This window comes from Sebastes fasciatus, chromosome 3, assembly GCF_043250625.1.
Source record: "Sebastes fasciatus isolate fSebFas1 chromosome 3, fSebFas1.pri, whole genome shotgun sequence".
Classification (NCBI taxonomy): domain Eukaryota; kingdom Metazoa; phylum Chordata; class Actinopteri; order Perciformes; family Sebastidae; genus Sebastes; species Sebastes fasciatus.
Genome location: NC_133797.1, coordinates 17722375 through 18254718, shown reverse-complemented (window position 1 = coordinate 18254718; position 532344 = coordinate 17722375). Strand labels below are relative to the sequence as shown.

Here is a 532344-nt window from a genome sequence, read left to right as displayed (position 1 = left end):
TCTCTCTCTCTCTGTCTCTCTCTCTCTCTCTGTCTCTCTCTCTCTCTCTCTCTCTCTCTCTCTCTCTCTCTCTCTCTCTCTGGAACGATTTCTATCGCGCTCTGCTGTGTATTGAAGTACTTCAAAGTAATCTAAAAATAACTTACTTACCTGGAGGAAACCAGGAAATAGTCTGGAGAGGCTATCGGCGCCTAACGCTTTGTTGTAGTAGTTGAACTATACAACAAAGAAATAACTACTACATTATGCATTCAAGCAATTATGCCCGGTCTCAACAATAAGTCGAACCAACGAGCGTGCAGCCTTTCATTTTTAGGACATACTGTATACAAAATGTATGAGGTGTAATCACTGAAAATTGGGCTCGTTATCATGAAAGCAATGCATATGACCGTGTATTTGTTATCCTGAATACAGCGTTGAACCTCCTTCAACCTCTAATTTCTATAATATCACTGCAATTTACTTTTCAATGGATGCTGGAGGGCAGGTTTCTGAATGATATCTGTCCATCTGATGTCGCCTTTCACATGCAAATAATGAGCCAATGAAAGAGACTGGACTTCCTAGTAGGAAATCAGCCACATAGATAAACACACACACACATATACACACTCCTGCACGGCCACTGTTATTTCCTAAACAAGGAGCACAGATGGTTTTGGCCTTAGGCTGCAGGCACAACTGGATAAAGGCCAAGCAACGGATCACTCCAGTGACACCAGTAAAGACAGGATGGGTTTATTTTATACGTAATGGTGGGAGCAGGGGAGATATTTGATAGGGCCGAGGGGATAAGTGGGCACAGTTTCTAGCCTGAGGTCCAGAAATGAGTTTATCTGGCTGAGCGCAGGCTGCTTCGGGGCGTTACTGTGTGTGCTTGTGTGTCTGGGCAGTGTGTGCAAGTCTGTGTCTGTGTTTTACCAGGATTCTAAATTATATATTTTTTGGTATATCCTGAACTGTTTTTACACGTCTTAACCGCGACTACATTACATATTTCAAGTTTAAAAACAGAGATGCACAAACCACTTTTACATATTTAGATGTTTGGGGTATTAATGTTACAGAAAGGAGGCATTCTTATGTTTTTTTCATCAAGTGTTGATTTATGTGTTTCCGGAGGTCTTTTGAAGAGAATATCCCTGTCTTTAAGTAAAGTAACGTTTTTAGTTTTGTCTTAAGTGGAAATTATACTTTTATGTATTAACAAATTTAGCTTTTTTATGGTCAAATTTAAGTTGTAAAAATGCAAAATCATTCATTCAATCATAATTCAATCATAATTCATTATATTGACCTACATTAAGGAACATTTTGGCTTGTGACTAAAGAAAATATATTGATTAAAGTATAATTAAAAATGTTTGTACTGTACCATTGATTTAATTTGAGAAAGGTTAATAAAATTGCTCTAATAAATTCAACTTATTCTACTTTATTTGAAGGTAAAAACTATACTTTGATGTAATAGTAAATCTTAGATTTTTCCAAATGAAAAAAATAAGTTGTAACAAAGTAAAAAATGGTGTGTGGTCTTCATAATAAATCATCTTTTTACTTTGTGTCAGTCATTTTTTTTGTCTTTGACCATAGAAATATTTTGATTGATATTAAATCAAATTTACGGTTTCAATCAAATCAAAATCAAAGTATAAATTGAGGAAAAACTTGTTAATTTAACTTTTTCTCCCTTAAATTAAGTCAAGTCAAGTCAGTTTTATTTATTTAGCCCAATATCACAAATTTGCCTTAGGGGGCTTTACAACCTACAGCGTACGACACCCTCTGTCCTTTACAGTACGACCCTCTCATTGGATAAGGAAAAACTTTAATTAGATTCTTTATGTCTAATATCAATGTTTTAAACACAAAGCTAAATGGAAGGAAGCCAAGATTTGTGGACATCACTAATGCTTTGTTTATTATCCATTAAAACCACAGAGGTCCTCATATATGTGTGTTTATCTGCAGGGTGCAAGACCTGAGGGAGCTGGGGGAGCTGTCTCCTCACTGGGACAACTTGAGGAAAGAGGTGATGACACGATACGGAGGAATCATCACCTCCTACCAGGACACTTTGGCTGAACTGGATAAGATTACTGGTAGGACTGCATCTGCTGCTACATTTTACATTCATACCTGTGTCTGCACATGCATTCATGCACACGCTGCATACAAAGGCATTTAATTAAAATCACACAATGATTTAGTTCCAGGATGTTTGCAGTGTCCTTGGTTTCATTGCTTTCTTGACCGCCTTTGTTCAGATATGATTGTCCAGATTTGTTAGTGCAATATCGAAAAAATCTTCTCATGATTTGTCCTTGTATGTACAGTACAGAATTATATTTTTTTTGATCCCTCCAAAGCTTTGAAATGCAACTTTGCACATACTGTCAAAAAGTAGAAGTAGAGCATCTGGCTTGGGTTTGCAGATGGCGTCGCATACATTATCAATCAACCAACGCTTTCTCTTTCCAGGAAAATTAAAATTTTTAAAACTGTTGGTTGTGGTGAAAGTAGTCTCTTACTGTGATGTGTGCACCCTAAATATAGAGACATTATGGGAGTAATTGAAGGAGTGAATCTGGCCTGACCTGCCCCTGTGTCAACTCTGTTATAACCCAATCATAGCTCAAAACCTTACCAAAAAGCGAAGACAAGTTTGAGTGTAAAGACGGATTCTGGGTGATTTGTGTCAATGAAAAGCTCAGTGAGAGGTTGCTTCATTTATCTACTTGCTGTCAAAGAGTTTCCATAGCAACAGAGGCTTCATCAGGGGCAATTGAAATGTGTGTCCCCGTGTGCCCCTCCGTGTTTTGTCAAAGTAAACGTTTGCAGTGCACATAATAAGAACTGAGGCAAATCGCTACCATGTGCAAACAAAAACAGGAGTCTTGCATCTCATTTACACATATTCTGTGTTCTACTTGCTATGCAAATAGTTTTTGCACACTTTTTGCAAATGTTTTGCATAATAAAATTAATCCACGCAGTTAGCTCTAATGTGAGCACAGAAATTAATTAGGCTGCCTCTGACACCGAACAAGGAAACATTAGACATGCGATTATGCCACAGAATGCCAGTGTGGTGTTTGAAATGTATTTCAAAGAGGTGATTTATTTGCTTTGTTTATTTTCATTAATCAAAAAACTGTATGAAAACTGATACTATATATGAACATACATACTTTACTGTATATACTGTACATGTATACAAACATGATACATTTACTGCACAAAACAACAGATGTTTGTATATTATCTGTCCTCAGCTAAACTCATTAAATGATTACGAATGAAAATAATAATAACAAAAGCTCATAGACTGACCAATCACTCTGGATTTGTTTCTTTCCTTGCATAATCTCTTCCTATGCATATTTTAGTTTCCTATGGGCATAGGGACATTATGGCTACTGATTAATTTAACTCTGATTTACTCTCATCCCCCTTAATGAGATATTTGTCTCTGGCCAGCTGATAAGAGATGATGGTGGCTAAGCCTCTGCACTGCCTGCCTGAGCTCTGAGGGAGGGAGGGAGTTGAGGGTGAGGGGAATGGATAATGTGGCATTGGTCATTATTGTTCCTGACAAGTCCCTTGTGTGGCACAGATGCTGCAATACACAAAGGAACCCCCGCCCAATTATACCACTCTAATCCAGCCCTGCATTAACTTAACAGGATGACAGACATTGCTAAACAAGTTGGGTGGGCAAGCTGCTGCAGATTAATTATTGATAAGTAAGATCATTAAAAAAGGCAGAGAGTAGAGACACAAAGAGTGTGGAGGTGGTTTGAATGTGACGACCAGTGGGTGAGCAAACACAGGGGAGAGATGAGGAATGACAAGTTTATTACTCCTACTAAAGAAATGGTGACAAATAAAAGCATTGAGTGGCATTAATATAAAAATATCAAGGCTCATCACTGGTCTCTTAACTTGTATATACACACAAATCAAAACTTTTAGGGTATTTATCAATATGATGTTACATCCACAATGTCTGTCACATAAGAACTTGCGCTCAATTCGGATACTTCCGTTAGTACACTTCCATGTGGTACACTGTGCACACTATGTACTTACTTGTGTAGTGCGTAACCCTAACCCTCACAGCAACAACGGACAGTGAAAGTGATCTTTTGACAGTATATTGACATCATACCAGCAACTTTACTACAGTTTCAATATATACTATATAATATATAAACTATATCTATGGAATATATCACAGACATTTAAAATATTGAATGTTTATTTCTAACTCAACACTTCCTGTTTCCGTTTCAAAATAAAACTCTAAAATAAACTATATAGAAAGAAAGGGCTGGCAGTAGCAGCGCAGCAGTAGAAATGCTGTCTGTGTGGACACCACACACATGAGCGACGCAGTAGTTCAGCGAGGTAGCCGTCACGCGCTGCTCACACTGGCAGTGTGGCCCGGGCGTCAGTGGTCTGTGCACATTTCATGGGTCAGATGTAGGTTTTTCTTATTTTTCTGTTATTTAGTAAGAACAAAAATAAAAACCAAAGTTAGAGAAACTGCAGGTAGAGGAAGAAGAGACACAGTCGGCTGGCAGGTTGCAGTATAGTCATATTCAGTTCCATTTTATCAATTTTTAATGATGAGCTGACCTCAGCAAACACTTCAGATACTCTAATAATTGTACTCCATTCATAAATTAATCAGCCCTACTTTCATTGTTTACCAGCCGGCGAATTAAAGGCACAGACGTAATCCTGTTAGCGTGGTGTTTGTTGGACCTCCAGCACTTCTCCGCAGTGTCTGTCAGTCACTCTTAAACTCCACTTAAGGGATAACTTCAGCTTAAGGCCCAGAGCTACGTATTGTAGATTAAGGCTCCTACCTTACTTTCTCTCTTTAATATCTGAATCAGAACAGTCGTCTCTGCCGTCTGTTGCCTCCAGGTAAGGATGTTCAGCTGTGGAGTGCACAGACATTTTCTGTTTTGCAGGTTACAACAGACAGCATGAAAAATAATAATCATAAAGAAAAGCCCTTAAAATAATGACCAAAATGTTAAAAGACATAAAATGGATCAAAGTAGAAAGAAAAGTCATGTCCGACGTGAATTCACACTTCTCTCAGGCTGACTCCGCTGCTCACACAGCGTGTGTCCAATCCTCCTCGATGTCTACAACATATCTAACTGTGGATTGATTAAAAAAAGCCTGCTGTGCTCTCAGCGCCACAGGACCGTGAAGATGAAACCCTTAACATGCCACAGACCTACATTGATCTGGCAGACCTCACTTACAAGATGCTGTTGCTGTAGCTTGTGATCCTGTTTGTTTCTTCTCAGCTTGTCCTCAGGCACCCAGGCAGACATTTCTAAAAGCATAGGATATAGGTTGCCCATCTTCTGAAGGATTCAAAGGAGTACAGAAAAGTGGCTAAGAGCAAAGAAATGGCAGGAAAAAGATTAAAAGAAGAGATAGTGACCAGATGTTGGTCAGTGTTGCTGGCATGCAGCCCTGCTGTCACATAGCCAGCCCACCTGGGCAAACAGATGGGGATGTGATATGGCTAATTCATCTAACCTACAACGGTCACTGGCTCGATTAGCCCGGTCCCCAGAGCTCTAGATCAGACAGTGAGAGCCCACTGAGCAGGAATGACAGCTTAGCCATTGACTTCAATGTTAGCCTTTGAAACCTCTCCTCCTTCTGTATCACGGAGATGTGTTGATGTACACTGAGGAGACCAGTTCAACTTTATCTGGGTGAAGACATTTGCACAAACAGTATATAGGTCAAGAGTTTTTATTAGCCGCAATGTCAGTCTGTCGACTGAAATATCTCCCTATTGGATGGATTTTATAATTTTTTTAACGCCACCATGAGATTGACATTTCGGGTTTTTTGAGTCATGGATTATTTGATGGATTTCTGAGAAATTTGCTACAAATATTAAAGGTTAAAGATTAAGAAAATAATCAGACTTTTTATCTAACTATAATGGTTGTGTCCTGTGTGTGTGCACTATATAATTACTTTAATTAATAACTATATAATTAGGGCTTTACCGAATGGTACAATGCTTACAATGCTTATAACTTACCATTTGAATTATTATTATTAATAATAACTTACAGAAATATTGCGTGCAATAGTCCACCTTCTCTCTTTCTCTCTCTCTCACAGCAAACAAAGCAATTGTCTCAGTCTTCAGTACAAAAGTCAAAATGTATTGAAAAAAGATAGATGCAATCATTTCCAAAATTTCGCTTTCAATTTTGAAGCATAGTTATTTTAAGCCAAAACACAATGTTTTTCCCTAAACCTAAACAGCTTTTGTTGGCTAAACCTAAAGTAGCCTTTTCTTTGTGTTCAAAACATAACGTTTCACTCAGTTTTATGTGTTAGAGCCTGTTGCTTTTACGTTTCACTTTTACTTTTACAACATAGTAGGCTTAGTAGGCCCATATTGACCCACATCTATGGTGCTTATAGTGACCGGTAATGCCTATTTAATGACCTGATAACAGTCGAATCGGGTGCAGCAAGACTGCACATTTCTGCATGTGGATCTTGTGTTTTTGTTTTCTCTATATTTAGTCGACAGATTGGATATTCAGTGGTTAGAAATGGCATCTGTTTTTTGCTCTGTTATTACCTTAGGAAGGAGACATGATTGATTTTCAGAGCTTGAAAATAATAAGTCATATCGCTGTCAGCTCCAGCTGAGTCATAAGCGTTATCCTTTTCTGAGCGGTAACACATTTCAGCTTGAGTGGGTCAGCAGTTTCAGCATTATAATACTGTAATGGAGGTGCAGTGGGTTTGTTTTCATGTTTGGCCAACCTGCCAAATGATGTTAAAAATCTGTGGCAGGTAACAGATTTTCTAATCTAGATTCTGTGTAAACATAATCCTTCTGTAGCACCGAAGCTTTGATTGGTGCATACGGGTCTGTTGCCTCGAGAGTAATTAATGAACAGAACGGAGAAGAGAACACAAAGTACAGTTAGGGCACATGTCAGATAGAAGTGCTGGATAGTTTGGATACTTTGTTTTGCTTATTATGCTGCATTTAATATACATTGTGAGCTACAGTACAAGGAATACACAAATACACTCTGCTTCATCTTAATATTTGGAAATAGTAGCAGAGTTTCAGTCATTTACTGAAGCCTTTTTGGTGTTGGCTATAGATACGAAAATAATCATTTAATTAAATCCATATATTAATTTTGCTGTTAATATATTAATTAATTATTATTAATTACTATTAATATATTCACTGTCATAATTAGGATACTGAATTTGAGATACATTGAATAAGGGTCGAGCAATATGTTTTTTCCAGGACTGTTACCGATTATTAGCATTCAAGGAGACTGATAACTGATATTTGGAACCGATATACTGTACATTTGCATTAACAATGAAAATCTTAGTGTCAAAATTTATAAGAACACAAACTCCAAACAAAAAACTTTGTGTAAATGTCGTTAAGCGTATGTTTAATTAAATGAACTTTCAACATTATCTTAAAGAAATAGAGAGAGAGACAGATGTGACGTGATACAAAAACTTTCTTTGATCATGAAGCCCGGTGTTACTGTACAATTCTCAGGTATATCGATGAATTGTATGAACGGCACTGCAGACTGAAGTATCTATCTACAACAGTGACGAACAGAGTGACGGCTGACTCATGAACGGGTCCAACGTGGGTTAAATGCACATCAGCAGGTCCACGTTATATACGTCTCACATATGAAATGTCTGTGTCACTGCGCTGCATTTTCATAAACTATGATAATCTGATCATGGATCACATCTCACGTCCGTGTCCAGGCGTCTTATCACTCCCTCTTCCTCTCCTTGCAGTTCTACAACTGATGTTACATGCAGTAACTACTGTTACTAAGGGCACAACGTCGCCAGCGGAATACAGTCTGCAACTTCAACGTAGAGGACTGTGATGTTTATTGTAACTTGAGTAATATCTGCTGCCTTAGACACACGGCTCCGCTCTGCTCACCAGAGCAGCTCCAGTCTATGTCTGTCTTTGCCCATCTGTGGCTCAGTAGTCTTTTTCAGTAGTGTTGATATTTAAAAACTGACGATACCCCGTGCACAGCAGTGCTCCTATTCTCTCCAGTAATGCTTCTCTCCTGGGTGCAGCTGGCGCAGGATAAACCACAGTAAACCAAATGAGATCCTAAGAAATCAAAACTCCAGCGCACACCAGGGTACTGGCATAGACACTATTTTATTGGCAAATTACATTAAATACAAGAAAAAGTGAACTACGCGTTTGCATGTGGCTTCATCAGCATCCCTACTAGTGTTGATATTTCTTGTGATGTGTAACTAATCAGATAGTGCTGTTGGCGGGACAGTGCATCAGAGCCAAAGTAGCGCATTCCTTAATTCATTTATAGTATCGGCTATTGGATAAAAAAAATTACGGTTCCAATAATCAAAAAAATGCTGAATATCGCGGCCGATAATCGGTCGACTCCTAATATACAGTAGAATCAGGCTATCTCCACAATTACAGTTATGCATATATAATAAATATTTCTTAATCTACAATAATAATAATAATAATAATGGGTCTAATCTGCTCTAATGCTAAATGAACTATTCTCATGAAAGTTTTTATTCTTTCTTGGTAGATCTTCCCTGAGGGGGAAATAATCACTTCTTCTGGTTCAAAGGAATGTTATGATGTGTTGCCTGCATCAGCAGAAAAACAAGAAAAAACTGTGTGGATATCATAATAAGCCATAATCTTTGTGGGCACACAAGAGGAGCATCAAAAACGTTATCAACAGGAGGAAAAGATGTCACACCACTGTGTGTCAGGTGATCTGTATGATCACAGCACAGCCAACTACACATCATTGAAGATCATGTCAAAAGCAAAGAAAAGAAAGTCTGGTAGTTTATGACTGATGTTATAAAAAGATTGAAATACAACGTTGATAAAGCACCACAGAATGCAAAGGTCTATGCAGTGATATACTAACTAGTCAAACATGTCTGATAGGCCTAAAGCAGTTCACTTATTATGAAAATGAACAGATGGAACTGCTCAAGCACGTGTATTTGCATATGACACTAATTTACAATATTTGTTACAACATACATCAATGTCTTCTGTAACCTCTACCACGAAATAGCTTTTCCGCATACAAGCTGGAAAACACATAACTTTCACTACAGCAGTTTTTACAGGTTTTCTAACTCAAGCTTAATTCCTTAGATAGGAAATTCAAAGTCTTGTGTCTTAAAAGAGGATTTAATTAAAAGTTTTGATGCCAAATTAGATTATGAAACTTTGTGATATGCGATTTTTTGGTCTTCAGTACCCGTTTCGAATACCTTCATTTTAAGTGCCTTACCTCTGCCGGCAAACATCACAACACTTCTAAATTGCCTCTGTTCCTTGATTGTTCTTGAAAGCTTCGCCTCAACTCAAAGAGGCTCATCAACCCTATTTACATATTTGAGATTTGAGCGGCCAACATGGAGTGTCAGATTGTGTTTCTTGAGCTTAAATATAAGCCACAAACAAAGAGTATCGTTTGTCAGAAAATTTTAATTGGACGTTTTAAAGCAAAGTAGCGGCTGCAAAGGGCATAAAATCCTGTGCTTAGAGGATTACACTGCTCATTAGAGGACGTTATAAACAGCTGATTGAAACTGAGCTACTTTTGAGATGCTTGTTGATCTCTAATTGATACGTTCTCTATCGGATATACGTTCAGATGTAGATGTGAGTTAAATGATTTTGAATGGGCATTTAAAAGTGAAATGGTTTGGAGGGTTAGCATAATTTTAATCATAACCCAATACCAAACAAAGAATAATTTGTAGTTTACTGTTATTGTGACATTTTATGTTACATTTATGATTTCTTTGGGAAAATGGCTGGGTCAGTTAGGCCTTACTAATTAGAAATTTTGGTTGTGCTGTTCTTTGTTTTTTTGGGGTAATATGAAAGCATACTTATTAAGCGACCACTCATTCACTTTAATGTGGTGATGTGTATTCTCTTTTGTCACTTCGTTGTTCATTAAATGTATCTCCAGTCATTCAGTTACACAAGGGGTTTTCTTTTCATTGGAAAATCAAAGAGAACATTTGAACATCAATCCAATTTACTGTCTAATGTTTGCTAATCTGTTTCTGCGACGTTGTGCCTCACTTCATAAGCACATAAACAAGGTAATAAAGCAGTCATGTTGGAAAGATCGTAGTATAGCTGTAGCAGACGGTAAGGGCTTTCTATAACGCAAGTAGCTTTCATAGGGATCTTTTATTATCTTTGAAACATCCACCAACTCAGTTATATTTCATGACAGTGTGACATATACTTGTGTCTCTGTTTTGTTTTTAGGTCGTTCATTCAAGCCAAGCTGCTGCAAAGCCCAGAAATCTCTGGAGTTCATCCCAATAAACTTGCACACCCAGAGGATGAGGGTGACGTGCCCCAGAAAAACAGGTACTACACTACTGCTTTAGACTTCTGTTAGACCTATTATTACACCTGGCGAAGGTAAGTCCAATATTCACTCTCTTTTAGCTCTGTTTTTGGAGTCTACCAACTTCTGAGGGAAATATCTGGCTCATCAGCTGCTAAATGTTTCTCTATGTTCACCAGCTAGTCGCAAACTGTGTGTGCTGTTTGGTGCTGAGCAGGTTGTGTACAGTGGGTTTGTAGAGATTTTTCACAAACAGCGGCCTACTCAAACAGCGCTATGAGAGTGAACCAAAACAGTAAAGTTGAGCTGAAACTGGCTATAGAACTCCCAACACGATTTCACGCCAAGCGTGTAATAGACCAGCCTGTCCACCAGAGGATAGCGTCAGTGTCACGTTTTGCCTCACAGAGACATGAATATTGCACGCCTGTATTAACGTGCTGTACCAGCATGGGGCAACAAGGCTACTGATTTAGGTTCAGGCAAGAAAACCACTTAGTTAGGTTAAGGGAAAACGTCATGGTTAGGCATAAAATAAGTACGTATACTAAGTAAAACACGTACAGAAACATCGTAACCTCAGTGTGGAAAACACGTGACAAACGCCACTAACGTAACAGCAGTCTCAAACACGGGTCTCCTGGTTGAAAGTCTTATTTGTTGGACCCATCCACCTCCAACCCACCCACCATAAATGGTCTTTCTCAATTTATATAGTACGTAACTAGCTCTGAAGTCAGGCTTCCGTCACTACACAAGACGTGACAAACTTCACCTGACGACCGTCTCTACAAAACACTGCACCTTCATGCGGGCGTGTAATATTCACATCTCTGCAAAGCAAAACTTGACACTGACACACTTATTTACGGGGGACATACGGGTCTATTACATACTTTGACGTGAGACTGGGCTGAAAACTCCATAAAGCTGATGAAGCTGCAAATTCAAGTGATAATTCTCTGTAGGTTTATCACTGCGAGCAACCCCTTTCACATTGTCACATTATTTCCCAATATTACACGGCTTTGTTGAATAATCGATTCTGATTGGTCAATCCCAGCGTTCTACGGTCTGTTATTTCTTTATAGCAGACCGTTGCTATGGGCGCAGTTCTAAGGTCAGACTCTGGCGGACCGTTTTTGTGTCAAATTAGTGATTTCTTAAGTAAGTAGCCGTGTAATAAGCGGGATAATGTACAGCTAGCGGGTCATTGCTTTGTGTCGGGGTGCCCCATCGACCTGTCTGGGTTTATGTCACAACAATGACCGGCTCGCTGTACATTATCCCTTACTTGTTATTTCATACATTGTTGTTATAAAAAGAATATTTATAGATTAATCGCTTTAAAATGATTTACAAACCTGCTCAAAAGCAACTTGGCTCAATAGCTGTTGTGACCTGGAACTTTCCAACAGAAAAAGCAGGTATTGTGGAAAGGTTGTTTCACATGCAAACATGTCTATAAGCTGCTGTGGTTGTCCCCTACTGTTGTGTGACTTGTCCATCTGTCAGACATCCTCAGAGGGCTCAGACAGGGTGGTTCTGGGTCATCGCCCAGGTTGAAAGGTGAGATTTAACCTGGCCTCAGAAAGATAGACCAAACACTAATTAATCCCTTTGTGTTTTTCCTGAGAGAAAGACGGGTCCGTCTCCTCCACCGCTGCTCTCTAGCTGGCACAGCCTGTTACTGCTCAGTGTATTAAGGCGACTAACTGCTGCCTCACTACCTGTGAGTGGGCTCCATTTCGATGATTGATGGGAAGTTGAAGAGAGACAAAACCTTGACATAAACTGTGCTTCTTTCAGTGCAGACATCAGGGATGACAGATAAAATAAGTAAAATCAAGTCATCATACAACCCTGAAACTGTCTTGCACTGTCAAGGCAGAGAAAGGGGAAAATCAAGATGAAACACGCCTTAGAGGAGTTATAAATTGATTGATAGACACTCTGATAATGACCCTCTGTGGGGCCAATTCACACCTTGACTCATTTCCAGGCAGCGGTGCTTTAGCTGATATGTCTGTGTGTGTAACTCCACTTTGTATTCGACAGCAGGACCTGGAGTACCTGCAGGATAACTAACACCGCTCCCATCGACTTCATGATGTTAATTAAGAAATCTGGATAAAAGCAGTGATGTAGAATGAGTCACAAAACCTTGATTAAAAATTAAAAGATAGATGTCACACAAATTAAGTAAATCTTTAAAAAATACATCAACCTCAGTCCATTAAATGTTTTATTATTTTCATATATTCATTATGTTTTTGGATTGTCCGTCCTACCGTCCATACCATTCTCGTAAACGCGATATCTCAGACACCTTGAGGGAAGTTCTTCAACTTTGGCACAAATGTCCACTTGGACTCAAGGATGAACTGATTAGCATTTAGTGGTCAAAGGTCACTGTGACCTCACAAAACATGCTTGTGGCCATAACTCAAGAATTAATCTGCTAATTATGACAATTTAACACAAATGTCTAACAGGATAAAATGATGAAGTTCTGACATTTTGGACAGACATGGATGTAAACTGCAACTTGACTGGTTGGCGGAGGCATACAACTATGAGGCGGTAATTCTAGTTGAATATGCTTTTATGCATAAGCTGTCTCGTCACCCTTTATTCTCACCTTAAACATACTGCACATCATCTCACATACAAGCCAGTTACAGTAAATGTCTATGGATTCATCACTTGATATGCAGTGTGCAGAAAATCATTTGACATCCACCCCGTGCTTCTGTCATTCCTCATACTGGAAGAGTCTTCTTCTCTTGTCATGTATCATTGAATATCTGTCTGTCAACCATACCCACATTTATATCATGTACACGTTTGATCAGTATATTTATAGCAATGGGAAAACAAAATTACAACAACATGCAAGTGGTATTGTATGTAACGTAGATATTGTAATAACACAACTGTTTGCACAACAGTATGTGGCATCATATAGATGAATTGTCTTTAGTGTTGTGATGATAGTGGAATTTCAAACTTTGATTCAATACCTTGAAAAACATTGATATTGGATACCATTTTCGATACCACATTGAGGCCATAACATTTTAGATTTTTATTTAAAAGATAAATAGCAGTGTGTGTCGTTTCTCTGTCAGAGAGAAGAGAGAGCAGATTACACAGCTGGTACCCCTATATCGATACTGTGGAAAATGAGTATTGAGACCGTTTATTCAGTGTCAATATGTATTGATACTTTATTTTTGACAACACTACTTGTCTTTGGATATACAACTTAATTTTGCTACTGATTCCTACATACATTTTAAAATACAGAGTATCTCTAATTAGATTAAGTTTATTATCGTCTTTCACCACTGTGCACCATCTCTTTAAACACATCTAAACTAATGGTGCCTGGTTTTTAAAGGCAGTGTTGTGGCAGAAAGACATTAAGAGCAGATTTTTAAATATGTTTTGCTAATAGGAACACAAGGCGGCGTTCGGGTGGCATAGTGGTTGAGACGCATTGCATATAAGTGTAACATCCTCATTTACCCCTCTCTCTCTCTCTCTGCCTACATTTCATTTCTGTATCTTAACTGTCGTTTAACCAATAAAAAATAATCTTTAAAAACACCACTCGCTGCGCACTTCAGTGGCCGTCTTACGTGAATGGTTAGGCAGAAATTAAAACCTCCCCACACAGAAAAACAAGAAGAATAAAATGGCCATTCAGTTTGAATATCAGGCTACCTTCTAGTTTTCATTTACAGTAATAACCTTGTTTGATAGTGAATTGCTATTAAATTGCACATTTTGTTCGATTTAAAAAGGGAAAAAACATGGAATAAATCATTGCAATCAGGCAGGCACAGGAAATAATGGAAGTGGCTTGGTAATGGAGCCGAGTCTCAGTTTCCAACTGAAGTCAATTGCTCTATTGTTCCATTTGATTTTCTGAAGTGATGCATTTCCTTGAGTTTGGCTATGAAATCCACTCAATGACGCTGAACCATTCATTTTCATTTTGTCTATTGATCATCCAGCAAGAAAAGCAATCGGGGGGGGGGGGGGACACTTCAAGCTCCAAACAGTTTTCATTTGTTTTGCAGAGAACGGCTGTCTTCTGTCTCCAAAATGACAAGTGCAAAATATTTCCAGCCTAAAAAGCTCTGCTTGGCAAAGCTGAACTGAAAGCATTGTTCAGCACTCATTTGGGCCAAAAAGGATCTTTTGTCATTGTTAAACAGGATTGTGGAATGGGTTAAGTGTGAATTATAACCACTCATCCTGACTGCCACAATCAATTTCCTCTTGTAGAGAGCGACTGTCCTCTCAGTACTTAAACAGCTTGTTCTGTTGTTGATATATTGTATATTGAAAAACGGATGGTGTGAGAGCAACACCAGGCAAATTGAGCACAAATTGGTCATTGTGCTTGATGTTCTGAAACCCACCATTGTATTTCAGTGTACTTCTGCTGTGGGAGAACCAATTAAGGGAACTTGGACATCTGAAAACTCTAGGGGCCAAACGTGTGGCTGATAGGGAGCCTCATGGCCGGGCACAGGGCTAATGAATGGAAGAAGCGGTGGGTAGTAGCGAAGCCCCCACATCAAACCACTATTGGTCTATTGTGGTGTTGTTAGGGGGCGGGAGGCTTTCGGCCACACTGCCATTCACATCTTTGTGGCAACACTTGGGGCTGTGTTGTGTCATTAATTTCTATTTCCAACGATTTTTCAAGCAGTGTTTTCCTACAGTCGGAGCGGAGCTCTGTTGCTTTCCCGGAGGTGTTCATTAACTGACCCAGCACTAAACCACACCAAAATATTCACCCCCATAAAACCCCGTCCGCCCCCTCTCTCTCCTCCCCTTGTTTCTGATTTAATTGTCAGCCTCATCTATTACTCATTCAAAACATGGCCTGTTGTAAGCACCCCCGTGCCCGCCTAGCCGTCTGTGAGGTGTTTATTTACTTGTGACGGCGGCTTGCAAATTGGAATGAAGCGCTGTGACATTCGTTGTCCTTCTGGTTTGACGTGGGACCAACGCTACATTAAGACCAAAAGATGGCCAGAGAGAGATTACATGTAATAGAGCCATAGTATAGACACAATGTATTACAACTAGGGCTGTCAAAGTTAACGCAATAATAACACGTTAAAGCAAATTTGTTTTAATGCCACTAATTTCTTTAATTTCTTTTCTGATGTGTTAGAATTCAAAATTGTTAATTTTTTAAATCAGAATCAGAAATACTTTATTGATCCCAGGGGGGCGGGGTGGGGGAGGGGGCGGGGGGGTGTGGGGGGCGTTACAGTTGCTCTTGTATAAACATAAATAAATGTAAGAAAATAGAAATAAAAGAGTATGTAACATGTAAATTATGTACATAATGCTACAATATAAACAAAATATATGTAAAGAAATATAAGTACTAAAATTAAAAATAAGAAAATGAGAACATAAAAAATATGAAATATGTACAAATATTTGCATTAAGACGTGCAATATATAGCATATAACCCCAGTGCAAAACAAGATATAACACTTGTTAGAGGTATTGCTTTAGAGGATATTTTACAAAATTCAAACTCAAGTGTATTTTACACGTTGACGGGGGTGATTTATTTTTTAAATCTCATTTTTCTCACCTCAAGGTCCTTTAGTGCCGATATTTCCAAGGTGCTGTTTTATACATCTCGCTATTTTAAATCCCATCAACTCTATTTTCTCTCTTTACAGATGCGTTCTATGACATCGTCACTGTCGGTGCGCCTGCAACCCATTTCCAGGGGTTCAAGTGTGGTGGTCTGCAGCGTCTCCTCAGCAGATATGAAGCAGAGAAAAAGAGGTAGGAGAAACCTGTACAGCATGGTGTTTAGAGGGAGCATGGGTGATTCAATACAGGACACATGCTGCGGTGGAAACAGGCTTTTATTGACAAAAGAATTGAACTTGGGCATAATTGATAGTGGCAGACAGATTTGTCCCTGGCCTATGGACTTGATTTTCCAAAACCCCCATACAGTTACTTACAGCCAAGCCATGCTGAATTTAGACTGGAACTCAGCTGCCTCCGACAGCTCAATTTGACTGGAGGCAACAGTCGTGATGGAAAAGGTTTGTTGAGTCAGAAGTTCCTCTGTACCGGGTCTTTTCCCTGGCAAGCATTGTGTTTTCCTGAAGTTGTATGTCATGTTGTCACTGAAGAGCCATAGATTTTTGCTACAACCTCCCAGCTGCCATGGAGCTCGATCTTAAAAAGCACTTGAATTCAGAGCCAAATGATCAGACCGAGGCTGTGTCCGAAATCATTCACTGATTCACTAACCAGGGAGTTCTATGTAGAGGACTATATAGTGAGCTCATCGGCAAAATGAAAAAAACACTTTCAGACACTACTCAGGCAATTTTCTCTGCGGCGTTAATGGCGTCATTGCTGTCGCACAATTAAAACATGTCTGATCAACGTCAGCCTGTGGTGGATCATCCATAATAAATACTGACGTGCATTTTTTTGTTAAAAACATATTGTAAGCTATTTTGTTGTGTTGCCTCTTAGCCAAATGCTCTGAGTGAATTTAAGTTCCTCTTGGTAAGCAGCATATATATCTAGGGCTTCTATTGTGAAAGGTAAGAACAGAGGGAGTAAAGCGGTGATGCGCTGCCATTAAATTAATAGATACAAAGTACTTTGTGGACGTATATGTTGTAATGCACTGCTCTTCTCACATTAAATACATTATTTTTGCGCCGCAACTCAGGATTTCTCTCAATCGAGCTGCTCTCTCTCCTCTCGTCCGTCTGCCATTTTTTCCTTCAGTGCAAGGCATGATGGTTTAAAGAACATCTTTGTCTGCTTTTTTTCACAACGTATTGTGGGATCCTTTGAGTCCACTAGGGTATAATAATTCTCACTATACATTCGGACAGCACGACATTATAGTCCATTATATAGTGTATAGTGAGTGATTTCAGACACAGCCCACGTTTTTATGTAACGAATGAGGAAAATTCTCATCTGAGGTAAAAACTGGTGCTAATATAGTTACTACAAATAGTGCGAGGCCCTGTTCAGACCTGGCATTAACATGGATCCTGAGTGATCCGAACACGAGTGGACGGCTTTAAGTACGTCTCTTTACACCTGGCATTAGAATGCGTCTCCACATGTGTCTCCAGTGACCACTCCAGTGATCCAATCTCATTTCCCCGCTTTATATGCAAATAAACACATAGTAAACACGTGGCTAATACAGCAGCCGTTGCGACGTGATATTACATGAATGTCGGTAGTAACATCCTACATATTCGTGGATTTGGGTACATTTTATTAACATCAAAATACATTTTACTGTCGAGAGCTTCAGAGAGCCCAGGATGAGAGCGAGTGAGCGAGCGAACGGGCAGGCGGGTGTCAGCTCCGACACATCACCGACAGTATGATAATAATGCACTTTGTGTGCTTATAGTCTGATAATCTGTAGATTATGTAGCCTATAAACAAGATATATTTTAATAAAATACACTTGTACCGACAGGATACAGAAGAGCACAGAGGCCGTTTCCATGCTGAGAGGCAGACCAGCGCTCGCGTCTGCCTGTCTATTCACATGAGGAGCGCAGAGACCCACGGATCCCAGCGGGACTTCAGTATAGTAGCCGATCCTTAATGTGGCCCAGGACACAGGACTCTGAATGTGGTCTGAGCGACCGGATCTCAATGCATCCTCAATTGAGTGCGTTCACACCTATACTTAGAACTGTCCACTTGTGATCCGATCACTCAAGACGCATGCTAATGCCGGGTATGAACAGGGCCTGAGATGTGTAGAGTGCAACTGAACAGCAATCCATAATCAATGACTGCCAGAACAATAGTCTACAAGAAGCACAGCAACAATCAACCATTATTTCTGCTAAATATTTCACAAGGAGTGAATCGTTAATCTGAAAAACTGAGTCGGACTAGAGATATGTTGTGAGTCGGTCTCACTGACACGCAGGGGGTCTCTCAGATTGTGTTTTATGTCAGATTGTGTTCAGTCTGTGGCTGTGTACCAGCTCTCTGCTTGATTGCTTGATGGAGAAATATGTCTTGTGTGTTTCCTTTACCGGCCAAAACCGCTGGCTCCACAAACACTCAAGGTTGACTGAATAAAAACAGACCACGCTGCTATGATTGTGTTATACATACACAGATACAAAGATAAATGTATACGCACATAACACTGACTGGAAGTGCACTCTTGGAGAACAAATCCATATGACTTCCTCAAACCTGAGATCAGCAGTATCCTGAACATTTTGCTGTCTTTGCCCCTTAGATGCAGCAGGATGGAGGTACATGTCACTGGAGTTCAGTATGTGGTCACTTGAGTGATGCCAGATGAAATGAAGGGTGATTTTTCCCAAAGCTCCCCATAGAGCGCAAAGTCATTACAGACCATGCCAGATCCAATTAGTTACAGAGTTTGCAGCTCAAGAAAGAGGGGAAGAGAGGCGAGATGGAGAGGGCTGAGGTGTGGGTATGAAATGGATAAGTTGATGGGAAAATAGTTGGGGGCGTGTGCTGATAATAAAAAATAAAGAAAAGACTTCTTTACGCTGAAGTGCACAAGTGAATTTGCTGAAGATGGTCAGTTTTATCTGCTAGCATGAACTATGATAAGGTTAGCGTATTTTCGAGAATCCACTGAAGTGAAATCATTTTCTTTGAACGAGAGATTAGACTTCAGAAAGAAACCTCCAGGGAGACGGAGCTTTTTGTTTCATATTTGACTTAGCTAATGACTCACTGTAGCTTAAATTTTCCAATTTTCCGCCTGGCTAACTGACTGCGGCCTGCGCTGAGCCTTATCCATGTTTGACCTGGGATGCAGTCATTTGTCAGTCATCGTCAGAAATAGGAATAAACTCAGCTTCTCTGTGATTTCGCAGTGGCCATTATAATGAAGGTGCGTGTTTACTTTGAGGAACATTCATTATTTCAAGGTTTAATTTGCTTTTATTATGCATGCACTAAACATCTGACCAAATATTTAGCCTGTTTTTTTTTTTAGTTGTGTGTGAATGTGAAGTACTGTAGTTCAGTTGACAGTCACTTAATTGCCCAGAAAGTCAGCCTATCTGAGCAGAGCAAAGATGTGTGTGTGTGTGCACACACAGACACACATTATACTCCCCCCAGTGTGTCTCCTCGCCTTTCTGAAGCTGCCTTTTGTAATCACATTTCATTAAAAAGGGAACAATCGGCAAGATGTGAGACTTGGCTATTCAATGTGATATTAATTCATCAAAGAGGAGATGGAAAAGGATTGAGGGACGGGGAAAAAAGGAAAACCTGAGCACAGAGGTGTTACCAGGAGGGCAATAAAAGAGCTATTCGTCTTTGTTCCCTGGACACTAGAGGAGAGGAAGGGGGGTTCTTTCCAGATCCATTAAAAACCTGCATTGGGCAAACTTGGCAATGACCAGAGTATGCGATGTAGTTTGTCTCTCAGGATGGGCCCGGAAAGAGTTTAATCAATAACTACACTTAGTATTCCTCCAGAAACCTTGCACATGTACACACAGGGCAAGAGCATTTATCTTTCATTAATTCATGCAGTCCCACTTAAATGGCTGTTTTAAAAGTCACTGGATTTTTATCCGTTTTTAATTGAACCCTATAGACATGGCTGTGGATTTGCTGAGGTGGTCTAATCTTTCGTTAACAGCCTCTTTTGAATTATTCAGCTAGTCTGCACAACGATGCAACACTTTTTTGGAGACAAGTTTAATGGAACCCGAACCAAATTTTCTCCTACCTGTACCAAAGAACGTATATTGATAAGAAGTGAAAGCCAATTGGTCGTTCCATTGCAACATCAGCGCCATTTTGGACTGAAAGCGTCTACCGGACGCCAGTAAAACGTCCACCTACAAACTGCCGTAGAAAAGAAAAACTAAATTATTTCTATTGTATTGTCATTATTAATGTATCTACCGAAATGGCCTGTGTTGAGCAATACAAATATTATAAATATGCATACTATTATAACTATTTACTTATTTACTTATTCATTTATTAGACTTTTTTGACCGGCCGCTTCCCCAGAGGAGCATAAAGGGAACAGTTAAAACAATCCCAAACTTTTTCACCTCCAAAATAGATGTCCAATTGACCACAGACCATGGATGTATAGGAGGTTGAGCCCTGTGCTTTTACCCTGTGTGTTAGTAAATAACCTACAACAATTGTACATTAAAGTCTGTTTAAGGCATGCTACTAGCACTACTAGCTACTGGCTGATAGGTGGTTGTTTGGGAACAGAGACGTTAATACATCCACCACGGTACAGGCTTACAGCATACAGCCCATGGGTGTATTATAAGATAATAAAAGTGATGAATTACAGCCAATATATCCATTATTACAGCCGCATACAGCCAGCAGGAAGCTGGCAGAACTGGATAGGTTATATGAACGTGCAGGGCGGCGCAGTCCCGTGGGCCTGATGCACGTTCATTATACCTTATTAACTTTTAGGACATAGTGATTTAAATGAGGGCTATTTAAGTGTTTGTACCGGGACGCTGATTTACCTAAAAAAAGATTATCCTCTGATTTACAGATGTCTCTTTATACATCCATGGCTATGGACTCATTGGCGTTTTCAGTTTTGTCTCTTTGCTTCTATACTCTTTGCCTGTACTGATGATGTCTGTGTGTTTTTAGTGCACATGTACGGACGCAGGAGATGCAGTAGTCCATGCTTTTGACTTGCGAGTTGTTTTTCAGTATAATGTCAAGACAGGCCCCTGTTTGTAAGGTCAGCTGTACTTAGTTGGTTAAGAAGCTGTGCAGTAGAGCTCCTCTCTACATGAGTTCTATCCACTGTAACAGAGAGGAAGGAATCACTGTCATCTCGCCAGGCCTCCTGGTCAAGCAGAACTGCCGAATGACACTTTTCTGGGACACAGAGTGGTTGAAACTACATCGTACAATCTCTTGGGGCCAATGTTCAGATTTAATGTGACTAGCAGCATGTTGTCCAACAAAATAACTTCCTCCCAGGATTACTGTGTGTGTGTGTGTGTGTGTTTCAGAAACAGGACATTGGCAGTGGCTGGGACTCGGGTCATGTTGATGGACAGCAGCTTCTTAGTTCTTTGCACTGCTCTGGAGTTAGCCTGCTCCAGGTTCTGTGGGTGATGGTGCTGGCATTAGCTTTGAGGCTTATCTGGTCTCAGATCAGGGTTTCTAGTTTGTGTCTGAACTGAGGCAAGCTTTGGCTGCTACTCTGAGAACTGATATGAAATCAGTGCCCAGTGGAGGATTCAACAACAGATGGAGTTTGGCGGTTAAAAGAAGCTGGTTTGAGATCAGATCTTTGGGCGTGTATCTATAGCAGACGGTATATTTTTACTGTGGCTGTAGTGTCCTGGTGTAAGAGCCGTGATTACAGCGAGCTGTCTAAATGACGAAGGAGGCTTTGGCAGTCACCTGGAGTGCTGCAGGGCTCTCTGCTGACGTAGCTGCATTTTACTCCTGCTGGCTGTCAGCAGCAGGCCACAAGCTCTCCATTAATTTCCTCTCCACTATTAATTAGCCGTGCGCGGGCGATGCTGGCTTAATTAGGCCGCTGGGCCCAGCGGTTTTCTCCCTCTCATTACTGTTATAACCAATTCCCATTGATCATTTAGGAAAACCAAGGAGGAAGTTCATCCTGGACACACTGCTAGTTTTAGTAATCTGTTAGTCCTCTAATAATGCTATGCCACTGCTGAATCTCATTTCATTGTAGAACTATATCACCAAGTTTGGCAGCTTGGTCCAAGTTTCGTGAGACAGACGCTTCACGCTGCACGGGCTCATTTGCTTAAACTTGAGATTTTTCAACTTTCTGCAAATACTGACCCTCTCCCACTCGCCGCAACACTCCCACCATGCACTGGGCAACTGCTTCTCCTGCTTTCCACAGGAAATGAAATGAGGATCTGGGGGGAATGCGCTGTAACAGCATTTTACGGAACAGAACAGAGTGAAACAAAAATATATGATTGGTTGACGCTTCACTGCGTCATTTGAGCGCTGAAAAAAGTTGAATCTCATCATTTGATTTGTAACGCGTCTCGCCCGTCACACTGGTAGCTTCATGTCACCGGCTTCCATTGAAAATGACTTGTAGCCCGTTGCTTTGTCGTTCGTAGTGTGAACGCAGCTCGAGACTCGAGTTTACCTGATGGAGCGTTGCACCACTAATGTGTGAACACATGGACGGGTCCTTATTCCTGGAGATCCAGTGCTGTTTTTCTGTGTAAAGATTGAATTATGAGAAGACCCAGGGCGATAATTTCATGAATCAAAGTGCAGGTGCAAAGCGCAGTCAAGTGCACGGTGCATATTGTGCAGGGGGAGTGGCAGCACACCTTTGGTATTTTCATGGCTGGAGGCGCATGGCATACCCAGGGTAGGGTGCACATGGAAATGAGGTGGGGTTAAGAAAAATACATTATCATACATTATAAGTGAGTGTGTAGGGGTACGGCAGCAATTCTTTTCTAAAAGCATTACTCTCCCCACAATGACATACGGATGTCATGTAATGAAGTCTGGAGGAGCTTCACCTAAGAGGAAACTAAAATATTCTCTCACAGGAGGTGGACAGTTCCAATTATAGTCCAGCACAAATATGCATCCAAGGCCAGATGAGTTGAATTCTTGTTTCTGAATCTGAACATAAGACGTATCCAGCAGCATCCTCCATTGTTTTCTGTGATAATTCACTATTACGTTTGGAATCTGAAATGGTTGCATTCAGTGAGCTTACATGCACCAATAATGTCACAGCTGCCAAACAGGGAACCAAACCAGTTTCTGTTTGGACCTTTACATGGCCGTGCAAACTAAAAATGACCGTAATGAAACTGGATGTGAGATTACAGTAGTAGTGGAGTTTTTAATAACAAACTATTTTTCCAGTCACAGCACTCTTAAAGGAACAGTGTATAGCATTTAGGGGGATCTATTGGCAGAAATGGAATATAATATCATAGGGATGCACCGATTTATAGGACAAACATTGGTATTGGACAATTTTCGCCTTGTAGAATGCATTCGGCTCTATCGGCAAATAAGATGACATTCGCAGATGGCAGTGGTCGATGTTTATCTGTTGCGGTCAGTCTCGAACAACAGTAACCAGCTGCTGATTCAGAGAAGAAGCCACTGGCTGGACATGACTGGCTGGACATGACTGGCGTGACAGTGCAGTGCACGTATGGTTTGTTTACAAATAAAAGTGAAATAAAAAGTCGTCCGTGTGTGAGTATCACACTGTCTTTGAGAAAGATCCACAACAAGAACATTATTATGTTCAACGAAAAACTAAGCAGTAAAACAATGCTACCCGTCCACTAGTTTATCGATCAAGGATGGCATCGTTCTCTCGGACGGATAAAAGAATTTAAATGAAAAATGGTCCCCAAATAGGCGGCTATTAATATTCCCGGGCGGCCTGCCCAAGTAAAGTCTATGTGTGAGAAACACTGCTTAGCTTTCTAATCACTTTTACATTTACATTTACATTTAATATTTTTGCTGGGCTGTGTAAGTACTGAAACACTCTTCTCATTGAGTAAGTAGTTGTATAGCAGCTGAAAAGGCTTTTGAAGCAGTTATTGATAAAAACAAAAACAAAAAAGAATATTTTTCATTTGAAAGGAGGTTATATTAAAGGTTGATTACATAAAATTGTATGATTGAATTTGTGCTCATTCAAAGACAGTGTAATGCTGAATGACTTTAAAACAGCTCAGTTATTTTTTATGATGAAGAGGTATTTGTTTCCCTGGCACAAATGGGGAATAAAAAACAGCAAAAACAAAATAAAAAGAACGGTATTGGCTATTAGCTATGTTTTTTTTAGTGTACAAGCACCTGAAAATAAGATTTGTTGTGTTTTCGTTACCATGGAATGAGCTGTTTATATCTACATACAGAGCGGGACCTCTTCACGGAGCCGGCCGCCTGTACTGTAGGCCAGAACGGAAAAAACAAACACTGGCTCTAGATAGGGCCGCTCACGTTTTTGCGCCGACCACCGTAGTTCTCCTACACGCTCGGCACACGGAAGAAATTTCAGTTGGTTGCAATCTGCATTTAACCAGCACAGTTATATGACGAGTCATGATTCTGCTCTACAGTTGCATATCACGCTGTTCATCACAGCCACAGGTCAACCTTTACTGCATGTGTCTCCACTGTGCACTGCACTGCATAAACTGAGAAGCTGTGTAGATCTGCCACATGTAATTTAAGTTTGACAAAGTGTGTCGCACAAATTAACAAACCTGCCACCTTCAGATGGCTTTATAGGGAGGTAATCAGCTAAAAGCGAAGGCCTTCATATGTGCAAGCTGTTTTGGTTGAGAGATGCTGATGAAAATCTGATATTAAAATTGACTCTGAATCCTGGACTAATTGGAGTATGACTGTTTCAATTAGATGTGTCTGCAGGTCAGTAATACATGAATAAAAGGGGTTTGTGTGTGACAAAGCAGGCATGTGGATGTAGGTATGCTGGTCAATGTTAGGATAATGAGTCCTAATATATAATTAACGTGTACTGTGTAATGTATTTGTTCACAGTCTGCACAAATAAGTCTCTTTCATCTATTGCAGCTCTAATTTGAGATAATTTAACTGAATTACAATTTGAAAGCTCTCCTCATGCTGTTGCACGTCTGCATACATGTGAAGATTTTCTAGCATGCAAGAAATCTGAGTTTTGTTGATCATTATTTCACATCACGGCACAGTAAAATTGAACTTGTGCATCAAGAAAAGCCTCTAGACTAGTGTTAGTTTGTCAATTTAGGGGAAATACAAGAAAACCAGTTCACTAGAGATGCACTATACTGCCTGTATGGAAATTTAATGAGTCTCTTAGGTCTGTAGACATACACATAAATATTCATAAATAGCATGCAGACTTAAAGGTTTACATAGTTCCTGGACAAATGGCTCACATTCACATTATGAATATCAATGAACATTCATATGCCACTGCTGTTATAAAGAATCTGCAAACTTATGCTTCAAGTACAAACAGCCATCCAGCCTTTTATATTATTTTCAAAGGGTTTTCCACTTTCTCTGTGATCATTACAGATAATATAGCAAGGCAAAAGAATACCATTGATATCAAACGCTGGAAACGGTCTGATCAAATGGCAACAGCATTAGAACCAAATGTTTTAACTTGAAAGAAATGCATCCAGGTTTCAACATGAAATAGTCCTGCCATCAAACAAACGGTAAATAACAAGTTCTTCTGGGAGCTCCTTTGTGAAGAATGAGGCCTTTTATGAGTTCAGGTGTGCTGTGAGTCAGCTTGAGGCTGCAACTGGCTCAAAGTCTCGCCAATGTCAGACCGAGCAAGTGGGAGGATTTCCTGCTTTTGTCTTCATTTATTAATACATCATGGACTCCAATGACACCACAAACTATGGCCTCAGACATCCCCCCAGGGTGCAATCACCACCTACATATTCAACAAAAGATAATAAGATCTACAAAGGTATTTTGCAGGGCTGTTGTATTGGATTAGATTGTGCATTTTTATGTCCACCCCATTTTATTGGCACCATGTTTTAAAAACTTGGCGCACAGCGCTGCCAAATTACATCAGGGATGGAAAACATACCCAAGGCTTGAAATGACAATCGGCTCCTCGTGTGCAACATCACCTTTGGCCTTTCATCAAGTTCGCGTTCGCGGATTTGTGCTGTTTTACCTTTTCATGGTTTGCCATCTTGCCAGACCCATTTGGACTGACGGAAATGCTGATGAGGCAATTAAAGTTCCTCGCCTTAGCCAGCCTTAGTGAGGATCAATTCTGTTGTCTAGCATCAGGTGGCAGGTCCCAACATTCATTATGCCTGCATAGGCCTCCCTAATGGGATTGGATTTGTACTTATGAGTCAACAGGGCTGTTATTGAATCTCACTCGCTGAAGCAATTGTCCTCTTCCAACAACTTTCTCCTTTGCCTCTTTTCTGGAGTATCTGTATTCTTGCAGTCCTTGGGGATTTTTTTTTCTCTCTTTAGTTCTGCATAATGTAATAAGACGAATGTAAGCTCACAGGGGATGAAAGGGGTTTACAGACTTTACTTTGTTGCAGTAGATTATTCAATTAGGGGCTTTTCTGTGGCTGAAACCTTAGCATTTGAAGGTATGGTTATGGAAGTGGGGATAACATGGTGGTGTTCTGTGTGGTTGAGTATTTCACACTGTTTGCCCGAGTATTTCACACTGTTTGCCCTGTGCCTTTCTCTCACTTAGCGATTCCTTTGATTAGCCTTGAGCTTGTGGGTGGTAGTCCTCCAGGGAGCTCATTAGTCGTAATGACAAGGCCAAGATTTTAAAGTTAGCCAGTCAAAGACGTAGTTAGTAACTAGTACGTACTACGCCTAATTTCTTAAGGCCTTCAGATTTTCCACACTTGTTGATAAATCAGGTAGTGCTGCTCCACAAAGGGCGACTTCTAAAGCAGCAATCTTTCCCCTCGCTGAAAATATTATGAGCGCTGCAGAGAATACTGTATTATGCCACCCTTTGTATGTGTGCCCCTCCCTTCCTCTCTCGCACTATGTCTCTTATGTCAATTATGCCTTAGGATCTGGCTCTGGGCTCTGGCCTACATAGAGGCTTGCAGAGCTGACTCTAAACTAGCTGGGAGGGTTGCAAATGACTGCCTGGCTCCACGCTACATCTGATGGCAGGAAGTCAGCGGAAACCCATTGAAAGTCACTGGAACTTTACCCGAGGAGAATGTCTGATTGGAGTGATTTGCCCTGAATCTGGGAACTGACAAAAGGTGTTTTTGTGTGAGATTAAATAGCTCCCTAGAAATGAAGAAGGGATTAATTATTCATAAAGCGAAAATGGGTTGACATTGGACTGCAGTTTCAATTTGACAGTTCAGGCCGAGTACCTGGAAAGCGTCGCCGCTGTACATTTTCTAGGCAGCAAAAGTAGACACATAATGAAATGAGCTCAGGCAATTAGTGCGCCATAACACAATGTTTATAGCCAATAAAACCCCATTATCTGTCTGCTTGTCATTACTTGACAGCCATTTGACATTGTAAAGTGATGATCAACCGCTCTTTAACGCTCTTTTGATCAGATGAGAAAAGAGTTGTGCAGCTTTTCTTCTGTTGTCAGGTAACAATAAGAGTTATAGCTATACGTCCTCAAGCTCCAGAGCCATACTGTGTTTAATGTTATGTTTGTAGTCAGGGACTGATATACACCTGTGATGCAAGGTAAATACAATTAGATGCAACTGTTACTGTAGCTGCTAGGAAAGGTTGTGCTTGTTATTCACAGCAGGGAAGCAGGGAGTTTAGAGCTGCTACATGCAAGTGCCTTTGTGCACTTGCATTCACCTAGGCGTGGTGCATCACATACTGCACAACATCCAAAGGCATCCAGATAAATCATTTTCTAATAATAAAATATATTTGATGTGTTCAATACCATGCTATTATTTTAAAAATGGTATTTTACAGTAACAGTCCTGGTGATGCTATGCATGCATGGTCTAACCACAAGACATACTGGCACAAGTGTGGAAAAGCATTAACATTTACTTAAAGGTATGGTTGATAGTGCTGTTCAAATACATTTTTGTTATATTTGTTGAAATTCTTTTTACATCCCAACAGCAATCAATAAACCAAATGCTCTGACAAAAAAAGGAAAAAGAATCCGCTCTCTGTGGATATCGCAGGACTGTAATAAACCCGTCCAATCATTTCATTCGGCCCGAATAAAATGATTGGACGGGCTACCTACCTGCCTGCCTGCGCACCCTCTGCCCGTGCACCCATTGCACGTGACCGGAGTCTTCCAATAGCAGCTAGCTAGACAGCTGTGAGTACTAACAATAGCCATGTTCGCCGGTCATGTTCATTGCGATATGTTGATCTTAGGGTTGTCAAAGTTAACGCGATAACAAGTTAACGCAAATTTGTTTAAACGCCACTAATTTCTTTAACACATGAACGCAACTTGCGATTTTTAGGTTTTAGCGGGTTTTAAAGGTAGGGTGAAGATACTGGCGTCATATGAAACTAGAAAAAACCTAAGGAATCCATTGGTACCAACTATGTCACACTAGCTTGTCGTGACAAACGCTAAATAACACTCCAAACCTGTGCTAAATTTTGGCGAGTGAGTGCAGTACATGTGAGGGTTTCTGGACATGTCATTGTTTTCTGTTAATTGATTTCCAATAATAAATATATACATACATTTGCATAAAGCAAGCATATTTTCCCACTCCCATGTTTATAAGAGTATTAAATACTTGACAAATCTCCCTTTAAGGTACATTTTGAACAGATGAAAAATGTGTGATTAATTTGCAACTAATCGCAATAACTTAGAAGAATCATGCGATTAATAATGATTAAATATTTGAATCGATAGACAGCTCAAGTTTATGTTCATAATGATAATTTCGGGGGAGTAGCTTTGGAGGAAGACCTGAACAGACGGTCAGTCAGTGTTGCCGACTTGGCGACTTTTTCGCTAGATTTAGGGACTTTTGGAGCTAATGCTGCTAGATACTTTCACTGGAAAAGAGTTGGCAACACTGGGCAGGGTTTTTCAGTTGGCTCATTTTTTGCAATCTAGTGTACTCTTGCTCATTTCTCGGCATTACCGACCCAATATTTAATTCACGCCTTGCAAAAAAACCTGCAAAAACCTGTTCTTGATCAGTTGTGTGTGTTTGGATTTTTTGTGTCAGCGTTGATCTTGGAGCAGGTCAACCAGTGAATGCTGCTGTGTAGCCTGTAGCTTGTTTGACATCAAATACGGTCCCTTCCTACTCTGCTAGTTTTGGCAAATGCTGGTGGTAAGTGGACACTATGAAAACTAGCAGCACTAATCTAAACAAACATAAAATGAGCTTCCGTCCAGTACTGCATGTCCACAATCTCATTGCAAGCAAGTGTGGCCCAGTTCTCTTTAAATCAGATTTGGGCCACTTTCATGAGTATTTCATATACCCAGTCCACAACTGTCAAATCTGAATTGATGTGTTTTTTCCTCCACCACAGCTTCAGCACTGCCTACCAGTGTATCTACTACTCCCCAGAGCACACAGCCAAAGCTCAGGAGGTACTCAGCACCATGAGCTTCCTCCAGCCGCTCATCACAAGCTTAGCGGACCAGCTCCTCCAGGCTGCCCAGGAGCACTCTTCCCCTGGACTGAGGGATGCACTCAAGAACCTTTCTGACAAGGTGAGGCAGCCCCCAAACCCTCCACTTCCATCTAAACTACCCCTTTATTCCTCTTGGCCTCAAGCTGCTGCAACCAACTCTTTTATTCTTGGACATATCACCAAACATTGCAGGTTAATACCTCAGCCTGAAAAGCCTTTTAGATTAATCTTTAACTGTGGCGATAAATTCATTTAAACCCAAACTCATCCAAAAACAACTTCATTATTTGCTCAGGAGTTCTGCCTCTAAGACTATAGACAATACTTTTCCTGGTAGAGTTGCAATCGGAGGACCACTCAGGGGGATGTATTAGCCTAAATTGACTGTGACACTCTAAATGTTTACCCTCTCAGAGGAGTTATCCTACAAGAGAGACTTAATACAAGCCCTGGTAATATTACTCTGCTAGTTTCACTGCAAACAAAACTGCAAAATGTATACATTCTCAAAATAACTTTTAAGAGGACCTGTTATGTCTTTGTGCTTTTTCCCTTTCCTTTAGTGTGTTATATAGTTGTTTTGTGCATGTAAAAGATCTGCAAAGTTACAAAGTCCACACCAAGGGGAGTTACTCTCCCCCACAGAAACACTGCTCCTGAACTGCCTGAAACGCCTCGCTTAAAGTCCCGCCTTTTCTTCTGTAACGTGGTGATGTCGCCAAGTAATACATTTGCATAATACCTGCCTAGCGGCTAGTTTGGCACGCCTTCAAACAAAGCCTGTTAGAGCAGAGCTGGAGCGAAGTCCAAAAAGTTTGGTTCGGTTGACCGATCACCACAGAGACGGCTGTTGCTCAGTGGGTTGAGCCGATCGTCCTTTAACCACAAGGTTGGCGGTTCGATCCCCGTCTGCATGTTGAAGTGTCCTTGAGTGAGACACTGAATCTCAAGTTGCTCCCTGGGTGTTTTACAGCAGCTAAATGCTTAGGATGGGTTAAATGCAGAGGTCACATTTCATGTCTGTACCTCTATGTATATGACGATTGTAATATAGTTTAAGTTAAAGAGTAGGCCAGCTGACCAATCAGAGCAGACTGGGATTTTCGGGGGAGCAGGAGCTCAAACAGAGCGTTTCAGAGAGAGATTGAAAAGAGGTGTTGCAGCACAGCAGGTATGAGAAAAATAAAGCATTAAAGCATGTAAACATGTTCTAGCAGAAACCCAAAATACAAGCATGCACCTGAAAATGAGCATAACAGGTCCTCTTTAAAACTTTAAATCCAGCAGTTGCTTCTCACACACGCACACACTAAACAGACAACCTCAGAAAAAAATCCATAACTCATCATAAAACCGCCAAACTAACAAAAGTGAATAGCAGCATGGTGGTTTATGGAGTTGAGGCGTTTTTATCAGTATAATTAATGAATTACATCTGGTGCTGTCAGATTGCAATCTGTTGTGGGAGAGATTGTTTTTGCCACAGTGGAATAGAGCCCAATCAGCCTGCTTAATTGGTACATTCGCTCTGTCACCACTTCCTCTCATCCTTGATTAGACACGCACACATTGGCCAAGTAAACCCCTGGCCTGGTCAGCACAAGCAGGGCTGCTCTCTGATTAAAATCTCAAGCTGCGTTTCTGTGTGTATGTGTGTGTGTGTGTGTGTGTGTGTGGTTGAGGGCGGTGGAGGTGTGAAACTGTGTTTCTGTGTGTGTTTAAAAGCTGATGTTCAAATGACATCAATCTCTTCAAGCCCCAAAGGCTCCAATCATGAACAACATCACATATTTTATATCAGTATTTCCTCCTCCACATCTGGTCATCTATCACAAAAATCTGCTCTTTTTTTTTACAGACACACACAAATACCTGTGTGTTTTGCATATACACACAGTCTCATGCTCACTTGTTCACGCATGTATGCACCTGTGCACAAACATAAAGTCTAGTCAGTTTTATTCATATTAGGCTTGGGCAGTATTATGGTTTTACAGTATACCAGGGTATTTGGAAATCCAGACGGTATGATTTTCAATACTGTTATAAATACATGCGGCTTTAGAGGGCTTTCACAAGCCGACATTTAATCCGTTATAATCAAACTCTGCTGCGGTTCGTTTGGGCAGTTGTGAACGCAGTAATCGTACTCTGGTGCGGACCAAAACAACCATTCAGAGACCACTTGCGAGAGGTGATCTCTGACCGTTTCCTCGGACCGACATCTGGGCTGCAGAGAACATACAGAATATGCTAATAAAGTCCACAAAAACAGTGACGTTTATAAAGTCATTGGAAATAAACTGGAGGAGAAGGGATTTGTGTGCACAGTAGTTCGGTGCCGAGTCAAAGTGAAAAGCTTCGACAGCAATAAATCAAATTCTGCGATTCCCTGCATTGAAGTGGCAGCTCTCGAGACAGATAAATTCACTCCTTCATACACGTCCCTCAGCAAATTATGTTTTTTAATTTGGTCTGCTTTAATTTGTGTACTGTGAAACCGAACCAGACTAAATAGAAAACAAACCAAAAGTATCAGTTTCAGTCTGATTCGGATTATGGCTCGTGAAAGCGCCTTTAGTCTGTTGGTTGAATATAATTAGCTATTTGAATACATCCTGTAGGAAATTATAATGGACATATTTCACCATTTTCTGACATTTTATAGACAAAATGATTAATTGATTAATTGACTAAGTAATTGGCAGATTAATATATAATGAAAACTCCCCAAAAAACCCTCTATACTCATGTTATACACAGATATTTGACATCCTTCTCACAGACATATAAATAAAGGTGAATGCATTTGAGAGTGCGTCACTGCAGTGTGTGTGAAGTTTCTTCAATGAAGACAGTGAATCGCACCTTCCGAGAATCTGGGAAAAGATGAGACGCCTCCAGAGAAAATCAGGGGGATGTAAGAACCTTTTTTATCAAGTACTCGCTGCCTCTGACATTTCCCTTCTCGGTTCAGACCTCCTGACTCGAGGCCTAATGCAATATTTCACTCCAGAATACTTTTCCTGGGCACATTTTGATTAACGTCGGACACGGCAGATGCTTCTCTATATACGCTGATGATTCTGTTGATGATGATAATAATAACTTCACTCTGATGATAATCACAGTGAAAAGGCAATTGCAACACATCTCCCCTCCCTCCAGCTGTGTCCTACGACAAGTTATGTGTCTCAGTCGTAACGGTTACCTGGGAAGAGCTGTGGCTCGATCATCTATGCATGATTATGTTAGATTATATGATGTATAAAGGTCATATACGCAATAGTGAGTAAGTGTCTTCACAGCCAAGTGCTGTTGGAATGTGACCAGCTCTATTCATCCAGCCTCCCTTCACTTCTCAAGTGAAGTTACATTGAGTGAAAAAGCTCTATTTTTAACCAAAACCCGCTCATCCTTCAGGGTAAAACCATTCCAAACCATTCGGGGTGAATAGATTTCTACAGTTTTCTTCTTTTTTAGATCAAACGGACCTTATTTTTTTCGCAGTAGGAGTCCACAGAGGCACTTTCTGACTTGCACTTCTGCTCAGTCAAGATCATATCAGCAGATATATTGAAGAAAGACTAGCAACAGAATCCTTCCCAAGGGATGTTGAGCGTTTCAGATCTCTAAAACAGGTAGGTGTGGAAGAGCTACACTGAGGAGTAGTTTTTGCGCGGGGAGGAGCAAAGTTGCTTTGGTTTAGCCTCGGTAAGAGAAATCCCCATATAAGCACTGTCATAGTCAAATGCATGACTTCTGTGACCCTGTGGTTAAGAAGTGCAAATAAGATCCAGATTGTTTTAAATAGTGTGTGTCTTTGTTCACTCATCTCAGGAAAGATAATGAATAATACATGGTTTTATAGATTGCAAATTAACATTGAGGTCAGATAAGCAGAGTTCAATTTGAATATGAATTTACATTTTGAATTCCCAGCTCCCGTTAAGTGTTTTGGTTACTGAATCAATCGTGGCTCATTTTTTAGTCGTTTGGACATTTTTATCTTTAAAATAATGTTTACGTCTTTATGTACGATTGCGTGCATCGAGGAATAGTATTCCAGCAGAGGTGCTTGTTCTCAGGCAATTACACAAGCAGTCTTATCCGTAGATTTCAGCTCTCACATCATTGACTTACAGTAATGGAACTCATTTGGATCCATGCAAGGCAATTAAAATGGATATGAATTGAATACAATGGTGTTTTAAGTGCAGTCATCATTTGCTTTCTCCACTCAAACATTAATCAAAAGGTCCATTCTATGTGGATAAGAGTCTTTATGTTTTTTAAATCAAGAGCAGAACAGTTCAACCAGACTCAGCTGGACCAGTAATTGTGTTGTTATTTTAATGACTGAAACAGGCAGTAGCTGCATCGTAGGAGGAACGGGGTCAAAGATACATCCTTGAAGTAAATCAGAAGTTTCTTCTCAATTAATGCTATAATGAGTCAGATATGTGAAAAGTGGTCAGAGTAACAGAAGTAACAAGTTAGTGTTGGGAACTGCAGGTTAATAAGGAAGAGGTCAACTGAAATGTTAGACAATTAGACTCCACCGATGTGAAGCATATGAAGATAGGAGATCAGCAGGTCATGACCCCACAGAGTGTAGACGTAGTCATAGTGGAGTAAAGCCAGCAGGTGGGTGATGGTACAGGTGTTCAGTACAAGAACGAACAAATGAATCTTCAAACTTAACTGACTATACTGAATCGTCACCGCAATAATACATTTTAAGTGTTTTGTTAGTTCCCATAGGCCTACACTAGGGATGTCACAATACCAGAAATTTAGTAGTCGATACAAATACCAGTGAAATTCAATGATTTTCGATACCAATTCGATACCACGGTAAAAAAACAAAAGTGGAATAATAAATCCCATGCACTTCAACATCGACTACTTTATTACCGTTTGTATACTGGTTTTTGTTAGGAAGTTCAACAGGTCATAATTCCCTCTCTAATTTCTATTTTATATTGATGTGAAAACATCTCCTTTAAACATCTGGATTTATTCAAGTTTCTCGTCAAAAACTATATTTTACGAGATTACATTTGAACATATCATGATAACGTTATAATTTACCATAACCCAATACTCATCTTAGAGCCTGAACGCATCATAGCTTTAATTCAATGCCAGCTCCCGTTAAGCTCTCGTCCTGCTGATTTCAACACAGATTTGTTGTTCACAATATAACATTATCAGCGATAGTGAGTTTCACAGTCTACCTACGGTACCGTCAGGTATCCACATTAATTCCTCGTTACTGTAAAAGCTTACAGAAAGACAGATTAGCAAATAGTTGGCTACTGAGCTATTAACATTATAAACCGGCTCTTTTGATACGACATATTCAGTGATTACGAACTAACCAAACAGTTTGATCAAAGTGAATCGTATTTTCCACCTCTATATGATGGAACCTCTCGGTTGAATCTCCCAGAGCATCTTGATGCCCCAGATTGGCTCCAGAGATGCAGGCAGAAAGATCATTGGTCAGATATGGTGACGTCAGAAGATTAGAGCCGGAGGAAATGGCAGAAATTAAAAAAATAGAGGAATAAATGCTAAGCATGAGAAAAGACTGGTAAAACTTTCTAGGACTCCCATGTTTATAATGCAACATAAACATACTTATAATGCATTATAATCTGCTTACAGCACAGTATAATCATAATTATAAGCACTCGTAAATATCCATAATGCTTTATTACCATAATCATAACACATTATAAAGCATCTTGTAATGATTTGTAAGGTCAAGTATCATAATATAACACATTTATATATCATAATCATAATATATTCATAATTGCTGGTCACTCACTGACATTTTTTTCTTTTTTTGCAAGGATCATAGTGTATTATAATTCCCATAGTTGTAATTTATTATAATATTTTCACTGTTATAATGCATTATAATGTGATTGTAAATTGCTCTATGTGGTCATTGTTTGCTTTAAGTAGAGTGAAAAATGATTTTACAACCTTTTTCTGTGTTCTTGCATAGATTTAATATTTTTTTCACTTTACTTAAAGCAGACAGTGACCACTTAGAATAACTTATAATTACATTATAATGCATTACAAATAGATTATAATGTATTACAACTATGGGAATTATAATATGCTATGATCCTTGCAAAAACAAGGTCAGGTGTGACCAGCAGTTATGAAGTTTTATGATATTTGACAGTAAGTCAATATTAAATGCTTTATAATGTGTAATGACTCATGTTATAAAGCATTATGAACGTGTAAGTGCTCATAACTATGACTATACAGTGTTATAAACAGATTATAACACATTATAAGTATGTTTTTAATGTGTTATAGACATGGGCATCATGGAAAGTGTTACCAAGATTGTTGAGCTGTCAACGCTTCACATCAACACAGTGCATTGCAAACCTTCAGTGGCACAAAACATGTTGATAGTGATTCCCATCATGGAGGACTCAACCCACCAAAGGGCTACAAGCGAAACTTCAGGAGTCAAGATATGATTAGAGAAGAAAAACATTAAGTTTCTTATCCTGCCTTTTTTTACGTTACACTGGATAGTTGGATGACTAATGGATAATTACGCAAATGGCACAATCAGAGAAGTGAAAATCACTCCTTTGTTAAACTGCTGACAGGTCATGCAGAATGCTAAAAGGGGTCTACATTGCTTCATTTTAAGGCCAAAAAAGGAATCACTTCCTCATAAGATCCACACAAAGCGTCTCTAGTACTGGGACAGACTGGCCTGGGGTTCTTTTCCTCAGTCATCTACGTCTTTGCTGACTAACCGTCTCCTCAACTTCTAGCAGTCTCAACTGTTCAGTCCACATCAGGGAGGTAGGGCCAGAGCCAGCCTCTGGCATCGGTAGTACAGGCGAATGCTAGGGGCGCCATCCATCCATAGGGGTGCATCAAACGAGGGAAAAATTGGTAACATTTAATTTTACAGGTCTGCAAATTTCATGGTAATTAGGTGATAATTAGCAAGAAACCTATTTGAAATTTCTTTGGAATTACTGCCAAATTACCCAATAATTTACTTCAAAATGTATCAAAAATGAAATTTTTTGGCTGTCTTGACTTGGGACTTGACTCTGGACATTTATTATTATTGTTATTTTATATCTATTATAAACATTATTTAATTATTATATTCCGCTATTTCCCAATAAGCAGTAATAAACAGCTGGTAATTTATTTAATACATTTCCAGGAAACGAATGCAAAGTTAATTTATATGCTTTATTTCTGCTGGTAAATAGATAATAATTAGCAAATAACTTATTTGAAATTTCTTAAAAAAACTCCCTGAATCATGACATTAGCTACCAGGTTACATTTGTGTAGACAATTAGTCACACAATGGTGAGATTTGTGCCTGATCAGAAGTGTCTTCTATTAGTTTTGGTTTTCCACCTCCGATGAAGAGCAGCCGCTTCTCAAGGGCCCTATTTTAATGATTATATGCTATTTGAGCATATAATTATTAAATCATGTTTATAATAGTCATTTTCTCTACATTTTTAGGTAAATATTTGGGTAATTTGGCAGTAATTCCAAAGAAATTTCAAATAGGTTACTTGCTAATTATCACCCAATTACCTTGAAATTTGTGGACCTGTAGAATGAAGTGTTACCGAAAAATTTATAGCTTTTACTAATTTTTACTAATTTTATTTTAGTAAAAATACTTCAAAATATTACCATAAAAGCGACATAAATAAGTAGCTTATTGATGTGCCCTATTTTGTGGATTGCCCATGGTCAGGTCCAGCTCTGGGTAGGCCGCAGGAAAAGGGTGGAGAATATATGTATATACAGTAATGACCTCGCCGGTTTCCTTTCATGGAGGGCTTGGCTCGTGTTTTGTTAGACTGCATTTCGCTGTGGTAATAAAATTGCTTATTGCACTGCTAACTCAATTACTCTTGAGAGCCCTTATCATTTTTCACGCAGTGGCGGCAGCGAGCGCGAGGCTCCTTGGTACCGGGATCATCATCAACTTACAGTAGCTGGTGAATTTGACATCAAAGGAGGTGTGCTCCTCGGAGGAGCAGGCTGGAGGAGGAGTAATTGAATTGTTTGTTGTTTGTTGCTGTTTTTGTTGCTCACCGGCTGTGCTGCAGTAATGGAGAGCAGCTACTTTATGGTGGAAGAGAGTGTTCATTTTCCTTGTTTCTCTTCACTTCCTCTGGAAATAGTTACCCGCTTCCAAGATTACTTCCACCTGTATTTTCTTCCACCCACTCACCCCGCCAATGTGACAATCTCTCTCTTTTACTCTTTCTGTTTTTGCTTTTTCAGCGCTTAAATTTTAATTTGTTGTGCTTCCCCACAATATCTTTCAGTATCTGTTTTTCTTCCAATTTATCTTTCTCTCTCTCTCTCGCTCTTCGCTACAGACAGAACAATTTGTTCACACGCTTAAGGATGAAATGGTCAAGAGTGCACTGCTGGCACTGCATGCAGCGCGGCCCGGATACGTTTCCAAGAACCAGAAGCAAACCCCGGTGCAAGGAGGCCAACATCAAGGCCACATCCACCAGGGCAGCGACCAGAACCAGAGCCCAGTTCAGGGACTTCCGGGTCACAGTCCGGCCACGTCGATCACTGACAGCCCAGCGGTGTGTAATAATGTGGAAGGACCACAACCCACGACTAGAGGAGAAGGTGGGCCGCTGAAGCACCAAGACTCCATACCGCACCATAAAGAGTATGACGAGGAGGAGTGGGTGAGCGTGACTACTTTTCTAAGTCATTAAGAAATCGTTCAAAGCTGTGACTTTAGATTTTTTGTTTTTATTTTATGTACAATGATTACTGCTGGTCCTCACGGTAGAGCACACATAGGGAGATAAACTACCACTGCCTTACAGATGAACTGCAATTACTTGCAAAATTTGATTGCATGCCAAACATACTCTTTTTTTTAATGAGAGTTTTCTCAAAGGAGTTTCGACATTTCATCATGACAAACTCACTGCAGTATCTTAAGTCATGCTGCTTCTTTTCATTGAAGTGTGTATGTGTGTGTGACTGTTGGTTTGTTTGCGTGTGAGGACGGCATCTGCCTCACTGACAGCAGGAGTTTGACATGATTTCTGCACACCAATGCCTAATTATCGCTCAAAATATTCCTCACCGTTATATCATGTTCAAACCATATTTTTGAAGCACGAAAGACCAAAATACACACCACCACATACAACACTCACACACACACACACACACACACACACACACACACACACACAAACACACACAAAAGTGAAAGCATCGTCCGTTAACAGTTGGAGTTCAGGAAAAGCAAGAGAAAGCTGGAAACAATTGAAATGCTTTTAAAGTAATCTGAGAATATCCAGACGGCTATTTCCTTTTGACATTTTGGACACAAAGTTTAGACTGTAAATGGAAACACCTTTTTTTGACATATGTGAGATATTTTTATGGTTTTAGCTGCTTCAATATCAGTTTTTGTGACACATTTTGGTTTCCTTCAATTTCACTATCTCAGACAGAGAGAGAGAGAGAGAGAGAGAGAGAGAGAGAGATGTAATCGGTGAGGCTGATCTGACTGCTGATTGTGTATTCGGCTCTTTCAGGACAGGGTCTGGGCCAATGTGGCCAAATGTCTCAACTGTGTAATCGCCATGGTGGATAAACTACAGGAGGAAGACAACAGCAAGCAGGAGCCGGTCCCCGAGCAGCAGCTAGCTGATGTCATCACCTCACACAACCCCGGTAAATAACAGTCATCGATCAGTGGAACATCTATTAAATATATTTTGGCTGTAAATGGGTACAATTTTGCACATTGGCACATAACTGACCATCACTGGAAACCCGGTTCTATTGTTAGTCTCGTTATCTGATGTTGGCCGGTCAGTATTGAAAAACATTAGTCGACACAAAGGTTGTATTTTACTGTAATGGACGTCCATCAATCCCTCCACTTTTTAAACCACCTTTCTTGAAAACAAAGATAAATGGATTTCCAGCACCGTAAATCCCTCACAGTAGCTCGATTTTGGCGAGTTTGGCTGACCTTTCAACCGGATGTTGTGATGTTCTTGGATGGAAAAGATGAAGCCATTAAAATAGTCAGTGGGACAGATAGTAAAGCTCTGCACTAAAATGACTAACTTCTCCTCCATTTATGTACGAAAGAAAGAAAAGATATCTGCCGGCTGTGATTGGTTGTTCCTCGTCACATGACGTGCGGTGCACGCTGTAACGTTCCAAAAGTTGAACTATTCTTATCTTGGGGGTGCAGCTGTCGCGCCCTGAAAAATAGACTCTTGGGAATGCTTGCACGTCGTGACGAAGTCGCTCCCACACATTTGGTTTACAACAAAGGGGGTTTAAATTTACTACAAAGGATGTGAGGGCGCAAAAAACGTGGCAAGTGAACGGCCTCTTGGTCAGCTCCTTTAATTGTTTTTGTTGTTTAAATTTGGATTAATTTCAATATAAACATGATTATCTGGTTCAGTTTCCTTTTGTTGTCAGTTTCGGTCGATTTCTTAAGCAGCAAAATCAAAACCCAAATCCAACTTAAGGCTCATGATGAATCAAATATACTTCATTTATACTTACCTTTTGGATAAACACATATTCTAGATACACCTTGCTCCCTTTATACTTACCCACAGAGAGTAATCCAACACCTTTCTGGAGCTCAAGTCTAAAATATGTAGTTGTGGAAGAAGTGCTCAGAACTTTTACTTAAGTAAAAGTAGTAATACCCCATTGTAAACATACTCTGTTACCAGTATAGTATAAGTTATATAAGTATAAGTAAAAGTCTTGCATTCAAAATCTTACTTGAGTAAAAGTACAACAGTATTAGAATCAAAATGATCCTTAAGTATCAAACTTAAAATTACTTGCTGCATTACTGTATATGTCACATTAATATCGCAGCTGGTTATGATGTGGCAAATTTTAAATACTTAACTGCTGCGGTAGCTTAATCTACAATAATGTACCAGGATTAATTAGTTGATTCTGATTATTAATACAAAATATAAATCTGTAAAGTAGCTAAAGCTGTCAGATAGATATAGTGCAGTAAAAAGTAAAATATTTGGCTCTGTGATGTAGTGGAGTAGAAGAATAAAGTAGCAGAAAATGGAAATACTCAAGTAAAGTACAAGTACCACAAAATTGTACTTAAGTATAGTACTTGAGTAAATGTACTTAGTTACATTACATCACTGAAAATATGCAGAATAAAATATCCTACAACAGCACCAACAGGTGGCACAACAAGGTGCTTGTGTGTAATTGGTGCCCAATTTGTATTGAATGTGTTTGTTTGTATGTGTGTTAGTTGAACCTTTTAAAGCTTTTGATATCTGCAGACAACCGGCTGTGTGTAAAAAAAGCTCCCACTGAGTGATGACTCATCAACCGTTTCATGTAATTTTTCTGTAAAAGTCAAAACCACAAAAATACAAAACGTAAGAACTCTTAAATATAGTAAATAGATATAGTTTGTAATTGATTCTTGTCTATTGAAAAGCTGCTTATTTTAGAGGTTGTTTTTAGCTATTGTGAAGCATCATATGTAACTTTGTATGTAGTATAATACAGAGTTGTCTTTAACGTATCTATCATTATAGTTAATATTGTATCGTTACTTGCCTGAGATTGTCATTCCTCTTCCTGTCACAAAATGCAGCTAGTTTTAGCTTAAGAAGAAAAAAATATATTTATTATTATATTAATAAACTAAATACATTTTCACTGTGAGGGAAATAACACTGAACAATGTTTTTCAGTGTATCTACAGCCTGAGTCTGCTCCAACTTAGAGCTCCCTGTTGTTTAAGCATTAGCAAAAGAGAAGCTTAAATCGTTGCCAGAGAAGTGGATGAAAGCAATATTTGATATGCAGAGCCATTCACTGTTGACCGCAAGCTGCCCAGTCTTCCCTTACGTCCAATGAAATCCTGCCTCAAGCTTGTGTCCAGACAAGTGCCCAGCCTGTTACTACTGCCAACTGGCACGCAGAGCGGCGGCATTAGTCTGACCAGGCGACAAGGAGAGGCTCTGTGTGTGTGTGACTGTGCAAGTGCTAGTGCATTTGTATCATTTTGTGCCTGTGTGTGCATGTGTTTCTGCATGTGTCTATCTGTCCGAATGAGCTGGCAGGTAAGAACAAGGCCGTCCAGCCGTGTGTTCAGTCTGAAAGAGAAGTTCAACCCCCCCCCGAGCACCTTTATTAAGACGCTGAACAGGCTCAGAGCAAGTGGTCATCTGCCTGTCTAAATACAAACATGGACAGAATAATGAGAGAGGCTTTATCTCCTAGCGGAGACCGGTGAAGCCCGGGCTTTTGATGACAAGGCGTCGTGGGGGTTTTGATGTTTGGACAGGTGGGCTGGCATAGAGATGACAGCTGGAGTTCTGTTTCGCCTTCTCTGTGCAGAGGCGGTATTTGCAGAATGAGATAAGACATGATTTCTCTGACAAGGCAAGGGCAAGGCTGATGTGCTGTACATTATTGGTGGTATCTAACTGTGCTTGTGCGTGTGTGTGTGTGTGTGTGTGTGTGTGTGTATGTGTGTGTGTGTGTGTCCACACTGATCCCCACTTCCCCTCAAGAACTTTTCAATATGTTGAAGTTGAATCGAATGCATGGTGGGAAGACTAGTTTAGCACATTGCTTAACCAACACTGCCCCCTGTTGGCTGGAGAGGAGATCATCAGAAACTTGTTTTGGATGGAGGAAATGCATAAAAAATCACCATGAAATCACACTATAGCTGTGTCCCAATTCCTACATACTGTTTCTAAGCAGGTTTTAAGGAGGTAGTGTCATAGATGAAGTATACTCAAAGAAGTTTGTATGCATGCTGAATCCGTTTCACCTATGAGTGTGCTGTTGATATACAGTGTTGTCTCACAATGGAAAACACAAAGGAAATAAAGGAGCTAATCACAGCTGCAAAAGTTAATAAACTCAAATCAGTGTATTATGACAATTTGTATATAGTGCATACCTGATCAACTGATAAACGTTACAATTAATTCAAATAGTGAACACAATAACTGCAGGAAGTTTGTGTGAAATGAACCATTTGGATGAATTTTGAGCAGATTATTTCCTGTGAATAATGCATCAGAGATACGTTTTCCTGTTGACTTTAATAATTAAAAAAAAAATTTAACAATCATACATACTTAATATGCTTCTTTTTTTGACAAATTTATCTCTCTTTGGTTGTTTTAACTGCATACTTTTCTAATGCAGGACGAGGCTGTTTAGCAGAGAGGGAAGGCTCTGTGAACACAGATTGTGTTCAGGTCTTCACCGTGCCCTTATCCTGTGAGATTTGTTTTAAGTTTATATTTTGAATAATAATCCAAACTTTAAAAATAACAATTCAATTTAGTTTTCTTCACAGAAATGAGTGAAATGCTGAGATATAGGCCAACTTTATATTAAAAAAAAAACAGCTGTCTTACACCCCTTAAAATCAAGACGGACTCGTGACCCCCCTGTGAAGCTTTGGCGACCCCTAGTGGGGGTTGGGACCCCCAGGTTGGGAACCAGTGGTTTAGGGGGTATCTCTGCAGTTGTCAGGGCGTACATGGAAAGTTCAACTAATTAACTTGACTAAACCCAACTAACTCAACTACTTGTGACTTGTTAGTAAGATATATCCGTATCTTTGTGTACAGTAGGAATACATACAAATAGGATTACAAATTGGTGTGATGCTGATTTTTTAATAGTTTACAAAAAACAGTGAGCTGCCAATCAACCTGAGTCAGCTGTAACACATCAACAATACATGTTGCACTTGAGTGTAGCTAGTTAGCAAGCGATGAGCGAAGCTGAAATAGCGAGCTAACACTTGCTAAAGGTAATGAATAAACAGTTCCTCAACCTAACATTTGGAACATCATCACTGTCCTTCACTTAAGACTAATTTTTCTCTCTTGTTAATGTGTTGAATAAATATTTGGGGCAAATGTGCAACAATAACCAAATAATGCTTCAAATGTAAACAAACTATTTTAACTTAACACTCTCCAACCAGGAGATTAGTTCAAATCTGCATCAGAAATTAACATTTAATATGGTTAAAGGGACAATATGTAGTACTGACAGCTAGTGTTTTAAAATGGATACTGCAGTCCAAATTTAAAACATTGGAGCCGTGGGCCGTTCGCTCCTCCGGTGTGAGTGATAGCATGTAGCCTGCAGATTTCGGAGGAGACCGGGGACGTTGAAAAAAGCCTGCCCTTTAAAAACTACTCGCTGACTGTTAACGTTACTCGCGTTAGATGGAAGTCCACTTCCGTGTTTTGGCTTTCACACCTGATGCGAACCGTACCCGAGTACACACGAACCGTACAGATCGACGAACCGTGCCCTAGCGTTCACACTAATCAAACGACTTGACTTTGGGGTCAAGTGTACTCGGATCCGTGCCCGGGTCCCTGATGCGAAAAGCCTCCTCAATCTCTGATGACGTGTCATGGTCATTTTATGATTTATCACAGTAAATATATTACATATTGGTCCTTTAAAGCATGAACGTCATTAAAGCAGTCTGCATTGATCTATAAACGAATGGGTGATTCTTACAGTATCTGTTGTGAACAGCTGTGTAATACTGTATGAAAGCCTTCATTAAATCCCTGCAGCCATCTGAAGGCAGCAGGACAGATATGTTGATAAATCTGCAGCCTCTGATTTTAGAAGTGTCGCCACAGCGTGGTGCCATTAAACACGGCTGTTCACTGTGTTTACCTTGATTAGATTACATCAGGCTGTTAGAAACAACCACACGCACTTCTACACACACATCAGTCTGGTTGGTTCTAACTATTTATTTTGTGTGTTTATGCGGGAGACATCAGATTACTGGGGCTCATTAATTCTGTTCATCATTGCCTCCTTTCCAACGTTTTTTTAAACAAACATGCTGTTTGATGTTTTATTCTTGAAGTGTATTATGGTGCAAATGCTAGTGTGGCACATCAATTACGATATGAAGTGATCATTTAGGACGTAATGTAGCGTACAATTATGACTGAAATAGCGTCAGATTGATGCGATTTTATAAACAGCTTCAACAAACTATTTTTTTAATGATTTATCTCTTTCGTCAGCGTAGTAATTAACTGTTAAAAGCCCCACGCCATCTGCCTTTGGCTGTAGATTTGTGGTGCTGCGTGTTCTCATCGTGAAACTATCCAGACAACAATACCATTTCCCAGAAGAACGTAGAACTATTGGTGATTTCATGCCTCACTGTTTGGCACAGCTGTTTCAGAGCTATGACACAAGCGATGGGTATTTATATTCCTAATTATCACCACACCCATAAGAACACTACAGCACTTACAGTAAAAGAAGATCATTTTCCATTAATCGCTGTGCCTAACAATACAAGAATACTGAATATATATAATAAAGAATACTACGTGCTTGTAATTTCATGACCATACTATATATATTAGTTTTGTGTCATGTTCATATAAAGTTTTAAATGTTGTGTTTTTGTCTGTTGGTTTCTTGAGTTAACAGCTGATCTATGCTTTCCAGTTTGAAATTTGTGTTTGTGGTTTTGTTTGCTGGTTTTCTTCCTCCTCCATCTTCAAGGAACCGGTTTCACCTCACAGATGAGCTGCGTGTTGTTTCTGGCTGAGAACTCAAGTGTTGAGACATATTTTAATCTACAACCATATCATTCCATCTCTGTCTTCAACACCACCCCTTTTTACCTCGTCTTTCTCTGCAGGCGAGTGGAGGGAGCAGCTGCGTCCTCTGGTGACCAGGTTAAAGGAGTGTGTGATGGAGGTGGTGGAGAAGGCAAAGAGAGCCATGACCTTTGTGCTCCTGCAGGAGGCAGCCTGCAGCATTCCCCAGGGCTTCCTCCTCCAACAGAGGCGAGACGTGGTCTTCAGTCAGGCAGTAGGTAGCCACACTGAGACAAGAAACAGCTCTTTAGAAGTCCTCAGTAATTTACCTGTGGAGGTTTTTCTCCGCAAAACATCCCTAGTAAAAGCTTATTGTACAGTATATGCCCTCTGTTCACAAAAACAATCATACACAAACAATCTTTCACTTTGTAAATACAAACATCAAAAATAAATACTTGGACATTTTTAATTTTAGCCACTTGAACTGTAAAGCAATTTATTATCTAATTGTCCGTCCTTTGTGGTCCAAAGTGCAACGCACTCAGTGCTGCGCTTTGCACATAATCCAAACTTGTGCCTAGCTTGTCCAAACACATAAAGAAAACATTCCCACATATCATTAAATGTTCACACACGCTCAAACTCAAGTCAAAATACCTCTTGAAGCATTTTTTAAAGCTATTTTTCTGTAGAAATTTCCCAACAGGTTTCATTCATTTGACAGATTGTGTATCGAGGTTTTATACTGTACTGCTCTCTCCTCACCGTTGTATTGTAGCTGTAGTATTTCAGGTATTCAAGTATTTCAGTCCCTGCACATTCTTGGCAATCCATGTTTCATCTCTGCAATAGTAAACCAGATTTTGACACCTTTCTGCCAATACACCGATGTTGTAGTGGTCAATGAAGAACCCCAAAATGTGTTTGTGTTAGAGTGGGCCTGCACCTTTGATTCTAGCCTAGAGGAAGCCTTTTTGATAAAGGTCATTAAATACAGACACTCCTAAATACCACCTCAGAGCTGGTTATAGGTGCAGACTACCTGTTATAACATTTGGCAACCTAGGACACACTCTAAAGTTAGTCGTAAGAGGGCTTCAACAACTTGGGATGCCCAAAAGGGGGGGCTAAACGGTAGGGATGTCATAGTGAGGAAATTGTCCTCAATTTTAATAAACTTGTGATAACACCGGTGTAAACGATAAGATCTAACATTTTACAAGAATAGATGACGCTCAATATACTGTATGTAGAGTGCTTACTTTGATCTTTAACGTCGGGTGGCTGTGTGTCTGGCCTTCCTGGTCGAGCTTTCGCTGCAAGGCCGCAGGTTTCTACCTGGCGCCGCTGCGCCACGCACAAAGGCTGTGACCGCTCCATCCTCCAAACAGCGATGGCCTCATTAACTTTATGATTCCCCTATACAAACCTACTAACTCCTTACGAGCCTGAATGCAGCCTGAGATCCTTTGGCAGAGGTCTTTTAGTTATTCCTAGGTCAAGGCTAAAAACCAGAGGAGACCGAGCCTTTGGAGTCAGGGCCCCACGACTCTGGAACGACCTGCCGGAGGAGATCAGGCAGGCTGGCTCTGTTTTGTCTTTTAAATCTCTTTTAAAAACACACCTTTTCAGAATTGCTTTCTCTTAATCGGTTATTCTTGCTATTATTCTACTTGTTTTTACTGTGTTTTAGTTCTTCATACCTTGCTTGTCATTTTTACTGTATCAACTATATCTGAAATATTGCCAAATAAGCACTTTATTTGCTTTTTGATTTGACACTAAGTCCTCGGCCATTGTCTTGTCTGTCAACTCTCTCGTCCCGTGTGTGGTAAATCTGACTGCTGCTACTCTGAGCTGAGACTCCGTACAGAGCAGACACTTTCACTTTCAGTTTGTAGCGTCCGTCGTCCGACTATGTATTGATAATACGCTGCTGATACGCAACAATGAACTAAATGGGTTTTATTTCTATTTTAAAAAAGCAAAACGACAGATGGTGGTTGTGTAAAGTAATCGGTGTATGCCCGAACACCGTGTAACACCCGTAACACCGACTACCGCGACAATCCTATTAAACGGCTCGCAAAGTATTGTACTGTCTGCTTTCATTGGCAGCTGCCATATACTGTATGGCGGAGGCGCTGCTACTTATATCCCTGAGATCTGAGTAAGCCTACTATGTTTTCTATTGTGAAGACCTGTGTCACTGGTCCATAATTTTGTGAATTTGTTCTACGGCACCTTTAATATGTGTGTCCTTGTATGGTTCTTCTCTACGTGGACATAAAGAAATTGTTCAAATGTGTGTGTGTGTGTGTGTGTGTGTGTGTGTGTGTGTGTGTGTGTGTTTAACAGCTGGCAGCCTTAGCCTGTGGTTTTGTCATGAGGCTGTATGCAGGAATGCAGGACCAAGGCTTCCTGAAGCAGCTCCACCTGGTTGGTCTGGTGGCCCAGTTTGAGAGTCTGCTCAGCACCTACAGTGAGTATATGTTTAAGAGTAGAATCAGAACTGGCAACCTCAAAACCTCCACTTAACACAGCTTTTCACTTTTGTTTGCTTTCTAGACAAGTGGTTTGATTCGGGTGAGCCTGGGTAACGTGATGAGTGATTGTTAAGCTGTAACAAATCACAACATGTAGCAAAAGTGATGAGTCACTGCAGTGCTTTTATAACTTCATATTTTAATGCAACCTGTTCCAGGGGAAGGTTGACCAGAGTGTCATGGAGGGATTCTTATCAGATCAATCAATCAGAGACTACAGACTGAATTAAAGGGAGTTCCCTGTAAGATATGAGTGCATCTACTCTACAGTAGATACCTGCAGCTCCATTATCAGTTCTCATGCATGCTAGTTCGCGAAAGCTCATGGTCCTGCTCTCAAGGAAGTGAAATGGATTGGTCAGCAAAACTACCAGCTAAAAGACAGATAATGCCCATTTTTATGATGAAAACAATGACTCTGCAGTATAAAATGTGTCATTTTCTGAATTATATTCATCATCCAGTTTTAACGCTCTGACATTTTATTATTTGAGCTGAACTCACCTCATCTTGAGTAACTAAAAAGAATCACTTCTAATCTTGTTTAAGGTGATGAGATCGGGATGCTGGAGGACATGGAGGTTGGAATCTCAGACCTGCAGAGAGTCGCGTTCCAGATTACAGAGGCCAAGACCGACGACCTCAGTGACCTCCAGCCTTTAGTATGTGGCCGACGGTGAGACATCATCTCTTTCTCTGTTTGCTTTTCTTTGCTTGAATCTAACATGTTCAATTAGTCTGTTGACTAGTATAGTAGCACTTCAGTACATTATAAGGAACAAGTACAGTTAATTAAATCAACATCTTCTCATTTTCAGATTTGAGAGTGACTCTTTATTTTCCGTCCGTCCATATGTCTGTACATACATACGTGCATCCGGTCCATTTTCGTGAACGCAATATCTCAGGAACGCCTTGAGAGAATTGTATTACATTTGGCACAAACATCCACTTGGACTCAAGGATGAACTGATTAGATGAACTGATTGGTCAAAGGTCACTGTGACCTCACAAAACACATTGTATAATGTTGGACAGACATGGTTGTAAACTACAACTTGACAGGTTGGCGGACGCATACAAACGCAAGGCGGTAATTCTAGTGTTGTTATCATTTCTTAGAAAGGACCTGATATATAACAGCAATTTCTTCGAAAGGTTCAGGGAAAAGGGCCATTTAATTAGGTACTAATTATAGGGTTTGTGGTTTATAAACACATCCTAACTATGCCACTACTGTGTAATTTCCTGGTTCCTTCTTTATGTGATAAATAATTTAAATAAAAATCCAGTATATGAACATATAAATACATGAATACAAATTTTACCTGATGAAGGGCTGAGGTCTGAAACGTTCTTAATAAAGTGATTTCAGTCTGCAAGTTTTTTGTTTTTTAATCTGACGCACAGCATCAATAAGTGTGAAGATCTTTGTAGTAAATGTTACCTGTTGGTTCTCAAGTACTCACTCTGTGTCGTGTGTCACAACATTGTTATTATATTCCCTATAATTAAAACCAAATTCCATAGTTCTTTCAAAAAAACTTGCATCAAGGAGCTTTCAACACCGAACAACATCACAGTCCCAGAGTTCTCTGCACAATCTGTAACTTTATACTTGAACTTAACTGTACAAAGGTTTCTGTCTAACATTAACTAATTACAACAGGAGCCATTTCCTCTTTGATAAGGATCTCTTTATTGTGCCACACTCTGAAACCTCCCAGATTGAATATTGACCTCACTATGGGAATACAGAAGTGTTGAGGTGACCTTCATATTACTCATATGACCATATAGAAACATACAAGTATGTGAAAAATAGTAATATATATATATATATATATGTATATATATGTTAGGGCTGTCAAAGTTACTACAGTGAATGCTATCATATGAAACTAGAAAACCTTAGGAATCCATTGGTACCAACCTTGTCATACTACCTTGTCAAGAAGGAGACTAAATAACGCTCCAAACTTACGCGAGGAAAACTTGACCTTTGACCTGAAAATATGTGAAAGAAAATATGTTCTATGGGTACCCACGAGTCTTCCCTTTACAGACATGCCCACTTTATGATAATCACATGCAGTTTGGGGCAAGTCATAGTCAAGTCAGCACACTGACACACTGACAGCTGTTGTTACCTGTTGGGTCTTGAGTTAGCCATGTTATGATTTGAGCATATTTTTTAAGCTAAATGCAGTACCTGTGAGGGTTTCTGGACAATATTTGTCATTGTTTTGTGTTGTTAATTGATTTCCAATAATAAATATATACATATATTTGCATAAAGCAGCATATTTGCCCATGTTGATAAGAGTATATCTGACAAATCTCCCTTTAAGGTACATTTGGAACAGATTAAACGCGATCAACTATAGACAATCATGTAATTAAATATTTTAATGGATTGACAGACCTAATATATATTCATTCTTGTTTATAGTGTGTCATATTCAGTGTACTAAGATAAAAGATGAAGTAGCTATTGAACAGCTTTGAGTAGTAGTTACTGTAAAAGCACTGGAAGTAATATTGATAAATCTAATCTACTAGGATGTGGAATCTACGGAGGAAGTGTTTCTGTTTTTGTGCCATTTTTTTCACATGCAGCCTGTGAATGAAACTCCAGACCAAAGGGCATGTATCTACAGAGTATTTATTATCCACTCTGACCATAATTGTTATAGGTGTGATTTATATGCCACGACGGGGACAAATTCTTATAGCGGGTGTGTTTGTTTGTGCATAAGAATCATAGCAAAGCATGGTGCTCAGGGGCGTTATGGTATGAGCTGTTTGGGCCAAAGAAAAACCCCAAGTGAGCTGTGAAATAGAGAAATGCTGTGTGATAATACGCCAAGCAGCACAGCTGTACTATACAGCAAGTAATGAGGACTTAGCTCAGACTTTTGAACCTTGGTGAAGTTTATTCCACATGTGAATTAAATAATTTGTCTCTGAGTTACAACTGTGCTACAGCCGTTTGGGATTTGGCAGTTTGAATGCTTGCCCCCTTCTGCAGTAAAGCAGTAGTTCACTTACAGGACATTTGCCACAATAAGGTCAAGCCAGTTTATTTGAGCTGGCCCCTCTCCATGTCAATCTGTAAGCCAATATGTCTCACACACTTACAATCTTTTTCTCTCATGCCTACACACAATCAGTTTCTCTTTGTATAGCTTTGCTCAGGCCTGTCTTTGGTGTCAAATTGTACAACTTCCCAAACGTATCAAATTCCACAGCATTGCAGAACGTGTTGAATTTCTGTTTAATCACCTTCCTTTTCTTTTTCTCTCTCTCTCTCCCTGCATTCAGAGACCACTTCACTGTAGAAGTGCCATTACCACGACTGGTTTTCCAGACCTTGCCAGAGGAGATCAAGGGGGGCAAGCCTCTACGAGTATTCCCCGTGCTGTTTAACGTGGGCATCAATGAACAGCAAACAATAGCAGAGAGGTACTGCAGACATTCTTTGTTCCCTCCTATCCGTTGCATTTAAGGACACCTAAGGACAAGCCCTCTTAACCAAGGCCAGTGTGGTCTTAAACTAATCAATATCACATAGAGAACTAGTGGCAACATGTTACATTTACTTATGTTAATTGATTGAACATATTTTAGGTTTTCTCTAAAAGCAAAAAAAAAAAGAGCAAAGTAACTATTTTCATGTTTAATCACTTTTTTCCGCTTGGCATTATTGCAACTTTGACAGATAAACTGTTCACCAGTTTTCTTGAGCGTCTTGGTGATGCTGCACCATAACCGCCCTTATTCTCTCTGTCATCCTCTCAGGTTTGGAGATATCTCCCTACAAGAAAGAATAAACCAGAGGAACTTTGAGATGTTAGAAGCCTATTACAAATCATTAAGTGAAAAGGTGCCACTAGAATGTAAGTTCACAAATGTTTCATTTCAAAATACTCCATCTTTGTAAATCTGTGAAAATACTGGGACTTGTGTTGCAGCAAAGTGACTCTGACGTGCAACAATAAAGATGTGGGGAAAACAGTATTGGCATTAATTGTTTAAAACTGTTGAGTATCTTAATGAGTTCACCACATCAGGACAATTTACACATTGTCACTTTATAAGTTTTTAAGAATTTAATCATCTACAATAAAGTGTGTTAAGTGAGTTGTCTTCCTGTTTGTTTGCTAACACACATTAATCCCATCAGAAGCTGCATTCAGCTCTGACTGGCAGCCTGTCCTCAAGCCTTTATTTTCACCAGAACAAAGCAAGAAACCGAGCCACTGACTGGCCATGTGTTTTGTGCTTTCTGTGAACAGGTCTACCATGTTTTCAGACACAGACTGACATAAAAGAATTACTTGAAACCCTGGGCCAGAATGTAGTTACAAAGAAGAGGAAGAATGTGGAGATACTATGGATTGCTGGAACGGTGAGCAGTCATCTTATTGTAACTTTCCCTCCTTGTCAAGGAAGACAGTTTTCTCTGAACCGTATAACTTCCTATCTTGTGTAACCGAGGTAACTGTGGTCTTTAAGCACTTCGATGTAGCCTAGTATTACGTGTTTGACTAATGATATTTCATGGGCTTTAATGGGAGCTGAACAAAAAGTAGCTGCCTGAGCATGATGGATTGACTTCGGAAGACGATACTGTATAGACGCTGACATTTTATCTGATGTTCAGTATCTGTCAATGAATTGTCTTAAGTCACTGCAAGAATCTGTTATAACAAGACTAAGAGTCTTCAGCCATGCAAGCAGCTCTGTGCTGATGTTGAGTAAGGGATAATGTACAGCAAGCCGGTCATTGTTGTGAAAGAAACCCCGACAGGGCTTGCATCACCCTGAAGGGGTTTCTTTCACAACAGCGACCCGCTAGCTGTACATTATCCCGCTTATTACACGGCTACTTACTTAAGAAATCAATAATTTGACACAAAAACAGTCCGCCAAAGTCCGACATCAGAACTGCATCCATAGCAACGGTCTGTTATACATAGCAACGGTCTGCTATAAAGAAATAACAGACCGTAGAACGCCATAGTTGACCAATCAGAATGAGTATTCAACAAAACCGTGCAATAAGCTGGAATAATGTTTACCATGTTCATCTTAGTTTAGTGTGTTAGCATGCTAACATTTGTTAATGAGCGCTAAACACAAAGTCCTCCTGAGGCTGATGAGAATGTCATTAGTTTGACATGTATTTGGTCATATACCAAAGATTAAAATGTTGACCTGATGCTGGCTCTAGAGGAAAAGTTAAAGGATCAGCCAAGTTATTATAGTTCATCCTCTGGGGATCAGGAATGTCTGACAAGTTCTGTGGCAATCCATCTAATAGTTGTTGAGACATTTCTGTTTGGACCAGTGGGCTACCTATTTCACTTCTCGGGTCTGAGAAGTGAAATCAATGCTGAAATGCCTTAAACCTGCATTCTCTCTAATAACCAGCAGGAGGCGACTCCTCTGGTTGCAAAAAGAATTGTATAGAAGTCTATGAGAAAATGACCCTACTTCTCACTTGATTTATTACCTCAGTAAATATTGTAAACATGAGTTTATGGTCTCAATCGCTAGTTTCAAGTCTTCTCCAATACAGCATGATGTTGATTTAGTAAATTATGGTCTCATTTAGAGTCAAATAGACCATAAAGCAGGGCGTGGCTACCACAGAGTTGTCCGGTCTGGGAGTTGTCTGTGTTTTTGTCTTACAACTTAAACCCTTTTACAGTGTGTTTTCAGTTCATGAAAGTTAATTGTAACCTAATGTAATATAAGGCAACGTTTTCTTACAAGATGAGTCATTATTACTGACGAAAAAGGAACATTTTGCATTAATAATGCATATAAACATTGCGTGTATGTTTTTCTCCACTTCCCTCCAGATCTGCCGAAGGTTAAATGGCATCAGGTTTACCAGCTGTAAAAGTGCCAAAGACCGGACATCCATGTCTGTCACATTAGAGCAGTGTGCTCTCCTACGTGATGAACACCAGCTCAGCAAGGATTTCTTCATCCGTGCTCTGGACTGTATGCGGAGGTAAGAAAGTGATAAAAGATAGTAGAAAACTATTAATGGGTGCAAGTTATTGTTCCAACCAATCCCAAACACGCTGCATTTAAAATGTCAGTCATCCAAATAACACAAAGACATAGTTCTCTACTTTGATTCAGTAGTTTGTAGCCGTTCAGATAATTTTGATTTTATTTGCTCAGATAAAAACCCGAACGCAGTGGGTGCTCAAACAATGAAGAACATTTTACATCTTCAGTAGCAACTTGTCTTTCCAACTGTCTTTTTAACTGGAACTACCTTCTACAAAAGAAATAGTTCCTATGAAAGCAAATGACAGTGAGATCTATGAATCATCCAGATCCAGGATGTTGTTCGTTGTTGGAATTTTCAAATTGGTGAATTTTTTATGCTTAAATAAAATACCATTCAACTCCACTGTATTGGGTTGTCAGCAGAGCTTTCAGCGAGGATATCTCAAAATCTCATCTTGTAAAACCGAAACTATCTCCATGGCTACAAGAGGCAAGTGATAAATATTTGGGTGAACTGACATTTTAGACATTTATAGCCAAAGATTTAGCAGTTTCTGTAATCCATAAACAGACATGTGATTACAAACGTCTGGTTGAAGTAATAACCTGCACCCACAACACATTACGTGAGCTAAAGCTGACACGGTCATCGCACACATCAGAGACATTTTGTCTGCACCTCCCATCCTCTCACCATTTGATGTGCCAGTATAAACATCCTCATGCGTTCCCTCCACCATCACCACCTCCCCTCACACATTCAAAGGCAACCATGCATGTTCCTATCAGTGCTGCAGGGACACTGCTGTCTTTAATGTTTGTGTGTGCCAGCAGGGTAAACATCCACATCTGCATCCGTCTAAATCTGAGGAGTTCTGACTTTAGAACTTTTTTTAAGGCCGTCGGTGAAGTGCACATCTGAAGTGCATGTGGTAATGACCGGTACAGGCCAGCTGATGGCAGTTGTGTTAGATGAATAAGTGGACAGGACATTACATGATAAAAAACACAAATAATAACTGGCCACAGCTCAATCACTCAACATATTCTACATTATTATTATTGAATAAGCTAATCTTAAATCATAAACAAATAATAACCTGTTTTTATAAAGTAAGGTAACAATACAATAATACATCCAACCGATGTGATGGACATTTGCTGACGTGATGTACGACATGAAGTAATCGGGACGTGAATAAACAACTAAAACACACACAAACAAGCAAAAGTCACTGTTGGCCAGCTTCTCTAAACACAAAGCCAAGAAATAAAGTAATCCAAATCACAGAAAAACGTAACCTTTTGCCACCAACTGTGCTGCCCGCAACACGTAAGCACTATGTAGAACTATTGTGGACTGCTAGCGGCAAGTTAAGCTGAATGTATCCATGAACAATGCACAGCACAGTAAGCAACTGAAACCTTAAACCATTTGTGCCCGCAAATTTTTGGTGGAAGTTTTTTCTGGGCTTGCCTCAGCACAAATGTGAAGACATTTTCAAAGTTGGACAAACCGTTTGGCTGAAAAGTGAGTTTTTCTTATCATACTTTATCTATTCTTTGGGCACATGGGACTACTGTTTTTGCAATAAACTTCATTATATTTTAGGAAAAAACAGTCACCTGCCCAAATACTAGATATAGTATGATAAGAAAATGTCTCAGAAACTACAAGGAGCACAGTCAAGTGTTTGGTATCTACTGTATGAACTCATAAGAAGTTGAATATTAACAATATGCACACATATGCAGTATAAAAAAATATTTAATTAACATCATTAACATTTAATAAATACAATGTTAGCGTTTTTCCCATTTTACAAAAATCCTGAATTTGACTCTTAATCAAAGTGTGATTTTTCTTGTGATCTAAAAATGATAGATAGATACTTGCCCAAAGTATGTCCGTATCAAATTTCCAGACTTTGTTTCTTTCAGAACAAATGTTGTGGCATTTTTCCTTATCTTACTAAATATAGTCTTTAGGCACAAATGTGTTGATAATATTGTATCTCCTGGACGCTGGATGTCATGGGGGTTCACAGACTAGAAACATTGTTAGTCTTCACCCGACCAAATGTTTGATACATAAATAACAATACAGCTACAAGTTCATCAGATCTTCTCATATACAGTAAAATACATAATCAATTTGTAGAATATAGTAGAACCTTAAAAACAATGAACCTCAGACAGTTCTTGTGTCCAAAAGTAGTGTTCTTAACAGATATAATGTTTATATATATAATGCATCCATGACTGTCACTGAAAAAAGCTATTTATCCTTGTTATAGAGTGCAATAGGAGTGAGTCCTAAAACCCAGAGATGAGTTAGCATTTCAGCTCTTCCGGTTCCCTCGTTTGGAAGTCAATGGGTTCTATGAATGAGTTTTCAGTTAGATGCCTGAAATAAGGTCTGTGGTTAACACAGGCTTAAGAGATTTTAACGTTTTGTTCTACGACATGAAATACATCAATAAATACCCCACTCGTGAATTTTGAAGCTTTTATGTGTCTTAAAAAAGGGTGGTTGCTAACAGGTGGCTAAATGAGACTATTAAATATAATCACGCCTTCACAGCCTCGTTGTGTATACTCACGTTCATGCGACCGTGGTGTAGTTTGTTTATAGCCTAACGTTAGCTTTTTACTTCTGGCGATTGCATTCACCTTTCAAAAATCATATAAGTAGTGTTCATTTGTGAAGATTATTTTACAGAACAACATGTGTAAGTATCATAAACATTTATTTGCCACAAAGCTTATTTTCTGCAATAATCCAATGGAAAGATCCCGTTGGCTTTTTGTCGAGGGAACCCAGCGCGATGCGAACTTCCTGGTTGGCATACAAAAATATATGTCATCCCCGGAGCACTCTATTGCATTATTACAACTGGCAAGCATATAACTAGCCCTGGGCCAACGTGTTTATGTTAATTAGAATGTAATTGATGTGTGTCAGACTATTATTATCACTTTGTTATGTCTGAAGAATTTGAACACTTGCCATACATTAGGGGTTGAAACAATAGTGCAACCGGTGCAGTAATGCGTTATACTTCTAAGACAACTGTATTTGGATCCGTAGCTTTATATTTGTTCTGAAGATGCGTGCTTTGGGTTTTCTCAATGGAGTTTTTATAAATGCATGATAGTTGGAGATCAGCAATGAAGATCTGGAGTAAAAGGATAAACGGAAGCTGCATTTTAGCCGTGAAAGTACACCAATAATCTGCAGTGAATCCCTCAAGCAGCCACAATGAAGTGATCCTGCGTTGTCTTTCCCCTCTAACACCATCACACCCACTGAGAACAGGGACTTTTTTTTAAATCTGATTAAACACTATAAACAGCTCTATTTTGTTCTAAAATAACTAAGGCTATGGGTCTAATTAAACCTCTGTACTTAGATTGATTAGTCTTTAGAGGAAGAAGAGGAGAAGAAAATGTAACATGAATTTAGTGTTGAACTGAGGTGAGGTGGGAGAGGATAATTAGAGGAAGTTAATTGCCAGCTCAAAGGAGTATAAGAAAATCTTGACACATTTCTTAATAGTCTGTTGTATTTCTTCGTCACACTGTTTTTATCTCTTGGCCGACACATTTTTGTTGTGTCAAACCTAAAGATTAGCTGTGTTTTACTGGAATTAGTTTGGATTTGATATAAAAGCACTGATTTAAAGCTTAATGTTTTTAAATGAATAACACATTACTGGATATATCTGTCCGGTCAAGTGTGGTTTAAAAAAACACCACTAACATCAGTGCATTTATCATGATTAAAGGTACCGTCGGTTGGGTTTGTCGGGTCTCACCTGTCTGGTTGACAGTGCCAGTGCTATCTAACATCATCACTTTAGAAAGCAATATATATGACAATGAGGTGAGACAACTGCACAAACGTGACGATAGAAAGATGCTAATTTGCTTTAGTTTTAACAGGTGGAAAGCTACATTTTGCATTTATAGCATCATGCACAGCAGCTTCAGCGGGTATCTGAGGTAACTGTGCTTGTTGTAGCAAGCTGAGATTGTGTTTGGTTTGTTGTTTTAACAGCAGTGTTTTACTGTACATGATATGAACGTTGAGGTAGGGAAGTTTTTCATTACGTAACCTGCTGGTTTGTACATGCAGCCATCAGGTATTTGGCTAGGCAGTATTCAGCTTTGTGTTTGTTATTTCTACCTCCAGGCTTGTGCTTGTCTTTCTAGTTTAATTATCCATACAGGCTAAATATCCTACAAATTATTATTATGAGTTTCTTACATGGACCATCTGCACTTGTCCAAAGGTGCTGATTATCTCAAAAGGATGCAGTTTCACTCGTTGATAATCATGTTTCCTGTACTGCTGCCGACAGTGACAGTCAGTTGAGTCTGTCATAAACAAAGTGTGAATGATGTGAAATGCTCTCTAGAAGGAAATTGAAAACAAGTGTCACGTTTCACAAAAAACCTGCTAAACCGCTACCATAAACAATGATTCTTCCACTCTGGACTTAAGTGAATGCATATCGGCTGGATCAGATGTAATGAAAACCCATTGTGCATAAAACCTTCACTATAAAATGTGCATCACACTGCATGCCGCCTCTCTCCATCCTCTGACAACCAAGTCATTTCTTCATGTGGCTTAACATGCAGCTTTTCGTGAGCCTGTTTCTCACATTTCTGCTCCGTTCATCACTGCCTGCTTGTCTGTGGCTCTTTGAGGCAACGTCTATACTAATGGCTCGGTGTCTAAGTGGGACTTCTGGTAGCAGCCTCTTTGGGCACTCAAGTGATCACTCTGCGATCTAGAAGTCCCACTTAGACACCATCTAGACTGTACTAACACCACGGTGTTTTGATTTGTCTCTATTTCACTCTGACGGGCGCCTCTGCAGTCGGCTGACCCAGGGAGACATTGGGCAGTGGGAGGACCCTGAAGCTGGCGCCGTGTCAGAGAACAAACCAGCGTCACGACACTTTTACCCCATTGCCCTGCTGCTCGTTAGCTCACACTTACTGGTTGTGTGGCTCATTTTAAGTCTTGTTTTTCTGCTTGCAAAATATCAATAAATTGCTGACAATGCCATCTCTACTCACTCCTTTTTTCGATGTTTGCTGGTTATTCTTCTATGAGGGGTGGTAGTGTGATTTGACTGGCTTTCTCGTATAAGGGTAATTAGTGTGAGTGGTTTAGTATCAACCTCAAGCTGTGGGGTGTTAATCCCTGAGCAGCCGCGGAGGATTGGGGAAACTTGATTTCAATCAGGTGGTATTAAGTAAAATAACCGGCAAATAAATTCACTCTTCCTCGATTTGCCAGGAGTCTTTTCTGACAAACTTTAAGTTAGTCCGTTATATCTGACAAGAACAAACTTTCCTAAGACTAATGTTAACGTTAGGTTCACACTAACTGCATATCAATATACATAAAGTTAATATGATATAGACATCTTCATTTTAAGGTTAATAGATAAGCCTGGCATTAATCCGTATTTTTCTATTTGTCAACAGCAACATTCAATACTGTCTGACTTCCCTACCCTGTCTGTGTTACCCAGCCCCAAACCCATTAATTCATACTTTTTTTAAAGGTCACGAATGTTCATGTAAAAGAAAAATACTCAGTAAATTCCTAAAACAGCTGGGCAGTGTAGTTTTTTTTGCCCGAAATATGTGTGGGAAGATTCTTCTTGTCACTCTGACCAGAGAGGAATATCAACTTTTTCTTCCTTTTACTTTTGGTTTTGGCCATTTATTCAACCTCTAAATCACATTTAAAAAAAACATTTTATTATTTATCTGTTGGAAATAGCTAGCAGTTTCAATTTCACTCAGAGGTTATGACATCTCCACCCCTAGCCTTTCACTTCCCCATCCCAAAATGTTTTATGGATGAATGGCATTTGGTATGTGGCTCTACAAGCATAAAGAATGGCATTTAAGTTAATAGCAGCATTTCTCTCCAGAAACAATGTCTCGCTTGTACCAGTTATGAACAGGAAGTCACATTGATTTGAGTGAACTGACCCTTTAAGGACCTCTTGGAAGCATGCGAGGCTTGTACAGATTGAGTTCCAAATTGGCAAAAACATTACAGTCCATCAAACTTTAATGGTATCCCAGAATTCAGATGGTGCCAATTCTCACTATTTAACACTGTGCTCTTTTACAGGCTGTTTTAATGCTTTAACACAGTGTTGTAATCCAATAAGAACCGTACGGCCCCACAGGAAATCACACATCTGTGATGCGTGCAATGTTAATTATATGTTGAGAACATGTCACAGGTGAGCCGAGGTATTTTTATGTCATCGTTGTGGTGGAGGTGTTGTATTGGATTGCTTTTTTATTATTATTTTTTTAGGACAGCAGTTTTTCATTGTTACACTGGATTTCCTTCACTGTTGTGGGGAAATGTGGATGACAAAAGCATGAAAGTTGTTACTAAAATCAAACCAAAACAAAGCTGTCATAAAAGATACTTACAGCATTGTATACAGTGTGGAAGAACCGGTATTAGCTGTTGCACCTTACTGTAACATGCTACACTGTGCACCCAGACGCAGCTTCACTACAACAGACTGAGGTTCACTTCCTTTTTCAAGGACACATCCGTTACAGTTGTCTAAATCCTGGAGGGCAACACGTTTGTCATGTTTCTGTAAATCTAACCGTCTGGCTCTCGCCCACCACCAAATGATGCTTTCAGACAGAAACATAATCTTTGATATATGTCTGAAGCATTGGCAGACACGAGCGAATGCAGTGTCAGTGCACTTTAAGGTACTAAAACCTGAATAAATGATCCGGGTCTTGGCTGAAAGGTAGTTTTTGAGATTCATGTGATTGCTATTTTTATATCTCAAGGAGAAAATATTTAAATATGAAATGATGTGATGCTTTTTCTCACATAATTCTCTGAAGCATTGACAAAAAAGAAAAACAGGAAAGCTCCTTTACTGTTCATTTTGGCTAATTAATGAGTCAGTCTTTACCCCTGACATTGACAGCTGTTGAAAAAATATGAATCATACAAAGACTGTAAAATGTAAAATATCTTACCATATTACATGGCTTTGTTGAATACTCATTTTGATCTCAACTACAAACCTGTACATTTTTGCGACTGCATATCTTGCAAGATTGCGTCACTATTGCAGTCACAGAATCTGTCCACAGACTGAAATATAAACACCTGGCAAAGTAGTCAAAACCGCCTCTGTGGTAGTTCCTGCTACAGTAGGTATCTCCAGGACCGCATTTTGCCATGATGACACACACACATACTTACAGGGTGAAAACAATACCAGCGCGGCTGGTAAAGATTTGGAGAAGTTGCAGGTAAGATTAAGGGAAAGGGAGACAACAAAGTAGTTTAATAACATAATGTGCCTGCGTGTAATAAGGGAGAGCTAGCAACATAATGTTATCTCTGCTGGAAAAGTACTTTTAACATGTTGTTGCAGAATACTCTGTTCTTGTAGGTTACGTATGATCTTGATTTGAGAGTGTATTAGGTATTAGTGTATTGGCTGTATCAGCTTTGTAGACGACGGATATCCTGAGGCTCAGGAGCTAACAATGTTTCATCATGTTTAAAACAGAAAAGCGAGAGTTGCATGTATATTGTGATTTGTAAGTAAGGGCTGATATTTTTTAATTTGTCTGCAAATGGCATTTTGTTGGCAAGTGGCCGTGGTAGAAGCAGGATGATGACTCACCCTTCAAGTTTGTACATTGTAATAGATAATCGTCATCTATTACTTTCATGGAACGAACAACTTGTTGGGTGTTATCCTTTAACGTTACATGTTTCAGGGCAAAATCAGCGGCCACAAAACTGAATTTGCAACAAATATGTGTTAAAGTCTGCTGTAAATCAGACACACCTAGGATGTAAGCAAATAGGTTCAGGTACCGTATAGTGTTATTGTGCCATAAACCATACCAAACATTTGAGAAAACAATCTCACCACAAAGCCCATTCAGTAGCTGTTCTGGACGTCCTCGTCACTAAATTATCTGAGTACTTTAAATCTGAAGTAGGCGAGATTGGAGCAAATATGATTAAAACTTCTGCCTGCTGCGGCTAAACAACACTGATAAAAGCAGTTTGAGTGAACCAAAACTGTAAAATTGCAGGTTATAAAACCAAAGCAATGAGCAGAAAGATGACTTATAGGAACTTTATAGTCACATGTAATCACCTTTCACCATCACGTAACATATTGTAGAAATGTTGATTAATGTAGCCTTAAGTATTCCATGTTTGATTGTACATACACTTTATGATTTTTTTTCTATTCTATTTTTGACTACAACCATATGGCCCAGCCTTGCAGCATGTCAACAACCACTGTCAGCTTTGCTTGCACTCACAAAATCAGCCTTTCTTAGGTTTACACCTGCACACAGCTACATAACTGCAACTAGTTTCATGCTGTGGTGTCTATAACTGTGCACTTGCCTACGGTGACAGGGCCACTGTAATAGCAGTGGGTTTAATTAGCAGTTTGGTCTTGCATGCTGAGCGTGGGCTGTCACCTTAATACATGACATTCATTTAGAGGGTTGGAGGGGTTTCTGTGTCCTTCACAGACGGTAGTCATTAAAGGAGAATGAATCATGTGGGTTATGCGTATAAACTGTAAGATTTGGAGATCGAGTTCATACTTTTTACTACCACTGCATTCAGTTAAAGGTGATAAATATGGTATTGGGAACATTTCTATTGCCTTTCGGCAAGCCGCGGCTCGCAGCTAATGGTGCTAACAGTGCACAAATGGCAAAAGTGCTGACAGAGCCAACAGTGTTTACCTTGAGGTTGGGTACTATGCTTCCGCGATGACGCTGTCGATCAGGATGGTGTTATAGTAGTAGGTGAGATTGGAGCAAATATGATTAAAAAAGTTATTTTTATAAAACGGTCGCTATATCCTGACAGTAGTACATGAAACAGGTAACCTGAAAAAATCATGTGCCTCTGTTTCCTCCGGTGCTCCTAACGGCATCTGCAAGATTTCACCTACCGGAGGAAAACAAGCAGTAAGAGCTGATCTGAGATCTGCTGTCCATCTGCTGTCTATGAGAGCCGGCTGTCAATCACTCGCAAACTCCAACCAAACAGTCAAACTAGGCAGCGCTGATCAAATATGAATCAATATTATGTAACGTTAATGTCTATTTCTCACCTCAAATGTTTTCAGAATCATCTTGTAGTGTACTGGTTTAGCTGTAAAATGAGAAAGTTTGTGACGCGGCCCCCATTGTGAAATCTGTTGAAGGAATGCCAAGTTCCGGTCACATGACCGGAGCACAGCCAATAGGAACGCTCTCTCAATGAAATGACCTGTGATTGGTCAAAGTCTGTCGTCACTGTAGATTTTTTAAAGCCTGAAAACAGAGCCATGAGGAGGTGCAGAAGTCTAGTTATCTCTCAGAACACTTGAATTACAATATGCTGAAAGGTTATTATGGGATTTTTGCCCAGTGATGCCACAAAATATACTGCCTACTGCCCCTTTAAGGACAACTGAACAACTACTGAATGGCCCTTGTGATGAGATTTTCTCAACTGCCTTTTCCAAGGTCATGAATAAACTTTGAACCTCAGTATACAAAACAAAAGTTGAGTATAATCAAACTAAATGGTTCGACACTTGAACCATACCAAACAAATGGTGAAATAAAGTCACAAAAAGTTTATAAGACGTTGTTAGTGGCAACAGTGGCAGTGTCAGGAGATTTCCACAGAGATGTGGTTATATGATTCATAGCTGATCCATCATCACTTTTCCATAATACATTATGTAACAAGACACAGTTAATGCAGACAGAACTGAAAGCTGCTTTATTATGCGCCTTTTTAGCTTATTAAACAACAAAATACTTAATTCAATAAGAACACAAATTAGTATTTCAAATTGTATATTGTGTCTATCATTTAAAACATCATTTTAAAAGTCATTCACTCTTTTGTTTTTCTTTCTTTTCTTCCCCTCATTCCTCTTCACCCTCTTTATTTGATCACCAGAGAAGGATGTCGGATTGAGAACGTTCAAAAGAATATTAAATGCAGGAAATATGCCTTCAACATGTTGCAGCTGATGGCCTTTCCCAAGTACTACCGACCACCGGAGGGGACTTACGGAAAAGTTGACTCTTGAGGACGTAAGCCATGTACTGTAAAACCAGTCATTGTGTGCTACCCGAGTGGTAAATATGACAGCTTATAAATGATGCTAAAAATGTAAAATGTTTTATTGTTCGTAACCAAAAACATCTTGCTGGATTTTATATTTTGCTGATGGTTGTTTCGTTTTTTGGTTGCTCTGTTGGGGGGATGTATTCACTGAATCCCAAGCTGGATTTGCCAAACGTGTTATTTGTAAAATGAATGCACTTTCCATTATTGCCTTGTTTATTTTTCATGGCCTAAGCAGTGATAAGCCAACGCGTTCTCATCCCAACTTGTCACATACTGCCGCTTTGTCACATCCCTTGGCGTCACTTTAGGCTTCAAAACCTCTTAGTTAGATTTAGGAGAAAACAACATGGTTGGGCTTAAAATTACTGCGTTTGTAACGTGAAACTTAACACACGGGACACGAATAGCGGTTGATTGGCAGTTCAGCTTAAACAAATCAGTGCATGAGAAGAGAAACACTTTGTGGTGCGTTCAAGTGCAACTTGTCGGCCAAGACAAAGGTGACGTGAGGCGACATAAAAGTCGACCTTCTTCGCCGCTAGTTCTTTGATGTCGGGTTTGTCTGCGTCTTAAAGGATGCCTGGGACAGCGTGGGAATGAGAACGGGCTGGATAAACAGTGCAACTGTGTGTGCAAACCCTAGTTTGTAGATAATCTCTGTGTGGCTGTACTGTATAATAATGATCTTTTTTAAGACTTCAAGCAGTTCAATTAAATATGTGTGTGACAACATAGTATTTTAACTCAAAGGTCCACTTACTACCTTTTTCTGAGCTATTTCTCAGGTGATGACCTCTGAGCTATCTCCATTTGCTGACTGTAAGATTCAGTTAAAAGCCTTTTAAAAACGGCTAGCAGATGGACCTTTGAGCTGAGACCATTGTTTGTTAAATATGCTGTTCCCAAGGTCAAGAATAAACTTCCATGCTACAGGGATTTTTGTGGTATAAATACTGCTCTCCACAGTGACTTGGAAACAAGTCACTGTTTATAGTCTCATTCCATGTTTGGATGTTATTGCGTCCTGCTCTACAGGAGTTTTTCCATTTCTTTCTACATTTTCATGGCATCACATATTCAGGTCCAAACTTTGCCTATATTATTTTTGACTGTTGAAGATATATTTTCATTCATTTGTGATAAATAACATACCAGTATTTTAAAGCATATGTCAAATCATGTTTCATCCCATTCTCTTGCACTTGAGCTTTTTCCATAATATTTGTATATCTCCAGGTACAGGCCAGTGCAACCACATGAAGTACAGGTGGAGGTTAGAACAGGACAAGGACATTGGACCATCGTTTCTGAATGCTATATATCAAATTCAATTATTTATTTTTGTATTCTAAAATGATTTTATATTGTAAGGGTTGATGCCTTGGACTTTAATGCATGTTTGAAATGTATTTGTTGTGTTATACATTGGACATTCACAATTGTCTATTTGATATTAAATAAAAGAATGGATTGATGATGATGTTTGTGATTGTATAATGATATATAATGTGTAATGTTTTGCTTACTGGTTCATTCAATTTCACAGGTGTAAAGTAAACTAGTAAGTAAACTACTACAGTTATTAAATTAGTCATAATTGAATCCATGTGTTGCATTAAAAACATTAGCAACTTGCAAGATATATTCAAGTAAAGCACTCAAAGAGATAAGATTGTTTTTTGTCTGGATAAAATAAAAATAACCTTAATTTACCTAACTTTAATGTTGAATCCCAAACACTATACTCAACTGAACACAACATCAAAAACTCATATTTTGAGTATCAAATGCAGTCTGTAATCTCAAGAGGTCGCTTGGTCCTTTAACAGCAGCTGTATTCCGCTTCAGTTCACCGTAATAACTTTGAATTCCAATGGCGCCCCAGGGTCACGGCAAAAAAACAAATGTGTGAAAAAGAACAACTTCTGAAACCAATCAATCAACCCTCTGTCCTTCATCTGTATGCTCAGCATGTTCAAACAATCCTCTCCTTTAATTGAATCTTTTACCTTTCTGTCTTGAAGTCTTGCCTCTGGGCCTCTGCAATCATGAGTCAAAATTCCTGACTTTTAGTCATTGATACAAATTGTTAGCTTTTCATCCACGCTGGCCAGGTATCATCTTCAGCAACTGCCAAACTTGAGATCCGAGCCTGACCCAAGACCAGACGCTATATTTTTCTTTACTTCATCAATTACTGACTGTTGGCTCAGTCTGCAGGATAACGCAATTTGCAATGACCACGTCTCTAGTTTCCTCTTCTCACTGGGCAATAGCGATCTAGCTGCCGGCCATGTACGCATACGATTGGCACAGTCAGACGGAGAAAGAGAAACAGCTTTTAATATAACCAAACCTGTCTGGATCCGAGCCCAAAGCCTTACCCAACAAATCAGACTGAACTCAAGCCAAAACCCGATGCTTTGTCTGAACCCGTCATGTTCCAGTCTGGCAGCAGAACTTTAGAATAAAAAGCTCAAATACTGATTTTCTGTCGGGGACTCAAATTTGTTCCAAAATAATACAATGTTTAGATTCCAAGGGACCGTAACACCCTCATTACAGCAAACTGTTGCCACATGCACTTTCTATCTGTTGTAACAGAAACTGTTGAACAGTCTTCCCCTAAACCGTCTTCAGAGAAAAATTCACAACTTCGATCGTTGTCAGCGTTATCCTATGACTCATCTGCATCACTTGCAATTTTAGAAAAAGTCTTCTTGCCTGTCTGGTCTTTCTACGGAAGCTCTTTGTTGAACCCATTAAAATGAACAAAGGAACGATGGAGGACTCTCCATGAATCACTGCTGATCCTAGTACTGGCTTTTCCTGCCCCAGCCCCGCTGCTTCAGCCTCCGGGGCTGAAGCAGGAAAAGCGGGTCGTGCCGGAGGCTGAAGCAGGAAGAGAAACGTTATCGCCTCCCGACTGCGCCCGCAGGGAGACACCAGCACCCGGTCGGAGACGATAACGTTTCTCGCTGAGGAGCCCCGTCACTTCACAAGACACGGGAAACCTCTGTTGGTCTGGAGGAGCTGCAGCATTTAATTCTGCATAAACGTCCACGTTCACGTTCACTAGATATTCTCAGAGCTAAACTAACTCTTCTGCAGTGTGGAGTGAGCATGCATGCACGTCAAGAGATGGAGCGAGACAGCGAGAACGCGCGCGTTGTGTGAGTGAAGGCAAGCAGGCAGAGGAGGAGAGACTCCGGCCACACACGGGCACGTATATGCGAGCGAGCGCGCATATGCGATATGCGAGCGCGCATATGCGAGCGCGCATATGCGAGCGCGCATGGGATCCCGACCCGGTAGATTTATACGTGTAAAAAGTTACAAACAGTCCCTTTAATAAATACACGGCTTTGTTAAAAACCCAATTCTGATTGGTCAATCACGGCGTTCTATGGTCTGTTATTTCTTTATAGCAGACCGTTGCTATGTATAACAGACTGTTGCTATGGGCGCAGTTATGATGTCGTTCTCTGGAGTACCATTTTTGTGTCAAATTATTGATTTCTTAAGTAAGTAGCCGTGTAAGAAGCGGGATAATGTACAGCTAGCGGGTCATTGTTGTGAAAGAAACCCCTTCAGGGCGATGAGAGACCCCTCCGCTTTGTTGGGGGTCTTTCACAACAATGACCGGCTCGCTGTACATTATCCCTTACTGGAAGAATTCTTTGGATCAAAGTACAGACTTTTATTTTGAAGGATGCAGGATAGCATTTCCGCTATGACTTTTCCTATGTTTCTTAAGAATTGTTGATATTGTGTTATATTCTTATGAAATTGTATACATAAGTAGGTTGGGTCTCATGTTAAGGTTAGACACCTTCCTATAAAGAGAAATGTCGGGGTTATCGCTGGAAGTATAGCGAGCATCTTGTTTTACGAACGGCATTTCCGTTGGCTTGACCTCGTTTGCTCCGGGAGTCGGGACTCTTACCGGGAAGGTAATGTACTCGACTCTCTGTATTTCGCTGTTTACGTAGTAAATGTGAGGTTAAACTACTTACAACACATTGAAAGTCACTGTATTAGCATTGTTAAGCTTTAGAGTTGCTATTTTATTTCTTCTCATGCATCAATTAGAGGAGAAGTGTGTCGAGGCTTGTGTGTGTCGCAGGGCTGCTGTGTAGCTCGCCACGCCAGAGTGTGCTGTTGAGTCTGTTTGATAGCATGGAGCACTGAGTGACTTAACACAATACTACACAGGGGCTGAGAGCACGAATGCAAGAGAGACCCTGTGAATGTTTTGTTTCTCCACATCTACAGTTGCTGTTGCCGCTGGTGAGAAAATAAATTGCTCAAAGCCAGTGCCAGGAAGTGTGTCCTTACCTTATACGCAACACAACGCAGAAGCAGACCCACTACACATGCAGTTTTCACTTTGCAAGATACCGGTAGATTGGACATCGGCCTCCAAAGATTTACATATTTTGAACTGCTGACAGGTGTTCACTAACGCCAAAACAGTGACCGTAATATGTGGCAAGCTGACAAGGTCCTCCTAATTCTATAGGACTGAAATCATTAACTAACTGTCTTTTGCACGTACTTTATACATTTCTGATGAATAGACCGGTGATATATAATGACACCGTAGCTCGCTACCCTCCAAAAATTGCGGCGCACCCCAGAATGCTCTGCGATTCCCATTCCCTATTCCACTAAACAACAGTTGGTAATACAAATGCACCAAGAAACGTAGCAATGTGCCAACAAAGGGAGTGAGGAGGAAGACCACTAGAAAACAAACATGGATGTAACCAATGCACAATTTCATTAAGTGTTTTATGAGGAAGGAAATGCACTCAGCATGTTTGCTGGACCTCGAGGATTGACACAATGCATCATGCATCATGATGCTAAGTTGGCCAATAGCCATAGCTTTGGTCTCCAGGGCCGGAGTCTCTGCTGTACTCTGCTCCTCTGCCTGCCTTCACTCACACACCGCGCTCATTCTCACTTGCTCTCTCGCTCCACCTCTCACGTGCATGCCGCACACTACACGCTGCAGAAGAGTTAGCTTAGCTCTGAGAATATCTAGTGAATGTACAGTGGACGTTTGTGCAGAAATAAATGCTGCAGCTCCTCCAGACCAACAGAGGTTTCCCGTGTCTTGTTTCATGCTGCTGAGTGAAGGGGCGGGGCTCCGGAGCGAGTAACGTTATCGTCTCCGACCAAAACTCCGGTGTCTCCCCTGTTCCTTCTGACCACGGTCGGGAGGCTGAGGCAGGAAAACACAGTATCAGCATTGATTCATGGAGAGACCTTCGTCTGGTCAGCTAACATTACTGCCAAGCAGGTGAAATATAGAGTGATATTGTGGTTTTAGCTGTTGTGTGTCGCCTCACTGTGTTGAGCGATGCTCGTTCATGTCTATGTAGAGCGAGCACAAGCGCGAGCAACAGGACGTTGACTTTCATTGACTTAACGGCTACAGGTGTCGCTGTTAACAAGAACTTTCTGATTCTTACATAGAGTCCCTTTAATAATCAATAGAGGGCAGCAATACGTCATTGCAGCGTCTAGTCTGCCGAATCCAAAGAAGAAGTCTCGTTCTGAAATCTCGTGAGATGACGTGTTGCAGGGACACAAAATGATGGAACATTCTTTGATACATCCATGGTGGAAACGTGAGTGCCAGCCGGGCAGAGTTTGTTTTGTTGGAGTACAGAAAGTGTAGCTTAGTGTACTCTACAAGATTTTTTGAATTTGATGGCTGCCCGTATTTATTTGAGCCAGAGTATACGGATATTCAGATTTCACAATAAGACTTCTCCTTGAGCGGAACTTGGACACAATAATTAACAGACCGGATCATGCAAAAGACAAGAAAAATGTTTTATTTCTCTGTAGGGTCCTTTCCATAATGTTATCAGACACTTATAATAACAATATGAGCCTGTCAGTGGCAAAAAAAAAGCACTTTAGTGAACGTAACGTTACACTGACGCTGCTCACTTGCCGGTTACAGTTATCCCTCAATACTGGACAAGTTTCAAAAATTGCTGTCCTCATTAGTCACTTAGACACAAAAACATTTGAGGTTGAAAAATACCAAACAAACACTTCATCAAAAGAAATACAATGAAAGACGCCATAGTTGTGATATTATTTACTGGGTGAGCAACTATTCTGTAGATACTGGAGTTCATTAGGCATATACTGTATGTTACATTCAGTACTGTAGTGTTTAATATTACACGGTACATGCTGCTACTGTATGCTACTTTCTGCTACTTTCTGACTTCTCTCAAAACTGTACAACTGAAAGGCAGATAGTGACGGACAGTGACAGAGACGTCAGTTAAAAACAATCAACGTACAGGACAACATACTGTCACAGGTTGACATAGTTAAAGTGTGATACTTACAAAATAACAGAGACACAATTATTTATAAATATATACAAATTTGTAGCTTACAGTATTAGCATTCTATTACGTATTACGACTATTCATTTCTTGCAAAAGGTTATTTAGTCTTTCCAGGAATACTGTAATATTTTTAAGTGAGTATGCTTCACATGGTGGACAGCCAACCTGAAATTCAAAAGAGACACAATAAAATGTATTTTTAAACATTAATAAAATGAATTATTTAAAAGTGAAAATATAAATAAACGCTCAGAAGCTTTGTGTAATGTCATGTGTTGCACTGATGGTAAAAAAATAAATAATATATCAGACATAAAAAATGCATACAGTTTTACACATAACCACGGATGACTGATGTTAATACCAGCTTCATCAGTGGTTATGTGAGAATGACAGGTAGTACAGACCAGGAGGATTTTGTTAACAGGACTTACATGTTTAGCTTCAGGAAGGCGTTCATTGAAATCAAAGATGCAATTTGCTTTGGAACCCTTGATGTCTTCTTCAATGATGACCATCATCAACTCCAACATGTAACATCTGAGCGACATCATTTTGCATTTCTCCTAGGAGAGTGATAAATGCATCAGTATGGACACATACAGTTACAGATTTATTATATTAAACAAGATTCACATGTTTTTGTAGCTGTGTCAGGACTTTGAGCACATCGTGCAAGTATTACCAACTTTAAAGCAGCAACTCGATCACGCTCACAGATCTGGATAAAACGTAGATTCTGTCTCAAGTTGATTTTTTTTAACTGTACCACTGCTTTCCTAGCCAGACAACTATTATGCTGCATAATAAATGGAAAGCTGATGTCAATGTGGTGTTTCAATTTGAAAGGATGTGGTTGGCATTATTCTCTGTTTTTGTTATTATCAACAAATCCAATGGAAAGAAGAAAACTAAAGGCCCTGACACACCAAGCTGACGTCGGCTCTAGTCTGCCCATGTTGGAGGTTTTTCGCCAATTCAGCAGAAAGTTTGTGACCCGACAGCCATGTTGAGATCTGTTGAGGAAATACTAAGCACCAGCCGGAGCAAACTTTCTCATTTTACAGCTAAACAGTACACTACAAGATGTTTCTGAAAACATTTGAGGTGAGAAATAGGCATTACAGTAACAGAATATTGATTCGTATTTGATCAAAGCTGCCTAGTTTCACCGTTTGATCAGAGTTCGCGAGTGATTGACAGCTGCCTCCTTTCAATGAAAAGCCAGTAGGAACGCTCTCTTTCTGAAATGACCTGTGATTGGCCAAAGTCTCCTGTCACGGGCTAGATTTTTTAAAGCCTGAAAACAGAGCCATGAGGAGGTGAAGAAGTCTAGTTTTCTCTCAGAACACTTGAATTACAATATGATGAAAGGTTATTATGGGATTTTTACCCAATGATCCCCAAAATATTCCGCCTATTGCAGGTTTAAGAGAGGTCTACGACACCCCCAGGCTTTGACTACACAGACAATGCTTGTTTTTAGGATTAATTCCTTTTTGGTTTTGGTCCTTTTCATAGGATTTGTTGACAATAAGGAAAATACAGTATAATGCTAACCTTATCTTTTAAGTTTACGTTGGAACGTCATTGATTCTAGTGTGCAGATACAATCTTTTCATCTTTCTGCTGACTAAAGTCAAAACCGAAACTCAAACATGTAGCCCACTTTTACAACTTACTTCAACATCATTAGATGACGGAGCATACAGCATAGCGTCAGATCTCTGAAAAGGGATAAGAAAAAGAAAAATATATTTATAAAATTAGACACATTTTTGAATAATGTTTTCCAAATTAAACAAAAAAGGAAACTGTCCACTAACAGGAGAGTATCAGAGAAAATAAAAATATGATAGTTTCTACAAAAAAAGACAAACATAACCAAAATGTTAATTTATTTGATACCTTCTCTCACCTCAATGGCGTCTTTCAGTCTGTTCAAGCAGATCTGTATTGTAGGCAGCCCAGGGGCAGCACACGTAAATGTACTCAAGAAGCTTTAAGAGAATGAACAGACACTGATTATAATATATTAATTATGATAATGTGGACATCTTTTTGATGTTTTGAGTCCTTGCAACAGTGGCTGTCAGAGTAGACATCAATCAATTGATTGATTTAACATAAATATAATTATACAAACAGATTAATTTGTTGTTAATATTTTAACATTTTCTCTCATGACTAATGTAGAATATCTGACTCCGTTGTATTTGGTTAGTGTGTTTTTCCAACTACATTGCTGATTATAGACACATTTTCTCTGTCATTTGTAAGTATGATATCCAATAATTTAAGTTTAGACAAACAAGTCACACGCTGTATGCCTACCTCAGAACTAAGAAACAAAGCCAGACCTGAGTTTTGTGACTCTCTCGGCACAGGTTACAGGTAGACTGGAACTGGACGTCTTTCTAGAAACAACAAAAGGAAATGTAGTATGTCAGCACTTTGTTTTTTTTTGTCAAACTTGAATGAAACTGTTGAGAGAAGAAGAACTGATTAGCAAGATCAATTTTACCTTAATGCTACTTTATTTAAGAATTTGGATTTTATAGTTATCGATATGATAAAAACCAAACAACACATGTTTTAGGTCAAACATGCAAGCATACTGTAAGACCCAAGGCAACAAAACTGTTGATAAAAAAAAAAAAATTCTTCATTTAATGAACTTAGGTTTGTTTTAAATTAACCATCCGCTGTAAACAGTACTGCTGGTCGTCTTGGCTTCAACAGCACTTTTTAAATTACACACTCCACAAGGATTTTTTTCCTTGATTTATGAATTTGTCTTGAGGCTACAAGAATTTCCTCTTTAACAAACCCTGTGCCTAATTTAGGTATCGTGATCTTGCTGCTGTTTGTTTGTGGTAGTGGTTTGTGGTTGTTTGGTGGTCTCTCTCGTCGATTTGCTACTCTTTGTGGTCGTTTTTCATCTCTTGTGGTCATTTTGCAACTCTGTGTTTTTTTTGTGACTCTTTGGGATCATTTTGTATCTTTTGTGGTGGTTTTGCAACTCTTTGTGGTTGTTCTGCGTCTTTGTGGTTATTTTCCATCTCCTTATGATCGCTTTGCATCTCTGTCGTCATTTTGCATCTATTTGTGGTTGTTTTGCAACTCTCTGGTTGTTTCATGTGTCTTGTGTTGTTTTGTGACACTTTGTGTTCATTTTGTGACCCTTTGTGGGCATTTTGCAACCCTTTGTGGTTGTTTTGCATCTCTTTGTGGTAGTTTTCCATCTCCTTGTGATCGTTTTGCGTCTGTCATCCTTTTGCATCTATTCGTTGTCGTTTTGCAACTCATTTTGCGTGTCTTGTGTTGTTTTGTGACACTGTGTTTGTTTTGTGCCCGTTTGTTGTCGTTTTGCAACTCTTTGTGGTCGTTTTGCAACTCTGTCATAGTTTTGCAGTTTCTTGTTGTGCTTGTTTTGCGTCTCTTTTTTTGGTAATTTTCAGGGGTGGAAGTAACAAATTACATTAGGGCTGCACAGTTAAAGCTGAAGTAGGCGAGATTGGAGCAAATTTGATTAAAAAAAGTTATTTCTATAAAAATGTCGCAATATCGTGACAGTAGTACATGAAACAGGTAACCTAAAAAAAATCATGACCTCCAGTGTCCTACGGTCCTCCTAACGGCATCTGCAAGATTTCACAGACCGGAGGAAAACAAACAGTCAGAGCCGCGCTGATCAAATGTGAATCAATATTATGTTACGTTAATGCCTATTTCTCGCCTCAAATGTTTTCAGAATCATCTTGTAGTGCACAGTTTAGCTGTAAAATGATAAATTTTGTGACGCGGCCGCCATTGTAAAATCTGTTGAAGGAACGCCAAGTTCTTGTCACACAACCGGAGCACAGCCAATAGGAACGCTCTCTCAATGAAATGACATGTGACTGGTCAAAGTCTCCCGTCACGGGATAGATTTTTTTTAAAGCCTGAAAACAGAGCCATGAGGAGGTGCAGAAGTCTCTTTATCTCTCAGAACATTTGAATTACAATATGCTGAAAAGTTATTATGGAATTTTTGCCCAATGATGCCAAAAATATACTGACTACTGCAGCTTTAATCAAAATTTTATCAAAATCACAATAAGCCCTACTGCAATTTTCAAATTGAAGGATGATCAGGAAATTACAATATTTGTTTAAGGTGTAATGTGTATAAAATACAAATTTAAATTAAATATTGTTGTGCTATAAAGATATCTTGGCCTACACATCATATTCTACAGTCTTAAGAAAACATCTTTGTTTGGTACAGATCACTGCAAAAATCACACCATAATATTGCAATTCCAATATCAGTCAAAATAATTGCAACAGATATTTTTTCAAAATCGGGTTGCCCTAAAATACATTTACTCTCGTTATTGTAATAGAGTTGTTTTTTTGTGTGGACTACTTCTACTTTTAAATTACTTTTTTGATTATTTTCTAAAATCTGTAATTTTATTTAAAGGTACTGTTTGTAACTTCTTACACGTATAAATCGGGTCGGTGTCCCATGCGCTAACATTACTGCCAATCAGCTGAAATATAGAGTGATGCTGTGGTTTTAGCTGACGTGTGTCACCTCTCTGTTTAGACCGATGCTCGTTCCTGTCTATGTAGAGTGAGCACAAGCGCGAGCAACTGGACGCTGACTTTCGTTGACTCGACAGGTGTCGCTGTTAACAAGCAATTTCTGATTCTTACATAGAGTCCCTTTAGGTATTATTTATCACAAGTATTGTGATACGTCGCATCCATTACAAAGTAAGAACAAAAGTCACATGAAAAGTCCTGATAAACTGTGTGAGAATGGAAGAAAAGACATAAATCAGCTGCTGAAGTACAGTAGGAGCACACTAGGTCTGGCCAACATGCTAAATGCTAACATGCTTGTGGTGATCCTCCAGCGGTGACTTCTGTGTTCACTGGGGAACTTCTACCTTCAGTGAGATGTGTGAGGACTGTCTGCTGTTTGAGACTGTTGATCCCTTACGTGACGGTAGAGCCTCATTCATCTCAAAAAGTTTGGAATTTCAGGAGCGCAGTGGGTCCAGAGAGGCCAAGTGGACTAGTTATACTGGGACATAGAGGCAGAGTGGACTGGTTATGCTTTGAGAATGAACGAGTAAAGAAGTTGAACCAGCAGCAGATTGTGGAGAACTTCGCAGTGCGGTTCAGACAGGTGAGTACAACAACACACTTCTGAACTCAACAACCACTTTGTTGCCAAGCAACGTAGTTGCGTGTGCGTGCTACGCAGTGTGTAAAAAACATAGAGAAAATGTGTATTGGTTGCAACCTCTGTTGAGTTTATATTATTTAAACATGTCCATGTTGTCTGCTTTGGTGATGTTTTATTCTACTGTTTCAGGTGCCATGGTGTCCATAGCTCATTTTATCAGTTTTGTTTAATTGTCTTTTTTGTCTCTTCTCTGATTAATTCTTGTGAGGCTACACTGAGGAAGGCAGTTGTATATTTATATAATTGAAAAACGGTTGTTGTATACACAGACTGCAGTGTGTCCGTCTGTTGGTTTGGACATAAAGGGTCTTGTTGCTGATGTTGTTCCACATGTGTATAAGTTTAGTTACCGGTATGTACATTTTTACACAAGTAGGCTACTTTTACTTGAGTAAAATTTCCTTGAGTACAATATTCTAGTTCTCTTTCCACCTCTGGTCATTTTGCATCTCTTTGTGATCATTTTGCCTCTTTGTGGTCATTTTCGTCTCTTGGTGGACATTTTGCATCTCTTTGGGGTAATTTTGCATCCCTTTGTGATCATTTTGCGTCTTTTTGTGGTAATTTTGTGTCGCTTTGTGGTCATTTTGCATCTGTTTGAGGTAATTTTGCAACCCTTTGTGGTCATTTTACATCCCTTTGAGGTCATTTTGCATCTGTTTGTGGTAATTTTCTGTCTCTTTGTGGTCAATTTGCGATACTTTGTTGTAATTTTGTGACTCTTTGTGTCTCAATGAACACAAAGGGTGGGTGTGCCATGCCTCTAGTAAAAAGGACAAGGTGTATCCTGTTTGATTAGGTAACACGTTGCGCAATACGAAATGGATTCTGTTGGGCAATGTTGGATTACGGTTGTTGAATATTGTATTGACAGAAGGCTATTACATGTAGAGTTTAGATGTAGAGAACAGTTATTTTCATCATTAATTAATATGCTTCAATTAATCGAGTAATCATTTAGTTTGTAAAATGCCAGAAAATGGTAAAAAAAAAAAAAAAAGACTTCATTTCAGCACTAACGTGACATAACGGCTTCAACATGAAGTATGCACCACGTTTAACACAAAATGGTAAATCTGGGACAGTGGCATTGTTTAGAATCTAATCATCAGTGGAAAACAACTTTAACAGCAGTTGTGTGACAAGAAAAGAGAGCGTTAAGTCAGGGCCTTTGAAGTAATAAAAGTCAAACTCAACTTTATTGTCAATTCTGCTGTATGTACAGGTCATATAGAGGATTAATATGCCGTTTTATAGGTAAAAGCAAGTACTAAAACAAAACAATAAAGGGTTTAAAAACACTAGAATAAAAACCCTTTGTTAAGTTAGTATTTTCCTATGGTATGTTCCCGTTTAAAATCAACTAGGTATTGTACAACACCATCTGCAAATCGTGCTTTCTGTGTGATAGATGTGTGAAAGGTGACGAGAACTGAGTAGAAATAATCAGAAATCATTAAAAGTTAATTGAGCGCATTCAAAGTTCCAACCAATGGAGAAAATCTGTTTTACCAATGCCCTGATGTGTAAATGTTTCCACTGGCTGTGATGATTTTAAAGATACTCTGTTTAGAATAACAATTTCTGTCAATTTTCCACAAAAAATAACATCCTCCTCTTCATTGGAAAATCTATGAATATCCAAATATTGATAATTTCAAAGTTTCAAAAGACACTTCTAGTGTTAATCTCTGCACATACATCATTCTGCAGAGTGAAGCTCAAACATCCAAGTGAAGTAACAGTAAGCAAAACACATTTTAGACTGGAGGAGACTTAACTGCATGCTGCTGTGTAGTTTAATCTGTAACAATGCATCATGTTTTAGAAGATAATGACGTTTTGTTTGCAAAATCAGATTATGCAGAGTAACTAGTAACTATATCTGTCAAATTGATGTAGTGGATTAAAAACGACAATATTTCCCTCTGAAATATAATGTAGTAGGCAGTTCAGGAATTTACTTTTACTTGTACTTTGCTAGAGTATTTCCCTTTTATGCTACTTTATTCTTCTAATCCACTACGTTCAGAGGGAAATATTCTACTTTTTACTGCACTATATTTATCTGACAGCTGTAGTTGCTGTTTATTTTGCAGATTAAGATGTTACACATAAAACATAACAAACATAATATGATGTATTTTTTTTAGATTAAACTATCCAACAATATATACATTAAATGCTTCTTATAAATTAATGATAATGACTTCTGAGATGAGTTAATAATTATAATCCAGTAATTAAATCTATATAATAAAATAATACCCTTAAATTGACCATTCTACTTAGCAATTACTTTTACTTAAGTACGATTATGAATAATAATAATAGAAATTGTAATAAAGATTATTTATATATATATATATATCTCAAAACCAATGTTAGAAAGTGCTTTACAAGCAATAAAAACAAAGAAACTGGATTAGATTAAGCAATGCAGAAACAGACACAAGATAAAAATCTAAGTTATACAGCAGGCAAACAAACATAATGAGATTTTGAGCATCAAAAATAAGTTTGATTTGTGCTTTAAAGGAAGATAGCGATTTGGCGGCAGACAGACGGGTCACTCCAGGGTCAGTCCTGGTACTGTCCTGACAGTAAGGACACAATCCCCTCTAGTCTTTAATCTAGATTTAGAAACAGCAGGCGGGTTCTTGTCAAAAGACAAGTCCCCCTCCACTCAAAAACAAGTCTGCTTATTGTCACATCACCTCGATGTTCGATCTTTACTGTGCAGAATGATGTTTGTGCAGAGTTTGACACTAGAAGGCTGCTTTCACATCCACCTGCTGAAGGAGGAAAGTTTTGTGGTTCAAAATGCAACTTAGGGCGCATTCACAAGCCATAGTCCGTTTGGCTAGTCTGGTTCGTTTTCACAGTGAACAAATTAAAGCGGACCAAATAAAAGAATGAATTTGATGAGGGGCGTGTACGAAGGAGCAGGGCCAACGTTTTTTCACTTTGACTCATCACTGATCGACTGCACACATGAATCCCTGCTCCTCCAGTTTATGACTTCATAAACGTCACTATTTTTCCGGACTTTATTACGCATATTCTGTGTGTTCTCTTCGGCCCAGATGTCAAGCAAACATCGGACTTCTGCAGAAGTCCAGGTCAGTCTTCTCCCACTCATGTTAACCTGTTGTTTACCTGTGTCTATCTCAACAAATGCCAGCAAAGGCAGCTTTCATTTTTGTTTGTGTCCTGCAATTGGGTTGGATTATGTTCTCACTGCAATCAAACCGCACTAGAGTTCACTTGGAAACGGTCCGAGACTGCTTGTGAGAGGCATCCGGTTGTTTTGGTCCGCACCAGAGTACGATTAAAATGGACTAAATGTTGGCTTGTGAAAGCAACCTTCAAGTGAAACTTGAAACCTCCAGTACACAAACACTGAGTGGATAAGTAGGAGACAGCTTTTATGGAGGACAGAACCTGCCAAAATCAAAAATAAATGAATAAATAAATGACTCGATAAATAAATAAATATACCATTAAATGTAGCAAAAATAATATTAAAAATAAATATAGCCATTTATTAATTGATAAAATGTGACATAAATTGATACTTCTGTTTTAAGTTGCTTCTTTATTTATTTATCTTTGTATTAATTATCTTATTTATTTATTCTTCTGTTTAATTTTCCCTTTTATTTAATTATGTATTAATTTTATCATTTTTTACATTTATTTATTTATTTTTTGCATTTATTTGTTTATTTATTTATTTGTTTTTGTATTTATTTTTAAATATATGTCTTTATTGATGTATGCATGCATTTATTTATTTATGCACAATTTTTCCTTTAAATTTCACCCCTTAATTTTTTTCCCCAAACTTATTTATTTTTCTTTTCTTTTTACATTTCTTTATGCATTTCTTCCTCATTATGCAAATGAGGGGGCTGTCACTCAACATGTGTCATCATGTGGTCAGGGTGCTGAACGAGCCCAACCTCGGGGAGGAGACTGGATGTGTATCCGCAAAATAATTAAACTTCAGACAGTTGATCTGCACACCTGTACCGGTACGCGGCAGCGGTGGGGGTAACAGCAGCAGGCCGACGACCCGCTGTACGGAGCCGGGAATGAAGACTGGAGTTGATAAGCAGTAGCAGACACTGTTGCTAGCTAGCATATAGTCATGCACACTGACCCCATGATGATACACGTTGAGTGACAGCCCCCTCATTTGCATAATGAGGCAGAAATGCATAAAGAAATGTATGAATAGAAAAAAACAGAAATAAATAAGTTTGGGTAAATAAATAAGAGGTGAAATGCAAAGGAAAAATCATGCATAAATAAATAAATAAATACATAAATAAACATTTAAAAATAATATACAATAAATACAAAAATAAATAAATACAAATAAATGCAAAAATAAATATTAAATGCAAAAATAAATAAATGAATGTAAAAAATAATAATAAAAAATAAATACATAAATAAATAAAAGGGGTATTAGCAGAAAAGTAAATAAACAAGGGAATTAATGCAAAGATAAACAAATAAATAAATAAGCAAATTAAAACAGAAATATCAATTTATGTCACATTTTATCAATTAATTAATAGCTACATTTATATTAATATTATTTTTCTACACTTAATGACATATTTATTTATTTATCGAGTCATTTATTTACTTATTCATTTATTTTTGATTTTGGCAGGTTCTGTCCTCCATAAACTTGAGTCCAGTAGCTAAACTTTTTAAATGAACATTACTTGCATATTTATAGATTTTTTTTCTTTCAATGAAGGAGACGTAGAAGATGTAATACTAAGAATTTTGAATGAAAAATATTTTTGTGTGTGTACAAAAACTGTATCTTACACTTTTTATTATTCCAGCAGAGTATTTTTATACATCTTTAAACATGTCTGGAGGGAATCTCTAAAACACTGCTTTGAAGCATCAATAATAATAATCCAATAACAAAGTCAGTGGTGGAATGTTATTATGTACATTTACTCAAGTACTTTGCTTAAGTACAATTTTGAGGTACTTGTACTCTACTTGATTATTTCCATTTTTAGAGAGAAATGTACCTTTTTACGTTTATTTGACAGCTTTAGTTACTTTTTACTTTACAGATTAAGATTTTACATGCAGAACACACGAGGAGCCAATAAAACATGATGCAGTCGGTCATGTGTAAAGTACCTTAAATTGTCAAATTACAACATTTAAGTAATAATATCCAATAATACAGTTCATTATGAGTAATATTACAGTCTGAAATGAGATGTTTTACTGTATATTTAGCTAATATTTTTGTAATTTTACTTAAGTAACATTTTGAATGCACTTTGACTTGTAATAGAGTATGTCTACCTAACCTAACCCTAACCCACCACTGAACTATATATATATATATATATATATATATATATATATATATATATATATATTATAATACTCTAAAATGGGGCATTCTGCATGATAAAAACGTGAACCATTGATATTTTAAATACAATTTGCTGATAATACTTATGTACCTTTGCTCATGTAGGATTATGAATGTTAGCCTTATACTTATACTTGCCTGCATTATGATATTATTTCACCTAAGCACAGTCTGAGTTCTTTCTTCTTCTTTGCAGCATAAAAAATTTAAATATACTTAATCAAGTAGAGTAGCAACTCAAATTATAGTAGGCTACTAAACTCTCTGACACTGGCTACACACAAAATTGTTTACATAAGCAGCCACAAATGTGTTCATCTGACTCTTACATAAACGTTATTTACAATCTCCAAACAGAAGGAGGAGCTTGTTGAACCAGATCACGTCCTACGCACCAACCGAAAGTGAAACTGAACCAGTGACAGTACTGGTGGTGCCTTGCTTGGTTTCAACCAAACAAACAACCATAATGGTGCACGGTTCACCGACAGCAGCCGAAATACCTTCAGCCAGTGGACACACCTTTTACGCACCAATTATTTCCTACCTGCATGTGAACTTTGCCACTTTTCATGTCCTCCTAAATGAAAACTTTGCACTTCTTCTACTACAAAGTCCACACCTGGAGTAGTAGTAGTAGTTATGCTACAGGTTGGTTACACTTCTGCCACACACACACACACATACATACGCAGAAAGTCAGCTCACCGTGGACTGGACGAGGATCACCGGGCGATGGTGCGCCGTCATGAAGCCTGTTATCTGCGCAGTCTCTCTCCTACCCAGCGGAGCAACGAGCCAACATTACATTGTTGCATTTCTTGTTCTTATAAAAGCTCTTAAGTCACATTGGTCCATGACCAGTGTTATTAACGCTTGAGGCGAGCAGCGTGAGTCAGGTCCAGATGTAGCTCCACAGACCGACTACTACACGCCCTGCTGGCGTCATGCTGAGTTGAAGTTCACTCCTCCTCTGATTCGTCACGTTGTTACTTACTCACCAGCTTGAAGTGTCAAGGCAGCTGTTGACACATCCTTCTAATTGCAGATAAATAGTTCAATATGTCCTCAAGCCAGGAGGATCAAAACAAATCAGTCATTTGAAAGTTATTACTCAAATAGTATTTTTATTATTTAAAGGGACTATTTGTAATTTTCAGAAATGCTTGTTAACAGCGACACCTGTGGCCGTTAAGTCAACGAAAGTCAGCGTCGGGTTCGCGCTTGTGCTCGCTCTACATAGACATGAACGAGCATCGCTCAAAACAGTGAGGTGACACACGTCAGCTAAAACCACAATATCACTCTATATTTCACCTGCTTGGCAGTAATGTTAGCTGACCAGACGAAGGTCTCTCCATGAATCACTGCTGATCCTAGTGTTGGCTTTTCCTGCCTCAGCCTCCGGGGCTGAAGCAGGAAGAGAAACGTTATTGTCTCCCGACTGCGCCCGCAGGGAGCCACCGGCACCCGGTCAGAGACGATAACGTTAAGCGCTGTGGAGCCCCGTCACTTCACAAGATACGGGAAACCTCTGTTGGTCTGGAGGAGCTGCAGCATTTATTTCTGCACAAACGTCCACTGTACATTCACTACATATTCTCAGAGCTAAACTAACTCTCCTGCAGTGTGTAGTCTGCGCGCATGAACGTGAGGTGGAGCGAGAACGAGCGCGGTATGAGTGAAGGCAGGCAGAGGAGCAGAGACTCCGGTCCTGGAGACCAAAGCTACCGTCTCCCCCGCGTCCTCCGACCACGGCCAACACTGTTTAACAGATGGGCTTCACTAGATACAACCATGAGGTTTTGGTGCTTCCGTGTAGTTTGTGTTGGAGTTTGAGTCTGAACAGCGTAGCCACACGCGAGCGCGCATGGGACACCGACCCGCAATGATTTATACGTGTAAGAAGTTACAAACAGTTCCTTTAATGACATATTTCACACAAACGTGTCTCCACAAATGCAGTTGATTACGAGGATCATGTCAAGTTGTCTGGACAACCTTAGTGTTGCATTGAAGCAGGGTAAACCCAATCCAATTACCACAATAAGATGCAGATTACTTCCTCAGCAGAACAACACTTATTACACAGTAAAGACATCATGAATATAACCTTTTTTATTTCAGACTGTAACCAGGGCTGGATTACCAACCACACACATGGCTTTGTTAGGTGTTAGGGCTGCAACTAAACGATTATTTTCATTGTCGATTTATCTGTAGATTATTTTCTCGATTTATTGATTAATTGTTTGTATAAAATGTCAGAAAAAAGGTGAAAAATGTTGATCAGTGTTTCCCGAAGCCCAAGATAACATCCTCAAATGTCTTGTTTTGTCCACAACTCAAAGATATACTGTTTACTGTAATAGAGTAAAGAAACCAGATAATATTCACATTTAACAAGCTGGAGTCAGCAATTATTTTTTTTAAATTACTCAAACAAATTAATTGGTTTGTGGTGATTTTACAACTGCTAATTTATTTGGGAGTATTCACCACTAACGTGATAATATGAACTCAAATCATGAGGGCCTCAAGGATCATTATTATTATGCATTATTGAGTTGCTGGCAGAGTTCAAAAAGTCGCATCATCAGTACAAAAGATGACCTATTACATTAGAGAATATCTCCAGTACAAGCCTGTAAACTAACATAAATACAGAAGTTAACTATGACTCCCAAGGTGCATTTCTGTAATCAATCTAATCACCAAAATTAAAATCCTGTTATGTGCCGCTAATAACGAGCTAGCGAACAAACAAGAGAACCTTTTTTTTTTTTTTTTTAAATGATGACCAAACTGCGGCTTAAATAAATTCACTTTCAGCTTTTGGGTCAAGTATGGATACATTTGGCAACTATAGACCCTTTTACAGTTTGCAAACAATGATGACGTACTTGTGCACACACATTTTGGCAACAGAAGTACGGCGGAGTGCAATAGCTTGCCAAGCTCTGCAAGGGCATTAATATATTACACATACTCATCTGTGTCTATTATCTAAGCCAACCATTTATGTAAGCTACCACGAGCAACCGTGGACGCATTCGGCTGAAAGTCACAAGTTAACGCGTTCACTCAAATCAAAACACCTGTTGCTCTGAAACGGTCGTTGTCGGAATTCTATAGAACTTGAGTCTGCTGTTGGAATATCGATTCTCACAACAACCAGATATTTTGTTGCCGGTAAACATTTTAAAGCAAACTTGTCTTGATGGCTGGGACTTAAGTTGCGCGCATATTTTCAATGACGTCGGCTGTAAAAGGGTCTATAGTGCCATTTTTGTTAACAACTACAATGATGCAACTGAGGCTCATGGGTGTTTTAGTATTCAGAGCCATATGCCATGCCAAACTGACACTGACTGTGAAAAAAACATCTTTGACACAAAGTTGAAATAATCATAACTGATGATCATAACTTAAAGCATTGTTACATTATCCAGGAGATTCTTGTGTTTCTATGTTGAGGAACATTCAGAAAATGTTTCAAACAATTTTGATAGGGGAATTTACCATTTGGAAAAATACTTTGGTGCCTTCCACTGTGCAACTCTATTACGCAAACCTCTTGTGGAGGGGCCCTGTGTCAAAATTGACATGGTACATATTCCTAATTAAAAGGGATTTGAGCAAATTCTGACCCCGGGGCCTTCCTACTGTATTAATCCAGCCCTGAATGTAACAACAAAGCAGAAAACTATTCTTTTGAAAGTCTGGTCAGATTCATAATCTTGCTTACTTATTTTTTTATCAGTCAATTTCTGTTATTCTTCTAGTTCTTGTGCGGCTGCTTGAGTGGGTTTTGTAGAGAAATATACTGTATATATATATACAGTATATATATATATATTCCTCAGAGTATCTGTACTAATATGAACTATGTTCGTGAATTCTTAATATATGTCCCGATTAATTGTTGCATTGTAACAAGTGAACGTCCGCTGAGGCTCATTTGGATCTACGGGACTGTGTCTCTCCAGTCTGTCTCAGCTCAGGCAGCCCCGTCCAGTTTAAGGGCAGCCACGGAATCGGCAGCCTTTTCCTCTTCACCTTCTCCTTCTTCCTCTTCATCATCTTCCTCCTCATCATCATCATCCTCATCTTCATCATCATCATCCTCATCTTCCTCATCGTCGTCATCCTCTCCATAGTTGTCCTGCTGGCCGCCGCCAGATGCTAGGTTCTTCCAGTAGGAGTCGTACCCTGACGCTCCGTCGTCGTCGTCGTCATCAGCACCAGCCTGGCGGCCGAATTTCAACGTGCGAGCTGCAGGGAACACATGGATGTGACATTAGCGCTGGTTTCATTTACTGGGACAGTGAAGCGACAAAAAAGATGTTCATGTATTACAGATTAATTGCAGTTTAAATTTATTTTTAGTATGTAAAAAGTTAATTGTAGGTTAGCCCCAAAATAACATTTACCGCTGTTCTAAAAAGGTATTTCCAGAATCCTGAAAGACTCTTCAAACCACATGGATTAAAAAAAAAAAAGGCCTTCCCCTGCACGATAAAGATTTTTAACCCTTTTCTTAAGTTACAGCTCTGTTTCTCATCTGGGTAGCTGGAAAATGACATATCTCCTTGCTCATTCTGTACGACACAAGAAAAATATAAACACGTTATTTTGTATGAACACATAAAATAATAGAAAGTAACATTAATGTAGACAAATATAATGGATCAGGTTTGCGATGAAACACCAGAGGAATTCTTGTAAGTGGAGACTTTTTTTTGCAATATTGCAATATTATCATATGTGTATTATTAACATAATACCAATTTTAAATGTTGTAATACCGTCAATACCGGTATATTGCGACACCCCTAACTGCAATGTTGTATTTGAAGTAGTCATACAGGATCAAATACAAAATGGTTTAAGTGCCATTTGGTCAGATGCACCTCTCTCATAATAGTGCAGTAAATGTGTCAATATCACAATAAATTGCAAATAAAAGTTGAATAAACAGGTGAAATGAGGAAAAACAGGAGCAAAAGAATTAGTATTAGTAAAATAGTAGATAGTATTTTGAGTTTTACGGGAAATACAGTTCATTTCTCAAAAGTGTCCCTGCTTTGACACTATCTGTTTCGTTTCTGAAATCACAATTCAGCAAGGAAGTTGAGGCTGCTGCAACTTCCTTTACTGGAAAAAACAACTTGAGACTCACTGGACATGCTGAGGTCTTTGGTCTCCTGCGTCTCGTGACCACACTTGGGGCAGGGCGGGTTTTTGCCTTTCTCCTGTTTGAAGACCTTACTCTTGGCATGGTCGTCACAATAACAGGCCTGAGAGGACACAGTTGAATTAGTGTTTAAATCATCACATGTAAATGTTACCGGCACACACATTATCTTGACATATAGTGTAAAATCTGGTTTGAAATATGAGAATGAAATCCGATGACTGTTCAGGCTTGTTTAGGCAAGTAATGTAATTTGCCCACATCTGTTTAAAGCAACACAGTCATGTCTTTCTTTTCTCTGGCCTCCACTATAGAGCTTCTCACCTGCTCTGAGAAGGATACACCAGCTGTCTCTTCTCCTCCTGTACAGTTTGATAAAACTTGTCGGTCTATTCCTATTTCCATGCTATATCTACAGTATGTTAAAGACAAAAGTGACAACTAAACAGTTTTCTTATAAAGGCTGAATGATGATTCACATTACAGACGCTAGTTATGTAGCTGTTGGGACTGATCTATGGGCTTTAAAAGGGAAATCTTAATCTTAATACAGCACTGTAGCCATGTCTCCTGGGGAAATATCCCGTCCCAACATGAGTCGACAATAAAAGATGAGTCAAAGTCCAAAAATGCATGTTAAAGTTCAGCTGAAGCCAATATGAGGCATCAACCAGGATTGTAAATTAGCAACAGCCAAATGCTGGTAAAATATGCAAGTGGCTGCCAGATTTGCTTCTGTCCAGGGTTATATTACAGTAAACTAAAAGTGAAACTAAAATGAAAATAAGCTGTGAAAAACATTTTTAGTAAACAAACTAAATAAAAACCATATCCTTTAAACATTAAACATTATGGCCATTCCTACACAGTTCTCCAACCATGTATTTTGTATGTATATAGCTGCATACTTCTGAGACATCATACCTGGCCGTAACAAAAACAAACTAAAACTACTGTAAAACTAAAACTGAATAAAAATGTATAAAAACTCTCTAAACTAAACTTAAATAAAATAAAAACTAATTGAAAATTCTGAACTATTATAACATTGTTTCAAGGTGGATGTTAGATTTTGGAAGTTAATTTCCAACAGTGGCATCAACCGTGTGATTTTTTTCCAGTGACAGTAAACAGGAAGTTCAGTACAAAATTCCCTCTTTGTGTTTCACACACTGTTTACTTTCTGTAGTGGTTTTTGCTGATGTAGTTTTGTTGTAGACAAAACACTTGTGACACCAGACAAAGATCCTCGCTAGATTCGATTGTTAAAACACTCATATTACCTTCAACTGAACTTTAGAAATGCATTTTCACACAGAATGAGAACAGGAGGAATGATTACACCCAACAATAACTTTTTAAACTTACATATTGACATGCACCTGAAACTAAGAATCGTGTTTTCGTTAGCTTAGAATGAGCCTTTAATATCGCACTACCACCATATAAAAAGGAATGGGAGGACTTGCATTTTTTCCGCACTGCTGGATGTTGTGTGATTGCAGCCTTACTGTGTGTGTGTGTTTGTGTCTGTGCTGTGGGTAAAGGGTTTGCCAATTTCTTTTGAAAGGTTGGTGGTTTTTCGGTTTTCTTTTGTTGCTTGCACATTCTTGTATTCATGGGTTACATGGGGTTTCTGGTTGTATACATTTTAAGTGAAGCATTTGGAGTTAACCTGTAATGAAATGTGCTATATCAGTAAAACTGCTTTGCCAACTCATGTTATCATTAGCTGCAGAGCCACTTTGTAGATAAAGCTGCAATGCGATAACTTTCTCTATTAATAACCCTTAAATGCCAGAGACATAACCAACTTGTTTTAACAGTTTACAGATCATGTAGTCTGGTGACCATTAAGTGCACATTGCTTTAATGAAGGAAACATTATCTTCTGGCAGCAGCTTCAGCCTGATTTGGGGAGTCCAGTTTTATCTGATTGGAGCGCTATCTTGCTGCTGTTCAGTAGAAAGTTTCTTATTTTAGGATTACATGTTTCTCGCATTTCCTTTTGTGGGGCAAACTAAAATTAAATAAAATGAAAATGAGATTCCAATTTGACTGTCTTATCAGTTAGGAAATGTGGGTTGTTTTTTGTTGCGGAAACAATTTGGGATGTTAGGATGATAAGATGGGTGTAGTTTTATATAAAAATGCTTAGTGCAGCCTGAGGAGCAGACAGAATAAAACAATGACCTCCCTCCACTGTTTTCTGAAGTAAGGATAGATGTTCCTCTCACCTTGCAGCGCAGGCAGGAATGTTGTCCCAGTCTGTTACAAGAAACACCTAAAATGGGAAGCGGGAAAAGACAAAACAAAGTGTAAACAATCACATTCCCTCGACATTATTTTCTGCAACGGATAAGATACACGGTGGTGCAGTGGTTAGCACTGGCGCCTCACAGCTAGAGGGTTCAAATCCGGCTTGCGGCCCTTCTGTGTGGAGTTTGCATGTTCTCCCCGTGTTAGCGTGGGTTTTCTCCGGGTACTCCGGTTTCCTCCCACAGTCCAAAGACATGCAGGTTAGGTTAATTGTTGACTCTAAATTGCCCGTAGGTGTGAATGTGAGGGTGAATGGTTGTCTGTCTCTATGTGTCAGCCCTGTGATGGACTGGCGACCTGTCCAGGGTGTACCCCGCCTTCGCCCAATGTCGGCTGGGATCGGCTCCAGCCCCCCCCCGCGACCCCTAACGGGATAAGCGGTTGCAGATGGATAAGATACACTTCACTTGCCCCTTAAACCACAAAAAGACAATAAATGACATTGTGAAAGGAAAAACAAATGACTCACATTTGTATGTTTCTGCCTGGAGGACTTGGCAGCTCGCCTGGTGCTCAAATTGATCATCCTCACACAAGAAGTTTTGGCAAAAGGAACAGCGGAAGATTCGCCCTCCTGTTCAGGAAGTTAAAACAGTCAGAGTTGGCCTTTATCATGTCACTGATGTGTCTGGGTGAATATCAAAGAAAAGGGGGGCGAGTTGTCTTACCATGATCCCAGACAGCGCGTTCACACTCGATGCAGTCTGCATCAGTCAGAGGACACACACAGGAGTGAGTGCTCAGACATTTCCTGCCGTGGCACACCCAAGCTTCACAGAAGTCACATACTGCCCCCTTGTGGTCAAGAAGAAAATTACGCTTTTTTTTGTTTTAAATGAAAAACGTTTACAGTTTGCCATGATTTATTTTTTCTGATGAGACGGTCCATAAAAACAAGACTAGCATATGTCTAGACCGTGTGTGGTCAGTCTGTGAATTTGTGGCTAAATTGTTACACAAAGTGGTCAGTGGTCATGTCTATAATGTTAACTCCAGCGGTACATGTCCACCAGGTCCAGCGAGGACACTAGGGGACGCACTGCTCCACTCAACTGGCCGTCCAGGCGGTGACGTACCCTATCGTGGAATGCACCTGATTGGTCCCTGGTTTTCTGCTCGCCGTTTTAAACAGGAAACAACATGGCAGCCTGCTCGTAAACTTTCTGTTATTCCGTCTAAACAATGCCACTGCTCAATCTTGTTTCATTTTAGAACTAGATCTCCTAGTTTGACAGCTTGGTCCAAGTACCGTGAGCCAGATGCATCGCGCAGGACAGGCTCATTTGCATAAAGTTGAGATTTTTCAACCTTATGTAAATACAGACCCTCTTCAACTCGCCGCAACACTCCCACCATGCACTGGGCGACTGCTTCTCCTGCTTTCCATAGGAAATGAATGGAAAGCATTGAGGCGCCCTCTGACACCGGATCTGGTGGAAATGTGTCGATACAGGAGCACTAGAGCTGAGTGGAACCACTGACACGCCCCCCTGAAAACGTAAATGCCTTTTCATTTTGAAATAGCAACGGCCAATGAGAAAACTCCATCACTCGGCCGACCAATCGTGTAACTTCATCACTTAGTCACCTTTTACGTTGGTAGGGCTGGCCCTCTGCAGTCCAGCTAAAAATGTACAACAAAATGTACTATATTGTAGGTCATTTTAAACCCTGCTACCCGTTTTGTGATTTAATTAATATGTAATTTAATTTGTACAATACTGCAACACTTCTTTGTTTTGGATTAAAGAAATTGCTGCATAAAACACAGACATGTCACAATAAAAACATGTGAATAAAAGCACACTTGCAAACACTAGCCTGAACTAAAATAACCCAACACACAATTAAAAAAATACTACCCAAAAACCGGCATTCTTACCGTGTCACTGTATCAGTTCAGAAATGTTGCTAACTTACCACCATGGCCATTCCAGTGGTGTGGATCCCAGGGTGTTTGATGACACAATCTGAGGACTTCATGCACTTGGTTTTGCCTGACAACACAAGCATTAAGCATTTCATAGTTTATTAAGGTGTCACAACATATTTAATGCCACTATGTGGAGATTTCTGATGTTATTATAGCATCTTTCAGACTACTATAATGATAAAAGTTATTGCAGTGCATAATTGGAATACAATGTTGTCTGCCATGTGTCTTTTTACATACCACCACTCGGGGGCACCAAAGTCAAATATTTTCAACATCAACACATAGTGGCTTCAAAGGTGCACTCCACTGATTTGACACATGGGGATCAGCTTACCTAACATGGTTAATACTAACTCAGCCAATGAAAATAGTTGTATAATGTGTTCTGTGGCTCTGGAAGAGCAGCAGTGGGTAGAAATGGAGCAAATATGATTAAAAAGTTATTTTTATAAAACGGTCACGATGTCCTGACAGTAGTGCATAAGATAGGTAATTTGAAAAAAATCATGTTCCTCCGTTTCCTCCGATGTCCTCCGGTGCATCTGCAAGATTTCACAGACCGGAGGAAATCAAGCAATCAGAGCCGAGCTGGAGCCTGCCGTCTCTGAGCAGCTGTCAATCACCCGTGAACTCTGATCAAACGGTCAAACTAGGCAGCGCTGATCAAATATGAATCAATGTTCTGTTACGTTAATGCCTATTTCTCGCCTCAAATGTTTTCAGAAACATCTTGTAGTGTACTGTTTAGCTGTAAAATGAGAACGTTTTGACCCGGCAGCCATGTTGAGATCAGATGAGGAAATACCAAGCACCGCCCACCAGCCGGAGCAAACTTTCTCATTTTAGCTGCTGTGAGCCACAGACATTGTAAGAAGATTAAAAACCTTCAGTAGGCAACAATGTTTTGGCATCACTGGGCAAAAATTCCGTAATAACCTTTCAGCATATTGTAATTTAAGTGTTCTGAGAGATAACTAGACTTCTGCACCTCTTCATTTAAAAAAATCTAGCCCGTGACGGAAGACTTTGACCAATCACAAATCATTTCAGAGAGAGAGCGTTCCTATTGGCTGTGCTCCGGTCATGCGAGTGGGGCTTGGTATTCCCCAACTGATCTCAACATGGCTGCCGGGTCACAAACTTTCTCATTTTACAGCTAAACAGTGCACTACAATGATTCTGAAAACATTTGAGGGGAGAAATAGGCATTAATGTAACATTACATTGATTCAAATTTGATCAGCGCTGCCTATTTTGACCGTTTGGTCGGAGTTTGCGAGTGATTGACAGCCGGCTCTCATAGACAGCAGATGGACAGCAGATCCCAGATCAGCTCTTACTGCTTGTTTTCCTCCAGTCTGTGAAATCTTGCAGATGCCGTTAGGAGCACCGGAGGACACAGAGGCACATGTTTTTTTTCTTTCAGGTTACCCGTTTCATGTACTACTGTCAGGATATAGCAACCGTTTTATAAAAATAACTTTTTTTTAAATCAGATTTGCTCCAATATCGCCTACTTCAGTTTTAAAATGATAGTAAGATGAAGTGATTGTGATTATTTTGTGATTATTTCTTGTGAAATGTAATTATTCATTAATATGTAATTTCGCTTTGGCAATAATGTAACCTGAACATTCATGCCAATAAAGCTTATTTGAATTTGAATAAAGTACATCTAATGACATACATGTAAACATACTACATGTCAGTGCAGTTTACTCACCACATTGAGCGCAGACAGGCAGCTTCTGCACTGAATTACAGAAGTAGCAGAAAGCTCTGTTCTTCTGTTTTCTACCAGGTGACATTTCAAGGAGAAAAAAGTTGTTAAGTCGTTAGCTCGTTGACCATTGATACTTATATCACAATAAATGTTATATAATACAAAACAGTCACACTTACCTCTGACATTTGTCACAGTCCTACACAAACAGAAGACAATAAAGCAACAATATAAGAAACAGTACCTCAGATATGACACTGTGTAAATGTTGCCATTATATGTGTTAGCTACAGTAGTTATATATATATACCATGTTAGAGTTGCAGGGGTGTTTGGCCACATCGACCACATCCCGGTTGGCTCGGCTCTGTTTCTCTCGCTCTTTACGACTCTCAGCCTTTTTACGGGCACCGGTCTTCTTTTTCGGCATCTCTGGTTTCCACGGAGCTAACGGATGGTTTAACGGCTGGTTTCCTGCAAACAAGGAACAGTAGTTAGCCAACGGCTGTTGTGGAGACGTTATAACGGGTCTGCAACCTGCGGCTCTGGAGCCTCATGTGGCTCTTTAGCTCCTCTCCAGTGGCTCCCTGTGGATTTATAAAAATGGAAATAAATAACTGTTTTTTTGTTTACATTTTCATTTTTATTTATCATTGTTGTAGGTCTATGGTATGACGTACTCCGTCATACCATAGACCTACAACAATGATAAATAAAAATAGTAATTAAATAATTAGAGCCACATTGAGGAAAAAAAATGATTGTATATGTCGTAATATTACAAGAAAAAAGTCGTAATATTATGGAAATAAAGTCATGTGTTTTAGAGAAAAAAAATTGTAGTATGAGAATAAAATCCTAAGATTATAAAATAGTAATTTAACGTGTTATTTTCTTATGACTTTATTATCATAATATTACTTTTTTTTGGTAAAGTTATTCTCGTAATATTACAACTTTTTTTCTGGTAAAGTTATGACTTTATTCTTTCAATATTCCTACTTTTTTTCTGGTAAAGATATGACTTTATTCTCATATCATTACGACTTTATTCCTCATAACATTATGACTTTATTCTGTAAATCTCAGATGTTTTTTCCCTCAATGTGTTCCTAATACTGAGTAGTACATTTGCTCTTTGGCCCTCACTGCATTAGACTTGTATACTATATACTTAGACTATAAACTGTGTTACCTTCATCAGACAGATTTTAGTTTTTGCCTAAAACGTCTCTTTTGACAGTAAAGGTTGCTGACGTTGCCCTGCGTTACGCCAACTAGCTAGTTATAATGTGAGCAATTTCGCCAACTAACTTTGAAGTTACTTCCTATTTTATTTAACTTCTGTTATCAATAAATACACACAGAAGCGACAATGCTAGACCTCTGATACGTGACCCATTATGAGGCCAGACATGAATGTAAACCAGTTAGTTTATAAGGTGTTAGTTAATGTTGGCCTACAGGTTTCAGACTAACAGTAACTCACACATGGTAACATTAAATACAGTAGATACATCACATTACATGTAGCTATAGCAGCTTATACATCATATTTAGGTTGTCTGGCAGGTACATTAATGGTCCTGACTGTTGAATCTAAGTGTTATTTAAGATGTAAGAGTCTGATTAGAAATGTTTTACCTGAAACGATCAGAACTGCTCCTCCCGACTCCTTCTGTAGGTCCGCTCTGAAAATGTGTCCGCGAAACAGACGGCCGAGACTTTGGTTCCTAGTTTTGATTCCTTCTTATTCTTCTTCTTCTTTGAGGTTTATTGGCGGTTGGCAAACAACAATTAGGTGCATTACCGCCACCATCTGGTATGGAGTGCGGATCAGTCTGGCTAATAATTACTATATGTTAAATAGGGACAGTGCAATATATTCAATAGGGACAGTGCAATATATTAAATTGGGACAGTGCAATATGTTAAATTGGGACAGTGCAATATATTAAATTGGGACAGAATATGTTAAATAGGGACAGTGCAATATATTAAATTGGGACAGTGCAATATGTTAAATTGGGACAGTGCAATATGTTAAATTGGGACAGTGCAATATGTTCAATAGGGACAGTGCAATATATTAAATTGGGACAGTGCAATATGTTGAATAGGGACAGTGCAATATATTAAATTGGGACAGTGCAATATATTAAATTGGGACAGTGCAATATATTAAATTGGGACAGTGCAATATGTTAAATTGGGACAGTGCAATATATTAAATAGGGACAGTGCAATATGTTAAATTGGGACAGTGCAATATATTAAATTGGGACAGTGCAATATGTTAAATTGGGACAGTGCAATATATTAAATTGGGACAGTGCAATATGTTGCATCTGTGTAATATTGGGCTATTCTCTGTGCAATACGGGCAAGACGGTATACGGTGCAGTTCACTACCTGGGTGCAATACCTGCCATGGTGTTATGCTAAGATATACAGTATATAGTATGAACAGTGAGCAGCAGTTACAAGCAAAATATATAGTGCAGTATACAAGTCCTCACAAAGGTAGACATTATGATTAAACATGTGGAGGTATGCTATGATATGAATAAAAACAATAATAATAAAATTAATAAAATAATATATGGGTCAGTAATAATACGTTAATACAACCTTGCTGTCATGGGCTGTCATGTTTGCTGTTTTAAAGGAAGTTGGCTGGTATATTTTTTCCATATAATTTACAATTCAATTAATTAATAAACACATTTAAGGTACGTGCAGATTGAAGTTTCTATCCATTTCCCCCATTAAATAACTTCAGATCTTACACAGATGTTAGCGCTGTTATTGTTCCTGTTACATAGTTATTTAAAGACATTGAAAACAGTTTCTGTTCAGCATACAAACATCTTAGATTACTCATGACTTTATTAGGCTCATCCCAACTTCTGCTGCTTTTAAGTTTCTCTATATAAGGCTAATCAAGCTTTAATATTTCATAAGAGTTTGCATGAAATTTGTCATGCAGAATGTTTTTTTTTCAGAATAAAAGATAAAACACATGTAAACAGAAATAAATTATCAGATGGAATGGAATAACACATAAGTAAACTAAAAAACATAAAATACAATTTTGAAACCTTTTCAAATTCATTTTGCAATTTGATTTTAAAACACAACTATTAATTCATCATTTCAAAACATAATACCACAATAGTAGGCTATCATTAATTGGCTAGATTAATGATAATTTAACTCACCACAACTGAACTTTATTTATATAGAACCTTTCATACAAACATTAAGTGCTTCACATAACAAGATTAAAACAACACAGACAAAATAAATAAAAACAACAAAAAGTGGACAACAATATAAACAATTTTGCAAGACTGAAAATTACAATAATAAAACAATAAAACTTTGAAAATAAATACAATGTTTAAAACTTAAAAACTAAGGCTATGACATTACTCTAAATGACATTACTCTAAACCCAGATTAAAAAAACGTCTTAAACGTATAAATCACCCGGGTCGGTGTCCCATGCGCGCTCGCATATGCGCATTCGCATATGCACGCTCGCATATCTCACATATGCGCGCTCGCATATCTCACATATGCGCGCTCGTATATCTCACATATGCGCGCATGCCCGCTCGCGTGTGGCTACGATGTTCAGACAAGACTCCAACACAAACTACGCGGGGGAGACCGTAGCTTTGGTCTCCAGGGCCGGAGTCTGCTGTACTCTGCTCCTCTGCCTGCCTGCTTGCCTTCACTCAGCTCCCTCCACCTCATGTGCATGCGCGCACACTACACACTGCAGGAGACTTCGTAGCTCTGAGAATATCTAGTGAATGTACAGTGGAAGTCTGTGCAGAAATAACTGCTGCAGCTCCTCCAGACCAACAGAGGTTTCCCATGTCTTGTGAAGTGACAGGGCTCTGCAGCGAGAAACGTTATCGTCTCTGACCGGGTGCTGGTGTCTCTCCTGTTCCTTCTTACCGCGGTCGGGAGGCTGAAGTAGGAAAAGCCAACACTAGGATCAGCAGTGATTCAGGAGAGACCTTCGTCTGGTCAGCTAACATTACTGCCAAGCAGGTGAAATATAGAGTAATATTGTGGTTTTAGCTGGCGTGTGTCGCCTCACTGTTTTGAGCGATGCTTGTTCATGTCTATGTAGAGCAAGCACAAGCGCGACGCTGACTTTCGTTGACTTAACGGCCACAGGTGTCGCTGTTAACAATCATTTCTGATTTTTACAAACAGTCCCTTTAAAAACTAAGGCTATGACATTACTATAAATGAAAATCCAGATTAAAAAGATAGGTCTGTAATTTCCTTTTAACTTGTGTTTTACTTAATTACTTAATAATTAAACTGTGTAAACTCCTATAATTACTCTGGTGGCTCACTCCAGGCTCCATTGAAATTGCACGATAAAATTAAAAGTATTCTTTGGTTTTGACGCACAAATAAACAAAAAAATAAATAAATCCAGCGTTTCCTGTCATACATATGATATGGAATATATTCAAGATTCAAGATGTTTATTGTCACGCTGGTTATACAAGTACAATCGTGTGAAATGCTTTTTGCTGGGAAGCTCCATTAAAAATAATAAGTTATATTACAATTATTAAAGGAAATACTTTGTACAAGGCATATTAAGAACATATACATATCAGGAAGTATGAATGTACATATATTAGAAATACTTTGTACAAGGCATATTAAGAACATATACCTTAAGAACATATACAGGCATATTAAGAACATATACATATCAGGAAGTATGAATGTACATAATAAAGAAATGCTTTGTACAGGGCATATTAAGAACATATACAGACATGTATACATATACAGGCATATTAAGAACATATAAAGGCATATTAAGAACATATACATTGAGAACATATACAGGCATATTAAGAACATATACATTAAGAACATATACAGGCATATTAAGAACATAAATAGTATATACAGTATAACATATGATTGAGGTACTTTTGTGTGAGAAGGTGTCGTATGAATTATCTATTTATACTGACAAAAGGCAATGATAATGCAAAAACCGTTCAAATGTCAGGGTTCATAATTTTCTTTTGGCAGTGTATTACATGATTTATGATGTTTTAGTTGTTTCTCTCCACATGCCACATGGGGCGTCAGAGGCACCACCTTGTCCACGCCCAGGTCACGTGACGTGCGAGCTGTGAGCCAATCAGGAGCGAGGAGGAGAAACAGCTGACGGTGAACAACAACAACACACACACACACACACACAGACACACAGAGAGAGATGTCTTCTCCTGCAGGTGGTGGTGTGTAGTGGACTCTCTTCACGTATAGCTCTCTAACTCTCAGACGGTGCTGGTGTCTCTGGCTCTTCTGCAGAGGTTCATGTTTGTTGGTAGCTGCTGTGAAAAGAGCTGAGGCGGAGGAGGAGACCTGGACTCATCCATCATCTCCAAAACCAGCCAAAACCACAATGGCACCGTCTCTCATCCGAGCTTGCCGCAGTCTGGCTCTCTCGACGTGGCTGCTGTCGTTTTGTTTCGTGCACTTGCTGTGCCTGGACTTCACGGTGGCAGAGAAAGAGGAGTGGTACACCGCCTTCGTCAACATCACCTACCTGGACCCCGTCACTTCGGAGGTCCGGACGGAGAAAACCGAGTGCGGTCGGTATGGAGAGCACTCGCCCAAGAAGGAAGCCCGAGGTCTGGTGCTGGTGCCGTCCAGCCTGCAGGACAGACAGGCGTGCGACCCAAACGTCCGGTTCCCTCCGGTGCCTGGCGACACCGCCTGGGTGGCGTTGGTGGCTGCGGGTAACTGCACATACCGAGAGAAGATCCGTAACGTGGCCAACTACAACGCCTCTGCGGTGGTCATCTACAATGTGGGCTCCAGCAACGCCAACGACACCATAACAATGCCCCATCCAGGTAAGAGACAAGCTGTCAGTCAACCTGCTGTCTTATCCATCAGGATTCCTGTTCAGTAGTAGTGAGATGGAGGGTGTAAATGTCATTAACTAGTTGCTTCACCTCTGATTAATGGTTTTTATTCCCAGAGCAGCTTCTGTGTAATCAGCTCAATAATCAATTAGTTTCATGGTAAAGTAAAACAAAAGTGCTCTGGATCATCACCTATCATTGATCTGCTGGATTTTCTAACTATCTTTTCTCAAATGTGGGTGCAACCATTAAAGGTCCCAAACTTTGTCGTGTGAAGGGCCCCTAAACTGATGCAAATTGGACCCCCATCTGATAGGATTTTTCCTTTTACATGTTTCATTACAGAACATGTATGAAACCCACGACCAAAATAGTCATAGATTCTGTCATTGTTTTAGTTACGGATGGACTATAGTGAAAATAATTGATTCCCAGGACCCCACTTTGGGAACCACAGATATCGATAGCCTACCACCTATTTCATATTAGTGCCACTTCGATACCTGAGTTCCAGTGCAGACAACAAAACAATGCCCCATCAAGGTAAGGAGACAACCTGTCAGTCTACCTGTCTTATCCATCAGGATTCCTGTTCAGTATAGTGAGATGGAGGGTGTAAATGTCATTAATTAGTTGCTTCACCTCTGATGAATGGTTTTTTTATTCCCCTTGCTGAAGTCCCAGAGCAGCTTCTGCATCTGTGCAATCAGCTCAATAATCAATTAGTTTCATGGTAAAGTAGAAAAGTGCTCTGGATCCCCAAGCAGATGGACTGATCATCACCTGGATTTGATCTGCTGGATAGGATTTTTTCTTTTACATGTTTCATTACAGAACATGTATGAAACCCACAACCACAATAGTCATAATAATAATAATAATAATAATAATAAACTGGACTTATATAATGCCTTTCAAGAAACCCAAGGATGCTTTACAAAGAGGGTACACAAAATCATACTGATAAAGAGAACAGAGGAAAAAAAGAAGAAAAAAACTATAGTCAGGTAATTAAAACGAATGATGTGTAGGAAGAGTTAGAGGTCATAGGCCTTGATGAACAGGTGGTGCTTGTCTCGTAGATTCAGTCATTGTTTTAGTTACGGATGGAATTATAGTGAAAATAAATGATTCCTGACCCCACTTTGGGAACCACTGATATCGATGGCCTACCACCTTTTTGATATTAGTGCCACTTTGATACCTGAGTTCCAGTGCAGACACCAAAACAATACAGTTTATGGATACCTTACTTTAGGAGACATGAACATGTTTTCCTACATTACCTTTTTGTCATTTCACAAAGGAAATCCCAAGTTCTCAAATTTTAAAGGTTGTCTAAACACAAACAGCTGGATAGTCTAAAATGTTGATTAAAATCAGGAACTATCTGATTAAAGAATAAGCAAACAAGATTGCATACAGTATATGATGCCAGCCTTGTAGTCTCTAATAGTCACTTAAAACTACGTATCACTGAACACACAACTTCCCAATTCCATAGAAATGTATTTCACAGTCTAGTTTCCATGGCTACACTGCATGAAATAAACATTATGTATTCTTAATCAGCAAAAAACAAAGAATAATGATCAACTTCTTGTGGAGGAGAAGAAAAACAAAGCACAAAGACAGTAGCACAAAATTAATCTTTTCAACACAATGCTAATCAAAGCATTCACAAATGCCGACAGTTGAGCACAATGTCACTAAAATAAGAAAAGAAATATTTTTAATTTCATTGCAGCACTATCTTGTGTCTAGTTGACCTGCTATACTGTAACTGTGCAGATGCAGTTGCCTAGAAAACATTGTTCCATTAGTGCTTTTGATTTGTTTCTAAGCAATAAACAATAATGACCTGCTCACAACCAAGAGGGAAATGTTCATGTGCCAAGAAGCCAAGGGACAGCAAACATGTAATGTTGAGAGTAGGGCTGCAACTAACAATTATTTTCATTGTCGATCAATCTGTTGATTATTGTCTTTATTAATCGATTAGTTGTTGGGTCTATAAAATGTCATAAAATGGTGAAAAATGTTAATCAGTTTTCCCCAAAGCCCAAGATGAAATCCTCAAATGTCTTGTTTCGTCCACAACTCAAATATATTCAGTTTTCTGTCATAAAGGAATAAAGAAACCAGAAAATATTCACATTCAAGAAGCTGGAATCAGAGAACTTTTCTTAAAAAAATATTCATATCAATTATCCAAATAGTTGCTTTAATAGTTGACAAGTAATCAATTAATCATTGCAGTTCTAGTCGAGAGAGTCTCCCCTTCACAACGTCCAGAGTTTTCTTCACAAATATGAATTTATGAATTAAGAAAGGAACCACTATAATACAATTTAAAATTTGACAAACAAACACAGGTTGCAGACTCACAGGTTAGTTACCCCTCAAGGCAAAGCGGAAGAACAGCAAAAACCTTTTGACTATAAGCACAAAAAATGAACAACAAAAACAAACATTTAAAAACATAAATGTGTAGACAAACCTTGTGTAAACAACACACCCATCAAACACACCTTGGGACATATTCCATGCAAAATGTCCTGAAACCACAGACCTCAGATCAGGTTCTTCAAAGGAGAGTCACACCTGTTTTCGTTTTTTTCTGGAGGCACTGCAGACTGGCTGTTAATTGGACAAACACTTGGCTGTTTAAATAACACTTAGTAGAGTAGTTTGTTTGATTCCAGTAAATAAGATATGCAGGTCATAAAAAAAAACTGTCATGTTTTTATGTGCTGAATATAGAAATCTTATTTAAAATATATTGTAGGACAAAGTTTAGTTTAACTGGGAGGCTCATAAATAGGCTTTCATGTGTGTCACCTGGGAGATTCCTCTTCAAACGATGTCTCGGGGCCGTTGAGATAAAAGGATGCACAGGCCCATGACTGTGAGAGCTATGAACATTTTTCTCCTTTTGTCCTGCCACTGTAATCCAGATGAGAGAAGATCTGAGTTGATAAAAATGATTATACATTTATTAACAGTTAATATTCTCATAAAAAGTCGCTAGAATTGAACATCAGAGATGAGACAGTAAAGCACAGCGCTCTTTGGAAAGATGCAAACATTATTTTTCATAAAGTATCTCTAAAGGCAACTAAAAGTGATTGTAGGATTGCGGGAGAAGTGCATTAACAACACAGATGTTTACACAGCATTTGTTGTACTACCATGATATGGTCATCATATGGTATATTATAGTACCCCCCACTTCTGAAACCAAACTTAGACCCTTAACACCACTCTAACATGTGAAAGATGTCAGACAAAAATAACCACTTGCCGCAAACTCTGCTATTGTTTATGAATAATGTGATGCCTTATTGATCTTCTTGGGTAATTTTTCTATTGGTTCAATGATCCTGGAAATCATAGATAATCCGTTTTTTGTTCACATGCTCTTCATCAGCACACACACCTGCTGACGCATGGGGCTTGGATGCCGGTTCTGCTTTGTAAAGAAGTGCCACTCCTCCAAGCTTGCTAAGCAGTTAAAATTGTTATTATTATTTTTTTAGTTTTAGAGTTAAAGACTTGGTGTCACCCTGAACTGATAGATGTATTATTTTTGTGAGGGTAAAAGTTGAGTTTAAGGCTTATAGTAGCTGTGAGAAGAGCCTTCTTTACCTGGTATTGTTTTCACCTTGTGTGTCTGTGTGAGTGTCATCATGGCAAAATGTGGTCCCGAAGACACCTACTGTAGCGGGAACCACCACAGAGGCGGTTGTGAGTAATTTGCCAGGTGTTTATATTTCTGTCTCTCTGTGGACGGATTTTTTCACCGCAATACCTACCCACAAGATGCAGTCACAAAACTTTACAGGTGTGTAGTTGAGACCAAAATGAAGGCTGAGTTGGAAGATGGGTGTGGTACCAGAAAGGGCGCAGGAAGTACGTGGTAGGAACTGGGGAAGGGGCCATTGGCCCCCCAACTTTACACCCCTGGCCCGATTCGGTGTTGCAGCTGGTGTGATCTTTAGTTTCCACTTAACTTGTATTTCCATTGGAAATGGGCTCTGAGGCAGCTTGTTGCTAGTTTTCATAACGGTGTGGCTGACCAGACCACACTTGTGCCTGACAACAGCACAATGCTTGAGGGCTGTTGGACAAAAGGATCAGTGCAGAAACAGATGTTCAAACAAAAAGCGCTCAACACCTGAGGACATAATGATCTAATTAATTACGAGAATTTTTTAAATAAAAGGTCCTTTTGTATGGAAGTGTCTGAGGCACCTGTCATCATAATCAGATGATTTAAATTCTATGCAAAACCTCTAAAGCTTTTACTCAAATTCAGTGACTTGTCTCAGGAGCAAGTGGAGACCAAAGCAAAGCTAACAAGAAAGTGAATGTTGGACATTCACCAGGTGGCCAGATGCACAATTTCACATGAAATTGAAAAGCAGGCTTTCCCTGCTTCAGGCCCTGACATAAATATAAACACTATAAGGGACAGAAACAGCAGCCAGGAGAGGTGTGATGACAAAGCTTTTAGAGAAGAGGAAGGTAACACAGACTATAGGGACAAAGGAACGTGTCTTAATGTGTAGACTGAATGTGAGGCTGCCAAAGAAAGAATGGAGCACTTTCCTGTCCAGAGCCAACACAGCTGGGCTGTAAAATCCACAGTTGCCAGAGCCAGAAACCTCTCAAGGCCTGGCTTCATTTAACCCTTACAACCCAAGGCTGAGTGGTGTCAAAGTCATGATACTGCCAGGTCAGATCGTGGGTTTATCGACTCTGAAAGTTTAAACTTTGCAGTCATTTTCCTGTCAAAGTTGTACAGAGTAAAAGGAAATATGCTTATTCGCTTTCTTGCAGAGAATTAGACGTGAAGATTGATACCACTGTGGTAAATATGTAGCTGAGGCCAGCAGTGCATTAGCATACACAAGGGGAAACAGCTAACCTGGCTGAAAACCAAAGTATACAAATTACATTTACGGGTGGCTACGTTCCAGACTATTTCTTTGCCTTAGAGCAGTAACTTCCTGGAGTCTCCGTTGGTTGCCTAGCAACTGCTCAGCACCAAGTAATAGGCTTCGTCCAAAATCCCATACTATGCACTACATACTCCATAGGTGTACTATCGGTACATACTTTTGTGTGAATAAACAGTAGTATGTATCTTTTCAGATGCACTGAGCAGTAATTAACGTTGTCACTTCCTGAGAGCTTCCTTGCCGGTTGGTAACCATGGTAACCCGTGCCTAACCTCATGTGACCAAAACAACTGTTTGTGAGAATCAAAATGTAAATTAATTTAAAATATATATTACGCCTAGCGAAGTGGAATCTTATACTTAAACTTAAATTGAAGCATTATTGACAATACAGAGCTGTCCGTCAACGTGTTACGAACGTTGTCATCACTACCGCTGTGCATTGCTGGATATTTATGCTGCCGTAGTGTCCAGCGTTGCATATTGTGATATTTCACCGGAAATAGTATGCAATTTGGTTTCGTACTAAGGTTTCAGACATACTAAAATATCTCACATACTGTTTTAGCGTACTAAATAGCATGTTAGTATGGAATTTCAGAGTGTGTTAATTACCATTTAGAGCTGCTGGTGGGTGGATTTTGTTACTGTTGGACAGAGCCAGGATGGCTGTTTCCCCTTGTTTCCAGCCTTTATGCTAAGCTGAGCTAACCGCCTGTTGGCTTCAGCTTCCATACAGATATGAGAGTGGTATCAACCTACTCATTTAACTCTCAGCAAGAAAGAGAATACGTGTATTTCCCAAAATGTCAAACTATTCCTTCAGTCACAGTCTCTACTACTAGTGTAACTGTCAGGTTCAGATTAGTACATGGTTGTTAATAAATTACCAGTTAATCTGTGCCTCAGTTTTATCCTCTAATCCCAAAAACCTGTTAAAGAAATTAAATTCCCAGCACCGAACAGGTTGGTGTGCACTAGATTAACCCATTCAGTATTTATTCCTTCCACGTTTTGGCCGAGTGGGTCTGAAAACACGGATCTTTTCACAAGTTGAGCCTCAGTCTCAGACATTGCCCTCCTGTTTTAGAAGGAGCTATTTTTGTCCGCTCTGACTGCGTCACAGTGAGCAGAAGAAGGAGATAAGAGTCGAGGCTTAGGGAAATCTTACATGCCTTGTTATGCCTTTCCTTATTTCTACTGGCTATGGATCTGAATGTGGCCTTACACGGGCATTTTTTTTAAGGCCTACACAGTGGAAGCAACCGTTTTAATTTCTGAAATCATTTGCCTGTTGACTTGAGATGAAGTGGTTTATCTTGAGTTTACAGGCAATTGTTACATCACAGTGATTTACCCTCTGCACCATATGGTCATGCTGAGTAAAACCATAAATCTGCCGGTCAGGAGTGTGTATCGGAGGTTACACACATGAAAAAAAGAGGGAACATTAATACAATTACGTTGTCAGAGGGTATTAAGAATTCACTTGTATTATTGGGGGAGAGGTAAAACATTAATATTAGAAACTCTGAACATGTCTTCCAACCACATTCTTACCTTGTTTAAATTTTTGTGTCAGTGAGAAAGATATAAGCAGAAACTTTGGTGAAGAAGTGTGACAGCTAGTGTGCTGAGAGTCTGAATACAGAGTGGTGTTCAGGAGCGTATTACCGTCTGTTTGCTGTCCAAACACAAGCTTTTGTTTTCTCTGTCATTGTTTGTAGCAGGGTTTGCTTTAGAGGCTCTAACATAAATAAACTCATTTTGAGGGAGCAGCCACCGTAATACAAAGATAAACAGTGGAGATATTGCCAGCTGGATTACTGTGTGGTTGTGAATCTATTTTTGCAGAGGATGTGGAAGTGCTTTGTACCCATTTCTATCATACCGAATCTGGCGATACGATACGTATCATGAGTCGTGACCTGCCGGGTCAAAACCTTTAGAATTTTACCGCTAAACAGTACACTACAAGATGTTTCTGAAAACATTTGAGGCGATAAATAGGCATTTCATTAACAGAATATTGATTCATATTTGATCAGCGCTGCCTAGTTTGACCGTTTGATCGGAGTTCACGAGTGATTGACAGCTGCTCAGAGACGACAGGCTCCAGCTCGGCTCTGATTGGTTGTTTTCCTCCGGTCTGTGAAATCATGCAGATGCCATTAGGAGCACCGGAGGACACAGAGGCACATGATGTTTTTCAGATTACCTGTCTCATGCACTACTGTCAGGATATAGTGACCTTTTTATAAAAATAACTTTTTTTAATCATATTTGCTCCATTTCTACCCACTGCAGCTTTAAGTGTATCGATATCTTCTTACACACCTAATACCCTTAGCAAATTGTTAATGGAAGCATTTGTTTAATTGTTAGAATGATGCTTTTGCCCAAATATATCTACTGTATTGTGTTCTGAAACAACAAATTACAACCAAATTATTGAATTATTCTATTTTTTCAAGAATTTTAATGTTTTTTTGTTTTGTTTTTAGCCAAGAAGGCTGATTCTTGCATATGCATGGAAGTAAAACAGTTTAAAAACATGATTTCTGTCTGACTTCTCAACCCTAGTCATATAAAATGTAGCAGCTGTGCAGGTTTTACAACAGACCTGTTACATAAAGGGATTTATGAGCCTGACAGCAATAATGCATTGCAGCTACATCCTGAAAATGAAGCATATCTGTTGGATTCAAAGCCTTTAACTCCTCTGGAAAACACAAAACGCCACATCTTCTGTAATGCCTCTGTGGCAGAATTACCCCAGAATGTAATTTTAAAATAGCTCTGTGCTACAGTGCACGAGGATTTGTCTGTGTATCTGGCAGGCTGCACAGGAGGTGCTGCTGGTGATGGCAGGTTGAATAAAGCCGCTGTTTACGGTGACTGATAGAGAAACTGAAGCACCACAGGGAACCACTGTGACTCCATTCAGCCACAGTCATAAACATGCAGCAGAAGGAAAATTATGTAACAGCACTCAGAATGGAATCAACCTGCCGCTGTACGGCTGAGAGAGTAGAGGCACGTTATTCCCTTATTGTGTCCCTCAGTAATGACTGAGTTATGTCCCATATGTCGTTCCCTCATTACAGACAATTTCAAATAAACAATAAAGCATGATGCTGTATTTTTGGAGACAGGTACCGATAGGGATGCACCGACACCGATACCGGATCGGATATCAGGCCGATACTGACTCATATAGCTGGATTGGATATCGGTGACAATGGGGCTGATCTATTCAATTAAATTCTATGTTTATATACTATATACATTATATATTGTAATTTTAATTCCTGTTCAAGTTTGACCAATTTGTTGCTGCATTAAAAAGGTTTACACTTGAATTGTAATTCATTTTAATTTAGAAGATTTTTCATCAATATGCTGGTGTACAATTTATTCTAATAATAAATAACAATTCAGTAAATTTATATCTATGTCTTTATTTGTTAGGAAAGCAGCATTTAAGTTTCCTTACCCATAAAATATTGATCCCAGTCACTTCTACACAGTGAGGCATACAGCTTATTAATTAAATACTGGTATCGGATCGGTACTCGGTATCAGGTATTGCTATTAGGACTAGTCGGATAGTCGGATCGGTGCATCCCTAGGTACAGATATCGATATTATATCAATATAAATCGACCAGTTGGCCAATATTTGTCACATAACATAAGGAAACATTTTTTAACTCTCCTATAATTCCTGTTTATCTTCACTGCAAACTGTCAAATAAAAGCAAAACTGCCAATCATTAAAATAAAAAAATATATATATATGAAGTGTCAAACTACAGGATGTAATGGTGACAATATTTCTAAATTACCTCAACATATCTTTTTTATCTCTGTACTGCAATTTTTATATACAATATATACTATACTTTCTTTGATTTGCTTCTCTCCTCTGTTTTGTATTATTGTAATATAGATATCTTTGAGTTTTAAACTGTTGCAAAACAAGACATTTAAAATTGGGAAATTGTGATGGACATTTGTTGCTTTTTTGTGACAATATGGACAAAAAAATTATTGATTTTTAAATTTGAAAAATTTGAAATTTTTGAAAAGTCCACAAATGTGTCAATAATGAAATAGTTGTATTCTTAGTGAAATGTTGATAATGTTTTTTTAAACTGTCATGGTAAAGTTGTAGCACATGCAACAGTATTTCTAAAAAGAGCTGGATGTCTGTGAGCTCTAGAGGCAGAACGCAAAGCTTATCTGTCACGTTTGAACTGTTGAGAAGCATTAGCTGAGAGGGTGAGAAGAAGTACCTTCTTACTGTTGATGCTAATGCTAGTACCCTCTGGTGGAAGTTTTTTCTAGCAAACCCAAATAAATCATATTCTGTAAACGCAGCGTTCCTCCTGAACATCTTTCAGGTGCAGGAGTTGAAAGAAGCTCTGTGACTCCGTAATGCAAAAGCCTTCATCGTGCACGACAAGCAGCAGCAACAGGAAGCGTCTGGCAAAGAGAGTGAAGCTTTAGCTGTTCTGTCTTCGATCTGAGCTCCCAGGAAACTGAGTTTTCACACCTGCTCTGTTTTAAAGCTTTATATGCCAGGTTGGATGTTGGAAGTCTGGATACTTACTGTGTAAAAAGTAGAAAAGTAGATTTCATAGATTTGTCAGCGTTTGCATATTCCTGAACCCAGGCTGTATGCAGTAATAGCATTTTGGCCTCAGTATGGTAAGGATATTGTAAGTTTTGGTTACTATTGATGCCAAATAGATCCGTATTGTATTTTATTGGGATTTAATGCCTTCTGTTGTTGTTTTGCATAATTACCAAAAATACAAATTCAGATTGGCTGGGATCGGCTCCAGCCCCCCCCCGCGACCCCTGACGGGATAAGCGGTTGCAGATGGATGGATGGATGGACAAATTCAGATTGTTTTAATTATTTTTTTTGTTTTTGTCATTTCAGTTTTTATTTGTTTTAAATTTTGACATTATTAGGACTGCAACTAACAATTATTTCCGTTATCGATTGACCTAATGATTATTTTCGGATTAATTTATTAATAATTTTTCTATAAAATGTGAGAAAATAATTAAAAATAAAAAAAAATTTGGAATCCAAGGTGATGTCTTTAAATGACTTGTTTTGTCCGACCAACAGTCCAAAACCCAAAGATATAGAAAAAGATCAAATCCTCACATGTGAGAAGCTGGAACCAGCAAATGTTTGTCATTTTTGTTAAAAAAAATTAAAAAAAATAAAAATAGTTGCAAATTAATTTTATCAACTAATTGTTGCAGCTGTAGACATTATTCAAAATTCATTACAAACTTATTTGCATTACAAAACTACTTATTTAACAACAAGTTAAGTTTTATTTTCTGCAAATTTAAGCTCACTAAATGTTGTTTCAAAGCTTTCTCCACACAAAATATAATTCTAGGCGGGGGAAATACTACATTATTTTATGATATATTAGTTTAATACATTTTTTTGTCCAAAAAAACATATTTGAAGATGTCTAAACGGTCTAAGATCTATCATGTGTAATCTGAGTGTAACAGTAGAGTTTAAACTGCTCTCCAAGTATTAAAACTCCCAAACACAATACTGAGGACATGACTTCAGTGTCTCGTATGGTAGCTACAGACTTGATTCATCTACTGAACCTCTAAACTGGTTCTTCCTGTGTTGTATGTGCGTGCAGGTACAGGTGAAGTCGTGGCCATCATGATCCCAGAGCCTAAAGGTCGAGAGATTGCGGCTTTGCTGGAGCAGCAAATCATGGTCACGGTGCACATCTCCATAGGAACCCGCAACCTGCAGAAGTACGTGAGCAGGACGTCGGTAGTGTTTGTCTCCATCTCCTTCATCGTCCTCATGATCATCTCCCTCGCCTGGCTCGTCTTCTACTACATCCAGAGGTTCCGCTACGCTAATGCACGAGACCGCAACCAGGTATGGCTGTGTGCACTTTGTTTAATCAACGTATGGCTCTGTGAGCTGATGTATTTCTGTGCTGCAGTGCTGTGGTCTCACTCTTGACATTGGCCCATGCATTTTTCCATCTGGTGTCGGCTCTGTGAGGCTTTAAGGAGAGGCCAGAATTAGCATGACAGCTGGCCGAACAGAGACGTGGCGAACCAGTGAACCATCAACCAACTCAGCTCTCTGGCCCTTTGAGCCCACAGTGCAAATACTTGATATTGCCTTCTCTTTATTATGAGTGGCCGCCTCTGACGTTCTTGTGACGTCCGTAATGACAATTTATCATTGCGCTTGTTATGATAGGAGCCGGTGCGATGACAACCATTGTTTCCATTTTCACTTTGAATTATGTTGATTTATGTCGTACAGAATTCAGCAATGTTGAATAAATCTGCTTTCAATTTATTTACGAGGCAGCACAGTATAAGGTAAAACTGTTAAAGCGTGATGCTGTGTTTCATCATTATTGTAAAACTATATCTCACTGATGCCACTTGCTTTTCAATCCTCTGCCGCCACCTGTTCTTTCAATATTTCTGATGTTTGTTTTTTGTTTAATTATTAAGGCACGGTCACACATTTGTATCCTGTTCACTTCCATTCTATGCAAGTGAAGGGGCAGAAAAACATTTGCGTCCGGTGGCGAAGCAAATTCGCATCTTTGCATTTGCGTGGAGTTCAACTTTGGTGAACACACCTCTTCCTAACATACAGCGAGTTAGCGAACTCTGGCAAATGGACCGTGAAAAATTGTCCAGATATACTACCAGCGATGTCACTCTCTATTACATAGAGAGAGTGATATTGATTTATGTCAGTTACTCTCAGCGTTGATTTGGATCAATGAAAATAGGTTGGAGGTGGAGCAGGTGCCCAAAACTTTGCATAAAGGCATGGTCACACATGCGCAAATACAGGCACGATATTCAAACTGAAAGTTCACCAAAGTCGAACTCCACATGAATGTGAAAATGCAAATTTGCTTCGCAACCAGAAGTTTTTATGCTCTTTTTCTTGCATAGAATGGAAGTGAATGGGGGGAAAATGTTTATTTCGCGCATGTGTAACCAGTGACCATCGCCTGCCGAGGCAATTTTCGAACTGAAGTTCACCAAAGTTGCCGGGGCGAACGTTTTTTTCAAACAAGCAACACATTGCTTAGCCTGTTTGCTGATGCACAGAGCAGGTTAGGAAATCTTTTGTGCCAATAAACTGGAAAACTTTTCTTTGATCACATTGTTTTTTGTCATTTTGGCACATCACTGTGGTTCAGTGATGGTGTTTTATACTCGTATATGTGTGATTATCACACAGTAGATGTTGGTGCTGCTCTATTCATTTCCAATAAGACGAATGTGAAGAGGTAAAATTGACGAGCCCACAGCAACATGACATGTGATGTCACATTCCTCACATGAACATGGAGGCTTGTGATGACAAAGTAAAACATTTCTTCAATGATTGCTTTCAGCCGATGTAGACCGATCAACAGTATTTACTGACCAATGAGATACCTGCACGCTGCTGAGTTATGGACTGTTTTTTGTCCACTGTTAAAACCCCACTAGTCGTGTCAGTAATAACGTTTTTTATGTCTACAGAGACGTTTGGGGGACGCTGCCAAAAAGGCCATCAGTAAGCTGCAAGTACGCACCATTAAGAAAGGAGACAAGGTAAATGATGTTCCCGACACTGCAAACAGTACAGCTCACATAAACTTCAAAGCATCTTTGGCTATACAGTAAGTTTAAAAGTAAGCTGTACATACATTTACTAAAATGTGTTCAATATTATTTGAATTATAGGCTACTGTGCTTATTTCTTTGGTATATACTGTAGATATATTCTACTCAGTATTAAACTCAGTGTATCCTCTTTTAAATCTCTTCTTAAAACTCACTTTTATATCTGCTTTTATTATTTGTTTTTACTGTAAAACATTTTGTAACTTTGTTGTGAAAGGTGCTATATATATGTAAAGTTATTATTTTAATTATATTTGAGAATTCATTGGTCTGTCTTTTTCATCTTTTCTATTTCTGTTTGTGTTTTAGGAGACAGAGTCAGACTTTGACAACTGTGCAGTTTGCATTGAAGGTTATAAGCCTAATGATGTTGTGAGGATATTACCATGCAGGTAATGTTTGTGTACTCTTTGTTGTACATACTATAACTTTAAAACTATGTGTCTCTATGTGTTGTTTACAGAAAGGCATAAAGTCAAAACATGTACCATAGCTACCATTATCTACACGTCACTGTGCACTGCATTTGTTTTCAGATGTTTTATTTGTGCACTGTGTTGTTGTTTGGTCAGGCATATCTTCCATAAGCACTGTGTAGACCCGTGGCTACAAGACCACCGGACATGTCCCATGTGTAAAATGAACATCCTCAAAGCCTTGGGAATTCAAGTAAGGTCCTTTTTTATTTATTCTGGTAACTTTTGCCTCTTGACTAGACAGGACTAATCTAACTCTAAAGTACAAACCATAGACTGTATATAAAGATGGACGATGCGTCTCCACTTCCTCCCACTTTACAGAAGTGAGGCCAAAGATTTTGACGTCATTTGGAGCCACAGTCTGTGCAGTAGTGATCTGGCGGTGGAGCCGTGGTATCAAGGTCACCAGCCCGAACCAAACGTTAGCCGAGCACGGCCGCAGCTTGTTAGCGTGAGAGACTCGCAGCTGCCAATCATGACGCCTTTTTATAGCATCAAATAACTGATTAAAACCAAACTTACAAGAGAAATGAACACTTTAACATACATCAGCGTGATTAGTAAGGTTAAATGTCATAGTTGTGAAAGAAACCCCTTCAGGGCTCTCATCGCCCTGAAGGGGTTTCTTTCACAACTATGACCGGCTCGCTGTACATTATCCCGCTTATTACACGGCTACTTACTGAAGAAATCAATATTTTTACACAAAAACGGTCCGCCAGAGTCCAACATCTGAGCTGCGCCAATAGCAACGGTCTGTTATACAGAAATTACAGACCACAGAACGCCGTGATTGACCAATCAGAATCGATTATTCAACACAGCCGTGGATTAAGAACTACTGAACCAAAAATGACTGAAACCATCTTTGGGAAAATGTATTTAACGTGTACTCTGACTTTTAAGCTTGGCACATGTCCCATCTACTAACATGGAGAGGGCGTGCTTTATGACCTATACTGCAGCCAGCCACCAGGGGGCGATCAAGATGTTTTGGCTTCACTTTTGGGAGCTGTCTTGTCGTCCATCTTTATATACATTCTATGGTGTAAAACATAAAATAAATGAACACTCATCTGAAGACAAGGCCTTTGTCACGTTCCAGCTCAACGCAGACTGTTTAGATGACGTTCCTCCAGACTATGAGACATCTGTCGGGGGTCCACCCACCAACCCCATCAGCGGGGCGAGTGAAATCACAGTCAACGAGAGCTCGGTGGTTCTGGATCCAGCTGGAAGAGCGATGGACCTAGAGCAGCTCCACCCTGATGAAGAGACAGAACTTCAGACGGGGGAGAGCCACACCCTCGCCAGCAGTAAGTATAGACATTTTTTACAAAGAGGTAAAGACCTGACGGTCAGTGAAACGGGATGTTTGAGACAAGTTGGAACATCACATTTTAATCCAGACAAAATTATGACCACATGCTCTACAGTATTTCTCTGTCCATTCTCTTATGTCTCCTCTATTCAACGCAGTGAAGTCTATGACTGTTGCCTGATCTCTGCCGTGTCCTGTGCTTGAAAATATTTTGGGATGTACGGGAGTAGACACGTCTGTTTGTCCCCCATCCCCCAGAGGAAACCAGCTTTGTAACAGTGTGCTGGTTCTGGTTTTATTCCCACTTTTTTCTTGTCATTTGAGGGTTGAATTGTTTATTCTGAGGCCTAAATCAGGCCAGCAGCCACCTGGTCAGTGTTCCCCGATTCAGATCCTCCTGGGCAATACAGGAGGGGAAGAATAGTGTTCCCTTTCCAGAAAGCCACAGCCTAACCCACATACACTCAAATATTTAAGTCAAAGAATGCTGTACACTTGCAGCACCTTATGCAAATGCCTAAGGGCTGTGCCTTTAACTAACGGCTGTTAAACATCTGGTAATTATCAGTGCTTTACGGTGTGAGTACATGCACATGCTCGTACATGTGGTCTTTCTGCTATTTAGCATCTGAAGCCAAAACATTTCCCCAGAACAGAGATGTAGCCAGAGGTATAAAAGTTTCGAGTCACAACACTTTTTCTATGGCTGGATGAAGGAATAAACAGGGGAAAGAAGTGGGGCTTAGAAGATAAAGCTCTTGTTTTTTGCGCCAAATCAATAAATCTATGAAACAAGAAATTCAGCAGGCCATTTATGGATCGTACTTGGATTTAATGCCACTCTGTTCTGTGAATTTTACAAATTACTCCTGGTCTATTCAGTTTGATGATGTGATTACACTTCCCAGTGGTTTAATTGTTGCTTGATGTTGGTTTCTGTTATAGGGTTTATAGTTAGACTTTATAAGGTGTTTGAGGTGTTTGGAGGACCAGAGTGGAACGGTAAAGAAAAGATGAAGTGTTTGAGCACGTCAGACTGGCTCCAACACTTCCAGGCAAACAGAGACTCAATCCTGACAACCAGTGATAGACTGACGCTGTTGTAAGCTTTGTTTACTCCTCGCTTGTGTCTTTCTTTGGTTATTGAATTTGTTATTTTGTATTTGAAAAGTGAGATTCAACCTGTTTAGACATTGATAGGAAAAGATGAAATGTTGTATTTTGTAAAAAAAAACAAAAAAAAACGATTGCATTCTTGTGATGAATACCTGTTGTATTTATAAGTCATGTGACTAATTCATACTAAAAGGTATTTATGAAAAAAACAGAAACAAACGTTAGACACGCACAGATGAAGGTAAGATAGCTGAAAACATTTGGAGAATAATACAAGTTATATTGGAGAAGAGTAGAGTGACATGTTTAGAGAGGACCTATTATGCTCATTTTTAGGTTTGTTCTTGTATTTTGTTATTCTTGTATGTTTACATAATTTAATGTTCAAATTAACACTTTTTAACACAATTTTTCCTTATACCAGCTGTGCTGCAGCACCTCTTTTCACCCTCTGTCTGAAGCGCTCTGAGCTCCTGCTCCTTTGTTTGAGCGCGTGCCAAACTAGCCACTAGGCAGGTATTATGCAAATGTATAACTTGGTGACATCACCATGTTAAGGAAGAAAAGGCGGGACTTCAAATGAGGAGTTTCAGGCTGTTCAGGAGCAGTTTTTCTGTGGGGGAGAGTAACTCCCTTTGGCGTAGGTAGGCTTTGTAGATTTGCAGACCTTTTACATGCACAAAAAACTATTAACATATTTTGGGATTCAGACTGTTAATTGGTCAAAACAAGCATTTTGAAGACATCACTTCGGGGTCTAGGAAATATTGTAGGTCTTTTTCAACCAATTTTTGACATTGTTAAAGACTTAACGGACGATCAGTAAATTGAGAAAATAGCCATAGTGTATATATATAGCCATAGTGTATATATATATATATATAATTAAAAAATACTTAATGGTGATGGGTTACTTTCCAATTTGACTCATCTTTAAGGCTTTCAGAGGAAGCTGGTAACACAAAGAATTACGTTTACTTTTGTGTGCTTGACAAGTAGTAGATCAGCTCGCAGCCACAAGCAGGTGTTCTCCTCGAGACTAATTAGTATGTAAATTAGATGTAATTTGTCGTACGTCGCAGCACTATTGATCTTACAGAGACGATGTCACTGACGGGCTGTTAGCATGGGATGAACAAGCCGATATGTCGGGGTTTCTGCTGCTGTGTGTTGGCAGTGATGGAGGGCCGATTGTGTTGTGTCTTTAACTTGAATAATGAGAGCTGTCGTCGGTGGTATTGCAGCTATCATTCTTTCCTGAGTCAGCCATTTACCGGGTGTGTGCTGCAATCAGGGTCCCAGAAAAAGACCTAATTTATTGCTGGAATGTGGGGAAAATTGTTTAAGTGTCATTAACCCAAAGAATCCAACCTTCTTCAAATGACTTGACTAACGAATATTCTCCATTCAGAGACACTGGTATAACTGCATCCCACAGTGACCTGTCCAGTAATGAACTACCTCCCTCTCTCCCCCCTCAGGCGGCCACCAGCCTCCACTCAGCAGTGATTCAGACACTTCTATCATGGAGGTAGGCATGTCTGAAGTCTACCTGTCCAGGGCGCAGGAATCTGATCGGGGCAAATCCTGAGTCAATGCAAGCTGAGAAAAAAGCATCAATCACCAGGAAAAGGAGGACAAAAGCAGGACAAAGTGACCGGGGCCCCAGAGATTTGCCACGTCTTTGGCCACCTGGAGGAAGTGACTTCTCAGAAGATGGGCAAATGAGCAACATAGCAGCACAAAAACACCTGAAAAAACGACCGAAAAACAGATTTGTCCCGGCATCTGTGGTCGTGTTGCTTGCTCGTTTTCTAGCAGTCACACCTCACCATTTTGTTGGTTTGATTGCCATGCCAACCAGACGGCCAATCACAGCTCTCACATTGTGGTGGCCCAGTTTTTGTCACACGTAATCTTTTCACATCCTTAAAGGTGCTCTATACGATATTCAGAGACTGAATGTAGCAGTAAACAACTATTTGCTATGTAAAGATAATGAGGAGTAATGTCTGCCTGAGCAGAGAATGAAGTATCTCTCCCTCTGTGTGTTTTGTAATTGGAGCTTCTTCAGTCAGCAGTGTTGACTTCGCCGGGCAGGCCGCGCGTGCATGTTAGTGCATGTCAGCGTGCCCCACCGGCTAGCTCACGGCCGCCGCTCTCCACTGCGCTCAAACGGCAGTTACAGCTGATAAAGGCATCCTGACAACACGTTCTTCAAAACCATTATAGTTACACTTGGCGTCACTTTAGGTTTAGACTTAAAACTATTACGTTTGTAAAGTGAAAATGACACTGAATGTTGTGAACACGGGACATGAAAGTGAAACTTAGCACACGGGACACGAATAGCGGTCTCCTGGATAAAAGTCTTGTGTTTGTTGGACCCATCCACCTGCCCCTCCCACCCGCCCGGTGTGTCTTTTTCGCTCTTTAAACTACGTCACCAAAGTCACTCCCGGTGCACTTTCTCTGAGCGTTTACTGTTGCCGCGGATGGGTTAACATTATAGTTAATGGAATGCCCGTTGCATTTCATACCGGCGCTAAAGGGTGCCTTTTGCGGCGGTACTTATCGCCGATGGGCGTGACGAAACCTCAGTATTTGACACCCTGGGAATGAGAATTGGCACCGTTAGCTGCGAGCTGCCAGCTCAGCCGTCTCCATGTTGAGAGCCGTGTGGAGGCAATAGAAATGCTCTGAATTTCGTATTAAGCACCTTTAAACCTAACATCTGAAATACAAGAAGTGCTGAGATGTTTGAGCCCGAGTACTGTGTTGACCAGTACTGAGAAGGCAAAATTGGTTTCTCCTCTCTCTGGCAACCTAAACCTGCTGCTGGACACAATACGAGCATGGAAGCAGCAGAGCCTCCTTAACGTCAGATTACAGCTTTAATTATTATTAAAAATATGTGCAGATTGTTTGATTTATTGGTATAAGATCACTGCCAACATATTCCAGAAGTAATTTTTACTGATGTAATGGATACATAGCACGTATAGAGCCTATATCAGCAATTTCCTCTGAGTCCCTAACAGTTGGTGTGAATTCCCACCAGCAATTGTTCAACTTCAGACTTGGGTACACGTTATTATCCGTTGAAAACTTGAAGCGTAGGTCTTTAAGTTCATGTGGTCATGTGACAGTTGGAATATGTATGCACACGTTATGCTGTAATTTCTAAATGTAACGGTTACTATTTTTGTGAGACCTTCATTTATAACTTTGCCAACTGAATATTCCCGTTGTTGAGAGGAAATAACCAAACACAAGGTAGATATTTCTGTCCTCACATTTGACAATCATAGCTTGCCACAAGCAGTTTGAAGTGATGTCACCCACTGCCCTACTGAAACTGCTGCTATCACAACACATGGCGCTGGTGATCGTTCCCTGCTGTCTGTCAGGAGGAAAGTGTTCATATCTGTGTTCACACTGCTGCTAAATACAGCCGGCAATAGCAGTTGTCACTACCAGATTCTGGCAGTGTGCACATACTGTAGACAAACTCCCTACTCTTGTCAAGCCAGCTAATATAAATATGTCAATGTGTCTTTGTGCCAAGATCATCAGTAGTATCTTAAACACTGTTTTTTCATGCTCACTGATTCCCTTGGCTGTTAAACAGAATGGCACAGAAGAAACAACATGAGGACGTAGAATTGGATGGTTTACATCAGTTAAAAGACGGACTGTTTTGGTGGAAAAGGAGGGAGTTGTGCATTGCCTGACAAACAAGATGCATCTGGATGCATGGTCAGGGTTTTCATTTGAGGAATTTGGTGCTCCAAGCATGGGATTATTTATGGCATGAAAAGCTAACAGCATGAACATGTTTACAGTTGTGGAATAATTGAGAAGTTTTGTTTGGAATCGGTCCACACTGAGTCGGCTAATTTCGGAAAACGACATGCATACAGCCTTCACAATGATCTCCACACAAAAACATGAAACGGCTACATTTCTTATTCTTCGTCCTTGGTCAGCAAAACTGCATTACAGCCAACATGTGTTGAGGAATGGGTTAGACCAGTCATTCCCAAACACTGGGTTGGGACCCACAGGTGGGTCGCAGGAGATTTTATTAGGGTCGCCAAATGAATTTGCAGAATTTCTTCCAGTCTTTTATTTAACATTTATATCTGCAGTACAGCTTTGATCCACATGAGGGAGCCTGAATGTTCGTATTATTCTGATAATTGTAGCCTACTTAATATAACATTGCAAGAGCCTGTTAGCTCTACCAGCCACTCAATAGATTACCATTGTTTTTTTTGGTTGTTGAGTGAAGCATATTTTACCAACATCTGCTGGTGGCCGGTGCTAATTTCCAACCCTGTAACATATGCATAAAATGAAGTTGTGATTTATCAAATATATATCTCTTTGAAATGGCTGGTTTACCTATTCAAGATAATATAAGGTGATGTGGAAATGGCAGTAAAAATGATCAGGAAATTCATTTATGCACAAATTCGCTCTTCTCACGATTTATAGATAAGGCCAATTGTGAATTGGGTCACAAGCGTTTGTCATTTTTAAAAAGTGGGTAACTGGAAAAAACGTTTGGGAAACACTGGACAAGACAGACAGTTACTCTGCTGAGTCTCAGTTGGTTAACCTCCCTTTTTTCCCCTACTACTTTTTTTAAATTTATAAAAACATAAATCCAGGTTAATGACAACTGCTGTGGGATCGGCTATATTGACATTTAACATGAGTTGCTGGTAGGAACGAACCTACAGAGAATTATCACCAGAATCCGCAGGAGAACTCCAGCTTAGTGTGGACGGAGAACCAAAACAAAGACATAAAGGTGCATTTTTAAATGTAGCCGGCTTAGTGTGGACGGAGAACCAAAACAAAGATATAAAGGTGCATTTTTAAATGTAACCGGCTTAGTGTGGACGTACACTTAGACTCCCGTGGCGATGCTGACTGTTAATCGACATTTATCATCTTTTACAGTTTATGGTAGAGTTCATTCTTGTACTTTTCCTTTTGTTGTTCTGTTGTCGTCCTGTCTATCACCTCCTTATTACTTTTTTCAGTAATATCATGTTGAACAAGCTCAGTGGTATCTAATACTCGATTGGATCTGTTTCCTCTCACATTCCTGTAGACTTGCACACTGAAGAAGCACAGACACCACTGACTGAGTCGATGCCAGTGGAATTAAACTGGGGGTTTTCACTTCCAGTCATTGTTTCCATTATGTCCTGCAGCCACCAGGGACTCTCTTATATAACAAGCACATGTCCACACTCCCAAGTTTGGGTCAATCACTGAAGTATTATTGAATGTATGGGCAAATGTTTCATGAAAGCGTTGGTTTTAGGAGGGGCATGTTGTAATTCTTTATTTCTTTAAGCATTTTGTGAGACTGTATGTTCTTGGCTGTAGCAGCTTGTTACCCATAGACACTACTTTCTAGATAAAGTAAGAAGTTAGAATATGTTGTTTCTAACAGCAGTTGGAAGCATTCATGAATGTATATTTTCATACACTATCTGTTAGACAATGCGGTCGGTTTACGTCTCGCTATACATCTTGTTCTTTGTGGATATGAAGGTGGAGGATGATTGTGATTTTTTGCCAGCACATCATAGATAGAGATACAGATGTTTAAGTCTCAGCCAGCCTAATCTGGACCTTTAAGCCACGTGGATAATGAGACAGCACAATACATAAGATTACCCAGAAACACCCAACAACATGTTGCTCTCCTTGTCTTTCTTTCCACGCTTTGAATTTCTTCTGTAATCTTGTCTCCTTGTCACATTTACACAAATACACACACACACACAAATGCACACACACACACACACACACACACACACATAGCAAACACTCTGTCTCCATCTGACCATTTATTTGGTCAGCATAGCGACAAGATAAAGCCAAGCACATCTGTTTTCAGAGCCAGATCACTCGATTCTGGCTGTACTGCCTAACGGTGCGAGTTTGTCTAAAGTTAAACCTTCTTTTTACAGAGAAACTTAAAGAGTATGTGACTAAGCTAAAATGTCATCTCTCCGTTTTGTCTGTTTACAGTGTTTCAATAACAACTCTCTTGTAGGAATAAATGGAATTCAAAGGTATTTTAAGACACAAAAGACCTTGGTGTACTCAATGTAATGCATTCAATGCACTTATGAAGCAACACGAGATTGTTGCCCCTAATTGTACCGGCAACATTGCGTAACACTTTATTTTATATGTCCGTAATTTCCTAATAATTTCCCCAAAAATTTGCTGGAAAGAGCTTTGTGATTATATAACATTATTCATATATTATAGGTAGGGCTGTCATCGACCAAAGAAATTCTTAGTCGACTAACACTCGTACGATTTTGTCAACTAATTGATTAGTGGAGTTTCTCCAGAAAGAATCACACAAAAGCACCACTTTAAATCTTGTGTTTACCAAAGATGTGCTCATACGTTTCTTGGCAATAAGTCATTAAGCATGAAAAAAGCATAAAAAATGGCTAATCGACTAATGAAATCTTAGTCGACTAAGACCACAACGATTGATTAGTCAACTAATTGACTATTGGAAAATGTGTCCATTATTATTTATTAATTTTATTTGTTTATCTGACATGACTGTGGTCATTGATCAACTGGAAAAAAAAAAAACTGTAAAGCCAAAGTTAGCAAAGTTTTAAAGTTAAAAGCCAGATATGAAAAAGGCACCCTAATAATAGAATAAATCTTATAAAATTCATATACACAACATGCACAAAACAGCACAGTACACATCCAATTGATTATGCCACAATATAACACAAGATAGTTGGCAACAATCCATAATAGATAGCTCAGAAAAAGAAAAAAAGAAACTTGTAAGCGCAGTAGAATTTTTGCCTTTTGACGTTGACAAATTTTAAATTTTTTCCTCAGCAGATCTGCTGTGCACTGACTAAAAGTCTCTCTAGTTTACACTAGCAATTCATAAGAATTAATTAATTGAAATTAATGTACCAATTGAACACTGCCTCTATTTTTCATATAAATAGAACCAAGTTATGTTGTTTTTTCATGGAAAGTATTCAGAAATGATGGTCCTGTAAAATAGAGTGAGCCAACATAGTTTTATTATTGGGAGTTAATCAAAGGTATCATGTATTTCATTTTGTTCTCTTGTTCGTGTGTTTTCTCCTGTTTAAACTTTTCTATATTGCACTTTAACCCTCCAGAGAATGAGGAGCAGCTTTATGAACGACTTGAGAAAAGTCTTTTTTAACGTACAGCTTTTGAGAAAGAGGGCTACAGTATTGAACATGACTCAGTTGTTGCTTATTGTGTAACGTTGTGATCTTTTATCTGTACTGTCGTGGGGTGTGGGGGGAGTATCAATATATTGTACACTATACCCAGCAGAAATAACAGCATTGCTATTTTGTCATATAAAAGAATTGTAAGTATGACTAGCGGTGTCTCTGTTCCTTTCTTGTACCATGATGCACGTGTAGGAATGTCTCTGATTGTGAGTTATAATAAAATTTAATCAGGTTTTTTCAACTTTGATAAACTTGTTTGTTTTACGTAAACTCAATAAAATGTATGTTTTTCTACAATAATGAAAGCTGGTAATGAACAATACCAGAGCTTGTGATGTTTGTGACTGATTGCAGTAAATTCAAGGGAGCAGACTAAAACAATCTATTTAATCTTCCGCAAATTTCAAGGTAATTGGGTGATAATTAGCAAGTAAACTATTTGAAATGTATTTTTTTAATTACTGCCAAATTACCCCAATATTTAACTAAAAATTTATTTTTATCGTCAACTATTGGGAAATAGCAGAATATTAAATAATGTTTATAATAAAGTAATTTTCGATACATTTTGAGGTAAATATTGGGGTAATTTGGCAGTAATTCCAAAGAAATTTCAAACAGGTTACTTGCTAATTATCACCTAATTACCATGAACTTTGCAGACCTGTAAATTAATGGTGCCTTCAAATGGGGTCGTGTTTATCGTGTTCATTAGAAGGGACAATATGAACACCCCCCTCTTGTGGTATTCACGACCTCTTAAGTGGAAAGTTTCCAAAAGCTCAGAGTTAACAAGTTGTGACGTGTTTGTTGATGTCAGAAATGGTGGCGCCAATGGAAATTCATTTTTCGGTGCATAAATTAATATATTGTAATTTTAGTTATATGTTGTTTTCTTCATAATTTTATAATAAGTCTGAAGAAAATGTTGATATTCCCAACGACCTCATCTCTTTCCTCTGTCATTATGCCTTTGTATTTCCTGCATTATGTGACCTGCTTGCTAGCTTGCTAAATTGTCAGCTTCTTTGGCTTCTTGACGCCGACAGTAACGTCAATATTGTCGTTGCTTAGCAGCGGTGTTCTCCCGACTTAACTACTTGAACGCCAGGCACATCGTGTACAAGACTTATGATGTTGTAAACACAAGCTCAACAGTTGCATTTGAAGGCACCATAAGTGTTACCCAATTCTGTTGGTAGGGGCAACAGCTTTGGTCCAAGTTTACTTCCGGTCAGCTACTGCTTTAAAGGGACTGTTACACGTATAAATCAATCCGGGTCGGTGTCCCATGCGTGCTCGCTTGTGGCTACGCTGTTCAGACAAGACTCCAACACAAACTACACGAAAGCACCAAAACCGCAAAGTTATATCTAGTGAAGCCCGTTTGTTAATCAGTGTTGGCCACAGTCGGAGGACGCGGGGGAGACCGTAGCTTTGGTCTCCAGGGCCGGAGTCTCTGCTGTACTCTGCTCCTCTGCCTGCCGGCCTTCACTCAAACACCGCGCTCGTTCTCGCTATTTCGCCCCCCGCTCACGTGGATGCGCGCACACTACACACTGCAGAAGAGTTAGTAGTTCTGAGAATATCTAGTGGACGTTTGTGCAGAAATAACTGCTGTAGCTCCTCCAGACCAACAGAGGTTTTCCGTGTCTTGTGAAGTGACGGGGCTCCGCAGCGAGAAGCGTTATTGTCTCCGACCAGATGCTGGTGTCTCCCCTGTTCCCTCCGGCCGCGGTTGGGAGGCTGAAGCAGGAAAAGCCAACACTAGGATCAGCATTGATTCATGGATAGACCTTCGTCTGTTCAGCTAACATTACTGCCAAGCAGGTGAAATATAGAGTGATATTGTGGTTTTAGCTGACGTGTGTCGCCTCACTGTTTTGACTGATGCTCGTTCACGTCTTTGTAGAGCGAGCACAAGCGCAAGCCTGAGCAACAGGACGCTGACTTTCGTTGACTTAACGGCCACAGGTGTCGCTGTTCACAAGCATTTCTGATTCTTACATACAGTCCCTTTAATCTAACCGTTTGCAACAGGAAATACAAATCCCTGAATGGGACCCATTCAGAAAATGTTGTCAAGTTTGAAAATCTATATCATGGGGGGCAAAAGTCTTAGATAAATGTGAGGTTGCTGAGGATAATGTTGATCACACCAAGTCACTCTTGCCTTGTAATTTTGATTTCTATCGCTCTTGTAGCCAATAGTTTCTATATTTTATATATCTAGGTCTATTCTTTTTTTCATTTTATGGTGTTTTTGTTATCCTGTGGAGGGCAGTAGTAGCATTCAAACTGGCAGAAACACAGAAGAAGAAGCCTGGAGAAGAGGAGGGGTGATAACTGGATGCAGGATGCGTTCAGGCTCCACACATTAGAGGTAGGATCAGTACATCCATGGGTAGGATCATAGGATGGGTCGCAGCGAGGAGCTCAGTGACTTCCAGAGAGGCACCGTGGTCGGATGTCACATGTGTAAGAAGTCTGTCCGTGAGATCTCCGCCTTGTTGAACCTGCCTCGGTCCACCGTCAGCGCGGTCATCCTGAAGTGGAAACGTGGAGGCATCACCACGGCTCTGCCTCGGAGCGGCCGACCACACAAGCTGAAGGAAGAGGACCGACAGGTGTTGGAGAAAGTAGCTCTGGAGAACTGCTCTCCGTCCGTGGAGGCGCTCACCGCCGAGTTTCAGACCGCCTCTGGGGCCACTGTGAGCCCCAGGACGGTCCGAAGGGAGCTGCATGAGATGGGCTTCAGAGGACGAGTGTCCACCTACAACAAGCCCAAAGGTGAGTTTATACAAACACATGGAGTGTCCACATACTTTTGGCAACATGACACCTATAAATTGCATTTATGTTGAGACCCCAACCCTCCCTCCAGTTGCTCTTATAACAGTCTATTTCTACAGGACTTTGGGACCTGGCTGCAGACATTTGCTCCCTTATTGTCTTTAAATATCATAATGCTTTTCTTTGCCAATGTAAAGCACTTTGAATTGCCTCAATGCTTGAAATGTGCTATATAAATAAATCTGAATTGCCTATTGCATTGGTTTTCAAAGTGTGATCCAGGGACCCCCAGGGGTCATATCATGTTCACGGACGCCTGTCTTCATTCAAACTTTCACTTGATAAATATCTACTGTCTTTCTGTGCTGAAAATGAACAACAATTTCCACTGTGAAGAAACATATAAACATTTGAAATCCATTGTGAGTTTGTGTGCTTGATTATTATAATAGTACGGGAGAAAGCAGAGAAGAAGCAGGCAGCTCCAAGCCAAGATGAAGCCAAGGTGGACGTGTCTCGTCTGGACCTGCGCGTTGGACGTATAATCACAACTGTGCAGCTTCCAGAGGCCGACAGTCTGTATTTGGAGCAGGTCGATGTTGGAGAGGCTTCTCCCAGGACAGTGGTCAGCGAGCTAGCTAAGCACATACCTCTGGACCAGGTACAATATTACTCTTGTATTTAATGTGTTGTGGGATTAAGGAATTTCTTGAATATCATGTGATTTTTAGGTGTAATTAATAGGGCTTCAACTACCTTTTATTTTGACTTGATGAAGTTACTGATTATTTTCTTGATACATTTTTTTGTCTGTAAATTTCCGTTATGCCTCTGCACCAGCGACAGCCGTGGCCAGTGGCATTATGTTTTTGGGCTGTCTCTACCATTCTCGTGAACGCGATATCTCAGGAAGGCCTGGAGGGGATTTCTTCAAATTTGGTACAAATGTCCACTTGGACTCAAGGAGGAACTCATTAGATTTTAGAGGTCAAAGGTCAAGGCCACTGTGACCTTACATCCGTCCCATTCTCGTGAACGCGATATCTCAGGAACGCCTGATAGGGAATTTCTTCAAATTTGGTACAAACGTCCACTTGGACTCAAGGGGTCCTTTTCATTGTGCTAACTCATGCTTCCTCAAGCCCTATCTCCTCGCTTGACCCACCCTCTCTGCCATCATGGAAAATCTTCCAATCCCTTAAATGCACTGAGGAGACGAGGAGCGAGGAGAAAGGAGGCTTCTGAAGGAGATGAGAGCGAGGAAACGCTGTGTATCCTCTGCGGAAGTCTTTGTCCGACCGACACGCCCCCTTATTGGATATCAGTTATTGATTGGACACTGCTGCTGATCGGACTGATCTGATTCATGTCAACATCACTGGAGTTTCATACCGGAGAGAAGAGAGATCACATTTGAATAGTTTTATAGTTTAGTTGTCTTCTGATTCACCATCTAGTTAAAATAACAAACGAATAACAAACGGACCATGTTGATGGTAAAGTGTTCCAGCAGCAGAAATAGTAGTATCTCTCCTTCACACACCGCGGCTGAAGCAGCATGTCACTGAAAGAGCTGTTTAACACATGACAACAAACAGAGGTCAAACAACTTTCTTCTTTTATTAGAAAGAGTTTTCTTTTCATGATCTGTTATTTCCCCCATTAACTTTTATTACGGATAAAATTAAAGACAGAGAGAGAAGGACTGTCTGTCTGTCAGCAACAAACACTTTTTACATAATTTATTGTCAGTTCCATTCAGTCATTTGTGAGGCTGATAATTCCTGAGCATCGGGTTCGATATGAGTTACATCATTTGAATTTTCCCTGAAACATTTAGCCTAATAATTTCCCGTGTTCGATAGACACTATGATAATATTCTGGGTTGTTAAATAATGAATTCACAATCAGAATATCAAATACGGACGCAAATAATTAATAAATAATATACAGGCATTGTGCCAGTAGAAATGGTTCCTGGTCCTCTAAGCAGGACACAGTCCACAGTATAAATACAGACTGAAGCTGTTGTTTATGTGCAGGTGTTTGTTAAACAGGTAACAGGCTGCAGAGAGAAAACAGTGCTGTCACGCTCTACAGGGAACTGTTATGTTGAAACAGGAAAGAGCCTTTCCCTAAACAGTTATCTCAAAGTTGGAACCACACTATTGTTTAAAATATCATTGTGTGGTGTAGTGTAATATTTCCCTTAATTGCCTACTCCAAACCTAAAGAAACAGCCCCAAACCAAAAGTATGCGGACACATACTGTACTACTATGTGTCATTTAAATCAAAACATATGCCTGCCCAGGTCATGTATCCAAAACACTGTATGACTTTGCCAAAAACTTTAAGAAAAATATCTGGAAGAGGCAACCTTCCCATGCACAAAGACAAAATGTTAAGTTCTTAAATGTGTTGAAGGTGCTGCAGTGATGGGATTTTCTAGCACTCTGCAGAAACAGTCTGCAGAATGCTCTTCCCTGTTTCAACATGCACAAAGCAAGGCCTGTGAAAATACATGACTGGCTTGTACAGACCCCTGACTTAAAGAACCAATAAATCTAAAATCAAAATCTTATTAGACTCTCTTGTGAATTTATTTACAGTATATTCTCTATTTCTGATAAGCAAACAAGGGTGACATATTTGAGGAAATGCATTTTGAGTTTGATGACTATTATACTTGGATATACAGTATATTAGGCAAAACAAACAAATACTGTTTCATAGCATGTAGATACTTTACATAGCACTAAAACCTTTTAAAGGTGATTTATCATAATATGAGTGATTCTAGATAGATAATATAGTAAATACTAAAAGGATTCATCTCAATGAATGTTATTATTTCCTAAGATGTGGCATAAATCATTTCATGAAATGCTGGACTCCTCCTGTTCTCAGCTTTTGGCAGAAGCTGCCTCTCATCGTCTTTTTAAATTTTGGTAAGCCGCAGAGGTCTCTAGGCTCAAATGTCTAAAGGTTTCCTGTTTGCTTCCTTTGATTTATGAATGAGACACACAAAGCATAACCCTCGGACACAGCTATTTAACACTGGCATAATTGTATGAACATCATTTGGAGCTGTTTTCATATATAAATTGTCTATAACATGTTTTTGTTTTCTATTTCCCAAGACATATAGGCTGTAAATGTGTGTTTAATGTTCTGTCCCTCATGCAGATGCAGAACCACATGGCAGTCCTGTTGTGTAACCTGAAGCCAGCCAAGACGAGAGGAGTGTTGTCCCAGGCTATGCTCATGTGTGCCAGCTCGCCAGGCAAGGTGGAAATCCTTGAACCTCCAAATGGAGCAGCACCAGGAGACAGAGTTACTTTCCAGGGTTTTCCAGGTACTATTACAGATTAATCATTAGCATGAAACTAATTTCCAACCAAACCAACACTAGGCATATTATATAATTTTGCACAAAATGTCTCTGTCTTGATGAATGATATTGTGGAACCTTCTTGCTGCAAAAAAAACAACAACAATGGTGATATTATACAGAGCAGTGTGCAGTTTGGAAAAGGCCCTTTCCTGGTTATGTCCAGAAAGCAAGGTCTGTAAAGAATGTCTTTCTTCAACTCAATCAAACACCTTTCGAAGGATTTGGGACGCTGACTGCCTGACCGCTGACCTAAAGCTGCCTACACATGATCAGCGGTAAAATCGCTCTGCGCTGGCTGTGCCATTGTTTTCCTATGGGGTGAGCGGTGCCGCCCAACTAGGCGGAAGCACTACTCTTGGCGTGGTGATGGATGTATAAAGAGAACTGGATACAGCGTTGGAGGCGGGCTCCCGTTCATTCCTATGAAAGTTGCTCAGTGGTGCATGAACCCAAAATGGCTTGAATGTGGAGTGATAAAAGTATTCGGATCTTCCGGCAATCTTCTGCATCCATTGAGCTCATAGAGCAGGCGCAGTAGCGTTTACTTGATCCCCGCTGCCCAGCCCTCAGTCCAGCCTCGGTCTGGGGCTCATTCATATGACTGTAGGAAGGAAAATCCGCTGATTTACAGATGTCTCTTTCCCAATGTACAGTAAGTATATGGGAAAAAGTATTTTTGGGCCCAATGGCATTACGTGACGGACCCGGAAGTTGTAATTCCACTGTTTGGCCTATACGAAAATTTGCTTCAAAGCCCGGCGTTCTTCCTGGGGGCTTGGGCATGGCGCACCGCTCGAAATTGCCACAGAGTGCTGCACTAAAAGTTTGAATTATTTCAACTTGCCAACTTGGTTGCAACTGACCTTTCAAAGCGCAATCAATGAGATAACAGCTGCAACTGCCAAACCTCTTTGATCTCTTACGGCTGAATGGGAACAAATCCTTGCCGATAGTTTCCATATTCTTGAGGAAAGCCTCTCCTGGAGATTGAAAGCAGCATATTACCCACGGTTTTGCTGTCCTGAGTCGGTTATGCAAGGACATGTACAATGTCAGTCCTGGACTCATAAATCCTACATTTGTAACTTCTAATGCATCAAACTGACTTCTTGATTGCAGGTGAACCAGACAAAGAGCTGAACCCCAAAAAGAAGGTGTGGGAGCTGATTCAGCCAGACCTACGCACGGATGGCCAGTGTGTTGCAACCTACAAAGGATCTGCCTTTGAAGTTGCCGGCAAGGGAGTGTGCAAAGCCCAAACCATGAGCGACAGTGAAATTAAATAAACAGAGCTGCTCGAAATAGATCAGTGCAAGTCCCTGCAGCCAAACAGGATCCAAAGTGTTGTGTAGAGTCTTCTAAGAAGAGTGGAGGCCGTTGTAGCAGCATATTAATGCCCTTCGTTTTGGAAGGACAACAATCACATGGGTGTTATGTCTGAGTGTTCACATAGTTTTGTCCTGTAAGGAAGGAAACTGATGAAGAAGTGAAGAGCATGTTGCCCTCTGTTGGATGGACATGAACATTACTGTTACATTTTTATTGAATATCTGAAGTTCTGTATTTGGCCAAAGGAGGGGGCACTTCAGTACTCCTGATGATGTACAGGATGTGTGTGGTGAGATATGAGAACATACAGCACACCTTCATACCCAGCATGGTGAAAAGAAAGTGGAAAGTCTTACAAAGAATCCGTTTTGGTTGGGGAATATTTGATAAAATATAAATGTTTTCCCATGACGCCACAGTGCTCATTTCCACTGAACAGTGGGAAAAACTCAACAGCACAGAAATACCTTTTGAAAAAGACAGTTTTACTTTCTTTTGACAATCTGAAAATGAGTAGAGAAATTACTGTAAAATTAGTTACTTTTACCTAATTAAATATGTTCTTAAGCAACTGCAGTTCTCAGTCAGTTCTTTGAGCTCCTTCAGTTTGATGCTGGCAAATTATGGAAATGAATCAGTGTGATTTATATATCCACGTAAATAGCCTGTCAAATGTTTAATTTCAATGACGCATATTACATATTGCAATATTATATTACTTTTGTTTATCTGTACAGTAGTTTCCCAGGAATCTGATGCAATTGAAAACTGACAGCTCTGAATCGTTTATTTAGATGTAAATGTAGATGTTTGTTACTTCAACAAAGATGTTTCGTATCCATCCTGCGACTGCAGATTGTCACTCCGCTCTTAAGATGTTGTAACAGGTTAGTGAAACCTTCGATTTTATATGTCCTGCTTCATGTAACATGTTTGTGTCTCAGCTTTCATGCATGATTGCTAATAAGCCTGTTTATCATTTGAAGCGCAAAAAATAATTGGTTTTAAAACAAGCTGCCTTTATGTTTTTTTCCCCTGTAGTTCAAACCAAGTCCATAAAATGACCAAACTCAAACACACACACAGTTCTTCTTCCCTTATTTTAAAGGAAGAAGTGAAAACTGTATGTGAAGAATGGGGATGTGATCCAGTAACTAAGAAGTGGAACAAACAATTGTTTGACAGAACAGGAGGACCGGGAGGGAATGGTATCAACCTTTTCATATACATAGTATTCATTACCTTTTCATAGGCTAGAGAAGTAAGCCATGAAACTTCTTTCCCAGATACTAGAAGAAAACCCAGATTCATTTCTCATAAAAAGGAAATTCTTAATGTTTTTTATTCTTCTGTAGATGGTGTAGAATGGAACCAGGGGAATTGCATAGTATGTGTCGAAACCACCTGACTACATGATGTTTTAGTTATTTTTTATTTGTGACTTAAACGGCCTTAAATGTAAGGCACTTTAACTCCTTGTCACCATAACACAAGACACGTTGTGATTATTTGATCAGATTATCAAAGTATGACCTAATGGACCTACCTATGTTTTGTGTTGTACAAAGTTTTGATCTATCTTCCATGAAAACTGATGCAAAAAGTCTGTTTACAAAGTGGTGAGTCAGGGTCTGTTACTGGAGCAGGAGATACTTAATATGTTTTGTAAATGTTGGTGGAAATCTCTGTTTTCTGTTCAGATTGCTGAATAAACAAAGGGCCCGGAGGAGACAAGAACTGGAGCACATGTAACAAAAATTTGGTAACTATCAAATCAACAGTTGTTGTTGTAGTAGTTGTAGTAATAGCTGAGGTTGTTGTAGTTGTTGGCATAGTTGTAGTGGTAAGAGTAATAATTATTAATAATTATGGCATGGTAACTTTAGTAGTAGGAGCTATTGTAGTTGTAGTAGTCATAAAAAGTCATACTATAGTATGTCATGAAAGAGCCATACAAAAGTCCTAGTATAGTATGCCATGAAATTGTCATAAAAAATGTGATGGTATAAAAAAAAATGTCGAAAAAGTAATAGTTTGGTATGTTGGAAAAAAAGTCATAGTTTAGTATGTTGAAAAAAAGTTATAGTTTAGTAAGTTGAAAGAAAGTTAAAAAAAAAAATTCAGTCATAGTATAGTATGACATAAAAAAGCCATAATATGTTGTAAAAAAAAAAGTCATAGTATACTATGTTGAAAAGTCATAATATACTAAATTTTAAAAAGTAATAAAAAAAAGTCATAGTAAATTTTTTTTAAAAGGTCATAGTAAAGTATGTCAAAAAAATAAAAAAGTCATAGTTTAGTATGTGGAAAAAAGGTCATAGTATATTATGTTGAAAAAAACACGTTATACTATAGTATGTCGGGAAAAAAAAGTCATGACGAAATCAATAAAAAAAGTAATATTGTATGAAGAAAATCATAGTAAAGTATGTTGAAAAAAAGTCATATGACGAAATCAATAAAAAAAAGTAGTATAGTATAAAGAAAAAAAAAAGTCATAGTATAGTATGTCGAAAAATAAAAAAAAGGCATAGTATAGTTTAGTATTTCGAAAAAATTAAAAAGTCATTATAGTATAATGAAAAAATTAAAAGTCATAGTATAGTATGTCAAAAATAAAATGTCATACTATGGTATGTCGAAATTTAAAAAAAAAAAAGTCATAGTATGGTATGTCGAAAAAAAAGTCATACTATAGTATGTCGGAAAAAAAAGTCATAGTATAGTATGTCGATAAAAGTCATATGACGAAATCAATAAAAAAGTTTTATTGTAGTATGTCGAAATTGAAAAAAAGGCAAATTATAGTATGCCTAAACTTTTTAAAAAAATCATAGTATAGTATGTACATTTTAAAAGTCATAGTTTAGTATGTCGTAATAAAAGTCATTGTATAGTATATTTATTTTTTTTATTTTTTTTTATTTTGTTATATTTTATTATAGGATTATTATTATTACTTCTTTTATATATTTAATTGCAAGACAAAAGACGTTTGGGCAGGTGGGCATGAGGTCTGTGTCCGGGTTGAGAGTTGTTCCATTACTGTCATTGTATAATGTAAAAAGAAACTCATAGTATAAAGTTTTTAACAAAGAAAAAGACATTTTAAAAAAAAAAAGTCAGTACAGTATGTTGACTTTTTTTTAAATGTCATAGTATTGTGTCAAAAAAAAAAAAAAAAGTCATAGTATAGTAAGTCGAAAAAATAAAAAAGTCATAATATAGTAAGTCGAACATTTTTAAAAAGTCATAATATAGTACGTTGAATTTTTTTTTTTTTTAAAGTTAAGTATAGTATGTCGGAAAAATTAAAAAGAAGTCATAGCATAGTATGTCAAAAATTAAGCTATACTATAGTATTTAAAAAAAATAAAAAATAAATCATACTATAGTAAGTCGAAGTGTGTGTGTACTGCATAACACTGCTGATGGAAAGATCTGTGCTGATTGGGCAGATACCGAAATAATGAATATAAGATTGTGAGTGTAATAAATAATATGTAGATTATCCTTTGTGCACTTAGTATTGTGTGGCAGGCGCCCAGAGCCTACTGAGCCATCCTTGAATACATATACTGTATATATATATATATATATATATATATATAGGTCACCTGAACATGTGAACGCTTTTACACATTTAATTTGGCTGATCTGTGTTGGCTATAATGTTTATTTTTCCCCCTGATCACCAAGGCCTAGAAGAACAAATTTCAAGAGTCTTGTTCACTATTGTGTTATATGGGATTTGAATAAAGATCTGAGATTCAATTTCCATTTTTGTTTTTCTTTTACAGTATATTCATGGTGATATAACTATTTATACATTCATGTGACATCACTGTGGCGTACATATTCTGATAGCCCAGTTTGTCCTGAAAAAAAGAGATATAAATAACATGATTGTGGATTACAGTGTTGAGGTTACAGGCTTAAAAGCATTATTACAAAAGGAGACCAGGCAGACTAAAAATAGGAAAAGGGTTTTAAACCAACATGAAGTCTTAGTATAGAGTCAGTCTTGCCTGAGATATAAATAAAGGCATGGAAGTTGGAATGGTGTTTGTTTATTATTACATTTTTATTTTTATTTATATATTTCTTATACTTCTCATCTTATAAGTGCTATATATAGCAAATTACATAGAGAACGAATGGAGAGTATCGAAATGAGAATAACTTAAAAACTAGATTCAAAATCTGTATAAAATCTTTGTAAGTGGTAACAGTATCTATTATAGTGGAGCTTTGAGTGTCTATTATATATTTTATTTTTGATATAACTCCAAAAGTATAAAAGCGATAAAAACTGTTTATTTGTACATACTTTTTTACATATTAACATGAAAAAAATGCATTTTATTCCCCACTTTCTGTACAAAGTTTCTTATTCAATGTGATGGCCTGAATTGTGCCTGAGCATATCATCATATATTACTTTAAGTAAAAGTAAAGGTGTCTGTGTAAAATTTTGAATTTAAAAGCCTCTATAGGCTCTAGTTCTATAATAAATACATATTTTGATATATTGCTTTGAGGTGTAGGACAGATATCAGGGCACTATTAGGGCAAATTTGAATTTAATCCAAGTAATAGGTGAAAAAAAAAAAAGAATCCTCCCCTGATCTGAAACCATGCATGTTTCGGTTGAGCTGAGTCAACCTATAAATAAAGTGCTGCTCTCCCTCTTCCTGCATCCTGTTTTTGAAAGGCCTCAAAGTTCAGGAAACCCCACAAAACTGTCTTCACAGCTGTTATAATCTCAATGTGTATGTGTGGTATTTAGTTGTCATATATGTGTATTTGCTCCCAATCTCTCATATCACTTTCCTACAGCAATTTAATGATAGTATACAGTATATAATGATATATATATAATGATAGGCTACTTAGGAATAACATTAGCATCCTTATAAAAGTATAGGTCAATAATGTTGTTACAGTTCCCAGAATTGATGTGTGTTATACAAGGCTGTTTCGGGCCCTAGGGCCCCCGAAAGGCCCCCGGCCAGGATGCCTATGTGGCAATAACTGTGTGGTAATTTGATGATTTACATTAGTTTGGTAAAATGCACCACTAAAGTTCAACTGAAATGGTAAAACCCCTTAAAGCAGCAGTGGGTAGAATTGGAGCAAATATTATTTTTAAAAAAAGTTATTTTTATAAAACAGTCAATATATCCTGACAGAAGGACATGAGTCAGGTAATCTGAAAAAAAATCATGTTCCTCTGTGTCCTCCGGTTCTCCTAATGGCATTTGCGAGATTTCACAGACCAAAGAAAAACAACCAATCAGAGCTGGACTGGAGCCTGCTGTCTTTGAGCAGCTGTCAGTCACTCACAAACTCTGATCAAACGGTCAAACTAGGCAGCGCTGATCAAATATGAGTCAATATTCTGTTACTGTAATGCCTATTTCTCACCTCAAATGTCTTCTGCCTTCTGCAGGTTTAAGTGGCTCTTGCATTTTACTAAATCTTTAGGCCCTATATCACGCTACTTTGGAAACGTTAGGATCGGCACTAGAATTTCAAACAAAGTTATGTGGGTTTGAGTATTTGGCTGCTCAGCATAAAGAATGACTGTACCTGCCAGTGAGTTTTGGACAAATTTGTGTTAAATTTCCTCAAACTAACGGACATAAAGCAAACTTAGTGCAGTGTTTTATTCCAACAAAGTTAGTTTCTGTGACTCTGGGCAAAATGTGTTGGGGAAATACTGTATGTGTATGTAGAGGGGTTCAATAGGGGCCCAAGGTTAGCAGGTTAATCTAGCCGTAATGTTATTCAAAAGACTTAATGGAAACAAAGCAGAGGAAACGTTTATATTGTGTGATTTGCATCAACAGCCATGTTTATAGACTTACAGTAGCTCACAACTCCGTAATATAAGGTGAGTGACATTACCTGTGGAAAGAGTGGGCAGACCTTTGATTACTGTAGGCTACTAAACCAGTGGTTCTCAAAGTGGAGTCCTAGGACCCCCCAGGGGTCCTTGAGGTGGTTCCAAAGGGTCCCCCCAGCAAAAAGGGGAATAATTTATTTTCACTATAAATCCATCCATAAGTAACACAATGACTGTTTTGGTCATGGGTTTAATACACTTGCTGTAATAAAACATCTAAAACCAAAAATCCTCACAAACGTGGGACACTTCACAAAATCTTATTAAAGTGGGGTCTGTGGTCTAATCTGTGTCAATTTAGGGGAGAACCACTGTAATAAAAAAAATAAAAATAATAATAATAATAATAATAATAAAAGAAATAATTAATTAAAATAAACAATCAACTCATGTTTGGGAACAAGATAAATAGGTCTATAGATATGATGCTGTGCAATAATTAAATAATTATCTGACGGACAGTGTGCAATAATCTGGCAAAACTTTCATTTCATCAATATACATATTGTATTTTTATATTTTTTATTGTATTATCTTTTATATTTTTTATATTTATATTGCGCTATCTCTTTTTTATTGTATTATCTTTTCATTCGCACCTATGGGATTGTCACAATCTAATTTCGTTTTACTACACAATGACAATGAAAGGCTTGAATCTTGAATCTTTGAGGAGTTCGCAGCCTAACCGATCAAGTCAAGATTAATGTTGTAATAAAAAAAAAGTGGAAAACCTGAGTTTGTTGTTAATGAATTAACTAATTCATTCATTTTGTTTTCTAAATTTTTGTATAACTTATTTCCTCACGTGCCTCTGCCTCCTGCGCGTTCACGTCGCGCGGTGGCCAATCGGTGACGCGCTCGCTGTATTTAGCGTTCGTGCGGCAGCGCGACAGAAGGAGAAGAAGAAGGAGAAGAAGAGGACTGCTGCTGCTGCTGCTGCTGCGTTGCGTTCAGCTTTACTGTCAAACTATCGTCTTTCTGCTTCAGTACACGGACGGGCATCGAAGCTGGGAGAGCAAACAGACTGTCTAGTCTCCATTTGGATCGACTACAACCAGGATTTCTCCTCAAAAACAGCCACGCAGACCTCGACACCGACGGGATCACACCTGCAGCCCCGCAGCAGCAGCATGCACAACAAAGACTGATCCAGACCTGCACACCCAGCCAGGCTGCAGATACGAAACACCAAAGACACCTATCTGTATACTGAAGAGCCTGTGTGCTGCACACAAGAGGCTGCTGCTGCAAGAGTGCACGAAATTAGGTGTTTGACTTGCACATTTGCAGGCCGATCCGATCCGATCCTGGTTGGTCTAATTATAGCAACACTTGCAGGCGCGTCTTTTCGTTTCACGCTCGGACATCCAGCAGTAGAGAGGATATCTGAAGGGTCGAGGAGAGGAGGAGGATATCAGGCCTATACATCTATCTGCTGGTCGGACCAGTTTCATGGTCCTCTGTGTTTAAATGTTCCCTTAGAATAAAACCAGGAGCATTATGTGGGTCAGTCCTGAAGATGTGTTACTGGCGGGAGCATTATGGATCACCGAGAGAGCAAATCCATATTTCATCCTCCAGAAACGGAAGGGCCACGGGGATGGAGGCGGGGGGCTGGCGGGTGAGTCTTATTATAATAAGCCTTATATACTGTATTGGATCAATGGCACACAAAAATACATGTTTCATTTAAAGGGGACATGTCGTGCTCATTTTCAGGTTCATACTTGTATTTTGTGTTTCTACTAGAACATGTTTACATTTAATGTTCAAAAAATATATTATTTTTCTCATACTGTCTGTCTGAATATACCTGTATTCATGCTCTGTCTGAAACGCTCCGTTTTAGCGCATTTCAAAGGAATGGCAACAGAATTGCCTTGCTAGGAAACAGCTTGGGTCCATGTTTACATCCTGTCAGCTGATGTGATTAACATACACTGCAACAGGAAATAAACTGGGACACATTTAGTATGTTTACGTTTAAAACTGTGACATTTTCTAAATATTGTAGATTTGTGACATCACAAATGGACAGAAATCCTGACGGCTTGTTTCAAACGCACAGTTTCTGAATACGGGCTATGTGTATTTCTCCATTGATTGAGCGTTTTGATACTTTCACAGTATCAGTATTTATATATCACTTAAACCTGCTTTATAATATAAAAGACATGGAAATCTCACTTTTTACAATATGGGACCTTTTAAATACCAGAGGTTGAGATGATGAGATGTGACAGGTTGAGTGACAGGATGGACACATGGACACACTGTTAAGAATTTCCCAGTAATCTAACAGTAAAGAACTGGCAGCAGGGTTGCCTTTATGTTACTGTCAAATTAACATTATTAAACTGTCGCTGAAATTTACAGCTTTGTACTGTTAATGAAAAATACAGTTTGAACTGGTTGTTTTTTTATTAATTTCACAGTATTTTACAGTTAATTTACTGTTTAAAGATACATTATATAGCTGTTTTTCACCTTTCTTTTACATTATCTTACTGATTTGTTTTAATGCACTATTTAGGTTGTATTTTTTACATACATTTTTAATAAACATTATTTTTGCCTAGATGAATAGTCTTAGCAGGTTACAGACAGGAATAGTCACACTAAATACAATTAAAGGCACTTGTTAGGAAAAAGGCTATAATAGACTTTTTGACACTTCCCAAAAATGTCTGTCTATAGCTGCTACAAGCACAGAATGCAAACCATAACAACATGTGAGTGAAGAACAGAGCTAATTCACTGATTTTACAATCATGTACATTGTACAAGCCTCACATGTGCAGATCAGGTCCCAGAATTAAAACAATACTGCATGAAACTGTTACTGATGATCCTTTAGACAGTTGATCAGCAGTAAAGTGATGTTTTTTAAGAATGCATTATAGTTCAGTTAAAAAACGGCCTATGAGCATAATTTAACAAGTTTTCTTTTGTATTAACAGTAAAGCACTGTTTTTAGCAATAACAGGTTAATACTGTTGAAATCCTGCTGTAAATTAACAGCAATTGTTTACAGTGCAGGATAATGTGAGGTGGTTGATCACATGACAATCTGTGCTGTCACAGCAGGTGGCTTTTCACCTGGATGTGAAGAGTTAAATGCTCCTAATTCAGGAGGTTTCAAAGTCTGAGACTGTGGGCCTCACCTCAGACAAAGCTTGGAAAAGGCACCTCCTCGGGAATCTTAGTTTATTTGCTTATAGTTTCCCTCAAATCCTGGATGCCCATGGGATCATGATGATGTTATTTGATCCCATAGAGATTCAACAATTGAGCCAATAAAACCTAATATTGTTGTTTACATAATTTTAGGCTACACCAAATACATAGAACATGTCCGTCCTATAGCCATTTATTAGTTTCTGACTCTGGGAAAACAATAAAATCCCCCCAAACTACTGCAAACAACTCTGAACTATAACCACATCACACACATTGAGGCTGTTCTATGTGATCTCCTTTTGGGAACTGATGTATTATGTTTTCACCCCTGAAACTGATCATGATTATGTTATTTGATGCCATAGACACTCAACAATTGAGCCAATTAAACCTAATATTGTTGTTTGACATAACTTTAGGCTACACCAAATTTTATTTTTTTATTTTTATTCAACCTTTATTTAACCAGGTAGTACTCATTGAGATTAAGAATCTCTTTTGCAAGAGAGACCTGCCCAAGACAGCAGCATTTAAACATACATTAAAGTTTCAGACGCCACAACATAAAACATTAATGCAAAATAAATACATAGCATGATATCATACAAAACACATTAAAATCAAGTGTTTGAAGCCAACGTTAAAGTGAAAATATTCAGAAACACAGACAGCTCCCGATTGACTCTGCTTCTAGGTCTTTCATTAATGTTTTAAATTCATCAAAAGTAATCAGAATTCCCAGTTTCAACTTAAAATACATAGAACATGTCCGTCCTATAGGCATTTATTAGTTTCTGACTCTGGGAAAACAATAAAATCCCCCCAAACTACTGCACCTCTGAACTATAACCACATCACACACATTTAGGCTATATTCTATGTGATCTCCTTTTGAGAACTAATGTATTATGTTTTCACCCCTGAAACTGTCTGGACCTCCCACCTTGAAAAAACCTGCTCTAATTGATTTATTCACACTATTTTCAACCTGCTTTGAGGAAGGATAAACCTTCGACCAAGTACGCTGACATCAATGGCCAAAGTCCAGCACAACTATTCTCTGATCATATAATTACTCCCGACATTATTGTTATACTATCTTGTAAAAAAATGGCGGGCTATTCCTACCTGCAACAAATGAGATTACAACAATGCAAACGATAGTAGTTGCCATTCTTGTGCAGCTGCTAATAGCTGTGGAGGCTCAATAACAGAGAATCTATCTGAGACACGGTCTGTTTGCTTGTTTGTGCTGAATCATTGCCCTTCCTCCTTCTCTTATTATTCCTCCTCCTCCTGTCTCTTGCTTATACTATCCAAAATGGGTCAAGCACCAGCAGGAGCATGAGGAAAAGGCGGAGGAAGAGGAGGGTCAGGTTGTGGAACTGACTGGTTGAGGTTCACAGTTTAACAGCCTGCTGTCCTGTTTTTCTCTCTGAATTTTGTAATGTGGTTCGTTCTTTGACCTGAATTCAGCTGGTTACAACAGTTTTCAAGTTTTACAGATGAAATACTGTTCAACATCTTTGAGGAATTAAACGAGCCAATTAAACATATTTTGGAACGTGAATTAATAGATTAGATTGATTTTGACATATATCTGATACAGCCATAGGAAGGATAACTTGGGCTGCACAAATTAGCTGCACACAAATATTAGATGACCCCATATTTTCTGTGTGGTAATTTTTTTTAAACAAAAATATAATTAAGGAGTATGCTTAATATAAGATTAGCATCAGTTTAAATAATGAAGGTAATAATGCTACATTTTGACACTGGACCTCAAGATCAGGTAATAAAGCAGACAAACAAATTTACTAGGGCTGCAACCAACGATTATTTTCTCGATTAATTGATTAGTTGTTTGTTCATAAAGTGTCAGAAAATGGTGAAAAATGTCGATCAGTTTCCCGAAGCCCAAGATGACGTCCTCAAATGTCTTGTTTCGTCCACAACTCAAAGATATTCAGTTTACTGTCATAGAGGAGTAAAGAAACCAAAAAATATTCACATTTAAGAAGCAGGAATCAGAGAATTTAGACTTTGTTTCCTTAAAAAAAAAATGACTCGTATCAATTATTCCATTATCAAAATAGTTGGCAATTAATTTTAAAAGTCAAACAAATTGATTAATTGTTGCAGCTCAAAAATTTACAATTAATTAAATGATCCCAAACCAATTGCCGCACAGTGAACCTGGGGCTTTTGGCTTTACTTTAACATGATGTATATGTAGTGAAATATCACAATTTATATCAATCTAAATTAGCATTATTTATTTGTTTTTGATTCAAAGCTGAAGTGAAGCCGACGCCTCTATCACTGAATGATCCGTGTTGATCAGCTCAGTTTCTGTTCCCCGCTGAGAGTTTCTCACTCTGTGTCACTTTAACACCAGAAACTATGATAACAGTAAAATCTGCCATTGAGGACCAGTCTGACTCAGGAGTGGGCAATGTAGACTAAAACTTCTATCGTATTAATCTACTTTCATGTAATGATATCGATATATATTGTGATATACTATTGTGGCTCCCAACCTTTTTCTGCTTGTGACTCCATAATAATAAGTAGTGGTACTAATAAGAGAAGTGAGCAGTGCATTCAAAGAGTGAGTTTCCCTTCTTTTGGAGTCCCAACGAGGTAAAACTCTGAAGTATTACACAAGAAAAGAGAAAAGATAAGAGAAAAATCCCCAAACAAATGTCATTTTGAGCAGCCAAATTTAGTATTTCATTTTTTTAATTATTATTTCTCACCCCTGTAACCTCTTAGACTTTGTGACCCCTTGTTGAGGTCCTGACCCCCAGGTTGGGAACCACTGAACCTTTTTATGGCTAAAATAACCAGATGGGAATGTCTGTTTTTAGTTAATCCAGTTAATGAGATCTATTAAAAATTAAGTTATTTCGTTAAATTGAGGCAAAAGTCTTTTAAATCCAGTAAAGCAATTGTGGCCAGATACACCCAGAGATAGTAAAGAGATAACATCCGGGGTATAAACAGTGTGGTAAATTCTTATCTAGAGGTATATATACTGTCATATTTATCAACCGTAGTCTGACTAATAAAGGCTTAAAGGAAACATTGAGGGTTTTAGGTTTCAGACTTGACACATTTGACCCTCTTTGCTATTAATAATACAAAACAAGACCTGCAGACTCCTTTTCTCCGTCTCTGGTGAGTTCTTGCTTTGGAAACACAAAGTGTGCTAAGTGGTGCTAGGGGATGATGTCATCGTTATGTAAATGTCGAGCTTGGTGACTCGTACTGTGTGCCAGTTGGCACTCGGCGCCCAGTGACACTGGCACTTCTTCCAGGGAGAGGGGAAACCAATCAGCTGCATCAGGACGAAGCATTTTACTGAGCCGCGCACAGATCTGCATGTTCAACGTAACGGGGCTCGAGCTCTGATGTCGGAGCTGGCAGATGGCCAGCGAGGTTTGGTGAAAAAAGGCAAATGTGTGTTTGCTTTGCTCCACCAAACCGCTGCTCTCTGATTATTAGACATAATTCACTGCACATTGTGGAACTTCGGTACAGTAGCTGCATGAGACAGTCAGACAGGGAGGAAAAGAAACCATTCACTGTTACTTTAACTAGTTTACTGTACCAGTTTTGGCTCTCTTCCAGATAATCCAGCCACCTAACCATCCATTCATGAAATGAAATCGCACACTTAAGGATCCTCCTTACCCCGGGAATAGAGCAACATTTAACAATGTACGAAACGTGCAACAGAAGTAATCCTGGCCGGTCATACTGTAAGCCACAGAACAGCACATTGGCCATTGTAAATAAATAGGAAATTTTCCAACGATGTAAATCACCAAATCACACTTCAGGATCTTCTCTTATGAAATATTAAATTCGGAGTGAAAAAAGACTGATTTATTAAAAACGGCGTATGCAAAAGTAGCTGACTAGGTTGCTGCAGAAGTGAAGACGATATCGGCCGATTAATCGGCTATCGGATTTTTCCTGCTCCAAACTATCGTTATTATATCGGCCTTTAAAAATCCACTATCGGTTGACTTCTCCAACTACACATCAGTTTTATGTTAACTCCAGTTCACCTCTTTTATCTGAATAAAACTTATCAAGGATTCATCTTTTTGGAACCCTCAAATACAAATCTATTTGTAGTTTTCCTTAATACTCAAAAGCTTGTAGGATCATTACTGATGTTCGTACCAGTTAAGAATATCATCCATTCAGAGATCAGTACTGTAACGCAGCTGTGTGCCGGCAAAGGTAGTTAAGAGGAAGTTTGCAAGCTAGCAAACATGAATGTAAATAATGCAAGTTTCAAACTTCTGAGAAAAATCATCTTTGCAGATGTTTTGAGGAAGGAAATGCATTAAACACAGTTCTCACACCAGGATACACACAAGAATGTGAACATACTGTAACTTGGTTTGTTTTAAAAGACACATACAAATACACTTTCACTTAACAAAGCTGTAAGTAGGTCTACAGTATGGAAGTAGCTGCTCAGTGTCATGTTTAATGTAATTTGCATGACAGTTTAAACCCGATAAGCTACCAGCTTTTAACAGTCACTTACAGTCTTATCTAATAACAGAGTTTGCATGCAGTGTTTTGTAGGACAGTGCAGAGCTGGAGGGACATTTGAAAGGACGTCTCACATCTGAGTGTCCTTTGTTGTCTATATGTGGCCATGATCATTACTAGTCAGTATGTTCAGAGAGGAAGCAAAAAGAATAAGACAAAACAAAACCTGTAGTCATTCGACTGTAAATAACCTCAGAATCAGGTGATCTTGTCAGTTGTTATGCAACCTCACAATTTAGCGTAAAATTACACAATAATTTGAGTCATTGTACAACACGATATTTCACAATCTAGCTGCTAATTACTGTATGTTTGAGTGAAAGTGTGTCATATCAAACAGATACTGATCCTGTTCTTTTATAGGACGCACAGTTACTTTCAACTTTATGACTTTCGTTAAAGGTGCAGTGTGTAGGATTTGGCAGCATCTAGTGGTGTAGTTGCAGATATCTGGTGTCTATGTAGATATGAAGGACTCAAAATCAATAGACTGTATATAAGAAGTGGACGTAGCTATTGTGACATCACACATCGGTTTGTGGACTGGCATTTTGAAGCCTTGAGTTTGGCATTTTGGCCGTCGTCATCTTGGTTTTTTTGCAACCAGAAGTGAAACGAGAGGGTGGAGCTAAGTACGACCGAACGCTGAATAAGACATTTTCAGATGATCAAAAAGGTTATAATGAACTTTCATGAACTGAAAACACACTGTGAAAAGGTTAAAGTTGTAAGAGGGAAACACGGACCACACCCAGACCGGACAACGCCGTGGTAGCGACCTGTCATGGTAGCCACGCCCTAAAGCATACCCTGCTTTATGGTCTATTTGACTCTAAATGGGACCATAATTTACTAAATGAACATCATGCTGTATTGAAGAAGACTTGAAACTAGAGATTGAGACCATAAACTCGTGTTTACAATAAATCAAGTGAGAAGTAGGGTCATTTTCTCATAGATTTCTATACAATCTGACTTCTTTTTGCAACCAGAGGAGTCGCCCCCTGCTGGCTATTAGAAAGAATGCAGGTTTTAAACACCTCCGCATTGGCTTCATTTCTCAGACCCGGAGGTAGCCTACTGATGAAAACAGAAACGTTTCTTAGTATCAGGAGATTATACACTAATGAAAACATAGTTATGAATATTATATTCCATTTCTGCTAATAGATCCTCGGAATGTTACACTCTTCTTTTAATGTCAATAGATGTAGAAATTGTTCCGTAAAATACACATTAAGTGGAGGCAATGAGACTTGCATGTTGTGATGATGATGATGATGATGATTCAGGCTTGTCTCAGGTTTCTGTTAACTGAAACGGTATTGATTTTAAGACTGAGGGATATTATGTTCCTTTGTGTGCTCAATGCAAAAAAAGGAACAGGCATTTCTTTTGGCAGAAAGAGGATATAAACTGTAGAAAAGCCCCTTTTTCCTCATGTTGTTGGTTTGGTCTCCTGCTCTTTCACTGAGTGAGACCACTAATGTTTCAGAGAAGGTGATTCGTTTCGCTTTAACAATAGGGAGCTCTGATTGTGTGTCTGAGAGGCACAACGCATCACATGATTTTATAGCTTGTTCTGTTCGGTGTTTTTCTACCCCCCAGAAATAACAGACGGAACATGTAACCATTAAAACTGTGTTGTCTTTGTTTTGTAGGTTGTGCACCCACTCATTCAGCGTGTGGAAGGAAATTATCTCTGTAAAAGCAGAGGTGTGAGTTGGAACAAGTAGTCACATGGACTTTTTGGTGTGATGAGAGGCATGTGATGTGTTCCGGGACTGCCGTTTGTAAAATAAACAACAACTCGTGTTCAATTCACACTGGATTGGTCTGTTTGGGGTTTCACTTGTATCGGTCTGACTGGAGGAGGAACAAGGTGTATGTCAAGTGGTCTCACACCTTCAGTGGTCTCCTTTCTTGTTCGTGAACCCCCAAACTTCCTGTGTTAAACCTCAACTCGCACGTCTTAGGCTGAACCATTCATTGCTGTGTCCAAATTAGCTGCCTTTCATGAATTTTTAACTACGAGACTTCAAGATAGAGCAGCAGATACTCTCATTCGCTGCATCACTTTGGTATTTACTTTAAACTATTTTGAGAGGAAAAGTTATAACAGGGCACACTAAATGCCTGAGTCTGAGGTGTGAGCAATTGTCAAATGTTTCAGTTATGACTGTTTTTAAACCTTGTGATTTTCTTTTGTCAAAGAGGAAGTTGTCTTCACGCTCACTACTGTTGTTTGTTCCTCACAAAGGGACTAAACCGAAGTGTCAGGCTGAATTATCTCATTAGTTTCAGTATGAATAGCCTCCACTTTAGCTGATTGACCTCTTACAAATACAAGTGAATAGTTTATTTGTGTATAGTGTGTATAGTAGTTCTCATGGCAGGGCTCTGACACATGACAGTCACCATCTAACTGTCAGTTTTAGAGACGTCATGGCCTAGCAGCTATTTATTGAGGCCTTTCATTGTTGTTTTTCTTGAGTGGTGAGAGGGACTGATGAGGAGGAATATAAAGAGGCAAAATATATGATATTATATGAAAAAGACATGTGGAGGAAGGCAGAGAAGAAAGGACATGAGAACAGAGGGCAAACAAAAGGAGTGAATGATTGTAACTGTAGTCCGAGGTCTTTAAATAACGGCGGGTCAGTGAGTCTAAACCACATAGATGTGCTTCTTTTATTATTTCTGAATTTTTTTCCTCTGAAAATAAGAAAACATTTCAGCTTCACTCGCTTGTCTCCTCTCTCTCTGTCCCCTTCCTCCCCCTCATCCTCTCTCTCTCTCTGTGTGACTCATTCTGTGTTTGCCCTGATGAGCTGCAGAAACAAAAATAACCTGTCTCTCATGGCAGTTCAACGTATACTTACTCTGAGCTAAGGAGAATATTCACAGCTACTAACGGCTCAGAAAATGGTATTGTAGGTTTCTAAATTTCAATTCATTGTGGCACCACTTTCTAATTAGGAACTTATATAAAAGGTTTTTAAGTTGTAACTGCTCTCAGATCAGTTATAAGCCATTATTAAGAACAGCTTTTGGGGTTTCCAGGTTGTTAAACTGTTTTTGGCTGTGAAGTCATTAGTAAAGGGTCAAAGGTTTCTCATCTCATGATAAGCCAGCAGCAGCAAAAGCTAGTAAATCAGAAATGATTAAAAATGTCATAAATAGATAAAGGGTTCTTACAGCAGCCTATCAAGTCTGCAGTTGTCACTTTTAATAAGTTGTTAAATGTGTCCTGTGAAGTTTTCTTGTTTACATTAAGTGTTTCTCAACAAAAAGTGCGAATCCGCATAAAACATTTACAAAGTATATGTTGTTAAATGTATTGTGAACCTGCATTGTTTCCATTCATCGCTGTGTCATTGACGTACTTAAACATTTTAGAATAACAGGAAATGGTGTGATACGTGCAATGTTAGACGGCCATCAAACTGCAACTTTGAACGTCACTTCAATTCACAATTTATAAAAGAATTTCCAGGGTCGTGTCTAAAAAGGTAACCGACAAGTTGGGAAACTCTCGCAAGAGCCTAAGGTTAGGCATTGTTCTCGAAGAGTTAAGGTTAGGCATTTACCTCAAATAGTTAAGGTTAGGCATTGACCTCAAATAGTTAAGGTTAGGCATTGACCTTGAAAAGTTAAAGTTAGGCAATGATCTCGAATGGTTATGGTTAGGTATTGATCTTAAATAGTTAAGGTTAGGCATTGATCCTAACTAGTTAAGGTTAGGCATTGACCTCGAATGGTTAAGGTTAGGATAGGTCGTCGGGGAGCGAATCTCGCAAGAGTTTTTGCAAGTTTTGCTTGACATCAGTATGTACTATAGATTTGCGCCACGTGTTTTCTGTGCGGAGGAACACTTGCATCTGTTAACCTTTAGATGCATCATGGCTCTTCATTATTTAATTCCATTAGCCCATTCATCCTTTTCTCCTGTGACTTTTATCTTTTATCACCTTCTCAGCCTCTCAGTTAGTTCCACACCACTAGTTATCTGCCTTCATTTATCACCTGGCTTCAGATAACAAAATCACATTTAGTTATCAAACCCCAGAGTCAAAGATATGCAGATGTAACATGCTGAACAAGTCGTTCAAGCCACAGGATGTTTATCAAATCTTAAACCACAAGACCTCAAGGGATTCCCCTTTACTTATTCCCCTTGGCTTATGCATAACAACATGCTCTGAAAGTATCTATGCATTTTGTTTTATTTGTTAGGCTTCTCACATGGTCATTTATAGTCGTTAAATGTCTGTAAAGGCTTTTGTTTCACAGCTGAACATATTTCTAGGTTAACTCGCGCCATGGGGTATTTTTTAGCGTGTGAGGTTTTTACGGTTTCTGGACCAACACAATAAATTCTTTATTAAGCCTAATCTGAAATCTGAAGTGTTTTGTATAAAGTATTTGGTTCTCGGTCTTTAATAACAGTATTTTGGTTTCTTGCAGGTTTGCTGGTTGGGACCCTGGATGTCGTCTTGGACTCCAGTGCTCGGATGGCCCCATATAGGATCCTCTACCAGACTCCTGACTCTTTAGTTTATTGGATCATTGCTCATGGTATGTGTGTGCACTTTAACTCTTGGCTCAAAAGACTGTGAGGAAATGCACATACAGTACATGGCAGAATTCAGTTTATTGATTTAAACCACCTCAGGTGATCTGCACATTTTTGATAAACAGGTATGTGTTACTCCAGTAGAGACCCCTCCACATCCCTCCCACAGCCACCACACAACACATAATGCTCCAGCATCCTGCCTTTTCCCATGTTGGCTGCTGAATGCCAAGCATTACATCATGCCCCGGTGGGTTTAAAGGGCAGGATTACGGGATCAGGAATCAATGCTCAAATATGAGTGGATGTTTTTTCTGCTTATCACTCAATGGGGCTTCATTATGATTGCTGGCATCTCACAATAATGTAATCTGCATATTCTATGTATGCACAGCTTTACTTGTTATCTCCAGTGAGAGGCCGTCAGTGGCAGCAAATCATGCAAAGCAGCAGCGACACTCCAGACTGATTAGAAGCAGCACTTTTCATTTTTGCAGTGACACTGAATATGAAATCATTTTAGGAAAAGCTTTGACACTTCCAACACAAAACCAGGGCTGCAACTAATTTCATTATCTATTAATTTGCTGATATCTTCTCGATGAGTCAACCAATCGTTTAGTCTACAAATGTTAAGAATAGTGACTTTCCTGTAGCCTAAGTTGACATATATGCAGAACAAACTGCTTGTTTTCTCCGACCACAGCAACCACTGTGGTCCAAAACCTATACATTATTAGTTTTAGAGTTGCAAAGATAGTTGTTTAGTTGTCAACTATTAAATTAATCGCCAACTCTTTTGACGATCGATTTATTTGGTTTGAGTAATTTCTAGAGCTGCCAAAGTTAACGCGATAATAACGTGTTAACGCAAATTTGTTTTAACGCCATTAACGCAACATGCAATTTTTAGGTTGTAGCAGGCTCAGTTTAAAAGCTAGAGTAATGATACTGAGGAAAAACTGACGTGACCATTTTCAAAGGGGTTCCTTGACCTCTGACCTCAAGATGTGTAAATGAAAATGAGGTCTATGGGTACCCACGAGTCTCCCCTTTACGGACATGCCCATTTAATGATAATCGCATGCAGTTTGGGGCAAGTCATAGTCAAGTCAGCACACTGACAGCTGTTGTTGCCTGTTGGACTTGAGTGAGCATATTTTTTTATGCTAAATGCAGTACCTGTGAGGGTTTTTGGACAATATTTGTCATTGTTTTGTCTTGTTAATTGATTTCCAGTAATAAATATATACATACATTTGCATAAAGCAGCATATTTGCCCACTCCCATGTTGATGAGAGTATTAAATACTTGACAGATCTCTCTTTAAGGTACATTTTGAACAGATACAAATTGAGATTAATTTGCGATTAATCGCGATTAACTATAGACAATCATACAATTAATTGCGATTAAATATGTTTTTAAGAAAAAAAAGGAAAAATTCTCTGATTCCAGCTTCTTAAATGTGAGTATTTTCTGGTTTCTTTACTCCTCTATGACAGTAAACTGAATATCTTTGAGTTATGGACAAAACAAGACATTTGAGGATGTCATCTTGGGCTTTGGGAAACACTGATTGACATTTTTCACCATTTTCTGACATTTTAGAGACCAAACCACTAATCAATTAATCTGGGAAAATAATCGTCAGATTAATTGACAATGAAAATAATTATTAGTTACATCCATATTTGAGAAGCTTGAACCAGTGATATTTGCTGTGCTTTATTTGCATATATGTGGTAGTTGAGAGGCGATAAAAAGCCAATGAATCAGGATGATGCTTGATAAGATTGTTAGGATCAAACTGCTGTAAGATGAGTTTGTTTGGGTATATGTGCAGCCATGTAATTAATACATCTGTTCCCTACTAAATGTGTATATGAAATGAGCACTATTTGTGCTCCCTCTCTGAAATGGAGGCCTACAGAAGACTAGCCTGACTTTGAAATGGCAATTGCTCCCCAGCTCCCCTCCCTCTCCACCCAGGGATAGAGGAGAGTGGAGCAGTCTGGCAGACGTGGCTAATTCAGTGAATGTGCACTCACTGAAGGGCTGTTTGCAGCAGTGCTGAGGGATAATGGTCCACAGTGGCAGCCATTACTGCGATCAGTTTCTCCTGCAGCAGCAAAAAAACAAACAGTTTTGACCTCACTGATAACAGTAACATGGTCGTTATAGTGTTGCTGTTTAGAAGATATTCATTTAATTTTACTCTTGAAATTTGACTAGCCCGTCCTCCAGTTAAAGATGATCTCCCAACTCACTGTTAAAGAATACAAAATAACTCAATATCTCTCATTTTGCATGGTAATTTTCCCATTAATTCATGTGTGGCCCAGTGCTAGATCGTAACTATAGTGCCAGTTATTTCTGAAACATTACACCATCATGCTTCCCCCGTGTGAACCCAGTGTCTGAGTGCTCTGACTTTTCTCTGCAGGAACCTCCCGTAAAGAGATCACCGAGCACTGGGAGTGGCTGGAGCATAACCTGCTGCAGACGCTCTCCATCTTTGAGAATGAGAATGACATTACCACCTTTGTCAAAGGAAAAGTCCAGGTAACTACTCGTTCTGTCCTATCAAAAATGTAATGTGATGTTTGGACTAAATCCAAAATGTCCCGTGTGAAATAGTGAGGCGATTGTTTTTCATTATAGGTGGAAATGATGGACATTGTTTTGGTTTATTCTATTTGTTGTTCCCGGACAGTCAGAGTGTAGAGCGTTTACAGGTAGTGGATAAAACAATAAACTGATAGCTCTCCAATAAATTTTATTTAACAGAGGAACTTTTTGATCTTTTATCATCAGGCTTTGTCTAGTAACCACCACGGAGCAGAACAAGTAATATACTGTATATATACAGTATGTATAGACATAAACATATCCACCACTCAGGTGCAAGTAAAATGTTGGGCTAGTAAATCTAGCAACTTACTTGCCCGAAGACAAGTGGTAAAAAATAGCCATCTCACTTCCTTCTCATCTCTGTTGAGTCGCACATTCATAGTACCAATCCGGCACTCGCAAGAGCATGGTGGCATCTAAAGACAAAGTTTATGAGCTGAAGTGCAAGTTTCAATTATCCTGGAAATTAATTACAGACATTAAAGAAATGTAAACAGTTTTAAGATTGTAACAAAAAGTCTGATATTAAAACACTTTATCTAGTTAAATTCATTATCAGTATAATGCTCATACTGTAACACAATAATAAAAATGTTTATTTAACAATGTTGAATTTATTCAAATATTTTAGTTTTTAGATTAAGTTAAAACATTTTTTTTAAGTTTTTTTTAATATTTTTTTGTGTAATTTTCAAGAGAGAATAAAAGAAAAGACAGGAAAGAGAGGAAAAAAATACATCGTGATATCGTACACATTAAAGAGGACCTGTCCAATTTTGAAAATGGAACAGAAAAGGTTGCCCGATCTTAGTAAACCTTCTGGTTTGAGTGTTGTGATTTAGCTGCTTGAGTTTAAGGTGTGCTTTAACATCCTCCAGCCAACGTTTATGAGATGGTGGTGCATCATCCATCCATCTGCAACCGCTTATCCCGTTAGGGGTCGCGGGGGGGCTGGAGCCGATCCCAGCCGACATTGGGCGAAGGCAGGGTACACCCTGGACAGGTCGCCAGTCCATCGCAGGGCTGACACATAGAGACAGACAACCATTCACGCTCACACTCACACCTACGGGCAATTTAGAGTCCACAATTAACCTAACCTGCATGTCTTTGGACTGTGGGAGGAAACCGGAGTACCCGGAGAAAACCCACGCTAACACGGGGAGAACATGCAAACTCCACACAGAAGGGTCCCAAGCCGGATTCGAACCTGCAACCCTCTAGCTGTGAGGCGCCAGTGCTAACCACTGTACCACCGTGCAGCCGCGAGATGGTGGTGCAGTCTTTTTCAATTTAAAGAGAAGAGTAGAGAAGGCCACAACTGCACCTTTAAACAGTTCTCATCTACTCCTGAAAAAGGTTTTGCCAGATTACTGCTGGCAATGAAGTACTCTAAACTGTAGTAGCCCATGCTCGATGCATATAACCATGTGGAATTTGTAATTTAAAACATCACATAGACAACTGCTGCTCCTCGCTTTACAATCCTAATGTTTCATGTTCCAGCTCATTTCCTCTTTCTGTGTCTTTCCTTCTCGCCTCAGGGCATCATCGCGGAGTACAACAAGAACCACGATGTCAAAGAGGACGACGACACGGACAAGTTCAAGGAGGCCAGCGCCAAGTTTCGTAAGCTGTTTGGGATGCCAGAGGAGGAGAAGCTTGTCAACTATTACTCCTGCAGCTTCTGGAAGGGCATGGTGCCGCGACAGGGATGGCTCTACCTCAGCATCAACCACCTCTGCTTCTACTCCTACTTACTAGGAAAAGAAGGTTGGATATTCACTATTTATGTGTCTTTATCTATTACCTATACTGATATCTTTTTTTTACCCAACTTTACCTTTGTCAATGTCATTAGGCAGAATTGGTGGGTTGATATGGGCAAGACAATAACTGTACAGCAACAGGATCTTTCAATGACAGCTTAGAGGCACAGTATATATATGGTTCATTTTTCTAGTATTTTACATATTGCTCATATTGTAGTCTTAAAGTAGGGCTAAGATACTCTTCCTTGGTTTGCTTGCGGACATTTATTTATTTTACTAGTTGCAAAAAGCATTTTAAAGAGAGATTCATCCTGTGTCAACTTATCTGAGATTTTGCCCAGGCAGAAAACAGCAATCTGCTTCTGTTCCAAATATTCACATTATCTTTTTAGCAACTTTGCCAATGTGATAAAGTTAACAGACAAGCCCAGATGAGATGAAAACAATAATCTATTTTTTACCACACTGCATTGGTTTTATCCCTGAGAACCCCTTTGTGTACATTTAAACTTTGGAGTTACAAAATATGTGGCCTTCGTCTGACTTACCCCCATATTATATATCTTCCTTAACTAACTCTGTGACCGATTCTCTCTCCCATTTGTTGTGGTATGAACAGTAGATCATTTTGGAGTTTTGATTTGGAGAGTTATTGGAGTCTTTTGTGAATATCTATATCGGCGCTGCCCAAAGTGGCCCACTATCCGGTTCGATTTGGCCCGCCAGATGTTAACTAATTTTTCTTATTTATTTTTTTATTAAAAGGCCGGCGGGATCGCCAGCGATCCTGACCAACTTTATTGTCTTTTGAAGGCTGTAGCAGGTTCGGTTATCAAGAAGGTACTGGTATCATATGAAACTATAAAAACACAAGGAATCCATTGGTACCAACGTGTCATGTTAGCTTGTCGGGAAGAATGCTAAATAACGCTCCAAAGTTAGACTCACTTTTGGCGAGGAAAAACTGGCATGGCCATTTTCAAACAGGTTCCTTGACCTCTGACCTCAAGATATGTGAATGAAAATGAGTTCTATGAGTACCCACGGATCTCCCCTTTACAGACATGCCCACTTTATGAAAATCACATGCAGTTTTGGGCAAAAACACTTTTGGCCCGTGGCCCACCATTGAGTTCCAGTTTTAGCCCTCCAAGGGAAAAATTTGGGCCCCCCTGACCTAACTAAATCTGGCATTAATCTTTTTTTCAAGGCTGTATTTATTTGAGACCCCAAACTATTACCACAAGTTATATTGCAGTAAGTTGTTCCACACCAACATCTTAACCATACATCAAATAGTTCAAGACTTGCAAATGGTTTCACCTTGAGAAACAAGCAAGAATACTAAAATGATGCAAGGCACTTAAGTCCATTGTTTTTTCTTATCTGGTCAATATGTACTAATGTCTCTACCTTAATGTCTTTTTGTAATTGTCAGCCAAACTGGTGGTGCGTTGGGCCGATATCACCCAGCTGGAGAAGAATGCCACCCTCCTGATGCCTGACGCGATCAAAGTGAGCACCCGCATCAACGAGCACTACTTCTCCGTCTTCCTCAACATCAACGAGACCTTTAAGCTGGCGGAGCAGCTGGCCAACATCGCCATGCGTCAGCTCCTGGACAACAAAGGCTTCGAGCAGGACCGCTCGCTGCCCAAGCTCAAGAAGAAGTCGCCCAAGAAGGTGTCGGCCCTCAAGAGGTGAGAAAGAGCTGATGTGGAGCGGGAACGCTTATGCTCATCAATAATTAATGCCGTTTAAACATGTTTATGACATGCAGTCGATTGAACATTAATGTGTTATGGTTGGTAGAGCAGTTGGTTATCCAGACACTTAACGACAGAGGCAGAAAGTCTAAAACAGTGTTGCAAGTTTAGATTTTACAGTTCAACTGCAAAAGCACGACACACGTGTGTTAGGAAATAACAGGGTATTGTGCTGTTGAACTCTCTGCAAGCCCTTAAGGATGGCCTCAATATCCCATTTTTGCTTGGTCAACACATTTTATGTAAGCATGGTTTGTTTTCACTGCAGTCTGACTGCTCTTGCACAACACTTCACTGTATCTGCACAGATGCTTCATTGTCTGTGTCAAAATTGTGTAACATGAGGAAATGAAACTATCCACTGGACTGGTGTTGTAAATTTAACAGGGTATACTAAACTATACTATACAACAGGTATTATTTTGCATTAGAGTAATTATATTGTGGTATATCACTTTTTTGACTGTGTCAAATCAAGCATATTTACAAAAATCTGTCATCTAATATGACTCTGCATTTTTCATCCTTCAGGGATTTGGATGCGAGAGCTAAGAGCGAGTGTTACCGAGCGCTCTTCCGTCTGCCCAAAGATGAAAAACTGGACGGACACACAGACTGCACCCTGTGGACCCCCTTCAACAAGATGCACATCCTGGGACAGATGTTCGTTTCCACCAACTACATCTGCTTCACCAGCAAGGAAGAGACGCTGTGCAGCCTCATTATCCCGCTACGAGAGGCAAGTTGGTCCGTCTAAATGTCTGTTTCATTAACAGCTTGTAAGATGGTAGATTTAATAGTAAGAGTTACAATAATTGGAAAAGATAAAGTCAGCACCTCGGTCTAAACAGCAGTCATCAGCTGAAGTAAACCGCTGAGACAACATGTGACTGTGTTTGATAATGTTGTCTGGTAGAGGGTTGTTGTCACTGCAAATGAAAGTACACAAAGTAAATACTCGCTAGTTTCCATTTAACGGTAGTCATTTGCTAAATCGCCTTGAACCATTAAAACGTACGGAATGTATTACTGTAGCTGGTAAATGTGTAAATTGGTTGCTAGGTTACAGCAGCGCCATCCAATCACAAGCAATCAATTATGTAAACAGGAAGTAACTGCAGCCTCACATTATCTGTGCGTTCCAATAACCCTACCAAAGACCGTATATTGCCATGAAATGAAAGTCAATTGTTCGTTCCATTGCCACATCATCGCCCAGCAGCAAAGCTACGCTTCCGCCATTTTGGACTGAACGCGACACGCCAGTAAAAAGTCTGCCTAAAAAGTGCTGTACAAAAGTACAAAAATGTCATTGTCATATTCTACCAAAATGGCCTGTGTTGAACAATAAACATATTATAAATAAAATAGGTGTTTTCAGTCCAAAATGGCGGCAGCGGCTGTTGGTGTCAAAAAAACACCAGAGTTTCGTCTCTTTGTTTCTATACTCTTTGCCCATACTACCTACTATTTAGTATGCCAGAAAATGTCACTGCCATGTTTGACATACTATGATACATAAAAATACCAGGATATCCTACTACATCTGATCACATTTTGCAGCCAGCATGCTTTTCTGACTCTTCTGACCCACAGTCCTCTGTTCAGCGGATATATGAGCAAGAAGGTCAAAGTCCAAGGTGCCATGTTATGACAAAGCAGTATGTCCCAATTGTATTCATACTGCATGCAACAATAAGTACTTTATAAGGGCAGCTGCAGTACGTACTAATAGTAACAGTTACACACTGTTCTTTTAAATGAGAATTCCTATTTCTGACTCATTTCATGGATATGGCTGCTTGTCATTTATTACTAACTGAGATTGTGAATGTTCCCCGTCGTTCTTTTAGGTGACCATCGTGGAGAAGGCAGACAGCTCCAACGTGTTGCCCAGCCCGCTCTCCATCAGCACCAAGAATCGGATGACATTCCTGTTCGCTAATCTGAAGGACCGAGACTTCCTGGTCCAGAGGATTTCTGACTTCCTGCAGCAGACCACCTCCAAGATATACCTAGAGAGGGAGCTCACCGGCAGCCTCAACAGCTCAGACGACGAGGTAAAAAAAAATTCTTTTGTTTTGTAAATACCTAGTTTACATTAAATAAATGTAACATTTATAAAATAATGTGAATAATTGTGAACATTGGTGGCGACTGTGTCCATTTAAAAGCTCTTGAATATGATGTCTGTCCTCTCCAGGTTTACTCCCAGCAGGGGTCTCTGCTCTCCAGCAGCCCACAGCACAGTTTGAGCTCAGAAGGCGAGCGTACGTTCAACCTAAACGACAGCAGCGTGCCCACCGCCACACAAGCCCTCATGACCATGTACCGCCGCCGCTCACCCGAAGAGTTCAATCCCAAACTGGTGAGTTAAATGCTCCTTTTGTTGAGTACAATTAAAAGTATTTGAACTTGTCGAACATGGCACGGCACTTAGTAACACACTCATTCGTTCTGCTTCTGTCTTGTAATATACGTTGTACATTTTTTGCTTGCCTTTCCATGATTACCATTTTCACATCATTCCACTGCACGGATATTATGCTGCATGGAGGATTGCAGCTAACAGGAGCCTAGCAGGAGCCTGTTCTTGAGCTCAATGCAATGGGACTGTGACTCTGTATTATAGAATATTACAGTATTCATGCTATGTGGAGTGTGCAAGAAAAAAAGATTACAGTCATTGTACTTGAGCTACTGCATCTCATGAAATTGTTTTCCCCTCTTTGCTCAGGCGAAGGAGTTCCTGAAGGAGCAGGCGTGGAAGAACCACTTTGCAGAGTACGGACAGGGAGTGTGTATGTACCGCACAGAGAAGACGAAGGAGCTGGTCCTCAAGGGGATTCCTGAGAACATGAGAGGAGATCTCTGGCTGCTCTTCTCTGGTGAGCAAATGTTCAGGGAGATACTGTAAACACACACAGTGCATACAGAACTGAATGATTCCTTCGTACACACTGCACCTAATGAGACCGCACCGTGCATACTACGTGCTCACTCTTGATCATAACACCTCATGACACATATTTTACGCAGGTGTAATTTAACTGCAGACACCCTGTAGACAAATACACAATGTAGGAACAGGATAATAGCCCATGTGAGACATGAATACTGAAAAACGAAAGCTTTTCCTGTGCTGCAGCCTGCATGAACACATGGTAAAGATTAATTTACCACTTTATTTATGACACATTTAGTACCGACTCTAGCCTAGGTGGTGCCTGAGGCAAGATTTGAATATAAGCTAAAGCATTTATTTAAAATGATGAATGCTTTGTCACTTTTCAGCCACTCAACTGAAGTGAGTGTTTCTTTTGAAGGGTTTTTAGACCCCTAAAGAGGTAAAGTTTATAGTATTTCACAAGAAAAAAAGCAAAAAAAAATATATATATTATATATTTATCATATATCAAAAAATATATAATATATATATATATATATTATATATTTTTAGGGACTCCTTCTGGAGGGTCCTGACCGCTAGGTTAAGAACCACCAGCTTAGGCGCCGAGAGGAGAGTCCAAGAACACTACCGATGCTACCCTTGGTGTGGCACACCGTTCGAAATTTCCACCATGCGCTGCGCTCAAAGTTCAAATTATTTCAACTTTGACAATGTTTGCCGCTGACCTTTTCGAAGCGCAACCAGTGTGATAACAGCTGCAGCTGTTGTTGTCGCCTAGCAACAGTGAATTTGTTCCTTGCGCACTTTCTGATGGTCATATTATACCTGTGCTGCGCTTTGCCTCTGCAAGGCTCTGTGCCCTACCTCGCGGTGAGCGAAGAGCAAATTTCTTATCATGTGAAGGCAGCTTTAACGACACAGTACCCCAAAGATGAACATACAGCTGTATATTTTCAATGATATGTTTTTATACTAAACGTCATATATATTATAATAAACAGCGTGCAAATGCGCAAAGTTACTTTAGAAAACAATTAGGGCTACGACTAAAACGTGTTCCCATTATTAATGTCTGCTGACTATATACACTCTAAATTAGTTGATTTTAAATGTTATATCAGGGTACATTTTAATACCACTACTGTAAATACTCAGAGAAAAGCTACCTTGTCATGCACTTACATGAACAGAGAATTCAATAATGATCTTGCTGATGTGACCGAAGTTATTTTTAATATCTGGAGTAAATGAGGTTTGGAGTTTTGCTTGAAGTAAAAAAAAAAATGATCTCACTTGAATTTGTGTGAAACGGCTCATAAAAACGCTTTCATATGCATGTATTATTTTCCATGAGTGTTTGAACACATCATTTTAAAACCTAGTAGCCACCAAACATTAGCTGAATGGAAACTTTCCATTACCTGCAGTCTCTACAGAGGAGCTGTATCTTGTGACTCCCATTCTTTAACAACATGCTGCGTATTCAGGTATGCACCAGCTCCAGACTTCCCTGTGTACAGGCGCAGTCATGCAGCAGCTTGTACTCATCTTCACCTGAACAAACTAGGTTACTAACAGCTCCTCCTTCTCTCCCCAGTGACCCACTTATGGCTCACCTGGCAGTCGTCATAGCCGCATAGTGTTCACCTGTGTCACCCTCACATGCATCTTATGAAAGGAGTTTTCCCTACACGAATCTCCTACAACAAAAACAATTGGCATACTTATTTAAAACATTCAGTTGTTTACCTAATTGGTATCTTTTTATTTTTAGAACGAAGGGTGTAAAAACCAGTTTGGTGAGCTTAATAAGTAGGTTAGGTATGTGGATAACTGTGCTGAGGAAAACCTTGAACAAGGAGTGATGTGACCTTTGGTGTTACAGTGCATGTTGACTCAACATTTTGCCTCAATCATTTTGCATTTTTTAACATTTCCAATGTTTTTACTATTTAAAAATTCAAACCTTATAGTTTCAATGCTCTCTTGAAATCAGAAGATGCTCTGTATAATACAAAGATACCGAAATAAGACATCCACGATGCGACAATAAGGATTGTAAAGTTGTGTTTAGAGGGAGCTAGTGGAGTCTAATATTTCTCCTTGTCAGGCTGCTGACTATATGTAGTAATGTTGCGACATACCGGCACTGACGATACCCATGATATTTAAAAAATAATTTCAATCAATTAAAATATTGAATCGCGATTAATCCCATGATTGTCCATAAAAGTTGATCTATCTCATAGGATTTAAGTATTTAATGACAGCTTTGCATGTAGTCAGTTATCTTGAGGAGATCTGACAGAGAAGCTTTAAATCTCACGTGTTTTTCATAGGGGCGATCAACGAGATGGCCACCCACCCCGGTTACTACGAAGATCTGGTGGAGAAGTCGATGGGCAAATACAACCTGGCGACTGAGGAGATAGAGAGGGACCTGCACCGCTCTCTCCCCGAGCACCCGGCCTTTCAGAACGAGATGGGCATCGCTGCCCTCCGCAGGGTCCTCACAGCCTACGCATTCAGAAACCCCAACATCGGATACTGTCAGGTACGCACACTCCTCTTGTTTAGATTTTGACATGAACTGGCAGAAACCTCGCAGTCCTTGACAAAACATGAATTGTTACTCTTCTCTCCCTCGACACCAAAGGCGATGAATATCGTGACATCAGTGTTGCTGCTCTACGCCAAAGAAGAAGAGGCTTTCTGGCTGCTTGTGGCGCTCTGTGAGAGGATGCTGCCTGACTACTACAACACCAGGGTCGTAGGTCAGTATGTGCTTCTGTATTTTAGGGTGTTTGGTTGACAGTTTTCCGTTTGTTTAACATCCTCTTTTTTTCCACCAGGAGCCCTCGTCGATCAGGGGGTGTTCGAGGAGCTCGCCCGCGAGTACGTTCCTCAGCTGTACGACTGCATGCAGGACCTCGGGGTCATCTCCACGATTTCCCTCTCCTGGTTCCTCACCCTCTTCCTGTCGGTCATGCCCTTCGAGAGCGCAGTGGTGGTGGTGGACTGCTTCTTCTACGACGGCATCAAGGTCATCTTTCAGCTGGCGCTCTCCGTGCTGCATGCCAACATCCACCAGCTGCTGGACTGCAAGGACGACGGTGAGGCCATGACCGTACTGGGCAGGTAAGGGTCTAGATTCAGAATATTTAGAGTGTTCTTTTATCATTCTTCTCCACTCTACTCTAAAAACCTAAAAACGATTTCACCATTTATCAGATATTTGTATCCAACGAGCCTGAAAGAGTTCTTGATTTGTGTGTTGCAGATACTTGGACAGTGTCACCAATAAGGACAGCACCCTCCCTCCCATCCCCCACCTGCACTCCCTACTGACAGACAACGGAGAACCGCATCCAGAGGTCGACATCTTTAAACTGGCCCGCAGCTCCTACGAGGTATTTAACCGGGATGATAATGATTATGTAAACCTGTGTCCTCATCTATGTTTGGTCTTGAGACGTGCAGCGAGAAAGTACAAATCTGACATTTATCAAGTGCCTCCTAATGGAATTATGTCATCCATTTTCGTTTTTCAAGGAAGCTGTGATGTTACAGCTTTCAATTAAGTTCAGTTTCAGTTTATTTGATTTAAATTCAATTTAACTTTAAAAGGTATCTCACTGGGAAGCCCAGCTGTCTGCTCCAAATCATGCAGCTGTCTCCAGCTCAAGGTTATAATAGTTTTGAATTTTCAATTAGTTATTATTTCATTTTAGTTTTAGTTAATTTTCAGAGTGCGTTTGCTGGTTTTAGTTTAGTTTCAGTTTTTTTCAGAAAGGTTTAGTTTTAGTTTTTATACATTTAGTTTTAGTTACTTTTCAGAGTTCGTTTGCTGGTTTTAGTTCAGTTTTAGTTTTTCAGAAAGGTTTAGTACACTTACAGGTTTACTACCATTATTTTTAGTTTGTTTGTTGTAGCTGTTTGTTGTTAGGGCCAGGTATAATGTCTCAGAAGTATGTAGCTACATATACATACAAAATACATGGTTGGAGAACTGTAAGAATGGCCATAATGTTTAATGTTTAATCTTTGCGCTACTTTAGTGAAGAAATTGCATCATAGCGCCGTCTCCTGGAATGTCAAGACTGTTAGTGGTTCAATGTCATGAGATTTGTTGTTGCTGTCTCCTTTTTTCAGTAGTGATATATTTTAGCTAAAAAACTAAAACTGAAATTAATTTGTTCATTTATTTTTATTAGTTTTTTTTACCCAGGCAATATGTTATTGTTTCAGTTTTTCTTAAAGGATGTATTTTTTATTAGTCCAGCCATCCTTGTTGTTTCCACTGTGACAATAATACCACAGCTGGGTTCACTTATATTTCTCTCTGTTTGTCTCCTTTTGTGTCAGAAATTTGGTTCAATCCGTTCAGATGTGATTGAACAGATGCGTTTCAAACAGAGACTGAGGGTCATCCAAACCATTGAAGATACAACTAAACGCAACGTGGTAAGCGCCCACTGACTTAGTCTTATTAATACTGTAACAAGGCAAATATTTGGCTTCGTCCGCAATCGCACACTATGCACCACATACTCAATATGTGTACTATCGTTCAACATACTTTTGTGTAAATAAACATTAGTATGTATCTTTTATGATGCGCCAAGCCTCCTTGCCGGTTGGAGTCACGTAACCATGGTAACCTGTGCCAACCTCGTGACCAAAATGACGATTTGTGAGAATCAAAGTCTGAACTAATTAATAATATATATTACGCCTAGCAAAGTGAAATCTTATACTTGAAGCGTTATTGATGTTACAGAGCTGTCGGTCGACGTCTGTTATGAATGTTGTCTTCACTACCACGTTGCATTGTGGGATACTTGTGCCACCGTAGTGTCCAGTGTTGCATATTGTAATATTTCACCGCAAATAGTATGTAATTCGCGTACTATTGGTTTCATACTAGGGTTTCAGACATACTAATATACATCACGCACTGTTTTAGCGTACCAAATTGCATGTTAGTGTTGAAGTTTTGACGCAGCCTTTGTGAAAGTTTAATATTGTCTGTGTATTTACTATAATGTTGTTACTCAACCTGGTTGTGCAGATAGCAGAACAGTGATCAGGCAACATGATAACTTCAGAAGTCTCTTAGGTCAAATTAGATTTGAGCTTTGAAACGCAATGAACAACATTCTTGTCATGATTAGATACTCTGCTCTCTCTTCACACTTAACATTAATGTAATTATATTATGTTTTCAGGTCAGGACTATTATAACAGAGACTGCCTTCAGTATTGACGAGCTGGAGGAGCTCTATGTGCTCTTCAAGGTGAGTTACAGCTTACATAGTCATGTTGTGGGACTTTGTAATTCGTGTACCTCTTGCTAACATCTACTGTTACTGCCACCATGATAAAAGTGAGATATAGACATTAAGTCGAGCAGTCATTTGGTCTCTAGAGAGAAAAGAAATAATAGCCTGGAAATCTTGACATTAGTGCTCCAGCTCCATAAGCTATTCGTATTGATTTGCATATGATATTTTACAACCCTGTCTTCAGGCGGAGCACCTGACCAGCTGTTACTGGGGCGGCAGCAGCAACCCCACAGAGCGCCACGACCCCAGCCTGCCCTACCTGGAGCAGTACCGCATCGACGTGGAGCAGTTCAAAGGCCTGTTCAACCTGCTGTTCCCCTGGGCCAACGGCACCCACTCTGACCCCCTGGCGCTGCGCTTCTTCCGTCTCCTTGACCAAAACGGAGATGCCCTCATCAATTTTCGGGAGTTCATCAATGGCCTGGGTAAGTAGAGTAAGATGTGGTTTGTAACATAGGGGATCAGTTGACAAGTTGATGTTTCACGCTGTCATGATTCTGATTTAAGTATTTTATCCAAGATGATGTGTCGCATTTAGAAGCAGTTCAGATGTGTCGGGTCTCTAAAGCTTGTCTGTGTTTTAGGTGTCCTGTATCACGGGGACCTCATTGAGAAGCTGAAGCTCCTCTACAAGATGCATGTCATACCTGGTGAGTGTGCATCGATGCAGAACTGTTGTCTTTAGGACACTACAGAAAATACTTAACTTCAGTGGAGCAGGATTATTAGCTGTACAGAAAAGAGGTGGCTCAGTGGAACATGTTGCGAGAGAAAATGTTGAGCTCTTTGTCTCACTTCACCGCGCAAATCTTTCTCAGGATTACCTTCGTCGGGATGCTTTTTCTTTTAAAGGAGATAACTGACGGAAAATGAAACTTTTTAAAGTATTCACTGTATTTTAAATTCAGTCCTCAACTTAATGAATAATTAGGTTTGACTTTTATTAACATTTTGAAAAAGTGATGAGCCTAGTGTCACACAATTCTTTTTGATATGATTTTTTTTATATAATCTGATATATGTATAAATCTGATAAATGTATATTTAGAAGGGAATTTATCAAAAGTAACTTTGACTAAAATTGAAATTTGCGATCAAATGTTGTGCTGCAATGATTAATCGATTAGTTGTCAACTATTAAATTAATTGCCAACTATTTTGATAATCAATTAATCGGTTTGAGTAATTATTTTAAGAAAAAAGGACGTCATCTATATTTTATATTAATTAATGGAGAAATAATCGACAATGGAAATAATTGTTGTAGTTGTAGCCCTAATAAAATGAATTATAAAATGACAAAGAAAGGTTCACATGATGTTTTCACAAGCCGAGTTCAATTTACCTAATTTCTTTGCTCCCAGAAATCACTCATGAACCTGAAGAGCCCGACTCTGCTTTTGAGGCCACTCAGTACTTCTTTGAAGACATCACTCCAGAAACATCCATCGGTAAGAACCTCAGATTAGTTTTTTTGTGATCAAATTTGTGTTGCTTTGATTACATACTTTCCATAAGCACACTATGATATAATATAACCATATATCAACATGCAACATTGTAATGTCCCCACACCGTACAGGGTGCCCCAATTTTTCCAACCCCCTTCTCGCCATGGTGACATTTTGTTAAACACCTTACCCAACCACAACACCCCCCCACCCCAACTTTATAACCTGAAGATAGAAATCAGAGAGGTTATAGATGAAAAAGGAAATTACTTAATAAATAGATACAAAAACAGAAAACAAAAAATTCCTCCCTTTGCATAATAAAGATGTCGTACATGCACGTATCAAAAACAATTCAAAAAGCAAGTAAAATAAGGGTGAAAATGACATTATCCCTTCAGTTATTTAGCTGAGTCATTTGTTGTTGTTTTTATTATTTATAATATTAAGCACTTGAAAGTGAAATCTGTTTTTGTGGTTTTGGGCATGTCATGTGATTTGCTGGGGAAAGTGTGGTGGTATTAACCTTGAAACAGCAGACATTGCATACAGCCTGCATTGTGCACACTGACAGTGATGAAAGCACAAAAACAAATGTTTACACAAGTTAAATTATGTGTGTGAGACACACGCCTGCAGGAATATCCTCCTGTGTTGAATATGCAGAAGTGCTAGAAACTGCCTCAAACTCCTCCTGTTGATCTGAAAGCTGTTGTTTGGGCAATTAAACTTTTATAAGGCTCTGATGATATAATGTTACACAAGTGGAGCAGGACTCTGTGTTTACTGGATGATCAAAAACCTGCAGTATGTAGAAAATACAGTATATGTTTAATATAATATGCTTGCATTCAGAATATAGATGCTGCTGCTAAAAGATGGGCACTGAAATTTCAGTCTAGCTATTGAATTGGATAATTTAACTATTTTAACTTGATGTTTGATCCTTTCTCCTCAGGTCACGACTCAAAGTGCAGAAGTGAGAAGGATGACGGCTTTGTCAGAGTTACATTTAAGACTGAAAAAGGTAAGCAGCATATTGCAAAAGGAATATAAACGCCTGAATTTATAGATCTAATACATCACACTACATAATCCCATTGGTCTAAAATTAGTAACAGAATGCTTAGTCTCATTCAAATAGAAAACCATCTGTGTGTGACATTGCATTTAGTCTCTATTGGCAGCCAAGAAAAACACAATTCATAGTGTTTGTAAAGTCATCCGTTCAATTGAAAAAAATCGTATTTCCTCCAGTATGTCTGAAACATGTGAAGACAGGATTTATCCATCAGCTCCACGCCTATATCGTAAAGTCTTTAATCGCAATACAGAAAAAAGCAGACGCTGGTTGCACCTTCATGCTTTTTTAAAAACAAAATATGAGTCAATATGTGTACGTGGTATGGGCACCTGGGGCTAGGAACAAAAACAGACTATCCAGAATTACAAACATGACTGGTAAAATTATTGGGAAAGTGCAAAAACAACTGGGATGGATATATGAAACGCAGGTAAAACAAAAAGCCCGACAAATTGTGTCTGATCCTGTTCATCCCCTTTTTAAAGAATTTATAAAACTGCCCTCGAGAAGACGCTATACTGTAGATCTGCCGCAGCAGCCAACACTTACAAAAAGTCTTTCATACCAAATGCAATAATTTTGCTAAATTTGTAAAGACAATTATCACACTGGGTTCTCCGTTATTGTTGTCTATACTGTGCATGTTGTGCTATTTATTGTATGTATTAGGATTTACTATGATGTGTTTTAACCAACCTGTGAAGCTGAAGGCAAATTTCCACATTTGTGGACAATAAAGATTATTATTATTATTATTATTAATAACACATTATTTGTCCATCTTACAGTGAAGAAACTGAACACTCCTGAATATCGCCATTACCTGAAACTGTGGCACCAGGAGTCAAAACCTAAACTAGAAAACACAAAAGACCTCCCCAAGCTGAATCAGGTAAGACTTCACCCTCTGTATCTGCTGTTATATACAGTATGTGCATAAGAAACTCAGCAGTTACAGTAGGTGTAACTGAACTCTTGTGTTTTTTCCTCCAGAGCCAGTTTATCGAGCTTTGCAAGACCCTCTACAGCATGTTCAGTGAGGATGTTGCAGAACAGGAGCTCTATCACGCCACAGCGACCGTCACCAGTCTGCTGCTGGAGATGGGAGAGGTGGGAAAGCTCTTCTCCTCCTCCGTCAGGAAGGACCACAACAACATGGAGGGTAAATCCGAGCTGAGCATGAGTACAAGAGACGCCACAGACCCCATAACCAGCCAGGAGGCCGTGCTCGATGACGTGTTCCAGCAGCAGCGGGGTCAGGGTGACGGCTTTGACCCTGCAGGTCTGGAGAACAAGCCAAGCCCCAGTGAGGAGGAGAAGGGGGACGAAGAGAGCGAGCAGCTGCCACCTATGCAGGACATCAAGCTGGAGGACTCTTCTCCCAAAGACACGGGCACGTCATCCGCCATGCTCATCTCGGATGATGAAACCAAAGATGACACTTCAATGTCATCCTACTCCGTGCTCAGCGCAGGCTCCCATGAGCTGGATGAGAAGCTGCAGTGCGAGGACATTGCAGACGATACGGTGCTGGTGCGCAGCGACAACGGCTCGGGCGGCGAACGAAGTAACCGGCCTCACGGCGGCGCACCCCTCGACAGGGGGCTGCCTCACAGCACGAGCATCGATAAAGACTGGGCCATCACGTTCGAGCAGTTCCTGGCCTCCGTGCTCACCGAGCAGGCCCTGGTGCATTACTTTGAGATGCCAGTGGAGGCGGCGGCTCGCATAACAAACGCAAAGAACGTCGGGCGCCCCCTGCTGTCAACAAGTGACTATGAGATCTCGCTATCCGGCTGAGATTTCACACAGACTTTTTAAAAGGGAAATATCAGTCGTGTAAAAATGTCTCGGTGAGTTTTAGAGGACAATGAAGGTCAGTTTATGTGTACGATACGAATGAATGTGACCAAAAACTGCTCTTAGCGATGTATTTTACCAGATGTGAAAGACTTTTATTATAACAATCACTAGATTCTGTCCAGCTAGGAGGAAGCAGGACATTAATATTAAGGTTTGCTCAGATGAAATCAGTGTGTACATGTAGTAGCTGTACTTTATAAGACATTATGCATAGGTGTTACTATTGTACTCTTAGGCTATTTAGATGTAAAGTCCACAGATACAGTACAGTTCTAAACTGGGATATTGATAGTCTACGTACCTACGATCACCTAACATTATATCCGGTCAAACTGTCGCTTCCTTGCGTTACAATTTTAATTTGCTGTTAATCACGAAACATTTTTAGTTTCTGATCGAATGACAATACGGACAAATACAAAACAAAGCCGTGAAAATTCAATGATAAAGTGAATTTTCATGTATTATTATGTAATTTTGACTATTGCTTGAAATGCTTCTCTTTTGCACACCCACACATCTATGACTTCCTGAACATTCACGCCCCAAAATATTCCCAATAATTGCTCCGGCGTGTTTTATTGATAATCGCAATCAACTTATTTAATTCAAAAGAAAACCACTCACACCTGATGGTTAAGGAATTCATGTGTCCTAAGAAATGATTACACTAAAAAATGCTTTTATATGAAAAGCCTGCACTTTCTTTATGTTTACAACATAATGTGATCCACTAATGTATTACATATATGGCCTTTTTTTCTTTTTACATGTTTTAACCTTTTTTTGCTCTGTATATTTTTTTATGTTGCTGTTTTCAACATGTTTTTATGTGAATATTTTTTTATTTTAAATGTCCAGGTGTTATTACTCTGGATTCCGATGCATTGTGTATCACTCCATCTAATTAAAGTTACAGTATGATTGATTCGATGCTGCACAGAACAACGCCTCAAGCCTTTTTCATTGATTTAATCAGACCGAGTGCCACGATATGACCGAGCACACAGTGTTACTGCCATCTGGTGGAAGATCAGTGATGCTACCAATCGTTCATTTCCTAGAGACATGAATTTTAACAGTAAAATATGATTTCACAGATGCAAGAATTGCATTATCCTTTGTTTTTTTTTAAACTAGATTAACTTGTTATTTACAAAACCTTAAGTTGGTGCTTTACAATAACTTCAATATTTCTTACTGGCACTCACACTAGACAGTCACTTGCACTTAAAAATGTGACTAGTGCAGTGATTCAATGTAACTAAGTGCATTTTTAAGGTACTTGAACTTAATTTCACTATTTCATTTTTTAATGTTACTTTATACTTATACTCCATTAAATTTCAGGGGAGGGTAAAACTAGAGTTACTTTGCAGATTTGACACAAAACGAAATGATCAACAACAAACAAAATGTGACTTTTTGTTATAAAGTGGTGAAAGAACTAAACAAATCTTAAAGGTCACATATTATACTCCATTTAAACTAGTTATTATAGGTCTCAGACACCTCCAAACCATGTCTCTGAAGTTTTTTTTTCAAAAAAACAATCAGATCATGCATTCCAGCATGTCTCTATAACCTCTGTTTCAGCCCATTTCCAAAAGTGCTGATTTCTGAAACCAGAAACTTCACCCAGCGCACGTTACCGGAGGAATCTGATCAGAAATCGGCGACACATGATCAACATCTGCGGTCCAGACTCCAGGTTCTCCTGACGGTTTCTCTCAGGTAAATAATGCTGTTTATATCTCTGTTAGTTAGCTCAGTGTTTACCTCATGCATCAACTCTGTAAACCGTAAACATACACTCTGTTTTACGTCTGTCTTTACAGATCCATCTGTGAGAAATGACCGACAGAATCATCCCAGAGGAGAGCAGACAGCTGAGAGCAGATAGCTGAGAGCAGACAGCTGAGAGCAGATGGCTCTGTTTACATGGAGATACAAAGCTAACCCGGTAGCATGTAGCTAACCCGTTAGCATGTAGCTACATGCTAACGGGTTAGCTACATGCTACCGCTATGACACGGTGTGTAAACACAGCGACCATCAGGGTGGAAAATAGAAGATGTGAAACAGTAGTCAGTTCATTATTTCTGCTAAAAGATAAATGTATGGAAGATCAGAGTAATGGTATATTATTTACAGTAGTAGCTGTCTCTGTGTTACCATGACTACAGACCACCGGAGCTTAGCTTACCATAGTTTACCAGAGCTGAAGACTTTCTCCTGTACCATGTCATCATAACTAACTAACAGGTGAGATGATTACAAATGCTGTGAATAATTAATATTGTCATCTGTCAACTCAAATAAAGTTTGACTGTGAAACAGAAATGTGTTGTGTTGCTTACAAGTCACTATTTACTACCTGTACTCTTCTACATGCATGACATCAAATATATATAATATATAAATATCATCTGTTTAAACAGTGTAAGTACATAAAGCCTTTGTGAAAGAACATGTTATATTTAGATGATGGGAGTACATGAAGCCTGTTCTGCTGGTTCTTGCAGACTTTGCTCAAGTTCGGTTGAGGAGAGACAGTGACGCGCTGTGGGGCGGGGTCAGCTACTGAAGGTTCTGCTCTGGTTCGACCAGGAAACCCTCACGTGACTTGCATTCTCTAATGACGTCAGGATACAAGGAAAAAAGCGAATTTTTTTTCTGCACCCATTTCCGGACAAACGGAGGAGGAGAAAAAGAGAGAGGATGGTCTTTTATGATACTATGGTGGCCTGTAGACACACTGGGGACAGATATTGATGTTTAAAAGACATGGAAAAGTGCATTTTGCATAATAGGTGACCTTTAAGTAAAAGTAGCGATACCACAGTGTAGAAATACTCTGTTACAAGTAAAAATCTTGCATTCAAAATTTTACAAAGTAAGTACAAAAGTATTTGCATAAGTTACCAAAAGTTAAAGTACTCATTTTGCAGAATGGTCCATTTCAGAATCAAATATATTATATCACTGGATCATAACTATTGATATATGAATGTGTTCATTACTTTGATGTTGCAGCTCGTAAAGGTTAGGGCTGAGCAATATGACGATAGATTTACCATGTGGTTATTTCATATAGACTATTAATTTACCCAAAACATGCTATATCATGATATATATATATTATAATTATATATATTATAATTATATATAATTATTATATATATTATAATTATATATACATATATTATAATTATATCGATATATATTATTATATATATATCGATATATATATCGATATATATATATATATATATATATAGTTATATATCGAGATATATATCGAGATATGAAATTATCTATATCAGGATAGAAGATTTTGGCCATATCTCCCAGCCCTAGTAAAGGTGGAGCTAATGTTAATTATTTTAACTAAAGTTTTACCTCAGCTTAACCTTTAATAATACATCATAATCTTTTTGTTGATTATATTTTGTATTATTAATCTGAATCTGCAAAGTAACTAAAGTTGTCAAATAAATGCAGTGGAGTAAAAAGTACAATATTTGCCTCTGAGATGTAAAGGAGGAGAAGTATAAAGTAGCAGAAAATGGAAATACTCACAGTACAAATACTTCAAAATAATAAAAAAAAGTACTTGAGTAAATGTATCTACTTACTTTCCACCACTGGTTACAGATTAAACTACCCAGTGAAGTGATTGTTAATGTATTAGTAACCCAAATCCAATAAGATAATGCTCACAGGGGGCATTCAGATGCTTAATGAGTACTTTTACTTTTGATACTTTAAAGGAGCAGTGTTTCATGGGATTTATTAGCAAAAAATAGAAGATAATATTCATAACTATGTTTTCTTTATTGTATAATCACCTGAAACTAAGAATGGTGTTTTCGTTAGTTTAGAAAGAGCCCTTCATATCTACATAGGGAGCGGGTCCTCTTCACGGAGTCCACCATGTTTCTACAGTAGACACAAACCAAACACTGGCTCTAGAGAGAGCCTTTCACGTTTTACGCTACCTGAAGTTCACGCTTGTGAAACTGCGGTAACGTGAGCTGCCGAGTGCAAAACCGTGGTACCGCCACGGCGGCTCATGTTACCGCAGTCTTGGAAAGGGAGGAGTGAGCGGAGGTGTACTCAGTTGGTTACAATCTGCAACCACACCACTAGATGCTGCCAAATCCTACACACTGCACCTTTCAATTCATTTTGCTGATCATTTTCCTGTATTTAAGTAAAATGAATGCAGGGCTTTTACTTGTAACAGATTATCGTTACACTACACTTATTACTTTTACTTTAGTTAAGTATCTGAATACTTCTTCCACCACTGATCTAGTAAAACTGGAGTATTAATATAGCAACATGTTCACTGTCCACAGAGGTTGACTGTAACTAAGTACATTAACTCAAGTTCTGTTCTTGTGCACACATCTGAGGTAGTTTACTTGAGTATTTTGTTTTTATGTCACTATATTTCTACTCAACTACAATTCAGAGGGAAATGGAAAAACGTGCAGCTTGAGAGCAACTGTCTTGAAACCTCAGTTGGTTACAGGGCCTCTCTCTCTCTCTCTCTCTCTCTCTCTCTCTCTCTCTCTCTCTCTCTCTCTCTCTCTCTCTCTCTCTCTCTCTCTCTCTCTCTCTCTCTCTCTCTCTCTCTCTCTCTCTCTCTCTCTCTCTCTCTCTCTCTCTCTCTCTCTCTCTCTCTCTCTCTCTCTCTCTCTCTCTCTGCAGACCAAACACACTGGGGTTGTGGCTCAGGTTAACCAATCACAGCAAAGAGAGCTCTCTTAAAACTGGACCTTCTGCAGATTAAAAAGAGGCTTCCCCTCTCAGACACACGTCAAAGATATAAATGATTAATCTATCAGAAAGTATGATTTGTTAGAACAGGACAGATGAAATACTGCTTCTCTCTCTCACCGGTCGGTCTCACTTGTGGATTTCCAGAAATTATAAAATCATTTGATCTCATCTAACAAATATAGCGACACTATTTCAGATTTGATTTCTAATAGTTACTGATTACATGAATAGGGAGAAAGAAATGATGGCACAAAGAAGATGAATGGGGAAATAAGACACTTGAGAGGATTTTGTTTTTCTATTTTCCATTTCGCTAATGTTTATTATCATTGTGCGTTTTAAATATTATACACTCAGTTACCAGTTTATTACACCTAGCTAAAACTAATTCAGTCTAAAACAACAGGCCTGCAAAAAGAGGTATTGATTCAACATTTAAGACTGTTCTTTGTGGTGCTGTTTAACTGTACTGCATTATACTTAGAGGTGTTTCTAATATTTAGTTTATTAATATACAGTAAAGGGGGTCAGCAAAATATTAGAAACACTTCTCAATATAATGTGATACAACTCGCCAGACAACAAACTACAGCATCCAAAATGATCATACAGTTACTGTATATCAACATCTCTTCTAAACAGTTTTAACTAAAAGTGATTATAACCTTCATGAAGGTAGGATTTGTTGCTGGACTGTTGTATTAGACTGCATTAGTTTTAGCTAGTTGTACCAAGTAAACTGAGTATTGTGGAAATACAGTCACATTTTTCCCTGTTTCTTCATCCAAGAATCAGATTTTCACATAATTTCCATACTATTTGAGAGGCTACATAGGTTGGATTTAGGGAGAGGTATTATGAAACAGGCCCCTTCACTGCCAAACTGCTATGACGCGCAAAATTTCTTATCTGATCCACAGTGAACTTCAGTCACTAGTTCACGTCACTACTCTCCCCCCGACTTTTTAAAAAAGTCGGTGCACTCTTTTACAAAAAATGTGAAAAGTATTTGTCATTAAGAAATCATAAATGAACAACAGGATATAATACCTCTTATAAATAATACTGTACAATACAATAACACTACTGCAAAAGTGAAAGGATAACGTGATGTTAGGCCATAAACCCTTTTAGCCAATCAGCTCCAAACATTTTCTCTGTCGTTCACATACCTGTTCTGTGGTTCATTGGCTCCAATGAAGCTGACTGAGAGTGCTTTATTATGACCGCTGTGAGGTGCAGACACTTTAATCTTCTAGTCTGATAAAGTAAATAATTACTTAATATTAAGTGACAGATACAGGACAGAAGGAAAACTTACTGTACAGAATGTGAATGGATATAGTGTTGATTATATCTGACGATAGGCAAGAAAATAACATTTAGAAATACTAAACTCTTTTGGAAATATACCACAGTTTTGGATGAAGAGATAGTGATGTTAGAGTCACAGAATGGGGGAAGTAGTTGTTTTTCTGAAATGTGCCTGCACTGTGGGGTAAATTGAACATTGACTTTCTGACAGTCGGTGGACTTTGCTTTGACCAGTGCATACAGGAGTACACAGAAACGCCTCTCTGTGGATGTCATAAAAAAGCCGGCCACATAATCTATAAATACAGAGATAAAGATGCATCTTTCCTTTCTGCGGAGTGGCGCCCTTTATGGATTATAATCTGGCCAATCAAATCCTGCCCGGTAACAAACGACTGAGGATCAAAAGGAACCTTAGATTTTAGACAATGTGAGTATGTTTTATGTTTTTATCATCAATTTACACTTTGATTATTGGCTCATAAAAGACTCACAAGCCTTTGAATTGAAAAGATAAATATGATACCAGGTTAATGTTCATGTGGTGGTTTTCTCCAGGTGATTTGTTCTGATTGTGTGTGTTTTGCGTACCTGTAACCCCAGTATTAGGAAACATGGTGGGACTTAAACCCTCAGATGTTCCCCCTCCACTGGGGGTGAAGATGGCGAGTGCTGGGGCTGCAGCCTGTGTAGCGGACCTGTTCACATTTCCTCTGGACACAGCCAAAGTCAGACTACAGGTATCTGTTCAGTGAGAAGAAAGTCTTTGTTCAATCATCTCCAGTATCATATAACATTCATTGCAATGCATCTGATGATATATCTTGATATTGATCTTCAGCTCCTATCGGTGCTGTTTACTACACTGGAAAATCCTGTGTTGTTGGCTGCTATTGACTGAGAAGCTTCAGTTTAAACTTTGTCCACTTCCTTCCGCCAAAATCAATTACACTCATTAACACTTCTGTAGCAACACGCTGCAACATTTAGTCTAAAGGTTTTCTACTTTTGTTCTGTAAAGCTGGTTTTAGCCTTGAGTGCAATCTGAATGTGTGACCCCAGATTCAGGGAGAGATGAAGGGAGTGGAAGGAATCCGCTACAGAGGGGTGTTTGGGACCATCAGCACCATGATCCGAACAGAGGGGCCCAGGTCTCTGTACAACGGGCTGGTGGCGGGGCTGCAGAGACAAACGTGCTTCGCCTCCATCAGAATCGGCCTCTACGACAACGTCAAAAGCTTTTACACTGGTGGCAAAGACAGTACGTGGTTTTCTTTTAATTATGTATTTCTAAATAAATTACTATCCCTCTATGTCCCACTGTCACAAATCAAAATCCTTACATGAAAGATGAATATCAAATCCAGTCAATGTTATTTACAGAGCCCAGAATCACTCATTTCTCTCAGAGGGCTTTACAAAAAGCACAAAATATCACATCCTATATTGCCAAACCCTCGATTCAGATAAGGAAAACTATTTTTAAAGAGAAAAAGCAAGAAACCTGAGGAGAGTAGGAAGAGTGGAAGGCTCCCTCATGCAGCACTGACAGATGTGCAGCTTCATTACGTACAATATAGTCAGCAGTAGAATATTAATATTGGCATACAATTACAATACCAAGCAAATAAAGTACACAACATGTAATATTAAAGGGACTGTATGTAAGTTTTCACGCATCTTTTTTTATTGCTGATGTGTAACTTAACTTAAAAAATTTGACTTTTCACGACTTTCTGAATTTCCTCTATCAGCCTGTAGGCTGCTTTTAATGTGAAGACTACGGGACGTTTTTTCCAGGAAGATTATGTGACGTCATGCGCACTCGCAAGTGCCTTTATTTTCAGCTCCGCTACAGGGCTAACAGTGTGCAACGATAGCTAATGTGCGGTTAGAAATGGAGTCCGCTAACGCCAAACGACCAGCCGCCACCACAACTCAGACTCCAACACAAACTTCACGGAAGCATAGAGTTATATCTATTGAAGCCCGGCTTGCAAAACAGGCATGTGACTGGCGTTGTGGGAAAACTAGGATGAACATCGACTGGGCCTTTCGATTCATGTAGGGACCTTCGTTTGGTTTTAGGTATCAAAACGGACCCCGAGCTGGCGAAATTCCTATTGGACAGGTGCTAACATTACTGCCAAGCATGTGAGATAGTGATATTTTGGTTTTAGCTGGCTAACGTTGCTAACTTCAATCAACATGATGCCTGTCAATCACGTTCAGTCTCGTGTGTGTCGTCTCACTGTTTTAGCCGATGCTCGCTCGTGTCTACGTAGTGCGAGCACAAGCGTGTACAACAGGACGCTGACTGTTGTTGACTTAATGGCAAAAGGTGTCACTGTTAACAAACAATTTCTGATTCTTACATAGAGCCCCTTTAAATAAATATGAGGGTGTAATAAGAGTTCAGTGTAAAGTGTACTGTATGAAGATCTGAGGGCAGTGACACTGATTTAAGTTTTAATTTAAGACTATTTAATAGATAGCAGGTGTTAAAATATCTCACACATACACACAAATATATACACAGTAAAGCACAAGTACCTCAAAGCTGTACTTGAGTAGTTGTACTTCGTCTATCCCTCTCCAGACGCTAGTATACTGGTGCGTATCCTGGCTGGCTGCACTACAGGCGCCATGGCGGTGTCTTTTGCACAACCCACTGATGTGGTCAAGGTTCGGTTCCAAGCCCAGAAGAACCTGGACGGCGTGGCTCGACGGTACACCGGCACCATGCAGGCCTACAAACACATCTTCCAGAACGAGGGCATACGTGGACTCTGGAAAGGTACTGTGTAGGAAGCATGCTTCAGATTAAGTTACTCTTTTGGGTCTCACCTGCCATGAAAATAAGACCCAGAAAGGATTTATTTGAAATGATTAGTAATCAAAAAGTTATTATTCTTCTCCTTTAGGTACACTACCCAACATCACAAGGAATGCGCTCGTCAACTGCACAGAGCTGGTTACATACGACCTGATCAAGGAGGCCATCCTTAAACACAATCTGTTGTCAGGTGAGTGACAGAGCTCGAGCATGTGTGCCTGGATTACAGGCAGTGGTGGAAGTACTCAGATCTTGTACTTAAGTAAAAGTAGTGATACCACAGTGTAGAAACACTCTTATTTACAGGTAAAGGTTTTAGTTTAGTTTAGATGGACATCACAGTAGCATTACAATTGTAAGTAATTGTAATTATAAGAAAGGTATTAAAGTATTAGCATCAAAATATACTTTAAGTACCAAAAGTAAAAATACGCATTACCCAGAATGGCCCATTTCAGAATAATGTACTGTGTATTATATTATTAATGATGCATTAATGTGTTCATCCCTTTAATGTTGCAGCTGCTACAGGTGGAGCTAATTTGATATACTTAATATACTGCTGGGTAGTTATAATACATCATAATTTATTGGTTAATTATATTCTGTATTAATAATAGAAATCTGCAATTAGGGCTGTCAACGTCATTTTTGTTTCTCTCATCGTTGCTGTGATTGTTATTCACGTTCATTAAAACAATTTCGGCCGAATCTATGGAAGGAGCCAGAGGCATCATGGGTACTGGTGGAGTGACTTGCTTCTTTAACAACAACAATACTGATGCAGAGAGTTAAGTCTCATTTTCAAAATATGTGCAGTAGGGAAGTTAAGAAAATATCAATATACATGAGTATTGCTATATTATGTGTTGTGATACTGTACGGCCCGCATTTGGGCCCAGACGCTATTCGATCTTTTGGAGGTTGTAGCAGGCTCAGAGCTCGAGTGAAGATACTGGCATCATATTAAACGAAAACCTAAAAGAAAACCTAGGGAATCCATTGGTACCAACCAATGGATTTCAAGGTTGTTGAGATAAAGGTAAATAACGCTACGAAGTTACGCTAAATTTTGGCGAGGAAAAACTTGGCATGGCCATTTTCAAAGGGGTTCCTTGACCTCTGACCTCAAGATATGTGAATGAAAATGGGTTCTATGGGTACCCACGAGTCTCCCCTTTACAGACATGCCCACTTTATGATAATCACAAGCAGTTTGGGGCAAGTCATAGTCAAGTCAGCACACTGACAGCTGTTGTTGCCTGTTGGGCTTGAGTTTGCCATGTTATGATTTGAGCATATGTTTTATACTAAATGCAGTACCTGCGAGAGTTTCTGGACAATATTTCTCATTGTTTTGTGTTGTTAATTGATTTCCAATAATAAATATATACATACATTTGCATAAAGCAGCATATTTGCCCACTCCCATGTTGATAAGAGTATTAAATACTTGACATATCTCCCTTTAAGGTACAGTTTGAACAGATAAAAAATGTGCGATTAATCATGATTAACTATAGACAATCATGCGATTAGTCGTGATAAAATATTTTAATCGATTGACAGCCCTATCTGCAATGTAACTTAAGTTATTAAATAAATGTAGGGAAGTAAAAAGTACAATATTTCCCTTCGAGATATAGTGGATTAGAAGTATATGGAATCTGTCTAGTAAAGTCCAAGTACCTCAAAGTTGAGTTGAGTAAATGTTACTTTCCACCACTGGTTACAGTAAGACACTGCATGCACACGCACAGACACAGACACACAGACAGACGCACACGCACACACACAAACACACAATGCATTCCCAGAGAGACAGCTGATTGGGTTAGAAACCCACACACCCTCTCACCCCTTCAACAGCTGATAACAGCAGCACACATGCTGGTACAGAACATGTTGTAGTGCCGTAGTAGTTAATACCACATTTATCTCAATCATTTATATTGCCCCATTCACAAGGTTATATAATCTGCTGACAAGAGTTTCTATACAGCTCAGCTCAGAGCAAAGGCCTCCTGGTCACTCTCATTCACACTCTTTAGTTGTTTTGTTCACAATCTCTCCACAGACAATCTGCCGTGCCACTTTGTATCTGCGTTTGGTGCCGGCTTTGTCACCACGGTGATCGCCTCCCCAGTAGATGTGGTGAAAACTAGATACATGAACTCTCCACCGGGCCAGTACAAGAGTGCCATCAATTGTTCCTGGACCATGATGACTAAAGAGGGGCCGACGGCTTTCTACAAAGGGTGAGCTCCTCCTCCTCTCTGACCCCAGCACACACTCATTTGTTTAGGAATATTTATACTTTGATTAGTCATTTCATTTCATTTGATGTTTTAAGCAATGCTGCATTTGTGGACCTATTTCATTTTCTTTTTCTCCTGTAGATTTGTGCCCTCATTTCTGAGGTTGGGATCGTGGAACGTTGTGATGTTTGTCTCATTCGAACAAATCAAGAGAGCCATGATGGTCACAAAGAAGAGGATGGAGGACAGAAATTGAGATTCAAAGTTTGACTGAAAAATCTGAGCCACCACTGGGTTGGAACACCGATAATAGTTTTATTCTATTTGTCTTGTGGTGACAAAGAAGAAAGTCCTTTGTTGAAAAAGGAATACTGGAGTTCAGGGTACCTTGTATTTGACTTTACATTGAACTTAAATGCAGTTCTATCTTTGTATTTATCATTTTTCACAATGAACCCATTTGAGATTTAATGGGAGTGAATGGTGCTAACACTAGGTTGTGATAACCCTCCTTTGGGAAGTTGCTCTTTAAGATCTGTAAATCTAAATCTGCCAATTATACATTTTAGGGAGCTCCCAGCAGAGCACCTTTACAGAATACTGGTGCCCATAATAAAATGTCAACAGATTTACGTGAACTCTGAATATATTTGACTTGTTTTACAGACCCGGTGCTTGCTTATTAACTTGTGCTCTCACTTACACCACGCAGAACACATTTCAAAACATTAAAGTGTGTATTTATTAACTTTGAGTCAGATGTGTTAATCATTACATACCATACTCATAAGCAAATCACAGCATAAAATTAATAAAAACGCAAACATACAAATTTATGAAAATGGAGGCAAACAACCAGTTTGAGTTCCACATCACCTATATTACAGAATACAGATGCCATCAACGGGGACACATTAAAACATGCACAAATTTAGCCACGGTCTCTGGACATAAAAATCTGATTCCTGAGCGGGATAACTGTGAGTACACATAACGCCCGGACCACACAGCCCGCGTGAGCGGCGCGGCGTGGCACGGCGCGGCTGTGTATCAGCTGCATCTCTTCTAGAGATTTGAGGTCTATTTTTTCCGCTTGCTGTGTGAAATTGTGTATTGATATCATACCAGCAACATTACTACAGTTTCTATGTCCATATTTGTAGAATAGGTCACAGACATGAAAAAGCAAAAACATATTTTTAACTCAACACTTCCTGTTTCTGTTTCAAAATAAAAGACCTATAGTGTTTTTTCTGTGGACAGAATCCCTTCATTTGTTAACACGAGGCTTTTATTCTGAAATATTTGCAGGACAGTGAAAATGCAGTGACTTGCACGGCTCCACAAATTAATAAAATTTTTTTTTAATTAAATTAATTAATTAATTAAGAGTACCGGCTTTTAATCGTGGATTATTATTATTATTATTTACAAATGAGCACACGCTTCTAAACATTTTTCTGTCTAAAATAAATATAAATTACATTTATAATTAAATTGAAATTATGAAAGGCAAACTATGTGGAAAGAAAGGGCTGGCAGTAGCAGCGCAGTAGTAGAAACGCTGCCGTTGAGGACGCCACACGCGTGATACGCAGCAAGTTCAGAGAGGTAGCCGCCACGTGCTGCTCAAGCGTCCAGTGTGGCCCGGGGCTTGTTTACATAAACACAAACAAGACAGCTACAAATATGGTAGTTAATTACCATTTTTCAATAACTGTCTTTTAACTGCAACAATTTGGCTGCTTGCTCACTGAAAGTGCTTAAATCCTCACAAAAGACGGACCCGTTATCTCTACAGTCCTCTGCAGCAGCAGCAGCTCTCATTTCCCCTTTACGAAGGTTAATTAAACACGGGAATGGTCATTTTTGAGGTATTGGGTGTTAGATTTGTGCTCTATTTTAAAACTCTTAACTCTCACTGGAACAAGATGAACAGAGCGTGACTAATGGACCACAAAGCCAAATATAAGAGGATTCATTTGTTTCACCAACCAGCTTTTGTTGTTTGTTAATGTTCAGCATCACTTGATGCTTCTTGCCTTCCTCTACCTGATCAAGCAGCCTCAGGGGCCGTGGAGAGGTGAGGGAATATTTCTGTATAATGTTAGTTGTTAGAGCGGACAGTCAGTGTGAGGGTCACATCGGGGTCCTGTAGATGTGCCTTGACTATGTCATGGAATTTTTCTCTGTACTGATTGAAATGCATGATGCTTTCTGGTTCTTCTGCCACCCAGAATTTATCAAATTCATACGCCAGATAACCTGGAAGAGAAGAAACACACATTTATTTTAGAGAATTATTTATAAAAACAGACAAAAAATTTGATTTTCTATTAGAAAGATGGAAAGAATAAGAGAAGTGAAACAATAGAAACATGATATGGTCTATTTACTCACAGTATAGCTGATGAAAGTGCCGGAGCTCAGATGTGCCCAGTACTGTATTGTAGAAATGGGGTTTCAAAGCACCACTCTTCAGGAGGCTGTAGGCCATCTCTGTCAAGTTGATCCCAACGATGGCATATGAATACCTGAAATATGAGGAATACATAAACTAGCATAAAGTGCATGCCAAAAGCGACTTTAGGAAGATCAAGCTTTTGCCGCAATACTGACAGAAAATATATAGATATTAATACTATACATGTATGAATGTCTCTTACCCTAGTTTAGGATGGTTTGCATGAGACAACACCTGACGAGCCTCCTCTGTGTAGTTTTCACTGAAAAACCTGTAGCAAAAACATGTGAAAAAGGTTGAATAAAATCTTTAATTTGTCTGAGAAGTGACAGTAAGGCTACTAGACTGCGAGACGTAAACACAAATGCATGACTCCACACAGATAAATCATTAACAGTTATCTGTGAAGCCTGAGTGTATATGTGCCTGGTTAATCTTTAGACATACAGTAGATCCTACACGGTTTGACAATGCAGCTTTTTCCAAGAGTATGGTTCTAAATATGGCAATGATTATGTGTGCAAATCATCTAAACAATGAAAACAGATGGTGATGTGAATATGTATTTGGACACATATATTTCTACATCTCAAGTTTTAACATCTATTATAGTGATACAAATGTATGTTATAACCTTTGCTGCAGTTTTTCCTTGGTTATATGTAGGGTATAAAATCTAGCTGATTGTGCGGATTTCCATGTCACTTTGGGATTGAATTTTCAGGCTCCTAAAGTCCATTTCACTGTTGTAAATGCAATCATTCCAAATGTGTTCCAGTTGTATGCCATTTAGTACGCTAAAACAGTATGTGAGATTTTTTAGAATGTCCGAAACCTTAGTATGAAACCAATAGCACGTGTATTATTGCATGCTACTCAGGTGAACTACACCAGTATGCAACGCTGGACACTATGACGGCATAAATATCCCATATTACAATGCGGTAGTGATGACAACGTTCATAACGGACTAGTCATCCAGCCTATATCATTAGCTAGCACACACATATGCCATGATGATTAAGCTAGAGAGGCTGTGACATTTGTTATCACTCACAAACAATGCAGCTCCCTGTCTGTTTACGAGAGAGCTGGCTAACGTTAACCCTCCTTAAAGACAAAATGGTATTTCCGTCATAGATAACAGAAATGGTGATAGTGTAGATAGGACAGTAGATGGTCTTAATGGTCAGTACTGATATTATCTGCAGTTCTTCATAACGTAGTTAATAAAGTCTCATCGTTATTCATTGAGGACTCACACAAGGTTGATAAGGCCCAGCAAGCCCATTCCTCTGAAGTCGGTCTTAGGGTCGTCTCCTTGGAATCCAATGTCTCCCCACTGTTTGGTGATCCTCGACTCCAGTTTCACTGCTGGCATCAACAGGTCCCACAGCTGAGAGAACAAATCATTCTAAGGTTACACATTGTAATTGCCACTGTACTGAGTTACATGTACAATGATTTTGTGCATAACATTTTGGATTTATAATCAATACTTTCTATACTGTAATCTAAATCATGCTATTTTATTGTGCCGCCTAACTCACTTAAATCTCAGAAAATAAATGTGGTTCCTCCTTCTAAAGCTTTTTCTATTTCTGCTGCGTCTATGTTAGCAGGGCATGTTAGTTCATAAGTCCATTAAAAATTATGTACCGGTCAATGAAATCACAAAAGTCCATAGACTGATCCAGACTTACATCTACTTTGTGCATTGTTCTTCACCGTAGTCTGCTGGGGGAGCAGCATTGGAGCCAGTGAAACCAACAGACTTAATAAACTGATTAAGAAGGCTGGCTCCGTAATTGGCTGCAAACCTGACACCTTTGATGTTGTGGTGGAGAGGAGGACACTGAACAATCCGTTATCCATCACGGATAATCCTAACCACCCTCTCCACGAACAATTGATTCAGCTGATGCTGTTGCAAGGACGGATACAGGAAATTTTTCCTGCCTGAAGCAATAACTCTCTACAACACCTCAGCTCTGTCTAACAGGGAACTCTCAGCTTTATAGCTTCTGTCTCAAACAAACTCCATTCTGTTTTTGCTCCTGCAATAATCTTTCACATGTTGAATTTTGCACATCTACATTTGCACTACCTCAATTACTTTGTATTTAAAAACAAAACATTATTAATTGCACACTTTGCTAATGTATATAGTAGGTTACTCTATGTTTATAATTTAGATTTTTTGTATGCTAGTTGTAGTAGTTGGGTATATTTATAGTGTATTCCAATATTCTTTATATTGTGTATTCTATGGATATATTTCTCTAGTGTTGATATACACATTTTATTTACTGTTCCGGTGCATTACGTAGATAACCTGCTGCTGTAACACAATCATTTCCCAATTTGGGAATAATAAAGTACATCCATCCATTCATCCATGCATCTATCTATCTTTCTACCTACTTTGGACATATACGTATTTGTTGTGTGAAACAATAACCATGCAGCTAAAACAAATGAACAACTGGATCAAGAAGCAGGAAACCTTCAACAGCATGGCCTCGTGTTCTTGGTCATCCGAGTTGAAGACTTCTTTTCTCAAGTCTTCCACAGATTTATACAGGCTGCTGTTTCCTGTTATCTGTAACAGACAGATGTGTAGGCTTTCCTTGAACCTAAACAGGTAGAGAGATTAAACAAATAATTAACACATTGATTCGAAAATTACACTTACACGACACTTAATATGATTTGGAAATAAAAATAATTGCTGGTGACCAAATAACAGATAAGAAGTAGCCTTACAGTGGATCTTTCTGGGGTTTGACATTCTTCGCTTTCATAATTTGATCCACACATTGCTCCAAATTATCCTTGCTGGTTTCCAAAGCTCCTCTTAAAACCTACAGAGGAGGAAAGCACAGGAGAGGAAGAGGAGGTAGTCACAGAGAAGTAATGACACAGCGAGTGACCAGACAGAAAATTGGCACAGTGGCTACTATATAATCTATACTGTCAGCCACAGTGAAAAACCACCTTTCAAAGTCGACCTCAGAAACAATGAAAAAGATGACTAAGCACTTCTGTTTCTGCAGTGAATGGACTGTTTATTGGAAAATGCTTACCTAGCTATAAATGACATGTAGAGTCAATTCATCTAAGCTGGGCAAGTGTATTGAAAGATAAGGACTGATTAAACTCACAAGATGTGTTTTTATTGGAGTTCACACATACAACAGATAATGAACAGGTCAGTAGTTAAGCAAGGGGCGTGTCCTTTACACTTCTCTGTGGGCCCACATAGTTTAAACATCAATTAATCCGGCCCCTATAACACATCTGCAGTGAGATTACTGCCCAGATCTACCAAAAGGGATCACATTACCCAAATCCTGGCATCTTAATACTAGCTCGCTACACTTGCTGTTTGTCTTCGAAGACCCAATATAATATTTCTGCAATTCTGACTGTATTAATACTGTTCAGGTCCACCCAACAAAGACTGCTTATCACAGTCCAGACTCAAACAGTCTGGGAACAGAGATTTTTTTTTCATGACAATGGAGACAGTCTCACTGAAAACAGAAAAACAGTTTCTGGTGTGTCTTGTAAGAACTCTCATCTATGCATTTTGATTAAGAAACCTGCTTTCATGACCCATAACTGTCCTACAATATTTATACTGTATAAACAGTACATTATATGTGTTGCCTGTTTTTTAAGATTTATGGTTTGTACAGTATGTGTAGCCTATGATTATATATTATTTACATTCTTCTATGTGTACTTGTGTTTTTCTTGTATTTTGTGAGAGTAAAGCACTTTTGGATATCTGCAACTAATTATTATAAATGAAACCTATCAAGTTTTTTTTTATTTTATTAGGCGACTAGAATCATTATTTAGTTAATAAATTGCCAAATTCTCAAATTCCCAGAGCCTAAACTGATATCCTCTAAACAATAACAAACAAATTAAATGGATGTTTAATTTGTAATGATATTAAATCAAATTCAAACAAATTCTCAATTTCCAGAAGCTGAAACCAGAAATCATTTTTACTGAGTACGGCTGGGTGATATGGCCCAAATTCTCTATCCAATATACTGTATTTCATTTCATATCTCAATAACAGTATATATCACTATATAGCATGTTTTCTGGTAGTTCAATAGTCTAACAACACATGGTAAAGCTTATTTTTGTATACTTCTTTGAATTAAATACTTGACTAATGAAAAGTACAGAGTATTTTCTCATTTTAAGTACTTGAGTGCAAAATGAACATAACATTTTTAAGTGAAATTATAGAGAAAAAAGAAACAAATATAGGCCTAGCCTGTATCGCAATTTAAACAATAGAGGAAAAATATATACAATAGACATTTTTATATCATTTTGATGATATAGTATATCGTCATATTGCCCAACCCTATTACTGACCAAAATTATTGACAATTACCGTAATGGATATAGGTCATTTTGCTGTTGTTCAGAAGTTTGTGTTAAAGCAATCATGCGTTTGTCTTTTAACTATATAAAAGAAACCTTAACTTGAACATAAAATAATAGAAATGGTCATATTGAAAGCTATTCTTAAACCACATATACTGAAGCTGACCCTGGAAATTGCCCAGGAGCAATCCTTTATATCAGAAACAAAACCATCCTTATAACTCATTATCTACTAAAAAACTGACAGTTAATATTTCTCTTACCTTGTTCTTTGATGACCCGAGAGAATATTCTACAACAGGACAAAAGAGAGGCAGATTAATATAATAGAAAAAAAATTATACTAAGCAAGAAAAGCAAACCAGATTGGGATTATTCAATTCACCTGCTTTTGTCGTCCTTGTAGCCCCTGGCTTGTATCCAGAGCATATTCTCTGCAGCTCACATGTCCCTGTTACCTGTCTGAGGAACCACTTCAGCCAGTATCTCAGGAAGGACGTGTAGACATACTGCCAGATATACCCCAGCATCCTCTACAAAATGGACAGAGAAAAGACAGCGGCCCCTTGAATTCAAGCAGACAAATTTGACTTAGCTCACCATCAGGGATGGACAGTCCTGCGTCAGGGGTAATTGGCACAGCTTAAATTTGTATTCTACTTTGCAAGAAATGTCCTGGCAAGTTATAGATCAGCAAACTACTTGGCAGTATAAAGTATAAAGTTAACATGTGATCAAAGCCAATGAACAGTTTACTCATGAAAGGTGAATGTTATAAATACATACTGGCATGGGTGGAGGAAGCACTTAGAAAAGGTACTACATGTACCATCACTGTATACACTCAAGTAAAAGTCATACCATTCAATTTTATTTACGTAATCAAATTTAAAAATTCAAGTAGGCTGAATTGGCATTTTTTAATTCATTGATTAATCATTTGGACTACACAACATCAGAAAAACAGTACAAAATAAAATAAAATACCCATCATAATTTTCAAGAACCAAAATTGATTTTTGTTGTTTTGTCCAAACTACAGTCCCAAACCCCAACACATTAAATGTACTATATTGCAAGACAAGAAAAGGTAAAAAGTCAATAAAAAAATCAATCAATCAATAAAAATCTTGGAACCCTTAAATGTTTGGCAGATTGCTTGAAAAAATAAAATAAAAAATTACCTAAACAATTATTCGATTTGCCAATTAACTTTCTGTCACTCAACTAATCGATTAGTTGACTAATTGTTACAGCTTTAAATGTCTACTTTTTATACAGATGGGGATTTTGACCTATAACAAGTCAACACATTTAACAAGGCGATCATATGTTTTGTATGATAAATATTAATCTGCAAAGTAACTTATAACTAATTTTCTCTTAAATGATGTGGAGTAGAAGTCCAATGTAGCAAATTGTATGTCAATACAAATCCTACTCACTGTACATACAGTATATAGACATCTTTACATGTACATACTGTACATAATCATCCAGACCATGTTCGTCCATTGAGTGTTTATTTCTTTGCACTATTTGCATTGTTTACAACTTCCAGATCACTTGACTCTTATATATGTACGTGGCAAAATAAACCTGATCAGCTGATACAAATGTAAAGTACATGTACATCTAAATGTACAAACTACATCTAAACTATATTTCAATACAGTGCTTGAGTAAGTATACTTTCCACCCCTGTCTAACGATGTTCACCACGATGCCATTATTATAGATAGATAGATAGATAGATAGATAGATAGACAGATAGATAGAAAGTAACTTTATTGATCCCGAGGGAAATTCAAGTTTCCAGCATTACAGTTCCATAGTGCAAAACATGTTAGTAAAAAGGCAGCAAAAAAGGAAGTAGTGCAAAGTACAAAAAAAATATACCAGATATAAAAATACAAGGAGATGAAGAAAAAACTGTTAAAACTGAATATAGTGCAGTGTAACAGCTGTGATACAGGACTATTAAAAAAGTGAATATAGTGCAGAAGACACTGTTAAAACATGAGTATAGTGCAGAAGAGACTATTGAAAAAGTGAATATAGTGCAGAAGAAACTATTAAAAATGTGAATATAGTGCAGAAGAGACTGTTAAAAAAGTGAGTATAGTGGAGAAGAGACTATTAAAAGTGAGTATAGTGGAGAAGAGACTATTAAAAGTGAGTATAGTGGAGAAGAGACTATTAAAAGTGAGTATAGTGCAGGGTAACTCCAGTAGCTTAGTCTATGAAAGTGCACTGTGTGCATTATTGTCTGTCCTGCAGACCGTCCTCCTTTGTCCCCTGTCCCTCCCTAGAGAGGTGTTGTACAGTTTGATGGCTCGGGGGGACAAAGGATTTCCTGAGTCTGTCTGTGGAGCACTTGGGGAGCAGCAGCCTGCCACTAAACGAGGAGGATGGCTGGCCATGCCAGTATTACTATGATCAGGACTGAAACACCAGTTGTCTGTGTGTCATGTCAATAACCACCAGTTCAGAGTGGTTGAGGCAATATCAAGCGTTTAAAACGACATAATAATTCATAATTCAACAAAGGAGTGGATCAGCTGATCGTAGGCCACCATTAAAATAGAAATACTACCTACAATAAGACAGTAGTAGCAGTAGTAACAGTAGTAGTAGTAGCAGTAGTAGTAGTAACAGTGGAAGGCTAGCCAACAAAACAATAGCATTGTGGTAGCTAGCATTAGCACTACTGCTAACTTCAGACTAACGTGACCATTCAGTTTAAGCTACAAACATTAGTGAGTTAAGTGTCGCTTTAGCAAATAGTCAACCCATATGTTGACAGACTGATAAGATAGTTGCATCTGGTTTTAATAAACTAACTTCAGCTTCTGAACTCAGATGATGTTAGCTAACTGCTAACCAGCTAGCTAACTGCTAGCCGCGGTTCAGACAACAGGTTGCCATGGTGTTAACTGTTAGCTAACGTTAGCTAATGTTAACCTAGATCAGGTTACGTTCGTAGGCATTTGTGTACTAAATAGTGTTTATGAAGAGCAAGAAGCTCGAGTAAATCTTACCCTTTTATCGCAGAGACAAAGACAAACCCAGAACTTGTCTTCTCTTGTCTTCAGCAGCCGTTGGTGAGTTTAGAGCTTTGAGCTTTGACACGTTTCTATTGACAACTAGCGATGTGTTGGTCAAGAACGAGTAGGTTCAAAGAGCCGACTCTTTTAAGTGAACATTCATGGTACCGTGCTTTCCACGCTCCCCCATTCATTGTCTATGTAAGCAGCCGTGCAATGCATTCTGGTAGTGTGGCTGCGCGATTCGAGAAACGGAGCGTCCCCAACGCCCGCTCCTCATTTGCATAAAGTTGAGGGCCAGTTTACTTTATGCAAATCACGGGCGTCTGACGCGACTCGCCGCCTCTCGAAACTCCCGAGAATCTTTTTAAAATAAACGCTGTCGATCCAAAATAAAGACAGATTCAGCAACTGCTTGGCTTATTTCTCGCCTCAAATGTTTTCAGAAACACATTTCGGTGAACTATTTTCGTGAAATAAGAGAAGAAAGTTTCCAAACGAGCCCCCATACTGTTTCCGGTTTGAAAGCTGGGAGCAGCAGCCCACGGCCGGAAAGTGTTCGTCCAATCAGGTTGGGGACAGCCCAACAAACGTCCAATGCTGGGAAGCGTTGCGTCCCCTTGCGATAAAAAACGCCCCTGTGGACACGTACCATAAGAGCCGGCTCCCGTCCGAGAGCCGTTTTTTTTTTTTTTTTTTCTTTAATTAATTCAAGGCATAATGATAGGATGATCTTCTCCGCTCCACGGGCACTCCATGCACTGACTGTGACTGAATGTTGTGTTAATGACGTCCGTGCGACCAATCAGGTGATGACAGACAAGGATCATACCATCAAGCAGGGAGGGGCGGGTTGTGCATGGCGCGCTGACGGTCTACAGGTACTGAGCAGGAGGAAGAGGAGGAGAGAAAGAGAGAGAGGAATGCGGTGCGCGAATAGCAGACAAGATGAGTGACAGTCGGAAACGAAGCAGCATGTAAAATTATGATATTCTGGAAATTATAAGGTTTAGTATAATTCAATTGAATAATTTAAGTGATATATGTGCGCACATACTTATCATAGGTCAAAACAGCGCTAAATTTTGCTGAATTATAAAGGCAGAAGTGGTAAAACGAAGAGCCGTTTGGGAGCCGAAAGAGCCGGCTCTTCTTGGTAGGCTGAATCAAATGATCTGGCTCACTAAAAAGAGACGGAATTCCCATCACTATTGACAACAGTCTGGCTCTGGTGCGTTCAGGTTCTGACCAGACAGTCGTTCACATGTTAGTGAACACGCACATAGGAAATTTAAATATCTTTGGATGACATGCAGACTTACATTCAACCATTACATTTACTTGCCAAGGTATTTCTAAGAGTGGGTGGTTTGCAACTTCTGCCAAAAATGGGGGACATACAAGAAAGGGGTCAGCAACCTTTACTATCAAAAGAACCGTTTTAGGCAAAAAAATAAATAAAAAATCTGTCTGGAGACACAAAACATTTGATCATTGTGATGAAGGTAACACAGTTTATAGTCTAATTATATAGTATATAAGTCGAATGCAGTGAGGGCCAAAGAGCAAATGTACTACAGAGTATTAGGGCCACATTGAGTGAAAAAACATCTGAGATTTACAGAATAAAGTCATAATATTATTAGAAAAAAGTCATAACTTTACGAGAATAAAAGTCGTAATATTACGAGAATAAAGTCATAACTTTACGAGAAAAAAAGTCATAATATTGCAAGAATAAAGTCACAACTTAACGAGAAAAAAGTTTTAATATTACGAGAATAAACTCAGAATTTGACGAGAGAAAAAAAGTTGTAATATAACAAGAATAAAGTCATAACTTTAGGAGAAAAAAAGAAAATAACACGTCAAATTACTACTTTATAATATTATGACTTTATTCTCATAATACTATGACTTTATTCTCTAAATTCTCTATTTTTTTTCCTCAATGTGGCCCTGATACTCTATCATACCATATACCTACAACAATGATAAATAAAAATGAAAATGTAAACAAAAAACAGTTATTAATTTAAAAATCCCTAGGGAGCCACTGGAGAGGAGCTAAAGAGCGGCATGTGGCTCCAGAGCCGCAGGTTGCTAACCCCTGAGAGAAACTTGGTTTGAATTTATCGTTAAGGCTAATTGACATGATGTCTTTGAACATAGCACACGCCAGCCTGTCAGTGACAGTCTGTTTCAACGCTGCTGCTGCTGCAGCGCCATCTACTGTCCAAACCTTATATTAGTGCTGTCTGCACCAGTCTGCCCTGCATGGACTCTGTTTCACAACTACAGAGGAATACAGACAACCTCCCGTTTAAATATACTGTGTAAGCATTAGCTGCATAGTAGATCCAGATTAGTGGAGTGTTAAGTACAGACATGGCAAAGGTCATCATATAAGATAAGATAAGATAAGATAAGATAAGATAAGATTAACCTTTTATTAATTCCTGGGGGGAAATTCAGGTGTCAAAGCAGCAAAGCGCAGATACAGAGGTACAGGTGTACAAAAAGATTATAAAACAATAAATAGAAATACAGAATATACATAGTGAATGAACATAGTGAATGATCATAGTGAATGGACATAGCGTATACCGTCTGTAAATAAACAATGTAGTGTACAATAAATAGATGTAATATGTGCAGTCTATAGAATGGTATATGGGATGTAGTGTAAAGTAAGTTGAAAGTTGAAAGTGCACTAGTGATTAGGAGAGGTGGTTGCAGGTAGTGCACATAGATGCAGATAGTCCAGATAGTCCAGATAGTGCAGTTTTCATGTGGGGGTCAGCCTTGGTTATGGAGCCTGAAGGCTACCAGCAAGAAGGACTATCAAATGCAGAACATAAGTGAGTGTTTGTAACATTAAAAGAAAACATAAAAAGAGGACGCAATTATAGTCTGCAGATAAAGTTGGTTTTTAGTTAATAGAACCCAGTTTAGCCAATAATTTGCCTTTCCCAATTTAACCACAAGATGATGCCAGATCCACAATATGACTGTGTTAGATTAAATTGATAAAGTCTATTTTTTTTGTCTATTTTCGCTTACACTTTCTGTGCCATATCTTGCCAGACCACACATCCTTATTATAAATTACTCTTTTTTTTCTCACCAACTGTGTCCTTTTTTTCAAACAGGCTGCACAAACAATACAACCTCATCCTGAACCAGAAGTCTGGCATATCAGCAATGCATGCAGGCAATCCTACATTGCTCACCAATGGTGCTCTCGACTGTAATTAAGTCGTGCTCTACCTTCTCAACTAATCAGTCCCTCTAGGCTTTTAAAGGCAGGAGGTGTATCCCCATACAATTACTGCATTCCAAGAGGAGCTCCTATCTCAGACCCAGGCTATATTTGAAAACTGAATCCCCAAAGTAACCACTTAGATTATAATAAGAGTCTAGCCTGGGTCAAGCCAGGGAGTAACCTGTACTGCTGATATTAAAACAGTTATAACAGCACTGACAGACATGACACAAAATCATTTTTATCGCACCCGGTGAAAAAAAGTCGAACGTGTATTATAATATAGACTTTGAATGCTGTTGTCTCTCTCTTTGTGTGTACTTCGGGTGGCCAGGGTTGGCAAGGGCGATCAAACCACCACGATTTCTTTAAAGAAAACCACTTAAACAGGGGGCCTTTGGTACTTTCAAGTACAATATTTCTGTCCAAATCAACAAGTCCTCTAAATTAATGACAAAATTGTTTGTTTGTCAGTGCCTAAAATTACCCACATGAGCGTTCTCTGAACCTGGGTCCCTGTCGGCAGGATGACATTGTGTGAGATCCTTCCATAAGGCATGCATCTTTTACAAAAATGATTCTTACTGTTCAGTGTTTTCTGACATCACTATATTTTAAGGGCACTGTCAGGGAATACGATCCAAATGTGAGGTGCACAAGAATACGACAGGCAAGGAGGCCAGTCCAAACAGGGAAACTTATCCAAAGAGGTTAAGCAGAGAATCATCAGTCCATGGATCAGGCAGGTACAGGTTACCAGAGACTTGAAAGCAAAAGACAGGAAGCAACACAGCAACTTTGACATATGACGGGGGTAAATGAGTGGAAATGAGCCTGTTATATAGCCTACTGCAGGGCTGATGAGGGAAAGTGGAAACGTGTGAGCAGGTGAATGAGGGAGTCAGGTGACTGAAGCAGGTAGAAAAGTCTGAGAGCATCTGGTGGACAGGTAGAGAATGACAATGAATGGTTTGGGGAAATGGGGATGTGGATGCTGGAGGGACAAAGAGGCAGCATGTGTCAGGACGGTGAGGACACTATGAGATCTACTGTCCTCTGTGGCTCTGGAAGGAAAAATCCCCCCTTGATGATGTTATCAAGACAGTTAAAAGACAACAGTGTTGACTGCAAGAAGCCACTAATGCTGTTGTTGTTTCTTCTCAGGAAAGTCTCAACCAAACACACTGACTAATAGCCTACACACGGGAGAGAACCAGTTATTTTCCAATATACATACTATGGTAGAGAGTGATGGCTTGAAATCATTGAACTGTCCCTCTAATTGTCTTTCATGATATGATGATATGGTATGAGTTGAAATGCCATGCCAGTTTTGGAGCTACCAGTCTGTATAGGGGGAATCTGGCGATACGTATCATGATACAGGGTTCCGATTCAATATATTGCTATATACTGCGATACTGTAAGCAATGTGATATATTAAATCTTTTTCAATCTTATTTTAGGAAAACTGTCATAGTATAAAGAACACATACTGTATATGCATAATATCTGAATAAAAACAGTTAACGTTTTTTATGCAATCAGAACAGCAGGATCTGCATTTGCATGTAACACAGTCCCTGTAACATTCAACATCATAGCACTACTTTTGTGCAATCTGAGCAAAAGAATTAATATTTGCCTATATCAGTAATCGAATCGAAGTATCACAAAATATTGCGATTCTCAAGTGTATAAATATTTTCTTACACTAAGTCTGTATACCACACTTTCTCTGCAGTGGTAAACCAGGAAATGCAAATCACAGAAACGTATTTACAATATCCAGTAATGCGTTTATTTTAATGGGAAGTATTTATCTAAAGAGAATGTATTATATATTTGAATCAGATATCACATGAACGTCAGCTCAACTGAAATAGCTGCATCTGTGAGAGATACGAGGATACTTCATGATGACACCAAGCCTCGCCTATACTATAAATGTCCTGGTTATAAAAGTGATTTATTTAGCCTATAGCAGACCTCTAAATGACACAGAGAGTAAAAATCATTTTGCAGTTTGTAATGTAAAGGATTCTCCTCAGAAACATAACCTGATATTCCTTAATGCAGTGTAACCCCTTCACAAACACAAACACACACACATAATATAAAAATTTTATTGTATTATCTTTTTTAGCACCTATGGGATTGTCACAATCTAATTTCGTTGTACTACACAATGACAATAAAGGGCTTGAATCTTGAATCTTGAAAATGCTACGAATTATACAAAAAGATGCACCATATGCTCTTTGAATATTGCAGGCTGCTCAAGCTGCTGGGATCTAAAAGTAATCAACTCCAAGTGCAAGTGATGCTCCAATGGATGGATGGATAGATGGCTGTGGCTGATACAGCACTGCGTCTTTCTCCATCCTCCATCCATCCTCTCCTCCATCCTCCCTCCATCATCCGTCCATCCTCCCTCCATCCTCCCTCCATCCTCCATCCATCCTCTCCTCCATCCTCCCTCCATTCTCCCTCCATCCTCTCCTCCATCCTCCCTCCATTCTCCCTCCATCCTCTCCTCCATCCTCCCTCCATCCTCCCTCCATTCTCCCCTCTATCCTCCCTCCATCCTCTCCTCCATCCATCCTCCATCCTCCCTCCATCCTCCCTCCATCCTCTCCTCCATCCATCCTCCATCCTCCCTCCCTCCATCCTCTCCTCCATCCTCCCTCCATCCTTCCTCCATCCTCTCCTCCATCCTCCCTCATTCCTCCTCCATCCATCCTCTCCTCCATCCTCCCTCCATCCTCCCTCCCTCCATCCATCCTCCATCCTCCATCCATCCTCCATCCTCCCCTCCATCCTCCCTCCATCCTCTCCTCCATCCTCCCTCCATCCTCCCTCCCTCCATTCTCCCTCCATCCTCCCTCCATCCTCCCTCCATCCTCCATCCTCCCTCCATCCTCCCTCCCTCCATCCTCTCCTCCATCCTCCCTCCATCCATCCTCCCTCCATCCTCCATCCTACCTCCATCCATCCTCCATCCTCCCTCCATCCATCCTCCATCCTCCCTCCCTCCATCCTCCATCCTCCCCTCCATCCTCCCTTCATCCTCCATCCTCCCTCGATCCTCTCCTCCATCCTCCCTCCCTCCATCCTCCCTCCATCCTCTCCTCCATCCTCCCTCCCTCCATCCTCCCTCCCTCCTCCCTCCCATTCATCCATTCATCTATCTGCTTTACTCTCCTGCACCACGTTTCCTGCAGCTGGACCAGTTCAATCTGGGATGGCACACACACACACCGAGAGGTCCATTTTGTGAAAAGGTGCACTTTTTTTCTATAAGCATGAGGCGACGCTAGTCTGATAAAGAGCTCAGAGAGGTTGCGTCCATCGGTCGGTGACTCATTGCGCACGGCCAGTCAGTCAGTCAGTCAGTCAGGGAGGCAGGTTGTCAGGTTGGGCTTGAATTTTGCGCTTCACCGTGGAGGATCGATACCTCTAAAGTCTTATTGTGGTGGAAGAAGGCGTGGCTTGGTGTCACCGACACAGGGTTGCTTTTCCATATTCATTTCTAGGGTTTATCCTCATCGCACTGACACAGACGCGCACCTCAAAGGAACAGGACATAAAGAGCGTCTCTCAAAGGTAAGCCTCCTCTCCTCTTCTCTGTATACTCTATTAGACTGCTCTCCTCTGTGTCAGATGTGCAATTTGTCCGCAAGGTCATATGAAACCTGCACATATACCAGTGGCCTCTGTGCTGTTGGGGTGGGACAGGGATATGCATATGTAGGCTACAGGAGTTCTGCATGACACACATCTTAATTGGCCCCAATGAGTCGTGTGCATCACTTTGTAACGTTGTGCATGAATTCACATTCTGCACACACACACACACACACACACACACACACACACACACACACACACACACACACACACACACACACACACTCTGTTTATTTCCAAAACTGCTGCAGGCAAAAGGCACCTGCAGGGCGTTTTTTTTAATTGTTGGATATCTAATTTAGAGACAGGATATGCTTTCCATAAATATTTGCACTTTGACAACAGACACGCAGATGCAGAGTAGGAGAGAGCACACCATGGCTACACCTGCCCAGCATGGACCCAAAACACCAGTCTGCTGCTCTGTTTTATTCAAGTCACATATTTAAAAATGATTACTTCAGGTTATACCATTAAGAAATAGATTATTCTTGAGTAATCTATAAATATGACCTGATCTGTTTGAAATCTATTATGTTTGTTGTTGTGGAGATGATGCTTGTGTGAGAAAAGACAAGGTTACTTTAATTGACATTATGCAGGATGGATTATCATCAGTCATGTAACTGAAACGGAAATGGCCAACTTGCTCCCTGTGGACCACTAAATGATCCATCGGTAGTTCCTCATCCTGTTTGGATGAAGACTATATAGGTTTTGTGTGATTAAAGTCTCAATCACAGTGTAAAATCATTTGTCTGACTCCAAAGGATCATTAGATGACTTCAGACGTCTGCGCGCACGTTACTCTCAGATGCTTTTACACTTTAAGGAGACAGACTGCGGTGGAGTCATTCATCAGGTCTGGGATGAAGAGACTTGTGAAACTGAAGGTTAAATGCTTAGAATTTATACTGGATTGATTGGGAGATAAAAGAGCATCCAAAGACACAGAATTTTAGTCATTCTTTTATATTTCAGTAAAGTGTCGTGACAGAAAAAAAGGGAGTTAAACTTAAGATGAGTCATTGCTTTTAGGCAACACTTTCAGTGTGTTTGGCTTTTTGCCGGGTTGTCTTTACAAATGTAACTTAAGCTGAAATGTTCAGGCTAAATTCTCATATAATTTACTCATATGATATCAAAGAATCATTGATTTACCAGCCTGTTCTCATTCCCAGGGTGTCAAATACTGACACTTTGTGACGGCCATTGGCGTTAAATACTGACGCACAAGGCACCCTTTACATCAGGCTCTCCGTTACCTTGAAAACCCCTCCGCGGCAACAGTAAACGCTCCAAGAAAGTGCGCCGAGAGTGTGGTGAAGTAGCTCTAAGAGAGACACACTACGGGGGCCAGGAGGTGGAGGGGGTCCAACAAACACAGGGCTTTCATGCAGGGGACCGCTGTTCGTGTCCCGTGCTTTAAGTTTCACTTTAACGTTAAAATCAGCTGTTTGTTCGTGTCCCCTGTTCGAAACGTTCAGTTTCATTTTTACACTAAACCGTTGCAGTTTTAAGCCCAACAACCATGTTGTTACCTCCGCCAAGGCCGAAGGCCTAGGAAAGATGTTATGTTTTCACCAGCGTTGGTTTGTTGGTTTGTCCGTTTGGAGTATTACTCCAAAAGTGGAGGGGTGGGGTGTGGCACAATGAACAATCCATTCGATTTTGGTGGCGATCCGGATCATGATCCTTCTTCTTTTAAGCATTACGATCAGCCAGAACATTAAGAGCTCCGGGTATAACACATGCGCAGTGTAACTGATGAAGCGTTGATGATGCATGATCCTACCTTCTTTCTTCAGAGAGAGAGAGTGCGGGGTGGGAGGGGAGAACTTTAAATTCTGCGCCTTTTCACATTAAACTCTGTGAAATTAAGGTTGAGTTCGACCAAATCACACTTGGTGATTGTTGGAAAGAGTAACGACGAAGGTTTAGTTGAGTTTTATTTTGTTTCTGTCCAGTTTGAATGAAGTGTTTTACGATGCTCCGCTAAGTACAGCTGATCTCGACATAAACAAAAATATAAGTGGATGATGGCGCGAGCTGAACGGAGAGGGGGGCGGAGGTCTGCGCTCTCTGAGTGCCATTCTAGTTTTTTCTTAAACCTAACTAAGTGGTTTTGTTGCCTAATCCCAAGCAAGTGTTTTTGTTTGAATCAAAAAATTAAGCATGTGTTTACTACAACCAAAAAGTGACGCTGAGGGGTCTGACAAAGCGTCAGTATGTGACCAGTTGGGATAAGAGTGTGTTGGATTTACACAGCATATCAACAGTGCTATAAAGTGTGCAACTTATAATAGAGCATGGTAGTGATATAACAACAAGATTACAGGAGTAAACCCCTCTGTGAGCAACTAAAGAGGGGTTAACCCGTTATCATATACTCCCTATACTGTAACACTGATTATTCTGTGTATTTATGGTATTTATGATAACTTCAGATGAGAATTGTGTGATACTGCCAAGCAAACACATAAATTGGACCCAATGAAAGTCCACCGAATGTGGAACATCCACAACTCTTAATCAAAAACATTCTGTCCTTATCTGTAAGCACTTTCAGCCTACATATGTCAAAGTCTTATATCTGTACTTTGCTTACTTAACCTCCAAGTTCATAAACTTTGCTTTGCTCCAGTCTGACGCAGCATTTCTGCATGCTCTCTATGGATTACCCCCAGTTATTCTGATTTTTTTTTAAATTTGTACAGTTGAATCAAGCAATTTGAATTCGAAATAGATTCAACTTCTTTGATTGAAGTTTATAAAACATTCAAATAAAGAGTTTGCTTTTATGTCTAACAAGACTATGCCTTTACAATAAAGGCATTTTAATTATTTAAAAAGAGAGTGCCTTAGAGTTTCTTGTAACTTTTGTGTATCTACATGTATCTTCATCCAAAGAGCACCTCAAACAAACTGTATTTGAGTCCAGGAAGCCCTCGTACCCAAACATTTTTTAAGTTTCTACAATTATTTGAATCATGTTTTAAGTGAAGTTAGCCTCTGCAGAGACAGAAATCTACATTTACAGTAACTAATCACCACACAGTTCAAAGAAACATAGCTTGTTGAAAAGACATAGTTGCATACATTCCACATTACTATGATTTGGAAAGAGGGTATTGTCATTATAATTGTATGTTATGATTAATTTGATCATTAGGCTTGGAGTCACATATATTCATCTTAATTCAAAGCAGTAGCTGAATTAGACAAATACGGGTCATTAATTGTTCTGGTGCTTTCCCTTTATCCTAACACTGAGTATTACAATGCATGTTAATGACTGTTCAAATGTAATTTACATAATGCTCATCTAGGCCCGGACTACCATGTGATTATTTTTGGCTGAATCAAGATTTAAATCAATGAAAAGTGAAGCTCAATCATTAAAAAGTCTATTTCTATTTTCCTCCTTTAGGGAATCACACAAAGTGACTGATCTGTTTTCATCTTTGGATTACAACAATATTTAAGGACTGAAACCGTGAGTCCGGCATGGGAACTAACCCAAAAAGGACAGTGACAGTCCAGATGGTGCCTCAGCTGGCTGTGGTGGACACGCTGGGCAATAAGGAGCCGAATGCCAACTGGGCTAAAGAGCCCAACCTCAAACTCTCTCAGGTTTGTCCAAAACCCACCCTCACATCTCCTGACCACAAACAGGATAACTCATCTCTGACTGCTTCTCCCGCTAACGCCATCCCACACACCCAAAACACAGCTTCCAAGGGAAGCGAACCAGTTAGCAGCACCGTGTCAGACAAACCAGTACCGACTAATGGGAACCAGACAAAGTCAGAACTTGTGACGGGTGGAGACCAACAGATGCGAGAGCCATCTCTAACAGGCCGAGGTGTGGGTGAGGCGGGGGGCGACCAGAGGGATTCTAACGCAAACATGAAAATGTTAAGCCTGGCTGATGAAAAGGATATCTGTAAGGCCGGTGTGTCGCCTGCTCTTTCAGCGCCAAAGGTCGACATGCAGACCAATGACTGCAGAATAAAAGGGCCAAGTGTAGCAGAGGAGGAGTGTGCAACGCTGACATCCTCGGCCACTGCACGAGAGGACAGCAATAAAAATGTTACTCCAAATAATAAAAATCTTAACATCGCCTGTGAAGTAACGCATACGGCGTCTGAACCACAACACAATAATAAAGGGAGTATTTTAGCTCCCAAAGACACAGCTGTGCCACAGAAATCTCCTGATCATATACATAGCCGCTCACAAACCTCTGTGAGTCTGCAAGAGACAGCTAAACAGAGTGTGGAAATTACTGCAGCTCCTCTAACACCTCCATCTAAGAGCAAAGATGCAGAGGCTGGGTTTACAAATAAGACTTCAAGTTCAACACATCCAGAGAAGGATTTGCCACCAGTAAAGAAACCACAGGTCTCCTCAGATAAACATCAGCCAGCGTCCTCACAGACGGACTCCTCCACTCTGCCCCAGGCTACACAGAACATGCCGGCAGATGGGCAGGAGGCTGAGGAAGCCAGCCAGACTGACACAGCTGTCTTTGAAGGGCAGCAGCAGCACGGCAAGCTGTACAGGGAAGCTTCCACGATGACTTCATCGTCGTCCACCCCAGTCAAGCAGCGTCATAATATGGAGGTTCAAGCGGTGGCGAGCACGTGCAGTAAGGCCGTGGCCACGAGTCCGAGCCTGCTGCCGTTCGCCGTGCCTCGCAGGCCGAGCGGTGGCGCGGTCCCCAGGGAGGCCACGCAGAGCCTGGCTGTGGTCTACCAGGTCGACGGGGGTGTGGGGCTACATCAGATGAGTTCTCTATCTACTGATCCAAGGTCAGAGAGACTCACTGTCGAGGCGGAGATGTGCCCCAACCAGAATGCCGGCGTGGTTTTTCACTCAGAGCAAGACAAAAGGCTCGGAGCAAAGCCTAAAGAGTCAGCTCTCTGCAACACCCAGCCAGTTTATCAAATCAACATTGAACACGGCAACCACAAGGAGCAAGGAGAGACAGGTAGCTCCCAAAATAAAGCAGGAGTTCAGAAATCTGCAGCGAAAACAGCCACCGACAAAGCTCCCTCTCTCAAATCAGGAGCACCCCCAGAGACGGCCGGTGTTCCCAATGCTGTGCTCCCTAAGGCAGCTGTTACAACCAAGCCCAGCCAATCCCTGCTAACAACAACAGCAACGAACACCAAATCAAAGCCAGAACCAACTAAAAAAAAAGCCGAAAGTCCCAAAAAAAAGGCTAAAGCCGGAAAAGCCCAGAAGAAGGAGACAAAGTCGGGCAAACAGAAGATAGAACTGGAGAGGAAGGAGGAAGATGAGCAGAAAGGAAAGAACGTCCACGATGTCGTCTGGGACGAACAGGGGATGACTTGGGAGGTCTACGGGGCTTCTGTGGACCCAGAATCCCTCGGTTTTGCCATTCAGAGCCACTTGCAGTGCAAAATCAAGGAGCAAGAGAGGAAATTGATCGCCCGGACCTCCTTCCGAAAGTCAGTTGACTCGCCGGGAAACGGAAGGAAGAACAAAAGGAGGCAGCAGAACATTTTCAGGTCAATGCTGCAAAATGTCAGACGGCCCAACTGCTGCGTGCATCCCCCTCCCTCTTCCGTCCTTGAGTAGCGCAGCACAGATGTAGCCGGTGTCAAACTCCAGCCTTTTTTCCTAGAGGTCAAAATGTTTGTCCTCCCCTCGTCATGATTGCAATGACAAGTGAAAGCGTTAAACGGGACGACGATCCCTGTAAGTAAGTATACTGGAATGCTGTAACATAAAGAGTCAAACTATTTGTGATGTTTGTGATCAAAGAAGGTAGGAATTAGAAATATAAAATGAACAGCCCAAGACTTATTTTCTAGAAATAGATATTATAAAAAGAGTTATGAAATAACAGAGGCAATAATAGTGAAACGCATGTATATTAGTTTCAAATGGCAGTTGTGTGACCTGAAATGAAGTCCAGACCTTCGCAGTTAAAGGCACTGATCACGTGGTAGACATATTACTTACTGCCGGAATATTTGTGCAAATATATCAAACCGACATCTCATTGCATTTGGTGCATTTGGTATATGTTTTTGAGGTGTTTTTTTGGGGCCCTATATTTATAAGATTGCTGTATTTTCTTTTCATGCACATTTATTTTTAGTGAGTGATTACGTTGTGCAAAAAAAAGGGACTGTATGCATACATACGCTGTTTAATCTCTGTTCTTTTCTATTAAAACAACAAAAAAACTAAGTTGAGCTTTACATATTCTTCATTTCTGACCTCTTGGCATGGACTTTAGGCAGTATTAGCTTCCCGGTTCTGGTGATTTAAAAAAAAAAAAAGATATATTATTATTATATATATATAATTATTATTATTTCTTGACAAAAAGGTTTAAATGTACATTGTGAAGGATTTGGCGGCATCTATCTTCAGATAACGTAAAAACATGAAAGGCTCTCTCTAGAGCCAGTGTATGGTTTGTCCGTTCTGGGCTACTGTAGAAACATGGTGGAGCAACAGACTCTGAGTGAAGAGGACCTGCTCCCTATGGAAATATGAAGGGATCATTCTAAGCTAATAAAAACAGTTGGCTACCTCCTGGGTCTGAAAAGTGAAGCCAATGCTGAAGTGCCTTAAACTTGCATTCTTTCTAACAGCCAGCAGGGGGCGACTCCTCTGGTTGCAAAAAGAAGTCTGATTGTATAGAAGTCTATGAGAAAATGACCCTACTTCTCACTTGATTTATTACCTCAGTAAACGTTGTAAACATGAGTTTATTGTCTCAATCACTAGTTTCAAGTCTTCTTCAATACAGCATGATGTTCATTTAGTAAATTATGGTCCCATTTAGAGTCAAATAGACCATAAAGCAGGGGATGCTTTAGGGCGTGGCTCCCTTGAGATTGACAGGTCGCTACCACGGCGTTGTCCGGTCTGGGAGTTGTACAGGTTTTCGTCTTACAACGTTAACTCTTTCACAGTGTGTTTTCAGTTCATGAAAGTTCATTGTAACATTTTGGTCACCTAAAAATATCTTATTCAGTGTTTGGTTGTACCTAGCTCCACCCTCTCGTGTGACTTCTGGTTGCAAATAACCAAGATGGTGACGGCCAAAATGCAGAACTCAAGGTTTTTACAACGGCAGTCCACAAACCAATGAGTGAGGTCACGGTGACTACGTCCACTGATTATACACTGATGAAAACATAAATGTTACACACTGTTCCTTTAACACAGTAGGGCTTTACTGAAAAGGTCATTAAAAGAAATAAAAAGATAAATCAAGCACATCAATAACTCAAGAAGAGACAGTGTGCGTGTGTCAAAGTCAAGTGCACATGTCAGGGGATGTGAAAGCAGCAGGAAACATCGACGCAAACCACAGGAGATGTAAGAGAGTGACAGACTGCAGCTGTGAGTGAAGGTACAGTAGGTTGTAGACGGCGCTGGATAAATTAGTGTCACGCTTAATGAGACAGTTTCTGATGTCTGACGAGGGCATGAAGTTTGTTCAGAGGCTAGTTAGCTTCCAACGCTTTTCTTTTGATTTACAGAGAGATTAAAACCTCAAAGTCTGCATGTGGGCCTAGACAGAAGAGCAAGCTTTTACATGAATCCACCAGTTAGCTTTGCTTAGTTTTGTGTGACCAGAAGATTTACAAGTACAGGGTTCAGTCAGCCAGAGAAAACTCAGGGCATTTCTGTAAAACAGTTTTATAGGTCAGTGAAGGACAGGAGGGACACTGTCTTGGGGATATTTCTAAGAACAAGATGTGCTGTTGTGGGCATTTCCTCGTTGTGGTGTAAGTCTGAATGGAAGATGAGATTTTGAGCAGATCATTTAGAGTGTGTGTCGTAGGAGAGACGTTAGTTTTATCTGCATTGAACAGAAGAAATTGTCTATTGCCCATTGTGTATTGTATTGTCAGTAATGAAGAACTGAGTGCTAACTTGGCACTTAGTAATACAGAAGCGCCTGAAAACCAAACAAACATGGACGCCTCATGTCAGCCAAAGTCGATCTCAGTTCAATGTAATCAAAGCCACATTTAACGGATATAGTGTTGTATTGTCAATGCACAGTATTTTTAAAGATGTCCTATTATGCTTTTGTGCTTTTTCCCTTTCCTTTAGTGTGATATATAGTTTTTTGTGCATGTAAAAGGTCTGCAAAGTTACAAAGCCCAAGTCCACACCAAAGGGAGTTACTCTCCCCCACAGAATCATTGCTCCTGAACTGCCTGAAATGACTTGATGGAAGTCCCGCCTTTTCTTCTGTAACGAGGTGATGTCACCAAGTAACACATTTGCATAATACCTGCCTAGCGGCTAGTTTGGCACGCCCTCAAGCAAAGCTAGTTAGAGCAGAGCCGAAGCGAAGTACGAAGAGTTGGTTCTGTTGACCAATCACAACAGAGTGGGCCAGCTAACCAATCATGAAACATGTTCTAGTAGAAAGTAAAAATACAAGCATGCACCTGAAAATACCATGAAAAACTCACTTTTGATGATGTGCACATACATCTGGAGTGCCTACCAACCCACAAACTGTGAAATAAGACAACCCAGTCAGTTTTTTGTGGGCTGCCTATAGATCAGAAAACATGCGATTCAACAAGCCATTCAGATTTGGCTCCCCTTCCTATGTCACATGCAGGCTCATTAGAATATACAGACCACAGCTTGAGAACTACCTTTGCAGCAGACTGGGCTTTTTCAGGAGGGGGTCTTAAAGAGACAGCATTTCAGACAGAGGGTGAATACAGGTATATTCAAACAGACAATATGAGAAAAATAATGTGTTTTAACATTAAAGCATGTAAACATGTTCTAGTAGAAACCCAAAATGCAAGTATGAACCTGGAAATGAGCATGATATGTCCCCTATAAGTTGACACTCACAAGTCATTAAAATGAGAATATTGTCCCTCTCTACCATCCCATATGACGTGAACGCACCATAAATCCTCCAGTCAGGTTGAAACTGGGTGGAACTGTGCTGGAAATGTATATACTCAAGCCCGTGTTCACACACACAGTCCTGAGAAGACGTCTAATCAGGCAATATACTGTAAGTGAAAACACCTGTAAGTGTGTGGAGGTGTATCGGGGCTTTAAGTTTTAAAGAAGGGTTTAGAAACCTGAGAAAGACAGCTCAGAATAAATTCCTAATCAACTTTGGTTTTAGGATAGAGGCAATTAATAATATTAGGGCCACAGACAGATCCTTGGAAACATTATATATATTTGGAAAATGTTTGTGTAAAATAGAAATAACTGCCATTAAATTAGTTTTGTTCTGTTAGTTATGATTAGATTTAGTCATCCTGCTCCTTTTATAGTGTTTGGAAGTTGACAAAGCAAATCAGTAGATGCATTTTGAAGCATGCAACGATTAATCGATTAACAGTAATTGGTAACTATTTTGATAATCAGTTAATTATTTAGACCATGTGAGGATTTGTTGCCTTTCATTGTCTTATATGATTGTAAATTGAATATTTGGGAGTTTTTGACTGTTGACATCAAATTGGGCTCTATAGGAAATAGTGATGGGTATTTTTTACTGTTATCTGATGTTGTATACTCAAAACAATTAATCGATTCATTAAAAAAAAAAAAAACTGCAGATTAATGAATAATAATAATGAGGATAATGAAAATGATTGTTAGTTGCAGCCTTAGACGCGATACTGAGCGCCAAATGTAATTCTACAGAATCTCAGTGTGAGATTGTCTGCTCATCTAATGTAATTAGAGTTTCCAGGTTAATTGTAGGTCTTCTGAGTTATGCCTTAAAACGTTCATGTGATTTCCAGACTTCATTGTAACATGATAATAACATTTTAATGTAATAAGATTGTTTTCAAAAGGCTTTGCTTTGACTAAAACACTTCATACTGAGAGGAATATTTCCAGAGAACTGCTCTTTGGCGGTGAACACTTCCTTTCAGTGTGAATTTACTGTCCTGACCGGTGAACCGCTGATTTCAGGCGACTGCTGTTATTGTCTTAACAAGCGTGTCACTTCCTGTTAATATCAGGATGATAGCAGGGAGGAAAAAAGTCCTCTATACTCGCAGTCTCTGTCACAACCTATAAAGAGCAACGCAGACTGAAGCTCCTAATCTTTAAGCCTTTTATCCAGCAGGATCAGAGGACACAGCTATGAAGTTGTACTTATATCTGTTTCATCCTACCTGCGCAGATTTGTGTAAGAGGCTGCGAATGTTTCTGTGACCTCCATGACCTCTTTACATGCTCTTATTTAATACAAGTCTTATCCTACAGAGCTGATGGGAGGATGAAAAACTGACATCACTAATCCGCGGAGTCACGTTAAATAAATTCAGCCCCAGGTAGATTAATGTCTCTGTTCCAGTCAAGGTCAGTTTCTCCTTTACACATCGACTTTGTCCCTTTCTGTGTGCCCGGTCACCAGCCTTAATTCTTTCACCCTAGTTTTAATTAGCTTCTGTTTCAATCTTTAATAACCCCCCTACTCACTGTGCCGTTATGTCTGCTTCCCATTTGGAAGTGCTGATTAGATTCGGCCACAGGCTGTGGTTAGCACAGAGGGAGATTTATTCCAATGACAGGGAACATGGAGAGGGATTTCAAAGGCACATGGACATACATATACCACCCACTGCTAGAGTAACCAGAGGACAGCTTCAACTTGCTTCCAATATTCACCTCTAGCTGTGTGCTCCATGCCCTCCATGGGTATTTTAATTAACACATGCCTTGGGCACATAGCTGCACTATATAGTCTTATATGGGAAGAAATATTCAGCAGTGGAGCATACTGTTGATCCAATGGTACATAAGGCACACACTGGGTTTGAATCTGGCCTGTCAACCGTCAAAACATTAAAGGACAAGGCTGGTGTTGTTCTATATTTTTATAATTGTCAACAAATCCTGTGAAGACCAAAACCAACAGTACGGTAGTCCTTCGCTTGAAAGAATAGTTCCACATTTTTGGAAATATGCTTATTTGTTTTCTGGTGGAGAGTTAGATGCAGCCTGTTCGCAGGAAAAGGTGTATAAAGGACACGATAATGCACAAGGCATTTAGTGTGCAATGAGAACGCCTTTCTTGCTTTTGGCGTGTCATTTGTACGCCATGTAGTCTGTTCCCGAACTGACCGCGTAAGCAATGGTCAAACACAGGATTTTTCAAGCAGTAGACTGGTATTCGAGACCGTTGTTTTGTTTTGTAAGCTACGTTAGTGACGTTTGTCACGTGTTTTTCAGTGACGTTTCTGACGTGTTTCCCATACTTATGTTACGTGGTTTCCGTACTATTTGACTTAGTTTCATACTTATTTTAAGCCCTACCATGATGTTTTTCTTAAACACCTAACTAAGTGGTTTTGTTGCCTAAACCTAACTGCAGACATTATCGTAGTTTTGTTGCGTGGCATAGAAATGACACGCAAAAAGCCTAAAATGCGTCCTCGTGACCTGCAGCATGTTCGTGTATGTCATGCTATTTATACGCCGTCCCGTGCACATTCATATCTGTACCTTCAGCTATAGCAGCCAGTTAGCTTAGCTTAGCATAACGACTGGAAACGGGGGAAACAGCTAGCCTGGCTCTGTCCAAAAGTAACAAAATCCACCTATCAGCACCTCCAAAACTCCACATGTTATATATTGTTTGTTAAATAAAACAGACTTTGTTTTGTCATTTGTTCAGATAAAGCCAGGATAGCTGTTTCCCCTTGTTTCCAGTCTTTATGCTAAGCTAACCAGGTGCTGGTTCACATCTAACTCTGCACAAAAAAAGTAGATAAGCGTATTTCCAAAAATGTCCAATTATCGCTCTAACGCTTTCTTACTTCCCTACTCTGTCTCAAGCACATTAGTCCAGGCTACTGAAGACATACATATTTTAAAAAGGGTCACAAATATATAGTTTAATTCTTCTAAAATGCTCAGTAATGTCCGAAAACAACTGGGCACTGTTGTTTTCGGCAAACAGGAATAAATAGTACATTTACTTGGGACTTGTTTTAAAACCGTGGATACACATTTACTGCACTAGTGAGTATTTACAGCGACAGGATGGTGTTGACTCAAAATAAACTACATGTACTGTATATCATAATGAAGGAACATTTTTAATTGTTTTCCAACAACAATGTAGGTCTGTTGCCCAGAGGAATGAGATTTATCAGGCTTTGTCTATGGTTATTAGGGTCAATTCACTTTGATGTTTTCATGGGATTTGATAACAAAAGAAAAATATAGCTTATTATCAGCTTTATCCTTCAGAGCTGAAATGCCATAAAACAAATAAAAATGTCTTTAAAAAAATAAAAATAAAAGTACAGAAATGTACATTTTCACTTCAGTGCCAATCTAATAATTTTCTGTTTTGTTTGGCCTCAATGTTCTTAAAAGAAGTGATCATGCAGTGCTCCCCTTTAGCTCCACCTCACCATTAATGCTCTATATTTTCTCTGATATGCGAATATTAGTGATAATGAATAATTGCATAATACATCTGTCACAACTTAACACTGAGTCATGTTTCCATTTGGTAATTCATATTTTCTTTGTATTAAAGCGCATAACGTATAACCTTTAACAATGTGCTGTTAGAAACTTTTTAAATGAATTATCTTTGAAACATGACAGAAGTGACAGTTCAGCACTAATACGCAGCTTGGGAGTGAAATAATAATCTCTCAAGTGTTACCACTTAACAAGGAAACTCCCAGGCTGTGTCAGAAGCTAAAATTAAAGACTGATAGTCGGCGAGAGGCGGCGGTACCCCTCCTGTTACAGCCCAAGGGCCTCCACTGACTGACGCTGAGATACTGAAACTAATGATACTACTGTAGTACGCTAGGCAAGCAGACTGTGGAGACTGCAGTGCAAGGCGTAGATGTAGTGTTGTTATTTATAAAAAAAGAAATCATGCATTCTTGTCCTATATGCATTTATAAGGTTGAGCATCGTTAGATTTAATCTAATTGATAATATGTACACATTATCATTAAAGGTCAAATAAATTGACCTGCAGAGGTTCATCTACAGTTGGATGATTAATAATAATAATCTAAAGATCTTTGTGTTTGAGGCTACTTTTAGGTATTCTTGAGTGGATGCTATCTTGGCCTGACTTAGTCCTACTGTATTTGAATGTCACTGCCACAAGTGTAAACACACTTACACCATGTGTAACTCGGTAATAGCATCCTCGGATTCTGGGGGGAATTCAGGGCAGCTGCAACATTTTTGAGCTATAATTGAAGTCCCACAGATAAGTTGCTGTCCTGGTGTAGGGATTTGAGATCTGCTCGCAGTGACCCAGTTAGCTCCATAAACACATTAGCTTCTTCAGCCCATATAGGAACCCTTATAGAAACCCTGCAGATGCTCCAGCACTTGGACAGATGCCATCAAATCTACCACTCACAGATCATTTGTGGCAATATTAGACACACTTGTATCATGGGAATGAGCGTTAATTACTATTTACAGATCATATTTTTGAGATTGTGGAGTGGGTAATTAGGGGTGGCTGGCGATCATAGTGTCGCCATTTAATTCTGCATTACTAAAAGTTCTCTGGAGATTTAACTGCTGACTGGTGGAAGCTTTGAATGTATCCATTTTCAACTATTTCTGTGCTGCTTTTTCCACAATCGTTTTTCATCTTCTGTGCTCTCTTTCTCTCACTGTGCCTTCCCCCTTTCAACTCCCGACTCCCCGTTTTCTCTCCCAGCCTCCATTTCTCTGCGTCCTTCCTCTCTTTGACGATGATATCATTATGAAGCCAGTGACAGTGAGGTGATTAAAGCTTCTGCTGGCCTCCGCTCTGCAGAATATTTCCCATAAAACGGTCTGCTTCTGCTCCTCTCCCCCTTATTTATCCTTGCATTGTATCAGATAGCTGGAAGTGAGGCTCGTCCTGCTGATGGCCGCTACGTTCCCAGTGGAATATGTGGCCTACATTTGTTTGTAGTGCAGCGTTTGGCTCTGTGAGTCTTTCTTCAAACAATTCCAGTTTTCTGCGGCATACTAATTTTGTTTCCCCAAACATTGACTGTTTTGTCTCTCCCTCCTCTCTCTGTTATCTCATACATACTGCACTGTACATGTATCCAGCATTTTATAGCTCATCATTGATTGCTTACCATTCAGCTCACACACATGACCTCATAACCTTTATAACAGAGCACGCATGCGCACAAGATGCACGTTTGAAAGACGCATACACCCACACACACATATATACACAAAGGTCACCTTCCCTGGCTTCATTAGAGACTGCTTTATTATGGCTGACAGATGTGCCCATAAATCATAAGGTCCCCTGCTGGAGCGAGAAGATCCAAAACAAACTGAACAATGGTAAAGGTGAAACACTGCGAGAAAGAGAAAAGAAAGACATACGAATACATACTTATATCAATATACTGTAGCTATTGACTTCAATAGTAGGTTTCTACCTAAAGAATGATTTCTTCCGTCATCTTCGGTGTCTCCACGGAGAGATAAGCTGCTTTTGTTTCATCACTGCCTTTTGTCACAGAGAGGAAATGGAAGTAAAGTCTTTAGAGGAACGTGAAGTGTTAAAGGGGAAAACGGACAGATTGCTGCTTCAGATTCCAATTTACCCAAAGTGAGTCTGATAAAACCCAATCAAGCGTCTTTGTATGGAGATTGAGCCCAAGAAGAAGATCCTCCCTGTGAAACTCATTACCTCTGACCTCGGTGCTTTTATTGCAACACTGCTGATGTTACTCTGCATTGTCTGCAACGCTGAAAAGGAATTTAATCCTCCTTTTTTTTTTACCTGGACAGACAGAGAAATTAACTCTTTTATGTCCGTGAAAGAAACACTTTGGATCGAAATAACAGTTATGATTTGGACTGTTAGTCATATTTTTTATACTTTCTGTCAAATGTATTTCCCTATTTTAATCATAGATTGTATATAAGAAGTGAACGTAGTCACCGTGACATCATCCATTGGTTTTTGGACTTCACGCTTTGAAGCCTCTAGTTCGGCATTTTGGCCGTAGTCATCTTGATTTTTGGCAACCAGAACTGAGAGATGGCTGAGAGTGAAAAGTGGAGCAACGAACGCTGAATAAGACATTTTTAAGCGACCAAAAAGATTATAATTAACTTCCATGAACTGAAAACACGCTGTGAAAGAGTTAACATTGTAAGATGAAAACATGGACAACTCCCAGACCGGACAACACCGTGGTAGCGACCTGTCAACCACAAGTTAGCCACACCCTAAAGCATACCCTGCTTTATGGTCTATTTGACTATAAATGGGACCATAATTTACTAAATGAACATCATGCTGTATTGAAAAAGACTTGAAACTAGTGATTAAGACCATAAGCTCATGTTTACAGTGTTTACTGAGGTAATAAATCAAGTGAGAAGTAGGGTCATTTTCTCACAGACTTCTATACAATCAGACTTCTTTTTGCAACCAGAGGAGTCGCCCCCTGCTGGCTATTAGAAAGAATGCAAGTTTAAGGCACTTCAGCATTGGCTTCACTTCTCAGACCCTCAGACCTGGAGGTTGCCCACTGGTTTAAAAGTCTAAATAAATAATAAAGTCCTTACATTGGTTACCTTTCAGTTTTGCATTTATTTCAAAACTCTTACTTGTTTTTTTAAAACATTTTAATTAATTTTTTAATAAAAATGGATAATGAATACAATGTAATAATACACCATCTAGTGAGTTTCAGCTGATTGTTTAGCTGTCTGGCCCACAACTTTACTTTTGGTTCACTCTCACTGCTCGCATTCAGCTGTTTTCAGTGAAAAAGCTCTAAAAACCCACCGTACACTACCTGCTCAGCACCACACAGCACCCACTGATTGATTGTTGGATTGATTGATAAATGGTGTTTTAAAGCCTTCTCCACACTGCCAGATTGTCCAGGTTAAAGTTTTGGGGGAAGAAATGATGAATCCTTCATTAATTTATTGTTTTGTTGTCCAGAAAGCAGTACAATTTAAACATTTAGTCTAAACATACTGCAATCAGCTTATAAAATACTCACTAGTAGGGCTGCAACTAACAATTATGTTCATTGTCGATTGATCTGTTGAATATTTTCTCGATTAATCGATTAGTTGTTTGGTCTATAAAATGTCAGAAAATGGTGATAAAATGTCAATCAGTGTTTCCCAAAGCCCAAGATGACGTCCTCACATGTCTTGTTTTGTCCACAACTCAAAGATATTCAGTTTACTGTCATAGAGGAGTAAAGAAACCAGAAAATATTCACAATTAAGAAGACTTTTTTTCTTAAAAATGACTAAAACTGATTAATCGATTATCAAAATAGTTGTTGATTGATTTAATAGATGACAACTAATCGATTAATCATCGCAGCTTATCCACCATCTGTAAGTTTTTCATTGAAAAATGTTAATCCCAGGTTGCCTAAACCCACAAATTCACAAAAAAATAAAAACGAAAAACACTGAGGACATAAACTCAGTGTAACTCTGGTCAAGGCCTTTTGCTCATTTAAATCTGTTGACCATCAATACATTTCATGCTGAGTGTTGATGCACTGAAAGAGCTATAAATAAAACATTCAGTCATCAGTTTTTAATATAATGAATTTGCTGCTTACAGCGGAGAAAACGCTGCTCGTGAGCACCAAGAATAAAAAACCCAGCACTTGATTTACAAACTGCAGTGTGATTACAAAAACATATTGAATTTTACTGTCCACCTTTGTCACCCCAGCTGAACCTACCTCCTTATGTCTTCAGCACCTTCTGTAGACTTCACCGTCTAAACCTTTTCTTAATACTGAAATGTTGTGACATATTTCCGAGGATTCGTGAATAAATAATCACATCAAACATCTGAAACCAGCTTTTCTGTGCCGCAGGTGACAGGTTTGTTTTCCATTTCAATCAGTTCCCTTGAAAGATATCCTGTTGACCTCCTGATTGAGATAGCAGCAGCATCAATACTCATTAACTCGTTATGATACGGTGTGATTTATGGCTCTTCACATCCAGCCAAACTCAGGCTGGAATTCTACAATAATACCACATCTGAAGGAGCTCAATGTTCATCTGTGCTATCAGAGATCAGATAATGTTGGTCATAAGCTGGGGAATTGTTGGACAAGTGCACAGTTTGGTGCATCTTCCTCTGCTGTGAGGAAAAATGGACGAGGAGAAGGGTCGTCGTCGGTCCAGGGGTTTGAGCGGCCTGGAAAAGTGTCTGATATTTCTCTTTGTGGCCATGACCGGCGCCTGCATCGGCCTGGTGGTCGTCTACTTCATTGAGAAAGCTGACTCCTCTACTCATGCAGAAGGTGAGTGTGTATACTTAGAAAACATATTGTATTTGAGTCCAGCCCAGAGTTGACTACATGTCATTCCCTTTCAAAATAAAGCAGAAATGCCAACAAAAAACATCTTTAAAAAAAATAAAACATGTTGCAATAGTCTTAAAATCTCTCTTAAAATCTCTGAAGTTTGCTTACTTTTAAGTGCATATGTCCTACTCAGATGAGATAACAATAAATAAGCAATAACCCTTAACATGACTGTAAAAAGGTAACTAAACTGGAAAAACAAAGTTCAGAAACTTGTGTTTGGTGGATTATTTCTCTGTTGTTACAATGCTAATTTGCATTGTATTTTACATCGTTGGAAAGCCTGTTTATTTACCTTCGCAATGATGTCCAACTTGTAAGGATCATGCATTTGTGGGATGAGCAGCACAGCTGATTATGTGGGGAGCGCCCAAGAAAAATCTGCCAAAATGCTCCGTCAATGGTAAACAGTATATATGACACTATAGTAAAGGTTAACATTTTACAAGAAGAAATAGAATAACATGTTTATATTATTAGAGGATTCAGTGACGCTGTATCCAGACACACAGTGAAGTGAACCATTCAGTAGCTGAGAGGAAATACGAGACAAGACTGCAACAGTGAAGAGTCTAAAGTGAGAGCGTCCTGAGGCCGCTACATCAGTGACTCAGCAACACTGAAAAACAACTTGTCAAATTGGACCTGAAGTCTTTTTTGATCGATGGCAAATTCAACCGTCAGTGTTTTTTCACTGTAGATTATATTAAGCTGCAGAAGGTGATCCATCATAACTTGACTGGGCAATAAATGATGATCTACATGGAGATAAATCTTATTTGTTTTATAAATTGGTGAAATTTTCCCTCAAAACTCTCCTACAGGTGACTAAATGTCTACCTGCCAGTGATTTAAACATCAACAGAGAGTTATCAGTTCTTGTGTGGTCGAAGTGCGTCGCCCTTATCATTATTGAACTAATTTGCCGAAATGTTGAATTGCAATAATTAACCAAAAAAAAATTGTTACAAATACCGACATGATTTTAAATATTTGTAGCATCCCATTTGTCAATAAAAAAAAGTAACGGTGGTTGAAAATGTGATTTCAATCTGACAAAATGTTTTGAGTATACTCAAGTCTTATAGTTGTAGGCTATGATGCCAGCGCCACCACTTTGGTCCAAACTGAAATATCTCAAGAATTAATCGTGGCGATCCATGCAATTTTCATCGTCCCCAGAGGATTAATCCTAATGACTGTGGTGATCCTCCAAGTTGTCCTTCAGCGCCCCCATCAGGTCAAGATATCCAGTTCTGCAGTACTTTGGTTTATGACCAAATACCTTCAATTAATGACATTCCCATGATTTGGCAGCATCTATTTATATGGTTGCAGTTTGTAACCAACTGAGTACCCCTCCGCTCACTCCTCCCTTCTTAAGACTGAGGTAACGTGAGCCGCCGAGTGCAAAACCGTGGCTGTTCGCCTCGGTCAGAGGCCAATGGAGGTTAGAGGTCAGACGGCAGCTGGCGATACCACGGTTTTGCACTCTGCAGCTCACATTACCACGTGGACTTCAGGTAACATAAAAACTTGAAAGTCTCTCTCTAGAGTCAGTGTTTGGTTTGTCCATTCTGGGCTACTATAGAAACATGGTGGAGCAACATGGCGGACTCTGTGAAGAGGACCTAATCCCTATGTAGATATGAAGGGCTCATTCTAAAATAACGAAAACACAACGATTCTTAGTTTCAGGTGATTATACACTAATGAAATAATGAAATATTCCATTTCTGCTAATAGATCCCCTGAAATATTACACATTGTTCCTTTAATAATTAGCCAGTGTTAACATGCTAACACACTAAACTAAGATGAGAGCATGGTATAATCATTATACATGCTTAACATCATCATCTTAGCATGCCAACTTGAGAAGATTTAGTGGTAATTTGATGTGGGTTAGGATTGTTCCTAGCTGTAAAAAAAAGCTTACAAATATCTTGGACAAATAAAGACATTATTGGCATTTTCTCAGTGAGATGTTGTTGTTTTTTTTAAAGAAAAGGAAATTAAAATACAGAGCAGAGTGTATTATTACAAGGCTACTATTTTTCACCTGACCCTTGTACCAGTAATTTCATAGTAATGCATGTGTCACTGCATCAATACAAGACAGCAAGTCGTACCTCCTCCTTCACTTCTCCTCCTTCATCTCTTTCCAATTTCATTTTTCATTTAAGAAACCCATTATTTGTTCTGGTCTTATGACTCCTTCAGAGTTAAATGCTTTTGTGAGAGCAGACACATTTCTGCTGCCTTGTTTTTGGTCTTTGGAAATTGAAGTGGGAGAATTGTTTGTGTTTGGATGACAAGAGTAAAGTGGTGAAATGAATATCAGCTGAACCAATTTGCTTTCAGCATTACGAGTCATCAGCGTCTTCTGCACACCTGAATAAAAATCTTTGAGACACGCGTGTTAGCAAATAGGACATGCAGTGAGGACGCTGTTGTCACTTGGTCTGTGTGATGTATTCATTCTATCTTCATGAAATGCATTAAAAGGATCATTGCCCCTAAAACAAGTCAGCTTGTTTAACAAAGCAGAACAATAACATCATTATGTTGACAGTTATGTTCTTCCTAAATGACTAAATGTATTCCAGTTGTTTGTTGTTTTAAACACAGCTGAGCTCCAGACTCCTAAACATCATGGCTGCTCCAGCCACAAGGGAGATGACATGCTGTATAATCAATGCTGTTACCAAGGCATCTCAATTGATTTGAATTTATCACTGCAGATACCATAAGGTGGTTTCTTTAGTCATTAGAATTTCTTGGTAAACACTTAACCTGCAGTGGTGTTGTTGTTTGTATAATAATAATCAATCAAAATTCAGTTTTTAGTTATGCAAATTTAAATTTGCAAAACTAATGACATTCCCATCAGCCTCAGCTGCGCTTTGTGTTTGGCGCTAATTAGCAAGCTAAGCTCAGATAGTGAACAAAGGTAGGTAGCCTATTAGGCTACTGTACCTAAATACAGTCTCATAGAGACGCTTGCATGGCTGTAGACTCTTAGTCTTCTTTTTAGGCTACAAGAAAATCATCTCTTTTATACGACGACATATTAGGCCATTGGTTTTCCAAATGGGGTCCGGGGACCCCCAGGGGTCGTTGATGGGGTTCCAGGGGGTCCCCAGCAAAAAAGGGGAATTATTTATTTATTTTTTACTATAATTCCATCCATAGGCAACATAATGACATAATGTATGACTATTTTGGCCATGGGTTTCACACTTACACTTTCTGTAATAAAATCTCTAAAAGCAAAAATCCTATCAGATGGGGGACCCTGAGACAAAATCTAACAAATGGGGGGCTGTCATCTAATTTGTGTCACTTAAGGGGTTCTTGACATGAGAAAGTGTGGGAACTACTGTATATGGCCATTGTAGGTCAAAAAAAATTATAATTAAAGATTAAAGTTAAAGTTGTAAATGTACAAGAAAAGAAACTGGGATATTTTCTGAGATTAAAGTGGTAAATACGAGATAAAACTCACAAATTTACGAGAAAAAATAATTAGTATGTTGTTTTCTTCTGAATAGGCCCAATTCACGGCAATAGCTTTTCAAAGGATGCTTATAATAATATGCTGATTCTGGGCTAAAATCACAAGGATTTCCTTATTGCTACATCCAATTGCAAAGTATGATCTGATCAGGTCATTCGCTGCAGGCATAATACACTGTAAGTGGCAGCATGATGACGTTGATCCAGCCTTGCAAAGTGGAAGCAATGTGGTCCCTTGACAAAAAAAAATAGTTTTTTCTTGTACATTTGTGACTTATATCTCAGAGAATTTCAGTGTTTTTTTTTTTGCAAATGTATGACTTTATAATCCCAGACAATATTATTTTTTTCTTCTAGTAAATTTGCCACTGTAATCTTGCACATTCTGTGTTTTTCCTCTGAATATTAACCCCCTCCCTTAGCTCCATAATATATATATGTTTTTTTTACCAACAATAGCCCTAATATGCCGTCATACTTTTCCATAAAATAAAATAAAATTCAAAACAGAAATTGTAGCCTGCATCTGAGCTGGTGGCACTGAGTAAACAGCAACTACAGTAATATCAACATTATGAGTTTTTTCTCTATAGGACTCCATGCAGGGTAGAAGCTGTGAGTTTACAGTAAATTGCTATAATTTAAAAATACATAACACAGTCACAATCGTCCTCCTTTGTCATACATTTTCAGGGCCGGACTCGGGGTGTGGTGGTCCTCAGGATCTGTCTGGAGAGTCAGGCACCTTCACCAGCTTTAACTACCCCAGTAGCTACGACAATGGAAAGAGCTGCACCTGGCACATCACTGTGGACCCTGACAAGGTGACATATCAGCACTAATCCTCCAAACGTCAATCATTGAACTTTGTAGAGTTACAGTACCCTTTACACCCTTCATTGCAGTTTTTCTCACTTGCTTTGGCTCATTTTTTTGAAAGTCTTAACATTCTCTAAACTGTAAATGCAATTATCACAACTGTGTGACGGGACCTCGCAACTCTATTGCATGTTTGCAAATGGTAGTAACTCACCCAAAACACTGTATTTATGTTTCAAAACCTAGTTATTGGGTCAGTAAGTTGGCTGATGTCACCAAAATGAAAAGTTGTTTTGTCATTGTGTGAGCCGTACTGGTCAAAATGTTTAGATGTTTTTTAAGGGAGTCAACTCTGGAAATGTGTCTTATATTTTTGGTTGACACTGACTGCTTAGAGTTATATACAAGAGTGTCAGTTTTGTCTAGCTGAATGCTGTTGTGTATCGCACTGAGCTTTTTAGATTCCCATTTCAACAGTAGGTCAAAGTTTAATGGGAAAAGTCAATACTGTAGTAGATACACAGAAAAAGGATATGCACATGTGTATGTATAGAGTAAAATTATATGTGTAGCAACGTGTTACCTGTACTGGAAACAGAAAATTCTCTTTTGATCTTTCATGTTAATTCATATACAGAGAACAGAAATGTTGCCACAAAATGACATCCATGACAAAAAAAACAACAACAACCCTGCAACAATGACAAAAACCTTCATTAATTCAGTAAAAAAACAAACAAATTGTACCTCCTCATCATAGATATTTATTGAATATAAATGTATGTCTGACAGATTTTGATAATTGAATGTGATGCTCAAACGATGAAAGGATGTTTAGAAGTTGTGAAGACAATTTCACTGAGAATCATCTCATCAGGTTTGATCAGCAAGACATGTTCAAGTGGTTATTGTACTCACTCTTTTGCACATGTGCCAAAACACGAGCAATTTGCTTGAATGAATGAGAAAGAAATCTGTTGTGAACGACAAACTTATTGCTCAGAGATTTGAGTTTGCTGTTTTAAAAATAATAATTCTCATTTAAGAATTGAGCCAAAGCAAATGAGAAAAACTGTAAGAATGTAAAATGAACTGCTGACACTGACTGTAAATATTTGTCGAGGACAAGAAGGGGATTATTCTGTAATGGCCCAAAATAATTTCCTCCTGAAAACCAGCTTCGACACATTCGTCTTATTTCTCCTTTACAAAACAATGCTGATCAAAATAACTCAGTAGAATTTGTTACTGTTGTTGGGGAAAGTGTCTTATGTGAGGCCGAGCAGTGGAGGACAGCTGGGGTGAACGCAGTGGCAGCGTCACGGACAGATGGCTGCCTTGTCTCCTTCATTCTCCTCAGCTCTCCTCCACACACCCACAGGAGAAAACTAAATCCTTCTTCTTCTTCCTCTGTTTGCATGACTGCCTCCCTTATGCAGTGGCTGCTTCTCTCTGTGTTTCTTTGTCTCTATCTTCCTTTTGCAAAACATACATAAAATAGACATACAGAGGCACACACATGCATGTGCATACATATTCACACAGACAGTTTGCTCACATACTGTATGTACACATGCACACACTCGTATTTTAGCCTCTCTCGCCTTCCCTGTCTCTCTTCATCGACTTCTCAGATTTACAGTGAAAAGAGACAGATGAAACCCTTCTGCATGTTTCTGTTGCAGGTGATCCAACTGTGGTTTGAGGAGTTTGCTTTGGAGGACACCAAGCTCTGCACGTCAGACCACGTCACACTGAGAGACGCTCTGGGAACCATTGGTACAAATCTTTAGATATCGATAGATAGATAGATAGATAGATAGATAGATAGATAGATAGACAAATAGACAGATATATAGATAAATAAATAGATAGATAGATGCACACTTACATGCACATAAACAGAGCAGCTTTTTCAGCCTGCAGTGGCAGCTTTGATGTCATGCCCACATCAGCCCATCCATCCATGGGCAAACTCAGTCCAGCTGGCCCACTGCACACTTTAAAGTAGTGTACTCGGTTCACAGACATCTTTGATTTCTGTTCATCTGGAATAATTTTGATATCATATCTCCCATTTTGTGTCCTGTCTTGTTATTATTTAGAGGCAAATTGACCAGATTCAAAAAAGGGGGCACATTTGTAGTCATTTTGTGTTGCTTTGTGGTTGTTTTGTGTCATATTGTAGTCATTTTCTGTCTCTTTTTAGTAGTTTGTGTTTCTTTGCAGTCATTTTGCATTTCATGTGGTCATTTTGCATCTCTTTGTGGTTGTTCTGTGTCTCTTTGTAGTAATTTTCTGTTTTTGAAGTCGTTTTGCATTTCTTTGTTGTCATTTTGCGTCTCTTTGTGGTTGTTTGATTGACTTTCCAACAATAAATGTTCATAGAGAAGTTTTGATACTAACAAGCCAAATACCCATAACCCTCTTACTCTGGTAGGGGTACACCAAGGGTGGCCAATCAGATTCCACGCTGGCCACCTGTCTGGCCTCAAAATTAAAAGCCTTGTGATCTTTTTGCGATATTCTGTTTTGAAAATCAACCCTTCTTTTCATTGCAGATGATGCAGAACAGTACTGTCTCTTTCTTCATAATTTGTGTGGTATTTGTAGGTAGATACTGTGGCTACACCAAACCGAAGCTGGTGTCACTTACAAACCACTTGAAGGTGTACTTCGACACCAATGAGAGAAAAACAGACCAAGGATTCAAGGCTCATTACAAAGCTGTAGCTCCAGAGATGGCACCAGGTAAGAAGATGAGTGGAAATCTATTTCAGCAAGAAAATTGCCTTGGCTCTGACATAATGTTGGGTGACTGTCTTACAGTATATGATTGACCTAGAAAGGTAATGTTATAGAAATGAAAATGAGGAGAGGGATAGGAGACGGGAAATGAAAAAGATGGGGGTGGATGGGGTGTATTGCGGGTATCCTTGAGGTGTCTGTGGAGCTAAAGTGCTCTCCGTCCCTGCTGACAGAAATAGCCGGAGCTGGTGGCTTCCTCCAAGGTGACCAGGGGGATCTGATGACCCCCAGCTTCTCAGAGCAGAACTACCCGAATGGAGCACTATACCAGGTACCCACATGAGCAATGAGACACAATAAAAGCAAATGTGACAGCTATGGTATGGCTGTTTTGTTTTTTAATCTGAGGAAGCACTGCTGACCTTTATCAGAGGATGTTGTAGTACATCATACCGCAGTGTGCACTCAGTGACAGACTGGAAATAAATATTTAACTCAGAATATACATGACAAGGAACATTTATTCTCTTTAATGTGAGACACTACAGGGAAAAACATAGTTTTTCATGCAAATCTGGTTTGTCCACTCTGGGCTACTGTAGAAACAGGGTGGCAGGCTCCGTGAAGAGGACCCGCTCCCTATGTAGATATAAACAGCTCATTTTAAGGTAACAAAAACACAATGATTCATATTTTCAGGTGATTATACACTAAAGAAAACATACTCATTAATATTATATTCCATGTCTGCCAATAGATCCCGCTAAATGTTACACAATGTTCCTTTAATATACAGACATAAAGTATACACGGTAGCAGACTAAAAAAATATGGTTTATATATTTATAGCTTCCTATGAATGTCAATAATTTCAGCAATGTGTAAAATATTGTATTTCAGAAAATCAGTTGATCATATGTTTGTCCTTATTTACAGTATGTGAAAACACAACAACATACTTGATTTAACTCTTACTCTTAGTCTTTGGATTGAGTCAATCAGTTTGAGAGTGGTTTCAGGTTGCAATGTTGTGTTTTTAATTTAATTTACACAGCTTTGTTGAATATTCAATTCTGATTGGTCAATCACAGCGATCTACTGTCTGTTATTTCTTTATAGCAGACTGTTGCTATGTATAACAGACCGTTGCTATGGGCGAAGTCCTGATGTCGGACTCTTGTTGTGAAATAAATAAATTATAATAGATTATTTCACAACAATGACTGGCTCGCTGTACATTATCCCTTATTTAAGGGCTACCTTTTTGTTCACATTTGTATTGTGCCTTTATTTAAGTACATTGATTAGGTGAATTCAGGTTTAAGCAGCTGTCACTTATAAATCAACGCAAATTAAATCTACTGATCACAAAAGAGGATCTGTTTGGAGAGAGAAACAGATGAGTTACAGAGGTTTTTTCTTTTTCTTATAGAGAATTGAGTTGTTCATTCATTGTGCAAATTTACTGCAACTTATTACTAAGAATATTATACCATACCACATTACATTTACCACAACGTAGTGTGTTAGTAACGATTAGCACGTGGTCCTAAACAAGCCTAAAGATTTCAGTGAGCATCTTAAAGTATATCCATTAGCTGTGAATCTCAACAGTCATCTTGACAGCTTGATCTGTGATTAATGCATCTAATTAAATCACAGTCAACGTTAATGTCAGGGTCTGCACGCTGGGTTTGGACGTGGAGTCATATGGTGTCATTTGGCTGTCATCATGATTTCATCTTGCTGTGCTTTAGCCTGACAGGTCACCACCTGCCCAAACAAGAGCAGAATCAGTAATAAAATTAGTTATGAGGGAGAGTGTGTCAAACTGCACCTCACGTTGCAACCATGAGGTTTAAAAGGGGAGATTATTTGGGGAAATCTGTCTATGCAGTAAATGATTGGTGTGCTTTATTTCTATGTTGGATCAGTGGAGAATCACGGTGCCTGAAGGCGAGAGGGTTCGACTCACATTTACGTCATTTGACCTGGTCCCTGAGGTCTGTGGAGACTTTGTTCAGGTCTACGATGGTCACGAGGCCGGCTCTTCTTCACTCAGTAAGCATGACTTTATACATGATTCCAGTGTGCAGTGAGGAATTATAACAGGAAAAGCTTCTGAGACAAAAGAAATGTGTGTTTGCATGTATGACATTAATAGGGGTTTTAAAATATACCACAATATTTTCATCCGTACAGATTATGTCAAAGCCGGGTGGGCAATTAAAAGGCAAAGGGTTAGAAATTCAGAACGGACTGTGGCCTTTGTTCAACATTATCAATGTCAACTATGTGGGTCCATGAATAAAATATGAGCTCAATTAAAAGTTTGAGAAGTTGTACAATGGTTCTGGAGTCTATTTTAAACTTAATGAATGTCTGTATAGACTGCATAGACTGCACAGATTGTTAAAGCAGCATTGATTCATTTGTCTAAATTTAAATTTGGGGATGTTGCTGTTATTGCGCCAGCCTCTGAGATTGTTAATCACTTTTTAACACTTCCATACATATAATCTATCACAGATAAATTCTGTGGTGGGAAGATGCCAAAGCCAGTGGAGTCCAGTAGCAACACAATGGTGGTCCGCTTCAAATCGGACAACACTTTGACGTCTAAAGGATTCAGAGCAACTTACACCAAGTCCAGCCTTCCACCTGTTACTACCACCACCCAAAGACCCACCACACCCGGACCCACCACCCAAACCCCTCCCACAACTTCTGGTAAGCATTCGCTTCAAACTTTAATTTTCCCTCTTGTACAATAAACCATCCATATTTGCTCATAACTCAATGACATAGTTTGATTCAATTGACATTTTTTCAGCCAACCTACCCTTCCCTGCATGTCTCTATTTTGATTTCAGTGGAAATATACAACATCAGATATATTTGATTGCCTCACTACCTAATAATAGCATCAATCTGTTGCTGAACAAGCTTCCTAAGAAAGCTTGTCCATATCAACCCTCATTTATTTAGTTTCCTCAAAGTTGCAGAGGACCTATTATGCTTTTGTGCTTTTTCCCTTTCCTTTAGTGGGCTATATAGTTTTTTTGTGCATGTAAAAAGTCTGCAAAGTTACAAAGCCCAAAGTCTACGCCAAAGGGAGTTACTCTCCCCCACAGGAACACTGCTCCTGAACTGCCTGAAACGCTGTGCTTGAAGTCCCGCCTTTTCTTCTGTAACGTGGTGATGTCACCAAGTAACACATTTGCATAACACCTGCCTAGCGGCTAGTTTGGCATGCCAAACAAGGGTAGTTAGAGCGGAGCTGGGGCAAAGTCCAAAGAGTTTGGTTGAGTTGACCAATCAGAGCAGACTGATTCAGACGCTGCTTTGTTTTATGTACGTATCATAACAACAGCTTGCATATCTGCAGTCCTTGATCTTCCGGTTTCCCTTTTTGAATGACAAATACAGGCTACCACTACCTGCGAGAGTTGTTTCCTCTCACGTAGGCGCAGGACGTATATAGTAGTTGGCCATCGGCTGTAGTCTTTGTGGTGTGTTTGAGTACAACTTTTTGGACAAAACAAAGGCGACGTGAGGCGACGCAACTGGTGGCCTTCCTCGCCGCTAGTTCTTTAATGTCAGGTTGGTGTGTCCGGACCTAAACAGAGCGTTACAGACAGAGGGTGAAAAGAGGTGCTGCAGCACAGCCGGTATGAGCATTAAAGCATGTAAACATGTTCAAGTAGAAATCCAAAATACAAGTGTGCGCCTGAAAATGAGCATATGTCCTCTTTAATACACACAATAAACAAACAATAAACTATCATATCATTATGTGCTCACATGATCTATGAGGGTTGTTTCCTGGCCAATGAGAGCTTGTTGACAGACCTTACATAACTCAACTTTATGCCTCCCAGTGCAGTTTTCCCTGCAGCTCTAATCGAGTGACAGCTACCAAATAAGGATGAATGCAAGTCGCTCTGTGCGTAGGAGTGGGGAGAGCCCCCTCGAGGTTTATCTATTCATCACTGTACTAAAGCTATTGGCAGACAGAGTGCTTCTCTCCAGTGGCTAATTAAGGTACTACATAATGAACGTGTTCATGGGGCAGTTTTGTATCAAAGCAAGCTGGTCCTCATCAGTTAAAACAAAAAAAGAAGAAAGAGAATAAATTAAGTGGAGCTCAAAAAACACAGCTGTTTGTTGTCTGTTATTGGGCAGGAGGTGGTGGTCCAGTAATCCTTCAAGGGCGTAAAGGAGTGGTCCAGTCCTTGGGTTTCCCAAATCCATATCCTGCTCATCTGAACAGCTCCTGGAAGATATCAGTGCCCAGAGGATTCCTGGTTAAACTGCAGATCACTGAGATGGCCATCACAGGAGAGACTGGACAATGCAAGGAGGACAAACTGATCATCTCAGATAAATACAGCACATTGGGTGAGCCATATCTTTTACATTAATTACACAGACTTATGTGTTTGTTGTTCTGCATATCTGTGTGCCTTTTACTGTTTTGAGGAAATCTTTGCTTTTTGGGCCATGTCTGTATCTTGTGAAGCCTGAATAGCAGCCACTTTGGACTAAAGGTTATAAAGCAAACAAGCAACCCGACAAGCTGATAATATACCTCTGCTTAGAATATAACCGTTAAATATGAAGACTTTGACTTGTGTTTGTTGCACCTTGCAGACTAACAACTCTGGTGTATAGCTCCATATCTGCCCCCTGCTGTAAATCTGTTGATTAGGATCTTCTTCGCAAAGAGCCCAGCAAACTATAAATTACCTCTCCTCATTATTCACTGCGGCGGCTGCAGTGAGGCTGATACAGCTTTATCTACTGCTGAGTTCTCAAGGACTAAAGCGCTGAGATACAAGCACACACAGATACAGTAGATGATGATGCATCCTGTTATTTCAGGAGGTTTGTGTTCATATGCGGAAAGCAGAGAGAAACGAAAAGCAGCTAAGGATCTGTTTTGAAATCTGAAAAACCATTAGCTTCAAAGATCCCTCAACTAAGATCAATATTGCTTTTGCAAATGAAAACTTAAATTCACAACAAGCAATGAAATGCATCATAGTTCATATCAATACACTAGAGCCTTATTTAGTCTGGTATGACCAGCAACTTATAGTGGCAGCTAAGAAGTTGATTTAGCTGCACAAATAAACACCATCTTGCATTTTAATAGCATTAAATGTGGAGCTGCAGCCATTTATCAATTAATCGATTAGTCGTCAACTATTAATTAATCGCCAACTATTTTCATAATTGATTCGTTGGTTTATAGCTTCAGTAGGCAACAAGTTTTTGGCATCATTGGGCACGAATTCCATAGTAACCTTTCAGCATATTGTAATTCAAGTGTTCTGAGAGATAACTAGACTTCTGCACCTCCTCATGGCTCTGTTTTCTGACTTTAAAAATCTAGCCCGTGACAGGAGACTTTGGCCAATCACCAATTTCTGAAAACATTTGAGGCGAGAAATAGGCATTACAGTAACAGAATATTGATGACTGCAGGGTCCAGCTCGGCTCTGATTGGTTGTCTTCCTCAGATCTGTGAAATCTTTCAGCTGCCATTAGGAGCACCGGAGGACACAGAGGCACATGATTTTTTTTCAGATTACCTATCTCCTGCACTACTGTCAGGATATAGTGACTGATTTATATAAATAACTTTTTAATCTAATTTGCTCAAGTAATTTTTTAAGAACAAATTCTCTGATTCCAGCTTCTTAAATGTGAATATTTTCTGGTTTATTTACATATAGAAGGTCACCTAGGGCGCTGGTTGCCCTCTAAAAAAAATAAAAAAAATACTAATAATTAAAAAATGGGTGTGCACCCTTACTCATTTTCTGTATTGAGGCAACAAATAAATAAAAAAAGAAAGAAATATAAGAAATACCCCTGGAACTCTCTTCCTCGCACTTTTTCATCTGACCGGCCTCACTTATTTGTTAATAAAAGTGTAAATTGTAGTGAAACTGACTAAACACTTTTCAGCCAACAATATCAGAGACCAATTGTTTATTTATATTATAATAAATGCAGTTATTTATGAAAATAAAAATCTTAATTTTTGTCTTAAACCCATCTTGATGTCTCATATGTGTTGTGTGTTTACGGGGAAAGGGATAGGTTTCAGGGGCATTGAACACCAAATCCGAACTTTGCCTAGGGCACCAAAAAGGCTAGAGCTGGCCCTGATCCTCTATGACAGTAAACTGAATATCTTTTAGATGTGAACAAAACAAGACATTTGAGGACATCATCTCAGGCTTTGGGAAACACTGATCGACATTTTTCACCATTTTCTGACATTTTATAGACCAAACAACTAATAGTTTAATCGACAATGAAAAGAAACGTTAGCTGCAGCCCTGATTAAATGTCTGCAAGAAACGCTACCGGTTCGTGCTATCTTTTGTGTTCATAGAGGCTCTTGGTGGGAACTGTGTTTTTCACCAAATTTTGTGTTCAGTTGATGAAGTCGCACTCACAGACACCTTCATTTGTTAGTGTTTCAGCGTCCCCATCCATCAACCACCAACCACACCCAACGCACTCAGCCTACAGCCAATAGTGCTTACAGTTATTATCTGTCTGTGAACCATCCCCCCATTCCTGACTCTACTCTCTCCATCTACCTCCATCTTTTACCTCCGTCCTTCCTCTCCCTCAGGCACACACTGTGGCTACATCCTCCCCCCAGTGGTGGTCAGCTCCAGTGACACAATATCTGTCACCTTCCAGTCCGACAGTCGCCTCACAGACCGCGGTTTCTCTGCCAGGTGGGAAGCTGTGTATCCTGAGGATATCACAGGTATACCGAAGAGTGACACACACACACACAGGAACACACTCACACCTGAGGCACACGTTGCTGAAGCAGCTCAACACCTCATTAAGAACTATAAAACATTTCACTCCTCCTGTCACATATTTATAAAAAAACAGCAAAGCCATTTATTGCGTAAGCATTGTGAACTCTGTGAAAGCAGGTCAGAGTACATTGTGCAGCATAAAAAGCAAGATAAAAACTCCTTTATCTTTTTCTTTATCAGGATTATCAGGCAGTAAAATGACTTGAGACCTCACATGCAGAGGTGGAATGAGTACATTACTTAGTAAATGTAAAGACTAATGTGGCAATACTAAAGTAGCAATACAACAGTGTAGAAATACTCTAATGGAAGAAAATGTTCAGCATCTTACTTAAAGGAACGGTGTGTAACATTTCGGGGGATTTATTGACAGAAATGGAATATAATATTAATAAGTATGTTTTCTTTAGTGTATAATCTCCTGAAACTAAGAATTGTTGTGTTTTTGTTACCTTAGAATGATCCATTTATATCTGCATAGAGAGCGGGTCCTCTTCACGGAGTCTGTCATGTTGCACTGCCATGTTACAGTAGCCCAGAACGGACAAACCAAACACAAACCAAACAAACCATTACCTGAAGGCCACCATAGTTCTCCGACACGCTTGTGAAACTGTGGTAACGTGAGCCGCAGAGTGTAAAACCGTGGTACCGCGAGTACCACGGTTTTACGTTGCTCCTCAAGTAGTGTTATTATGGTAAGGATGGCATCTGAGCGAGGCGGACGGCATTACCACGGGTTTGCACTCAGCTGCTCACTTTACCACAGTCTTGGAAAGGGAGGAGTGAGCGGAGGGGAACTCAGTTGGTTGCGATCTGCAACCACACCACTAGATGCTGCCAAATCCTACACACTGTACCTTTAAGTACATGAGTACTTGAGGACATGTAACTTACCAACACTGCCCATGTTGATGCCAAAAAATGCTTCTATGTTTCATTACTTTTTATACTCTCTAAAACCGCATATACTGTATATCAGCAACAACTAAATGAGTCAAAACGGAAATGCGCAGATAGTTAACTATAACAGATAAAGCTTCTACTGTAGCATGAACTTCTGTTTACATTTTGTCATGATGAGATTTACTCCTCAAGACTTTTCTCAGGCAGATAGTGTACAGTAGCTTGTCTACAGTACACTTATCTAATTACGATCGTGCATCAATTACTCCCTCTTCCTCTTTCAGAGATCCAGGGCTGTGGCATTTCTTCCAAAGAGGAAACAGGAGTTATTAAGTCCCAGAACTGGCCTATGAACTACAAAGCTAACAGCGAGTGCATGTGGAACATCGCTTTGCCTTTGGGGAAGAAAATCACACTGGCGTTCACCCACTTTGACCTGGAAGCCAAAGATTTCCTGACGTCCAAATGCTACGATAACGTAGTGGTGTACGACATCAATAGTATCACTAATGCGCTACTTCAAACTCACGGTAAGTTTGTTTGTGGAATTACATGACCCCAAACCATTTATATTTTTCATCAATCACATTAAAAAAGCAAGACCCAACCATTCATTGACCCCATTTTAATCCTAATTAATACAACTGTGTGTCTACACTGTTACTGATCACTTTACTAGTGAAATGTACAATCTCTATGTCTTTATGTCGTGGACAAATGATTCTTTCTATACATTTTAGGTCCATTTTGTGGGACTAAGCTGCCTCGTACCATCCAGACAAAAGGCAGCAGGCTGCTGATTCGTTTCCATACAGACTTGTTTACTGAGTCCAAAGGCTTCAGAGCCTACTGGACAACAAAACCCAGTTTGCCTGCTCCCACTGAGCCACCAGTTCAGCCCAACCCCTGGGACAACATCACCATAGGTGGAGTATCTATTTGAAGATGATACAGTTTCACTACGATGTTAAAAGTACACTTAAAGCTGCACTAACTTGTATGTTTCATATTAACATTGGATCAATTGATGATGTGTTTCGCTCGTAGTGATGGACCCACAGAGATTTATCACCAAATTCTGCAGAGCTCAGGTCTACGGAGCCTTTTAGTGCATTGTTTAGGTTTTCTGGCCAACAACTCCACTCTCATCAACCTCATTTCCAAACCCAGCAGGCAGCTGTTATTCAGCCCGAAAGCTTTGATGAACTAACAGTGCTCTACCTGCTCAGCACCAAACAGCAGACAGAACAAGTTAGCCACTAGCTGGTGAACATATAACGAAGCAATTAGCTGCTTGGATAACAAAACAGAATGAAAAGTAGAGTGAATATTGGACTTCGTTTTGTCTCATGAACAGACACACAATTCCAAATGAAAGCTAATGTTGGTCATCCCAACTGGATGTGTAAATAGGCTGTTTGCTTACACATTTGCAATAACAACTTTATAAGGCAATAATATGAACGTATTTTTCAGCTTTTTACATTTCCTCCAAGTGGCCAAAAAAGTAATTAATGCAGCTTTAACATTAATTCCTGGAACAATTAATCGATCATTTTAATAGTTAATTCAATACAGTTATTAGGTGACAATGCAACATAAACAATGCTAGTTCCAGCTTCTAAAATGTGAGGATTTACTACTTTTATATGTCATATAATCACTTGATACTTTTGAGTCTGGGCCTGCAGACAGGTCAAAAACAAAACAGGTCATTTTAATACATGACCTGGGATTCTGTGAAATTGCAGTGGGCATTTTTCTTTAATTTCATGACATTTTATGGACTGAAATACTAATTTATTTATTGAAAAATAGTCAACAGTCTACTGAAAGTAAGACTGTTAGACTGTAAGTTGCAGCCCCAAAGATTACCAGATTTCCCATTGCTGCAGTAGGGTGTAACGATACATTGATATGGATCGATATATCGATTCAATGATCAACAATCCAATATCATCGATGTAAAGTGAAAACATTGATACATATCATCATCTTTAAGACACACCTTTATTTTGAAATTCCCATGGCATGTCACCATTGTGTCACCATTTCCATTCAAGCGCACCTCCTTCCTACAGAGTCCAGTAATAAAATTGTCAAATCATATTTTATTTGATATAAATATAACTGATTGTGTTTTAGCCTTACATTTGATGTTTTGGATTTCTTGATCTCTCCAGCTATATTATACACTGCCTACAGGTCAGCAGAGCAGTATTTTACACCCAAGATCAACATTTAGTTTCAAACAGCTCCTAGAGGCTGCACAGAGGCCTACCTGCTTTATAGTCACCTGATTCCTGCTTCCTTCTATCCTCCCCCCTTCTTCACACCCTCCTCCTCTCACTTCCCCCTCGCTGCGCCCAGATGTGCAGTAAAACAAGGTGATATGCTGAGCTGAGAACACAATGTGAAGTGGCCTAGTGCTTCACTTTCCATCTTTGCTAGCTGTCACCCAATCCTCATTCTTCACCCAGCGATGAGCCCCAGGTGGCCCAGGCGCCTGCCAAGCCAATTGCTGAAATAGAGTTTTATAGATGGACTCTGCTGCCACTGGGTTTTTTTTCCACAAAGCCTCTGACCAGAGGTTCCCTGTATGAGCTGTACTGGGCGAAGGAAGACAAAGAGAGAATGAGAAATGAGGGGAGAAAATGTGGGATAAGAGTGACTGGGACAATTTAATGTCAACTCCTCAGATGACCAAAAGAAATTTATATCTTTATGTGTACTGATGTTGTGATGTGAAGGAGTCGAGCCTGGAAATGGTGATTTCAGTCTAGTTCAGCACCCATTGTTCGTTTGCAGCAGGAGCATGATATTATGGTTGCATGAAGAAACACTGAATGAATACATTACTGCAGACTAGTAGATTATTGAAAGCCAAAAACAGCATCCCCATCCATCAAAATGATTTAAAAAATATAAATGAGAGCGTAAGTGCCAGTGATTGAAAGCCACTTCCCTACAACACACAGGCTTATCTGTTAGCTGCAGATATGTACTGTATATTCAGGCTTTGTTTATACACAAACAAAACCACAAACAACCAGACACAGGATAGATTACAATGTTGTTTTTCTCTTATTTTCATAGACTGGTCCATTACATGTGGGAAACCAGCCATTCCTCCTGTTGTTGTGTCACGCATTGTGAACGGAGAGGATGCCAAGCCACACTCCTGGCCCTGGCAGGTGTCCATGCAGGTGAGAGACTACCGCTAATAAAAATTCACATTAAGATTAATTACATCCAAATTTACAGTTTAGGATATCAGTGATTACAAAAGGGCAAATTCTGATACAGCAGTTATTGCTTATTCATAATGTGATGTCAAACTTGAATATCCTCCACTGTCCTGTCTTTGTCTCATGTTAAAGGGTAATTTTGGTATTTTTCAACCTGGACCCTATTTTCCCACGTTTTGTGTCTAAATAACTAATGGGGACAACAATTTCTGAAACTGGTCCAGTATTGAGGGATAATAGTGTAACCGGCAGCCGTGAAACAAGCTGCAAAAGCAAGTTAATAGCGTCAGTGTAGCGTTACGTCCACTAAAGTGCTTGTTTTTGCAACTGACAGGCTCAGATTGTTATTACAAGTGTCTGACAACATTATGGAAAGGACCCTACAGAGAAATAAAACCTTTTTCTTACCTTTCGCTTGACCGCGTCTGTTTGTCATTTGTATCCAAGTCCCACTCAAGGAGAAGTCTTCTTGGGAAATCTGAATATCCGTATATCTGGGTCAAATAAATACGGGCGGCCATCAAATTCAAAGACCTCATCCACATTGTCAAAATCATTGTTAAGCCATGACATTGAAAATCTTTTAGTTTAAGCTACACTTTCTGTACTCATCTGTAACATATAGACTGAATATAAAGATGGACAACGCGTCTCCACTTCCTCCCACTGTACAAAAGTGAAGCCAAAATATCACGGTTACGGGAGCTGCCATCCAGAGATTTTGACGTCATTTGGAGCCATAGTCTGCGCATTAGTGATTGGGCGGTGTAGTCGCGGTATCGAGGTCACCCGCCCGAACCAGTCGCGAGCCGAGCACGGCCGCAGCTTGTCAGTGAGAGAGACTCACAGCTGTCAATCATGACGTCTCACGCCCTTTTTATGGCATCAAATAACTAATTACAAACAAACGATTAACTTTAATATTCATCAGCGTGATAAGAACTACCTAAAATAACAGAAACCATCTTTCGGAAAAATGTATTCCCCATTCACTAACATGGAGGGGGCAGGCTTTATGATCTATACTGCAGCCAGTCACCATGGGGCAATCGAGATGTTTTGGCTTTGGGAATTGTCATGTTGCCATCTTTATATACTGTCTATGCTCCAACACAAAAAACTCTGCCCAGCTGGCACTCATGTTTCCACCATGGATGTATTCCATGTTTCCAGCCTTTGTCTTCAGGCAACAGGTCACCTCGCCAGATTTCAGAATGAGACTTCTTCTTGAGCGAGGCACTTTCCATAATGTCAGACACTTATAATAACAATCAGAGCCTGTCATGGCAAAAACAAGCACTTTTAGTGGACGTAAATGACGGTGCCAGCTTGCCCAGATAGCACCATACTGCAGCATGTGAGCAGCTGCCGTCTACAGCGTTCTCCCTTAGTACTGACCAATGTCAGAAATTGTTGTTTGCATTAGTCAGTTCCACAAGGATCCACGTTGGATCCACGTTGAAAAATACCTAAGTTACCCTTTAATAATTGACTGACTGCATTGATATAATGCTTTCAAAAACTGACATCAGAGAACGCAAATATCTTTACTGACTTCTTCTCTGCTTGTCGGTGTGTGTTTGTTTCAGGTCTGGCCGTCCAGTCGCCCAGAACCAACGTTCTTCCACACCTGTGGTGGTACTCTTATTCATAAGAACTGGGTACTTACAGCAGCCCACTGCTTCATAAAGTAAATATTCTGTTTCATCATTCTCACATACAGTAGCCTACATGTACTTTTTGTTAGAGATGTTCAAGATGAAGCTGCTAAAGTCATTCATTTTAAAAACAAGAGCTATGTACAGTAGTTCTGTTTTTTATCGCCGTTTTACTGCTTTTTTCTGCAAAGTTTTCTCTAACTTCCTAGAAGTCCATTTATGTAATCTCTGAACGCTGTTGTTGGTGCCCGTTACCTCAGGCTTATTATAGTGCAAAAGCAATGCCTTGTTAGGGATGCCTCAACGCCTTGGCTAATGGTTTACAGTAGAGAGAGATGCTGCAGCACTCTATATATATATACATATATATATAGAGTGCTGCAGCATCTCCAGCATCTATCTATCTATCTATCTATCTATATATATATATATATATATAGGATGTATACAAGGTTATGAACCACAGAGAACTCAGAATATGCTGTGGACTTTGTGTATGTTTTTGTAAAACTACAGTCAGCTTATATAATACAGTGACAGTGCCATGTATGTCGAGGTGGCCTGTGTTTACTGTAAATTTTGAGATATTATTATTGATTTATCTGCTGAATTCCTACCCAGCTACGCTGATGAGCTGCAGCGTTGGCGCATGTGCCTCGGCAAACACAACCTGACCTACACAGAGTCGAGTGAACACTGCTTCAACGTGTCTGGTATCTATCGCCATGAGGGCTTCAAGTATCCCCAGGTGCCCACGGTGGAGTTTGACATCGCCCTGGTCAGGTTGGACGGGGATGTGATACCCAGTAATGAGATCTCATACGCCTGCCTTCCCTCCGAAGAGGAAGTCCTACCTGCGGGCAAGAAATGCTACGCCACCGGCTGGGGAGACGAGACCGGTGCTGTTTCTGCTTCATGTTTAAACTTGTTATTTTATTCACTGAAATAATGCAATAACACACCACCTCAGGAGACATTTTGTTGCATAGTTTACATGCCCTCTGCTGGACTTAATGTGCAACTACCTCCTCAGTGTGTCAAGTTGATGTCTTTTTGTAACAATCTAAATTGTTTTGTGTGATTATCAGGCGATTCAATGAATGCTAAAGTCGCAGAGGCCCTTAACCAGGTCGCCCTGCCTGTTGTGCCGTATAACACCTGCAAGAGGATGGATTATTGGTGGTTCCAGGTCAAGACCTCCATGATCTGCTGCGGTTATACCCTGCCTGATGAGCTCAAGTCTGTCTGTCAGGTAAAACAAGTCCTAACAAGCGCACAGGACTAATAGATGACTATGGATTTATACCATCAGTGATGATGAACGTTTTTGCACACATCTAACTAAAATGCTGATGGTGTTTTGGGTGTTGATTCGTGACTTTGACAGGGAGATTCAGGTGGTCCTCTGGTGTGCCAGGACGCTCCCAGTGGTCCGTGGGAAGTTCATGGTATAACCAGCTTTGGCCCTATTGGATGCATTATGAATAAGAAGCCCTCCGTGTTCACCCGCTCCTCTGCCTACCTCCCCTGGATCAACAATGTCATCCGCAGAGACATCTACAACGAGCACAGTATGAACCCAGCCGATCTACTCTGATCCACTTTGCTCACAAACTAATATGGTGCAAAGGCAGAATTTATTGCTGCTTTTCACCTTCTGCCCTCTCTGTGCAGCATCTGGCTGTGGAGGGCCAAAAGACCTGACTGAAACAGGAGGCACCGTGTCCTCTATGGGTCATCCTGGCGCCTACAACAACAAAGCCCGCTGCCAGTGGACCATCCGGGCGCCCCTCGGCAAACTGGTCCACCTCCAGTTCCACAATTTCTCCCTGGAGGAGAGTCAGCTATGCATTAATGATAAAGTCAGCCTCAGAGACAGATCAGGAAGTCTAGGTATGTGAATATCTGTCTCCCTTTTCTCTCCAGCTGATAATGAATTTGCTGAGTCATTCATTGAAGTGATTACTTTGCTTTATGTTACACCGCAGTTTAGTATGTGTGAATTGCATGTCACAGTCATGGCAATCCATGTAATAAATACAATACTATGAACCACAAATATCAACCTCATGGTGGCACTACAGGAAAAGTCAGAGACAAACCAAAGTTAGTGGCATTCATCCCCTGGGGACCATGAATGTCTTCACAAAATGTAATGGTAATCTATCTGATGGTGGTGGACCGACAGACCGGCATTGCCATCCATGGAGCCATGCCACTAACATAGCTAAAACCTGTAGCAAAAAGATGTCTTTGTCTTCTGAGTAAACATACACATATAAAAATCTGTCATAGAGGACAAGCCATCAATTGGGTTTACACGTTGACCTTTAACCTGTAGCTCCAGGATGCCCTTTGTCTCAACAGTATCCAAGGCCAAGGCCACATCTAGTGTCAGCCAGTTCTCGTTCGTATGAGACGCACCAGGCTTTCCATTAACTACAATGTAAACCCGTCCGCGGCAACAGTAAACGCTCAGAGAAAGTGCTGTGGTGATGTAGTTTAAAGAGCTTAAGAGACACACCGGGCGTGAGGGAGGGGAGGTGGATGGGTCCTACAAACACGAGGCTTTCATCCAGGAGACCAGTGTTCGTGTCCTGTGTGTTAAATTTCACTTTCACGTGACAATCAGCTGTTCGTTTGTACCCCGTGTTCACAATGCCAAGTCACATCTCATCATTTTAAGACCAACCACGTTTTTTTCCTAAACCTAACTAAGTGGTTTTGTTGCCTAAACCTATGCAAGTGTTTTTGTTTAATTCATAACATTAAACACACGTTTACTGCGACCAAAAAGTGACGCCGAGGTTCTGACAAAGTGTCAGTATTTGATGAGTTGGGATGAGAATGTGTTGCAAGTGTCAACCCTCCCAATCCCTATATACTGGAGAGGAGATTAAGTGAAAAAATGACAAAAAAAAGCTGAAATAAATAAGTTATGAGTGTGCAGCTTTCCCATTCTCTTATTTTTTATGTTTGCCTGCACCTCTCTAGAATAGGTTTGTGTTTCCCTCTGTTTTTTACTATGCAGTAAAGTGCCATTTAAACCACGCTATATAAATGTATATATGCATATATGTTGTGCATGTATAATATAAAAATAGTACACATAGGATGGAAGACAGAAGCAATAAGTAAGCAATAAAGATATCAATATATTTATAACATACACAAGCTCAACGGTTCTTCATGTTCATTTCCCCTCAGGCACACACTGCGGCCATGTACCCCCTAAAGACCTGGTGAGCGACGGAGACACACTTCACATCAGCTTCTCCTCCAACGACAAGGTGGTGGACACCGGCTTCACTGCCACCTGGAGGGTAGTGGACCCTACAGAGGGTGAGACAGGAGACAAGTGTACCTGACAAGACACTGAGGGAATCGCCTCCAGACAAAACTAATTCATCTCCTCTCCTTTTCTCTCTCTCTTCGCTATCGTCCACACTCACACACAGCTCCGTGTGGAGGGAGCTTCAGCAGTGCTCAGGGTGAAATCACCTCTCATAACTGGCCCGGTGACTACCAAGCCCAGTCTGTGTGCACATGGCGTATCACCATCCCTTCAGCGAAAACTGTCCACCTAGCCTTCACTCACTTTGAGCTGCAAGCTGTAAACGTGTTAGGAAACTGTGTGGACTACGTGGAGATCCTCCATGGAGAAAGCATGGCGTCACTAGGTTGGTTACTGGACTACAAATTCTCGTGCCAGTTTTATCAGTATTAATGCCCGCACACTGGTGACAAAAACTCTCAATTTCTTGTCTGTTCCGCAGGTCGATTCTGCGGCTTTGCCCTTCCACCCACCACCACCATCTCTAGCAACTCAGTCGTCATTCGCTTCCTTAGCAACGGAGCCAATCAACAAAAGGGTTTTCGTGGTTATTGGACCACTGATGCCAGTGTTGTCCCAACTTTACCTCCTCCACCTGCGAACCCATGGGACAAAATCACTATCAGTGAGTGTAGGCCTGTCTCTGATGTGTGTGTAGTGATCTCATGGAGGTTTCCAGTTTCAAAAAGGAGCTTGGTGAAAAAAGAAAAGAAAAAAGTTTTTGTTCCCCTTAGATGGAATAAACTCTGAAAATGGATCACCTGATTTCTGATTTTAAAGTCTTAATTAGGTCTGCCATTATCTATACCTACAGGTGGAATGAATTATAACAAATGATAGCTTATTTATAGATAATCTAATTGTATATTTTCACAGACTGGCCAGCAGATTGTGGAAACCCAGCAGTGACACCCAATACGGCCATCACGAGGGTGGTTAATGGGGAGGAGGCGATCCCCCACTCCTGGCCCTGGCAAGTCTCCATGCAGGTAATGCCAAGCCCAGTTTGTCCAGTGTGCCTGATTAACAATCATAGAAGAGAGCTTTTCATTTGTACAAATGTACATTTCTCTTCCTCAGGCTTCACTAATGTTTCCCATGCCTTACATGCACGGTTGTGGAGGTTCTTTGATTCACGAAGATTGGATCCTGACTGCTGCTCACTGTTTCATGTTGTAAGATGCAACTACAGAAACACCTACAGTACATGTCGTTTTAAACGCCCACAGTTCTTTGAAGAGCAAGTCCATTTTATTTGGATTTTAAGTTTTAATATCATTCTGTAGCTTCACAGTGGTGTTCCTTAAATATTCAAATCCGAACATTAAAAATTTGATCAAAGTATGTATATTTTCCCGAGCCCTTCTAAAAACCTGACGTAGGTTTCTGCATGATGCTGTTGCTACATATACAGTATATATACAGCCTTATAGTCAGTGTATTAACGTTACATACAGTAACTTTGATGGCGGTCGGCATACTCCGAGTTTGGAGAAGCAGACAGGAGTACTGGCACAGAAGCTAAGCAATGTACTGCTGTGTGGACGCCACGGATCGGATCTGAAAGTCACACAATAACACAAACTAACTAGCTGAATGATGCAGCAGTAGACCAGCAACTCCCGTGTTCTGTGAGGTAAAATTACTGTTTTTTGTGAATGGAGTCTGGTGGCTTTGGCTTTATTCCCCAACTTAGCACAGCTAACTTTGATTCAACTGGTGCTACCGTTCACATTATTTATAACCTTATTGATTAGCTTCGATTAGCTTACTTTGGTAACCTACTTCACTACTTTTTGCAACGGCTGAGTCGGCGTTTCCATTTGAAAAAAAATTAAACAGAGCGCAGATGGACCCGCCCTTTAAATCAGCCAATAATATTACATAACAACGTGTCAAATGATAAGGTGAAAACAATGCAATAATATACACATATTTTTATTTTTTATCTTGCCTACCACCTTGCACAATAGCCAACTGAAAAGAAAAACAAGTTTTCACCTTTAATCTTCCACCTGCTTTCCAGCCCACTGAACAATTCCACACACTGGCGCATGTGTCTGGGGAAGCACCACATGAACTCCTCCATGGACGTTCCCTCGGCACAGGAATGCTATAAGGTGGACGGTATCATCCGCCATGAGGGGTTCGTGTATGAGCAAGATCGCACTGACATCACCAATGACATAGCCCTGGTGCATTTGGCTAAACCCGTCAATATGACGAGGGAGATCAGCCCCATCTGCCTGCCCAAACCTGGGACTGTGATGCCTGGTGGGACGCCCTGCTTCGTCACCGGCTGGGGAGACGAGAAAGGTAGAAGTGACCATGCGTTTCAGTTTCCTTTAAAAGAACTGTAGTTCAGGAACTAGACGTAACTGTAGGTATCTTTATCTCTTGTTTAATTTTAATTGAAAATTAATGCTCGTTAGGGGAGGGGGGAAAAAATCGATACAGTATCGCGATATTTTGCATGGCAATATGGAATTGATACACGGACGTCAAGTATCGATCTTTTATATAAAAACTATTAACCTCTTAACAACCTGACTGGTTGTAGCGGGCTCAGTCTTAAAGCTATAATGAAGATACTGGTATCAAATGAAACTAGAAAATCTAAGGAATTGATTGGTACCAACCATGGCATGTTGGTCGGGATAATCTTGTCAGGAAGAATGCTAAATAATGTTCCAAAGTTACGCTGAATTTTGGCAAGGAAAAACTGACATGGACATTGACCTCAAGATATGTGAATGAAAACTGCCTTTTATTAGATAAAACCGATGTTGACAAACTGAATAATTTGCAGTTGAAATAAGGTAACGAATCGCAATATAGCTTACTGCAATACTCAGCATATCGTAAAATGTTTCAAATCGCAGTAAGATAAGTCTTTTTATGTTCGAAATAAAGTCTTTCATTCATTCATTCATTCAAGATCGTATCGTGACTGAAGTACTTTGTTAATATCGTATCGTGGGCTTCTGGTGATTCCCACCCCTACTGCTCATTATTCTTTTTTTACTTATCATTTTCTTGTCTTATGCCTACTGGTACAATGTGTACCAATACTACTTGATCAGTTAAATGTGTTCATCATCTACAGCAACATAAACTTTTACTTTTCCCTTCTACTTCAGGTAACCTGTTCCCCAGAGTGTCAGAAAAGCTGAATCAGGCCGCCCTTCCTCTTATTGACTTCCAGACCTGCAGTAAGCCTGCTTACTGGTGGGACACCCTCAGACCCTCCATGATCTGTGCTGGTTATGGGTCCCCAGATGAGCTCAAGTCAGCCTGCCAGGTGAGAGGACACATTCAGTGGATACACTGGGATTTTCTAGGCGAGGATGGTACTTAGTTGTTGACATTCTTGTCAGGCTTTTCTCACACATGATACAAGTGTCCTGGCCAGTCATGATTGAGTCGTCTTTTATGTAACACCCTGTAAACATCTTTGTTTGTGATCAGTCAGCCTTGATCGCAAATGGCTGCCCGGGTTTTTGGGCGTAATTGGACAAAATAACATTATTGTGTTTGCCATAATGAGCGAACGTGTAAGCAGGAACATGGGAAGATTAGTAGAAAAACACTTCAGTACAGCACTGAAGGCTTTTACAATTTAATAGAGCTTCACAAAACACAACGCTGACATTTGCCTCCCTGAAGAAACTCTGTCACATTTTTGATAAAGATTGACCTTTTACAAATTCCAGGGCACAGAGATGATTTATAGTGAGCTGCCAAAACCAAATGTTCACTAATGCGTCTTCTTACCAGTGTAGTAAATCTTTGGTGATTCCCTCCTCTTGCTCTCCCGTAGGGCGACTCTGGAGGTCCTTTTGCCTGCGTGGCCGCCGGAATGAACACGACCTGGGAGGTGCACGGCGTCGTCAGTTTCGGACCTCAGGGCTGCATCAAAGACAAGAAACCCTCAGTATTCACCCGTGTCTCTGCCTTCAGTGACTGGATCAGCAACAACATCAAGAAGTTTATATATGAAAGTGGCAAAACCCACTAAAGCTCATATCTGGAAATAAAAGATTTTGACAGTTACCTTCGTTAATTTCTGTTTGAAGTCATTGTGGCTTTTTATTTAGGGTTCACCAGAGTGCTGCAGGAATGAGTCCTAAAACCCGTAAATAAGTTAGCATTTGAACACTTCTGGTTCCCTTGTCTCAAAGTCATTGGGTTTTTTGAATGGGTTTTTGGTTAGATGCTTGAAATAAGCTATGAAAACTTGCTAACAAGTGGCTAAATGAGACTACTAAACTTCATCACGCCGACTAGTCCGCCTTTACAGCCTCTTTGTGTATACTCGAGTTCATGTGACCGTGGTGTAGTTCGTTTATAGCCTTAGCTTTTTACTTCTGGTGATAGCACTTACATTTCAAAAATCGTAAAAGTGGTGTTCATTTGTGGAGACTATTTTACGGAACAAAACGTGTAAGTATCATAAACGTTTGTTTGCCGCAGAGCTTATTTTCTAAATAAATAAAAAAAATTGAACAAATGGAAAAATCCCATTGGCTTTTTGTAGAGGAAACCAGGGTGATGCTAACTTCCTGGTTGGCCTGATACGGTTAAGCTATAAAGCATTCCTCTTGGCCAGTGAGAAAAGTATACATTTTACAGTATACCAGTTGAAGAAACATTGCACCAAACATTTTAAGGAAATAAAGACAAACAATTCTACGATTTTTCTCTAAAGTTAGAGGAAAATGAGCAATACGTTTTACATGTACTGTAACTGATGAAACTTCACATTGAATTGTTCTATGATATTCTTTTGCTCATCTTTCCTATAATTCAGATGTTTAAATGTAGATTTTTATGATATACAGGTTTAAATTATAAGAAAGTGTCTAAAAGCGTCTTTGAGATCACTAAAAAGCGCTATATAAATCTAATATATTATTATTATTATTATTAATTACAATATAACTACAATTTTTAATTATTGTAAATTGCAAAGAATAATACTCGATGTTGTGAAAATTAGAGCTGCAACAATTTATCGATTAGTTGTCAACTATTAAATTAATCAGCAACTATTTTGATAATCGATTAATCAGTTTGACTCATTTTTAAGAAAACAAAGTCAAAATTCCAGCTTCTTAAATTGTGAATATTTTCTTGTTTTTTACTCCTCTATGACAGTAAACTGAATATCTTAAGAGTTGTGGACAAAACAAGACATCTGAGGGCGTCATCTTTGGCTTTGGGAAACACTGATCGACATATTTCACCATTTTCTGACATTTTAAATTTTTTAATTAATCAATTATATCAATAAAATAATCAACAGATTAATTGACAATGAGAATAACCATTAGTTGCAGCCTGAATTAAATGTCCACAAGAAACACAACCGGTTCGTGCTATCTTTTGTGTTTATAGAGGCTCTTGGTGGGAACTGCATTTTTCACCTGATTTAGTGTTCAGTAGATGAAGTCGCACTCACAGACAGTAAAGTCACCTTCATTTGTTAGTGTTTCAGCATCCCCATCCATCAACCACCAACCACACCCGATGCAGTCGGCCTACTGCCAATAGTGCTTACAGTTATTATCTGTCTGTGAACCATCCCCCCATTCCTGACTCTAATCTCTCCATCTACCTCCATCTTTTCCCTCTGTCCTTCCTCTCCCATTTAAGGACATCATCTTGGGCTTTTGGAAACACAGATCGACATTTTTCACCATTTTCTGACATTTTACAGACCAAACAACGAGAAAATAATCAGATTAATCGACTTAGTTGTAGCCCTAGTGCAAATTATGTGATACAATATAAAAGCTGAAAACTAATTATCCAAGTTAGGAATCTATGGTAAACATTGCAGCCATGTTTCATTATTTAAAATAGAATAAAAATAAAATTATTTTCTGCTGCTACAGTTTTGACGTCAGCATGACTTTTTTTCTCTTCAGGCCGATGAACCTCTCAGTGCTCACAAGCTCCCTCCTCTTTTCTTCCCTCATTTGCTGGCAGATGAATCCTGCAGGCACAGATTTAAAGTTTTGGGTTTTGGTTTTAACCCCTTAATCACATGACCAGGCCACTCGGCCAATGGGAGAGCTTGGCTCAGATTTCAGCCTAGGAGGAGAGAGGGGAATAAAGAGGGAGGAAGAGAAAGAGAGACAAGCACTAATCTGTGCTCATGGGTCAGTCTGCCGGTACTGACAGCACTTCTTCACACTCTCTTTTGTACCGTGGATTAGTCTGTGTTGTGTTTCTGGAGTATTTGGATGGCTCATTTTGAGGGGAAAGGGATTCCCAACACTGGGAAAAGTCCAAGAGTTTGTCCTGGAACAGAGTGAGGAGAGGAGGAGGGAAGATAGCAGCAGTTTTTCTCTTCATCTTTGCCTCCGCAGGCGTTTCTTCTGTGGAAGAATGGGGGCAGGAGCTCTGACCATCTGTGTGAGTACAAACTACAGAGACTTCCCATTCAACCTGTGATTAAGAGCTGAAGAATGCATAACGGGACCGTGTTGTTCAGTGTCAGCCTGCACAGTCTTTTGTGATGGTGTTGAATGTTCTGGTGGCTTTTTTAAAATGTCAAGCAGGGAGTAATCTCTTCAAAACTTAGCTCACTAAATACATGACTTTCACTTGCAGTCTTAACACAGATTCCTTGCCAGCCAGCACTACTTTAAGTCTGCCATCCTTGTACAACAGTATAACAGTACAAGAGAAAAAATAGTGATGAATACACACGGTAAAGCTTCATGTTTCCTGTCCATACCTGTCATTCTTTCCTAGCAATGATTCAGTGCCTCAGTGAGGTCACTTTCCACAACATTCCCTTTAATGGAAATAGTGTTTTTACAAGAACTAAACCTCCTATAACAGTCTACTTGTTGTGTACTTTTTTTAAACTGCATGTCTCCAGCAGTCTTTGAGTTGAGCAGCTGTTGGTGCTTTTGCTACCAGTTGCTCCAATGGCCACCCATATAGGGGGAGAGGCAGAGTCAAGGGGGAGGGAGAGGGTGGAGGAGGGCACATGCTTGGGCTTGCTATCCTCCTCATGAGCAAGTTTAAAGACGCAGGAAGATGGCCTTGCCTGTTAGCAGTTTATTTGTGTTTAACATCTTTAAAAAAAGACTTGTTTAAACACTTAAACTGCACAACATATTTCAAAGAAGACACTTTAAATGTCTGAAGCACTTCTCAATGCGAGAAAGCAGACTTTCATTTAACTTCCAGAGTCTCTTTATAGTCCCTTGACAATAGGTTTCCTTGTCACTGTTGGGAGTTGTAGTGTGAAAATGTTTTAAGGATGGGGGAGGGGGGAGGGGATGAGGATTATTAGGCTAATCACAGCGGACTGTCCTGGTGAACAATAGAGGCAAATGGATACCAACAGGAAGTGTTTCCCTTCAATCCTGACTGTTTTGGTTCACACTGGCTATATATCTGTTTGTATTGCCAAGAGACAACTTAACAAAAACCTTGAAATTGACTGTAAACACGTTTAAATTCTTAATTTTAACTACAGTGCTTGAAGCAGGGGGAGTGACAGCTCAGAGGGAGGAGTGTGATTTTTTTATATGCTCAGTTTATAGTTACTGTCACACTAAAGTCACGACAAAAGCACAAGTGTGTGTTTGCAAGGGGAACCTGCTCACAACCAGGGTTTTACATGTGGTCCAACATATCAGCTCAGCTCTGGTATGAAGGTGGGAACACAGATTACATAAAAATACTGTCTGCAAATTGTTCCCTTCTGATTTAAAATCTTGTTTTCTCAATTGTAATTTACAAACTTGCAGAATGCAAGTTGTTGCATCAATGTTTTGCAAAATATGAGTAAAGAAAAAGTGCCATCTGTCATGTTACTGTAAATCCCTGTGCCAGTCATCCAGAAATAATTTATTTACTGTATATGTTTTAAGGTTTTCTGGGAGCCCTGTGGTTCGCTTAGTCTTACCCCAAGAGCATTTTCTATTCTAATATTAAGTTTTCTTACATTGTGTTGTGAATGTTCACAGGATTATTGACCTATTCCTAGCCATAGATATAACCTTTTCTATAGATGTTTTCAAGTGCAATATTTCACTGCTTTGTCATTTTTTAAGTTATCCTATTTATTCTGCATATTGCAGTGAGAATGAAGCACTCTACTTCTGTTCCTGGATATCTAATGTTGAGGCTGTTCATCACATTTTGGTCTTGTTTGGGGTTTGTTGACATCATAGTTAATCATCTTTATATTGTTTTGGATATGTTATTGGTATGAATGGACCTTAAATGTGAAAAGTGCCAACCGGGTATTTACTTGTAACAGATCACTGTCACAAAACTTAAGACAGTGGGTTTTTTTTAATGGCAAATGTAGGTTTGTGTGTGTGTTGATGGTGATATACATCTCTGTATGCAGAATTATGTGTAATAACTGAGATTAAAACTGTGCAAATATGTAGAAAGAGAGATGGTGGCTCTGTGTACTCAACCGTAAGGCACAAACTTGTCAGGTGCTCTTGGGAAACAGGGAAAAGTCAGGATAGACATGAAGGCAATCCAGGCACTTCAAAATATTAAAATAAGTGGCAAATGAGGAAGGAAATGCATTCAGCTTTTGTTGAAAGCCTTGAGGAAGACCTAGAGTGGTCGAAACATGTTGTCTTTTTTAATGATTTAGCCAAGACAGATTTAGGGGACATCTGTTCAGTCAGACCTAGCTCAGACCGGCTTAACTCTTAAACACCTGCATGAGCAGTAGTAGTAGTAGTAGTAGTAGTAGTAGTACTGGAGCCAGTTAGCAACCCTTCATCCACTGCTCCTTAAACTGTGCTGTGGCCTATAAACATTAGGGCTGCTGCATGATTATGACCAAAATGATGATCACGATTATTTTGATCAATATTGAGATCTATACTAGATACTACTAACATCCTCTCACACCTGAAGACTTAGCCATCTATTATTATTATTAAAATGCAGTATGTCAGTGCCGTTTAGCCCATTAAGTAGTGCTACTTCTCAGGCAACCGTCCAAGCATGAAGCAGTCAGAATCAAAATTCAGGTGTACTTAATTACCATTTCACATTCATCAGGAAGGTGTGATTAGCATATTCCTATGCACCTGTCAGAAAGGAGTGGATGACTGAGCACCATTAACACATTGTCTGCACACACGCTTGTCAGATACATGTCGTATTAACGCTGCCAGAGCGTCTGCCGTGGAAGAGATCTTGTCTCCTTAGCCATCGTAGCACCATCTGTGAGGTGGGTTTTTAATCAGCTGATCTGAGTGTGGCACATGCTTGTATCCATTCTGTCTAATCAATTGGCCACATGGGAAATACATTCAGTGGAGCTTCCTTCACCACCCACTTCTACCTTCTCAACACGGTTAAGCTGTGTCACTGTGTACCTCACTGTCAAAACCATAGCCGGGGCCTCTCATGTCACTGTGTGGGTCAGTTCACCCATTTGAAGCATGCAGTGAACTCTGGAACGAAACTAATGTCACATGGTGTAGTCGTAGCTATGGATACAAGAGTAAAACTGTGTTGCTCTGAGGTGCAGGAAGTCTTTTCCTCCTCGCCCAGCGTCCGAATCCTGCGACTGGTTCGTGTGTCTTAACTCTCTTACTCATATAGACTAAACAGTATAGTTAAATCAGTAACTCAGTATTGTTGGCGGCGGCGCATTAACTGGAGATTGTGTGTGTGCACTCAGTGTTTACACTCAGAGAAAGACAATAATAGTGTGTGTTGTACAGTCTGTGCATCTATAGAGACACCGTGTGGCACTGTTTGCCTTGATACGTTATCAGATAAGACATACTTAACAGCTGGTGAATTAACACACTAAATACAGACTTAGACTCTGGTTTACAAGGTTTGTCCACTGAGGGGAATGGGCTCAGATGGACAATTAGAGCACAGCAGTGCATTTACTCAACTACTGTACTCAAGTATAATTGTTTACATGGAAATCTATTTGGGAGGTCGGGAGGGGGTATTTGTATCTCTCTATTTGTTTATTTATTTTTTGGGGGAGGGTGGGGAGGGGGTATTAGCAATAATATAAAGTATTTTTTTTAATTTCATTTATTTATTTATTATTATTATATTTTATTACATTGTTAATGTTATTATTATCATAATTATTATTATTATTCAATTAATGTTTTGTTTTAAATTATGTAAATTCATTTTTTGTTGTTAATAATTTCCAATGCATATCTTTCAAGCCAATTAGATAAAAAAAATTACAATTTTGAGATATACCTGTATGTTACTTTAGTATTTATTTACATTTTTCTCCACCACATTTAAAAGGTCCAGTGTGTAGGATCTGGCGGTATTTAGTGGAGATTGCAACCAACTGAAGCCTCTCCCGGGTGCCAAGCGTGTTGGAGAGCTATGGTGGCCGACGTGAAAATGCGACTAGACCTCTCTAGAGCTAGTTGTTGTAAGAGTAGCGTAGGTCATTTGGAACAGAGCCAGTGTGTAGTGTGTGTGTGTATGTAGTAAGTGAGTGGTGAAGCAAGAGTGAGAGAGCTGCAGCAACAGCAGCGAGTAACGTTATCGACTAGCAGAAAAAGTTAACAGTGTTTAGTTTGTCCGTTCTGGGCTACTGTAGAAACATGGTTCATTCTAAGCTAACGAAAACACAACAATTCTTATTTTCAGATGATTAAACCCTAAAGAAAACATACTTATTAATATTATATTCCATTTCTGAAAATAGATCCCCCTAATTGTTACACACTGGTCCTTTAAGAGGGAAATAATATTTTTTTACTCCACTACATTTAATGTGACAGCTATAGTTATTAGTTAATTTGCAGATTACATTTTTACATACAAAAATACATAATTAGTTTGTAAAATATCATGTATGATCTATGTTAAACTACTTAAAAGTACATAAAGTGTTGAAATGCAGCTTCACCTCAATCAGCTGCTACATTGATACAAATTTACACAATAATGCATCAATAATAACAATCCAATTAAGTAATAATAATATGATTAAATATTGTTTAACATGCACAGGTGTCATTTTCTGCATGCAAGTAGTAGGCATACTATCATACTTTCACTTAAGTAAAGGATCTGAATACTTATTCAACCACTGGACACACACACACACACACACACACACACACACACACACACACACACACACACACACACACACACACACGCACATGCACGTCACTAGATTAAAAGGAGTTTCTGTTCAAAGAGCCAACTCTTGTACGCTTCCCTCTCAGTTCAAACAGAAGAGCTTCATAGACTCCTGAGAGGCACAGTGGTTTCTCAGAAAACTTTTCAAGTAAAACCTTTTTATCTGCCAAATATAAGAATTTGGACTAATCATCCTTCCAGCTCTCAACACACTCAGCACACTATCCATTCAAATTAATATTCATGGTTAAGACAGCTGGCCATCACCTCACCTGAACAAATATGTCTATTTGTACAGGTGTGTGTGTCACTCTGACAATGCCTTTAGCCAAAGGTGTTGCGTGGTAACCTGATATTTGTCGTAGCAACACATGCGTGGCCGGCCCTCCCCTTTCCTCCCAGCACATTCTGTCCTCTAAGTGACAGTATGACAGTGCATGTATGGACTCCACAGAGACGCCACCACCATCCCCACACACACCTTTTGGTCTATGGAGCAGAGTGAGCATCCCTCCTCCAGGACGAGTGTCTCCGTGGCTTCTAACCCGATGCCGGCTCCATCGGTGCCCTCTGTGCCCATAGTGTCAGTGGCTGACTGCTGCTCTCTGCTCTTCTTCCTGCAGCACAACAAGACAGCGGTGCAGGTTAAAGAAGACATGAAGAAGATGGTCCAGATACCCATGCTGCGACCCAGGACAGTCACAGCCAAGTACACCAAGCTGTTTGGAGTGTCCCTGTTTGAGCTGCAGGAGAAGGGCCTGGTGGAGGATGGTGTGCCTCTGGTGATGCGGAGGATGGTGGAGCATCTCCGCAAGCATGGTGAGGAAAAACACAGCAGAATAGAGCAAAAAAAATAATTGTAATGCTGGATCATCTGCTTGAAGATGTAATCAAATTGGCTTATTTTGTTTTTGATGAGGGCATATTTAGTGCACCATTCTGAATTTCACAGATATGAAAAATAATATAAGTATATATGAAACAAATACAAGTTTGAGAAGTAGTAACGACAACCTAGGGTCCTCCAAATAAGATAATATATTAAGAATCTACCATTTTTAAACCTCACAAGTACTCTGATAAGAATAGAACGGATAAGCTATATTACCATTTGGCTTTTTGTACTATTGTGTGATTTGGTCTAAGTAGTTTCAGTTATGCAATAATCAGAGATATCACCCATTCCACCGAAACACAAATACAGAAAACGGAGGAGTCAAACAAAATACAAAGTGGTTTTCTTAGAGAGCTAGAGGGGGGGAAATGCACGGCAATTTTAAAGAGAAACAGAAAAAAGACACAATATAATACTAACGAAAACATGCAATACTTAAAAGTACAATATTATTAATCCTAACAAGATAATCCATGTCATCAATGTGCTTTCAGCCCAGATGATAACAATATATGTAATGTCTTGTCTTTTATCTGGACCCTGTGTCTATAATAGATTGATTGATTGATTGATTGAATAACTTTAACAAAGATCTATGCAGACTTGATGCTCAGTATGATGGGATTACATTGGTGAACGGTGTCAGAAATACATCCAAAAATTTAAAATTGTCTAGCCAATCATGTAAGGTATACATAATTAATATTAAAAAAGCTAAAACTTGAAAACACTGGATTGGTACCTGGTGTTGACCTACTTTATCTTTATTCTGTAGTTTTTCTCTTTGACCACTAGATGTCAGTACAAGAATGTGGAGACTAAAGCTACAGGCCTTTTATTATATATTTTACTTTATCTGCCGGAGATAAACACTATGACAATGGAAATTAATCTATAATTAAATAATGATAAAGTACCTTCCCATAAAGAAGCTCTCTGGTCTCTGCAGAGCTGGTTTTGTGTTGAGTACTCCGTCCCTGATGTTTCTGCCTCCGCCCCAATACCAGGGAGATCTGTGTAATTATTGTGTTTGTGGTGCTCAGAGCACCGAAACATTATTTATTTTTTAAATAAATAAAGTACATACATTTTCAGGAACTGTCCCTTTAGCTCTTGATCAGCCGCAGAACACACTGTCAGATGTTTTCAGAGGAACTATTTCTTCGGCTGAAAGTAGTTCCAAATAACGGTCAACAACGTCTGCGGATTCATTTTCAGCCGTTAATTGCTTTAAACAATAACGGACATCTCATATTAAAACCCATATAAACGGTTATATAGTAAAACATGAACTAATGAAGCCTAATCTAAATCTAGATACCACCAGATACTTCTTATAATTTGGGTGAACCTACCTTTTAAAAGATAATATCTAACGTTAACTAGTTATGGAGACAAACGGCCAATGACGTAAGTGTGTCGAAGCAAAGAAACGAAACTCCGGTGTTTTTGGACAACAACCTGCCGGCATTTTTAACAGGTAAATGCTTATAATATTTATTTTAATTTTATTGTTCAACACGTCATTTCGGTAGAAAATGACAATAGAATAAATATATTTTAGTTTTACTTTTGTACGGCACCTTAGGACGATTTACTGGCGTCTGGGGTTGTCGCTTTCAGTCCAAAATGGCGGAAGCGTCGCTCTTCTGCTGGGAGCTGATGTTGCTATGGAACTAACAGCTGAGTTTCACTTCTTTGCAATACACCTTGTTTGCCTGTGCTCTTCAGCTTCTATCACAAGAAGCGAGCTAGTCACTTGCGCTTCTAAAAACATATATGTTGTAACGTTAATTTAACCTCCACATTATTATTTAAAATAATTGGTGCTTGAAAACCCCTCCAACTTTCACATGTTAACGTTAGTCCAAGGTCACACAAAACTAAGTTCAATGTTTTTTATCACACTCCACATTAAAGGGACTGTTTGTGAGAATCAGACATGCTTCTTAACAGCGACACCTGTGGCCGTTAAGTCAGCGTCGGGCTCGCGCTTTTGCTCGCTCTACATAGACATGAACTAGCATTGCTCAAAACAGTGAGGCAACACACGTCAGCTAAAACCACAATATCACTCTATATTTCAGCTGCTTGGCAGTAATGTTAGCTGACCAGACGAAGGTCTCTCCATGAATCAATGCTGATCCTAGTGTTGGCTTCTCCTGCTTCAGCCGGCACCCGGTCGGAGACGATAAAGTTTCTCGCTGCAGAGCCCCGTCATTTCAAAAGACACGGAAAACCTCTGTTGGTCTGGAGGAGCTGCAGCATTTATTTCTGCACTAACGTCCACTAGTATTCACTAGATATTCTCAGAGCGACAAAGTCTTCTGCAGTGTGCGCACATGCACGTGAGGTGGAGCGAGCTGTGTGAAGGCAGGCAGGCAGAGGAGCAGAGTACAGCAGAGAATCCGGTCCTGGAGACCGAAGCTACGGTCTCCCCCGCGTACTACGACCGCGGCCAACACTGTTTTGCAAGACAGGCTTCACTAGATAGAACTTTGCGGTTTTGGTGCTTCCGTGTAGTTTGTGTTGGAGTCTTGTCTGAACAGCGTAGCCACACGCGAACATGCATGGGACACGCGACCCTGGTAATTTATTCGTGTAAGAAGTTACAAACAGTCCCTTTAATTTAACCTCCACATTATTATTGAAAATAATTGGTGCTTGTTAACGTTAGTCCAATTACACTCCTACAGAATTGTCGAAGATATAAACATGATTTCGCCATTTAGTGGGAATAAAATGCGTGCTTTGTCCTGAAGAAAAGACATTGGATTAAATTAAGGTAGAATGAAAATGATTTGATTGGGATCATTATGTGTGCTCTGCAAATGTCAAGATAATCAAATTTCAAGATTATACAGTATTTTTGATATATTACCTAATTCATTGTGAACGAGTAGAAACTTTGACCTCATGATGGTGCTAGAGGAAACATTGGTGCTACTGTACATGAAAGATCAAGAGGTCAGGAAATAACTACAAATCATCCTCAGGAGAAAAATGATATTCATATAAGATCAAATGTAATGGACATTTTGCCAGTTGTTTTGATAGTTGCTCGGACCAACATCAAAATCCTAAAACCAATAGCAGGACAAAAATGAATCAGCCAAAGACTGATAGTAAAATTGTTTTAGCCCTCTGTGGAAAACATGATAATAAGACAAATTTAAGGGGGCCAGCTTATTTAATTTCACCCCTAGTCAGCTCTCTTATTATAGATGACAGTTCATAATGTTTCTCTGATTTTCCTCCAGCCTTGCATCAGGAGGGTCTGTTCAGAGTGAACGGGAATGTCCGTTCTGTGGAGACCCTGAAACAGCGGCTGGAGAGTGGAGAGGATGTGGACCTTCTCTCTGAATCTGATTTGAGTACAGTGGCCAGCTTGCTCAAGCGGTACCTCAGGGACCTGCCAGTGGGTCTGGTAGACTCAACAGTCCAACAGGCGCTGATCCAGCTCCACCAAGGTAACAGAAAGTAGTTTCTCTAGACTTATCCTACCAGCTCAAGTAGATCACTTTACATTTTTAAACCATCATATGATCCCTTTTCTGAACAACTTCCCAAATCCACAATGTGATATTTATATCCTCACAAGTATAGTGAATATGTGGATGATGTAAGCAAAGCTATTTTTAAGCGCTGAAATGTACTATTAGCACCGCAGTCAGCTGCACCAGAGGGCATATAATGGCAGTGTGTGGGGGGGGGGTGTATGAGAGAAAGAGAGGGAGTCTATGTGACAAGAAGAGTGATGGACCTCATATTTTTGGCAATAATCTTGGAGGTCATGAAAGGTAAAGTGAATGATTTGGCAGGTGTAGTGTGTCTGTGCTCACTCTGCTCCCCTCCATCACTGGGTTTAATCTGTTTAATGGGAGGAGAGTGCACATTTTGGCGGCAGTATTTGCTTTTCCCTTACAGACCCCATAAATATCAGACTATTTTTCAGGGCCTGCAGCCAAACACTGCATTAAATAACCTCTCTTTGTTGTAGGACTTGGCCATAACTACTGAGTAAAATGAGTTTGCTATACTTTGTAAAATTTGTTTGGCCTCCTTGCCAGTATTTGTCAAACTTAAAAACATCAAAGGTGTATGATGAATGGATGGATAGGCAGATGAAGTTGCAGATTGATTAGTTGTATGATAAACTATGTGCCTCAATTAAGTCAACAATGTCTGCACATCTCAATAAGGACAGTAAGACTTAAGTGAGACTTCAATTTATCCAGTTAAAAATCAAACACACTCATTTCCTGGTTACAATGTGTTAAATGTTAAGATTTTTACATTTCACAATTTAATGTTTTAATGTCCCTTGTTGATATATTTTTTTTTCTCTCGATTTTGACTGTACTTAGTTCTTAATAATTCATTTTAAATCAGTGACTCCTTATTGTCCCCCATTGCTCTCTGCATTACTAGTACAAAATCATGGTTGATACAGAACGGTTTTGATATTGATGCTGTCATATTTTGCTATGTATTTGTTTTGATTTGAAAAAGTAAAATAAATAACATTGGTGCTACCTTTTATTTTCAGTGTAATCTAACAAAAACATTCAAGCAAAAGTGTTCAGTTTATCACCTTAAATTCAATTAATTCTGCTGGTCTCTTATGTCCACGCACATCGTATGTCATTCTCTGCAGTGATTTTTGGTCTTCTGACTGTCTGGCTTTATGTTGGTGTGTCTTTTGATGTGCATCCTCTTTGTTTAAGTGGCCTCTACATACATGTAATTGCTTGTAAGTGGTTTTTTTTTCCATCCACTGGGTGTGTGTGTCTAATGTACTAACCTTCAAAAACCCACACATGTATTTACTTTACACACTTGTGCACACTGCACACACATACACACACAATCAGACCCAGCTAGAGTAGTTGTGATCGCTCTAAGCCATTATTCTCCCCATCACGCTCTACTTACTCAGACAGACGTACACACATTCCCGCCTTCATATATACATGCACACACTCACGTAGGCCCACGCACGTTTGCGTCACTCATTCATTCGGGATCAGAAGCCATATCCGTTTATCCAACTCTGACCCAATTATGTGTGCGCAGTAATAGCATCAACATACTTTCAGGCTCTTTGCTCTAATACTCACATAGTTACCACAACTACAGATTAGATATTACAGAGAGCAGGTGGACGGAGCTATCGCTGCCTCCTGGAGACCGGCTGTAAAACTATTTACTAAACTTAACTTTACCATGTTTCACTAAAAGTCTATTTACATTTTCCTGCTCCAAAGTAAATCCAGTTGGTCGTGTCACTCAGCATTTCATTCTTGGTCATCTGACTGTGGGCGAAAAGACTTGACCAATGTTGAGTTATGGCTGCTTCAAGTACTGGAGCATTTATCAACTTTCCTACTAAAATGTTTTAGTCAGAAGTTTCAGTTTTTCTGAACGGGAAACACCAGTAACTGTAAAAAAAAATGAAAATAGCAGGATCCCAACCTTTGACTTGTTCTGATGTCTTGTTGTGTGTCCATAGAGTGCGGTGATGTCTCTTGGTCAGATATGAGAAACCTGCTCCTGCAGCTTCCAGACGTCCACCACAGTCTCCTCCGCTACCTCTGCCACTTCCTCACCCTTGTCGAGTGCAACCACAAAGAAAACCGTATGACTGCCCTCAATCTCGCCACCGTGTTTGGACCCAGTGTCTTCCAGTGAGTTGAACGTTTTTTTAAAGATATACATCAAAATAAACACCCATAGACCAATTTCACCATCACCCCAGCATTAAATTTTTGCTTTGTATCCTTCATATACATATAATGTATAACAAGACAATGTTAAGTACTTACATGTATTGACAACAGTTTTGTTAAAGCTTTCAACCTGCATTTATAGATATTTTTTTGTCCTTTAGGGGGCACCGCAGCAAGCTCAAACACAACATTGACATATTATTAATGATATGATAAGTTGATATGGTAAAAGTGTTAGCAAATAGTTGCCTATAAACACATCCAGCAGATACGGAGCAACATTAGCATTCATTTAGAGTTGTGTTTCTACCCACCTGATGAATTTAAGTCCAAAATAGAGTGCTCCAGGATTACGTATTTTTGTAGGCCAACCAGGAAGTTAGCATCGCCCTGGTTCCCTCGACAAAAAGCCAATGGGATTTTTCCATTGGGTTTTGGATTATTACAGAAAATAAGCTCTACGGCAAACGCACGTTTATAATACTTACACGTTTTGTTCAGCAAAATAATCTCCACAAATGAACAGCATTTTTATGATTTTTGAAGTGTGAATGCAAACGATAGAAGTAAAAAGCTAACGTTAGGCTATAAACGAACTACACCACGGTCACATGAATGTGAGTATACACAATGAGACTGTAAAGCCTGACGAGTCGGCTCAATGTCGTTTAGTAGTCTCATTTAGCCGCTTTTTTTAAGACATATAAAAGCTTAAAAATCCACAAGTATTTATTTATGTCGAAGAACAAAACGTTAAAATCTTTTAAGCTTGTGTTTACCACAGACCTTATTTCAGGCATATAACTAAAAACCCATTAAAAAAAACCATTGACTTACAGACGAGGGAACCGGAAATGCTAAATTGCTAACTAATTTTCCTGTTTTAGGACTCTATTCACTATTGTTTTAGCTCTGTTTTGATCCCCACCAACTTGTGCGGGAAGTATCTGGCTCATTAGCTGCTAAATGTTCCACTATGTTCACCAGCTCGTTGCTAACTTTGTCTGTCTGCCATTTGGTGCTGGGCATGTGGAGTACAGTCAGTTTATCATAGAAAATAGAATATCATAGAATATCTTATCTTATCATAGAAAACGGCTGCCTGCTGCTGTTGGAAATGAGGTTAATAAGAATGATCCAAAGCAGCAAAGTAGCAAGCCGAAAAATAAGCAATAAGCTGGAAGAGATGTATAGAATAGTTACAGTAAAAACAGAAAGAAATCTAACTTATTACATTGAGTATAGTCATTTTAAAATGCTTAAGATATACCAGTCAGTGTAAGTGCCTTATACTTGCATCAGTATCATACTCACAACCCAATTTCCAATTGGGTTGGGGGGTTAAATTAATGCCTCGGTCTTACATTAGTTTTAATGATTAACACTCAAAGGCAAACTAAACGTATTCATCCACATCTGCAGTCCTGTTTACAGGCCTACTTTAGTGTGGTCATATCCTTGAAGAACATAACTGACATTCCTGAAAGTTTTGGCAAGTTTGGTGTTTTGATTGTGACCTTTAGCATCCATGTTTGTTGCAGTCTTTAAATAACAGAGTCAAAGACAACTTTGCTGTGTCTGGAAAAAAACAGGCATGCAGGCGGTCCTGATAGCTAAAGCTGAGGGATTCAATCATCTTTCCCACCTATTTCTGTTGAGTGAGTCAGATATTAAACATCGGTTTCATATGTCAGCGCCGTAGGATGGGTAGAATGATTACACTCTCAAAACATGCAGTACATATTGAGTTTACCCCACAGACACTGCAGCTGTTTTTGTAAAATGTGTCAATAATTGAAGACCAAAAAAGCTTTTTAAACATTTTTATTTGAAGCAGAATAAATGGCTTGGCCTGTACTTTATTGGGGGAACATCTATGTATGTTAATCAAGAAACAGGCCAATGTGAAAGTATAAACATAAAAGATTACATAATGAGAACATGGCTGCTGTAAATGCTCTCTGTCCTGGCCTTTTTTTAATCTGTCATAATATTTGTCCAGCAGGTGGTGCTGTAGCTTATTTAGTGAAGATAAAATCATGACGTGTAAACGTCTGCTAGTGATACTTACATGGTATTACATTGCTCATAAATGTCCCATTAATACGTTTTTTTACATTTTTCATCAGATGTTTGACATTACATTAATCAAAAGTCACGCTGTAGGTTAAAGAACACTGATTAAGTTTAGTGAACAGTTTCAAAGTAAATGTTATATATAAGACACTGTTCCATTGTGTCATGTATTTGATTGTTACTACAATGTTCATAAATAAATGATGCATCAGTGGTTTCATATGCCTCCATGCAGCTGCTAAACTAAGTACCTCTGTTCTCACTGGTCTATTTATGCTGGACTTACTGGACAGTGAGTTTCAAACCATGCTGGTACATTTCGGCCTACAGAGTTCAGGCCAGGAAACCCTGCATGGTAAAAAGATCAAGCCTTACTGTAAGGAATAGAGAAGAAGATGAAACTGTACTGGATATGTTTTCATGCTGTACAAGCTGTTCTCTTCATCAGAGGCTCTACTTGTGTGTGTATTGAAGTTATATAATTAGGCCTAGTGTACATCTCAACCAGCTGTTCAGTAGCATCAGACATCATATTCACTAGGGCGGCTGAATTCTTCTTTGGGCGCTTTCACAAGCCAATATGTTGTCCATTTGAGTCGAACTCTGGTCCGGTTCAACCCCTGGTGCAGTTCGTTTGGGCAGTTGTGAACACAGTAACCGTACTCTGGTGCCAACCAAAACAACCGATCCGACTTGGACTTCTGCATAAGTCTGATGTTTTCTTGACATCTGGGCTGAAAAGAATATACAGAATATGCTAAATAAAGTCCACAAAAATAGTGACATTTATAAAGTCATTCCAGATAAACTGGAAGAGAAGGGATTCGTGCGCACGGTAGATCAGTGCCGAGTCAAAGAGAAAAAAACTCAATATTTCAAAGTCTCTGATTCCCTGTATAGAAGTGGTAGCTCTAGAGACGGAAAAGATAAATGTGAAACTGAACCAGGCTAAATAGAAAATGAACTAAAACTATCAGTTTCACTCTGATTCTGACTAGCCAAACGAACTATGGCTTTTGAAAGCGCCCTTTGTTAATCAAGTCCACTAACTGATGACTAATTTTTAATTTCAGTATCAAAATTATTGTTGAATTAGTTGAATGCTGCAAAGTGAAAGAAAGAAACAAATTAATTAACAAAGTCTCAACTTTATTTTTCACTGCTACTGTCATGTTTAAAGAATTTGATGAAATCTCATCAGTTTGCTTTTTTTTTCGTCTCTTCTCCCTCTTTTCCAGCGTGGGTCTTGGTTTCGAAGCGATGAAGGACCAAAATATCTGTAACAAGATCATGGTCAAGCTCATCCAGAACTACAGCAATATATTTGAGTCGGCCAGAGACGGAAAAGGCTGCACAGAAGAGCTGTCAAACCGTATTATTGTCAAGGTGTTGTATACTCATAGGAGCACCAGATGCCAATGTTTATATGAAATAGATCTGTGTCGGTGGTCAGTACAATGTAGTGCAACTGGTAAGACAACCAACTGTGAGTCACATGTTGTGCCCATGCACTTTAAACAGTATGAGCTCCTCTCTGGACTGTGACCTCACCCTCTGCCCATCCACTTGGAGGAGTGATAGTTTATAAATACAAGTTAAAATAATATCAAGTTAAAATTGATTTAACTATTGATCTTATATCTCAGCCTTGCAGGAGTGACTCCTCCACAGGTGGCTGTTTTGAGTCTCTGGTTGTTGATTTATATTTGCTGCTTCGATGGCTGATGTCTTTATTGATTAGCTAGTTTATCTGGTCTGCTGGTTTTCCTGGCGGCATCCTGCTGCTGCAAGAAACAGCACAGCAGCAAACCATCCATTTTAAAGTCATTTAAGTCATATGATCTCAGACTCTGGTTGAGAATGTTACATTTCTTAAAATACATTAAGAATTGTGCGAATAGATTCAGATCAATATTTATTTTCAATATAGTTTCACTGTTTTTTTAGTCAAATATATATAAATGTAGAGCTTTTTTAAGCAAAATGAAATTAAACCAAAATTTTAAATAATATTTAGATTTTTTGACCATTTTGTTTGTATTTATAATATTTTTCACAAGCTAAGAAAAATAGCTTTGTTTCAAGCATTTTTTCAGATAATGGGATTTTTAAATGGCTTATTTAGCATCAAAAGTAGGAGCACTTAAATTTATCTGAAAAGTTCAAAATCCCCAAACTGTTTTTTTATTCATTTATTTATTCATTTATGTTTCTATTATTTTCTCAAGTAGTCAAACTGGAATATACTGGAGAAAAAAAATATACTATCTTTAGCCTATAAAATATCCACCAATGTAGAATGAATGGTCCTAAAACCCCCATAATCCCTTGAGAAATTATCGTCATCATTATGATATTATTATTATGACGTCAGTGTCTTTGATGGTATTTACAGACTTGTAAAAATGTCAAACTCTTGCGTATGTTTCGTGAACCTCGTGAACATAAAGGAAACAAGCAACGTCAACACAGAAAGGGCAGAGAATCAAAGCTGTTAGCTTTATGACCATTTTAGTGAGTGTGACATATTTGATATCTTCACATAAATTGAAGTTTGGACCAGTCCAGTGAAGAAGGTGAAATGAGAAGAATATTTACTGCTGCAACAGCTGCAGTATCTTTTCAACTATCCTATCACAAGCAAAACCAGTCTATAGCAAACGTCTGACTGTTGATTGATGACTGTGTTATTGGCATGAAACATGACATGGGCCATTGGATGCCGGTGGGATTTAGCTCCCCGTGACTTTGACCTCTCATCTCTTCGCTCAGGGTACCTCTCCTCCCATTTTTAACATCATCAAACATAGTGTCTGGTTCCCATGTGACACTATGCATATCATGCAAAATAAAACTGCTGAAGATGTTAATAATTAAGAAATTATGTGAACACATGACATGCAACCTGAGCTCATGAAATCCAAAAGTCCATATTCCTTGTAGCGGTAAAATAATATCGATATAGTGAAGATATAGTGTAATGTTTTGTGATAACATTTCCAGTCACGAATGTCAGTGCTGTGTTGCACAGTCACCTGAGACCCCGCTGAACTATGGGAAACCCTTCAGTCAGAATGAGGTTGTCTTACACACAAACACATATGCACAGGCACGCACAACCTACTGAGGCCCCTCTCCTACTGACCCCCCTGTTTGAACGCAGCACATATGATCACCGGTGTTGCCTTTTCCTCCAGCCACAAAATGCTGATGAGCAGGAGGCGTGCATGAAGGTGTTTATGTGAGCGTTTGAGGATGCAGATTGTCAACCTGTTAAAATCTATTCTCAACCCTGTTGTTAAGGCTGACAGAAGAAAAGCAAAAGTAGAACACACATGCCCAGGAGTTTTATAAAATGACTCCCTGGTTGTAAAAGGATATTTCATAGCTACTGTATATATGAAGCTATAGTTACCACAATAAGAGCTGGAGAACAAAGTTTATTTTCCTTTTGCTACTCTAATGTACAGTATGTGCATTACGAATGTGATGTCTTCTTTTGTCCTCTTTCTGGTCTCAGGAGATGCACATGACGGATGCAGACACACAGGAGTCACACAGCAACCTCACTGCAAACACACCGACACCGGCTCCCAGAAAGAAGGTGTGTGATGGGCTTTACAGCAGCACGCCTGCATCTGTGCGTCTTTGTTTATGTGTTAATTCTCCTCAGTGTGCCTGCTATGGAAGCCTGCGTCTGCGTCTCTCTGCTGTGAAATGCAGTGTTTTATGCGTGACATTCCCAGATCAAAACTTGCATGAACCCTTTGAAATTCCTTTACATAGTCCTTTTTAACACCAACCATGTGATCTGTGTGATGTGATTAACATAACATGGGCATGTTTTGGAAAAGCTGTTTTCCAACACAAAAGCCATTTCTGTTTGCGTCTGTGTACTCTAGGTTTTTCTTTGAGCTTTAAAGAGTGTCAGCTGACTTGTGCGTACTGCCTGCAATGGTAATCAGGTCACTCACTCTGAAGAGATGATGACCGTTTTAATAATAAGCAACTGACATTACTGATAAGTTATCATTTCTTCTCAGGATAGTGAGTCTTTAGATAGTGTTTATAATTTTAGTGTAGCATTTACTGTAGCTTGTCAGATTTTATCAAAATAATTATATATAGAGAAATGTAGCAAAGTACTTGCTTTAGGTTATATTAATTTATGATTAACATTACATCCAAAAATAATGTTTCTGTGCACTTTAAATCTTAATCTCTTTGCATTTTCTCTCCATACATTTTTTCCAAGGCTGGACAAAAAACCCCACCACAAGATGCAGAACCTCTGAACAAATCCTCCACTAACACTCCAAAGGCGAGGCGGAGGAAAAAGAAGGTACAGAAAATAAGAGTTTGTTCCCGTCATTAAGTAAAGTGATTAGTTGTTCTTGTTTAAGGGGTTTGGCCTAATGGTTTACTACAGTCTATTTCTCACCCTTTCCAATAAATACTTCCTGCTTTCTTATCTGCTGCATTGCCTTGGTGCTGATTAGCATGAGGTCATCTCTCAGACAGCCTCTGATGCATGTGGCCTCGTTGCTCGGTCACATGATGTGATTTGATAAAGGCAATCTGCTGCAGGAAACAACAGCACACTTATTTGCAGTGAGAGACATACACAGGCTATGGTATGCTCTTCTAACTGTGTTGTAGCATTGTTACAGATGAACCCTGCCACAAAAGCTGCATTTGGTCATGAATTTAATAAATTAAGGAAATTATAAATTTCCTGTTTGTGTACATGTAATAGATATTGAGCTCTGGCTTCATTTTTATTTTTTATCAAGGTCGATATGAGAGCTAAGTTTAGCATAATAAATTCAGTTTTAAAGTCGGTTATTTTGATCTCACATAGATGCAACATTAACTGTGTTTACGTTCATATTTGTATACTGTATGTGATGAATATAGTAATGTCTGTGAGGTGTGGCTTCAGTTTGACAACAAAGACAGACTCGCTGTGGTTGTTGTGAATTCAGTTTAACAGAGATCTGATGCCATAAATGCGGTCCACATATCAAGACCAGTGTCACTGTAGAGATAAAAGAAATGCTGACTGACAGCAAGATAAGCTCAGGAGGGTCAAACGTCTGCTGATGAAGGATGTTTACTTCCCCCAGTAGTCAGTGAAACATCTAATGCTTTTAGCAGAGCTGGTAACTATTTTTAAATGCCTGAAGTTACTTCAATTTTTAAGCTAAGAAGGTAATGCTTGCTCTTCCACACTCACTATGCATGTAAGTGCACAGCTATGCAGCGAGCTAAACATACTTCCTATAAAGGGTGATGACGTCAGATTCCCTTTGACGTTTCTATTGACCATTTCACAGTTGTACACTTTCCAAATGTGTCACCGTTTATTTCCCGTTGCAGTGTACGTGAATGACATCAGCTGACAGGCAGTAGACATGGACCCAAGCTGTTGCCTAGCAATGCAATTCAGTTAAAACGGTAGACCGGACTAGGAAATAAACTGGGACACATTTGGAATGTTTACGTTTACAACTGTGAATTGGTCTATTGCATAGATATAACAGTTTTAACAACACACTCCTCACTTCCTACGAAAGTGAAAATAGCATTTACTGTAAAAGGCTTGAGCTCCTTAATGATTTATCAGGTGATTCATCACTATAAATATTAACTTTTACTGCAGAATTTTCCAAACACTCCTGTAAAACCTCTTCTATAAAACTGTTTTCACTCTCAAGGCTAGACTCAACACAGATTTGACTTTGATGCTTGCTACTACTAAATATACCGTTAAAAGTCTACATTTTGGACTGATCACAGCTCACACATCACCACCAGAGCAACGCTATATGTTTGGTACTGTGGCACTGCGAGACAAAGGTGAATAAGTCTATAAATTATACAGTATTTAACAGCCTCAAGCCAACAAACACACCCACTTTAATTAGAGCCCTAAGCACTGTTTGATTTATGATTGGAACTTTTGAGATGTTTATGTTGGTACATGAGCTTTGGACTCCAAAAGTGGCACAGTTATTACTGTTAGAGTAGGCCTATTACTAAGTCCTTGTTGTTGAATAAATACAGCATTGCAAGAAACCCATCTGTTGCTATGGTAGGAACACAAAAACAATTTAATATTTTTTAAAAATCTCTTTGAGCAAAAGTGCTTACACAAACAACCACTATTTTAAAAAGTCTAGTGAAAGTATTTTTGGTGGTTGTGCAAGCAAGAACAGGTATGGATCATATTGCAAAGACACTTTGAAAAACTGGACATCTGAGAAATGAGCTGTCAGTCAGTGAATAGAGATCAGTTAACAGCGACACATGTTTCAAGGCCAGATACAAATGCTTTTTCATTATAGCAGATTATTGCAGAGAAAGTAACATTTTGAGCTCTAAATATTTTATTTGGCTTTCTTCGCAGTCTTTTGAGATTTTAGTTCAAATCATTGGTTAATCCATGATTTAGAAACCAGGTCATATCCTCATTTTGGTCTGTCAGGCTTCTTTGCCATCTGGCCTATTTAGCTCCCTCTTGGTTTTAGCGCCTGTTTATGCATCGGCAGAAACTGAGAACCAGGAATGGAGGCAGCATGACGGGTCAGTGGTTAACACTATTCAAACTGACCTGCACTTTGAGTTTTAGCTTTGTCCGTTTGGAGTTTCCATGACTGTGTTTGAAATCATTCACTATGGTCAGTATGCATACTATGTCACCATGTCAAAATGTAATTTTGTAGTGTGTCTAGTGAGAAATATTATACCCTATATAATGGGCTTAAATGATCTACTTTTAACCCAACGATGTACAAAACGCATAATTGAAACACCTTAACATCATAGACCAACCGAGATGTCAGCACCATCTCACCAACACTGTTGAAGTTCATTATCACAACAACACCCTTTTCTAAAATTGTTGGAAAGTGTTCACAACGGTCAGAGGCCAGTCTGAAGCCTCTTTTGTTAGCAGGAAATACTTGGCCATGTTTAATATGAACATTTATATAACGTTTATAACGTTATATATATGACATAAAATAAGGAAAAGCATAATTTGTCCAATTTAAGATGAGGACTTGTCCATGGTGTCTCCATGATGAAACATGCTAATGTCCACATTAATATTCCACTTTTTTCACTCCTTTTTTAAAGTTAATTTAAAGGTGCTCAATACAAAATTCGGAGCATTTCTATGCTGGCCTGGCTATGTAACCGCAGCACAGAGAAGCACTCACAGAGGGAGCATGATTCATTCTCTGCTCAGGTAGACATTACTCCACTATATCTTTACAAAGCAAATAGTTGTGTGCTGCTATATTAATGCTCAGAATGTTGTATAGAGCACCTTTAAGGTTAATTTATCGTCACTCTATTACACACAACGAAATGCAAGGGGCAGTACAATTACAGGCTGCAAACAAACTCCAGCAGTCTAACGTCTAAGTGGCAAAATCTTAAATGACCACAGCCATCCTTTAAATCACCACTTTCAGCTACTGCCCTCAGGGCAAAGGTACAGAGCCCCCTGTGCAAAGAAAAACATAGATAAAAAATAGTTTGTCCTGTTGCCATAAAATATCTTAATCTGTAAGAACAGCCACTATCTGAAGATAGCATGCTACCTCAGCACACAGCACTTTATATCTATTTATTTAACCTAGATTCAGTCCTGGTACCTGGTGCTCCTTTTTAATGTAGCTTCTATTGGTGTATTGTGTTTTTATGTGAATGTGTTTTAATGTGACCTTTCTGTATGTGATATGTTGTTTTAATTTACTCTTTTAATAGCAATTTTTGCACATAGGAACCAAGGACAAATTTCTGCCTTTTGTAAACAAAAAGCAGACAATAAAGTATTTTCTATTCTATTCTAAGTTGAGGAGTCTTACGGTCTGAGGAAAGAAGCTGCTCTCTAGTCTGATGATACGACAGCAGATACTTCTGTATCGCTTGTCAGACGGCAGCAGCTCTTCCTTTCTCTTTGGGTTTCTGTGAAGGACAAATTTAGCTAAATCAATTACAAAGCCCTGGGAGGCAAAATCCATACCCGGTCTAGCTAAAAAAGCTTGTGGAGCTGATTATGCTCCCAAAGATTCACCCGTTAAGTGACTAAATGGAGGCAGCATCCATAGATGTTAGAACAACCCATTAAGTTCAACCCCAAATGGAAATGTTCTGCTGATAATTGGTGGAAAGGGAAAAAAAGTAGTCCTTTTAATTAAACCAACAGACGTGTATCTAGAGCCAAGTGTCTTTTAGCAGTGGATGTTTTTGAACATCATCAATACTGGCATCAGACCTATTTCATGCTGTTTACCACAGCCAGACGGCTATTTGTCCTCAGTGTTCATTAGCAGTTGTACGAGTCCTCTCCATATATATACTGAGAGAAAGCTCTGTCTGACACATTTTTTAACACTTCTCTCAGGCTTCCTTGGTTGAAACTCAGCAAAAATGCAGAAGGGTACTCACAATGTGGCTGTAATTAGGTTAAGGTTTTTCTCCTACACTACAGTTGGAGGTTCACGCTCTTTATACCCACTCAGGGTCACTACGGTAAGACAAACATCAGTCTAACCTTACAGTTTAAAAAGCTAACCTTTTTTTCTTATGTGGTTCTTTTATTGCTCTTTGCTTCACCTCAGAACCGCAAATGTTTGTGTTATAGTAACCTGAGCTCTCTGTGTGTGTGCGGTTGTATGAGCTTGATTGTGCATAAATGTTTGCAGTTGTGTATCATTTACCTCTCGTACTGTCTCATATTTCCTGTCATGAGACTCACCTGTCGTTGGCATCCCTCTCTCTCTCTCTCTCTGTTTCTCTGGTAAAATAGGTGAGGAAAGGGAAGAGTGACGGCATGACTCAAGTGATCCCTGAGCCCAGCCGCTACGCTGGGTTGCCCAATGCGAGGTCTCTCTCCATACCAATAATTTTGCCCCTGACCTCAGAGCTGAGAAGCCCCAGTCCAGAGCCGATGGAGACAGCTCGCCAAGACACCCCAGACGGCACCTCGCCACTCAGCCACCTCAACGTCAGCCCCTCTGGCAGCATGGAGGCCGTCAGCAGGTCAGTGTGTCCGGTCAAAGAGCATGCACCTGTGTCTGAGAAAAAAGTCAAACTGATATTTCTTGCAAGTTGCAGAATTGGGATAATAGTAATTTTACGAAAATAATTTTACGACCCATTTTGTTTTTAAAAATAGAGTTTAGAGCTGCGTTAATTGTACATGTTCATAAATATACGGAGACCAACATTTTTACACATTTTTATACAGCATGTTGCAAGTTGCATGACTTGAAATTAGATACTATGGAGAGTATAGTCAGAGATTAAGATATTGTATTTATAGATGCTTTATGTGCACTTTAAATACCATTCATGAGCCAAAAACAAATTCAATTACTCTGTGAAACATAGTCAGTTCCTCCTGCAGTTTTAAGATTTCATTAGGATCACAGTCTTATATGTGAGCGTGATCTTTTATGACGGCCGTAAAATAAAACTCAAGGTCATACTGTATAACACAAAATAAAACTTCACTGCAACAGCCACAACATTAAACTATTAAATGATTTCTATTTTCATTTTGCGATGTCCAGTTCCGATGTGGAAAACTAGGGGGGGGGATTCTAGCAACGGTAAATAGGTTATGACGACTGTTTGCATAGGTGATGTGCTATCAGTCGAGGGTGAGGGTGAAGAATCTGGAAAGCGATCATGGATCTAAAGCCCATACCCGGTGGCAATGTGCCTCTGGCATGCAAACAAGCCTATTATAAGAAGCTGAAACTGGAACCACTCGGTGTCGAGTGTCCTCAGTCCTGGAATAGCAAGGCTACAGTTGTGTCTGTTGTTGGGGGCTCTTGCGGCTTTGACCAGGGGTTTAGACTAGCATTAACCTTGGCTGTGATTGCACCTGCACTGTTTGGCTGGAAAAGCTCTCTACTATGCTGTTTAAAACCTCTTCTCACATACTTTAAATCCAGTTTATCAACTGTGATAGAGGATACGTGGAATTTGTCTCAGTGGAAAACAACATAATATAATGTGGAGCAAAGATAGTGTGTGATGTTGATGCACTAAGATGAGAAATGATGACGCTGTTTTGGCTTCTACTACGGCTTGGCGGACACACCACTGACCTTTAGTATGACATTAATCAGAGTTTAAAACCGTGTCAGCACCAGATCAATTAACACGTTACATTAAAGTTTGACACACACAGTGGTGTGCTCTCATGTACACATACCTGTGTACTGAATTACATATCTCACTGCAGCCACTTATATATATTTAAAAAAATAATAATTATAAATGTTGGAACATAAATTGCATAACAGGATTTGTGGGATATATTTTTATTAGGGCGGTCAAAGTTAACGCAAATTTGTTTTAACGCCACTAATTTCTTTAACCCATTAACGCAACTTTTGATTTTTACCTCGTAGCGGGCTCAATTTTTAAGCTAGAGTGAAGATACTGGCATCATATGAAACTAGAAAAAACCTAAGGAATCGGTACCAACCATGTCATACTAGCTTGTCAAGAATAACGCTCCAAACTTAATAAAACTTAACTAAATTTTGGCGAAGAAAAACTGGCATGGCCATTTTCGAAGGGGTCCCTTGACCTCTGACCTCAAGATATGTGAATGAAAATGGGTTCTCTGGGTACCCACGAGTCTCCCCTTTACAGACATGCCCAGAATGAGGCAATTCATAGTCAAGTCAGCACACTGACACACTGACAGCTGTTGTTGCATGTTGGGCTTGAGTTTGCCACGTTATGATTTGAGCATATTTTTTATGCTAAATGCAGTACCTGTGAGGGTTTCTGGACAATATTTGTCATTGTTTTGTGTTGTTAATTGATTTCCAATAATAAATATATACAGTACATACATTTCCATAAAGCAAGCATATTTGCCCACTCCCATGTTGATAAGAGTATTAAATACTTGACAAATCTCCTTTAAGGTACATGTGAACAGATCAAAAATGTGTGATTAATTTACGATGCATCGTGATTAAATATTTTAATCGATTGACAGCCCTAATTTTTATAATAGAATATGTAGTACTATTTTTCTCTAATTGGCAGTAATAATCCTGACATATTCAAGTAATATTATACAGGTTAACAAGTTTATATTAACTATCAAAAATTAAATGTCAAGTCAACCTCATAAAGTTTTCCTTTGCGCTTTATCGTCAAGATAATTAACCTAAAATGTGTTAAATCAACAAGGCCAACCGTCCCTCTAAATGGAACAGATGTTGCTGTCTACATGAAGTGGCAAATATAATACTTCCAAGGTGGCAACAGCTTTCCTCACCTCGTCAGGATACCAGTAAATCTCCTGGTGGATTTCCCCAACACCCTAAAATCCTCCTTGTCAGGTCGCATTGGGTGACTGATGTACAGACCCCGTGACAGGGGACCCCAGTGAAGTGCGTCAGCACTCTGAACTCTCTGGTATTTACTAATAGACACCTGTAGTTTGCAAAAAGACTAAAATGATTTTACCATCTTCAATGTAAGAACTCTTTTGTTACTCACTAGTAGTGTTTGACAAATTAAAGAATTTGGAGCTTTCAAATGTTCAAAGAAAAAGCAATGCGAATAGGATGAAAAATAGATACTATAAAAAATAGTTTCAATTGTAAGCAGCTGTGATTTTTACACATGAAGCCATAGCACATATATGATAATTTTCCACAAGAGGATTTATCTGTGTTTTCATATCTGTAGCTGCGCTCATAGCTGCCTACTTGTCAGTTTGCTCTCACTTTCCATGGGTATGTGTCAGACAGACCTGTGTCAGCATAGCACAGCACATACAGCAGCACAGCCACCTGGGCCACAACTGAATTATATACAGAATGACAAAATGAAGGAACTACTATTGTTAAACATTTTATATTTGAATTAAAATGTTGTGTTATTATAAATTTGAACTTTTCATTCATGACTTTTGTAGGATATGAAATATGAAATCAAGAATTTACGAAGTACTGTTTGTTCACACCTTGTTGGTGGTAAAGAAGAAATTTAAATGTATCTGATGACATGTGTATTAGATGTGACACATGCACCCTTCTTTCCAGGAACTACTCCCGTCATGAGTCCCTCCGCTCACTCAGGTCACCTTCAGCACCTGCTGGCAATTAAATCATAATTCTCAGAGATTTCTATTAGTAGCTCTGCTTGTAGATCTTCTCGTGTATCCACGTCTAGACCACAGTACTGTATCAGAGCATGAGTCTTATTTTAACACTTAGCCTCTTCTTTATCAAATACATTAATTCTGTAATTCTGTATGCCACAATGCTCGCACCTGTACCCGAAATATGACACCAGCGTCATTCACCACACAGGTCACATGAACCAACATAGCAGCATCATGTGAACTTATTCTGTGCTCAGCATTGCATAGTTGCAGGTAAGGGATGCATACTGTCTTTTGTGTGGAGTTGCCATGGTTCACTGAATCTTGTGATGTAACCATTGGGTTTCTTAGAAGCCCATTGGAAATCGGTGGGAGTGAGGAACGTTGCAGTGTGGTGTGAGTGCAGGTTTCCTGTGGGTACAACAGAATTGTTGTCCGTCTTTCAGGAAGTCTCATCCATCAGCCTGAAAGCCTGACAGCACACATTTACAGCAGGAACCTGCTGGCTGGATCAAACTGGTTTTGATGTTAGTGCCTTTTTTCCAAATCCCATACACAACATTGACCAACCTGATCTCTTGGGAAGGCGTATAAATGACACGACATTACAAGGACATTCCTTGTGTCATGCGGATGCAATTTAGGTGAGGTTTAGGCAACAAAACCACATAGGTTTAGGAAAAATGCCATGGTTGGGCTTGAAATGAATACGTAAACTAAGTACAATATGTACGGAAACAACGTAACATAAGTATGGAAAACACGGCACAAACGTCACTTACAAAACAAAACACCGGTCCCCTCTTGCCTGCCATAAGCGATCTTTCTCACATTTTATTCTACGTCACTAGCTGTGAACGCAGCATACTCACACGGATGCATTTACATTTCAGTTAGCGCAGACTACTGAAACGCCTAAAGCAAGAATGGCATTCAGGCCAACCAGATTTGCTGTTTTATTCTTGAAGATATTCACATGTTATCCAAGAGGCTTCTTCAGTTTTCACATGCCTGACACTCCCCTCCATTCGGGAGCCTCTTTGATAAGTGGCAAAACGTTCCAGATACGAAGTTTGATGTTCAAGTTCAGAGACAGACCTGACAGAAAATCAGATACCTGGTCTGATAGTGAGGGGAAAGCATGACTGAAGGTGCTCAAAAGACAGTCATCAAAATCATTTATGTATTTTTTACTATTACTCGATTAGTTGACAGACAAAGAAGAAATCTGCAACAATTTACTTTTCAAGCCTAAATGCCAAATATTCACCGTTTTTAGTTTCTCAAATGTGAGACAGGCACTTTTTAATATTTTCTGACAAAACGATTAGTCAAAAAAATTAAATAGATTAATTGATATGAAGATGATTGTTAGATACAACCCAAACTTTAAGTATGTGTAATTTTTTTTAGCCACTGCTAACATTGTGCTGATGCTACACTTTTCATGCAACACTACTTTAGGTGAGTTGATTTCAGGTCTTTGGTTTGAAGCACGCTGCTATGACCCAAATCAGGTCTGTAAACTCCTCTCACTGGTACTTTACACTGAGAATCAAACATGCTGTTTTTCTGTGTGCTATTTTGCTTTTAACGCCAACAGGGTGCAGCGGTGCAACGGTTATGGTCATGATATAGACTTGATACATGTGAGAACTGATCATATTTCATCTCTAAATCGTTATATAAGGTCTAGCTATGCCTCAGTTTAAAACCTGAAGCATGATGGCTCTGTTTTGCTTTAGCGCCATTTTCTCTGAAAGAATGAGCATATACCAAGCATAGCTTAGCCAGGCTTATCTGACAAATACTTTAGGTCTCGACCACCATATAGTTTGTGCTCTGAGGTATTCGAAGAATGTCCAGCACACATCTAAAACCTGATGGTTTGGGGGTCCTGAATGGACTGGAGACTGAACACAGGAGCTGAGACACAACGGGACTCTTTATTATTCAATACAGTAAATAAAATAAAAAAACTCCACTATATAGTTTATGCATTTTGGATCTGCCTTTGTTGTGATCTTTCCTAGCCAAATTATTTTCCACTTTTTGTTTTGCAGCACCAGCTCAAAGAACAGCTTCACTTAAACTATTTTTGAGTGTAAATTTGTTTTATTAAACTAATCACAACTATAATTGGCAGCATTGAGCTAAAGACATTGTGATAGCAACTCCAAAATAGTTTTGTGGAAAATCTTGTTCACATTAAGAGCTTTAATTAGACTTCAGCAAGTGCTGTTGTTGTGTGTTGTAGAAGGGTTTTGGTAAAGGTAAGGCAGTGGAAGGAGAGGGACTCTGCCAAAAATGACTGGAGGATTATTCAAGTGACCAGCATCTGCTAAGCCAGACTACATTTATCTACACATTTTTTTTAAATGTCGAGCGTGTCCAGAATGACCAACTTGTCATCGGTAGTTTTCCATTGGCCCCAGAGGGATCAGGCCTTTTCCGAGTACCCCTCCAAAGCTTTCTGTTATCCCTTCAGTAAGGTAGTGGGTAAGCAGGATTTCCGCTTTTGCAATTCACGGCGGCGGTGACGGCACATATTATTTTAATACGCTTGCCAGACTGTGTAACAACAGTTAAGAACATGGCGAGAGGGGAGAAAAAACATTCACCTCTGAGGCGCTAGAAGAATGTGGAGGTGTGTGTGGTGAACCACACCTGCCTCTAAAACAAGGCCAGAGGAACACAATGCACATTTCCTTACTTTGTGTCATTTGCGAAGACTTTGGAATGAACTTTGGCCCATTTTGATTCCTGTCTGACTTGAAACCTAAATCCTTTGTTTTGAACTTGTCGAGGTGCTGCCCGAATGGCCAAAGTGGTTTCCCCCTCCCCTCAACACGGCAGGCCCCTTACAATAAGCCACGTGAAGGCACGCCACGTACCAAAACACACCCGAGAACCAAACATTCACGGAATGGTGTGCTCAATAACAACTCTTTCTCCTGTGTTTCAGAGTCAACATGTTTACAACCTATTGTTCACTGGCACAGTAGGCAAAGTTATCTCATATTTGAAATTGTTTCAGTTTGATGTTGTCTGTTTTCTGTCCCTCTTTAAGACATCAAACAAACCAGCAAAACTGAATATTCTTGCTGCTTTATTGGATATCAATAATATTGGGTGACTGCTGATTTTGGCTTCTGCTGAGATATATATAATATACAGGAAACTTAATTACAGTAGAGATGAAAACAAAAACAAATCTTGCTTTATTTATATATTTATTACTGTTAGGCAATCATTATTTATTGGATTGGATTTATTTAATTGGATATAAACCACTCTGCAATTAATACAAAGGGCTGCAATTTATGAGCATTTTTATTATCTATTAATCTGCAGATTATTTTTTGGATTAATCTTTTTTTGATTTGTTCTTTAAAATGTCTGAAAGCTGTGACAAATGCCCATCACAATTTTCTAAAGCACAACGTGATGTCACCTCTGCCTGTTTTGTCTGACCAACAGTCCAAAACCATATTCAGTTTACAATTTTATAAAACAAGGAAAAGTAGTAAAAAAAACACAGTGAGAAGGTGGAACAACTGTATTTTTGGCAATTTTTTTTAAAATCAAATTAATTCATCATATATCAAAATAGCTGCTGATTATTTCTCTGTCAATGGACTAAATCGGTTAATTGTTTCAGCCGTATTGACGAGCGTCACTGTCATTCTGTCTAATCTTAAATACTAGTGATGCAACACCAAACTGTGGGCTTGTTGAACCACTAATATATACTCAGTTGAGCAGTTGGTATGTCAAAAGATGTCATACCTGCTGTACCTGGTTTGTCAACATTTTTTAAACCTGACCTTTGGTCCAAATCCTCTCTGTTGCATATTTGTAAATTGAGAACATTGTTAGAATTCATGTCTCGACACATGTTCGCTTGTCACATGTGAACATCCAAATGAAGTCCCATTAGGGGTTTAAAGTGATGAATAGTCACATTGTTGTGTCTTTTACAGAAAAAATATATACAGTTTTCACATCAGACATTTTGACTTGTCAGAGTAGGAAAATCACTTTTTAGTGTTCCTAATAACATTAACGATGGATCTGTTCTATTCAAGTGTCCCAGTAAGTCATGACAGTGTGACAGTGAGCCAGCATGCACAATACCAGAACACTAAAACTGAAACAGCTAAATGTAATTCAGCCATCATTATTTTTATAATTTACACCTGTGCTTCTCCTTCTGTGTCATGTCGAAAAATCACCATTAACTGTGAAGACTAACATTTAATTTGCTTAAAGGCCCAGACACACCAAACTGACATTAAAGGACTAGCAGCAACTAAAGCCGCCTGTTGCGTCTCTTCACGTCACCTGCCTTGGCCAAAGAGTTGCACTTTTACAAACTGCAAATACTACAGCCAACAACCAACAACCACGTACGTTCTGTGCCTGCGTGAGATGAAATACCTTGCGGTAGTCTGTATTCGTCATTCAAAAAGGGAAACCGGAAGACAGAGTACTGTGGATATATAAGCCGTTATTATGATACGTACATGAAATAAAGCAGTGTTTACCAACCATTTTCACACCACTCTCACTCATCACTTAGCTTTTTTCCAGATGGCCATATAGTTGTGAAAAAAATAATATATTCATTGTAGCAAAACACCAGTACATTTAACAGTAAATAAAGGGCTCATACTGAATGAAATAAAAAAATATATATATATAAAGACAGCCTTTATTTAACACTTATTAATGTGTTATAAGGTCTTAGAGTTCAGATTTGGTTGCAGTGTTTTTTTTCCTGCTCTGACTTTAGAGAAGATAATACCGTATTCAGCTCTGCTTAGGCAAACAACACTAGGTGATTATGAAATTCAGCTTGTAAGTGCCAGGATGTGAAAATGTTAAGCAACCTCAACATTTAGTGCCAACACCAAGTTCCTCTTATCGTTGCATAATTTCATCATGTGTCCCTGGCATACATCCAGCGGCAGCAACGAGCCTATATTTTAGAGCTGCACTCATTTCTCTTTTGGTTCATAATAATTACCAGAGACAAGTTGCACAAAGGCACTGATCTGTTGCACTGCATGGCTATTATTCTGCAGACAAAAGTTAGCCTTATGCTCCTATTTTCAGCCCCAGTGACATGTAGTGATGAGGAGAGGGGGGGCTTCATGTTTTTATGCCGTAGCACTCTTCATAGCCACATCCTTCAAGCTAATTAATTATGAGTGTTTGTTTTTATATTTCAGCTCCCAAGAAGAAGATAGGCCAATATCTCCTTTCTACATGAGGTAGGCCTTCTCGCTTTGCGTTAAAAAGCTGACAGAACTGGATGAGAGTGTGTTGTTTTGGGCTGGAGGAGTGGGGGAAGAGGCTCCGTGCTGCCTTAGTGCATTATCATCGGAAACAATGGAGCCACCAGTTAGAGGGAGAGCTGGGCGGCGTGCACATGCAACAGTTTTCTCACCACTGTTTTGGTTATTGTGGTTTCAGACATGCCACCCAAGCAAAAGACACCTGTGGGTGAAGACAGAATTATGTGATGGTTTAGATCATTGATGAACAGTGTAAGAAGAAGAATTTGTCTGCAAATACTTTGGTAATCTTTTCAAGCATTTTTCAAGCAAGTATTTAATACTCTTATCGACATAGGAGTGGGCAAATATGCTTGCTTTATGCAAACGTATTTATATATTTATTATTGGAAATCAATTTACTACACAAAAAAAGGGCAAATATTGTCCAGAAACCTTAAATCTGAGCCCGCTACAACCTCCAAAAGATCGAATAGCAGCAGCCCTTCGGACTTTAAGAGGTTACTTAAAAAACGCAAGTTGCATCAATGCAACCACATGTTGTTGCACGTGCAAGTGAAAACGTTTCAGTACAGACGGGCCACACCTTCGTGATAATCACCTGTTAATAATCAATGACCCTACTGTCATCGTTTCCCATTCAGCCTTCAGTGTATGTTCAGTGTAGCGTATGTGGACCTAAAGCCTTAAAAACGCTGCAGCTCGTCCAGCCAGTGTTAACGGCTCGTTCTTCAGTTAGTCATTTGGAGTTGGCACATTTTGACTGAAAGGTTGTTTGCTTATATGACCTTAGAGCTGATATGGCTTCAGGGCGGCTGTTTGTGTGCTCAAGCTTTTTTATTGTTTTTCTTTAAAAAGAACTGAAAAGACGCAGGACTTTAAATACACTTTATGATTCATATTTTATATGAATTGGACATCCGAGCTTGAACATTCTTAAAATTAGCATAGTATGATTAAATCTTGTAACAACATGTACTTTAAGGTCTTTAATACAGATAATAACACTTTTGTAGCTTTTGAAAAATTGTCTTCTAGCAGCAGGAAACCTTGATATAACAAAATATATATCTTTGACCTGGAATGTTTTGTCTCTTGGTTAAATGTAATAAAACACAAATTATTTTTATCCATGACAAAAGGACAAAGGTCTCAACTAGTGCACTAATCCAACTCCTAAACATGTGGTCAGTCATTGAGTCAGATATGTGTACAGTGTGTGTAGTATTTAATACATAACAATAACCTGTTTTACTGGTATGGGATATATGATCTTTTTGTATGCATTACATAATCTCTGTACTCAGTAAACCCAAGATGACATTTTACAAAACTACTCACATTTTGCAAGTCACATGAAGTCCCATTCATTCACAGGTCTCTATAATTCATTATTAGAGATGCACCAAAAATCTTGGAAATAGGTGAGGGGAGGGTATTTCCAAAGTTAAGCACACAGGTAGCTTAACATGCTCACAATGTTACTGATGTTTAGAAAGTGATATTTACCTTTTTCGTCATCTTAGTTTATCACAACATGCTCACATTTGCTGATAAGCATTAAACACAAAGTAGGGCTGAGGCTTTTTTAGCTTCTCAAATGTGAGGATATGCTGCATTGCTTGATTTTATGTAATTGTAAACTCAATGTCTGTGAGTTTTGGAGTATTGGTTGGGCATAATGAGCTCTCTGAAGATGTTGTCACGGGCTCTTTTACACACTATAAGGTCAATCAATTAGCTGAAAAAAATATTTTATAGATCAATTGCTAGTTGCAGCCCCAGTCTGTGTCATATGAGTGACTAAGATGAATGTCTGTTGACACTTGACACTTCACCTCCCTCTGTATCTCTCAGCCGTTCACTTGCTCACGTTCATCAATGACTCACTCCATGGCCTACTTGCACTTTGTCACATACGCACACACCATACAGACTTTCTCTCTCTGTCTGACGAGGTCTACTTGCATTCCTTCACATACACACTCTCAGGCAGCCACATGGAAGCTTAACCTCAGCCTAGTCAAAATGGATCATAGCTCAGCATCATTTTCTTGTGTGTGTTGACCAGAGGAGGTCCTGGCTAATATCTGACTGTGGTGTAATACTGGATTACCTGAATGGACGCCCGTGGGTACACAGTGTGGGGGATTTAACTGGCATTATCTTCTGCTTTAGAGGCTTTGGAGTTGTTTCCTCCTTGCTTTTCATGCCTTAAACAACACTTGACTTTAAAACCCCAACTCAGACACAACTAGAGAAACATATTATTTTGTTCTTACTATTATGTGCGTAGCAGTTTTCTTTGTTAAAAGGTCCTCAATGAAGCAATTATATGAAGCTAACTTTAAGCTCTTGTAAAACAAAGACTTGCACTGCTGGCTTTTTAAAATCACACTCTGTGAAACACAAATGGCACAATTACACAATTAAACTGCCAGACCTGTCATTTCATCACAGACCTGACGTAAAGGATAACTTCAGTATTTTTCAACTGGACCCTATTTTCCCATGTTTTTGTGTCTATGTGACTTATTGGGACAACACTTTTTGAAATTGGTCCATTATTGAGGGAGAATGCTGCAAACACATTTTTCTTATCTTTCGCTTTCTGTTTGTTATTGTGTCATGTGACTCAGAGCAAGACACACAATAATACATAATCTTACAGACACCATCAAACTGAATACGAAAAAACAGCTCCTGACTTGTAAATTGTCACAAATTCAAAAATTGTATTTTGAGTCAAAGAAGTTGAACGGATTCATTATATTTCTTAAAGGAATAGTGCACAATTTTGGGAAATATGTTTATTCTTCTGTTATTCGCTTTCTTGCCGAGAGTTAGATGAGAAGATTGATACCACTCTCATATTAAATATAAACGTGCTGCCAGGAGACGCTTCGCTTAGCTTAACTTAACTTAGCATAAAGGCTGGAGACAGGGAGAAACAGTCTGGCTCTATCCAAAGGGAAAATAAACATTTGTGGTTTTACGGGGGATTATGTGCCAGACTATTTCCTGACCGGGAGCAGTCGACTTCCTGGAGTCTCGGATGGTTCTTTTGAAACCTCACGATGACGACAAGACTGGTGAGTTCACTGATGAGTTAGTTCCTCAGAATTCAACTCAACAAGATTTAAGTGGAAAGCTATGCACCATAAAATTTCCCGAGACTCACTGAAATGAAACCAGTGGATTCAGGTGCTGTAAATAGGATTTCTACCTACTGGGATAATCTGGGTGCCAAACCGAAAGATAAGTGCAAGACTGTACACCCACAGAGGGCGAAATTTATGGATTCAGCTCAGCCAACTTTGACCCCGGACATCTGGCAGACAGCCAAAGGTGGGCATAAACACAGACCCCAGTCAACCCTGACATTACAGCTGGAAAACCGGTTTAAACCATTAATAAATCTCCATGAGACAGAAGTGGACACGATTACTGATAAGTTTGGACATGGAAGTATTATGAAGGGTGCCAACAGAAGTGAAAAAAACATCTAAAGAGACGATTCAACTTGTAACTCTGGTTGTGGGAGACGGTACTATTAGAAAAACAAGTGGCAAGACATTTAAAACGTGCTGCATTACTCTGCATGTGGGAGCCAGTGATGTTTACAGAGAGCAGTCAGTCAATTATCTGGACAAACTGGAGGACTAGATTTGTATTAGTGGACTGCTGCCAATGTCTACAAGGGGATCGACCTGCCAAACCTGCAGTCTGAAAGGGATCAACTGTAACTACTTCTATCTGTTCTGGGGACGAAGGCATCTTTTCAGGGCAGATGTCCTCCGTTCAGCAGATCAGGAGTTAAAGCACTGATGGACCATTTTTGATTCCGTCTGCAAGACGGCCAGACCTAATATTACGCACCTGGACATATGGCCGCCTCAGGTCCACGAAGACAAAACATCACAGCCTCAATGTCAGCATCTCTTCATTCCTCCTGCTTTCACTCCCTTGCCTCACCCCTTCTGGGATTAACTGATAAAATGGAAACGCTGGTTAACGCTGGCATTAAATTCACCCCCTGGTCATTGCCATGTCATCTGCCTCCGCCCCAACAACCACATTCTGTAACACCAACCTTGGTGATAACAAAGACGACAAAACGAGAGAACAGCTCTCCTGACGAGACTGATAAGACCAACAAGGTCACCAAATGTGTTCCTCATCAGTGTCCTCCAACCTCCACTTGAACAAACTACAATCAGAGATTAACTGGATATGATGTTAATGGATGCCACTAAGCTGCACTGCAGCATCTCATATCACTGCTATTCAAATCAACGGCAAGCAAATCTGCCTGGCATCAGCGCAAACAGGAGAGAAGATGCTTAGGACAGACAAGGTCCCTGTCCCACTTCTACAACACCCAATATGCCTCTTAATCTTTCTCCGATTGGGCATGGACATACTGTCTCATACAGTGGCCCCCACCAACGCCCAGGAGCAGGCTCTTCTTCGCTTGTTTTCCTGATCTTATAGATAATGATTAGATGATATAGAAATCCTCCTCCTGCTGCCATGATCTCCTCCCTACAGGCTAAAAAAAGTTTTTAACTGCATGGCATCAGCTCTTCTGCAAACTGTCAACACTTCTCTTCTCTCCTGCCATTTCCCAAAGGCCCTGAAAACTGCAGTTATTAAATCACTCTTAAAAAAGAATAAGGCTGTTTTTCAGCAGAACACTGAATTCACACCAGAGAAGCGGCGAAATGCAGCCTGCAGTGAGCTGCCATGTAGTGTCTATGAAAAGCTGCGGTAGCCGCTGCCGAGCTCAGTGAGCTCAGCGACCGTTTGATTATGTGGGGAAGTGCGGCCAAATAAAAGTTGGTAAAAAAGTTTAACTTTTAGCGGCAAAGTGTGGCCAGAGAATACCCACAGCCAAGCAGTAAACAGATCCTGTGACTCCTGTGACATGTTACAAAGAATATCTTCCCGCCTGAAACACAAGAATACACAGAAAAATATAATTATTGCGGCGAGCCGTCGCTGCCTGGTGTGAATTTGACATAACACCTTCTTGGCCCTAAACAATTGTTTTGATGTTTTCCCAGTCAGGATTTCGACCACACCACTCTCGTTAAGGTCTTGACTGATATCCACTAAAACACAGACAGTGGAAGAGTTTCAGTCTTAGTATCATCATTCAACATGGTCAACCACAACATATTACTAGACGAGGACTTTCTGGGACATTGCTAAACTTGTTTGAATCCCATTTGAGGGACAGTATCTTTTCTTAATGCCTCTCTGTCTTATTTAAAGCACTTTAAAATACCTTGTTGTTGAAAGGTGCTATAGATAAACTTGCCTTGCCTATGTGTGTGATTTCTGTTGTGTAAACCTTCATGCTTGTCCTCACTGCATCGACCTTAATCCAAGTTCATGTTTGCTCTTTCACAAGTGACTGCAGTAGACCTTGATCAAACAACTGTTATTCTTATATAACTTATTTTTTTATCCCTTCTTCAGGGTTAAAGTTGAATCATTATCATCCCTATAACTCACCCTATCAAACACTCATGTTGTAGTTACAGAATGACAATAGAAAGGCAGGGAGTGACTCTAGAGGTATTTGATTTCCAAAACTTTATAGCTGTCATAAAGATCTTACAGGTGGGGAATGAAATTACAAAATGATCACCAGCTGATCAGTTCCTGATCAAACATTTGACTGTTGTTGGTGGTATGATTTTATATTTTTAGAATATATGTGTTTAAGAAAGGATTGCTGGCTTGACTCACTCATATTATGGTGGTGATATTCTCGTTACGTTTCTGATGCAATGACTCATCCCTCTTGCCTTATGGTCTTTAGTTCATGACTCAGACTCTCATTATTGCACACCAGGCCACAATCCTGTCTCATACCAGAGGTGTTTCATACTGTTGCATCTTTGGTTAAAACTACGTCGGTGGTGCAAAATTCTTTCCAGCCAGTGATGTCACTTCCGTTGGTGATTTACCAAATTACCTTACGTTGTCCATATTGTGCCAACCCACACACTATTTGGGACGATGATAGCTGCTGCAAGATATTTAATGACCAAATGATTCACATTTGACAGGCAGTCGTGTTCAGCTGTTTAACATCCTAAATGCAGCACAAGCAGTTATATAAGAAAGCTTATTTCACATTATGGACCAACAAGGATGGTAGATTTGTGCCTGAATTGAGTTTGTGTATTTCAGGATGTCATGAAACTTATCTCCAGTCCAAAACACCATATAAGGAGTTTTTGTAATAAGACTTCATTCTTCATTTCTGAGAACTTTTCCCACAAATCGAGTTTCAATATAGTGATTTAAGGAGAGGAAATGGTAGTCAAATGTATCAACCAATTGTGTGGACACATACAAAGAATTTGACTGTCAGTAGTTCTCAATATACTTGAACAAATAATCCCCTCTTAAACCAACAAGGAGGCCGGTTCTCTGATAGGGCCCCAAGATAAATCTCAGGGGTCACAAGATGATCAAAGATATAGAAAATTTAATATAAAATTGTCTACATTGACTTTTCTTTAATTTCTGCTCTTTTCTCATGAAATATGGCTACATGTACCACTCTATAAATCATTTTTTGTAAGGATTTGTTTTATTGAAAAACAGATGGTGCTTAATTTACAGTGCAACTCCAATATGTTAGATATATAAAATATTTAATCGTGATTAATCGCAAATTAATCACACATTTTTTAGCTGTTCACTTCTTGAGGTCAGAGGTCAAGAGACCCTTTTGAAAATGGCCATGCCAGTTTTCCCTCGCCAAATTTTAGCTCAGGTTTGGAGCCTTATTTAGCCGTATGCTAGTATGACATGGTTAGTACAAATGGGTTCCTTAGGTTTTCTAGTCTCATATGATGCCAGTGTCTTTACTCTAGCTTTAAAACTGAGCCCGCTACAACCTTAAAATCGCAAGTTGCGTTAATGCGTTAAAGAAATTATATTGCCGTTAATTATCAATTATCACTGATGCAAATTAATTATCTTGTTATTATCGCGTTAACTCTGACAGCCCTAATATAAAGTTTTCCATTTGTGCATGAAAAACATTATTTAAAAGAAAGGAAGAGGAATACACATGTGTACAGGTACATGTAAATGTACTTCAACATTCAAGTGATAATGATACTAAAAATAATTTTAATTAAACGTTCTGAAAAGTAAAAATCATTCTTCTGTTGCTCACAACAGTCCACACAAAGGAACGTGGGATGAGGAGTCACAAGTAGACAGTGCTTTGTTTTTAAGGGTCACAAACCAATAATGTTGGGAACCACTGCTTTAAACCGTCACAGTGTTGGTGCTAAAATTGCAACATAGGGCAGGGTACATTTCTCGAGGTCTGATAACCATCTTACCCTGGCACATATTATAGTTATATAATTGACCCGCCTCTCACCACTTTTATATCAAGAGCAGACTGCAGCATAGAGGACGGTCTCTCAAACATTTTGGACAGATCTTGAAACTTGTCATATTTCAGGGCTAAATGTGTCCACTGCACTTGATGGATTCACACCTCTGACATTTGCAGGCATTAAGGTCTAAGGTTAGGTCAGCACTAGTAAGCCATTAAACCGTTTTCTGTTGCTTTAACCTGTTGCGTTCAGTGCCAAGTCTATTATTAGGTAGTGGGCTAATATTTTCCCTACTGTGCTCTGAGATAACCGAGTGGTTTAGTCTGCTGCCTCTGGAGCACCAGTGAGCCTTAGCTGACCTAACTTTCACTCTTCTGTCTGTCCCAACTGTCTGAATAAATGAAACTAAGCTGAAAGTGAAAGATCTTTCTAGTCATGAGCACAGATTTTAAAACTGCCAATAAAAAGCAACAGACATCTACAGCCCCATGTTTATGATTTGAATTTGCTAAGCTCATCAAAAGGATCATCTGGTTATCACATGGCTGGGGCGTGTCACCTTTTCATCTGATTCACTGTCCCATGCAAAATGCATATCCAGTCACCTTCACAGAGTACCATCACTCCATTATTATCACTCCCTTTATCAGTGCACGTACTAAAGCTGTGCTATTACTGTCAACACCACTGTTTATGTAAGACCTCTTCAGGTCACCCCTATACATATATACGTGCTGTACTCCAGGAAAAGCAGATATGACATCTATCAGTTGTTGAAAGCTGTACAGGCTTTTTGAGGAGTGAAGATGAAGATTGGTGCAAAAATTACGTCTATTTTTTATCTATCAACCATTTAAAAAAAAAAAAAAAAGCTGTTTTATCTTGATCGAAATGATGAGGTGCTCAAAGCGTTCCAAAGTAACGCTAAATTTTGGCGAATTGGTAATTATGGTTTTAAAACCCTCTGAGACCCTCAATCCCGACTAACAGTACTGTCTTTAAGACAGGCTGTAGCGGGCTCAGTCTGAAGATACTGGTATCATTTGAAACTAGAAAAATCTAAAAAACTGATCGATACCAACCATGTCAGGTTAGCTTGTTGGGAAGAATGCTAAATAACACTCCAAAGTTACACTAAATTATGGCGAGGAAAAACTGGCATGGCAATTTTCAAAGGGGTCCCTTGACCTCTTACCTCAAGATATGTGAATGAAAACTCTGAGATGAACAGAGTGAAAACTGTACCTTATTAGATAAAACAGATGTTGACAAACTGCAGTTTAAAAATTTTTAATAAATCACAATATTTCGTAAAATATTTTATCGCAATACTCAGCATATCGCAAAATGTTTAAAATCGCAATAAAATCGTATCGTGACTTAAGTATCGTGATAATATCGTATCGTGGGTCCTCTGGTGAGTCGCACCCCTCAATAACATCCTCTACAGCAAAGTAAATGTATTTTGGCTCTTTGAGTTAGTTCTTCAATGAGAAAAGTCCTTAACTGTAATAGAAGCTCAGTTGCTTATCTTCAATAACAAACCAAACTGTTATCATGTTACTAGTTGTTTGATGCTGCCATCTGACTGTAATAAAAATTCAATATCTTTGGAGCTACATGTAGATATATCGATTTGAATGATATACACGCCCCTGCACACATAGTATATCCACCTATCATTTACTTAATACTTTTTCGTGTAGATTACATGCCTGTGTGATTTGAGAAAAGGAGAGAGGGAGAATGACAAAAAAAGAAAGATGTAAAAGAAGCCAGAGATCAGTATGGAGAGTACTGATTATATACTCTACTGTAAGACTTACCGGTAGTCATAGAAGCCAGCCACTTTGCTCTCAGAGGACCTACTTATGCTCTGAACACAGCTGAAGTTAACACTCACTCATGCACACTGGATGCCTCGATCACCTAGGGCCAGAACCAGAGCCCGGGGGATTTTCAGCGTTGCTCAGTGACCTGTTGTGACCACCTGTTTCTGCAGCTCTAACTCTTCTTCCCCTCTTGTTTTTCTTTCAGTAACCACCTCTCCCCCGTCCACTGCTCACCAGATGTGGTAAAGTAAGTGGACTTTATTACTGTAGCCATAGTTTATTTAGAGATATTTTTTTAAATTCTACTTATTATGAAACTGTTATAATTTTTTGTCCTTAAGTTATCTGGACAGGACGATTCGTTCAGCAGTGGAGCAGCACCTCTTTGACCTAAACGCTGTACAGGATCAAAGTTCAGCGGACTGCGAGTTAACCCCACATCCACCATCTACAAGGGCGACGCAAACTGCCCGACAGAGACGCCGACACCAGAGAGAGCAACATGAGGAGGGGCTGAGACACAAAGAAAGAAACAGGTACAATGAGTCTGTCATCGTCATGACGTTGGTAGTTGATGGTACCAGCATCAGATAAGTGGCGGTTTGTCTTTAGTGGCAATACTGAAGTGCACTGCAAAAATCTTGTTCTCATCACTTCACACACACATAACTTCATAGCATAACTTTGTCTGTAATTGTGTCCTTAAAGTGGCAATTTCAAATATTTTCATTTAAATAAATGTCTGTTAAGTCACTATCTATAGCCAAATGAGGTAACACAATGATGATTGAGTCTATAGCCCACTGATGAAAGTATTAGAATATTTATATATTTGCAGTATTATTATTATTATTGTTATGACATGGGTCTGTGGAGACATTCCTGGAAAATTACAGTTTTCCTCCATTATATACAAACAAAAACTATGCACACAGTTCTGAAAACTTGAAGCTCATGTATCAACAAAAAAAACTCCAGACTGATAAACTCTGAGTACAGTTACATTGATTTCACTCAAATAGAAAATTCGAAATCAACCAGAACTGAAATCTTAAGGATTGCTACTTTAGAGTCTTATTTTCTTATAACAAAAGTGAAGAAATCTGCTAGTACAGTGAAAATAATTCAACTTTTTTTTCTGATGTAAATCAAAAAAAATCTTATTTCAAGAAACAGACACTAGAAAATGTTATATTTTAAAAAGCATTTATATTGGAAACATGTATATTAAAAAACATGTACATGTACATACACCTTCACATTTTCTTTTTATTACCCATCCACTCAAAACAACAGAACCCTTCAACCCTCCCAGTCACCCACTGAACCATTATATTAAACCACATGACTGGATGACTTCCACATCAAAAGATAAACAAATACATTAAGACCAAACAAATTATAAATAATGGGAAATAAATATTTACAGGTGAATAATAAGGAGTTGAATAATGATAGCTAGCTAACTTACCAATTATTAAATTGACTTCAGGGAAGTTGAGTGACTCAGCATAAGCAATTATAGATATAAAACCTCTCAAGGTGTATTTAATTATTTATAAATGTAGAAAAGAAAACAAATCCTCCAGCAAATAAGAGTGATACAAGTTCATTTCTCTGGAAAACAGGTTGAAATATTGTTATTACGACAGAAGCGACTATAATATTACTGTGCAGTAAATGCACATTAAAATGACATTCATTACTAAAGCCTGACCTCAGTGCCTCACTGCAATGCTACTGCTTCCAGTCGGTGCTTTTGGTAACAGTAAACATTCGTAAGGTTTCAACTTGTCGACTGAGACATAGCTTGGTCATAACAACTGGAGTCATCGCAGTAAGAAGCTAATCCTTGTTGATGGAGATGTACTAGGGTCTGAGAGATGGATTAAAGGAGTGCATCAGTCCAAAGACGGCAGAAAATGTCAATAAGAGCGTGGACAGTAAATAGAATTAGCACTGAAGCTAAACAGCACGTGTTAATGAGCTATCAGGATGACCTTGGCATTTAGTTTCCTGAAGCATTTCACCCAAAGTCAAGCTGATAAAGACCAAAGTGTGCAACAGAGAGAGCGAGATGAAAGGCAGATGTCTCATTTCCTCTCCGTCTTCTTTTTCCGTCTGAGAGCAGAGCTGCGTCCGGCCGAGCAGACACCAACAAGGAGAACATCCCATCGAGCAGTGGGAGCAGCTCGGGCAGCGTGAGGGAGGACGCGGGCAGCAGCGCCGTGGACTCACAGGGAGGACAGAGTGGTCACGCCGTGCGAACCCCAAAACCCAGGAAGTCGAAACACAGACCGACGCCGGTGCAGCACACACACAACCAGGATGCCCACGAAGTGAGTCATCACACCTTTTCTCCTCATCTCTTTCTATCTTTGTGATTTGTCACCATCTTGGCAGCATCTCTCCCACTCATGTCTCTGTTGTTTTAAGCTTTTCTCTCACTGTGATAGGTCAGTTTTAGGTCAGTAGATAACCTGAGAGAGCATTTTTCTTTCAGTTGTTTGTAGCAAAAAAGAATGCCTGCCTTAGATTGTAGTGAATTCTAAAGTTGCAACCAATTTTACGCACCAACAACAGTATCAACAGTTTAATAATTATCAGTTGCAGTTAACAAGAATCACTGAATGCGGACAGCGGCGAGTTGGAAGATGACAGGAAGCTAGATGCAGCTGCTTAATGGTTCTCATTGTACAGCGGCTTGTTATATGCACCACGCCTCACTGATTGTCAACCACTTTTTCCAGATGCAGTGCAAATGTAAGGGCCACTTATTAGTGTGCAATTAGCTGCAGCTTTTATCTACCAAAGAACAAGATGTTGCACCAGAGAGTAACTTGTCTACTGTTGTCATGCGGGTACTGGACACAATGTTGAGTGCTCAGTATTTGTATAATACAGGGGAAATGATTGAGATACACAAAAGTACTTCTTTAATGTTTATTTCTGAAGCCTATGAAGGTTTTATTGTCTTCAGTTTCTGTACTGAAGTAGCTTCTGCTAGGGTTGGGTGATACTATGAGGAATTTGTTGCTCCACCATTTCTACCAAGACATATCAAGGATATTTCCATATATATTTTTATATATACACAAATCAATGAGCAGGATTGTTTAAGGACATGCAGGATTTACAGAATTTGTGCATCGATTTGTTGAAGCACCTTTTTAGGTATTTCATTCACAGGATTTGGCAAAAAAAAAAACAGACCATACCTTCTGTTTTTTTGTTTATAAACAGATTTGAAATTTAATTTCCACAGATATGTCATATATATATCAATATTAATGGGATATAAAATTAATAGGACTCGGTTTTTGGTCCCGGCTGAACTTCATGTGTCCATAGCACGGAAGCTGTCGAGCCTCGAAAGTTGACATTAGATTTGTACTCTTATTTACTTTTTCTTTGATCAGAAAGCTTATGATTTAAATTAAAGTGTTGTCCATTTTACACTGTATATTATTTAGACAAAGTTATTGTATGGCTTTTTAGAACACCACCATTTTTAAGTTTGGCTTCTTTTCTCAAAAGAAATATTTACATTCCTTGTTTTTAGGTTCGGTACCAAAATTTAGATGTCGTAGCGATACATACTAGACCTGAAACGATTAGGCTGATTAATCAATTAGTCAATGGGCAGGTAATTAATTGGCAACAACTTATTACTAATTGATTAATTATTAAAGTCGGTTTTCAAGCAAAAATTATTCTCTGGTGATTGTATCATTTTAAATTAAATATCTTTGGGTTTTGGATTATTGGTCTGATAAAACCAAAATCACTTTTCTGATATTATATAGAACAATAGAATAATTCGCTACAATCAGTAGATTAATCAGTGATAATAATCCTTAGTTCTAATACATACTGGTACCTATATCTCCTGCTGCATCTCAGCATCATCCAGGTTAAGAGTACCAGTATGATCAGATGATAAAATACTTAGTCAGCTATCTCTCGCCTTCTAACCAAGATACGATGCAGTGAGTCGTAGCCAGCAGTGGTGTAGTATAGTGTATATGAGGAGTGTGTGAAAGCAGTCAAAGTCACGAGGAGTTCATGGTGTGAACCTTCAGTAACACTATCAAGTCTCCACTGACTGTTCTTACACTGCAGCTGCATGAAAGCAAGTTGGATTATTATTATTCACACTGGCTCATAAATTATGTGTGCTAATGTAAAGTTCAGCTGCCGATGAAAATAGATTAATTCAGTTTACACTCTCACACTCGACTGAATTCTCCTGCCAACACGTTATGTAACAGCACACTCGATGCCTTGGCACACTTATGGTCCTCTATATGTGATATTTGGCACGATCATGATTGGCCGAGCGACTGTGGTGCTGAGTGGCTGACGACAGAGGTTTGATGTTAGCGAAGGTCTGTACGTGTGAACAGCCGCTTCTGTGAATGTGAGCTTGTTATGTCAAGAGCTGGTGAGTTTAATTAGGAGCTCTGAAAACGTCTTGGGTTGTACAGCAACACAGCATGAGACCATATATCAGACCTATTCCCTTTAACAACCTCAAACCAGCCCTTTGATCATTTATAAATATGAAAAAAATATTTTAAAAAAGAGACTTTATTCCAGTTTATCAACGTTACCACTCATGCTATTGACGCTGTCATTGTATTTATTAAAACAACAACCTACAAAGATTAAAAAGGTGTATTGTTTCCACATTTAAATTCCTAGCTTTGCAGATCAGATAGGAAATATAAATGTCCGGCCCCTTAGCTCTTCACTGTTTTCAAATCTGGCCCTTCTAAAAATCTGATTGAATAGTCCTGCTATATATACAGTATTTTTTTTGTTTTATGTGATTTTTTTTTATGAATCAATTACATTTTGTGTTGTTTATAGAGCTATGAAAGATATGAAAGTCAATATATTTCATGTTTAAATTACAGCATGCCACACTAGTCTCTGTGTCTTTGACTTGATGTGTTTAGCCCTGCTAGCATCTCTGTGCATGTCAGTGTCAATCAGTTGGTTCACCACTTTGGTCCAGACTGAAATATCTCAAGAACTACAGGATTTAGTGCCATGACTTTTTGTACAGACATTCGTGGTTCCCAGATGATTAATCCCTATGAATTTGGTGATCCTGTGAGTTTTTACTGTAGCGCCACTTTGAGGTTCATATTTGTGGTTTTTGAGTGAAATGTCTCAACAACTATTAGATGAATTGCCATGAAATCTGAAGCAAAGTGAAGTAAAAACTTTGTTTCCAGGATTTCAGTCTTTATGGTTCAGCATCCAAAAAGGTCCATAAAAGCAATCATTGTTCCTCGTTTCATATTTCATATAAGAATTAAAAGTGATCTTTACACATCAGCTTATTAGGTAGCTTCTTTGTAAAAGTCTGTTTCTGAAAAGTGCTCTACAAATAAAGATTATTATAAATTCCAGCATACTGTCAAGACTTATGGTATATTGAATTATTAGCACCAAAAACCTATAAAAACATGAAGGGTTTAAAGCTGATAATCCAAAAAGGTTCATAAAAGCAATCATGTTTTTTCATTGGATAGGCTAATGCAACTTAGTTTGTCCTATTTTGATAGAAAAACTGTCATAAATAAAATCAGCTATGTTGATAGTTAATGTTTGAAACGTCTTTTTTCAGTTGACGGAATGTGTTTGTGAGAGACCCGGAGCGATTCCCATGGAGACATTTCACAAAGGGTAAGCTCTTCAAAAAACTTGATTTGATCCTGTAGGGGATTTTTTTTTAAAGTCATTACACAATGAATCTCTTTTTCTCACCACTTTGACCTTTTCCTAGTCGTAGCACCTGAATGTTTGTTTTGCGTTGATAAGCTACTGCCACTCTCAGCTCTGCCTGTTATCTTAAGAGATCTGTTTGGCATGCTGTGATGTTTATAGCACACGCTTTATCTGATAAAGACAGGAAGCAAAGATACGCATATATGTATCTATAAACTGTGTGGGGCGTCATGAGGTTTAAAAAATGGCCTTTGATCAGTCAAAGCTTCTTTTGCTGAAATGGTTTCTCTGTCGGATTTTTCAGGAATGACATTTCAAGAAAAGATGGCCTTCTTTCTCCTCCACAGGTAGGTTCATGTTCACCTTTCCTCTCCTACAGAATGAGCCTCCCTCTGACTGTCAGGTTGAATTTTTGTTTCAGTTCTCCTCCTTCCTCTTCTTACACAGTCAATCTGCTCTGTCCATGCATCAGCCACTGGAGAAAAATAGAGTCAGACTTTAGGGAAAGGCTGGATATTGAATCTCAATACTTTTTCAGTACTGACTGAAATATGTCAGCAGAAGTTTCACAACTGCCAAGCATCAAATGCTTGCTCAGACTTGTACTTTTCTTTAAAACAGTTCCTGATTTGAATGATAATCTTGCAAGTTTTGAATTGTGCCCTCTTGGCAAAGATCTGCTTTGGTTTAGTCAACATTTCAAATTTGAAAGGTTTGGCCTCTTTTATAGAGATAAATGTTTATGCTCCTTCAAATAAAGTATAGAACAGGTCTTGTTTTGGCATCTGCACTGAAATGCAGCTATCATATCGGCCCTGTAAGATGAGTCAAAAAGACATTAAGACAGGCTATAAAAGAACTTCAAGGCAAAGTAGAAAAATAAAATGAGCTAAATTGAAATGAAACAGCAGAATATAAAAATGTAGCACGAGATATGAATAATTACCCCCAGACTTAACTTAACAAAAAGCAGTGGCAAACAAAAAGGCGAAGCACTTGGAAAAGCTCTAACCACTGAGGTTTGTTGACCTTCACGACACCTTGTTGCTCTCTTACTCATCAGTGCTTTGTGAAACGTCCACAGCTGATTTGTGGAACAGAAACTCATCTGCAGTTCCACAGAAACATTCAATTTCACTTTTGACAAAGGGAGATTTTATAGTTCTTGCAAAAGGGATCTTCCCACAAACATACAGCAGTTCCTCAGCCAGCTGTTCAAAACATTGTGGAAAGTTTGTACTATTTGAGGTTTTGTTGTTACTGTCAGTGTGAGCAGAGAGAAACAAGTCACCTTCTCCATCTGCTCGTCTCCAGTTTTAACCTGGACCAGCACCACTGAACACAATCATGCAGCGCTGTACCAATATGGTGAATCTCTTTCTAAGCATCCCAGATGGATTTTAGTGGCAGCTCAGGCTGCAGCTCTGACACCACCACCGCACTGTACTACTGAGCGGCCATCTGGAGCCGGCGTGGCGCCGCTCTGAGAAAGAGGCCGGTCCAACAGCCTCTCAGCTGGTCACTAAAGTTATCACACAGACATGATTGTTACCATCAGGCCATCTTTGTCTTCCTTAGTTAGATGAATTATTAGACTGATTCTGTGCGTCTCGTTACCTCTTCACCTGCGGCTCATTTAAAAAAAACGTTTTCTAATACATGGTTCCCTCGTCTGGAAGTCAATGGGTTTTTTAAATGGATTTTTAGTTAGATGCCTGAAATAAGGTCTGTGGTTAACACAAGCTGTAGAGATTTTAACTTTTGGTTCTACAACATAAAATACATCAATCGCACATGGGACCGTAGTGCAGCTTGTTTATAGTCTAATGTTAGCTTTTTACTTCTGGCGATTGCATTCACCTTTTCAAAAATCAAAAAAGTGGTGTTCATTTGTGGAGATTATTTTACGGAACAAAATGTGCGAGTATCATAACGCTTGTCTGCGACAGAGCTTATTTTCTGCTATAATCCAAAAAACAATGGAAAAATGTCATTGGCTTTTTGTCGAGGTAACCAGGGTGATGCTAACTTCCTGGTTGGTCTACAAAAATTTGTCATCCCTGCACCACTTTATACCTGTGTTACTTTGACTTATATAAACAGTATTTTTGTGATCTGGCAGAAATTACGAGGCCTGTTCTTTACTGCTTAACCAATCAGTGGATCGACAGAATATTAATTAACCATTTTGATAATCATTTAAGTCATTCACCTTCGAATCATTGGACAATTTGTTTTAACATTTTATAAACTGAATGATTGATCAGTTACTTGCAAAAATAATCAAACAGGTTAATGGATAATGAAACATTTATTCTGAGTTGTTAAAAAATGATTCCAGGACAAACACTTCCTCTGTTTCATACCTCTGTTTAATTCTGAAACACACAAACCCTTGATCTCAGTGTGTTGTTGTTTTGTATGTCTCAGTATGTCAGTGCGTGTCTCGTTGTAGCTTTCGTGCCTGTTATCACACACACGACTCCTTCGCCAGAACATGTTGTACCCATGACATCAGATACTGTAGTTGGAGGTGACAGCTGCAGAGTTTTGAAACAGTTCACGGTTGCAGGTCAGGTCTCAAAACACTGACATGTCGGTCATATGTCAACATAAACATTAGAGTAGATTGTATTTTGCAGCAGATTAAGTCTTTTACTTGATGAGTTGCTTTTTTGTGTTGCAAAAGGACTCAGAGAAAGTGTGTGTGTGTGCATGCACGTTTATGAGTGCGTGTGTATTGAAATGAGCGTGTGGAGAAAGAGCTCTACCACACATAGATGGCGTGCGTGCGTGCGTGCGTGCGTGCGTGCGTGCGTGCGTGCGTGCGTGTGTGTGTGTGTCCAAGGTTACATACTTGTCTGTGTGCCATCTCAGCAAAATGCTTAAATTCCATTCTGTGTTTGTTTGTAAACTGTGTGTGTAATCCCCCCAAACACAGCTTAATCATTGTCTAATGCATCCCCCAACCCCCCCAAACACACACACACACACACACACACACACAGTAGCGCTGTCTATATCTCACCCCTCCTTTGCACCAGCTGGACCTCTCATGATGATGTAATCGTGGCTCCAGTGGGTTTCAGTGAACACAGTGGCTGATGTTCCAGAGAACAGAGTGCAGTGTATGGAGACGTGTGTGTGTGTGTGCGTGTATTATTTTTGAACAGCAGCAGGATCATGCTGAGCTGTAACATCTGTGTTCCCGTTAATCCTCAGTGTTACTGAGGAGTGTACTCTCCACACTGCTGCCAGTGATGCAGAGATTGATTAATCAGTTCAAACAAGCAGGATAAACTAATCATCAATAGTCTTTCATCAAACTTCCTTTAATGAGTCATTTGCATATAAAAGGATTTGAGTGAGAGTGCAGCTTGCTGAATACATTTTCTATCCCCTTTGAAGTAGGTCCCCTCTACGTCAATTACTCCTTTTTTATGCTTTTGTTATGCTGAATGACTTATTTTCAAGAAACTTGTGCGCTTATCTCTGGTAAACACAAGATATAAAGTGGTGCTTTTGTGTGATTCTTTGCGGAGAAACTCACATTTTACAGATCTGTCGATTAAATCAACTAATCGATTAGTCAACAAATCAATGAGTGTTAGTCGACTAAGAAATTCTTTGGTGGAGGTCAAGGACATCCCTAGCTTGAAGTCTGAAAAGCAGATGATATAATCGTAGATGGATCACGTGACGAGATGTTATTAGTCTCAACGTCTCTTACCTCTGAGACTTATAACATTACATAACATTCACCCAGCACACTGTTCTGTTTCAAAGCCTAATGAGTCCATACTTTAATTGTATGATGGCAACACTTAACAAGAAGGCACTTAAAGATCCCATATTAGGCTCATTTTAAGGTTCATACTTGTATTTTGTGTTTCTGCTAGAATGTGTTTCCCTGTTGTAATGTTCAAATTTTCCTCCTACTGTCTGCCTGAATATGCCTGTATTTACCCTCTGTCTGAACCGCTGCGTTTTAGCACATTTCAACAGAATTGCAACAGCTTGGGTCCATGTTTACTTCCTGTCAGCTGATGACTCTGGTTGCGTCCGAAATTCCATACCAACGTGCAATTTAGTACGCTAAACAGTTTGTGAGATATTTTAGTATGTATGAAACCAATAGTACGTGAACTGCATACTATTTCTGATGAAATATTACAGTATGCAAACGCTCAACATTACGATAGATAATAGATATCCCATAATGCAATGCGGCAGTAACGACAACGTTCATAACGGACGTGACGCACAGCTCTGTAACATCAATAACGCTTTAATTGAACTGTAAGTATAAGATTCCACTTTGCTAGGCATAATATATATTTGTTTAATTACACTTTCAATATGAATTGTTCTTGATTAACTCCAAAAAAAGGTGCTAATTGGCACAAAACCAATAACTTAAACACACTTTATAACCAAAACCAACGTACTTAATTGATCTTGGAAACAGTAATTTCACCAAAAAAACATTGTGTTTGTTTGATTTGTTTGTGTGCACACTGTCTCTATAAGCAGATACATGTCAACATCATTGCTGTGAATGTTATTTAGAGGAATATGTGTGTGTGTGTATCTGTGATAACGGGACCTTGAATGTTGATTGAGTGACCTGGTTCAGTATGTACTTATTCATGGAGGCGCTGGGCGGGGGAGGTGGGGGGTCTTGATTTGAAAACAGTGACGGTAAAAGCTACTTACGGGAAATTTCTGCTGTTAGTTGATCACAGTCTGCACGTTCTCCCGGCACTTATGCCTGTCTGTAACAGCTGAGGAGACGTGATAACTCCCTGTTTTTGGCCACGCTTCAGCGCACACACACACACACACACACACACACCTGAGACTAATTATGCTGTTGCAACGTAATCTCACACACACCTGCCAACAACAACAACGATTTAGTATCATGAACAAAAGAGCAAAACAAGGATCGTTGCAACCAGATTCAAGTTCACCCTTTTCCTGTAAGCCGTCGGTGGCATTTATGAGGTCTAGTAGCAGTGTGATCTGTTTTTCCTAAAAATAGCTTGGTCCCACGCCCAGACAGAGGAAACGGGACCCCATGGGTTTAGAGCTAAGTGATCCATGGACACTGCTGAGTATGTTGTTTCCCCAATTTATTTACATTAGTATTTGATTCCACAGCTTTGATCGAGGATAAGCAAAGTTTGAGTTTGAGAAAGTTTGAAGGAGAGAGAGGAGAAGCTGGAGGATGATGGGTAAACAGTGGGAGGACACAGAGGAAGTAATGAGGTGCTGGAGGAGAAGACTTCTCTGCTTTGAGCTGGATGTTTGTCTGCAGGGAGAGACAGATAGGGAGAGAAAAAAATCACCCAGTCAGCCTACGTGTGCTGGCTTACAATCTGTTTGCTTTTTTTTTTGTCCTCAGCTCCCTCCCCTTCCCTCCTCCCTCCCTTTCTTTCTCTCTAACACCCTTCCACCCCTCCCCTCTGCTCTTGCTGCTGTGAAACAAACAAGTCCAGAGCGGCACTGGGGTGGGGAATATATGCATGTCAGACTACTGTAGAGAGAGAAAATAAGAGAGGAAGGGAGGGGGACAGAGGGAGGGGTGAGGGATTCCAGTGGGTGAAAGATGAGGCGGAGCCAATCCACTCCTCTCTCTCTCACACAGCCAAACACAGATGGGCGGATGTTTTGGCCGCAGAGGCAGCCAATGGCGAGCAGGGATCAGCCCCCTCTCTTAGGGCAGGGCCAGTCTGTGGGAGTGTGTGGCTCAACTTAAAGAGTGTGTCCACGGGCTGGTCCTCGTTGTTGAGCGCTCTTTTCTTTTCTCTCATGGTTGTGCAGACGTTAAGGATGAAGATCCAGGAGTCGCCCGTCACTTGTGACACGGGGAGGATCAGCGGCGGAGAGGTGCGAGGCTCGGACCCGGACCGTGAGAACTGCGAGGACGTGCCCCGACTGGACCTGACAGCACTTACTGAGGAAAACAACTGGGGAGGTAAAGCTATAGGCCGTCCAACTGTTGTGTTTTATGCATATATTTTTCTCTTTCTTAACTTCTAAACAGGTCCAAACTATCTGGAATACATACCCTTTAACACAAACATGCCCGGACAACCCACTCCCTCCACCCAGTTCTGCACATGGGTGTCTGGGTAGCAGCTGCACACCTTCTGCTGCTGCCTCTCCTCCTCCTCCTCCTCCTCCTCCTCCTCCTCCTCCTCCTGATGCATCTCCTTCTGCCTCTCCTGCTGGATTTAATTGTAAAAGATTCTCTTAAGTTCTCTAGGCACCTATATCTGGCGGAGAAACACACACTGGAGGCGTGCTTGTTTGCCTGCCTGGCAAGATAAGGCAGCAGCTCTGCAGACAGTTTGTTGTTTTGTTGCTGTTGAATTAGACAACATGGAAACCTTGAAGCAAGAGAAAATATGAAGGCGTAGCTAAATTCAGAGCTCCTCCTGTGGTTTTATCTAAAGAGCAAACAGTGTTTTTTTACCAGGATGTGTCAGCTACTTGGCAATTTCTGGCACTGGATTGTTTCCAGACTGCTGCTGCTGTAATTCCCAGTCAGAAATCAATCATTAAATGGGAGGTTGGATGGTGATAACAGTGTACCAGTCCACCGGCTGTAGAAACTTGGCTTGCATTCACAGCGTTTATTGATCCTGGTTGAAATTTTCAGACTTGTGCTCTATTTTAAAACATTAGTTTAAATTTGACATTGTGAATGTTTGCTCCAAGAACAGTGATGGTGATTTGCACAAGATCAAATTTAAATGCATCTACTGAAGTATGTCAGACTATTTTATTGATGTTGGCTTGTCAAGTATAATTTCTAATGCAGTGTTTTTAGTCACGAGCATTGCATTATTATTATTCCTCCTCCTCCGTTTTGCTGTCAGACCTCTTTTGAGTTTGTTGTTGATGTATTTGTTTATGCAGTGGTGTTGGCGTTTGTGCAGAAAGGAAATCATGCACAATCGCAGCGCACTGAGAGAGTGATTGTTTTGTTCGGACGTTGCGACACAGCGGAGGTGGGTGGAGGTATATCTGTGTTGAGGAGTGAAAGCCAAGCATTTTGCTGAACTGTACACTGGAATGATAACCAACAGGTTCAATCCTACCTATGCATACAGTTAAAGGGCATGTTGTGGCATGTTTTGACATCTTTCCGCTGCAAACGCTGGTCTTCACTCCCACCACCACCACCGTTTCCTGTTTGATGTGGCAGCAAAATTGTTCCATGCAATAAATCTCTCAACTTCAACAGCCTCATGTTTGGAGCATTAGCGAACGATTGCATGTTTTGTGGAGCTCTCTAGTGGCCACATGGGATAAAAACAACAGAGGTCTGTGAGAGGTTGTTGTTGTTGCTGTGTAGCGTTTGCAGCACGGGAGACAAGACATGTAAAGTACTTCATTATTGTGCTTGAGCCAACAAACAGTTTAGTCTGTATGAAGGTGTGGTGTTAGCTCTCTCAGTCTGTACACGGTGCCTCTGATTGTATGTGCTTGTAATTAAAATGCATTTTGCTTGAGGGAGGGTGCAGCAGAGGATAGATTTGTACAGTTTGTTCAGGAAATTTACAATCCAGATGGCTGTTTGTTTGTTTTATTACGCTGAAATTACGAGGACATTTTGTCGTAGATCAGTTGCCCGTTGTGTTTTTTTTTCTTGTCTTTTCACTTCTTGTTAAATCTCCTTCCTGTACATTCTGTCCTGAATACATAACTGAGTGCATGGCAGCGAGGACGCCACAGGGAGGCTGCATGATCGGCTGTGACAGGCCGTTCTCCCTTAGGTGCACAAGATGGCAAACGAGTCCTTGAAGCATGAGTGCGAGCAGGGTCTGCCGTTGCACAAACTGCAATTGTGTACATGTATTGTACAAAGTTAAACTTTTTTTTTCTGTGCCGCTGGCATGTTTATCCTTCACAAAGGACAGCCAAAGATGAACCAGCCAAGCCGAATAAGCAGTTAATGAAGCTGTATAATGGTAGTAAGTACTGTTAGGGGATGTGTGCGTACTGTACAGAAGGTGTAATACTGTACAAATGGGCTCGCGAGTAGATGAGGGCATTAGGCAGTGGGTGTGAGGCCTTTGTCCCAGTACACTTTGTGCCAGCGCCTGTCATGGTGACCTGATATTTACCGCTGCTCTGTCCTTGTCTGTCTGCCAGTGGTGGTGGAAACACACTAATGGGCATTTCAGCTGGAGGAGACTCTGTAGCTCATACGTCTGGTTAATTAAGGTTTAGGAAGAGGGTTTTTATTTACTGCAACAAGAAGGATGCATGCTGATCCTTTCTTGCTTCTGTTTCTTTGCTCAGTCCTTCACCTTGTCCTTCTCTTCTCCCCTCTTTTCTTCTTTTGTTCCTCTAGATTCTCCGTTCTTTAACACTCCTTTCCTTGATTTCAAAACCATTTTTCATTCAAGTTGTTGTGATGGTAAGTGTTACGTTACATCACCGTCAGTGGCTTGCTTTGCTGCAAATAACATTTCAGAGAGAAAGAAAGAGCTGTCTGAATGACCTTTTCCACTGCATGGCAACATGCTTGAATGATCTGGAACATCGTGGCGAGCGTCTCACACACACAGCAACCTTTAGTGAAATGGCAAACTGGCATGTTTTTTGTTTCATTAGTCTAGTTAATCCTGAACCATCAGCGAGCGGTTGATTTAATGGATTAATTTCAAATGCCATGGAGCCCCAGTAGCCGGCTACACTGCTCTGCACCCTGAGCTAGATAATAGACCTCGAGGGAAGACCTTCGGCGTGATTTAGAGTTTCACCTGCCGCTGTGAGCGAGCGCTAACATGCCAGAGAGTTGCTACTTGATAAACTGCACGTACCTAAAAGTACAGGAGGACCCGTGGGACAAGGGGTTGGAATATGAGCTAAGTTGCTTCTCGTACGGCCCCGCTAAGAAAAATATGCACGTGCAGTTTTAGACTGGGCGTGCATATTTTCACGTGTACTTTCTGACACTTTGAATGTTTACACTGACGGTTGGTTTCCCTCAGAGCTTGTTTTCTTTCCCTCCATCTCCTCTCCCTGTGTAACAGCTCCTCTGTATATTTCTAAAGTCTCCTGACACCTGACGTTACACCTTTTTCCATGAAATCTACGTTATTGTTCCTGCTGAGATTCATGTTTTGACATAGTTTCTATAGAGCTTTCCCTTCTTATTATAACAGTGATATTTCTCTGTCTAGTCTTTCTCTCATGCACACATGCTTGGAACGACACTGACTGGGTTTATCTCTCACCATGCAGAGTGGAAACTAAAGCACAAACTCATCACTGTACCTCTCAACAGGGGTCGCGGCCTGACATTATCCCACGGAGAGCCAGGCATTATTAATAGCCCAGGGATTGTCAGGGGTATCTGCATGGCTATTTTCACCGGACATAATTGTTACCAGAGTGGAGCCTGTAACCAGGGGATGAACAGAGAGAGAGAGAGAGAGGGTGGGTGTGTCTCACTCTGTGTTTCAAAACAACATCTGTGACGATCGAGCCCCAGAGGAAGTTTTATGCAGAGAGAGCAGCTTCATCACGTTCAGTGAGTTTCACATCGCTAGAGAGGATCCAAAAAGATGTTAGCAGGGAGAGAAATTACTTTATAGTGTCTTGGAGAATTAGTTTTAATCTGTTGGACTTTCTCAGAATATTTTGACCCATCTTGTGTTTCTTGCTTTTATAAAAGGATTATAGCAGGAAAGAAATCACTGGTTTCATTTTGGATTTGGTTCCAAGTTAGCAAAATACCCCCATTTGTTGTGTGAAACAATTGGTCTCTATTTTATTAGCAAAGAGCGACATAGATTAGAGCTGAAACAATTTGAATAGAATAGAAAATACTTAATTGTCTGCTTTTTGCGTACAAAAGGCAGAAATTTGTCTAAAAAACTGCTATTAAAAGAGTACATTAAAATAACATATCACATCCAGACAGGAGACATTAAAACACATTAAAATCACATTCACCTAAAAACACAATACACCAATAGAAGCTACATTAGAAAGGAGCACCAGGACTGAATCAAGGTTACATAAATAATAAATTATTCTATTCCTGAATTGGCAGAAAATCAACCTGCAACTATTTTGATAGTCATCTTTCAAGCAGAAATACCTAACATTTTCTTGGTTTCAGCTTTTAAATTGTGCGGATTTCTCTGCTCGTCTTTGTCTTATGTGATAAAAAATGAATTAACTTTGGGGTTTTTGACTCTTGGTCAGACAAAACAAGCAATTTTATGGGGCTATAAGAAACTATAATGGGTATTTCCCACCATTTTGATATGTTATAGAGCAAAAGATTAATTGATAATTAAGAAAATAATCTGTATTTTTATCAGTAATGGAAAAAAAACGTTATCATTATCCATTTAATTTATCAGTCAGTTAAAAACAGCAAATACATCATCTACAAGGCACATTATTTTGCTGTAGCTCAACCTTTTGAGTTTTAGTTCTTAAATGTTATTTGTAACTGGTTAAAAAAGGATATGAAAGGATTCAACAAGCAGATTTGATACTGGATTTAGAGTTCGTGAAATGCTGAACTCACCTCTAGAGGAGATTATGTTTCATAATTTTATTCTGTAGCTACAGAGCTCTTGGGGATAATATGGTGAATCTGCTGTTACTGTATTAAGGCGAGCTTTGTGTTTGTCTTGTGGCCAGCGTGCATCCCCGGACTAACCTGCCCTCTGTTTGCATTTTGTCAAAAATCTTGTGTTTGCATCCTCTCTTTGACAGCAGATTATGCAAAGTAGCACGTTTTAACACAACGTGTGTTTGTTTTTGCGTTTCTCAGAACCCGTCCCAGCGTACTCCCCACTGCAGAGGGAGAGCATGGACCGCGAAGAGGCTCGACTGTCCCCTCACGCCGGGGGCCGCCTGATCCGCCAGCTTGTGGAGGAGGACAGCGACCCGATGCTGTCCCCTCGCTTCTACGCCTACGGACACTGCCAGCAGTACCTGGACGACACCGAAGTGCCTCCCTCACCGCCAAACACGCACTCATTCGCCAGGTAAACACTTGACATGTTTTTTGTTTTTTTTAATGTAGAGGCAAGTAGGAAGGAGCTGTCAGTGAAATTAACAACATTGTTGTATCCTTCCAGTCGCAGACGGAGTTCGTCTCTTGGCTCCTGTGACGATGAGAAAGAGGAGCTGACGTCCGCCCAGCTCACAAAGAGGATCCATGTGCTGAGGAAGAAGATCCACCGGTTTGAGGAGAGGTTTGAAGAGGATCGTAAATACAGGGTATGTACAGTAGTAACATTTATAACATTGAAAATAACAAAATCTGACATTTTTAGAAACCATAAACACGGGTTATTGACTATCTGAAGAGACCACTATGACTCATTCAATTTATTATTAATAGAGAATAGACGTTTGCAAGTGTTTTTTTAAAGGCCAGTTGCCTCATAAAAAGGCTGATAATCCCACACAGAGCTCTACTTGAGATTTATGGTCGATACAGTTCACGTGAGTAATAGTTATGGTGCTAGTGCTTCATTGTGAAAGGAGAATCTGTTCTCATCTGTTCTTTGTTTTTTCATGCAGCCCTCCCACAGTGATAAAGCTGGAAACCCAGAGGTGCTGAGGTGGCTCAATGAACTGGCCAAGCTTCGTAAAGACTTAAAAGGTAAGACAGAGAAATGAAAAGCACTAGACTGTCAGCAGTGAGATAATAACTAAAATCGACAAAGCTCACATATATGTTCCTGTTCCTCGTCCTCTTCAGAAAGCAAGCTAATGAAGTCTGAAGAGGACCTGCCACCTCTGACCCGCCAGCGCAGCAACACGCTGCCCAAAAGCTTCGGCTCTCAGCTGGAGAAGAAACCGCAGCAGGAGAAAGTGCCGAAGCCTCCGGTGGAGAGCAGCCTGGAGACCATTTTGATGAAGCTGCAGGAGAAGAGGGAGGAGGTGAACCGGCCCGAGGACATCAAGGTAAGACCGGGACCACCGTCATACACTCAATGATGAATAAATAAAACATAGACAGTAGGGGTGGGAATCACCAGAGGCCCCGCGATAGGATATTATCACAATAATGAAGTAACGATACAATCTTATTGCGATTTTAAACATCCTGCGATATGCTGAGTATTGCAATAATATATATTGCGATTTATTACCTTTTTTCAACTGCAAATTATGCAGTTTGTCAACATCTGTTTTATCTAATAAGATAAAGTTTTCACTCTGTTTATCTCAGAGTTTTCATTCACATATTTATTTAGGTGCCATGCCAGCTCTTCCTCGCCAAAATGTAGTGTAAATTTGGACACTGTAGCTTTAACACTGAGCCCGCTACAACCTCTGAAAGACAGAGTAGCATCCGGGCCCGCCGATGGGCCGTCGGATTGAGAGGTTAATAGTCTTTATAATAAAAGACTGATACTTAACGTCCGTGTATCGATACAATATTGCCACGCAAAATATCACTTTTTAGTATTGTTTTTTTCCCCCACCCCTAATAGATAGACAAACAATGTACAGCAAAAGGATGTTTTGTGTAAGATAAACAGCGCAAATTTAAAAAACAGGCAGACACAGACAGTGTTTTGATGTTTCACTTCCTTTTCCCCTGCTGACAGGATATGACACGGGAGCAGATCGGAGCGGAGAAAGTCGCTCTGCAGAAAGCTCTCCTTTACTACGAGAGCATACACGGTCGACCAGTGAGTCCTCCTTCAAATAAACACACACAGCCTCCTCAAAAGGCCAAACCAAACTGTATATCAGATCTGCTGCCAGACATGTTGGCCCTTACTTCTTGTTTACCATTTCAATGTGACCCAGATTGCAAGTCAAGGGTGAATAACGTCTCAAGCCAGAGCGTGTGCATCTGATTAGCTCTTACAGTGTGTCTGTTAGCGTTAAATGAAAGGAAGGATTTTTTTCTTCTTTTATATATTTATTTGTATCAAATTTATGCTGTTAGAAAACAGAGCTTTTGTCGTCACACGAGCTTCAGTGACATTTAAAGGACAACTCTGCTGAACTTTAAAGGAGCTGACACACTCTTTGTTTGATGTCAGACCCGAATCCAATTGCAATAATTGTGCCGTCTAATCCATGCTAGCATTGTTGTATATCAGGAAGTGCAGCTGACCTTTAGGTCACCTCACGCTGTGTTCCTCGGGGGCTTGTGGTTAAAGACCTTCACAATCTGAAGAGTTGTTAGTAGTGTAGTAGTAGCTGTCATTTTGTGTTATGTTAGTGCTGTAGCTTGTTAGTCAGAGGAGGATAGAAAGAAGCTAATGCTGTGCTTACAAGGTGTCTTTGTGTCCTTTTTTTGCTACTTCAGGTCACCAAGAACGAGAGGCAAATCATGAAGCCGCTGTACGACAGATATCGCCTGGTGAAGCAGATCCTGTGCAGAGCCTCCACCATCCCCGTCATTGTAAGTGTCACATCTTCCTCTTCTTTCTCCTCCACAGCTGCCCGTTTGTCCCGCTGCTCTATGACGAGCGAGCGGCAAAGATCGCCACGTTTGTCAAAGCGTCTGCAGACACTTAATCCCAGCTCATGTTGGCTTTAGTGCCTGCTATGGGAACTGGTGGCGGTTGTGCCACAGACGTGTTATCCATCTTTCTAAGTCCAGCTTTGGCAGCTCAGTGAATCCCTCGGTCGTAAAGCAGCTCATAGGTGGCAGATTGAGTTCACAGGAAGTGACATCATGATCAGCTGAGTGCAGGAGAGTGTTGGAAAGAATTGGTCAACTTCACTATGATAGAGGACTTGTTTGCTCTGAATTGTAGATACAAAAAAACGAGTGTATATGCTCCTTTTTCCATATTATTTATGTACTCAGCTTTTTAATAACCATTTCTATTATGTAAGATATGATCTGCAGTATATATCCGTTATATAATGCACCACCTCTAATCCCCATCATGCAAATTGGGACCACTGCCATAGAGTTATGATGCAGCATTTTTATTATCCTGGAGCCATTTTTTCCAGCTTTTAACCTCGTAACAAACATCTCTTTTTTTCCCTCTTTTTTTATACCAAAAATAAATACTCTTCTTATACCCATTTGATTACAGTAAAAAGGAAAGTTAACTCAGGAGTTTACTCTCAAAAGGTCTACTGAACTGAATTTACAGAGGCACAAAAAAAATATGTTCTTCTTGCATATTTTTTTTTATTTTATTTTTTTTATTTTAATTCAGTTTTATTTTACTGCTCTGTTTTGTACACACTCCGGTCACAAAAAATAAGCAGCTGTTGTGATATTTGGATCCTAAAATGGTTTACACAGGGAGAATCGTAAAACTTCAAGTGGTTGCCATCCCAAATAAATAACCCTATTCAGGGTGTTCTTGTTTTTTAACACTAATTATAGTCATTCGGACCTCCTGTGGAAAATATGGTGTTAAGCTGGAAAAAAGAAGGGGAACTTCTGCTCAGCTGATTAAAAGTTTAGACACAGAATTTGGTGAAAACATGAAGGCAGTGTGGCGCTTTCTCGTGGCCTTGCTGTAAACACCAGCGCGAGCGTCTCAGCGTGGTTAACGCCTCCTTCTCAACCGTCACCACAGGGCTCTCCCTCCAGCAAGCGCAGAGGTCCCCTCCTTCAGCCCATTATCGAGGGCGAAACCGCACTCTTCTTCGATGACATCAAGGTGAAGAGCTGCTGCTGCTTGAATAATCAGTCGCCAGCTCCCCTGCCCTGCCCCCGCCTCCCTCCAAACCCCACCTCCCCCTCATTTAACCACCATTTACCCCTCTAATGAACCTGATTACTGCCTGTTGATTGGGCGGTTGCCTGTTTCCTGCCACCAGCTCCTGTAGAGACGTTGAATCAGTAGCTGCCTGGATCTGATGTTTGAACTGTGATTTTTGAGCAGTACATGTTTTAAAGGATACTTCTGGTTTATCACAACCTGGGTCTTACTTTTACAGTTTAGGCCGTCATTTCTAATAGTAATAACATTGTTGTGCTTCCCAGGTTAGTTGCTGAGATCTAGGAACACACAGTGGTTAAAAAGAAGTCAGAAGATAAAAATCGGACAGAATTTTAACAAACCTCCTGTATTCCCCAAAATACCCATTTACCAAAACATCCATCACAGAGAACTGTTTTTCTCTGCAATGAGGGTTTATTAACCAAATAAAGTAATTAGAGCTGCAACGATTAATCGATTAGTTGTCAACTATTAAATTCATTATATTTATTGTCACAATAACCAGCGAGCTACCAGCTGGTATGACGCCTGCACACCTGCAGTCAGTTGCAACACCTGAACACCGATTTAAACTACATACAAAAACATTTTTAACAGTATCGAATGTTATATTACTAATACTCCTAAATAACATCCAGTTGGAAATAAGTTTGATTTGGAACATGACGGTTGGCGTCAGATGAATCTTTGAGCTTGTTTACAACCTGTCTGATCATCTGACTGAGTGTCGTCATGTTCCCTGATCTCAGTAATGATTTTGATGTTATAAAAGGCAAACTAAATGATGGTCAAAGCTACAAAAATAGGACCCACGTTGTAATAAAGCCAAATGATTCTTTTAGGTGTGTTTTTAAGAGAAACTGTAATCAAGAACTAAATGATTGTGCTCTATGTGTTTTGCTGGCTGTAGTTGTTTCAGGACTTTACATAAAGTTGGTTCTGGGTGGACTGTGCCTTCATTAACTCCATCCACACATACTAATGAGTAAAGATATGAATCACAAGCGAGGACCATGGAAGTGCATTGTGCTGCTGCACCGTGATGATTTATAAGCATTGGTGACTAACACTGCACGACCCTCATGCACCCGCGGTGTTTGAGCCTGGAAGCCAGCCGACAGCCTCAGTTTTAACGTCACAGCACGATGTGGCCGTTCTCGTCCTCGGGTCACCGTTTGACCTCTTCATGTTTCTGCAGGAGGAAGAGGACGGCTCAGAGGACGACTCGGACACAAAGACTCAGTTCACCGTGACCGTCCGGCCCGACGTCAGCGTGCTCGGCTTCCTGGACCACGTGGAGGAGGAAGGGGACGGCTTCATTTCGCCCGTAGACGAACTATCACCTTCTAAGAACACAACGGACATGAGGCTGTCCAACCTGCACTCCGCCACCACGTAAGTTAGAGAGAAGACGACCAAGACTGTTGTCACATTACAACAGCGGTGGTACATTTACACAAGCATTGTATATGCAATTTTGAGGCACTTGAGAATTTCTGTTTAATACATTTCAGAGACAAATATTGTGTGACTTCTTTGACAGCTGGAGTTACTGGTTATTTTTCCGATTGAGATTTTACAATGAAAAACAAATGATAAGCTTATGAAACACATTTCAGCAAGTAGCAGTTCCACCAAAGAGACATTTTCACTTTTAACCTCTCAGATTGTTTCATTTAGAACTTTTCAAAGCCCAAAGAGATAAAAATTAAAGTTGTGATTGGTCTTTGGACTCCGCTCCAGCTCCGCTCTAACTAGCTTTGTTTGAGGGCGTGCAAAACTAGCCATTATGCAAATGTGTTACTTGGTTACATCACCACGTTACATAAGAAAAGGCGGGACTTCAAGTAAGGTGTTTCAGGCAGTTCGGGAGCAGTGTTTCTGTGGGGGAAATTAACTCCCTTTGGCGTGGACTTTGGGCTTCGTAACTTTGCAGACTTTTTAAACGCACAAAAAAGCTATATAACACACTAAAGGAAAGGGGAAAAGCATAATAGGTCCTCTTTAATAATTTCACAAAAAAGCAAAGATTAGAGAAAAAATCCCCAAATGACTACAGAGTTTTGTAGCAAAACTTTGTTTTTCTTCTTTTCTACCACATTAATCATCTCATGACCCCCCATATTTATCTCGCGACCTCTTGAGGGGGCCTGACCCCTAGGTTGAAAACCACTGGACTTAATCTTACTGTATATAAAGTAGTTAAAACTTGCTCCTCTTCGAGCAGCTCCAAGAGTAAAACACTGCTTACACATTGATGCATCAGGATTGACAATCTAACAATGTCTTAAATAATAATATATCACTCACAGGGGACATTTTTCTGCAGAGTTAGCACTTTTACTTTTGATATTTTTAGTATATTTTGCTGAAAATAAGTCTTTTGAATGCAGGAGTTTTACCTGAAATCAAGTATTTTCCTATTGTTGTATTGGCATATATACTTAAGCAAAGTATCTGACGACTTTTTCCACCACTGCATAATAAAACCTTTGACACATTTAAATATTCTAGTGTGAGATACTTCAATATTTCTACTCTTTCTCTTACAGGCAGGAACTCGTGGAGCAACTCCAAGAGACCCGAGACGAGAAGAAGAGACTCCGCAAGAACCTGAAAGAGTTTGAGGACCAGTTCTTCAGTCAAAATGGAAGGTAAAAGAAAAGATTGCATGAGAGAGAGAGAGAGAGAGAGAGAGAGAGAGAGAGAGAGCGAGAGAGAGAGAGAGAGAGAGAGAGCGAGAGAGAGCGAGCGAGAGAGAGCGAGCGAGAGAGAGCGAGCGAGAGAGAGCGAGAGAGAGAGCGAGAGAGAGCGAGAGAGAGAGCGAGAGAGAGCGAGAGAGAGAGCGAGAGAGAGAGCGAGAGAGAATCATGACCAGACTTCACATAATTGGTTTTCCACTTTAATTAATGTCTGTTGTCTTGTTCTCATAGAAACGTGCAGAAGGAGGACCGCTCCCCGCTGGCAGTCGAGTACAACGAATACAAGCACGTTAAAGCCAAACTGCGGCTGCTGGAAGTCCTCATCAGCAAAAGAGACTCGACTAAGTTCCTCTGAGACAAAAATAAAAGACTCTAAAAAGACTTAAGAGATACAGTCAAACACATCTCAACCTGTTGGAGAACAGATCTGATTTTCCTTCTCGCTGCCATCTGTGTCGCTCATGTTTCTGGCTTCTTGCCTGTTAATCCGTTCTGTCGAGCTCAGCTGGGTTTTTTCCTCTGGCGCCCGCAGAGAGCCGCCGACTCACGACTGATTCAAAGCGACACAACGTCACCTGAGAAGGTTCCCTTCCAACAAAAACCTCCCCTTCGTAAGAGGACGTTTCTCGAGACGCACACAAATAACCTGAATCACACTTTTATTGCTAATAATTTATTTCTATCCTATTGAATGTTTTTATCAAAACAGAAAAGTTATTTTTCTCACGTTTTACTGTAGAAGTCTTAAAAGAAAAACATTGTAAGTAAAATAATAGATATGAAATTATTATTTTTAAAGAAGGATTTTTGTGATCAAGATGTATGTGTATTTTTGTAAGGGAGACGTTACTATTTGTATAATCAGCTTAACAGTATTCACTAAATGAATAGCTTTCTCTATTTCAGTTCTGACCATCATATAATATCTGAAATAATCATTTGTTGCTTCTGTAGAAGTTAAATTGAATATTTGCTCACTAAAATAAGTGTTTGTTAATTTCGATACAACCCAAAGACAGTGACTCAGAGTAAAAACTGCAAACCAAAATAGCTCATATTCAATAAAACAGCTTATTTTTGTGATCACTGGTACTTACGTAAGCATTTGACTGTATATTTTATGCATTGACGTGCTTTTTCATCCCATTTATTTCCTGTCAAATAAGCTATTTCTCGTCCTGAAATCACTGGCATGTTTTTGCTCACAATGATAAACATTGACAAACGTTTGTGAGACGACTCTGGAGGACAGAAACAGCAGTGATCTGCGTTTCTTTCTCGTCCTCTCCGGAGCTCGTCGGGTTCTTTTGTAAATATGGATCACTTGTGTATGTTTACATTTCTGTGAGCGAGTACATTTTTCCTTCCTTTCTCCAAAATGGATGATTTATCAGTGTGAATTTCGTTTTTACTGAATGTAAACACTGGCAAGGCTTAATGAATTTTGAGTGTGTACATTTTAGTACATAAATTGTATTTGTATTTTGTATATAATATGAATGAAATCATATTTTTACTGAGTTTTTTGGGCTGTGTGCATTTCCTTTGAGTGACTGAGTTGGATGTTGAGACGTGTGAGATGAAGAAAATTCATCATGTTTACAGTATATAACCGTTTTAGGGCTGCGAATAACGATTAATTTAATTATGTATTCAACTGCCAATTATTTTCTTTATGAACCAACCTATGTGGTTTATAAAATGTATAATAATATAAAAAATAGTAAAAAACCCAAAGATATTCAGTTTACAATGATATAAGACAGAGAAAAGCAGGAACTCCCGACAGTGCTGGCATTATGCTTGAAAAATGATTTAAACAATTCATTATTAAAAAAAAATATTGCTGATTTATTTTCTGTGGATCGATTAAACAACTAATAGTTTCAGCTCTTATCGTGTTTATAGACGAACAAGATTTAGAAGCAGCAAAAATTACAAAATAGTGATGTTCAGGGAAAATCAGGTAGCTGAATTAAAGGTCTAACTGATAACTTTTTTATGTAGACAGATATTTAAAAAAAATAATAATACATTCACAGAGCTTTTAAGTTTTTAAAAGCTCTGTGGATGTATTATTATTTTTTATTATTATTAAAAGTATGGCTTTTCCTGAAAAAATTATGATTGTGAATTAATAATTTAAAAAAATTTGACGGGTCCAAAATGAATGTGTTGTTTATCTCTGTGGAAGATATCTGACGTTTGGTTCCCACTTCTAACAAGGCTTGTGAGCCAATAGTAAAACAACGTTGGTATCACGTGGTATCTCTTGGTCATCAGTTGGAGTGGAAAAAACGGACAAATGGCTGAGATTGACAGCAAGTGCCTGGAAATTACTAATGTGAAGTAAATGCAATGGAACGGGGGAGGGAGAAAGCAACATGTAGTGGGGGACACACTACGACAGGGGTTGGCAACCTTTACTATCAAAAGAGCCATTTTAGGCACAAAAATAAATCTGTCTGGAGCCGCAAAACATTTGCAGTGAGGTATGGGGCCACATTGATGGGAAAAAAATGGAGATTTCGAGAATAAAGTTACAACTTTACGAGAAAAAAAGAAAATAACACGTAAAATTACTACTACTATACATATATATACTAATATTATTACTTCATTCTCATAATATTACGACTTTTATTCTCATATGACTTTATTCTCGAAATCTCAGATTTTTTTTTTCCTCAATGTGGCCCTAATACTCCGTCGTACTGTCGTACCATAGACCTACAAAAATAATGAATAAAAATGAAAATGTAAACAAAAAAACAGTTATTCATTTCCACTAATCTTTTTAAAAATCCACAGGGAGCCACTGGAGAGGAGCTAAAGAGCCGCAGGGGGCTGAGGTCTAGTGGCTGAATCTCAACGTTATCAGTAGCACCTTTAAAAGTTAAAACAAAGACAACACATAAAATAAATATAATGAGCTGCTAAGCTAATGTTAAACAGTCTGTCCAATAATGCAATCATGGAACACTATTATTGTTTATTTAGAAAGTCGGCTGGAACAGAAAGCGTTGTGTAGATTTCAGACAAATATGCAAAGAAATCACATTTTCATTTGCACATTAAAAAAGTCAAGGGCTGCACAACCTTTGCATAGGACTAAAGTCTGCAGGAGAAATGAGCTTTAATTAGTCAAATACTGACTGAACATGTGTGAACATGCAGCATAGAGCAAAGCAAGAAGATGGACTGTCCTAAGAAAACCTCTTAGAAGAGTCCAGTGTATAAGACCTTAAGAAGAACAACCCAGAGTTATCATCATCACTACATTACTGGGCTGTTTCAGCTTGTTATTGCTAAACGGATGCGTCAGTGTGACCTCTCAGTCGGGACATATCGAGTCATTTACTGTCTGAAGTCACTTTGACACCACTGTAGTATGAAATATATAAAAAATATATGTATATGCAAGACCATTTCACACACTTCACGCCAATGCACAACCTAATTAAACATCAGTTTGGATTAAGAGGTTTGACTGTAGGAATAAATACAGCATCAGGGCAAGTTTTGAAACAAGTGATATGATAGATACAGTTTATCAACTGACTATATCTAAATAGAGGCAAACTGCCCACACTGTTAGCGTTAAATATTGTGTCGTCCTGCCACAAATGTCACAATTTAATTATCTGCAACACCAATTACAATTATTAATTTTAATGATTATATATTTAGTATTAAAGGACATTTTCGGACATACTTTTATTCACTTTCTGGTTGAGAGTCAGCTAAATACGATATCTTATATCAAGATGGTGCCGTGAGTGGCGGCCTCGGTGTTGCGCTCTTTAATATTTTTTCTGTTTTTGTTTGTTTATTCTGTTAAAAGCCGGAATCAAATTTCCTTGTATGTATGTTCTTAGCAAATAAAACTTATTCTGATGAAGCTACAGATAGCAGCTGGTGAGCTTAGCCTTAAAAAAAGACCGGAAATTGGGGAAACCGCTAGTCTTTCTCTAACGGTTACAAAATCTGCCAACTAGCAGCTCTAAAGCTCAACTATTACCATAGTATATGTAATTCGTTCAATTTGTACAAATACCAAAGTGTAAAAACAACAATTTGACCGTTATAAATGGGGTTATTATGTGCCCAACTATTTCCTGGCTCTGATCAGTTGCCAGGCAACCAGCGGAGAGAAATGTTATCTAAATACTTTTGTGACACCAGGTTTGGTAACAGCTATCAGGAAAGGCATGCAATAATAAATTAATAATACACGTTTGCATCGGCAATACAGGCCGGTCTTCACATTTCTTTTCTAATCAGGTCACAGAACGCGGTCCAACACCCGTCACAGCCAGGAAATAGTCAGCTACATAAGTCGCTGTAAAACGCTGAATTCTGTTTTTACACTCTGTTTTTTTGTACATGTTAAACAAACAAGATACTGTATAATGTATAGTGTTAGTTAGTGAGCTTTAGTGGTACTGGTACGTGGGTTTTGTTACTGTTGGACTCCTGTCTTCTTTGTCCTCAGCTAAGTTAACCGGCTGCTAGTTGCCACCTTTACAGTACAGTTTATGATAATGGTATCAGTCTTCTCATCGAACTCTCTGCCAGAAAGCTAATAAGCATATTTCCCAAAAATGTCACATTTTTTAAATGACAATCAGGTTTTTAGCTTTCACTCAAGAACATGCACACAGACGACCACCACTAAAAAAAACTTTAAAAGTCAGCTTTTCATGTAGGTTTTGCTGTAGAAGGCAACACTGTTGAATGCAGGTTCAAGACAAAGTCAGCTGCTCTGTGATCCACAGCTCAAAAAGAAAACGAGGGATTGCAAATCATATTCAACATAGTTTCATCCGCCACCTTTCTGCCTGCTGAGTACTCTCCCGTAAAAGGATCAGCGGGACAAACACTCCTCCCAATGTAAAGATTATATTCAAAGTGCTATTTACATACATATATACACATTTTATATTTCGTCAAAAAATAGCCACTATATTTGTTAAATTAAAAGTAACAAAAAGCAGATATATTGTCTCAAGGTAATAACATATATCTTTAAAAGGTAAAAAATAGAATTTAAGGAGTTGAATATAAAATACACAGTTGTGCAAAAAAAAAAAAAAAAAAAAAGAAAGACATTAATAAAGAGAGTTTCTCAACCTCCTCTGGCCGTTGATTTTTGGTCACAAAATGTTTATGATCCCAGGTTGTCGTGTGAATTTAATTATGTCATTTTTATTTCAGGAACTGTGATATATTTCAAATAAATGTCCTTACACCAGCGTTTAAAATATCTTCCAAATGGTCCTAAAAGGTTGAGAAATTGCCCAAAGCAATAGAAACAATAATAGTTTTGCATTTACATAGATAGACCTTTCAGATTCAAGATGTTTAACAATCTTGTGAGAGCATATAAAGAGAGTGACCTTCCTGTGTCCCCAAGTCCCCCATAACCCTCTTTTGACACGGACATGGGGGTCGTATTGCTGTTAAAGTGCATTAAAACTGCTGCATGTGTGTCTCCCCGCCCTCAGACCAGGCTGAAGCCCTCGTACTGCTCCACGGCCCGAGTGAGACGGCGGCGCAGGATCTCTTTGGTCTGGTAGCGGGGCATGTCCAGCAGGTTGTAGCAGGTGTGGGCCACCGGCAGGTAGTGCTCCTCCGCTGTGGTGGACTGGATGACGATGCGCATGCTCTCCATGCCGTGGATGGGGATACGGTCGCTGCCGGTCAGGAACACTGTAGGACGGAGTTACAATCAACTATAGACCTTTTCATTGTCATTCTGTTGCTAGGGCAACAGATTTGGTCCAAGTTTACTTCCTGTTAGCTACTGCATTTACAACCATAGCGTGCTACAGGAATGAGTCCTAAAACCCGGGAAATGAGTTAGCGATTTGGCACTTCCGGTTCCCTCGTCTTGAAGTCATTTTTTGAATGGGTTTTTAGTTACATGCCTGAAATAAGGTCTGTGGTTAACACAAGCTGAAGAGATTTTAAAATCTTGTTCTACGATATAAAATACATCAATAAATAAACCTCTCGTGAATTTTGAAGCTTTTTATGTATTTAAAAAAGGCGGTTGCTAAAAAGTGTCTAAATGAATAAAATATTGTCTACTTGTTCCTGCTCTTGTGTTTAGACAGTATATTGTCATGCAAGAACAAACTGCACATTATTACAGTGTTTATAAGATGCGAGAGTGTGTGAGTTCAACTTGTCGTGCACATTGAGCAATGAGGCAATTAGATGCTTACATAAGAACTGCTTCTTCTTCTCCAGAGGGAACTCGTGGAAAACCTCCCAGAACAATCTGACGGTTGGATGAGTGGCTGTATATTCCCCTTTGTAAACAGCATTCTGCAAAGAGAAAAGATTTGGTAATGAAATGCTTTTTCCCTGTTTTATCATCACTGAAACATTTCCTCTCCTGCACTAACTTCTACACAACATCAATCAGTAAAATGAATTCCGAAGTGACGTGCATACATCTCCACCTAATACATAAAAATGTATACAAATTTCAGACAAATGTCTCATTGTTGCTTTGATTGACCTTACATAACAATCCCTCTTAGGTTTCCCACTGATGTCATGTTATAATCTGCACAGTTGGCCAGCTGCATAGAAATAGACCTAGTCTTCTTCTTAATATAACTTTAAGTCAGACTTACTATAGACACTTAAATGTACCTGTTGCATAAAGCTTTTCTATGAGTGAATAATGTAAGACTGACTTAGATAGCCTGTCATGCAATGCATTATGGGTGAAATAAAACACTTAACAGAAGAGAAATAAATGGCTTATTCTAAAATGGTGCATTTGAATATTTCTGGGGGTCCCTTAACAGTCTTGGAATTGCATAAATTGGGTATCGCTGTAAAGCTGAGACTTTTGTGGATCCAGTGAGCTCATTTGTATTCATGTGTGATGATGTTAGTCCCCATAGTAGCCATTTCATTGTAGTGAGACCATTTCTTTAAACTTGACCTCACTGTATAAAATGACCTGTGGTGACCTCTAGGATAATCACAGCCTCATGAAACTTTACGACCACAAACTAAAGAGCTAGGGCTTTCAGAGGATGGATGGCTTTCCTAGGTAGATTGACAATAAGGTTTTTTTTTAGCAGTTTCCAGAACAGAAGTGCTCGCCGTCCAATCGCTGAAAAATACAGTTCTTGCAGAAATCTACAAATGTCAAAAGCTTTTGAAACCAAATCACACATTGGCTTTTTTCTATGGTATTCCTCAAGGTCTGGGTGTCTTAATGTGGTATTTTGGAGGGATTATTGATAATTTTTATCAATTCTTAAGTGGTAAAAATGGTTAAATTTAGCACCAAATCTGTGTAACAAAAAATATCAACCCAAAAATTGCCTCAACAATTAATACAGACAACTTGAGATATAATAGAGCATGGGAATGGTCATCATATAGTGCTATCCTAATGTTCTAAACCCTTATACACGTTTACAATGTATTTTAATTAATTTACTGTATGTTTAATTCTTATTTATGACTTGAACAATTTTACACACAGTGCTGCATCTTTTAATAAAATTAATCTTCAGGTTCCCAGCTCTCAGATGATGTACACCACTTCTATGTGACATCTACTGTTGACCTATCTCCCCCTAAAGACCCCCTGTACCATCCTAAAAAAAGACAAAAACAGGTGTATTGTGGGTCTCGGGGGGTTAATATTTATGCAACAGACAGGCTTAATTAGACCAGTCTAACCTGACAATGTAAGACCAGTCTAAGGCCAAGGTTAGTCTTAAATTAAGTTTATGCAGACGGCCCCCTCTGGACACGAGTTATAAAATATGTGAAACAAATGCAAAACTAATGACATTCCCATCAGCCTCAGCTATTCTTTGTATTCAGTGCTAATTGTCAAATGCTATTATGGCCACGGTTGTCGCCGGTTCGGAGGCATACAAATGTTATATATGTCCTCAAACCTGCAGCTGCTGAACAAATCCTCCCAGTGAAAGTCTGTGAAAGTCAGCATGATGTCATGTGCTACTTGCTCACCACTGTGTTGCTGTTATATACTCCCGTCTTCGTCAGTTACACTGTGAGCACGTGACTCACTTGCCAGATGTTGATGATGTAAAAGTTAAATGTGAAACATGATCATTATCACATCCACAACTATCCGTTTGCAAACACTTGGGTCACTGTGCACTGAGGATTTTTTCTTACAGTCGCTCCACTCCGACTATGAGTTTTACATTCGTTCATTGACCACGAACAGGAAATGGTTTGTAATTTCTGCTGCAGGACAGTAACTCAGAATTGTTGGACTCGTTGTTACAGTTACACGCACAGATTTTTAAACCGCACACTGACCTTCTCCATTTCCTCCCAGTTGTAGTTGTTGTTGCCGACCACCATGGCCATCAGCTCGGAGGGCTGGAACAGCGACAGGATCTCCCCACCGCACACCTTCAGGAAGCCAGAGGAGAAGGCCGAGTACTGCTCGCTCACCGAGCCTGAGAACACGTAGCGCAGGTAGGCCTCTACAAACTCCTTCCTGAAACACACACACACACACACACACACACCAGGTTAAGTAAACATTCAGATTCATTAATTTGTTCTGCAGCTGCATCCTCACAAATCAGTTTATAAGGAAAGAATTTATTCAGACTTCAAGGTGTGACTGTAAACACTCGCTTCCTCCTCCATTGTGTCAGTGTGTGTGTGTGTGTGTGTGTGTGTGTGTGTGTGTGTGTGTGTGTTATAACTTGTCATTACTTTTTTTCAGACTCACAGGAGTTCATCAAGTTTACATCTCAGTGAGGTCTTACTGCAGAAGCTGTCCAGGTAAGTTAAATTCTCTTCCATCATTACAAATACATGCGGTGCAGTTAAACATGGTTTAAAACCATCAAGGTTCATTTAAGATTTTAAAAAAGCCAAATTATATAAAAATATACATAAAACTATGAATAAAACATCTGAAATATTTCCATCAGATAAAATGTTGCAGATGCCATTAGTAGCCCAGGAGGACAGCGGAGGACACAGAGGCACATGTTTCACGATATAGTGACAGTTTTATAAAAATAATTATTTTTTTTATCGTATTTGCTGCAGTCTGGCCTACTTCAGCTTTAATGTGAGACTCCTAGCAAAAAAATCCATCGAAGGTTTTGGAACACTCTTTCACCGCTCTCACAAAATAAATACTACCCTTCATAAAATGATGACTCACTGTTTTATGATGACATGCCACCGCAACATCCTGATAAAACAGGAAAAGCATCAAAATAAGGAAGCAAGAGTTTAAAGAAGTAAATTGGGCTGCGGGGAAAACCTGCTCTTTAGCTTCGTATAACAAACCAGCACACGTACAACTGCTACCACATCTTGAAAAACAACACTTTCCATTAAACAGATCACACCCTCATGAATCCCTGCAAACACAAACACTGACGAACTAACCCTCAGTCTAAATCAACACGTCTCCCTCACTGTTTTACACCACAGCAACAACGGGTTTTCACTAATAATTCTGTTAGTACAGTTTTCTATCAGAGTGTTGAGAGGATTTTACAGGAACAACTCGGGTCACTGCCGCTCTCTCGCCATCTGTTCAGCACCAGCAGCCAGACATGTTGACACCGCCCGCCCCACAACTCTCTGCGGACTTCTCCACACATAACACTGTAATCAATGCCATTGGCACAAGGACGAGCTGAAGAAACAGGGCGGTGACGGTGGAGAAAAACACACTGAATGACGTTTAAAATACCAAAATCTTTGTTTTCTCAGTTTGAACATGACCTTCAGTCACGACACGACACGAGCTGCCAGCTGTGTGAGCGACATGATAATCTCAGTGCCGGAAAAACAATATATTTAAAAACCTCAGTCATCTGTTTGTCTTTCAGAAAGAACAGAGTGTAGAGCATTAAACATATTCATGAAACAAGGTCATTTAAAATGGGACATCAAGTAAAGGAAGAGTTGAGAAATGTATTCTTAAAAAGATCCGATCTGTCGCGCTGCCTCACCTGTTGTTTTTGTCTACAGTGATGCTCTCTCCTCCAGGAACGAGCTCCTTGACTTCTGTCACCCCATAGTTCTCCCTTGTGATCTGAGATGTGCACACAACAAATAGTTTACGTTTATTCACAACAAAGTTAAGATACAAGTACAATCATAAGACATAACGATTTGAACGAGCTGCCAGCTGTGTGAGCGACATGATAATCTCAGTGCTGGAAAAACAAAAGTCATGAAGGTGAAACAGGGGGAAGAGTTACACTCACAGCAAAGTTGAGAAGAAACGTCTCCTCCACATCACTTCCGTCGTAGTCTAGAAGTTGTTGCAGACTCCTGCAGGAGAATAAACAGAGGGAGTGGATTAATGGAACAAACAACACTATTATCACACGATCGTGTCAGTAGAGGAAAAATGCAAGCTAATAATCTCATTAGTATGACGTAAAAAAAATAATGAAAACTACCATCAGCAAAAATGTTCACCACACCATGAGGTAAGAAACTAATTAGTACATTTCATACATGAAATAGCTCCTTCGTGCATATCACCATCATGCAGAGCTGAGGACTTTGTTGATAGCTGTAATAATCAACAACACTGTGGGATCATACATCTGATTTCCTATTTTATCAGATTTGCCTGCAGATTTATTTCTGTCCCTGTTTGACTTTTAAAATGAAATCCAGGGATCAGCTTTGCCTGTCCTACAGCTGCAGGGATCAAACAGAAATGATCTGTGAGATTGAAAGTGAAGTAGCGACATATTAGCTACCACAGGAAATGACTCAGAGGGAGTGTTGTGTTAGTTTTCCTGCAAACAACATGCTGGATATTTACCACCAAAACACAGGAAACATGGAAAGAGGAAGTGAAGCTGGTGAAGGAAATGATAATTAGTGAAAGCGGATCAAATGCCATTGTGTTACAATTTGACCCCAAATACAGGTCATTTTGCAATATTTTAAAATACTGAAAAGACAATAATAATTAATTTAATCTCATTTATTTAAACAATGTCTTATCTCTCGGTGAGGTAGCAAGTGTGCTGACTTTAGTCTGTCAAATTTGAACTGCTTGAACTTTTAAGACAGTCAAAATAAAAGCGTAGCATATAAAAAATAATATCGAGATCATGTCCTTTAAGGTGATGTTGTCTCTAATAGCAACACTACAGTCTGTACAGCCTCTCTTGTTGTATCTTTCAGAGGACTTATCTCAACATCAATAGTCAAACTGGCCACAATCAGGCACAAAGGAAACACTGACCCGTCCTGCTCCGAATTCAATGAAGAGGCATTTCCCAGTGGCAGTCAGTTTCACTGCTCCTTAAAAAAAAACACACTTTTTATGTGTGTGTTTGAGCAAAACGAGATTTGGAATTGTTGCTTTGGCTATTTTACGCTATTTAGTTACACTTGAGGAATACCAGATAATGTGTAAAATTGGTATAATGTATCCTCTGACATGAATTTATCAGCTATCTGTCAACTACATGCTATGATTTGATATTTATGTAATGAGTTTTTTTATTTTTATTTATTTATTCTTATTTTTTTTCTCCTATTTTGTTGATTATTATTTTATTTTATCTTATTTTTTATTCTATTTTATTTTATTCTATGCTCTGTAACGATATCACTTCTTAATACACAAAAAAAAGAGGAGCACCAGATATCAAGAATTTCTCTTTGAGGCTCTTTTTGCTTCCTCTTTAAAATGAACAAAACTATAATGCCATAACAAGTTCCCAGTTTTCGAAGATTTGGCCTGCGTCAAAAAGTGGACACAAGCAAGATAAATTGTGTGCAGCAGGTGCAATGTCTAAGAAAAAAACAAAGTCTAAATGTCCTGCGCTGCATCTCCACTCCTTTACAGCTCAGAAGACAGGCTACCTGGCCTCGGTGGGTGAGAGCTCCTTGAAGTCCTCCAGCGTTGGCGCCACATTGAGCACCTTCTTGTAGAGGACCAGGGGGAAGTGGAGGTCCACCACCGTGGAGTTGTAGATGGCCAGACCGCAGATGATCCCGATCAGGTGAAACCAGTTCTGCTCAACAAAACACTGGAAACACACACACAAGGAAATTATTTTAGCAATGCCTTTCTGTTCCGATCTAAGATCTAACAGAAGAAGTGTCACAGTGTACATTAACATAATTGATGACTTCTCTCATCCCACAAATTTAAAAAAATGTAGAGATGATATACCCACCAGAGAAATTCACATTTATTATTCCAAAATAATTACTGCCTCACATCCATGTCTGTCCAAAATATCATCAGTTCATCATTTTATCCTGCTACATTTGTACATTTGTGTGAAATTGTCATAATTAGGATATCAATTCTTGAGTTGTTGGCAAAAATGTGTTTTGTGAGGTAACAGTGACCTTGACATTTAACTAGCAAAATCTAAATGGATATGGATGTTTGTGCCAAATTTGAACTGTCTGTTCTTCAACAAAAAACTGGAGCTGGATAAATAAAATATTTTAGAAAGACATTTTGTCCAAAACTCCCTGATAATAAATGGGTAATTAAAGTGGCAGTAGGCAGTATATTTTTGGCATCATTGGGCAAAAATTCCATAATAACCTTTTAGCATATTGTAATTCAAGTGTTCTGAGAGTTAACTAGACATCTACACCTCGTCATGGCTCTGTTTTCAGGCTTTAAGAAATCTATCTGACTCATTTCAGAGAGAGAGCGTTCCTATTGGCTGCTATTTTTTTAAATCATATTTGCTCCAATCTCGCCTACTTCAGCTTTAACACGTTCAAGTTAGAACTTTTGAGTTTCAGTATAAGTACACATACTGTAAATACACATTTAAAATTTATATGTCTATGTATGTGTGCGTTTCACACATTTCACTCTGTTCCATAGGATCGGAGTAAAAATAATATATGATTTTAGGTTAAAATAATAAATGAGAGGTTATAAAAGAGCAGTTAGATTTTGCATGGACCGACAAAAATGTAATGGAAAAGAGGCCGTGAAGATTGTGGTTCATTGCTGGATCACTATCATTTGGCTTACGTAACTAATGGTTCTTAAAGTTCAGGGACATGCTCCTTTATAGAGGTCAGTGTTTTGTAAACACTGAATGTTCCCACTGACATATCATCACAAATGACGGGAACAGAAGCTCTTCCTGGAAAGTACAGCTGCAGGTCAAATAACAGCCAGAGCATGTATTTTGGAGATTGCTTATAAGATTACTGCTTTTGCATATTAAAAAATAATTAAAAAAAACTAAACTAAAGCATGATAAAAAGCTTCCAACTAAACCCAAACAAAAAGGTAAACACTGTCTCAAACCCAAAACCATTTTTTTATACCGAGCCAAGTGATTTGAAATCATCTTTGTTAGCTGATAACACAGAACATCATGTCATGTCATGTCAACACTATGTGGCATCATCGTCTACAAAAAATATGAAAAGGCTTCACGAAGCCAATATGTTAGCAGTTATTCATTTGTATTTACTTGCAATAGGTGTGTTTAAGAACGGAGTCTTTTCACATTAACACTTGAATACAGTGTTAACTTACTTTGTCTGAGAACCACAGCAGGTTGGAGTCTTTGTAATGAGTGAACATCCCGTATACAGGATCCATCAGCTCCTTTAACAGCAGCAGGAAGAACTCTTTAGTTACACCGCCTGCATCCACGGCCTCCTCGCCATCAAAGATCACCTGGAGGGAGGGAGGGAGGAGGAGATCATAAAAACATTTGTTTTCTTTTATCAAAATTACAGAACTACAGTGACCTTAAAAGGCTTAGGTGTAGTTCTCACCTTGAGCGGTTTCTTGAGGTCCACATCAGAGTACATTGTGAGCTCTCGTAATGTGTCACTCACTAAATGGTCCCTGCGCACGTGAAGCACCAAGTAAGGGTTCCTAGCAAGGTGGGGTTCCAGCGTGAGCAGCATAAAGACGTTGTGTAGGTTTGCACCGCTTACTGCCATCTGGGTAGTACAGGTCACAGGTTGAGGTGGGAAAAGGCAAGAAAAGAGTCAAATTTAAATAGATTATAAAAACACATTTACTGAGAACAATCAAATTAAACCTCAGTGATCTAACTGTATGAAACCACAAGATCACATTGACAGCATGTACCTGCATTTGCAGTTCAGCGTCTGTTTGCAGCATGGTTGTCTTGGCTTGAGCGTTCAGTATGAACGGGTAGGCACATAGGTTCACTGAGGGGAAGTCACTCTGCAAGGAAAATTAGGAAATATACTTACTACCATACTAATAACATAAACAACATAAAATAATATCTAATATTTTAGATGTTCAAGTTCAGTGTTTAAATCAGGTACCTGTGAAGGGGAGGATGATTGTTTCTAGAAAACAAAAAGAGAGAAAACAAAGTTATTTGACCTGATTTGAAGTGGAAAAAAATGTCAAGTGCAGCAACTTTAAAGAAACCATGTTTAGGATTTAGCGACATCTAGCGGTGAGGTTGCAGATTGAAACCTCTCCCGTGTGCCAAGCGTGTAAAAGAACTACGGTGGCCGACGCAAAAACGCGACTGTTATGGAATGCAGTTGTAAGAGTAACGTAGGTCATTTGGAGAATAGCAGTCAGTGTGTAGAGTGTGTGTGTGTGTGTGTGTGTAAGTGGAAAGTGAGTGGTGAAGCAAGAGAGAGAGAATGGTGGCAAATGTGTGTGAGCGAACAAGTGAGCTAGCGGAGCAGATGACAGAGTTAGTTAAGCTTTGAGAATATCAAGTGAATGTACAGTGGAAGTTGCAGTTTCTGCAGAAATAAATGCTGCAGCTCTTCAAGACCAACAGAGGTTTCCTGCGTCATGTTTCTCGGCGGCTGAGTGGAGTGACGGCGGGGGTTAACTCCTGAGCAAGTAACATTATCGACTCCGGCCCAAGCAGGAAAAGTTAACACAGTGTTTGGTTTGTCCGTTCTGGGCTACTGTAGTAACATGGTGGCCGGCTCCGTGAAGAGAGGACCCGCTCCCTATGTAGATATAAACCGCTCATTCTAAGGTCACGAAAACACAACTCTTATTTTCAGGTGATTATACAACTAAAGAAAACATACTTTTTAATATTACATTCCATTTCTGTCAATAGATCCCCCTAAATGTTACACACTGGCCCTTTAATAAGATAAAAAAAAGAATCCCTCCAATGTCCAAGTAATTGTAGAGGCTCGTCTGGGAACTTATTTGGAACACTTATTGGACAGCAAGAAATGACAAACAGCGACACACCCACAAGCAGTTCTGGATAAAATTCCTCACTGTCTCTGCGGACACTGAGAATGATAAGACTTTAGAGCATGTGTGTGTGTGTGTGTGTGTGTGTGTGTGTGTGTGTGTGTGTGTGTGTGTGTTTGTGTTTGTGTTTGTGTGTGTGTGTGTGTGTGTGTGTGTGTGTGGCTTCAGCAGATGTCAAGTAACAAGGACGTGAAACATTCTCGGGGTACTCACGATGTCAGCTTTACTCAGAAACCATTTGAGGTAGTCTTCCTGGATGTCCACCAGGCTGGTGACATCAGGGATATAAAAGTGGTTGTACTCCACATGGCGGGCCTTTAAGTTTACCTGGAAACATGGAACAAACACCTGCCTCAACACAGTCGTCTACAGATTATCTCAACTGCTACCAAACAGGAAAAACACATTTCCTCCTCAGACTGTACTGAGGGACGATGCTTGTTTACAGGAGCAGCAGGTGAGCTGTGTGGATACCTTGTGAAGTTTCTCCAGCAGCCTTAATGTGGCGACAAAGTAGTTCTCGAAGAACACCGGTACAAGCAGCGTCTTGCCTCCCGTTAGCATGAACACAACGATGCTCTTGTACATGTCGACCATTCTGGTGAACACATTGCAGTCCACTAAACACCACCAGTTATCTGCAGGGACAGAGAAACAAGTTGAATTAAATTACAGAGCAAACACCTGGCTCGGACAAAACATGATGATATTTTACTACAACCACAAGAAGAGTTTCGCCATTGATCTGTCAGTGTTTTTGAACGTTTCTAGATGTAAATGTGTTTGTGTTCTAGCACATTCATGCATGAACACTGTTAGTGGCTGAACATGGGAAATACATGTGAAAAAGCAGGGTCCACATATTGTTTGTATTCTGTATTTGCAGGTATCAGTATGCTGATCAAACCATAGACTCTATAGTGGACGTAGTCACGGAGACATCACCCATTGGTTTGTGGACTGCCGTTTTGAAGCTTTGAGTTCAGCAGTTTGGCCGTCGTCATCTTGATTCTTGGCTGTTGTCATCTTTGCAACCAGAAGTGACACAAGAGGGTGGAGCTAAGTACAACCGACCGCTGAACAAGACATTTTTAGGTAGCCAAAATGTTATAATTAACTTTTATGAACTGAAAGTTGTAAGACGAAAACACAGACAACTCCAGACCGGACAACACCATGGTAGCAACCTGTCAATCACAAGGTAGCCACGTCCTAAAGCATACCCTGCTTTATGGTCTATTTGACTCTAAATGGGACCATAATTTACTAAATGAAAATCATGCTGTATTGAAGAAGACTTGAAACTAGTGATTGAGACCATAAACTCATACTTACAATGTTTACTGAGGTAATAAATCAAGTGAGAAGTAGGGTCAATTTCTCATAGACTTATATACAATCAGACTTCTTTTTGCAACAAGAGGAGTCGCCCCCTAGAATGCAAGTTTAAGGCACTTCCTCGTTGGCTTCACTTCTCAGACGCGGAGGTTGCCACCTGGATCGAATGAAGTTCTTGTTGAATGTTCGAACAGCATCTGAAACACCCTCCCCGCCACACTTTCCGACATCGCAAATACTTATTGCTTCCTTTAAATCCAACATTTAAAGTATGCTGCAGGGTCTCTCTGTGTATCGAGTGCGACACCATGAATGCCTTTGAGGAGTGACTGTCATCAATAAAGAAGGTATTTGCCACCAAAAATCTTTGCAAGGTTAAACAGTAATAAATGCCAAGATCTTTCGCTGTGTGGCAAACCCTTTCTTTGTTTTTGATTCGTCTCAGACTGAAGGCTTTTGACCAGCTACCAACTGAACTTTACTTTCTCTTCTGTGAACAAGACTTCTGATTTTCCTAAATATCAATATGGGGAAACATCCATCATCAGTCAGGCTGTAATTGATGTGATTCTGCAACCATTTTCTTGTTTGGTGGTGTATTGTGATAACAGCCTGAGCATAAGTGACATGGATGTAGATGAGGAGGCTGACGTCCTGTAGATGACGAGTCATGTGGTGTGATGTTGTTGACATGAGATGATGTTCTGTGCTATCAGCTAACAAAGACGATTTCAAATGACTTGGATCGGTAGAAAAAAATGAATTTGTAGTGTGTGCCTGCAAGTATTATACCCAATACTTTGCCAGGGTTGGCGTCCAGCCGGAGGATGGCCATTGCCAGGGGGATAGTGAGGCGGATGTAGTTCTTAGAGTCCATCAGGGCCGGGTACTCAGACAAGATGAGGTAGATCCTCATAGCCTCGACGTCAGGAGGGGAGCGCGGCAGCTGAGGGATCATCAGACTCTCAAAACTCTTGGTGGCCTAAACAGACACAGAAAAGGGGAGGACACGTATAACAGACTGTGTATATTTCTACTTTTAATTACACAGATATAAGGAACAATATGTTCTGTTATACAGAGAAAAGTAATTGAAATGTACAATATTATATGATATGTTTGAAAGCTACAAGTATTTATAAATAAACCAGAGAAATTTACGGGATATTTTTCAATTCCAAAACAGCTTGGATCAAAAATGTGAGTCACTAAATTTTAGGAGAGGCTTTTAGTGGTTAGGAATGTGGCCTCGGTCTCCACAAAGATTGTAATTCATGTTGGGATGAGGTACATCATGAACCCCAAACCTATCATTACTGAGCTAATGTTAGAGGATATGACGGCAGTTTGCACCATAAATCTGCGGCGGAACTTGATGTACTTTCCAAACAAGCCCAATATTCACATATGGATGTTTTCCTATTCCCATGAGCTAGATATCCAATAAGTTTCTCCTTTAGCTGCTTTGTTATTGTGACAAAAACCCAAACAATAAGCTAGTTTGAGTCTCAACAACAAATCTGAGTAACTTTGGCTCAGAGGAGCAGAAGAGAGAAACATGTTACAACCTTGTACACATATCATTTTTAAATATGTTTTTAGTCAATACCTTCTCCAGAAGTCCAGAGAAAGCCGGTTTGCTGAGCGTCTCAAAAAGCTTTTTGACAGCGTTGAGATCGATGCCAGGGATCTTTGGGTTGGTTTTGAAGTGGGTATCATCACTGTGAAAGCAAACAAACACAGGATTATGTCTCAACTGACTATGATGTCTCAGTGATCAGTAACAGGATAGAAATAGGTCAGAGCTCAGATTCAGGGACTTTGAGACAAAGCCTTCGATGTTAAAGGCGCACATTACTCTGGATTAAACACCAACGGTTAGGTGAACACACAGACTAAAGGTATTTAAGTCAATCCCTGAGCAGATCTCCTCCTCGGCACGGGAGTGCCGAGAGGATAGGGAGTACAAACTGATGAACATACACAAAGCCGACAAAACCCCTCGGCATGAAGGACAGCAACTATTTACAGTGTAAGCCTTCACATTCTTATAGCACAAGTTTTATTTAGTCATAACTCAAATACATCAGATCTGATCTTGTGGAGACAAGATCAGATCAGATTGTTTGCCAAACAAAAAACGGTGATAAAGATAGTACACTGTGAGTATGAGCACTGATCCGCTTTCTTGTAAGAACTGTGAGCAGTTCTGGTGCCTACATGTAACACCAATACAATGAAAATGACAAGAAACTAGTTTTAGGTCGCTAACGACAGTTTATGTATACTTAAAATTTTTGCTCTCCATGTTATACAATTGTATTGATGTATTTATGATGTATTTTTATTCCTACTGTTCCAGGCAGCCATTGGTCTCCATTCATTTCCATGTGGTATCAAAACAACAGACTCTTGAAACTTTGGTGTAACTTTTGGCTAAAATGATTGCAGACTTGATATTCTCTGTGAAGCACATAAACAAATAGAAACAAATGGATGTTGCTAAATGGTTAGCTGCAATGTAAAATATGTGTTTTGCAGTAAAATGGCAAAAATGTGCAAAAGCAACTAGTAACTAAAATTTTAAAATAGTGTAGAAGAAGTATAAAGTAGCATAAAATAGAAAAACTCAAGTATAATTACTTCAAAATTGTACTTAAATACACTACTTGAGTAAATTAATTTAGTTACTTTTGACCACTGCATGCCCCACTCATGAGAAAACTGGCTGATGGTTAACGTGACTACTAATTCCTGGTGAGTTTCAGTAGTTTCAGTACAGTATGAAGTACTTTAGGTTCACTGTTTTCCACCCTGATGGCCTCGACAGTTCATTCCCTGGACACGATAAGTATCTGCTGATGAGTCTGTACTAAAGAGCGGACACACCTTCAGTAAGTAAGTGACCAGACAGATAGCATCTTTTCCAGCCCCGACGATCAGCGTGTTTTTGTGGATAAGACAACATACTATGAAGTGGACCCTGTGAGGTCCCTGCTGAATCAGTTCCCAGGAGTCTAGCCCACATATGAGTCTGACCAAGTCCAACGATCCTCAGGTACAGGCAGACCTCTCAAAAGTGATTAAACCCTTTTTATGTGTGCTATACTTGCCTATTTCAGTTTGATAATACCTTCTTCAACCAGTAAACACAGCGGGTCGTGAGATAATAATGGGAGAGGAAAGAAAAAGTTCTGCTGCAAAACTCTGTAGTGAGTTTTCTATAATTTTGATTTGATTAATTCATATTAATTGAATAATTTGACCTCTTTGGGCATCAAACAGTTATTTAAATGAAACCAAAATGTCTCTTTGGTGGAACTACTAACAACTCATAGACCTCTGAAACGTCACAAAGGGTCCCAACTAGACACTGCTTTTTTTGTAAGAAATAAAAAATCCAGAAATGTTGGGTTTAATTAAAAACAAATGCATTGTATTTTATAATATCATGTGTTTTATGTAAAATCTTAACCTGAAAAGTAACTAGCAGCTGTCGTAGTGAAGTAAAAAACTGTGTGTATATATATATATGTAATGGAGTACAGGTGTAAAATAGCAGAAAATGAAAAATTGTAATCTGAAAAGTAAAATACAATTACCTCAAAATTATATTTAAGTACAGTACTTGAGTTGAGTACTTAGTTACTTGTGTAAACACTTTGTTTACATACCTTTGGTCCAAGAAGCTGGCGTTCCAACAAGCCGTAGAGGAGAGTTGAATTATAATGTCACTGTGCACAAAAACATAAAACAGAGTGGAGACCACATATAATTAACAAAATGAAGTCTTACGTTTGAAAATATATCCATGTAAAATCATTAATAATAAACATCCACACGAGAATGAACATTTTTATATACAGTACAATTTTGAATGATAACTTTAGATATTTGACTTACTTTGTGACACCAGAGTCTGTGCTGTACATCAGCTTTAACCTCCATGAATTTAATCGTTCATAATTGAACGGGGCGAGTGATTTACTGACATTAATCACTCTGAAGTCTTCTGGGGGGACAAAACTCTGCAGAGAAGAAGACAAACAGACACAAGATAACGGCACAAAACATTTGCACTGCTACTTCCACAGTTGAGACATTGAGACATTTGGGTTTCCGTCTGGTTTGTGTCTCTTTCACTAATGAAGATAAAATAAATAGGTCAACCTGAAGTCTAAATATTTGGCTGTAGAGGCTGAATGTGTCTTGTGTCTTTATCAGTGCACATTCCTGACAATGTGCCGGATATTTGTAGCAGACAATTGCTCCATGTTCAGTATAGCAGAATAGAGATGGTAAGTGTTTAGACACTAATGCCACCCTGTGGTGAGACACTGAAACGGATTAAATGGAAAAAATTAACAAAAAGAGGTAATTTGGGGGTATTTTTTATTATTAAGCTGTGTATTTTCTGTTGTAATTATTATCAGGTTATGGTTTCTGTTGAGGGTTTAGTGCTGATGGTAAGGTTAGAGGAAAGGGAATAAATATGAGCTTCAACTGGAGATTTCTAATTATCAGCTTTGTCTCATTATTCATTGTTCAATGTCATGATTTTCCCTTTTCATGACCCATTTCACTAAGTTTTCTAACTTAGGGTGATTTAGTATGTGTGCAGTAAAATGACAAATAAGATGTTTAATTGCAATGCTGCAAAAATGTAGTATTGGGCTTTTTTAGGCTTTGAACTGTGACAGCAATTAACAGGACTAAAAGGCCAACTGTTTATAGACAGATTTGAAGTCAACTGATGCAAATATAACAATAATAACAATAATAATAATAATAATAATAATAATAATAATAATAATAATAACAATAATAATAATAATAATAATAATAATAATAATTCAGGCAACAAACTTTAGAGAGGGGGGTCACTAAAATCTTAATTTAATCACATACCTGTTCATTCGAGTACAACAAGAAGCTATGGTCTCCTCCACAGATGATTTTGGTCACTGTATATTTTTTTGATTCTAATGAAGAAAAGAAAGAGAAGCAGTATGTTAGCTGGCCAACATTTTATAACAGTTAATCAAATAGTTACTTTGGATTATTTCATTGTACAGTAAAGCATTTCATCAAGTGTATTTGTATGAATAGATGCTTTACAAATGAACATGACCTCGAGTATACCACGGATAGATACTGATAATATACCGTGAATTCATCTTACAGCCTATAAAAGATTCTCCTTTGACCGACGCCCACTAGATTATATTATTAACAAACACTTTCCCATCACAAGCTGAACTCTGATAACTCAAATACCACAAACTACAATGGATTTTATAGGGACTCTTTGGTTGTTTGTGTAGTAGCTGTTCTCATGACTCTTATTGCAGATTATTAAGCAAACTCAGTGTTTTATCCTCAGTTATACACCTGTACATCAGCATTGCCACGCCCAACGTGACAGTCTACCATCTGAGTGACAGCTGCAGCAGGTTGTTATTAGCGGATTACATCAATTGATTTATTCAGGCAGTCTCATTGAGATTAAGAACTCTTTTCCAATAGAGACCAGAGAATAAGAGACATTCACAAAAACACAATCAGCAAAACAGAAACAACACAACTACATAATAAACAAGGAATTGAAAATAGTTACAAGAATCATCAAGTTAACAAAGCTTTAAAATCTCCAAGGGGAATGCAAGACTCTAGTTTGAGGGCAGTTTGCAGTTCAGTCCATTTAAAAGGTGCATAGTACATGCATAGTTCCTCAACAGAGGAGGAGGCCTAAGGCATCACCTATCGTCCACCTACAATGCTGTCCTGGCATCCCTGCCCAGGAGATTAAACAACCATTCACACTTGACCTCACCCGACAGTCATTCACGTTAGGTATCAGCTGACTCTAACGACCCTTGATTACGGTCGTCACACCTAGGAGCACCATTGTACTGAGTGGTTTCTATATTCCTGCTAACGGAATAGAGGTTAAATTCCTGGGTTCCCCTACCATTCAGTCAGAACTGAAGAAGCTTTTCGGATGAGAAGTGAAACGTCTTCAAGAAAATCTAAACCAAGTCCAGTTGCTGCTGATTTAACCCTTCCTCTGAGCCCTTTAGCGAACACTGACACATTTACAGTGATGTTGATCGATGTGCAATGTCCCTGAGAATAAACAAATAAAGTAAAATAAAACTAAACTAGTTCTGCCAACATTAGTGCTTACATGAGGAATATGGAAGGTTAAGTAGTGAGTGAATTTAAATGAGAGAAGAGTTGTGAGGAGGTAGTTTGGAAACTTCAACAATAGAGCTTTATAAATGATTAACACGAGATGGCTATTTCTTCTTGACTGTAAGGAGGTTCATCCAACTGTGTGATACAGACAGATACCGAAATCGGTCATTTGTGATGAAGCGTTAACACTTTGGCACACAGGGTTTATTTAAGTTTGAGCTCTCGGGACTGTGGGTAGGTCCGTAAAAAAGCCTTTATTTCTATTTCTTTGAAACATGAATGTAAAGTGGCGAGGACATTTTCACCTACTTAGCTTATCTTTCATGTCGCAAATAATAAGTACAGTATAATAAGTGTTTTTTCTTCTTTTTACAAGACCCTATTGCTTTTACTGCTGAGAAAATAAGGAAAGTAAGTAAACATAGTAGCCAGGCATTAAAAAAAAGCCATTTCAGCCACACATATATATATATATATATACAGTATACAGTATATATACTGTAAAGCAAGCACAGAGTCTTCTTCTTACCTGTTCTATGGAAATTTCCAGTCAGGAAACTGGCCTTGACAGGAAATGGGCTTCTGGCATCCCCCAGTATTCCTGTGCCCAGCTGGCCGTGGCTGTTACAACCAAACGCATACACCACGTCAGAGGAAGGCACAAATGCCAACGTGTGGTGCCTGACAAAAGGAAAAAAGGAAAAATTTAGGATGCAGAGGGACAGAACCTCAAGAATCCAATGACCAGAATGGAATCTGACCACCAGATTGTATAGGTATACCAAATAAAGTGGTAAACAGGTTTAAAAAGAGACAGTACCTGCCACAGGTGATCTGGGACACCTCAGTGCCCATGAGCTCCAGCACCCGTCTGGGTAAAAGTTCATTATTGGTGGAGCCGTGACCCAGCTGACCCCACGAGCCTTCGCCAAATGTAAACAAGCCGCCGTCCTGCCAAAGACACAACGTAGAATGGATTTTTTGTTGTTTGTTTGAGACAGAGATTCTTGACATAGTTATGCAGTTAGTCAACGTTTTTTCCAGGATCATGTGTCAAGGTGCTAGATTAGATCAGTTAGGGTGAGGCAGTCTGGCTGGAATAGGATTTAGATTTTATCTGTGCTATAAAGGTCACATGCAACAAATAGTGAGTCACTTTATAGAGCCAGAGCCCAACGCGTCATACTCTGAAAACCAAGCCCATTGGAGGGGAAAACAATCAGCGCCACAATATGCTTCCAAAAGCTGAAACACTAAAGAAAAAGCCTATAGCTAGCTAAACAAACATCAGATTTCAGCATGTCAAAAGGATTATTTTAGCACCCTACTTCTACCAAGGGTGCACTTGATAACTAAAATGATGATGGATGATGATGAAGATGAAGAAGTTATTTGTTAGCAAGCTAATGTTAGCTATGTGTTCGCAAGCTACTGTAGTTCGCTAAGGCACGTTCAGACATAATACTGAATAGCTTTCAGATTTATCCACATTTCACTATAACAAAAGTGTTATACTGGACATACAGTATATAGTTAACCTAAAACTGATATTTAGACAAAATGCTTGCTGCACACGGGGATGCATGTGGATCTTTTAACTACAAAAGCGCTGGTGGGGGGTTTCTCCATATGTATACCTTTGTGAGGGCCGCTGTGTGTTCATCTCCACAGCTGATGTGAACAACTTTTTGAGATCTCAAAAATTTGATGTGACACGGGACAGCCCGATCTGAGGAAGGGAACATAAACAAAGAAGCAATGTCACTCTGTTCTACACTGTTTGATGTATTTACAAATGAGTGGGGAACATGGTAACTTCTGCATTTCAATTTAGGTATTTTAGGCATTTTTTACTTCTGTTTGTGTATTTCCCATACAGTGTATGAACACTTAGTTCTTCCATGAAACATACCCACTTCTCTATCCAGTGTCAAAACAATACTGTAAGCGCTATATGCAATGTCAAACAATTAAAATATTTAATCGCAATGAATTGCATGATTGTCCATAGTTAATTGCGATTAATCTTTTCAAAATGTACCTTAAAGGGAGATTTGACAAGTACTTAATACTCTTATCAACATGGGAGTGGACAAATATGCTGCTTTATGCAGATATATGTATATATTTATTATTGGAAATCACTTAACAACACAAAACAATGATAAATATTGTCCAAAAACTCTCACAGGTACTGCACTTAGCATAAAAAATATGCTCAAATCATAACATGGCAAACTCAAGTCAATGTCAGTGTCTGGCTTCTTTCTATCGAGCCGATTGTTACCTTGTTTATCATTGAGACCCAGTTGTCCGGCTCTGTTTTTGCCCCATCCAAACACAGCTCCGGACAAGGAGAGAGCAAAGCTGTGGTCTCCCCCGGCAGTGATCTGTGCCAGAGGAATACCCGCCAGAGACTTGAGAGGATGAGGGAACAGCTTGCTGGATTCTCCTTTCCCGTGGCCGAGCTGACCGCTGGTGTTCTGGCCCCACGTGAACAGCTGGCCATCTGAGAGGGAAAAAGACAGAGAAGCAAGAATAGGTAACTGTACATCTACACCAATCACTGCCAGTACAGGCAAATAGTGGGACTATCTAGTTGTTAAATGCATAACATGAATCTGCAACATCGCTCTCTCTCTCTCTCCAATCAGTCTCTCTGTGTCACTGTCCATTAAATGCAAGATGCCAAAAAATAATCTTAAAGAAATTACAAATGGGAAAAAAGGTTGTAAAACACTTAAAATGCAAAAGTCAATGGCTGTGTCGCAAATGAAAATTTACTATGTAGTGCCCTACATCTGCTTTCTGGTATTTTATCTCAGTGTCAGTATTCTGCTTGTTCAGTATTTTTGTCCTAGCCTATCAACCAGTGGTCAGAGTATCCCACAGAAAAAAAATAAAAATCAAGTAGGGAACAGTGTAATTTGTCAGTCAAGATGGATTTGAGATGCACTCTGAAGTTTAAACTGTTATGAGTCTAATCTGGATGTGGACTACATCTATGTACATTGCATAGTCCATTTATACTTTAACCATTGCACATTCCTTGGACAATTTTGCACATTTCTGAACAAAACTACCGAAAAATTGCAAAGCTTTTTCATTTTAATTCAGATATTGTACATATTTTAAAGTATTTTTTCATATTTTCATTGTAATTTTCTTCTATACAGCTTTTATTATTTTTTAGATGTATTGTACATATTTTTTGAGTATTTTTTGTATTTTTATTGTAATTTTCTTCTATTCTATATTTATTTTTCCAGATTTTTATACTTACTTTTATATTTAATTTAATTTTCTCTTATTATGTTTATGTTATGCACCAATACATCAAAGCAAATTCCTTGTATGTGAAAACCTACTTGGCAATAAACCAGATTTGGATTCAGATGGAGTTTGGACAAACAGTGGACACAAGAGTATTGACATAAACGGTGTGCTACATGTATGAAGAGATTGTGTTTTTCACACCTCTAGAAAGTGCAATGCAGTGCTGATTCCCACACATTACTTGAGAGATCCGGTGGTCACACAGCCTTTTGACCAACCTAGGAAAAGAAGGAAAACATTTGTTACTGAAACTATAAAAAAAACATGTCTGAGGCTACTCATTGCTCGCTCTACAAAATTACAAATTACAGTAAAGTTCTCCTCTTTTTATCACCTGTTAGGTAGAGCTGGGCAATAATTCAATATGATAATTTATCGTCTTTCAATGGAATCGTATCGTGATAAAATTATATATCGAGATATCATGATACACAATTACGTTGTCACCACAGCAGGCAATTCACTGCATCTGAACAGTTAAATAAATGAATAAATCATGATTATTTTTTACATTCTAATTTCATTGGGAACAGAATAAATCATAGCATTGTTATTCTGGATGTATGGCTGCCTACAAATTGAACCCAGTCGCTTATATCAAAACTTCCAATCTCTTCGTCATTTTCTTGCATTGTTTTTTTCTCTCTACGGTGTGCTACTCAGTCACCTTGGGATTCGAACAGCCGCCTCTGCACTCCCCAGGCCGAGCTGGCCCCCTTCGCCGGCTCCCCACGCAAACACTTGACCCTGCTCATTCACCGCCATCGAATGAGCCCGACCACTCGACACCATTGTTATCGTCTGAGTATCCAGAGCTCCTACAAGCTCTGTGGGGACAGGAGGAAGAGCGTCAGACGTCAGCAGTTTCATGACAAAAAAGATAGTAAGTAAGTAAGTAAGTAAGTAGAGAGAGGATGAAAATGTACACAATTTTCACACTACCGTCTAATTTGGTACGCACTAGGAGAGGAAGAAAATATCGAAGAAATCTAATAGCGCAATATTATGATTTGTGATAATGTATTGATTTTGAATTATTAGTTTACATCCAAAGATTAATTCAGTCAATACTCTATTTCATCTGCAAAGAAATGCGCCCTCTCAGTCTATGTGACCTCTCAAAGTAGTGCTACGTTGTTGGATGTTACAGTGACTGTGATAAATGCAAATGCAGATCCCACTGTTCTGATTGCATAAAAAAGTCAACTTTATTTTACTCAGATTTTATGCATATGGTGGTGTGTTCTTTATACTATGACATTTATCCTAAAATTAGATTAAAAAAACGTAATATATCGCCTTACTTATATCACAATGTATTGAATCGTAACCCCTGTATTGTGATACGTATCGTCTCACCAGATTCCTGCCAATACACAGCCCTAGTACACACTAGCCCGGTACATGATTGTCATATACTTAGTAAAATTTTGCTGAACTAAACTACCTTTCCTTTCAGTTGGCAAGCTACAGAATACAAATGGTATTTCATTTTATTTTAGGATCTGTTGAAACAGAGAGCATTTGTTACGCCCTCATGGACCCAACCCAAGAGAGGCATCTAGCGTGGGAATTTGATCCAATCTTTCTCAAACTCAGATAATACCTAGGCTGAAAACAGGCCTGCACTCACACAATAACCTCTAAGATCCAGAGGCTAGGTACGTATGATGCAATACATACACAGAAAGAAATCTGAGTCATCTGAGCTTTCAATGTGCGCTGTAAAAGTCGGCTCGTCTCCATGCAATACTGTGTCACACCATAGAAAATAGAGGAATGCAGCAGGAAGCACGTGTGAGGAGGACATACTGTGGTGCAGATACTGTGCAGTTTGGTGTACTGGTTTCCTGTGTAGTTTCCTGCTATAGAACTGGTATATCATCGAAGGTTAGCTTGGTTAGAAAAATTACAAATATGCCATGAATTTGATACTGTGGTTTGAGCTTATACTACAATATGATTTGAAAACATTTAATCAGCAATCTACATTGTGTATGCTTATTAAAAAGATATATTTGAGTAATTTAAACGTGCCTGATGAAGGCCTAAAATATTATCAAGTGAGTACAAGTGCTTATACAATGTGTGGGATATCTCTAGGCACTTTCCATCCTACAAACTTGTCACCCAGGTTCTTTAGGTATGCAAGAACATTCTATGGATTATGTATATTTATTTGCTCAAAGTTCAGTGATTCGTGCATTTATTCATTGTTTTTACAGCTTCACCCACCTGCCTAGACTGTACAAAGTAACACAAACTTCCACCCACATGGTACCAACACAGACCCACCACTGTCTGCAATCACTTCACAAGCCATGAGAGTGTTTCAAATCTCCTAGAAATGGTTATGAACCCACTCAGAAACTGGGGCACTTATGTGTACAGTATATACTGATACTGGGCACAGTTTGCTTTGCGATTAAATTTGATGTATAATACAACTACATAGAATCTATTAGTTGTAAAATTAAGCTTATCACATTTTTGCTTGTTCTTTTTAAGAGTCATCCAGGTTGTGAAATGTCTAGCTGCTGTAAGACAAGGGAAACTTGTTTCTGTAAGACCTGCAAAAGACAGTTCACAGCGGAAACATTCTTCAGTTTTACAGGAAGATGGGGTCATCTGGAATATCATAATGTTGAAACCACGGCATCATGAGGTCCAAGTCCAGTTGCAACAGCTATATAATATCTCTTTTAGTTTAATATGTTTTTTAAATTCTTATCTTCTAGTCACTTACGTATTTGAGATTAAAATAGCCATGTTTGCAGCTCTATGAGGCTGAACTTGGGTACAGTGTTACTTTGAGCTAAATGCTCACATCCTCATGCTGACATGCTCACAATGACAATGCTACCATTAGGCCCATGTATTGGCAAGAATCTGGCGATACGATACGCATCATGATACAGGGGTTACGATTCAATGTATTACCAATGTTTTAAATCTAATATTAGGAAAACTGTCATAGTATAGAGAACACACCACCATATGCATAAAATCTGAGTAAAAAAAAGCAATTTTTATGCAAGCAGAACAGTGGGATCTGCATTTCTGTATCACCCAACATCACAGCACTACTTTTTGTGCAATCTGAGCCGCTCTGTCACAAATATGTGCATGAAAACTATTAATTAAAAATCAATAGTGTTTTGGAGGATCTATACGGTATCACAAAACACAATTTTGCGATATACCTCTAGCTGCCATGCTGATTGTTCAGCAGGTATAATGTTTACCATGTTCACTATCTTAGATTGGCCTGTTAGCATGCTAATATTTGCATCAGCTTATGCTGATGGGAATGTCATCAGTTTCGCAGGTCATAAACCAAAGTATTGGACAAAATTAAATGTTGACTTGACGCTGGATAAAATGTCAGCGGGGCAAAGTTACGACAATTGATCCTATGGGAACCATGAGCGTCTGTACCAAATTTTACGGCAATCCATCCAAGGGTTCAAGGTTCAAGGTTATTTATTTGTCAATTCCGGCAAAGCAGTCATTGGCAATGAAAACCTTTGGTCTCGGGTTCCTTCAACAATGCTCATAAAATATGTTTATATAAAAGGGAAAATCACACAAGTAAAAGTAAAAGCAAAATTATAATCTAAGGCATAAAATAGTGCAGTTAAAATATAGGGCTTAAATATAAACATAAGTAAGAATATAAAATAGTAATGTAAATTTGTAATTTTGTTGAAGACTATACTGTGAAGACAGTGTTAAAAAAAATACTGTTGTAAGTATTTCAGATGGGAAAACTGAATGTAAACAGGAGCTGACAAGATATTTTACTCAGAACCAAAGTGTTGGACTGACCGACTGGCCAGCGTTGCCATCCCTAGAGCCAAGCACCAATACAAACAGCCTGGTAAACACACCATGTCATGTTCACCCACACACTCACACTGGATTGGTAACTTTCCACTCACACCTACTGAAAGCAGGTGGTGGTGGTGCAATAGCCCACAATTTGTAATGATTAATCTAAGGTCAGTGGATCTGCTGATGCTTAAAGCTTACCTGGGGAAGTCCCTGGTTTGTCGTGGCCCAGCTGTCCACAGCTGTTAGAACCACATGTGTACACACTACCATCGTGCAGCAGGAACATTGAGTGTTGCCCTCCACAGGTCACCTCTTTCAGTCCCCTGCCACTGAACACATGACAGTTCCTCGGCTCAAACATGGGGTTCCTCTCTGTGCCAATACCCAGCTGTCCATCCTTTGCATTACCCCAACACAGCATGTTGGCAAGGTGGGAGAGGGGATAAGCACCAATCTGAAGAGGCAGAGAGAGTGACGGCCAGATGGAGGAAGACAAAAAATGTTCAGACTTTAGAGCAGCCCCGCTTTCTTCTCTTCATGTAAAGTCCAACCCTGGAGGAAACAAAAAAACAGGGTGATTGTGTCATCTTTCTTCATCAGGAACACATGCTGATCACTGTGCTCCATGTGTGAAGCCCTGATGTTTTTTAAGAATAAACTAGAGGTGTGTGTGAGAATGATGTAAGCAGTATGACAGAAGAACAGGACAGTGTTTTTAAATAAACCCTGTCAGTGTAATCCTGGCTTAAGCAGCTACAAGCAGTACCGCCTTACTGTCAGTTCACATGTAATACATGCATGTTATTGACTTAGTTAGCCATGATGGGTAGGATAATAGGAAAAAACAAACGTCAAATTCATTAGAGGCTATAAAACGGGGATTACCAAATAAATACCAAAGACAACCATGGCTACAATTCAGACATCTGACATCAATTTGATCACTTTTCTGTCCATCTGACCTTCGTTTGAAAATGGTTTGCTGTCTGTTTCCACTGTAGTTAAGATTTATGGGAACAGAAATATCATTATTGTATGTACTACCTGCACTCAACTGCCAATTCATTTGGTACACCTAGCTGGCTAAAATTAATGCAGTCACATACAAAAGTCCTACAATAAATCCTATAATAATAATAATAATAATAAAGTTATAACAATTAGGTGATTAATCAATTTTAGTCAACTGAGAGAACATTATCCACCAAATATTTTGATAATAAATAATTTTAAGTTAAAATAACAAAATATGCACTGGTTCTGACTTCTCAAATTCTCAGTTCTCTATACAAGATAAATTGAATATTTTTAAGTTTTAGACTGCAAACAATCAGGTTGAAGATGTCAACTTGAGGTCTGGGAAATTGTGATGGGCATTTTTCACTATTTCCTCACATTTTAAAGACAATAGACATAATGATAAATTTAGAAAATAACCGGCAGATCAATCAACAATCAAAATAAATATTAATTGTTAGCCCTAGTTATGATGTTTAGCATTTATTAAACCTGTAAATTATTTTTTTTAATAATTATTAGTAATTAGACATTTTCTTGCTATTATGTATATATATATATAATATATAATAAATATATTATTATTATTATTAAAATGTGAACTAGATTTTTCTTATTATTTGATGTTTGTAAAGCATATAGCAAATACACTTTTATTACACTATTATTAGTACTAGTAGTATAATGCAATAGTGCAAAATAACTTAACATGTTTTATTTACTTTGAATGTAAAGTTATTTTTGCACTAACCATATAAAGGTTGACCGTGTTTGCAATTAGGTACATTCCTGGAATGTAATTTGCAATGTGCAATACTCTTGGCACTTTATTCTATTTATTCCTTTATTCTTTTTATTTCGTCTGGTTTTTATTCTTCTATTTATTGTTTTTATTGCAAATATTTGTATTCTTGTACTTTTATTGATCTTGCACCTCCCCATATGCCCCCTATACTGTGTTCCCTCTGTCATTGATGATTGTGCAGTATGAATATGTGTATATGTCTCGGTGGACTGCAGAAACCGAGAATCCCATCGGGGATAAATAAATAAATCTATCTGTATCTGTATAAGTCAGTAGCACAACAATCTGCAGTTATCTAGCTGTGTTAGTTAGCTATCTGTGTTTAAGTGTGAACATTAACTTAAGATGATCCAGGCTTATCATCCGAGAGGACGTGGTGTATTCAAGGCTGGGTTAGCTAGCTGTTAGAAGAGGAGTGGCCTGCAGTTGTGTAGATACATAATGAACACAGTGTACTGTACAGAGTAGATAAACATCTGCACCGACATCAGCCGGTTAAACGGTAAATTAACGGAACCAAAGAAGACGGTTTGATGACTCACAACCAGCCGTTATAGTCCACAGCTAGCTGTTTAACCTTAGCAACGCTACAGCAACGCTACAGCAACGCTCACTGTCAGTGGTATATGGCTAAAAACACAAACATCCACTGCTTAATCAGTCTCTAGATTAAAAGTAAAACAGTATTGTTACGCAGCAGGATCATCTAAAGTTAAAATAAGCTGTTTATAAGCTGTTTTACCTGGACAGATGCATGCTGAAACTGGACGTCTGGTTTCGGTTCAAGCTCAGGAAACAAACGAGGAAGTACCACAGCTGTCTACGTCACTGGACGTTAGAGGAGGGAGCGCTGTGATTGGTCCGCTGATCAGGAAGTGAAGGAAGGGTGTTACGACAAATTCAGTGACCCATCACATTCTGTGATATGTGATTTCAGATATAGACTATATATTTCGAGTGCAAACGTGTCTATCTTACTGTATCACAGACTTAATTTTTTTATAGCAGCTGTTATAAAATGGTGCCTACATAGTATTTAGACAGTAAATAAAATAATAAAATAATTAAGATAAGATAAGATAAGATCAGATATTCCTTTATTAGTCCTGCAGAAATTTGCAGTGTACAGCAGCAAAGGGGATAGTGCAAAAAACAAGATGCATCAGCTAACACAGTAAAAAAGAGCTAAACAAAGTGTAACAAAATATGAACCATTTAAATAGAAGGAAGTATAAAAATAGGAGCAGTATATACAGTAAAGACTATTAACAAAATTGCACAAGTGGAAAATTATATTGCACAGTGAGAATGAATGAAATTCCACCTGAAAATATCAGGTTATTGTCAGTTTTTTAGGTGTGTAAGTGTAAGTGGTCTACTGGGAGCAGTGCTGGTTGTGGAGTCTGACAGCTGCAGGAAGAAAGGACCTGCAACAGCGCTCCTTCACACACTTTGGATGGAGCAGCCTGTCGCTGAAGGAGCTCTCCAGTGCTGAGATGGTGTCCTGCATGTAACCACATAGACACAGAGAGGGTCTCACATTTTAATGACTATGATAGTAGAAATTACAGTGTATAGATCTGTCTGTGACCCCTAACATGTCAATATCTGACCCTTAAATCCTCTAGTGTAAAATAAACAGAAAATGGTAGCAGCATTAAAACTATGCTTTGGGAGAAAAGCAACCAACTGCTGCTGCTGAAAGAGTAGGCCTACATGTTGACATAATTGATAAGAGTTGTTTTATTTCACATATCTACAGGTAACATAAGACATTCCATTGTTTCAAAAATGTGAAGTAACATTAAAAGTCTGCACCTAAAGTGCACTGCTAACACTGATTTTTGTAAAATATGTAAATCAATGTTACAGCAGTGTGCAAGGAATTTGGGCTGCTGTAAATACCCAGTTCTTATAAATAAGAGTGCCAACACAGGTATGAAAGAATGTGGGTTCTGGACAACTGGCCGGCGAGACCTAAAACAACTCTGCAGGTTCAACTGTATTAGCCGTGGGAGATGTACGTATAAATGTATGTATGTATGTATGTATTTATGTATGTATGTATGTATGTATGTATGTATGTATGTATGTATGTATGTATGTATGTATGTATGTATGTATGTATGTATGTATGTATGTATGTATGTATGTATGTATGTATGTATGTATGTATGTACTGTATATACTGTATGTATGTATGTATAAGATAAGATATTCCGTTATTAGTCCCGCAGTGGGGAAATTTGCACTGCAAATTATATGTATTTATGTTTACATTTTTGTATTAAAATAAGCACTAAAGTCCAATATGAAGAGGTGTGTCCTACTCCTATGTGTCCAGTGTAGTACAATTTTTATGTTATCCATTTTGGAGTCACTGGGTCACATTACAATCTCTGCCATTTATCCATCCCCCGCTCAAACTGCAAAACAAAAGGTGATCGGGCCTTTCCTGTCTTAGCCCAACTCTCTGGAATCACCTCCCCCAATCTATTAGAGCTGCTGAATCTCTGGGCTGTTTTAAGCAGCTTCTAAAAAACCATCTCTATAGGCAAGCCTTTCTATAGGCCTCATCCACATGTGTTTGTTTTTTTTACCTGTTTCTCATTTTTCCTGTGTGTCATATTGTAATTTTTCCTTGTTTTTTTCATTGTTTGATGTTTCTTCTTGTGTGTGAAGCACTTTGTAACTGTGTGTTTTAAAAGGTGCTATATAAATAAAGCTTTACTTACTTACTTACTTACTTACTTACATTGAAGCTAGAAAAATGTTCTGTTGAATATGTATGCAAAATAAATGAATTACACATTAGTAATCAAAAGTGTGTTACAAGAGGCCAATTTAGTAAGTAAAGGAGGAATAGGGTAAACATTCAGGTCGCAAATGACTTATGGGACTTATGTAATAGAAATGAAAAGCTTCTCTGACTGGCTGCGGAATGCTAAAATTTGCCGATCACGGATTGGTGCATACAGCTGTCAATCACGGCTTCGTCGACCAATCACCTGCGCTCTGCGTGGGGCGTAACTGTTTCTCGGCTTCTGATTGGTTCGCGGTCTCACATCACAGGCCGTGTTTGATAACATTGAGGATCCACAACAGTAGGACGAGGACGAGGACGAGGACGAGGACGGGGACGGTGGGTTAATTCAGTTACTAAGCGAGTTCAAGAAACCAGCAGAGGATTAAAGCGTATTAATACACCTAAGACGTCAAAGGTATGGTTTAAGTCAACACACCACTGAAAGGTAGAAGGAATAGTCTCAATAATGTTGGACAACTGCTAGCTAATGTTAGCTAGCCACCTAGCTAAAGATAGCCATCGAGCTAATCGATGCTAACGCCGCCAAAACCTAAAACTGTGTCCTTTGTCCTGTTTGTTTTCATCATAACTGCAATAAGTATGTGTTATTAATGATTATTGAAGTAACACTAGTCTTACTGAAACACCACATGTGTTTACATTAGAGGGATATCTGTGTATTGTTAGCTCAAGCAGCTTAATGCCTGTAGAGAGTTGCATCATTCATGTAACCTAAAATGTAAGGCAAGGCATCTTTATGTGTATAGCACATTTCAGCAATTCAAAGTGCTTTACATAAACATTCAAGAACATTGCTGCAAAGTGCAATAGAACATTAAGACATAATTAAAACAGTCATAAAAATATCGAAGATTAGAAAATAAAAACAAGCTAAAAGTAAAAGCTAGGATATATAGTATGTATCTGGATGTAACTGCTGCTACATGTTTGTGAGTCTTGTGGGATAAGAAGGTCATGTATTGATCGTATGTGTTATTAATATTTACTTATTGTGTTCAAATGTTATGTAAACATCAGCAAATGTTTGCAACGCATTAATAAAACAGTTGATTTCATAATAATAATATGATTTTATTTAGATTAATCAACAATGATAATAATCTTTAATTGCAGCCCTAGATCAGTTGACTAACACAAAGTGCTTATTTTCCATCATTAGGAGGACAGATAATAATGCACTATAAGCATTTTTAACAGTCTCTTCTGCACTATATTCACCTTTTTAATAGTCGTGTATCACAGCTGTTACCCTGCACTATATTCAGTTTTCTTCATCTCCTTGTATTTTTATATTTGGTATATTGTTTTTGTACTTTGCACTACTAACTTTTTTTACTGCCTTTTTACTAACATGTTTTGCACTATTGAAATGTGATGCTGGAAACTTGAATTTCCCTCGGGATCAATAAAGTTGCTATCTATCTACTATCGATCTATCTACATGTGTAATAAGGTTATTTGGGGTCAGATTTGAAAGATGTGAACTCAAGACCTATGGGGCTGCAGCTAACTGCTTTAATTTTTTTTATCAATCTTCTGATAGTTTCCCCATTAATTATGTGTAATTTGTCAGAAGTAAAAAAAACTAGTGATACTGTCTTTAACAATTTCCCAGGGACAAAGAACATAAATAAATATTTGACAAAGAAAAGCCACAAATCCTAATAAGATAAGATAAAACTGTATTTATCCTGAGGAAAATTGTTGTGCAGCAGTTGTAATTCAAAGTGGGAAAGAGTTTCAAATAAACAAAATACAAACAATGGAAATTATCAGTAAGGTGCAAAAAACAAATGTAAATGTCTTCTTTTCTGTCAATCATCTAACCCTTCCAGCTCACATTCCTTTCTCGCCCCACTAGCCTTTCTTAACTAGGTCACTGTTTTAAACACCTGTTGTAAACAAGTAAAGGGTTTGCATCATAAACCTGTTCCTATTGTTTGCATTTACTTAAGGATTTCTAGTTTAAAAAGACCTTTTAAAACAAATAACACAGTGTTGGTGTCAATAGCTGCAACATTTTAGACATCCTGGTACTGTGGGGCCCTCCTGAACAAACAACGTTTTTTGTAATGTTCATTAAAATTCTGCGTCCAGTCTAACCGTTTTTTCTTCGTTGCTCAACCAGCAGATCTCTCTACCTCTTCATCCAGTGCTTTCCCAGTTTTTGTGCTGTCAGTGTGATGTCAGCAGCCTGTCTCGCGCGCCTGGCAAGGTGCAGTGGTCCTCACGTGGGACGTAATGGTCTTTTACAGACGGCCCTAGTCCCACTTTCATTCCAGAAGGACAGCCACCTCCAGTTCACATTCTTCCGGAGACATCTTTACAGCCCTTCAGAAAAACGTCACAGCAACACACGCTTTGATGCAGACGGCAGTGGCCGCCCAACTACTTGGGATTCATTTGGCATCTGGGACAATCGTATTGATGAGCCCATTCTGCTGCCTTCCAGCATTCGCTACGGCAAGCCCATTCCCAAAGTCAGTTTATCGAAAGTAGGCTGTGCCTCGCTCATCGGTCAACGCAAAGGGAATGAAGACCGCTTCCAGGTCTCCCAAATGACTGACAGCATCCTCTACTTTGCTGTGTTTGATGGGCACGGCGGGCCAGAAGCGGCTGACTTTTGTGAAAAATACATGGAAAAATTCATCAAGTAAGAAATTCATTAAATATTCTGTTATCACATTTATATACTAGTCATTGTCACAGGAATTGAATTGACTGATTAACAGTTTGAATGTCTGAAATTGTTAGATGATAGCAAAAAACACTTTTTGTTGCTGATATTCTGATCAATGTAGTCTTTTGGTTGTTGTTTCAGGGACCTTGTGGCAGACGAGTCCAATCTGGAAGTAGTTTTAACGAAGGCCTTCCTTGAAATAGACAAAGCTCTTGCAAGGCACTTCCACTTCTCTCCAAATGGTAGGTTCTTTCATGTTACATGTAGACAGATATACTGTGTGTATATATACACATACATGTATTTATGTAATGACACTTTTTTCTTCTCTCTTCAAAACCTAACTTACTTATCCTACTTAGGCTTTGAAGCCTTGGATATCCCAACTGACTTGACCCAAGCACTTTTGGTTAGAGGTCTGTCATTTAACCCAAAGTTACTTAATAACCGATGGAACAATAACAGCTAATAGTAGAGCAAACACTAGTGCTTCACTGCTTCATTACTCATCTACACATACAGAAAGGCAACAAATTAAAGGAAAAACCTGAGTAAACCTTAGTGTGGATCATAGACTGTATATATAGATGGACGACACGTCTCCACTTCCTCCCACTGTACAAAAGTGAAGCCAAAATATCCTCAATACCGGAGCTGCCATCTTGAGATTTTGACGTCATTTGGAGCCAGAGTCTGGGCAGTAGTGATCGGGGAACTGGAGCCACGGTATCGATATCTCGCTTGTGAGCGAGAAAGCCACCTAGCTGCTACGTTAGTGCGTTCCTACTTCACATACATTTCCCCTCCTCGACTACTCCACTCAAAGCAGCTGTCAATTATGAAGTCTCGCCCTCTTTTTATTGCATCAAATAACTCATTAAAACCAAACTTATCAGAAAAATGAACAATTGAACGTACATCAGCGTAGGTCTGTGCAATATGGAGAAATTCAAATATCACAATAATTTTTATCAAATACCTCTATCAATATTGCGATGATATAAGGTTGACTATTGATATTTACACAATGAGATTTCTTGATAAATAATCATCAGTAATGGAGATATAATGGCTAAGTGGGTAAAGGCAACTAATAGAGCAGATAAGACAGTCTGGTACGCCTTTAAAACCAGGAAAAGACAACATTTATGCTATATTACAATATCTTGTTAGCCCTACATTAGCGTGATGAGAAATACCTAAAATGACAGAAACCATCTTTGGGGAAAATTTATTTGACATCTACTTTGACTTTTAAGTTTGCCCATGTCCCATCCGCTAACATGGAGGCGGGGTTTATGACCTATACTGCAGCCAGCCACCAGGGGGCAATCGAGATGTTTTGTCTTCACTTTTGGGGAGATGTCATGTTGTCGATCTTTATATACTGTCTATGGTCTGGATAAACGTAACGAATGTGGATCTTTCCGTGAGAGGGCATGAGGGGTCACTGAATGTTTTTTGATGATTATAAAAATGATGTGAATCCTATGCTACGGTTTTCACAGTCACCAGATCTCAACCCAGTTAAACACTGGTGGAAGATTGTGGATTGGCGTGTTAGACTAGTGCGCTCCACCATCAGAAACCCCAAATGAGGGACTATCTTTGTAAGAATGACCTACACATCTTTCAGTAGAGGTCTTGTAGAGTTTATGCCAATGCTGAAGCTGTAAAGTCTTGTGGTGGTCCAACACTTTTTAAAGACACTTCATGTTGTGTGTTTCCTTTAATTTGTCACCCAGCTGTTGATATTTTGTCAATCTGCAAAGTATATTGTTTAGCATGAGCATTGAAATTGATTTTATGGGTAATTTGAGCACCACTCAAACAAATGAATGCAAAACGTTTCTCTCAATAAATTATGTGGTCTACATGTTTGCCCTTGTCGTATAGAAACTTTTCAAATTAGCTTGACTTTTCTCAAGCGGCATTATGTCTGATTAAGGTTATCTGTTGATATAAAAGCTAGTATACCTGTAATGTGGCTCTAAATCGGCCACGCTGTGTGAAATGTCCCAATATGCCTGTGTGTGTGCATGTTATCTACGGCAGCTGCTGACCCAGCTAAGAGCTGGAGGCCCTTGGCACCAATGTGGATGACGAGAGGCTAGATATTGATGGAGAGTCCAGCGGGTCCTAAATCCTGGACTACTGGAAGGTTCCCTATCTTTCTCTCACTCCGCTCTCTCTCTCTCTCTTCCTTTTCTTGTCTTCTCTCACCAAGTGTATGCAAAGCTTCTTGTGAGACAGTGCTTCAGTTTGACCAGTTGTATGAGATGTATGTTGTCAGTGACAGGTCTAGTCCATGAGATGCAGCATGTTTAAAATGCAGATTAGGCTTAAAAAACACATTTAAAATCTCATTTATCTCTTTGGAGAGATAAAGGTCTAATGCAGGTTTACAAATGTCAGCCGATAAATCCATATAATGACATTTGAAGCTGCTTTATCAGATTTGTCAGACCATAAGGAACTAAAGTTTAGTGTTTATGTGTAGTTAAATATTCTCCAGACACATAAAGTAGGCTGGAACCAAGTTAAAGTGACGATTTACTGTTTGCCCAAATTAATATAAATTGTTACAAATTACCATCACCAAGTACCAAGTCATTATATTTGATATCATGACAGATTAGTGGTGAATTTTTCCACATTTGTAACTCTAGATAAATGCATGCAAAATATATAAATAAAACAAACTGTCCCTCTTAGGAAGTATTAAGAAAAATTAGTAGTTTTCTTTTTATATGAGTGTGTTTTTTGAAGATTAAGATCAGTACTGGACACTGATAAGTGTTGTTAGTTAACATTGATTATATTTAGTTTCAGCCTTAAACTTAACTCTGCTGTAAAATTTGCTGTCTGAACCTCAACTCTTTTGCTGAAACAGTTGCATGTGTGACTGCCTCCTCTATTGTTTACTGTGTAATCTCTAGTTTCCTGTAAGTCCACTATATGACTTCCCACCCATGTGTTAATGTTTTAATGTGTGGATGCGAGAGTGTGAGATACACCATGTGGTTGTTGTGAACAATGTGAACAGTGACTTTTTGTGTGGACCTTTTTATGGCACGTTCCACCTCTAATGTTTCCTTTTATGTCTCTATAGTACCCGGGGTGAACGCAGGAACCACCTCCACTGTGGCCCTGCTGAGGGACGGCATCGAGCTGGTGGTGGGCAGTGTGGGTGATAGCCGCGCCATGATGTGCCGCAAGGGCAAGGCCCTTAAACTCACTGTCGACCACACTCCTGAGAGGAAAGATGAGAAAGAGAGGTACAAAGATTATGTTGATAATGCCACGTTTGTCAGTTTAGGCAAAGAACATCAGCGGGAGATAGTGGTTTGAAACATAATGGTTCCTGAAGATTTGTTTTGCCTGTTAGAACAACGTACATCTTTATGTTTCTTATTATTACCTCACATAATTCCCAGAATAGTGTCACCCAATTTAAACCTGAGCAGAACTGTCATCAGCCAGAATGAATGAAAACACCTGTGTGGAAGTGCAGGGCTTTTAAAGCTGGGCTCAGACTACCGGAGTTTTAAAATCCTGACATAAAAGACCTGATTTTTAAATCAGGTTGCATCACGCACTCAAGGAGAATCTCCACAGATATTCTTCTCTCGAATCTCAAACATGCACACACTACAAGATTTAAAAATGATGGAGCATCACACTACAGGATATTATTAAGATTATCATGCCAGAGGTAGCAACGCATCGCCTCACGTGATCTCTCTCACTCTTTCTCTATCAATTGAAGTAATTCTTTGTATACCTCTCTCCCTCTGCACCTGCCTCAAGGATAAGGAAAAGTGGGGGTTTTATCACCTGGAATAGTCTGGGACAGTCAAACGTCAACGGCAGGTTGGCCATGACGCGCAGCATCGGAGACTTTGACCTGAAGAAGACGGGGGTCATTGCTGAGCCTGAAACCAAGAGAATCTCGGTAGGTTTATTAAAGTTTATAAAAACTTTGGATAATATTTCACATTTGTCCACTGGGTAAGTAATTCAGCTCCTCAACACAAAGTGCATAGAATGTTTTTATTGTTAATCACGTATATACAACGGTATAATGCAAACACAGACTTGTAGTAAAAATGTGCACAGTGCCATTATTACAATTTGCGTCTTTTGACATTTCTGTGCACATTTGACCTTTTAACTAAATCATTAAATGTGGTGATGTAAATATTACAATGAATATTGCACATCTGGATATATTTTGTATAGCTGTTCTCCTATCTGCCAACCTGAATAACCACCAATGCACATTTTCACTTCTGCCTCAACTTGTAGATCTGTCTACAGATTACAGTATAATTAGGTATTATTTAAGAATTTTATTTTTGTTCTCTGCTTTATCATCAACGTAGTTTCCCCTTTTAAGGTTTTGTTATATTTATTACCCCTTATAAATTACATTAATAATTCAGTGCTACTTGACAGGACTATAGTTAGAAGTGTTTCTAAATATTTCTTGCCCTTTCCTCAGTTGCACCACGCCCATGACTCGTTCCTGGCGCTGACCACAGACGGCATTAACTTCATTATGAACAGTCAGGAGATCTGTAATGTCATCAACCAGTGCCACGACCCCAAGGAGGCAGCTCAGAGAATATCTGACCAGGTAAGATATTCATACTTGGCTTTTAACATGCCCATAGTGAAACCACACACTGTATGTAAAGTAGGATAGCTTTGTGATTTGAATGAATGATTTGAATTTGCCGTGGTTTCATGGCAGGCCCAGTGCATAAGGAGGTTATTTATTGGCAGGCATCTTTGAGTTTGAGATAGACAACTTTATTGGAATGAATGCTTACATGTTTTGCTAGACAGACAATCAAAATCCCCAAAACAGTGTCCACGTGGATTAGCCTTTGTCACACTCATCATTTTATGGAGAGATTAACTTGTACCATGTACACTGTTGAAAGTCTTTCAGAAAATACTTTTCTTTATCTCCTGTTTGGAAATTTCCAATAGGTTTTATTGTGTACAAGCACTCTGCTCTCTATCTTATGAATACCTACCACTCATTATATCATCTCATCCAGTATCATCTCTATGATTTTGTTCCTTAAAGGATAAAGGTGCTTTCAGACAGTGGGCGGTTGCCACCAGTAAAATCAACTCTTGTATCGTTTCCCTCACTGTGGTTTCTGTGGTTTCCATGGTTACACAGCGAGCCGAAGCAGCACTTTTAAAAAGTTGAACCATCACAGACTCTGAATGCAGTGGCAACAAGCTGTTTAAAAATAATGTGTTTTTTCTTCTATTTCTTTCTTCTATTTTCTAACTGTTGATGTTACAAATATATGTATTGCTAGTAGAGTTGGGCCGGTGTAAACATTTTCAAACCGGTTTGAAACACCGGACTGGTGTACCGGATTTTACCACCAGGTGTCACACTTGACTCCACCAAAACTCAGAGGAGTGGCTTGTCACAAAAATGAGAATAGCTGGTCCACCTTAAAGGTCAACCCACCTTAAGTGAGCCTGGGCCAAAGTTGCCAAAGTTTTGGTGACCCCCGTCACTTTAATCAGCAGGTTCAAGACACGGGAACTTACGTCTTGAGGAGTTGTAGCATTTATTCACAGACAAATAGCCTTAACTGTACACACACTACACTGCTACGTTACGCTAACGTTGCAATACACTGGCTGGCGGAAAGCCGTATCGTCTCGTCACCACAAAAACACATGAATTTTCTACACAACATTTATGCCCATCTCCCACCCGTACTGAAATTTGATCTCCTTCATGTTGCCGGCCTCGGCTCAGCCTCCGTTAGGCCGTTTATAAACAAAAATAATGTTAATGTTGATCACTTTGTCATGTTACTTGTTACTAATGCGATACAAGCTGGATTTAGTGCCGTGACGCCGTCAGCAGAGGTTGCTGATGTAGACTACTTTTTAATTTGACAGAAAGTGTCATAATGACAAATGCAGATTCAGCTGGTTTGCGTAAAATCAAACCAGTGTAAACTTGTACACCGGACCAGATCGGCAAAACTGGAAATCAACCCAACTCTAAATGCTGGGAAAAAAATGTATACACCTGCCAAAGCCTGGATGGTTCCAGTGTAACTTGACTTAAAAGGAAATAAGCCCTCATAAATATAGAAAAACAGTCTAGTACAGATCGATGCAATATGGTCCTGGAGCACCAGGTCATCTTAGGTCTAAGACAATTGTTCCGAGTGTCCAAACAGCCAGTAAGCAGACCTTTAATGCATATGTTTATGTTTTTTGAATTATTATGTTCCTCTTTTCTCTCAGGCTCTTCAATATGGCTCAGAGGACAACAGCACAGTTATCGTGGTTCCCTTCGGCGCTTGGGGAAAGCACAAGGGCTCGGACCAAAGTTTCTCCTTCAGCAGAAGTGTTGTGTCCAGCGGTCGCTGGGCGTAGTCAGCAGGACGGTGGACGGAAAGATTGTGGTCTGTGGACCTAATAAATTTGTGCAATACAATCGAACAATAGTGCCCATGTGGAAACATTATAAAGAGTAGAGAGTGGTTTGCCCAAACAATATTACCTAAGGGTTACAACATCTTATTTAGAGTAGCATGATATTTATTAGCCTCTGTGAAGTACGGGGCTGTGAATTCATGATGCGCACTAAATGAATCCTCTTTATAACAGGTTTTATCTACTAGCAAGCCAATGACCTTATACTGTAGGTGCTAAAATCTGAGAGGCGTTTGAATGGCAGACAGGTAGCGCTGTACCGAATAGCTCGAAGCTTCATTCGTAACGTTGACATTCAAATTATAAATCAACATTCAAATGCTGCACAGCTTTTATTTTTTCTTTCTGTTTTTGGCATGTCTATTCTTTCTGTTTAATCTTTAATCTTGGTGTTTCTGCACAGTTGCAGATTAAGATCAGGCTACACTTATATTATTACTATTATACTATTTGTAGAATTAGACCAGTGGTGGCTGCGTAGTAGTGATGTGTGGGTCGAGAAAATTATAGAAAATATCACGAGTTCAGGTGGGCGGAGACAAAACAGCGTTCTGAGCAAGTTATTAATAATGTACAGAAACGTCTGCTATAGTCAACCTTCCACCTTCTCTTCCCCTCTCTTTGTCATGCTCTCTCGTTTTGTTTTAGGTTGATGACGTCACAAAATATGGCGTCAGACATTGAAAGCTTCATTCAAAAACCAATAGACACTTTGAATGGAAAGAAAAGCCATTCGGTACAGCCCTACAGACAGGAGTTCATGATGACATGAAAGCTGTCACTTGTCTCTTACATTAGGTACGATTTTAAGCCTAGTGTTCCTGACTGTCTGCCATTCAGACATTTTTTTTAAATCTCCTTTAGCTGTAATGCCCAGTTTGCACTTTTTTATTTCCATGGTTAACTTCACGTGGATAAGTTGCAATTTCGAATAGAGTGCATCTAGATTTCGCCAGTTGTTTGAAGCCTGCAGTCTCTCCGTTTGTCAGTGTTAAAAGGATAGTTTGGCTGTTTTGAAGTGGAGTCTTATGAGGTACTTATCCAAAGTCAGTGTATTACCTACAGTAGATGATGGTTGGCACACTCCCAGCTTGGAGAAACAGACAGGAGTACCGACACCGGAGCAAAGTAATACAGAACTGTGGACGGGGACAACAGAAAAACTTATTTTAGCCACCTAAAAGAAAGGCTCACCTATGTTACAATATTTTCACCGCTTTATCTCGCCGGAACTGAGCTGAAAGTGAAACTTATCTATGCTCTCTTCAAAGCCTGAAAAAAACAGTATACTGTAGATACGTTTCACTTTCTGTTCAGTTCGCCATCGGAAAATATTTTAAATATAGCGTACACTTAAACGGATATAAATTTTTTTAGGTGAGCCTTTCTTTTAGGTGGCTAAACTATGTTTTTCTGCCGTCCACGTCCACATCAGTACATTGCTTTGCTCCGGTGCTTCTGTCGGTTTCTCGATGCTGGCGGCGTGCCGACCGCCATCTACTGTAAGTAATACACCTACTATGGATAAGGACCTTATACAACCCCACTTCAAAACACCTGAACTATCCCTTTAAGGGTAGGACTACATGCATAGACAAGAGTGTGGAAAATACAATAATTGAACCGCATTCATTTGTCAATTGATTGGAATTAATTGAATCCTTGTATGAGAATACAAAATCTACTAAAGTGTACATATAAACATCACAACTTCTGAAGCAATGCGAATACAAGCATGACCAAAATAAGTCAGGGAGTAGGTCTTGATGACTGAGTGTCAATTCTGGAGTTTCCTGTTCGTGTTTTGGGTCAAAGCATCCAAGTATTGCTTTTCTAAACTTCCCCATAAACGATGCTTAACATGTATTGTTTTGTTAGTATTTATAATACTTACTAAAGTACCAAAAGCATTGATGATGCCCAATTGCACAGTCTAGATGGTTTGGGAGAAATGAACCCTGAATGGTGTGTGATCTAGTGTGAATGGAGTTGCTTAATGCTATTTATATGAACGGCATTTGAGTGGCTGCGTTAAGATATTCATGTTTCTTGCAATGTTAACATTGCTTCAGCTTGTATAAGTGTTAATATCTGTACTGATTTGAGACCGGTTGTGTAAGGGCACTAAGAAGTGCTCAGGGTACAGAAATGTACAGTTTATGTTTTGTAAATAATTCTATTTATGTACATCTGGAAAACTGCTAGTTCTCATTTACACAATAACTCGTCTAAAGAGATATCATATCAGAATATTTCACAGACGCAGGACTTTGCTTATGAGTGCTTGTATTGTGTAAAGCTGCATCATTTTGGTTGTAACTCATTTACAGTCAATAATTCCTCATTTACACCATTTATGTGTCACTCAGAAAGATCAAAGCACACTTAATGCAACACTAAAGAAATGTTCAGCTAAGAGCCATGTTTGACAATGTGAATGTTTGCTTAAATGCCCTCCATGAATAAGAAAATATCAATCAAACCCTTCGGGGTGTAGGAGTTATTAAGTTATATATACTGTGAGTTGTCTTGGCTGACCTCATGTGAGTGGATACATTTCCAGTATAAGGCAGACTTGAACCATTAGATCGACTGTACTGTTTTTGTTGATCTTTTGTTTTGTGGTTGTTAAAGCTAGAGAAATGCAACACTTCATATTTATCATCATTGTTCTGTGTGTGAGATTTGCAAATGTTGTGTAGCCATACGTTTTTCCTTGAGCTCCATTTATAGATGTTTTGTAAATAAATGTTTTTTTTCCCGATCATTCACATTATAAGGACTTTGTCTTTATAATCAACACGTCCTCCTCACAAACCTCCTCGTCTTTAAAGTTATCCATCACAGTGTGCTCAGTTTAATATTTACTGTATTTTGTTTCACTGCCTTTCAAATACAATCATTGTAACCGTGGACCTGTATCTGGGACCTAAATGTGACTGTTTCAGCAACACTCTGTTAGTATTCTTGGTCTGAATGGCTTGTGACACTGCGATTAAAAACTAAACATAAAAAATAATCAACACGTCTACCTTCTGGTCCATTTCATCTATAGAAATATACAAGAAATGTTTCATGGTTGACACTTTTATAGCCATAAATGTCTTTACGGATAATTGGTCTGACGGACAGTGGATATGGAGGAAGACACCAATATCCTGTGATAGAAGAAGTATTCAAATCTTTTACTTAAGTACAAGTAGCAGTGCTACACTTTGAAAATACTTCAAGGGAATGGCCTGCATTCAGAACAATACTTAAGCAATTGCAACCAGTGAGGGTAAATTGATAAACATTTAGATTTTTGACAACATTTTCCTCCTATTTCTCTTATTATATATACTGTAATATATTGAGAGGTGTTTCTATTACTTTGTCCTCCGTATTTATATACATGATGAAGGGGGCAGGATAGATGTCTGCTCTACCCCACCACTATGACTTCATTGCTAAACATATACAGTAATTGAATTAACACCTCTATGACAGTGTAAAAAAAAAAACTGAACATAGGCATGATGAAAGTATAATTTATAGCAGAACACTTGGATTGTACTAGATTGTACAGGTGTACCTAATAAACTGGCCACTGAGTGTATGTACTGTATATAAATATGTAATTTACCACAGCTGTAAGGTGATGGAAAAGCTTGAAAATGCACCTTTAAAATGCTTGAAAAGTGCTTGAATTTGACTTTAGAAAAGGTGTAAGAACCCTGCATGGAGGTCGACGAGGCCAGACTCAAAGAGCAGCCTCTATCATATAGGACATACTTCATTTTAAGGGTTATATTATAAATAGTGGTTGACTGATATGGGTTGTCAATGGCTGATGTGGATGTTTAGCGAGCAGGGAGGCCGATATGTTGTTATCTGATAAAATTACGATTAAATAAAATAACAAATGAGACACAAAATTGCTGAATTCAAATGAACATTTATTTAAAACTGTTATCTGCATTGTCTCTGTTTGCTTAAGTAGATCTGCAGTGTGCTTATTTTATTAAAAAAAAAATTGTATCAACTAAATAAATGTCAACAGGTGACCTGACATATTATTGCTAGCCCGATAGAAAAAAAAAAGTCACAATAAAAGATGCAGAATTAAGTGGCAGTTCCATAATTCCATAATAACCTTTCGGCATATTGTAATTCAAGTGTTCTAAGAAAAAACTAGACTTCTGCATCACAAACTTTCTCATTTTACAGCTAAACCAGTACACTACAAGATGATTCTGAAAACATTTGAGGCGAGAAACAGGCATTAACGTAACATAATATTGATTCATATTTGATCAGTGCTGCCTAGTTTGACCGTTTGGTCGGAGTTCGTGAGTGATTGACAGCCGGCTCTCATTGACAGCAGATGGACAGCAGACCTCAGATCAATTTTTACTGCTTGTTTTCCTCCGGTCTGTGAAGTCTTACAGATGCCGTTAGGAGTACTGGAGGACACCGGAGGACAACGGAGGACACTGGAGGACACCGGAGGACACAGTGGCACATGATTTTTTTCAGGTTACCTGTTTCGTGTACTACTGTCACGATATATCGACCGTTTTTATAAAAATAACTTTTTTAAAATCCAATCTCGCCTACTTCAGGTTTAACAAGATTGATTTTAAAACAATCCAGATAATAACTGAGTTGACTGCTGTTTCTTATTGTTTTATATTTAGTTTATGTAAAGCACAATGTAATCAATAACAGCAACATACACTTTTTGTTATCAAAGGACAAGTAGCTTAGCAGTCTACGTCAGTACAGAAACAGGACTGACTACTTTAATCTCTGACAGAAGTTTGGTAAAATGTAACCTAGTTTAATACGACCTTAAACAAATAAACAGTTAAACAAATAATAAACATCATGTAAGCAAATTAAAATAACATTAACGGTAGGTCGTGTCTAGAAGGTAACTCCCAAATTGTGAGCTCTCACGATGTGTTAGGAGAGAGAATGAAAACGAGTAAAGAAGCAAATTTTGAGAGTACATTTGATTTTTTTTTTACATTTTGGAGGATTTGTGTTCACCTTTTGTCCACATTGCTGGACTCTGTTGTTGGTTGAGTTTTGAACAAGAATATGGTGAGTAATGTCAATTAACTAACGTAGCATGCTAGCGTTATTGCCTTGTTTTTCAAGCTGAAAGTGGAGCCGAAATTGCAAGTAGTTAAGCCAAGACAGCGTGAATAAGTTTTATGTTGTGTATTTTGTGTTTTTTATCTACAAGCGGATTGAGAAGCTACATGCTACAGACAAGGTCAAGTTTAGCCTCGTTAGTATATTGAGGTGAACGCCGCCGCCATTTTTAGGTGCGTTTCAGTTTAAAGTGACCATTAACCTGCATGTAGGGGCTAGTCCTCCTCAAGAACTTCATTTTGTTACAAAATATGTAGCTAAGAATAAGATATTTATACATATATTGCACTGTTGTTCAACGGGTCAGGTTTTATTGAGAGGATTGTTTGGTGTTTGCAGTTCCACACCGAAGCGGGAGAAAAAAAGATGGCGAACCACCCCACAGGAGAAATCACGAATGGCATCTGCTTCTGCAAGACCAGGGGTCAGCAACCTTTACTATCAAAAGAGCCGTTTTAGGCAAAAAAAATAAATACAAAATCTGTCTGGAGCTGCAAAACATTTGAGCATTGTGATGAAGGTAACACAGTTTATAGTCTAAGTGTATAGTATAGAAGTCTAATGCAGTGAGGGCCAAAGAGCAAATGTACTACGGAGTATTAGGGCCACATTGAGGGAAAAAAGTCGTAATATTACAAGAAAAAAGTCGTAATGTTACGAGAATAAAGTCATATAACGAGAAAAAAAGTCTTAATATTACAAGAATAAAGTCATAACTTTAGGAGAAAAAAGTCGTAATATAATAAAAAAAAGTCATAAATTTACAAGGAAAAAAGAAAATAACATGTAAAATTACTACTTCATAATATTATGACTTTATTCTCGAAATCTCAGATTTATTTATTTTTCCTCAATGTGGCCCTAATACTCCGTCGTACCGTCGTACCATAGACCTACAACAATGATAAATAAAATTGAAAATGTAAACAAAAAAACTGTTATTCATTTCCACAATTTTTTTTAAAAATCCACAGGGAGCCACTGGAGAGGAGCTGAAGAGCTGCATGTGGCCGACCCCTGTGCAAGACCAACCTTCACTCCCAGGACAAGGACACTGATTCATTATGGTAGGACTAAACCTTCATTATTTTGCTGCAACACACATTGGAACTCATTTTGATTTGTAAAGGATTCAACAAAGGGACTGATTACACCGAGTTGTGAATTTCAGTTTATTGAATGACAATAAATGATCCTTGAATTTTGAGTGTGGCCGAAAGCTACTCGTAGCACCAAGTTGAACATCACCAATAGAAGACAAAATTTCTGTCTTAGTTTTATGGTCCTTTTATAACGTTTCACCCGCCATCAGTTTGGTAACAACATAGACTGTTGTCTTATAAACACAATATAATTAATGAAACATTATTTAAAAGTTTTCTGAATCTGCTCTTTTGATTTACAGAATATGATTTTACAGGGCAAACATTTCCAGAAGAATTAAATGTTCAGATGAAGGCTGTCATATGTGTTTATAATAAAAAATAATTACTTAACTATAGCAATTTAGTCTTTAAATGTTTTGTGCGTTATTTATAGTAATAATAATAAATTGTCATGTCCAAAATGATGTAAAATGGCATCGTTTCAAGTCAAAAACCTTCAAATCCCTCAAAATAGTTTATTTTAAGTAACAAAATTTAACATTAAATTCAATTTAAGATGCCACCCAATTTTGGAAAAAGAGGGAAAACTTTTAATTAATCAATTGCGCCTGGTAATCTCAGGGTTCGGTGTTCTTGGCCATGGTGCACAGTGACTTTGATGTTTCATACACACAAATCACAATATCAAGTTCTTTAGAAATAAAATGTTTATTGAACTAATAACTACACAACTAAACTACCAAACAGAAAAATAAATAAATAAAGGATGAATAAATGAGTACAGAGAATGCGACAATGAACCATTTATGAATTAAAGTGGACCATGTGTGACGAGGTAGAATCAGTGACTGATGTCCTTTAGTGATGTTTACCAATTTCCATTCTTTGATGTTTAGGCTACTAATTAAATGTTATATCAATATCCTAGATTAATGCACCATGTGGGAGTTGAGCACCGGGAAGATTGTGAAGCAACTCAAATATTACTTCTAATTTTAGGGGAGATCCTAGTTTGGGAATGTCTCTGTGTTTGTGTCTTATTTGCTTGTCAGGAATGTAGATGGTAAAAAAAGTGGGAAGGGGTCGTAATATGAGCAGTTTTTAGTATTCTTATTATTCTTCCTTCAGTTTCTGCTGGTCTGTCCTGAAGCAGAAATCAGACTTCTCTGTAATAATGTGGAGTGGCAGTCACCACTATCTTTGCTACAGGTGAATAAAGGGTTAACCTGCTGTGCCGCTTGGTGGGATCCCAGCTGAGTGTGTGGCTGGATGGTGAGGCACCTGTCCCTGGTGTCATGAGCTGATGTTAGTCAGCCTGCCCAGTCTCTCTCTGCGCTCCTGAAGGCTGCAGCAGGATCTCCGTACCAGCAGCTCTCTCACAGTCTCTCAGCCCGGTAAGTCACTGCAACTAAACTGAACTTTTCATTACTTTGCCACAACATCATGGTGGTGAGCATTTTCAGAGGATTTCTGCAACATGGGACATTTTTGTTTGAAATTTCAATTCTGGAAGACTTGGTTGTCAAATTGAGGAAGGAGCAAGAGGAACAAGTTACTAAAAAAATTAAATTAAAATATTTTTTTAATGCAAATGGCAATTAATTATGGAGAATATCTGTTTTTACGAATTACAAAAAAATTTGCCTTAGGTTTCACAATTAGACATGCCATAAAACATACAAACATATAATATACAAAAGAGACGTCTCAGCAGTACACATTCATAAAAAATATAACTCTCAAAACACAATCTGCAATACACATATATTTTATATAGTATTAAAGTGAATATCTTTGTGATTTGGACTTAAAAAAAGACCTTTAAAGATATCGCCTTGGACTTTGAGAAAGTGGGATGGACATTTTTCACTAAAACGATTAATCTAGAAAAAAATTGGCAGATTAAATGATTATGAAAGTAATCGTTAGTCACAGCCGTAGTTTAAAGCTTTTTTAGTACTTTAAATCCACAACGATGTATATTAAAATCAAGTAGTATGAGAATCAGAGCTGTAGCCAGGATTTTCAAATCCTGAAGTCTGTAACCTGTGTGTGTTTTTTATGGATATGATTAGTTTTTGCCTGGTTTGGACAGAAAAAATGAATTGCTAACCAGTAAGCTTACAGTTGCAGTATACTACTTGATAATTTCTAGACATATTTCTTTTGAAGTTCCTAAAGCTCCTTTTCAATGTAACAAATACAACCTGTGCTTGAAGCAAAGACGGTAACCATGACGGGGTACATTCTGTATGTGATACATTACAGTTTTGTTTTTCAAATACGACATCGGCGGTAATTTTCTTCCAACAACAAACACAAAACATGGTTGTATAAGTCCTCAAAATCGAATCAAAAAATGTAACATACTGGCACAGCGGCACTACATTTTAAAATGTATCACTATACCATGGTCCCCTAATAATAAGGAGAATACAAATACAAAACCAAAGCATTGTCCAGAGGAATTGGAGCCATGTCTTCTGAATATTACATATTCTCCATCGTTGAATGATAACTCATTTATCTGTCATTCATCACTGATGATACTTTTAAAAGTTTCTCACAGAAAATCTAATTTTTTTGTATTTTTTTTTACCGGGGACACAGACGTACTGTACTATATTTAATTTCTGGTTAATATAGTTTCGTTTGGCTACTTTTTACCTTTTTTCTAATCTCTCTGTTTCTAATAAATATCAGTATATGTCTGTCTGGTGCTGACGGGCAGCTTTCTCTTTACTTATCTGTCCTTCAAAGTCTTAAGTACATTAAATAAATGGGACCTGTTGAATTCCTTTGGCACAAATATGACATCTCCTCTGAGGATATAACATTTAAAGATGCCAGGCGGTCTTTTTCTGATATTAAGGACAGCATTTTGATATGTTTTGGTGCAGGACGTTGTGCTTCAACAATGGGATTCACGGTAGAGTGCTAGACCCAAAATCCAATAAGCGTAAAAAAGGGTGATAGGGTAGCACATCCCAAATTTTATAATCGAGGACAAAATACTAGCATTTCATTTGTTCAATTGTCTCACATCACAATAGACAAATGCTTGAGCGTTTCGGCACGGAGCCTTCTTCAGAACGTTTTTTTAAGCGTTTATCTATTGTGATGTGAGCCAATAAATGAAATGCTAACATTTTGTCCTCCTTGATTCTGAAATCTGGGATGAGCTACCCTATCACATTTTTTTTAACCATTTTTATAAGGTTGTTAAATATTATTTAAATATGATTAGTTACAGGCTATTCCATCTGGATTTCTCCTCACAGCATCCTTAAAACAATTAAATGAAAGGAATATTGTGCAGACATGCGTTTGTGACTCAACACCATTGCTTCGATCTGTCTTATTAATTTCGAGATACATTTGTTTGAAATTATTAATATTACAATAATGAACACTGCTTGATTTATGCCTTGAGTAGAATAAGTGTATTTCCCTTTAAAGTGTTACTAAAGGTAGATACATGTATTTTTAAGCTGCTCCCTTTAAGGAGATGTGTATGAACATGTGCACATTTTACAATCTCACGATAGTTTAATATCCTTATGAATAAAACTGGAAAAACTAGTTTGGTGCCGAAACATTGGTAATAATTCATGGAAACTGACAGTGTTGTTGTTGCATTATGTTTTCTATACAGGGTTTTTATTCTAGCTGAGGTGTTACTGTAAGCCACCCAGATCCTAACGCATCACATAAACAGCAGCCATACTTACTGTATATGACATTTGCCGTGCGTGAAACCCTGAGATACATTCTTCACATCAGTATGTCTATATTGTTTTGCATCACGTCAGTAGGAAACAAATCAATAAAAGATGGATTTCTATCAGATCACTGTCATTTGACAGGGTCGTTTGCCACACAGGATGATGGAGAGAGCCTGTCACATCAACATCGCAATGATAGAAGAAATCAGCACCAACGGGACGGCCGGGTCAAAGGTCGTCACAGCCATGGACCAGGACAAGCAGCCGTGTGGCTCCACCGTGAGCTTCCATAACATCCAGTACAAAGTTCAGCTGAAGAGTGGCTTCTTCTGCAAAAGGAAAACCAGTCCCAGGGAGATACTGGTCGACCTCAAGTCAGTTGTAAAAATCTTATACCCTCTTTATCTGTTTTTGTTTTGTGTCTTTGTCAGTTGTATCTGTCTCTTTATGTACTCGTCTTTTCCTTTTCTTATCGCTCAAACACTAAAATGCTGCAACTGTTACACGAAAAACAAGACAAAAATGTTGCTTTGTTTTGTTTATATCCGTCTGGCCCCTTTGACACATATGTACTACGTATGTTATGTTGGATACTTTGTGCTTTTGGTTTCTTTAGGCTGTATGTTCAATTATTGTTTATGAAATTTGAAAAGGAAAAGTGTCGTATCAGCCCATATTGGTTGGGCTTCATCTAAAGCATGACACTAAAATAAAGGAATCAATCAATATACATAGAGATCCATAGGTTTTTGAACTGTGGCACATTGGTCAGTTGTTGTTTTCTCTAATCGTTTGCTCACAGAGTTCAGTAGAAAATCTATTAAGTTGTTAATGATATGGTTTTACAGATCTTTGCTTATTTATTCTAACTATTCGAACACTGCTTCAGATTAATTATGAGCATTTTCTTAGCAAACGAGACAAAAAATATCATTGACTTTCAGAAACGCAAAGCTGAATTGACCATTTTTGGCTTGACATAAAATAAATGTATTGCAGTCATTCTTAATTTGGGAGACTGTGTTACAGTAAAAGAGCCGTGGCTCTTCATTGTAATTTAATATGGCTCATTCATTATATCCTCATCCAAAGTAAAACAATAGTGAATAGACTCTTAGATTGGTTTCTTTCTGATGGTATTAAATACAGCTGACATTTCCCAGGGAAGAAAGAATCATTTCACACAAGTTTTTGGGTCTTTTCCCGCCTCGGTGTTAATTATATGATATTAAGCATGGTTTCTTGCATATAATCTCTCTGATGCACTAAAGAGCAGTCTGCCAGGGAAACGAATTAAACACCGTCACGTGATCCACTGCCAGGCTTTTATTCAAGTCTTTTAATTCTGTTTTATATCACTGACTCTCTCTAATGCTTTTGTGTAACTGTTCTCTCTGAAGTCAGAGGATTTGCTTTTGAATTTTTTACACCACAGTATGGATTGATATCTGTAACAATTGCAAAATCCTTTCATTGACACTAATTTATCTGGGATGAGGGAGGAAAATGAATTTAGAAAAAGTGCAATGAGGAAAATGATTGAAGTTTTTCATCACATTAATCCACTTTTTTTCCCCTCATTCCTCACATTTTTTATCATGAAACTGAAACAGTGAAGTGAAAATCTTAGATTATGAATACAAACCATTTAAGTATGCCCAAATCTTTGCCTTTAAATTACTTATATAAATGTTGAATTGGTTACAGAGAGTTGTGTGTTTATTGTCCTACAGTGGCATTATGAGACCTGGCCTCAACGCTATTCTCGGACCTACTGGAAGTGGAAAATCTTCGTGAGTATCGCACTGTTCTTCCGGTAAACATAGTCACCTGCATTTGTTGTATGTGTATTTATTAAGTATTATTTTTGGGTTGTTTTTGTTGAAAGATTCTTGGATATTCTGGCTGCCAGAAAGGATCCTTCAGGTCTCTCAGGAGAAGTACTCATTGACAAAGCACCACAGCCTCCAAACTTCAAGTGCCTCTCTGGCTATGTGGTCCAGGTGAAGTTGAATTATTTTAATTTCTTAAATCTGCATGAAAATATTTTTTTGGGCCACTTGTTTGTGTCAATCTGATAAATGTAAGTCTGATATTCACTCTCCGGTTTGGTCTCCACCAACTGCTGAGATGAATATCTGGCTCTTCATCTGCTAAATGCTCCACTATGTTCACCAGCTTGTCGCTAACTGTGTTTGGTGTTTGAACAGGTAGTGTACAGTGTGTTTATCAGAGCGATTTCACTGAAAACAGCTGCTTGAAAACTACGCTGATGAGAGCTGTAAGAGTGAATCAAAATTAGGGCTGCAACTAACGATTATTTCCTTTGCCGATTAATCTGTTGATTATTATTGATTAATCGATTAGTTGTTTGGTCTATAAAATGTCAGAAAATGGTGCAAAATGTCGATCAGTGTTTCCCAAAGCCCAAGACGACGTCCTTAAATGTCTTGTTTTGTCCCCAACTCAAAGATTCAATATTGCGATGACGATGCGACTTGCGATAAATTAACGAAGTGTGCATATTAGCTATACTTATGTCAGCCTGGTTGTCTTTAAATTCAAAACCAGATTAGAATTGAATATTTTAAATATAACTAGGCTAAATGTTGTTTCTAGAGCAGCAACAGTAATGTTTACGACAAAAAAATCACCATATGGACTCTTAAATATCTCACTGGAAACACTCTAACATGTTAATAAAGTAAATCATATGTCATGTCCGTGAGACCATTTTTGCGGACAATATAACCAAGGCTTTACAGGTCTATGGAAATGTAGACTACAAAACAAATGATCTTCCCTGTCTCTGACCTTTGACCTCAAGCGCTTGTCTCCCCTTGTAGGAAGATGTGGTCATGGGCACCCTGACTGTGAGGGAGAATCTGCGCTTCTCTGCAGCGCTGCGGCTGCCCAGCTCTGTGCCTCAGAGTGAGAAGGAAGCTCGAGTCAACCACCTCATTAAAGAACTGGGTCTCTCCAAGGTGGCCGACTCCAAGGTAGATATACACGTATATACACATACAACATATATGTCCTAATTACTTATCTATCCTTCAAGACATCAGGTGAGAGACATGACAGACTTGTGTGGGTGGTTTCCTCAGGTGGGCACACAGATGACGCGTGGAATCTCTGGAGGAGAGAGGAAGCGGACAAACATCGGCATGGAGCTGATTATTGATCCATCTGTTCTCTTTCTGGATGAACCGACGACAGGCCTGGATGCCAGCACCGCTAACTCCGTCCTGCTGCTGCTGAAAAGGTAAAAAAGAAGCTTCTCTGCCATTCCTCTGATTTTATCATGGATTATATTCAGAGAGTCTCCAACTATGTCCGTTCCCCAAAACTACAATATCCAATAAAATGTAATCTAACACTAAAACCCTTTTACATGCCATGTATATATGCCACTTTATAACAGTATCACCAGAATTTGGTCCCAGTCTAAAGCATTCATTGCAACAGTTCTTTGCCTTTTTCCAGAGAAAAGGATTCTTGGTTTCAATGCATTTTTTGAATATACCTTTCGAGCGTAATAGGCTGAAAAACATCTACACTTGAAGTATGTCACACTGTTTGCTTGTTCAATCTATGATATATCTTTTTACTAGAGGAAGATGCATTTTATTGTTCTTCATTTTGATATTTCTCACTGTATATTTTCTTTCTTTTTTTAATCATGCTTTTTATTGTTTCCTTAAGAAGAAATACCACAACAACCTAAACCACAACAAATAAAATGATATGTACTTGTAATAACAGATAGCAACTGTAAAATTAACAACATTTTTAAAAACAAGAGGAGAAAAAATAAAATTAATAAAATATAATAGAAAAATCAAATAAATAAATAAAGATTATAAAATAATAATACAAAAATATTAATAAATTAGATTTTGATTTAAAATAAATATTAATAATAATAATAATAATAATAAAGAAAGATAAATAAATATAAATATTAAATAATAATGAATTCATTGATACAGTAAAAAGGCTTAAAGATTTAAAACCAAATATGGACACATAGACTATACTATTTTTTAACTATTAATTGAATATAATGAAACAAAGAAGTAAAAAGTAGTCAAGTGTGCAAGAGTTGTTTTTTATCACATCACAAGGCATCTTTATTTTATTTATTATTAATACTTATTACATGGCCGTGTTGAATACTCAATTCTGATTGGTCAATCACTGCGTTCTGCGGTCTGTTATTTCTTTATAACTGACCGTTGCTATGTATAGCAGACAGTTGCTATGGGTGCAGTTCAGAGGTCGGACTCTGTCGGACCGTTTTTGTGTCAAAAGTAGTAGCCGTGTAATAAGCGGGATAATGTACAGCTAGCTGGTCATTGTTGTGAAAGAAACCCCCTTCAGGGCTATGAGAGACCAGCAGCATCGCCCTGTCGGGGTGTATTTCACAACAATGACCGGCTCGCTGTACATTATCCCTCACATATTTTTACTGTGTGTTCTTTCAGAATGGCCAGTCATGGAAGAACCATAATCATGTCCATCCACCAACCTCGATACTCCATCTACAGACTGTTTGACACTCTGACTCTGCTGGTCGGTGGTAAAATGGTGTACCACGGGCCAGCGCCAAACGCTTTGGACTACTTCGCCAACATTGGTGAGTATGTGGAAACTTATTATCACAACAAGATACCGTCTGACATCTTTATACTGTTCCTGATGTTTTTAATGTCACCTGGAAACAAATGTAGATGGTTGTGCAGCTTTATTCTTATATGACAATAAACAAAATCTGACTATGACAAAGAGCACCGTCTCGATAAAAGACTGGATGATTGTTTGATATTAATCATTGGATCATTGTAATCTGTGTTCCAGGCTATCTCTGTGAGCCCCACAACAACCCAGCTGACTTCTTTCTGGATGTTATTAATGGAGACTCCACCGCCACAACCATGACCAAAGGGCATGGCTCTGAAGGTAATGCCATTTATAAATCCCTCCATGAATACTACTGTCAAGATGATGTCAGCGTTGCCAGATGGGAAATGTTAAACTACCGTACCAGAGGCTTAAAACTATCCTATTTTGAGGAAAATTGTCGCCATAACCACAAGAACAAATAGAATTAAATGTGTAATTTTACAAAACACATATTTTAACAACTGTCTATTGTAGAAGAGCATTTCCAGTATTTTCCTCCCGTGCATGGCCAGATTTGGACTTTGAGGAGCTCGGCGGCTCCAGGCAGAGCATCGAGGAGCGCCTGGTCGAGGAGTACAGGAACAGCAGCTACTCCAGCGACACCAGAGCTGAGCTGGACCGCATCGTCCAGGATAAGAAGTGCATCTCATGTTCAACGTCCCGCACCATCACCTACAACAGCTCCTTCTTCCACCAGCTACGTTGGGTTCTTAAGAGAACCTTCCAGAACCTCATGTTGAACCCACAAACATCTGTGGCCCAGGTACACATCTGTTACTCACTTAAAACACAAGACTCATCATCACTGGTAAAAAATATTACAGTCATTAACTTAAAGCCATCTGTTGTTGAATAAGAATGGTTGATTGGACATATTACATACAAATAACATTAATAAATAACAGAGCACCTCTTTAATACATTTCTCTTCACTTTTCCTACTTGTGGAAGTGTTGTGGATTAGTTCCAGCTTGCTGTTTTTCCAACGTTTGTCCCAATTTCTGTAGGCAGATTTTTTTTTTTTACCTTTTGACAGATGCAACTTAGCTGTTTCCCCCTGTTTTCAGTCTTTATGCTAAGAAAAGCTAACCAACTGCTGGCTGTAGCTTCATATTTACCATTCAAAAGTAAGAGTGGTTTTGATCTTCCCGACATGAAAAGGTGTCTATGTTTTTTATTGTGAAATATAAGAATGGAAGGAGTGGATCTGGCCTGCGCTGCCTTTGCCAAGGTTGAAAGGAGTAATAAAGTCTTGCAACTCAACCTGTTCAGCACAATGTGATTGGTTGATGCCTTTATTAGCTGTCTTCTCCAAAAAATCAACCTCGTTCTGAAAAAAAAATATTGGGTCGCTTTTTCACTGCGTAATATTTGCATTCTGTGTGAAAGAAATCATGACAAAAACAACAGTATGAAAAATATATTGACGTGTGAATTTATCACACGAAAAAAATGCAGCCACCGTGTCACGGCTTTAATTCGCCAAAAAGCAAATAAGTGACTTTCCCAAAATGTCAAACTATTCCTTTAACTACTCTTTTTGTATCAGATAATTGATTTTAAACTGAAAGTCAAATTTGTTTCAATTCTGAATTTGTTCTGGTGGCAGCAGCTACATCTGCAAATGTTGAAACAATGGCATCCCTGTTACAAGTTTAATAATTCATGCTCCAAAAGGCATACCAATTTATTTTTTATTTAATATTTATTGATCTGAGGTCAAGTCTCCTCAGCTTTTTGCCATCACGTCTCAAGTCAGTCAGTCCTCATTTTCGTGACTTTAGAGCGACTCAGGTCCAAGTTCCAAGTCTCCAGTTCTGACGGATAAATATCTAAATCAACATCACGGTTTTCTGTTTTCAGGTTAAAGGTTTAAACATAATCACTTTTACTTTGTTCAAACGCTTCAAAAAGTGAAAAGAGCAGAAGAATAATCACGGTCAGTTCTGTTATCATCATGAACAGACAGCACTTTGGAGGGCTCGAGACTTAATGCTCTCATTAGTCACACCATGGCGGCAAAATGCCGTCAGAAGTCTCCTCACTTCAAGAATTATTAACAGCTAATTGGCCCCAAATAAGTCAAAATAATCCTACAAGAGGGGCTCTAGGTGGCGTGGGCGCCATAATCGGCTTTGGTGACTGTTGTGACCCCACTCTTGTCTCTTTGGACCAGGATCTGAACTGATATCATATCTAGCCAAAGCCCCTCGGCCCGGGACTCATCACATGATGGCATCATGATCTATCACTCCAATGCCCCGCGTTCACATGAGGGGCAATGAGGTGAAAAAGGCTCAACCTTATTAGCTTATCCCTTCACCCTGGGAACCGCTTAGTCCCGTCATAATCTGTAAATTGTTAGGATTAAAACTCGTGTCGCTTTCACTTTTCTCACTCTTTTTCGTCGTCCTCCCCCCACCGCCAGTTCTGGTTGTTCTCTCGGATAGGCCGTTGTGGAGGAGGAGGAGCAGCGCGTCCACTTGACCCCTGATCCCCAGAAATATTGGCTTTTCTGTCAAAGAGGACACTGCTTACTTTTTATTTTCATTCTTCAAATATAATCCATGACAGTTCACAATTAGAAGAGCTGTGGGACTGGATTCCTGAACTGATCGCTCAGAAAGATTAGAAAAAGGGACATCTGATCAACTCAATTCCCTCATGGTCTCCAAGCAGTTGTCCTGCATTTTGTCATTCAATTATGGATGTGTATAGACACAAGTAAAGTGGAGGTTTCTGGCACCTCCGTCCTCACCTACTTTCAATGTGCATGGAGGAGGGAAATTTCAACAACTTCATTGTTGCGCATTTTGGCTTGTGTCCTTAATAAGGGTCATCTTGCAACATCATTAACATAGGATGAGTATCAAAGAAAAAAAAACCTCTTTTGTTTCATACTCATCTTGTTCTTGTAGTGTTGTATGGTGACCTTAATGAAGGCTACAGGTCAAAGGCCATTGGTCAAACACATTTTTTCTTACAAGCAATGGGCCTCATGCAGGAAGCGACATACGAACAAGTTTCCTCTTATTTTTGTTTGTATCCACGATTTGTTCTTATTTTGTTAGTACCCCTTGATTTCTAGGATTCAGATACGAAAAAAACATCTTGTTTTTATAGTCCACAAATTGTTTGTCCAATGCAAGGAAAGTTTCAAATTTGAGGAACATAAAAAAAACACATGAATATCATACAATCAAGTTTAGATTATTATATGTTTTAGAGTAATTATAATGATTGGATTATTTAATTTGTGGGCTAAAGAAATACTATTGGTCCATTGATCCCAATTAAGGCTATAAAAAGGCTTGGATCATATTGCGTGCGTTCAGATTCTGTCTGTCAGTCTGGTGAAGTTCATTGCGCACATGCATTTTTTGGGGCATCTCTCCAATTCTTGGGCATGTGCCAGAGTATTATATTCAGCACACCTACGTTTTTTCATTATCATTCAGCACACCTGGGTAAGAGCAGATTTGGATGATTAAGAACGGTCGGTGCATCTGGAGTTGACTTCTCTTATCTTAAAAGAAAATATAAGTGAAATCTAAGAGAACGTTGCTGCACGAGGCCCATTGTTATTGTTTTGACCCTGTGTATACAGGTATACTGTATATGTATGTAAATGCTAATTTTACAAACAGGACTTTGTAAATGGTCGTCAGTGCTTCTATTAAAATCTCTCATGTTTTTGTCTGTGCAGCTGGGAGTCCACACTTTCCTCGCCCTCATCGTAGGAGTCATTTTCTTCGGGGTCAAAGATGATCAGAGTGGTATCCAGAACAGGTGAGAGGCCTGCTGAAATACTGCACATGTCCTCATAAATCCTCTGTTTCCATTTGTCATCCTAATATATTTACTGTACACAGAGGGCCAGAGCTTCCATTGAGGAGAGGTCATGTCCTCCGTATTTTTTCTGGTAATTTGTGTTTTTTATCAATAGGGGGGTTATTCATCCTTCAATGAAACAGTGGATATTTTACAGGCTGATTCTGTGTTTTTCAAGACTCAATGCACTTAAATTTGGCTTCTATGAGGCATTAAAACATTTGTGAGACATTATTTTAGTTTTTGGAAAGGGGGGACTTGGACTCAGTAATTCCATAATAATAAAAAATACATTATATAAAAATTAACAATAAAAACCACTGTCGTCCGAAGACATTCACTCTGTCAGGTAGCAAAAGCAACAGGTCAACCAAAACTGTTGAAGGTTTATGAAAGACACATTAGAGAAACTTTCCCAATATGAATCTTAAAGTCTCCCATTGGTATAAACCTACCTCTTCCAGGAAAATTGTATTAATTTAAAACTGTATTTATTCACTGCAACTTCTTAGTAGCTTCAACAGCATGTTTATGATGCACAATAAACAAAAGCTATTGCTTTTAATTATAATCTGTTATAATGTGCACACAGATATAAGATTTAGATTATTGATGTTAATTGAGAATATTATGTGGCTATATAGTACGGACTTATTGATTATTGCAACATGTTTCCTAATAATTGTTCAGTTTTTTAATTCACTTGCTTTTAATAAGGAAGTGTGAAAAGTAGAGCAGTTCCTGCATGGCTAATCCTCTTACCATGTTTTATTGGGCACAACCTGGTACTCACAAGCTCAGTGAAGCACATCAGAAATATCAATGGTCTCCTTCTTTCTTTCTTTCTGTGTATGGTTCAGTGGAATATAAAGACCTAATGGCATTACATTCATGGTCAATGCATAGGAAGTATGGCAGACAACAGTGTTCGTGGCTTAAATGTCTCCAGTTATTCACCCCTCCCTCCTTTTCAGCGGGCCAAAGCGGAGTCATTCACCTTTTAAGTCCCTCTATGTACATATGGACCACACCACATCTTGTACCATAATCTGTTTGATTGTTCTTTAGCCAACTCTCCCATTAGAGTCAACTCTTTGTCAGCGTAATAGGCAAAGCTATTTCATTTACACAGCATGTTTCATTAGAGTTGAACTCAATAGAGGTGGAATGCACTCTGCTTAAAGGGCCAGTGTGTAAGATTTAGGGGGACCTATTGGCAGAAATGGAATATAATATTAAAGCTGCAGTGGGTAGAAATGGAGCAAATATGATTAAAAAGTTATTTTTATTAAACGGTCACTATATCCTGACAGTAGTGCATGAGACAAGTAATCTGAAAAAAGTCATGTGCCTCTGTGTCCTCCGGTGCTCCTTATGGCATCTGCAAGATTTCACAGACCGGAGGAAAACAACCAATCAGAGTCGAGCTGGAGCAAGCCGTCTCTGAGCAGCTGTCAATCACTCGCAAACTCCGATCAAACGATCAAACTTGGCAGCGCAAATATGAATCAATATTCCGTTACTGTAATGCCTATTTATCACCTGAAATGTTTTCAGAAACATCTTGTAGTGTACTGTTTAGCTGTAAAATGAGAAAGTGACAGTTCTTATTTACAAAACTTCAATCCTTTTCTTTCATTTCCTTCGTTATTTGCTTTGTATTACACACTATATATTATGTGTCTATGGACACATGGAACCAGTACCTACAGTTCATGTTGAATATGAGATAGAAATGTGGTAATAAAAGCCTAATAGAAACTCAATGATCAGGTTTTGTTTTGCTGTTCTTCTAACAGGATGGGCGTCCTCTTCTTCATCACTATCAACCAGTGTTTCAGCACCGTGTCTGCAGCTGAGCTCTTCATCATCGAGAGGAAACTGTTCTTGTATGTAATCTGTCAGGAAGTCGTGCAGGAAACAGACATCACTACGACATCTATGTGGATAATTCAAAATACATGTGGAGTGAGTGGGTAGAGCTAGGATTTGATTTCTTCTTGATTTCTTTTGACAGGCACGAGTACATCAGTGGCTACTACAGAGTGTCGGTCTACTTCCTCTCTAAGATCCTGTCTGACATCACTCTGCGCACCATCACCTCTGTTATCCTCAGCTGTATTGTCTACTTTATGATCGGTAAGACTGACAGATCTATCTAGCAGCGTCATCATGCAGAATCCTACGTCAGGTCACGTGGGAAAAGTTTTTAGAAGAGCTTAGGAAAATAGCATTTTGACACTAAAACATACATACTTTAACCAAAAATTTGAATGTTCGGATTTGACTACATAAAGAACACCGCTGGGAAGCTACAGAATGATATAAAAACCTCATCAAATACTAAAATCTGGACTCTTTATGATTTCAGTATTTGAGCACTAACTGAATACTGAATTTAAAAGCAGATAGCTCAGTATGTCAGTCTCTAATAACTGTGTTTGTGTCCGTCCACTCAGGGCTCAAATCCACAGCTGCAGCCTTTTTTGTCTTCACGCTGACAGTGACTCTGGTGGCCTACACAGCCACAGCCATGACCATGGCAATCTCGGCTGACCAGAGCGTCGTGGCTCTTGCCAACATCTTCATGACCATCACCTTTGTCTTCATGATGGTGAGAGACACAGAAAAACACAGAGATGCACATGAGTGGGTTGTAATTAGTTGTATGGTTAATACGACTGATAGCTTCTGATAGCAGGTAAAGTCACAAGCCAGATTAATAACATTAATTGAGGCTCTGATTCATTTAGATGTGTCCGTGCAGCCACAATTAACGTTTTTAGTAATCTGAGCTTTTCCTGCTGTGATGTCAAAATGTCAGATGTGAAAAAAGTTTCCGTTTGTGTTGTGTTTTTAGATTTTTTCAGGTCTCCTGGTGAACCTACCCAGCATCATGGACTGGCTGGCCTGGCTCAAGTACTTCAGCATTCCTCGCTACGGCCTCGCAGTAAGTCACAATTAGAGGGAGGTTTTCACAGGAAGAACTATATGTTCATTGTTCAAGAGAAAGGAGTTAATGCTTTTATTTAATACAGCTTTGACATATCACATCTTCACCAGGTATACTCACATGTGTCCAAGAAGGACCATATACTGTATTAGTATATGGTCCTTCTTGGACCATCTCTAGTATGAGTATTGCCTCGTAATGGCTGCGGGAGATCGTCGTTAGCATGATCCTGTTTAAATCAATGTAAAATATAAACCATAACAGCTAAAGCATTCATCCTTTTTGCAGCAGAAAGCCAAAGCTTCTGTCTTTAGCGTCATCACGTTGTACGCTTGTGATGATGTCATTATGTTGCATTATGTGTGGAACGCAACAAAACTATGAAAACGCCTTTGCACTCGATCTGCTCATAAAAGTGAGCATATCTTAAACACTAAAAAATGAAAATAAACTTATAACTTAGCTCATGTCAGTCTATGGATTGGCCCAACTGATTTATTAGGCTTTAATTAATATGTTCACTTCTTTCTTCTTGGTCACGTTTATCTGATGATGATGTAATATCATAGCGTTACTAAATCATTTTGGGGGTAGGAGATCGTCAAGATGGAGTGCGGGCACCTTTCTTTAGATTGTTTTGTCTTCACCTGATAAGATATCGGGCTTTGCGTACTCTACACTATAGTCTAGTAATATTTATAGCAACATTTGATATTTCAGAATCAGGTTTATTGTCAAGAAGGTTTTTACATAAAACAAATTTGCCTTGATGTTTTGGTGCATAATAAACATAGTAAGAGAAAAAAAACAAGTACTGCAAAAGATATTTTTTCGGGGCATTAATAATTTGATGACCACAGGTCAGCATGTAGTCTTAGTCTAGAGTCTAATCCACTTTATTGACTTTGATCTGCTCAGCATTTATTGATTATGTCGTCCATGTTCAGGCCTTGAAGATCAATGAGTTTGTGGGTTTGAAGTTATGTGACGAGGCTGCGATCAGAAACACCAACATGTCGGCTGCAGTGTCAAACTGCAGTGTGAGCACAGTCGGCCTGACGTGAGTAGACCCGCATGCTGTGTTTGTGCTCTGGTTGTGTATTACTGGTTTATTCCACCTCTTTGACAAATTATAGCATCTCCAGTCTAGCTACTCCACCTGGCTTCATGTTAAAGTGGACATTTTTACAATCAAAAGCATCTTTCCAGTTGACAAATATTTATGAACTCCAAAAAATCATCTTAAATGTTGAGATTTAATGTGAAACATGATGAGTTGGGATTGTTATTTCAGATGTACAGGAGAGCAGTATCTGGACTACCTGGGAATAGAGTACACCACCTGGGGACTGTGGGAGAATCATGTGGCTCTGACCGCTATGACATTCATATTCCTCATCATCACCTATCTGAAACTCCGTTACATCAAGAAATTCACTTAAATGTGTGATTATGCATCTTTATTTTGGTCTTCAACTTGGGAGCGCCCGCCGCAGCTTTTCATAAACATTGCATGGCAGTTCGCCACTGGCCGCACTTTGCCATGGCTCTGGTGTGAATTCGGTGTTGGTTGTTAAAGCTTGATGATATGAGAGTGAACCAAAACTGTAACGCTGTGTGACGTAAAACCAAAACAATGAGTTGGTAGTAATTTGATTAATTAACATAAAAATATTGATTCGAGCAGCTTTAATGTACAGATATGAGAGTATTGATCTTCTCATCTAACTCTAAGTGAATAACAAAATGTCAAACTATTTCTTTGAGTGTGTCTATGGTTTGCGCTTACATCCTTAGATATTCAGTACAGTTAAAATACAAACCTGAATTCAGTTTTATCATCTGGTGAAAATCACGTGTCTCCAGCATTTTAACTTTGTAGGAGCTAATATGACAAAGTACCTTATTTTTCACACTGTTGGAAAGGTTTTTCAGACAGTGACATGGATATACTGTATGTGTGATGTGTTTCTTATTTATGAATATTTACATTTGCTGTATTATTTTAAAATCAGACTATGCCTTTTTTCAGTACTTTTGTAACTCCGTAGTCTTGATTATTCAGCTTTTGCACAATTTCCAAATGACACTTGATTTTTTTTACTGATAACTGATTATTTGTAATTGTAGATTTTGTAGAATTATATCACATAGAAAGTATGTGTTAACCTTTTCTATTGTTCCAAAGAAAAATTCTATATATACGTTTATATTATGGTACAGCTTTTTGAGACATGTATAAACATTTTCATGTAACATTGGTCTTTGTGTTGTTTTCAGTGCATTTTTTTTTTATGTTGACCTACAGTTATTCTATTGAAAAGTAGTTCAGTTTTGGGTAATGATCATATTGAAAATAATACTTGGCAACGCTTTATTTTACAGGTCTGTAATTTCCTAATAATTTCCAAGGAAGTTTTCCAATAAGAACTATGTAATGTAATTTGGTAGTATTACAGAGTTTATTGGTACACTTCAAATCAGTTGATTTAAATTAGCTGCGAGTGTAACCTGAAGTATTTTAGCCAGTGCACTGAACATGCACAAATGTGATATTTATCTACAGGTTAACATACAAGTAACACAGATAAAGAATAACGTTTAAAAAAATACATGAATAACAAATAGATATATTTACTTTGATTTAAATGGAGCTGTTGTTTCAAGGAAACAGACAATTATGAACTCAATGCAGCTAAATATAGTAAGTGAAATAACTATTTCTTCCATATACAGATTTGTCTCTACGATAATTTAATGTTATTATCTTTTATGAAGACCTCATCCTTAATATATATAAAGTATGTGGTATAAATAATGTTAATATGTTTAAAAATGAAGATAATGTTTTAGATAATTTTTTTTAACTGAGTCATATTTATAGTTGTTTTAAAATGAAACATTATAAAACAAACATTTTAATAAAACTTTATTTGGCATAACAGATTAAAACAAGAAATATCGATTGTAAAAAAAAAAAAAAAGTAAGGCACAGAGAAAAATAATAATAAATGCATGGGTTTCCCATGAACACTAGATGCACTCCAAATCGAAGTTTGTTTTAAGTTACAATATGTATCATAATACGATAAGCTATTTAATTTGAAGCTTAATTGATGTACAGAGGATGAGTAAATATGACAGAGTGTGCCACACTTGTACCTACTGTGTATTAAAAATGATGAAAACATAATCAGCATAATTAACAAATGTATTTTTTGGTATTTGTGTAAATGCTAAGATGTGCGGATACAGTAATCAAAAGCAGGTGAGCATATTCCTCATGTAATACTAAAATCATGAGTACAACTGAGTATGCTTGCAGGCTGGTGTATTATATCCAATACTGTGATCTAACACTCTGCTGTATATCCTTCTTCAACACATTTTTATGTTTCCCTTCATCGTCCTGTTAAAGTAATACTTGATAATAGCTTTAGTGAATACTTTTCGATGTCTCGCAGGAGAAGCTCACTCACTTTCAGTGCATTTAAGTATTTGAGGTGAATTGCGTTTGATTTTTGTCACCTCCTTTGTAAAACGTCAAGAAATGGCATCTTGGTTACTTGTTCCGCTGCAGGGAAATTTCCAGGGGAGAGTTTCTTGCCAGAGTGGAATATTCTTCACCGGGCCAAGTCCTCACACATGGTTGCTCCCGTTTGTGTTTGCGTCAAGGCCGTCGGTGGACAGGGAAGAGGATGGGCGTGGCCGGGGCCCGACGGGAGTGGCTGGCTGTGGGTGGCTGACCTGGGAGACCATGTCGTCGGACTCCCAGCGCTCCAGTTCCTCCCTCACCAGCCTCTCCATCTGCTCCCTGTGGACGTCTGTGTCCCGTCCCACACGCTCATCCTGACAGACGACAACAGATCGAGTTGTTCAGTTTATTTAACATGCACACAAGAAACCAGGTTACGCAGGATATCGTTCACTGTTGTAACCTGGTTTCTGTGAATCTGCAGTTCATGCAGCAGTACAGTAATCCCATTTCTCCCCAACCTCCAACTGTATAATGGAAGCATGGCTTATTTATATTAATTGTATAAGTGATGTAAGATTTAAGAAGAAATCAGCTTTCCCCCAGGGGAAATCTAGCTGAGGAAATCAGATTTTTCTCGATTACAGAAACTGTTTCTTGTTATACATTTGTGTTTTGAAGTGAGGTTGTATGAGGTTCTTATCCATAGTCAGTATATTACCTACAGTAAATGACGGTCGGCACTCCGCCAGTTTGGAGCAATATCATTTTAAGTGTACGCTATATTTAGAATATTTCCAGTTTACCTTGACGTGAAACAGTCTATGTTTCCGACGGGGAACTGGAGCCGTTCTCTATGCTCTCGCCAAAGCCACCAGACTCCATTGAAAAAAAAACAGTAATTTTGTGTTATTGTGTGACTTTGGTTAGCTCGGATTCATCAAAGTCACACAATAGCACAAACAAACTAACCGATCGAGACAGCGGTAGACCAGCAACCCCTGTGTTCTGTGAGGTAAAATGAAAGGTTTTTTCAATAGAGTCTGGTGGCTTTGGTAAGAGCATAGATGGATACAACAGCTTCAGTTACCCATCGGAAAGAGCTGTCTGACGGCAAGGTAAAGCGATGAAAATATTCTAAATATAGTGTACACCGTCATCTACTGTAGGAAATACACTGACTATGGATAAGTACCTCATACAACCCCACCTCAAAACACCCTCTCTTTAAACCTGCAATAACTGATTTTTTTGCCACTTGGGGGCAGCGTGAACAAGCTGTAAACACACCCCTGACCACATTTTAATTTGATATTGCAAACTTGTTATTAGTTGCATATTAATAACTACATCCAGCAGATACAATGCAAAATAATTAACGTATTTAAAGTCATATTTCTGGCCACCTGATGAATGCAAATCTAAAATTAGCTCTGTTTTTGGTCTCTACCAACTCTTCAGAAAAACCTCTGTCTCTTAAACGCTCCACTATGAGCTGACTGTGTCTCCACTGCATCTTACCTCCATGACTCCATCCAGCAGTCTGCCCAGCACATCTCTCCTTTTGAGTTTAGCTCTCTCCATGGTCTCCAGCTTCACGATTACGGCGTCTATTTTGGACACGATGCTGCCGATAGAGTGCTCCATCCTGTCCACGCGTCTCACCAGCCTGAGAGACAGAGAGCTGTTAGTTCCCTTTATTATATTACATGTTAAATGTGTCATACTACTACAGTCTTCAGCATTCAGATAAGTAGGAAAAACTGAAAAATTAAGAACGGAGCAGCTTTGTTTTTTGTCTAAAGGGGGACCTCAAAGTAGAGCCAATATTATTGCCGATAAGCAAAAAGAAATTATGGAAACATTTGAGGTAATTTAGAAAATAAATCTCCATGACATAGTTTGACCACCATGAAAGCAACGACAAGTTTATATTTGTAAACTCTATACTAACATTTAGCAGTATTTCGGTAGAAAGCCTTCTCAAAAATGTGTTTATGTTGAAAAAAAAGAATATCAAATGATATATTGTTATCAAACTTTTTAAACTCAAATATCAATACTAGTATCAGCCTTAAAAATCTAGTCTAGGTAGGGCTATGCCTCGAAGGTAAGCACATTTTTAAACTGATGATTATGTCCTGAGGCTGCCTTACATTTTTATTATTACATTTTTCAACTGCAACTTTGCAACTTTCATTCATGATTAACCTGCATGTAATTACGGTATTATAGTAATATTATTAAAAATAATAATAAAAGCTCCATACACTTGAAACTCTTCATAGGAGACGCCCCCTGAGCTGCTGCCGCGACGACGAGAGCTGTGGCCGCTATCCTCGTCATCGTCTTCCTCCGATTCGTCCTGGGTGTGAGGAAAGCTCCGCCCGCTGCTGGGTCTTGCCAGCGAATTGCGTTCCAGATCCAAGTCCTCCTGGCGAGCGAGCAGAGACACACTGAACATCTGCAGGTGCTGTTGTGACTGAGTGTAAACTACCACATACATGCAGGGTGTGTTGTGTGTTTCTCCATGTGTCGGCATCATCACTCACTCTCTCTTTCTCCAGGTCGTCTCTCATCTGCTGGTGTTCGTGCTCCGTCAGCTCCTGGTCGCCATCGTGATCGTACTTGGCAAAGATGGCCTGAATCTCTGCGTCTGTGTGGCCCTTTCTGAGCAAAGAAGAAAAAGGAAACACACTCAGGACAGGTAGCGTATGAATTTTATATTTACAAACCCAAATATTGAAATAATATCATAATAGCTTTTAGCATTGAGGTTTTTCTTCACCCTTTAAGATCCTGGCGGAGTTCATCAATGTTTAGTTTTCCCCCGGCCTGACGCAAACTGTCGGAGATGTCGTCTACTGCCGTCTTCTTCAGTCTCAACTTCATCAAAGCTTTGTTACAACCCTGAGAGACAAGAATATTTTAATACTAAAACAATACAGTTACAGTTTAACGTAATACACAAACTGCACTTCAGCAAAAGTAAACTAGCAAACACATTCCCAGGAACAGATGCTACTTACTGGAAAAATCTAAAAATAGACTAAAAATAAGTTAAAAACAAAAACAAACAATGAACACATGGTGTTTTTGCTTGTAATAAGTAAAATAAATCTGCCAATGGAACAAGTGAAATTTTTCTTGGTAAAATTTCTTGAAATAAGATGTAATATTTAGGCCTTTCAAGATTAAAAAAGATCTTGAAATTAGCTGGTTAAACTCATTTTGAGACATATTTCACTAGCATTAGGAAGAGCTGTGTGTCATAATAAGCCTGTTATGCTCAAAAGTAGTATTTTGTCACTTAACAAGATATTTAAGATGCATTGTATAAAAACAAGTCACTGAAATGTTACTTGTTAGGTGATTGTGTCTTATAGTAAGTGTTTTTGACTACTAAATAGACAAATATTCTTGGTACGGTTTTGCATTTTTGCAGACGTCACTCTGTATCACATGTTTTGAAGCTGACAACCTTTGGTACTATTCTGGTGTGCGACCTGAAACATTCAGGGATTCCTGCAGCTATTCAACTTGGGACTTCAGAAGAAATCTGTTTTATGAAATATGGCAAGCTTCAGGGAAAACAAATAACCAAACCCTGACATTTTCTAATATTCTTTTTTCTTTTCTAATAACTTTTTTAATAACATTTTCTTTCTCCAATATCTGTATCTGTAAGTATATACTGTACAACCAGTCCAAAAATGTGCAATATTTGGAGTAGCTACTGGAGCGGTTCTGTCATTATTGCCACAGCTGCTACTGTTGATTTAATGGATTTAATCTGCCTCACCAAAAAGAATGACACATGTAGTTCAATACCTTCTTAATGAGATCAGTCATTTCCATCTCAGACCTCTGCTGGGACATATCGGCCTTCACCTCCGAGTATGTGTCGTTGATGATGGCCAGGAACATGTTCTACATAGAAAGGATGAGAAAAGGTGTGTTAGTGAGGAAGGGTGAATGTAAACAACATGATCAAAATTTAGTACAACAGGTGATACACCCTACTCACCATGAGAATAAAGAAAATGAAGAAGACAAAGGTTGCAAAGTAGATCGGTCCGAGCACCGGATTGGCTTCCTCTATTTCTGAGAACTCAAAGTCTCCCAGAATGATACGGAACTGAGTGAATCTACACAAACACAAACAACATTTTTAAGCAACAGGAAACGTCAGTGGTCAGAGGTGTTTGTACATATGTGGACTATACTTTGAATTACATACATGCTGGCTTGGAAAGTGCTGAAATCATTGACTTGGGTTCCAAACACCAGGTAGGCCAGCTGAGCGTACGCCAGGAAAATTATGAAGAACATGATGGCAAAACCCACAAGGTCCTTGGCGCAGCGAGACATGGTGCCGGACAGCTGACTCATGGTCTTATTGAAGTTGATGAACTTAAAAAGCTGCAAGGATGTAAGAAAATATTAATCGGTAGTACAGCTAGTTTCCACTATGGTAGTTTAGGCACCCGATTCCACTGTATCGGGCCATCAAATAGGCGTTATCAGCCGCTATAAGCACCATAAATGTGCGTCATTAGGAGCCTACTACGTTGTATTATAAGTGAAACAAAAAAGCAACAGGTTCTAACAGGTTGTACAACTGAATGAAATGTTTTTGAACACAAGCACTCAAACAAAAAGACTTCTATTTTAGGTTTAGGCAACAAAACCACAACTTCTTTAGGTTTAGGCAGTAAAACTACAACTTCTTTAGCTTTAGGCTTTATTGCGACTGATAACGCCTATTTCATAGCCTGATAACAGTCTAATCAGCTGGTTTATAACTGGTTATGAACCAAAGGGAAAAGATTCATACCTTGACCCAGGAAAAAAAGACGATGACTGCAGCCACGTTGTTGAACTGCACCTGCAGGTTGGCCAACGGCTCAAAGCTGGGGTGAGCAGTGTGGTTCTCCAACAGGCCTTTCAGACGGTTGCCAACCATGGCTGTTCTGGTTATGTTCATAATAATGGCAACAACACTCAACTGAAAAAAAGAGCAGACAGAGTAAACAACAATCTGTCTTGTTAAAGTTATTATTAAATGACTTTAATAATCCAGAATACGACTTTCATACACACCACGACAATGAGAACATCCAGACAGTTCCACAGGCTCTTGAAGTAGTGTAGGCGGTGGATGCGGATCTCCAGCACTTCCTCCACCACGTAGTAGAGGATGAATAGACAGAAGGCCACCTCACACAGACCCACAAAGTAGTCCCAGCTGGACAAGTATCGTATCAGACGCACTGTTTGGAACTGCCAGGAGGTCACCACCCCGCCGGTAGCAGGGAACTCCACCAACAACCTGACAGATGCATCAAATCAGATTAACTTCTGGTAGTCACACAACAGTGCTTTTATATTTTAGAAAAATAAAGCACAGGTATGTAAATCAAGATTCTCACAAAAAAAACAGCAAGGGTGAAGTGTTCATTTTTTTGTTGCATTTCATTCCTAGCGGGTGCCATTGTTATGTCATTATGGTACTTTATTACACAGCTTTGTTGAATACTCGATTCTGATTGGTCAATCATGTTGCTCTATGGTCTGTTATTTCTTTATAACAGACCGTTGCCGTAGGCGCAGTTCTGATGTCGGACTCTGGTGGACCGTTTTTGTGTCAAATTATTGACTTTTTAAGTAAGTAGCCGTGTAATAAGCTTTGCGTCGCATTTCCCATCAACCGGCTCGCTGTACATTATCCCTTACGTATATGTTCTTTTATTCCATACCATGTCAATTAATCTAGAAAAAATCATTAGTCACGGCCCTGGACTACATTGTAAATTGATATGTTGTTATTGATGAGTCTTACCTGGCGATGCAGAAAAGGTTGATGTTCCCATTGTAGACAGAGAAGTCGAGGAACACTGCTCTGGTGCCTCTGTCCAGCCACAGCTGGTCTTTGAGAAACTGCAGTTGGGCTGCTGACTCCTCTTTGGTACGAGACAGGTCTTGGTAGTATCCTCCACCTCCATATTTAGATATCTGGCCCCAATAACCGCTCCCATTCATGTCACTCTCCGCTGTATACACCCACCTAAGAAACAACAGAAAGAGAAGATTTATAATACATATGATACAGCTCTGGCCTCCTTTTAAAACTGATAATATAATATCATCATGGACGTACGCGGTTCCATTCTTGGGGCCGAAGGAGGTCGTGTCCTCATTGGTCGGGGTGTACATGTTGTAGCAGTCCTGAACCTCGCCTCTCAGGTCTTCGTGGACGTAGCAGGACTCGTTGCGGACTTTGGCCTGCCGGAGCCGTGGCACCCCGAGAAGGAGGTTCTCGTAATAGATGAGACTCTGATTCTCTGGCAGGCTCTTGTTGTTGTACCACACCTCCCAGTACATGCCATTGAGGAAAGGTCCCTCTGTAAACTGTAACAGTGTAGAACAATCAGGATTACGACACAGAAGAGGCCAGATAGATTCATTCAGACATGAGACGTACCCTGAAAGTTAATTATTGTGATGATTTGATTTGATGGCATTATTATGCATTATGCCCTGATGAAGTTTCTTGCCGCAAGTTACATGAGAAGATTGATGCGACTCTCACGTCTGCACAGTAAATATGAAGCTACAACCGGGACACACTTAGCTTAGAATAAACTGAAATCAGGGGTACACAGCTAGGCTGGTTCTGTCCAGTGCTGTAGTACTCAAAATCAGTCTCAAAACCAACTTTTGTAGGTCTCGGCCTTGTCTCAGAATCTACCACATTTTTACTCGATCACAGACAAAGAGGACTGTGGATTTTATTTCAAGACCACAACTGCGGGGACTAACTCACTAAATCACCTGTTTATAGTCTGATATATTTGTTAACATCATTACTGTGATCGCTCATAGAAAACAAAGGAAAATTCCCACACATGAAATTTAACAATACAATACCTTTTGATTATGTTATCAAGACATTTCTCATGGTACACTTATACATACACACATACAATATATTGTATGGCAATAAAAGAGGTGAGTGAACAGGAATCTTCATTTGTTTTCTGTGGGTGTTCTCTCAATACACTCTGATCTTGGTCATGACTTGGTCTCGGTTTAGGTGGTCTTGACTATAACACTGGTTCTATAGGTAACAAAATCCACCTCCCAGCACCTCTAAAGCTCACTATTTGGAACCTTTGGGCAGATGTTTCCAGTCTTTATGTTACGTTAAGCTAACTGGCTTCTGGTTGTAGCCTTATATTTAACATAGTGATATGAGAGTGCCATTGATATTCTCATCTAACTCACAGCAAGAAAGCGATTATGTGTTTTTTTCCAAAACATCTAACTACTCCTTTAAATACAACCTATGTGTGCAGAGGCTTCTTTTCTCAAGATGTAACACAATGATTAAAAAACAAATTTTATATAGAATGAAAAGACATTTTACTTTACAAAACAGAGATGAATTTTGCATTTTACCTTCCAGAAATCCTCCATGGTTGAGAGGCTTCTGAAAGACGAAGGGTCCCCGGCAGACAGCGGTGTGTCCAAAAAAAGCTGAGACATGACTTTGGTATAGTAATACATATTGGCACTCACCATCCCATAGGTCACTGCAGAGCAAATCACAACATAACATGACCATTACTGAAAGTGATGACTAATGACAAACAGGAGAATTAACACAGAGTTGTTGTTTTTTGTGTAAATAAATGTGCTCTTTACATTAATGCAGTAAAGACTTGACACACACAACAAATAAACTCAAAATTAGGTTAAACTTCATTTTGTTTCACCTACGCATTACTATTCTCTGTAGCATTCAGTATTCACCAGGGAGCAGCTCTGGAAACTGTTTTTAATAGTCAAGTTCTGCCTGGCAGAATTTGCCTCAATCCAGTCTGCCAGGAAATCATTTCCTGATCCACCCTAAACCACAGTTTGGCATTTTTCATCGCAGCAAAAAGAGAGCAGAGAAACTTAACCACACATTTTCTCATCACACATTTTAAATTTGGGATTTACATAAGTTTTTTTTACCATCCCAAAACGTAGGCATCAAATTTGTGCTGATGTTGGAATCTGAGCCCCCTGACGAGAGTCGGAGATTCGATTTTGAGCTGCCAAAACCATAAAGCATACACTGTGAGCTTGGAAAATAACCTTTCAGCTACAAGAAAGCTATTTTGTGCAACTCACTTTGATCAACTGTCACTTCAGTTCACTCCAGGACTTACTTTTAGGGCACAAGTATTTACTTTAGAGATGAGACACAAGAATTATGCACATATTTTAGACATGTTCCTTAAGCTATGTGACCATCTAAAGCTATGTTTTCATCACAGGTGCTAATGCACAATGTGTGTATAGCCTACTGTATGTTATTAATTGTTATAGTATACATTTTTCAGTTCCTAGAAATCAATATACTTTACTATCTCGAACTAACAAATATACTGCAAATATATAAGTATATTGGTCTAATTACTAGTAAAAATATCTCATAACAGTTACTATAAGACACAATCGCCTAACAAGTAATATTTCATTGTTTTTAGACAATGCCTTTTTTCCAGTTAAACACTGCACACAACACAAACAAATAAGTATGAAGGGACCTTGTAGCACATGATAAAACTATACTAGAACTTTTCTACTATGTTAGTTACTCACTTGATTCACATCAGTTCAGTTTTAAAATGCCTCGGCAGAAACCTTATTTCTCCGACTACTCTTCTGAAGGACATGCCGACCAACCTTGTGCATAAATGTCATTTAGCAGGATGATTGAGTGTGTACTTACAGATACAGATAGTGATGAGGAATGTGATGTATGTGATCATCTCCCTCAGTACGTTCCTGAGGTACCTCTCTCGACTGCTGTCACTGTCCTCCATCAGCTCTGTGCCCCACAGAACTGCAAAGAAAAAAAACAACAGGACATCAGCATATGTACAGTATATATGGAGATATGATTACATAAATATTACAGTAAAACTACAGTTTTATAAATAAATAGTAGACCAGAGACATCAGGAAATGTGTTATGATTTTAGAAGAGATTGTAAGAAAATAGATTTTGTAAAAAATTATTAAATCAAAGTATTAAATCAAAGAGCTTATCCCGTTTTTTCCCCACTTAATTGTACTTAAATTGTCTCTTTATTATTATTATTATATGTATTATTATTATTAATAATAATACATATAATAATAATAATACATATAATATTATTAATAATAATAATAAGAATAATAATATTATATTACTGGAATTTGTTGGACCTACTTTTTCTGGTCCAGTTAATGTCTTCGTTTCATATTAGCTCTCCATTTGGTTTGAGGTTATAATGATAATAAATAATAAATGTATGTATATAGCACTTTTCAAAACAGATGTTACAAAGTGCTTCACAAGACAATAAAAGCAGATAAATAAAATAAAAAAATATGGTAACTGTTAAAAACAGAACATCACAGAACATATCAATAATAATAAAGTGGTAAAAGGTTAGGTTGATTATTTTATTTATCTATAATTATAATATTTATAATTATATAATTATACATAATTGTTTATAATTATATAATTAGGCTATAGATAAACTATCTGTAGGCTATATTTGATTATTTTATTTATCTATAATTAGAATATTTATAATTAGAATATTAATAATTATATCATTATAATATGTATAATGATATAATTAGGCTATAGATAAACTATAGTTTGAAGTTTACTTGAAGCACAAAGTGAGTGACTAACTTCTGATCTTCTGGAGTATGTGCTTCATACAGCTGCGGTGGTCGTGCCTGTCCTGCTGCCGGGCATCCACCGTTGGTGTCGGGTACAGTCCTCCTCCACCCCGGGTGATGTGGCTGCTGCTGCTGCCCGCCGCCCCGGTGTAGCTGCCCAGGCCGCTGCTGCAGCTGCTGCTGGAGGCCGTGGACACCGACCTCCTCCCTGGACTCGCTGGAGGCCAGTCGGCTTCCATGATCTCGTCCTCCGGCTCAAACCCCGGGTTATCCCGACTCCACGCCTGTCTGGACGGAGGGGACGGGGTGCCTATGACTCCTCCGAGACCTCCGAGGTCTTGATGCTGCTGGATCTTCTCCATCTCTATCCCTTCGCCTGGGTCGAGTCTGTGCGGCGCCCTGCAGCCAGCCTGGCTCTGCGGCGGCTGCTGCGGTCTCACTCGGGATGAACTCATGGTCCAGTTGGGATCGTTGTTATCCGTTAAAAACCGTTACTTATCCGTTAAAACCGTTAGTTAAAAAAAAACACTGTTTAAAACGGTTGAAGCATTTCGGGCAAAGAAGATACTCAACCGTTAAACAACCGTTAAAAACCGTTATTTCAAAAAACTCTGTTTATAACGGCTGAAGCATTTCAGGCAAAGAGATACTCAACCGTTAAACAACCGTTAAACAACCGTTAAAACGCATAACAACAAAGCAGAACAGATTGTGACAGTTAGTCAAATAACTAAACTAGATAACATTAAAGTAAAAAGTCAAAGCGATGCCTTTAAAGCTATTAAAGTTGTTACCTAATAAGCTATTAAAGTTGTTACCTAATAAGCTATTTACATGAGAGTGGTGGACGCGTTAAAACGCCGTGTTTAAGTGTTTAAGTGGAAGAAGAAAGATAGTTTTCTTGCTCCAGGACAGCAGCCATCTTGTTCCTGAACTGTTCCCCTAAAGAAGCCTCACTCTCATCAGTCCTGTGGACTCACATCTCAGGTTACAGTAGAAGTGATGGCGTCTCAGTCTAAAGGATGGAAAACACCTCTGTATGGAAAACATCTCTCTTTTCTGACACATGCTTTGGCTTCATTTGTATGATGTTTTCTTAAATTTGAATTTTCATCTTAAAGATTTGTTTTTGTTGAAGAATTCAGAATTCAGTCCCCCAAAGTAATAATTAAAGTAAACTTTTTTAAAAAAAGAAGCTTTTTTTAAACACTTTATGATGCCCTATAAGTCCCTTGCATTTACTTTAATAATGTTTAATACAGTATTTAGATGAATATAGACGTTATAGCGTTACATAATCTCAGTGTGTGTGTTTGGGTCAGCGGTTGCCATGACAACAAGGCACTTAGTTTAAGAGAAGCTATAAAGGCAGTTTAGCTCTTTGCAGTACAAGTTTTGCACATTGTGAAGCTGAAAAACTGAGTGAAAAATGTTGAAACAGTATGTTTTGAGCACAAAACCACAACTGCACGGGGGTTAGCTTAGTGTCCAGTTTTTAAATTACTTCACACTTTGTCCTCCTAATGCAGCTTTGATACTTTGCATTTCCTGTTTCAATTTGTTGCCATTCATGTTTGCATCCTCTTGACTCATTTGTTTTCTTTTTTGACTCATCTCTAGTAGAGTCTTCCTTATTTTCAGGATCCATGCAATGGACCTCTTCAACCTTTTCCAGTCAGAAAAGTATGTTAGCAGTTGGTGGGTGCCACTTGGTGTATCCTCAACAATCACTGCATTGGTTATGAGATCCTTTTTGACCTCCAGGTCATCAGCAGCAATGACAGAATCCAAGCTGACAACTGGCCGCTCCTCCTCTGCTTTCCACAGTAAGTCAAGGCCATCAATCCATCTACTGTTTGTCAACAAATGATCCATCTTAAATCCCCTTGAGGCTTTGTCTGCAGGATTCTGTGTGGTTTGTTTGTAGAGCACGCATCCGAACAAGTTCTCCCGTCCGCCCCTCGGTGGCTTATAGATTTCGGTATTTGTTTGTTAAAAGTCAATACAATAAGGCATCCAAACATTATTTAAATGATTGTCAAAGACAGCCTTGTTGAGAGAAAACTCCACTTAATTTAATCATTAGATTATATATTGCTGCATATTTGACTCTTCATTTACATCAGAGCACCAAAATACATAAACTGACAGCTGCTTCTGCTTTATTTATTTTTTTAATTTAAGAGTTTTTATTTCATTGGATGTTGTGATAATTTTACTTTGTTACCAAAATGATGGTGCATGAATTGTCTACAGTCTACGGCTTCACCCAAAGACACAACTCTTTTGAACACTAGGTGGCACTCAATATCCAGACTTGTTACAGTGGGGCCTACACCAGTGACAATACTACTTACATCATCAGGAACTATGTATCCCCATTGTTAAATGTATGTAAATTTGTATCAAAGCACAATTCTTCTTTGATACAAAATTAACTGCATAGCAAACAAGGCAATGGGGCAGCAGGCTTTGCTCCGTAGCTGAGCCCTCACTGTGACCGACTTAATTCATACATTTGCCTGATCATTGTGCCATCTATAAGACTGACAGTTTGTGTCATGGTGATAAAGTTGGGATTATTTATTATCATTCGATGCAACTGGGAAACTTGAAAGCAGCTCCCATGAATGGGTCATATTGACTTATTTTGAGGGACAGTTTGATAAAGAAGAGCTATATTTCACTATATGATTAAGTCTCTTTACCTGCAATGACTATTCCTGAGGTGACATGACTTATAGTTTCATGAATGTGGTACAGCTTGGCATTCTTTTACCAGTGCTTCTATGTTTTGCATTTTTGTGATAATCATGTTGACATTTACGTAGATTTACTCAAAACCACATAAGTGACATGTATTTAACTGAAATCCATATTCTGCATTTCTATTTCACAACATGGGAAAAATCTAAATCTGCAGTTCTCACTCAGTGTAAGAATATATTAAAAATATTATCTCAAGTCATAAAACAATTCCCTCTTCTTGTTGCTATCCTTCCACTGCAGCACAACAAGTAAATACCATCCAGGGAAACAGAATGAAGGAATTGCTACTAAAAAGACTGTAACTTTGTAAGAGACACTTATATCCTGACTTTTTATCACAAGTAAATCAAGCTTAAAAAACGCTGGATCCTACATTTTTTATGATGCAACTCAAAAGCATCTTTCACAAGGCCCACCTGCCTTGGAAATGCCCACTTCTTTCAAATCCCACACCAAGTTTGTAAAACATGTCTTTCTGTTAAAATTGTTAAACTCAAACCAAATCTGAGATAACCCTGATGACATCACCTGGGTTATGATGTAACTATTTTCACACGTTATGGAAATAAGAAAGTTTACTCCGGCTGGTGGGCGGTGCTTGGTATTTCCTCAACTTATCTCAACATGGCTGCCGGGTCTCAAATGTTCTCATTTTACAGCAAAACAGTACACTACAAGATGTTTCTGAAAACATTTGAGGCGAGAAATAGGCATTACAGTAACCGAATATTGATTAATATTTCATCAGCGCTGCCTAGTTTGACAGTGCCAGTGATTGACAGCTGCTCAGAGACGGCAAGGCTCGGCGCTGATTGGTTGTTTTGTTTTTCCGGTCTGAGAAATCTTGCAGGTGGCATTAGGAGCACCTGACGACACCAGAGGCACATCATATTTTTTCAGATTACCTGTCTCAAGCACTACTGTCAGGATATAGTGACCGTTTTATAAGTATAAAAGTAAAGCAGTAAAGACAGCGCAGTGCATAAAGACATCAAAACCAGGCTGGGAAAGGCTCAGGGTGCCTTCTCCCAACTCTGTTCCATCTGGAGGTCCAAGCAATACCTTAAAACAAAGATGCTTTTGTACAACGGCAATGTCAAGTCCGTTCTGCTATATGGCTCAGAGAGTTGGCAAGTGATCAAAACCGATATGAGGAGAGTGGAAATTTTTCACAATGGATGCCTCAGACGAATATGCCAGATCTTTTAGCCAAACAAAATCTCCAACCACCAACTGTACAAAAAAAATGGTAGCCGGAGCATCTCCAAGGAAATTACACACAGACGTCTGAGATGGCTTGGCCAAGTGCTGAGAATGGAGCAGGACCGGATCCCGAGAGTCACCTTAAGATGGACACCACCAGGCAAAAGAAAACCCGGGAGGCCTAAATCCACCTGGCGCAGAACTGTGATACAGGAGCTGGACAAGATGAACCTGTCATGGGGAAAGGCCCAACATGCTGCCAAGGACAGAATGCAATGGAGAGAGTTTATGTCCCATAGGGGATGAAGAGGAGTGAGTGAGTGAGTTATAAATATAAAGTTTTTTTAATCATATTTGCTCGATTTCTACCCACTGCAGGTTACAGAAAACAGAAAACTGACAGTAAAGATAAAATAAGATAAGATAAGATGAACCTTTATTAATCCCCAGAGGGAAATTCAGGTGTCAAAGCAGCAAACATCAGCAAACAGAGTGAAACACAGGAGAGGTAAAGGTATACAAAAATTATAAAAACAATAATAGAGATATAAAAGATACAGAGTGAATGGGTGAACATAGTGTGTGCAGTCCATCAATAAATAAATGTAGTATGTGCAATAAATAAATGCAATATGTACATATGTGCAGTCTATAAAGTGGTATATAGGATGTATAGTGTAAAGTAAGTGTAAACTAAGTACAGACTCAGTGAAAGCAGGCAGAGAAAATTATTGAATGGTCTTGAAGTCATAAATAAAAAGGAGGAGAAAAAATAAACCTCCCATATGGTAACACAAGTGTGCTGATCAATACTACTACTACAGTGAAGTGTTTTTTAGGGACAGCATTAGTAGAAAGTTTGGTGGGCGTGGCTACGTGTGTTGACGTCATAATGTATGTTGCCTAGTGTAAACAGGTGATTGGCTGACTCTTAGTGATGGGGGTTTCCTGCCCCAGACTGCAGGGGCTAAACAATAAATACAACCTATCACTTTAAATCTTCAATCTCTGGTACAGCAGAGATCATAAACTCTTATAGTTAGAGACGAGAGGAGGGAAATATATCACCATTAACACCGGGGATATCTCAGAGCACTTTACAGCCGGTTGCTCACAGATATCTATTACACATAATTCTGTCTACATAGATAGCTCTTTCATAAGGTAAGTCCTCCCAAAGCTAGGCTACATGACGAGCTAACTGTACTAGCTAATGTTAGCTGCATTGTCTGGTGAAAACCACGACTTACTCGCTAGATAGGCACTAATCAGTCAAAGTTATAATACGAGGTGTGTCAATACTGCACAAATAAGTCACATTAGATGTTTAGTTGTTGTTAATTTAGAGTGTCAAATGTGCCTTTCTTTGTTTCTTTGAGCTAGCATAACTTGTTTCCCTGATAATGGTTCAGTCAGTGTAAGTTAGGGGTAATTTATCTTAAAGTTTTAGTAAACTTTATATTACCTACGGGTTGTAATTGATTATAAATAAGTAGTTTGATGTCCATTTGTGGAGCCTCTCTTGGCACAAAATGGCTTTAGTGGTGCAGTTCTGCTATCACCAATGGTAACCATCGTGATGTGTGCTCGATGGTTTCCACCGCTCACAATCATCACTAAGTTGTGTTTATGTGATATCATTAATACAGCAGGCTTACATCCTATCAGGTGTTCATTTTCTGTGTTTTACCGACAATACCAATGTGTTTAAATCTGTTCCCCCCGCACATTGTAACAGTGACAGCCAGGTGAGAGAAAAAAACGACGACGCCACAAGTTAGCTTTGAGCTAATGTTAGTTAGCTTAGCTGACTAGCTAATGTCGCAAGCTTGTGGCTTCTTCTGTGTGCTAAAGCTAGCGTTAGCCGTTTTATTTTTTTCACTTTTAGTTTTTATTGATGTTTTTTTCCAAGGTTATACACATATATCAACAACATGTGTACACAGTCAGACCCACAAACAAAGAAAGGGAGCAATACACACACTAAGGACTCGTGTTTGTGAGCTACACTAACATTATTCTACACATTATCATGTCTTTTCACACTCAGTTGTCCTTTCTGCTGTTTTTGGTTTTGGAATAATGTCCATTTCTCCCACTTCTTCTTCCATCTGTGTTTCTTGCAGTCGTAAACGATGTGTCAGCTTCTCCATTATGTATATTTCATCTACTGCTCAGTGTTAGCCATGTAACATGACAGCAAAGAGGCCGGTAGTTTAGACTCCTTTATTGTTTCTTAACAGTCTAGATAATGTTGAGCTAGCTGACAGTGTGGATGCACAGTTTCTAGACCAGGATACATACGATGCAAATAGTGAATCCGTCCTGTCATGTGGCTAATGAAACATGCGACAAAATGTGAGGAAGTGTTGTTAGCATGGACATGAAAGGCCTAACTCGTACAGTAGGCCACTTATCTACAAAAAGGGGATGCACACATGTGTCTTAACACAATCTAATGTGATGTATACTTCGTAAAAGTAGGATTTTAAAGTAGTAAAGTTCGTTTCCGCCTGCATCAGTCGCTTCCCCTTTTCTATCTATCTACAGCCGGTTTCCCCTCTTTGTCTCATTGGATGAACGTGATGGCGCAGTTGTGTGTTAGCCAGCCAGCTAGCTAAACAGTCAGCTGTCTTGATCCTGCTGTAGGATTGATGTGGGTCAGATGAAAACGTGGGCCTAATGAGACAAAGAAAGTGAAAGGTTGATCTGTTTCGAAGGAGAGGTGATTCACCTTTTTGTACTTCCTGTACTTGCTACTCAAACACATCAGTGGTTGTTTACTTGAGGTACAGCAAACATACACGAGGACTAATATGGACTTCCTTAAAATGGCCTGACCTCAAATAATCCATACAGCAGCAGTCTGACTGACTGAGCTTCATTTATCTCCTACACTGCAGTTGCCAATAAGTTCAAACCAGTGCAGTCTAATTATACAAAAGCTCTGCAAATAATCCAACCTTTTATGAAAGTTGAAATGTTCAGTTTTGTTTTCAGGTTTGTAAAGGTGTTGCCTTTAACTTTATGGACATTTTTTTAAGGCTGTAGTTTGTATGTGGTGCTGTTGATTTGTATTGTGTTACACAGAGTAATACGATATTAGGATAAAATATTAGAAACCGTTCAGTATAATGCAATACAATTCACCAGCAACACCATAAACTACAGCCTCTAAAATAACCATAAAGTTCAATCATCACTTCTCTTGAACAAAAACTATATAATTCAACTAAAGACTAAATAACCTTTCATGACGGTAGTGTTAATAGCAGGGCTGTAGTATTGGACTGCATGATTTTTTAATTTTTTTTTAGCGTGCTTGATAAACTGCCAAAAGTTTGTGTTACATTTCTGGGTGGTATTATAATTAATTCCTTGTTTATCTTCTGTTTCAGCACTTAATATTGTTTACCAAAGAAATGGTGATGGAGAAGCCAAGTCCCCTGCTTGTAGGGCGGGAGTTTGTGAGGCAGTATTACACACTTTTAAACAAGGCACCAGATTTCCTGCACAGGTAATTACCAAAATGTGATGTGGAAGACACTACATTTGTATGTGTGCTGGTAATGCTGTTTAACGGTCATGTTTGTTGTCCCATTAGGTTTTATGGGAGGAATTCTTCCTACGTTCATGGAGGACTTGACCCAAGTGGGAAGCTGGCGGAAGCGGTGTACGGGCAAGCGGTAGGTGCTATGATTCAATAATGAAGATTCACATTGAAAATAATGTGTAGTAGGTGTCAGGTACGAGATTATTCACAGTGGTGATAAAATAAGTCTTCTTTTTAATGGAATTGAACATTGCACAACATATTTCATTGTTGTCTTGTCTCTGCATCTCTTAGGAAATCCACAAGAAGGTCATGTCCCTGCAGTTCAGTGAGTGCCACACAAAGATCAGGCATGTGGATGCCCATGCCACACTGAGTGATGGAGTGGTGGTGCAAGTCCTCGGCGAACTGTCCAACAATGGTCAACCCATGAGGAAGTTTATGCAAACATTCGTGCTTGCTCCAGAGGTGAGTTCCCCTCTACCTTTCAGTACTATTAACAGACATTGAGGTTGAGTGATAATTACAGTAACATAATTACTTCCTAATATTTATGGTTTAATAAATGGAAATGGAAATTTTGGACAGAGCTGGTAACTGGAGATCAGTTACTGTTGCTGTTATGAAATTACTCACAAAAGAAGAAGATATTTGAGTCACCAGTGTGCCCAAAATATGAATATCATTGGCTTTGATTTTTAAAATGGACACTGTTTGCATGATTAATCTCCTTAGGGTTCGGTGGCAAACAAGTTCTACGTCCACAATGACATCTTCCGTTATGAAGATGAGGTTTTTGGAGACTCTGAAGCTGAGCTTGATGAAGGTAAGGTGTTAACAAATATCCAGACCTTGTTTTCTTATTTGTGAGTTTTTAGTCCATATTTTCATGGTTAAATGTGAGGGTACTAATGTAAATAATTTCCAAATTGTTTTGCTTTCTCTCACTAAGAATCAGAGGAGGAGGTTGAAGAGGAGCAAGAGGAGAGGCAGGCATCCCCTGAGCCACTTCAAGAAAGCCCCAACAGCACCACCTATTACGAACCTCACCCTGTCACGTATGCTAAAACTTCATCATATCTCAATGATATATATTCGTGCGTTTCTTGCATGAATGATTTTGCATTTTTAAACTTGGTTTATCTGTGGAAGTGACCGTGTGCTGATTTGTGCTCTGTAGTAATGGAGTAGAGGAGCCCATGGAGGAGCCCGCTCCAGAGCCTGAGCCCGAGCCTGAACCAGAACCCAAAGTAGAGGAGATAAAGCCTGAAGTAGATGAGAAGGTTCTGGAAGAGATGGAGGAGAAGGCACCGTCACCGGCCCCTGTGGAGTCCCCACCAAACACCCAGGAGCCTCCCAAGGTAAGACCGATGTGTCTCTATGTGGTTTACTTTCTCAGTGGTTTCCTTGAATAAGATTATCAGGGGCCATAGTAATCATATTTCTCTGGATCTTAGTGTATCTAAACTGAAGTGCCAAATGATCCTAAACCTTATGTTCTTTGATATATCAGCAGTGCTACATATTGGGCCTCGGCAATAAAACGATAGCGTCAATAACAATAAGGAAATTGTTCAATAGAATGTTTGACAGTTTCACTTTCACTTTGGTTTAGGTTTACATCGGCCACCTGTGTGTTTGTGCCACTAAACGGGCTGTACGGTCCATGTATGCTTTGATAGTTTGTTTATTGAACTGAATCCAAAGTGGCAGAACCGAGAAAAAATGACCCGCACATTCGCCCAGCTAACGGGGCTAAGCCAGCTAGCATGCTACAGCTGACAACGACTGGTGCTCTGCGAAAACGTTATGGACTCCAGAATTCAATTTCCATGCGTGCAAATACTGAACAGAAGAAAAATACACGGCAAAAAAAGTAACACATGGCCAGTTTTATCCTGAGATATTTAAAGTCTAATTGTCTTCAATATCTGCAACATAAATTATTTTAATTTCTCTCTGAAATTAGAAAATCTTTAAAATGTATCAACTTTTTAAACATCATATTTGTGAGCAAAGTGAAAACATGTACAGGTTAATGATTTCACTTTGAAAATATCTTGATATAATGTGGATTATTTGTAAAATACATAGGCCAAGTTTGTCATGATTTTTTGCAGTGTACCGAATGGTTAGGGACGAGTACACGTAATGTTAGTTAATTTTTTTGAATTTTTTAAACAAAAGTCTGGCCATATCTTACAAATTGCACCGTTTTTAAATCCAACCCTATTTATCCTGATAATTATTAAAATAGGTCATTAAAAATTATCATTAATTATTGATATCATCTGCAATGAAACATTTTATTTATTTTTATTCAGTATTTTGAAAATACTGTATGATGAAAATATATATATATATATATTTATTTATATATATATATATTAATTTATATATATTATATATTATATATATAATATATTATATATATATATATTATATATATTGTCTTATGTATTAGAATCTCAAGTTGCATAAATTATCAAAGCAATTTTGTGATGCAGAGTCTAGTAGCATATTGCCCAATCCAACAGAGATTTCCGTGATGGCTTTAACATGCCCAAAAATTCACCTACTAATGTTATAGTGAGGTGTTGTGTATTAGTGGTTATTGCTGTTAACAATGCATTACTGCATCCCTCGCAGACCTTCTCGTGGGCCTCAGTGACCAGTAAAAACCTGCCTCCTAGCGGCACAGTCGCCTCCTCTGGAATCCCACCCCATGTTGTTAAAGCTCCAAGCTCACAGGTAACCAGCTATAGAATCTTTCTAATAAAATGAATTGTTGGAACACATTAGAAATGGGTTACTGTATAATAGTCTACCATAATGTTTATTTCAATCATACACTGCATTAAGGATTACAGGATGGTAAACCGCAGCAGTAGATGAAGTTTGTGTGAGGAGCACCTTTGACCGAGCTGAATGCTGGTTCATTTTGTGCAACGCCTCTTCTGTTCTGCAGAGTTTAGGAACATTTAGGAACAACAGGGTTTGCAGTTTTCAGACCGTAGTGTCCCAAAAACCCACAACATAAGAAATTCACTGTACACATGTACCAGGCAGGGGTAGGTTTTCTGAAAAGGGTTTCCAGGACTTTGTGAAAGCATGTTGTAGCCCATCTCATGATTTCAAGACTTCCTCAGATATTAAAAGTTTTTAATGGATGATTTGTACTGCAATTTCGACTTGCTTTGGCTATATAAAAATATTGGCTATTGTCAACTACAGTTGAGTAGATAACCGTGGAGGAAGTGAAACCTATGATTGGAATAGTCACTCTTATGACTCTTCCTCACACTGGGCTCACTTTTATAGTGAATTAAATAGTGCAAATAAACTATTCCCCATTTTTCTGGGGACCCCCTGAAACTCCCTCAAGGGCACTTGGGGGTCCCCGGACCCCTGGTTGAGAACCACTGACCTAACCAACCCATCCAACATAGGGCTGACCCCTGCCCAACCCTACTTCTCTTTAGTCAAACTTAAGGCGTTGTTTAAAAGATAGCGGACTTCTGTTAAAACCCAAGATTGGTGAGGAAGGTCTATCGCAGGCTGCGGTATATAGTGACAGTTAACGGACATTGGTCGAACCAATACAAAGCAGAGGCAGCCTTAAGTGGTATAGGTTGTTGACGCAAATTAAAACCAACAACAGAACAGATGAGAAATGTGAAATATGGAGTTGCTGAGGAGTCATCATGAATTCTAATCAAACCTTAAACTTACAGCTTGAATATTATTGAGCAATATACAATACAAATGAATGATTTCACAATAAAATGGATAAAGGGGACAACAAAGGCCTCAGAAAGAAGTTTTTAATTACCCAAAGCAGTTGGAATAACGGCAAAGTGAACTGAATGACTCGAGACTAAAACGCATAACCAGCTCAGGCGGGGTGACCCTAAACTGTTTCTCTGGAGCACCATGTAAAAGCAATGATGAAAAGGATGTATGGTTGATTTAGTCTTTTTTCCCCCCCACACAGCCCAGAGTTGAAGCCAAGACGGAGACACAGACGGCACCTCTTCGGCCCAGAGACCAGCGGACACGCGACAGACCAGCCTTCATTCCGCGGGGTCCCAGGCCTGGTAATGCCAACACTCGTTCCCCAGAATAAGGGTTTATCACTTTTTTAGCTTTTCATTTGGTTTATTCTTACGACCTGCACGTCTCTGTCACTATTAGATGGTGTTGCATCTTCGGAGTCACAAACGGGGAAACCACACTTGAGTTTTGTTAACAAAGGTAAACATGACCCTTTTAAGTCACATGTAAATTAATCTAAATCCCTGTTTCTTGATTATTCTTTGATTCACGTCACCATCGTCACGTGGTATGGGTTTCACTTTCTAGATGCAGTGACTTTTACTTTCTTGGATTATGATGCAGATGATGCATGTGAGCTGATCTGATGTGTTGTTCTGACCTGCAGGTAGTCGGGGAGAAAATGAATCTGGTGACATGGACAGCAGGCGGATCGTGCGGTACCCAGACAGTCACCAGCTTTTTGTTGGAAACCTCCCGCATGACATCGACGAGAGCGAGCTCAAAGAGTTCTTCATGAGTATGTTTCCTCGAAAAAAGCAACACTTTGTCAATACGTTTTCCATGTAGGGTAAAAATCCCTCAAAGCTGTTGTTTGAGTGGGAAAAAGTATTAAATTATTACACTATCTATTTTTTTCCTGCAGCATATGGAAATGTTGTGGAGCTGCGGATCAACACCAAGGGCGTTGGTGGGAAGCTGCCCAACTTTGGATTTGTGGTCTTTGACGACGCTGAACCTGTTCAAAGAATCCTGGGGGCCAAGGTAGAAGGGGCATGTATTCAAATTTCATTACCCACTTTCATTCATTTGGTGGTGGTTTGGTGACACACATTTCTACAACTAGTCTACATTTTGACACAGTATGGATAAACCCCCACAGGAAATACCCAAAGCTAACATTTTTAAGAGTTATAATACATATTTAATGTTTGTTTGACATGTCAGTAATGGATATCTAAGGCTCTGTTCAGACCAACTATAACTTTAAAGTCCAGAAAAATAATTTCAATCATTCCGAAGTCAGTGAGTGATTGTGATTTGCATAAAACGCACACAATTCAAATGATTACGAAATAAATGATTGCAGTTTTAATTAAATATTTTCTTTGATGAAAAATAAATAAGTAGTTTTAATTATGTATTATAAGCTGCTTAAAGCCAATTTTCGGAAGTTAAACGGTCTCTATTATCTATTTTATATTGCTGTGAAAACATCTCCTTCAAAAACGGTATTTATTAAAGTTTCTCGTTTTCCAAGATTACATTTGAACACATCATAATGTTATAATTTACCGTCATCTGATGGTCATTTGTACTTTGAACACATCATAATGCAGCTCAATTGCACCTCCATTAACATTAGCTGTTAATCTTGCCGTATGACATATTGCAGCAAAAGAAAAGTTGAACCAGGTTGAACATTTGTGCAGGACGAGCCTGCGTTTTTTTGTTTTTTTTGCCAGAGGTTCCTGCGTTACTGCCCCCACTTCAACACCTTACTGGCCTCTTTCAAATGAATGAAGGGCTGCGTGTTTTCATGTAGGGCTTAAGTTGGTCTGAACAGCCTTAGAGGTGAAATAGTTTCACTGGCAGGGACACAGAACTTGTCTGGTCAGACCAATGTGACACAGTGGTGCTTACATGGACAGATTGACAAACTTGTGTGTGCAAACCAGTGAATGATGTGGGTTGTGAAATTGATTGGTGAAATATCCAGTGCTGGTTCCTCCCGTAGTGACCGTGCTTTTCTCCCTGCAGCCCATCATGTTCCGAGGCGAGGTGCGTCTGAACGTGGAGGAGAAGAAGACGAGGGCGGTGCGTGAACGAGAGACCCGCGGCGGAGGAGACGACCGTCGGGACATGAGGCGCAACGACCGGGGCCCCGGAGGTTCGAGAGGCATCGTGGGAAGCGGAATGATGCGAGAGCGTGACGGGAGGGGACCACCACCTCGAGGCGGCATGGCCCCCAAACCTGGCATGGGCTCCGGAAGAGGCTCCGGTGGCCAGGGAGAGGGTCGCTTCACGACCCAGCGCCGCTGAGAAGAGCACCACCTGCAGTGTGGAAGTAGTACCGTGTTCTTCATCTTCAACCGTTCTCGTTAACGAAAAGAAATCTTCATGTATAAACGTATATATTTGTTTTTTTTTGTTTTTTTTTTTCGTTTTTTTTGTTCCCTCTTTGCTTTGGAATGTGACACAGCCTGTCAACCGTTGTTTGTGAAATAGACAAAACAAAATAAGCAAACAAAAAAATTTGTTTATCAGTTGTGAGCTGAGCATCCTTTTCGGGTATCTCAAGAATTCACAAACTTTAATTTGTAAATTTGTGGAAAAAAGGCGAACCAACCAGGAGTAATCTGCCACATTAGGAGGGACTGATGAGACTTTTAACTACGATAATACAGCCCATCATTTGGAAAAGAGATTATATGCCTTGACTTAACTGGGGCGCTGCTTCACGAAATCCCTCTATTGCACATTTTATATGGTAGTTTTCTGCCCGTTACTGTTGGAAAAGAGTGAGATGCAAAAATTTGTGCAGTTCCAGGGGAAAAGCTTGCCTTTTACTTTTTCCTTTTTGAGAGACCACTGCTTCAAAATTGCATAATGCACTCATCAATATGCACTAATGGGTACTTTTGTCGTATTACATTGACATCCATGCTCGGAATGCAGCTGGAGAGACCTGTTTTGTCTCAAAGCGATACGACTTTCCGGGGCAGGCCTCGCTCACAGCCCGTCTGCTGTGACCAATGTACTTTTCACACTTTTGACCCAAAACTACGCTTCAATTACTGCTGGATGGACAAGATGATGAGCAAATCTACATTATATTTTTCCTCATTTATAAATCAAATAAAAGCTCAAATCCTGGACTTTCACCAAATGAGTGGCGGGACAAAGGATACACAAGAAACAAAGTTGAACAATAGAAGAGTGGTGTAATGATGGCGGCTTGCTCTGTTTTTTTTTTTCTTCTTTTGATTCTAAGTTTTTCTTCATGTTTTTCCCTGCCAGCTAGACCGCGAAACTGGGATGGACAACACCTTTCCCTCCCTCTTCCCTCCCTTCCTCGCTGAAGTGCGGAGTAACAGAATAAATGTACAGCAGAAATCATAGTTTACTGTATGTTTTGTTTTCTGTGTATATTTTCATTTCTCTCTCTCTCGACTTGATAAAAGCATGAATGGTGCCTTCTATTTCACCTTTTCCAGTCTTACTAAAGCGGTTTGAGGCTTTCTGCCTCCTAATACGGAGCTGCTCATTTTGAACTATTGTTTTTGGGAGCAGATCGGAAAAAAAATTGCAGTATTCACAAGTTTTCATTTTTTCAGGTGCATATTTCATTTTTTCCATACTGTTTTACTACCTAAGATGATCTGCTGTGAGTTTTGTACATTTGTTTTGTATCGTGTCTGTTTGTAGAGACAATAGGTGCCTCCAGTTCTGTTGTTAAATGGTTAAGAGGTGCATCTGAAGAACAACCCCCCACCCCCTTGAAACTCCCCCAAACAAAAGGTACATTAAAGATGGTGGCAGTGAAACGCTTGCTCCTTGGTTTAACAAGTCATAGCTCGAACCAACCGCGATTACAGTGAACTTACGGTTTGCAGTTTGGAAATGTCTCACAATGTGATCCAGATTCTGTTGATCCTTCCTTTCAGTCTGACCATAGTTTTTGCGACTCATGGTAGCACTCGGGTTAATCCCTGGACTCAAAAGTTGTCAGACTGTTCTTTTCTCAGCAACAATTTTGTAATGATCTGTGTGGGTGAGCTGGCCGTCGTTCCAGCCTACAGACTCTAGCAAATAATTGTGCTCACTTTTCTAGCCGTTTATGCATTTGTATTTTCATAATGCTGATTATTCATTGTGCTTATTTCTACTCTTTTTTTTTTTCCCATTCAAAGCAAGTCTGATCTGAATGCCATACTAGTCGTCTCTCTCTTGTCCTCTTGCTTTTTACCACTCGGTAGGGAGGGAAGACCTTTTGGTTTCAGCTGGAAAGGAAAACATGATCTATTATTTTTTTGTTATCTTGCACTGAAATGGGAAGTGAAATCGATGTAGCATTTTTCTGGACAAATATACTAATGAGGTCTTCCTTGTCTGGCGGTATTGCACTATTTACAACATTTCTGGGACAATCTGTAATTTTGAACACACAAGACTCCAAATTTCTCATCTGGCAGTGAAAAAATAAATTGTTATTGCTCATCTTGTTAGCCGCATGAAGTAATATTTGCAGTTAAAACAAGATTTGATGTACCGACGTGGCATATTTTATGTAGTTTTCCACAGTAATGCTCGGCTACTCTCCCTTTTAGTAGTTGAGATTAAATATTCTCAGATGTGAGATTAGTTTTCAATAGAGAGACTCTTAATTTTGACCTAATATTACAGAAAAATTGCAGCTCTTTGGTCCTTGAATGTTTTTAACAGACGGTGTCTGCTGGGTGCCTCTACCCCGAATGTTTATTTGTCAGGTAATTGCTTAACTTGAGCACTTGACTGCAATCATACTTTTTACAGCAATGGTCAATGAAGAGGGTGACGAAGAAGAGCCATCATGCTTTCAGACCAGTTTGTGCTTTTTACATCATAGTAGTGGTAAAATGTTTAAGGATATCAATTTACAGTTGGATAGTTCTTCTTTTTCACTGAGGTTTTCAAAGACCCTCCCTTTTTTTTCAAACTTTTAAAAAGGATCCTTAAAAGAGAGAAATAAAAGCTGTAATTTAATTTTCCTGTGGTTGAAGATGCAGTAGAGCGGATCCTCATTGTGAATCATTCCAGTCCTTTTTGAATGGAAATAGAAGTACCTTCTTGGCTTTAGCAGGTGTGGTAAACAGTTGGCTGCCATCTTAATTTTACTGTGTTTACCCTTTACTTGTTGCTAGTTCAAAAGTGTTGCAGGTGGAGAATCTTTTTTTTCTTCTTTTGTTCTTTTTTTTCCTTTCTATTTTGAATGTGTTGGACTTAACATACAATAAACTACTGATATCAGCACCACTCATACCGTTTGTCATGTTTACAGGTTCCTCCTTAAAAGAGATTTAATAACAAGCTGTTGCACGTTGATGAGTCAGTAATCAGTAACACAGGTAGACGTCAGGCAGGTTTTGTGGTAAGGGAGCTCCTTGCTGTGGTGCAGACTTGACAGCTGAAGTTGTTGATGCAGAGAAAACTTCCAAGAGAATTATTTGTTTTTATCTCAATCATTTTGCACTTCCAGAGACACGTTTTGGTTATATTCTGATTTTTATTTTGCAGGCGTGACACTTATTTATCATTAAAGGGGCGCTCCAGTACGACGAAGTATTAGGGCCAAATTGAGGGAGGAAAAAAATTTGAGATTTAGAGAATAAAGTCATAATGTTACGAGAAAAAAAGTTGTACTGTCATACTATTTCAAGAAAAAAAAGTCGTAACATTATGAGAATAAAGTCATAAGTTTCCAAGAAAAAAAATCTTAATATTACGAAACTAAAGTCATAACTTTACAAGAAAAAAAAGTTATTTCCTCCTCCACAAAAGAGGCTATTTCCCCCAGGTCCGTGTGGTTCTTTCTTCGGAATAAACGCAGTTTCTTGCACAATCTTTTCAAAGTCCTGATTCTTATGATAATGTGGTGCTGATGTGCTAAAAGATTAAGAATTTCATTGTGAAACTTATACTAAAGTATGACTTGACAAGATGCTCCACATTCCTCATTTTCAGACAGGCTCTATTTCCCCTCTAAAATAACACGTAAAATTACTACTTTATGAACTTCTGACTTTATTCTCATAATACTATGACTTTTTTCTCTTAAACTTCTGACTTTATTCTCGTAATATTATGACTTCTGGTTACATGTCATTTTTAGTCCGACTCAGTCTGTTGTATTAAGTCTTCTGTGGCTCCAGAAAAGCTTTTCAAGTCTTGATGAAATCCCAGTTTGGAGTTTTGAAGATTACAAATTTATACCTCAAATCCCGTGTTACAAACTGAGGGTGTGAACTTTGAAATATGTGGGTGTTTACCAAGCAGGGAGGGAAACCGTTGGATTTGTAGATCCAGTGCTTTTGTACCTTGACTCATACTAAGGACTAAATGTCAGGATGTATCAGTTTGTTTTTAAATGTCTCTCCCAAGTCCCCCAACGGGATGGAAGTGTAATACTACAGCCGTGTTTCCACTGCATGGTACAGCTTTGCTCGACTCGACTCTAACTCACTTTTGGTACGAAGTCCCTAGCCGTGTCTCCACCGCAGATAGTGCCCCATCAGTGTAGGCGGGTTTCTCATCTGATCGTTGTAGCGGGCGGCGCATTAAACTGCCGTGACATTATCTTCAACAGGACACTCGCTGAATCATTTCATCGGCAACCAAACAGAGAAACGTCTGCACTTTGTGTTGTACGCCGTAGTGTACGGTGTAGTTTTTCGCTTTTAACGGTAGCATGACTATTTAAAAATGGTGGGTTTGTGCAGGATGTCCCGTTCGCGCTATTGACGATTCTCTCTGACCAATCAGTGGTCTGCTGTGTTTTAACTCCAACTTCTAGTATCGGCTCAGCTCGCTTGGAACCTCGACCGAGGTGGTACCAAAATGGAGTGGTTCTATTGGTACCATTCATAACTTTTGGTAATGGAAATGCAAAAATAACAATGTGTAATAAACTGAACTGAACTGAACTGAACTGGACTGAACTGGACTGGACTGCTTGGTGGCTACGTGCCATAAATTGTTGGAGTATCCCTTTAAAGGTTCTCGGCGACTACTATTAACGTGATGGAGCGATGTTTTTATGAGTCCCCGTTTTATTTGCTACATTCCAGCATAATGGTTGCACATTATTTAACTGATCTACAGGTGGTGGTAACATGTCACGAAACACACTAATGCACCAACAAAGGCAATGAAGAAGAAGGCTGCGAGCGAGTAAACATGGATGTAGAAAATGCAGAAAACATTTAAGAAAAATCAGCTTTGCAAATTCTTTATGAGGAAGAAATTTATTCAACATGTTTGTTGTACACAATTTTTGTTGGTGAGTACACTGAAGAAAACCCCACATTGCACCTTTAAGATCTGAGATACACCATTAAGCTGGAAATTAACAACTGCGTGCATTTGTGTGAATTCTTAGTTATTCATTTACAATCGGTATGTTGAAAGGATTTAATCAGTTTCATCTTCCAGCGTCTCTTCAGTCACCGTCCTCTTCAGATGATGTTTCACTTGATGTAGATTGAGACCTTTGAGCCAGGGGGGGACCTCTTTGACTTCCTGTTGGGTTGCGTTGAGGAACCACTTGGAGGCGTTTGTCTCTCTGAAGATCCAAGAACCACTGAGGAGCTGGGAGAAAACCAGATGCACCAACAGGTGAGTGTGGAGGAAGCTGACCTTGTCCATGCACATAATAAGATCCTCCTCTGACTGGATACTGGAGAACGTAATGAGGCATGATGGGCTGGTAGAGGACATGAGGAGGAGGCGGAGGAGGTGGAGGAGGAGGAGGAGGAGAAGGAGGCGGAGGAGGCGGAGGAGGCGACAGCTTCTGTACTGGTTTATCAACAGAGATGGGAGGTGGAGGAGTGGTGTTCAAAGGATCATCATCAGGAACAACCTCACATGGAGGTCTCTCATTTCTTGTATCAGCAGCAACAGTTTCTTTCAAAAAAGACCCTGAGAAAATAAAAACAATACAAATATGATGTAGCACCACTCGCTCAGATCAACCATGTGAGGATCTCAACTTGTAGTGTGGAGACATTTATTCACGTCATACCTTGTTTGCCTTTTCCTGAAGCTCCTGGTTGATAGTTGGCGAGGTTACGCCTAACAGGAAGAGCTCCTTGATGAAAAGACAGATTATTATTATGGATGCAAAACCGAACCGTAAAAAACCCAAACCGTTCAATGACGTACAAACCGAACTGTTGCACCACTATTAAATACAGACCTGCTAATTATTTGATGAGGTGCCGGAGACATAGAAGAGGCAATTATCTGAACATAAGCCTACTTGACCATAAAGTAGCCTGCCATATTTCATGTGTAAAATCAGTGTTTTGACTTTATACTGTATAATATATATATATCTTTATAAATTAATCAGTCTATCTATTTATATTATTTATATATTTTGGAGTTCAAACACATTAGAAATGGTTGTTTTTCTTCTCCCTAATGTGAAAAACAAACCATGACCCAAAAACTGCAGACCGAACAGTGGGCTTGTTGTACCATTGCACCACTTATTATTATGTCTATTAATTTCACTATTTCATAGGATTGATAAATGAAAGGCCATTACCAGGATTTTAGAAACACTGAGCTCATGAGTCTAATTACCCCCCTCACCTAGAAAATTAAAAATAGACTTTGAACATTTTTAAATTAATACATTTGATTTATTTGAATGTTCTCAACATTTTATTCATTCAGTTAACTGTTCATAACATAAAATAAATACATTTAAAAAGAATAATAAAATGGAATGAATACACTAAAATTACAGTAAGTTAAGTTAAGGAAGATTTAGCAACTCTCCACCGGAATTATATTTCTGGCAATATGTAGAGGACATGCATGAGGGTTTCTAACTACAGGACTAAACAGCCATGTCAGTATGTGCCACCACAGATGGACACCAAAAATAAAACTCAATTTCTTTTCATTGTTTGGATTTTGTTTGGACATTTTTTTAATTCAGATTCAGCCTTTTTTTACTGTTAATTTTTAATAAATAATAACTAAGGATGCTTTCCAAACTTTGTCTTTGATTGTTGAATATTTAGTCATAGATATTTAATGTTAAAGATACAATTTGAAGACTTGATACCAAGTTTTCAGAGGCTTTAAATGTTCAGTCATATTCTCTGTAGATTTTTATTTTCCAAGTATGAAGCTCTAAATGCTACATCAAAGCCCTCTCTGCGGTGCAAGAAATAAAATGATAGTGGGGAAATAGTTAATGCTTTTTTATTTTCTTAAAAGTCAGAATCTGACTCATCAGAGTCATTATATTTAGTCTGAAAATCCTGGAATCAGCCTACAAAATAGGTATAATTTATATTCCCTGCAGGTTTCTAAACCCCCAAATTCCAGGAAAAGAGTACTAAAGTAAATCTACCATCTATCCGAGGACATGACCTCAGAGGTAAGGTCATTAAAACATCTCTGTCTTCTGTCCAATATGTTATTCTAAATAATGTGTTAAAGATCAATGGCTGAAACGAGTCTTACCTGAGTTTTGTATCTGTGAGCACAGAAGGAAAATCAGAGCTGCGGTCGTCATTATCAGGTCCATCGCTGACAGAAAGTGTCTCCTGAAGACCCTCCGACAAGCTTTTTAAAATGAGGGGTGACTCCTTATTTGTTTTATTAATTCATTTGTGTTATGACTCAGGTGTTGAATCACATTGTGTCTACACTGTAATTATCATTTATATACTGTATTGCATCGCTTTATCAACAGAATCATAATTACTTTAATTACTGAATGAATCAGCTTGTCTGTATTTTTCTTAAGTGAATTACTGATTGAATCAGCTTGTCTGTATTTTTCTTAAGTGAATTACTGAGTGAATCAGCTTGTCTGTATTTTTCTTAAGCGTGGAGAAACAAGGTGAACTGAGGAACCGTCTAAGCTCAGCTCATGACCTCACTTAGATCATATAAATATTTGTTCCATGTTTAATTTATGAATCTATAAAAACATAGAAATTAGAGTGCTCCAACACTGATTATATTGATCAATAATATTTTGACACAGGACCTCTCTACACAACAGTTCACTGCCTTATAACAGTTCACCTTATAACAGGTCACAGTGCACTTTAACTTGAGTATTTCCATTCTACGCTACTTTATGCTTCTACTCCATTACTCCACTGCATTTATTTGACTTTTATAGTTACACTACTTTTTTACATAAAACAACATATGATATGCTTATATGACATGATAGAGTAGCCTACTACAGGGGTTCCCAAACTTAAAAATGAATAAATAAATAAAACTTAAAAAATAAGATTCCAAAATGTTAGATATGGTTATAAATTATATTTATATAATTATTATAATGATAATAATTATTATAATTATTATCATTATAATAATAATAATAATAATAATAATAATAATAATTATTATTATTATTATTAATAATGATAATAATGATCACCATCATCATCAAATTTTAATTAATTTTTTAATATTTTTTTTTCACTAGTCTACTATACTACTAATCTACAGTAGTATAAAAAGTATCTAAAATTTCCTCCACATTGATAAACTACAACCTTAAAATGCTCTTAAATGTATTTCTTAGTGAAAAAACACTATAATATGATATTCTATAATAACATAACATTGTAAAAGGAGCCATTCTGCATAAAGAGTACTTTAATTTTTGATACTTTAAGCGCATTTTGCTGAAAATACTTCTGTACTTTTACCCACAGTAAATAACAATTCAGGACATTTACTTGTAATGGAGTATTTTTGACCATGGTATTTTTTACTTTTACTGCAGTAAAGGATCTGAGTACTTCTTCTACCCACCACTGCCTTTTAAAGGCCCTCGTCATTTTAAATTAAAGTAAAACATTACATACATACAGCATTACATTCTCCCTCTTGCAGCACTACATGTTTATGCATCAGTAATAATATTCTAATTCTAAAATATATACTAAAATAGCACTGAGAGGCTATTTTTCTTTTTGATAATTAAGTATATTTTGCTGATAAAATACTTGTACTATCAGATGTTTTTGCATTATTGCATTATAATATTCCAATTATAAAATATATACTAAAATAGTACTGAGAGGCTACTTTTCTTTTTGATAATCAAGCATATTTTGCAGATAAAACACTTGTGCTATCAGATTTGTTTTTGCATTATTGCATTATAATATTCTAATTATAAAACATATACTAAAATAGCACTGGGAGCCTACTTTTCTTTATGATAATTAGGTATATTTTGCTTGTTTTTTTGCATTATTTCTTCCTTAATTGCTTTGTATTATCTCTCTCACAGGGATGAACTGGATGAAATTGGTCTTTGTATTAGTAAATTATCTTTCTCAGACACACACACACACACACACACACACACACACAGTGTAATCAATAACTTGTCTTGCCCTTTAAACAACTGCACTCATCTACTGGTCTACTGATCAGCCACGTATCGCCACGTCTGCCGCGCATGCGCAGTGCTCTCTCATCAGTGTTCCGGGTCGATCAGTCTGTCCATGTTGTGTACACACACAGAGTTAAACATCACCTTTATGTACCTCTATTCTCATCGTTATCACACGGACCAGTGAGGGGGAGTCTGAGGGGATTTTTCGGAAGGAGAGACGCGTTGAGAGGACGTCCTGTAGAGATGAACTTCTTCAGAGGAGTGATGGGAGGACAGGCAGCCGGGCCGCAGCCGTCCGGAGCGGACACGGTAGGAAAACAGCCCGGCTAGCTGCGGCTAGCTGCGGCCAAGGCCTAAGGAAGGAGGTTTAGACACGGTTCTTGTTGTGGAGGGTATGACGCATGCGCAGTGTAACTCAAGCTGCGGTCCTGCGTTTTGATTGGCTCAATTTCGGCCAGATTCTACTACGCATGTGTGGTACCCCCAAGCTATGACGTATTGATGACGCATGTCACAGCCTCCTGTCTATATGCCTTGGTTGCGGCTAACTGCGGCTAGCTAACATTTCCACCACTGTGTACCTGACAAACTGAGACCACACACACGTCAGCGATAAAACATGTGTTTATACACTAAGGGTTAAGTATTGTCTCTACAAAACACGCCCAGAATGACATGTTTAAGAGGCTGGGGCCTCACTAAACCAGAACAACGAGCTACTCGGAGAGCTAATTAGCTGCTAACGTTAGCATGTCAGTCAGTCAGCAGCAGCAGGCTGTCAGACATACCAGCTGTTATCTCTACCTTATTGCTGTAATGAATGAGACAATGGATGAAAGAAACACACTATAAGGACTATAAGGAGTATCAGCTGTTGACAATATCTTTATTTTCGAATAACCTCCAACAACAACAGAAGCTAAATACATCCACATCCAGAAAGGAGAGCATTAAATGAGTTATAGTTTCAGTTTTATGTGTCATGTGCAGGTTACCACAGGGTTAATGGTATAATGGAATGTTTAGGATGAGAGAACAGGTCAGCACAGCACTAAAACCAATATTTAAGATAAGATAAAATGACAATAATAAGATAGGATATCATTAATAAAAAAGGCAGACAATAAGATAACAATAAGTGTAAGATAAAAAAGTGATGATGTAAATCAAATGAAATATAGTGCTATATACATATGAAAATGATGATTGTGTGTGAAAGTAAGTGACAGTATCTCTGACAGTATTGCACAAATGTAATGAGAAAGAGGAATGAAATATGGAGCAGCAGGGCTGTCAGACATACCAGCTGTTTTCTCTACCTATAGCTGTTATTAATGGGGACAATGGATGAAAGACACACACTATAAGGACTATCAGCTGTCGACAATATCTTTATTTTCATATAAACTCCAACAACAACAGAAGCTAGATATATCCACATCCAGAAAGGATATAGCATTAAATGAGTTGTAGTTTCAGTTTTATGTGTCATGTGCAGGTTACCACAGGGTCAACAATACAATGACATGTTTAGGATGAGAGAACAGGTCAGCACAGCACTAAAACCAATATTTAAGATAAGATAAAATGACAATAATAAGAAAGAATATCATTAATAAGAAAGGCAGACAATAAGATAAAATGACAATAAGTTTAAGATAAAAAAGTGATGATGTGAGTAAAATGAAATATAGTTCTATATACATATGAAAATGATGATTGTGTGTGAAAGTAAGTGGCAGTATCTCTGACAGTATTGCAAAAATGTAATGAGAAAGAAGAATGAAATATTGTTTATGAGAATGGAATGAGATAAGTTGATAGATAAGTAAATGAAAACCATAGTCATCTCTATGTTCCCAGGGTCCTGTGTTCTTGATATAAACTAACGTTAACATTGTAAGAGATTGGTAAGGGCTATCTTCACAGTTCAGATTGCAAATGAATGGAGGAAGATGCAGTTTGAATGGTAAAAATCCGATTAGCCACTGTGGAGATATCAGTTTCTAAAAAAGAAAAAAAACGTCTTGCCTTCAAATTTGATGGTGCAGGTTTCAAGGAGTATAATATCAGTAGACTATAAACTGTAGGTGGGTGATTTCAGCACTGGAGCTAGAGGAACATACATTGCTGAGAACATAAACCCTTTGAAAGGTCTTGTTAATGTGTTATATTAAGAGGATATATTAAGCTGAGGAACATAGATACGCTTCTGAATTAAAGGCAGTTAGTAGCACATAAAAATGGGCCGTCATGTAGGGCTGCAACTAACGCTTACTTTCATTATTGATTTTATCGGCTGATTGTCTTCTCAAGTAATTGGTTGGTCCATAAAATAGTGAAAGCTTCTCATCACCATCCAAGGTCCGAGGGGACTTCTTCAATGTGCTTGTGTTCAACACCCAACGATATTCAATTTCCAGTGAAAATACAAGTGTCAAATCTTCACAGAGTGCTAATGCCAGTATGAAACAAACAACATCTTAATGTACAGCACTATATGAGATGCATGCAGAGTACTGCAGCCATTGCAGGAGAGTAATTAGCCACATAACCAGATCTTTGTCTTTAGACATTCCTGTTTTGGCTGTTCAGATAGGCAGCGAGTGTCTTCTTCAGAATGCACAATACATTCATCAAGAAACTGCATGACATGTTCACATCACTGTTGTCTTTCCCACAACTGGTATGTAAAGAGTAACTAAACTTTAATCTACTCTCTTTAGTTAGTAAATCATATTTACATTACATTTACTATATTATTTATTGATTCTTGTCCCATTCTACAGTATAGTGTTCATTAGACGAGTGTTTCCCAACCTTCTTGTCTCTTTAAATTGATATGTGGCATGTTACCAGCTGAGTATCTCTGCTGGTTGTGACCATGTTAACCAAAGAAAATGGGAAGCAGAACGCACAGAGATCATTTTAAATCGACGGTTTGAATTTGGGAGCAACTTGTTTGAGTGTAACCCAAACCAATCAGTAATTGTTTTTTAACTCTTTATGGGCCAGAAGAGTCAATAGTATTTCCAGTCAGTGTTGTTTTTCCCGTCCATCCAAAGATGCACTTTATGGTTTCTTCTTTAGATCAGCATTGACCAAATATCTTGTAAACATGCTTAGTAATAGTGTTTGATTTCAATTCAAAACTGATTTCTTTTTAGTTTGGAGGGTATGATTTAATTTTTATTTCATATTTTATTCTCATTATTATCTGTCCAAGATTTTCCTCGTTGTCAGTGTTATGGTTCATTTTATAAAAAGAAAAAAACAAGTGTAATGAAATCTTAAGTAAAGAGGTAAAAAAAATGAAGCACCAAAGTATGGTTCACATTTTGTACTACATTGTCATTTGCAAGTGCCTTCATCATTTCAAATGTTCATTGTAAAAATAAATGTAATGTTAATAAAAAGATTAGAGGAAAGTATTAAAAACCAAAATACCAAAACAAACCCAACTTAAATTTGTGATGATACCCTGTACTCAATGCCACTGAAGTATAAGGGAATATCACGTTAACTGATCTACAAAATGCCCGAGCTATTAGGACATATAAATACTGATATCTTCTCCTGGCTGTATATGAGGCAGGCAAAATAACTGTTTCCTCTTTTAACAGATCCAGAAGTTGTGTGACCGAGTAGCCTCCTCGACGCTCCTAGAAGACCGCAGAGATGCTGTCCGGGCCCTGAAGTCCCTCTCTAAGGTACAGTAAAGTATAAAGATAAAGTTATTTGAAACAGGTGCAGTAGAAATGCATTGAGTTACCAGATTATTAGGTACACCTAGCTAAAGCTAATGCAGGCTAATACAACAATCCCGCAAACAATCCTGCCTTCATGAAGGTTATAATGTTCAGTTTTTGTTGAAACTGTTTTAGAGAGGTGTTTATTGAATTTTATGATCATTCTGGAGTCTGTGGTTCTGCTCAATTGAGTTGGTTTTACTGAGAGTGTTTTTAATATTTAGTCTTACCGTCATTAATATAGATGGTGTGGACAATATACTTAAAGCCCCTCTCAGTATAAAAAGCAGTTTGAATAGAAACTGAACATCATAACCTTAAAGGTTGGATTTATTGCAGTGCTGTTGTATTTGACTTATACAACAGTTTTGACTTTGACTTATTTTTTTTATCTAGGTAGATATTATAAACTGGCAACTGAATGGGGTTTGTCTTAAGCCACATTAGTGATGCTTCCAGTACTTTTTTCATTCAGTAGGTGATTAGTGTATTAACCTTTTTTTGATTTACAGGAGTAGCTCTCCCTAAAGGAGGAAATAGCAGTGGAATGAAATCCCTGTTGCCCTGTATTGACCCTTGTAAATTATGTTTGTGAATGTTTTCTTCTCTGTCACACCGTCATGGATGAAGCTCTCGTTTATCAAACTCTGCTGATTTAAAATGAACTAATCATTGACATAAATCTCCCCAAAGCCACCTTTCAGTTCTGTTCATGGACAGTTTTGTAACTGGCTGCCACATCAACCACGAGTAATGAGTTTATCAGGCATGAATAAAGGGTTTAGGAGGCGCAGGGTTGCACATTAACACGCACTGGTGTCAGTGCTGATCAGAAACGCAGACACGGATGTGCTGGCTTCCTGTATTTTATAAGAAATACAATACGAAGTTCATGATTGTAATTTTTCTTTGTACACATAGATTGAAATTCCTTTATTTAAAAAAATATCTTGTCCTGTCAACAGTGGATCATTGATCTTATGAGTATTATTAAAATACTGTTGTTGGTTTATAAAGCATTGAGCAGTTTAAGGCCAAAAAACATTCCTGATTTGCTACAAAGGTATGGACGGTCCGGTCCTCTCAGGTCACCTGGGACAGGTCTGCTAGCTGAAAAATTAAACATTGAGAAGCAGCATTCAGTTTTCTGCACAGCATATCCAGAACAAACTTACAGAAAACAGATATTTAAAATAATAAAATGTAAAATACATATATCGTGATAGAAGATTTTCGCCATAACGCCGAGCCCTATTGGACAATTCATTCATATCTTCACTTAGCACTGTTCGATAGCCACGCTTTAACTTTTATTCTCCTGTGTTAAAGCTTATTTTTTTAAATCATTTTTTAAATTATACTCTTTCAAAATCCTATTTATTTTAAACGTCCTTATTATCTTTTGTAGAAATATCGCTTGGAAGTTGGCACGCAGGCGATGGATCACTTGATTAACGTACTGCAAACTGACAGGTATGTTGATGTAGTTTTTGTGTTTTTGTTTGACTCAAGTTAACAATGAAATCTTTGTGTTTCTAACACTTTGCTTTTTCCTGCTACTTGAACAGGTCTGACTCTGAAATCCTCGGCTATGCTTTGGACACACTGTACAACATCATCTGCAACGATGAAGAGGAAGAGCAAGGTATTAAAAACCCTCCGACAGTTATTAGACATTCACCTTAAATTGGTTATCGTTTGAAGATAATTCCGCCTAATTGTGTGGCCACTTGATGAGTTCAATTCTTGTCAAGTGGACCTCAGTGAATTGCATTCCCCTCCTCTGTACAGTGATAATGACTGCTGTATGTAAAGATTCTCGTCTCTCTTTTCTCTTCCATGTTTTAACCCTACAGATGAATCAGAAGGTAAAACTCTTTGACTGTGCATGATGCCTCCCTCTAACCACCAGCAGCACTTACAAATTATACATTGTTCTTGGTTGGGTTGTGGAAAAAGAGCCCGTTAATAGTCTTGTTTACACCTGCTGCTGCAGTACACAGATTGTAAATAGCTGATGGAATTCAAGGCTGTGTTTTGGTTGTTGTCATGGCATATATCAGTCAACTGATTCTTCAGAGTGGTTGAAATGAATGCTAGCTTTTGGGTGAGGGTTTTAAACTTCCTCTTCCCCCCTCCCCGCACTCGCAGACGCAGTAACCCCTATCCCTGCCTCAGGGAAGCATAAGAATGTTTCCATGCCTGGTCAGTACTGAAACCAAGCTATCCCTGCCGTAGTTATAGAACTGCTATTTAACTAACTTCACTAAAATCAGTCGGCACTGGAAAAGTGACTGGAAGGTGTTTGGGTGGTGGTTTGGCTTCACTAATCCCATCACATCCCTGAACCTCTGTCTGTCTGTTAATGTGTCATTTCCCATTGCTCTGTGGTTTCCCTCACATTTTAATACCTGGGTGTTTTTGCACTGTTGTGGTGAAATTATACTGTTTAGTTTTGTTTGCTTCTGTTATTTTTTTGTTAATATCAGTTCACCCAAATTACAAAAAAATCATAATTCCTCACTGAAATATTCATAACAATTGCGCATTTTGCAATAAAAGCAATACATCTGGCACAGACATAGGTTTATATGTTATGAAAAGATATAGATATCGGGGTGCAAGTCCAATGTTCGCTCTCTGTTTAGCTCTGTGTTTGGTCTCAACCATCTGCCTTTTAAGCTGCTTAATTGCTCCACTATGTCTGTCTGCCGTATAGATGCACCGATCTGATTTTTTCAGTCCCGATACCGATAGCGATACCTGTACCGATCCGATACCAGTGTTTAATCAATTAGCTGTATGCCTCACTGTGTGGAAGTGACTTAGATCATTCTTTTATGTGTAAGGCAACAGCAGGCCTGACTTAAACATCCCTTTCTTAACTTTGTCAAACTAAATGTAACAAATAAATACATAGATATAAATTAACTGAATTGTTATTTATTATTAAACAATAAATCGTACACCAGCAACTTGACAAAAAAAGCTTCAAAATGAACAGGAATTATAATTCAGGTGTAAACCTTTTTAATGCAGCAACAAACCGGTCAAAACTTAAATAGGAATTAAAATTCCAGTATATAATTATATAGTACATAAACATAGAATTGAATTTATTGTATCGGCCCCATTGTCACTGATATCTGATCCAGCTATTTGAGTCAGTATCGGCCCGATATTCGATCTAGTATCGGTGCATCTGTACTCTGTGGTTTGGTGCTGGGCAGGTAGAGTACGGTGGGTTTATCAAAGCCTTTTCATTGCTGTCTGTCATTACTAGAAACAACCAGATGAGAGCGGTGAGAGCGAACCAAAACTGTAAAGATGTGAGCTGGAAAACCAAAAGTTAAAAGAGGCTAAAAAGTTCTATATATAATTCTGTGTGGGTTCATCACGACAAATGATCCATTTTTACATCACATATAGTCGTTTGATCCATTGTTAATATAAAGATATTGATTATTGCACCGCATTAATGTAATTTCCCAAGGCCACAACATATTTTCACAAATCTTAGAGATGGATATATCTGAATCCGACCATGGATAAATACATCTAAAACTAGCTGCATTGCTAGATACGTTTAAGTGTAAGTACCTTTTAAGTTATGGTAAGATTACTAGGAGAGTATACACTGATTTTCAGTGCAGTCAGTGTCACCTTGTGACACTGAAGCTCTCAGCTCATCCCACATTAAATGTTTATTCGTCTGTATTCACAGTAACCCTACTGAGATCACCCTCTTCACCCTTCCATCCAGCTTTTCCCTTCATCTGTTGGTCACCCTTTTATTTTCCCAGAAGGCGTGTTCACAAGTATCACCCTGAGCACATGCACATTTCTTTCATTGCTTCACATATTCTTTGTAAAATCATTATTCAAAAACAGAAAACCCCCAGCGATAAAGACTTGGGGAAAGTTTTAGAAGTTGAAGATTATTAGTAATTATTGCTGTCTAACTCAGGCTGATTGCTATGAACAAACCGACTGGTTCCCTCACTAGACTCCTGCAGTAGTGTTTACTGGAGATGTTACTAACTTCAGCTTTCATTGTCCTTCACAGATGAGGCCGCTCAGAAACAGTCAGATGACCTGGGTGCCCAGTTCACAGACCAGTTCGTTCAGGACTCTGAACATGTGACTCTGCTTCTCAGTCTGCTGGAGGTACTGAACTGTTTCTGCTTGAAGTGGCAAGAGGTTATTATATTTGTCTAAACAACTGCCTGACGTTTTAATGCACTGATGTGATTTTGTTTTTTTAGGAGTTTGACTTCCATGTGCGTTGGCCCGGGGTGAAGCTGTTGACTGCTCTCCTGAAGAACCAGGGAGTCCAGGTCCAGGGTATCATTCTGGTCAGCCCCATGGGTGAGTCGCTCCTCTCTACATATCTGATCAAACTTGTTTTATAATGTCAGGGTTTTATTCACCCTCAGTTTTATATCAAGAAGGCACCTGTTAGCTCCAGAACAGTTGAAAATTCACTCAAAAAGATGAGTCAGTTTTCTACTTCAACCAGTAATTAACAGCTGATTATATTTATGTTTCTATTCGCAGGTGTTTCCAGATTGATGGACCTATTGGCAGACTCTAGAGAAGTCATTCGCAACGATGTGAGTACCCGTCCCTGCTGTCACGTTCAGACCAACTTTATTTGTGTGTGAAAAAACGCAGCCAACTCATTCATTTCAATGAGGCCAGTCTGTCGGCCAGCAAAAAGTTGTTCCTGGCTGCAACGATACGTAACGTCATCCGGCGAGGCGCTGCTTTGACAACCATGTACATGCAAGCGCACATTCCTGGTGGATTACGTTGTAATGTGGACGTTGCATTTCTAATTTATCTCATAATCATCGCAACAAAATATGAAATAATTGCAGCCATAATGACTTTCTAGAGTTGTAAAATCTTGTTTCAAGTATGTTTTCAACCACTGTGCAGTGTTTTGGCGTCTGAGAAGCCCTCAAACTCACAGATTTGTTACTCAAATCGGACGACCTAGATAGTATTTCCTGTCTAACTGGTATCTTAAACCAGAGGATCTCAATCTTTTTTCAGACAAGGACCCCTTACAAGATAGAGAAAATACTGGGGACTGCCTTATGTATGTCCTTTGGAATAATTTGAGCCTATTTTTTTACACTTTTACAGTCTTAGTTATGTGAAAGAACAATACCAGAAATGTGTTAGAAAGATATTAGACATGTATTCAACATATTTGCAGATTCTAAGAGTTGTTAGATTAGAGCGTAATCTATGAACTATTATAGTGTTGATTTTAAAATTAAAATATTCGTTGAACTATGAAGCCTTTTGTAAAAGACAAAATATTATATCATGATAATTTAAATGAATGAATCTAAAAACCTTTCATGGACCCTCTGGCAGAGTAGCATGGAACCTTGGGGATCCCCGGACCGCACGTTGAGAATCACTGCCTTCAAAAACACCCCCCCACCAGTAGTAGTATTTTAACGCACGGCTGACTGTGGTCTGTTTTTCTCCTCCAACAGGGCTTGCTGTTGCTTCAACAGCTGACCAAAAGCAACGCTGCCATTCAGAAAATTGTGGCATTTGAAAACGCATTTGAGCGTCTTCTAGATATCATCACAGAAGAGGGCAGCAGCGATGGAGGTAAAAGGATTTTGAGATTTGGAAGTTTCTAATCTTCAATGATTTAAAAACAATCTTGTATTTTCTGTAATTAAAATAGTAAGATTTTTGTTTTTCTTGTGAGATATGTCCTAATGCACATCCTTTTCCCCTTACCTGTGCAGGTATTGTGGTGGAGGACTGTTTGCTGCTGCTGCTCAACCTGCTGAAGAACAACAGCTCCAATCAGAACTTCTTCAAGGAGGGCTCCTACATTCAGAGAATGAAGCCCTGGTTTGAGGTCGGCGATGATAACTCTGGCTGGTCGGCACAGAAGGTCACCAACCTTCACCTCATGCTGCAGGTAACGCACAACAGTCATGTTCAAGTGTTGCAATAGGAACAATGGGATGTTTCGCTATAATCGTGCACAATGTTCTGTTCCCAGTTGGTGCGAGTCATGGTGTCTCCAGTGAACTCTCCTGGAGCTACAGCCAGCTGTCAGAAGTCCATGTACCAGTGTGGTCTGCTGCAGCAGCTGTGCACCATCCTCATGGCCACCGGTGTGCCTGCTGACATCCTCACTGAGGTAAAAACAGAAAGCACTACCCAGTACAGAGAGTGGCTCAGCTCTTTTTGAGACATGCTGCATTCACGCTTGTGATCTGGCCTCTTTCTTTCAGACCATCAACACTGTATCGGAGGTCATCAGAGGCTCACAGGTCAACCAGGACTACTTTGCGTCTGTCAACGCTCCTTCAAACCCACCGAGGTAAGACGCAACCAATGAACCAAGACATTAAATCTCCCACATCCATCTGATAGTAAAATTGACTGAGCTTTCTCTCTGATCTCTTCTTCGTCTGTCCACAGACCAGCCATCGTGGTGCTGCTCATGTCCATGGTGAATGAGAGACAACCGTTTGTGCTTCGCTGTGCAGTCCTCTACTGTTTCCAGTGTTTCCTGTACAAGAACCAGAAAGGACAGGGGGAGATTGTGGCTACGCTGCTGCCCTCCACCATTGATGGTCAGTTACACCAAGATGAGAACTTATAAGTGGCATTTTCAGTTGTTTTGTTATATATTTTGTCGTGATAAGACATCATATGTTGTCTTTGTACAAACAGTACTCCAGTAGGTTCATCAATTTTATGAATACAGTGTCTTAAACTGGTTTTTTTTTAAACAGCTTTCTATATAGAATCGATAGTTGACTAACACTCATGCAATTTGGTGACTAATTGATTAGTTGATTTAGTATTTTGTATCGTAGAACAAAACGTTAAAGTCTCTTATGCTTGTGTAAACCACAGACCTTATTTCAGGCATCTGACTCATTTACTTTGAGAGGAAGGAACCGGAAATGCTAAAATGCTAACTCATATCTGGATTTTAGAAGTCATTCCTGCAGCACTATATGGACCGTTGTTTTATTCTCCCTTCTGCTTTATTTATGTATTTACAACTATTTATTTACCGACTCGCTCACTTTTTGTTTCCATCAGCCAACTCCATATCGGCGGGCCAGCTGCTGTGCGGAGGCCTGTTCTCAGCAGATTCTCTGTCCAACTGGTGTGCCGCTGTGGCCTTGGCTCACGCCCTGCAGGACAACCTCACCCAGAAGGAGCAGCTGCTGAGGGTCCAACTGGCCACCAGTCTGGGAAAGCCCCCCGTCTCCCTGCTGCAGCAGTGCACCAACATCCTCTCCCAGGTAGGACATCAACAGTGGCATCTTCTTCATTCCTGCAGCTGAGCTAGCTCATGTGTGTCTGTGGATGGATTTTTTGGCAAATAAAGGTTAATACTGAAAGTGTCAACAACAGTGACTGGAACAGTGTCACGTTATTGTGGTTTTGCAGGGAGATAAGATCGTCCGGCGGGTAAGTAACGCTTGTCTGTGTGTTGTGAGTGTTTGGGCGTCACCTCTGCTGGTTTTTGGCTTGGCATCTGTAGTAGAGGTCTCGTCGGCCCACAAGTTTGGGGATCTTCTTCCCTTTAACTCTTTGCTACCCCTCTTTCGTCCCTAACTTATGGCTATGACCCCATTCTTCCTCATTAAGGGTGGCACACGGGTGCACTCGTCCCCACAGATTGGGAGTTACTCTCACTGTGTTCACTAGTGGGGAAGTACACAAGAGAGGTTCAGAGAAAAAGGACACAGCAACTATATTTTATGGTTATGTCATCCTAACACCTGCTTTGAGCTGTGACTTTGGTTGGTTCACTGTGCTGCAAGCCCTTATCTGTGTTCAGGAAGTTTGCTGCAGCAGCTTTTGGGCCTTTTTCCTGTCCGAGTGAGAGATCTTCTCAACTCCTGTTTGTCTTGTTCTCTCTGTTACATGTACCTGCTTACAGATGCCAGGTGCCAGAAGATTTTATAGTTTATACTATACAAGTATTATTTAATTTTCACTGTGGATTCAGGGTGTTATGAAACATATTTAAGAGTTTTATTGTTGAGATGAAGGTTGAAATCATTCAGCCATACTTAACCAACCCTCACGGTTTTCCTGGGAGTTACTTAGTTTGCATTACTCAACTACATGCATCCCCTGAAGCTGCTACACCTTCTAGTTTTCGCCCATTGTAGATTCTGCAATGGGAGTCTGGTGCAATAGGCAAAAGCAGAGATCTTTGCAAACTCACCCCTGTTGATGCAAACAGGGGTGAGTACACCGACAGTATGGTCCTTAACTTTTGATGATGACTGGAAAGAATGAGATTGGTGACTGAGTGGGGAGCTCGTAATACAACTCCTGCTCCTTTACGTTGAAAGGAGACAGCGGAGGTGGTTCAGATATCTGAACAGTTGCCTTCTAGACGCCGGCATGTGGAGGTATTCCAATCACATCCAAATGGGAGGAGACCAGTTGCATTCATACTTATTGCTCCCACACCTGTGAGCCCTCAGGCTGACAAGAATGTGGTCAGTTAGCTTTGAGAGTTTAACGCGTTGATGTTGAACTCATTGTAATGCTGGTTTTCAGTTTTGAGGGAAGGGATGTGCCTTTTATTTTTCTTGCTTGAGTCTTCAACTTTAACTGTTGAACTGTAGTTTTAACCACAATCACCCACACAAACACATAGGACACAGTAGAGCTGCAACGATTAATCGATTAGTTGTCAACTATTAAAATAATCAGCAACTATTTTGATAATCGATCAATCGATTTGAGTCATTTTTTAAGAGAACAAAAGTCTAAAATTCTGATTCCAGCTTCTTAAAGGTGAATATGTTCTGGTTTCTTTACTCCTCTATGACAGTAAAGTGAATATCTTTGAGTTGTGGACAAAACAAAACATTTGAGGACGTCATCTTGGGCTTTCGGAAACACTGATCGGCATTTTTCACCACCTGACATTTTAGACCAAACAACTAATCGATTAATCAAGAAAATAATTTACAGATTAATGGACAATGAAAATAATCATTAGTTGCGGCCCTATAGCACAGTATATGATGTTTTGTTCAATTAATACTTGTGGTCATTTTCCTGTCTTTTTGTTTTCCTCTTCATTTTTGCATTACGTCACATTTGGAGACTAAATCTGAAAAGGTGATTTCGTAAGTTTTTGTAGTTTGTAATGCTGATAAGTTTCCCCCCACACCTTCATTACTCAGATCTCCATACTTATTCAATTTTTGGCATTTCACTTCAGGAAAGAGATCTGCTGCTCTTCTTAAAGCATGATGTGCATTAAGTGTTAATGCACCAGCTTATTAGCAGCCTTAAAGGTGCTCTATACAAGATCCAGAGCATTAATATGCCATCAAACAACTGTTTGCTATGATATAGAGGAGTAATGTCTACCTGAGCAGAGAATGAAGTCGCTCTCCCTCTGTTTGTGTTGTAATTCGAGCTTCTTTGTGCTTTGTTGACATAGCCGGGCCGGTCGTGCATGTCTTTTTAGTGCATGTTAGTACTGGCTAGCTCACGGCCGCCGCTCTGCACTGCTCTCATATGGCGATTACAGCTGATAACAACGTCCCGACCCATGGTGTCCTCGCGGAAGTGTAGCGCCCACCCTCCGGTTCCCCCCCCAGATTAACACCGTTAGCTCTGTCGGCACTATTGACGTTGTTTAAACTGTTAGCGCTGTTAGCTGCGAGCCGCCGGCTCAGCTGTCTCCATGTCGAGAGCCGTGTGGAGGAAATAGAAAATGCTCTGAATTTTGCATTGAGCACCTGTAACCTACAGTGTAGAGTTTACAGATTATATTCACCTCTGCAATGATTGAATCTGTTTTAATTTATCATCTTACCTTCCAACTCCATGAAAATCATCCTTTCCTTTTCTACAGCTGTTTGAGATAAATTATTTAAAACTTACTTAAACTCATAGGTTTCCTATAATGTGAAGCAGACTTTTCTATGAATATAATCCAGGTTGAGATCTGTTGCAGATCTGAAACCTCTCTTACCTGTTTCTCGAAGCTGTTTTCATTGAAATGCATGGTCATTTTTATATCATCTCTTTATTACAGTTTATTTTTTTGTTCGTAAAGCGCACATTAGTGGAGTTTGCATGTGCTGATAGCTAAAAATAAAATGTTTCAATTACAATTTCATGATACTTGTATTACAAGTCATCAGCCGCTCGCAGAATAATAATTGCAAACCACAAACGAATTGAAAATTGTGGAATAGCTGATGGCTAGAGGTAAAGATGAGGGTTTTTAGGCTTTACAGACTGACTTCTTATTCCAGGATACCTAACCTTGTTTGAATATACTGAGTGTATTAATTTTGCCTATGTCCTTGTTTTTGTTTGTGACTGATAACTTAACCACTAATGGTTGATGTGATTGAAGTGCTCCCAATTAAGTGTTGATGGGTTTATTTAACCATTTCCTTATTTTTGTTGATTGGGAAAACAAATGTCTCAACATGTCAGGATGGGAATATAATTTGACTCATTGTTAGAAATGTGCCAACAAAATTAATGCTTGTTTTAACACCAACTCATATTCAAGCACTTTTGTTGCCATTTTATCAGCCCCCTTTTCACTTTCTTTTTTCTGTTTGAATTTAATACAATGGCAATCATTTTGTTGGATTTCTTCTGCAAATTATAACTTGCTCTTTTAAAGAAATGACCAGAACTGTTGCTAAAAACTAATGTTTCAATCTGTCTAAAAGACCAGGATTCAAAATCAAAGTAATTAATAATTGATAAGTTTCCATTCTGACCCTGGTTATGATCATGAGCCTTAATGTACATAACTTCCCACATTTAACATCTGGTTCTTCATCGTCTAGATATTTTAATATCTCTAGAATATTACATATTTGTTATCAGCAGTTTTTACTGTCATTCAAGAAGCACATGTTGACATTTGTTTTGTTTTTATTTTTTCTCTACAGGGCAGTAAAATTCAGACCAGGGTGGGCCTCCTCATGCTGCTGTGTACCTGGATCAACAACTGTCCGATCGCTGTCACTCACTTTCTACACAATCAGGAAAACGTTCCCTTCGTATCCTTGAAGCAGCTTGCAAGCCATCCACCAATTTCATTACAATAAATGTCTGTATATAGTCACAGATTTGTCAACAAACTATTAATCTGTCAATATTCACTTTACTTCTTTCAGATGGATCGTATATTTTCATTTTTAAGTGTTAACTTTTGAGGAATTCAGTTAAATCTTCTCATTCAGATTGACAGCTATGTACTATTATTACATTGTATTCCACTCCCAGGGTTTAAAAAAGCTGTGTTTGAGTCTGAAACTGACTGGTGTTGAATGAATCCTTGACTCGTTGTGACTGCTGTAGCTGACAGCTCAGATCTCAGAGAACTTGGGAGAGGATGAGCGGCTGGTTCAGGGCCTGTGTGCTCTGCTGCTCGGCATCTGCATCTATTACAACGACAACTCGCTGGAAAACTACACCAAGTAAGTGTCGGCTCACATAATCCTTGAAAATAACAAAACATCTTTGTTTGGTACAGATCCCCACAGTGTGCTTTTCACTTTTATCTGTTAAGTCATTTCTTAAAACCCATTAATATCCAAAGACATTCTCTTAACTTTTCTTTTATTGATTATTTTAAGTGTTTTATATTGTTTATTTTATTTAGTGTACTATACTCTCATATGTAACTGTTTTAAATCGTTTTTATCATTGTTTGTCTGCCATTTCTATCTTGTAAAGCCCTTTATAACTTTGTTTTGAAAAGTGTTATATAAATAAAATGTATTATTATTATTATTATTATTATTATTATTTGGGTACAAATGAAAGACAGCTATGTGTTATAACTGTTCTTTTTTTCCTCTACTTTATTACAGTGATTTTTCCCTGTGTCTTTGTCATGCAGTTAATGTGCACATATAGTATATTAACATTTTAAAAAGACATGCATGGATAAGTACTCAATCTTTTCCAGAATTGTACCTATGTTAGCCAACGTTATCTAAATGCCCTAACTCGATTTAAAAAAAGGAATGATCGGTTCATTTGAATCATGTCAATACAGTGTCTGTTAAAAAGCTGTATCCTGTTTTAAGACTTGTCGTGTCGTCTCTGTCATCCGCAGAGAGAAGCTAAAGCAGCTCATCGAGAAGCGAATCGGAAAGGAAAACTTTGTAGAGAAACTGGGCTTCATCACCAAACATGAGCTGTACTCGCGGGCGGCTCAGAAGCCGCAGCCGGTCTTCCCGTCTCCGGAGCAGATGCTGTTCGACCACGAGTTCACCAAGCTGGTCAAAGAGCTGGAGGGTCAGTCGGAGACAGTCCTCCACATCCAGTGATTGTGATTGTGATCCAGTTAATCATGGCAGTTGCAAAGTTAAATGGTGTTTTTACAAATGATTTCTCCCACTACTCTGAACAGGTGTGATCACTAAAGCAGTTCACAAATCCAGTGAGGAGGAGAAGAAGGAAGAGGAGACGAAGAAGACAATAGAACAACACGACAACATTGTAACTCAGTATAAAGAGCTGATCAGAGAACAGGTAAACGGCAGATTCATTTTTAATTTCTGTGTATTAGATGTTATTTGTATTTGAAGCACTCTCCTGTTGACTGTTTTATTTTGATTGTGCGATCCTCAGGACTCTCAGATCCAGGAGCTGAAGGAGCAGGTGACGTCCATGACATCTCAGAGCGAACAGATGCAGACGACCGTCACCCAGCAGGTGTCCCAGATCCAGCAGCACAAGGATCAGTACAACATCCTCAAGCTAAAATTAGGTAGGTTCACCTCATTGATTGACTGGTGTCTGATTTTGGCAAAGTTAAATGTCTTTAATTGAATTTCTGTGTGATTTATTTATTTATATTTAACAACTCTGGTCTTGTTTTCATATTTCTGGCCACCGTCCCTGTTGATGATAACCTTTTACTGCTTCATTGCTGAGATATGGGGCGACAGTGATATGCAGCGACATCGCAAGATACAGTTTTACAACCGTGTGTGTGCACACAGGGCAACAACAGGAGGTTTTAAAGGAGTAGTTCAACCTTTTTGGGAATACACTTATTTGCTTTCTCACACAAACACAATGTGAAAATGAGAATTAGGTTTTAGGGGAGTTATGTAAGAATTTGTTGGTAAACAACAGGACGGTATCTTTTCATCTCAATAAGGTTGCAGAGTTTAGTATCATCTTACCTGTAAAGAAACGCACACTAAAACCTGCACTCCCTGGCCATATCTGGTAGGGCTGCCCTTCTTAGTCGAGTCATTTTCTTTAGTTGATGAGTCATTTTTTTTGTCGATTAAATCAAATAGATCATCGATTAGTCGACAGAAACGTATGAGTGTTAGTTGACTAAAAATTTCTTTGGTCGAGGACAGCTCTAGTATCTGGCAATAATCCTTGCTAAGGTTTGAGACGTTCAACAGAAGTACTCGGTGGATGGATAAACTGTTAATCAAGACAGAGTTGCATCATGTAGCTCCCCCGAAAAAACTAATGTTTTTATATTTGTATATGTGTATGTAGTAAATACAACACACATGTTCATTAGTGAGCTTTAGAGGTGCCATAGCCAGGCTGGCTATTTCCCCCTGCTTCCAGTCTTTGTGCTAAGCTAAGCTAAGCTAAGCTAACAACGTCCCAACTCTAGCGCCACCTGTACTTAAAGGGATAGTTTGGGTGTTTTGAAGTGGGGTTGTATGAGGTACTTATCCCTAGTCAGTGTATTACCTACAGTAGATGATGGTCAGCACGCCCCCAGCTTGCTGAAGCAGACAGGAGTTACTTTACGGAACCAAAGCATGTACTGCTGTGGACGGGGGGCAGCAGCAAAACGTATTTTAGCCACCTAAAAGAAAGGCTCACTCAAAAAATCAATATCAGTTTAAGTGTACGCTATATTTAGAATATTTTTTGTGTTATGTGACTTTGGTGAATCCAAACTAACTAAAGTCACACAATAACACAACAAAATATGGAGTCTGGTGGCTTTGGCAACTGCTTTACTGTTTTACTACTTTAATACACAGACACTAGAGTGGTATCGATCTTTTCATCTAACTCTCTTGAAGGAAGCTAATGTAAGCTTATTTCCCAAAAATGTGAAACTATTCCCACAACATTGTGTTGAAGTGAAAATTAAAGTTAATGCACAATTGTTTATTTGTCTGGTTCAGTGCAGTCTAATGCCATCTCCACGTCTACAAAACATGCAATAGCTCAGACTTAAAACCAGGTAGGAGCCATGTCAACTGGATGTTGAAAATAGACAGTTTGAGAAGTAATTTTCCTCCAAATATTTTTAGAAAATAAATGTGGTTGAACTGGACTTGTTAAAAACCTGTCTGATGACTCATGTAGTTTCCTTGTTTCTCTGTCGTAATGCTGAATGTAGCAGAGTTCACAAGGCCTTATCTAAAGAGTTTTAGATAGTAGAGTAAAATGTTACCATAATGGCTAAAAACTAAGCAAGTAAAACCAAAGCTGCAAACAGACCTGCCTCTAAATACAATGAGAAACTCAAACAATCTAAAATCTCCCCTTAATGGGATAATTTACTGTATGAGAGCCACACTGGTAAATCGTCCAGGCTGATAGATCGGCCACTAAGTCGTTATCAGATTTATTTAAACTCTAAAAAATCCAGTATCGCTCGCCCTATATCATTTACAGTAACTGTGTTTTTTTATTGTTTATTTATGTACATATCTCACACAAATCAATAAAGGAGTTACATCAACATTTCTATCACATTCCTACATTTTAACTGAGCGTATGTGTTTATAACTTCAGGTAAGGAGAACCAGACTCAGTCCAACAGCCAGGGCGACGTCTCTCAGGTGAACGGGCTGCAGACGGAGGAGCTCACACAGCTCAGAGAGGAGGTGGAGGAGCTCCGCCAACAGCACACACTCCTTCAGACACAACTCGATGACAAAGACGCACTCATCAACACCCTGGTAAGTAAATGTCTACGTACAAAGTGTGTGTTTGTTTGTGTAAGCTTGAAGTGGAGGTGGATGAGCGGTGTAGGAAAAATAACACCCACCCCTCCAGACACAGCGACACCCTGGGGTGCGTTTCCCAAACAGCAACGGTGGTCACGGTTCAAACACCAGAATATGTTGGATTGGCAGACAAACTGTCTTCCAAGTCATCACAAAAACAGTGTTAAGTTTTCTCTGGTCAGATCCAGATCCATATAAACAGCAGATAGACTAAAATAATAACTGACATACTCTGAACTTCAAACCACACCTTCACTATGGTGGTAACAGACAGACAACATACAGTAACAGTCACCAGCTACAGTTTTCAGGTGAACCAAAACTACTTCAAACAACAAATACATTCTTACAACAGAACTTCAACTACATTTGGTTGAGGAACATTTCCCTGAGGACTAGAAGTTTGAGTGTTTGTAAGACGGACTGAGGTAGAGCTGCACCAATTTGTTGATTAATCAATTAATCGATCCACAGAAAATTAATAGTAGGGGTGTTACGATCCATCGGTCTGGATCTGGATTAAATATGTCATCCCGGTTTAGTCCCTTTTTGGGAGTTGATATAAATGTAACTGATTGTGTTAAATGGGCGTACAGTATGATATCAACATCTTTGTGTTTTGGCTTGTTGGTCTGACAAAAGAAGACATTTCAAGATATCATCTTTCGCTCTGGGAAACTGATGGATGTTTGTTTTTTTTACATTTGACATTCTGTAGACTAGGAATAAGAAAATAATCCGTAAGATTAACCAACAATGAAAATAGTTGTTAGTCACAGCGCTATTCTGAATATAATCCTACATTTAGAACTGGATGTAGAGTTTTACTGTAATCCTGTCACGGTGAAAATGACATTATAGTGCATCACTAATGTATTTGGTTTTCACTGTGTGTAACTGTAGAGGTCGGAGACGGCAGAAAGTTCAGTAGGAGGATCAGACAACACAGAACTGCTCAAGGTGGGATTCATCACTAACACACTTCCCCTTTAAGGGCATGAAAATGACCTTTGTTTTACAATGAATATATACAGTATATGTGTAAAGAACAAAGCTGACTTATTATTCTATATTTCTCTTCTTGTCAACAAATCCCATGAAAAGACGAAAACTAACAGCCTGTTAATACTTTTAGACTTCCCAACTTGTGTCACTCAGCCCTATGCCCATTTGTTCCTTGACTATCACCAGACTTAACCCTTAAACTTCAGTCTCACATTCAGGTAATGAATTTATATATTAGATGTATTTATGCAAGTGTTGTTTGACTTTGTTTGTTGCAGGAGCTGGAGGCTCTGAGGAGTCAGGTCCAGTCCCAGTCAGCAGAAATCAACCAGATGAAGACAGAGAGACAAGAACTGCTCAGAAGAGCTGAAGCTGCTGGGGTAAATATCTTGAAAATATGAATGACATTTTCTGCCAAATATATCACATTATTCTTGACAAATACTAAATGAATCAACCTCCCGCTGGTTCCTCTCAGTCCTCGGACGCAGTCTCCAGCAGTGACGGCTCATTAGACGCTGCCAAGATGGCCGAAGTAGAGAGCAGACTGGCAGCACAGACGACAGAGACGGAGAGACTCAAGGTGTGTAGAATAACTAAATGTCTGTAGGACTTCACTTCAGCCGGATTTACTTCCAATATTTATACACCAGTTGGCTCTGACCTCTTTGAAATGATTTATTTCCTGTGTTCCCATTATTTGTATTTATGGATCATTCTTTTTAACATCTACACCTTCCCCCCCCCCGGTCTCTTCCTCCTCTGTCCTCTCCCTCTTCTTCTTCTTCGGTTTCAGGAGGAGGCAAAGAGCTTGTCGGAGAGCCGGGCGGAGATGGAGCAGCAGCTGGCCTCAGCCACCAGCACGGTGGCCATCCTGCAGACGGAGAAAGCAAAGCTGCAAACGGAGGTGCAAGAGTCCAAGAAGGAGCAGGACGACCTGCTGATGCTGCTGGCCGACCAGGACCAGAAGATCCACAGCCTCAAACAGAAACTCAAAGACCTGGGAGAGACGGTAGACAACCAGTGTTATATTTTTCACTAAATTCATTCCAACTCCAAACTTGTGGAGAATGGAGGTTGCGTAGACAAGACCGTAAAATACAGGAGTAGAAAATAACCCGACATCTGAAATAGTATCAGCATCAAAATGTCCTGTTGTTGCGTGTTCACTTATGAGAATCGATATTCCCACAGCTGACTCAAGTTCAACAGAAAAAGTGTTTCGATTTAACGAGTGAGTGACCGTGTTAACTGGTGACTTTCAGCCGAATGCGTCCGTGGTTATGATGAATAATAACCAACAGGTAGAGACAGGATGAAAAGGAGGAGTCCAGTACAGTAGTGATTCAGTGTTTATTACCAGCTCGTTCTCATTCCCAGGGCGTCAAATACTGTTGCTTCGTCGGTGTGTGATATCGCCACACAAGGCACACTTTAGCGCCGTTATGAGACGCACCAGGCTTTCCATTAACTACAATGTAAACCCATCCGCAGCAACAGTAAATGCTCAGGGAAAGTGCTGTGGTGACGTAGTTTAAATAGCAAAAGGACACACAGGGCAGGAAGAAGGGGAGGTGGATGTTCACAACGTCACGTCACATTTTCACTGTACAAACGTAGTAATTTTAAGCCCAGCCATGTAGGTTTTTCCTAAACTTGACTAAGTGGTTTTGATGCCTAAACCTAAAGTGACACCCAGGGGCGTGACAAAGCAGCAGTATGTGATGAGTTAGGATGAAAATGTGTTGATTTTACTGTGGGATCGTCGTCACTCACTTTTTAATGGACTTAATGAACTGACAAAGTACAGAGTCGGATACAAGCACAGCAGCTTCAACAGGGAATTGGGGGGAAATGACGAAATGACGTGCATACGTGTTGATTTGCATATATAGGTTATATACATGGCCTTATACAGATCAATTATAAGATTGATGGATTTAAATGCATTTGTTTAGCTTTTGAAATCATTCTAAAATCACAAATCTGGTATCATAAAATCCTGTGGTTGGTTCGTTCGCTTTCACACCACAAACAAACCGCATCAGAGTTCGCTTAGAAGCAAACTGAGACCCACCTTTTCAGACAGTCTCGGTTCGGTTGTTTAATTCGCACCAGGGTTCAATTGACAGCTTTCATACCAGCCTAAATGAACCCTACTTATCAAGCAAACCGAACATCACAGGTTAGGTGTGAAATCACCTCTATATCCTATGTCTTCTATATTTACTCATTCATTTTATCTTACTAGCGAGGCAAAAACTAGACTTGGAAGCTTTTAATAATCTAGGTCTGCTCCCAGTTTAACCAGTTGACTGTGGTGGTGGTAGTTTTTGGTAGCAGAGATGTCGTGAGTAGTGAACGTTACAACTTCAAAGACGTTGCTTTGTGTCCCGACCACTCAGCTGTGTCTTGTGTGTGTTTGCTTTAGTTAGACTGTGACACTTTGCTTACAGGTGGACGATGAAGACGATTTGGACGGCAGGGACCAAACGGACGAGGATGAAGATGAGGATGAAGACGAGGACTAGAGGAAAAACACTGAAAGAAAAGCAAAAATGGGAATATTTGTCTGGCAACAGGCAAGGAAAAAAAACGCAAAAACACACCTGAGAAACTGAAGAATAGGACTAATATATTGATGCAGTTTCTCTCTCCAGCTGCCATGCTATCTTCATTTTTCTTCACCTTCTTGTCACATCACATGTACATGTTAGTTATTTGGACATTTTTCAAGTTTTTCAGTGACGGTGCATTCATCTCTGCTACTTTTACCGCCAGCTTGTGATGGATTTTACCAGTCTTGTGTTTATTGTAATGTATCGTCATATAGTTTGTAATCACAAGAGTAAACGCTAGGGTTAATACTGACGTACGAGTCATCTGGAAAATGTAGAGGAGGATTTAAAATGTAGCATAAATGCAACTGTAAGCAGATTATTCTCTTTTTATCATAAACATGATGCACCTGCAGCGTTAGGATCACCTGCGACGTGTCACTGTGCTGCATCCTGAATTTATCTTCCCACCCCGATCAGTTTGAGTTCAGTGTATTTACAGTATTTCAACACTCAGAGAGTTGTTCCATTTCACCCTCGACGACAGCCGCTCTACAATATGCTGCAAAACACTGACAGAAAACATGTAAAGACAAAAAAGATATTTTTGCAACTTTTTGTCCAGTACTGGCATCCAGCTTCTGTATGATATATTGTGTAACTTATCAGTTTATGAGCCACATTGAAATGAATAAAGAATCTATCAGTCTGTATGCCTGAATGGAGGGATAATTGTAGATAAATTAAATTTTACTAAATCCACAATGAGACTTTTGTATTTGTCTTTTCAGGATCATGTATGTCTGAATATAGGGATGGATAACTTTTAAAAATGTCAATACATATTGCCTATGTTTAGGTTTCAGTATCTGCCTGGTGTTGCCATGTCCTCGCTACCAAACACATTATAGAAAATAACGGCAAAGATTTCTGACATTTCTAGGATGTGACGATACCAGAGACCAAAGCCAAACTTTTCAATGCAAAGTATGAGTAAAGCATAAAGGTCTCACCAAGCATTCAAGGACAACTTCAGGTACTTTTTGGGGGGCGTTTTTATGCCTTTATTAGACAGCAATACACAAGCGATGACAGGAAACAAGGAAGAGAGAGATGCAGCAATGGTCCCCGGCCGCATTTGAACCGGGGAAGTTGTGGTTTGTGTTTGTCTTTCTGACTCTCGCTGCTTCAGACACATTTTGGTTGGTTCTCGAAAAGAATTGTAGTTCGATACGCAGCCCTTTTTGTGACAATCAATTAATATACATTATAGTTATAGGTCGACAAAAAAGACGCCAACAATTAAAATGTCTTTACTGCAGGGGTCTCCAACCTTTCTTCCTCTTAGAGCTACTTTGACAAAATGAAAGTGGTCGAGAGCTACTCATATTTTATATTATTAGTTACATTTATTCACATTACCAGCTGAATAAGCTTCTTTTGTGTGAACATTTAGAAAATGTTGATATCCAACACTCACATTTTGTATCAAAACATCTTAAATTCAGCAGCATGTGCATGTTTTTTTTCTGTATGCATTTCTTTTCATTTTCAATGTGTCAAGCTCACACTATTAAATTCACATCAGATTAATTTAATAGAAAACAAAACAGTTACTTTTTTTACTGTCTGTCCACATATCACTGTATCACATCACTTCCCTTCATCATCTGTAGTTCACATGCATGTATTACATGCATTCACTCTTTTTAACAGTTAGTGAGATGACTGGCACTGCATGGAGTCAACGAGAGAGTTGTATAATAGAGTAATATAAGTAAAATGATTGACTGTGCAGTAGCTTTGTCATGTCTGTCTCTGCTGTTCCTCCTGGTGGCCTCCTGCTGTTATGAATCCTCTTGTAATGACTGTGTTTCACCGCTGGGGGGCAACAAACGCCCTCAAATAAAGAATCTGCACCAAACATCACTCATAAAATAACACACTGGGTTCTTTAAAAGGTGCTTAATGGGCCTACGATATCCAGAGCATCGATACAGCAGCTAATATCTATTTGCTATGTAAAGATATGGAGGAGTAATGTCTACCTGAGCAGAGAATGAAGTCGCTCTCTCTCTCTGTGTGTTGTAATCAGAGCTTCTCCATGCTTTGTTGACATAGCCGGGCCGCCGAAGTGGCTAGCTGCTGGCTGTTTATTGCAAGTGTCAAAAGAACTGCTGAACTAACACAAAAAATTCCACAGTGAATAAGATTTAAAAGCCAAAACGTAGTATATATACAGTGAGACACAAAGGTAGACTAACATTATGGGTTTAATTTTGCAAGATACCGGTAGATTAATTATGCAGATTTAACTAATGTTTTGTTAGCATTCAGTTAGCATAACATTATGTGTAGTTGGCATTTGGCTTCTTAGATCTGAAGGTCATTTACCTACTCGTTTTATAACCTCAAACACTGATGTGTTTTAAACGCCAAAACACATCAGTGCACATCAAGCTGTCAAGGTCCTCCTAATTCGTAAGGATCGATATCATCAACTAACTTCAATTTTGTAACATATCTCCCCTTTGCCTCAGTCAGCTTCTTTTTATATGTGTATTTGTCTTTCGCACGTACTTTATACATTTCTGATGATGAATGATTGACAGATGACAGATGAATAGACTGGTGATATATAATGACAGTCTACAGTAGCTCCGTACGCTCTCCTCCAAACTCCCATTCTCTATCAAGACAAGTATTTGTTACAATTGCTTAAAGATAGGCCCACCTAAAAACTAATTTGACATGACTGTTTAACATTTTTGTTACAGATAGGGATCCAATAGTCAGTATTTAAGCAAAAGACAAAGTGTTAAACATCGAATTTTTCTCACTTGAGAGCTGAGCATCTACATTTGATTATCTCAACATTATCCCTCTATATCTATTATACAGAGTGAATGTTGTGTATTTCTTCCATTACGTTTCCACCATCAGTTAAGTTTCCTCCCCTTCCCAAAAAAAACTTATGCAAAACACTGATGTGTATCAGTGAGTGTCTAGCCTACAGTTTAACAGCACTTCACCAGTTCGGCCTACAGTACGCCTGCTGCAGGGCCCCGAGGCCAAACTGAGCTGAGAACCCTGTCACCGTCAAGCACCCATCAAAAACAGATCACACTAGACTACACATGACAGGCTCACTGCTTTGCATGCAGTTTTTTCTTTAGGAAAATTATTTTTAACATGTAGAAATAAACGTGTAATATTGTTCTTTAGCGATACATAATCCCAAACAGATAGTTTTGGTTTGGTTTTATTCTGATATAAAAACAAACAAACATTATATACATAACTTAGTTGCAAAGATATGTACAAAAACAAAGCAACAACGATAATAATAGTAACATAAAAAACAAACGTGTGAATTAAATCAAACACAAAAAGCCTGCACTAAAATTGAAACATGATTTAGTGAAGCCACTATACCTTTGAACCTTTATGAGTATTTTATGTTTGACATACATTACAGGTGACCAACATACTGATATACAGTACTCTGGGTTACAAGAAAGATATGAAAACCTGACGGCAAAATTGAATACAAATATAAACTGATCAAAAAGGACTTCTCCAATAGCTTGTTTGGAGGCTTCCTCACATCTCACATTAATAATCCTGAATCAGATTATTTTTTTTAGAGTTCTCCAAATCTAAAAAAATTTAGATTGACGTGTGTAAATGTATTTAATCCACTAAAAACTACTGAAACTGGTAGAAATACACAATATTCATATGAATGATGCTGAAACAATGAGTCCATCTATTAGTTTTGTTATTCTAAAGGAACAAAATGTGAGTGAAAACAGCCGTATACATGATTAAAACAAACAATTATGGGAAAATTGATGCAAGAAATTATAATAAAGAGTTTACATAAGAAATGTTCTTTGCCTCTTCATGAGAGAAGGGGAAGAAACACTGGGGTTTAGCTTGTATTTTATTCACAATTGAATGCAGCAGTGGGTAGATTTAGAGCAAATATGATTTAAAAAAGTAGTGCATGAAACAGGTAATCTAAAAGAAAAGTCATGCGCCTCTGTGTCCACCGATGCTCCTAATGGCATCTACAAGATGACACAGACCAGAGGAAAACAACCAATCAGAGTCGTCTCTGAGCAGCTGTCAATCAACTTCAATCAAACGGTCAAACTAGGCAGCGCTGATCAAATATGAATCAATATTCTGTTACTGTAATGCCTATTTCTCACCTCAAACGTTTTCAGAAACATCTTGTAGTGTACTGTTTAGCTGTAAAATGAGAAAGTTTGTGACCCGGCAGCCATGTTGAGAACAGTTGAGGAAAAGCACCGCCCACCAGCCGGAGCACAGTCAATAGGAACGCTCTCTCTCTGAACTGACCTGTGATTGGCCAAAGTCTCCAGTCTAGGGCTAGATTTTCTAAAGCCTGAAAACAGAGCCATGAGGAGGTGCAGAAGTCTAGTTTTCTCTCAGAACACTTTAATTACAATATGCTGAAAGGCAGTGGCGGCTGGTGGAAATGTTTCTAGGTAGGGCTGTGCCACATCTAATCAATTTCAGCAAACATCCCGGTATGATTTGATGCAAAAAAAGTGAAGGTATCAAAAACACATTACTACTTTTCAGTTAAATAATCAACAATTATTTTATAACAACAGGAGCAGTAAAGAATGCTTAGAGAAACACAACAGTATAACATGTACTCAGTGGTGGAAAGTAACTAAGTACATTTACTCAAGTACTGTACTTATGTACAATTTTGTGGTGCTTGTACTTTACTTGAGTATTTCCATGTTCTGATACTTTCTACTTCTACTCCACTACATCTCAGAGGGACATATTGTACTTTTTACTCCACTAGATTGATTTAATAACTCTACAGATTCACATTATTAATACAAAATATAATAAACGAATAAATGATGTATTATTATAGATTAAACTACCCAGCAGTACATAAAGTCATTAAAATGAGCTCAACCTTTACCAGCCGGAACATTAAAGTGATGAACACATTAATGCATCGATAAGTATAATCCAATAATATACATTATTCTGCATAATGAGTACTTGTATGTTTGGTACTTTAAAGCTGAAGTAGGCCAGATTGGATCAAATATGATTAAAAAAACATCCTGCCTACTGAAGCTTTAATGACAGTATGCTTAGTAACCTGGATTGCCCCTCCCTCCTCTTCCTCCTCTCTCTCGTCGCATCCTGTGCTCTGCATCTCTCCTCCTCCTGTGTGTGTGTTCATGGTGACTGTGCATGCTGTCTGTGAGCTTCTTTCTGTCTATTTATATATTATTTTTTTTATTTTTTGGGGGACTCTCAAGGTCGAGGAGGGCATCATGACTTTTCAATGACCACCACCTCCACCATGCAACAACCACCGGTGTTATAATAACACGACTCGTCTCCACCAGCAGCAGCACTTCACCCTCGTCCTCTCCTCTCCTCTCCAGGGAAAACTACCAGCACCTGCCGACGCCTCTCACCATATGACCGTCTCGAAGGTGAGTTTACTTCAGTCTGAACTCCTGCAGCATGTCAGTGATCGCTTGTCATGTTGCAGACGTGTTTTAGTAGCTCTGCTCTTCACTATATAAACGGATTGAGCTGCTGAGAGTCGGACAGTTTTATTTGTACTCCTGCAGCAGCAGCAGCGTGCAGCAGCTCTGCCATGCGGCTCCACAGCCTCAGACCTGCAGAAACACAACACACAACTCCTAGTTTCAAGGTGTTTTTAGCTGATTGTTTTGTGGTTAAAATGCATGTCTTTTTTATATCTATGCATCACTAACCAAGGAGCTTCTTTAATGGTGTTTTAAGTTGCAAACAGACTCTCCCTCTGCACAGATCTGCACAGTAGGTTGTTTTCCTCTGCAAAAACACAACTCCACGTTTCATGCATGTGTCTAAGGTGTTTTTTGCTGATTGTTTTGTGGTTAAAATGCATGTCTTTTATATGTATGTCACACTAAGCAAGGAGCTTTTTTGATGGGTTTTTTAAGTTGCAAACAGACTCTCCCTCTGCACAGATATACAGTACAGTAGGTTGTTTTATGATCTGATACAGAAGTGCACAGCTGTTTTCTACTGAATCTCATTCCTAAATGATCTTTTTTTACTCACTGACATAAGAGCATTAAGAAACACATTACTTACATGGCTCTCACTCACTGACATAACTTCAGATGAATGTGGGTTTATGTTAAATACAACTAAGGATTATTTGTTTTTGGCTATAAAATGGCAGAAAATTGGAAAAAAAATGCTCATTATTGTTTTCCAAAGTATAATCTGCAAATGTCTTATTATATAAGAGCAATGGATGGCAATAATCTGTAAACAAGACAGTATTGAACCAGTTGGTATGTGGCAAATAAGATTGTTTAACGATCATTAGAGGAAACGGGTGCGTTTCACTGAATTTCAGTTAATGTTTTGATCATTTTGGTTAATTATATTAATGGCTAATAATCATAAACATAATTAATTATTAGTAAATAAATGATAACTGCTGTCTTGTCTTCATCAGAGCACGATTCAGCCTCAACTATGGCTTCATGTGTTCACATTAACACTCATAAACAATGTGAATGTACATTTCAAGCAGGTCAAGCATGTTAATATTCTTTTGGATGTTTTTGACGTCATTTAAGAAACACATTACTTACATGGCTCTCAGCATGATGTTGAGCTTCTTCTGTTTCCACCTCTGTAGTCTGCAGCCGTTCATAGTGACAAGTGGTGGAGAGCAACACCTTCACATCACAGTCACTTCACATCTTCAGAACTACACGAGAATGTGAGGAGAGAAATCCTGTTCAATATTCCTAAAACAAACAAGTTTTGAAAACAAAAAAATACATCTTGAATCACCTCAAACACCCTGCCTCAAGTACACTAGGTTGTTTTATGATCCGATACAGAAGTGCACAGCTGTTTCTACTGAATCTCATTTTTTAAATGATCTTTTTTTCCTCATAACTTCAGATGAAAGCGGTTTATGTTAAATAAAACTAAGGATTATTTTTTTTGGCTATAAAATGCCAGAAGATTGGAGAAAATGCTCATTATTGTTTCCCAAAGTATAATCTGCAAATGTCTTGTTATATAAGAGCAAAAGTCCAAAACCCAAAGATATTCAGCTTACTATCATATACAGTAAAACAAAGAAAATTACAAAATACTCATTTGAGAAGTTGGAAATGACTGAAACAGATTTTTTTTTTTCATTAACAAGTTTATTTATTAATTAATTGTTTCAGCTCTACATAAAACTAGCTAACTGTTCTTTATTTAGTTTGGAGGATGCCTGAAGCTCCCCAACATCTCACTTTAGAAACAAAAATGTTATAACTGGGTCAACAAATGGACTCAAATACAGCACACAGACAGGAGGAAAGTAAAAAGGAATTTATTGCAAAATAAATGTTCCTTTAAAGGGGTTGGGGTTTGGGGTGTCCGGCTTGTGTCTTCGAGAGGAGGAGGGGGCAGACGGGGCACGAGGAAGGGGCTCCAGAAATCCACCCAAGTGTAAGGTGAATTGAATTGTGGTCCGGGGAAGGGGAATGGCGTCGGAGAGTGATGAGGCAGGGAAGTAGCAGGGAGATGGAGCGAAGGCAGCTGGCAGACCTGAACAGATGAGAGCAGCGTTACACAGAATAAAAAGTCAAGACAAGAGGTACATGAGGTAAGTAGGCCTGAATACGTTTAACTACCACTGAGGGTGACGGACCGATTTGACGACGTCTGGGAGGAAAACCGGGGTAGATATACTGCAGAGTTGTAGATGATTGGAATCAGGTGTGCCACCAGCAGCAAACGCCCCATAGGAGGAGTGGAGAGGAGAGACCACGCCCACCTGCCCACAGACAGGGAAAACACACAGGAGACAATAGGGCGGGGAAACAAAGAGAAACACTGGGGAAACTAGGCTGAAGGGTGATATCATAACAGTACCCCACCCCCCCCCCAAAATCCCCCTCGCCCCTCAATGGGAGCCTCCAGGCGACCTTCCAGGTTTATCTGGGTGGGACTGATGGAACTCCCGGACGAGCGCTGCATCCAGGATGCGGGAGCACCCATGAACGTTCCGCCGGCCCGTGTCCCTCCCAGACCACCAAGTACTGGAGACCCCTGCCCCGACGCATACTCCAGATCGTGATTGGCTCGTTCCGCTTGTCCATTTGTTTGAGGGTGAAAGCCGGATGACAGACTGACTGTAGCTCCGAGCGCTTAGCAAAAGGTTTTCCAGACTTGAGAGATGAACTGAGGCCCCTGGTCCGAGACAATGTCCAGCGGAATACCATGGAGGCGAAAAACATGATTCACGAGGAGATCGGCGGTTTCACGGGCTGAGGGGAGCTTGGCGAGAGCGAGGAAGTGGGCTGCCATGGAGAACCAGTCCACAATGGTAAGTATAACTGTGTTTCCTTCTGAAAGAACGAAGATCGGTGACAAAATCCAAAGCACATCCGGGGCATAAATGCCACATCCGGGGCATAAATGCGATTACGGCGTCCTGCACCGGGATCTGGTTCTTCTCGTTTCTCGTTTTCCCGTTTCTCGTTCCTCATTCCCGCGTCTCTCAGACCGCTGACTCCACCTCCCAGGTAAGTACCCCCACCACACAGGATGTTGGTAGAATGCAGACTGAGCTCTTTGAGGACTCTTCTGACGTGACAGAGCATCAGGTTTCACATTCTTTTATCCTGGGCAATACGTGAGGGAAAAATGAAAGCGACCAAAACACAATGCCCACCGGGCTTGACGAGAGTTCAGTCGTTTGGCTGACTGGATGTATGCGAGGTTCTTGTGATCAGTCAAAAACGACAAAAGGAATCTCTGCTCCCTCCAACCAGTGTCTCCACTCCTCCAGAGCACACTTCACCGCTAACAGCTCACGATTCCCCACATCATAGTTGCGCTCCGCTGGTGACAGGCGGCGAGAGAACAAACCACATGGATGTAACTTCTGGTCAGGGCTGGAGCGTTGAGAGAGAACGGCTCCTACAACAACGTCCGAGGCATCCACCTCTACAGTGAACTGGAGGGAGGAGTCAGGCTGCACCAGGACCGGAGTGGAGGTGGAGCGGTCCAGTTGAATGGGATAGATGGGGAAGTGATCTTGGTGAGGGGGACAGCAATCCGGCTCTAATCCCAGATAAGAGTCGTTCGAAAGAAAAGTAATCCCCAATAATACTCCATAATTGATTAATTCTTTAGGCCAAGTTTCTCTCGTCTTCACCTTACATCATTGCACAGTTAATATATTTGGGTTTTGGACACAACAAGCAATCTGAATTTACTAAACAGACTAAACTATTGAAAAAAAAGAATGAATTATAAAATTGGTTGCAGCCCGCTGATCCATACAGTATATCTAGAATATGCTGTACCCTTTCAGTTGAGGTCATCTTCATGTCTGCAAACACGTCATTAGTTATAAGTGAAATCTATTATTGTGTCTCTGTGGGTGGCTGTACTCTATCCGTCCACCAGCTCAACAGATGGTGTGGATCTATTGTTTTTGCTCACTTTTGTCTGGATGGACGTAAACAAACTTAAGACAAAAGAAAAAGCAGTTTGAGAGCGCCGTGTTTAATGACCCGAGTCTAATGGCCACCACATGTGGAAACAGTGGGCGTAATTTAAGACTGAGGACCTCTAGTGTGGCATCACTTCCACAGGGGCAGCTCCAGGGCATGCTGTTTGTTCTGACTCGAAGTACAGTTTAAAATTGGTCTGGTCCATAATTCAATGTGAATGTTTTTGCTTATATATCATGGTATATGTTGAAATATGAAAATATTCTTTTTGTGATATTTGTTTCAACCGTATTCATCAACAACCTGAGGTACAGCAGGCTGCAGAGTGACCCACTAAAATGAGGAATAATATTAATTAACTAATTTAATTATCTAGACAAGAGCATGTGCAAAAAAACATACTATTTTGTCCAAAATTTCTGTTCTCTTTCCATTTATTTTATCCATAAATGCTACCACAGATACAGTGAAGTCAGTTACTACAATTGGCTCAATGATACTATTGCAGTCATTTGTTTTGGTTTTGTAGTACAGTGTAGACAGTTAGATATTCAGCCTAGGTTTAAGCTGGCAGCAGGGAGAAACAGTTCGCCTGGATCTCTTTGCGTATGAATAAATAAATAAATAAAAGAAGAACTAAATGCTGAAATAAATAACTAAAAGTTGAGTCATGACTGTTTGAGTGAGGAGGTGTCACGCCAGCTCTAGATCAGTCTCAGTAGGTCTGTCATCTGTCTAATGGCAAACTCCTGCCAAAATGAGCATTAGACTGATGAGTTTACAACACATCCTCACTATAAACAGAAAACTCCTGCTGCCAAAAGTTAACTTCAGCGGGCTTTAAACTGGGTGAAACAACACATCTTCACTTCATAAAGGTTCTTTAATGAGGACTTGAGGGGTTTGTGGTATTTGAAGACACCGTACTCTGTTTAATTCTACTCTGTCTCTAGTGAAATCTGTTGTGCAGACATACAGGGCCATAAAATGCAACCTTTTTATCTCTGGCATGTTATCACACAGACTGTTAGTGTTAACACATACCTGAGATTCTCCCACTTTTGTCCAACCTGTGACTTGTGCTGTTTGCTATGTAGTTATTCAGAAGCTCAGAAGCAGATAGGCTCTATTGTTTTTTCTACTAAGTTATTTACTGTTTGTCTTGTACGACAGTTTATCTCACCAACGTCAAAACAGTAACGAGAGTTCAGGTTTCTGAGATGGTACACAAACGGTTACAGGTATCAAAGTCCTACCTGCTGTTATTACTGCCGTGAATTTAAGGCGTGCTTTTGAGCAAATATGCCCTTGAGCCTGAGGATCTTATTGGCCTCTATGTCTCTGCCATGCTGGCTGCTGTTGTTGTGCAATAAAGTGATCGCTTAAATAACAGAAGGTGTAACCTGTATTCTGGACAGTGTGCCTTAAATACCTCAGACGCCTGCTGATATCGACTCTTAAGATTGCTCTGGAACTGTAGTGTTTTTAAGCTCATGGGAATATGAGCAGGACATGTTGTACTAGAGCTGAAACAGATAGCAGATTGATTGATTAGCTGATCAACAGGCCCCGTTCATTCCTATTCCTATGAAAGTTACTCAGTTGCGCGTGATGCCACATTGGCTAGACTTCCGACTGGAAAAAGTACCTGTATCTTCCGGCAATCTTCCACATCCATTGGGCCCATAGAGGAGGTGCGGTAGCGTCCGCTCGGTCACGGGGTCACAATGTGACGCTGTCGTCACGGCTTGCTAACTCCGCCTCCCAGCCCTCGCTCCAGCCTCGGTCTGGGTCTCATTCACATGAACGGAGGAAGGGAAATAACTCTGGATTCGACTATTAGTGCATTTTACAACTTTTAAGAACTAATGATTTAAATAAGGGCTATTAGAGTGTTCATACTGGGAAGTTGATTCACCTAAAAAAAAATGATCCACTAAGTTAAAGATGTCTCTTTCCCAATGTAAGTCTATGGGAAAAAGTGTTTTTGGGCCCAATGGCATCACATGACGGACACAGAAGTTGTAGAACCGCCGTATGGCCGCTACAAAATTGACTTCAACGACCGGCGCTTTTCATGGGGGCTTGGGGTCCTCTCCACGGAGCCGGACGCCATGCTTCTACAGTAGCCCAGAACGGACAAACCAAACACTGGCTCTAGAGAGGGCCATTCATGTTTTTGCGTCACCCATTGTAGTTTTCCTACACGCTTGGCACACAGGAGAAGTTTTAGTTGGTTGCAATCTGCAACCTCACCGCTATATGGCGCCAGATCATACACACTGCACCTCTAAGTCATTTTATAATCTAAAGTATATTAAATTCCATGGTTCCAGGTTCTCAAATGGAAATATTTGTTGTATTTTTGAACACAATGAATATCTTTGGGTCCACTGAATGGCTGCTGAGACACGGGGACCTTTTGGTCTTGAGCCCTGTGGTATGACACATGCGCAGTGTAACTGGAGGCTCAATTGGCTCAGTTTCGGTGAGTGCAGACCAGATTTTACTGCGCATGGGTTGTACCCCAAAGATATGGCGCGGCGATGGCGCGTGACATCTCCGCTTTCCATCCTCCTTGCTGGAGCGTTCAATTACGTCACATGATCTTTTGTTGAAAGATGGGATTCGGGACTGTTAAGCCAACATGGACGAGAAGTTCTTAGTGTTCAGTAGAAACGGAAATGTGAACTACGTTTCATTGACTTCTGGTCATAGTCTGTCTGCTGATGAGGATCATCTGAAGTAATAGAACAGCTACTAAATGTAACTTGAATGAAGGATGAACCATGAAACTATTGGTCAGACAAAACAAGACATTTAACGACATCGCCTTGGGCTCTGGGAAATTGTGATGCCCATATAGTTCACAATTTTATTAACAAACAATTAATAGAGATCAATAGAGAATACAAATGAGTCAAAAAGGCATGAGCTGATAAGAAGAAGACTGTTCCCGTTGCCCAGATAGTGAACATGCAGCTCTCTAGCAGCGTTTGGACTGTTGAATGTGTCGAGTTTGTGGCACTTTGATGGATCATTAAGTGTTACTCCACACTGAGGTGAAGAAACCAATTAAAGGGTGGTACTGTAAGTCATTATGTAACTGAGTCAGACTGTTGTGTGTGTACTGTAGGTGTGTACAGAATGTTAAATACAACACTAGATGGTAATACTGTATATCCTCTAGCTTTATGATCAATTTAGAGATCTGTGATTAATCATTGTTCCAGTATTATCAATTAGTCTTTAGATAATAATTTGATGTTGGCATACTAACATGCTAAATGGCGACCATGGTAAACATACCTGCTAAACAATCATCAAGCATGCTGATGTTGGCAGAGAACCCACAGATATCAAATGTACAACAATATAAATTTAGAGCAGCTGGAACCAACAAATTAACTTTTACTACTTCAATAAAATAAAGGTGTGTACTTGTGTCTCCTAGCAGCGACCAAAACTGTGTGTTCCTATTCCGATTTAGTAACAAGTTAGAAACAGCCTAAAGGTGAATGAGGTCACCTCACATGTCCTCTGTTGCTTCACTATCAGAGTCAAACCACACGTTGTGCCTCGAGGTGGTGGTGGTGGAGAACCTGATGTTGATACCTCATACATGACTATACCTCCAGAACAAAGCCCCCAGGGGCATTCAGTCTCTGACTCCACCACCACCACTCCCCATGTGGTTCACTCCTCACTGATGACGGCCTGCTTCATGTTGGCTTCATGTTGTTTGTGCCCACTGTTCTCAAACGGTTAATGAACCTGTTGATACAGATTTAGGGGCTGATCACACAGAAATGCGTCGCTGCAGGCGCGGCCGCTTCAGCTGATGAATCGGTGGAGCAGGGATGCCTGCTTAACCGGGCGATCAAATGTTATTAATGGAAAAATGTGTGTTCTCTCTCTCTCTCTCTCTCTCTCTCTCTCTCTCTCTCTCTCTCTCTCTCTCTCTCTCTCTCTCTCTCTCTCTCTCTCTCTCTCTCTCTCTCTCTCTCTCTCTCTCTCTCTCTCTCTCTCTCTCTCTCTCTCTCTCTCTCTCTCTCTCTCTCTCTCTCTCTCTCTCTCTCTCTCTCTCTCACAAAGACAGCAGTAGTAGTGAAACTATCACGACATGAGATTTGAATATGCCCTTCCCTCTCACAGTCCAACAGCTAACTAGCAACAGGAAGGATTTTGGTGACTAATTGATTAGTTGATTTAATCGAGATTCTCCACAAAGAATCACACAAAAGCACCACTTTAAATATAGTTAACCAGAGATGTGCTCAGAAGTTTATTGGAAATAAGTCATTCAGCATGAAAAAGGCATAAAAAAACGACTAATCGACAAAAGAAATCTTAGTCAACTAAGACAAAAATGACCGATTAGTCAACTAATGGACTAAGAAGGGGCAGCCCTATTATTTTCATTATTGATTATTCTGTATTGTTGTGATTAAAAAATGATAAAATGAAGAAAATTGCTCAACAAAATTTCCACATCTTTCTTATTTGGTCTGACATGACAGTTTAAAACTCAAAAATATTCAGTTTACAATATATTCAAATTGAGAAAAACAGCAAATCTACACATTTGAGAAGCTTTTGACAAGTTTGAAAATGCACTCAAATGATTAATCGATTATCAAAATAGTTGCTGATTAATTCTTTTCTTGTCTGATTCCTCTCTTTACCCTCTTTTTATTTTGCATCAAGATACAGTTCTGTTCTGCATCATCATCAACACTCTTCATCAAATGGGGCAGATGTCTAAATTGTAATTGGATTCATCATCTGACACTTTGTTGTAATCAACTCTAATCTTTGAAATTACAGTGACGATGTTTGATGATGGATGTTTTTATTAACTTGATGCACTGAAGGCAAAACTGCCATATTTGAGGTCACAGGCTTTAGGAAACAATCTGCTGGTGGATGTTAAGGATGATTACTGTACTCGTCCTGACAATGGTTCAGGAAATCCTGAAATGCCCTTATGTAACCGGAGAGTCTGCACGTGACCGCACAACCTCTCACTGTTATTGTCACACACAGACTGCCTGAAGACCACCGGCTGACCCCTACAAATCAACCCCTGCTGTTTCTTGTCACTGCAGGGCCGGTTCATTTACACAGCAAAGCATAATGACTTCTGAAACAATAGCTTTAAAAAGACATGTTTATGCTTCCAGTCTTTTCTTTGCTGTTAAATCACTGTCACTCAGATCGGTTGCGGCAGGCTGTCCTGCACGTTTCTGACATGACAGCTGTCCGACTGTTTGAGGATTATCTGCTCCCACGTGGGGCAAACAGGGAGGGGATTACTTAAAAAAAATAGAGAGAGAGTCTGTGGATTTGTGCAACGTCGAGCGCACCGTGCTCTAGTGCAAGTTTTTCAGGCTGCAGGGAGGCGACACTGTGAAGGCCACAGGAGAGATGAAAGCTCAGCGTTCAATGAGGAGACAGAGTGACCTGTCTATAATCTGACACTGCTGGTCTTAACTGCCTCAGGGTCTGTTTTCTGAAAAAAAAATACCTGGCGATCTTTGAAAAACCAACAACGTCCGCTGCAAGATATTTAACCCACTTCTCAAGTTGTGACTGTTTCCTGTCCTGGTAACTAGAAATGGCTTACTGAATCTCCTTGCTCGTGTTATATGACCCAACAAAAATACATAATGATGTTTGTATGAAAATATGAAAAATTACTAAAATACAAAGTAACATTAATATAGAGAAACATGTCTCATGATAAAACCGTTAATGTTGGTTCACATTGTATAAATTGAGATCATGTATGTCAAAGCAAATGTACTTGTTTTTATGAGCTATGAACACTTAAGAGTGATTTTTTACCTTCTCAGATTATTATCTTTACGTCTAAATAGGTAAAACTATTCAGTATATCACAAAAATAATAGCAAAGATAAGAGAAATGTAGATATGTTTGCCATCTTTCCTAACTTGTTAATAATGTTGCGACCCTTCAGATGTATCCAGCGACCCCCAGGTTGGGCCCCCCCAGCCTTACAGCTTTTATTTCATCAAGGTTCATATTGATTTTTCGCTCTTCTGTTGGTGATGAACATCAGCAGCTACAGGATGTGTTTATTTAAGCAGCACTGTTTCAGTGTGTGTTGTTTTCTGCAGTCAGAGGGTCTTAATCGAGAGGCAGATGGGCCAGCAGAGTCTGATTCATTATTCATGAAGAGGAGTAGATGGCCTCTTACACTGAGTGTGTGTGTGTGTGTGTGTAATGTGTGTATATATGTGTTCACCGTATTGATTCCAGAGCCTTAGAGTAGCCCTAATGGTTGTACCTCATGAAACATGCTGTCAGAGCAAATGTATGTTTGCTCCGTGATGAGGCAACTGTGTACATTTGTTTATTAGACTCAACGAGAGCAATAGAGTGAATGCTTCAACCCGCTGTATAAATGTAGCTATTAGATCCTATTATGATGTGTAGGGTAAAAGCAGCTCATGTTCTGTAAGATGAGTGATAGCAATTTAGATCCACGACTGGTGCGGGCTGAAGTATCTCATCAACTACTGGATGGACTTTGAAGAAATGTTGTGCAGACAATCATGGTCCCCAGAGGATATGAACCCTGTCGCCAAATTCACACCAGGCAGCGGTGAAGTGCGGCTCGCTGCAATAATTAAATTTTTCTGCTGCCGGGAGACGTATTCATGTGTTTCAGGCGGGAAGAAATTCTTTGTAACAAAGGTCAACATGTCACAGGAGTCACAGGATCTGTCTACTGGTTGTCTGCGGGCCGTCTCTGGCTGCACTTCGCCTCTAAAAGTTAAACTTTTCCCAACGTTTGTTGGCTTTTGTTGGCCACACTTTGCTGCAGAATTAAACGGCCAGAGCTCCCTGAGCTTGATATCGCATGGTAGCTCGCTGCATGCCGCACTTCGCCACTGCTCTGATATGAATTCGGCGTTATTTGTTTGGTGATCTACCAACTTTTCATGCTGCCAACTTCAGTATTCCAGATTCATTTATTTAGGTATTTCTTACTTCGACTTAGATGTTCAGTTCAGTAGTTATCCAGGGGGGGTAACTACTATCGTTATTACAGTATATTGGCCTCTAAAAAATCGATTTATCAGTCGACCTTTAGTACCAGTTTTCAGTGAAATGTCTCGACTGCTGTGGAATGGAAATTTGGTACAGATAATGTATTTTCCTCCTCAGGATGATTTGTAATAACAATATTCAATAATTCATATTTTGTAATCTTTGAATTTTTAATCTAGCACCACCATCAGGTCAAAATTATGTTTTTAAATAATTCAATTTGTCCATTATATTGGATTATGACCGATGCTTGCAACTGATGACACTCTCATCAGCCTTAGGACTTTGTGTTTAGGGCTTCTTTATGGTGAACATGATGAACATTATACCTGCTAAACATCAGCATGTTAGCATGGTCATTGTGAGCGTGTTAGCATGCTGATGGTAGCATTTAGCTAAGTACATCCTGACGGAGCTGCTAGCACGGCTATAGACCTTCTCATTGCCATTCTGTTGCTAGGGCAACAGCTTTGGTCCAAGTTCACTTCCTGTCAGCTACTGCATTAACAAACATTGCAAACAGGAAATACAAAGGGGCCCATTTCGAGTGTTTACGTTGTCAAGTTTGAAACGGTCAGGTGACGGACAAATATAGTTTTTTAGCCAAGTTTTGTTCGTTGCGATTGTACACTGCTCAAAGTCTTCTTATAGACGGTATACTGCAGCGAGCTGCACTTTCTGTGTGTCGAGTATCACTACGCGTTAATGCCGTTAGCTCATGTGGCTGATCTCATTAGCGGTGGCCTCCCTCGGCCTGATAGCGGAGCGTGCACTGCAGCAGCACGCCGTCTGTGTATTGTTTATAGAGAGAGGCTGTGCCTATATAAAGGCGAGCTAATCCCCTTGAGTCACAGAAAGTGAAACTCACCTTGACTACAGTTACTAGGGTTAGGATGGATGGATGGCCTCGGCTGGTGAGGCTCACTGTATTCATTTAAGTGACCAGGATCCCTGTGACGTGTTTGGTCTGCTCTGAGGAACAAGCTCGTTGCCTTTGCAGAATAATTGATCATCCCTCAGCCTATTTGTCATTTAATATTCATTACAAATAGTAAATACTGCAATAAAATGCATCTCTTTTACATATCAAATCCTGAGGCAGTGCTTCTTGAGCTAATTTTAGAACATCAAACCTCATTTTGTGCTGTTTTTTTTTTCCCTCTTCCTTCGACTCTTTGATGCTGAATATTTTTAATTGTGTCAGGAGGAGCTTTGGCTGCAGAAGCTACTGGCTGTCTGCAGAGCGGCTTGGCTTAGTTGTAATTAATACTAGATAACAGAAACCCTCTGGAGGCTATACGACCTGAGACACACTCTACGATGTGACATGATCCATAACTATAATTACCTCGTGTGATGTAGGGGAGAATTTCCTTTTTAAGTTAAGTGGACTGCAATTTCGTAATAGGACAGCGCCACATTCAGTTGAGCAGAGGTGGGGGAAGTATTCAGATCCTGTACTAAAGTATAAGTAATTGTAGTGATTTAAAAAGTACATTTCCCTCTGACATGTAGTAGAGTAGAAGTAGAAAGTAGCATGAAAAGTAAAGTACATATACTTTAAAGTTGTACTTAAGTACAGTACTTGAGTAAATGTACTTAGTTACATTCCACCACTGCAGTTGAGACATATTTGATGTGAATTCATTTTTTTTTTTTTCTGTTCTGTCGATTGAGGAGACATGGAAACATTTCATGTGCTCCAGCTGCAGTCCTGTACTCAGTTAGGTACCTTCTATGACACGACCAGAAAACTACAGGATTTGTTAAAAAATTGAGTTCTAGTTTCCTTTGGCAAACAAATCAACAAAAGGGAAGTACTTGAAATGCTGCCTGAGGTTGAACATTATTTGGATCTCTCTCTGTGATTTGATCATTTATGTGTTGCGTAATACAACTTCCATCCAGCCTGTCTTGAGTCTGGACCCTCTTACCGTAAGCCAATAAAGGAATTGATTTGGTTTCCAGCTCGTCAAACGCAGCCGATGTTTGTTGTTGTAGTTCCTGTTTGCCAGACGTCTGTGCGTTTGAAAGATTACATTCTTCATGTCTACAATCATCAAAGTAAATGATTCAACATATAACAGATTTTAACTTCCATGCGAGTCTTGATCTTTAAAAGCGAGTAAAATGCATTTTTTCCTGAGCGTTTCTTTTGATGTGAATTCAGGGATTATTGGCTGTACAAACCGTCTTTCGCTGCCAAAGTTGATGAAAGCAGGTGAGTGAGGCTGTGATTTCACTGAATGGGAGCAGCTGTGTTATGGCAGATATCAGAGTGAATCAGATATGAAGGAACGCGGTGCGCTGCACAGACATGCTAACATGTACCGTTTAAGCTACCTGAGGTGAGATCACCATCACACGGTGTACTTTACTCGTCCCTATGATGAAATGTGGCTCGCTGATTGCCAACACCTTTTTCACAACTCAGTCCATCATCACCTCTGACCTGACGTGCCTGCTACACTTTTTCATCCAGTAAACAAAGATTGGCTGTCAAAGATGTAACTTATGATCGTATCAGTGTGCTTTAGGCACACCTTAACCTGTTGAGACACATGACTAGATTACGATCTGAAACTTGATCATTCATGTTGTATCTTCATTTCATTACTGTGGGTCTTTACGTAAGCATGTCCTCACAGTTCATAGTTTCTTTACTGCACATTTCAGTCTTGTTGCAGTTGTGTAGTGAGAGCGTTATATGTCATTTTATATTGCTATATCAATATGTATGTATTGGGATTTGTAGATGTTCTAGAAATTTGATTGAGAAAGTTTTTGTAGATCAAATGATGCATGGTAATGTATAGTTTTTGGTTAATCCAGTGAATTTGATACCTAAAAAATCAAAGTGATTCATTACATGATGCAAAAATTCTGCACATCCAATATTTCCATCGCTTTTTTTTCCTGTCATATCACATTTTGGAGCCTCCTTTATCTCCTCCTTCCCTCTAAACATATCAGACACTTTTATCCACTAACAAGCTACCCTGAATTTTATGGAAATAACATGCTCATGAACTGCTTTCTTATTTATGTGTCTCATTAGTTTCTGTTGCACAAACTGCCAGAAACAAGACTGCAGCCCGGTCGCACTAAATAGCGTATGAATGGCACAATAATCGCATGTCATTTCGTGTGCATTAATAATGCTGTTCTTTCTTCCTCGTAAATATGCTACGCTCAGAGTTAGTATTTTGAAGTTACGTAAGTGACGTTTTTCACTTTTTATGACATGTTTCCCGTACTTCTGTTACGTTGTTTCCGTACTTACATTATTTTACTTCGTTTACCTACTTATTTAAGCCACACCATGCAAAACGTAAAGTGTTTTTGCTGCCTAAACCTAGCTGCAGTCATTACTGTAGTTTTGTTGCGTTGCGTACAAATGACATGCGAAAAGGCTAAAATGCGTTCTCATGACGCGCAGAATGTCCTTGTAATGTCGTGCTATTTATCCTCCTTCCCATTAGATCAGGTTGCTCCCGCTATACTGACAATGAGCTCAACAAGAGCAAGCTTCACTTGACTCACTGGTTTGCTTGTTGAGCATCACCTGTTTTTCTTTTCTTCCCTGCCAACATCAGCGCACTCTGTATTGTTTTTTGTTCCTAGAAGTTTCAGATTCATTCAACTTTATTCTCACTCCACCTACACATCAGACCAGCATCGCGTCATTGCAAAGGCCACACTTCCTTTTGGAGGAACGAACCGCGCTGTCACATAAGAAGAGAAACAGGAAAATGCCGAAAAGCTGTTGTGTAGGGAGTTAACCGAGGCTTTCACACTGAGATTTGAGACACATACCATACGTGAATACCCACTGTCAGTGTGGTAAATCGCTAAATGACACATTAAACAGTTACTTTACTACTGATGTATAAATAACTTGAGTGTGAGGCCGCTGCAGTAATACATTCATATATTTAAGTTGTAGCAGCATCAGACTGTCGTCTCAAACTAAATCTCAGCCTATAGATCAAACAGTTGTTTAATACCAGGTTGGTTATTTAAAGACAACACTTAGACTAACGTGATTCAATCAAATGTGTATAGAAGTCTGGATAAGCAATATCCGGCTCTGTGTTGGACGGACATGACGGCGATAAACCTTAATTTATTGAGGTATCACGAACACTCAGGTTCAGGCAACGTCCCAAGATTATTATTAAGCATGTGTATAAAACAAATGTTTGTTTAACAAGAGATGAATGCATACGAACTTGTAAAAATAACAATCCATCGGACGTCAAATTGCATTGACATCTTTCGGATCTTTGGCCTTGAAGTTTTGCAAAGGACCCGTATATGCCGGTCTGATTTATGTCCTGGTCTGATACAACCAGACATATAAACACTAATCTCTGACAGTACATTCATGTATATCATCAACATGAAAACTGATCTCAACAAAACCAAATACATTTCCATGGAAAGAAGTTGCATCTACATTTGATCACAATCAACACTGAACAGTTAATTGTCCTCAGAAGTTACAGCTGTAGCTGTTGGAGCAGGAAAATGACATCACAATTTACAATAGAGCACCTTGAAAGTAGTGAAAATGTATCTCTTCCTCCACAAAAAATCTTCTTTTATGAGTTCAACATTTAGTCATAAAAGTAATGTTACATAAACATTAAACTTTATTTTATGCTGCCATATTAGAGTATCTATATCAACCTCAATCACCTACATTATCCCAAAATTGAGTGTTAATTCATATAAATTGCACATTCAGTATGAATTGGAGGATTTTTAATTGTTTGTCTGTGTGACGACTTGTATCAGTATCTTTCCAGGCAGGTGTGGCTCCTCATTTGCATAGTAAAGCAACACAACAAGAGCATAAAACAACATGCAAATTAAAATGTAAAAGTTGCTCTTCTCGTGTGCTCAGTACTCGCATGTGAGTGCCGTATGAAGTGATGCAAAAGGGTTTTATTTCTAGGAAGGTGTTGCCCTACCAGTCGTTCAGACATTTATTTGCTTTCTGAATGACACATGTAAACTAATCTGTCTTTAATGGAGGTTTCTGTGTACACTGGACGTCAATAGCTCCAGATGACTTATTCAATTATTGACTGCACCTGTTCAGTTAAGTATATACTTGAATGGGACGGCACTATTTGCTCAGTTGGTGCAAACACTTGAGCATTTAAAGCCCACAGTCAAAAACACTCAGCTCAAGTGCATAAAGCCTAAACCTCACTCCAGTCAACTGAAAGCGCAGGATTGCACTTGGCACTGAAACCAGGTGTTTTACAGTCACAACAGAGCTAGACGGCTAATCAGGAATGACAACGTGAGGAAGCGAAGGTCATTGTGTCTCCGTGGTGTCAAAGGCTCTGACCTATTTTCTCCCAGCAGCAGCAGTCAGCTATTAGTCTGTGACGGTGTGATCTGTCATTAGAGAGCCAGCCTGTGTGGTTCGAGCTCTTTGGAAAGAGTCACAAGCTTTTAGGACTCCTGCCCTGTCCTTATTGATAATCGCCACAACAACAACAACACACACACTAGAAAGGCCAAGGTTTAATCCAGAGCCAAGAGCTGATTGAGAGGAAATACAGTGTGTAAGTGGAGCTTCGCCAGCAAAAGGTTCATAAATCAAAGCTGTCTGTCTGTTTTGATAAGAGGATGGTGCCATTGGCCAATCACTCCACTGTCTTGGACACACCTTTGGTACAGTGATGTCTCTGTGTGTGTGTGTCTTGTTTGGTTAGATTAAAACAGCCTTATTTTTCTAAGTATTTCCAAGTAATTCAGTGTCTGTATAATCATACAGATACTGTATGTATATCTTTCAGAGGTGAGACCAAGTCATTGTTTTGCAAGTATTCATTCAAGTATTCAAGTCCCAAGTCAAGACTAAACTGTTACAAGTCCTAAACTTTAAATAAACAAGTCCTAATGTGTTCTTCACCAAATGTAATGACATTTACGTCTCCGTCTGCAATTTTCGAATAGCGAGTTTTGCCTTCTGCAAGTCCTTTTTTGTTGACCACCACGTAGTTTTTGTATGCGAACAAAATTATCAGCATATTGTAATTCAAGTGTCCTGAGAGAAAACTAGACTTCTGCACCTCCTCATGGCTCTGTTTTCAGGTTTTAAAAAATCTAGCCCGTGACGGGAGACTTTGACCAATCACAGGTCATTTCAGAGAGAGAGCATTCCTATTGGCTGCGCTCCGGCTGGTGGGCGGTGCTTGGTATTTCCTCAGCTGATCTCAACATGGCTGCCAGGTCGCAAACTTTCTCATTTTACAACTAAACAGTACACTACAAGATGATTCTGAAAACATTTGAGGCGAGAAAAAGGCATTACAGTAACAGAATATTGATTCATATTTGATCAGCGCTGCCTAGTTTGACTTCTTGATCAGATTTCATGAGTGATTGACAGCTGCTCAGAGACTGCAGGCTCCAGATCAGCTCTGATTGGTTGTGTCCGGTCTGTGAAATCTTGCAGATACCATTAGGAGCACCAGAAGACACCGGAGGACACAGAGGACACATGATTTTTTTCAGATTACCTGTGTCATGCACTACTGTCAGAATATAGTGACCGTTTTATAAAAAAAAACTTTTTTTAATAATGTTTGCTCCAATCTCGCCAACTGCTGCTTTAAATCTTTGGGCTTGGGGGGAACGTATCGAGTATTTTCAAGTCAAAAGGCTCAAGTGAAGTCACAAGTCATTGGTGTCCAATTCGAGTTGCAAGTCTTCTTCTGCCTAGAGTCCACACCTCTGTTATCTGTATACATGTTCTACATATTAATTAGGTCACATATTGACGTTAGGGTTCGGTGTGTATTGAATGTTTTTCCCCAAAAGATTGAATCACAGTCCTGCATTCGATGAGCCAACCAGTTTCCACATCTCTACCAGTTAGTGTGTCGTGTTTCTTATCTCAGAGACAGTGTGCGACCGTTGGACTTTGTTGTGTTTTTTTGGGGGGAGCTGTGTTTGTGGCAGCTTTATCACCAGTGTATACGTGTGTGGGTGTGTGCATCTGTGGGTGTGTGTGGTAAGTCCATTTTCCCAAGCACTAAGTACAGTTTTGAGCTACAACATACATTGAATGTTTGAATGTACATTTTATACAAAACATCATCTTACAAAATATGATGCATAGTCATAGATTAAAGTACACCAGCAGTCTAACACAGTAGTTAAAATTAGCTCCACCTCAGCCTGCTACAACATTAAATAGCTGTTTATACATTAATTCATCGGTAGTAATAATTCAACAATATATTAAACACTTTAAAAGAGGTCATGCTGCATAGCTGATTATATTTCTTTACTTAAATCCAATCATCTGATCCAATTCAAATCAAAGTCTGATCAAACCTCACCATCAAAGACCTGATGAAGCACATTTTATTCTTCTTAAACTCTTACCAATTTAGAAATATGTTTATTTTTTTACTTTGAATGTTTATATTTTAGTCACAAATATTTAATTTAAAGATAAATTAAATTTTAAATGTAGGACTTTTATTTCGAATGGAGTATTTTTCCAGTGTTTACTAAGATAATTTAGTCAGTTAATTCAACCTTTATCTATACAGGGCGGGCTAATTAGAGGAGTTCTCTCTCTTTTACACCCTGTGTACACAAGACAGTAAAAGCAAAGACAACAATTAGACAGAAATAAAACATACATTAAGGGATAAAAGCCAACTTTAATATGTGCACCTCACTAGTATCTTACATTTGCAGGTACAGCAATAAATACTCATGATGATCTGAATAAAACCGGCGAGCAGGCATGCACACGTTTGTGCAATAACAACGATTGATCAGCCCCTCGGCTACAACCTCGTTTGACCGTGTGAAGGCCAGATTTTTTCAGCTTATTGACCAGTTAGCCTCTCCTAGCCTCTGATTCTAATGTGCCATTACGTAATGCTCAGTTTGACTCTTTACCTCCGCTGTCCAGCTGAAGCCATGTAAATGGATGAATGGGCTTTCTGCCAAACAATCTAGCCAATTTAATTTTTATGCATGTGGCATCTTTTTGCTGTTATGTGAAGGTCTTTCAGTCTGAGGAGCGTCACCTTGAACTTCACAGAGGACAGATGGTTTGAGAGAGACTGCCAGAGATAATAACATTAAGTGGAAATACTAGCTTGGTGTGTGTAGTGGAGAACATCCGGCTGTCACTCTTACACAGCGCAACTTGTGAATAAATTAAATTATACAGTAAATCAGGATTTTTTAATCTATAAAACGCTAAGTCAGGAATACAAAGAAAAAATGTGTCCCAACTTTAGTCTCATTTAAATCTACATTTGTCTTTATTATAAGGGAGACCGTATAGAGGTGACAGGAGGGATGACATGCATTAAAGGTCCGTGGCCACACTCAAGTCTGGGGTGTTTCAATTACGTAGTTGGCATCTTTTAAAGAGGCGTTCTACCGATATTACACATGAAGGTCAGTTTACTCTATTGTGAAAACTGGCGGTTTGTGTCCAGAGAAAGCCTCCATTACAAACTGGGAATATGGAGTTTGAAAGACGCATTAATTTATCAGTTGGGAAGGATCTAATGAAAGATGTTGTTGAGATGCATTGTGGGAAATGTAGGATCCATTGTGGAGCTTAACCCATACACTAGGGACTAAAAGTCAGGATATCTCAGCTTCTTATTCTTCGTATTTTGCCCGTTCGTCTCTTGCCAGTAGAGCTAAAACGATTATTAGATTAACCGATCACAAGAAAATTAATTATTTTGATAATCATTTCAGTCATTTCTTTGGATCGTAGTCGGACAATACAGCAGTTTGAAGACGTCACTTTGGACTCTGAGAAGTTGTGATGTTTTTTTCACCACTTTTTGACATTTTTGTCATAGACCGATTAATCAAGAAAATAATTGGCATAATAATTGATAATGAAAGTAATCGATAGTTGCAGCCCTATAGTTGCAAGTTTCTCAGCTTTGTGGTAGTGCAAAACTGAATCACTGGAGTAGTCCTTTAATCCCCTATAGGTCATGTAGATGCCCTGCTTCCCTGTACTTTTGATTTGTGAATTCCTCTACTGCCCTTCGGTTTCCCTTTGAAAATTTGCGGCAACTTATTACTGCACTGCAACTGTGCATATGTTATACTGTTTTTAATTGATTTTATTATAGTTTATTGTTTAAAAACAGTTTGAATGCATTTCTTTGCCTTATAGAAAGAACTTTGAATGGACTCTTGTTGAGTTTGAAAGGTGCCATACAAGTAAACTTAATACTTCTATCTAGAGATGCACAAACCACTTTTTTTCAGTTCCAATCAGATTCCGATATCTGCATTTGGAAATCTGTCGATACCAATATAATTACTATATCAGAGCTTTTTTAGCATAAAATTTGCATTGCATTGCAATTTTGCATTCAATTTAAATATATTTTTTTAGTAGTAGGCTTCACATACAAACAGATGTAGGAGTGAGAATTGCCTTGGCAGCTCCTTCATTGTTTTGAAAAAACTTGAAAGCAAATTGACAACTTCCTCATACGGTTTTCAAATCGTGTTTGCCCGGTTGAAAGCTGGAGGACCGTTACTGTGAAAATATAAACGACAGGAATGTGTTGTTTAACATGTTTATCTCTAGTTCTGGGCTTGGAAGTGTGACTCGACCTCAGTGCTAAGGACAGTAGCGTAGATAACTAGCTTCTTTGCATCTGTAACACGACCAGAGGGACATTCTCCACCATTATTACATATTTATATGGATTATAGATCAGTTACCTCAGTTCGATATACCGGTATTGGTTCGGATCGGTCCCATCACTACTTCTGTCATCGTCTTACTTCCATCATACTTTCTAGAAATAGACATTTCTGAATGTAATGTAATAATGTGTGTTTATTAGCTACAGTAAAAGTAAAAAAAACACATTTGACAAGTAGGTTATTTTTATTATTGAGCAACAAGGGTTACTCAATAATTTACTTCACTCCTCCCGTCTTCTCCTTAAAGATGGAGCGAGAAATCCTGATTGAGCAAACGCTGTGGAGGAGTGTCGAGAGGGAGCGGCGCTCAGAGAGAGGGAGTGTGATTACCTGCTGCTCTCTCGCTCTCTCTCTCTCTCTCTCTCTCTCTCTCCTTGTAGTCACCTCCCTCTCAGGGAGTGTACACATACACACACACACTCCTGCACTCTGCTTGTTCACACACGCACTCGGCTTCATGCTGCACGCACACACCCACCGTCTCCTCCGACTGTCTGTAAGGACTGTGCACATCAAAGAAGAAGCTCGGTCAGGACTCTGCTCGGACAGACACTAGTGGACTGTAGTACGGATTTGGACAGGCTGTGTGTTGGTGTGTGTGCATGTGTGTGCTTAGAAGGAGAAGCAGTGTTGATCCATGTGCTGGAGATAAAGCAAGACAAGTGATTTTTTTTTTGTGGTTCACCACTCAGACGCAGAAACTTTTTCTCACTCGCGTAAGGACCCACTGCTCCTTCTTGTGCCAGTGTCATCTCACTCGACAGGGTGAGTGCTGCTCAACTCCCAGTTTGACTTTCTCACACTCCCTCTTTCTTAATTGCACACTCTTTCCTTTCTCTTCCGTATTGTCTCTCTCTCTTGATATCTTTCATGTCCTTGCTCCCTCGGATCTCTCTCTGCAGTTCTGTTATTGATCTTTTACTCTTTAGACCTCTGGCCGCAAATGTCTGACTGTGTTAGTGTGTGTGTTAGTGTGTGTGAGCTCATATTTTCCCCTGGGGATTCAAAGTCAGCGTGCATGTGCATGAAGTACAGGCTCAAACAAGATGAAACAAAACTCTTTCTTCAAGCCAGCTCTTTTCCTTGAATCGGTGCATATTTGAAAAACTATTTTTAAGAAACTTTTCCTGCACTGCTCAGATTTATTTGACTCGCACTCCTTTTTAGTTTAATTATCCTATTGCTCAAACTTGGACAAGTATAGCCACTCATTCGCTTCCATAAGCGTGGAAGTATTTTCTTCTGAAAAAAAATTTAAATATGAAACTGAAGTCGTTCCACAACATTGAAAATGACATCATCATCCACCGTCCCAGTCATGTCATCTCCACCACCGCAGATGGCTATTTATGGTGGCGTCCACCCTTCAAAACACTACCATTCACTGAAATATGTGCCTTGTGGTTTGAATCGCAGTCTGTTTGAGGTCTTTTCATTAAGCTTGGTATCCTGTTTCTCACGTCAAGGTTTATGAACCTATGAGTGAAGCTTAGAGCTGCAACCTCAAGACTTTCTGAGTAGCCAAACTGTGTGTGTACTGCAGAGCATCTAATGTCAAAAGTTGACATTGAATGCTTAGTCAGATTTTTAGACTTGTTTTACTTTTTATTTGATCAGACATTTCCTTAAATTGGAAAAACCTTTACTTTAGCAAAGTTCTTTATTTACGTCGGCACATTTTGTTGAATTATAATACGAGTTAAACATCCTTTAATTCCCATCAATCAGGCTCTGGTATCATGTTGGTACAACACTCTTGCTGTCGGGACTCGTTGGCTGTGGAACGACCTGCCAGCTACATCAATATCTTTTAAATCACTTTTGAAGACGTATTTTCATTAAAAGGCTTTCTTAGGGGCTGATCAACACCAAGACATGTCGCTACAGGCGCGACCACTTCAAAAACGCCTTGGCAAAGCGTGTCGGGCAAAACAGCGGTGCGCCTGTGGAGCAGGGCTATGTGGTTGCAACCGGGCGATCAAATGTTGATTAATGGCAAAATGTGTTGGTGCCTTCAAATGGGGTCGTGTTCTACAAGAAGAGTCCGTATGAACGCCCCCCCTCTTCTGGTATTCACGATCTCGTAAGTGGAAAGTTTCTGAAAGCTCCGAGTTCACGAGTTGTGACGTGTTTGTTGACGTTGTCAGAAATGGCGGAGGCCATGGAAGTTCATTTTTCGGTGCATAATAAGTGAATATATTGTAATTTTTGTCCTATACTATTTTTCTTCATAGTTTTATAATATGTCTGAGGAAAATGTTGATATTCCCAACGGCCTCATCTTTTTCCTCTAACATTATGCCTTTGCATTTACTGCATTATGTTACCCACTTGCTAACTTTCTAAATTGTTAGCCGATGTGGCTCCTAGACGCCGACAGTAACATTAATATTGCCGTTGCTTAGCAGCGGTGTTCTCACGACTCACGACTTGAACGCCAAGCACATCGTGTACACGACTTCCCATGTTGTAAATACAAGCTCATGAGTTTAATTTGAAGGCACCATCTCTCTCTCTCTCTCTCTCTCTCTCTCTCTCTCTCTCTCTCTCTCTCTCTCTCTCTCTCTCTCTCTCTCTCTCTCTCTCTCTCTCTCTCTCTCAGACATCAGCCTAAATGAATCTATCACAACACAAGATAGGAATTCTCCCTTATAATTTCTCTTCTCAATTTTTGGGGTTATGTTTATTCTTAACTATTGATATACACTGTACTTTATTCCTAGCGTTGAGAATGAAGTACATGGTAATCATCCGTTGTTTTTAAGTTTCCTTATGCTTTCCTTGATACACATTATTGTGTATTTGATTGTTGGGTTTTATGTGTTCATTGTAAAGCACTTTAATGCTGGTTTTGATAAATGCTATACAAATCAACTTTATTATAACACACAGCCTTGCTGTTGGCCGATGTGTATGAGTGTGATAGTGTCTGTGTCCTGTGTCAGTTTATAGTAAGACTCTCTGTGTATAAGTGAATCCATGATTTCTTTTATTGTCTTGAAAATTACACATGGATGTTCTTTAGTAGCTAATGGACACGGGACTTGTGAACTTTTCGTCAGTGGGGAAATAATAGAAAACCGCTGATTCAATGTGAAGCGTCAATAGATAGAACAGCACACTCACCAAGTTAATTGCTGACGTCTGGGAATGCAGTAATGTTGATAAAAAAAAAAAAAGCCAGACAATATATTATATGTTTATGATTATACAGGTTTCAAACAAACCCCAGGTTAGCCAAAGGTATATGAAAAAAATAAATAAACTGTAAAATTAGGATTATGATTTTTGTTCTAAACATCCATCAAACTCTCTGGTTCAGCTTTGACTCACCATACTGGGTGTAGTTGTGCAGTCACACAGTTTGTGCAATGAGGGATTATTACCAACATTTCAGGTGCACCCACTAAAGCTTTTACCTCCAAATAAAGTGGTGTAGATAATCTGTCTAAACTGTTGATTGCCTGACTTCTTGTGTTTCTTGCCCCATCGGACTTTGTAGTAGTAAACTCTTCACTTTGTTCACAGATTTTTGCAATAATTTTCATTTTAATGTTATGATAACTAATAGAAATGATAGCCAGAAATCCCAAAATTGGAATTATCCTTTAATTACAGCTTGATATCAGTGGGCTACCTCCGGGTCTGAAAAGTGAAGCCAATGCTGAAGTACCTTAAACTTGCATTCTGTCTAGTAGCCAGCAGGGGGCGACTCCTCTGATTGCGAAAGAGGAAGTCTGATTTTATTGAAGTCTATGAGAAAATTACCCTACTTCTCACTTGATTTATTACCTCAGTAAACATTGTAAACATGAGTTTATGGTCTTAATGGTCTTTTTTTTCCACCCACGAATCGATTTGTTTGATTCATATTATCCACACACTCTGACCAGACGCCAGTACGCGTTAATCATTGAATCACTTCTGTCTGTAATGTTGTAAAACTGCCTCCTAGAATAAAGGACTATTGTGAGCTAATCTGAACATCTGAATGTGTAATCGTGGATGCCATGGCTTCCAGAAATGCTTTGAAACATAACCGACATAATCATTACACTAAAGCGATGCATGTGGACATGTTATGGACTAATGCACTGGCATGCTTTTGCCAAAACAGAAACTTAAGATCTAATTTGGGTTTTTTTTCAACAAAGTGTTTGTTCACTTTTGCACATTTGGAATATACTGTACAGCAGCTGCTTTGTCAGGAAATGAAAAAAGGGAACTATTCACAGTTCGGCAAACAAACACTATAATTAAAATTATAAATCATGGCATCATGTGCGTCCACATAGAAAGGAGTCAAAAAAAGAACAGGAAGAAATAAATCAGATAAACAAAAATTGGTACAGCACCTCATTACTTTGGTAATCTAAAATTAGTAATTACAGGAGTCCATTTGTTTAGAAACATGTCTATCTTTACATGTAGTTTTGCTGTAATCTTTTCCATTGTGTATAATTTCATTAACCTGTTTTGCCATTGATGTATGTGGCTGTTAGTGGTTTGAGTCAAGTCAAGATAATTATAATTTTTTTTGCCACCAATAAAAGGATATGCAGCAAGTAAGCCTTTCTCTTTTCCATAGCGCCATCAGGAATTGCTCCTATAATAAAAAACAATGTGTCTAGTGGTAAATCAATGTTCAAAATGACAAGTAATTCCGTATGAATCCCTTCCTAGTATTATTTAAATTTTGGACAATCCCAAAAAATATAATTAGTTTGTTGTTCTGTCATGATGCAATGAAAGGAGTTCTTAAATACCTTGTCTTTCCATAGTGGGCTATTTGTTGCTCTATGTCCAAGATCTGTTTTTATGTTTGCGTGGGTTTGTGCATGACTGTGTGGATTTCTGTACAAACACCGTCTCATAGAAAATGTGCAGATTGCTTTTCAGAGTTCATGTATATGTTGCATGTGTGCACAAAGCAGGTAAACAGAGTGACACACTCACAGACTCACACTCAGACGTAGCCTGGCTCATCCTTTCATACTCATTCGCACGTGTGCTTTGTAGCAAATGAAGCAGCTATAGGATTACCAGCAGGGCTGTTATCCTATTACAAGACAGAGGTTGAAAGCTGTCATCTGTGTGTGATAGCATACAGTCTAAACTGAGGGAAGTGTGTCTCACTCGCTCAGACACACACAATGAATATGTACTGTCAACATTCTGGCATGACATCTGTGTTCACACCTGTACATTCCCCGTCTTGAATTTCACTTGGAGCGTTTACAAAACATTACATCTACAGATTAGGCGGTTTGTTTTATAAGTAGTGTGTTTTTGGATTAGGTTTGGGGTTGTGAGATCATCGTTGTTCGGACGGGAGAGGTCCAAAAGTCCTTGCAGACAATCAGATGGAGGTATTGATAGTAGAGGTGAGAGTCTTTCTGCTCATAGCTTTAGGCCCAACGCTGCATTAGTAACCGATATCTTGACACCAGTAAGTAAACTTTGAACCCCCCCCCTCCTCCAGCACCAAGCCTTGGCAAGCCAAAGAGAGGAGTGGCTGCTAGTGTACACGTTTATGAGTTATGAGGTGCATAAAAGACAAGCCTGTAGGTGAGGAATAGGTGCGTACGTATGCTTTGCACGTCTATATACAAGTACAGACCCACACAAGAACTCTGGCAGAGCAAACCAGATGCACAGTATATCTTTTTTTAAAGTCATATCTGTGTTTTCAGTTTAGTTTTATGACTGTTTTTACAGCCCCCTTATTGCGGTTCCTGCTGTGACTCACTGGTCACGGACTAAAATAAATTTCCCTCTGACAAAAAGGACTGCATTTTTTTGTTGCCAGACATAAAGCCTGTCAAAGAAGCACTGTGAATAAAACCCTTTTTTCCGCTGTCATTGAAACGTGCTTGACTGTCTTTTGATCAGCAAGAAGCCGGTGTAAAAATAGCCAGAATAGTGTTTTCGTCATCAGTTCTGCGAGACAGGCCGCTCACCACGCAGCCCTGCTGTGTACCTGCTGCTACACACAGCTGAGAGGAAGCTGCCACTGGCCTGATTACAACCTGCTTTAGATGTGACAAGATGTCTCAGCTTTCTGTCCTGGAAGTCTCTCCCTCTGCTCTTGTAAGCCTCAGCAATACATGAATGCTGATTATATCAACCTAGATGTGCGTGGCATAGCATGTGCATAGCTTACTGAGCATTGCACCGACTGGTGGATGCATTCAAAATGTTGGTCAAATGTAGATATTTAAAGCAGTTTGATTCTCTCAGTGAGGTTAATAGTTGATTCCTCTCATGCCTTTAATGATATCTGCCTTATTTGCCGTTTGGCATATTCAAGTTCCTATGAGGAAGTTACCCTTTTAGATTTTGTTTTTATTATTGTAGAGCAGAGCAGTTGATCATAATCAAGAATGTATTTTGGGTGGCTCTGCATTGCAACACTTATCTTGCACAGTAGCTGGATTCTCGAAATGCCACAAGATCACGCAAGAATCACAGGATCACATCTCACATGAAAATCCATCTTGTCAGGCTTCAAGTAATGCGCTTGTGTCCGGCAAGCCAGATCACGGACCAATCGGCGTCCTGTGAGGAGCTACAGGCAGCTACGTGCGTGGCTCAGGTGTGTGTAACAAGTGGCGACTGTTCGTTCTAAACAACAACGGCGGCTCCTGAAGAGGTTAGCGTAGATGCTGCAATAGCATCAGTTATATCAGAACTGGAGAGTATTTCTTCATTGAAAGAAAAGCAAAGTACGCCACTGAAGGTTTTTGCTCTTCTCCTGACTGGCTTCGGCAAGAGTTTGATTGACAGATGGTTCATCCAATCACCTGCCAAGTATTTTAGAAAGTGACGCCCCTTTTCCTTATCAGGCCAAAGTTTTAATCTGTCAAATACTTAGGTTTATGACCAAATGCTTGCTGTACTTTAGTGCTAATAGTAATTGTTAGCATGCTAACACAGTCGTTGAAACATAGTAGACGTTATACTTGCTAAACATCACCATGTTAGCGTGCTGACGTTAGCATTTAGCTAAAAGCTGCAGTCTTGTTCAAGCGAAATACCATCATCATTGTTCCTTTTCTTTGTCTATTATGATAATAAACTAAATATCTTTGGGTTTTGTAGTGTTTGTCAGACAAAACAAGCTATTTGAAGACATGTATTTGGACGGTGTGAAATTGTGGCGGGCAATTTTCATTATTTTCTGACCAGAGCTGTCCCGTCTTAGTCGATTAGTCGACTAATCAGTCATTTTGGTCTTAGTCAACTAAGATTTCCTAAGTCGATTAGTCATTTTCTATGCTTTTTTCATGCTGAATGACTTATTTCCAAGAAACTCATGAGCACATCTGTGGTAAAAAAAACAATATTTAAAGTTGGGCTTCTGTGTGATTCTTTGTGGAGAAACTCAGTTTCACAGATCTGTTGATTAAATCAACTAATCGATTAGTCGACAAAACATCTGAATGTTAGTCAGCTAAGACTTTCTTTGGTCAAAGACAGCCCTATTTCTGACTGTTAATAGACAAAAAGATTATTCAAATAATCGAGAAATTAATCTGCAGATGAATCGATAATGACAACTTTGCCTTGTTTTAAGTTTTTGTTGCACTGATCACACGTTTCTTTGTGTAGTATGTTGTGCACATTATTTTTAGGAAGTTGCACTATCTTGGAATGATGTTTAGTTTTACGCAAGTATAATGAAAATGAAGTTGAATTGTTGTTTTAATGAGGTAGTGCAAAATGTGTTTTTTTGCCCAAGTTAAGTGTGTGAATTCTGCTGGTTCAGCTGTAAGGATGGATATGTGGATGTGACTGATAGTGTCTTAAACACCTGAGTAGTTTAATGCAGCTCGTCTTCAGGTAGGAAACATTCCTGTGTGACAGCATGAGGCTCTCTGCGACGGCCTCGGGGTAGAAGGTGAGAGGTGGAAGAGTAAACCGAGACATACAGAGTCAACGACCTCCTCCCGTGCACTTCTGTTACTCAGAGATTTTCCTTCTTTTTGTTTATTTTCTTTAACCAGATTTTCTCCGTCTGTCAGATTCATTTTCCGCTCAGCTTCTTTCCAGACAGCAGCGCTGCAGCCACACCTGCATCACGCCAACCAAATGCTGTTATTTTTACTTCACTCACTGTGATTTCACTCTGTTTGCGTCTTGGTTGTATTTATTTAGCCATCATCTGAAAGGCCAGCGGGCAGCGAACATAAAGCAGAAGAATGATGTCATTGTTTTTAAGGACAGGATTTAGGTGTGATCTCTAAGAACACAGTGTGCTGTGATGTGTTGTGTCTTGCTTTGCCCTATCATCTCCATTGCTCCTTTACTTCCTTGCTCTCTCTGCGTTGTTGTTTGGGTTGTTTTGCGTTAACATGTTGTCCATCAACCTCCTCCACCCCTAATTCATAAGTAATGACCACGCAGCAGGCATGCAGGGAGCCAGGCAGAGTAGCAGAGCAGACATGCCGGCTGGCCAGGCCTCGTCCCAGCGGACCAGAGCCACTTATCTCTCACAATAATGACATATGCATCGACTAGCTTAAGGAAAGTGGCTAAAAAGAGACTCAGGATTTGGAAAATCTCATAGGTTTTCTTCTCCTTATTTATGTACTGTATCATAATTGACAGAGTCCTAAAAACAACCTATTTCATACAAAAGCTACATTTGTTTGCCAAGGAAGTTTAAAAACTTGTTTGTGCCCACCTCAATCAACATTTTACATTTTAAATAATGTTTCTTGAGCCTGTAAGGTTGTGCAATGGTGTTCTTATTCTTATTTTTATCAGTTATTTATGCTGTTTTATGCAGATCTTGTGCAATATGGGTAATGTGCAATATATGTTGTTTGTGGTATACGTTGTTATGCATTTCTCTGTTTATATGTGGATTGTTGTTTGTTTTTAATGTTTCTATTTATTGATGCTGCTGTGGAGGCAGCTGATGGTGTATATATCGTATCGTATCGTAAATCAGGATTAACACTGAAAAGTCATCACAATACTGACATTATTAAACAATCTGTACGTAGCACAGTTGTCATTTGTCAACACATATACAAATGATTTAATAAGGACTTAGTATAAACAGTAAACTCATACATCCTATTCTTAAACCTTAAACAAGGTTTTCACACTTAACTCTTGTCGTTGTTTTGATGCCAACTTAGTCGATTCCACTTCATTAATGCATTCAAAAGGACTGGATTCTGTGTGGATTTGAGGATGCAGCATAAGCAGGTGTCTAATTAATTTATTTCAAGAAATGTAAATCTTATCTCGAGGAAGCTTTGAAGTACCGACATAAAGAGAAAATCCTCGTCATAATGACATTAATGACTGGCGTTGTTACTTCATTCCTTGGATGCTTACCAGACCTCAAAATACAACCCGTATAATTAACAAATTACAGTATTCCATTACATTGTAAATTTAAAATAGTACCATGTGTAACACCACAAGATATTGTCTTGGTCTGAGACTTGAGGTGGAGAGGGTGGAGCTAAGTACAGCCGAACACTTAATAAGACATTTTCAGGGGACCAAAAAGGTTATAATTAACTTTCATGAACTGAAAACACACTGTGAAAGAGCTAACGTTGTAAGATGAAAACACGGACAACTCTCAGACCGGACAACACTGTGGTAGCGACCTGTCAATCACAAGGTAGCCACGCCCAAAAGCATACCCTGCTTTATGGTCTATTTGACTCTAAATGGGACCATAATTTACTAAGTGAACATCATGCTGTATTGAAGAAGACTTGAAACTAGTGATAGAGACCATAAACTCATGTTTACAATGTTTACTGAGGTAATAAATCAAGGGAGAAGTAGGATCATTTTCTCATTGACTTCTATACAATCAGACTTATTTTTGCAACCAGAGGAGTCGCCCCCTGCTGGCTGTTAGAAAGAATGCAAGATTAAAGCACTTCGGCATTGGCTTCACTTCTCAGACCAAGAGGTTGCCGCATAAAAGTGTTACTTTGATATTGAAGGAATGTAACACAAAGCAGGTACTCCTGATGCTTGAGTAGACAAACACTGTCCATAAGAAAGGGAACTGATTCCCCCCAAAATTAAAGCACTCTGCTTCAAAATATACAAAATTCGTTATGATTGTGGCTATCTGTTTTAGTCTTGTTTTTAATCATGTGTCCACGATAATAAAGGTTTTTTAGCTTTTGTACTTATTTAAACAAATCAGTGTCTTTTTAAGGGGGGACCAGTTCCCTGTCTTGGTTGCTCATGCTTTGCCAAATCGATCACATCTACTGTTACTTGTGAGAAAGGAACAGGAGTATCAACACCTATAAAAAGCCCCATCACCATAACTGTGAGAGATGATTCTCCTTGACTGACCTCTCCTCTCCTCTCCTCCCTCCCTCCCTCCCTCCCTCCCCTCTCAGATGACATGGCGTCCTCAGTACCGCAGCTCCAAGTTCCGCCACGTGTTTGGTAAGGCCGCCACCAAGGAGAGCTGCTATGATGGCGTGCCAATCACACGCAGCGTCCAGGACAACAACTTCTGTGCTGTCAACCCACGTTTCCTGGCAGTCATCACCGAGTGTGCCGGGGGAGGGGCCTTCCTGGTCCTGTCTGTCCATCATGTGAGTATCTCCATCTCATGGCAGCTTTTACAGACTGACGTCAGCTTTTTAAAGTGGCACGTGCACTCAGGATGCTGATAATGGATACTGTGATATGTTCTGTTGATATGTACTCTAAAGGGAGACAATTTCTCTGGCTACAAGGTGGAAAAGGGAAGAATGGCCAGGCTGGAGATCTCTGAATCTCCACCTCTTTCAGCAATTCAATTAGGTCTGGTGTTGTGCACAGACATTTCTCCAGTTGGAAAACAACTGACTTTTGGTGCCTTCAAATGAAACTTGTAACTTTGTGTTTACGACATGGGAAGTCGTGTACACGATATGTTTGGCGTTCAAGTAGTTAAGTCGTGAGAACACTGCTGCTAAGCAACGGCAATATTAACGTTACTGCCGGCGTGTCGGCGTTTTCTTCAGACATATTATAAAATTACAAAGAAAGACAATATACGACTAAAATTACAGAATATATTAACTTATTATGCACCGAAATTTTACTTCCATGGCCTCCACCATTTCTGACAACATCAACAAATACGTCACAACTCGTGAACTCGTAGCTTTCAGAACCTTTCCACTTACGAGGTTGTGAATACCACACTAGGGGGTCGTTCATATGGACTCTTCTCGTGAACACGGTAAACACGACCCCATTTGAAGGCACCATTTATTAGATACACCTGTACAATATAATGCAATACAATACAACAGCTCTGTCATGAAATCTACTTTTACGACGCCTTAAACATTTTCAGTTTTTGTTGACACTGTCAGAGAGGTGGTAAGGTTTACCATTGAGGTCGTAGTGGTTGGTGGCGTTGTGCTGGACTGAGATAAATTGAAAGGTGCAATGGTGAAAAATGTGTCAGTCAAGAACTTCATTCATGTATAAAATTACTTTGCAAACAAATCACTTTGCATCCTGTCCACAGCTCTACACATAAATGCCCCTAAAAATACACTTCCTGAAACAAAAGTCAATTTTTTAAAATAATCATCTAACCAAAAGAAGAAGTAAGAGATGGTACAGTGTGTAGGGATGGCAGCATCTCGCTGTGAGGTTGCAGGTTGCGACCAGCTGAAACTTCTCCCGAGTGCCGAGCGTGTAGGAGAACTATATTGGCCGACGCATAAACGTGGATGACCCTATCTTGAGCCAGTGTTTCGTTTGTCCCTTCTGGGCTACTGTAGAAACATGGCACAGCAGCCGGCTCCAGGAAGATTATTATTTTTTGTCTTTTGTAAAAAAAAATTCATCTGCTGAGTTGTCAACATTTTTCATGGTCTCTCTTTGCTCCTGCACACACAGCCCACCTGGAAAAGACAGCTCTGCTCTCAGATTATAAATAGGCCGGCAGCAGGGGAGCCAGAAGAATCTCTAAATACTAGGAAACCCCCGACAGCTCAATCACTTCAACCTAAACATCACATGTGGTCTCTTTTTCTCCTCATTATTCTGTCTTATCCCCCTCACCAACCTCACCTTAAATGTGATTAATCAAACGCTCTGCCAGACGTTATTTATGCACATTATCACATCCACCGGTGTTATCAGTAACACTAGTGATCCCTCACATAAACTGAGCCAGAAGTCCTCACTCGGGTGCCGGTTGAGTTTACAGTCCTGCTGTATATCTCCAGTCCAGAGCGATTCATCAAGCTGAACACCTCTCCCTCCTTCCTCCCTCTCTCCGTCTTTTAAATTATCACCACCCTCCTGGCATAGGCCGGAATTGCATAGGAGTTTAGGAATGACATAATTCATCTTTGACCCCCCTCTTCCCTCCTTTCACTGTCTGGAGGAGGTGAAACTTCCCCCCCCCCCTCTGCCGCCCTTCACCTCCCATCTTTGTGTGTGCACTCACAGATAGGCTATTGTTCTGTGGAGAACACAGTTAACACATAAAGAACAGGAGTGTTGTACTTACTTGTGCATGTGTTAGATAATGGTTACATCATTCCCATCGTGTCCCAAACACACCTTACCTGCACAGTAATCTAGCCTGCAGGTGTGTGTGTTAATAGAAGGGAGGTTCTGTTCGTACAAACAGCGCAATTAGCCGTCTTGTTGAGGCAGAAAATCTTCGGTAACAGGATCGTGGACTGCCAGGGCGTGTGTCTCTAACGTTTGGTGCAACTCACCTTTAGTTTGAGCAGTTTCTTGTTAATGTCAAGAAGATTTTGACAGCTTGCAGGTTGGGATGCTTGTACTAACCTGCACAGATCAACTTCTCCTGTTTCGATACTTCATCTGGCCATCTGTCTTTAAAGCTGCTCTAATCAATAGTTTTATATTAAAGGGGAACTCCATCAATTTTCATTCAATTTATTTATATTAAATCAGAAGTTATCTCAAGACACTTTTCATATAGAGCAGGTCTAGACCGTACTCTATAATTTAGAGACCCAACATGGCAGACTGATAAAAGTACTTCGATCATCTGGGGATTTTCCACATCTATTGGTCCCATAGAGCGGGTGCAGTAGCGTTTCCTTTAACCCCGCCTCCCAGCTCTCAGTCCAGCCGCGGTCTGGTTTCACAAAAATGATTCTGGATTCGGCTATTAGTGCATTTTAGGACCTAATGATTTAAATAAGGGCTTTTCAAGTGTTCATACTGGGAAGTTGATTTACCAAAAAAAATAAAAAGTATCCGCTGCTTTACAGACGTGTCTTTCCCAATGTAAGTCTATTTTTAAAAAGTCTTTTTGGGCCCAATGGCATCACGACGGACACAAAAGTCGTAATACCACCATTTGGCCACTTCGAAATTTTGCTCCAAAGCCCGGCGCTCTTCCCGGGGGCTTGAGCATAACACACCCGAATCTCCAACTGAACTGTTTGTGATTAAGTTGCATTGTGGGTAATGTAGGCAAAAGACTAAATCTCTTCAAAAGCTCTGGTTTCGATGCATCTATCTTGACACTTATTTTGTTTTAATTGTCCATCGTAAGTCTGACAATGTTATAGGAGTGCAATGCTATTTTAGCTAATTTTTGATTTAATGGCCTACAACATATAAGCTGTGTTATTTATGCTATTTTCTCATATGAACTGCGGACAATGTCCAGAGAATCAGATTCAGACAATGTCCAGAGTTGCCCTTTCACACATCAGCACACAAGTGGAGATTTGGTTTAGTCGACGGGTGGCGCCTGGCCTGGGTAGAGTCACGTAGTCGGTTCGTAATTTGGTCTTAAATAACCGTGTCTCTTGCCATTCCTTGAATTTGTGTGACGATTTTGGTGTTGGCCCTTACCGACAGAAGTCCCAGAATCTCGTTGTCTCTCCAGTTAGACATTTTCGTTGGCGTCTTCGTGTAAATGACCCCTTTTCTTTATACTCGGATGTTTGTATTCTTCTGATTTCACGCCAGTCGCATGGAAATGTAATGTCCAGATAAGTTCAGTGTGTCAGTGCATGTGTGAAAGGGACTTCAGTGAGCTTTAGAGTAGCTGGTAGGCAGATTTGGTTAACTTTGGAGAGAGCCAGGCTAGCTGTTTCCCCCTGCTTCCAGTCTTTATGCGAAGCAAAGCTAACTAGCTACATATTTACCGTACAGACATGAGTGGTGTCAATCTTCTCGGCAAGAAAGCAAATTTGCATATTTCCCAAAAGGTCTATTCCTTTAACCCAGTAATGCACATTAGTTATTTAATATGCTCTTTTTGTGTATCAGACAGGTAAAGTGGATCCTCTCCACCCCCGAGTATCGGGCCACAGAGGCAACGTGTTAGACATCAAATGGAATCCCTTCAACGACTACTGCATCGCCTCCTGCTCCGAGGACACCACGGTTTGTACACGCACAAACACACATAAAGTACATTTTCAAAATGGTTCAGTGATGTGTTATCATTTCCCTCCATTATGAGCATGTAGCGGCAAGGAGATCATTTTATTGCCTTGCTGTTTAGCCTTGAAGAAGAAGTAGAAGTCATTCCTCACATTCCTCAGCTCTGACTTGGCAGAGAACAAATCTCTGTACACAGAAAGAGAAAAGAAAAGTCAACGGGGTTTAAGACTATTTTTTATAACGTATGACTTTATTTTTATAAAGTCGAACCTGGATTATTTCTGTAATAATTTTCATAGATTTGGAGGTATTAAGTGCAGCGATTGTTTTTTTTTGTGTGTGTTTGCAGAGGTGGAGGAAATATTCAGATACTTAACTCAAGTCAAAGTACTAAGAACACACTGAAACAATACTCAGTTAGAACTAAAAGTCCTGCTTTGAACATTTTACTTGAGTGAAAGTATAATCAGGAAAACATATTTAAAGTATTCAGAATAAAAGTACTCTGCAGAAAAAATGGCACATTTGACTGATACTTCTAAATATTATATCATTAGAGTATTATTACTCATGCATTAATGTAAAAGCAGGTTCTTACTGTTGTAGTTTTTTGAGCTGGAGCTAATTTTTAACTGTTTTGTATAGGAACTAATTATTATTTTAATTTTGGATTAATTGCCCAAAGCCCCAAAAGTGACACCTCACAATGCTTTGTTTTGTCCAACCAACAGTCCAAACCTCAACATTATTAAAGAGAAATTAAAATTATTACATTTTAATTCAAAGGAAAAGCAGCAAAACTTTACATTTGAGAAGGTGGAACCATGAAATGTAATCTATAACATGAATACATCATATTTTATAAGCTCTTCATATGTCTTGTATGCACAAATCTTAATTTGTAAAGTAACTAAAGCTGACAAATAATTGTAGTGAAGTATAAAGTACAATATTTCTGACATGTAGTAGAGTAGAAGTAGAAAGTAGTAGCATGTAGAAACAAGGCGGAGCAACATGACGGACTCTGTGAAGAGGACCCGCTCCCTATGTAGATATGAACGGCTCATTCTAAGCTAATGAAAACACAACAATTCTTAGTTTCATACACTAATGAAAACACAGTTATGAATATTATATTACATTTCTACTTGTAGATCCCCCAAAATGTTACACACTGTTCCTTTAAGTATAGTACTTGAGTAAATGTACTTTGTTACATTCCACCACTGTGTGTTTGTCAATGCTGTTTCCTGTGTGTGTGTGTCTGCAGGTGAAAGTGTGGGAAATCCCTCCTCATGGCGTGCTGAAGAACCTCACATCAGCATGGAAGGAGCTTCAGGGTCACAGTCGCCGAGTGGGCCTCATTGAGTGGCACCCGACTGCTAAGAACATCCTCTTCAGTACAGCCTACGACTACCAGGTAACACACACACACACACACACACACACACACACACACACACACACACACACACACTAATGGTGAAATGGTAAACAAATTGAGTTGGTATCTACTTTTATTACACGGCTGTGTTGAATACTCAGTTCTGATTGGTCAATCACGGTGTTCTGCAGTCTGTAATTTATGTATAACAGACCGTTGCTATGTATAACAGACTGTTGCTATGGGCGCAGCTCTGATGTCGGACTCTGGTGGACCGTTTTTGTGTAAAAATATTGATTTATCTTCAGTTAGTAGCCGTGTAATAAGCGGGATGTGAAAGAATCCCCTTCAGGGCGATAAGGGGCCAGCAGCATCGCTCTGTCGGGGATTCTTTCACAACAATGACCGGCTCTCTGTACATTATCCCTTACTTAAACACCTTACTTACTGATGAGCACTTGTCTTTCAAGGCGCATATCCAAAATGTTGGAAAAAAGCTTTTACTTGGATTTAACTTTAGAAACAAGTCTTGTTTTTCATTTGGTGTGAAATCCGATTATTACGTTAATTGTTGAAACTCTGTGTTGCTGCTATTCTTGACCTGGTATCTCTTGTAAAAGAGATCTCTTTTTTTACACTTTAATTTTTATTAAAGTTTTCCACATTTGTAAACATACAAACCCAACAGATGTGTTTATAATCAGTCAAATAAACCTAAAAATACAACATAATAAACAAATAAATAAAATAAAAGACTTGTTTAGGAGTTACCTTCCTAGTAGTCTATTCATTCTCACAGTTTCTTCTGCTGAATCTTTCCGTGTTCTTCGTCGCTGTTTTGGATCATTTTTCCTCTATCTGTGCTTCTTGTAATCTCAATCGTTGCATTAGTTTTTCCATTATCCAGATTTCCTCTACTATCTCCATCCATTGTTCCTGGGTAGGAAGGTCCACTTTGTAAAAGATATCTTTGATATCATATTATATTTATTTGATATATTTTATATCAAACCTGGTTAGATAAAGGCTTCATAGAAAAAAGTCTTGAACCACTTTTACATCTAAAATAAACAAAATAATTTAGACTTTTTAGTGGACTGCTTTATTTTTAGCTTGATAAAACCTGCAATCAATTTGAAAGTGAATGTCCAAGCCAAACCTCAAAATACAAAAAGTGGCCAATTTCTTGAGTTCAGTTCCCTCTTAATCGGTGGTTGGTTGCTGAATTTGTGTATGTGTGTGTGTGTATTAACAAGAGTGTATAATTTCCATGTCCAGGTGATGATCTGGAACCTGGACTGTCCAGAGCAGGTGATAAAGAACCCCATACGGACAATCAGCCACCACACAGACGTCGTCCTCTCCATGTCCTTCAACACAGACGGCAGCCTCTTCGCCACCACCTGCAAGGACAGGAAGGTCCGACTCATGGAGCCGCGCTCAGGAAACATACTGCAGGTGATGAAGTGAAATTAGTATGTTCCTTTTGAAAAATCCACATATTTTTCAGTGAAAATCAATGAAACCTAAAAACCACGATTGTCATGTATAATAGCATCCCAGCCAGTATTGCATAAGTGGGAGTTCCTGCTTCCTTTCCTCCGAGCCCAGGCGCTCATCCAGCACCACACATCCAAAACTGACACCTCTGGCCTGAGCAGCATAACTCCACCGACCTCTGGGTCAACAGCCAGTGACTCACACACTTTACATCAGTCCGCTCTCACTAGCTTCGCCTGCCAAACAAGCTCATAAAGTGGACACATAAGGAACATTACGTCACAGTGCTATTTTTATTAGCCATACCTTTTTTATATTATATATATCAAATGTTTAGTATGCTTGATGCTTGTTGTGTTTGCAGGAAGCCAACTGCAAGACGCACAAAGCCAGCAAGGTGCTGTTCCTGGGTAACATGAAGATGCTCTTCACATCAGGCACTTCTCGTTGGAACGACCGACAGTTTGCTCTGTGGGATCAGGTGAGAGCCACTGACGGCACAGGAAGTAATTTGTGACGCAGTTATCTCAAAAAGCTCCACTAACTTGCTTTTGTCGGCGCTTTCATGCGGTCTTAATCAGCAAATTGTCAGCTAGACAGTGTCAATATGTGGAGTCCCTGTCATGGTGATGACACATATACTCACTTGTTATCAGGTGACTCCACACGTCATGTGGTGACACCTGAACCAGCTCCATTCACTGATGAAGACCATGAGATGCAATCTGACGCTCTGAAAAAGCAAGAAAGTGGACCTTTGAGTTTTTAAATTTTTTTTATTTTAAACTTTATTAAGAGAATATATGGTACAATGTCAGACATCCTAGACTTCACATATTGTCAAGATAGACAAAAGACTGACTACGATAAACCTTAGAGAGATAGAGAAAAAGAAACAACTAATGAGAGAAGAAATAGAGAGCATTTTAAAATGACATACTAGACAGATCACCAATTACTTGGTTATAATATTGTATGGTAGACAAACTTTTCTTATTATTTGGACATTTGAGTTTGTATTAAAATTTCATGTTGTATTCGATGACCAAAGATGTTCAGTTTACTGTCAGATAACCAGCGAATGTTTGGCCATTTTTACTTGAAAAGCGGCTAGATGATTAATCGAAAATCAAAATAAATTTTCTGTCGAGTGACTAATCGATTAGTTTCCATTTCTGTATTTTCCTGTAAGCGGCTACTCAGAAAGGGCAACCCAAAGTACAGCAGGCTGTTCTCATACCACCGTTCGTAGCTACATTCGTAGGAAAATGCACGAAAAATGAGGAACATGTCTTCCTGGAAATGCTTCACTAAAGAAGGTTGTTTTGATTCATTTAACAACAACAACAACAAATAGTGACATACAGAAATGTCTTGACTAGAAAAGTACATGTATACGATTCACACAAGAAGCACAGGAAAACCAACAAGTCCGCAACAACAAAATAATAAGCGCAAAGGCCCAGAAATAAGAACAATCCCGATATTAGAGTATTGATAATAATACAAATACAAAGTAATGGGCAGCATATTACATCACGACCGCAGAGGTCACCGGTCTAGGCAGCACTATTTCCTGGCCTCCGTCATTAAAACCTCTGAGTATTAGAGATTCTGGATAAAAGGAAAAAGGACAGTTGAATATTTAATTAAGTATAGAGGGGAATTATTAAGACGAAAAGGTGATGAAAGTTGATATTTGCGACATAATAAACTTTGGTGTTCAACAACTTCTTGGTTCATCTGTTTTGCTCCAAATGGCCTCATGCGTGAATCAAAGACGTTGACTGTAGAAAAAAAACAAACAAACTTGTAGTTCACTCAAGCTCTTCCCATCCTGATGTGTTTACCCAGGGCTAAGACGATGCTCAGTATGAAGTGGCAACTCTCTCACAAACACAACTCTGCCATCTAGTGGACAAACTGGTGGACTGTGTTATGTTTTGATATGTGAGAGTGCATCGTGGGTGGAAGATTATAGCCAGAGCAGGGATTAGGGATTGAGCACTCTGTTTTTAATTCAGGGCTGGAGAGTGCTTCTTATGTAAAAGTGGATTTTTGACATCAGGGGATGTTGTCCATGTTACTGGTGCTTTAGTGTTTGTTTTTGATCTCGGTGTGTTTTTGCAGGACGATCTGTCTGTGCCTTTGTTACAAGAGAACCTGGACGGTTCGTCAGGAGTCCTCTTTCCTTTCTACGACCCCGACACACACATGCTCTACCTTGCTGGGAAGGTGGGTTTCTGAAAGCAACTAGAAAGTCTTTATACACAAAGTAGTTTTGATATTATTGTCATAAAGACTTCTCTTGTCTCTGTCAGGGTGACGGAAATATAAGGTACTATGAGATAAGCTCAGAAAAACCGTATATCCACTTCCTAACAGAGTACCGCTCAAACCTACCTCAGAAAGGAATGGGTAAGACACACACACACACACACACACACACACACACACACACACGCACACACGCACACACACTGGTACTATATGTTTTTTAATTAAGATCCAGTATGTTGGATGTCTCATTGAACTATTTCCTCACTTGAATGTGAGTAAAATGTGTCTCTTTGGAGACTCTGCCTGCCTGCTGGCCGTGCTGACTCTCGTGCACCTGTAAGCAAAGCTGCTGTGCAAATAAGCCTGCAATATTTGAATAGCCAAACCGGCAGTTCAAGGCGAAGTTGTAGATCATGTGAAGTGACATGCAGACAGACATGCAGTGTCATGTTTTAGACTTTAAACCCACGACAAGGATATTGTTGGCTGGAAGAAGTTAAGAGACTAGTTCAAGATTTTGTCAATCGATCTTTTGTGGAACTGAACAGCAGCACTAACAGTACTATGAAGTTACAGAGATATAACTCACTGTTCCACCTGCAGGAAGCTAGCACAATGTTTTACAAACTCAACATGTAATATACAGTATGTATCGGACAAATTAAAGTCCTGTTGTAAAAAATAATCCAGTTTCAACTGAAACTTTTAAAAATGTCCCTTAACCTCTCTCTCCCTCTTTACCATAGGCCCATTTTAGTCTTTTTTTAGGGGGGTACAGGAGGTCTTTAGGGGGAGATAGCAGGTCAACAGTAGATGTCACGTAAGGGATAATGTACAACGAGCAAGAAGAAGTGCTGCATCACCCTGAAGGGGTTTATTTCACAACAATGACCCGCTAGCTGTACATTATCCCGCTTATTATACAGCTACTTACTTAAGAAATCAATAATTTGACACAAAAATGGTCCACCAGCGTCCGACATTAGAACTGCGTCCATAGCAACGGTCTGTTATACATAGCAACGGTCTGCGATAAAGAAATACAGAATGTGGAACGCTGTGATTGACCAATCAGAATCGAGTATTCAACATAGTCATGTAATAAATAGATGTGGTGTGCATCATCTGAAAGCTGGGAACCTGAAGATTAATTTGAGATGCAGCTCAGCACTGTGTGTCAAGTTGTTCTAGTTATAAATCAGAAATAAACATGAATTGAAATAAATTGTGAAAGTGTATAAGGGTTTAGAACATTATGATAGAAGTATATGATGGTTAATCCAGCTCTATTATATCTCATAAATTGTTGACGCAATTTTTGGGTTGATATCATTTGTTACACAGATTTGGTGCAAAATTTAAAAAATGTTTACATCTCGAGAATTGATAAAAATGATCGATAATCCCTCCAAAATACCACATTAAGACACCAACACCTTGAGGAAAACCATAGAAAAAGCCATGCTGTGATTTGGTTTCAAAAACTTTTGACATGTGGAGATTTCTTCAAGAATTGCATTTTTCGGCGATTGGATAGCGAGCACTTCAGTTCTGGAAACTGCTCAAAAACCCCCTTATTGTCAATCTAGCTAGGAAAGCCATCCATCCTCTGAATGCTCTAGGTCTCTAGTTTGTGGATGTAAAGTTTCATGAGGCTGTGATTATCCTAGAGGTCACCACAGGTCATTTTATACAGTGAGGTCAAGTTTTTAGTATAGATGAAAATAACACATTTACACATTGTTTTTGCCCCAATCTGCATGTGATTATCATAAAGTGGGCATGTCTGTAAAGGGGAGACTCGTGGGTACCCATAGAACCCATTTTCATCCACATATCTTGAGGTCAGAGGTCAAGGGACCCCTTTGAAAATGGCCATGCCAGTTTTTCCTCACCAAAATTTAGCTTAACTTTCGCTCTAAAAATGATCCTGCTACAATCTTTAAAAGACAGTAAAGTTGTCTGAGGGCGCCGACGTCCACAAGGAGGGGAAGAGGTTAACTTTAACTTGCACTATTTGATGTCTTAGATTTTTGTCTTGTTGTTGTTTACTTGCATTGTTGTTTTCTTTTTATACATATTTAATGAGCATAGTTGATTGTGATCTAAGTGAACGACTGCTCCCCTGTAATTGTTGTGTACATGACAGTAAAGAACTTGAAACTTGAAAGCAGTCCAAAAATGTAATAAATCCTTGAGAAATGAATGCCAAATTCATTGTAAGGGTCTAATGATCTTAAACAGTGCATTTAATTATATTTAGGTGGTTGTTAATGAGCCTATAATTTCTTTACTGCACATGGTCCTGAGCCTGTGCTACAGGTTGGTATGGACCTGCATTGCTGCGTTTTCTATTGCAATATGACCAAATGTGTGTTTGTTAAAGGGCTTATTTTTAAACACTTTTAATACTAATTAAAAGTGTATTAAAAAAAATAATAGCATTATGCTCTATGTACAGCACATCTTATTTGCAGTTATGTTTTGTCTTGGTGTTCTTACATTTCTACCTTATCTCCATCAGTCAGCACACTTTTAGTGTACAGTAATTTAACTCTCAAAAAAATATAACAAAAGACACGATAAGTATATTATATCAAAATAGTGCAGAAGAAAAAGTGTGTCTTATGTGTAACGAAGTGAAACTGACCTGGCCTGCATTTCTTCCTTTAGGTGTGATGCCAAAGAGAGGTCTGGATGTGAGCTCCTGCGAGGTGTTCAGGTTCTACAAACTGGTGACAATCAAGAGTCTCATTGAGCCTCTTTCTATGATCGTACCCCGCAGGGTGAGAGTGCAGCCACTCACACAAACACCACAGGAGATATATATATATATATATTTATATTTATATATATATATATTTATATTTATATATATATATATATATATATATATATATATATATATATAAATAAAAGAAATGCATCCTTATTGAGCTGATGAGACCTAATTTGGTATGTATGTCTGTCTGAATGTACTGTGTCCGTGTTCTAGTCGGAGTCGTACCAAGAAGACCTCTATCCAATGACGGCTGGTAACAAGCCTGCTTTGGCTGCAGAGGAGTGGCTCAGCGGCATCGATAAAGGTCAGAGTTAATGTGTGTTTGACATTAGTGTATGTTGGCGAGATACTGGGGGGTGTACAGGCAGTGGTGGAATGTATCTAAGTAAATTTACTCAAGTACTGTATTTAAGTACAAATTTTATGTACTTGAGTCTTTTCTTTACTTTCTTCTTCTATTATACTGTAGCATAAAAGGAAATGTACTTTTTACTGCACTACCATTATTTGGCAGCTTTAGTTACTTTACAAAGTAAGATTTTGCATACAAAACATATGTAGAGTTTATGAAATATGATGTTTAGTCATAAATTAAACTACCCAACAGTTTAGACAAGTACAGCTGAATTGATCAATTTTACAATTCATACCTTTAAAGGCTGTTTTCTCATATTCTGAGCCAGAAATCTCCACTTCAATAGTTCAATTAGTTTCATTAATATCTATATTTTGAAGGATTTTACAGAGGGGTTTGTTCATATCCCAATCATAGCCTGATTTATACAGCATTTCATTCCTAAATGAATGATTCCCCCAAAAAAAATGTATGGCTTGACTGTATTTTGATGGTGATATCTATAAGTTAAAAACGTATTCACCTGCGGTGTCTCCCCTTAAGGTAGGGGTGATTTGAACTACTTTATATATTATCTGGTAGTTTAATTTATAATAGTTCATCAGGTTTAATTTCTGAGAACATTTTCTCTCATTTAAGTTTTCAGGATCATTCAGCTCATCTTCCTCCTGTCTCTGTCTTTGTCTTCTAGGCCCAGTGTTGATGTCTCTGAAGCCCGGGAGTCAAATCGAAGAGTCGTACTCGGAGATGAGCAAGGAGATGGGAAACTCGCTGGACAGTCGCAGGTCTCACAGCAGACCAGGCATGCTGCAGCTGGGTTACATTCAGGACACACTGGGAACCAAAGACGGCAAGGAGGACAGCGGCAATACAGAGGACGACAAGAGTCGGACGCCCGTCAGCAACGGAGAAGACCTCACACTCTGCTCTACGCCCAGGACAGAGAACGAGGTACCGGATCATTTCGGTCATTCTTTGAGTTTATATCCTGCTGTTTGTACAATTATTTAGGTAAAAAAAAACATGTCAATGCTATTTATTTATAGTTTATTACACTTTATTGTGAAATTAACTTTTTAACTTTGCGAAAGAATTTGAAAGGTGGCCTTAACTTCTGTTTTATTAATGCACTAACCCTGAAAATTATATTCAGAGACTGAGATAAAGCAAACCACTAAATAAAAATAGAATAAAATGAATAAAGCATAAGAAGACTTTAAAACTTCAATAAAAAAAATCAAATAGTCGTCACTTTGATTGATGTTCAATTGGCATATTTTCATAAACATAATGAAAATTGTAGCAGTAAATAAAAATATGAATTTAATGTTTTCTCCTAAAACATGCAGAGAAGGCGGAGTAGTTTTTTAAGTCCAATACATCCCAGCTGCTGCTCAGAAAGCTGCAGGATGAGGCTGCTGATGCTCTACATTTTGTTATTGACAATAAATCCCATGAAAAGACCAAAACCAACATTAAAATAATCCTACTCAAATATTGTCTCTGTATCCAGAGACTGATATATCTCATTGCTCTGTGTCCATTGTCTAAAAACATACAGTATATGTGAGTGTTTGTGTGTTCCTTCATTACAATAAACACAGGCCTGATTTTGAGTCAAAAAAATACAATGCTAAGCAGCTTTAAGAAATTACTTTTTCCTTTTTTAAACTAGACATTATACTATATTTGTGACCTCTTTATAAATATATACATATTCAATAGGAATCAATGGCCTAACAAATTGTTGGTTTTGGTATTTTCATGATATGTTGCAATAACAAAAATATAGAATATCATCAGCCTTATCCTTAAAGAGGACCTATTATAAGATAAGATATACTTTTATTGTCCCTGTGGGGAATTTTTTTTTTCGCCAAACACAGAAACCTTGCACACTGAGTCTGATGACGTGTTATTATTCTCTTCGTTGCGAAAATTGACAATAGGAGACAAAACTGAATGAATTGGGGCACAGTCACACGAAGTTGCACGAAATTAACATTAGTGAACTTTGGTGAACTTTCAGCGTGAATATCCCATCTCTGTATTCTTTACTTTATCGTAAAGTGCTTTGTACTGGGAGATGAAGTGAATGTTTATCAGTTGCCATATTGGATGATGATGTTTGCACAGACGGTGGCTCTGAGTGGACAAATAACCCTCGTTTGCCTTTTGACAGATGCAAAAAAACACAGAAAATCAAACCGTAGGACGAAAAATACAGACTTTGTGTGCAAAGGCCTTAAATCAAACTGAAACTGAAGCCTAAAAGTAGTGAAAACGGCTACATGTCTCCCCCATTACTTGTTGAAGTTACACCCTCGATGTGTTCCAATATATTGTGCCTGTGTTTTGTCCACAGCTGCGTCTGAAGTTTCACAAGCAGCAGGAGGAAATCCGACGGTTGAGGGAGCTCCTCCACCAGAGGGACGTGCGCGTCAAACAGCTGGAGCTGGAGATTAAGAATGTCAAAAACTCCCAGTCTCACCAGGGCTCACTTTAAAACTTGCCCGACCCACGGGGTCACCTTCACCCCCTGGTGGAACACACGCATTACTGTACAAACGTACTAACCCCATCTTCACACCACCTCTTCTTAGGGTCCAGACTCACCTCTTCTCCTTTAAGGAGTCTCCCATACTCACTGCACAGGGGTGATTTAGACCTCAACTTTGTGTTTTCTTTCACACGAGGTGCACATATTCTTCGTTCATGTACACTCAAACACTGAGTCTCACACAGCTGTAACATGATTTCAAACTCTTTGCACCTGTTGACCTTTACCCCGTTTCTTTTATACGCTTCACAGCTATGCAAGTTAATTGTAATTTTTAGCTTTTTTATGCTCTTTGTAGCTGAGAGATAAAAAGGATGTCTGTGTCTGTCTTGACTGAATGATGTGGCTGTGTTTGAAAGTTGTTGCAGGGCAAGAGCAGACATCCTGTTTGATTGTACGATAACGCTGAATTTATTTTCTATGCTTGGTGATTGTTTTTGTTTTTCAATATTTAAACTACTGTAAGTGGAAATGGCTGTGGTGTTTTAACGTATGTGTGCTTGAATGAGAGTGTCATGATCCCAGCTGTGTTATCACGTTTCATTGAGCTGCATTTGTTTTTATTTTTTTATTTTTTAATGACTGGAAAAATTGGTGAATAATTAGTCTGTTTCACAGCAGCTATTGTGTAAGCCAATTCTGTAACTGATGCCATGTAGCAGTTCTTAATTTTTTATATTTATTTTAAAATACAGTCAAAGACAAAATACCATTTGATCAAGTACTTGAATTCGCGATTGTAATTTTGCAAAAATACAGCAAGCGTGCTTTAATTTTTCCTGATGTGGAGTCACTGTGAAGAAACAATTTAAAGCCATTATAGAGCCAGAGTCCTGCACCACTTCTGGTTTAGTTTGTGTTCCACTAGCTTTCACTTCTGAATGTATTGTCTTTTATTTGCTCTCTGTAAAAAACTGAAACATGACACTGGGGTTTTTTTATTTTTATTTTAAAGGGTAACTTTGTTGTGTCAACCTGAACCCTATTTTCTCATGTTTTTGTGTCTAAGTGACTAATGGGGACAACACTTTTTGAAATGTCCAGTATTGAGGGAGAACGCTGTAACCGACTCTGCGAAACGAGCTGCGAGGGCAAGTGAGCAGCGTCAGTTTAGCATTACGTTCACTAAAAGTGCTTGTTTTTGCCACTGACAGGCTCAGATTGTTATTATAAGTGTCTGACAACATTATGGAAAGGACCTAACAGAGAAATAAAACATTTTCTTACCGTTCTCTTCATCCGGTCTGTTTGTTATTGTGTCCAAGTCCCGCTCAAGGGGAAGTCTCCATGTGAAATCTGAATATCCGTATACTCTGGCTCAATTAAATACGGGCGGCTATCGCATTCAGAGACCTTGAAATCATCTAAATATTGAGCCATGACATTGAAAATCTTTTAGATAACACTAAGCTACACTTTCTGTGCTCCAACACAACAAACTCTGCCCGGCTGGCACTCACGTTTCCAACATGGATGTATTCCACTATTCCACCGTTGTCTTCCGGCAACACGTCACCTCGCCAGATTTCAGAACGAGACGTCTCCTTGAGCGAGACTCTTTCCATAATGTCAGACACTTATAATAACAATCAGAGCCTTTCATGGCAAAAACAAGCACTTTTAGTGGATGTAAATGACGGTGCCAGCTTGCCCCAGTAGCACCATATTGCAGCCTGTGAGCAGCTGCCGTTGACAGCGTTCTCCCTCAGTACTGGACCGATTTCAGAAATTGTCCCTATTAGTCAGTTAGACACAAAAACATGGAAAATAGAGTCCATGTTGAAGACTACTGAAGTTGCCCTTTAAGCTGAAAGGTTATCTGCTACTGTAGTAGATAGTCAAATCTGAGCATGTCACAGCTCTGATGAGTGATAACGTGAGTGGGAGATATGATGATTTACTATGTTGTGAGATGATAGAAATCTATCTACCGTCAGAGATTTTGCCATACCTCGTAGTATCTCTGCTGTAATTTACTGGATTAGACAAAAGCAGACATTCCCATCTGGTTATTTCATTCATATACGGTTTGTCAGTATAGCTTCTAGGGGTGGGAATCATCAGAGGCCCCACGATACGATATTATCACGATACTTAAGTCATGATATAATCTTAATGTGATTTTAAACATTTTGCGATATGCTGAGCATTGCGATAAGATATATTGTGATATATTGCGATTTATTACATGGCTTTGTTGAATACTCGATTCTGATTGGTCGATCACAGTTCTGATGTCGGACTCAAGCGGACTGTTTTTGTGGCAAATTTATTGATTTCTTAAGTAAGTAGTCGTTAAATAAGCTGGATAATGTACAGCGAGCGGGTGCATCGCCCTGAAGGGGGAACAAACTGAACTGGTTGCATTAGAGTCTACATTGTATTTTCAATATTAACAGTTTATATAATAAAAGATCGATACTTGACGTCCATGAATCAATACAATATTGCCACGTAAAATATTGCAATAATATGCTGTATCGATTTTTCTCTTTTTTCTATCGCTCTATGGGTTTTCCGGTAAATTTAATATATCATAATATTTATTGATATTACAATCTAAAATTAGATAAAATAATAGGAATTTATTTAATGCCCACTCCAAAGCATGACCTGTAGTTGTTGAATACTAACAGAAAATAATTGTTGAGCTTGACAATTTAATCCCCGCCCTTGAAAGCAGCAGTTGACAAAACAAGATCTCTTTCTCGCATCTCGCTCTGAAGCTTTAAACAGTCTTCATTAGCAAATCAAGTCTGTAAGTCAGTGGATTGGATTTTAAGCCAAAAGGGATGAGAGGTCTTATTACAGACGAGTAGATATTCCTTGTTTTTTTTAGATAGACAGAGATTACCAGTATAATGTTTCAACTTTGAAAGAACCCCTCTGTGTGAAGTCTGGATGAGGCTAGTGGAAGAGAAGTGTGTTCAACAGGGGTCTTCATCTCTTAATATAAACATTTTACTTACATGTGACAGGGAACTCATCAAGGTTTTGTTTTTAAATGCTTAGCTGTGATGATCAGTTAACTGCAAAGACTTAAATAACTGTAAAACGTACACAAATGTACACCAAGCAGTTAGTAAAGTCCACCCTAATGACATATAGAAATGTGTTTTCCCTCAAGGAACTTCTGAATGGTGTGCAAAGTTTTTACAACCACGGTGCTGTCGGACCGGTTTCTCATATTTGTTGCTTTCAGAATTCAAACATTCCCTTGTTCTCCATGTTGAGAGGAACTCTTCATGTATTTTGGCATGTAAATATGCATAGATGTTACTGATGCGCTTGCAAATATTAGGCAACACAAACAATATAGCTGTTGTTGATCCTAAGATAACCACTCAGACGCTGCACAAATGATCATGCATGCCTGTATTTGTGTAGTCAGAAGCACAAGCCTCATAATGATATTCTAGATCTGGCTTACTTTTCATGTCAAAGATGTAACACATGGAAACTGCCACACCAACCCACACACATACAGACACACTGGCCACAATACAATTGTTAACCTTTTGACCTTTGGCAGGACGGTTCTAGCACAGCTTCGTCTCTGGCTGACTTTTGTCCAGGAGCAGCCCCGGCCAGTGTAAAATAACCACCACTGCTGTTGGCGGGCGAGCCTCAACGCATTCCCACAGTGTACTGCTGTTTTTACGTCTGACCAGTCGACTTAACCTACTCAAGGGCTGATTTGGCTGATTTGAACACATCACAACAGTTGAAGGTTACAGGTTGTACTTCCAGAGCCACCAGCCTAACCGGGCCCATGTTTCCCGTAGAATTTATTCAAATAGATTTTTCCTCATCCAAAGTACTTTTATTTGTATTTTTATAATATTTCTGCCTCTCAAAACTCTGCCTGGAAATACAAATAAAAAAAAGATTGTTTAAAATGTCTGCCAAACTTGTACATTTGAAGAACAATCATTGGTTAGCTTGGGAATTCAATGCTTGATGCAGTTTATACCACAAATAAATACTGCACATATCTCCAGCTAAATAACAAAGCAGCTGCCATTTTTGAGCCCATTTCTTCAGCATGGTTTTATAGTGACTGAACTGTCAACAGCAGAATTTGTTTTTCAATACCGGTGTGACCACATACTATGGAACCTCAAAATGTTCAATATTAAATAATAATGAAAAAAAGAATTTAAAAAAAGAGGAGAATAAAATAAAAGATCATATGGATAAATTGTGAAATAAAAATTAAATAATTAAAAAAATATTAAAACTAATTCGTGAAATTTTATTTCATCATTCATTTTCATAACTCAATTTTTTTTAAATTATTTTTATTTAATTACATAAATTTTATTCCAAAATTCTCTTTTCAAAAGTCTTTATTTCAAGAAGGCATTTTTCCTGATAACAGTTTTATTTCACAATGTCACATTTTGTGTACCCCATCTCTTAAGCTAGCAAGCTCAACTACCAAATTCAGCCAGTTAGCTCCTGTTAGCTAGAGCAACAACAATACTAACGTAATTCTGAATCAACTAACTAGAGCAGGGCTTTGATGACTGAGTGCCTATTTAGGGAGCGTTCTTTGTCATTACTCAGACCATTTTTTTTATTCCAGTCTATTGGATATTGGAGCTCAATCCTCTGAGAATAATATTCCTCTGATATATTCTCGTTAAAGGCCCTGTACACCCACACAGGCGTTTCCACTTACTGGCTGCCAATCAAACAGTCTCTACACTCCCAGTGAGAAGGCTTTTAATCAGGCAAAAAGTGGAAACCCCAGTGTGGACCTGGACCATGGGTGAGTAGGGCCTTTAAAGCACTTCGGTACAGTTAGTATATACTGTATACTACTTAATGTTGTGGAAAAATAACGTGCACTATTTTGCCTTGTTAAAAGGACATTCCACCAAATTTTGCACATTAAGAACAGGATAATGCTAAAGTAGTGAACCAACACAAGTAGAGGTGCTACTGGGGCTGGTTTCACGCAGATATTTTAGACTGGACTTTTTGGCTTAGAATAGTCCTGGGCCTACATGTGACATAATGCTATCTTCACCTGATTTATTTTTTATATATATTTTTTTTTCAACTCCACAGTGGCAAAGCCCCGGGGGTTGATGAGATCCGCCCAGAAATGCTGAAGGCTCTGGGTGGGGAGGGGCTGTCTTGGATGACACGTCTCTTCAACACCGCGTGGAAGTCGGTGACAGTGCCTAAGGAGTGGCAGACCGGGGTGGTGGTTCCCCTTTTCAAAAAGGGGGACCAGAGAGTGTGTGCCAATTACAGGGGTATCACACTGCTCAGCCTCCCTGGTAAAGTCTACTCCAAGGTGCTGGAAAGGAGGGTTCGGCCGATAGTCGAACCTCAGATCGAAGAGGAACAATGCGGATTCCGTCCTGGCCGTGGAACAACGGACCAGCTTTTCACTCTCGCAAGGATCCTGGAGGGGGCCTGGGAGTATGCCCATCCAGTCTACATGTGTTTTGTGGACTTGGAGAAGGCATATGACCGGGTCCCCCGGGAGATACTGTGGGGGGTGCTGCGGGAGTATGGGGTGAGGGGGGCACTTCTCAGGGCCATCCAATCCCTGTACGCCCAAAGCGAGAGCTGTGTTCGGATCCTCGGCAATAAGTCGGACTCGTTTCCGGTGGGGGTTGGCCTCCGCCAGGGCTGCGCTTTGTCACCAATCCTGTTCGTGATATTCATGGACAGGATATCGAGGCGTAGTCGGGTGGAGGAGGGTTTGCAGATCGGTGTGCTGAGGATCTCATCGCTGCTTTTTGCAGATGATGTGGTCCTGTTGGCATCATCGGTCTGCGACCTCCAGCACTCACTGGATCGGTTCGCAGCCGAGTGTGACGCAGTCGGGATGAGAATCAGCACCTCTAAATCTGAGGCCATGGTTCTCAGCAGGAAACCGGTGGTTTGCCTACTCCGGGTAGGGAATGAGTCCTTACCCCAAGTGAAGGAGTTTAAGTATCTCGGGGTCTTGTTCGCGAGTGAGGGGACAATGGAACGTGAGATTGGTCGGAGAATCGGAGCAGCAGGGGCGGTATTGCATTCGCTTTACCGCACCGTTGTGACGAAAAGAGAGCTGAGCCGGAAGGCAAAGCTCTCGATCTACCGTTCAATCTTCGTTCCTACTCTCACCTATGGTCATGAGGGTTGGGTCATGACCGAAAGAACGAGGTCGCGGGTGCAAGCGGCCGAAATGGGTTTCCTCAGGAGGGTGGCTGGCGTCTCCCTTAGAGATAGGGTAAGAAGCTCAGTCATCCGTGAGGGACTCGGAGTAGAGTCCTTGCTCCTTTGCGTCGAAAGGAGCCAGTTGAGGTGGTTCGGGCATCTAGCAAGGATGCCTCCTGGGCGCCTCCCTTGGGAGGTGTTCCAGGCACGACCAGCTGGGAGGAGACCACGGGGAAGACCCAGGACTAGATGGAGAGATTATATCTCTACTCTGGCCTGGGAACGCCTCGGGATCCCCCAGTCAGAGCTGGTTAATGTGGCCCGGGAAAGGGAAGTTTGGGGTCCCCTGCTGGAGCTGTTGCCCCCGCGACCCGATCCCGGATAAGCGGTTGAAGATGGATGGATGGATATATTTTTTTTTTTTCTTTGCATCTTTTATCGTTTCTTTTCTGAGTCCTTATAACTGTTTGTAAACGTAAATTTCTTGGGTTAAATCCAAGCCCCAGTCAGAGTGCATCTTTGTGAAACTGGCCCCTGTCATACCCATAGACTGTATGTATAGATGGACGGAGCGTCTCTACTTCCTCCTGCTGTACAAAAGTGAAGCCAAAATATCCCATCCCCCCAATATATGCCATCTTGAGATTTTGCCGTCATTTGGAGTCTGCGCAGTCGTAATCGGGAGGTGGAGCCATGCACAGGCGCAGTTTGCGTTGGTTCAGCTCGCGGCCAGTTAGGACATTCCAGTAAAAAAACAATGCAATCAAACTGATTTTGTCGCTGATGCTCGCTCGCGTTGCATTCGGTTAGGACACAGTGTAATATGTAGACAGCAGACAGCATCCTAATACATTAGACCTTTCTGTGTTGTACACATTACTTACCATCTACATTTTTTTGGTGAACCCCAACCTTAAAGTTCAATCTGCGCCCATGGAGCCATGCTGTCGAGGTCCCATCCCACCCACACACCTGCCCGAACCAACAGTGAGCTGAGCACGGTGACAGCTTGATAGCGAGAGAGAATCACAGCTGTCAATCATGACATCTCACCCCCTTATAGCAACTAAAAACTAAGCTTATCAGAAAAATTAACACTTGAACATACATCAGCGTGATAAGAACTACCTAAAATGCCAGAAACCATCTTTGGGAAAAATGCATTTGTCTTGTACTTTTCTTTTCAGTTTGGCCAATATCCAAAACACTAACATGGAGGGGGCGGGTTTTATGAGCTATACTGCAGCCAGCCACCAGGGGGCGATCAAGATGTTTTGGATTCACTTTCGGGGAGCTGTCATGTCTCCATCTTTATATACTGTCTATGGTCATACCAGACAAAGTCAGGCTATAGAGGCAAAACCTCTGATTGTATTGAATCAAGCAAGGGTGCGTTTTTGTTGGTTATAATTTCAACTTTCATTTTCATAAGAGGAAGAATGGTATTAATACTTCTCAGCCTGTGATCAAAATTGGCGTCTTTAAACAGTAAGCCTGTGTATCAAACTGGTTGTGTGGAATTTGAAAGACATGGGCGTTTGCTATAGTTAGAGAGGGTCAGATGCTATTGGTTGCATTATGGGAAATGTAGGATGCAGCATTTTAGAGCTTGACTCATACTAGGGACCAAAAGTTCACCACCTTCATTTAAGTGCAGCACTAAATTGCCGGAGTACCCCTTTAAACTGATGCATGGTTGAATATGATTCAATGTTTGTAGTTTTGGTGAAACTATTTCAAAGCAACAGTATGACACTTAAAGGAACAGTGTGTAACATTTAGAGGGATCTATTGGCGGAAATGGAATAGGCCTATAATGTTAATAAGTATGTTTTCTTCAGTGTATAATCACCTGAAAATAAGAATCGTTGTGTTTTCGTTACCTTAGAATAACCTGTTGATATCTACATACGGAGCAGGTCCTCTTCACCGAGCCAGCCGCCATGTTTCTTCAGTAGCCCAGAACGGACAAACCAAACACTGGCTACAGAGATGGACATTCGCATTTTCACGTTTTTGTGTCAGCCGCTGTAGTTCTCCTACAGGCTTGGCACACGAGAGACGCTTCAGTTGGTTGCAATCTGCAACCTCACCGCTAGATGCCTCCAGATCCTACACACTGCACCTTTAATGCAACAAAATAATGACTACACAGCCAGCTAGATCAACAAATATGCGCTCATATCTTTTGATATTTGTGGTGTACCACCCTGTATCAGTCAGTGGCTCTCTTGTGCAAGTAGAGTATAAATTCAATTCCCATTTGTTATACATTAGTATGAATTATTAACAATAAGCAGTGTGGAGTGGAAAAAGAAAGTTGTTTCTTCCCAAATCTTTTATTCTTGCTGTTTTCTCCAGGTTATGAATGAATCATCACAATGTTGTGGTAAAGTGATGATTGCTTTGCTTTGCTGTACTAAAGATTGTAATAGATGGATGATCATTCTGTTGCTCTATTATGAATGTGGCCAATACCAAGTCCTCAGAAAAACATCTCAACAAGCCAAATGAGAACAACAATATCAATCCATTCCAAAGACCTCTCTGTATTAAAGCATGCACTCTCTCTCTCTCTCTCTTACGTTATACTGGAGCAATAATGTAGCTGCAGAGTCGACTGTAGCATTCACTGCCTGGACATGTCTGATTAAATAAAACCATTTCATTAAAGGGTTGTTGCTGGGTTCATATGAGCCTCACTGTGCCTGGTCTGAATGCATTTGAATGCAGTTATTGTGATGTCTTTAAATTGTCTGCTAAATGTATTCAGTAAAAACTGGAAGAGATTTTATCCTGTTTTTGTTTTAATATTGTTTCTAAAATACGTTTAAAATATATATATATATATATAAAGTACAATTAAATATTTCTGGGGAATCCATTTGTCTCTTCTCTAATAGAGCACAAACACACTAATATTTGAGCAGTTACAAGTTACATAATCAGCAGTGCAGCTTGCAGGTCCTGTAACTGTTGACTATTTGGAGTCTCTGAGGCTGCAATGTGTAGACTAGGGCTTCGACTAATGATTATTTTCAATGTCGATTAATCTGTTTGTTATTTTCTCGATTAACAATTAGTTGTTTGGTCTATAAAATGTAAGAAAATGGTGAAAAATCCAACGTGCGCTAAATTTTGGCGAGGAAAAACTGGCCCTTTAAGGTACATTTTTAACAGATTGATGATGTGATTGATGTGCAATTTATCATAATTAACTATGGACAATCATGCGATTAATCACGATTAAATATTTTAATCGATTGACAGCCCTACTTTTTTTTTCTTAAAAAAAAATACTCAAATCGATTAATTGATTATCAAAATAGTTTAATTTAAAAATAGATTAATTTCATAGTTGACAACTAATCTATGAATCGTTGCAGCTTTAGTCTAGACAGTCAACATTGTTCATCTGTACATGATTGCCTGGCTTGTGTTTGAAATTAAAATAAATGGGCTCTAAAAGAAGCAGCAGCCTGAAGAAGATCAACATCCAGAAACTCTTTTTAAAAAATAAATTATTGTTCCTCAAAAGCACAGTAATGCAGTTTAGTTGCTATGTTGGGCTTCATGTTAAAAATAAAGGCGTTACAGACCAGGGCTCTCTGTCTCGGGGTAACATTACCATTTCTGTAGAGGGCACAATGACTATATTTTGTTACAGAATATATTCAGGCTACTACAGCATTAACCTTACTCGGGAAAACTCCTAAAGGAAAGGGTTTCAAGTCTGTCTTAAAACAATACTCATATGCCAATATGTAATTCAAAGTTACCCTCCAAGAGGTCACAAGATGAGGTCGTCGATTGATTAACAAGTTATGAAAGAAGTAAACACAAATATTTTGCAATATACAAAAGGGGAGACAGCACAGGTGAATGGGGATTTTTTAAACTAATAGATACCACCATGAAGTCAAGTGTCCAATGTCCTTAAGTCCAATGTAAGAGATGGTGGGGACAAAATCTGCAGTCCTCATTCTGTGCAAAAACGCATTTAGCCAAAGCTAATACGAGACTTTGGCAGTCTGAGTCAGCAAATCAAGTGAATATTCCCCCCCCAAAAATCTTGCTTTGAGTTAATAACAGAGGGAATTTCAAACTAAAAATACACACTTGATTTAACCAACTCTGACAGCCCTTATACAGTACTGGCTTCAGACTTTAGAAAGCATTTTACACAGAATGAACTGTGCATTTTGACCCCCATCTCTTACATTGGACTCACTAGAAAACCGTCTCCTCATAGCAAGTATGGTGAGGAGTAATGATTACAGTGATTTACAGCTATTTCCACATATAAATTGGCAAGAGAGTATTGTATCGAGGGAGACTCATTAAAATCTAAACCTGTCTTTTAAGACTAGACATAATAATACCACAGTGTAGAAATACTGTTACAAGTAAAAGTTCTGCAATAAAAATGTTACTGAAGTAAAAGTACAACACATCAGCATCAAAATATACTTAAAGTACCAAAAGTAAAAGTACTCATTATGCAGAATGGTCCATTTCAGACTATATATTATATTTCTGGATTATAATTATTGATGCATTAATGTGTTCATCACTTTAATGTTGCAGCTGGTAAAGATGGAGCTGACTTCAACCAATATATATACTTTTGGGTATAGCTTAAGGGATAACGTACAGCGAGCCGGTCATTGTTGTGAAATAAACCCTGACGCGTCACCCTGAAGGAGTTTAATATTAATGACCCACTAGCTGTACATTATCCCGCTTATTACACGACTACTTATCAAGAAAGCAATAATTTGACACAAAAACGGTCGGCCAGAGTCCGACATCAGAACTGTGCCCATAGCAACGGTCTGTTATACGTAGCAACGGTCTGCTATAAAGAAAAAACGACCGTAGAACGCTGTGATTGACCAATCAGAATTGAGTATTCAACAAAGCCGTGTAATAATCTACAATAATACATCATAATTAGCTTTTCAATCATATTTTGTATTACTAACCTGAATCTGCAACTAATAACTAAAGCTATCAGGCAAATTTAGTGAATGGTGTAGGAATAAAAAGTACAATATTTACCTCTGAGGTGTATTGAAGTATAAAGTATCATAAAATATAAAGTCAAGTACAAATACCTCAATTGTACTTAAGTACAGTACTTATTAGTAAATGTAATCTGTTACTTTCCAGCACAAGTACAGTCACCATCAGAACACACAGAATAACAGCAGATGATGGCTGTCATTTCAGCTCTTTACGTTCATTTTGGGACACCAGACAACCAGGAAGAGAGAAAAGCACAAAATGTTAACATTTTATTTACAAAGTTGTTTTTTTGTCATACAGAAAGTAAAAATGTAGCTACAACCTTGATTTGTGCAACAGGCGGCCACACTAAAAATCATGGCTCGTTGGTTGCACAGCTGCTATAGCAATAATTTTATTGGGAAAAATAAGGAACAGAAAAAAAAAAAAGACAAAAAAAATGAGAAATAATAAACCCAACAACAAAAAATAATTCATCCAACAAAATATTAAAAGCACAGACCCAAAACTAGATACCAGTCCCAAAGTCCTCACACGGGAATACATAAAGAGGGATCGACAGTGAAATTGTGGAATGCTGAGTGCTGGGCTGCCTGAGAACCTCGGGGCCGTGGGGTGGGTGAGGTGGAGGGTGTTGGGTGGCTCTCAGTTCCATGGGGAGGGAAAGGGGGAGAAAAAAAGGGGGCGGCAGCTCCACTCGGCCCACCCATCCGGTACAGTCTTGCCCCATAAAAAGAGCTCAGAGCTGGGGGGGTTTGGGAGGGGGAGACATGGATTACAAAGGCGGTGCGAGTTGTAGGAGGGCGGACGTTCGGGTTTGTGGGGGAGGAAGGGTAACTCGGTAGGCTCTCGTTTTCAGTTTTGCTCTTAATCATCGTCTTCATCGTCGTCATCGTCGTCCTCATCCTCTGGGTCTCGCTTTCTCTTCTCGCCTTTGCCAGCTTCTGCTTCTGGGGGAAAAGAGGAAATCGGTGTCATTGTGGAGTCATCAGGTGCCGCCGGGTTTCGAAATTTACTTTTTTCCTCAGTGTCCCACAACTGTCCCAGACCGAACAACCAGTGTCAGATAACTACACTGTTTTTCTTCATTCTACATAATAAATGTGTTTTTTTAGAACTGTCAATCAATTCAAGTATTTAATATCAATTAATTGCATGATTGTCCAAGATTAATTGCAACTAATCACACATTTTTTATCTGCTGAAAGGGAGATTTGTCAAGTATTTAATACTATTATCAACATGGTAAAGATGTTTGCTTTATGCAAATGTATGTATATATTTATTATTGTAAATCTATTAACAACACAAAACAATGAAAAATATTGTCCAGATACCCTCACAGGTACTGCATTTAGCATAAGAAATATGCTCAAATCATAACATGGCAAATTCTATAACATGGTTGGTACCAATGGATTCTTTAGGTTTTTCTAGTTTTACATGATGCCAGGATCTTCACTCTTAAAACTGAGCCCGATACAACCTAAAAATAGCAAGTTGCGTTAATGTGTTAAAGAAATTAGTGGCGTTAAAATGAATTTGCATCGGTGCAACAGTGAATATAAATCTAATATTCCATCTGCAGGCACTAAAACAACAGCCGGACTAACTCTTTAAATCATGAAGCAATTACAGCACACTGGATTCTTTTTTTTCTTTCTTTTTTTTAACAAAATCTACATATAATAGTCTTTTTGTGTTACATATCTTACACATACACATGGTTCTTAACATTTATTTAGTGTTAATTATTACAAACAACTTTCAGCATTATCAAAGACATCCTCTCGCAGGATCTTAGAGAGTGTGGGTAATGTTTAAGAATGGCCACTATCGTGTTTTGCTGTCTCTACATGATATTAAGTTACATGATTAGGAGCTGAAAATAAACTGTCGGATATATATCTTCAGTATTGACATTGTTCAGGATTTAACCGGCCCCTCCCTCCTCACATGCTTTACACTCACAAGCTTGTCTTTATGCCTCTATATGATTAACATTCTCAAAATGTTTTTTTATAACCGATCCAAGTATAATGTCTTATTTTACTTATATTATGAATGGTCAGTGATGTGTAATCGCCATGGAAGCCACTTGATAAGGCCCTGTGAACAGAGCTTCCTCAGTAAACAGAACCACCAGTAGGTGTCATATTATTTCTGATATCAAGCTTTTATTAGTCATTATCAAGTGCTCCCACATATGTACATGAACTCATCATTCTATGCAGACGTTTCTTAAATTTAAATCTGCAGTTTATGTACAAATAAAATGTAAAATCTGAAGGACACTTTCCCTGCTAGACCGTCCTGCCTTCCCATTAATAGCAAAACTGCTTTGTTTCCAAAACTGGACAACAGCAGTTTAAGTACATTTGACTGCTGACCTTTGATTATTTTAATACAATAAGCAAAAAGGATAAATGGAACTAGTTAGAATTATTTTGCACTTTTAGTTATAATAGTTAAGAGTACACACTAATAGGAAAAATGACAGAAAAAGTTGAATTTTGAATAAGGCTGAGCAATATGACGATATACACCGATCAGCCATAACATTAGGACAGCATGGGCACCCTGACCGGTCTGCGGCTACGCAACCCCATACGCAACAAACTGCTCCGCACTGTGTTCTGACGCCTTTCTATCGGAACCAGCATTAACTTTTTCAGCAATTTGAGCTATGGTAGCTCTTCTATTGGATCGGACAACACGGGTCAGCCTTCGCTCCCAACGTGCATCAATGAGCCTTGGGTCTGACCCTGTCGCCTACCTTGGACGACTTTTAATAAGTCCTGACCACTGCAGACCGGGAACATCCCACAAGAGCTGCAGTTCTGGAGATGCTCTGACCCAGTCGTCTAGCCATCACTATTTGGCTTTTGTCAAAGTCGCTCACATCCTTATACGCTTGCCCATTTTTTCTGCTTCCAACACACAGTTCAAAATGTTCACTTGCCGTCTAATATATCCCCCCCACTGCCAGTTGCCATTGTAAAGAGATAATCAATGTTATTCACTTCACCTCTCAGTGGTCTTAATGTTATGGCTGATCGGTGTATATTGTTATCAAGATACGAAATGACCTATATCAGGATAGAAGATTTTGGCCTCATCACCCAGCCCTAATTTTAGACTTAAATCTTAAAGAGTAACCTAAGAGTAAATGGGACTTTTGACTTACTTTAAGTTAGCAAACTGTGTGTACAGTCACTTTGCAGTTAGTTGCAATGGAAGTTCTGTGTCTTTTTAATGAAGAAACATCACGTGATTCTGTTTAACCCAATCTGTGAAAAATCAGTCAAGTTTCCTAGTACTTCGGGCTCCTGAAGTACACAGCAGTGTAAGCAACGTCCCAACTCTCAAGTCATAACAAGATAAATCGAATTCTTGGCCTTGTTTGGGGTTGTGATATGAAGAGAGTGTGGTACTTTTAGTTTACTTTGAGGTGCTCTGGGTTTGAATGCATTTTTGATATGTAAAGGGGACGGTGTTCCAACTACGGAAATGGTACATACCGTCTTCATCGTCATCTTCATCGTCATCTTCTTCATCCGCTTCCCCATCCGCTTCCCCATCCTGAGCAACTTCTTCCCCATCCTGAGCAAAAAATAAAATTCAATCAATGCATCCAAATTCCTTGCATACAAACATATATGTACATACATACATACATACATATGTATGTATGTATGTATTTATATATATGTATGTATATATATATATATATATATATATAAACATACATACATATATATATTTTTTTTAATATACATATATATATATATATATATATATATATATTTTTTTTTTTAATATACATATATATATATATATATATATATATATATATATATATATATGTATGTATGTATATATATATGTTATATATATATATTATATATTTTTTGTTTTGTTTTTGTTTATTACCTCATCTTCTCCGCTGACCTCATCATCATCCTCTTCTCCTTCTACCTCCTCTTCGTCGTCCTCGTCGTCCTCTTCCTCGTCAAAGTCCTCCTCCTCTCCATCCTCATCTTCCTCCTCTCCCTCTGCAATACAAAAGCATCAACAGTCAGTCAACCACAAACAAAGTGTAATCCTGCTGTAATCAAAGTACAACAGTTATAAAGTCCATGTTTAAAGTGAGAGACAGTGAATTAAATCAAAACAAAGTCACAGTCAGGCAGCCGTGTTGAGGTTGAACTGTATCCTCATATTGTTTGGCAGTATATTCATCTCATGTGGATATCTTTCCAGATATTGTGCCATCAGTACAGCAGGAAGACCAAGAGCCATCTCTGAAATACTGGGAGAACTTCTCACCTTCATCTTCATCGTCCTCTATGCCGTCTCCGTCCACCTCTCCTTCAGAGTCGGAGGCTTCCCTGTCCTCCATGTCATAGCCATCCAGGTAGGTGAGCTGTGGCAGCAGCTTGAACACACTCTCTCTGTAGTCATTCAGGTTTGTCACTTCACAGTTGAACAGGTCCAAACTCTTCAGCTTATCCAGCTTTTTCTGTTGATCAAAAGTAGTAAAGTACGATGATGAGAAACCGCTGCACGTTATGTGGGTAGGAGATGATGTGTGTGTGTACTGACCGTGCATAAGGTTGGGTAAGATGTACTGTAAGATTGGTCAACCAGGGGATCTTTTGCTAAACCATTTATACAGAGTTGCGCTGTGTCCCAATTCGGATACTTCCTTTAGTACACTTCCATGTAGTACACTATGTACTTTACTTGCATAGTGCGTCAATTTCGACAGTAGTAGTCTTGTCTCAAATGTCACACCGCTGTTGTGCACTCACCAGAAGCTTGGCAGATCAGCTGGTGATATTCAGCCACGGACATCACGCTGTATCAGCAGTAATTCAATTCAGACGGATACCCAATAATGGCTTCTATTCGACTACAGTATAGTGGTACTTAGTTAAAAAAAAACACATGTATAACTTAAATTTGTATAGCTTGGTCCGCCATTTACACAAGTTTGAAATAAGTTGTTGGCCCCTCCCCTTCGCAGCAAAGATGGCGACCGTTGAGGGTGAGAAGGGTCCAGCGTTCCACACTCAACGTTTTGAGCGTTTTGAGTACAACACCCGGGTACTAAGAGTGCATTGCATTTTGCCATACTTCTCAGTGTGAACACACTTCTGCTCTCAAAAAAGTAAATGTAAGTACGAAAGTACGCTAATTGAGACATAGCTTTGGTTATCCCGTTGATATCTGGTTGTATTAGGACGCTGTGAGCAGAACTACTTTATAGCAATGCTGCATTTAGAAGATGTTTCCATCAATGTGAAGATTCATCAGGTAATTAATTCTCTGGATTAGAAAAGGTATCCTATACATTTTTGTTCTTATATGAATTGCCTTATAAGAATCATATTTGAAATTCATATAAGTGGGTATTAAATACATGTGCAATTAATAGTGAGGATTTCTCCTGAACCCTTTTCAGGGTCAGCTGCAGTGTATGTTGAGTGTAACAACAGATAGCTTAAATATCTATATCCAAATATACAGAAAGCAGTGCTGAAATAAGGTACGTATACGTTATACAGTTGTGTGGTTTTGTATAAATATTCATGCTTTGTCTAATTTGGCATTGACATGAGATAAGATAACATATGTGTGGTGAGTGCTGCTTTTAACATATGTGAAAACACATACCAATGGTTCCAATGTGCTGATGTCTTTCAATTTGTTTCCACTCAGGTTTAGATGTGTGAGGTTGGGTAGTTTCTCTGCTAAAACATCAAGGCCGCCGCTGATTCTGTTGTCACTCAACTCCAGCTGAAAGATGGTAGAAGGAAATATTATTATTATATACAGCTGTCACAATTAAGCTTTGACACAGAGGTAGTAAGGTAAAACTTAATTTTTTACCTTTTTGAGTTTTCCTAGTTTAGGCAGGTTGGAGACTGACATTAAGCCGACATTTATCAAACTGAGGAACTCCAGGTTGACAAACTCATCTGTGAGGCCTTCAATTTTTCCTTCAACTGATCGACAATTGTCGAGGACAAGTTCTCGTACCTGAAATATATAGAAAAGTAATATATCACAAAAAAGGCCATCTCCACCGTTTTATGCATTTAGTGAAACTGTACTTACTATTGATCCATAATTACAATTTATTCTAAAACAATATCAATTCAAAATATTACAAAATAAATGAAAAATAATGCCTTTTCTGAAACAAAATCATGTATACAAGATCACGGAGAAAACAAGCTGACAAACAACATATCGTGTTTAATAGGGGGTGTTGTTGCAGAACAGAATGGCCCTTTACTTACAAAATAAACTCATAATATTTAAAAAATAAATTATAAACGGACTTTTCTGAAACTAAACAATATCATGTTTGTACATAAAATCATGGAAAAACAAGCTGACAAACAACACAACCACAATGTGTTTAATAGATGGTGTTGTTGTTTAGCAGAATGGCCCTTTACTTACAAAATTTAATATTACAAAATTAAAAAAAAAAGAAAGTATTTTCTGAAACTAAACAATATAATTTTTGTATACAAAAACATCAAGAAAACAAGCTGACAAATAACATAACCATAACTTGTTTAATAGGGGGTGTTGATGTTACGCAGAATGACCCTTTACTTACAAAATAAACTCATAATATTAAAAGAAAATAATAATAATTATAAATAAATTATAAATTAAAAAGAATTCTGAAAACTAAACAATATCAATATCATTTTATTATAATTTTGACTAACAACATAACATGTTTAATAGGGTGTTTTTTTTGTCTAGCAGAATGGCCCTTTACTTATAAAATAAATTAATAATATTACAAAATAAATTAAAAACTGACTTTTCTGAAACTAAACAATATCATTTTTCTATACAAAATCATGGAGAGAAAAAAGGCTGACAAACAACATAACCACAATATGTTTAATATGGGGGGTTGTTGTTTAGCAGAATGGCCCTTTACTTACAAAATAAAATATTACAAAATTTAAATAAAAAATAAAAAAGTATTTTCTTAAACTAAACAACATAATTGTTCCTACACAAAATCCTGGAGAAAACCAGCTGACTAACATGTTTAATATAGGGTGTGTTTTTGTGTTTAGCAGACTGGCCCTTTATATAAATGTATAAAGTAATTTAAAGGTATTTAGTAGTTGCTGTAAAACCTTATAAAACCCAGTGTGAAGGCGGAGTTAGTTAGTTTGACTCAGTTAAAGCTCAACACTGGTTGCGAAACTCAATGTGGGACAAAAAAACGTTGCAAAAAAAAAAAAAAGTTGTTAAACGTCAAAGATTTAAGAAAGTAAAAGACAGAAACGTATCCTGAGTCTGCATCTAAAAACACTTGATAATGTACCCACACACCACGGGGTAATGTGTTGACTAGTCACTGAAAGGAGGAAGAGCAGAGCAGCTCCTCATGGCCTGCTGACGCTGATCACTCACTCACTAATGACAATGATCGTTAGTGAGCTAGGTTAGCTCCGCGCTAGGTTAGCAGTGAGCTAGGTTAGCTCCGCGCTAGCCGCTAGCCGGAGTGTTAAACGCCGCCGTGCAGCAGCAGCAGAGCAGCTACTGTCTGCCGCCATTAACCAACCCAACAGCACCGGACGGGATTGAGATACACCCTTAGTACAGACTCTGCTCTTTTTTTATACTGTTAAACCAGCTTTCATTTGAGGAAGTGGAATATAAGCTTTTGTCGTCGACTGAACGACCGATATTGACAGTTTTATTCCAGGTTACAACGTGGAAAGGAGAGAATACAGAGAACGGACATTTAGTGTCAAACAAACAAAGATGGCGCCGGTTCCTCTCTGTCTCCCTTCAGCTCCAAAGACGACAGAATGACAACATGGCGACTCGCTGAGATACAGTATGCAGCTCTCTCTGAACACTTCAATGAAGACAAAGTGCTGCTCTAGAAAGACTCATTATGACTTTACACATCTACACATGTTCTTTTTCTCCATGTTAAGGTTTATTATAGTGCATGAGTCGAGTAGGAAAACGCCGACCCGTCGTGTTTTCTCTGCCCACGCATCAAGCGAGGTGCACCGGATCTCCGTTGTCATGCAAGCACGGTTGCTTAGCGGAGCCGTTGGTTGACAAAACGAGCCGTTTTTAGTTGCTAAACAACAAGTTTATCCCATAATGTCAATACTGATTGAAAGAAGTGTACAACAATGGTGTATTTATTTGTCTTTGGGCTAGTGTAGAAGCAGAAGGGGGGTAATGTGGCGGGAACAAACACACTAAGTTGGGAGTCTGCTGTCTTCATTAACTCTTCTGATCACCAGACTTTATTAAATAAGTATGCACTATTTAAACTAAGCATATATGAAAGTGTGTGAGCTATTTTTTGGGGGGCATAAAACTGCTGCACACTCCCTTTTTGAACCAGCTTTAAACGTGGCTTTAAAAACAATACATGCCTATAGTTGTGTGTAGTTTGTGTATAAATAATCAGCTGTCTTTTTGTTATAGTGAGTGGTAACTAGGTTTATGGATGACTCGTGGATGGTTTTTGTTGTCGCTGCTGTAATCTACCCATTTGATATTAACCTACTTATACACACATTTCAACACGTAACTCGTGATGAGGCTGATGGTTTCGTTTAACATGCAACAAAAACTACATTTTCACCCTTCAGAGTTGTAATTTGTGACAAAAAAGCGCCCCATTTTTTAGCAGTAATGCTAGCAAGCAAAGCACAAACATGGCTGGCTTCCACAAGGTCTGTGTAAAACACAACCGCTCTGTGGATGCCTAAACGCGGCGTAAAGGGGAGGCAAAATGACCCTCATATATCCAGCGTAAAGAAGAAGTTTAGTAATTGTGGGTACAACCAGGTGGGAGTCGAGCTGGAGCTGGATCGTGTAGTGTTTAGTGTTTAGTGTGTGTGCACCACTGTGGACAAGGAGGCTGCGAAACGGTTAAAGCACTGCAATAATGCCCAGCAAGCTTGAGGAGGAATCGCCAAAGTAACGATTGAATATAGCTTTTTCTCTCTCTCATCTCGTTGCCTTTCCTAATACGCCCCAATCCAGAGCAAGAATAAAGGGATTAAAGCTTGTTGTGCGGAGTGTTTTCCGCCCCTATTATAAAGCAGAAACATTAATCTAAAAAGCCCATGTGGTCACCATTACGTTAGCCACACACACACAGGTCACTCGCAAAGCAAAAAAAAAAAAAAAAAGTAGCAAGCAAGGGCTAGCAAAAAGGGCTAGCCAGAAAACTAAAGGGTTGGTTTTTTAAAAAAAAAAGCACGACTCACATCAGACGGTGTCCTGTTTCTTAGCTCCAAGTGGATCCTCTTTTTCATGTCCATCTTTGCCTCCTATGAAAGTGAAAACTTTTCTTCTCTCTTGGGTTTTGCTGGGATCTTCAGTCCAAAGGCAAAAGAGATGCCCTTAATGGAGGGAGAAATATAGGACTGTATAATGAACTGAGCCAAACGCTAAGTTAGTCGGAGAGAGGAGAAACCATGGAGGGAAACGGGACTGAAACAAAATATATGCTCAACAGCGCCATCTGCGTCCAGAAACGCCCATCGCCTCCATGAAGGCATTGCAGTCACAAAACATGACGCTGCCTCCGAAACAGTGCTATGGTGCAATTTATATTTCTGCAAAAGGAAAGTACTATGTTTATCTTAAGACATAACCATTTTTTTCCTGTAAAAAGTCAGGTTCATAAAAGAAAAAAAGCACAATGCATGTGTACAGTTTATGCACAGTAGCATTCAACCAATTAGACGTCGATAAAGTAGGTCATATGGTCAACTTTGTTTATCTGCCCTAACTTAAAAGTTGTATAGCTTGAAAACATGCCCGTATTTTGATATATATATATATTGTTATTGTGTAGCATTGAATGTGTAAAATAATGTCATTAAGAAATCCTGTTTTGATGATTACTCAAACCTGTTGCCTTTCCTTTGTTTGGCATAATGCAATCACAGATGTTGATGAATTTGTAATTTTTGTGTCAATTGTTTTTATCAATAAAGTGCATAAATGTATAAATTGTGTTGTACTTTCTCTTCATAAATGCCAGATTCCTTTAACACACTAGAAAGGAGGGGTGTGTTTGGGTTTGCAGTAAAGAGAGCATTGTATATGCACATGGAGAGTAGGGCACCCCCTCCAACCCCACCCCCTTTACTTCCTGAGACACCAGAGCCCTCCAGCACAAGTCTACTGAGTACGAGATGTTGTTTTTTATAAGTCAAAATGTCAATCAGCCATTATATTCTAGATTTTGGCAAAAATATTGATATATTTTAAGGGTAGTTAGCACTAATGTAGAGATTTAACACAAATTAATATAGGCTATAATGCTAAATATCCACTATGTCCACTGTACAGGGTACATGATCCATAGTCTTTGGCTTTATGCAAATTATATGTACATAATATATGTATATAAACTGTTTTTAAATCAGTGTCTGGTAGTTGAAAATGTGCACCAGAAGATGGCACTGTAATATCTGCTTTGACATTCCTCAAATATGAGTTTCATTGTGCAACAGTAGGGGTGTGTGTGGCAGCCTTTTCTGCTTGTAACAGTAATGCTGGTAATAATCTATTACTTGAAAAGATGTGAATACTTTGAAGGAGTCTGTTCTTGTGTCTATCAGCTGAAGAGTTGGCTGGTCCTTTGGCCAGCTGGAAGTCAACATTGATACTGGAGGTGTTGCTAAATGGTCGAGGTAGTTTGAATGTGCGTGTTTTTGTTTTAATGTAACAATGGGACAGTTTGTTCATCTCAGTCAGTGTATCCCAGAGAAGGAGGTTGTTATACTTGGCATTGAATGGCCTTGCAAGATTAGTTTTTTTTAATTGAACTCTACCCCAGACTAAACAGGTGAATGAGTATGTTTTCCACTAAAACTTTTAAGGGGTGCTCAAGCAAACCTCAATTTCATCTCGGCACCCTTTTGAATGCAGTATAACTGTGTTATTTTTGCTTATTCTAAACATGGTGTATTTTAATATTTTTGCATACTGGGGTCCCTAAACAGTCTTGGAATTGCAAACATTTGGTATGACTGGAAAGCTGAGACTCTTGTGGATCCAATGAATTGAATTGTCACCTGTCACCTGAATTTTATGTTTTCTAGGACTTTCAATCGATTAAAATACGTAATCACGATTAATAGCGTGATAGTCCATCGTGATTAGACGCAAATTAATCGCACTTTTATCTGTTCAAAATGTACCTTAAATGGAGATTTGTCACATATTTATTCCTCTTATCAACATGGGAGTGGGCAAATATGTTTGCTTTATGCAAATTTATGTATATATTTATTATTGGAAATCCATTAACAACACCAAACAATGAAAAATATTGTCCAGAAACCCTCACAGGTACTGCATTTAGCATACAAAATATGCTCAAATCACAACATGGCAAACTCAAGCCCAACAGGCAACAACAGCTGTCAGTGTGTCAGTGTGCTGACTTGACTATGACTTGCCCCAAACTGCATGTGATTATCATAAAGTGGGAATGTCTTTAAAGGGGAGACTCGTGGGTACCAATAGAACCCATTTTCATCCACATATCTTGAGGTCAGAGGTCCAGGGACCCCTTTGAAAATGGTAAATGGACTTGCTTTTATATAGCGCTTCTCTAGTCTTCCGACCACTCAAAGCACTTTACACTACATGTCAGCATTCACCCATTCACCCATTCACACACTGATGGCAGAGGCTGCTAAGGTGCCAACTTTGCCCATCAGAATCTAATCTAAATACTCATTCACAAACCGATGGCTCTGCCTTCGGGAGCAATTTGGGGTTACGTGTCTTGCTCAAGGACACATCGACATGTGACCCGGAGCAGCCGGGGACCGAACTGCCGACCTTCCAATTGGTGGACGACCTGCTCTACCCTCTGAGCCACACAGGCCGCCCCTGATGGCCATGCCAGTTTTTCCTCGCCAAAATTCATCCTAATTTTGGAGTGTTGTTTAGCCTCCTGACATGGTTGGTACCAATGGATTTCTTAGTTTTTTTAGTTTCATATGATACCAGTATCTTCACTCTAGCTTTAAAACTGAGCTCGCTACAACCTAAAAATCGCAAATTGCGTTAAAGACATTAGTGTCGTTTAAACAAATTTGCATTAACGCGGTATTATTGCTAGTGTCTTCCTTTAAATACATAAAGACATTTCCACCATAACTTGATGCAGAAAAGGCAGAAATTGGTGCATAAAAAATCACCAGAATGCAGGAAATGAAGTGTTTGATGTTAAAAATTTCCTAAGAAAGGACCCCCAGACTCCCCGCTTATATGCCGACCCCAAAGTTGAAACGAAACCCGCACCCTTGTCTGTACACGTCATATTCTCATTAAGGGCTGAGTTCCCTGAAGGCTTGATCCTAGAATCACCCCTAGTCTGCAGCCATAAATTCATCCATACAGAGCGTACAACAAGAAACAGACAGTTTAGATTGTCATACTATAATTTTAGAAAGTGTGTGTGAATTGCAAGAAGCTCCTTGAATTTAACCAAGAAGAGACACTCAACATTTCCCCTACAGTGCTGGAGGCAATTGGCAGTTGAGTGTTATTTACTCTGCTGGACAGCTTCTTTCTCTGAGTGGCTCAAACAGGCACATGAGGGCTCAATGTGCTGAGAGAAGATTGAGAACACGCCCCAACCGAGCAGCTCTCCCTCTGAGAGATAAGATGGGTATGCCCCTACTCCGGGTGAGGACAGGATTTCTTGGTTTCAGGTATCTGATGGCTTGTCAACACAGTAGTCTACCCAGAGTGCTTCATAATATATAAAGTAGCTCAGTCTGTGCGGGTACTTGGCTTGGGAACTGGAGGGTTGCCGTTTCAAGTCCCTGCACGGACCAAGTACGGAGTGTGGACCGGTCACTCCTGGGCACTGCAGAGATGCCTTTGAGCAAGGCGCTGGACCCCTAAAAACTGCTACCCGGCCACTGTATAGCAGCTGCCCACTGCTCAATATAATATATTACTGTAGCTAAATTTCTCTGTGTACTGTGCTATATACAATGTTTGACAGTAAAAACTGGATTTACATTTTATTTACCTTTACATTGTTAGAAAAGGGCAGATTTAGCATGAATGAAAAACCTTTTTGGTATGTTTATTGGTAATTATTGTTATTATTATTCATTATTATTATCATTTATATCATAATCAACTCTAGACCTGTGCCAAGAATATTAGGCATTGAATAATTGTCTATGTAAATTCAGTCAAAGTATACTTTTGCCATTGCTAAGCAACAACGACACAGCTTATCTATCAGCTGCTGGCTTGCACATAAACATGCATGAAAAAAAAGTCCTTCTTATTTTCCAGTTTGTTTACTAGTTTAATTATCAGTCTATGTATTTCCACCTTTACCATATACATATTTTGTCTCTATATAACACACTGCCCTCACACAACTTGCTCCAATCTTTATTTGTTTCTCTCTCTCTTTCTCTGTCAATGCTGTGCCAACTCCTCCAGCTTTACAAATATGATAAGGCCAAAGCTGCAAGAACTCTCCCAGCACTACGGTAATGGTTAACCAGATAATTAATTTAGGGGTGGGAATAGAAAACAGTCAGAAGTTATTCTGTCTTCTTTCCTGCGCTTGCCCGCCTTCAATGATTTGAATTCATTCATAGCAGGACTCAGAATGGAGGAGACGTTGCAACAAGAGGCGCAAGAGTTGGAATATAAAAATCAGAATGAAGACCAAGGTAACTTTTAAGATTTGCTCCTCTTCTTTTGAAAATTAAGTAGGCCTACTTCAGTATCTCCACGCTAGAAAGTTATTCATTTGCATACTGTGTGGTGTCTTTTGGTCAACTCATACTTTAACCAACAGCTAAGCTGCTGTTACTACAAATGAGAGACATGTTCAGTCTTTCTGTATTTTCAACCCTTTAGTGTGGAAATGTTTCAGTCAGAGTTGCCAGTGTGTAACTGGTAGAAAAAATGCCTATTAACCACATCTTTATACGCCATCAGTCACCCACCACCTTTACCAGTCATGCGTAAAAAATACTGCTCTTTGATTTCATACTGTCCTTGTTGTTTCTCTGTAACATAGGTGGGATCCGTCGCCGGTTGCGTGACAGGGATCTTATCAGGAAGAGAAAAGCAGAAGCAGAAGAGAAGGAGACTAACCAGTGGGTTTTTGGGTAAATCTATGGAAAGGCACAGCCAATGTTAGTGCAGTGACCTATATGTCAGCTATGTTCATTTGGAGTTACCATCATAGGTTTAGCAGACAGAATCTACAGTAAAGAGCAGTAAATAATTGTTTTAATGCAATGGAGAGTAAAAAGAGAAATGTTAGCATCAAATGTTTAACAAGGCTTTATTAACGAAACTTGCTTCACAATGCACGGTTAAATCATTATCAGCACTGCAGCTGCTTATCACTCCTGTACTTTATATTGAATATGGAGCAATAGGTAACCAAAGGTTGCTCTTGTGTTTCTATTGACGCCCCAGATCCAGGTCAAGGACTTTGTACTATTAGCTTTGCAAAAGTATCACAAAGAGCTGTATCAGTGTCCACTGTTGTTGATTTATTTTAATTGTTGTACTCTCTCAGGGTGGAGAGCCAGAGGAAAAGACCCAGGGCCGACAGTGGCATAAAGAGGAGAGGGAGGCCCAAGAAGAGTGAGCCCACACCGGAGATATCTGTCTCTCAGGAGGAGGAGGAGGAGGCAGTGCCTCAGGAAGCTCCTGCAGTAGTGGTGGTGCCTGAAGCTGCTGAGGTCATCTCAGATCAAACGCCAGGCTCTCTAGCCCCCTTACTCGCTGTGGAATCACAACCTTCATCTGTGCTTGCTGCCCCTGCACCTCAACCAGTGCTTGGATCCATCCAGAGCCCCATCTTTGCTCCAACTCTGACTCCTCCAGCTCCAGTTAACCCAACTCCAGCCCTTTTTTTACCCTCAGCTCCTGCTCCATCTCCCGCCAAAGTCCTAGACGAGGCTCCAGCTCCAGCTCCAGAAGCTGTTCCATTCCCAGTCTCATTCCCAGTCCCAGTCCTGACCACAGCCCCTGTTCCAGCTGCAGCTCCTGCTCCTCTTGCAGCTCCTCCTGCAGCTCCTCCCCAGGTGGAGACCCTCTTCACAGAGTCACAAGGCAGAGAGGTCCCTGACCAGGTCCTGATTGAGGATTTGGGGCCAGATGAGGAGGATGACATCTCTCCATCTCAAGACAAAGGAGCTGATGAAGGTAATAAAGAGGAAGTTTAGACTGCAAATAAAAACACAAGACATGTGTGAATCAATGAAACATTACCTGGTTGAAGGGTTTCCATTTGTCTTAATATTTATATTAACCGTATCCTGTCTTTTGGTCTTTTTTTAGATTTGATCGAGATACCGTCGATCAACATACCTGAAGAAAACGAAATGTTCTCTATTCCAACCTTTTCCTCAACGCCTCCTCCACAGAAATATTTCCCTGGAAATTCATTCTAATTTTCTAAAACACTTTTCACATACTGCCTCAGCTCAGACTACATCCTTCTTGGTCACAGTTTGTTTCTGAGTATTATTTTGGTTAGTGTTAGCCTGTTGGTTGAAGAGAACAAACATATTGAGCATTGCTGATTTGACAAATATATGAATTCAAACCAAACCTGTATGCTTATTTATTCTGCTTTGTGCTTCACTGCGAAGCTCATGAGCTCTATTTTGTATTTTGCATTTAGTAAACAGCAAATTTTGCCTGCTTTTATTTAAAAATAAATGATATAAATCACTGGTAATGATTTATTATTTGTAATTATGGATTTATTTGATAGAATTTTGTAAAAGTTGTTTTTCACTTAATAAAATACACTGCTTACAATCATCTGTCTGACTATCTTTATTATTATGTGCTAAATATATGATCAATAATAAAATAAAAGAGATTTCTTTTAAATTAATTCATAGATTTTTATCCTTCTATTTAGTATCATACAAAATGTGTTAAGAGAATAGATTATACTGGTGTTTTTTACAGGCTGTTATGAGACTGTCATGAATTAATTATATTTTATTAATCTATAGTTTTTTGAGGATTTATCTGCTTTTGTAACATTCAGAATTTGCCATATTTTTCACTTACATGGAGAAATTAAACTATGGTCAAATTTCATTCCGATAAAATACAAATACTCTAACAATGCTCTAAGTGATAAATGTAAAAAGTATATTTCATTATTGCTTACAGTGTGAATAGAATATCAGTGTCTGTATGTCATCTGTGCCTTGTTTGGTCAGGCCTGTGTAACAGCCAGCTTTATTTTATCTACCCGTTTGGCAAACTGTTATTTGGCTGGTAGTACTTAATAGAATTAATTAATTAGTACTATATACAGAGGGGGACGAGTATTTGGATACTTTACTTCAGTAAAAGGAACAGTACTTCAATGTAAAAACACTCCATTGCAACTAAAAGTCCTGCATTCAAAATGAGTATTATTATCAAAAATGTATTTAAAGCATCAAAAATAAAAGTGATTATTATGCAGCAGAATTGCCCCTGTCAGTGTAATATATTATTATACATTATATTATTTTGATTATTATTACTGATGCATTACTGTAAGCAGTATTTTAATGTTGTAGCTGGTGAGGTAGAGCCAATTATAACTACTTTGTATTCTGCTTCATCTATAATAATGCACTGTATTATATAACATAATGTTATATTTTGTATGTAAAATGGGAATTTGTAGAGTAACAAGCTGTCAGATAAATGCAGAACAGTATTTCCTTCTGAAATGTAGAAGAGTGAACTTAAGTACTTAAGTACTTAAGTACTTAAGTACTTAAGTACTTAAGTATATGTACTTTCATTTCACCACTGACTATATATTGTTGTACTCTTTTGTGTCGGCTACTCATTCTGTATTCATAAATAAAGCTTATCAAGAAAATAGTAAATGAGGAGTGTGACATAGCTATTGGCTGCCCTCTGCTGATTAAAACATGACCTGGTCCTCATACTGTAATTTTTTTTTGGAAAGAATTTTTCCAATATATTCACTGTAACATTTCTGTTCGTTTTTCATTACTATACAAAGATGTGCTGTTTGTTTTTTTATGGTGTCTGCAGCTCAGAACAAAAACCGTATTAAATTATAAATCTTTTTATCTTAGCAAAATTTCACATTTAAAAAAAGTAAATTCTCTAACAGACGCTAACCCTTTATTTAAAGTTTTTATAAATGAAATGCAACAATACATATAAAATATTCAGCACTCTACAAACCCCAAAGCCTTTAAAGACTCTTGAAAATTAAAATATTCATTAGAAAAAAATAAATATATATTTATATACATATATTTATTTTTATAATAAATATAATAATAATATATATAATAATATATATAATTGTATAAAGTAGTGATGCTGATAGTTGCTCAATATATTATAACATATTTACTTTTTAATTGATTTTAATTAAATGTTAAGTATACCATACTTCAATTTATATGACTCTTTAAGTGTTGTAAGTCATGCTTGAGAAATATCACGCTAACTTCCGAGTTCATTCGCATTTTCAGTACCTAAAAAAATAGTATATATAATAATAATAATATATATAATAATATATAATAATAATAATATAATAATATATAATAATATAATAATAATTTATATATATATATATATATATATATATATATATATACATATATATATATATATATGTATATATAAAATAATATATACTATATTAACCCCTGGTATATTATATGTCTATTGTTCACTACTGTATAGCACTTGTTTTGCAATAATGTTGCTAAAAAATAAAACTTGCAGTGGGCAAGTTGATCAATGACTTCTGCAACATTCATGCATAATTTATGTGTATTAGCTCCAAGTAGTGTTTTCTACCTACATTTACGCTATATTGCACATTATACAGGATATAAGGAATCCATATAAAGAAAGCTCCACTGCTCAGATGAATATTGTCTGTTATTGTGGTGTCACCTGAAACAGTCCTGGTTGGCCAACAGGAAGTCAAACACACGCTTCCGCATAGAGAGACTCCCACGTGTTTCATCATCAGTCTGTTGCTGTTTAACCCATCATGGTTGAGCTAGCTAGCTAAAAGCTCACTTATTGAGAACTGTCTGTTCTGTTTTGTCATCCTTTATATCAGCAAGATGAATCCTCTGTGTGGCTGCTGTGGAGAGCAAGTTAATAAACTGAACCAGCAGATCTCAGTGATGAGAAAAGAGATGAAGAACTTGCGGTATGTAGAGACAGGAATGTACCATTCACCTTTATAACAGCTGCAACTTTACATGTTTCTCTCTTTAGGTATGGCGGTAATAAATGTCTTGTATGTCATGTACTTTTTGCTTTATAGACAAGTTGTATTGCATATTCTGTGCCATTCAACATTTTATTTATTGATTTCCTTTATCATGGTATTTACTTGTATGTGAATCTTCTTTAACAGGCAGATGTTGGACAGTGCAGTTAGAGCTCATCGCAAACACATGATATCCATTCAGTCTGCTGTGTCAAAGATTGGACTCTATGAAGCTGATAAAGACCAGACATCACAACAACCACCACCAGTAGCATCACCACAGGCTGCATTAGAGCAAGGTACCATTAGTACAGCTGTAAATTCGCCCACAATAATAATGTAAATAAAGACAAATATATCTATCAATCAATCAAAGAAAATGTATTTGTATAGCCCTTTACAATAAACAAAAGGTACCCAAAGTGCTTTACATTAACATCAAGAAATAATAGGAATAAAACACAACATATCATAAAATCCTAAAAAGGTGCATAAAAAGCACAGGAAAAATGTCACCGGGCTACTAGGTATTAAAAGCTAATCTAAATATATATATTTTCCAGGACTTCCAGGACTCAGAAAAAAAACATCTACAGTACATATACTTCTGCATCACATCATATAAGATAATATAACAACTTTATTCATCCCAAAGGATTTTTTTGTGCCAAATGTGCTGAGTATCCATAATAAAATACATAATGTGTTATTATCTTTTAATCTGTCAGATACTTTTTGGGATCAATTGATTAATACATCATGATTGCTGATCATGATTAGCGACATCTTCAAATTAGAGCTGCAATGATTAATCGACTAGATGTCAACCAATAAATTAATCGCAAACTATTTTTATAATCAATTAATTGGTTTGAGGAAAATGTTTTGTTTTTTTAAAGAAAAAAAACCCCAAATTCTCTGAGTCCAGCTTCTTAAATATGAATATTTTCTGGTTTCTTTACTCCTCTTTGACAGTAAACTGAATATCTTTGAGTTGTGAAGAAAACAAGACATTTGAGGACGTCATCTTGGGCTTTGGGAAACACTGATCGTCATTTTTCACCATTTTGTGACATTTTATAGATCAAACAACTAATCGATTAATCGAGAAAATAATCAACAGATTAATTGACAATGAAAATAATCGTTAGTTGCAGCCCTAGTTCGCTTTTTTTGTCTGACCAACAATCCGAAATCCAAATATATTAGATTTACAGTGATAAAAAACAGAAAAGCAACAAATCTGATTTATTTTCTGTCAATTGACTAATCACTAAATGAATTAATTGTTTCAGCATAAAATAAGTAAGGGATAATGCCTGATGAGGTGTCCATTATCAGTGGTTCTGTATTTATAAGATAAGATAGAACTTTATTTATCCCAAGGGAAATTGGAATTGAAATTGAAAAAGTGCAGTAGTTGCAGTACAATGTAGGAAAGAGTGCAAATATAAAATATCAATAAAGGTGCAAGTATAACAATATCCAAAATCCACAAAATTCTAAACATACAAATTGCCAAAAATATAAAAAGTTTGCTTCTTGGTGAATTGCATATAGATATGTATGAGAAGTAGATATGTATTTCACACTGGTGTAGTAGTGGTCGTTGGTGAGGTGGGTGTAATACACAGTAGATGGGTAGTGGGTATACTCTCCTATATATTTCAATGGCTTTTTGGCTGATAGGTGGGTAAACTGTAAACCGCCAGAAAAAGAGGTGGGTATTATAAAATGTTATAAACTGAAACATTGCTGTTATCTGTGTAACACTTCAGGAAACATCCAGACTGCCCCGATTGGTTACATCAGCTCCTGCTTCTCTGTGAAGAATGGGACCCCCAGACAGCCCACCATCTGTGGCCCCTCAAGGGCCGAACTGCGCATCCAGCAGAGTGTCTTCAACAACCCTGAGCACGCTGTGGTGGGCCTGGAGCAGTACTCCCATGTCTGGTAGGTCTCATATAGTTGGTATACTGTGTTTATAATGTATATGTAAGTCCAGTCCATGGTGTGGGTTTGCTATTATCCTTTCAGTCCGAGCCTTGCATGGGTTTCGCTCCGACATAGGCAATGGGGACGAGGTCTCTTGGCTCGTCAATGACATGACTTGGGAAGGACTCAGCCAGACATTTCTCCGTTCTCGGCTGAGATGGACGGCATAACGCTATAAAACGTGTCTTTCGGTGCAATTATAGGCATTAATTTTTTAAGGATTCTGTATTATACAGTTTGTATTTTTCTTTGAATAAGAAGTATTTTACAAAAGATTTGGTCCGTTTTATGCATGTTTGTAATCCTGAGGTGTTAAAGAAGAAAAACAACAAATATCCAAATTATCTACACTGCTGACTTTTCCTAGCTTGAATGAGCTGTTCTTTTACCTGTCTAATAAGAGCGTATAGAGCCATGTCAGACTGGTATAGAGTGCTACAGGAATGAGTCCCAAACCCCAGAAATGAGTTAGTATTTGAGCTCTTCCTGTTCCTGTCTGGAAGTCAATGGGTTTTTTGAATGGGTTTTTAGATAGATGCCTGAAATAAGGGCTGTGTTTAACACAAGCTTAAGAGATTTTAATGTTTTGTTCTACGACATAAAATACATCAGTAAATATCCTACTCGTGGATTTTGAAGCCTTTACGTGTCTTAAAAAAGGCGGTTGCTAAAAATTGGCTAACTGAAGTCACGCCGACTTGTCCATCTTACAGGGCGATGCTAAATTCCTGGTTGGCCTACAAAAATACGTTATCACTTGAGCACTCTATTAAAGGCTGTATAAATAAACTTCATTTGGCACTTTTCAGGTAATATTTAGTAGCTTTTTTCTTCTTCTGACTGAAGCAACATGCTTTTGGTTGTCTACCTATCTATTTCTTGTGGATTGAGGATTTAGGATACGGTCTTCTGCACACATACAGACTTTATGTATCCACTGTTTAATTCATCTCATCTGTGCATTTTCCCCATTTGGTCTCTTCAGGATCATCTTTCTCTTTCATAAAAATGGGCACTTGAGTTACAAAGCCAAAGTGAAGCCTCCACGACTCAACGGTCAGAGAGTTGGTGTGTACTCGACACGGAGTCCCCACCGACCAAACGCCTTGGGTCTGACTCTAGCTAGACTTGATAAAATTGTAGGTGAGTCACTAACAAAAATGTGTCTTCAATTGTTAATTGTGTGTTTGTGTCGTTGTGTCGTTGTATGTAGAGATTTAGCAGAATGTAAACATGTCACCATTTTTAAACTCTTAATGCTAGACTACTCTAATGCATAGAATATTTTCAGTTCATTTAGAAGTTAATTTAGTTAAACGAAATAAGCTACAAGTCTAAATGTTCAGCTGTCAAATTTAACCTCAGCCACAGAAACAAGTACCTCGATGGAAACGACTGCATTGCCACCTTTTATTTTCTAGGTGATACAATACATCTGTCAGACATTGACATGATTGCTGGCACCCCAGTCCTGGACATCAAACCCTACATCCCAGAGTACGACTCCCCCCACTCCAGGATGGACTCAGAGCCTTATGATTCAAACACAGACCAAGCACAGGCAACTACTGGGTCACCAAATGAGACAACACACACATCAAACCTCGATAAAGACTCTGATGATCAGTCGGACGGTGACTTGGGAAGTCTCCTCTCAAGAGACAAATCTGAAGCTGATATTCCAGTCACAGATTCAGCTCAGTCAGTCAGTGCTCAGTTTTGCCTCCACAAAGACCTACACAGTGTCCTGGAGGAGGCCAAGGCCTATGTGACTCAAAGTTGCCAGCTGAGCAGAGCGAGCGAGGATCAAGTTTCAGACTCTCCCAAAACCAAACCACCAGAGTCGACGGTGGAGCGGCCTTGCTATGGAGAGGAGGCCTACAGTGCCATCGCTGGCTGGATCAGAGAGCCTCCTGTTAGTAGTCTGGAGGTGCGCTTCACCCCACAGGCTGAGAGGGAGTTAGCAGACTTCCTTCCCACTCACCTGTCAGGTAAGCCCAACTTCCAGTTCCAGCATTACAGTAGCCTGTTGTCACTCAGGGATAAGGGGGATGTTGTGTTTTTGTCCACAAGAGGGAGCTGTTGTGAAAGAGATGAATATGAATCAGAATCAGCTTTATTGGCCAAGTATGTGTACACACATACAAGGAAATTTGACTCTTTAAGTTGCTCTCAATGTACTTACACACAGAACAATTTACGGGGGGGATAGAAACAGACAAACAGCTAAAATCAAAGACAGCAAAGCTGAACAAAAACACAAAATAATAGATATGGTTACGCTGATGTATGTTCAAGTGTTGATTTTTCTGATAAGTTTGGTTTTAATTAGTAATTTGATGCTATAAGGGGGTTAGACGTCATGATTGACAGCTGTGAGTCTCTCTTGCTGACAAACTGTGGCCGTGCTCAGCTCGCGATTGGTCCGGGAGGTGACCTCAATACTGCGGCTCCACCGCCCAGTCACTACTGTGCAGTCTGGCTCAAAATGACGCCAAAATCTCAAGATGGCAGCTCCGGTATCCGGGATATTTTGGTTTCACTTCTGTACAGTTGGAGGAAGTGGAGACACGTCATCCATCTTTATATACATTCTATGGGAGAAACACCATTTTACACATCGATTCAATCAACTAATCAATTTGTCGAAATTGTAGTGTTTGTAGACTAAGACTTTCTTTGGTCGAGGACAACCGTAGAACTAGTTTGTACATACAAGTAGGTGAAAAGATAGGTGTGAAGAGCGTGGTTAAGTACGATGAATGCATGTGTACATGTCTGATTTTTTTTATTCTTATGTTGTAATTTTGAGCAATCTCTGACAAAAGAATTTACTTCAGGATTAATAAAGTTCTATCTTATCTTATCTTATCTTATCTTATATACAGTATATACAGCTTGTACGATCAATATTTGACAACGATGGATGAATAATGATTCGTAGCATAACAGCGTGAACTTATATGACACACAGGACCCTCTGAAAGCGACCGACCCAGGTTCAAGTTTCTTCGCAGTCCAGAGGAGGCTGCTGCCGCCATCAGAGGGGTGCTGTCAGCAGACCCACGGTCAGTCTACAGGAGGACACGCTGCAGAGACAGACTCTTCTTCTTCACCCTGGACATGGCTGACATCACCTGCTGGTTTGGACAAGGCTTCGCTGAGGTACTGCAGGTCCGACCTGTTGAGCAACACATTGCTTCAATGTGAGAAACCCTTTCAGTGAAAGCTTCAGAGCTGGAAAGACTCTGTTTTCATGTTTATTGAGAAACATAAACAGACCCTGTCAAATGTTGCACAACTCAACATTTCCAGGTAATTTCTCTACTGACAAATGTGTATTTAAATGGTAAAATCATTTCAAATCAGACATATAAAGGACGAGGTACATTCAATTTTGTATTAGTACATTAAATAAAAGATTTTTGAAACAGAAATGCTTTTTTATTTTTTTGTCCTTGTTTATATTTTCTATTTCTTACGGGAAGTCAGAAAAATGGTAGATAATGAACATGTAGTTTATTTCTATCTCACACAAATGATGGAGAAATAGGAGTGATTTTACAAATGTAGTAAATGATCAAAGTTCTTCTCATCAAGTATTAAAGACTTGCCCACGCTTCCCATACATCTTCATGATTTAGAAAATTGTTTGCTCGTTTATGTTTGGTCAAGACGTGTTCTGGACTGGTGTAAAGGTTTCTTTTATGTATCATTTCCATTTTCATGTCTTTTTCCTAATTTAGAGGAAGTAACTGGCCCTCTACCTAACTGAATGATCATGAATGAGTGGGCTTTTTTTGTTTCTTCTTGTAGCTTATTACTGGTATAACTGTCACATACCAACAGTGACAATAAATCACTCTCCAGCTATAGCTTTATAGTGGTGTATTTTTGAGTCGGAGAGCGGAAGAGAGTGAGAGGTGGTGGCGAAAAGTCAAAGGGAACATTTATGATTAAGCTGTTAGATGCATGGATTTACTTTTTTTTAAACCAGTCTTGGAATTACTTTTAAGGCAATTAAGTTACATAACTTTAATGAGGTTCAGCTGAATGAAGAGGGACATTGACAAAAATATTGTGGCTCATCTTGAGAAATAGTTGGTGGAAAAACAAATATGTATCTTATATGTAACTGAGGAGGAACGGTTTTGAATGTGAAACCGGAGACTTCAGAAATAATGAAACTGAGGCTATGTTCCAAATCGCATACTTTTTCTTTTTTATACTGCAGCTGCCCTCACAAAGTGCGTACTGTTGCAGTATGCTTACAATTGAGACGTATTACTTCTTCATTTGACCTTCTTGTTCGTATGTCCGCTGCGCAGAGGATTGTATACAGAATATTCAGAATAGCATGCTGGCTTGCAGACTGCAAAATGCGACTGGATGCAGTAGGACATCCAGGTATTTTTGGCATTCTGCATTTGATATACTATGTATTGGGACATACTAAATGTTTTTCTGGCATACTAAATAGTATGGTAGTATTGGTATTGGAATGAACAGTAAATTAGGCTTCCTAAATGAACAGGTGAAGCAAAAGTTTTTTTTTTTTTTACTGTACTTTTTTATTTAGCAGGTTAAATGTCAATGGCAGCTGTGTTTGCCTTTGCAAGATGTGTTTTTCCTTTGCAACCCTTCTTGCTCGGAGAAGGATTTTTTTTGAGTGGAAATTGGAACACCCACCGAAAGCTTCTGCTTGGATGAATGACCTGATGCTATTCCTTAAGTTAGAAAATTAATTTAACCAGGAACTGCTCATTGAGCGCTCTACACACTAGAATGTAGTGTTAATAACTGATGGTAAATAAGCCTATATACTTGAACATCCACAAATTTGTTTATATTTCAAAGCATGTACAGTATATGTATCTTTTCCTATGCAAAATGTTGAATTAATTAATCTGTATGTATGTTTTATTTGATTAATTTTGAGTTTGCAGGCTTTTTTTTTTCTTTCTTTATTTTTTTTTCTTTCTTTATTTATTGCTTTATGTATTTATTTTTTTCTTTTGGTTATTTACATATTATTTATATTATTATTTTCTTTTTTTTATGTTATTACTTAATTTTGAACCATCATTCCCTGTATAGATATGTTATCATACATTATTTTGTCTAGGCAATGGGGGGGAGAATGCGAAAATGCTCTGTGTTAAATATCTGTGAATAAAATATATTTTTTCTTAAATAAAAATATTATTAAATAAAAGTCAATGTCAGTCTTTTTTATGAGAGAAGTAGGTGACCCAATGAGAGGAGTTAATTTATTAAATATAAAATTATAAAGAAAAACATGCCTGTAGATACTTAAAAGGCAACAAAGAGGAAAGTTGTAGATTTTATATTAGCAATATAGGAGTGACACGTTTTTAAAAGGGACCTTGTGGACAATCATCTCAGTGCTTTAAGACTAATGAATGGACAACATGCAAAGTGTCTCCTCAGAGCTTATGAAGAACTGAACATATATGATGATGACCCCCCCTAGAGCTACTATTGAAGAGTGCAGTCCTATTATTATTCATTTATGCATTTCTTTTTTGTTCCTTTAATCATTTTCTACCCTCTTTTATTTTTGTTATTATATTATTTTTTTTAAATTTAAGTTATCTCTCCTATCCAATTGTGCCTTGTATGTTAGAATACAAAATAATAAAATAATATTAATACAAAATAAAAAAATAGGAGTGACATTAACCTCCTGTTGGGGGCAGCAGTGCGTCATGCGTATGACGCTGTATGTCACACAAACCAGCGAAGAAGAGCAGCGGACCAATAAGAGAGCAGACGGTTGTATTTTGAATGAGACGCGGTTGATGGCTGCTCGACGCGGAGGGACTGTTTACCTTCTCCTCTTCTCCTCCTGGCTTGTTTTATAGGTGTCTGGTAAAACTTGGAAGGTAATTTGCTTTTACGTGATTTCACAAGTCATAGTCCTTAGTTTGGTAATTTTAAAATGTGTTTAAACTAACTAACTAGAGTTAACGTAACACACGTTCGCTAACTAACGACTGTGACGCTTAAACTAGGAGTGTGCTCGCCCTACAGCCTTGCTAACATTGGTCTTAGCAATTAACGTTAGTGTGTACACCAAACAGTTTAATCCACATTTTAAGCACGTTTATAAATAGTAAAATGCTTTGTCTTCATTTTGCAGTTGTAAAAGAAGTTTCCCAGCACTCCACAGCAATGTCCTCCAGGAAGTCAAGTGTCAGTGGGGAAGGCTTGGTAAGTGTGCTCTGTTGTTGTTGTGCACAATTGATGTTGTTAAATTCAAGAGTTTGATTTGCACCTATAAGTACATTGGAAATCTGAGCAGTTTACACCGAGTCAGCTTTAAGAAAAGAAAAGGTAGAAAAGGTAAGGTACAGTACAAAATAAGTAGCACATTCAACTCAACACAATAAATAAATAATTAAAACATATAGTGTAGTCAATAAATAGACTAAACTACCCTCTGCATAGGAACCATACCCCAGAATACAAATACAGTATATATGCTCCCTGACCATGTTAAACGACCTTGTAGCTCTCATGAAAATATTTTTGTTTTAAAAAATAATTAATATATTTCCGAGAGTTACACAGTGGAAGGCAGCATATTGCACAGCATTTCAGTACATTCAGTTCAGGTGTACTGTGTGTCAATAATGGTATGGAGGTGAGGTGTGGGGTATTTGTGTCCCTCTTTAATGTCCTTTGCCACCAGTCTTATTGTAGCTGGGAAGAAGTTGTTGTGAAACCGTGCTCTCTGGCTTGTGGTGCCTCAGGTTGTATCCTCATTCCCTCCACCTGAACAGAGAGTGAGCTGAACAAGCTGATAATACTTTGTTTTTATTTCTGTTGATGTTAGCCTTCAAGCAGATGTGGAGAGCGTACCCCTCTGAAAAGTGTGCAGAATGAAATGCTGCATCTGTCGACTCCATCATCGAGGTTGAAATCAAAATCACTGCTCAATGCTGATGTTGTGAAACCGACAAAGGTGGGTTATGCTACTATTTAGATATACGCCTATTGTTTTCAATGTCTTTGTGACTTTTTCTTACCTTTCATTCATTCTAATCAACAGGGCGATGTTCCTCTCTGTGACCCCGAGCCCCACTTGCAATCTCCTCCATCCACCAAAGTGATTCAAATCAATGCTTCCACTATTGATGTAGCAACTACTGAGACAGCTTGTGGGCTTGGAGATGTAACATTTAAATCCTTTGTCTGTCCTGGTGGGGAGATCGAGGTTGCAGACTCCTCAGTGTGTGCCGAAGAGAGTATTATTTTATCCAATGACCAGGCTATGAAAAACACGCATGAAACAGAAGATACAGTCATCTCTGACAGTGTAATAGTTCAGTCATGCAGTGACCACATTGAACACCCCTATTACAATCCTGAGATGAAAGATGCTTCTTTTGTTGACAATGTCGCAGCATGTCTTTGTGAAATTTCAAACCCTACACTGCCATCTGGAGATTTGGATGATGGACGCGTCATACAGAAAGAATGCTGTGGAAAGAAAGATGTCACTTGGAAATCCTTTGTCTGTGATGGCGGTGAGGTGGAAGTTTCTGATGTCACCACACTACAAGATGAGACCATTCCTCTGCCAAAGGCGCAGCTGGGTGAACCTTTACAAGATGACAGTGTAAATTTAACAAATCTCTCTGACTGTGGCCAACTCTGTCAAGCGGAAAATGCAGATCATCCCTACTTTAACAGCGAAAATGGTGATTGTGCCATCACCTCCTTCTCTGAAACCACAGATGGCTCTAAAAAGCCTGCTGATGGACTGAGTGATATAACCTTCAAATCATTTAACTGCACTGGAGGTGTGATTGAAATTTCAGATGGCACCAAACTTGCAGATGAGACTGTTCCTCTACCAGCTGACCAAACTACGAACTGTGGCGAGTCATACAACTATGGTATAGATCCAAGCATGTTAGCTAGTGACCAAGATGTGCAAAATGGTAATCATGTAGATCACCAATACTGTAATATTGAAAATTACCGATTGGGGGAACCATTACCATTCAGCCTTGATGTTGTGGAGGAGGTTAAACAGATAAGCTTGGTGGTACCTGATAGCCAGACTGCCAGAAGTGACGTTGAAATATCAGATAGCACCCAGTTGTCTCAGAAGACGCCCGCTATGACTGACGACCAGGCTGTGATCGGCCAGCTCCTTGATGACAATGGTGTACCTACTTCCGTTACACAGGATCACATTCAAGATGAACAACCTAACAGCCATGTGGAAAAGGCTGAAGTTGTGGTAGATACCGTCCCACCAGCTATCAGTACATCTTCACTGACTAACGCATCTTTCAAGCCATTGGATGATAAATCTGTTAACTGTCAAATGCAAGAAACATCAAAAAAGGACTCGATGCATCCTGAAGACAGTGCATCGCCTTCAATGCTTCATAGAACTGAGTCGCCTAACAGCAGCCATGTTGCGGCTCTGGCAGAGACTCCTACACCTGTTGAAGTTGATGTGGGAAGTGTCTCTCAAGTGCACAACAGCAGTGGATACCATGAATCCAGTGAGGCAAAAGACAGCGCTCTTGGTTCATCTGGCAATGGACCTGTTCTTTGCAACTCTGCAGAAAAACCTCAGGCAGCAAACCTCCCTGATGTTTTGAAAGTGCTGTCAGAGTGTCCTTCAATCGCATCAGGCTTTCAGTTTGGGATCCTCAGTCCTGCTGTTCGTAGAGCCTCACTCGCTGTATTAAAGGCGTTTAAGGTTCCTGCTTTGGACCAATTTTTGGCTGACGATTCTGCTCTCGAGGATGAAAAGAGCGTGTTGGCCCCTTTTAATGTTGACCCCGCCAGGCTATGGGCAGAGCACTTGGAGAGCCCCATGCCACGTCCTCTGTTTAACTCTACAGCAGTAGGTTGCAAGCCCCAGCCAGACCCAGTCAATCATCCAGTTGAGGAGGTGGGTGGAAAGCCTTGTGCAGAGTCTCAATCTGAAGTTAAGAAGCCGGTTTTGGATATTCCTTTGATTCCAGACGGTCCCCTCCAGCAGCAGCTCCGGCAGATGGCAGAGTTCCTTTTCTTGGCGTCAGGAAAGATGGTTCCTGCTGCCGTCTCTGCTCCCGTTCCGCCTCCTGCTGCTGTCAAGGTCCCATCTGCAAAAGCTACTCCTGCAGAATCCCACAGTGCATGTGTGGGCACCACTCCTGTTAAATGGTTGGACCACAGCTCCAATACATCTGGCCAATTTGTGAGAAAGAGGGATTTCTCTGTGGTTGATTCCTGCACTCTAACTGACCCTCTCTTGTGGAAGTAAGTGTTGATTAGTTAGGTTGCCAATGATTTCTGAACATGGTTAATTCAGATTTGTGTTTTCTGTGTCTGCCTCTCACTGTTTCCTTCTGTTGATGTGCTCTCAGCCTGCCTCCAGGCAGCCTAGAGTGTCTCCCCAGACAAGAGCTGGAGCAGAGGTTAAGATCTAGCATGATCATGGTAGAGGCTCTTGTGCAGCAGTTGGAAGCATCAAGGGCAAATGGATGTCCGTCTGCTGGCCCTGCACCATCAGACCTACGGGAGAAACTAGTGCAGACAGACCACACTGAACTCAGTCAGGTAAGGACACATTAACCTTCAAGGGGCTGACGGTGGGAGATGTGAAGAATTTTGAGTTTTTACTGTTGTAGGTTTTATTCTTTGGCTATGACAAAGTCTTAAGTTTCTTTTTAGTTCCAAAATCTCTGTTTTAATGAATTATTTGTTTTGTATTTTACATAGACCACAATGTACAGAGACCTATATTTGGAGGCTCTGAGCAGGATTGGTGAGTTGGAGTTGGACGGAAGTTCTCTACAGAACCTCATCCAGTGTATGCAGGACATGAGGGTCACCATGGTGAGACATAAACACTGACGCAACACATGTTCTATATTGTATAATTGTTAATCATTATAGACAAACGTCTCTGGTACGTGCTTTTTAATGATTTACATTATTGTATGTGACACAACTGATTTGTGCATTTGTCCCAGCAGACTTCTTTGAGTTGTGACACGGATGTTGCTCTCTCTAACATGAAGCAAATGGGAGACGTTGTCAGAGGGGACCATCAAAGCCTCGTTTCACATGTATGTAAACATGTCTTGCATGCTTCTGTGTGATTATCCAGTGGGTATGAATTAGTTGATGGGTATTTTTCTTGTGTTATTTAGTACGGTCAGATGAAGTCTCTATTGAAGAAAACAAAGGAGACGCAGACAACAATGATGCAGAAGGTCAAAGATGCTTTTCGCCAAAGAGATGACATGAGGCTACAGATGGAGGACGCCTTCACAACCAAGGAGGCGGTAAGTGCATTGACAAATCTCTTTAATTGTTATTGCGACTTAAGTAGATCAATGTATGTTTTGTCTTTATCCCCGCGACTATTACAGTCCTTGTTCAAGTGGCTCTACCGTAGGTTGAGGATTTTGTGTTTTTAAATTTTTGATTGATAAAGCCATTAATTTTAGGGGTGTAATGATCCATCAATCTGGATCGATTATATCAATTTAATGATCAACGATAGATCATCGATGCAAAGTGAAAACATTGATACATATCATCTTTACGTTACACCTTTATTTTGAAATTGGCACATCCGTGTCACCATTTCCGTCCAAGTGCACCTCCTTCTTACAGAGCCACGTAATAAAATTGTCAAATCATATTTTAGTTGATTTTTGTGAGTTGATATAAATGTAACTGATTGTGTAAAATGGCCATATGATATCATCTCATATTGATTACAGGCCTCTGAATTGATTCAAATCGTATCATGGCAGACCTTGTGGTATTAGCAAATATTGTATCCTTTTCCAAAGAATCAATATAATATTGCATCTTTATGAAACTTGTGATTTCAAATCCAGGGCTATATTATGTCATGCTTTTGTTGTGAAAAGATAAGCTGGAATAATATTTAAATAATGTCTGCTGATATTTAGTTAGGTGCACACTGAGGCATTTAAACAAATACGGAAATTATTATAGAGAATATTCAAACTGCCTTCCAAAGTAAATTTTTGTAGGGCTGGCCCCTCTTAGTCGATTAGTCAACTAATCGGTCGTTTTGGTCTTAGTTGAGTTCTTTAGTCGATTAGTTGATGTTTATGCTTTTTTCATGCTGAATGACTTATTTCTAAGAAACTTATGAGCAAATCTCTAGTAAACACAGGATTTAAAGTGGTGCTTTCGTGGAGAAACCCAGTTTCACAGATCTGTCGATTAAATCAATTAGTCGACAAAATCGTATGAGTGTTAATCGACAAAGAATTTCTTTGGTCAAGGACAGCTCTTATTTTTATCTTTATTGCCAGTGTGATATGCTGTTTGCTTTTTGTAGCATTCTTTATTCCAGTAGCATTAAGTTAAGTGTGTGTTTGGTTGTCTGTTTCCAGGCCTTCAGTGCGATGGAACAGCTCAGGACGCATTGTGCCTCAGAAATCTCAGAGCTGGAGAATATTGTGGGCTCTCAGCAAGAACTGTCAGCAGCCCTACACCAGACTTATCCAGAGCAGGTACAGAGAACAGGCAGCAACAAACTGTTTTAATCTATTCAGCATAACATCCATCAGAAAGTGTTTAATTTCTCTTTTTTCTCAACTAATGCAGGTTGCATTAAGGCAGACCTACACTGAAGTGCTGAATTCTGCTTCTGATGTTTTGTCCACAACCATGGAGGAACAATCCAGTTTGATGAAAGAAGTATGTTCCATATATATTTTTAAAAGAGACTCAAATATGCACTGTAGGCATGTAACAATACCATCACACACAAACAAACAGTATGTTACAATTCCCAAAAGTCACAATTTGAGGTTCAAAAGATAAGATGAGCAGAAAAGACAACTCTGATGACAAAGTACTAACAGCAACAGCAGTGTTTTGTTTAAATTGTAGTTTGATCTCTGACATTTGTGCATCATTTAATAACACAATAGTACCTTCATAAAATGTTGCTCCCTTATGTAGTGTTTGAATGGTGGCAGCATTTATGACTTTGTTTTAAATGTATTAATGTAGGGCTGCAACTAACGATTAATTTAATTGGCGATTAATCCGTCGATTATTTTTTTCGATTAGTTGTTTGGTCTAAAAAATTTCAGAAAATGGTGAAAAATTGTTGATTGGTTTTTCCCAAAAGCCAAGATGACGTCCTCAAATGTCTTGTTTAGTCCACAACTCAAAGATATTCAGTTTACTATCATAGAGGAGTAAATAAACCATTAAATATTCACATTTAAGAAGCTGGAATCAGAGAATTTAGAATTTTTTTTCTTAAATACTCAAACTTATTAATCGATTATCAAAATAGTTGGTGATTGATTTAATAGTTGACAACTAATCGATTAATCATTGCAGCTCTACATTAATGCTCATAATGCTGATGCATTTGCATGTTCTTTTCACAGCTCTGCACAGTCAGAGCGCTTCTGAAGAAAACTACTCCCATCCTCCTGAAGCTGAATGAGAAGGCAGCTGCTGCTTTGAGAGAGAGGGACGAACATCTGTCTGAACGAGACCAAGCTGTTGAAGAGAGAGAGCAGGTACGATGTCTATAATTTAACTGGGACACTTAATGCCGTGCAGTTATTTTTTACTTTTCTTCTCTACATGATTTCTGCAAATCATGAAAATTAGTATTATTTTTTTTTTATTTAAATGAACTTGTACTCAACAGATCGAGGAAGAATGTAACCAAACTCACATGAATCTCCAAGCTGCCACAGAGCAGATTGGTGATTTAAATCTGCAGGTGACAATTCTGACGTCAGGTAAAAACTCATTGCTCATTTAATTCCTTCTCTTTTCAAAAAGTTGTCGACATTCATTCAGCCTATAAAATTTCTAACATTTCTTTCTTTTCATTGAATTTTCAGAAATGGGTGTGGTGCGTCAGAAGCTAACAGAAAGAGAGGAAGAGAGGGGTCTGCTGGAGAGGAAAGTGACGGAGCTTTCTGCCACAGTTTCCTCCACGTTTGCCTCCTACACCTTCCTGGAGCAGGCCCTTGCTGCTGAGACTACAAAGTATGATCCCCACAGCAACGCAAATCCGTTGATTGCATGTGCTCAGGAATATAAAAGCAAACACATACTGAAATGATACTCATTAATTTTTATCAAGGGGGGTTTTAAAGAAGCAAAAAATACTCACTTAAATGCAGCACGGAGCTTAAAAATTTTGTTGTTTCAGGTTGCGGCAGTCATGGAGGGACATCCAGCAAGCCAAGGACAGAGCAAATGAGTAAGTGGTGACATTGATTTTATCTTCTCCTTTAGGGATCAAGGTTCCGAAACATTTTCCATTTCAAAATTCCCTACTTTCCCATACTTGACTACAGAGCTTTTGTCCTTGCATATGTCTTACAATTGCCGCCTCTCTTTATATTTTAGAATAAAGAATGGGAGCAAATGTCTGGAAACTGAAATGTTTTTCAATACTCTTTTCTTTTTTCCATAATTATCCAGACCTGGAAATTTCTAAAATATTCCATACTTTTCCATACTACGTATGAACCCCAAGGGATGACACAATAAGTTTCAGGTTGTAATGGGTTATTGGTTTGATATGAAATTTCGAGCAAAATGACAATGAAGACAAAAAGTTGTCTGTTTCAAAACCTACAGTAAAAACCGTGTCACAGACATCTTATTAACTTTACATTTGTTTCTGAATGTATCCTTAGGCCCATTTAGTAAGATGATGTGTTTGGGTATCCACACTTCTTTGTCTTTTCATATAAAGACGAAGACAAGTGTATAATATTATTTCTAACTACTTGAATTATGACTGAAGAAACGGGTAACCTGGTTCTCTGTGAGCAAAAACAATCTTCCTGCCACACATCTAAAATACTGCAACTAATGCCGACTGCTGCCTGTGTTTTGTGTGTGCTTGTGTTCAGGTTGGAGACGTCACTGGGTCAGTCGGCGCAGCGTGTGCATGAGCTCAGTCGGGCTCTGGCTCAAAGTGAGGAACAGCTCAGTCAGCTGCAGGTCGTCTCACAATCCCAGAACATGCAGATCCAGCAGCTCCAGGAAGTCTGTACTCAACTCAGTGGTGTGGGGGAGATGAACGAGGTAAGCTTTTAGATTTATGTTCCTTTCACATGCCCTAATCGATACTCCTTATCGGTTTGGTTCTTTTATTCGATTTCTTTTCATTACTAAATAATTGCTTTTTTTAAATTATATTATTTAAAATAAAGTCAGAACAGGATTATATTTTATTTATATTTTAAATATAAGTAAATATTGTTTCTAGAGCAGCAACGGTAATGTTTACGACAGCAAAGTCACTATAAAAAAACTCAGACGATACTACCCAAATACCAAAAGGAGAGAGGAAAAAATCATCCTTCTGAATGTAGCACTGGAAGTTTAAGTTTCACTTTGGGTTTCCGGAAGATTTGTTACATTGGCGCACCGCTGAAGAGAGAGCGAGGGAAACAAATCACAGGGGAAGAGTGGCTCTTTAAGTCGAGTTGGAGCACTTGTGTGGACACTTTGTGTCTCAGCAGAGCAGAGAAACGCAGAGATACGAGAACAAAGGAGTGTTCTGGTATGAAATGATACATATTGTTTAAAGTGTTGGTTTTTATATCCAAGTTTGAAATGCCTGTTATGGTAGTAATAAGTTAATACCAAATGATGATTGGTGCTGCTTAGCAACAGGCATATCAGTCTGTCATGTGTTGACTCACCTTGTTTATAAGTGTGTATATTATTGTTTAAGTAATTCTGCTGACAAAACTGTTTACAGGGTTACGTTTTTTTCTTTTGTATAATGAAATGGAGTTACTACATATATTTCATGGGTATATACTGTATAAACAAGAAAATGTCTAACTTAAAGAGCAGATAGTTTGAAAGTAATGGCATATGTGTACATTCTCTTTGTTTACTTTAAAGGTTATCAACCGTATTATCTCTGCTTTACTGATTCAAAATAAAAGAAGAGTGAGTTGTCCTTTGAGGTTATCCAAGATGCTTTTCAAGTTTTGGCAGGAGCAGAATAAAACCCTGAACCCTTTGTCAGTATCTCACTGGAAACAAATCTAAGATGTCAATAAAATAAATGATATCACTGACGTCACAATACTGAGTGAAGTTTAGAAAGATGGAAGAACACAGACCTCAGTTAGTATCAGTCCTTCCTCCTGTCCTCTGTCCTCCTCCCTCTGCTGATGTTATTCACTGCCGGGAGGAGGGGCTGATTTATCTCAGCCAGTAGAAGTTTACAAGAATTTGCCAAATTCAATTGAATTCAAGCTTTTGTTGCAAGCATTTTAGAAAGATTTTGAATCCACTTTAATGTCTTGATTGTCAGTTATTTTCTGCCCTAAAAATCAAGACCTCATTCATACAGTAAGGTGCTGCTGTCATCATGGTATGTGACTTCTGTTTTATAATTTCCTCTTGTCTGTGTGTCAGTTCCTACAGGTGGAGAACGAGTTTGCGAGGGAGCAGATGTCTGAAAGTGAGCGTGTGCTGAGGGCCAACCTGCAGGGGCTCCGGGAGAGGAACATCCAGTGTGAGGACCTAAAAGGAGAACTTGGTCAACTTCAGTAAGTTTAAATTAACAACACCCATGTAATCGATCTTCTCTGCTGTTATTATATCCATGTGCTAGTGAGAAATGTTGGATTAGATTTAGCAGGTTGCATCTGTTGGGTTGCCCACAGATTTGGATTAAAGTAAAAAACTTAAGTTCTTAGTACCTGAATCAAGGTATCAGCAAATATGAAGCATAAGGAAATAGTGGCATTATCGTATATTTGATGAAAGATAAAAAAATTATCCTCAGTCTCTCTCTCTCTCTCTGTATATTTAAACTTCATTTTGCCTGTATACTAAATGACAACTTGTCTGTGTGATGCAGGCTTGAGAACAGGAGTTTGCAGGAGGAGCTGGAAACCACAAGGTCCAGAGCTGGTGCCACCCAGCTGGAGCTTGGACAGAAACTGGCACAGGCGGTCACTGAAATAACTTTGCTGCATCACACACTGCGGGGACTGACCAATGAACTACATGCATCTCTCAATGACCAGGTAACACATAAGAACTGTTGAACACAGCCGGATTTCACCACCGTTGTCTCACTTTTATGTGTTTATGCTTAAATTAAATACATAAGTCGGGTTTCCACCAAAAGTTCCTGGACTTTTAGTCCCTGTAACTACCTTTCAAGGAACTAAAAGGTTCCTTTTCCATAGCGGTCTAAAGACCTGTAAAGATTAGGCAAATTTAGACTCTTCAGTTCTCTACGTGTGGTGTCAAACTTCATGGATAACGAACAAAATGCTGAAATGAGCTGTAAGTAAGTGGACTGCAGCACTGTGGAGAAAAACATTTTTTCATGTTGGCTTATATGTTTTCAGAAACCAGAACCACAGAAGGATAAAGAGTCTCAACCAGTCCTGACCGTTGAGCGTCGTCACCCCTCCAGCTCTTTTGTCGACAGCATCATGGTTGCATTAACTGCTGAGAAGGAGGATGAGGTCGCAACAGAGACACCGCCTGGATCAGGTACTGTGGCTCATCCCGCATGTGTCTTGAAGTGATTTCACTTTTTCCATGATACTTTAGTTAATGTCCTTGAAAGGCTGGCTTGGTTCTTTTACGAGACAAGAATGAAACCTGTCACAGATTTTATTTGCTCATAAAACAGACACTTCTGTTTGTTTGTTTTAACCTTGAACACAATTAGCATCTTTCAGACTGACACAGTGATGCTGGTTAAACCCATGCTGGTGGTCAGTCTGAAAGGGTCAAGGGGCATCCTCCAAACTCTCTTCATGAGCCTCCTCCGAACCCGGGTCAAACTCAGGCTGCAGACTTGTACTGCTTTGGTGACCATCTGTTTCTGTTGGGCATGAGAGCTGACATAAACATTTTATTTAATATTGTGCAATGCAAATGTATTATTTAGAAGTTGCAAACAAGCATCTCTGAACAGTGACACCCAGAGATTCACGTGTGACAGCTGTTTGATTTGCTCAAACATGGATTGAATGCGTGTTCAGCAGACCCATGTCATGTATGTGTCCCCTTTATGAAAGGGGAGTATATAAATATCCTGTGAAGGAGGGTTAAAAGTCATCTTCAATCTAAATGTACTTTTCTTCAATACTTGATTATACTTGTTCTGTCTACATTGCTTGCTGTTGTTCCCCCACGGATAATAAGCACGGCCATGGATGATGTGTGTAATTCTGAAGCAGTTATTGATTTGCAGAGAGCATCTTAGTTACAGGGACAATGACTGAATGAAATGAAAATGGCGCAGCAACATCTTACCAAACACCTCAAACTCAGTTCAGAGAGGGCTTAAATCAAAAATCTAAGCTGAAGTTTAATGTCTCTTCAGTCCCCTCAGACATGCCCGAGCCACAATGTGAAACTTTGTTCAGTGGGACGAGCGCCTTCACCCGCATTGCAGTCACCCCTAAAAAGAATCTGAATGCAGTAGAGTTTGATCCTGAGGAGGACGAGGAGGACGAGGACGAGCAGAGCAGCGTGGCAGAGCTGTTTACTGACCTGGGCGGCACCGTCGCAGAGCTCATCAGCACTGTGAAGCTGTTGCAACAGCGTAGAGATGCTCAGCTGCACGGGATGCACAACACCATGTAAGTGCTGTTTTTTTTTCACAGATTATGACTAATACATTTAGGCCGGCAACTAACAATTGTTCAGTTCATCATCTTTTTTTTGATTCATCAATTAACTGCTAACTGCTTTTAATAAAATAGTAAAAAAAAAATGCCCAACACAAGTTTCCAGAGCCCTACATGATGCCTTTTCTGACCAATAAATCAAAAACAAAAATATAAAATTTTGCTATGATTCAAAACACAGAAAAGCAGAATATCGTTGTATTTGAGAAGCTGAAACCAGCAAATGTTGGGCCTTTTTTTCTTTCTGAATGACATTAGTTGATCCATAGAAAATTAATCTTCAATAGATTTGATTAACTGCTGCTACTAATACACTCATTTCAGTTAGTTGCTCAAGTAAAAACACCAAATGTGAACGACAAGTCTGTTACGTCAACTGACTTCACTTCATGTTTTAGCTATATTATTTTCATTAATTTGTTGATCATTTTCTCGCTTAATGTTGTTTGGCATATAAAATGTCAGAAAATGGTGAAAAATGTTGATCAGTGTTTCCCAAAGCCAAAGATGACGTCCTCAAATGTCTTGTTTTGTCCACAACTCAAAGATAATCAGTTTACTGTCATAGAGGAATAGAGAAACCAGAAAATATTCACATTTAAGAAGCTGTAATCAGAGAATTGACTTTTTTTCCCTAAAAAATGACTCAAACTGATTAATCGATTTTCAAACTAGTCGATTAATTTAGTAATTGAAAACTAATCGATTCATCGTTGCAGCTCTAGTTTAAGCATAAAGGGCCTTTGTCAGAGAAGAGGTGATTATAATTTTGTTGGTACAGTAATATAGGATTTATTTCCTATGACGTTGGCTTCTGAGAGGAGTGGATTACTGGAGTTGCCAAGTTTTCTTTCATATTTAAAAATTAGTGTCATATTTAGAGTAAGTATGTTCACAACAGCTTAAAGTAAAATTGAAGGTGGTGCATCATGGATGTCGTCCTGCATTTCCAACATTATCCAATACGTTGTTCCAGCTCTGGCCTGCAGGTGGAGCAGCAGGCTGCAAACAATAGACACAAGGCGGAGGTGTTTCAGCTGAAGCATCAGCTCAGCCGCCTGAACAGCCAGCTTGAGAGGGGAAATCAGGCGCTGCAGCAGAAAGCTCAGGTAAGAACTACTCTACATCTATAATGCCTAACGAAATTCAAAATGGGTTACAAGAGAATGTAGACTGAATTATCTTGTCGAGCTGAAGAAGCACTGAAGTTTATTTACAAATGTTTCTCTCTACACAGGATGAGAAAACTATGGCAAAGCTGATGGCAGACATACAAGAGACCCAGGAAACTCTAAATAAGCACAAGACTGACAGCAACGTAAGGCACAAAAATCCAAATCTATACGTTTAGAAGCACTTTGAAGTTGGCTAAGTGTAAGTTTCTTTTTATTTGTTAATTTGTCACAGGAATTGCGGATTGAGGTGATTGAGCTTCGTCGTTCTCTCAAGCAGTCAACGGTGGAGTCTAAATTCCTGCAGGAGGAGTTGAGAAAAGCTGGTAGCCAATCAGATAACCCGGCACATTTCATGGAAGAGAAGATCCAGTTATTGAGAGAGGTATGATCCTGTTGCGTATAGTCTGAGAATTGTCAGATACACTACAGTTATAATACTTTTTTTGTATGTGAGCAAACACCTCAAGTTGTCTAACACAGGTCTCTTTCATTTTGTTTTATCTGTAGGTGGAGAGACTGAAGTTGAATCTTCAGGAGGCGGAGCAGGCCAGAGTTAAGCTCCTTGATAGAGCAAAGAGACATGTAAGTGTCGGCTTCATATACTGTAGTACAAGGGTGGCCAAACTTTTCATTATGGGCAATATACAGAAAAATATCACGGGCCAAACGATAGTAAATGTGTCGTTTTCAACCAGTTTCACTGCAAAACATCAGTGTTTCTAGACCAGAAAACCCCACGTGCCATAGAAAATAAATTTTCTATCAAAATAACTACGCAACAGTTTAATGTTAGACAATACAGTAGTTTATTGGTGTGCCCACATATTACAAAAAGTATTTTTGAATCTGCTGCTCTTAAATTTAATTGAAATTAGTGTTAAAGTTGATATGATAACGCGTTAACGGAAATTTGTTTAAACGCCACAAATTTCTTTGAAGCATTAACGCACCATGTGATTTTTAGGTTGTAATGGGCTCAGTTTTAAAGCTAGAGTGAAGATACCGGTATTGTATGAAACTATAAAACCTAACCATGTCATACTAGCTTTGATAAAGGAGGTTAAATAACGCTCCAAAATTGGGCTAAATTTTGTCGAGGAAAAACTGGCATGACCAATTTCAAAGGGGTCCCTTGACCTCTGACCTCAAGATATGTGAATGAAAATGGGTTCTGTGGGTACCAACGAGTCTCCCCTTTACAGACATGCCCACTCCCATGTTGATAAGAGTATTAAATACTTGACAAATCTCCCTTTGAGGTACATTTTGAACAGATAAAATGATTATTATTGAAATTGTGATTAATTTGCGATTAATCGCAATTAAATATTTTAATCGATCGACAGCCCTAATTTAAATTAATTCAATACTTTTAAACTCCTAACATAGTGCTTGGCCTAAGTGCCCACTTAAAAATATTATGGTGCAAATAAAAAATATAAATGTAAGTCCAATATTGAGATATAACAAACAGAACATGCAGAAATGGTAAAATATTGTTTTCTGTGCCATGAGGTTAAGACAAATAATTTCATAAAATGTATTCGACATCTAGTGTTTAAACTAGGATGTGCAATGTACATACAGTGCAATTTATTAGAAATATGCTCAAGCTATATTCTAGTTTATTGTACAGGAGCCCGCCTCCGATGCTGTATCCAGTAAAACCCATTTTCATTCACATATCTTGAGGTCAGAGGTCAAGGGACCCCTTTGAAAATGGCCATGCCAGTTTTCCTCGCCAAAATTTAGCATGTTTGGAGCGTTATTTAACCTCCTTCGCGACATGCTAGTATGACATGGTTGGTACCAATGGATTCCTTAGGTTTTTCTAGTCTCATATGATGCCAGCATCTTCACTCTACCTTTAAAACTGAGCCTGCTACAACCTAAAAATCACAAGTTGCGTTTATGCGTTAAAGAAATTAGTGGATTTGAAACAAAGTTGCTTTAATGCGTTATCATGTTAACTTTGACAGCCCTAATTTAAATTAAATTTAAGAGCAGCAGACATAAAAATACTTTTTGTAATATGTGGGCACACCAATAAACTACTGTAATGTCAAACATTAAACTGTTTAGTGGTGTTGCGTATTTATTTTTATAGAAAATTCACTGCAGCCTATTTAAAAAAGGGCAGGAAGCCTCGGTTGTTTGGCCACTGCAGCTGTAGTAGGTACTGATATTACTCACTACCTACCAGCATCTTTGTTTATCTTGAAATAAAATCTTCGTCATAAAAGAGTTGAAATGTATAAATATAAACAAGGATGTAACTTCATGATGTAATGTCGCTCACAGCAAAACATCCACCAGGCCAACCAGCTGAAAAGTGAGAATGAGCTCCAGATGTTAAACAAAGTCCTGAATAAAGTCAGAGAGGTGAGAGATGCTTTTCATATTGTTTTTGTGCATTCTCCCGTCAAGAGTGTAAATACTGTATGTATTAATATTCATATGAATATTTGAAGTAGTGATTGTTTTCATTTTTCCACACAGACTCTGCTGTCTCTGCCGGTGGCCATGAAGAATTGTGAACAACTCCAACAGCTCGTCGAATACATCGGCTGACATGTTTGTTGTTGTCACCTGTGTTCATTGTATTTATGTCTGTTATGTTTTAGCTTGTCAGAGCTGTAAGTGCATTTTAAGTGTGATTTAAATAAAATTAATTAATCTTATGGATTCTTTGCTCCTTTATATTTGTTTTTTATTTCAAGAGCAAATGCAGTGATAGATTTTTAAAAAGGGTTCAAAATGTTTGTCTACTTGTGGAAGCAAACGTTTGTTAATATTTAAAACACACAGACACTGTTAGTTTTACGTACAATTTGATGAAAACAGTTGTGTGTTGCCTGAAGCTGGATGACGAATCCAACACT

The 532344-nt window shown here is 39.2% G+C and overlaps 23 protein-coding genes and 1 long non-coding RNA gene across 54 annotated transcripts in view; 16 read left to right on the top strand and 8 right to left on the bottom strand.

The window, feature by feature from the left end:
- Nucleotides 1-65613, top strand: part of inpp4b (inositol polyphosphate-4-phosphatase type II B) — a 288174-nt gene extending 222561 nt beyond the window's left edge. The window contains exons 12-24 of the mRNA XM_074629389.1: nt 10388-10492; nt 16197-16305; nt 29575-29758; nt 38100-38429; nt 39300-39438; nt 45458-45630; nt 47718-47841; nt 48455-48581; nt 51230-51370; nt 51707-51804; nt 52204-52316; nt 53776-53930; nt 63966-65613. Coding sequence (XP_074485490.1) covers nt 10388-10492; nt 16197-16305; nt 29575-29758; nt 38100-38429; nt 39300-39438; nt 45458-45630; nt 47718-47841; nt 48455-48581; nt 51230-51370; nt 51707-51804; nt 52204-52316; nt 53776-53930; nt 63966-64098 — 1931 coding nt within the window. The 3' untranslated portion in view covers nt 64099-65613. The remainder of the gene's footprint in view (nt 1-10387; nt 10493-16196; nt 16306-29574; nt 29759-38099; nt 38430-39299; nt 39439-45457; nt 45631-47717; nt 47842-48454; nt 48582-51229; nt 51371-51706; nt 51805-52203; nt 52317-53775; nt 53931-63965) is intronic.
- A 4349-nt stretch (nt 65614-69962) lies between these two features.
- On the bottom strand, nt 69963-82144 carry il15 (interleukin 15). The gene is made up of 6 exons (XM_074629388.1): nt 81898-82144; nt 72857-72939; nt 72441-72522; nt 72205-72249; nt 70957-71088; nt 69963-70687 (listed from the first exon to the last, which is right to left on the bottom strand). The coding sequence occupies exons 1-6, from the start codon at nt 81937-81939 to the stop codon at nt 70586-70588; spliced, it is 486 nt and encodes a 161-aa protein (XP_074485489.1). The 5' UTR covers nt 81940-82144; the 3' UTR covers nt 69963-70585.
- Nucleotides 82145-83289: 1145 nt separating this feature from the next.
- On the bottom strand, nt 83290-94147 carry znf330 (zinc finger protein 330). Its single transcript, XM_074629330.1, has 10 exons — nt 94009-94147; nt 92675-92838; nt 92544-92563; nt 92365-92435; nt 90626-90702; nt 89374-89500; nt 89175-89279; nt 88624-88670; nt 86372-86489; nt 83290-85464 (listed from the first exon to the last, which is right to left on the bottom strand). Exons 2-10 carry the CDS (start codon nt 92792-92794, stop codon nt 85190-85192), a joined length of 960 nt encoding a protein of 319 aa, XP_074485431.1. The 5' UTR covers nt 92795-92838; nt 94009-94147; the 3' UTR covers nt 83290-85189.
- A 3204-nt stretch (nt 94148-97351) lies between these two features.
- On the top strand, nt 97352-121429 carry rnf150a (ring finger protein 150a). 7 transcript variants are annotated; one of them, XR_012593244.1, is made up of 9 exons: nt 97352-98279; nt 108948-109198; nt 110830-110901; nt 111283-111365; nt 111546-111642; nt 112558-112768; nt 115371-117924; nt 117981-118736; nt 118795-121429. XR_012593244.1 is itself a non-coding variant. In XM_074629328.1 (7 exons), the coding sequence occupies exons 1-7, from the start codon at nt 97826-97828 to the stop codon at nt 115478-115480; spliced, it is 1278 nt and encodes a 425-aa protein (XP_074485429.1). In that variant the 5' UTR covers nt 97352-97825; the 3' UTR covers nt 115481-121429. The 7 variants fall into 7 exon arrangements, 1 of the variants encoding a protein (XP_074485429.1); XR_012593245.1 differs by having other exon boundaries at nt 115371-117942; nt 118002-118736; XR_012593241.1 differs by having other exon boundaries at nt 117981-121429.
- A 2063-nt stretch (nt 121430-123492) lies between these two features.
- On the top strand, nt 123493-130365 carry LOC141764273 (aminoacyl tRNA synthase complex-interacting multifunctional protein 1-like). The gene is made up of 4 exons (XM_074629329.1): nt 123493-123968; nt 124424-124632; nt 127161-127329; nt 128488-130365. The coding sequence occupies exons 1-4, from the start codon at nt 123596-123598 to the stop codon at nt 128652-128654; spliced, it is 918 nt and encodes a 305-aa protein (XP_074485430.1). The 5' UTR covers nt 123493-123595; the 3' UTR covers nt 128655-130365.
- Nucleotides 130366-135492: 5127 nt separating this feature from the next.
- Nucleotides 135493-166723, top strand: tbc1d9 (TBC1 domain family, member 9 (with GRAM domain)). The gene is made up of 21 exons (XM_074629327.1): nt 135493-136232; nt 146837-146947; nt 149393-149511; nt 151125-151353; nt 152791-153052; nt 153650-153857; nt 154972-155178; nt 155322-155486; nt 155856-156006; nt 158369-158583; nt 158686-158803; nt 158882-159167; nt 159310-159439; nt 160395-160493; nt 161258-161326; nt 161559-161799; nt 161959-162024; nt 162739-162825; nt 163784-163852; nt 164698-164801; nt 164903-166723. Exons 1-21 carry the CDS (start codon nt 136112-136114, stop codon nt 165707-165709), a joined length of 3864 nt encoding a protein of 1287 aa, XP_074485428.1. The 5' UTR covers nt 135493-136111; the 3' UTR covers nt 165710-166723.
- Nucleotides 166724-172170: 5447 nt separating this feature from the next.
- ucp1 (uncoupling protein 1) lies at nt 172171-177719 on the top strand. Its single transcript, XM_074629324.1, has 7 exons — nt 172171-172307; nt 172481-172617; nt 172940-173138; nt 174477-174674; nt 174802-174903; nt 176791-176971; nt 177113-177719. The coding sequence occupies exons 2-7, from the start codon at nt 172492-172494 to the stop codon at nt 177225-177227; spliced, it is 921 nt and encodes a 306-aa protein (XP_074485425.1). The 5' UTR covers nt 172171-172307; nt 172481-172491; the 3' UTR covers nt 177228-177719.
- Nucleotides 177690-187121, bottom strand: elmod2 (ELMO/CED-12 domain containing 2). The gene is made up of 9 exons (XM_074629326.1): nt 186893-187121; nt 184237-184384; nt 184115-184143; nt 182202-182299; nt 181942-182071; nt 180698-180831; nt 179638-179706; nt 179372-179505; nt 177690-179236 (listed from the first exon to the last, which is right to left on the bottom strand). The coding sequence occupies exons 2-9, from the start codon at nt 184379-184381 to the stop codon at nt 179079-179081; spliced, it is 897 nt and encodes a 298-aa protein (XP_074485427.1). The 5' UTR covers nt 184382-184384; nt 186893-187121; the 3' UTR covers nt 177690-179078.
- Nucleotides 187122-193261: 6140 nt separating this feature from the next.
- On the top strand, nt 193262-200068 carry gprin3b (GPRIN family member 3b). The gene is made up of 2 exons (XM_074629323.1): nt 193262-193769; nt 197284-200068. The coding sequence occupies exon 2, from the start codon at nt 197361-197363 to the stop codon at nt 199458-199460; it is 2100 nt and encodes a 699-aa protein (XP_074485424.1). The 5' UTR covers nt 193262-193769; nt 197284-197360; the 3' UTR covers nt 199461-200068.
- A 10846-nt stretch (nt 200069-210914) lies between these two features.
- On the top strand, nt 210915-238373 carry LOC141764297 (ovochymase-2). Its single transcript, XM_074629379.1, has 25 exons — nt 210915-211168; nt 215444-215574; nt 217255-217348; nt 218183-218320; nt 218551-218648; nt 220252-220378; nt 220847-221047; nt 222503-222718; nt 224973-225113; nt 226365-226610; nt 226821-227006; nt 229177-229286; nt 230918-231018; nt 231608-231885; nt 232075-232238; nt 232374-232557; nt 232661-232879; nt 234194-234328; nt 234445-234666; nt 234763-234945; nt 235197-235309; nt 235401-235495; nt 236347-236636; nt 237461-237621; nt 238141-238373. Exons 1-25 carry the CDS (start codon nt 211018-211020, stop codon nt 238336-238338), a joined length of 4182 nt encoding a protein of 1393 aa, XP_074485480.1. The 5' UTR covers nt 210915-211017; the 3' UTR covers nt 238339-238373.
- On the bottom strand, nt 236484-248034 carry LOC141764302 (uncharacterized). Of its 2 annotated transcripts, none has more exons than XR_012593248.1 (4): nt 247944-248034; nt 245947-246082; nt 238095-238229; nt 236484-236619 (listed from the first exon to the last, which is right to left on the bottom strand). It is a non-coding gene; the product is annotated as an uncharacterized LOC141764302 (long non-coding RNA). The 2 variants fall into 2 exon arrangements; XR_012593247.1 differs by lacking the exon at nt 247944-248034 and adding an exon at nt 247448-247686.
- fam13a (family with sequence similarity 13 member A) lies at nt 240461-305500 on the top strand. Of its 6 annotated transcripts, XM_074629387.1 has the most exons (26): nt 240461-240740; nt 246089-246284; nt 249621-249830; nt 251873-252047; nt 255404-255551; nt 257686-257769; nt 258421-258507; nt 262987-263219; nt 271557-271598; nt 281036-281077; nt 281172-281366; nt 282962-283169; nt 286469-286527; nt 286874-286916; nt 292396-292549; nt 294938-295003; nt 297383-297599; nt 297693-297834; nt 298141-298222; nt 298322-298527; nt 299178-299261; nt 299891-299986; nt 301131-301214; nt 302476-302672; nt 303830-303931; nt 304211-305500. In XM_074629387.1, the coding sequence occupies exons 1-26, from the start codon at nt 240714-240716 to the stop codon at nt 304332-304334; spliced, it is 3303 nt and encodes a 1100-aa protein (XP_074485488.1). In that variant the 5' UTR covers nt 240461-240713; the 3' UTR covers nt 304335-305500. The 6 variants fall into 6 exon arrangements, with proteins under 6 accessions (XP_074485488.1, XP_074485481.1, XP_074485482.1 ...); XM_074629380.1 differs by lacking the exon at nt 240461-240740 and having other exon boundaries at nt 245888-246284; XM_074629381.1 differs by lacking the exons at nt 240461-240740; nt 294938-295003 and having other exon boundaries at nt 245888-246284.
- A 1456-nt stretch (nt 305501-306956) lies between these two features.
- On the bottom strand, nt 306957-336624 carry herc3 (HECT and RLD domain containing E3 ubiquitin protein ligase 3). Of its 2 annotated transcripts, none has more exons than XM_074629377.1 (25): nt 336485-336624; nt 334119-334472; nt 330754-330913; nt 330228-330304; nt 329038-329259; nt 328388-328479; nt 327571-327701; nt 327280-327431; nt 325461-325534; nt 324456-324580; nt 324227-324286; nt 322162-322273; nt 321345-321534; nt 319689-319852; nt 319428-319541; nt 318299-318322; nt 318093-318191; nt 317771-317941; nt 317526-317669; nt 315866-316032; nt 314239-314305; nt 313981-314063; nt 312311-312494; nt 310210-310312; nt 306957-309691 (listed from the first exon to the last, which is right to left on the bottom strand). In XM_074629377.1, the coding sequence occupies exons 2-25, from the start codon at nt 334339-334341 to the stop codon at nt 309483-309485; spliced, it is 3147 nt and encodes a 1048-aa protein (XP_074485478.1). In that variant the 5' UTR covers nt 334342-334472; nt 336485-336624; the 3' UTR covers nt 306957-309482. The 2 variants fall into 2 exon arrangements, with proteins under 2 accessions (XP_074485478.1, XP_074485479.1); XM_074629378.1 differs by having other exon boundaries at nt 334119-334374; nt 336485-336558.
- A 2181-nt stretch (nt 336625-338805) lies between these two features.
- On the top strand, nt 338806-350757 carry ppm1kb (protein phosphatase, Mg2+/Mn2+ dependent 1Kb). Of its 3 annotated transcripts, none has more exons than XM_074629374.1 (7): nt 338806-338963; nt 340698-341222; nt 341391-341491; nt 344362-344527; nt 345060-345204; nt 345754-345888; nt 347547-350757. In XM_074629374.1, the coding sequence occupies exons 2-7, from the start codon at nt 340753-340755 to the stop codon at nt 347676-347678; spliced, it is 1149 nt and encodes a 382-aa protein (XP_074485475.1). In that variant the 5' UTR covers nt 338806-338963; nt 340698-340752; the 3' UTR covers nt 347679-350757. The 3 variants fall into 3 exon arrangements, with proteins under 3 accessions (XP_074485475.1, XP_074485476.1, XP_074485477.1); XM_074629375.1 differs by having other exon boundaries at nt 338817-338963; nt 340701-341222; XM_074629376.1 differs by having other exon boundaries at nt 338821-338884; nt 340701-341222.
- A 4427-nt stretch (nt 350758-355184) lies between these two features.
- On the top strand, nt 355185-370623 carry abcg2d (ATP binding cassette subfamily G member 2 (JR blood group)). 3 transcript variants are annotated; one of them, XM_074629321.1, is made up of 15 exons: nt 355185-355384; nt 359445-359504; nt 359600-359714; nt 360558-360710; nt 360819-360976; nt 362199-362350; nt 362572-362673; nt 362910-363160; nt 366104-366186; nt 368028-368117; nt 368246-368367; nt 368688-368842; nt 369089-369178; nt 370129-370241; nt 370476-370623. In XM_074629321.1, the coding sequence occupies exons 2-15, from the start codon at nt 359452-359454 to the stop codon at nt 370621-370623; spliced, it is 1785 nt and encodes a 594-aa protein (XP_074485422.1). In that variant the 5' UTR covers nt 355185-355384; nt 359445-359451. The 3 variants fall into 3 exon arrangements, with proteins under 3 accessions (XP_074485422.1, XP_074485421.1, XP_074485423.1); XM_074629320.1 differs by lacking the exon at nt 355185-355384 and adding an exon at nt 357871-358085; XM_074629322.1 differs by lacking the exon at nt 355185-355384 and adding an exon at nt 358446-358478.
- Nucleotides 370624-372093: 1470 nt separating this feature from the next.
- pkd2 (polycystic kidney disease 2) lies at nt 372094-383331 on the bottom strand. Of its 2 annotated transcripts, none has more exons than XM_074629319.1 (15): nt 382405-383331; nt 381442-381555; nt 380118-380251; nt 378817-379067; nt 378499-378723; nt 377760-377988; nt 377494-377664; nt 376897-377078; nt 376684-376804; nt 376488-376586; nt 375445-375566; nt 375209-375326; nt 374927-375087; nt 374178-374325; nt 372094-373030 (listed from the first exon to the last, which is right to left on the bottom strand). In XM_074629319.1, the coding sequence occupies exons 1-15, from the start codon at nt 382847-382849 to the stop codon at nt 372821-372823; spliced, it is 2730 nt and encodes a 909-aa protein (XP_074485420.1). In that variant the 5' UTR covers nt 382850-383331; the 3' UTR covers nt 372094-372820. The 2 variants fall into 2 exon arrangements, with proteins under 2 accessions (XP_074485420.1, XP_074485419.1); XM_074629318.1 differs by having other exon boundaries at nt 374927-375090; nt 382405-383326.
- Nucleotides 383332-387305: 3974 nt separating this feature from the next.
- Nucleotides 387306-398985, top strand: g3bp2a (G3BP stress granule assembly factor 2a). Of its 5 annotated transcripts, none has more exons than XM_074629315.1 (13): nt 387306-387530; nt 389765-389883; nt 389971-390052; nt 390214-390387; nt 390655-390745; nt 390872-390977; nt 391100-391280; nt 392569-392670; nt 393914-394016; nt 394114-394173; nt 394361-394492; nt 394619-394737; nt 395734-398985. In XM_074629315.1, exons 2-13 carry the CDS (start codon nt 389789-389791, stop codon nt 396013-396015), a joined length of 1527 nt encoding a protein of 508 aa, XP_074485416.1. In that variant the 5' UTR covers nt 387306-387530; nt 389765-389788; the 3' UTR covers nt 396016-398985. The 5 variants fall into 5 exon arrangements, with proteins under 5 accessions (XP_074485416.1, XP_074485414.1, XP_074485418.1 ...); XM_074629313.1 differs by having other exon boundaries at nt 387322-387530; nt 394619-394746; XM_074629314.1 differs by lacking the exon at nt 387306-387530 and adding an exon at nt 389071-389091 and having other exon boundaries at nt 394619-394746.
- A 1793-nt stretch (nt 398986-400778) lies between these two features.
- On the bottom strand, nt 400779-403557 carry LOC141765289 (uncharacterized). The gene is made up of 3 exons (XM_074631348.1): nt 403213-403557; nt 401753-401818; nt 400779-401649 (listed from the first exon to the last, which is right to left on the bottom strand). Exons 1-3 carry the CDS (start codon nt 403274-403276, stop codon nt 401171-401173), a joined length of 609 nt encoding a protein of 202 aa, XP_074487449.1. The 5' UTR covers nt 403277-403557; the 3' UTR covers nt 400779-401170.
- A 1622-nt stretch (nt 403558-405179) lies between these two features.
- On the top strand, nt 405180-428227 carry uso1 (USO1 vesicle transport factor). 4 transcript variants are annotated; one of them, XM_074629369.1, is made up of 26 exons: nt 405180-405433; nt 408748-408834; nt 410282-410346; nt 410442-410518; nt 411025-411078; nt 412940-413040; nt 413139-413241; nt 413431-413486; nt 414387-414507; nt 414651-414829; nt 414914-415054; nt 415149-415237; nt 415339-415493; nt 415972-416177; nt 416326-416346; nt 419832-419942; nt 420244-420362; nt 421007-421188; nt 421304-421425; nt 421525-421663; nt 423685-423851; nt 424803-424859; nt 425183-425284; nt 425383-425487; nt 425701-425916; nt 427361-428227. In XM_074629369.1, the coding sequence occupies exons 1-26, from the start codon at nt 405188-405190 to the stop codon at nt 427433-427435; spliced, it is 3096 nt and encodes a 1031-aa protein (XP_074485470.1). In that variant the 5' UTR covers nt 405180-405187; the 3' UTR covers nt 427436-428227. The 4 variants fall into 4 exon arrangements, with proteins under 4 accessions (XP_074485470.1, XP_074485473.1, XP_074485472.1 ...); XM_074629372.1 differs by lacking the exon at nt 411025-411078 and having other exon boundaries at nt 405181-405433; XM_074629371.1 differs by lacking the exon at nt 416326-416346 and having other exon boundaries at nt 405181-405433.
- A 4591-nt stretch (nt 428228-432818) lies between these two features.
- coro2aa (coronin 2Aa) lies at nt 432819-482971 on the top strand. Of its 3 annotated transcripts, none has more exons than XM_074629365.1 (13): nt 432877-432966; nt 454519-454591; nt 464218-464418; nt 468095-468211; nt 469482-469631; nt 470874-471053; nt 471460-471576; nt 473226-473330; nt 473417-473513; nt 476049-476161; nt 476371-476461; nt 477204-477463; nt 478878-482971. In XM_074629365.1, exons 3-13 carry the CDS (start codon nt 464218-464220, stop codon nt 479016-479018), a joined length of 1572 nt encoding a protein of 523 aa, XP_074485466.1. In that variant the 5' UTR covers nt 432877-432966; nt 454519-454591; the 3' UTR covers nt 479019-482971. The 3 variants fall into 3 exon arrangements, with proteins under 3 accessions (XP_074485464.1, XP_074485466.1, XP_074485465.1); XM_074629364.1 differs by lacking the exon at nt 432877-432966 and adding an exon at nt 454308-454391; XM_074629363.1 differs by lacking the exon at nt 454519-454591 and having other exon boundaries at nt 432819-432966.
- Nucleotides 482972-490518: 7547 nt separating this feature from the next.
- Nucleotides 490519-499800, bottom strand: anp32b (acidic (leucine-rich) nuclear phosphoprotein 32 family, member B). 3 transcript variants are annotated; one of them, XM_074629366.1, is made up of 7 exons: nt 499553-499800; nt 496158-496307; nt 495942-496064; nt 494592-494784; nt 494196-494317; nt 493784-493865; nt 490519-491212 (listed from the first exon to the last, which is right to left on the bottom strand). In XM_074629366.1, exons 1-7 carry the CDS (start codon nt 499604-499606, stop codon nt 491130-491132), a joined length of 807 nt encoding a protein of 268 aa, XP_074485467.1. In that variant the 5' UTR covers nt 499607-499800; the 3' UTR covers nt 490519-491129. The 3 variants fall into 3 exon arrangements, with proteins under 3 accessions (XP_074485467.1, XP_074485468.1, XP_074485469.1); XM_074629367.1 differs by having other exon boundaries at nt 490987-491209; nt 499553-499794; XM_074629368.1 differs by lacking the exons at nt 493784-493865; nt 494196-494317 and having other exon boundaries at nt 490987-491209; nt 499553-499792.
- Nucleotides 499801-503829: 4029 nt separating this feature from the next.
- On the top strand, nt 503830-506132 carry hemgn (hemogen). 2 transcript variants are annotated; one of them, XM_074629362.1, is made up of 4 exons: nt 503830-504016; nt 504370-504448; nt 504880-505511; nt 505647-506132. In XM_074629362.1, the coding sequence occupies exons 1-4, from the start codon at nt 503953-503955 to the stop codon at nt 505757-505759; spliced, it is 888 nt and encodes a 295-aa protein (XP_074485463.1). In that variant the 5' UTR covers nt 503830-503952; the 3' UTR covers nt 505760-506132. The 2 variants fall into 2 exon arrangements, with proteins under 2 accessions (XP_074485463.1, XP_074485462.1); XM_074629361.1 differs by having other exon boundaries at nt 504370-504460.
- A 2152-nt stretch (nt 506133-508284) lies between these two features.
- On the top strand, nt 508285-514259 carry trmo (tRNA methyltransferase O). The gene is made up of 6 exons (XM_074629360.1): nt 508285-508536; nt 508747-508898; nt 510378-510552; nt 511580-511737; nt 512016-512585; nt 513569-514259. Exons 1-6 carry the CDS (start codon nt 508448-508450, stop codon nt 513802-513804), a joined length of 1380 nt encoding a protein of 459 aa, XP_074485461.1. The 5' UTR covers nt 508285-508447; the 3' UTR covers nt 513805-514259.
- Nucleotides 514260-516354: 2095 nt separating this feature from the next.
- On the top strand, nt 516355-532143 carry spag5 (sperm associated antigen 5). Its single transcript, XM_074629359.1, has 25 exons — nt 516355-516500; nt 516758-516828; nt 517454-517582; nt 517670-519885; nt 519993-520185; nt 520348-520464; nt 520605-520697; nt 520782-520916; nt 522009-522128; nt 522223-522315; nt 523023-523157; nt 523292-523385; nt 523491-523638; nt 523805-523855; nt 524517-524691; nt 526045-526178; nt 526493-526661; nt 526992-527139; nt 527981-528239; nt 529264-529396; nt 529525-529605; nt 529695-529844; nt 529970-530044; nt 531764-531844; nt 531962-532143. The coding sequence occupies exons 2-25, from the start codon at nt 516790-516792 to the stop codon at nt 532031-532033; spliced, it is 5040 nt and encodes a 1679-aa protein (XP_074485460.1). The 5' UTR covers nt 516355-516500; nt 516758-516789; the 3' UTR covers nt 532034-532143.
- Nucleotides 532144-532344: the final 201 nt, after the last annotated feature.

Coding starts and splice junctions, on each gene's coding strand:
- il15 (XM_074629388.1), bottom strand. CDS start 81,939: ATGACGGCGCACCATCGCCCGGTGATCCTCGTCCAGTCCACG. Junction 72,940..81,897: donor TGATCCTCGTCCAGTCCACG/GTGAGCTGACTT, acceptor TGTTGTTTCTAG/AAAGACGTCCAGTTCCAGTC. Junction 71,089..72,204: donor CGTCATCTAATGATGTTGAA/GTAAGTTGTAAA, acceptor TCACTCTCCTAG/GAGAAATGCAAAATGATGTC.
- znf330 (XM_074629330.1), bottom strand. CDS start 92,794: ATGCCGAAAAAGAAGACCGGTGCCCGTAAAAAGGCTGAGAGTCGTAAA. Junction 92,436..92,543: donor GACTGTGACAAATGTCAGAG/GTAAGTGTGACT, acceptor GTCACCTGGTAG/AAAACAGAAGAACAGAGCTT. Junction 85,465..86,371: donor CAAAGACCTCAGCATGTCCA/GTGAGTCTCAAG, acceptor TGTTCCCTGCAG/CTCGCACGTTGAAATTCGGC.
- rnf150a (XM_074629328.1), top strand. CDS start 97,826: ATGGCACCGTCTCTCATCCGAGCTTGCCGCAGTCTGGCTCTCTCGACG. Junction 109,199..110,829: donor ATGCACGAGACCGCAACCAG/GTATGGCTGTGT, acceptor TTATGTCTACAG/AGACGTTTGGGGGACGCTGC. Junction 111,366..111,545: donor GTGAGGATATTACCATGCAG/GTAATGTTTGTG, acceptor TTGTTTGGTCAG/GCATATCTTCCATAAGCACT.
- LOC141764273 (XM_074629329.1), top strand. CDS start 123,596: ATGGGTCGCAGCGAGGAGCTCAGTGACTTCCAGAGAGGCACCGTGGTC. Junction 123,969..124,423: donor CACCTACAACAAGCCCAAAG/GTGAGTTTATAC, acceptor TTATTATAATAG/TACGGGAGAAAGCAGAGAAG. Junction 127,330..128,487: donor TACTTTCCAGGGTTTTCCAG/GTACTATTACAG, acceptor TCTTGATTGCAG/GTGAACCAGACAAAGAGCTG.
- tbc1d9 (XM_074629327.1), top strand. CDS start 136,112: ATGTGGGTCAGTCCTGAAGATGTGTTACTGGCGGGAGCATTATGGATC. Junction 153,858..154,971: donor TCATTATCCCGCTACGAGAG/GCAAGTTGGTCC, acceptor TCGTTCTTTTAG/GTGACCATCGTGGAGAAGGC. Junction 162,826..163,783: donor CACTCCAGAAACATCCATCG/GTAAGAACCTCA, acceptor CTTTCTCCTCAG/GTCACGACTCAAAGTGCAGA.
- ucp1 (XM_074629324.1), top strand. CDS start 172,492: ATGGTGGGACTTAAACCCTCAGATGTTCCCCCTCCACTGGGGGTGAAG. Junction 173,139..174,476: donor TTACACTGGTGGCAAAGACA/GTACGTGGTTTT, acceptor ATCCCTCTCCAG/ACGCTAGTATACTGGTGCGT. Junction 174,675..174,801: donor CATACGTGGACTCTGGAAAG/GTACTGTGTAGG, acceptor CTTCTCCTTTAG/GTACACTACCCAACATCACA.
- elmod2 (XM_074629326.1), bottom strand. CDS start 184,381: ATGCTGGGGTATATCTGGCAGTATGTCTACACGTCCTTCCTGAGATAC. Junction 182,300..184,114: donor TCGGGTCATCAAAGAACAAG/GTAAGAGAAATA, acceptor CCTCCTCTGTAG/GTTTTAAGAGGAGCTTTGGA. Junction 179,237..179,371: donor GCACTTTCATCAGCTATACT/GTGAGTAAATAG, acceptor CTTCTCTTCCAG/GTTATCTGGCGTATGAATTT.
- gprin3b (XM_074629323.1), top strand. CDS start 197,361: ATGGGAACTAACCCAAAAAGGACAGTGACAGTCCAGATGGTGCCTCAG.
- LOC141764297 (XM_074629379.1), top strand. CDS start 211,018: ATGGACGAGGAGAAGGGTCGTCGTCGGTCCAGGGGTTTGAGCGGCCTG. Junction 222,719..224,972: donor AGATAAATACAGCACATTGG/GTGAGCCATATC, acceptor CCTCTCCCTCAG/GCACACACTGTGGCTACATC. Junction 232,558..232,660: donor AGACATCTACAACGAGCACA/GTATGAACCCAG, acceptor CTCTCTGTGCAG/CATCTGGCTGTGGAGGGCCA.
- fam13a (XM_074629380.1), top strand. CDS start 245,903: ATGTATGGACTCCACAGAGACGCCACCACCATCCCCACACACACCTTT. Junction 286,528..286,873: donor ATGGAGACATTTCACAAAGG/GTAAGCTCTTCA, acceptor CGGATTTTTCAG/GAATGACATTTCAAGAAAAG. Junction 299,262..299,890: donor AGAGCATACACGGTCGACCA/GTGAGTCCTCCT, acceptor TTGCTACTTCAG/GTCACCAAGAACGAGAGGCA.
- herc3 (XM_074629377.1), bottom strand. CDS start 334,341: ATGCTGTGTTGGGGTAATGCAAAGGATGGACAGCTGGGTATTGGCACA. Junction 325,535..327,279: donor TGGAAATTTCCATAGAACAG/GTAAGAAGAAGA, acceptor TTTCTTCATTAG/AATCAAAAAAATATACAGTG. Junction 314,306..315,865: donor CTCTCACCCACCGAGGCCAG/GTAGCCTGTCTT, acceptor ATTCTCCTGCAG/GAGTCTGCAACAACTTCTAG.
- ppm1kb (XM_074629374.1), top strand. CDS start 340,753: ATGTCAGCAGCCTGTCTCGCGCGCCTGGCAAGGTGCAGTGGTCCTCAC. Junction 341,492..344,361: donor CTTCCACTTCTCTCCAAATG/GTAGGTTCTTTC, acceptor ATGTCTCTATAG/TACCCGGGGTGAACGCAGGA. Junction 344,528..345,059: donor AGGAAAGATGAGAAAGAGAG/GTACAAAGATTA, acceptor ACCTGCCTCAAG/GATAAGGAAAAGTGGGGGTT.
- abcg2d (XM_074629320.1), top strand. CDS start 357,871: ATGATGGAGAGAGCCTGTCACATCAACATCGCAATGATAGAAGAAATC. Junction 359,505..359,599: donor ACTGGAAGTGGAAAATCTTC/GTGAGTATCGCA, acceptor TTTTGTTGAAAG/ATTCTTGGATATTCTGGCTG. Junction 368,118..368,245: donor ATCGAGAGGAAACTGTTCTT/GTATGTAATCTG, acceptor TTCTTTTGACAG/GCACGAGTACATCAGTGGCT.
- pkd2 (XM_074629318.1), bottom strand. CDS start 382,849: ATGAGTTCATCCCGAGTGAGACCGCAGCAGCCGCCGCAGAGCCAGGCT. Junction 380,252..381,441: donor CCTCATCACTATCTGTATCT/GTAAGTACACAC, acceptor TTTGCTCTGCAG/TGACCTATGGGATGGTGAGT. Junction 379,068..380,117: donor CCATGGAGGATTTCTGGAAG/GTAAAATGCAAA, acceptor ACACTGTTACAG/TTTACAGAGGGACCTTTCCT.
- g3bp2a (XM_074629313.1), top strand. CDS start 389,789: ATGGTGATGGAGAAGCCAAGTCCCCTGCTTGTAGGGCGGGAGTTTGTG. Junction 390,053..390,213: donor AAGCGGTGTACGGGCAAGCG/GTAGGTGCTATG, acceptor TGCATCTCTTAG/GAAATCCACAAGAAGGTCAT. Junction 390,388..390,654: donor CATTCGTGCTTGCTCCAGAG/GTGAGTTCCCCT, acceptor TAATCTCCTTAG/GGTTCGGTGGCAAACAAGTT.
- LOC141765289 (XM_074631348.1), bottom strand. CDS start 403,276: ATGGACCTGATAATGACGACCGCAGCTCTGATTTTCCTTCTGTGCTCA. Junction 401,819..403,212: donor CTCACAGATACAAAACTCAG/GTAAGACTCGTT, acceptor CTTTTCATCAAG/GAGCTCTTCCTGTTAGGCGT. Junction 401,650..401,752: donor TTCAGGAAAAGGCAAACAAG/GTATGACGTGAA, acceptor TTATTTTCTCAG/GGTCTTTTTTGAAAGAAACT.
- uso1 (XM_074629369.1), top strand. CDS start 405,188: ATGCGCAGTGCTCTCTCATCAGTGTTCCGGGTCGATCAGTCTGTCCAT. Junction 410,519..411,024: donor CGATGAAGAGGAAGAGCAAG/GTATTAAAAACC, acceptor CCGCACTCGCAG/ACGCAGTAACCCCTATCCCT. Junction 413,242..413,430: donor CATTCTGGTCAGCCCCATGG/GTGAGTCGCTCC, acceptor TTCTATTCGCAG/GTGTTTCCAGATTGATGGAC.
- coro2aa (XM_074629363.1), top strand. Junction 469,632..470,873: donor GTACAGCCTACGACTACCAG/GTAACACACACA, acceptor TTCCATGTCCAG/GTGATGATCTGGAACCTGGA. Junction 471,577..473,225: donor AGTTTGCTCTGTGGGATCAG/GTGAGAGCCACT, acceptor GTGTTTTTGCAG/GACGATCTGTCTGTGCCTTT.
- anp32b (XM_074629366.1), bottom strand. CDS start 499,606: ATGGACATGAAAAAGAGGATCCACTTGGAGCTAAGAAACAGGACACCG. Junction 496,308..499,552: donor GAAACAGGACACCGTCTGAT/GTGAGTCGTGCT, acceptor TATATATTTCAG/GTACGAGAACTTGTCCTCGA. Junction 496,065..496,157: donor AACTAGGAAAACTCAAAAAG/GTAAAAAATTAA, acceptor ACCATCTTTCAG/CTGGAGTTGAGTGACAACAG.
- hemgn (XM_074629361.1), top strand. CDS start 503,953: ATGGAGGAGACGTTGCAACAAGAGGCGCAAGAGTTGGAATATAAAAAT. Junction 504,461..504,879: donor ACTAACCAGTGGGTTTTTGG/GTAAATCTATGG, acceptor GTACTCTCTCAG/GGTGGAGAGCCAGAGGAAAA. Junction 505,512..505,646: donor AGACAAAGGAGCTGATGAAG/GTAATAAAGAGG, acceptor GTCTTTTTTTAG/ATTTGATCGAGATACCGTCG.
- trmo (XM_074629360.1), top strand. CDS start 508,448: ATGAATCCTCTGTGTGGCTGCTGTGGAGAGCAAGTTAATAAACTGAAC. Junction 510,553..511,579: donor GAGCAGTACTCCCATGTCTG/GTAGGTCTCATA, acceptor TGGTCTCTTCAG/GATCATCTTTCTCTTTCATA. Junction 512,586..513,568: donor CCTTCCCACTCACCTGTCAG/GTAAGCCCAACT, acceptor TATGACACACAG/GACCCTCTGAAAGCGACCGA.
- spag5 (XM_074629359.1), top strand. CDS start 516,790: ATGTCCTCCAGGAAGTCAAGTGTCAGTGGGGAAGGCTTG. Junction 523,639..523,804: donor CTTGCTGCTGAGACTACAAA/GTATGATCCCCA, acceptor TTGTTGTTTCAG/GTTGCGGCAGTCATGGAGGG. Junction 531,845..531,961: donor TCCTGAATAAAGTCAGAGAG/GTGAGAGATGCT, acceptor TTTTCCACACAG/ACTCTGCTGTCTCTGCCGGT.